The sequence below is a fragment of the Heterocephalus glaber genome, unplaced genomic scaffold (assembly GCF_053883595.1).
Source record: "Heterocephalus glaber isolate CG9 unplaced genomic scaffold, H.glaber_assembly_v1.0 deba00000281, whole genome shotgun sequence".
NCBI classification, from domain to species: domain Eukaryota; kingdom Metazoa; phylum Chordata; class Mammalia; order Rodentia; family Bathyergidae; genus Heterocephalus; species Heterocephalus glaber.
The window spans coordinates 35,463,512-35,998,270 of NW_028258139.1; the positions used below are offsets into that span (position 1 = coordinate 35,463,512).

Here is a 534,759-nt window from a genome sequence, read left to right on the forward strand (position 1 = left end):
GTCCCAGCACCCAGAAGGAAGCTCCCCCGCTGCCATCCCAAGTTCCTAGGGCAGAGAAGTTGAGCTAATCCCAGCACTCAGAAGGAAGCTCCCTCACCACCATCCCATGCTCCTAGGGCAGAGAAGGTGAGCCAGTTCCAGCACCTGACAGGAAGCTCCCCCAATGCCATCCCAAGTTCCTAGGGCAGAGAAGGTGAGCCACATGGGCACCAGAAGCACACCCCACCCCGCCCCGTGGAAATGAGAAGACATGTAAACAAGCCTCAAAAACAGACTTCTGGATCACCTACAGAAACCCCAAAGGGAAACAAGATGGAACAATCTGATACTCAACTACCTGGACTCTCTGAACTGGCAACAAAAGAGGATCTGGGAAAATTGAAATCAGAAATAATTACTCAGATAACAGCAAAGATTTTGCTCATGATGCAAGACATGATTAATAAATCTAGAGAGGACACAGATTAAAAAAATAGAGGACCTGAGGAACATGATGGAATCCCAACATAGGAAACAAATGGAATCCATAAAACAGATACAAACAGATTTCCGGGAGATTAAAAACTCCATCGAAAGTCTGCACAGCAGAATGAACCAATGTGAAGATAGAATTTCAGATATAGAAGATAAGATTGCAATTAGTGACCAGGAAAAGAAAAAGTGCTTTAAAATTGTAAAGGAACATGAGAAATCAATCCAGCAGCTGCTAGATGATGCAAAAAAGAATAACATAAGACTGATTGGAGTCAATGAAGAAACAGGAGAGAGTGCAGATGACATAAAAAATTTCTTCACAGAAATAATGGCAGAACACTTCCCAAGCAGGGAAAAAGAGCTTGACATACATATAAGTGAGGCCTATAGGACTCTAAATAGCCTTGATCAAAAAAAAAATCTACACATAGGCATATAATTGTTAAGATTCCAGAAACACAACAGAAGAACAAAGTTCTCCAAGCAGAGAAAAGAAACAAATCACATACAAAGGAAAGCCCATCAGAATCACAGCAGACTTCTCAACACAAACCATCAAGGCAAGAAGAGCTTGGAGTGACATATTCCAAGCCCTAAAAGAAAACAGCCTCCAACCCAGATTGATGTACCCTGCAAAACTATCTTTCAAAATTGATGGAGAAACAAGATACTTTCATGACAAAGAGCACCTTAGGAACTTTGTGAATACCAAACCAGCACTCCAAAGAATTTTACACAATATCCTAGGAACAGACATTGAGGATCACAACCCCAGGAAGCAAAGCAGAATGAACCCATCTGGCATGACAAGAAATTAAATGTAAAGGGGGGAGAACCCAACAAAAAGAAAAAGTCATGGCAATGACAATACGTTTCAGTTATCACCATCAATGTTTATGGTCTCAATTCACCAATCAAAAAAAATAGACTGGAAAATAAAATAAAAATAAAAATAAATAGACTGGCAGAATGGGTCAAGAAGCAAAATCCAACAATATGCTGCATACAAGAAACACACTTCATTCAAAAGGAAACTCATAGACTGAAAGTTGGTGGTAAACAATACTCCATGCGACAGGAACATGAAAAAAAGCAGGAGTAGCTTTACTCTTTGCAGATCAAGTAGATTTCAAACCAACACTGATTAAGAGACACAAAGAAGGACACTACATCCTTGTAAAGGGAAGAATCCAAGAGGAAGAAATGAAAATCATAAATATCTATGCACCAAATACTAGTGCAGCCAACTATATAAAACAAATATTAATGGACATGAAAAGTCATATATGCACTAATACAATTGTAGTGGGGGACCTCAACACCCCACTGTCACAAATAGATAGATCAACTAGACTAAAAATAAGTAATGAAATACTAGAACTCAATCAAACTCTTGAACAAATGAACTTAACAGATGTTTACAGAGTCTTCCACCCCACAAAATCAGAATACACATTCTTTTCAGCTGCACATGGGTCATTCTCCAAAATAGACCACATACTCACACATAGAACATGTTTAAGTAAGTGCAAAGGAATTGAAGTTATCCCCTGTATATTATCAGACCACAGTGCAATGAAATTGGAGATCTATAGCAAAAGAAACTCAAAAAATTTCATAAACACATGGAAATTGAACAACACACTTCTGAATAACCAATGGGTCACAGAGAAAATTAAAGAAGAAATCAGATAGTTCCTTCAATTAAATGACAATGACAATACAACATATTGGAATCTATGGGACACAATGAAAGCAGTCTTATGAGGGAAATTCATAGCAGTGAATACGCATATTAGGAAAACAGAACGAGCCCAATTAAACAACTTGATGCTGAACCTCCAGCTTCTAGAAAAAGAAGAGCAGGACAACCCCAAAGCTCATACAAGGGAGGAAATTATAAAGATCAGAGGAGAAATCAATGCAATGGAGACTAAGAGAATGATACAAAATATCAATGAAGCCAAGAGTTGGTTCTTCAAAACAATCAACAAAATTGACAAACCTTTAACCAACCTTGTCAGAAAAAGGAAAGAAAAGGCCCAAATCCATGCAATTTGGAATGAAAAGGGTGAAATTACAACAGATCCAACAGAAATCCAGAGGATCATCAATACCTACTTCCAGGACCTATACATCAATAAGATGGAAAACACAGAAGAAATGGACAGATTCCTAGATACATATGAATTACCAAAGTTGAATGAAGAAGACCTAAAAATTCTGAACAACCCAATATCAACCAATGAAATTGAAAATGTAATTAAAAACTTATCAATTAAGAAAAGCCCAGGCCCTGATGGCTTCACTGCTGAATTCTACAAGACATTTAGAGAGGAACTGCTGCCACTACTGTTTAAACTCTTCAATGAAATTGAAAGGGAAGCAATACTCCCAAATTCATTCCTGGAATCAAGCATCACCTTGATCTCCAAAACAGAGAAAGCCCAAACTGAAAAAGATAACTATAGGCTAATCTCACTAATGAACATAGATGCAAAAATCCTTAATAAGATACTGGCAAACAGAATGCAGAAGGTTATCAAGAAGATCATACACCCTGATCAAGTGGGATTCATCCCAGGGATGCAGGGATGGTTCAGTATACAAAAAACAATCAATGCAGTGCACTGTATTAATAGAGCCAAGGACAAGAACCATATGATTATCTCCATAGACACAGAAAAAGCATTTGACAAAATCCAACATGCATTTATGATAAAAACCCTACAAAAAATTGGAATAGATGGTCTCTACCTCAAACTGATAGAAGCCATCTATGAAAAACCAACAGCCAATATCATACTAAATGGTCAAAACTGAAATCCTTCACACTAAAATCAGGAACAAGACAAGGATGTCCACTATCACCACTCTTGTTCAATATAATTCTGGACACATTAGCCACGGCAATTAGACAACAGAAAGAAATAAAAGGAATAAAGATAGGTAATGAAGAAGTCAAATTGTCATTATTTGCAGATGACATGATACTCTATATAGAAGACACCAAGAACTCCACCAAAAGTCTTCTAGACTTAATAACCAAATTTAGTCAAGTAGCTGGTTACAAGGTCAACACACAAAAATCAATAGCTTTCCTCTACACCAATGACAGACACACTGAGAGAGAAATAGGGAAAATAATTCCTTTCACAGTAGCATCCAAAAAACTGAAATATCTAGGAATCATCCTAACAAAAGAAATCGAATACCTCTTCTCTGAAAACTATGGCACTCTGAAAAGAGAGATTGAAGATGGTATCAGAAAATGGACAGACATCCCCTGCTCCTGGGTAGGAAGGGTTAATATAGTGAAAATGGCCATACTTCCAAAACTGCTATATAGATTTAATGCAATTCCAATTGAGATCCCAGAAGTATACTTCATAGACCTCGAGAAAACAATACAAAAATTCATTTGGAACAAGAAGAGACCTAGAATAGCAAAACCAATTCTAGGTAACAGAGACATGGCAAAGGGTATCACAATCCCCAATGTGCAACTATACTACAATGCTACTGTGATAAAAACAGCATGGTACTGGCAAAGAAACAGACTTGAGGACCAGTGGAACAGATTAGAAGATGCAGAAACAATGCCAGACACACTCAGCCATCTCATCTTTGACAAAGGAGTCAAACACCCTCACTGGAGGAAACATAGCCTCTTTAACAAATGGTGCTGGAAAAATTGGGCTTCAACTTGTCAAAGATTAAAACTAGACCTGTATCTCTCACCATGCACTAAATTAAAATCAAAATGGATTAAAGATCTAAACATTAAAATAGAAACTCTGAACCAGTTGGAACAGAGGTTAGGTAGAACCCTTGAAGACATTGGTGTAGGAAAAGATTTTATGAACAAAACCCCAGTTGCCCATGAACTAGCACAAACAATCAACAAATGGGATCTCTTCTTATTAAAAGGCTTCTGCACAGCAAGAGAAACCACCAGCAGTGTGAAGAGACAACCCACAATGTGGGAAAAAATCTTCACCTGCTCTTCCTCAGACAAAGGTCTACTATCTCAAATCTATAAAGAACTTAAAAAGATCAGACCTCCCAAATTTAAAGACCCAATCCAAATATGATCATCTGAAATGAACAGACATTTCTCAGACAAAGAAGTAGAAATAGCAAATAAATACATGAAAAAATGTTCAACATCACTGGTCATTTGAGAGATGCAAATGAAAATAATGCTGAGATTCCACTTCACTCCAGAAAGAATGGCTGCTATCATGAAATCAACCAAAAACAAATGCTGGCAAGGCTGTGGGGAAAGAGGAACCCTGCTCCACTGCTGGTGGGAATGTAGACTGGTGCAAGTACTGTTGAAATCAGTATGGACATACCTCAAAGAACTAGGACTGGAAGTCCCATTTGACCACACTATTCCACTGCTGGGGATCTTCCCCAAAGAATTAAAAGAATCATACCACAGTGATATACGTGCGCCCATGTTCATAGCAGCACAGTTTGTAATAGCTAAAACTTGGAAACAGCCCAAATGCCCATCAACTGGAGACTGGATAAAGAAAATGTGGTGGTTTTTTTTTATAAAACGGAGTACTACTCAGCCACAAAAAATGAGAAATTAGAGACATTTATAGCTAAGTGGATGCACATTGAGGCCATACTCTTAAGTGAAATAAATAGGACACACATGTGTAAATACCAAATAGTTTCTCTGGTGTGAGAAACCGAAAGTGTAAATAAGGACTAAAATGTATAATAGGTCATGGGAAATAGGAAGAAAAGGGGCAAAGGGGAAGGAAGTGGGAGGACTAGGGGAAAGGATAGAAGGGAATAGGATTAATATGAGAAAATGGAAAAATAGAAACAAAATCTTTGTAAATAGGGTGGAATGGAGGGGTTGAAGGGAGGGCTGGGCAAGGGTGAAAAATAAGAACCAAGAGAGACTATGTAAAGGTGCAAATCTCCAATGATGAATGTCATTATATTGTATACCTAAAATGTACCAATGATTAGAATGAATAATCGATAACGTAAAGTAGGAAGAAAAGGTCCAAAAGGGTAGGGGTAGTGGGAGGGGCAGGGGAAAGGAAAGAAGGGAAAGGAAAAATGATGAGAAATGGAAAAAATGGAAATAAAGTCTTTGTAAATAGGGAAGGGTGGAGGGCATGAAGGGAAGGCTAGGAATGGGGAAAAAATAAGAACCAAGATGCATTATGTAAAGGTACAATTCCCAATGAGAAATGTAATTGTGTTGTATACCTACAATGTACCAATAAAAGAATTTAATACAAAAAAAAGTTTATGAGCCTGCTGTTGTCATATAGGTATGTTTTCAAGCTAGGAATATACTTTCTTTAATAGGTGCTATTCAAATTTTATATTTATTCCAGAGTTAGTTTCATTAATTTGTCTTCCTAGGTACTTCTTAGAAGTTGTCAAATTAATTTCAAGAAAGATTTTTGTAATCTGCTTTCTATATCCTTTTAAATTCTGTAAAATCTGTGGTAATGTCTCCTAGATCTTGATATTGTAATTTAAAAAATGTATAACTGATATTGTGCAACAGGAAGAAAAGGTCTAAAGGAGCAGGGGAAGTGGGAGGGGTAGGGAAACGGAAAAAAGGGAACAGAAAAAATATGAGAAAATGAAAAAAATGGAAATAAGGTCTTTGCAAATAGGAAAGGGTGGAGGGGGTGAAGGGGGGCAGGGGAAGGGGAAAAAAATAAGAACCGAGACACTCAAGTAATGGTACAAGATCCCAATGATGAAAGTAACTGCATTTTATACCTAAAACGTACCAATAAACTTAATGGGGAAAAAAACAAGCCTAAACAAATTTAAGATTGAAATCATTCAAAATATTTTCAATAACAACAGAATGAAGCTACAAATCAATAATTGGAAGTGGGAAAATTCCAAAAACATACAACTTAAATAACATTATCTTAAACAAATAATGGGTCATAAAAGAAATAAAAAGAGTGTATCTTAAGACAAATGAAAACACAACCAATCAAAATATAGAGAATTCAGAAAAAGCAATATAACAAGGGAAGTTACTAGCAATAAATGCTTACATTAAAAAAGAAAGATATCAAACAATCTTACTATGAAACAACTAAAAAAAGAACAAGTTAAACCCCAAATTGACAGAAGAAAGAAAATAATAAAGATTAGAGCAGAAGTAGATAAAATAAAGAATAGAAAATAATTTTAAAGATCAGTGAAACTAAGACTTGTTTTTGTAAAAAGATAATAAAATCAACAAACTACTAGCTAGACTGAGAGAAAATTTAAATAAAATGATAAATGAAAGAGAAGCCATTATAACTGAGTCCATAATAGTTAAAATTATCACAAGAACTACTGTGAACAATTATACAGGAACAAAGTGAACAGCCTAGTAGAAATTGAGAAATTCCTGGAAACATACAACCTTCCAAAAATAGATCAAAGAGAGAAACAAAGGTGGAACAAACTAATAGCAAGATTGAAGTAGTAAAAAATTAAATAAATAAACTCACAACAAAGACAAGCCCAGGAACAAATAACATTACAGATAATTCTGTCAAATATTTAAAGAACAATTAATACCAACCCTTCTAAATTTTTATTACTGCATATGTAATATACACAATAATAGGTCTCATGGGGTATGTTTCTTCTTTGATCATATCCTTTACCCTCTGACCCCTTCCTCTTCTTTGATATTCTCCCTTCTACTTTCTTTTTAATTTGTTTTTATTGCTATGTGTCTGCAGTACATAATGTTTACATTCATCTTCATGGTTAGGTACTTGTACATAATATATCTCAGTTCTTTTTATTCCTCTTCCTATAGTCTCCCTCCCTAAATTCCCTTCCAATTTGCAATGGATTCATCTCTGTTTCCTATAACATATCTTTTACTTTGTTTTTAAAATTATTTATACTTTGGGCTTCTTATATAAAAGGAGTTATGTGATATGTAATCTTCTGTGTGTCCTGTTTATTTTTACTTAACATTATGGTCTTAAGGCCAAACTGTTTTCCTACATATGACCCAAATTTATCCTTCTTTATGATAGAGTAGTACTCCATTGTGTACAAAAAGCACCTTTTCTTTATCCATTCATCTTCTGATGAATAGATAGACTGCTTCTAAGCTTTAGCTATCATGACATATGCTGCTATAAATGTGAGTATACATGTATGTTGTCTTTTTTCTAGATTCCACATAGGATGCATATATTTCTGCCTGGCTTATCTTGCTTGCTATTATGACCTCCATATCAGTTTTCTTTATGGCTAAATACTAGTCCATTGTACATATGTAACATGTTTTCTTTATCCATTCATCCATTGACAGGTACATAAGCCAATTTCATAACTTGGCTAATGTGAGTTGTGCCATGATGAACATGGGCATGAATATATCTCTATAGTATGTGGACTTTAATTCTTTCAGATGTATACTGAGAAGGTTTACAAGTGAGTCATATGGTAATTTGAGTTATTTGAGGAACCTCCACATGATTTCCATAGTGGCCACACTAATTTATATTTCCACCAACAGTGTATAAGAATCCCTTTTCTCCCTCCATTCTGTATTCTTGCCAGCATTTATTGGTGTGCATGCATCTGTGTGTGTGCCAGTGTCTGTGTGTAGTACATTGTGGTGTAGTTTACCATGTGTATATGTACTCTTGATGACAGCTATTCCAATTGGGTTGAGATGGAATATCAGTGTAGTTTTGATTTGCATTTCCTTGGTAGCTAAAATGTGGAACATTTTTTCATATAATCATTGGCCATTTCTACTTCTTCTTTTGGGAAGTGTCTGTTTAGTTCATTTGTCCAAGTATGGGCTGAGCTGCTTGACATTTTTATCCATGTTTTTTCAGTTATTTATATATTTTGGATATTAATCTTCCATTGGATGAACAGCTGCAAAACTTTCCTCCCATTCTCTAGGCTGTCTCTTCATTCTGTTTTTTTTCCTTTGCTACTCAGAAGCTTTTCAATTTGATGTATTTCCATTTGTTGTTTTCCCTATTATTTCCTAAACTATTGAAATACTTTTTAAAAAGTCATTGCCTGTGCCTACATGTGAAAGTGTTAATACAAATCCCTCTTAAATTCTTCCCCCAACTAAAAAACTTCCAAACTCATCTTTCAGGATAGCATCATACTATGTATGATACCAAAGTCACAAAAAGATTTCACAAAAAAAGAAAACTAGTCAGGCGTGGTAGGGCATGACCATAATCCCAGCACTCTGACAGGCTGAGGCAGGGAGGATCACAGTTTTAGGCTTGGCATGGCCAACTTAATGACATTGTATGACTCTGTCTCAAAATAAATTTAAAACATTAAATAAAAGGATGATGATGTAGCTCAGTGCAAATGTTCCTGGTTTAATCCCCACTACTACACAAAGAAGAGAAGGAAAGAATGAAAAGAAAGATCAATATTTATAATGAATAATGCAAAAATTCTCAATAAAATATTAGCAAAGCAAAATAGCACATGAAAAGCACTTACCCAGCCATGGAGTACATGCCTGTAATCCTAGCACTCTGGGAGGCTAAGCCAAAAGGATTGCAATTTTGAGCCCAGCCTAAGCAACTCAGTAAGACCCTGTCTCAAAATTTTGAAAAAGAATTTGTGATCCAGTCCAGTCCAGTGTATGGTCTATTTTGTAGAAAGGTCCTTGTGCGTCAGAGAAGACTTTGTACTTTGTTGTAGTGGGGTATAACACTGTACTTATCTAATTAGTCTATATGTTCAGCAGTGTAGTTCAGCTCTGATAGTTGTGCATTGATTCAGTTCAAATGATTTGATCAGTTGATCTGAACAAAAGTGGAATATTGAAGTCACCCACTATGATTGTTTCAGTGTTTAGTTGGTTTTTTGGGTCCATTAGTATTTGTTTTAGGAAGACAGATGCTCCAGTACTCAGTGCATATATATTTATAAAGGTTACCTCTTTTTGCTGGATTATTCCATTCACAAGGATGTAGTGACTTTCTTTGTCTCTTCTGATCAATTTTAGCTTGAAGTTTACCTTGTCTGAGAGTAAAATTGCTACCCCTGCTTGTTTGGGGGTTCTAATGCATGGAGTATTTCCTATTCCTTCATGTTTTGATCTACAAATATCTTTTTTTATTAGATGAACTTTTCTAAATGCAACAAACTGTTGGTATCTGCTTTTTCATCCAATTCCCCAATCTATGTCTTATAATTGCAGAGTTATTACTGTGAGGTGTTGATTGATTCTTATTGTTATCCTCTTTCTCTGTTGATGACTGTTTAGTTTTGCTTTTCTGTTTATTCACCACGATTGATGTATTCATTCCATCTGGATTTTTGGTTTTGTTTGTTTCATTGTATCTGTATAGGATGTTCTTGAGTGTTTTCTGGACTGCTGGTTTTGTATTCATAACTCTCTTGAGTTGTTCTTTGTTATGGAATGTTTTTATTTCTCCATCTATTTTTTAAAAAAAAGATTTGCCAGATTTGTTAATCTGGGTTGACAGTTGTTTGCTTTTAGGACTTAAAATACTTCACTCCAAGCTCTTTAGGTCTTTAGAGTTTATGCTGAAAAATCTGCTTAAATAAATATAAAAGAATCCAGATCACCCTAGGCTTACTATCAGACCATAGTGCAATGAGAACAGAAATAAATCACAGAATAAATCACAGAAAATTTAGAAACACCTGGAAACTCAATAACACACTCCTGAACATCCAATGGGTCACAGAAAATTCAAGGAATAAATTAAACAATTTCTGGAAGCTATGTACAACTCACCAGCTATGTACAATGCACAATACTAGTACAACACACCATAACATATGGGATATAATGGAAGCAGTCCTAAGAGGGAAGCTTATTGCAATCATTGCTCACATTAGAAAAATAGACAGAGCTCAAATAAATACACTAGTGAGGTACCTCGAGATAGCAGAAAAACAACAATAATCCAAACCCAAATCAAAATTAAGGAAAGAAATTATAAACATCAGAGCAGAAATTAATGAAATTAAAAGGAAAAAAGGAAAAAGAATCAATGAATTGAAAAGCTGATTCTTTGAAATCATAAGCAAAACAGATAAACCCTTAGCCAAACTTACCCCCAAAAAGAGAGAAAGGACTCACATCAATGCAATTAGAAATGAAAAAGTCAAAATCATCATGGATACCCTTGAAATCCAGAAGATAACTACTATAAATAACTGAATTCCAATAGAATGGAAAATCTTGAAGAAATAGACTCCTAGACCATATGAATTATCAAGACTAAACCAAGAAGACATAAAATTTTTGAACAATCCACTAACAATCAATGAAATTTAAGCACTCATTAAAAAAAAAATCTGTCAACTAAAAAAAGCCCAAGACTTGATGGATTCTGCAAAACCTTCAAGAATGTTATATTGACAATACTCCTCAAACTCTTCAATATAATTGAAAGAGAAGGAATGCTTTCAAACTCATTTCTGGAAGTCAGAATCACTCTGATCCCAAAACCAAAGACACAGCTACAAAACTAGAGTCCAATCTCAATGAACATAGGTGCAAAAATCTTCAATAAGATTTTGGCAAATAGAATATACCTCATCAAAAGGATAATACATCATGGCCAATAGGTTTCATCCCAGGGTTGAAAAGATGATTCAAGATATGCAAATCAATAAATGTAATACACCACATAAACAAAAGCAAAAACAAAAAAGCACATGATCCTTTTAGCAGATGCAAAAGAAACTTTTGACAATATCCAACACCTCTTCAAGGAAAAATCATGAAGAAAATAGAAGGAACCTTACTTGAATTTGGTAAAAGCTATTTATGACAAACCAATAGCCAACATCACATCAAATGGGCAACTGAAAGCTTTCTCTCTAAAATCACAGACAAGACAAGGATGTCCACTATCACCACTTCTGTTTAATATAGTATTTGAAATATTAGCCTGAGAAATCAGGCCAGATGAAAAAACAAAAGGGATATATATATAAGAAAGGAAGAAGTCAAATCATCATTACTTGCAGATACAAGATACTCTACATAGAAGACCCACATAATTCCACCAAAAAGCCTCTTAGAATTAATAACTAATTTTAGCAATGTAGCAGGACACAAAATTCACCCCCAAAATTAATAGTATTAATGTATAGCAATAATGAACTCACAGAGATAGAAATTAGAAAAACAATACCATTCATAGTAGTATCAAGAAAAATGAAATACCTAGGAATTAACCTAACAAAGGAAGTGAAAAACCTCTACAATAAAAACTACAGTACTATGAAAAAGGAGACTGAAGAAGACATCAGAAAATGGAAAGATGTCCCCTGTTTATGCATAGGCAAAACCAATATTCTTAAAATGGTCATATTCCTAAAATGGATATTCATATTTAACATAATACCAATCAAAATACAGCATTCTCCACAGAACCAGAAAAAATATTAAAATCCATATGAAATCAGAAAAGACTCAAAATACTAAAAGCAAGTCTGGGCAACAAGAACAAAGCTGAAGTCATCACAATACCTGACTTCAACTTATACTGCAAAGCAACAGTCATAAAAATACGGCATTGACACAAAAACAGACACGTGGAGCAATGGAACAGAATAGAGGACAGAAAAATATCCTCAGACACATTCAACTATTTGTTCTTCAACAAAAGAGCCAAAAACTTATGTTGGAGGAAAGATAGCCTATTTAACAAATTGTGCTTGGAAAACCAGCTATCTATATCCAGATTGAAGCTGGATCCACACCTCTCACCATGTACTAAATTAAAATCAAAATAGATCAAATATCTAAATAGTCAAACAGAAACAATAAGAATAAAATAGGTAAAACACTTGAAGCCATAGCTATAGGCAAGAACTTTCTGAACAGAACTCCAGTTACATAAGAAATACCAACAAGAACCAACAAATGTGATTATATCAAATTAAAAAGCTTTTGCACAGCAAACAATCAATGAAATGAAGACAGAACCTACAATATGGGTAAAATATTTTACCAGCTATTCCTCAGATAGAGGACTAACATCTAGAATCTATAAAATACTCAAAAAAATTAGACCACCTAAAATAAAAGTTCAAGTCAAAAAATAGGCAACTAAAATGAATATACTCGTCTCAGAAAAAGAAGTACAAATGGTCAATAAACATATGGAAAACAACATTATGATCTTATCTTACACCAGAAAGAATGACAACCATGAAGAAATCAAATAATAACAAATGATGGTGTGGCTGTAGTGAAAAAAGACTTCTACATTGTTAATGGGAATGTAAACTAGTGCAACAATTATGGAAATCAGTATGGAGATTTCTCAAATAACTAAAGTTAGAAATTCCATTTGACCAAGCTATTTCCCTTCTAGATATCTTCCAAAATGATCTAAAGATATCATATTACATTGATACATGCATACCAATATTTACAACAGCTCAATCCCCAGTATTCAAATTCTGTAATGAACCTATATGCCTATCAAAAGATTAATGAATAAAGAAAATGTGGTATCTATGCACAATAGAATATTACTTGACAAGAAAGAATAAATCTGAGACATTTGTAGGAAAATGAATATACCTGAAAAATATAATGATAAGTGAAATAAATAAGACACACAAGCTTAAATACCATATGATATCTCTCACTTGAGTAAGGTGACATGTAAATAGGGAATAAAATTAAGATTTAATAAAAGGAAACAGGGAGGTAACTCTTTTGAAAATTTGATGGGGCCCATGATACTGAGGGTATGGGTAAAGGGAGAGGGGAAGAAAATGATTTAAGATGTGTTTTGTACATATACCAAATATTCACAATGAATGTAAACATTGTGTCATACATATGAACTAAAAATATTAACAATAATAATGAAAATAGGGAAAGGGAATACAAAAGCATTAAGGTATGTTATATATAGGTACCTACTCCCCAAAATGAATGTAAACCTCATTCATAGTAAACAGGTGCTAATAAAATGAAATTTAAAAATAAATTTTAAATGGGCTTGGGATATATGTCAGTGCAAATGCCCTGGTATCAAGCACCACTACTAAAAAAAATCATATTGTATGACCAGGTAGGATTTATCCCTGGGATGTAAAAATAGTTCAAATTATGAGGAATCTGCTATTAAAAGAAGCAGCTTAAAATCTCAGTAATGCGTGCATTTTAAAGAGGAGTACTAATTCTGGATAGTGAGACAGTGTCAAATCTAGACTGAAGAGATGGGTTAAAGCAGCAAATCCCTCACATAACATCACCTAAAACAGTTACCACTTTGATCAACTGTAAGAAGTTCATCCAAACTGAGGAATACTGAAGCAGCAAAATGACCATTCAGTGGACAAATCCAGTAATGAAAACAACACTGAGTCTACTAACATGGGCTTTTAAAAATTTATTTCTACAAGACTGAAAGCTGTGTGAAGGCAAGTATAGAAACTATTTTACTCACTAATTTTTATTAAGCACACACTCCAATGCCTGGATGTATCAAGTACTCAATAAATGAACAAATGCTGAATGTGTTTTAGTAAATTTCATATATGCAGATTTTTGAAATTTTCAACTCCTTATCATATGGATTTATCCTTCACAATATTTTCCTGTGGTGAATTAAAATGTAAACTATTTTGAAGGATTTTTTTTATTCATTAAGTTTATTGGTACATTTTCGGTATACAATATGATCACATTCATCACTGGGAATTTCTATCTATATATGATATATCTTGGTTCTTATTTTTTCCCCATCCCCCTGCCCTCCCTTCAACCCCTCCACTCCTCCCTATTTACAAATACTTTCTGTTTTTTCTTTTTTCATATTTATTCCTTTTTCTTCTTTCTGTTCCCCTACCAGTACCCATTCCCCTTCCCTTTGGGACCATTTCTTACTATTTTACATTATCTATCATAAATTTTGATTCTTATTTGCACTTTCAGTTACTAAAACCAGAAAAATTATTCAGTATTTACACATGTGTGTCCAATTTATTGTACTTAAGAGTATGGTCTCAATGTGCAACCTTTTAGCTATAAATGTCTCTAGTTTACCATTCTTTATAGCTGCATAGTACTCCATTTTATAAAAAAGAAAAATACACATCTTCTTTATCCAGTTTCCATTTGATGGGTAATTGGGCTGTTTCCAAGTTTTAGCTATTACAAACTGTGTTGCTATAAACACGGGTGCACATATATCACTGTGGTATGAGTTTTAATTATTTGGGAAGTTACCCAGAAGGAGAATAGAGGGGTCAAATGCAGCTTCTAATCCTAGTTTATTCAGGTATCTCCATACTGATTTCCACAGTGGTTGCACCAGTCTACACTCCTACCAACAGTGGAGAAGAGTTCCTTATTCCCCCACCACCCGGCTAGCATTTGTTATTACTTGATATCTCGATAACAGTCATTCTTTCTGGAGTGAGGTGAAATTTCAGCATTGTTTTCATTTGCATCTCTCAAATGACCACTGATGTTGAACATTTTTTCATATGTTTATTACCTGTTTCTACTTCTTTACCTGAGAAATATTGGTTCATTTCAGATGCCTAATTTTGGATTGGGTCTTTAAATTTGGGGGGTCTGATTTTTTAAAGTTCTTTATATATTCTAGATAGTAGACCTTTGTCTGAGAACAGCTGGTAAAAAATTTTCCCACATTGTGGGTTATCTCTTCACTCTGTTGGTGGTTTCTCTTTCTGTGCAGAAGCTTTTTAATAAGGTGGCATCCCTATTGTTGATTCTTTGTGCTAGTTCCCATGCAAGTGATGTTTTGTTCATAAAGTCTTTTCCTATGTCAATATATTCAAGAGAAGACATTCTCTTCCAGCCGGATTAATCTTTCTGTGTTAATATTTATATTTTTAATCCATTTTGATTTTAATTTAGTGGATGGGGAGAGATATAGGTCTAGTTTTTATCTTTGGCCAGTTGAACCCCAATTTTTCCAGCACCATTTATTAAAGAGGCTATCTTTCCCCCAGCAATGTTGTTTGGCTCCTTTGTCAATGATGAGGTGGCTGAATATGTCTGGAGTTGTTTCTGCATCTTCTAATCTGTTCCACTGATCCTCTGGTCTATTTCTTTGCCAGGACCATACTGTTTTAATCATAGTATCTTTGCAGTATATTTTCAAGTTGGGGATTGTGATATCTACTGTCTTGTCTTTCTGCCTAGAATTGTTTTTGCTATTCTAGGTTTCTTCTTATTCCAAATGAATTTTTGGATTATTTTCTCAAGCTCTGTGAAGTATGCTTTTGGAATTTCAATTGGGATGGCATTAAATCTATATAGTAGTTTTGGAAGTATGCCCATTTTCAATATATTGGTTCTTCCTACCCAGGAGCAAGTGATGTCTTTCCATCTTCTGATATTCTCCTTGATATCCTTTTTCAGAGTGCTGTAGTTTTCAGAGTAGAGGTCTTTGATTTCTTTTGTTAGGTTGATTCCTAGGTATTTCAGTTTTGGGATGCTATTGCAGAAGGAATTGTTTCTGTGTTCCTCTCTCAGTGAGTCAGTTGTTCATATATAGGAAGTCTATAGATTTTTGTGTGTTGACCTTGTATCCAGCTACTCTACTGAATTTGGTTATTAAGTCTAGAAGACTTTTGGTGGAGTTCTTGGGGCCTTCAATAGAGTATCACACCATCTGCAAATTATGACAATTTAAATTCTTTCTTTCCTATATTTGTTCTTTTTATTTCTCTCTATTTAATTGCTGTGGCTAATGTTTCCAAAACTATATTGAACATGAGTTATAACAGTGGACATCGTTGTCTTGTTCTTGATTGTAGCATGAAAGATTTCAGTTTTAGGTGATTTAGTATGGTATTGGCTGTTGGTTTTTTTGGTTTTTCATAGATGGCTTTACTAAGATAAAGACCGTCTATTCCAATTTTCTGTACGATTTTTATCATGAATGGGTGTTGGATTTTGTCAAACGCTTTTTTTGCATCTATTGACAAAATCATATGGTTTTTGTCCTTGACTCTAATATAGTGTATTACATTTATTGATTTGCATATGTTGAATCATCCTTGAATCCCTGGGATGAATTTACTTGGTTGGCATGTATGATGTTCTTGATGATCTGCATTCTATTTGCCAGTGTCTTACTGAGGATTTTTGCATCGATGTTCATTAGCGAGGTGGCCTATAGTTCTCTTTTTTGGTTGGGTCTTTCTCTGCTTTGGGGATCAAAGTGATGCTTGCTTCCAGGAATGAATTTGTGAGTATTGCTTCCCTTTCAATTTCTTTGAAGAGTTTAAACAGCAGTGGCAATAGTTGTTCTCTAAATGTTTTGTAGAATTCAGCAGTGAAGCCATCAGGACCTGGGCTTTTCTGCCTTGGTGAGTTTTTCATTGTGTTTTAAATTTTGTTGATTGATATTGGGTTGTTTAGAATATTCAGGTCTTCTTCATTGAACTTTGGTAATTCATATGTATCTAGCAATCTGTCTATTTCTTCTGTGTTTTCCATCTTGTTGGCTTATAGGTTCTCAAAGTAGGTATTGATGATCCTCTGTATTTCTGCTGGGTCTGTTTTAATTTCACCCCTTTCATTCCTAATTGCATGGATTTGGGTCTTTTCTTTCCTTTTTTGATAAGGTTGGCTAAAGGTTTGTCAATTTTGTTTATTCTTTTGAAGAACCAACTCTGTGCTTCATTGATTTTTTTGTATCATTTTCTTAATCTCCATTTCATTGATTTCTGCTCTGATCTTTATAATTTTCTTCCTTGTATGAGGTTTGGGTTTGTCCTGCTCTTCTTTTTCTAGAAGCATGAGGTTCAGCATCAGGTTGTTTATTTAAACTTGCTATGTTTTCCTAATATGAGTATTCACTGCTATGAATTTCCCTCATAGGACTGGTTTCCTTGTGTCCCATAGATTCTGATATGTTGTATTGGGATTGTCATTCAATTGTAGAAACTGATTTTTTCTGTAATTTCCTGTGACCCATTGGTTGTTCAGGAGTGTATTGTTTAATTTCCATGTGTTTGTGAAATTCTTGCAGCTTCTTTTGCTATTGATCTCCAGTTTCATCACACTATGATCTGGTAATATACAGGGAATAACTTCAACTTCTTTGCACTTACTTAAACATATTCTATGATCAAGTATGTGGTCTATTTTGGAGAATAACATGTGTAGCTGAAAAAAATGTGTATTCTTATTTTTGTGGGGAGGAATGCTCTGTAAACATTTGTTAACTCCACTTTTTCAAGAGATGGGTTGCATTCTAGAATTTCATAGTTTATTTTTTCTCTAATTGATCTATTTATTTGTGGCAGTGGGGTATTGAGGTTCCACTACTATTGTATTAATGCTTATTTGATTTTTCACATCCATTCGTATTTGGTTTGTATAGTTCAGTGCACTAATATTTGGTGCATATATATTTATTATTGTCATCTCTTCCTCTTGGATTTTTCCCTTTACAAGGATGTATTGTCCTTCTTTGTCCCTCTTAATTAGAATTGGTATGAAATCCACTTGATCTGCAAAGAGGATAGCTACTCCTGCTTTTTTGGGTGACCCTCTCACAAATAGTATTGTTTTTTACCCTTTAACTTTGAGTCTATGAGTTTCTTTTTGAATTAAATGTGTATCTTGTGTGCACCATGTTGTTGGATCTTGCTTCTTGACCCATTCTGTCAGTCTGTTTCTTTTGACTGGTAAATTGAGACCACTGAAATTGATGGTTATAACTGATATGCATTGACTTATCCTTGTCATGACCTTTATCTGTTGTTGGATTCTCCCCATTTGCATTTAATTTCTTGTCTTGCCTGATGGACTCATTCTGCTGGGCTTCATAAGGTTGTAATTCTCATTGGCTTTTTCTTGCATATTGTTTAAATTTTTTGGAGTTCTGGTTTCCTATTCATGAAGTTACTTAGGTGTTCTTTCTCATGAAAGTATCTTTTTCTCCATCAATTTTGAAAGATTGTTTTGCAGGTTTGGGTTGGAGGCTGTTTTCTTTTAGGGCTTGAAATACTTTACTCCAGGCTCTTTTTTACTTGAGGGTTTATTTTGAGAAGTCTGCTGTGATTTTGATGGGCTTTCCTTTGTATATAATTTGTTTCTTTTCTCTAAGTGCTTGTAGAATTTCATTCTTCTGTTTAGTTTCTGGAATCTTGACTATTATATGCCTAGGTGTAGTTTTTATTTTTTATGATGGCTAGCTGGAGTTCAGTGTGCCTCACTTTTCTGTATGTCATATTGTTTTCCCCTGCTTGGGAAATTTTCTGCAATTACTTCTTTGAACAGTTTTTTTTAATATCATTTGCACTGTCTTCTATTTCTTGATTGATTCTGATCAGTCTTATGCTATTCTTCTTTGCATCATCTAGCAACTGGTGGATTGACTTCTCATGGTCCCTTGGTCCTTTCAAGAAATCTTTGTTTTCCTGCTCACTAATTACAATCCTGTCTTTTATGTCTGATATTCTGTCCTCATATTGCCCCATTCTGCTATGTAAGCTTTCAATGTAGTTTTTAATCTCCTGGATATCTGTTTCCATCTGTTTTATGGATTCCATTTGTTTCCTGTGTTGTGATTCCATCATGTTCCTCAGTGTCTCTACTTTTTTGTCTGTGTCTTCTGTAGATTTATTAATCATGTCTTGCACTATGGACACAATCTCTGTTGTCATCTGAGAAATTATTTCTAATTTCATTTTTTCCAGATCCTCTTTTGTTGCCAGTTCAGTGATACCAGCTGGTTGAGTTTCAGATTTTTCAATCTCATTGCCCCTTGGAGTTGTCTTTGGTCATCTGAAAGTCTGGATTTTAGTTATGTTTATGTTTCTTCTCATTTCAACCAATGTAGTCTGCTGTGCCTTTATTGAGGTGATTCTTTGCTCTCCAGTGGGCTTCAATTCTCAACATACCTCCAAGAGGCTTCTCTGATGCTCATCACTGTGCCAATTCCAATCATATCTGGGCACTCCTCTTGCTGGGGCCTGCATGCCTGCACAGCTGTTTTCCAGGTGGGTCTCTTGCTGGGGCCTCAGAATCCATGACACTCTTGTCCAGACAGGCTTCTTCCTGGGGTCTGAGCACATTTACCAATGGTATCTGAGTGCATCTCTGGCTGGGGCCTGTGTACCTGTACCACTGTTTTCCAGGTAGGTTTTTGGCTGGGGCCTTTTAGCCCAAACCACTGGAGGCTGGGCTTGGCCCTGGCTGGGGCCTACATGCCCACATCACTGTTGTCCAGTTGGGCTTCTGGCTGAGTTCTGCACTCCTGAGCCACTGGTGTCTGGGTAGGCTTCTGATTGCAGCCTGTGTGCACTTACCAATGGTATCTTGGCCTGCCTCTGTCTGGGGCCTGTACACCTGCACAGCTGTTTTCCAGGCAGGCCTATGGCTGGGACTTGCATGTCCAAGTCACTTTTTTCCATGTAGTCTTCTGGCTGGGGTCTCTAGTTTGAAGAACTTTTAACATTGCATGTAAGTATCATAACAAACTTCTACCATCTCTTAAAATAATTAGTTACTGACTATCACAATATCAGAGTTTAGAAATCAGCTCCAGTCAAACCAGAATACACATGTATTTAAGCCTTCTGGAGGAAGTTTTTGCCAGTTACTGAACACTAAATTATGACCAGATCCTAACCCTTGTCCTTGAGATTGCCTAGTCCACTGGGGAAGCACCATGGTAACTTTATAAAAATAAAGGAAGTATATGGTGCTATGAAAACACAGTGTCTGTGAAGTAATAGGACAGAGGCTTCCTGGGACAGTCACCATCCAACTGAGTCTTAAAGACAAAATAGTTTCCAGGACTATGAACATACAGTCAAACCTGTCAAAACAGAGTTCCTACAAGGAACTTCATTAGAGGAGTTTCAAATTTTACTAAAGTGAAGTAAGAAAGGGATAATAAGAGTTTCTTGTTTTCCCTAAAGATCTTACATGGCCTTGGTATATTTATGAAAACTAAATAATTAACATTTACTATTAAATAAATAAACAACAGATGTTATATTTATTTCACCAAGTTTTCCACTCAGGTTCTTTTAATGGTCTAAGGACTAACTCAGGATAGAATACTTCAGTCCTCTTTCACAAGGGCACAAATCAGGAGGACTCTGCCCCCAAAACTTAATCACCTCCCAAAGATCTCACCTCTCAAAACCACCACTTTAGAGATTAAGTTTCAGTAGCATGGATTTGGGGGCAAGAAAATTTTGAGTGACATCAGGCAATGTATGAAACAAACTACAATTTAAGATTGTTTGAAATTTTCTCACAATTGAGTTGGAATTATGTGTTTGTGGGAAGTGTTCTCCTCATTGCTTCAAATGAGGGTTACGTGTTACCAACAAGATCTATCACCATTAATGCTAATAGTCTTGATCACTTGGTTGAGATAGGCACAAACACCATACTAAATGGTCAAAAACTGAAAACTTTCACACTAAAATCAGGAACAAGACAAGTTTACCTACTATTACCACTCTGGTTCAATATAGTTCTGGAAACATAAGCCACAGCAATTAGAAAAGAGACAGAAATAAAAGGAATAAAGATAGGAAAGGAAGAAGTTAAACTGTCATTATTTGCTGACAATACGATACTTTACATAGAAGACCCAAAAAACTCTGCCAGAAGACTTCTAGACTTAATTGACAGATTCAGTAGAGTAGCTGGATAGAAGGTCAACCCTCAAAAAAAATAGCCTTCTTATGCACAAATAACAGACTCACTGAGATAGAAATTAGGGAAACAATTCCATTTACAATAGCATCCAAAAAATCTAGGAATAAATCTAACAAACGAAGCAAAAGACCTCTACAATGAAAACTACAGCACTCTGAAAAAAGAGATCAAAGAGGATACAAGAAAATGAATAGACATCCCTTGTTCCTGGATAGGAAGAACCAATGGAGTAAAAATTGCCATCATTCCAAAACTGCTATATAGATTTAATGCAATCCCAACTGAAATTCCAAAAGCATACTTCACAGAGCTTGAGAAAACAATCCAAAAATTCATTTGGAACCAGAAGAAACCTAGAATAGCAAAATCAATTTTAAGAAACAGAGACATGGCAGGGGTTATCACAATCCCCAACTTGAAATTATACCACAAAGCTATTATGATAAAAGCAGCATGGTACTGGCAAACGAATAGACCTGAGGATCAGTGGAATAGATTAGAAGATGCAGAAGCAACACCAGACATACTCAGCCACCTCATCTTTGACAAAGGAGCCAACCACCCTCATTGGAGGAAAGATAGCCTATTTAATAAATGCTGTTGGAAAAACTGGATTTCAACCTGCCAAAGATTAAAACTAGACCCATACCTATCACCATGCACTAAACTAAGATCGAAGTGGATTAAAGATCTAAATATTAAGATAGAAACACTAAGCTTGTTGGAAGATAAGTTAAGTAGAACTCTTGAAGACATTGGCATAGGAAAAGACTTTATGAACAAAACCTCACTAGCATAGGAACTAGCACAAAGAATCAACAACTGGGATCTCATCTTATTAAAAAGCTTCTGCACTGCAATGAAACCACCAACAGAGTGAAGAGACAACCTACAATGTGGGAAAAATTTTAGCAGCTGTACCTCAGACAAAGGACTACTATCTAGAATATATAAAGAACTGACAAAAAATCACACCCCCCAAATTCAAAGACCCAGTTAAAAAATGGGCATCTGAAATGAACACATTTATCAGAAAAAGAAGTAAAAGCAGCAAATAAATATATTAAAAAACGTTCAACATCACTGGTCATTTGAGAGATGCAGATGAAAACAACAGTGAGATTCCACTTCACCCCAGAAAGAATGGCTGCTATCAAGAAATCAACCACTAACAAATGCTGGCAGGGGTGTGGGGAGAAAGGACCCCTTCTTCATTGCTGGTGGGAGTGCAGGCTGGTGCAACGACTGTGGAAATCAGTATGGAGAAACATCAAAGTACTAGGACTAGAGGTCCCATTTGACCCAGCTGTTCCCCTGCTGGGTATCTTACCAAAAGAATTAAAAGAATCATACCACAGTGATATATGTGCACCCATGTTTATAGTGGTACAGTTTGTAATAGCTAAAGCTTGGAAGCAGCCCAATTGCCCATCAACTGGAAACTGGATAAAGAAGATGTGGTTTTTTTTTAATAAAATGGAGTACTATTCAGCCATAAAGAACGAGAAACTAGAGTCATTTATAGCTAAATGTATGCATATTGAGGCCATACTCTTAAGCGAAATAAAGAGGACACACATGTAAATACTGAATAGTTTCTCTAGTGTGAGAAACTGAAAGTGTAAATAAGGGTTAAAATGATTAAAATGAATAATTGATAATTTCAAATGGGAAAGAAGTTCCAAAGAGGTTGGGGTGAAGGGAGGGGAAGGGGAAAGGAAAGAAGGGGAAGGGGAAAGGAAAGAAGGGAAAGGAAAAATTATGAGAAAAGAAAAAAAATGGAAATGATGTCTATGTAAATAGGGAAGGGTGGAGGGGCTGAAGGGTGCACAGGTAATGGGGAAAAAATAAGAATCAAGATACATCATGCACAGGTACAAACACCCAATGGTAAATGTAAACATATTGTATACCTAACATGTACCAATGAAAGAACTTAATAAAAAATTAAAAATAAATAAAAAAGAATATCATCTTCCAGGCCCCCCACCTAAGCGAGCACCTCTTTTGACCGGACTCCACCTCTGAACACATGAGTCTTTTGGGAAACATTTCAGATTTAAACTATAATAACAGGCTAGATCCATAACTTCCCTCCCATGACACATATTCAGGAAATTATTCTTCCCCAGAATAACAAAGCACTTGAGGATTATGCTCCATAGAAGTTCAGGCACACCTTCTGTAAAATTGAAAACAGTAGGCACAGTAGATGATGGGGATATTCAACTAAAAATAGGAGAGGTAAACAAAGCACCGTGTGAAATAGTGAAACATTTCAGCTTTTGGTTTGCCTGTTTATCTCTGTCAATCAAACACTGTTAACCAAATTAAGTATTTCCTTGTGGAAAAATGGGTCCCATCGGGAGAAAAATCACACAGGTGATAGTTGAAATCCAAGTCTGTCCATCTTTCAATGAAGTAACAACTGAAGAACTTGAACATGTGCTAATAAATTCACAATAACTTCTTTCTACTTTTATTCTGAATGGTGCCATACATAAAGAATATGTATAATGAAGACATAGACACATGTGTGTGTATAAAAGAAGCATTCTGATAAGGACTATAAGGTATAATAGAGGTACATAGGTATAATAGATAATGTTAAATAGGAAGAAAAGGGGCAAAGGGGAAGGGGAAGTGGAAGTGGTGGGGGAAAGGAAAAAAGGGAATGGAATTAATATGAGAAATTTAAAAAATTGAAACAAAATCTTTGTAAATAGAGAGGGATGGAGGGGTTGAAGTGAGGGCAGGGGAAGGGGGAAAAAATAAAAACCAAGAGAGATTATGTAAAGGCGCAAATTTCCAATGATGAATGTTATTATATTGTATACCTAAAATGTACCAATAAAATTAAATTTATAAAATAAAAAAAATAAATATTCTGTAGCTGTCATCATGATTTAGAAATTTCTTCTACAATAGATGGAAGCCACTGATATATATTATCTTCCCTTCCTCTTAAGAATAATCAAAATCCTGCTATTTTTTAGCTTCTCTTACTACCATATATGATTTATATGTGTCACTAATATTACAAAATATTTTGCCCATTTTAAAGTTTATTAAAACATTTATACTGGATAAATTAATTGTAACTTGCTTCTTTCTTTCAGCACACCATTAAAGACATTATTGTATTAATACATGTAATTGTAGTTAATTTTCATTTTTTTATTAGTACATGTTCACAAGATATGACATTAATCATAGGGAGTTCATACATGTACATAAAACTTCTTAATTCTCTTTACATCCCCTTCATGTCCCTTCCCCCCCCATTCCCATTTACAAAAGACCAATCACCATTTCCTATTATTTATCTTTTATTTACTCTTAAATTTTTGTATGGAGTTTTCATGTAAGAGAAACCATTTGATATTTTAGTTTGTGTGTCTGATTTATTTCACTTAACATTATGGTCTCAAGGTACATCTATTTCCCTAAAAATGACCCAAATTTATTCTTCTTTATGGCAGAAGAGTGCATCATTGCGTATAAACATCACATTTTCTTAACTCATTCATCTCTTGGTGGACATATAGGCTGCTTCCAAGACTTAGATGCTATGAATTGTGCTGCTATAAACTTCGGTGTGTAGGGACAGTTAGAGGGGGAATACAGGCAGAGATGATGTAGGACATAACATGGCTTGTATATTTACCACAAGCATGTCCTGTACTGTGTACTTGAGGAAGCTAGCTCTATTGAAATTATTCCATGTATTCACTATGTGTCCCTTAACCTCCTGACCTTTCCCTCAATGCAGAAACAGAGGCTAAGGCCCTGACTGGCTTAGATTATACCGATCAGTGAAACAGTTTTTTAGAAACTAGTTTACTCCTGAGCAAATTCCAGGTCCCAGTCGAATTCAACCTGCCTTGTATAGCATCCTTTTACCTGGCAGCTATTCCCTGCATTCACGACCTTATAAATAAAACTTTTGGTTTTCATTACTTTCACTTCTGACTTCCTCATTCTTTGCCAGACCTTACTTCCCCATTCTCTGCTAGGGACCTTCGACTGTGAGCCAGTCTCTTCCCAGTTCCCCTTTCTTCACCATAGTGGAGATGAGAAATCCACAGACAACAGAGAGGGGATGGAGGGTCATTGTGTATCCCTAGCCCCTCAAAGACCACTTGCCAGATGCTGCAGGTATGCATGTGTCACTGTAATATAATGTCTTCAACTCTTTCAGGAAGATGCCTAGAAAGAGAATAGTTGAGTCTAATTAGATTTCTAGTTTTACCTTTTGAGGAAGTTTCACAGTGATTTTACTAGTTTACATTCTAACCGACAATGTAGACACATTCCTTTTTACCACAGTCTCGTCTGCAGTTGTCATTATTTGATTTCTTGATGATGGTTATTCTTACTAGACAAAGAAGGAATCTCAGTGTTATTTTAATTCACATATCTCTAATGGTCAGATATGTCGAGTAATTTTTCATGTATTTGTTGACTATTTCCACTTCTTTTTCTGTGAAGTATCTATTCATTTTAGTTGCCCATGCTTTATTGGGTTTTTTATTTGGGGGTCTGATTTTTTTTAGTTCTTTATATATTCTAAATATTAGATCACTATCCAAGGAGAGCTTTAAGGAATTTTTTTTACTCTTTAGGTTGTCTCTTCACCCTCTTGATTCCTTTCTTTGCTGTTTTGAAGTATTTTTAATTTGACATAATCCCACTTGTTGATTCTTGATGTTATTTCTTGTGTTATTGGGGTTCTGTACATAAAGTTCTTGCTTATGACGGTGTCTTGGAGAGTTTTACTTATTTTACCTTTCAGCAAATTGTTTCATTTTAATATTTAGGTCTTATTTCCATTTTAATTTCAGTTTAGTACATAGTGAGAGATATGGGCCTACCTTCAATCTTCTGCTTTTGTATAGCCAGTTTTCCAGCATCATTTGTTTTATAGGTTATCTTTCCTCCACTGTATGTTTTGGCTCCTTTGTCAAATATTAGATGGCTGAATGTCGCTGAATTTTTTTATCACTCTATCTTCTCATTGATTACCTCTGCTGCCCACACATTCAATAGAAATTTTTATCCCTTGTACTTCTTTTTGGTCACTGTTCATGGACTCTTTTTTCTTTGTTAAACTGGTCACTCATATTATGTGATTTTGTCTAGCTTAGTTAGCTTTTTATTAGTGTTTTCTGTAAGCTCACTGATAATTTTTTATTAAGTTCATTATCTGCTTAATTATATTATCTTTGAGCTTGCTGAATACCTTATTGATCTGTTTCTTTTTGGCCCCTCTTTCAAAATTCCATATAATTCAGGTGTTTGGCTTTTGATTTCCTTCCCATTAATGCCCCAAGAATCTGCTTTTGGGAAGTTGGACGTTATTGGAAGCATTTTGTTGCTGTGTTTTCTCATGATTCTATTATTGTGTGTGTGTGTGTGTGTGTGTGTGTGTGTGTGTGAGAGAGAGATTGCATGTGCTGAGGTTTGCAGTTTGATTCAAGTAGAAAGACTTTGTTGTTACCAGTCATAAGTTTGCTTTAGTGTCTGCTTTCCAGACTCCGGGTGTGTCTAACCATAGGGCTTTGCCTCTGTCCCAAGATCTGACCATGTCCATTGATTGAGGATCAGAAAAATGTAGTTTAAGTAGCCCAACATGCAGTTTTCTAACAATTAACTGCAGTATTGTTGATGACACAGAGACAAATCAGGTGTTGGCATACAGTAAAAATTATTAACAGCAATAATTATGCCACCTTGACAATAGCAACAAAACTAGCAACAGTAATTGAGTCAAAGAAAAACTAAATATTGACAAAAGAACTACTTAACAGAAAATCTGTATTTATAATATAGTCACAAAACAGATTAAATTATGTCATACAATAAACAGCTATTAAGTCCTACTATACCACCATTGATAATATAGAAAAGAATTCAACAATAGTAGCATAGAGGCACCTAAATATCTAAAGATCAATAAAACTTAATAGTAATACTAGTAAAGATGATGTAGGTGGAAAAGGGAAAAATGAAAAAAGAAAAATTTGAAAAATAAAAATTAGGAGGAGAGAAAATGAGATAAAAGATCCTAGTTAGTAAAATAAATTTAATAAAATTAGATAAAAGTAACAGAAAGGAACAGATAAGAAATAGAAGAAAACATAGAGAGCAAAATAAACAAAACAGTACAGAAAAGAAAAAACCCAAAGCCACAAAATATGAAGAGAAATAAATTTAAAAATTCCTTCGATTTTGAATGAGTGGTTTCTTTTCTGTAATATTAGAGTCCACCAGAATGGGTAAAGGGTAGTGAGTGAGTCACTATGAAGACCTGTTTTGTTTCCTCATTGATGTTTTTGTGTGTGAATATTGAGCCTGCCCCACCTTTCTTGCTGGTCATAATCATTCAATGGTAACCCATGGAATGGCTGTATTCAACTCCCAGTTTCTATATCCCTCTGTGTGCCCCAAGTCAAGGCTTTCTCCACCAAAGTTTATGTTCTGAGGGTTTGTGAGGTGATCCCTCTGCTCCAGAGGCCCCTTAGTCTATACACCTCTGAGCCAAGGCATACATCTGATCATGTTGACAGATGGATGAGATCACTAAGCTGTGTGCAGGTTGCTGGTGAGGGGGTGTCAAGCAGTCTACTGAGAATTACTGCTCTCAAACACATCCCCCATCCTTCAAAAGCCACATACCACTGGTCTGGCTTCTTAACTCAGAGGGCAGGACCCCCATGTTCTTTCCAGCCTGAGCTTACACTTCATGGGTTTCTACATCTACCATACACCCTCTCCATGAGTGACTCCTTGCCGTCTCCCATCCAGTGACAGTGTTAGAGTGACCTCAGAAGCTCTGAAGTGTATTAGTTCTGTGGTTCTGTAGTTCAGTCTTAAACAATCAACTTTTTCCCAAATGGCTCCTGATTAATCACTCTCATATATGGTAGCAATGGCAGTGGATTTCTTTCCCAACTGCCATATAGAAGAAGTCACTTCCAGAGAAAAACTCTACACTGTTTTTGCAGTTTTCAGTAGCTGTGGGCTTTTCTTGGGGTTAGCACTGCCATCCAAGTCCATTGTTTGTCCACAGACCTGTTGACCCTTTCCAGGCTTTCCTTGTGTTAGCAGGGACAGGATCCCTCCCAGAAGCTGAGGTGAGCTTTCCAGACTGCTTCATTATTTTCTCTGTGTTGTGTTGTATTTTTTCAGCTTCTCTCTAGTTTTCAAGTTTTCCTGTCACCTTCTCCTGATTCCTTGGGATCTAGGATTCTTTTTTATTCACCAAATTGTGTTCCAGGTGTCTCTATTCCCAGTTCCAGAGTGGTTGTATTTTGCTGCTGGTTTTTACTCCACGAGTTTTAATCTCTGACCTCACTTCCATTTCTGTAAACATATCCCTATCTCAATATTATTGGCTTTTATTTTTCAGTGTGTGGTTTTTATAAACAATACTGATATAAATAGTTTTGCGTATATGTCCTGATAAATATGAGCTTAAATTTTTCTTGAATATATAACTAGGAGTAGAGCTGCTCTCTGATATGTGGCAAGACTATAATTTTCAAATATCAGCAATTTATTTCAAAAACTGTCATAATTATTCCAAAATATATATAAAAATCCAAAGGACTGTAAAATTTTGAACAAAGAATAAAGTGGAAGAACTTACAATACTTGATTTTAATACTTATAGTGAAGCTACAGCCATTAATATACTGTCATATTTGTAACATAGACAAGACAAATAGTCAATGGAAGGGAATACAGAGAAATAGACCAATGCATATATTGTCAATTTATTTCCAACAAAGATATAAAGCCATTCTTTGGAGAGAAGAAAGTTTTTTTCACATAGAAAAATTAATTCTCCAGGTGCAATTAATGAACAATGAATCTTACAACATACATGTATATAACTTATCTTTAAATAGAGACTAGAACCAAATGTGAAGAAAACACATAAAGCTTCTAAAATTTTATTGACTATGTATTTGGAAAAGATATTTTTGCTGTTTTATTTTTTTAAAAATCAAATTTATTATGTATATTTAATGTATACAACATGATGTTATAGGATACACATACATAGTAAAAAGGTAACTACAATTGAGAAATTGATACATCCATCTCCCATAGTTACTCATTCTTTTTGCTATGGACACTTAAGTTGGTTCCATATCTTGGCTATTGTGAATAATGTTGCACTGAACATGAGAGTACATATATCTTTATGAGTTAGGAATTTTATTTACTTAAGTAATATTCAGAAAAGGAATCACTAGGTCATATAATAATTTCTTTAGAAACCTCCAAATTGTTTTCTATAGTGTCTATACCAATCTACATCCCTCCCCTCCAACACTGTACAGGAATTATTTTTTTTTAATTAAGTTTATTGATACATTTTAGGTATACATTATGATCACATTCATCATTGGAAACTTCTACCTTTACATGATATATCTTGGTTCTTATTTCTTCCCATTCCTCTTCCCTCCCTTCCACCCTTCTACCTCTCCCTATTTACAAAACCATCATTTCTGCTTTTTCCTTCTTTTCTCATATTTCTTCTTTCCCTTCTTTCCTTTCCCCCAGCCCCCTATTTCTACTTCCCCTTTGAACCTTTTCTTCCTATTTCACATTATCTATTATTCATTTTAATCCTCATTTACTTTCAATTTCTCACACTAGTGAAAATATTTGTCACGTGTCCTATTTAATTCAATTAAGAGTATGGCCTCAATATGCATCCATTTAGCTCTAAATGACTCTAGTTTATCATTCTTTAGGGCTAAGTAATACTCTATTTTTTAAAAAAATACATCTTCTTTATCCAGTCACCAGTTGATGAGCATTTGGGCTGTTTCCAAGATATAGCTATTACAAACTGTGCCACTGTAAACATAGGTGCACATACATCGCTGTGGTGTGATGCTTTTAATTCCTTTGGGAAGATACCCAGCAGGGGAATAGCTGAGTCAAATGGGACTTCCAATCCTAGTTTTTGAGGAATCTTCACACTAACTTCCACAGTGGTTGCACCAGTCTACACTCCTACCAACAGTGGACAAGGGTACCTTTTTCCCCACCACCTGGCCAACATTTATTACTGGTTCATTTCTTGATAGCAGCCATTCTTTCTGGAGTGAAGTGGAATCTCAGCATTGTTTTTATTTGCATCTCTCAAACGACCAGTGATGTTGAACATTTTTTCATATGTTTATTTGCTGTTTCTAGTTCTTTGCCTGAGAAATATTGGTTCATTTCAGATGCCCATTTTTTGGATCGGGTCTTTAAATTTGGGGGATCTGATTTTTTAAAGTTCTTTGTATATTCTAGATAATAGACCTTTGTTTGAGGAACAGCTGGTAAAATACTTTTCCCACATTGTGGGTTATCTCTTCACTCTGTTGGTGGTATCTCTTGATGTGCAGAAGCTTTTTAATAAGATGAGATCCCTGTTGTTGATTCTTTGTGCTAGTTCCCTTGCAAGTGAGGTCTTGTTCATAAAGTCTTCTTCTATGCCAATGTTTTCAAGAGTTCTACCTAACCTATCTTCTAGCAGGTTTAGTGTTTCTATTTTAATATTCACATCCTTGATCCTTTTCAATTTTAGTTTAGTGCATGGTGAAAGACATGGGTCTAGTTTTAATCTTTGGCAAGTTGAAACCGAGTTTTTCCAGCACCATTTATTAAAGAGGCTATCTTTCCTCCAATGAGGGTTTTTGGATTTTTGGATCCCTTGTCAAAGATGAGGTGGGTGAGTATGTCTGGAGTTGTTTCTGCATCTTCTAATCTGTTCCATTGATGCTGGGGTCTGTTTCTTTGCCAGTAGCATGCTGGGTTTTTTTTTTTTTTTTTTTATCGCAGTAGCTTTGTAGTATACTTTCAGGTTGGAGATTGTGATACCCCCTGCCTTGTCATTGTTATCTTTAATTGTTAAGTCTCTTCTGGTTTCAAAAGAATTTTTGGATTGTTTTCTCTAGTTCTGTGAAATATGCTGTTGGAAATTCCATTAGGATTACATTGAATTATCGCTCTTATGGAAATATGGCTATTTTCACTATATTGGTTCTTCCTACCCAAGAACAAGGGATGTCTTTCCATTTTCTGATATCTTCTTTGATCTCTTTTTTCAAAGTGCTGTAGTTTTCAAGGTAGAGGTCTTTTGCTTTTTTCTTTAGATTGATTCCTAGATATTTCATTTTTTGGATTCTACTGTGAAAGGAACTGTTTCTCCCATTTTTCTCCCAGTAAGTCTGTTATTTGTGTACAAGGCTATTGATTTTTGAGTGTTGATCTTGCACTGAATTTGGTTATTAAGTCTAGAAGTCTTTTGGTGGGGTTTTGGGGGTCTTCCATATAAAGCATCATGTCATCCAGAAATAATGACAGTTTAATTTCTTCATTTACTATCTTTATCCCTTTTATTTCTTTCTCTTGTCTAATTGCTGCGACAAATGTTTCCAGAATTATATTGAACAGGAGTGGTAACAGTGAACATCCTTGTCTTATTTCTGATTTTAGCATGAAAGATTTCATTTTTTGACCATTTAGTATGACGTTGGCTGTTGGTTTTTCATAGATGGCTTTTATCAGGTTGAGATAAAGACCATATATTCCAATTTTTTTGTAGGATTTTTACCATTAATGGGTGTTGCATTTTGCTAAATAATTTTTCTGTATCTATTAAGATGGTGAGGGCCAGAGATTTAGCTCAGTGGTTCTGCCACCTGACTCGCAAGTGCAAGATCCTGAGTTCAATGCCAGGTACCAAAAAAAATAAAAAATTAAGATGGTCATATGGTTTTTGTCCTTGACTCTGTTAATATAGTGCATAACATTTATTGATTTATGTATGTTGAACAATCCTTGCATCCCTAGGATGAATCCCACTTGTTCAGGGTATATGATCTTCTTGATGATCTTCTGCATTCTGTTTGCCAGTATCTTATTGAGCATTTTTGCATCTATATTCATTAGGGAGATTGAACTGAAGTTCTCTTTTTTGGTTGGGTCTTTCTCTGCTTTTGGAATCAAGGTAATGCTTGCTTCCAGGAATGAATTTGCGAGTATTGCTTCTCTTTTAATTTTGTTAAAGAGTTTTAGCATTAGTGGCATTAGCTCTTCTCTACATTTCTTGTAGAATTCAGCCATGAAGCCACCAGGATCTGGGCTTTTTTTTGTTGATAAGTTTTTAATTATGTTTTCAATTTCATTGATATTGGGTTGTTTACAATTTATGGTACTCTACATGATCAAAGAAACTTTTCTAGTAACCAACTATAGAAATGATCCCTGAAAGTATAGCCTTGGTTGTTTAGAATTTTTATATCTTCTTGGTTCAATTTTGGTAATTCATATGTATCTAGCAATCTGTCCATTTCTTCTGTGTTTTCCATCTTATTGGTGTATAGGTTTTCAAAGTAGTATTAATGATCCTCTGGATTTCTGCTGGATCTATTCTAATTTCACCTTTTTAAGTTAATTCCATGGATCTGAGCCTTTTGTTTCCTTTTTTTTTTTTTTTTTTGGATAAATTTGGCTAAGGGTTTGTTGATTTTATTTATTCTTTTAAAAAACCAACTCTTCAATTTGGTGACTTTTTTGTATTATTCTCTTAGTCTCCATTGCATTGATTTCTGCTCTAATCTTTATAATTTTCTCCCTCATATGAGCTTTGCATTTTTCTTGCTTTTCTTTTTCTGGAATCTTGTGGTTCAGAATTTACTGTTTTCCTAGCGTGGGTATTCACTGCTATGAGTTTCCCTTGTAAAACTGCTTTCACTGTGTTCCATAAATTCCAGTATATTGTATTGGCATTGACATTTAATTGTAGAAACTGTCTAACTTCTTCTTTAATTTCCTCTGTGACCCATTGGTTGTTCAGAAGGGTGTTATTTAATTTCCATGTATTTATGTAGTTCTTATGGTTTCTTTTGCTATTGATCTCCAATTTCTTTGCACTATGATCTGATTGTATAAAGGGGATAACTTCTGTTCCTTTGCATTTACTTAGGGATGTTATATGAGTTAGCATGTGGTCTATTTTGGAAAATGACCTGTGCACCACTGAGGAGAATGTGTATTCTGATTTTGTGGGGTGGAACACTCAGTAAACATCTGTTAAGTTCATTTGTTGAAGAGTTTGGTTCAGTTCTAGTATTGCATTGTTGATTTTATGTCTAGTTGATCTGTCTATCTGTGATAGTGGGCTATTGAGTTTCCCCTACTATGATTGTATGAGTGCTTATTTTATTTTTCAGGTTCATTAATATTTGTTTTATATAGTTGGATGCATTAGTATTTGGTGCATATATATTTATGATTGTCATCTCTTCTTCTTGGATTGTTCCCTTTACAAGGATGTAGTGACCTTCTTTGTCTCTCTTAATTAGTCTTGGTTTGAAATTCACTTTGTCTACAAATAGGATAGCTACCCCTGCCTTCCTTCGGGTTCCTGTTGCATGGAGTATTGTTTTCCATCCTTTGACTTTCAGTCTATGAATTTCTTTTTAAATTAAGTGTGTTTCTTTTTGGATTTTGCCTCTTGATCCATTTTGCCAGTCTATTTTTTATTGGTGAATTGAGAACATTAACATTGATGTTTATAACTGATATGTATTGATTTATCCTTGTCATGATCATTTCCTATTGTTGAATTTTTTTCTCCCTTTGCATTTAATTTCTTCCCTTGCCTGATGAATTCATTCTTCTGGGCTTCATGGAGTTGTTACCCTCATTGTCATTTCCTAGGATATTTTTTAGAATTTTTTGCAGCACTGGTTTGGTATTCATGAAGTTCCCAAATTGTTCTTTGTCATGAAAATATCTTATTTCTCCATTTATTTTGAAATATAGTTTTGCAAGATACATCAATGTGGGTTGGATGTTTCTTTCTTTTAGAGCTTGAAATCCTCCAGGGTTTGTGTTGAGAATTACTTCACTTGAGGGTTTGTGTTGAGAAATCTGCTGTGATTCTGATGGGCTTTCCTTTGTATGTGATTTGTTTCTTTTCTTTACCTGCTTTTAATATTTTGTTCTTGTTTTGGACTTCTAGAATCTTGACTGTTATATTTCCAGATGTATATTTTTTTATCACAGCTAGTTGGAATTCTATATGCCTTACTTACCTTTATGTCAAATTCTTTTTCCTTGTTTGGGAAGTTTTCTGGGATTACTTTTGTAAAAAGTTTATTCATGTCTTTTGTGCAATCTCCAACTCCTTCACTGACTCCAATCAATCTTAATTTATTCTGTTTTGTATCACCCTGTAGCTGTTGGATTGATTTCTTATGGTCCCTTGGTATTTTTAAGAAATCTTTATTTTCATGTTTGTCAACTACAATCCTGTCTTCTATATCTGAAATTTATTCCTCACATTCACTTATTCTGCTGTGGAAAGTTTCAAAGGAATTTTTAATTTCTTGGATAACTGCTTGGATGTGTTTTATGTTTTCCACCTCTTTTCTATGCTGGTTATTCATGGTTTCCATGATTTTCTTTAGCTCCTCTGTTTTTTGTCTGTGTTGCTCTGGAGTTATTAATCATGTCTTCAACAATCTCTGTGGTCATCTGAGAAATTATTTCTGATTTCATTGTTTCCAGAGCCTCTTTTATTACCTCCCTTGTTACCAGTTCAGGGAGTCCAGGTGGTTGAGTTTCATATTGTTCCATCTCATTGCCCTCTGGATTTAGCTTTGGTGATCTGGAAATCTGGGTTTGAGTCTTGTTTAGGTGTCTTCTCATTTCTAATTTTTTGTTGCTATTGCTGTTGTTGGTATTTTTCGTTTAATTCCTGGGTTGCTGCTTGTAAATTGCTTATTGCAAGTATCTTTATTGCTAGTATTTAGAACCCTTAGGGAATTGCTACTTCTTAGATTGTCCTCCAGGTTTACTTGGCCTTTGGGTTTTGAACCTGTAATGGCCTTTAGAAAAATCTCAGTCTTGGTATACCAGAAAGGATAACTGACTAGAACAATCATGTCACCTTGGCCAAAGTAATGTAGTCAACATCAACAACAGCATCAAACACAGCCTAGAAAATGACAAACTGTGACAAAAAATCTACTACCTTTGACCACATGAACTAGACTTGTTGTTATATATCAAAAGCTAGAACCAACCAGAAATATATTTGCAGTAAATAAGCCCTTCAATATATTGAATTTGCCCTCTGGAGAGATCAGATCATGAATTGTATTCTTGATTTCATTGATTTGTCACTTTTAAAAAAATTTGTTTATTTGAACCATGGTATAGTTAAGCACTAACAACAAACAGGAAAAAATTCTGTGACTTTTGAAATTAAGAGTGTAGCCATCTAGGAATGGGGTAAGAATGGGAAGTTGAGGGCAGAAGTGGGAAGTCGAGGCAGGGACCTAGGGGAAGGGCAGGGACTACAGCTTTAGGGGGAAGTTTGACAGAATAGTGAGCAGTGTGGTAGAGGAGTTGTGCATGAGGAATGAGACATCCTGTTCTGTCCCAGTAGTGCCATTAGCTTTTGTGTAGATAAGATAAACTTGCCTAATGTCACCCAGCTAGCAGATGGCACTACAGGAGCTATCTGAAACCACACTGGGGGAAAGGGGTAGGGGTGCTCCTGCACAGGTTCAAAAGGCTACCTTCTCTGAAGCTAGGGAGGGTGCTGCACCCTGGGGTCTTTGTGGCCAGGGAGGCCCAGGAAAGCATTGGGGGGTAGTGCCAGATGCAGGGGTCAGAGCTGTAGCCAGCCAGCCTGGATACTCCCCATCCAGTGCCCTGAGTCTCAGTCCTCAATTCCATGGCCTTGCTCTTCTCCTAGTCCTATGTTCCTGACCTGATGTTAAATGATATGCTTAAAAGGGTCCAGTCCTGCAGAGGTCTATGGGGGCCACAGGGCCTAGGACTTCTGACCCAGAGGAGGGTCATTAGGGCCCAGCTCTACCTGACCATGTGCCAGGAGCTTAGGATCTGAAGGAGGAAGGGGGCCTAAATTGAGCTGGAGGCAGGGTTATAGTCTTCCAGCTGACTGGGGCCTGCCCCCCAAACCTCAAGCAGCTCTTCCACCTGGCCTCTGCCCACCTAATGCTGTCCTAGTGCTGCAGCAGACCTGGCTGGCACAGCTGTAGCTTCCAGAATGCAGCCTCCTCAGACATGAGAAGAACACTCTACCTGCTTGCTGCTCAGGGGCTGGGAGGGTGCTTCAGCTCCCTGTGGGGGCCAGGCCAAGGCCACTGGCTTTGTGGAGGGAGCTGGAATGAGAGCTACCCTGGCTAGAGTCCAGGGAGCTGCTGTAAAATCCAAGGAAAGACTCAGGCTCCAAACCAGGTTCAGTTGCTTTTGTGGCCAGCAGCTCTGCTCATGACCTCAAAGTGGCCCCAAATTTCAGGCACCTGATAATCAACATCACCCATTACAGTGGGCTCTTTAGGTATTAAACCACAATGATGGGAAGAGGACTGCATAGGTGGGGCTGCATTTTCCTGTGTAAGAGGAGAGAAGACATTCATTTGGGATGGACACAGAGCTGGTCCTTAGGGAAGGGGCAAAGGGAGGAGTAGGGGACTACATAGGGCTATACTCTGCACTTGTGGGTTTTGGCTGGGCAAGAAGCAGGTGGCCTCCTCTGGAGGCTGGGCCCTACTTCTTGCTGAGCTCCTTGGCCCAGTAAGTAGCAGCCTCCACAGCACTCATGGCAGCTGCTCGCAGCCCACCCTGCTCCAGGGCATGGAGACCATAGGCAGTGGTGCGGGCCAGTGTGAGTACGTCTGTTCGCAGCTGAGCTGGGTGCTGCCCCTCCCACTGCAGCATCTTGGCTGTTCCCAGCAGGGTCTGGGCAGCAATGCGGTGGGCCAGGCTACTGGGCATGCCCATCTTGATGGCACCTTCAGCCAGGGCCTCAGAGAATGTGCACACAAAGGCCACGCCACTGTCACTCAGGGCAGTGTGGATGTCCAAGTAGGCCTCAGGCTCCTCCTCATAAGCCCACAGGCCTCCAGCAAGTTCTGCAGGAGTTTGGCCTCACTGTTCCCTGTCGGGAGCAATGCTACATAACTTTAGGGTAAAATCATTTGGTTAGCCTAGTTCTCCTGCCTACAGCCCAGATATGGAATTCTGAGACATAATTCCATTTTGGCCTCCGGTCACAACGGAGACCTCAATGATCCAGTGATGCTGTGATTCTCCAGGACAAGAAACATCCTGGGAGCTGAGAACATCCTGGGAAGAAAAAACTTCTACTCAGTTCCTCCTTGTTCTTGGATTGTTACATCTTATTTATGCAGGATGTACTGAACTCTCTGCAAGTCATTTGTTACATTTGTTTCTCCCGATGTACTGAGTATGGAATAAAAGGTGCAGTAAACTGGGGGCTTTTGTCTTTGCCGCCCAGAGCAGCACCGATCAAACCCAAAGCTCAGCTTCTTCTCAGTCTCATTTTTCTACCTTTCCTGTAATTCACCGTGTACTGCCATGGCTCACAGGAGACTAGGACTTAACTGTAGAGGTTCAAGTAATGTACCCTTTCCCTGTTCCCTATAGCTCCCAGCATGGAGGCCCCTTGCCATCACCATGGCCCCTCCCTGGACTACACAGGGCAGGTTGGGTGATACCCAGAGCACTCGTGTTTTGGGGGGCAGTAGCTCCTCTAGGGTGCTGAGAGAGACTCCAGCAGCTACAGATACCAAGATGTGTTCAGCAGTGACCATGGGGGCCACCTCCTCCAGGACAGCAGGCAGGACTTGAGGCTTGGTGGCAAAGATGACCAGCGAACACCTCTGCAGCACCTCCTGGTTGGAGTGGGTAGTCTGGCAGCCCAGAGCCCGGAAGTGGCAGAGGTTCCTGTCTGTTGGTGCACTGGCCAGCACGTGCTGAGCTTCCACTTTGCCTGCTCGGATGAGGCCCTGCGCTATGGCCTCTGCCATTCGGCCCGCACCCATGAAGCCCACGAGCCGCGGGTCAGGGCTCACAGCAACCATAGCACTAGCGGTTCGTAGGCCAGAGAAGTAGGTCCTGATTTGTCACTTTATATTCTCTGCTATCTCACTGATATTTCTTAAGATTATCTTGAACTCATATTTAAAAATTCATAAATTTCCACAAACTCTGTGGGGTTAGTCACTGGAGAATTCTTGTAATCATGTAGTGACATTGTAGTGACATTGTTACCTTGCTTCTTCATTTTTTCCCTATCTCTGCATTGATGTCTGTGCATCTTGTAGTGTAGTCACTTTTCCCAAACTTCACAGAGTGGCTTTTGTAGATGAAGACTATGCTGCAAATGATCTAAGGGTGTCAGTTAGGGAGGGTACGGTGGTTCTGGTTCTGTGTGGGCATGGTTATGATTACCATTAGCAATGATCAGAGGTGCCTCAGTAGTCTGACCTGAAGGAGTTTTCTGCAGTGATGTTGGTTGAATAGAGTATTAGGGGAAGATTTTAGGGATCTTTCTGTTCTTAAAAGTCTTAGCTGTGGGGACTTTTAAATGAACAAGAGTAGAAAAGAGTTTAATGTTTGTTCCAGTTCCAAATCATTATTTTGAGCATTAATTAAAATACATTTTATCTTAAAGACATTTAATCAGTTTAATCTTTTAATCAAAATTAAAATCAATATTTTCCTTTAAGACCTGTTATAGCATCCTTGCCTCTGTATTAAATAAACTGGCTCTTAAGTTCTTGACTGTATTTATAGAGTTTTAAAAATCTTCTCTCTTCTGCCAGGGCTAACCTATTAACTTTTTTAAAAATTATTTTTTGTTTTATTTATTTATTTTCAGTACCGGGGATCAAACTCAGGTCCTTGTGCTTGCAAGGCAGCCATGGTGCCACTGAGCTAAATCTCCAGCCCCTAACCTATTTATTCTTGATAGCTTACTTTTGTATAGTTTTCTCTCTCATTTCTTACTTCCTGTATTCTAAGAAATCCACAAATAACCAATTGTGTTGATTTTTTAATAAGCATAAGTGGATTCTGAATGAGAAGCTGAGCTCTTCACACAGACCCAAGGTGCTTAAACTGGCCTGCCCAAACATTGAGACGAATGGTTTGGTAGCTCAGGGTGTTCTGGGTTTCTCTTTCTAGTTTTCAGGTTGATCAGGAAAACCAGATAGCATAATGAAGAATTGCAGAAATGCAAAAGTATGTATTTTTTCATAATATGAAAGCTCTCAGAAAAGTCATGTTAACCCTGACAAATAAGTAAATAAATCAATACTCACATCACCTTATAGTAACTACCACAAATGACTCTGTGTAATGACTTATGTCTAAATGCCCTGCCAAAGCCTCATGTGCTCATAGGTGGAGCTTTTCAGAGGTGGCTAGATGTAGGGTGTGTGATAACTAAATGGGTTTAGCATACCTAACTCTGGATGTGGATAGTGGGAAGGCCCACCCTGGGGGTGGGTGGCACCAATCAATAGGCTTGTAGCCTGGATGGAATATAAAGGCAGAGAAGGAAGGCAGGCTGCTGCTTGATGCTTTACTGACTCCTGCCTGCCACACCATGAACTGTTTCTCCCCTGTGAGGCCCTTCTGTCATGTTGCCCTGCCTTGGAGCTGGAGTGAAACCTATACAAACTGTGAGCTGAAATAAACCTTTCCTCCTTTAACTCTGGATGTCAAGTATTTCGTCTCAGCAGTGAGATAAAGTAACTAAGACACTCTGCCAGAACTACAACCTTGCACAAAAGCTGCTGCTCCCTTATTCAAAACAATGCTTCTTGAAGAACATCTGTTCAGCAACTGCCTATTCAAATTCCAACAGGTGTTACCTTGTTATCAAATCTTGAGGGAAAGAATTATTGTTTAAAATATTGTGTGTAATTCTCCCTATTTTCACCTTTAAAAACTTCCCCTTTTCTCAACTTTGAAGGCATTCACTTTACTATGATACACATGTTCCCATTGCAATACTTTATTATCCCCAAATAAATATCATTATTCTTTGGGGGACCTCTCTCTGACCTTAGGTTGGCAATATTATACTAAATATAATTTGATCCTAATTTCTTGACTCAAGTTATTGTCATTCATGGTAATATTTGATGAGTTCTCTGTGATATGTTGAAGAATTTATCAAACTTTCCCATAGTATGATCTATTCTGAATGTGGCTTTTGCTGCTTCTTCCAGCTCAGTGATAAAATCCAAATCCATCATCACCACTACCATTGATACCCAGATACTCAGGGCTATTGCCTATATATTAAGTTTCCAGGTAAAAAGACTGTTTTAGCTAATGTTCCTGGCTTTTGTTTTTCCAATCTAACTTTTCACTACCACCAATACTTATTTCTCATCCCCTCTGTTGCTCCACTCACCACCAGTACCACTGTCTGATTACAATTTAGGAATAAGTTTCCTAGAAAATTTTAGATAACAGATGAGTCTTCTGCAAATTATTTCTGGATGGAACATCATTCTGAGATTTTGCTCATTTGAGCAATTTTTGTGTGCTTGTGCCTATTCACAATTTTATTCACTTTGAGAATTGAGTACATGCATCATCCTAGATGGAAGAAAGTGGTATTTTGTATTTCACAAATTTTACAAAAAGTATGACAATATTTCTTCTTCATAAAACTATTCCCATTATTTCTAGTTAAGTACATTTTTTCTTACTTTGAAAGCTTATATGAGATAATGTCATTAAAATTTCTTAAACAGATAATTCTTAATAATCTCTTATGTAATCTGGCCACTTCCTTCATCTTCCTGCCTGGAAAGATTAGGGTGAACTGGGCACAGGGGCACTGACTTACTCATCAGTAAATTGATCCCTGCAGCTCCCAGAGGAACAGAATAAGAAGCATTTAACAGTGAGGCAAAGAGTGGAACAGAAGCACCTGACACTCATAAATGCATAAAGTTACTTTATTTTAAGTATACATTTAATTTTGAAAAATATAAATGCTAAAATATCTCATCTTCTTCATCTCTTAATTCCATAAAAGTCACAATAGAAAGCTTCATAAAACTGTAAAATACTATGTTATAGGAATTTTAGGTTTTATGTTGGAAAAATTATTAGTAATATATTGAAATGTTTTCTGTTTTGTCATTTAGTTCCACCATGTTGATCTACTTCATTTAAAATAAAAAGATGCATCACTTCTCCAAAGTTAATAAAGACTTAAGAGAATAAAAATAAGAATATCTGAAAGTGCGTATTGATTCTGAAAAGTAATGTGTACTGTGTACGGTTATGTACCAGCCAGGAAAATGGCTAAAAGAGGCAGCTGTTCATTCTTTTCACATTGTAGGATTGGGACAAAGTTACTTCTGGCTCTAAAAGTTCACTGGGTGATTTTTTAGCCCTGAGTTGCAATATTTACCTAGGAAACAAAATTCCGAATTTTTGTGTATAACCATAGACCACAAATAAATGAGCCAAGAAATAAGATATATCCAAATCTCTGGTCACAACACAACTTGATTGATTAGCATATATTACAAGGGTTTTTTTTTTTTAAGATATCAGGCTGCAAAGATGCTCAGTGAAGTCACCATCTGAACATCCCCATGACTCTCAGACAAAGAAGTGCTGTCATCATTTGATTGTGTTCAGCCACTTGGTGCCACTGGGTGCCACTGGACTCCCAGCTTATGCTGTGAGAGCAGATGCAAGCTATCATGGAACATAAATAAGAAAATCTCAGGTTCCTGCACCAAAATCATGTCAGTGGTATGAAAAAGACTGAAGAACACTTTGTCCCATCCCTGAACAATGTCAACCTCTGTAATACAACTCAAATATTTCATTTTTGACATATAGTCAGCAGTCAATACATTTCAAGTACGTTAACACAGTTAAAAGAACTAAAAACTCGGAAGACAATCATTCTCCAATATTAAACACCAAAATTGAGCTGATAAAAGAGTCACTCTGAGTGTGTTGCTGCATGTCCATAAAATTCACAAAAATTGGATTACTGACAGCAGATAATTTTTCCCCTATTCTTGAGTGGGTGAGGACTGAGGTTTTCATTCCTGATTCTCAAGTCAGTAAGGCTCCTCTCAACCCCTCCTCAACCTCCCTGGAAAAAGAGGCAGGAACAATACTGCCCATGGGATATGGAATAATTAGGATTTCAAGTAGTTGTTACACACAGCAGAGAAAAGTGACTTTCTCAAGGAAAACAGTATCTCCCACAGATTATCTCTCAAATCCAAAAGCAGAGGAAGCAATGCTCTTTTCATAGGTAGACTCAGCCTAGTCCTTTCTTTTCTTCCACCAGTCAGTTCCTACAACCCCAAGAATCCTGGTTAACAGCTCTGAGTGCACTTAGTCTTTACCTCAGGAAACTTGAATCATATGTCTCCAAGTGCACATTAGAGTGAAAATAGAGAAGTATGTTGTAAAAAAAATTACTGTTGTATTTGTGTTCAGTTTACATAGAAACAAAACCATCCCCAAATCTGGTTAGTTCTTATCCAATCAGTAAATTTGGTTAGAACACAGGTAATCTAGTGGCTGGCTCCACATGTACCTTGGTTTTGCTTGTTAGTGTGGTAACTGCCTTTGTTCCTCTAAAGGTAATGATCTTTTAAAAAATTACTTCCTTAGTTCCACAGTGTTGAAAGGGTTTGCTGTTGCAAACATAAGGTACTATTTTATTTTTACAACACAGACACCAACCTTCATCCCAAAGTGACACAGTGTGGGTCACAGTGGGAATACATAGCTTCCAGTCTACTCAAAGGTTGAAATTATGGACTAAGTTACTTCAGCAGTTCTTTGACTAGTATGGAAAGGAATATAAATCCAAAAATACTTGATTTGTGATCAGAATAGCAAATATTATATCTAGAGCTTTTATAAAAAATATCAAAAGTTCCTTCAACTTAACAACATCTTGATTAGACTAAATTTACTATGCATGATTATTAGACATTCTGTTGATGCTTCAATCAGAAAGAGAAAGAGGTGCTTTCTCATATAGCTTTTTAAGGATAAAATATAACTAAATAATACAGAATAATCATTTTAAGAGTAGATCTGTATACAAACATGATGCCAAAATTTGGCAAGTGAGGTTTTGGCATGTGTAATTTGTTGTTTTAATTTACAATTTGAGGTCATTTATGTCTAATTTTTATAAAATTAAAAGTTTTGAGATATTACAAAAGTAATAGTTATCTTAGGATAACAAAACTTTTATAATTAATTTCAAGAGGGCAGAATTACAATTTAATTAATGTAAGAATGAGTGGAGTCAATAAGTACACCAAAATGAGTGATTCCACCTGCTTCTAATAGTCCTTCAACAACCTGTTATACTTAGACTCATCACAGTTGTGGTTATATGAATCCAAAATTGTGATTCAACATTTAAAATGTTGCTCTTAATAGACATTCAATATATTATGTAGCTCATTAAGAACATTCTATCTAAATATCATGCTCAATTTGGTTAATAAGGTCCAATTTTCAGTATGGTACTCTGAAACAGATACACATATATGAATACATACATACTTTAAAAGTTCTGATTACAAAGAATTGTGTGAAAGTATTGTTAAAGTGTATCCACTTCTACTTTTCTATCTGTATTCCCATAACACCCACTAGATGTGTAAATGTGCTGTCAATCTTCCTGTGGATTTTCTTTTGTGAGTATGAGTTACTGTAGCAGTGATGACCGCTAGCTGAGTAATAAATATTATTTACCTTCATTTGCATGGTGACACATTTATTGAACCCCTGATAAAATTTTAATGTGTGGTTTGGATTTTATGAAAACTGACACACAGGGATTAATAACTTTGCCCTTTGTTTACTGTCGCTCTTTTTATAACTTTGCACAGATGTGCACCAGCCACACACAGAGCACATACACAAACACACAGATATTTCAAAATGAAAAAATACCTAACAATACTGCATAGGACAGTAACATGGTAATACAATAAGCATCTGTGTCCAGATACTACCACTACCAGAACAGCATTTACTCCCTTATGCAAGAATTTCTCTCTTCTCCCTCAAGTTTCTTCATAAAATAGTTAAATTTCTTTTAAAGAATGGGATAAAATGGATGCTTAGACACATGGTGTTTTTAAAATCTGATTTAGCCTTCTGGTTTACCCTAGAGATTGTCTATTTGTGTGTGTGTGTGTGTGTGTGTATGTATGTAAAAATCACATTATATACAATATAATTTTTACAGAAAGCCTGGCAGCTACAAATAAGAGGTAGAACTACTCAAAACTATGTTTCCTGCTGCAGGAAAAATTCATTTTCTTTACAGTAATTAAAAAAAAGTTTAAAAAAGTGACAAAAAAATAAGTTGCAGGTTAGGCCCCATAATTTAAACAACAAAATCTAGGAAGAAAAATATTCTTCAATGTACTCAACAGATAAGTTCATTAAAGGGTTAAAAAAAGTTGCATAGGAAAAAGGGACATTCCAGCACTTGCTACAATGGCGGCAATGGTTTCTCTACAGGGAGTAAAGTACCTTTAGTTTTTCTTCTTTTGATAACACTATGATTAGGGCTCATAAGCAAGAGCAAGTTAGAATAGCAGCACTTTTTCCAGTCCTGGGCAGCTCTATAAGGGGGAGAAGGGACTCTGTCTGGGGTTAGGGTTTGTTCTACCAGACAAAAACAAGCCAGTAAGCACAGCTCCAAAACTGAAGTTTTAACTTCCTTCAGTATTTCAGTAAAAGGTTTTATAAAATCTTTAATACTTCTGATCTCTGCTTAATAAAAGGAAAGGACAAGGGCCTGTGCGCTTCTTGAGTGACAGGGAAACTGGGTTGTCAGAGGACACATCTGAAAGTGCAGAAAGTGTAAGAACAAAAGGGAGATGCTGCAGATGCTTTTTAAAGGAATAGTACACCACTGTCTTGCTATCACCTATGCGAGAGAGAAGCAGAGAGAGCTGTATTATTTAGCCAGTGACCAAAAACTGAAACAGAACAAAAATTTAAAAATAAATGGCCAGGCCAAAAAAAAAGAATGTTAACAATAAAACTGTCAATTGTAAGAAAGACAAACAGGTTATAATGTAGTTTCTGTTCCCTTGCTCTTCCAGAAATAATCATTGTCTTCAGGCTCAAGTTCTATTCTAATTTGAGGCACAACTTTTACTGGAATTCTAGGAGGACTAGAGAGAAAAAAGAAAATGAAAGGAAACAGTAAGTAAATCTGATTTTCTTTATCAAATGTTTACACATTGTACAAAATTCGAATGTACCAATATTTATTCTCTTGTAGTAGTTATTCACTCCATATCCATAAAGCCAAGATATTTTAAATGTTATAAAGGTACCGATAATAGGGTCAAGAAATTCAGGTAGATATCTCATAAGATTCCATACTAGATTCTAAAAAATAATAACAACCAAAAACCTCCCCAAAAGACAAGAGGATAATATTGTCTGAAATTAAAGGACAACAAGACACATAGTGAAAATATTCAGAGATTCCAATGTTTTGAGAATCAAGTCCCATCTGTTCCCTCCAGGGTCTTGTAAGAGGGAAGGAAATTAGAGAGTGAGACTGGCCAGAAATGCTGGTTTCCCTTAAATCATGCTGATGCAGAAGTGACCAGTGCAAGGTCCACCCTGGGCTTTAACTTAATGACTGAAAGAGGCCATCACTTCCAAAGTAAGTAGGTCTTTGAGAATGATTTTTTTATAGTGAAAGCTGGGGCAAATTTGGCCTTTGGGCAATTTATTTAAGACAAATCATAGAGAGAAACGAGAACAGACAGTCTTGCCAGAAGCCCCCCCACTGACCACATTTCTGTGGGTAAATCATCCCACAGAACAGGGCAAAGTACTGGGCTCTCCTTTACCTTGGCAAACCAAGTGACTGAAGGAAAGGAATTTTATCAGCATGATGTGTGGCGTTCAAGGAATGTTGATGATCTTTCTCCTGGAGAGAAAAAAAATATTTAAATCAAAATTAGTAAGTAAAGTATAAAATTGGAGTGGAAATGAAAATCTTCATAAAAATTGATTCATCTTTCACAACTGAAAAGAGTAAAAAAGACAAGATAGACAATTTAAATAAATACCATATCAAGCTAAGGGTCAGCAGTGGCATGCAGTCTGAACCACTTCATTTCCTGTACTTTAAGTTTCCCTGGAATGGTCCAGTACTGTCTCCAGTGAGAAGACCAAGAGGGGGCTATTTCTATAGGTGAGAGCATCTTCTCACTGTCTGATACTTGCTCTTGAATTCCCTGCCATCTTCAACATTCACAATTTTGTCTGGCTATTATTCAAGGTAAAAAAAGGATTTTTGAAGTTTTTTCACTGCAACTCTGCTTGGATCAATTTTGTTCTTTTATGGATTATAAAGATTGTCATGACATTTGAAAAGATTTCAGTCAAAATGATCATGCGTACTTTGCTTACGTAAACTTCTAATATATCAACTTTCAGTTTATAGTTTTACAGGGCTTTTGAGAGGATAAAGAAAACTGGCACATAAACTCTTACCACAAGCTTTAAATTCTGGCTGGTGAATTTAAAAAACAAACAGCCCTTACATTGTCCTTAGAAGGAACTACACCAGGTTATAAAACCAACAGAAGACACAGATGTACTACCTCACAGTCTCGTTTTGCCATTAATTTTCCAGAGATGAAGAATGAAATCAAAACATGGTTTGGGAGATTCAATTCAAAAAGAAATTTCTAACTCAATCTCACTGATGAGAGTGGGCAGAAAGCCCAGCTCAGTCACAAGTCAGATGACAAAGGTAAGGCTGCTTTAGCTCTTTAAACCCAGGATGGTGGCCAGTCCCTAAAAGCCTTCCCCAAACCCCCATCTCCAGGTATTTATGTTCCTATGTGATTCCTCCCCACATTTCATCAGTGTTAGTCTGAACAGCCAATAGATCATGGCAGAAGTATAGTCTGTCACTTCTGAGATACAACTGTAGCAGACTGCAGCTTTTAGCTTGGCTTCTGTCTCACTCGTCCCTGGCTCTGGGGACCCCAAATTCTAGGCAGCACTGCAGACAGGCCCGCAGGACAAGGAGCCAAAACTGCTGCCACAGTCTTATGAGCAGGCTTGGAACATCCAAGATGATAGCCTGATGTGCAATCTTACAAGAGATCTGAGCCCAACTCATAAAATGGACTGCTCCTAAACTTCTGATGTCAGGAACCACATGAGAAAACATATGTTTGGTATTTTAAGATGTTGTCTTTTGTGATGATTTGTGATTCAGTGATTGAAAACTAATATAGGATGTCAATAGTCATTTATTTCAAACTTTTCTTGGTAATACTAACTTCCTGTTGAAATTGAAATGACACTGTCAAACAAAAATAAAAGAATTTCAGTATCTTTCTTCCTATAACAGCTCAATATGCTTTGGAGTGCACCTGTATCTAAAAGAATACATTTTCCTCAAATGAGAATTCAAAGTGAAAGGCAGTTTGGAGGCAACTGCTACTTGCTATTGGAAAAGCTCAAGATGTCAAATAATGCTACAAATGGAGGGCCTTTTAACTCAATAATAAAAGAAAAGATGACATGACACAAACCACTATATGGCAGCGACCAGGCTATGTCCCCAGAAAGACTACTGCATTACTATAATGACTTTGAAACACCAGACGAGAAATGAAGAAATTAGGAAGAAAAAGCATATATGAGTTACATTGATAGAGCTGTGCTAACATTTTAGATTGCCAATTTAAATCGAAAGTAACTATCACTAAATTCTGAATATTGATCATTGTTTCTCTGATCACTGGGACAGCCATGATGCAATTTGTGTTTTTAGCTGATCTGGTCATTGACTGAGACCTAAGGAAGACAAACAGTAACAGACAGTGATGTAGTACTATAAGCTGTCATTCTAAATACCAGCGGGGGAGAAAGAAAGCAGTTAAAAACACGGTTACAGGTTTAGCAATTTAAAAAACCTGGTGATGACTTGGGGAAGAGAAAAGACTGCCAAACAAAAATTGTAAAGGTTATATAAGGATAAAAAGAAGTTAAGAGTAAAGTGTAGGGAATATAAAAATAAAATTTGATAAGAATGAAGTATAAATCTTCATATATGAAAAATGATAAAATAGAGGGAAAGTTAATGTAGATGATGGCTCTAAAGTATTTTCTCTACAAGTGCAAATCATATTGAGCAAGCACGCAAGAGGTTAGTTCTACTCACTGTCAGAAGGTTTGCTATCACTTAGGAAAGGTTGTTGTTCCATGATGTCCATTGGGATTTTAATACTGGGAACCTTTTCTGAATATGGGCAGTCAGACTGTGAAAAAAAGTACAAGTTTTTTTAGAATGTTTTATTTTATTATTCAGTCTTTTCTACTTCCTAGTAGTGATCAAATCTACTACATCACTATCATTCACATAGTAAGGAGAAAAGCCATAGATATAGTAGTTTCCAGTATATCGACTTTTCAACTTTTACATCTTTCTCATTCATATTTGTCCTCCTCTCTTCTGGGTTAATGGGGTTGAGACCACTGAAACTAGAGCCACACCAAATGGCTATTACTACAACTAAATTGGAAAACTTTCTACAAGTTGGATTCCCAATCAGTAAACATGGATTGTTGTACCAGTAAAGCAAATAATCTCTTTGTGGAAATAGATTAAATCTAGGAAACTTCCTAAACTGTAATATGATCCTAAAAATCTTGTTTTCTTACATTCTCTGATTCTATCTCCAAGAAAATCATGGCCCTTATTTCCTTTCAAAACAAACAGGAGAAGTTTTTAACATCCATTATCAAGGAACACCCCCAAAAAATCTCTTTCCCTTATTTTATACTCTATCAGATATAATTTTATGATTTAAAGTTCATTTCAATTTTCATTTATCAAAGATATTTGAAAACATAAACAAAATAAAAGAAAATGAAACCAAAAGGAAATGTCTGTCGATGATGGTGAGATAAACAGAGAATCATTACCAGGATCAAATGCTAAAACTCGGCAGCTCATCATGGTGCACTTAAAAGACAGGCCGCCTGACCCAAACTGTCAGATTTCCACAGAATCATCACTTTAATTCATAAAATTCATTGTATTGAACCCAAGTCTGGACTGAAAAAGAGCAATTCATCTCCTAACTGAAAATACCAAGGAGATAACCTTGAGTTGAAATTTTTCTTTCAACTTTCAAAAAAAGTAGGGATAAAAAAAGATTTTAACATAAAGCTGACTACCTATATTGAAAATTTCTTTATAATCAATCTAAAACAGACAATGAGCAATAATATTCTTTTAGAGAACTAAAATAATGCACTTTAGCCACCAGAGAAGAAGAAATTATTAAGATGCCACATGCTTTTTATGACAATGATAAGGTCAATAACTCTTATTCCAAAACAACTCCCAAAATAGTAGCACTTATAGATGGACAAGTTAGCTACCAACTCTTAATCACTGCCTCCTAGAAAGGCTCAAAACTAACTATAAGCGGCAAGTTGCATTCTTCACTACTTCTGCTCCGGAGCTGTAACCTTGATTTTCTAGTGTGGCTCCTTGTGTCTGTGGGCCCCACACCACATGACTAACAAGTGAACACTGAGAGAGTCACCCTCCAGATGTAGAGCCCTCAAATACTGGTCCAATACATGGGACTCAGTGTACAGATGTTCTCTAGATTGCCTGTTTGGCTTCATTGTCTAGGAACAAATGTCCATGTTTGTTTGTTTGGTTTTGGTAGGATGGGGTGGAGAAGAGGAAGAGGAAAGGAAACAAGTATTGCACGCCATCATCAAGAAAACTGTTGGAAATATGGAGCTGAAAATGGTAAACGTTAACAAAACAAGAGCACTGTTTAAATATGATTTGTTGGCAATCATACCTAAGAACTGTAAGACCATATTTAGGTACTTATTTGATCCAACTTTTGTCACTAAAGAGTATTAAATTTAAAACATTCCCCAGGGTTATTTTTTCTTAAAAAATATTACAGAAGATCCCATAATATTATTCCATATATTTGCAATATGTATTAAGTTTTAAATTTGATGTCCATGGACACACCGAGGTACCCATTTTGAAAATTAAAGATGAAATACTGCTTTAATCATGTTACTATTTCAAGCAAACCTTCTTTGTCTTGAATGGCCCAGAAATTAATTTCAAATTTTGCTTTCCATTCAATGTGTTAAGCACATCATTTTTCTTAATGCTACATATTAATCTCTGCTGCAGTTTAAATACATTCCCTCTTTCTTTGTCCCCATTGATACAGAAACTCTATGTACCTGCTCTTGCTGAGAATGGATGGTGAGTCATAAAAGATCCCTCAAATGCTTTTCTCCTTAGCTAAATGTGCCTCATATATTTACCTCTTTCTTACTGAATCAATTTATCTGAAACCCAAGTCTCTGTTGCCTTCCTTCACTGTACTATTTCCAAGTCCTACAGAAAGAATACAATCAGCATGATCAACTGGAAATAAGCACATAGCCTTGGATTCCAGTTTTGGCTCAGCAGCTTATGGCTATGTGCATCCAGAAAAATGACAAACGTATATCAAGGCACCACTGTGTACACTTTAAATATATAAAATTTTATTTGTCACTTAGACCTCAGTAGAGCTGGAAAAAGTTTTAAGTTTTTGAAAATTTAAATCTAAATCTATTCACTTGTAATGTGGGAAAAATAAATAAAGAGTGTTTAGGATAGATAACCAAGGATAAATTAGCTATACATGCGCAAAGTTATCAATCACAGGGCAGATGCTAAAAATTAACCATATTCCTACTTTAAAATGGGTAATAAAACACAAAAATCATTTTTCATACTACACTGTGTAAAATCTAGAATACATTTTCATATGTAAAGTATCATTCTGGTAATCCTTTCAAACTGTATGTGTGTATGTGTTTGTGTGTGCGTGTGTATGTGTGTGCATGCACTTATGTGTGTGTGCGTGTATTAAGGAAAATACATCTCAGATTTTCTCTTTGCATTGATTACAAGTCCCTACTGGAGCATCTGCATTTCTATTAATGTTCTCCTAAAGAAAAATTAAAGGGTAATAATTTCATTACCTAACTTAATCACCTGACTGCAGGAGGACCATCTGGATGATGATACTACTTAATTTGGTAAAAAGATCCCAAACTCCAATTCCCTTTACTGCTTTTTGCAGAGTTGCAGAAAGGTAAGGACAAATCACTTTACTATAAATACAGAGCTCAGTATAACATAATAGTATAATTTTTTTTATTGCTTTCTCAAACAGACCTATAGATTATGGGAGGTGAATCACTGGCATTTGTCCATGTTAGTTTCAAAATTATACAAAATAAGTTATTATCTCAAGTACCTGTTACTGATTGATAATAACAAAACAAATACATTTTCTAGCATAACTAAGCAAACTTCCTATCTATGAGGCTGAAGCTGTGCAAATGTGATAATTTTTGTTAGAAGTCACTTCTAGTATATCAATGGTTACAGAAATTACTCAGTGTAGAAAAAAAAAGAATAAAGGACAAATGGAGGAGAAATGAGTGATGGGTCACAAGACCAGACAAGTGATCTTGGAATTCAGTTCTCCATTTCTCATCAGGTTAAAAAAAAAAGTACATTTTTCACATTTGTTTCTTTAGCTTTACTTGAGAAGTCTGGAAAGTTCCTTACATCATCATTGTCGCTGTCCAAACTTCCCTTCTTCTTCTTCTTTTTCTTCTCATCCTCCTTCTTTTTCTTGTCCTTCTCTGGAATGACATCATCGAGGAAGCTGAGGTCATGTTGAGAGAAGAGGTAATCCATTCCTTTTCTGACAGCGACAAGTGCCAGGATCTAGAGGGAAGAGAGAGACCGTGCAGATGCAGTCAGAACGAGTGTGGATCTCAGCCTCTCTGCTCAGCAAAGCCCCATTTCACATAAAGCAAGAGTGAGACGAAATGGAACTCTCACTGTCTGAGTGGGCTTAAGCTAAGCTGACTATCACCATTTTCTTCATAGAGAAAGTTGTTTCATGAAAGTCTCAGTTGAAACTCACTCTGTTTCATTCTCTGAAATGTACGATCACATTCAATTAGAATTGTAATATGACAGAATTATTTTTGAAAACCACTCCTTTTCATGTTAGATTTTTAGTAAACGTGCTAAAATTTTAAAGGTAAAAAAATAGCCTGAAAATGATTTTCAATTATTCATGTTTCAAAAGTTATAAAGTTTTTGAAAATCTATGCTCCACAACATCTTCACTAAGACATCTTCAGTGAGGTAATATTTGAGAGTGCTTCTACCACTGTACTTACTGGGGTACTTCAACCACTACTATAACAAAATACTTACCATGAACCTGATACTACACTAAATTCCTAGGTGTCTCATTCATGCTTCACAAGTAACCCAAAAAGTAGATATTATTATCTCCATCTTATAGCTGAGCAAACAAAAGCTTGCAGACATTAAAAATTTTGTCAGAGGCCATGAAACCAAATAAAGGAAGAAAAGGCCCACACTGTCTGCTTCTAAAACCACTATTCCTGACTCTGTACCTTTGGTTCTATGAACTGCCCTTAAAGAGCAATCCACTTCCCTTCCTTCACTTCAAAGATACATTAAAAGTATCTCTGCTACACAGACAAATGTGTGTGCAGTAAATTACTGGAGTCCTGGCTCAGCCTCACATGAAACAATTGCCTCTGCCTCATCAAGCTCTCCAGGTATCAGCTCTTCATGTCCTGGAGAAATGTGTACTAGCTGCCCTACTAATAACACACAATCGTTTCATGACTAAATCAAAGCTTTGAGACAATTTATACAAAGGTAAAGCATTTTTAATATTGCTTAGTACAAGCAACAAGTGATTGACTGGATATATTTCAAATTTATTTTGTTTGACATTTAAATTTGAGAGAGCCCAGCACACAGGAGCTTCATTGCTCCTGGTTTTAAAAACCACAAAATTAGTAAACAGATAATACCAATAGGTCCATAGGAGTCATTCTCATGTTGTGTATTACAGTATGGTAGCACTGTTTAAGAAAAAAAGACATAAGAGAATATTAAGAAAAACAACTGACTTAATTAATATATCACAAGGGTTGCTTTTTTTTTTTTACTATTTTGTCTATATTCCTAGAAAAGGATTATAAGCAACAAATATACATAAAATAACCCTGGCTAAGAGTAGGAGGAATTTTATAAAACTTGGTGTATGGAAATTGTTTCCAGAACTGTGGGGGAAATAAAAACAGCTGAGGTGGCTTCATGACCTCAGCTTTGAAGTGCACATAGATTCATTTTCTGCACAAAATGGGAGAGTTAGGAGAAGGTATGAAATTCAATAATGGCAGAGCTCACATTTCTTCCTTCTCCTCTGATTCACAGGGGTATTAGTTCCTTTGCTTGGCTTCTCATGGTATCATGGCTAGGATGGAGAGTTCTGCCTTATCCTGGAGCTTGACATGATATAAACTACAGGAGCTCCAGTAAATGAACCCATTCCATTTCTTCTAATGCATTTGTTGAGTTCTCACAAATCTCCAATCACTTCTGTTATTTGGACCCAAATATTCTTTATGCTTCTTTAAATTGCTTCTATGGTACAGTATTTAGAAATCTGTATTCTGCACTGGCATCTTCTCTGTGTCAGGCATTGTGCTGTACACTTGTTGCTCTTGGTTGATGTGCAGAACTGTATCAACCCCTCCCTGTCCTACTGATGAGCTGACAAAGGAGGTCCAGGCACCAGCCTGAACCTGAGCTGGTATCTGCACACTGGTGAAAATGATTCTAAGGCTCATCCTAGACAGCTGTTGATATGAGAAACTTAAATTGCCACTGCTCAAATCCAAAATTGGTCATGCACACCTGTAATCCCAGCACTCTGGGAGGCTTATACAGGAGGATCAAAAAATTTTTTAAAGGACTGGAGATGAAGCTACCATGAAGGCCCTGGATTCAATCCCCACTTCCACAAACAAAGAGTTACAAAGAGCTGCTCAAAGTGATGAGGTCCAAGCTGGAAATTATTTCACACACAAAAGATTTATGTCTGCTGTGCACAATAACCACAAGCTTAAAGCATAGCCTCCTGGCTGGGTCCAGTTAGAGGAATATCTACCATGACAGGAAAGATGATTGCAGCCACTGTTGACTTAAGGATCCAAAGCAGGGCCAGACACAACACCTGCAGGAAAGTGAACAAGTGTACTCTGCGCAGGGGCACGTGGCGCAGGTAGATGAAGTCAGGCTGATGCTTCAGGGGCATCAGAAGCAGCTTCAGACGATCCATGAACTGGGAAGGGAGGAGCAAGAGTGTGTTACTTCATGAGCTGATCACAGTCATTCCCCTTGCCCAACCAACCAGTGTGATTTATATTCTGTAATTTAGGAAAGCAGTGTCCTTTGCAAAGGACAAAGACTGGGTAAGGAGCGCAGAACTTGAGTCTAGCAAGGTCAGGCCATAGTACAAGTCTTCTCATTTGTGTTATAATTTTGCAGAAATGTTTGCAGATATTTGAAATAATGTGGCCACCAAAGAATAAAGTCATCAATCAAAACATAATTTCTAGATGCTCAGCTACAGGTTTCTATTTTTAATATCTGAGTCTCAGGAGAGAGGGTTTTGTGCCTATATGAGCAATGTTATACTGAAAGAGTAATAGATCTTACTCTGCCTCAGTTGTCTTCTTTAAAAGAAGAGGAGATGATATTATACATCATATACATTTCCAGGATGTGCTAAGGACATAAAGGAAGCATTCACCATAAAATGGGAATGCACTGATATTTCCATAGATTCCACATTATTCATCTATGGTATAACTTAATTAATTTACCCAGCCATGTTTCATCATTTACTTTTCTGAGAAAAGCCACATGAACATTACAGTGAGTTTCACCACATATACAGCTTGATATTGAGTGTGAGAGCAGCCAGCACACAGTCAGGTACACACGTGTACTGAAATGACCACCGAGAATCTGTTGGCCAGATGCTGCACTTCAAAGAACAACTGCTGAGCTGACATGGTTAACAGGATGATACAGAAAAACCCAACATATTTCAGTAGAAGATGCTCTGGAAATAGTTGTTGATTGAACAATTACATTACAAGAACCCATAAACATATCTCTGTTTTCTTTCTGGAAGGAAAGGAAAAGTGTAAAAGTAAACTAGGCTCTAACAGGTCTCTGGAGAGATTTCCTATTTACAGGGTTTCGCTCCCCCTGTAGAGCAATTTTTGTCTAGTAGACCATTCTCAGTTATAAAGATTGAGTTACCATATTTCTTGCTAAATCAATCTTGCCAAAAGAGTCTAAAGAAAGAATCAAGAATAAAGTAAGGAAAGGGCGAAAGGCATTGGAGCAATAGCAATGATGAATTTAAGAAATGTGCTAGTTGCTCCTGAATTCAGCACAATTCTTTTCCTCTATGATTAGGGTGTGTTGGTTCTTCTTTCTACAGTATATGTAGACATGTACTGATTTCCAACCACTGATAAACCTCCCATATATGCAAGAATCAAAATTCTGAGCTAGACTGGACCATAAAGGGCAAATAAAAATAAGAGCTACTAATTTGGAGACCATATTGAGGTTTATATTTTTTCATTTAAAGGAATGAATATTTACAATGGGGATAAAAGAAAGATATTTTTATAAATGTATACTTCCTAAAAGTCTCATGACCACAAATAAACTCACAGTACATTAATCTAGTGTAGTCCATGAAAAGCCACTTTATATTTTGTAACAAGTATTCCAGTGGTGAAGAGCTCTACTTACTGGACCTATGCAGAGAAAAGTAAAGTAGGTTTTCCTCTTTGGGGGGTCTGGCCACTTGCCCAGCTCTATATGACTTTAAAACTAAGTTAACCTAAATTCAATAAATGAAAACAAGGACTATTTTGAAGGCATTCAAATAGATCCTTCTGATGTTCACAGTACACGAAGTCTTTTCCTATTAAAACACTACTGAGTGCTAAATGAGGTTACAGTTAACACGGTGCCAGAAAGCAACAGAAGAACTTCCAGTTTCCTGGTGCCAATTAAATTAAACCTCAACTGAAAGACAAAGTCCTCATAAAGTTTTCCCTAATTAATTTTTTCAAAGGGGGTCAGTTTTATCAAAGTTGTGAATAACTGAAGTTTCCCACAAAAGCAGTATAAAAACCACTCTGACATTAATTGTTCATTGATGTAAAATGTGATCACTAAGTTCAGCCATGAGAAATCCAGATCAAAAGAGCTGCTCTCCTATCAAGTTATAGCTAGTAGATAAATGCTATCTCAAAGAGCACACTGAAAGAGTCAAGTGTCCCTCTTGAGACCAGAAGAAAAGATGTGATGAGGAAGAGAGGGAAAAGGAAAGAGGGGAAAGGGGGGAGGGAGGGACAGAGGGAGAAGGAAAGGCAAAACTACAGTGCTCTAGCTTTCCTGCTCAACCTACTGTGAACAGCCTGTTTCAGTAATAGACACTGACGATAACGTTGGCTAATGCCAACTCACTTTGTTGATTAAATCAGAAATGAAAAGCCGGTGAAAGGTGGAGAAAGCAGAAAATAAATGTATTTTTCAAACCCAGCATTGATGAATACTACTTTTCTTCAAAGATCTATTACTAAATTATTCTTACTACTAAAAAAAGCACAACTTTCTTAGATTACTATGAAAACTTACCTGTACCCCATTAAGCGAAGCTACCCCCATGTACAGGAACACACCATATAGTACAGGCATAGGAATAAACTAGGAAGGAAAGAAATGGGTAAAGCCTTAAAATGGCAGTAATAAAAACATTAAGGGAAAGGAATTGCTTAAAAGAAACACTAAATCTGAAACTAAAAGACAGGCTTTATCAACCACATGGTACCTTTAACTATTGTGTTTTATTCATCAATTAATAAACTTCTAAACTCTGTACTAGAAATAAAGGGAAGAGAGTGAAGGGAATTTTCAATTTTCATTGGATGCTTTTTATTTTACAATGACCATACATAACCTTAGTTGTTGTTTTTAATTAATAAAAAATTTGTTTTCCTTAAAGAAAGAGACCATATAAGTCAGATGCTTGCAGGGGATGTGAGGCAGAGACAAGTTGCATCCAGCATCTTTTCAAAGCAGTCCGCTGACTTTTCCTGAATGACATCTCCTGTGTAAACATCTCTTTCAATGAAATAAACATCACATGACTGTCACCTTCCTTCTCCATACTACTAGGAGGACAAACTAATGAGAACCCTGATTGAGAGGGGCATAGAGCATCTGGAAGCAATTAATTGCACACATGAATGAATACACTGCTTCTAAAACAGAATTAATACATTTTATGCATCATTTAGCAAAAATATCTTTACATCAATATGAAGTATTTCTACAATGAGAAGTTCTAATGTGATCAGTCCATAAATTCCATGTAATCCCTAGACCTGTGAAATGTAAGCAACCCAAGCATTATTCTGATTCTGAGGAGTCTTTGGTCTGGACAAGAAAAGGTTCTCAACCAGGGATTTTGAAAAGAAATTAAAGTGATTTCAGGATTTTTCAAAAGTAAAATACTGAAACTGCAAGTCATTTAAGGCCAGACTTTCCAAATCCACACAAAGGAGGTAGCCATAACCAGAAAATATAGTATGTCACCAGAATAATTGTTTAAATAGCCTATATTAAGCAAAGCACAATTTCTACCACCCTCTTTTTGAGATTTCCAAAAGCAGTTTTGTCTGGGAGACCCTTGGGCCACTGTTAGAGAATCAGAGAATCAGAAGTGTACCAGGATTTGTCGAAATGTTATTGGCTGGCCATAGAAATAGAGTAAATATAGTTTCTTTTATAAAATATCAAATGCTTTTTCTAGAAAATGTTAACAATTTCAATGTAGCTAATTTTGACCTTGAGCTCAGGAAAGAAAAGGAAAGGATTTGGCTGTGGAGAGGAGCTAGGGACAGGCCAGCAGCAGAGCTCGGGCAGAGCCTCTGTTTCTTTAGAACATGTTTCTATTCCTTCAAATGCTTCTGTGTTCATTTAAAAAAAAAAAAAAAAAAAAAAAAAAAACACCTAGCTGAAGGACCACTTTATTGATTTAATTCATTTTTTAAGCTTTGTCCTTAGTATACGATGATTTCTTTCTTTTTCCACTTTCAATTTTGAAAGGAAGAAAACTGGAAGCAGAAAAGAGAATAGTTTATTCATAAAGAAGTTAGAATTCCTGTAGCAGTTTCTTTTAAGAGCATTTTTCAGCTTAAATAAAAGTGTCCCATAGGGTCCATCTCTGGCTTCCTCTCTTCTTCTCAAGTTTAGCTAAACTTTTTCTCTAATGTGGGCCTAAAGTTAAAGTGAAGGGAAGCTGGGCCCTGGGGCTGAGGGCCATTCTCTCTGAATTTGATTACAGATGTTACCCAGTCAAGGTCAAAATGAACCCGAAGGGATCACTAACACAGATCGACATGGGTATGAGCAGGAATATAGCTGTGAGTACGGAAATGTTTTTTTTAAAACATATTCTTTGTTGAGAAAGAAGGTTATTAAGAAGATTTTTGGTCAATTTCAATGTGATAGAAATATCTTACCAGACTTGCCATTTTCTTACAATAACATAAGATCTCAATAAGAATGTTCCAGCATGGAACGCTTGGTGAAATTTACAGAATCATTAGGTCAGAAGTTCATGAGTCATATCAAATGGTCAAATCTTAAAAATTAGTCTCTTTGGAATTATTCTTCAAAACATACATGTCTCAAATGACAGAAAAGAATATTTTTTAAAAGATGGAACCCCATCTAAAGTTATACCAGGATAACATACATAATAATAGTAGGTAAATGTTTTTACAAAGCAAGGCAGAAGAAATTAAAACATAAAATCACATAGTATTCAGGGCTATAGGCACATCAAGAATAGCCAAATGATAAAATTATGCAAAGAAAATTGTAGAAATAATCAATCATACCCAGAAAGCCAAAAAGTTAATTACAAAGTAGCAGTACATTCAATATGTACTCAAAGATAAGTGAGTGATCCTATGATCAGTGACCAGTGAGTGATCCTATGAAATCAGTATGAAATTAACACTTAACATATGTAGATCATGCCACCAGATTTTCAAATTCTAGTGAATGCACTTCTATACATCTTCACTTACATCTCCCTTTGATTTATTGATAGTGTTAGAACATTTCCAGAAGAAAAAATTTGAAAAGGATAAGTTTAATAACAAGGAGAGATTGTGCTTGTTCAACACAAAGTTCAGTACAGCAGTGAGATACCCAGCAGTGGTGACTGTGTGTGTGCGTATGTGTGTGTGTGTGTGTGTGTGTGTGTAAAACACAAAGTGAGATCCTGATTAACAGATTGGGAACAGAAGTCAGACAGGTCTAGATTCAAATTCTAGCTACCAGCTACATAACCTTTAGAAAACTTCTAACTTCTCTCCTTATTCAGCTTATCTAGAAAGTGGCTCTGATAAAAGACTATGTAGCAGGAAAACATCCAATCTAGGGCATGGCTCATAACAGACACTCACTAAATGACAGATGCGGTGTTGATGCTGTCACTGTCCTGTGGACCTTGACTGACAGTGGAGGAGCTCGAAACTGCCAGCCCCCCACTCAGACCTCAGTGCTGACAGGAGTATTGGTCAGAGTACTGCAGAAAGTTGGACTGAAAGCCCTTTTGCTTAGGCTCTATTGTATTGCCTATATTGAAATTATAACGACTGCCTTCAGAAGTACATTACTGAAACAATATCCTAATTTCCTTCAGTCTTAAAAACCTAAGCTGATAAACTGATAACTTGCAACCTCGTCTGTGAATGTTAACAAAACTCAAAATTCACTGTCTGATGAGAAGTTTGGGGAAATTCCACATTTTCCTCCATATAAAAGAGAATTAGGAACCTTTCAAAGGTGACAAACCACGAGGGTTGTGGCATTAGCTTTAGTGTTAGAGAGGCCTGAGCTCCAATCTTGGATCTACCACTTACACACTTGGTGACTTCGCAAGTTATTCATAACTTTGTTCTATCTGTAAATGCAGGTCATTATTACTGTCTGTTTTGCAGATGTTACAGGGGAAACTAAATTGTATAAGTTGGTGCTGAATCCTTAATTCAATGCCAAATTCAAAAAATGGCCACCACTATCATCATCAGAACCTTTCTCTTTGCTTCCTTGGTATGAGCAGAGCGTGACATGTTGTAGGAGCTCAATGAATATCTGCCAAGTACAAATTAAATGCTATCTTCCACACTTTAGAACACTAAACAAATGTTAAAGATAAATTTTGGCCACACCTCATGTTAAAGATAAACTAATTCAAGCAAAGGGAACAGAAGTAGCAGTAAGCTTTATTTGATCTTTGTTTCTTGAGGCTTGCCCAAAAAACAGGAAAGTAAGCTCAAGAAACAGCCTTTCATCTTTTTCCTGTTCTTTTGTCTCTCCTGACTTCCCCACACAGATAATGGTGATAATAGGCAGGGCTTCCACTGCAGAAACACCACGGAAACCATTTTTCTAGCCTGGGAATCCAGTTGTTCTTGCTTTCCAGCAGTTCTGACCTGAATCAGTGGTGAAATTCAGCACTTTGAGGCAAGTATAACTGTAGCTGGCTAGTGCCAAGGGCTACCCTTGCAAACTAAAGCTGTTACATTATATTTCTTTACATCCTTTCACATAAAAGACAGATTTCAGCACAGAGATCAAAATGGGGTCATAAACTTCATGTTCAAAGTAAACTTGCATAAGTAGGCACAGGGAACAAGTACCTATACTGCTTGATGCAGGAGAGAAAATTTCTAAGCTCATTGCAGACTATTAGACTTATAAGGGAAATAAGGAGTTGGCAGGGAAGAGAGAGCCACTTCATTTTAGAAAGGTGCACATTTCTCCCATTCCCTTCATTTGATCTGCCTTTCAAAGGCAGGCTTTTAAAACCATTCTCTGAAGTTGTCACTTGCTCCTTTAAGAAACATGTGGTCACTGGAGGAGAAAAAGGTGTCCCCTCCTTCAAAGTAATCCCCAGCAACACTTTGTGTGAATTCTGAGGTTAATTATTAAGGGTGACTTGGCCTTAGTTGCAAACTTAGGTTTTAGTTAAACTGTACCCTCAATGTCAGCTTCTTCCTGTATTGACTTTTCAAAGGAGCTAACAAGTGACTTTTCAAACTATGTCTGACAAACACACATAACTCACCAAGTTTCGTGGGACGAAGGGCATGTGATCTAAAATTGGGCAACAACTAACCCTTGTTTCCAGAGGTTAGGAATAGCCTCATGGAAGTAAGAAATTCCTTTGCTGTTTCTAAATATAGTATTCCATAATACATTTTAAGCTATATTGATAAAAACCACTCCATTTCCCATATATTGGGCAAAGCTCTGCTTAAAAAAACATTGACTGAACTACTTATTGCACTGATTTTTACAAGGACCATTTGGGTTAATCCAAAGTTGCTAGGTGGAAGTAGTCTCAGGCATGGACACTGGCAGCTGCGGGTGAGCCATGGCTTGGATACCAAAGACGTCAGAGGAGCATCAAGCTCATGTTCACTGATCCCCCCACTGTCTCCCTTCTCTGCACTCTGACCTCTTCCTGCAGATATTAACATCCTCTGCATGTGAGGGGAAAAAAGAGTCATGGCAAGAAGGTACATGGTTTTCCACGTTAACTCTTCTGCAGTCAAGCCCAGGTGTAGTGTGAGAAAACAGGAAGAGACATTGGTGAAAATGTAAGTTTCTTCGAATCTTCCTAAAAATGGCAAATATACTATATCTATTCTCTGTGTCCCTTTGAAATCATAATGATTACTCAACTGACAGTTTCTCCAGGACTGAAGCCAGTTTGCTGTAACAGACATACAAAAAAAGAGAACATTTAAATACATCTAGATTCTCTGAATTAGGATTTATACTGTATTAATAAAAATAAATCATATAAAAGGAAAAGTCAGAGTGAAGCACTGGGTAGTGAGAAGTAAATCTGGACTAATGAAAAGATTCCTTTCTGCTGATCCTTCTCTAGTGAGTGAGCACCAAGAGAGCCCATACAAGCAAGGTGGGTGTGAGCCAGAGGAGGAAAATTCATTCCTAGTAGGACCACCCACAGTACAGGGTCATAACTGTCTAAAATGACCTCTCTGGATGTCATCACATCACCTGTGAGATCACAATGCCTGTCACTGGTCAATTCCATCAGCTCATGTGCTGGCACCCACAGGGGACAGAGAGCAAATAGCACTTGACAGTGGATAAGACCTGCCACCTTCAAACCACCCCATAACTTCTGTTGCACCAGCGAAGGTGACAGTAGATTTCCTTCTGTCCCAACAAAACCAAAGTTCAGTATTCTTTTAAGGTCCTCTTGTACAGAACCAGAAACAATTTCTCCAAGGCTACTGTTCATTTTAATTCTCTCTGTGTTACCTGAGATACAAAGTCCTTTATGAATTTAATCAGAGATTAATTTAACTGGACAGTTGACACTGTAGAAACCAAGGATGAAACATGAAAAATTAAATATTTTAATTGTTTTCCAGGGATTGAGTACCTAATTAAACTGAGTCTAAATGCTCTAAGGACAAAGTTAGCCCTATAAGTTAAGGCAGCAGTAGTGAACCTATGGCATGCATGTCATTTGTTTTTCTTTTAAGACAAAAGATGTTAATGTATGAATTGCTTTTTCTAAACTAAAACCTCAGTATTCATATTTAATTGAAATATTGGCACTTTGTGGTAAATAATTGGGTTTTGGGTTGCAGTTTGGGTCCTCATCTCTAAAAGTCACTGGGTTAAGGAATTATAGTCCCAGATTCCTAAAATTCATCTGTTTGGCCACTGACATAAGATTGGCTAATATGAGAAAAATGGAGGCCTTTGGTTTTCACTATCTATAGTTGTGTATTGTTTGAATGCTTTAGAAGCATATACTACTTCACCACTTGTGTAACTGAGCACTTAAACAACTTTGAAAATTGAAAGTATTCAAAAATAAAAATTTTCAAGAAAATAATTGGAAAGATTGTTAATGGTAGCGGTATATAGGGGTATGAGTGATTTTGTGGTACAAAGCATAAGATACAAATTGTTAATAATTGTGGCATTGGTTCTATAACAAAAATCAAAAATCTTGAGTTATAAATGAAAGTCAAAAACCTTATGAGCAGGAATATATTAACCTTCTCCAGATCCATTTCTGCCCTGAAGCCTTCCTATATACTTTATATTTATCTACCTAGGCAAATATCTACCCATTAATATGTGTTGGTTCCTCACTTTCTAATCTACCAGCTAATTTTTCTTCTCCAAATGTTCATTTCTAAAGTTTTCTAATTATAAATTAGTAATTTTGTACTCATTTCCTTTTAAAGGTTATTGGTCCTTGTGATTCAATGAAAATAAGAACACAGCAAAACTAAGACTAGAAGAAAAAAATTCATCCTGAATCACTCACACTTTCTGGGAGTCTAATGGAGGAACAGAGGAGGACTGAGGTAAGAGTATATGGAGGATAATGAAAGAAAGGATGGACAGGAAGACCCGAGAGGAAAAAAGGGGGGCGGGGGATCAGTCAGCTTGAAATGTACAAAACTGCCATTCTCACAGGTCAGGAAGTTTAAATATTGGTAATTACTCTGGTTTAACCAAGTAACTGCAAAAGTAGTAAGCCAAGGAGTGATGGGCTAAAAGAGAAATCAAGAGAAGTGTTTTTCAAAGTCCTCTTGCTATCTGACCCTTGCCTCAGTGTGCTACGGAACCAATGAGGATCTTGCAAACATTTCACTCTTCACTGGGCCAAATACCTGTCAGTGTTCTGAGAAGTAAGAGGTGCCGTTTCACATATTTACCTTCAGGATGGGAGCCATAAAGACTGACAGGCCAGTCAGAATAAACACAAGGGTTCCAGTGACTCTTTGTTCCCTGAAATCAAATCAAGAGATTACCAATCCACTTCTTTTTTTTTTTTTAATCACAACATTGTTTATTATGTGAATTTTGTACAATACAAACAAAAAATACAGAAATGCAATATATGGATACAGCTAAATGCAGAATGGTGACTTTTTCTCCTCAGGAGGCCATGATGTCCATTTCTAGTAAAATCAAGAGACATAGAGTGTAAAAAGGGAGTTAAAGGAAAGTTTCCTTGTTGGTTTCTACCATATGAAAGATTCTATATTCTATTTTAGCAGGGCCAATATATGGGAAATATCTAAATTAAATGTTATTACAAAAATGAAGCAGTAATGAGATTCTGACTAAAGAGGGCACTAAATGAGAATAATATATACTTAAAGAATCCAAAACAAACAAACAAAAAAAAGGCTGTTATAAAAAAGCTCTAGGTGCACTGTAAGCATATAGGGGTTTTTTTCCATGTGTATTTTTAAACAATGGAAGTGTCAAAAAATAGGGTCAACTGTGTTAGACTAAATTACATTATTGTATAGGCTGCACTGAATGGAACCTCTGTATTATAATTATCATAGAGAAGCATAGTTTGTATATTATGGCAGTTTATCCTCAATGAAAACCTTCCAGAATCCTTTTATTTTGGAATATCCTGTAAACAAACCACCAGAACACGACTGTACAACAGTAAAATGTTCTCTTGCATTAAATTGAAGACATCTGTTTAATAATAAAAAAAGAAAAGAAAATGTAAAAAGGTACTTAGAGCTGTTATTTTCTAAGTACACAACACCTTAGATAATTCAAGGCATCATAATTCCATTAAGAACAACAAAAAAATAATTTTTGTCACGCTGTTAAATCCATCATTATGGATTTAAAAACTGGTGCAAATTGGTCAAACGGATCCAACAAACACTGATGTCCAAGCTGGCATATTGGCAACTAATACGTAACTGTCTGGTGGTCAACAGACAGTTTAAAAGATCTTCCCTTTCTTCTTGTTCTTTTCCAAGGTTCTTGAAGAGTTCTGTTGTTCTAAAATACGTTGCTGAGCTTCCCAGTTTGCTTTCTTTTCCTCAAATTGATGACATTTTTCCTCTAATTCTTTGTGCTGTTCTTCCAAATTCTTTTTCATTTGCTCATGGTGCCACTGGAGCTCAGCTTCAGAGTCCTTCAGTTTTTGAACTTTTTCTTTGACCTTCATCTCAAACACTTGCTCCATCTTCATCTCCATCTTCTTCATCTTGGCTACGTGCTCCCTTCTTTCTTCTTCCATTTGTGCCAGAGGGCTCTTAGTAAGCTGCCCTTTGTTCTTGTTGTTGTCCACTCCATTGTAAGTCACAGCTGCCAGTTTTCTGCTTCTGTAGTTCTCATAGTGAGCATTATTGGTGACATCTTTCAAGTCCTGCATGTGCGTCCTTATCAACATATTTCTTAGAATTGTAAAATCACAATGTTCACCATTTTCAACTTCAGCCACACCCCAAGGGTACTGCCTTCCTCTGACCCTTTTGCCATTAACTTCAATGATAGTGTTGCTACCCACCACAGGAAGAGGTAAGCGGTCTTTTATCTTTTTAACCAGCTTATTTTCTTCTTCATCATCTGTTTCTGGAAATTCATATATTTTAATTTTATGTTCTTAGATTTCTTTCATTAACTGTTTTTTAAACTGCTGGCATTCCTCCGGTGTGAGCATGTCAGCTTTGGCAATCAGTGGGATGATATTCACTTTCTCATGCAAATGCGTCATAAACTCAATATCCAACGGTTTAAGTCCATGTCCTGAAGGAGCAATGAAGTATAAACAACACTGCACCCGATTATCAGGCATCTGATGTCTGTTCACTCACGATTCTGCTTTTAGGTAATCCTCAAACTTACTATGAATGTAGTCAACCATAGGCTGCCAGCAATTACTATTATCCACTGCATCTCCAAATCCTGAGGTATCAACTATTGTGAGCAGCAACTGAACACCACCTTCTTTGACTAAAACTTTGGATTGTTCCACCTGTACAGTCTTTTCTATTCTATGGGAAGGACCTGGATATTGTAGAGAATACAAATCAGTGAGGAATAATGAGTTGATTAATGTTGACTTTCCCAATCCAGATTCACCTACTACCATAAGTGTGAGTTCAAACCCTCTCTTCACTGATTTTCTGTACACTTGATGTGGGAGATGGCAAATCCCACATAGCCTTCAAGGTTCTTTGGTTGAGCCATGGTGCCGCTGTGGATGCTTCTCCACTTCTTGTTTACCTAAACATGCTCTAGTCTTTTCCTCACCAAACAAAGACTATACATTGACCAAACCAAAGTTCAGCTAAAACAGTGAAGACTTTGAAATCATGCAACTAGTATCTCAAAGACATCAAATGAATTCTACATAACATAAAAATTTTCTTAAAACTATTACAATATGTGGTTCAAATTTGTAAAGAAAGAGGTGATTTTGCTAGAGCTTTTGCTCCTTTTAGAATCACGAAAGAAAAATCACTTGGTCCACCAATTAATTAGTGGCCTCCTTGAATCTCTTATTTTTTAAACTTGTCCTGTTGTATAATTACACCTTCTTTCATAGAAGACAGACATTACATTGTCCCACAATCTAATTAACAAACAGCTCAGGGAAATTTCATGAGTGCAATAAATCACACAAGTCTAATTTCCAAATCTACAACAAAAGTACTTTTTAACAAATATGATTCCCATCCAATACCCTCTTTCCCACCCCCTAAAAACTAATCACCCACTGTTGAGGCATGGGAAATGTTGGCTTTGTCACGTGACCTGGTGCTTACAGGCAGAGTGTGCTGTCAGAAGCACTTGACAGAGCGTGAAGGTCTTCTGCCACTGCCCATCACACTACTCAAATTCAACACCTGGAGGTCAAAGTTTCAAAATGCTTATGGGGACATAAAATAAACTGAAAAATAAGAATTCCTTTTCCTTCATAGAATCTTAAAACTCATAAGCAGATTCAAGAATTTTAGGATCTTTGTATATGATTGATTGAGATACAGTAAGAACTGCAGCACCAAATCACCTACACGCTGAAGAAACTGTGGTTTTGTGTTAGATAATTTAGCCCTCTGTTAATCAAAGGAAATTTATATATAATAAGCAATAAAATGAAAAAATTAATGAAAACTTTCTGATTAAAAGCGCTTTCTAGAAAAGAAAATGTAGGCATAATTATCACCAGCTCTATCTCCTCTAAATCTTCCCATTTCCTTGGGAAATACAGATGTGCACAATGTGTTCTGAAGAAACATTTTCCTTTAGTTCACCCACCTCACTCCCAGAAACTTCGGCTGCTCTCCAGGTGCAGAAGTCTCTGTCTCCATCTTCAAACTGTCGATATGTGCAATGGAGATCACAGTAGCAGCCACATACCAAGGGAGGCCCATGAAGGAGCACACCACCATGATGACGGCCACCCAGAAGAGATCCAAGTGATATCCAGCTCCTTTCTGTGGAGAGAGCTAATGTAACCTTCTGGAGAAAACACTCAGATCTGCTAGCCAGTTTTATGCCTTGATGGGATTTAAGATTACCAAAAGAAAATAACTCATTTCTTGGTAAAAGTATTAGAGGGTCCTAGGGGAAAGGAACTTCATTTTCCTCATTCTGTTCCCCCAGCAATTAAACACACAGCCACCTCTTACAGTTATAATAACACACACCTCCTCCACTATCATGGCTGTGAATAACTGTTAGATTTAAGCACTGCTTCACTTAGTATGTATTTACTGTTAATTAACTTCTCTGCATCCAATTCTGTAAGCAAAAATGTAGAGATATGTGCCTATTTTGAAAATTTATTGGACTGTTCATTGAAGTAACACAGGCAAAGTATCTTGTAGTAACAAGAATGGTGCCAGTAGTAGTTGTTACACAGCAGCAGCTCACTAAATAAAGGCAGCAGCAGCAGTACTGCAGGGTGTGATGACAAGGGTGAGGGGCGGGCACTCTACTCTGCATTCTCCACTGGGGAGCGTTTAGGATGAATGAGTACATGAAGTTGGTGCTGAGTACATACATGTAGACTAAAGATCCCCAAATAACCCTGATATGGTATGAAGACCATTCTTACCTTTCACAGACTAGGACAATAATTGCTAAAAGCCACTTACTCATAATCATTAAGGTAATTAATAGCCCCTTAGAGAGGTTGACTTCAGTCACTGTCCAACAGCCACATAACATTTACTGACCACAAGAGCAGACAATATAACACAAGGTCTAGTTCTTCTACTCACTAGATAAATATCGTTAAATGTCTCCACGGTGTTATTCTATGGCTGTATTTCTCTGCTCTGTTTGTGAAGAAGTCAAATGCTTGATTCCCCTCTGGAGCTTAAGGGAACAGAGCAGTCCACGCTCACTGCATGCAAGCACACCCTGAGGTCAGAGTGTGACCCTTCCAAGGAATGGAGAGGCCGCTCTCCACGGGAAGCTGTGATTTACACCAGGAACCCGTGTCTGTTATCATTCAGATCCTGTGACACTTTGTGAGAACACTGCTCTCCCCTTACTGAAATGCCAAGAGATTCTACCCCTGTTTGCACACCTGGGTGTAATCATTTTTCAGAGAGCACATAGCAGGTAAGGGGCACTGGACAAGGAAGAAAGGCTTGTGCTCATTTGGTCCAGGATTGGCTGAGAATAAAAATCTGCTCATGGGATAAAGAGGTTAATATACAATGTAAGAAACAAAATCAGGAAGTAAGGAATAGAGTAAGGTGGAGGAAAGGAAAGCCAATGTGGGATGATCTGAAATAAACACATTCAATAATGATTAAGGTGGTGAATATCACGCTATATCGGGGATCTCAGGCATTCATTCTTTCCACAAATATTGACTCTCAACTTAGTACCAGGCATGGTTCTAGCTGCTGGTAACATATCTGCAAATAAAAGAGACAAAAATTCCCACCCTTGTGAAATTTGTTTATAGAGGGAAATAACAATAAATCACACAAACAAGCAATCTTCTTGAATATGCAAGTATCATAAGAAGTAATAAATACTAAGAAGGGAAGACCTCAGGCTTGTACACTGAGCATAATGGGAGAGTGAAACGGAAGGGTGAGAGGACTTGCTGTGTCCTGTACTTTCTGACTGCAGTACTGGGTACAGACTGAGTAAGTAGAGGTCAGCAACGCTAGTCAGGAAGCTCCTGCCATTATCGCTGCTGCAGGTATCTGTGAGGGCCAGGGCAGCAGCTGCACAGTGGGCAGGGAGTGGTGGATTCTGGCTGCACTTCAAGTCAAGTCTGGGACCTGATTCCTCCTGCCTGTGTGCCTGTCTGATGACTGTTCTGGGGCATCAGCATACACAGCCTCAACCTCCCCTCTCCCTTCCTGAGTCTTCCACCACCAGCACCACTTTCCTCCACATGCAGTGCCTCAGATGGGGTTCACTCACTAGTGCTCAAGGGTGCCTGTCCAAGGGCCTCTCCACCTGCAGCAGTCTTCTCTTCACATTTCTCCTTGGCCCAGCCTTATCTACCCTCAAGAGCTAAGCTAGCATCGACTTCTCTGATGATTCATCTGCCCCAGCCCAGGTTAGCTGAATCAACAAGTTAGATCTCCTTTGCGTCCGCTACTTTCCACGTCATGCCTCTCTGTCACAGTCACAGCACTCTCACTGATGTCTGAATCATATGTATGTACTACACGAGCACCTGGACTGTCTTTTTATCTCTTTTATTCTGAATCCCCCTAAGTCATTAGAGTACATGCTGCACAATTGATTCTCAATAAAATTTTGTTTAAAAAAAAGAATAACAAGTACCACGTACACATGTTCCCAGAGGATGACTATAAACTCTTAACTAGCCATATAAAAATGAAGACTTTGTTAACTGGTATACAAGTGCAACACTTAAGGGAGGAGGGAGGACGACAGCTGGAAACATCACATAGCTTCAAGCCCTATTTAGGACAAAGCCTTCAAGTCCTGTTAGAGCTATCAACATAACAATGAATATGCATACTCCCATCTTGTTTCTAGAGAATGTACAATGTGCATGCTGGCCAGATCAATGGACCAAAGGAAAAGCTGTCCTAGAGAGCATCAGGCATACTACCTTGGGCCAGCTTAATCTCAAAGGACATAAATCTGAGTTAGCTAACTGAAGACAAGCACAAAGGAACCACAAATCACCAATGAGGGTGGAAAAGGATCAGATCACAGAATATGAAGGCAAATGTGCATAACCATCAGAATAAATAAAAATTCTAGGATAAAATAATTATGGACACTTGATTACTCTGTTCTCCTTCAAAAAGTATTATTTCCACTGAATCTCAGCACTCTAGGAGGCTGAGGCAGGAGGATCACAAGTTCCAGACCACAGTGGGCAACCTAGTGAGACCCTGTTTCAAAATTTAAAAAAATTTAAATGTTAAGGATATAACTCAATGTGAAGGCCCTGGGTTCAATCCTGGCACCTCCCCCCCAAAAAAGGCTTCTTTCCGTCCACCATGCTGAGACTTCTTGATGTTCTTAAAAAGAAGGGAAAAATATCATGAACTGAAGGCCTCTTCCATCTACCTTGACCTCCCTCTTCAGCTTCAACTCCCCATCTGTTATTGCAGACACACACACACACACACACACACACACACACACACACCTGCCTGGTTACCTCCTCCTCCTGGAATCACACAGTGATTTCCTTGACTTCCTCCCACCCAGCATCACTTAGCTAATTCTCACTGATGTTTTCTATCTCAGTAGAAGTTCCTGTACCTCTGGAAGCTCTCTGCACCTCCCATCCTAGGTCAACTCTTCTCAATACACCATAACTTCTCCTTCATGGCACCAGCTATATCTTCAATGTCACATTCTACATGATTATTTGAGTTTTATTTCTCTACCTCAGGTATCAGAAGCTCCATAAGAACAGAGACCATGTATGTTTTTTGTTCACCACCAAAACTCTGGCACCTGTCATAGTGCCCACCAGAGTCAACATTCTAGATAAACATCTGATGGGTCAATTTTAATTCATTCATTTAAAGGTACTCTTCTAGACCCTAGAAGTAAAATTACAGCGAACACACTTGCCCTCAAGTGCTTTCCTGTGGAGGTAGGGCCAGATCAATAGCAGGCCTTCATAATACATCAGTCGTAAAGGTCTACAGTAGCGGTGAGCTCATACCAAGGAGCACCCAGGAGGGGTACCAAACTCAGCCCCAAAAAGGTGGTATTTAAGTGAATCCTGAGTGAGCCATAATGAACTGGGAGCTGATAAGAGCAAGCAGCAGAACAGGCAAAATGGGTGGTAGACCATTCTGAGAAAATGAAAGAGTTGGTAGAGATAAGAAATTAGGCTAACAAGGTTAAGAACTTTTAAAATTCTAAAGGCTTTGGAATTTTTTAAATCATAAAAACAATGGGAATTCAGTGAAGGGTTTTTGGCAGGTAGGTGATAGGATCCGATTTCAGTTTAGAAGGACAGTTCTGTTGATTTGTAGTAGAAGTGGTCAAGTTTGAAGACAGAGGTCAGACAGGAGAATATGCCATAATCAGGCAGATGATGCAGTTTAAAGTAACAGCACAGGGGAGGAGATCTTAAGAAGACTGAGTCCAAACAGGAAAAAGCAATGACTTTATTTTGCCAAATCTCAGTGTACAGAGCTTACCACATCGTCCTGTGTCCTACACACATTAAGCTTGGTATACATATTTGTTGAGAAGAATGGTAAAAGCTGTGGTGGAGAACACTTGGTACCACAAACTACTGCTGTGAAGATTCGGAAGCCAAACACATGTTGGAGAAGCTGTTGCTGTGCTGCTCTTCAAACTGCTTTATGCCTGCTCCTTGACAGTTTAAACCCATTCTCTCCCTTCATGTTTCCCTTCCTCCTCACACTGCCCAGGCCCTCAGCCCTAGGGCTGCTCTTGCCACCAAACTCCCTGCTTTACTCTTGGCCCTGAGAACCCACTTTCCTTGAAGAGTCATCTCTCTAAAATCTAAATCATTACAAGGTACTTCCCTGCTCAAAACCCTCCAGTGGCTTCTTGTTTCCCTTAGAATAAAAACTGAATAGGGTGAAACAGTCACTGTTTTTACTGAGTTTACTCCCCATGTAAGCTGCTACAGCAGTGTTCTTCAGCCCCAGCTACCCAAAGAGGCATCTGGAATGTCTGCAGACATTTTACAGTGTTACAAAGTAGGGAGGTGCAGCCCGCATGTACTGTCCTATGATGTACAGACAGTTAAACCACCAACTAAACTTACAGTCAGGAATGCTGCAGTTGAGAAATTTTGTTCTATGTCATCTGACCCCACTAACTTTGACTTTATCTCAAATCACTAATTCCCTGTGTTCCAGTATCACTGCCTGCTATTCCTGCCTCAATACACCAAGCTCCTTTCTGCTTCAGGGCTTCTGCATTTGCTCAGATCTTTGCATGGGAAATTATTATTCATAAACATTTGTGGAACACCTATTCTGTGTTAAATAAAACAATAAGAAAGAATACCTGTGTTTCAGAGAATGCAGGTTATTAGTTGAAGTCAGAGATGACAATGAATGATTTAATGTATATGCAAAGACAAATCACATAGGAAGCCCCGATCAATTCCAGCCCCAGTGGTAGATCTATGTGGTGAATGAGGAAAATCCAGTACATTCCTTCAAGGAAGAATAATTATCATCAACATTTAACACATGTTCTGTACACAGCAAGCACTAAATAATTGTTCAAGAGGTTAAGACCTTTAAAGTCTACAAATGTCCCTGTCTTCATGAATATAAACCAAAGGATGTTCTATTTTCTGAAACAAGGTTATTTTAAGTGCAAGGGTATTGAGTGGAAACTTTATTTCCCTTTGAAACTGTATGTGTTCTGTTGATATAGAACAAAAAATAATTTGGGACTGAGTCTGTAGAAATAAAAACCTACAAAAGAAAAAGGTTAGCCTAGCAGCCTAAGGTTCACATTTGGTACAAAGATGATAACAAAAGAAGGGTCAGGAGCAGCAGAGACCCAGAAAAAGCACTCATTCTAGGAGCCCACCAGGAACCAGACAACACGCTGATTATTAGGACACTAATGGCCAAGGTAGAGTATTTGTATATGGGTATGTGTATGTGTATGTATGTGTATGTATGCATATGTGTATACGTATGCATATGTGTGTATGTCTGTGTGTATATGTGTGTATGTGTGTATATGTATAGGACATACATAGTACATGGATATATAGTGCCTTCCAGCAAGGGGCTCACGATTAGAGGAGGGGACCCAAACTTCTGCAAAAATTATAATGTGCTGTACACATTATAAACAGTTGTATACATTATAAGAGCTACCCACAGGTTTGCAGGAGTCATGAGGACAAGGACAGAGGCTGAAGTGTGGTTGTGTGTCAGAAATGAACCACCAAGACTCCCTGCAGTGATAACAGCCACACAGGGCTCTGACCACACAAGCACACACTGTGAGATCTGGGACAGGCCTGCCCATTTCTCAGTTATCACTCATCTCACACAGTGTGAGAACCATGCGGCCGAACATAATAAAATCCTATAGCTCTGCGCATTAATTGAGTCTACCATACAGGACTATGGTAGGCCACCAAGGAGCTGAAAAGAAAAATAAGCTGTGGGCCTCACCTTGGAAACATTTTGGCCCAAAAAAGGAGATAAGGTAATTACACAAAGTGAATGCTGGGTAAAATATCACAGGACCAGTGCCACGAAATAATACAAGTGTACTAAGAAAAACAAAAAACAAGAGCAATGCAAATTATGTTAGGAGCAGAGGAAGGCGACACTGAGAGGTTCTGTATTTGGAAGATCTAAAAGGATAGAGAGGATCTGATAAATAGCAATTAGTGAAGAGTGGGGAGAAGTTTCCTAGCCAGAGAACTGAGCAGAAGAAACAGGTTTCAGGAGAAACTGACAGGTCATTTGCCCAGAGAACTGACTAGTATTTGGTGAGAATCACTTTAAATTTAGGCTGAGGTCATCTCACAAGTTGCCTTAACTCACAGACTAAGGAAAACAGACATTCTTCAAGAAGTAAAAGCTTGGAAGGCCAAGGTGTAAAGGACTAGAAATGTAGGACTAACAAATATGAACGGCATTTTTAAAAAATTAATGCTTTTGGAATGAATCCAGGAAAGTTGGTTATTAATTCATGACAAAATCAATACAAAAATCCAGGCATGAAATAAAAGGATTGGTTCTTAGGTTATGACAGCAGGAATAGAAAGGAAAAGTACAGGGCCAAGTAGGGATTTGGAAGTTATGAAAAAAACCCACACATTTGAATTAAGAGTATAACCATAAAATATCAGGGAAAATTGGTTGCCGTAACTATCTAATATCTATTTCTGGATTCCCATCTTAAGTGACATTCCCTCCCACACTCGATCTGTAACACTCCTGAAATCGTCTTTGTAAGGAGTTTCTCTGCCGCCAACTCTGCTCCTGCCTCTGCACTGACTCAGGGAAGACCTTGGGGAAGTCATGACCTCGTTGCACATAGTTTGCTTCTGAGCACTCTGCGGGGATAACGCAGCACATAAGCAACCAAAACAATGGCCAAAAGAAGCCAGTGCCCTGGCATCCCTGCCTCAACACAGAGCTGTTCAGCAGAGTGGAAAGGTGGATCCCATCCCAAACAGAGCAGCCAGCCAGAGCCACAGGACACGGAGCCAAAGCAAACGCCACCAGTGACATCTGCTTCTAATGTCACAGCACTGCCACCCCGTCACTGTGGCAGGGTTCTCCTATGAACCAATTTCATAGCAGATAAGGTCGTTTACAGTTTTACAGTCTCCACTTTTCACATTCCACAGTTCTCATTTCATAACAATATGTGAACAGAACAATTTTCAGAGTGAAATCCTTTGAGTCAGGATGAAATGTCCACTGGTATCAATAGATGTGTGGCAAAGGCAATGCTTGTTCCATAACAATCACTATGCAAAAAAGGATTTCAAATAAGCAATTCCAAAAGTGATGAAAACTTCTTTTATACACTCAACTTTTACTCTCAGAGGGAAATACACCTTAGCTATCTAATGCTTTATATGAGGAATAGGGAATAAAATTTTCGACATTTGATCAATCCTAAATTTGCTAAATTCTAAGTTTAGCATTTTATCAAAAGAAAACAATGAGCAAAAGACCATAAGTGATTACCTCCAAAGATACATAACAAATCTGTCCAGCCACAGATTAAAATTAGGAATTTGTTTCCAATTTTTTTCAGAATAAAGATGTATTAGTCGATATTTCCTTTCCAAAACAAAACATTAAAAAATAGCCAACAAAACACCAAAAAACAAAATCTTTTAAAAACCAAGGCTTATATGTAATAAAGTAAGAGAAACAAATGGGGACAAAAACAATATCAAGTAGGAGGAAAATGTCCACAGGGTCATTCAACCCCAGAGCTTGAAGCATCCCTGAGAGATGGTGCCCACACTCCTGGTCTTGGGCCTGAATTAGAGAGGTCACTGAACTCTGGGAGCAGGAACCCCTGCTGGGTGATAGGAAAAGAACCAAGAAGGGAATACCATCCAGAATAAAACTAGGATATCCTCGGCCTGGCATGCCAAGTCAGTAAACCAGAAAACAATATTCTACAGAGAAAGCCAGTGAGACTCAATGCCTCCTTCAGCCTTGCCACTGAGTATAAGGACAAAAGAAAAGAAAAGAAAACCCAAGGACATTTCTAACTATAAATCTGCAAGTAGGTTTGGGGCTGGAATTCACATTACTCCTGTGGCCTGGAAAATATCAAGCCAAAAATGAAGTTTTACGTTGTTGTAGCCTTAGTCTCAGTCCCTCTCTCTCTCTCTCTCTCTCTCTCTCTCTCTCACACACACACACACACACACACACACACACACACACACACACACGCACAAGCTTCCAAATCCAATGACCATTTAAATGTAGCAGATTTTATTTTCCAACACTGACTGGAAAATACCTCCTATCTCATAGATTTTTCTCAATGGGAAATGTATTTTACTCACTCAAAAAGCAGATTCCTTTCCAGAACCTTGAATGCAGGCTGCTCCTGAGACTATTTTGGCGAACTGACTGCGGAAAGTGAAGAAGCAGAGCTGTCCCAGCCGCAGGTGTAAACACTGAACAGCCAGGCATCAACCACCGCCTACTTCTCAGGAATCAGCTACCCATGAACTGATAACCCAGTCACCATGCTGGGACAGACCCTGCAGGATGAGATGCCATATTGGGGGGGGGGCACATCCACATATCTATCACATATAGGTGTATGCGTGTATTTTACATACATAAGTATGTAGGTATAGATGTACAGAAACATGGAGGCAAAGGGAAGGCAGCAGATAACTCAAGGAATATCATGTGCTGAACATGTGAGCCATGTGGGTAAGTAAGCCACCATGGACAATCCCCAAATCCAGCTCCTACTCACTACCTGACTGCAGCTGCAAGAGAGACCTCAAGGTTAAATATCACATAGTTTTTCTTGGATGAGAAACTCTAAGTATAAATAATTTACAAAGAAATAAAAGAGATAGATGATAGGAAACAAGGAGGCAGATGATAGCAAAGATTTCTGTTATTGTGTTAAGACACGAAATTGTCAGATGACTGGTATACAGCGAAAGACTAGCAGAACAAGCAACCTCCTTGTCCCCAACAAACAACTTCCAAGGGAAACTAAAAAAATGATGAAGGGAAAAATGTATAGATTAAAAGTTCATGAAGGATTTACGACAATAATATACAATCTTTATTTGAATTTTGATTTAAACAAATAAATCATATATTATAGTTTATTATGTCACCTTAAAACTTTAGTATTAACAATATATTTGATATTATTAAGGAATTTTGTCAACTTTTTTTTTGTTAAATTTCTTTTATTGGTACATTTTAGTTATACAACACAATTACATTTCTCATTGGGAATTGTACCTTTACATAATGCATCTTGGTTCTTATCTTTTCCCCATTCCTAGCCCTCCCTTCACCCCCTCCACCCTTCCCTATTTACAAAGACTTTGTTTCCATTTTTTCCATTTCTCATCATTTTTTCTTTCCCTTCTTTCCTTTCCCCTACCCCTCACACTACCCCTACCCTTTTGGATCTTTTCTTCCTATTTTGCATTATTGATTATTCATTCTAATCATTGGTACATTTTAGGTATACAATATAATGACATTCATCATTGGAAATTTGCACCTTTACATAGTCCCTCTTGGTTCTTATTTTTCACCCTTGCCCAGCTCTCCCTTCAACCCCTCCATTCCTCCCTATTTACAAAGATTTTGTTCCTATTTTTCCATTTTCTCATATTAATCCCATTCCCTTCTATCCTTTCCGCTAGTCCTCCCACTTCCTTCCCCTTTGCCCCTTTTCTTATTTCACATTATCTATAATACATTTTAGTCCTTATTTACACTTTCAGTTTCTCACATGAGAGAAACTATTTGGTATTTAGACATGTGTGTCCTATTTATTTCACTTAAGAGTACCACCTCAATGTGCATCCACTTAGGTATAAATGTCTCTAATTTCTCATTTTTTATGGCTGAGTAGTACTCCATTTTATAAAGAAACCCCACATTTTCTTTATCCAGTCTCCAGTTGATGGGCATTTGGGCTGTTTCCAAGTTTTAGCTATCACAACTGTGCTGCTATGAACATGGGCACACATATATCACTGTGGTATGATTCTTTTAATTCTTTGAGGAAGATCCCCAGCAGGGGAATAGGGGGGTCAAATGGGACTTCCAGTCCTAGTTCTTTGAGGTATCTCCATACTGATTTCCACAGTGGCTGCACCAGTGTACACTCCCACCAGCTGTGGAGCAGGGTTCCTCTTTCCCCACAGCCCCACCAGCATTTGTTATTGGCTGATTTCACGATAGCAGCCATTCTTTCTGGAGTGAAGTGGAATCTCAGCATTGTTTTCATTTGCATCTCTCAAATGACCAGTGATGTTGAACATTTTTTCATGTATTTATTTGCTATTTCTACTTCCTTGTTTGAGAAATGTCTGTTCATTTCAGATGCCCATTTTCAGATTGGGTCTTTAAATTTGGGAGGTCTGATCTTTTTAAGTTCTTTATAGATTCGAGATAGTAGACCTTTGTCTGAGGAAGAGCAGGTGAAGATTTTTTCCCACATTGTGGGTTGTCTCTTCACACTGCTAGTGGTTTCTCTTGCTGTGCAGAAGGTTTTTAATAAGAAGAGATCCCACTTGTTGATTGTTTGTGCTAGTTCACGGGCAACTGAGGTTTTATTCATAAAATCTCTTCCTGCACTGATGTCTTCAAGAGTTCTACCTAACCTCTATTCCAATTGGTTCAGCATTCCTATTTTAATATTTAGATCTTTAATCCATTTTGATTTTAGTTTAGTGCATGGCGAGAGATATAGGTCTAGTTTTAATCTTTGGCGAGTTGAAATCCAATTTTTCCAGCACCATTTATTAAAGAGGCTATCTTTCCTCCAGTGAGGGTGTTTGGCTCCTTTATCAAAGATGAGATGGCTGAGTGTGTCTGGCATTGTTTCTGCATCTTCTAATCTGTTCCACTGGTCCTCAGGTCTGTTTCTTTGCCAGTACCATGCTGTTTTTATCACAGTAGTTTTGTAGTATAATTGCAGCTTGGGGCTTGTGATACCCTCTGCCATGTCTCTGTTACCTAGATTTGCTTTTGCTATTCTGGGTCTCTTCTTGTTCCAAATGAATTTTTGGATTGTTTTCTCAAGGTCCATGAAGTATGCTACTGAGATCTCAACTGGAATTGCAATGAATCTACATAGCAGTTTTGGAAGTTTGGCCATTTTCACTATATTGATCCTTCCTACTTCCTACCCAGGAGCAGGGGATGTCTGTCCATTTTCTGATATCATCTTCAATCTCTCTTTTCAGAGTGGTATAGTTTTCAGAGAAGAGGTCTTTGATTTCTTTCGTTAGGTTGATTCCTAGGTATTTCAGTTTTTTGGATGCTATTGTGAAAGGAATTTTTTGTCCTATTTCTCTCTCAGTGAGAGTGTCATTTGTGTAGAGGAAAGCTATTGATTTTTGTGTGTTCACCTTGTAACCAGCTACTTGACTAAATTTGGTTATTAAGTCTAGAAGACTTTTGGTGGAGTTCTTAGGGTCTTCTATATAAAGTATCATGTCATCTGCAAATAATGACAATTTGACTTCATTTCCTATCTTTGTTCCTTTTATTTCTTTCTCTTGTCTAATTGCCATGGCTAATGTTTCCAGAACTATATTGAACAAGAGTGGTGATGGTGGCCATCCTTGTCTTGTTCCTGATTTTAGTGTGAAGGATTTCAGTTTTTGACCATTTAGTATGATATTGGCTGTTGGTTTTTCATAGATGGCTTTTATCAGTTTGAGGTAGAGACCATGTATTCCAATTTTTTGTAGGGTTTTTATCATAAATGCATGTTGGATTTTGTCAAATGCTTTTTCTGCTTCTATGGAGATAATCATATGGTTTTTGTCCTTGGCGCTATTGATATAGTGTATTACATTGATTGATTTGCATATGTTGAACCATCCCTGCATCCCTGGGATAAATCCCACTTGATCAGGGTGTATGATCTTCTTGATGATCTTCTGCATTCTATTTGCCAGTATCTTCTTAAGGATTTTTGCATCTATGTTCATTAGTGAGATTGGCCTATAGTTCTCCTTTTTGGTTGGGTCTTTCTCTGCTTTGGGGATCAAGGTGATGCTTGCTTCCAGGAATGAATTTGGGAGTATTGCTTCCCTTTCAATTTCATTGAAGAGTTTAAACCATAGTGACAGCAGTTCCTCTCTAAATGTCTTATAGAATTCAGCAGTGAAGCCATCAGGGCCCGGGCTTTTCTTAGTTGATAAGTTTTTAATTACATTTTCAATTTTATTGGTTGATATTGAGTTGTTTAGAATGTCAACTTTTTTTAGACTTAGAATGGCAACATGGCTGTGTTTTTATAAAAGATTACCCTTAGAAATCCACACCCTCTATTATTTATGGATAATATAGCAAGCAGTCTAGACTTCCTCTGAAGTATTTTAGAGAGACAATGAGAAGATGGGGGTTCAGATGGCCCAGTGTTAACCATGACAAGATTGTTAATGAAGTGGGCCGATAAATGTCTGGTGTTACCTGGGTTTGTCACTTTTCAAAATAACAGAATATATTTTTAGGGATAAATAAAAATAGTTCTCAGGTTGATAAGACTTTCTTATACCTTCCCATAAATTAAACATTTACATGTTTAATAGACTTTGATAACAGGTATGGAATACTCTCTGCTTTAAAATCACACAATCAAAAAGCAAGAAGATCTGAAAAAATTACCCAAAACATATCATAGAGAACATAAAGGATGGAAATGTTATTTAAAAAAAAAAGGTTAACAGACAAGGAACATGAAATGGGAATGTAAGATAAATTTCTACTTGGAATTCCAAAAGGATATATTAGCATTTGAATGTTTCAAAGACTTACAAAATTCTATAATTGATAAGATACTAATACTCAGATTCAAAAAGCCAAAAAAATCCAATATTTGAAATCTGTGCCTACACAGATTGAAGTGAAACTCCAAAACAGACACAAAAAGATCATAAAAATACCCAGAAAAAGAGATGTATAAAAATGAGAATTATACCAATAATTCACTTTTATGGAAATCAGAAATAATGTAAAAATAGCTTTTAAGTGCTGAAAGAAAATATCTTTCAACCTGAAATTATATATCCAGAGGAAGGACCTTTCAAAATAAGGGTAAGACGCTGCACAAGTGCAAGGACCCAAGTTAGATCCCCCGTGCCAAAAAAAAAAAAAGGCTCAAAGACAAAAACACAGGCAAACAGAAATGAGTGAGTTGATTACCAAAGACCATTCATAGGAGGAACTTTTTAAATTCTGGTAAGGAAATACTGTGTATGGGAAATAGTTATTCCAAACGGGAATATTTGAAACACAAGAAAAATAACGAGCAAAGGAAATGATAAAGTGGTAGGCAATTTTTAAAATACTGACAATGTTTTTCTTGAGACACATTATCCCTAAATTGCTAATTTGTCCAGGCTAGACTCAAACTTGGGATGCTCCTTCCTCAGCTTTCCAGAGTGTTGGGATTACAAGCATGCATTATCATGTCCAATAAGATGTTTGAGCTAAGGTGAAAGTCTCTTTCTCTAACTTCCCACATTAGGTGAGATCATATATAACTTATTTTCATGATTCCACAAACTGCCTTCTTTTGAAATTCAAGTTATTCTCAAGCTGGTCCCCAGGACAGGTGTACACTTTCTTTTTAACTTCAATTCTTTCATGTCTTCCACTTCACAACATCCTGTGTCATCCTCCAACAATACAAACATTGACACGGATGAGATGTACCCTGTACTCCAGCACCCAAAGATCAGATGAAAGTCATCTTTGATGTTTTAGAAATTAGTCATATACTTTGAAACCACTTCATCACTCTCAGCTTTCTCTCCCCCCAAACTTTCAAAACCTAAACATCTCTTCTTTGAGCAAAACTTTTGATATTCTTCTTTTCCCAGTCCTATTGTGGTATTTACACCTTTCTCACCATGATCCATGGTTCCAATTGGACAGTTTACCTGAATCCTTCTCATCTCTCTTATTCCTCTACCTAATGGATTTCCATAGTCAAATCATTTTTCCCCATTTCCTGGATTTTTCCTTCTGCTAAACTTTTGCTGAACTCAGTTGTAAGTAATTTCCTCTCTTCCTTCTGGGTGACTGAGTCTAATGCATTTTCATGATTCCTTTATACAGTAGTTATAAAAAGTTAATGAGTTAATATATAATATAAACATGCCTTAACTTATAGTAGGTACCCATGCACTTACAGTTCTTATTAGTGTTATCATTCATACTTCACTTTTCCAAGTGGTATTTTTGAAATCCTTTGTGACCTAAAAAATTACTAGAGGTAGAGGAACATTTTAGGCAGCCCTCTTGAAAGACAGCCCAGACCTCTAAAGCATTTTCTTTAAACTCATAACTAATTTTTAGAAACCTAAATGTACAAAATAAAGTATTTTCACCTGCTTTGTGGACAGCACCATCCTAAGATAAATATTTGAGGACAAAAAATAGATATGCTTACCAATAGTTTATATTCATGAACTACCTGAATATGCTTTAAGAATAAATCTTCAATTTCCCAAAACACAGAAATTATAAATGTTTAAAGAGATAAAATGCTAATTACCTTGATTTGACCATTACACATTGAAAATTTCCAAACTGAACCCCATAAATATGTACAATATTTTCAGTGATGTTGGAGATTAAACCCAGAGCCTGGTGCAAGCCTAGCAAGCACTGTACCACTGAGCTATATCCCTGGCTCCTAAAACTTTTTTGAATAAAAGAAAAGAATAAACTTGAGTTGACTGAACAGAGAGTAGGTCCTTAGTATACCTTACTGAAATCTTTCATTGTCCTTGTCTTCATTAATGACAATTACCACATTAAAATCAGAAGTAGGGTGACTACAGTTAAGTACTAAATTATACTTACTCTTTGATAGTGACAGAAACATAACTTGAAGCATTTATGTAGGCGTAAATTTGTTCTCCCAAAGATATTATATTGAGGACCTGTGTCAACCCAAGGCAGTCATTAATTCTACCAAGTCCCATGGAACATTAGGTATAGTATAACTTCCAATACAATTCTCTTGGTTTTGAATCAGTGTTTTCAAGTACCAAACAATGATAACTGTTATTATAGACACTTACCTTGAGCTTATGTTCTTTTCTGTTTACAATTACAGCAGTGATTTGCTGGTCCATGAAAATAAGAATGGTGACCAACAATGCAGGAATAGCAGCAGCCAGGTACACCCACCAGGGGTTTCCTCCAAATGGGGGGACAAACCAGCCTCGATATGGACTTGTTGGCTTAAAGCAGAAAGAGAACACTTTTCAGAACAAAATCAAGTTAATATGTGTTACTTGGTGAAAAAGCAATGAAGGATACATACTTTTATTTGGGGAGAGACAACATGTTAGAAAAACAGAAACAATTATTAGCTGTAGAAAGATTCTTCACCAAGAATCTTCCCAAAGGATACAATTTTTGAGGTAATGTTTAAAGAAAATAAAGAAAAAAAAATATGGGATGCTGAGACAGCTGGGGATGCTATTTTGTATTTTTGGGATAATTTAAGGACTCAGGATAGAAGAAAGTGATTTAAATTTAAGGGGTATCTAGAAGAAAATCCCAAGTTTAGTATTCAATAAAGAGAGCAAGAAACTATAAAGCCCATGATGAATTCTGTTTCTGAATTTTAGCAATTATACTGAAGTTGTTTACGCTACTGTCAAATTATGATAGCTTCATAATATAACATATAAAGAAATATAAATATTTTTATATAACAACTAATTTAAACATCTGATCGTTTGCTTTAGGTATGAAAAATATCCAGAACTCATTAAATCCTCAGAAATAGTTCATCTTCTGGCAGTAGATCACATATACGTCTATTACAGAAAAAAACTACCTATTTCCTTATTTTAAACAATGTAGATAAAGAAATTAAAACAGAGTTCTATCTACAAATTATTTTCTCCAGATTTTCCATGGAGAAAGTCTCACTGCTTTTCTGACAGTATTTCCACTGTGTACCTCCCTTGCTCATAACTCCATTCCTGAGCCATTTCACCTTTTACCTCCTTTACTGTGTGAGGGTGCATAAGGGAACATACTTTGTTTTGTTAATTCATGCATTTCAAGCCCCTAGTATAGAATTTGGCTGAAAGTAAATATTTCATAAGTGTTGGCTTCAATGAACTAATGACTGATTGAATGAGAACTTGCTGATAAATACGTGATAGCACAATGACAAAGATATTATTTTCTGTGAGATATATATCCCTTCCCCACTGAGTAGTTATTATACTAAAGCTGCAGTGTGCTTGATATTTCTTAGCATGTGTATGATCTTGATTATGGAGAGAGTAAGAAATGTTCGAGAAAATAGATGAAAGACTTGTAATGGAAGACTGATAATTTCAAAATGAATGAAATGTAGATTTTATCCACTACACCTGGATATAAAAATAGATTCTTAAAATAATTTTTATACCTTCTTTGTAACAGTTAAATCTACACTGAATGTGAATGTATCTGACAGGGAGTTTATTTGTGTGTAAAGAACAATGGATTAAGAGTCTAGAGACTGGGGTTGGAACTTTAATCCTTGATGCCAATAGTTTGGTAATCTTGGGCATTTTACTTAATTTTTATGAATTTCAATCTCAATTTTATGAAATAAGAATGAGGTTAGTTATGTTGCATTCTTCCCAGAATAATTATGTGGATCAAGGTGATATTTAAAAACATTCAAAAGTATAAGGAATAATTTGTAATGTTGTATTATTTTAAAATAAAAATCAATATGAGCCATCCATTTGATCCTAGTCTTTGCACTTAATCTTACTAAATTAATTAGATTAAATGTATTATGAGCCTAATAAGGGAATGCTCTTGATAAAAAGAAAAATGGATAATTGTATAAAACTAACTGAGAGAGACACAATAAACTAGAACAGGAGAAAGGAAAGAAGGCCAAAAAGCTCAAGGAACAATTGAAAGATAAACATTCACTTACCTTGAACTCGCTAGGCACAATTAGTTTTGGAGTGTCCACACCTACCAGGGCATCTATTACACAAAATATGAGAATGGACAAAATAATTGCAAAATCACTGATCAGTTTTCTTGCCTGGAAAAAATGAAAAAGAAACAAGAGACCATTTATCTCCACATACATATATTTGCCTATGTTTCAATCAAGTCAAGAACCCTGTACTTGCAAACAATCTACAATAACAGTTTCATCAACAAATTGAGAAGGTCTCAAATAGATTTTTAATAAATTGCTTTAGTATTACTTTATCACCTAGCCAGATGTAACATGATTCTACAGGACAGCAGGGAGTATGTGTGCGTCATGGAGAGCAAACAGAATATACACTCAGAATGGTGTACAAGCGATGGTCCAGTGCATAGGATCAAAACCTCTGGCTCTGCTAGAGGACAGAGCTGCTTGATGAGAATCTCTATCAGGCACCTGGGAAGTGCAAGAGGAGGAATTTTCAGCTTCCCACAAGTTGAACACCCTGCAAAACCAACAGGCCAAACTGGACACCATCACTGAAGGTCCAATGGTGGAGCTTCTCACTTGGCCCTATATATTCCATGAGACAGAAATCAAGGCACATGATCCAAGTGCAAACAAATAGAAAGTACCCTCTAAATTGCATTATTGAAGGTATGATAACGCCTGCAGAGAAATCTTTTTTCATACCAACATACCAACTATATTTTGATTTGCATATTAGTTAAACAAATATGCACATTTGTTAAAACTTGTATACTTATAATGTATGTATTTCACTATGTAAATTATGCCTCCATCTAAAACACATCCCAAGTCTCTCCCCAGAATTCCAGAACTTTCAAATCCAAATAAGTGTTGCCTTTCCAACTACTTACTCTCTTTGGGAAGCTATTCATTTATTTTAGTGATGTTGTTAAGGTTCCAAATAATTTTAAAATTCCTTCTATAATTTTATTACTGAACAAAGACTGAGCAGCAAATTAACCTTCAGACATATGTCTGAAGGATCTGTGATTTCATCTTCTTTAAAATTTCTGTTTTTTCTTTTTTCAAATTTAATAATGTTCATTTAAGAATATTTAGTGAAAAATGTTGGAAAAACTACCTAGGAATAAACTTTAACATTTATAAATATATTAAACTTTTATGTATACACCTGTTCACATATAGTGTTCACATAGTGTTCCACATATGATTGTGTATCCTTTTTCTTTTTTTCTATCTCACTTGACATTTTCTATAATAATGATTATTAATGACTGTACATTGAATAGATATCCCAAAACCTATTTTTATAACACTGTACTATTTAGATTGTTTTTAATTTTTCACCATAATAAATAATTCCATAAAGAAATCTTTGCACATATCTAAGACTATTTCCTTGTAATAAATTCCCATCAGCAGAATTATTTTGTTAATGTGTATATAAAAATCTAAGGCTTTTTAGGTACATGTGCCAAATTACCTTCTAGAATGTTATATCAATTTACCAGTTTTCACTATATTCAACAACATACAATTGACTGGAGAAAAGAATATTGTTATAAATTAAACCTATACTTAAAGGAAAAGCAATTTGTCACCACTGTGGTTGTTAAAAAATGTAAAGTTGTCAAAAATCCTAAAACTAATTTCTGCAGCTTAATGAAGCAACAAAATTTCTTGCTCCATTCTGAATTCCTGTATTTAATACAGATCCTATGTAACTAGATCACCCTCTAAAGATGACATTAATACGTTTCTCAATAGTGCCTCATTAAACTTCTTAGACCAAATGTTACATGGTTAGAGAATACTAACAGAACTAATAAGGGACACAGAATGGACTCCTACAGCAGGAAATCTGTATTGTAAGAGTTCAACCAGCCAGTATAATTTTTCAAAAGCAACTGACTAGAATATATCAGCTTTCATCTTCTGATCCAATAATACTTTGATGTTCTGAAAATATTTCAGAAATCAGATCTAGAATATATGCTTTTCATTCTAATCACTGGCTTCTCTGTCTTCTTTGCTGGGTTCTTTTCAACCACTCCACAGCCTTACGGTTGGAGAACTCCAGAATTCAGCCTGCTCTCTTCTCTCCTCTATTTCACCATAAGTGAGCTCCTTTAGTCTTGTGTTTTAAACTACCTTCAACAAGCCGAAGAATAAGAATTTTATATCTCCAGGAAAGACCATTCTTCTAAATTCCGGAATCATCTATCTAACTCTCTGACACCTCTACTTGGATTTCTTATAGACATCTCAAGATTATGTCAAAAATTACGTGCTTGCTCTCCCCCAACCTCCCCTTCCTCAGCCCAGCCAACACTACCACTGATACCCTAACCCTGCTTTTTCAGTATTTTTCTCAATCTTAATTAATGGCAGCTTAATTTTCCCAATTGTTTAAGCAAAATCTAAAGCTCACTGGACTCTTCTCTTTCTCTCAGATCTTACATCTAAAAAGCTTGCAAATTATCTTGAAAATAAATCTGTTATCTCACCACTTCCCTTACTATTATTACTCCAGTTAATTTTTTATGGTTTACTGCATTAGCTTTCAATATGATTATATAGTCGACTCCCTTTTGGTACTCTGTAGGGGTAGCATCACAGTAACCCTGCTAAAATGTAGGCCTGACAAAATGGTAGGTGGAATAAAGTATCATATTCCCCTACAGATGTCCACATCTTAATTCCCATAAGCTTTGAATATATAACATTACATGGTGAGAGAATTAGGTTAAAGACAGAATTAAGCTTCCTAAACAGAAGATCTTGAGACTGGGGAGATTATTCCAAGTTGTCCAGGTGGTACCACTGTAATCACAAGGGTCCTTGTAAATGAACACCGGAGGTAAGAGGATGAGCATCAGTGATGAAGTGGGAGAAAAACTTGACTTTGTTGCTGGATTTCTAGTTGAAGGAAGAGGCCATGTACCAAGTAATGCAGGCAATCCAGACAAGCTGGACACTTCCAGATCACAGCCCTACCTCACCTTGACTTTAACCTGGTAAGACCAGTTTCAGACATCTTACTTCCATATCTCAGTTTTGATGTCCAGTCACAACCTCCCAAATCTACTTTTGTTGTTTTAAGTCATCAAGCTTGTATTAATTTGATAAAACAGTCATAAGAAACTAGTAACTAACATAAATCAATATATATGCACACATGATATGTATTGTATACATATATATCTTGGTAGAATTCCAAGGAAATAGTAATCTCGCTATGTGTGGAACTACTATAATACAGGTACACTAGTAGCTAAAAAGACAAATGCTAATATATGACAGGATTATCATTCTTAAAATTTATGGGGGGAAAACTACACTGTTAATACGGTTGCTTACTCTCATTAAAAATCACAATCAGGGTGACAGATTCTGTATAAAATACTTCTATTTCCTCTTCCTTCCCCTTAAATTGTGTAATACACTTTAGTTACAGAAGAAGTCTCTCCTGGAGAGACTATATAAGTAAGACATCCATTTCTACAACATTGGATCCAGTTTAAACATCTAGTCAAGGAAATCAATTTTTCCCAGGCTGCTTTTGTATTTGACTCTAAATCCTCCAATTAGAGAAGGCAGGTAGGGTGCTATTTCAGCAAGCTATTCAGGTTTTACTCTGAACTAAAATTAAACTTTAATTTGAAAAAGGCAAAACTGGCACAGTAGAAGATAAAGTGCCCTAAAGATGTCAAGTACTGAACAGACAACCCACTAGATGCACTCAGGTCTGTGTACAGGAGCTTTGAGTCAAGTTTTTAAGGAGATAAGAATTGCTTTCTTTGGGCCATTCTCACATTTCTAGACTCATTTGGAAGAAAAGTTTATGATTGCCTTTTATTGTTTGTTTGTCTCCCTTTCATTTCATCAAAGTAGATCTCTTTCTAAAAGATGCTTTTATGTAGCTAAATATATTAATACAGAAACCAAGGAAGAAACTCATAGTTCCTCATTCTCTCCTAGTGATTACTGATAATGATTAAAAGTAGAAGCACAAGAGTATTCATGAGAAAATTTGTTCCCACAAGGTTTAATGCCCAGTCCTATGGTCTCAGATGCCTCGCATTTAGTTTGGACAAACATCATCACTTCAATGGTCCATTCATATTAAATGCTAAGTTGCTCCAGGCTAAATTTCTACATACTAGGAAAATAAATTTTCCCAATCTAAGAGAGTACAAATTATGATTATTCAAAGATATCAAGGGCTTGGTATCCTGGTACATTTTTTACTATGTGGATATGCTACAACATATGATAATTCTGACCTCAATTTATGAGAGGCAAAGAGAAGTATGTCTCAATAGAGACTATAAAGGCCCACTTTATATCAGACTAGTTCCTAGGTCTTTAATTTTGCTTACTATTTTTTAACTAGAAACATGAAGAGAAGAAAATATTTCTGTCCTCTGAAGAACTGATTAGACAATATCTCAATTAATGCAGTAAGAAGCAGCCAGCTGAAATATTTAAATGACCAAAACAAAGAAGAAATTAAGTGAATGCGAAAGGCAATTTAAACAAACATACACTGTTCTATTATTCTTGAGTAAAAACAACCTAATAAATCATACATTTTATGAAGGATGATACCATGTTAATTATTGAGTCATAATCATAGAGACACTAACTGTGAGAAGCTACTTAATTTACAAGGGGAAAAATAAATTTGGTTGCTCTGGAGCCCCAGAGGACATTTGGTTTTCACTTTACAAGGACCACAGCTGTTCCTAAATCACAGAGGGGACAAGGCCCCTGCTGCACAGAGCTCAGTGGATGGAGCTGAGGACAACAGGGGGTACCCTCAGGCTCCCAAGAAATATTAGTCCAGGATGTCAATTCCTCTAATGATTGTGGTGCCTGGAAAATGCTAAACAAAAGTATAAAAAAGCATTTATTCTAGATGAAGAAAAAGCACACCAGACAAATATGTGACTTTTGGAAATCACAAAGAGACACAAAATGCCCTGATAATTTTGCAATTTGATCCTCTTAGTAGCCAATGCTATAAAGCCCTACAAAGAAAGAAGCATCGGGCCGGGGATTTAGCTCAGTGGTTTCGTCGCCTGCTGTGCAAGCGCAAGGACCCAAGTTCGATCCCCAGTACCAAAAAAAGAAAGAAGCGTCAACATTACTCATAACAATAGTAATAATCCTTGCCATATGCAGAATTCAATAAAAGTCAAGTCTGGTTTATATTCTAGGATTCTGAGGCCATAAGCTTCACATTAGGGAGATTTGAGAAAGAAAGTGGACCAGACTGGACAATCAATCTGGATGGGGCTACGGTGTGATAGAAGTCTACCAGAAGAGGAGCAGACCTAATGAGGGCTAGGGGCGGGGGGCGATGCTGAGGCTTTGGCAATCACTGACAGACCTTCCATCCTACCTCAAAACTGGGCAGTGGACAAGGAACATAATGTGTGTGTACCAGGAGACATAATCAAACCACACGGGAAATTCCATGTCCCAATCTGGTCATGCTCTTAAATTGAAAATGTGGTGCTCATCTAAAGAAGGGTAAGCAGAGGAGTGGGGACTTAGAAAACACACCACAAGGAGAGTTATGGTAGGCCTCCAAACACCGTAGGAAGAATCTGTCTTTTAACATGTGAAGTCTGTTCCAGGAAAGAGAAACTAACTTGTTCTGTGTAGCTCCAGAAGGTGAATGCAGACTCTGTGGACAAAGGCAGAAAAGTAAATTTGTGTTTCTGTAAGAAGGCCTGTGGGATACCAGGTTCCTGTTCTCAGAAGCATTCAAGAAGGGTGAAGATTGGGCTAGGGATTTAGCTCAGTGGTTCCGCTGCCTGCCTCACAAGTGCAAGGTCCCGAGTTTGATCCCCAGTATCAAAAAAATAAAGAAGGGTGAAGATGAGTGAGCACTTGACAGAAACTCAGAGGTGACATTAGATTAAATATTGGTCAAAGTCCTAACAATAAAATTCATTAATTAAAACCCAATTATTAAAATTCCTTGACACTGTCCTAGGCTCTTCTTAGATGTAACTAAAAAGAAAAAATCATAATAAAGAGTTTTAGTTCCTGAAAAGATGGTTCTATAATTCATATTATGATACACAAATAAAAGTTAAAAAATTATTAGCAAGTTGTTGTGTTTTATATCTAGATGTCCCTCTGGAATCTTCTATGCTCATAGATGGGGATTTGGGGAGATGAGTGGATCATGGGAGCATGATACTTAGGAGTAGATGAGTCCACTGATGAGTTTACAGCTAAATGTGATGTGGGAGGTGAAGCCTGGTGGGAAGAGGTGGTCACTGGGGCCCTGTCCTGGAAGGGTCTATCTCCCTCCTCCTCCCTTGATCTCTTTCTGCTTCCTGTCTGCCCGCCCCCATGAGCTGTTTCTCCTCTGTGATGCCCTGCTACCATGCCACTTTGCCAGTGGCTATGGACTGAAACCTCTACAAACTGTGAATCAAAAGCTTTGATCCTTTAAGTTGCATCAGGTAAAGACAGTAACTAAGGCACAAGTCATGTGTATAAATTAGATGACCTGGATTGTGATAGAAGGCCCATGGGATAAAAGGCCATTTTGTACTGGTAAGTGGGCATCAGTGCAGTTAACTTCTCTATGATAGATGAGTAAGCTGGAAATTCCCTGGACCAATAGGGTACCACAGTCGAAGTGACTTCTAAACATAGATCTCCTGCACATCAACTTTAGAAGTCTCTCAGTGTTCTGGCCAATCATTGTTTCCGATCTTATTTTCATTTGGGATCAATTCAAGTTAGCTGTGGTTTTACATCATCTATCAATAAGAACTGAAATGTCTGTAATTATGAAATGTTTTACAGACTAAATTATATTTATGATTACATATCCCATTGCTATTCTTTATGAAATAAATATGAAAATTAATTTTTTATTAAAAGCAAATTTGACTTTTTAAACAACTTCCTTGACTCAATATAAGAATTTGAAAATTTGACTCTTTTCAGTGACAGCAAAGTCATTTTTTAAATGAAGTTTCAATAGCATGATGTGGCCTGATATTTTATACCAAATGTCACCCATATTACCAAAGTAGAATGGGACATGGAACGTATGTTCATTATTTACTACTTACTTTTAATATAATATTCGTTTTAGTCTGACAACTTTACCATTTGTCAAGAAAGTTTCTGACAGAAAAATAAAACAGAAGGTGAATGTCACCTGATTCTTATAAAGGATTGTTTATAAACTAAACACATCAACTTTAATAAAATAGTACCAGGTTAAAATGTCAACCAAGAATAGAGGTTCTAAAAATATAATTAGCTAGGGAATTCTAAGTATTTTTCTGAGTTTTACATGGATTAAAAACAAAATTCATCACTTAAGTAAAATGCTCATTATATTTTCATTAAATTCCTGAAACCCTACACTTTTTCCACTTATAATCCGGTTCCTTAAAAATCACTGTCAAGGCTTCCTCCGGCTTGCTCCACCAGCTTGCGGCCAGGACAGGCTTGGGACCAAGACAGGGTGAGGAGGAACCCCTGGGCACACCCACCAGCCCCAGCTTGGCCAAGTGGGCTGGGCAGGACCCACTGGGGCCAAGCAGTTGCAGCCTGACTGGGACCTGCTTCCTCTGGCTTGCTCCACCAGCTTGCGACTAGGACAGGCTTGGACCAAGACAGGCTTGCGACCGGAACAGGCTTGGGACCAAGACAGGAGGCACAGGAGAAAATAAAAGCCATTGTCCTGAGCTGCAGAAGTGAACAACATAGAGAGGGACTCTCTCAGGCTCCATGATGAAAATAAGCCCACTGGAAAAGTGAAGAGAATCTCTGCAATAAAGGCACAGCAGACCTCCATGCTTGGTGGACAGGGAGCTTAACTTGGGACATGCAGCCAGAAATCTGCCTGAATCTCACGGGTCTGGGACTAGTTTACTGAGACTCATTGACTTATAACTGCACACTGCTCCCCATGTGGTCTATTATGACAGCAGAGATATACGCTGAAGGAGGCCCTTCATTTTTAAAGGTGATAGATTAATAACTACCACAAATTGTCATTCTCTAATGATGTATTTGATGCTATAGTGCTGCTGATTGCATCACTTGGGCTAAGATGTTGTAATTGATCTAATCAGTTGTCCATCCTGGTATAATGAAAATGAGATAGCCTCAGAGCCATTAGAGACTCAAAACTTAAAGACCAGCTATAGCTGGAAGACACCTCTGAGAAGCAACCATTCCATAAGTGTTCTAAATACATCAACAGAGATACTTAGAATAAGCAACTTCAAAATATCAACCCAGGAACTAAACCAAGGACAGTACCAAAAACAAAAATGAGAAGACATTTAAGCAAGTCACAAACTCAGACTTCCACCCTCAAAAAGCAAATTCTGGGGTAAATGAGGAGGAAAGGTCTGAAAATGGTCACCCTGAACTTATAACACAGGAAGTAACAAAACAGATGAATGAGGCTCTAGAAAAATTCAAAACAGAAATAATCTCCCAGATAACTACAGACATGGTGAGCAGAGTGAAAGACATGATTACTGGCTCCAGAACAGAAACTGATAAAAAAAATGGATGAGCTCAGAATCATGCTGGAAGCCATGAATGCCCAGCATAAGAAAGAAATGGAATCCATGAAACAGATTCAAACAGATATTCAGGATATTAAAAACTCCATCGAAAGCATGCAGAGCAGATTAAGAGAATCTGAAGATAGAATATCAGATACAGAAGACAGGATTGTGGTGAAGGACCATGAAAACAGAATCTCTTAAAAATAGTAAGGAGCCATGAGAAATCAATTCAGCAGCTGCTAGATGATGCAAAGAAGAATAACCTAAGACTGATAGGAGTCCAAGAAAAAACAGGAGAAGGAACAATTGACATAAAAATACTGTTCACAGAAGTAATAGTAGAAAGCTTCCCAGACAGAGGTAGAGAATTGGACATACAGATAAGTGAGGCATATAGAACTCCACCTAGCCACGATCAAAAAAAATCTATACCTAGACATATAATAGTCAAGATCCCAGAAACTGAACAGAAGAACAAAATCCTACAGGCAGACAGAGAAAAGAAACAAATCACCTATAAAGGAAAGCCCATCAGAATCAAGGCAGACTTCTCAACACAAATCCTCAACTCAAGAAGAGCCTGGAATCAAGTATTTCGAGCCCTAAAAGAAAATAACTTCCAAACTAGACTGTTGTATCCTGCAAAATTATCTTTCAAAATTGATGGGGAAATTAGATACTTCCATGACAAAGAACACCTGAGAAATTTCATAAAAACCAAACTAGCACTCCAAACAATTCTAAGCAATATCCTAGAAAAATGCAACCATGGTCACAACTCCATGAGGATCAACAGAGGGAAGCCACCAGGCAAGGTAAGAAACTAAAGGGAGAGGGGGAAAAAGAAATAAGAGCCAACAACAATAAAACATCATGACAAGGATGAGTCAATATCTATCAATTATAACTATCAATGTTAATGGGCTCAATTCACCAATCAAAAGAAGTAGACTGACAGAATGGATTAAAAAGGAAAATGCAACAATATGCTATATACAAGAAACACACCTAACTCAAAAAGAAATTCATAGACTGAAAGTAAAAGGATGGAAAATGGCTCTCCACATGACAGGAACCCAGAAAAAAGCAGGGGTAGCAATCTTATTTGCAGAAAAAATAGATTTCAAGCCAACACTGATTAACAGAGACCAAGATGGTCACTACATCCTTGTGAAGGGAACAATCCTAAATATATATGCACCAAATACAAATGCCCCCAACTATACAAAACAAATATTAACGGACATGAGAAACCAAATAAGCACTAATACAATTGTAGTGGGGGACCTCAATACCCCACTATAACAAATAGATAGATCATCTAGACAAAAAAATTAACAAAATTCAAGAGCTGAAACAAGCTATTGAACAAATGGACTTAATATATATTTACAGAGAGTTACACCCCACAAAATCAGAATACACATTCTTTTCAGCTGCACAAGGGTCATTCTCCAAAATAGATCACATGCTAGCTCATAATACATGCCTAAGTCAGTGTAAAAGAAGTGAAATTACCCCCTGTATATTATCAGACCATAGTGCAATAAAATTGGAGATCAATAACATGAGAAACTCCAAAACTCCAACAAATACATGGAAATTGAATAACACCCTCCTGAACAACCAATGGGTCACAGAGGAAATTAAAGAAGAAATTAGACAGTTTCTACAAGTAAATAAAAATGCGAGTACAACATACAAGAATCTATGGGACACAATGAAAGCAGTTCTAAGCAGGAAATTCAAAGCAGTGCATGCCCATATTAGGAAAACAGAGAGAATCCAGATAAATAGCCTAATGGAGAACCTTAAATGCCTAGAAAAAAAAAGAGAATAACAAACCCAAAGCTCACACAAAAGAGGAAATTATAAAGATCAGAGCAGAAATCAATGCAATGGAGACTAAGAGAATGATACAAAAAATTAATGAATCAAAGAGTTAGTTTTTTGAAAGAATAAATAAAATCGATAAACCTTTATCCAACCTTATCAAAAAAAGGGAAAGAAAGGGCTCAAATCCATGCAATTAAGAATGAAAATGGCAAAGTCACAACAGACCCAGCAGAAATCCAGAGGATCATCAATACCTACTTCAAGTACCTGTACTCTAATAAAATGGAAAACGCAGAAGAAATGGACAGATTCCTAGATATGTATGAATTGCCAAAGTTAAATGAAGAAGATATAGAAATTCTAAACACCCCAATTACAATGAGTGAAATTGAAAATGTAATAAAATATTTACCAACAAAGAAAAGCTCAGGTCTTGATGGCTTCATTGCTGAATTCTATAAGACATTTAAAGAAGAACTAATGCCATTACTCTTTAAACTCATCAAGGAAATTGAAAGGGAAGCAAGTCTTCCAAATTCATTCCTGGAAGCAAGTGTTATTTTGATTCCAAAACCAGGGAAGGACCCAACCCAAAAAGAGAACTACAGGCCAATCCCCCTAATGAACATGGATTCAAAAATCCTCAACAAGATACTGGCAAACAGAATACAGAGGGTCATCAAGAAGATCATACACCCTGACCAAGTAGGATTTACCCAAAGATGCAAGGATGGTTCAACATTCATAAATCAATAAATGTAATTCACTATATTAACAGAGTCAAGGACAAAAACCATACGATCATCTCAATAGATGCAGGAAAGGCATTTGACAAAATCCAACATCCATTCATGATAAAAACCCTACAGAAAATTGAAATAGAAGATCTTTATATCAACCTGATTAAGGCTATCTATGAAAAACTAACATCATACTAAATGGTCAAAAACTGAAAACTTTCATGCTAAAACCAGGAACAAGACAAGGATGCCCACTATCACCACTCCTGTTCAATATAGTTCTGGAAACATTAGCCACAGCAATTAGATGAGAAAAAAATAAAAGGAACAAAGATGGGAAAGGAAGAAATAAAACTGTCATTATTTCCTGACTCTATGATACTTTACATAGAAAACCCAAAAAACTCTGCCAAAAGACTTCTAGACTTAATTGCCAGATTCAGCAGAGTAGCTGAATATAAGGTCAACACTCAAAAAACAATAGCCTTCTTATACACAAATAGCAGACTCACTGAGAGAGAATTTAGGGAAACAATTCCTTTTACAAAAGCATCAAAAAAAATGAAATATCTAGGAATCAATCTAACAAAGGAAGCAGAAGACCTCTACACTGAAAACTACAGCACTCTGAAAAAGGAGATTGAGGAGCATATAGGAAAATGGAAAGGCATCCCTTGTTCCCAGGTAGGAAGAACCAACATAGTGAAAATGGCCATACTTCCAAAACTACTATATAGATTTAATGCAATGTCAATGGAAATTTCAACAATACACTGGACAGAACTAGAGAAAACAATCCAAAAATTCATTTGAAACCAGAAGAGACCTAGAATAACAAAAGCAATTCTAGGCAACAAGGACATGGTTGAGGGTATCACAATCTCCAACTTGAAACTATACTACAAAGCAACTGTGATAAAAACAGCATGATACTGGAAAAGAAACAGACCTGAGGATCAGTGGAATAGATTAGAAGATGCAGAAGCAACTCCAGACATACTCAGCCACCTCATCTTTGACAAAGGAGCCAATCACCCTCATTGGAGGAAACATAGCCTCTTTAATAAATGGTGTTGGAAAAACTGGATTTCAACCTGCCAAAGATTAAAACTAGACCCATACCTATTACCATGCACTAAACTAAGATCAAAGTGGATTAAAAATCTAAATACTAAGACTGAAACACTAAGAAGATAAGTTGCTGGAAGATAAGTTAGGTAGAACTCTTGAAGATAGATATTGCCATAGGAAAAGACTTTATGAACAAAACCTCAATAGCATGGGAACTAGCAGAAAGAATTAACAATTGGGATCTCATCTTACTAAAAAGCTTCTTCTCTGCAAGAGAAACCACCAAAAGAGCTAACAGACAACCTACAATGTGGGAAAAAAATTTTAGCAGCTGTAACTCAGACAAAGGGCTACTATCTACAATATATAAAGAACTTTAAAAAAATCAGACCCCCCAAATTCAAAGACCCAATTCAAAAATGGGCATCTGAAATGAACAGACATTTCTCAGACAAAGAAGTAAAAGCAGTAAAGAAACATATGAAAAAATGTTTAACATCACTGGTCATTCAAGAGATGAAGATGAAAACAACACTGAGATTCTACCTCACCCCAGAAAGAATGGCTGCTATCAAGAAATCAACCACTAACAAATGCTGGCAGGGGTGTGGGGAGAAAGGAACCCTTTTCCATTGTTGGTGAGAGTGCAGACTTGTACAACCACTGTGGAAATCAGTGTGGAGATACCTCAAAGAACTAGGACTAGAGGTCCCACTTGACCCAGATATTCCCCTGCTGGGTATTTTCCCAAAAGAATTAAAAGAATCATACCAAAGAGATATATGTGTACCCATGTTTATAGTAGCACAGTTTGTAATAGCTAAAGCTTGGAAACAGCCCAAGAGCCCATCAACTGGAAACTGGATAAAGAAGATGTGGTTTTTGTATAAAATGGAGTACTACTCAGCCATAAAGAAGGAGAAACTAGAGTCATTTATAGCTAAATGGATGCATATTAAGGCCATACTCTTAAGTGAAATGAATAGGACACACATGTGTAAATACCAAATAGTTTCTCTAGTGTGAGAAACTGATAGTGTAAACAAGGATTAAAAGGTTTAATAACTAATAATTGATACTTTGAAATAGGAAAATGTTCAAAGGGGTAAGGGTGGTGGGAAGAGATGGGGAAAGGAAAGAATGGAAAGGAAAAATTACGAGAAAAGATAAAAAATGGAAACAAAGTCTATGTAAATGGGAAGGGTGGATGGGGTGAAGGGCACACAGGTAATGGGGAAAAAATAAGAACTAAGATACATCATGTACAGATACAAGCACCCAATGATAAATGTAAATGTATTGTATACCTAAAATGTACCAATAAAAGAATTTAAGAAAAAAAATCACTGTCAATTTAGGCCACAAAAAGCCCCCAAAGTATGATTCCCCAAGAGACACTAAGTATGAATGGGGCAGAAGAATCAAAATGAGTCATTCTCATTTGAAGACACAAAGGTGTAATTTATTCAACATACACAGTAAGTGCCTACTATGTGCCTGGTCCCTGAATTACCTGTTTTTATGTCCTTCACCTAGTATGGCATTAAATAGACACTAGAATAACAATGGCTTTTGTTCACTGAATGAACATGCTAATTATGAGATTTAGAATAGCAGTTTTTAAAGAAAGGATATGGAAGAATATTCTGCATGCTCTAAATATAGAATAGATGTCAGAACTATTAATGTTACCTACAATTTAGTGATTTTGTTTATTTAAGTGAAAATAACAACTGAAAAGTATACCTTAAAATAATCCTATAAGTACACCAATTTGTATGAGATTTACAATTGAAATTTATTCTTGGGGTGGGGGTAGGGTAGTGAGGAATCGAGAAGTTCCTTAAGGGAGGCATTTTTGTGCATGCTTTTTAGATATATTATCCAGCCAAACCTAATGTGACCATACCAAAATACCCAGTCTGGCCTCCTCTGTAGGGTTGCACAGCTACCTGATCTCTACTGTCAGCTCCTGCCTTTATTTTGCTACCACATATGCAGTGATATCATTGCTGTTCAATGCTTGTGATTACTCATTGGCATAGGGATCTGGAAGAATATTCTGTGTGAATGCTCTGAGCCATCTGCCATAGAAGATCACAGATTATGCTGTGATGCTCCTACTGGAAGTCTGACACTAAAAGACTTTGACTAAAGGCTTGAGGTTGATGTGACAAGCCAGTCACAGCATGAGATAGCAGACTAATGCACCCCTCTAAAAGAATGGGGAACACAAAGAAGACAGTCGGGTACTGATTTCTACCCATGTTCAACTGAGTAACAGGGCTCTGTATAAGAGCCCACTATACCAGATGAATACCTGACAGGCTAGCAAAGGTGATCTGATTCATCTGCAGTAGTAATACTGATGGACTGATAGTGACTCCATGAAGACTGAAGGAGAGTGAGTCACTGACCTCCCTCCGGGCAAAGGTAACAAAGGACAGAATGAGGGAAATACAAGTATAAGTGTAAAGAAAAAGGGCCACAGCAGAATAACCAAGGGGATTGTGACACATTTAACATGAAAAATAAAATCTTGGAGTAAGACATACAGTACATATGTTCATTTGTAGGAGCAGAAACCCCTCGTATCGTGCTCTCTGACTCAAGATGATGTAGTTTACAATGAGTTTCCTTATGTTCTGGCTTCCCGATGGATTGGCCAGTGGCAGTCAGAGCACGAACAGAGTCAACTCAGAATACTGATTGCCCAACTGGACCATGTGAGATGGCCTCGTTGGCTTAATCCCTTACTCCATGGTCCATAACTTCTCAAGACAGCTCTGCCTCTCACTCTTCTTCTGGGTTCCAGCCACTACTGCCTTTCCATGTGCTTCAGACCCCAGATAAAAGAGCACCACTGTTACTAGCACTAGGGCACCATACTCTCTTCTGTGGTTTCTCTAACTTCATCTTTGTAAGGAATACCTTCATCAAATTCCTCAAATTATCATAATTTGAGTGTACCATTTGCCTCTCCCTGGGACCCGGACAATAAATATGATTTTAAGATTCTGATCTTGAATTGTAATGAGGATAGTGATATTATTAATTGAGACAAAGAATACAGGGAGATGAGTAACTTCAATTGTGAGGAGAGAGTAAACCATGCTCTGAATTTGCTGGATTAGAATTGTGATTGATCCACAGTGAGAGATTGGCAGCAGCTGTAAAAGCAGACCTGACCTAGAGACAGAGATGATCACTAATCTTTGGACATTTTTAAGACTTCTTCATTACAATAAACACTAGTGTAATATAAGGAATTTATTTCATTTCAAAGATGAATCCAGAAAACTCTCTTTAGCAATACAAAATACTAGAGCTTAAAAGGATGTTAATTATCATAAAACTGAGCATTTTATAGGCCAGGATCCATGAACTTCCCTGGTGTCACTATGGCACCTGACTTGAAAATATCCTCCTTTGCTACAACAAACAAAAGAGCATGCTAATGGCATAAAATGACAGACCAGGGCCAGGGATTTAGCTCAGTAGTTCCGGCACCTGCTGCTCAAGCACAAGGTCCTGAGTTTGATCCCTGGTATCAAAAAAAAAAAAGAAATGACAGACCAGTGGAACATAACAGAGCACAGAAATGACCTATGCATTAAAGGCTAATTGATTTTTCCAAAAAGGTGCCAAGAACACAATTGGGAAAGAAAATTCTCTTCAATAAACAGTGTTGGGAAAACTGGATATCCACATGTACAAGAATGAAATTAGACTCCCCTCTCACATCACACACAAAATCAACTCAAAATGGATTAAATACTCAAATGTAAAACCCAAAGCTATAAAACTGTTGGATGAAAATGAGAAAAGCTTCATTCATAGGTCTATGTACAAATTACTGTTATTTTCAAATAAGCAATCCTGTTAGTCAGTAATAACCAAAGGAAATGAAATCAGCATGCTGAACACTATACTACCAGTTCATTGCAGCATTATTCACAATAGTCAAGATATAAAATCAACCAATGGTCATCAGTGGACGAATGGCTATTGAAAATGTGGTACACATACACAGTAGAAAAGTATTCTGCCTTTAAAAAGAAGTGTATGTGAAAGTGTAAATAAGGATTAAAATGATTAAAATGAATAATTGATAATTTGAAATAGGAAGAAAAGGACCAAAGAGGTAGGGGAAGTGGGAGGGGAAGGGGAAAGGAAATAAGGACAAGGAAAAACAAGAAAAAAATGGAAACAAAGTCTTTGTAAATGGGGAAGGGAGGACAGGGAATGGGGAAAAAATAAAAATTAAGATACATCATGTACAGGTACAAGCACCCAATGATAAATGTAAACTAATTGTATACCTAAAATGTATCAATAAAAGAATTTAAGGAAAAAAAAAAAAAGAAGTGTATGTTATCATTTGAGACAACATGGAGGAACCTGGAACATTATACTAAGTGAAGTAAGCCAGGCATAGAAAGACCAGTACTACCTGATCTCACTTACACGTAGAACACACAAAAAAGTTGAACTCATAGAAAGAGAGATTGTGAGCAAGGGTGGCAAAATCAAGCAAAGGATGCTGGTTGAACAGCATCAAGGTTCTGTTAAGAACCAATACAGAGCATGGTAACCATATTTAATAATATGTTGCATATTTTCTTTTACTATTATTTTAAAATTATTTTTATTAGTACATGTTTGCAGTACATAATGCTTGCATTCCTTGGGTGGAGTTGGGTTCCTCATATAAGAAAAACCATGTGATATTTAAGCTTCAGTGTCTGATTCATCTCACTTAACTTCATGTTCTCTTTTGTTTTTTGGTAATGAGGCTTGAACTCAGGACCTTGTGCTTCCCAGGCAGGCACTGTGCCGCTGAGCTGTATCCTGGCCCTTCACTCAACATTATGATCTCAAGGTACATCCATTTTCCTACAAATGACTCAATTTTATCTTTATCTTATGGCAGGATAGTACTCCATTGTGTGTAAATACCACATTTTCTTTCTCCATTCATCTGTTGGTGGACACATAGACTGCTTCCAAGATTGAGCTATTATGAATTCTGCTGCTATAAACATGGATATGCATGGATCACTGTAATATGATGTCTTAAACTCTTTGGGGAAGATATCTAGAAGGGAAATAGTTGGGTCAAATGGAATTTCTTTTTTTAATTAATTTCTTAATTTTTTTAAGACTCTCCATACTGATTTCCATAGTAATTTTATTATTTTACATTCCCATCAATAATGTAGAAAGGTTCCCTCATCTCCCACAGACTCACCAGCATTTGTTATTTGATTTCTTGATCATGGACATTCTTTCTGGGGTAAGATGGAATCTCAGTATTGTTTTAATTTGCATTTCTCTAATAGCCAGTGATACTGAGCATTTCTTCAGTATTTACTGGCCATTTGTATGCCTTACATAAAGTGTCTACTCTTTTCATTTGCCCATTTTTGATTAGGTCTTTTATTGGGGGGTCTAATATTTTGATTCTTTATAATTATTAGATATTTTAAAATTTCAAAAGCGTAGATTTTTAAAATCAGTTTTATTGGTACATTTTAAGTATACAATATAATGACATTCATCATTGTAAATTTGCACCTTTACATAGTCTCTCTTGGTTCTTCTTGTTTCCCCCTTCCCTTGCCCTCCCTTGAACCCCTCCATCCCTCCCTATTTACAAAGATTTTGTTTCCATTTTTTCCTTTTCTCATATTAATTTCATTCCCTTCTTTCTTTTCCCCTACCCCTCCTATTTTCCCTTCCCTTTTGCACCTTTTCCTCCATTTCACATTATCTATTGTACCTTTTAGTCCTTATTTACACTTTCAGTTTCTCACACAAGAGAAACTATTTGGTATTTACATTTGTGTCCTACTTATTTCACTTAAGAATATCACTTCAATGTGCATCCATTTACTATAAATGTCTCTAATTTCTCATTTTTGATAGCTGAGTAGTACTCCATTTAAAAGACATACACACATTTTCTTTATCCAGTCTCCAGTTGATGGGCATTTGGGCTGTTTCTAAGTTTTAGCTATTAAAAATTGTGCTTCTATGAATATGGGTGCACATATGTGGTATGACTCTTTTAATTCTTTGGGGAAGATACTCAGCAGGGGAATAGCTGGGTCAAATGGGACTTCCAGTCCTAGTTCTTTGAGGTATCTCCATACTGATTTCCACAGTGCTTGCATCAGTCTATACTCCCACCAACAGTGGAGCAGTATTTCTCTTTCCCCACAGCCCCACCAGCATTCAAAAGTGTAGATTTTATTTGTTCTCAATGATAAGTTTGTGAATTATGGATATTAATTATCTTGACTTAATTATTCTACATTGTATACATATACCAAAACATTTAATCATATTCCATAAATATTTATAATTATTATTTGTCAATTAGAGTAGAAAGAAATTGATCTTGCTTCAGCTTGAGGTTGAAACTAGTTTACTTGACAATCACAGCTTACAAGTTCATTACACATTTTCACTTCTCCACCTGCTGTGCTTAAATAATATTACACTTTGACAGTGGTAATGATTTGTAAAATGTAAGTTAAAAATGCAACAAAACAAAGTGATGACATCCAATGAATTAATGATTTCACAGGAAAGGCCTCAGTAGAGAAGAAATTGTTTCCAAAGACCTGTTACCAGGAATCTGTTTTATACAAAACTCATCCAACACTGGGGCTGCAATTCAGTGGTAGAGTACTTGCCTAGCATTCACAAGGCTCTGAGTTCAATCCCCAGCATCATGGAAAGGGGCAAGGGTCAACTCATCCAGTTGAAGAAGTAGACTGAGTGAGCACATTTCCCACTGGGTGAACTGGGATTGCAACCTCAAATGGAACATGCACTTCATCTGCAAGTGTGTAGTAGGGAGGACTAAACTAGCACAGCATTGTGAACACACTGACCACCTGCAAAGTACTGGTTCTAAGTAAAGCCTCAACTGTATGACTGTGTGGATGTGTGTGTACACGCACTGAGGGCTAAACAATGAGTGATTGTGCTGAATTCTGCCTGTGGACCTTCAGCATGTGATGCCCTATTTTAAGTGAAACTTTTGGAGTGTGTGTGTGTGTGTGTGTGTGTGTGTGTGTGTGTGTGTGTGGAGGGTGGTAATGGGGATTGAACCCAAGATCTCTCCACTGAGCTACATTACCAGCCCTTTTTATTTGGGGGCAAAATCTCACTCAATTGCTAAATTGCCCAGGCTGAACTTGAACTCCTGACCCTCCAAGGCTTCAGCCTCCCAGAGTGCCAGGATTACAGGCATTACATTTCCTTTTGTGAAATATTTTCACCCATTGGGCCATTTAGTTCATCCAGATAGTTCATTATCATTATCAATCCTTCCTTTTATTTTCAATTTTATAAGAATCAAAGAGCCCAAAATTTCCTACATAAAGTGAGTATATTAATTTTAAGTTTCATTTCCCAGAGATTGAGAAAAAGAGTTATCAAGTGCATCTCAACTTTCCAAGCTTTTCTCCTCCACAAAACATGGAGTAGAGATTTCACAAGATGCCAAGTGTACAGAACACATCACTGATCTAAATCAAGTGTAATCAAGATTACCTAAGAAATACTGACATCCTAACCACTAAGAACTGAACTGTACAGCACAGGATTAGTTTAGTTTCATTCTCCAAGTACATAAACAAGAGGCCATTAACTAAATCATGTTCTTATTTTGTAGTCTCTCTAAGAAACAGTTTTGACTTTGAGTTACTCAAAGGCAGCGTGTCTGCACAACAGTACTGCAGCATTCATCACTATGGATGAAAAGTGTGGCTCAGGTGACAGCGATAATAGTGTGACAAGAGTGCAACTGTATTCCTACACCCATAATCCAGGTACTGAAGTGCATGGACAGCAAAGAAACAAGAAATTCCAAAATTCCTGATTAATATGAAAAGTGTTTTTGCTAATGTACTTAAGCATTTTGGATTTGAAATCCTTTCTTCACTCATGCATTTTTAGATAGAATACATCTCACTTTTTCTTTTCAGTAATGCAGAATTATGACAGGTAAAATTTATGACAGAATTATGCAAGCAAATTTCAGGAGTTTCAAAAGTTGTACTACAATTATGTTAAATATGTACCAGTGTGAACAAAGTCGGGAATGCCATTTTTAAAATGCACAGATTTATACTGGACAGATTAAGATGCCTCTTCCATTTTATAATACCATTTCACTGTTAGTACCACATAAACACAAGGAAGAGTGTTTCAAAGTCAGGTACTTACTGTGGTTGGAAAATAACGACTAGTTTTGAATTTTTTCAGAGCCATGGAGGAGGCGTAGGTGCCCAAGAAGAGGATGCAAGACATGAGCATGATATCAGGGACGAAATTGCAGTTGTTGCCCATGAGCTTCCCTCCATATTTCAAGCACTCCTTCTTTGTCAAATATGCCCAGTCAAAGGTTGCATTATAGTACTGAAGAAGAAAAAGCATTAGAGTTTTTTAGAGAACACCGATATGTCAAAAGCAGCTTTTTAATCTTGAAGAGCTCTGTAAGGATTATACCATAAGTTTCTGTAAAACAGTCTGAGGGTAACCATGAGAGGATGAAACTTGAGGAGCTGGTACTGGAATAGCAGTCATGGAGGGGGACTAGCAATTATGGAATCACCATGAGAATGATGAAGGTGTTACCTTGTTGGGGCTGCCCCCCTTCCAATCACCCATCTGTTTAACAGAAATAAACCACAAAGTTCTTTCCTGTCAACTTTCCTGAGAGTAAAGTGAGACACGTTAATATCCTGTCTCAAAATGTGAGACTCTCTGAAATGCTTTAAATGTTCAAAAAGTAATCACTTTTGTAGCACACAGCTTTTTATGCTTCTGCTTGATGGCCCTATCCAACCCTTTCACAAATATGCTATTTGTTTTCTAAGTAACTAAAGACTAGCAAGTGAAGAATTAAATTATAACAATAAGAACAGCCACAGTCTCATCAATCACCTATAAAAGTTTTTCCCTTTTCACTCCAGATGAGCATTGTGGCGTCCATTCCTAGAAGAGCTGTAATGCCCCTAAGATTGTAGGGTTGTGTAAGGAGCATCCATCCTTGTGCTACATGATCTCAAAGATCTCAGTCAGCTTCATGGTTTTCTACTATGTCAGTGCTGTACTTTTGTCTAGCAGTTCATGCTTCCTATTTTCTGTTTCTAATACACAGAGAATCTTTTTTTGCTGACATGGTGTGTGTGGCCAGTGCACCAAACCCAGGGGCTCTGAATATCAGCTGCTATCAGTAGGAGCTGTCTCCTTCTCTGAAGAATTGGCTTTAGCCACATAGGAGCTGCCTTCCCTGGAATGTTATTCCTGTAATAGCCAGTAACCAACCAACACTAACAGGAACATAAACTACCACTCCATCTTGAGGTAAGAGCACCTGGGTGGCACAGGTTATGCTCCTGAACTCCACAGGGCATCAGTCACACGCCAGCTCAGCCAGACCACATTCTCATTCAACTCTTTCCCAGTCCTAAACTGCTTTGCTCTGTTTTCAGTGAGACCATGCTCTCAAATAGTTACATGCACTTGAAATTCTTATATCAGACTCTCCTTCTAAATCAGCCAATTTACTTGAATTACAGGTTAATCAAAAGTTATGCTTCTAAGTACATGGAAGTTTTTGAAGAATGGCAGAGTTTAGGAGAAACCCAGAAACGGTATCATCAGATTTCTCACCCCTGGTCTTGGACATCCCTGAAAGATGAACATACATCCCCTGCTTGAATGTCTTCTGTGATGAGTAGTTTTCTGGTAGCTCATTTTCCTGCTTAACAAAATTTCTCCACAAGTATTTCTTATTTTCAGCCTTCTTAAATAATACACTTTTAAGTTTCTTTTGTACAGAGAGTTTTGTATACTGTGACGATCATGGCTATTTCTTGGAGAGAGATTTTCAAAATCTTACCAGTCTAAATGAATGCCAGTGTGACCGGGTAGAATGGATTGAGTGTTTCAGCTTAGAAATATTCTAAGTACCTGTAACGTCTATCCTTGGGAATAAGGCTAAGTATATCAGGCTATAACAGAATATGTATTTGAAAACACCATGAAAATAAATGTGGAAAGGTAAATTTCTCCTGTCCTTCCTTTGCAGGCAACAGTTTCACTTCATACCAACACAACATACCAACATATTTACCATGCTATGAGCTCTTTGATCTGAGTGACCTAGACATAAAAGAAGAATCTCTGGCCAGAAAGAGCTCATATTTTTATAGAGCTCAAAAGGTAAAGTGCTTCCGTAAGTCAACAAAAACTCTATCGTTCCTTGTAATATTTTTGTATATTAACTTCAACATGTAAACACTTGAGTTGTTTAAGTGCTCTTTTATCAAACTATGCTTCTTAATCATGTCTCATTTTATTTTTTAGATTTATTCCTATGGATGCTTTTAGAAGAATATATGTAAAGTTTAGAGGTCATAATAAATAACAGATTTCTATGTTTTAAAATCAGCAAAAATGTACTATAATTTTACTTCAGCACATTAACATCAGCACAATCTTTTGCAGCTACAGTGCACCAAAGAGGTAAGATGTATTGAAAAAAACCCAATAGACAGCTTTATTGATTTTCTTACAAAGATTCGGATTGAGGTGAAAACTATGCCATGGACATGAAATAAATGATAACTGTTTTCTTGCTTGTATCAATTTGAAATGCCAATATCAATATTTTGTAAGTAGTTATACTGTATTGTAGCTTCCAAACACCATCTTTCAATAAGTATAAAAACTTTGAGAAGCATGTACATATTTCAGTCTACATACAGTTTGCACTCCCATAAAATTTAAACTATAGCTAATGAACAATTTTGTTTAAATATCATTGAAGACATCTACATTAGCAGTGTTAATTCAGAGTTATTATAAGCTAGAGTCAATAAAACTTAACACCTTAAAACTCCAGGCAGGATCTATTCCATAAAGAAAGTAACCCAGAGCAAATGTTACTGAGACAGAGAAGCACCTGACTCTCCCTATCCCTGTGCTGGCTGGAGGAGGGTATGTCTGCCCAGCATAGCCCTCGGTCTTTGCACCCCAATGGGCCAGGACAGTTTGCTTCAGTGTTTGCCCCATGACCACCAGCTATCCAGTGGCATTCTCTTTGGCTGTCTAGCAGTTTCCTCCCTGGCTGCCTAGCAAACACCCATCCTCCACTCCAACCTGAGTGCGGCCAGGCAGCATGACATCCTCCTCCACTCAGTCACTTCAGAGGCTACTGTTGCATTATCTGCTGCATTTTGGAGAGGGCACCCCAGAGTGGCTAAGATCAGGAAGGGAGGACCTGGGCCTGTTATTCACATATCTGTATTCATAGAAAGCTTTCAGCCCTCACCCTCACCGAAATAGGCGTGCAGCTTCTACATAAGCAGCATTCCCAGCCACTTCTCGGGCAATCCCTCCTGTGCTGCAGCACAAGTCCTGTGAAAATCAACTCACTTTTTTGTTCTTGCAAACCTGCTTGAGTAGGGTGCACTCAAAAAGTCCTGTAAATCTATTTGGGATTTTTTAAAAATCTCAAGTAGTATAGACAGAGCAGGCATGGATAAACACTTAGCTGTTGACACTAAAAGCTCCAGAGACTAGCACCAGATGGTGACAGCTGGCAGGGCAGGGATCAGCCCCTGAGCTGCACCTTGCCGATGTCATAATTCCCATCTGAACGCAGCAAAGAACCTGAGGCTGACTGACAACACCACCACCTTTGTTCAAGCACCACTGTCTCTCTCTTCCCAGCTCAATGCAGAAGAGCCTTGACCCATCTCACTCCTACTGTCCTTTGCCTCTTAAAGAGGATTCTCAGTTCTCTATGGTTTTGACCCTTGTTTCCTATGAAAATTCTACACATAGTGCTTTAATGACTAAATCAGAACTTCAAGAACAAGAAAATGGGAGCGTAATCTCACCATCCTCTCTGCCTGATAGAATACACAGAGCACATTATCTCTTCTGCTTAAGATGCTTACAACTTTCTATGGGAATTATATTACAGCTCTTCTTAGTGTTCAGCATTATGAGTTTGAAAATTCTCAGAGATATATCTAGGGGGTCAGGACACCTGGACTCACATATTGACTTAGGAGTCATCTAAAAAGAACTGGTCCCAGAAGTGATAAGACTTAATACAGCTAAGCAGTGGTACAGATTAGATCAGAAGAGGGAGTAGTCAATTTCATCCAATAGAGAGAAAACAAAATTTAAACTAATCTCCCAAGTAGGACAGGTCCTCGTAGAACTCTTACATTCAAAAGGTAGTAAGGAGTAGAGCAGAGGACAGCAAAAGAAAGGCATAACAGAGAGAATAAAAAAGCCAAAAACTAGGAGACTAGATGTGGCAAACTGTAGATGCATATATCTTTCTGTCTTAGCAGAAAGGAAGGAAAAGAATTATAGAAACACTGTGAGCACAGGGCTTAGTGGCCTTAACCACGAAGTCCTTTGCTAATATTTATGAGTGCACTGCCTACTATGGGAAGAAGCTACATTTTCCTCCAGCTCAGTGATGGGAAACCCTGTAGAGACCCGGGGCCTTAAAGCTGGAGAAGTCGCAGTGAATGAGGTGTGGCTCCTGATGTTAGAGCCCGGCTCCACTATTGCTTTCTGAGCATGCGCTGTTAAACAAGGGCTGCTGGGCGAGGCTAGGGAGACCTGGCTCAGTGCCTACAGAGAAGGGCTCTGTGTGCCATAGGTTTGCCACCTCTGCTCTGTCTCACTTTCACGAGAATTGCCCTGCTTATACTGAGTGGATGTGCTTGAAATTCATGACGAGAATGTATCCTGATGGATTTAAGTTTTAAAATACCATAACATCCTCTCCAAATACAAAAGTTGAGAGATGTGAGACAGAATGGAAACACCATGACTGCCCACCATCCACACAGTGTGTACATGAGAATCCATTACCTAGTCTATTTTAGTTTAGTGCACATTTGAAATTTTCTGTTTTAAAAGTAGGAACACATGTATCTTCAAGGAGATTAAAGGACAGAATAATTTTTACACTTGACTTTCTCAATGGAAGAAAATAATAAAGATGCTATGCACAAAGAGATTAATGTGACATTCCATTTCCCATGAAAATGAATGCTAATTCCTAGAATCACCCTGAAGGGACATCAAATCAAAGCCCTTTTGCTTCCATTCTGACTGTCAAACAAAATTTATGTGACTGTAATAGTTCTTAGTCCTACGATTAATAGCATCTCCATGTAGACATGGTATGCTTCACTGACTAATATAATTAGCAAAAAATAAATAAGTAAAAGTTCTACATTTCTTTCCTTGAGTACCTGCTTGTAAATACATGCATAGCCCCTGTGTGTGGCCTCGATTAAAATATAATTGAGAGAAACTATAAACAAAAGTTTCCAGGTTAAATACTTGATGTACTCATTTAGGGGTTTTCCCCACAGTGAGTAAGCTAGCTTTGTGTAATCTTCAGTCCTACTTTATCATATACAATGCATTTGAGCTGCAGTTATCTGCAGTGTTGTGAAATATCAAATATAGCTGTTCTGCTTGTGATTAATATTATTTTTAAAGTTGTAGTCAGGCCTGGTAATGCATACCTAAAATACCAGCTAGGAAGGAAGCTATGGAAGGAGGATCCCAAGTTCAAAGCCAGCCTGGGCATCTTAGTAAGACCTTGTCCCAAAATAAAATGTTAAAAGAACTAGGGATGTAGCTTAGTGGTAGAGCACTTGCCTAGTATGAATGAGAGTCCAATCCCCAGGACTGAAACAAACAAAAAAAGCTGTATGACACCATCACCTCTGTCCCACAACTCAAGTGAGGTAAGTTATAAAATCATAGTTTTTAAAAATTCACCAAAAATGAGGATTTAAAAAACCTAAACAAATGAATCTCTAAAATGTTATCACCTTCACAAGAGAAGTATCCCATGGCCACATTTTCCCATAGAGCACCAGATAGAAGGTGACAGAAATAAGGAGAAATGATTCAAATTGCTAGAGAACACCCAATGACTGCGTGTAGATGGGGTGATACATTAGGAATCAAAGAAGCCCTAGAGTTTTTACTCACCCACTAAACTCTCTCCTGGTCCTTGCAAAGTACACCAGTGATACATGAAAGACTATAGGTGAACAGGAGCACTGAGGAGCCCCCTTAGATACATAGAACCTCCCATATGTGCAGAAAGGTGTTCTGAAGATAGGAGACAGAACACATAGTGCAAGAAACTGACTTCTTAGAGGACTCAGGCACCTGTGCTCTGAAGGTTGGGGACAGAGTAGCTGGGAAAGAATGGTTTCTCAAAGCTCAGCTGAGGCACAGAACCGGACACAGAGCAACCCATGGGGCTTTCTGAGATGCCAGAAATGTGCTACCGCTTGTTCAGATGGTGGCTGCATGTTAAAACCTTTCCAAAGACTACTTTAGAGATCTATATTTTTTCAAATGCCTCAGTTTAATAAAATACAAAACAAACAAAGTATCTGGTATACTAGCTGATCTTTGGAGTTGAGTGTGAAGTCTGACCTTTCTGTGAACTGGATCCTGGAAGCCAGCAGATCTTAGGTCCTCATTTGTATACAGTGTTCAACCTCTGCAGCTGCTCTCAATGTGCTTCTGGGTCCTTCTAAACTATTCTGTTTGCAGATTAAAGGGGAATGCCAAGTGAAAAATGTATAGGAAAACTGGCCAAAGTGAGAAGAATTAAAGACATAGTAGTTCCAATGGTAAATGGAAATGCTGAAAATTCTCCCTTGAATGTCCCTCTTTTACTACTCTTCCCCTCTAAAACATACCACAGAAGAAGAAAGCTTGTCTTCATGCTAATGAAGCTGAAGAACAAAGACCTTCTTCCCTCTGACAGTGTGCTCTCAGGGCATTGTGAGATGGAGGCTTGCTGGCCTGGGGGCTGCATGTCACTGTTACTGCGCTTTCTCTTATAATCTAATTATGGATGAAAAGGAAAGAGGAAATTAAGTCATGATGACTGTGTGTGCAAGGTAAGGTTCAGGGTAACAGAGTTGGCCTGGTCAAGGAAACAGCAGCCTGCAGAAGTGGTAGCTTCTTCTTCCCACTAACTTCTGAGTTGTGGAGGCAGCTTGGCCTCATGGAGAGATAATAATACCCACATAGAAGAAAGTAATGGCAGTAACTAACAGTGGCCAAGAGATGACTACATGCCAACCAAGAGCTAGTGCTGTCTATTGATTGTACCCTTATGACACCTATGAGGTAAGTACTTATCATCACCATGTTGGACAGGTCACTGAAGAGCAGCCCTATCCTCTGAGGTCATAGAGCCCTGAGGTTGAAGCCAGGACTGACTCAATGACTCACTGAATCCTAAGTCCTTCTACGTAAAGCACTATCCACTTCCACAAAGGAAATAAGGCCAATTCTAGAGTTAGGAAGCCCAAAGTTCAAATCCAAGTTTGACCATAATGGTGATATGACCTTGAGAAGTAAGCTACCTTTCCAAGCCTCTGGTTCATATATAAAATAGAGGTAACATCTACTAATCTATCAAATTACTGTGATAATTATAGAAATTAATGAAAAGATCCTGTCACCTAATAGGTGTTCAATGGTAGTTGTTATTGATGATGATGTCACATTACTTCTATCACTGGTTTCTGGATTTTTAACCTACATCATTCATGGGTACCACATGTGCACATGTATTCACCCATGTACAAAGTACACATGGAGGTACTGCTGTGAGTGAAAGAGGAGAAATGGAAATGAAAGGTAGAATAAAAGTTGTCCTTCATGACCATACTAATGTACACACACACACACACACACACACATATGCATGCACAATTTCTTTCCCTGGAGGTGTAGAACATAGCACCTTAACATTTTAATTAAAGTATGTAACAGATACACACGAGGGACCTCTTATGCTGGAATACTGAGCGGCCATAAGACTGAAAAGGCAAACATTTCAATATGAAAACACTGAAACAGATAGTGGACTAGTAATAGTACAGGTCTCAGAACCACTCAGACTTCTGTTCAAATCTTTGTTCTACAAATATATGGCTATTTGACCTAGGGCAAAAAAGATTATTTATCTTCTGAAGCTTCAGTTTCTCTTATCAATAAAATGGATCTAACTGTGTCAGGTACTTTGTGCTAATGATTACAATACATATTAGAACATGTGATAATACTATGTATAAAACATCTGGTTTCTAGTATACATGCTCTATAAATGGTAGACAAACTAGAATTACTATTGCTATGTCCTCTATGGTAGCCCTACCGGAAGTCACTGTGAAGCCTTGTAGTCCTAGAACTCTGGAAGTCTGAGGCAGGTGGATCATAAATTTGACCACATCCTGGACAACTTAGTGATTTTTTTTTCCTTAGATTCTTTTATTGGTACATTTTAGGTATACGATCCATTTACATTTATCATTGGGTGCTTGCACCTGTACATGATGTATCTTGGTTCTTATTTTTTCCCTATTTCCTGTCCTCCCTTCACCCCCTCCACTCCTCCCAATTTACAAAGACTTTGTTTCCATTTTTTCCATTTCTCATAATTTTTCCTTTCCCTTCTTTCCTTTCCCCTACCCCTCCCACTTCTCCTACCCCTTTGGACCTTTTATTCCTATTTCCCATTATCAATTATTCATTTTAATCATTATTTACACTTTCAGTTTCTCACACCAGAGAAACTATTCAGTATTTACACATGTGTGTCCTATTTATTTCACTTAAGAGTATGGCCTCAATATGCATCCATTGCACTATAAATGTCTCTAGTTTCTCATTCTTTATGGCTGAGTAGTACTCCATTTTATTAAAAAACCACATCTCCTTTATCCAGTTTCCAGGTGATGGGCACTTGGGCTATTTCCAACCTTTAGCTATTACAAACTGTGCCATTATAATCATGGATGCACATATATCACTGTGGTATGATTCTTTTAATTCTTTTGGGAAGATACCCAGCAAGGAAATATCTGGGTCAAATGGGACCTCTAGTCCTAGTTCTTTGAGGTATCTCCATACTGATTTCCACAGTCTGCACTCCCACCAACAATGGAGAAGGGTTCCTTTCTCTCCACAACCCTGCCAACATTTGTTATTGGTTAATTTCTTGATAGTAGTGATTCTTTCTGGGGTGAGGTGGAATCTCAGTGCAACTTAGTGATTTAGAGAGATCCTGACTCGAAACAAAAAATTGGGGGGGAGCATGGAATTAGATCAGTGAGAAGGCACTGGTTTGAATCTCCAATTCTGCAAAAAAATAAAAATGTCAACCTGAGCTTTCATTTGTTGCCCATGGCTCTTACTGTGATATTTTCTTATAATTAGGTATCAATTACTAGAATCTCTTCCAAGACTTGACCAAAGACACAGCTTTAAAATTCACTAATATTAAAGCTTTTCTGGATCAGTTGTAGAAAGACTTTAGTTAGGAAATGATATCTTTTTAGGAAGTAGGAGTAAATATTTTATCATTTTTTACTACAAATGAATGTATGGATCATATTAAGTTTTTAACCACAAGAATTTTAATTAAAACTCTGTGGCATCTAGAGGGAAGTATTTTACCTTATATTTTAAGCAAGTTATTTTAAGCAAGCATATTTTAAGACACTGGGCTCTCACTACATAATATCTACAGCAGGGCTCCAGTCTCCTCACATTCCAATAGCAAACTGCTGTTGGGTCCCTGCCCTCCAGTCCAAGTCCCTATACTACCCTTTCTGTTTGCCATGGTTCAGATCTCACCTATACACACCTGAGGAGAAACAGGCAGCTTTATTTGGTGAGTGGGAGTCAGAATATGAGATGCATGTGGGACAATGAAGAGAACAGGTCTTGTTCACTGATTTTGCCTAAAATCTACCCTGTCTGGTTCATAACTTAGAGAAATTCAAAAATGTTTCCTTTGGCTAGGTAAAAGCCTGAAAAATTGAATACTTTTCTATAGATGGCCTTTAAAACACATATACACACACTTTCTCTCCCTCTCTCTCTCTCTCTCTCTCTCTCTCTCACACACACACACACACACACACACAGATACACACACACATTATCAAACATTAAGAACAGAGAGGTTAAGGATTGAAGAATGGCAGGAAAATCTCTAACTGTAAGGAAAGAAGTCAAAAGAGCTGTGGAACATGGAGAAAATTGAGGGACTGGATCATACAAGAGTTTTCCAGGAAGCATACAAAGCATCCTTTTTGAAAGGGACACTGGGCTCTCACTACATAATATCTACAGCAAGGCTCCAGTCTCCCGAGAGATGGGCACTCTATCAACACAAAGTATTATGCTTTCTGTTCTTATAACCAGGAGATTGATATTTTTTGGTAAGAGTCCATATTCAGCACAGAAGGAGCACAATTAGAAGCCTGAAACAGCACTTTTCCCTTCTTCTTCAGTACAAAAGTCTCCTTCCAGTGTGTGACCTTCCATGCCAAACAGCTCACTTTGAAAGGTTAGTTCCAGTCCCCTACAGATCCTTGGTTACAAGCCATGGAAAAGGATATCATGTGATGGAGGCACAGTCCTTCTAAGTAACAAGGGAAATGTCCTGCTACAATCACCCCTAGTGAAAAGAACACAGTGCCACTGGGCTAGTCGGAAGCATTCTGACCTACGCTAGACACAGAGAGCAGACTCTGCTCTCAGTTTTCCACAGCTCTTGCGTCCAGGGTCACAATTAATGGGATCTAGTAGTTAAATTCTTATGAAGGTTTGAAAAGCATATGATACATAAATACTGGCTTCAATTTTTTCAAAAAAAGACTCCCCTCAAATGCTAACCAGAGCAAAGAAGAACATTCTTTTTTTTTCCTTCACAATCAATGATTACTAAACACATTCATGCTAGGATTTCTGAATGGTAGACAACACCACACTATGAATATTGCAAATAATATATATGATAAGCAGTAAATTCATAGGGGTTTTAAAATATTAAGTCACTTACCATGTCAGTAGAAGAAACAGTTGGAAAATCCTCTAAGGACAATGTGGTATCATTAGGTACTGAGATATTAACTGTAAGAAAAGAAAAATTTTTTATCTTAAATTTATATAGGAACAGCCTAAATGAATAATTAGCTTTTTAAAAACTAGGCATTTAAAATGCCTTTGGTAACGACACAAGGCATAATGAATTTTGATTTATAACTGTTCACTTTTCACCAAGATAAATAAAATAATCAAAGATTTAAACACATCTCCCCTCTCCTTGTTTTATGAAAATTAAAACATAATACTTTCATTACAACATTTTTATTTATCAGATAAACTCTTTTCCTCTTATGGTAAGCTTCCTTTGTTATAAAATAAGCAGTTAGAGAATATCCTTAATTTATGCCATTTGAAATAACAGCCCTCAGGTTATTTGTCTATTAAGATTACACAGCGCATGAACATTCCAATAGCAAACTGCTGTTGGGTCCCTGCCCTCCAGTCCAAGTCCCTATACTACCCTTTCTGTTTGCCATGGTTCAGATCTCACCTATACACACCAGAGGAGAAACAGGCAGCTTTATTTGGTGAGTGGCAGTCAGAATATGATATGCATGTGGGAACAATGAAAAGAATAGGTCTTGTTCACTGATTTTGCCTAAAATCTACCCTGTCTGGTTCATAACTTAGAGCAATTCAAAAATGTTTCCTTACTGTCATAAAGGAATCTAGGAAAGAAAATGAAACAAGGAAAACAAACTAAAGGAGACAAAATTTTAGCCTGAGACCTAGTTCTGTTCCATTTTCGATCCATTCTGATCTCTGGGCTTTGCTACCAGGGGTCACCTGCCTGTCTTTGTACTCTGTCGCGTGATGAATCACAGAGGAAATCAAATAAACTAAAGGATGTTTAGCCCAAACAATGAAACAAACAAGAATCCATTCCCAAAAGAAAGTTATTAATAAATTATGACTAACAAAACCTAGTCTTCTATTACTATTTTGTTCTAAGAAGCTTAAAGTGAATTTGTTTTACATTACTCTACTTATTTATTTAAACCCTGGAACATACCCTACATATATTTTATACCCATCTTATATATAGCAGGGACTCTGAAGCGAGACACGGCAGGTGACTTCCCTAGCATTACAGTCAGAAGTAAAGCTGTTTCCTTGACCATGTTCAGCATTTTGTCTCCTCCTACACAGCATTTCTAATCATCAAATCAAGGCAATCTACCTGGCCACAGTGTTTAAGGTGTAACAGGACACGCTAATGTTAGATGATGGGACTTTCGACTATGAGCTGAGATATCTGAGCCATTTGAGCTTTCAGAGACAAACAGCAAATGTGAAATCACAGTGCTGATGGTGTCTGGAAACTGTTCTTTGTGAGCTACATCCTTGAGTGCAATTTCATGAGCTTCCTGTCATAAGACATCAAAGATCCTTTTTCAAGACACTTTCTGCACTAAAACAAGGGTTTAAGAGTCAGAGGAAAGATACTCAAACTCCTACTTTGTGAAATCAATAATGGATAATAGAGACCAGCACTGCACTAAAATAGGATTTCAATATAAACTTTTATAATCACTCTCAAGATTTGGATACATACCAATTCTGCTCACTTACATTTGTTTATCTTTTCAGTTTTCCTCTAAAGCAAACTATTAAACATATTGGCTCTCAAAATCCCAGAAGACCAGCATCTAAATGACAGGAAGAAGTATATAACACTTGCCCTACACATTTTAATGAGCAGCTGTTTCAAAAGAAAGACCTCAAAAATAAATATATAATAAAGCACTTCCATAAATACATTTTGGCAGGATATTAGGATCCATAAATAAGATTAAAAGTAAATTTCTTTAGGATCACAGATGAGAAAATGATCAGTTACACCTGGGAGCTTGATCTAAAAGAACCACTGGCTACCATTAAATTCAGACACACAGTGTAAATACTTTGGCAACCAACTGCCAAATAATCCATTTATGTGAGACCTGCAATCTCCTTAGTAAGGATTCTGGAAAGGCCAAATGGAAAAGCCAAACTACACGGCACTCTGTCCTCACTATTTGTCCCACACCATAGCTTATGAGGCAAGAATATGGCTAATTTAGATGTACCCAATTGTCAATAGGACAATCTCTGTCTCATACTTAGTTGCAGGGAGTTTCCAAGTTTGATCACTTTCCATTATTTAGAATTTTACTTGTTGTCCCTCCTTTCCATGCATCAACTTGAAGCTGATCCTCTGGAACAGGGGAATGAATATTATTAGTAACAGACATTTTAAACTGCATGTGTGACTTTCCCATCGTAAACTGGTCTTTCTTTATGTTTAATGAGAGGTCTGGAGAAGATCGAGATCAAGTAAGGTTTCAGCTCGGGGAGCTATGAGCAGAAAAGTGCCATCCCCAGTGGCAGTGTTGGCAGAGCTCCTGCACAGACAGTATCAATGGTGCTGTCCAAGGCTATCTTTGTGCTGGTGAGCAGGAACCAGGAACTAGCTACAGATGGCCCCTCCGCCTAGCACCTTTGCAGGAGCTGTACCATTAGGAGGACAAGCACTCAGCTGAGGCCATGAATCAAATAGAGACAGCAACCAGTCACTGAGGGCAGTGGTGTCTGCTCCGAGGCACCGCCACTGCACAATTCAGAGAAGGGAGTATTGTGAATGGGTCTTAAATTCTGGCTCCACTGACTTCTACACAGGGCATTCTCAAACTCCCTCACCAATCAACAATCTTAAGAAGGTGGCTTCACTCCTCTCAACCACTGGTTCCTAATGTGTGAAAATGGATTTGAAACCATCCACCTCATAAGGCTGCTGAGTGGATTAAATAACACCACAAAGGCAAAGCTGTCAGCAGTGTCCAGTACCAGGTAAGAGCTAAATAAACAGTGTAGGGTTGGGGATTTAGCTCAATGGTTCCGGCGCCTGCCTCGCAAGTGCAAGGTCCTGAGTTCGAGCCCCTACCAAAAAATAAATAAATAAATAAACAAACAAACAAACAGTGTAAAAATGACTAACAGCTCTGGGACCTGGAGAAAGCAACACTCACACAGAGAAAATATCAGCTACTTCTTATGGTTTTTGTGATGATTAAATATGCCTTGTTATGTTATTAAATACATTTTATTAAGATACTCTAGTAAAATGTCTGGCATATACATGGTTCTTATTAAATACTAGACTAATCTGAATCTGTACCCTCAACATAGTTTCTTACAATTACAGTAATGTGGAAATGATTAACCTGATGTGAGCAAGAAAACCTTGAGGATTATTCTCCATAATTATGAAACTTTAATGTCTTATTCCATTCTATTTAAGCAACATCTTAAGGAAAGTGTGTTAACTAGAAAAGAGACAGAGGAAATAACTGAACATACTTCTTGCTACGTGGTCATGTCTGATTTATTTAAGGATAGGATAACTTGAGCATATTAGTATCTCTTGGTAAAGTCCAGTATTTCTGCTCTAAATTTCCAGATCAATAAAAGGAAAGAAATGGCTTTTGCAGGATGACAAAGTAAAGCAGGGAAATTCTAGGAGAAGTAATCATTGGGGAAATTACCTGCCACACTCACAGCCTCAAGTCTGAAACAAAACCAGTTTTTCTTATTTAGCAACTATTCCCACAAAAAACTTCACCTCCATACCCACCCATCACTACATTTACAATGTGTTATACACATTATTCTGGGCAAATTTCTAGATATGTGTTCCATGCGAAGTCTAAGCTAGAGAGTTTTCCAGATCTGGTGATAATCCAAATTCACTTCTCTTCCTTTTATGCTTCCCACAAGCATTACTCAGAATCAGCCAAAATATAGGTTAGGACAGTAAAAGGAAGCTAAAACAATGAATATTTCAAGTATCTATGGTTTTCTCAAAAGACCACATTACCATGGATGACAAAACATCAATTGTTCTGGGGAAGGAATTTTGCAAGTGCAAGCCTGAGAAGTGCTACACCAGAGCTTGCCCATTCTGTTCTGACCACTAGTCTATGATTTAAACCTATTCATAAAAACAGAATGGCATAGGATAAAAGCAAAATTGCATATAATATGATATAGTTGACATCTGCGGATGCCGCAGAGGGGTCCCCGGTCACAGGGAACCTGCACCATCCAGCCCACACCCCCAGCAGTGATCCATTTAGCCATGTGGGCACCTGCAGGACACCCCCCCCCACCCGCTTCTCTGGCCTCTTGGCTATATTGCCATCTGGTTCCACATGACAAAGACAAGGGACACCGGACCACCAGACCACCATACTGGGTAAGTTGGAGGGATCATAACCTCCCATTGAAACCGAGACTATCTCCAGGGGAAGGGCAACTGGAACCTGCAGAGTTGAACCCTACAGAAGGACAGGGAGCTCAACTTGGGACTTGCTGCCAGAAATCTGCCTGAATCCATGGGTCTGAGACTGGCTTGCTGAGACTCATTGATTTATATCTGCACACTGCTCCCCACGTTGTCTATAGTGACAGCAGAGACATACCCTGAAGGAGGCCCTTTGTTTTCATTTTTATTTTTTGTTATTTTCAAAATTATTATTATTGGTGCTTTTTTATTCTTCTTTTTAATTTTTTTCCTACTATTTTCAAATTCTTATTTTTCTCTTCTTTCTTTCTTTTCTCTTTCCTTTCTCTCTCTCACACTCACTCTCTTGCTGTCCCACATTGTTCTTCAGCTCCCTTTTGTTCCTCTTCTGGCCCTAATTCAGATTTCTTCTTTATTTTTCTTTTATTCTCTTTTTCCTTCTCTCCCCTGTGTCCTCTGGCCTCACTGCTAACTTTCCCCTATCCTTCTACCTATCTATTCCTCCCTCCCCAACTCCTTCTAACTCCCCATCCCAAAGGGTAAAGTTGCTATATTGAAGTTTATTCACTATAAACATATGTTGGATTGGTCCCCGATTTTGATTTAATTCACACAGTTAAAGGTGATAGATTAATAACTACCACAAATTGTCATTTTCTAAGAGGTACTTGATGCTATGGTGTTGCTGATTGTATCACCTGGGCTAAGGTGTTGTGATTGATATAATGAGTTGGTCTTCCTGGTATAATAAAAATGAGAGAGCCTCAGAGCCATTAGAGACTCAAAACCTAAAGACCAGCTATATCTGGAAGATACCTCTGAGAAGCAATCATTCCATATGGGTTCTAATTGCAAGCAACAAGGATACTCACAATAAGCAATTTCAAAGTATCAACCCAGGAATTAAACCAAGGACAATACCAAAAACAAAAATGAGAAGACATTTAAGCAAGTTACAAACTCAGACTTCCACCCCACCAAGGGTAAACCCCAGGGGAAATGAGGTGGAAAAGTCTGATAATCAACCACCTGGACACCCTGAACTGATAGCACAGGAAGTTAACAAAACAGATGAATGAGGCTGTAGAAAAATTCAAGGCAGAAATAATCTCCCAGGTATCTACAGAGATGGTGAGCAGAGTGAAAGACATGTTTAGAGGCTCAAGAACAGAAACAGATTTAAAAAAATAGATGATCTCAGAAACATGCTGGAAGCCATGAATACCCAACATAAGAAAGAAATGGAATCCATGAAACAGATTCAAACAGATATTCAGGAGATTAATATGATATAGTTTATGGAGGATAAATTCAGATTATTTCTCATTTCCTCATTTTCTTTTAATGGGCTTCTTAATTGTGAAATACATATCAACCATAATATTGAACCACAGGAGACATAATCCAACAGTTTGTTTTAATGGGTATAATGTATTGGCACATTGTATTTATTAGGGTAATGGAAAAATCATATAAAAGAAATGGTTACAAAATTCTACTGTAGTGATAACTGTTTTAGAGCATTTGGAAGTCTTGTGATAGAAACAGGAGTCGTAGACTTCCAATCACTTGGCTTGTCTTATGGTTCCACACTAGTGGAAGAAAGTCAGCTTTTGCTCAGAGAGAACAATAGTCAGTATCACTCAGTGTCTGAGAAAAAATTTCCTCCTTTGAATCACTCATCCATTATTAAGCATGTTCTCCTGGAACAGTCATCAACGAATCAATAAAATATATCTCCTCTGTTATCAGTAGTCTATCCCTTGAGGCTATCTTTCTTGGTTTTATAATTCATCACTTTTAGCAAGGCATCTTTCTCCTCTAGAGAGAAAACTAACACCTAGTCGGGAAATTTAGTTTGACCTTTTCTAAAATATTAACATGCCCTCAGAACAGTCACTATAACCTTCCCACATTAGGCAAGTGAAAAAAAGATACTGGAATAAAAATTTACTGCTAAAGTCTTGGTCAAATGAAAATTGAACATCTGTTCGCTAAAAAATAATTAACACTTTTTAAAATAACACCTTTTATGAAAAGTAACATGTCTAAATATGCATATGCATGTTTTCTACTTCACTGCAAGTACAATTCTTAAAAAGCAATGAAATAAACTCTCAGTATACTTTTGATGATAGAGGAGAAAGGAAAAAGGAAAAGGAGACATGAAAAGATGAACTGAAGGATAACTAGTATAAGATTCTACCATTTGTTTTTGAATGAATTATATAGATTCTTCTTAGAACCAAACATATTGCCTATAAGACTTTAAAAACTTTCACTACACGGCCAGGGATTTAGCTCAGTGGTTCCGCTGCCTGCCTTGCAAGAGCAAGGTCCCAAGTTTGATCGCTGGTACCAAAAAAGAAAAAAAATTTCTCTACACAACTCTATAACACTTTTATAGTCTCATGATTCACTGGAATCGTATTAAAAACTCCAACTACATGCACTGAACTCCTTAACATTTTCCTTAAATATACCTTCAAGTGTTTTACATTTGTCCACAATAGCACGCTAGTTGTTAATTATTTGGGGGGGGGGTAGGGCTGCAGCAACAGCTTTACTTAGTAACTTTTCCTAGGAAATTTCTGAAAAATTCAATGTTTGAACTCCTTCAAAGAATAGGGCTAGAAGACTAAACTGTGGCATCCTTTGTAGACAGTGAAGAATATGAAAAAGAAAAATTTTTTATTCAGCGTCTAGTAGGTACCAGGCAATTTTACATGTACTATATCGTTTACTGTTCACAGTTAACCTTTAAGAGTAGGTGCAATTATTAATACAATACATAGATTATGACACAGACATAGAGATTACATAATTAGCCAAGCTCACAGTCACACTGCTGGTTAGTGTCAGAGGCAAAATTCAAATTTAGCTTCCTTTTTCTCCAAAGCACATGTTATTGACACTTTGTCACACAGATAATTTTCTACATTAAGATAAAATGAAATATGGTGATCTGTCCTTCAGTTGGATATTGCTGTTTTCATTTTTGAACTGAATTATCTTCTTTTTCACATACTTCTGCTATATGTAACTATCAAGGCAGGGTGGGAAATATAACATCAACTGCTTCCATGCTCATTAATAGCCTTCCTATTTCTAAGAAATAGGAATTTAGTGCAAAATCATGCATTCATCCATGAAAGTCATACCTCCTGGCTCATTTTCTTTCTTAGTTCTTTAGTGAACCTAGACTATATCACTGTGTTATCCATCAATAATTTGAGGTAAAAGGAAGGAAGAAAAGGAAAATCAGGACACAGTGAGGTTTTACAGAAGTGAGACAAGATCAAGAAAGATGAAAAAAGAGGAAGAATTACCTTCACAAAGACGAAAAGAAAGTCTTAATACACTGTGGCCATGAAGGGAGTTTTCTTGGTGATTTTAGTGACCCCTCACTTCCATTTCTGTAAACTCAGAAATGTGGCTCAATTGACAGCCCCATGACTCTGTCTATGCATTTGCTAGTTTGTAGTTACATACTGTATTATCCCAGGGTTGGGAAATGAGCCATAATCCAGTTTAAATACTACTGACTTATTGATTGAGCTCTTCAACTAAGCATGCATGTTGCGACAAAAGAGCAGTCTTGTGTAGTGTTTAGAATACTCACTCAATCTGGACATGCATCTGCATTATTCTCACAACATTTTTCAGTCTGCTATCAGAAAGTATGAAATTTATGATGGATGTATGCAGCTTTCTAAAGAAATTATTAAGGTTATAGGGAAGTATTAAGGTTGTCAAAAAGTATTAAAGTTATGATAGAAACACACAAAGACTAGTCTTATGGAGTTTTATAAAGCATGAGATTGTTATGAAAATGCAAATAATGTCCATTTTCCTTTTTCCAAGCCACAGACAGGTTTCACTTCCATAGGTTTAAAAAAATCCCTCTTATTTGTATATACATCTGAACCACTGCAGAGATAAATGGTACAACCAACAGTGTAGTTTCAGAATGAGCCAAATGCCTAACAAAGTTCAGTTAGAAGGGGAAATGATAGACAGGTGTATGTGCATGATCACTCACACCAAAAGCCAAATGCTATCCCTAAATTTTAGTAAAGATTAACAACAATAATAACACAGCTAGCATTTACTCACTACATATTTTATATCTGTGCATATTTTCATATTACAGTACATCTGAAGTATTTTATCTGTCCACATCTCTTTTATTTTCATCAAAACAATTCTACAAGGCTGTACCTTTAGTAGCCCCATTTTACAGACAAGGAGAGTGAGATTAAGCTACCATTGGAACTTGCCCAATACTACAGATTTGGCATTAGTCAGCTGGGACTCAAATACAAGATTTTCTTTTCTTTTTTTTCCTGTTACATAAAAATCCAACTTTATTGAACATAGGAATAGATGGACTTTCAAATTAATTATTTTTGCTTTATGGTTATTAGACATCTGTAACTTACAGGCAAGCAAATACTTTTGTTTTCTACCTCCTAGCTGAACAAAAACACACATAATGTATTGTTTTCTTTAGACAAGACTTTCTGACCTCAAAGCCTGCTATATTGTTTTACACCAGCACCACAGGAATAGGAATTGTCAGTCCTGAGACAACTCCTTAGTGACTTAGGATTTACTTCTTACATAGCCTGTGTTTCTTACACAGGAAACACAATGAATGCATTCACTATGTATTGCAAACCTGTACTAATTAAAATAATAATAATGACAAATAAGTGGGGAGAAAGAAGAAAGGCATAAAAACGGAAAAGCTGTTATCTTAAATGCCTGTACTGCCATGCATATTTAAATTGGTTCAGCCTTCAGTGTCCCATTGCAAACAATACAAAGATCATTCCTAGAAGTGAACTTGTATGGAAAATCTTTGTTGTGTGTTTTACAAGTTGAACACACTAATGTATACCTTCCTTGGTTTCATAGTACCATCCCTGCCATAATCCAATGAAACCAGTGGATGCAGGTTTGCATTAGCCTGGGGAGGTAGGCATGCATCTCTTTTGTGTATGACAGGTGTGCTGACAAAGACCTCATCTGGCTGTATGAACACCTTATACCACAAAACAGCTGAGAGGAAATTTATACTTCTTTAGAAATTTTAGTAGAGGTCAGCTTACAGAAAAGAGAGAAACAGACACAGAGAGAGACAGAGACATAGAGAGAGACAGTCACATAGAGAGAGAGAGACAGAAAAAGAGAGATAAACAGAGACAGAGACAGAGAGACAGAGACAGAGACAGAGACAGGCAGGTAGGCAGAAAGTTCAAAACCCTCCAGTTGACATGTCTGTGAGTCTAGTGCTTTACTGTCTGGATTTCCCTATGTGTGCAGGCTGAGTGGCTACAGGAGGTTGACCCCCTTCCCTCTCAGAAGAGTTCCACACAGTCATGTTTCTCTGGGGAGCATAGTGAACTGATTCTAATAACAGTATCTGTAATACAGTGCATGCCTATTCTGTTCTGAGAACTTCTAGAATTACAAAACACAAGTATTCCAAACCAGCATACATCTTAGCGCTCCTGGGCTGTTATAGCTGCAGAACACTCATGTTCACCTGAATTGTTCAGTTTCCACTTAGGCCCTCTCAGCTTTGCTTTTAAGTATAGGTTTTATTTGATTGTATGTTGATTTTCTTTAAACAAGACAAAACTTATAGAGCAAAACAAAAGACAATAGGAAACAAGGAAACAGATCTTTTGCTGTAGGGAAGGAGACCAAAAGATGGAGGGAGGGGAGAGGGAGAGGAGGGGAAGATGAAGAAAAAAAGAATTAAAATGTTACGTATGTGGGTGTCAGTGCCTCACGATGAACGTGATCGCTAGGTACTGCAAACATTTACTGATGAAACAAAAAGAATCTGTGAGTGAGAAGCCCAAGATGCCCTGTCCTTCCATCCATGTGACTGAGCACACCTCAAGGAGTTCCTGTGCCCTTTCCCTCACCACCCTGAGGCGCATGGGTCTTCTCAGGCCTTCTCCATGGGGTGGGGGTGGGGGACAGAGCAGGATGGTTTTGCCACCAGTGAATCTGTGGGTAATCTGACACAACCCCTCACAGGCAAGAAAATTCTTCACAGCATCTTGTTTATGTTTCACAATCATAAGCTTTTTGTATCTGGTCTACAATAAAACCATGTTTGTTTAACTGTCAATATGAAAAGGTTTTCCCTCAGAATCCATAAGTCAAAGTGGATATTGCATGAATTGCTCCCAATTTATGCCTCAAGTTCACACTACCCCTAGAATACTGTGGCACTCCTGGTGCCACGAAACTGTACTTAAAAGCACTGATATCAATCTCTATAGCACTACTAACCCCAAGTTATGCAATCAGCCTAAAGTACTACAGTTGAATACACACATCTACCCCTTATTCTACAAGACCACATCTGAAGCAACTTTCATCAAAGCAAATTATTTTTCTGAAAGTCTTCTGTTATAAAATCAATGATGAATTATTATAAGAAAAAACCTTTGAAAACCAAGTTAAACACTTTTTAAAGAGATGTTTCTGATATTGATTTTGGTAAGATAGATATTAAAACATTAAAATGAATAGAATCACATTCCTCACACAGAAGTTACTTTTATGTCATTTTCTCCCTTGAAAATACACATCTCCTAGAATACAACATGCTCACCTGCTCCCGTCTTCCATCCCTCCATCCCCTCTTATTCCTTTTGTGTTTTTTTCCTTTCTTATTTATATTGTCTAGTAGAGGTAAATTATAAGGTTCTATTTTTATCTTCAGTGACTCTAATCTGAATTTCTTTTTTTATTTTATGATTCAAATTATGTAAAGTGAATTGATATATTCTTTGTTTCTTCTCTAAACTTAAAACATCCATTTTAAGCTTACTTAAAAGAAAATATTCCCATAGCAGTAAAGAAGCAGAAAATATGGAATATAAATTCAGCAAATTTAGGTTCATCTGATATTTGTACCTGTTAAAACAGTATATGTGCCTAGGATTTAGCTCAGTGGTAACACACCTGCCTCACAAGCGCAAGGTCCTGCAAGGTCCTGAGTTCAATTCCCAGTACCAAAAACTAAACAAACAACAAACACCAGTATATGTACCTAGATCTCCTCACCACAAAAAGTTGAGAATAATGCATAGACCCCTATCTTTCACCATTTACTAAACTAAAATTGAAGTGGATTAAAGATCTAAATATTAAAACAGAAACACTAAACTTGCTGGAAAATAAGTCAGGTAGAACTCTAGAAGACATTGGCATAGGAAAAACTTTATGAACAAATCCTCAGTAGCATGGAAACTAGCACAAAGAATCAACAACTGGGATCTCATCTTATTAAAAAGCTTCTGCACTGCAAGAGAAATCACCAACAGAGCTAAGAGACAACCTACAATGTGGGAAAAAAATTTTACCAGCTGTTCCTCAGACAAAGGTATAATAATTAGAATATATAAAGAACTCAAAAAAATCAGACCTCCCAAATTGAAAGACCCAATTCAAAAATGAGCATCTGAACTGAACAGAGATTTCTCAGACAAAGAAGAAAAAGAAGCAAATAAACATATGAAAAAGTGTTCAACATCACTGGTCATTTGCGAGATGCAGATGAAAACAATGCTGAGATTCCACCTCACCCCAGAAAGAATGGCTGCTATCAAGAAATCAACCAATAACAAATGATGGCGGGGTTGTGGGGAGAAAGGAACCCTTCTTCATTGTTGGTGGGAGTGTAGACTGGTGCAACCACTGTGGAAATCAATATGGAGATACCTCAAACAACTAGGATTAGAAGTCCCATTTGACCCAGCTATTCCTCCTAATTCCCAAAAGAATTAAGAGAATCATACCACAGTGATATATGCTCACCCATATAGCAGCACAGTTTGTAATAGCAAAAACTTGGAAACAGCCCAATTGCCCATCAACTGGAGACTGGAGAAAGAAGATGTGATTTTTTTTATAAAATAGAGTACTACACAGCCATAAAGAAGGAGAAACTAGAGACATTTATAGCAAAGTGATACACATTGAGGCCATACTCTTAAATGAAATAAACAGGACACACATGTGTAAATACCAAATAGTTTCTCTGGTATGAAAAACTAAAAGTGTAAATAAGGATCAAAATATATTGTTGATATTGTAAAACAAATAAATTCTTTGCAAATATAGCAGCTTAAGTTAATTTCAAAGTTTTCAGCTGGTTTTGTTCACATTCCAGAGCTCTTGATTTTATTCCTGATGGAATCAGAAGGCTTCAAATTCAGCATGATGATCTCTCTGAGGCAACAGACCCTTGCCTGAGGATAATGATTCCATGTGAGAATCTGCAGGCATGGACCCTGTACATTCCTTGAAGCACAGGGCACACGCAAGCATTGAGCAAGACATCCTCACCTGGATTGGCCGGCACACAGGCACAGGAGAAGCGGGTGTTGTAGCCCACTTTAAAGTGGGAGTTGATGGGGTAGTAATCTGCCAGCTTGATCATCTTCTTGAAAGCATCATAGATAAAGATGAAACTGATCAGAGAAGAGAAGCCCTCTTCCGTGAAGCGAGTAAAATACTGGACCAAGAAGCTGGCATCCGTGGCTACCAAAATAAGACACAGGAAGGCTGACCACAGGCCAATCCAAAGGCGAAACTCCAAGTAGTCAAAATTATGGTCCCTGGAAAGAGGAAAGAAATGCATTTAGACTCCTTTTTGGTAAAACATACAGAATATAAAACTATCAGATACCCACAGAATAATGGCTAAAAACACAAAATCTCTTTGAGCCATTAGATACAAAGCTCAATTTCATCCAGAAAGTTTTAAGTTTAAAGATTTTGTCTAGTGGCATTACTGTGCTACCTTAAAGAGATAATTTTAGAAGTCTGAGTAAAGCACATGGAAAGAAGTCATACCATGTGTATATGAGTAAGTCGTCTATTTTCTCATTCAAAAATATGGTCCCTGTATTCACAGAATTTGCAAAGTAAACAATTTGAACATACAACACTGGCACCTGGTATGTGTTTAATAAGTGTCGATTTTACTGGTTAACGAGGACATTAGCTCAATATGCTGTGTCCCCAAGTCACCGCAGTCTATTGAGAGAGACAAATTGATAAACATCATAAAATAATAAGTGACAGTGTCATGGTAAAATGAGTAATTAATTCTAGCAGGGAGGATGGATGAAGTTGATGAAAAAGCTCAGGGTGTTCAAGCATAAATAGGGACTTTCCAGACGAGGTAAAAAGGTATAGGGTATCGGACAGCAGACAACATCCATGTGAAGAGAGGGCCAGCAACAAGGCAGACAGCAACAGACATGTGGGCTGCTGTCGGGCCCAGAGAGGCCATTTGGCTGTGCCAGCCCACACACATCTCACGAGGTTGCCCAAAGACACTACACCCTTTCTCTGAAAGGAGTGTGAAGTTATCTTATGACCACTTAGTCCCAGGCAGACTTAACAGCCCACCTCCATCTACAGAGGTTATGTAGTCTCTCAATGTCTCTCCCATTTCTTACATGTGAATTAGTTCAAGACACACAACTAGGGAAAGATGGGTCAAGTGTTGACATTTTATGATTTTATACTGATTCTTTTAAAATTAAGTGGAGAGGAGCATATCACAATCTTTAAATTTATCTGGGATTAAAAAGCAGATAGTATCACTTCTTGCCCAGAAACCAAAGACTATGCATGCTTGAAGCTTTCCAGTCTGGCTTTCAAACAATGGGTTTCTTATGACTGCTAGTGATGAACTTAGCACCGTCTGAGGCCTGTCTTCACTTTCCTTCCCGCTGACCCAGTTGGTACCACAGGTACGAACTGCCTGATGACAACCTCTGACCTGACATCTATACTTGACACCTATGCTTGCCCTGATCAACTCCAGTTCTGTACTACAACCAAAACGATCTCTTTAAATGCAAATCAGATATCTCGGCTTAAAATTGCTCAATGGTTTCCCACTGCTCGTAGAATAAAACTTAAATTCCTTATCTAGTGCAGTGCCACTCAGTAGGAGGGGCTTGGGAAAGACAGGGTGGGTGCTGGGTGAATGAACACAGGCCTATGGCTTAGGACTTGCTGCTGCCATGACTCACAGGGCCCTGTGAACTATCACATGGAATGAGGGAATGGCTATGCCTGTGCTAGCTGAAAATCAGAGGAGATTAGAAGTCAAACTGTCTTAGATACTGTGATGGTTACATTTGTGTGAACTTCTCTGGACTACAGGGTGCCCAGATATTTGACCAAACATTACTCAGTGTATTTCTGTGAAGGTGTTTTTGGAGAGATTAACATGTAAATTGGTTTATTTATAGGAAGCAGATGATTCTCCATAATTCTCATCCAATCAGTTGAAAGTTAAATAGAACAAAAAGGCTGGCCTCTCCAGAGACAAAAGAGAATTCAACAGTCAACTATCTTTGAGCTTCATCAGCAACATTAGCTCTTCTGGCTCTACTGCAAACAGCCTTCAGACTCAAACAGAAACACCAGTTCTCCTGGGCTTCCAGCCTGCCAGCCTGCTTTGCAGATTTTGGACTTGCCAACCCACAAAATCACCAACCAGTTCTTTAGAATAGATGTCTTTCTGCATATGCATCTTATGGGTTCTGTTTCTCCAATGTCCAGATGAATACAGATACCAGTTTGTCAACTATACCTCATTTTATACATGAAGACACCAAAGCCAATGGAAATTAAATCATTTATCCAATGTCAATATTTTAATGGAAAAGTTGAACCAGAAACTAAAGCTCTTGATTCTTGGACTGGTCCTTTTAAAAATTACACAATAGTCTCCCCCACCACCACCATATGAGATGTATTTATCTCAGTATAGGTTAGGCATTAATGTTATTTCCCTTCTCATCTCATCAAATCACATGAATTGGAAAACACTGCCAGAGCAGATATTAACAGTAAAGAAGAATGCTATCTCCTATAGATTTCCTGAGACTTTTTGAAGATAGTTTTTCCATTTCTTTCCAGTACTGTGTGTGTGTGTCTACAATCCTAGTGCTTAATCCTATGCACATCCTCATGAAATAAGCATACTACTGGTAAAGTTTAGTTCTAGTAATAAATTATCTAGTTGAGATATTCTCTAAGAGACTTACTTCATACTTCAATGAGAATGACTCAAAATATCACTAAAACCCATGGCATTTGGTATGAAAGTGATATGCTGTGATGAGCAGAAGGAGCAATACGAGAAGAGAAACTTTTAAGCAAGTTGATGATCTGAAATGACTGTACTAAACTTACAAAACAAGGATTTACCTATATCTCTAAAAATGGTAAGATATGTTGGGGAAGATCTTGGCAAGACAAAGTAAAACAGTTTCTTTACTGAAGAAACTCTGATATACTGCAGGGTGCTGAAGCAGAAAGTGAATTATCATGAGGGAAATGTAATAGACAGCATTTCCCAGACTGATTGGGGACCCAGAAACTTTTTCCATGGAGTATCTAATGCACCTAGTAATGGATCAAACACATTTCGGGAAAGAGTGATCAACAAGATACTTGGATCTAAATAAAGATTTGTAATTGAACAAATTCATATCGTGTAAATAATGTGCTTGCCAGATATTATTTAGTGATTGATTTATTTCTGATTGCTTTATAACTGTTTCCAAATATTGTAAATTACTTGGAATGATATAATAATAAAACAAGAGCAAAAGTGAAATAGGAACTTGCTTAGTAAAGGAACTAATCTCTATCCTACAATTATTAAAGCAAACCCGGATGCAAAACATTTTCTGTAGATTAAGGCTCTGAGCACATTTTATCCAATAAATCTCGCTGAAAGGGCTTGCATGTTTGTTCCTGCTTATAGTACATGCTTGTTTAATCTTTGCACAAAGGCTTTCTTGTCTCACAAAATGTTTTCTTAAACATATAAAAACTGTTTGACTCTTTCTATAAAGTGACATGAATAAAATTCTTTCCAATATTCTCTTCAGAATTATGATGGAAGAGAGATTTGTAATAATGATCTACAGAGAACTCTCAAAATTATTTAAAAATTTGGAACTTTAAATTTTCAGAAGTCTCTTGCTGTTCTGAACCCAGTTTTCAAAGAAAGAAAAAGAAACTGATTCCAAATTCTTATTCACTCCTTTATTTTTGTGATCATTTTTCATAACACATACAGTTGAAAGGCTCTATGTGAGTCCTTAAATCCAGGAGGTACTACGTAGGTAAACAGTATTCTAAAATTAATTTCTTAAAATGTCCAATATCAGAACATGGTCATCGAACAAGAAGTGCTAGCAAGGCTTATGAAATTCTACAATCTAAGGATTGAGATCTGCTACTAAAAGTAATTCTTTCTTAGCAATATCAAGTATAATAGAAAGAGACCAGAATACCAAATTTTATTTTGAATCTGTTGTGTGTTAAAATGGCCACTTACATAACTCAACATTCCCCTTCTTGGAATGACCCATCAATTTCTAAAAGAAAACAGTGATGTTGTTATTGTCATGCTGACTAGCAGCATCTCATAACTCCTTTACAGGCCTGAGCTCTGGAACCAGAAGGCAGGAATTCCAATCCCAGCCCCACCCTCCACTGATGATGGAACACTTGGCAATTTAACTGCTTACTCAGTGCCTGCCTTTCCACCTATAAAACAAGATACAGTCCCTGCCTCACAGAACTGCTACATGAATTAATTGGGTTAGCATATGTAAAGTGCTAGGATGATGCTCGCTCAGTAAATGTCAGTTAGGGTTCAGCCGAGCCCTGAGAGCTGTGCTGAGCGAAGAGTCCTGGAACTGGTGCTGGGGACCATTGGACAGGTAAAGAAAATCTTGTCTTTTTCATTACTGAACAAGTGACTTTAAACCAGCGTCATCTCTTTAGTAGTCTACCAGTTAGGGTTATGGCAGGAAATGGCATGTTCACATGGGATTCTAAGGAAAACTCAGTGAATGGGCCATTTACAAAGGAAAGTGTGGTACTGCAGGGCCAGTAATGGCAAGAAGCCATCATTCACTCCAGATCTGAAAAAGTCCAAGGAAGTTATGGAGTCACCAGAGCCTAGAGCAGGGAGAGGGCCACCTGACAGGGGCAGAAGTCCTAGGGGATAAGCCACCACCACACTGCTGTGCGAAAGCAGAGAACAGGGAGAAAGAGGGGGACACACTAGGCCTCTTGCTCCCTTCCTGTCCTGCTGCAGCTCCCCATTGGCCAAACTCAAAGGAGCCAGAGAGCAAACGGGCTGGGGGTGGTGGTCCTCAGGGGTCAGCTCCCTGGGGCACAAAGCATATGAAAAGAGAATAATCGAAAGAGCAAGTATAAAACACAACAGATGAGCCTCAGTTGAATCAAATGTAAAATGAATCTGGACTACATAATTTTTAAGGTTCCTTTTATTTTGAAATCTTAAACATTCCAGCTTTCTGACTGATTCTTGCATCTACCTAGTTATTATTCAGTGCTTTACTTGGACTATAAATGTTTACAGTTAAACAATTCTAGTTTAGAATTAGGTATATATATATATAAAAAATATAGATATATAGATATACACACATACTTGCTGAAATTAAATAGAAGCCTCTCAAAAACTAAGACAGGTCCTGTGCTGCTCAAAATAGTGAGTGGTTGACCAGCAAAAAGGCAAAAGACAGCTCCAGAGACAGCAGTGCCCAGGAAGCTCTCCAACACGCCCTAAAAGACAGAAAATACAAGTGTTAAATGAAACACATCTTTTTTCTTCTCCTGTGCTATGTCAGCAGGAAAAGAAGCTGCATGAGTATATTACGATGAGGTCCCCAGCAAACACTTCAAGAGTGAATAGTAGGAACACTCTGCCACTTATGTCAGCTTAAAACTAGTGCTTTCTCTCCGTCCCACAGGTTGGCTATTCCTATGAATTGTAACAACTGTAACAATTGATAAGTAGAAGGCAAAAGATGGCTTTGATCTTTAGTAAAATTAACTTTGCCATAAGGAAGGATAAATTTGAATCATCTGTATGGAAATGGATGCGCCTTGAGACCATAATGTTAAGTGAAATAAATCAGACACATAAGCTTAAATATTGTATACTTTCTCTCACATCAGAAACCCAAATTATAAACAAAGAGCAAAATAAAAGATAATAGGAAGTAGGAAGACAGGCCTTTCTCAAAAAGGAAGATCAAGAGATGGGGGGAGAAAGGGATGAAAAATGGAATTGAGATGTGTTATGTACACGCACCAACTGCACACAAGGAATGTGATCATTACATAACGCAAATATGGACTAATAAAAATAAAAACTGAAAAATGAGTTGCAGGTAATATCAATAAAACCACATTATATAATCCCACCAAATGGGTGGAACTGACTTGGTACTTCAGGTACATTTTTCTCTTGTAGTCACCTTCAGTGTTTGTGTCATCCCAATTTCACACTGTACGAATGGAAACACAGAAAGGTATTTCATAATGGAAAGGGGAGGAAAGCGGAGCAAGAAAATGATTTACATTCTATCCTGCCAATTTCTGTGGTATCAATTTCAAAAAAAAAAAACTCACTACATACATGATGTTCAATGTAAACTTATACAAAAGCTTTAATTAACTGATCTCTAAAAGAAATAAATGTACAGATATGAACAGTTAAACCTTTGTGGCCACAACACCTTGGAGTTATATCTCTGGAAATTAATCTGTCATTTCCTTTTGTACAGCAAAACAAAGAAACACATGTCATGAGACATATGTAACACATGTTCCAAACTGACCTTAACCTATTATATTTTCTTTTTTGCCTTTTGCACTGGGGATTGAACCTGGGGCCCTGCTACATATTATGCAGTGCTCTAGTATGGAGCTACATCCCCACGCCCTTTATTTTTTCTTTTTTTAAATTTTTATTTTGAGGTCAAGTTTCCCTAAGTTGCTGGGGCTAGCCTTGAGCTTGAGATCTTCCTACATCAGCCTCCCCAGAAGCTGGATCAAGGGCATCCACCACCATACCAGGTTTGGCCCTAACTTTCTTAATTACATCATTCAGTACTAATGGTTTTGATGATAGCAAACTAATTTGTTTCCTATACTTTTCACTATTTCAAATATCAGCTAGAAAAGCACATGTGTATTTGGTGTATTTGCAGACTGGCCTTTTTAATTACTATATTTTCTCAAGGGAGAGTTTTTAATTGTAAAGAGATGACAGAGACCATTTATTCATACATAAACCATAGATCTGAACAGTAAAATTTGTAAGACCAAGTATTTTTCAAGTGAATGAATAAATTCTATAGATTTAAAGGGTATGGTAATATAAATATATAAATAATAAAATATAGATTAATTTACCTAGTGCAGCAAAATTATGTGATGTCTGTAATGCCATGTATATTTAAATATTATAGGAAAGTTTCCCTCATCAATTCAACAATAAAGTAGCTGTTCTTAAAAATATGGCCTACATTACATAAAACCACCTCATAGTCTACACAACCCCAGCCTACACTGGGGCAAGTAGACTTCTGGAAAATCTGAGGTCTCCTCAGTTATTGTCTGGGTTTTTAACTCCAAAAAGCAGCCTGTTGGCCTGCCAGCCTCACTGCACTGCCTCTTTCCACTGCCCCAAAAATTCTCTAGCAACTTTTCATCCACTTACCATTTTAGAGAAAATTTAATTCATAGGAAATGTTTAGGAAGAAATTGGTTTTAATGATCAACATAGGGAACTTACTAATACTAACTCCCTTCTCCGTTCAAAAGCCATGCTTGGAGGTTCTCACTGCAATGATTACTCAAAATATTTTTATACTACTTCAGAGCTACACACATTCTCCTGAGAGTGACACTGGCAGCAGCAAGTCCTATTAAGGTCAGAGTTTGGTTCAGAAAGCAGGTGATACCCCTTAGAGTAGCACTAGAAAATAATGAAGTTGGGGTGGTGATGGGGAGGCCCAAGAGCTGCCACAGGGTAAGACTGGCTTCTCAAATGGTTAGTGAGTCCACTCTGACAGTTCATGGAGATGTCCAGGCATGAAATCTGCCAGGAGGGACTGGCAAGGCCTCCACTTATGTAGATGTGAGTTTCAGAGCATGACTGAGGGGTCATCGCACTATTCAAAGCCATTCTGCCTCATTCTTTTATAGAGGAACAGAATCAGAATAGCAAGATGCATTTACCCAGAAAACACAGCAAAAGATTTCCTTGTCCCCCCAAATAGCACTTGTCTTGATTTGCTAAGTGCTTCGAAATTGAGGTTCAGGGGATCAGATGATATGAACACCCCACATGGCACAAGGACTCTGGCTCATACACCTGCCCAGTCACACCTTGTCCTTGGCGAGGGTAAAGCTGTGTCTCTGGCTCCAACTGTCTCAGTCATGCAGCTTTTTACCTCCTATGCACATACAATAGACTTTTCATACCTTTATAGTGTTTTTTTACAACATATATGAAGGATTAAGCACTTGAAAGCTCCAGGTGGCAGGAAAAGCCACACCCTAGCTTCACATGGTAGATGAAGAAAGACTGCATCATTCTTCATCAGGCTCAGAGGAATGCCTATTTTTCATCATTACTGCAAGATCGAAACATTGCTCAGATTGGACATAAGGAAGAAAGGAGGAATATGGAATTTAGGATTCTCAACTTGACATAGCTATTTACCACTGTAGGGGCAAGAACAGGATCTCCCAGCATCTTCCATGTTTCTTCTCCTTTCATCATGCTATTACCTCCCCTCCACATCCTCCGCAGGTACTCAGGAAATGCTAGGACCTGGAGAAGCCATTCTCAAGTGACATCCTAGATCCAGTTAACAAAGGCCAACAACCACTGCTGCTCATTCAGGAATAATAGCAAATAATTTTTCCAGAAAATGGCTTTGGTTCATAAAAGTCTCCTGACATTCAAAGGTAGACTATTTTTACTTCAGTACTTTGTCCTTTGGTAAGTGCTACAGATTCCATTCTGTGACTGATAATTTTGAAACAGAGACAGGTGATTTATTATACACATTGCCCTGGAAGCTTGCTCAAACTCAGAGATGCTTCCAGCATATCTGAGGAAAGAACTATTTTCACATTTTGACATGTTCTTCTTCACAATACAGAAATTTTAAAAATAATCTAACATAATGAATAACTGTAACTAGAGTTGAAAGCAAATTACAAAGTGAACTATCAGAAATCTCTTTTCTGATTTACTATATTCAGTGTTTGCTGATACATTTTTTAAAGAAAAACACTGTGTATCTGTCTTTAAGTAGGTGTGGCCGCAAGTCATGAAGACCTATCTATAGCTTACTTCTCAGAGGAATGAACTCAAACTCAACAGCAATTTCTGAGAGTGCAGATGGCTGAGCTCTGAGCTGTGGCAGATCAGGGGCCACAAAGTGCTCTGGGCCATTCTGGTTAGGCTTCATCTTATTCAAACAGATGACACCAACTGTGGATGGGCAGAAGGGGCAAACAACTGGCTGCCAGAAAACCCGAAACCTGGACTGCTCAGCCACCAAAGAGCTGGTGATCTTATAATATCTCTTTGCCTCTGTTGATTTTAGTTTCTTAATGCAAGATTAAAAAAATTGAGATGATACAGGAAAGCAATGGAGGCTCCAGTCAGACAGCCCCACACTGACATCCAGACCATATCATTTCCTCCCTCAAAGACTTTAAACTACTTCATCTCTCTATACCTGAGGTTAGGACACAAGTTAAATCAGATGATGTATGGAAGGCGCTCAGCACAGTCTCTGATGGATGAAACCTTCTGGGACAACAGTAACCACATACACAATGTACCCATTTAGATAGAAGAGGAAGAAGTAGAAGAGATGGTCTCTAAGATCTCTCCTAGGGAGCTTAGCACAAGGGGTGTGTCTTGGAGTTATAGGTATCTGAGTTAAAATTTTAGTTCCACCACTTACCTCTCCAAATCCTAATTCTCTCTTCTGTGAAATCAGTGACTAGCTCAGAAGATATTTGGACTAAATAAAATAATAACATATAAAAATCTCAGAATAAAGTGCAGTACAAAGCAGAGATACAATATAATGTTTGTTTCCTTTCCCTTGCTGCCTCCCATTCCTTCCACCCAGCCTGTTTCTATTATTTTTCTTTCCTTCAAGAGAGGAAAAAGATGGAAAGTCAAAAAGAGTGACATGAAAAGAAAAGATGACAATTAGTTCTCCAGGTGTGGGGGGGCGGGGGGGGTGCCCTTTGTGCTCAGTTGTACTTCCTAGGGCAAATTCTAAATCAAAACAAGCTGGGTTGGGGGTGGGGATCCCACTACTGCCACTGAAAGTTGCTTCTTTCATTAAAGCCAGCCCTAATAAGTAGTGTGTCTTCTTTTACAGCAGTAAAGTCAAAATCCACATCTAAAACAACTTGTGATTACTTTTCTGCTTGCGTGAGAATATGACAGTAAGCCAGAGATGGCCTCTGTCTTTCACTACAGCCAAGGAAATTAGGACAAGTCCCAAAATAGTATAATCAAAAGTAAAAGAAATTAAACCATATGAGCAAAGATTCTAAACATATAAAATCTAACCATGATTTGTAATAACATTTCATGCATTGAGCTACTACAGCCAAGACTTAAAGGAGACCATTTCCTGTCACGGCTAAGGCAAACAAACACATTTAAGAGAATAAACATTAAAAATTAGAAAAGTATGCTGTCGGGCTGGGGATTTAGCTCAGTGGTTTCGCTGCCTGCTGCACAAGTGCAAGGACCCAAGTTTGATCACCGATACCAAAAAAAAAAAAGAAGAAAAAGAAAAGTATGCTGTCAATTTCAACTTCACTGCAATTTAGTATCTTAATATAACACTAAAGAATGGTTTTTATTGTTTTATGTCCTTTTTATTAAGGACCTTAATATCTGCAGGAATAGTTGCAATCCTGTTTAGGGAGGCTGAGTGGCAATAATGTAAAAAAGTAAAGGCTAAGGAGGAAAGTGGTAGAGCTGCATAAGAAAACAAGAGATTTCCTATTTACCTGATAGTCTGCAACCCAGTAAAATTTGGAAGATAAAATATTTCATTAGCCTTAATTGATAAAGCATTCGCTAACATTACTGGTAGTTCAGGCTTAAAATATTTTTTGTTTCTAAACATAAACAAAGAAATTTTAGCTCATGTTTGTGGTGATTTATATGAACTGTGCAGTATGTGGAATAATACAATTAAATTTCTTTGGATGAGTCTTTGATTCTGAAGGTTAGCCAGGAAAAATGAGCAGCCCAATGTCACTGGAAACAGACAATTGAATCTGAAAAACCTGCATGAGTTTCAATGTCAGGTCCCCAGCATGCACTGGTCCACATGATCAAACAAAAATAGAGAAGAGATGCAAGTATCTAAATCAAATTCAGGTCTCCTGAGAATTACCTTGGAAGCGTTAAAAAAAAAATACTGATTCCTTATCTTCACCTTGAACATGAAATCAGGATCTCTGAATATAAGGCCTAGAGAAAGAGTTTCAAAGTTCTCCGGGTGATTCTCCTGTGGCCCAAATTTGAGATTCATCAATTCAAACAACCCCCCTCCTTCCAAATAGTATTCACAATCAGTTCACAGGACATTCACCCACACTGGGAAGAGATACACATCCCTCAGTTTTTATTTCACCAGAGTACTTGCAGCCCAAATAAATATCATGGATTTCTGTCTTGGGAGATCAATCACCAAGCCCTCTTGCCACCTCCTCTACCCAGTGTGCTCTGTTGTTAGAGGAAGGATCTTTGTTTATGTTACCAGCAGGAACTAAAAACAGGGGAAGATGAAAAATACATTATCTCTCTTCCTGAAGAAAAATATGAGCCCTAAACTTCACCAAAAGAGCTTTGACTTCTATCTAATAAGGATGAGAAAGACATGAGGCCTTATACTTTTTGTTTGAAGAGCTGTGAACATGAATCTGAAACACCAAATGCCAGTATAACCTTACACAAAAATCATTTCCAGATGGATAAAACATTTAAGTGAAAACATAAAAGAACTAAAATATGTGGGTAAATATTTTTCTAATCTTGAGGTAGGAAAGGCCTCTTTAAACTTATCATAAAAAAGAATAAAAAATTTCGACTACACAAAACTTTAAATCTGTACAGCAAAAGAAACCATAAAGAATGTTAAAAGTTATATAGTAGCTCTAGAAAAATATATTATATAATATTTCTAAAAAGAGAAAATATCCTTATTATACAGAGTTCTTATGAGTCAATGAGAAAAAAACTAAATGTCTCAAAAGCAAACTATATCAAGGATCCAAGTATAAGGAAGGCACTGACAGTCAACAAGAATGTGGGAAGATTATCACTCTCACTAAACAGCAAAGAAAGTTAAACTGAGTAAGAACGAGCTATTCTTTTTTAACGCACAGGAGTGACAAACGTGAAAAGGGTAAAATCTGGTTTTTGCAAAGATTATAGGGAATACTGATGTGATGAAATAGCATGTATATGACCTAATTTCTATACTGCCCTATTTCTATACTGATCTATGTACAATACATTGCAACATGAATGACAGGAGGCCACGAGAATGTTGATTATTCTGAGTGATGGGTGTAGGGCAAAATTACCTTCTATATACTTTTCTATATTGTTTCAATATTCTACAATGCATAATTATAACTTATTTTATAAAAAGAAAGCTGTTTTCAAAATAGCTAGAAGCCAAAAAAATATTCAATTTTAGCATCATTTGGGACTCAAATGCTGCCCAAATCCCTATCATTTTCTGATCACCCAAAAAAAAGGGTTGACAAAGGTCTTTCAAATAAAAAAAACAAAACAGGAAAACAAAATACAAATCATTTAACTTCAGTCAAGAAAATTTAATTCAGAACTTAGAAGGTACGTTATTTAAAGTTTCTTTCTCAAAGAAGCAACAGCCAATAAGCTCTTAATGACAACTAAGCAATGGAGAATCCTTTCTTCGTCACTAAATAGGCTTATTTTTGCTGCCCAAAATAACCAAATGTATTATTCCCAGGACTACCCCTACCTAACTTTTTCAAACTAGACTATGCTGCTAGCACAGATTAACATGTCACTTTTACAGCCATTTCAAAAAGGAAATGCATTTTGGTGCTGAAGTGGAACCCTTAGGTAAAGTGAAATTATTGCACATTCTCAATACCATAAAATAATTATCAATTTGCTTTAATTTTGCTGTTGTAAGTTGTAAAGTCTTTGTAAAGAAGTGTTTATGGTATTGAGGAATATTATATGTGCATAAGAAATGATACATTTCCAACTCAAGCAGATTGATTAAAAATTCTCAGCCCAGCAGTATGTTAAAATAAACCCTCAAATTTGGAGATGCCAGCTATAAATGTTCCTTATAATGAGACAAGTTCCCTTAAAATGTGCTCTGTTGGACTCCATAAATATCACAAAATTCACAGAATTCTAAAAATCTTACCGCATCCTTTTGCTAAAAGCTTTGTGAAAATAGGATTATATTTACTCCTGGAAAAAATTAAAATTACTTTCTCCACTCAGTCTTCACTCTACACTGTGCTTAGTCATTCACAATCAAATGTAAATTTAAATTAAAATGCTTGTCTATATTCTAAAAAGCTAAGAAGAACAGTTTTGAAATACTATGACCTGCTACAGAGTATCCAAAAGTATTTCTGACACCAGTATCAGTCCCAGAGATTCATCAATTCATAAATATGTGTTGATTTGGTTTGATTCAAGGCTCTGCTCAGATGATATTTTGAATGAAAAATCCATAACTGTAATAAATCCAGGTGGAATATATTCATATATTGACATTTAATAATTAGAAACACCTAAATGAATAGAGCAGTATACTTGCTTGGCAACCAAGAATATAAATACACTGTAATGCAATGTCATATCAGGTTATAGAGAGCTTAGTTGTAGAAGAGATATGATATTGGAATGGCGAGCTGCAAAGCTTTTCTTTCCTTGACACTACAGCAAGAAGACCAGAGCAGTGTTGGTGCTATTTGCTAAAATGGATAAGGGTGTTGCACTATTCTTGGACTTAGAAAGCATATGTGCTAGATCCCTATTGCTAAGCTCTAAGAAGAGGGAGTAGACTCAAGCTGGGGTTGTATCTTAGTTGAACAGAGACTGACTCTTGCCAAAGTGGTTCATTACTCCCACGAGCCCAAACATAACTATAATTGCTCACACTTAGCAAGACATTTGTGAATGCCCAGCCGGGAAGCCCCACAGTCCTCTCAGAGCTACCTGATGGGCAAAATAAACATGCTAAAGTGAGGGATTCATGCAGAAGTTTATGTTGGCACTATAATTTCATTATACTTAGAGCCATCAAAGCCCCAACTGTTTTATTTTGCATATAGTTTCTACATAGTTTCCAGGATCACCTGCTTCTAATGATGTGCATCTCATTGGCTATTAGCTCCGAAATAAATGCTTAAATATAAATTCCTGTCTTCAAGCAGACAAGACCTCCTGAACAGAAGCTGGCAGAAGAGTTTGCTTAGACAACAGTCATGCAGTGACTCATCTGTGTTTGCACAACATGTTTCCACCCAGCACCCATGTCTATTTGTAGCCTGACAATAAGGCCTTATGTGAACCATCTCTTAGCCATCTGCCTTTAAAAGCAAGTACACTCTTCTCAGTTGATTTGCTAGAGCTGCCTATGCTGAGCAGATAACCCACTGCCTCATTTCTGAAGGCATGTGATGTAGCTGAAGACTATTTCAAGCTTTTCCAATGCTTTTCTGCTTAGTCTTAGTCTAGTGTATAGAAAGCCAAATGAAATTGGGGGACTTCACCTCCTAAATAGACCGACTGCACCCACTGGTATGGGGGGGGGTAAAAAAATCACTTTCATCTTAAACTATAGAAACCACTACAATGGGATTCTTATCTATTTTGCTCCCCTATCTGTGTACCCTCAACACTTAAAACAATGCCTAGAATATAGAAGATGCTCCATAAATATTTGCAAAGGTACAATTAACCTCTTCCGGAGACCTTTGAAATGACCTAGGCCTCAGCATAAAATACTCTATTGTCCTGAAGCAAAGTCCTGAAGACCTCAACTACCTTGGCACAAAAAAATTTTGTACAGTAAAGTGCACAACTTTTTGATCATAAGATACTCCTGAACAAATTAAACCATGTCAGTAAAACTAGTTGTTGAATTTCTGTTCTACAAAAACGTGCTAACAATCATTCATTTTTTATCCTTCTTTTCAAGTATTTCTGCCACCCACTGTGACTGCTAGAAGAACTACATCAGAGTCAAGAAGGAGGATGTAAATAAGATAGTTCTTAATGAAAAAAAAGGCTTCTGATGTGGAAGAAAAAAAAATGTTCTTCAGTATTTTCATTCACAAACAACTTTAAAACAACATGTTCATAGTTTTAACAAAATTATCAATGGCAAAATCCATTGATAAAATAAATTATGGCTGGAAAATATTATCATAGGTTTGCATCTCTTTGAGTTGTCAACTCCCAAGAGTAATACCCAGAAAATGGTTATTTAGTTCACTACTTAATGTCCTGAGACACCAAACCATTTATGTTTCTTTGAAAATCTTCAATACCAGAAAATAGCTATTCCTACTGGCACAGCCGTTTCCAGGTCAAGCATCTCAGAGGCAACAGCCCACTGACTACATGTAACACAGCAAACTTTTTCCTAAGACTTGGTCATATGAGAATTGATTCCCATGCAGAGATGAGAGCAGATTCCAGCACTCTGCTCCCTGTCTCAGATGCTACACTCCAAAACCCATCTTAGGAGGGTGCAAGCATCACAATTCAGCTCAAAAAGGGAACAAGCTCACACACAGGAGAGTGCCATAATATCCTCACCTCTGTGAAGACATCCCTGAAAAATGTTAAAAATCATCTGCACAAGAAGTTCTCTGTACATTCTGATAGACAGAAGATAGCTTTATTCTCACCACTCTCTCAAAATCACAGATTTTTACCTTCAAACAGGTGGCTGCCTGTGTCATCTTCTGCATGCTGGCCTGGGGCACTTGCTTGTTTACTTGAACGATGTATGTTAGTGATCATTATATGGCCATCCAGATGAAGAAGACCTGCCCAACATGGGCATGGATCTGAGCTTCTGAAATGCTACTACTGACATTACAGGACAAGTCATCCATTCCTGTCTTGGGAATTAGCAGGAAGGGAGAGAGGGTGGCAGTGGTCTCTCTCTGTACTTCATCTCTGCATCCACATACTTGGTCTCTAGGACCCTCGCTGCTGGTCTCCCATGGATAACACAGATACCTGTGCTTTGGCTACCACAGTATTATTTTCAAAACATTAATTGTTGTAAATACTTAAAATTCACAAGACATCACTGAGAATTTGAATTTCCAGCCTCTCTTTGAAAATCAGAAAGTGAAGCAATATTAGGGACATTCACATGAGAACAAGCTGAGATGAATGGCAAGTGCCTCTTTCAGGAGAGTGTAAGTTCTGGAGAGTTGTTATGGTCCCCACACTGCAAGGAAACCCAGGCCAGCCATGTGGGAAGCTGTGCAGAGTCCCCAGACTCCAGGTGCCAGACTTCCCAGCCCAGGGACACACATAGAAGCCAAAAGCCACCAGGTGACAATGAGGTCTGAGGCCATTTGACTATAAAGCATATGAGGAACCAAAGAAAGAACAATTCAGCTGAGCCCATCAGCCATGGGACACATGAAAGATGATATAAAATAGTTGTCTAGAGCTCTAAGTTTGAGGACAACAGTGTATGCACCAAAGCTCATAGACAAGGCATTTTAAACTCAAACATAGTAATGGGGTAATTTCTCCTTTGTATTTGGGATAACATAAATGTATAGATAGCCCCCATCTTCTTTTTTTATTCAGAAAGAAATCTAGAACATAGATGGGGAGAAAAGAGGAATGACAGAAAAGTAATTTTTAAAATTAGTTGCATTAAAAAACTGGCTGGTAGCATTTACAAATGTCACATTGGTAAAACACTATATATAGTAAAGTGGAAGGAGACAATTTAAAAAGGGCTTAAATTGAGCTTAGTCTCTAGTGCAATATCTATTTTTTAAAGACTAATGTAGTTTTGTAAATATTGTTCTGATTGATTAGAAGAATTTAAAACATCTTTTCTTTTGCTAAAACTGCACCTATTATCCATGCAAAAGGAAGGCAAACACTACCTTCAAAGCAAACAACAAATTGTGGTTACAATTAATGGTTCAAAATTAGCCGTGTCAGAATCTTTACAGCTTAATGAGAGACAGGTGCAAGTAGAGAAGAAACAACTCACTGAATTCTATTGGGAGCAAATTTATCTATTGTTTGATGACTCTATTTGCTCATATAAAAACAAAAGAGTAAGGAAGGTAATCACATATGTATTCCCAAACAGAGTGTGATCAAGTTCCACTGAACATGCTCTATACTTTCAGGGTAGCAGAAGATCTAAACTTTGTGCACTGCACCAAAGTAAAGCAGCTGATATGCTTTTGCCCAAATAGCATTCTGGATCCTCATTTCCTTCCCTTCTTTTCCCTACTTGTGACTCAAGCCAGATTTCATCGAGCTATTTCTATAATTACTAACATGCTAGAAATACAGTGCCAAGCCAGAAGCAAAGTAAAATGCAGCATCCACCAAAAGAAAGAAAATCACACTGAGTAACTGAAAGGCCACCTGCTTCCAATGGAGCTGCAGGGCTGAGGGCGGCAATCTGGGCTGTGCTATTTGCATCCTCCCAGCAGACCCACCTGCATGTTGTCGGTGGCATCCCCGAGCAGCCCTCCAAAAGTGATGGCATTAGTCACAGTCGCCAGATAGATGAAGAGAATTGCTGAAAGAGCCTGAATATTTAAAGCATCATAAAAATCACTGGCAAAAAATGGTGCTTTCCTTTTTATGTCCTTAATTAATCCACCACAGAACCTGAACAGGGAGAAAGCAAACATATGAGCAAATTTAAAATAAATGACCACCAAATGCATCAAGAGATAATTCACCAAACCACAAATAATTTGTACTTATAATTCTTGAGACAATGACAAGATACAATTTAACCACTTAAGATGAGACAAAAAAACTGCACAGAAATAAATTTTCTTCTCTCTTTTTCAATCACCAAATAGGTGTCATATTTCCTAAAGATCATCCAGTTAGTTTTTAGATGAGAGGAAACTATGTGAATAAACCAAAATTTTTCATTACCTAATGGAAAACATCTCAATATGTGAGCAGATCATAGGAGATACTTCGTAATCCTGCCACAGTGTCCTTTCTACCCCAACCATCCATCTATCCTTCCATCCATCCTACAAATGCTCACTGAGCATTTCTGACAGACCCACACCATGGTGCTGTTATGATTCCAGTGAACATACTGCACCAAAAGCCCTGCACGTGTAGAGTTTGCTTTTGGGGGACATGGGAAAGATAACAGACAAGTTAAATAAGTAAAATGCATAGTGCCAAAATCAGGACAAAATTAAATGGGAAAGGGATATTTGGAGTTTCAGATGTGGTGACAGAGTAGGCCCCTTAGAAGGTGACTCTGGGGTAGAGATGTGCAGGAGCCCAGGGAGGCAGGCATGCAGATGTGTGATGGGAGGAGGTCAGCCAAGCCCACTGCAGGTGGGCAGGTGGGCTGGCTACTGTAGCAGCCTATGTCCCTCCAAACAAACCTTGCAGCCCAGCCTTCTCACGCATGCCAAGGCTTCTGCCCAGAATGCTCCCCTCCAGGACAAGGGCAGTCCATAGGGTCACCTTTATCTGTACTGGAGGGTGTACTCCTACTTACAGAAGTGCATCATAAGACAGTGCACCATGTTACAGTGGCACCAGCCTCACACATTTTGTTTCTAAACTTGATTTTTTATTGCATCGAGAGGTCCCATCAAGGGACAGGCTCACACCACTCCAATCTGTCTAAGTGCACTCCATGGTATGTGCACAATGACAAAATCACTTAGCAACACAATTCTCAGACTACATCCCCACCACTCAATAGTGTCATCAGGAAAGGGGGCAGGTGGAGAGAAAGTTTTGTGTTTTTCATCCTCTAAGAACAAAGGGAAGAAAACAATTTCCTCTTAATTTAGGAGAGAAATCCATGAGTCATTAAGAGAAGAAATAATTTCATCTTTTTAGACTTAATCAGCATACTAAAAAGACACACTGTTTTGATTTTTTAAAATCCCAATATGTTTTTTCCAAGAGTCTTATCTTTGGTATTTTACTTAACCCAAAGTGACATGGAGAACCTGAGAGTAGAGAATCGGGAAAGGAAAGGAGCTGCAGCCTTCCAGGATGCCCGGATTCCCACTGCAAGCGAAGGATGTTTATATACCCTTCTACTGAGAACTGCTCCCACCTTCTACTACCTGCCTCACTCTGGAGTAAACGTACAAGGCTGAGGTGGAAGCTACATGGGACAGGTTACATGTCACCAGCCAGTCCCCCTCCCTGCACACTCATTTCCACCAGTGTGACACCTCATTACCCCACCTGCTACACTGCCTGCTGCCAGCCCACAGGCACTCTATGCAGTGCCCTCCCTGCCCCATCCTGCACAGTTCTTCTGCTGCCCTGCAGCACCTTCCTCCAAGTTAGGCCTCCTCTCCCCATCCCATCTGAACTTGCAGTACCATACTCCCAGGGTGAGAGTCCCTAGTTCTGCCCTATTTTTTCTCATAAGACCATCGCTTTTGATTCACTGCTATCCCCAATGCCTATGACAAATAGGCACACTATAAATATCTGTTGCCTGAACAAATGAACAAAGCAATGAATAAAATGAGGAAGGTAAACTTAGAAAGGTGAAAGGAAATTTAAATCTAAAGAAAACCTTCTCATGAATGGCAAAAGGACCCATCAGTTACCTTCCAGTCCGCTGCAGCTCTTCACAATCCCCGTGGCCTCCTCCTCCGTGTCCACCATCATGGGGTGTGTCCCCGTTCATCTGAACATTGTCCCCACCTGAGTACATATTCTTTCTGAGCAAGACAACAGAGCCCAAGTGGAGATTAGTTTACTTGACTCATTTGCTTCCCAACTGACTCATGTGCAGGCTAATGGTAAGGCACCATGAAAACCTTCTGATGGACAGATCATTAGTTCTTCCTGCTACCCCAACAGACAATTCTGAAAGTATCACATTTGAAACCAAGACCAAGGATCAGATGAAGAGACACGTTGAATTAAGTATGTAAGAGGGAAACTCTCACCTGGGCAATAAGAGATTTCCAGAAAATGGTTTCTCCTCAACTATCTCATCCAATTTCTCAACATCTCATATCTTTACAGACTCATCTTGAATAAACTGATCTTTCCACATGTACAGGAAGCCCCCAAAACACCCTCACAAATGTCTGTCATACATGCAAATATCAGAATCTGAGTTCTCTAATTTATAATCACTGAAGAAAATCAAAACATTAAACATTTATTTTACAGTGTCAAGGAACTGTGAAACCATGACCTGTAAATGGTGCCCATGAATCAATACCTCCATGGGGACCTAAAAACATCAGGGCAGCAGCTTGACCCCACTTTCCTTCCCAGATACAAATGCAGCCCCTGGGGTACCCTAGCATCTTAAGGCACCCAGATGCCTACCACTTACCTTTTGTCAGAGGAGGGAAGACTCTTAGGCGGCTCTATCCTGATGGCTGGGTCCCATTCCCCGGGGGGAAGGACAATGACTTCATCCAGAAACTCATCAATCCCAGCAATCAGGTCATGCCTGTCTTTTGCTTTATAAGCGATGTCATGGAAAACCTATGGAGAAGTAAGGATGTGTTGAACCCACAAGGGAAGTGTCACCTTGCCTCTCACCACATCAAGCTGACAAGCACAATCCACAACACATAGACATGATTGTCATCCTGTTCTTATATTCTGTGTTGTTCAGCTTGTTTCAAAATACTTATTCATTTTTAATTTTTATTTTCTTGTGGGGCTGAAGATCAGTGCCTCATGCGTGCTAACCAAGTGTTCTACCACTGAGCTACCTACCCTCCCAACCTATTCCAGGTATTCATACAATGATCTCAAAGAATACAGGTGAGGATAAGGAAGTAGCTATTTTAAATGGGTTTTCTTCCTTATCAATACTATAAAGTAACATGCCTTTCAGTACTAATCCCTTGATACTACTCCTGACAGAGTTGCTAAGGAGTCAGATGAAAATAGTGTTGAGAAATACAATGAAGAGTCATCTCCCGACATAAAACTACTGGGGCAAACAACTGCTGATAATTCAAGAAGGAAAAGTTCAAGCTGAGTATTAAGATCAGGTTAAAATTCAGATACTTTGGTTCTCAAGCACCTAAATAATGTGAGCTACTAAAAAAAAAGGAAAGAAAGAAAAAATTGAGTTATATCAGCAACCCTCAAAGCAAAAGAATCTACTTTTGTAATGATCATTTGTCTCTCTTTACCAAGGTAAAGGCTAAACTATCCAAAGCAGCAAACTCCAAAGAAGTAATTTCCAAAAGGTACAGCATCCTTTTTGTCAACTGTTCCATTCTTCTATCCAAGCTGATGATCTGAACGTTCTTCACACATAACCCAAAGTTTTCATACTTCATAAATCAAATTATTTAGAACCAGAAGAGATGACCCTGTTCCACACCCTTACCTACTTGAAAAGATTTCTACTAAATCTCTTCTAGAAAGGTATTTTTCAAAAGCTATCAATCAAATAACAATTTAATGGTTGGTGACTGTGGGGTTGGCAGAGGGCAACAAAAGGTGCCGGCCCATCCTGTGTGGCAGACACCGACAGCCTCGACTCCATGTTCTCCTACAATCCCCACTCAGAGGCTGGGAGGCACACACTCACTTTCCCAGACAGCCCTGCAGAGAAAGACTGACAGTTCCAGCCACTTCACTGCAAGAGAGAAGAAAGGCTGTTTGGGAAAGTTTTAGAATACCTGGTTAAAAAAGAAAGAGGCACCATTCCTCACGTCACTCTACCCTTTTTTCCCCTGTTGAATAGAGATGGAATGAGTTGCTGAGGGCAGATGCTTTACAGTACTGACGGGATGAAATGCCATGCCCTTTTAAGAAGAACTTTAGCTCTCAACTGATCTCTAAGCAGTTAAGTTACATCAACCTCAGCAACTATCTACCTCCTGACTTTGTGTTACATGAGAAAACTTACATCCAAACTGTTTAAGCCACTATACACCTATAAGTTGCAACCTAAAGTGTTCCTAGTTAATGCATCTTGAGAAGAAGAATTTTAAAAAGAAAGAAACTATAAACACACAAAAAATAAATAAATGAATTCACTATGCCCAGGGCACAGTGTTCCTTCAAGGGAAAAGTAACAGCAAAACTATACTACAAAGTTCTCAAACCCAGAAGAAAGCAACCACCTGTGTTATCACCACACAAAGCCCTTACAGAGAAAAGCGCCGTTTCTCCACCTAGCATGTGGAAAACCAACAAATCAAGCAATTTTGGAAAAGCAAAACACTTTGGAAAATAGAAAGTTAGAAACACACAAAAGCAGAAATTAATGGCCCTATACTTTAACAATATTTCTCCTACCATGAGTCAAGTTCAGAGCTTTACTAAACCTAAAATGCGTATAGCAACATCCCAGCTGTTACGAGAAAAAGATCATAATTCCAAAGTACTAGAAACTGCAGTAATAGTTGCTGAAACTCTTTAGATATTAATCATACCTTCCCACAAAACAAGAAAACCATAAGAACATGTACTCTCTATGACTAAAACAATACACTATCCATGCATTTATGCATTATTATATAAAATACATAATTTCCAAAATAATATACTATATGGACATTTCAATTCTAAGAATTAATATATTAAACATTTTAAGAGATAAAGTTAAGACAATGACCTTGAACTTTTTAAAGAATATTTAACATACATCAGTTTTAAGAAGTGAAAATAGGTGGAGATCTGACCGAGGTAAGCGCACACCCATCTCCTCAGACGCGTGTTAAGTGCTGGGAACAGTCAAACTCTTCTTGAAGAATACACTTAGTTTCACCCATATTTACCTGCTGTGCCTCAGATCATCACAAACTGTATGCATGTATTAGAATATCAGACTTTAACTTGCAAATAGGTTATATTTTAAAATATTTTGTTTGGAAAAGAATTTAAAATGTTTAGAAAAAGTAAGACTGGGGATATCTCAATGGTAGAACATTTTCCCTTGTTTCAATGCTCAGTACCACAGATGAAATGGAAAAGAAAATATGTTTATGTGTTGTCTTCCAACACTGAGTTAAAATCTAATACATTACGCATTATGCATGCATTACTTTTGAAAACTCTGCTCCATGGGTTGTATCAACGTGTTTCCACTAACAACTGTACCTCGAGTCATGAAAAAGCCTGATGACTGCACCATTCTAATGAGTGAACCATGATGGTATATTTGTGGATACACTGACCCCAACCGGAAACCAGCACAGGAGGACACTGAGAGAGCCCCACCTTCCCACTCCCTACCTCATCAGACATCAAGGTAGCAATGGCTCTGCCGATCTCATGGTAGGACTTGGCTTTTCCCTTAGGACCTAAGAGAATGAACAAGAACCTAATGGAAAAGGAAAGAAGCAAAAAGCTATAACACAAATTTCATCAAGCGCAACATACACAAAAGTGAAAATTTTTATTTTAGTTCATAAAATGATTAGGTTTAGAATTCATCTTTAAACAAAGGAAATATTCTTGGTGCTCTGAAAGATACTCTTTCTCACTGTTGCAAAATACAAATCATTATTTGATTTATTTGGAGACAAAGGAAAACTCAGCATGGAAACTTGAGAAACTTCTTCATGAGTAGGGAAGGCTCACTTTACGTACTGTTTCAGTCACTCCATCTTTCTGTGTTAAATTTTTTTCTTTTTTCCACTGACTTTTGGAATCTTTGGAGCAAACCTGTTATGTACAATAACTAGCAAGACTTAGTACATTTTTGGATTTCTCTGATTATCCTGTGCCAATATGTGCAGTGAAAATTATCTTCTCCATACTTTTAAGAAATATTTCTATTCGCAAGGGAGGAGGAATCAGCAAATACCAAACTCTTCTACAAGTAAGCCATATGCTGACAGCCAAAGCAAGGAAAGAGAAATATGACAGAAATTCCCAATAAAACATCATTCACAGATGGTTAAGATTTTTTTTGTAAGTGTCCTCATTTTCCTTTCTAAACTTGTTTTCTTAATAATGCACAAAGCACTGCTCCATAGTACATAGGTCCTGAAACATGCAGTTACGAGCTGGGTCCCACTTTCATGTTGGAAGGACTCTCACTGGGCAAAGATGAGATGCAGTCCCCATTGGGGAGGAGGGAACTTGATAAGAAAATGCAGAAGAAAAACTATATAAATGGTGACCCTCGGTCACATCTTATCTGACAGAGAGATGAGGAGGACAATATAAATGATGGCGTCGTAGGCCTGCACTACTTTTTAAAGCCTGCTGAACATGTCATGTTCATCATCTTATTTCAATCTCCATACAAGCCTCTACAAAGAGGACAATTCTACTATTGCTGCTTAATGGTGAAGAAACTGAGGTTGAAGGACATAACTGATGGGCTTCATAAATGACAGGTGTAGGGGTCGGGAGAGCAGTGGTAGCACACTGCATGGCATGCTCCAGGCCCAGGGTTCACTCCCAAGCACCAAAAACAAAACCAAAAGAAGAGTAAAGGAAGAACTAAAGACAGTCAGGCTTTCTTACATCCTGTTCTTTCAACCACATAATTCTGCTTAATATCATCCGCCTGATCAATATACCAGGCCTGTGATTCAACAGAAAAAAGCAGGAACTTCCATAGGTTTTATAACACCAGGGATGGCTTAGCACTTTACTCTGCCAAATTTTATTATTACTTATTTCTATATCTTGTATTAAGTTTAAAAAGATTTACAGCTAGTATTCTATAAAATGTTACAGTCTACTTCAATATACTGTATATTGAATGTCTAATCACTTTTTTCTTATAAAATTCAAAGAAGATAGGAAAAGCAACCCAGAATTAAGAAAGTAAAAAGGCAAGCTGGGCATAGTGGCACACACCTGCAATCCCAGTACTTGAGAGGCTGAGGCAGGAGGATTGCTGAAAGTTTGAGGCCAGCCTGCACTACATAGTGAGTTCAGGGCCATCCTGCACTACAAAGGGAGCCCCTGCCTCAAACAGCAACAACAACAACAGCAACAAACAACGAAGAAAAAGAATGTAAAAAGGGGTCTGAAAGATTGAATACTCAGATTTTACTCAAGAATAAGCATCAAACCATTCATCATTTATTTGTGCAGAAACCAGTTGTGGAGTTGTGGAGTGGAATGGCATATTTGCTGTTGAGAGTCATCACAGCAAGTGAGTGAACCAGCAAAAGGGGCAGCAATGAGGGTCCATGCTACCATGCAGGAATCAGTGTCAGTCTCCAAACATGAAGGTTTAACTCATACTAGAATTGTTCTTCCTTTGACTCTGACCACTTGGTATACAGCATCATAATGTGCTACTTTATGATAGTGAAGTGGATTTTTCTAAATGGACTTATCTCTGGTTTGAGTACTCTCAAATCCATTTAAAATGTACCCACTAAAGCAAAGTATAAATCCCATTAAGAAATAAGAGTAGATTGGCTATATTTTCTGGTTCTATTTGTCTGTGTACAAATGGGACAGCTGCCAAGCAAAACAACAAGGGCACTGTTTTAGGAAAAATGTGCAAACTCAGAGCCATAAGAGAAAATATCTAACACCTGGATCCTTATGTCTAAAGATTAACTTTTCAGTAATGTGTGGTATCCAAAACTTTTCCCAAACCACTCTGTAACTCTTCCTACTTCTCGATAATACGTGATTACCATGATTCCAGCTTACAAATACATATTATGGAAAGTATCAACTGACACACACACATTAATTACCAGGGTGACTATATGGCTCAAAGTTCAAAGACTGGCTTGATAGTAAGAGAAACACTCTTAGTCACTAATGGTACTTAAACTTGGGTAGAAGGTGGGTGACTCTCCCAAGAATGATAGAGTATAAGCCCTGAGTTAAATCCTGTGAGGTGAGGGCACACATCTTCCCTACAACATGTTCCCTAAATAATAGCAAACAATGACTGGAAGCAATAGACAAATGGTGTCTATGACACATATGGAGATAAACCGAGCCTGAGAATTACTGGCTTAGTAACCTAGATATAAAGGCATGATCCTCTTCCTGGGAAATTTTTTAAAGCTATTCCTTCTTTAATGAAAAAAAATCACCAAATGCCAAATAGAAACAAAATGGTGACATAGTTAAACTTTTCATATTCCTCTAGTCAGGGCCCACTCAGTAAATCCACCCTCTTACAACAATAAACAGAAGGAATCTGATCATTCACAAGTGGTAGGAAACATCACCTAAGTCAGGAACTTCATCTGCAGGAGCACAGAGCCTAGAGATGCCTCTGATCCACAAAGCACTATGGAAATGGATGTGACCCTGGAGAAAAGTGGGCACAGAGATGCTTCTGCTGGAAACACAGTCTCTCCCTTCTCCCTCGCGGAAGCAAGAGCAGGTACAACTTGAGGATCGAAGCACAGCACAGCAAACTCAGCTTTTATCCTGTACTGAAAACTCCCTTCATAACCAAAGCTGGGTTTTGTCAATGAGCAGATGTTATTTTTAACCAGAAGCTTTTTTCTTTATTAACAAATTAGAGTAAACATCATATTTGTGTAGCTGGAAGGGCAGAGACCATGTTGACAGCTCAGAAAAAAAATTAATGTACTGAGTTCTTTTTATTCACTCGTAATGAAATAAGCCAGACTTGAAATTTTTAACAGTGCCTAGTTGTTTCAATCATCTACATGAGGCCCTTTTCTACTTTTGTGAGCTTTCTCAAATGACTAATTATGCCTGGAGAGGATGCCTGTAGCTTTCTCCTTAACAAAAAGAAGTACCAGATGATGTGCTTCTGGAACCAATGGCCCGATGCTCACATTCACAAAATAATTACAGGCAGAAGAGGCATAATATCCGAAATGGAGCCAGTCTTCCTAAGCCACTCCATCTTTTCAGAAAGGATGTGCCCCCCCTTTCCTTATACATCACAGCTATTTCTAGAATAAACTCAGCATGCACCAATCTCCCTTCTCTCAAAACAACAGTAAATCAAATAACCCATTTATTCATATTTAGCAGCTTTGGAAAATGTGGCTAAACTGCAGCTTCCACAAAGCATTCATGGGGATCACAAACAACCACAACCTACTACATTACACTTGTCTCAGAGCAGCTAGCAGTCAGACTGGTGGGCAAGACAGAACTGAACTACGGGGCCTCTATCCCACTCTTGGTAATGGTTGTTTTTAAATGGTTCTAAAAAATAAGCACAAACTATTTTTCTTAGGCAAGTAATTATTTGTAACATAATATATATTAATTACAGTATGCTAACAGGGTCAATATCTTGATATTCTGGAGTACTAAATATCCATTTGCCTTAGATATACAACCCATGACCATAAAATTATAACGTAATCTAGCATTTTTAATATTCTTCATGGGAGGGTCCTAAAACGTTTTATTCTAACCCATTCTAAGTATCTCCCTAGGCTCTTTCTAAAATTTGGCCTGAGTCAGAATTCTGCAGGTTTACTTCCAGAGCTGATAGTCAATCTTCCCTTTGCTTCTCTCTTTCAGCTATAAAGTGATAGTAGCAATATTCATCCCACAATATAGCTCATAAATATGAGTGCGAGGCAGCCTCTGTGAATGGGTATAAGACAATAGTAAACAAAGTGCCTGCCAGATACTTGAAAAGTCATAAACCCAGCCTATCAACTTCTCAAACATCGTAGGCCACAGTTTGTTTGCTTTTACATGAATGGCATGAAGGCCTACCTAGACTGACATCCGACATCTACCCATTCAGCTGGTAGCCTTACAGGTTCCAGAAAAGACTAAAAGAAATCAATCAGTAACAGTAAATGGAGAAATATGTGAAGCTACACAGGAAGGGGAGTTCTAGAGTCATGCTTCTAAACAGGAGACTGGTAGTCAAGCTGCTTATTAGGAATACTGTTGTAATAATAATAATAATGGAGTAGCTTTCCTCCATTTTTAAAAGGAAAGATGAACACAGAAGATCAGATTGTCAGGTCTCCACACAGAATAACGGAATAGCATGCACATTAAAATTCATCCTGGAAGGCAGACCCAGTCCTCTGCAATGACCAGCACATTCCTTGCAGGATTTCTTTTATTGGATCTCACAGGATGCAGCCATAGTAAATGGGCTCACATTACTCACAACAAAAACACAAATGAGACTCCTGACAATGATTACAGCCTTCACTGGTTCAGAGGACAGCAAATGGATAAAACTATTTCCTGGGAAAATGTTAACATGCAAGGATATGTTGTTCAGATTATTGCCTTGAAAATAGTTTTCTGATATTATTAAATTATACTCCCTTGAATTTCTTGGCTCCTCTTGTTAATTCAAATGATGCTGTATTCACCCCTAAATTAAGACCACCTCCAGAACAGAAGAAAAAAAGAATGAGCTGAGCAGGAACAGATGATAAGAGAGACACAAAAAATGATTATGATTTGCTACTCAATGCATGTGTACTTTTGTTAGACAAAAAGGCCTCTTAAAATAGTTTTTATTTGCAGTTTCTAAAGAAAAATGGTCACAAAAATGCAAAGGCAAGGGCAATTTGCTTTAACACTTCTTGGCATGCTTTTTTCTTTCAAGACCCAGTAAAGTTAGTCCAAAGAGACGTAAATAAAGGCACTGGGCCTCCTGCCCTGGGCCTGCCTGAGTCAGCAATTTGCCAGGTGATTGCTCAGATAGAACTGCAAGGCTCCACTGGAATGTTTTCAAGCAAAAAGCTAAATTACAGAAAACACAAATCATGATAATCCCATTAATTGAATAAGCTATGGTCATCTCCTTTCCACTGCTGTTTGTCCAAAGATTGCCCTACATGTTATTCCCATTTTAAGTGTCTAAGAAATTAAACAAGTGCTGAAAACCCACATAACGTCCAACATCCTGAGCCTAAGGGGGAAAGGTAGAGTAGAGGTCAGTACGAGAGGAAGGATGGCATTTTTCCATTCTGGGACAGTTTGGGAAGGGGGAATCCAGCCTTTCACATTCATTTAGGCCCTGTCTCAGCTTCAAGAGATGGGTAAACAGTATTCTCTCCATTTATTTCCCTCTCAGCTATCCAGAGTGCCCCTTTCCCTTTGGAGGGAAAGCCTGACACTGTCCCTAAGCCTTGGGGAATGCCCTTCATATCCCCACAGAGCATGAGTGTCATACAAGGTGCACATGGCCAACTTCATGTTTGGGTCACTCCCCAGATGGGCAAGGAAACCCCCTCTTTTTTGCATATCTCATCTCTTGCTATTCCCCCCACTCTTGATTTTTGTCCTGTCCTACACTTCACATTTCTATTTTGTGTTGAATGTGATGCTTTTTTTCATATTGAAAAGACAACATTGCCCCAAGTGCCAAAAATAAATGGGAATTAAAAAAAAAAAGTACCTGAATGATCATTAATAATGGCCTGAATTTCAAGACCAGAAGGAAATTTTCTCCTTCCTAATTTTCCTCCCACCCTGGCTCAAAACAAACCATGAGCCTCTTGTCACTGTTGGTTAATCATGTTCTGAACATCTGAGCTCCCTAAGAAGGATTCACTGACCTTCCTTTTCATAGGGGAAAACTAAAGGAAAGAGAAAGTCACCTTTCCTTGCCCTAGGACCTAAAGAAAGCACACCCACCCCCAAAGTTCTTTAATATGGTAATTTCCTAAAGTCAGCCTGAAGATACAAGTTCCTCTTTAAACTCTACCTCAGCAAAAGTTTAAGTGAAGCATTAACTTGCTTTAAACTAATTGCAGCCATAAGTCAAGCTTCCTGAATTCCAAGGAGCTAGGCTTCAAAGGAGATGAAGAGGACTTCAAGTTTCTGTGCCGCATACCGGAACACGACCGCAGCTATGGCAACAGCTTCCTTTCAACGAAAAAGGCATGTGGCAAAATACTCATAACTGTAAAGTGTGCAAGTTTAGGTGTGAAGCTTACAGATTTTTACAGATATATGTATTTATATATAAGATGTGCCTTCACTAACCTAGTACCAGTTTTTTGATAAGACACAGACCAAATGAAAGCAGCTTTCACCTCCACACAATTTTCTATGGACAGACTCACTTCAACTCTCAGATGCAGTTCCTCAATCTGTTAAATCTACAGTTTGTATGTTAAGAGATATTTATAAATATGAAATAGAATAAATCATTAGAAACTAGTACCCTCCCCCATATATTACAGCCAGACTCTGCATTATTTCCCTCAACACCCTGGATGTCCCCTCACCCTGTTGATGCCCTGGCCTTCTGGGGAGGTCATCTCCCACACACACGCTGCAGCTGTGGCCCTGGGGAGCAGCTTACCTCGTGGGCACAGGGACCTCGGTCAGGGCACCCAGCATGACAGCCTGCTGCAGCCGAACAAAGGCAATGAAAGGCATCTCCAGGAAGTCGACCTCCCCTACGAGCACATTAGAAGCTTCTGCATCACGCGGCAGCTTTTTCATGAACTTATTCTTCAACTGCATGGGAAGAGCCAAGAAAACACAATTTATTTCCAGAGAGGAGAACAAGAAGAGAAACCTCATGTATCAATCATAGAAGTCTCTTTCTAGGGGTTTTCACACAAGAGTCTTTACCTGGCCACTTTTACACCATGTTTATACATAGGATCAAAGTAACATCTAGCTGTACCTTGGATTAAATTGAGGATGTCATAATACGGTTTATATATAAAACAATGTGTAATATAATTCTGTTCACTGATTTATTCACTCACTCTGCGAAAGCTTATCGAGTGGCTACTAAGAGCCAAGCAATGACATAAGCTTAAGAGAGACAGGACAGACAGGCTAGCTACTTGGCTTGCTTCAGCCTGTGTTTCCATAGTGGGGGAATAATACATGATTTAAAGTAGTGATAGTTAACAAGCAGGGAAAACACAACAGGTCAGAGGCACCATCTGTACACATGGGAGTTGGGAGGCCTCTGTAGAAATACGTGTATTGGGTACAAGATCTGGGCAAAGAGTATTTTAGGCAGTGAACAGTAAGTGAAGAGCTTCTGGACAGGAAGGAGGTTGCACTTAGAGGAGCAGCAAGAAATCAATTGTGGTAGGAGCTGAAAGAGCAAAAGAGAGAAAACAGCCAGTAAAGCTGCATGGGTAAGAGGGAATCAGGCCACGGTGCCCTCATGGCCATTATGGACTCAAGTTTTAGGTGGGAGATGCCTAGCAAAAGCACCAGTGGAAAGGTGGAGCAGGAAGACACCCGGAGGACATTACCAGGCAAACAGTACTTACAGCCATGGGATGGAGTGACACAACCCTGAGCACAAGTTCTGAGCAAAGGGGTAAGTTCTGTGCCCTGTGCCACTCTGCCTCTTACAGGAAGAGAAGATATTAGGAGAGGACACCAGAAAGAGAGCAGCATAGAAAGAAGAGGAAAACCCGGTCCTCACAACTGTCAGGGAAAAAAAGAGCTTAAGAAGGAAAGTGTGTAAACCAAGTCCAAGGCTGCTGAAAGTTCACAGAGGATGAGAACTAGGAACAGACCGAGGACATTGGCAAGATGGCAGGGTTCAGGAACCCTGACCTGACTGGTACAGAGGACACCAGGCACAGAGTGAGCAGTGAGAAGCAGGGACATGGACAGGGAGCAGAGATCATTACTGTGAGAAGTACTGCTACCAAGAAAAGAGGAGAAATGGGAAGGGCAGTGGGTGATAGCAGGTGTTTAAAAATTGGACATTGCAACTCTTTGGTGAATAGGATAATCTGTAGAAACAGAATAATGTTCCACGAGAAATAAGGAATAATACCCAAAGCAGCTCAGCCAACCTTGAATGGCTGGGAAGAGATGATGCCCACAGCACAATGGAAGGATTAGCTACTCTACTAAGGATGGTCAGAGCCCGGGTTCAAAGGGAGATGAGAGCTGCTAATGACTCAGATGTTGTGAGTGACATACAAGTGAGCTGCTCCCGAGGAGGAGGACACACGTGGGGGAAGAGAGAAACAGGCATAAGGCAGTTTTCTCTGAGTGAAGACTACTGAACATAGCCATTTTGAGGGCTTATCCTGTAGGCATTATTCTTTTATACAACTCAAGCAAAATATTTCAGTAATCATGGAAGGATTAAGAATTTTGCAAGACCATCTAAAAATACACATTCCTGATACATACTTATAACCCAGTATAAATGTCCCACCTGTCAAGTCAAAAGTACCAGTGAGCTTAATATTTTCTGCATAGATTACTGCTAAAATGGGAAGTGGCAGGCATGACCCAATTTCCTCCATTAATAAAAAGGTTATACCAACATTCTATCTTTAGCTTCTACGGAAGAGACCCCTAGATCTCCATTACCTGTGGGAGCATTTTTGTAGGATTATTTTCTTTAGTTTGGTACTTCAGATAAGAAGAAAGCTATCCAGCAAAAAGCAAGAAAGAGAGGACTAAGAATTTAGTGGAAGCTAGCAAATAAAGAAACTAAAAAATATATACATATTCATACCCCTAAATGCTAGGATCATGACTACTTCTAAGCAATATGGAATTTTCCACAATTTTTACCATTAATCCTTTGATAAATGCTAATATTTTAAAAATTCATTTTCATTTTTCAGATATGAAAAGAACAGCTATAGGAAGGGTCTAAAATCATAAGCTGCCAAAGCTATTGTGATCGCCAGAGAAGTTACACAAAGGAATATGTAGGATATGTTTATGTGGTCCAGACACGTGTAAAATAACATTCCTCAAACTCTCTCCAAAGAGTGTGCTCCTCTACCAACACAGAACAAGAAACTGTAATAATCTGATTTTACTCTCTCTTCTGATTTCTCTTTTCCTTAGCAAACTCCTTGCTTCAGGTAGGCAGGTGATCAGACTGTAATTCTTTTATTTTATGTACTTAATTCTCATTCTCATTATCAAAAATTATCTTTTTTCCATTTCTAACTTTTCTAAACATCCTTTACAACGAAGCAGAAGATATCCTGCCATCTCCACCCACTTATTTAGGAACTTCAGAAGTGCTCAATTCTCTGTCGCACCTTAAATCTTTCCCCCAAGGTTCATGAGGTTAAAGCAGTTTACTCTGAATATGCAGAATATCCTAGTTGGTTATATACTTCCACAACATGTTTTACTTGTACATACTACACTACCTTAAGACTACTGTACCCATACTGGAAAATCAAGAGTATATTTTTAAGACCGAAGAACATAAACTAACTCCTATATCCTCTGAACAGAGGTGTAAAGGCATGTTCTTTTAGTTAGCATATTTCAAACTTTGTAGAATCTAAGTGTTCTGAGAGGAAATAATACATATTCTGAAGTAACAAGGTTCACTGCCTGGTGTGCCCTAGCACTGACTTTGGATGGATCCCTCCTATCCTATCCGCACACACTCTGTGGGTGACCTCATCAAGTCTCATGCCTTTAAACAACACCCATGGTATAGATGACTCACAAATTTCTATCTGCATCCAGGACCTCTGCCCTAATCTCCACACCTACAACATCTCCACTTGGATTTCTAATACACATTTCAAACTTCACATGTGTAAAAAGTGCCTTTCTGAGACCCTCTGATGCCTGCAGTCTTCCTCGGCTGGTGAATGACAACTATATTTTCCAGTGTTTGGGTCCAAAACCTTGCTGTGGTTGTCAACTTTTCTCTTTCTTCTGTACCTGACAGCCACTGCATCAGCAAAATCTGTTGGATCTACATTCAAAATACACCCAGAATCCAAATGTTTCTCATCACTATTATGGCCACCACCCTGGTGCATGCTATGATCTTTTTCTGTATTATACCACTGGTTTCCCACCTGGCTCTGCCTCAGTCTATTCACCAAAGCAGCCCAAGCAGGCAAATCAAGAGTCAGATCATGTTGCCCCTCTACTTGAAGCCCTCCATAGGCTTCCACTTCAGTAGTGAAGCCAGGTCTTTACCAGAACCTGAACCCCAGCACTACCCAGGTGCACCTCACTCCCTGCCTCACTGCCTGCTCTGCCCACTGGTCTTCCCTGTGGCCACCACTCCAGCTGCCCATCCTCCCTCTGTCACCCTCAGCACACTCACTCTAGTCCTTCACACCTGCATCCTCTGGGGAAAATCTGCGCAGCTGTCTCCCTCACTTCTTCCACTCTTTTATCTACATCACTTTCTCAGCTGAGGTGCTTTCCCTGGTCACCCTTGTTAAACTTTCAGCTCCATTCTCCTCACAGATACTTTTTATTCCTCCTTCGTTTATTTTTTCTCTTTTGTCTATTACCATCAAACATATCATATGTGTAACTGGTCTTTTATATTACTTGTCTCCTCACTAGAATATAAGCTTGCTGGAGTTAGGAATATCTAATTTGTTCTATCCCTACTGTCTTCAAAAGTGCCTAAAAAGAATGGTTCAATGAATTAGTTGAACGAATGAATGAATGAATGAATGGCTATTTTTCTGCTTTTCCCAGTCAACTTCCCTAACTTCCCTCTTACCATAGTCATTCTCCACATCCCACCCAGACCACAGAAGTGTATGAAAGGCATAGACAGGATCACTCTTTTAAACACCACCTCTATCAAGAGTGATTGCATAAAATGGCGGCTGCATGACCCACAGACACCCAATTCTTTTGGAAAATTTGATATTTAGGTGTGTAAAATTGAGTATTCTCCTTTGGACCTGAGGTTGTTGCCTCTATACTGAAAGGGACTGTCTCCCACTGTCTACAGTAGAAAAGAATGAGGTCAGCATCCAAAGTGAAACCAACAAAAGCAGGAGAGAAAAATGGGTGGAGAGACTGCTGAGCCCCCAACCCCAGCCCTAATAGCCTGTAGTTTCACTAAGAATTCTTATATAAACCACCAAATCCCCTTGGCAACTAACTCAGTTTGTAATGAGTTTCTGTCCACTGCAGAACACAGATACTAAAATATACTTGTCAGATAGATTTGGGAAAGAAAGCAAAATAAAATTAAATAGGTTTCGATCCTGTAGACTTTCTCAGAGCCTTTGATATGTACGCTTCTAAGCCTAGGTTGCTATATCTTCCACTTGGAGAGTAGGCACATTATGGTGTGAAATCAGATTAGAAAACGTTGCTTTGGATAGAAATTTTCTCATCTTTCATCTAATTTCTCAACTCCACTGTATTTTCTTCGAAAGGCATGGATGCCAACTATATTTGAGTTCTGGTTACAGACTATGGAGGAAAAGACACATCCTATGCTCTTAAAATTTACAGTCCATTGGAGAAGGGGCAAGTATAGAAATAGATTTAATGAAAGAAGAAACACAAATGCCATGGAAGGCACATTTTGTGACAGGAGGTCACAGAACGCAGCAATCACATCTGTGATAGGACTCGAAGGAGTCTCTCCTCTGAGTCAAATTTTTAAATCTCCCCCATAATCTTGGTTTATCAAACACTGATTCATGTATGTTACCTTTTTAAGGAACCCAATAATATCTGCTAAAGGAATGACTGGAATATGGAAACCAATTCGGACATTACATAATAAACTGTCAACAATAATAAAATACTCAGAAAAAAGTGTTAAAGATCAAAGAGAAAGGTAAAGAACAGACTCAAGAATTACAAGCAGCAATAAAAGATAATGAAAACAAGAACAGAATCTAAGACTTTCAAGTCAGATTGAAAATCACCCAATAAAATCATCTGGATTCCATTCCAAAGATAAAGTTTGACATTCCTTTCTTATATGCTTCTCAAAGGGACACCCAGGCTGGACTGTGTGCAGGTCCACCTACAAGAACACACTCAGTAAAGAAAAATCCTTTAGCCAACCTTGGCTTCAGAGAAGTGGATTTCAAGCAGCTGCCTTGTGGAGCTAGAATCACTGAAACATCCTCTGGCTAGCTTAGCAATTTTGTGGACTTATTTTTGTTATGTATTTGTTTTTGTCTTTACCAGGTTGTGATACACATTCTTTGAATCGACATGTCCACATTTAAGGTTCTTTTTATACTGTTCTCTCTTCCACAAAAAGGTTTTGCAGTAAGACTTAGAAGTATACAGCTTGCCCTCTGCCATGAATGTTTACTTTTATAATTTCTTAGCCTTCCTTACTCTCTGAATCTAGTGATCACAGTATTAACATGCCAAGAAACTAGAAATTTTGAATGGATAAAGCAGAATAAATAAAATTCTTATAAAAGAGGTAGCTTAGTTTGAATGACAATTCTATTTGATGATGAGAAAGTTATTCATACACAAGTGATATGAACATATATAAATATCTCTTTAATTTATTTATTTTAAAGTTAGCCTTCTACTCTCCATTTGGATCTCACATTCTTCCACCCTCTTCTATGAAAGCAATTTACATATTTTAATCTTTTACACACAGAATTCATCAGAGAGTGCCTGCTAATCAATCTTAACTAGCCATTACAACCACTTTATTAACAATCTGATGTCCTGGACCCCTCAGAACCATAGCATTGCCTGGTAAGCAGGTGCAAGCGATCATATGCCTCTGACACTAGGCAAGTATTTCAATTCTTTCTCCTTTATACTGCCATTTTTACCACATTAAAATAATTGCAACTATCATATTATTATTTCTAATCAAGAGCATATAGGCTTTGTCCTGTGAACCTGACTTATCAGAATATGAACCTGTTATCTATTCAGTGTACTGTGATATTTAAACATCATCTAAACTTGAGTATATTTTCTCATTTTTATAAGGCTTGCACCTACAGCTACCTCCCTTCTTTGCAGTCTCTTTTTTTCTCTATGAGAATAATCCTCTAATCTATACTTGCTCTCAATTCACCCTGCCTCCTGTCTACATGCTAATATCCACCTTTTTTTCTGGACAAAGAAGTTATTTTTGAAGTTCTTGATACTCTTTCCTCAACTTACTGATGTCCTTTCCTTTTCTCTTTTCTTCTTTTCAGCTTTCTCTTATTCTTTTGGGGACTGTCAGCTCTTCTTCTCAAACAAAATCATAGGGGTCAAAGTCATTCTAAGCTTCCTAGTTCCACACCCTTCCATTGGAGAAGATGAAGTAGGGGTGCCAGGCCTAGCAGTTTGCTCAGGAGTCTCAGTTTGCCTTATTGCCCTGAAATAATTGTTAGCTGCATCTCTTCAATCTCAAGTGTCTTGGTCTAAAAGAAAAGCTGGATAGTCCCCCTATAGGTGAATTGCACTGAGATTTTCTCCTAAGCAGAGCCTAGTATACAATGTCAGGAAAAATTACATGCTAGAGAAACTAAATTTCAGGGAACTCAAAAGTATGGAGATAGCCTAGGTCAAAGACCCTTTCAGTAGAAGATTTATGCTCCCTGAATATGCCATTCATTCATTTTCTTTATGCAAACAATAATATCAACTGTTAAGGAGGGAAAACAATGTCCTGTCACATAGTTATGTTTCTGCCTCCCCCATTTCACTTTTCCTACACTCAGCAATAATGATGAATTCATTGTTAATATACTTAATGGGACTTATCCTCTCATAGGAGGGCTGTGGTGCCTGAAAGATAAGTATTTACTTAGTTGCCTTCTCTTACAGCAAGACAGCTAAGTGGAAGAGAGACCTGACGTGTTCATCCATAGGACTGGTTCAGAGACTCAACTTGTTTTGTAGTCTCAATTATATTTCTACATCACAGTAATTGTCTCTGAGCCTATGAATCTCAGGATTTATATTCTCTATGGCTGGATGTAGGCCTGGGGCTCTATATTTGGTGAACACATAAAGACTGAAGTCCAGCTCCCGTGTGCTCAGGTCCTCATCGAGTATTGAGGAGGCCTGCCCCCAGCATAAATGTAGCCAAAAGCAAAAGATAATATTCACAGTATCATGTTATCTCTACTCTGTATATACTATATCTGAAATTCAATCAGAAATTACCAAGCATAGTAGTAGGTAGGATAAAATTACTTGAACTTAAGGAAAGAAAAAAAACAGAAATTAGAAATAATAAAGGAAAATTACACATTGAAGTTATCAGACATAGATGTTGAAATAACTTCATAAAAATTTTAAAATATTGATTATAAGATATAGAATTTCAATAGTTTACAAACAGAATAGCTCTCCTGGAGATCAAAATATGATCACTGAGTTGTTAAAGTTAATATTACTCATAATCTGAAAACATCACTTTTTTTTTAATTAAATTCTTTTATTGGTACATTGTAGGTATACAACACACTTGCATTTCTCATTGGGAATTGTACCTTTACATAATGCATCTTGGTTCTTATCTTTTCCCCATTCCTAGCCCTCCCTTCACGCCCTCCACCCTTCCCTATTTACAAAGACTTTATTTCCATTTTTTCCATTTCTCAGCATTTTTCCTTTCCCTTCTTTCCTTTCCCCTGCCCCTCCCACTGCCCCTACCCCTTTGGACCTTTTCTTCCTATTTTGCATTATCGATTATTCATTCTAATCATTGGTACATTTTAGGTATACAATATAATGACATTCATCATTGGAAATTCGCACCTTTACATAATCTCTCTTGGTTCTTATTTTTCACCCTTGCCCAGCCCTCCCTTCAACCCCTCCAGTCCTCCCTATTTACAAAGATGTTGTTCCTAGTTTTCCATTTTCTCATATTAATCCCATTCCCTTCTAGCCTTTCCCCTAGCCCTCCCACTTCCTTCCCCTTTGCCCCTTTTCTTCCTATTTCCCATTACCTATTATACATTTAGTCCTTATTTACACTTTCAGTTTCTCACACCAGAGTAACTAATTGGTATTTACACATGTGTGTCCCATTTATTTCACTTAAGAGTATCACCTCAATGTGCATCCACTTAGGTATAAATGTCTCTAATATCTCATTTTTTATGGCTTGAGTAGTACTCCATTTTATTTAAAAAAACACATTTTCTTTATCCAGTCTCCAGATGATGGGCATTTGGGCTGTTTCCAAGTTTTAGCTATTACAAACTGTGCTGCTATGAACATGGGCACACATGTATCACTGTGATGTGATATTTTTAATTCTTTGGGGAAGATCCCCAGCAGTGGAATAGCGGGGTCAAATGAGACTTCCAGTCCTAGTTCTTTGAGGTATCTCCATACTGATTTCCACAGTGCTTGCACCAGTATACACTCCACCAGCAGTGGAGCAGGGTTCCTCTTTCCCCACAGCCCCACCAGCATTTGTTATTGGTTGATTTCATGATAGCAGCCATTCTTTCTGGAGTGAAGTGGAATCTCAGCGTTGTTTTCATTTGCATCTCTCGAATGACCAGTGATGTTGAACATTTTTTCATGTATTTATTTGCTACTTCTACTTCTTTGTGTGAGAAATGTCTGTTCATTTCAGATGCCCATTTTCAGATTGGGTCTTTAAATTTGGGAGGTCTGATCTTTTTCAGTTCTTTATAGATTGGAGATAGTAGACCTTTGTCTGAGGAAGAGCAGGTGAAGATTTTTTCCCACATTGTGGGCTGTCTCTTCACACTGCTGGTGGTTTCTCTTGCTGTGCAGAAGCCTTTTAATAAGAAGAGATCCCACTTGTTGATTGTTTGTGCTAGTTCACGAGCAACTAAGGTTTTGTTCATAAAATCTTTTCCTACACTGATGTCTTCAAGGGTTCTACCTAACCTCTGTTTCAACTGGTTCAGAGTTTCTATTTTAATATTTAAATCTTTAATCCATTTTGATTTTAGTTTAGTGCATGGTGAGAGATACAGGTCTAGTTTTAATCTTTGGCAAGTTGAAGCCCAATTTTTCCAGCACCATTAAAGAGGCTATCTTTCCTCCAGTGAGGGTGTTTGGCTCCTTTGTCGAAGGTGAGATGGCTGAGTGTGTCTGGCATTGTTTCTGCATCTTCTAATCTGTTCCACTGGTCCTCAAGTCTGTTTCTTTGCCAGTACCATGCTGGTTTTTTTTATCACAGTAGCTTTGTAGTATAGTTGCAGGCTGGGGATTGTGATACCCCCTGCTATGTCTCTGTTACCTAGAATTGGTTTTGCTATTCTGGGTCTCTTCTTGTTCCAAATGAATTTTTGGATTGTTTTCTCAAGGTCTATGAAGTATGCTGCTGGGATCTCAATTAGAATTGCATTAAATCTATATAGCAGTTTTGGAAGTATGGCCATTTTCACTATATTAATCCTTCCTACCCAGGAGCAGGGGATGTCTGTCCATTTTCTGATATCATCTTCAATCTCTCTTTTTAGAGTGCCATAGTTTTCAGAGAAGAGGTCTTTGATTTCTTTCATTAGGATGATTCCTAGGTATTTCAGTTTTTTGGATGCTATTGTGAAAGGAATTATTTGCCTTATTTCTCTCTCAGTGAGTCTGTCATTTGTGTAGAGGAAAGCTACTGATTTTTGTGAAAACATCACATATTAAAACTGTGGAATACAGCTAACCATGTGCATTCAGTAAAATTTATTGTCCTAACTGCAAACATTACAAAAGGAGAAAAACTAAAGTTTAATGGTCTAAATATACACATCAAGAAGAATAAAACAGCAAATGAAACCCAAAGAAGTTAGAAGAAAGGAAATAATAAAAATGAAAGAGTAAATTAATGAAATAGAAAACAATAAACAATGGTTGTCATGTTCTATTTCACAGTCTGAGTGACAATTTTACAGTATTGTCCTGGTTTTTGTGTGCTTCTATAATAAAATGCCTGAGCCTGGGTCATTTACAAAGAACAGAAATTTAACATAGTTTTAGAATCTGGAAAGCCCAGGGTCAAAGTACTTGCATCTGGTGAGGGTTGTTCTCTGCTTCAAAGATAGCACTGTGGATGCTGCATGCTGGAGGGGTCTATAGATAGCAAAAAGGAGAAAGAGCCGCTGATCTCGTTCTAAGGGGGAGCTGTCAGAAGTCAGTTACCTCCCAAAACCACAACTCCCAACCTTGCTCCATGAGAGATTCAAACTGTACCAGATGTGTTCACAGTGCAAAGATCATGAAGTAGACTTAGGGTTTGTACATGCACACACACACACACGCACACACACTCACTTAATAAGATACAAAGAAAGACAGAGCTAGAGTTAGCTTCTAACAGGCCTGAGATGAAAAAGTTGGCCATCAAATACTGACTTCTAAAACTAATCTCAGGAAGAATTGTGAAATAGATTTGAACTATCAAGAACTTAACCTACCAAGAGCTCTGTGTATCTATTTGAAGCACGCCTGCAGAATCAAGCTGTGGGGCTCAGGGATTCGGGTTTTGGAGACATTGTCTGAGCTGGCTTCCATGGTTCCTTAAAACTGTCTCTTTCAGCCTCCCAATTACTCCAGTCTCCCTCCTATTTTGTGGCTAGGAGAGAAGAGGGATGACTCAAACTAATCAAATTCTATACTATCTCTTCCCCGGGTATTGGGACTGTAAGTCTCATTAAAAGCTATCTTCTGGCCTTTCTTTGCAGAAAAGAAGGAAGTTCCATGATCCAGGTTTGGGTTCCAGCTACAAAGCTCAGACATAGTATGAACGTGTTTTGCTTCTAGGCTTCTTAAATCTATCACAATGAGTCAGAGGGTCTGTCTCGTTCACCAGAGGTCCACTTTGGGGTTTGAAGACAAGGCTTCAGTCAGTAGCAACAGCTTCTTGGCATTGTTTCCTCATGTACCCATTACTCTGATGGCCTTCTAGAAGAGTGCTGGGCTGCAGGCAGGGTCAGGTGTTCCGGAATAGGCTGAATAAACACAATCTTCAACAAGCCCACCACTCCCTCCCTAAACCTCTCGTCTGGACTGTAAAGTACATAGTTACCCAACTAGAAAATAGCAGACAAAGGAACAGATAAAAATCACTATTCTCTTCACTTGGCAAGTGTTACCCTTTACTATAAGACCACATAAAAATTATACTAAAATTTTTATGTTAAATAGAGATATTCTTTATTCATTAAGCTTAGTGTTGGTATAAGACTTTTTTGATATGATACAGAGAACTACTAGATAGGGAAAAATTACTAAAAACATGTTTTGCTTTGTTATTATGGAACCTCTAACCCCTTAGGTTTATCTTTTAGCTGTGATTGAGAAAATGTTTTCAAATGGCTACATTTAATTACCACTGGCCCAGTATCTAAGAATCCTAAAAGAACTGTTGTACTTTTCAAGTATGATATCCCATAAAATCAAGTAATGACAACCCATAGAATCCAAAACTTTGACAATTATAATGTTACTGGTACTTAACATTAATAATGTGGTCTGAGATTTCCAAAGTGTATAAAATGCAAAAAAGTACAAAGTTATTAAACAAAACAAGGTGTCAAAAGGCTCTATGGCCATCCTTGTACTTTCTGAACACTCTTCTACTTCTGTTTTTCCATTTTTACAAAATACAACTTCAAAGTGAAAACAGTCCCCTGAGGATAAGATTTTGATTTTACAACATCTCCTTCCAAATTTAGACATCTCACCACCATTAATGCAAATGATTCTGCAAAGCAGGATGTTTACCAAAGGGTATTAAACTAAATATAATATTAATACATTTCATTAGTTCTGATTTCCTAAACAAAGTTAAATCAAGTAATGATCTAGTTTAACAGGCAACTTGTCAAAATCTCTAAGTCACATTTTGTGTCTCATGTTATTAAAACATTGCCAAATATGAATATTTACAATTTTTAAATATTCAACATGTGCTATTTTAATTGAATTCTTATAGCCAGCTTTTGAAAAAAATGTATTATTACATTTTACAGATGATGAAAACACAGATTCATAGAGTTTAAGGGTCTTTGACAAAACATACAGCTAAATGGCTAAACCAGTACTGAATCCAGACCTTTGAATGCTCTGCCCACTTCTGCCCATGTCTGGTGAAGAAGTTTTACCACCTCAAGGTTGGAAGCTCTTACCCCAAAATCTCTGAGCTTTCCATACAGTAAACTAGAATTAGCCATCCACACTGATTTAGGGTCTGTACAGGTAACCTTTAAAAATTATAATGAGCACACTTTAAAATAGTTAATAGTATTTAACAGTGTAAAATAAAATAGATCAGAGAGAGAGGAAAAGAGAATAACTAAATACAGAGAACATCGCCTGAAAAAAGATTTTAAAAAGAAAAACAAGAACCAAGGTGCTACCTGAGTTCGATGATTTTTCTAGGACTCCTCCCCTTCATGGTCTTGTCATGCACCCTGCTGTGGGTAATCACAAGTCTCCGGCTTTGTGCACCGAGGCAGGAGGCCTGAAGCACTGGTGGGCAAGTCCTTCCTGCAGCGTGCACTCTTACCTGCCCTGCCCTTTAGAGGCCTCTTATGCCCCACACTCGAGCCAGGCCTCCCGGAAAAGGCAACTTTCACCCTGGCCCCTACCCCCCCTAGCCTGACTCTGGGATAATACTTGGCACATTACTTTCAGTGTTTGTCTTGCCTGTGACTCTCACTTGACAGTGAGTATTTTAAAAAGGCTTCTAAAGTACCCTATAAAAAGAAACCACATTATTATTCAACCTTGTTTCCCTGATGCCTCATAAAGTCATAGCCTTGAAGTAAGTGTTTAGTAAACATTTGTTTAACATAGGAAATCACATGATCACATCTGTGTTGCGGCATCATTATAAATGCACAAAGACACATAAGGGCAGAGCTGGGCATGTAATTCAATGGTGGAGCACTTGCCCAGTGTGAGAGAGGTTCTGGGTTAAATTGGAGGGTGGGGGGAGTCAGAGACAGAAACAGAGAGAAACAAAGAGACAAGAGAGACTTAGAGGAGCTCAGGAAAGTACTCTATTTGGTGGTAGCAAACTGCCAGTCTCACATAATAAGAGAAAGGTCTTTACTGGTTCTGAAATATAAGTATACATTGCCACCATTCATTGATTAACAAAAGTTCCACTAAAGTGCTCAGAAGTGCTACCACTTGTTTGAGGTTTATTAGAGAGCTTTTGAAAGGGAGTCCAGCTTTCAGAGACTCACTGTACACTAAAGTCCTTCTTTGTTTGCTATTTTGAGTCTTGCATTAGTAACACCGAATTCTAAAGGGACTATTTCTGTCAAGAGGCACAAAGGCCAGGATACACAAATCAACATTTAAAAAATCAGCACCTTTTCTAGCTGAGAAAGAAATCCAGAAAGTAATTCCACTCACAATAGCTTTAAAAAATAAAATACCCAAGGATCAACCTAACCAAGGAGGTAAAAGACGTCTATGACCAAAATTTCAGACCAAGGCAAAATGAAAATGAAGACACCAGAAAGTGGAGACTTCCCATGTTCATGGCTAGGCAGAATTAATATTATAAAAATGGCCATATTATCAAAAGTGATCTACAGAGTCAATGCAATCTCCATCAAAATTCCAAAGACATTTTTCACAGAACTAGAAAAAAACAATGCTAAACTTCATGTGGAAATACAAAAGACTCAGAATACCCAATGCAATTCTAAACCAAAAGGCTGGAGTCATTATAATATCCAATTTCAAATTATTCTACAAACTACAGTATCAAAAGCAGCATGGTACTGGCACAAATAATAGAACATAGACCAACAGACTAGAATAGAGAACACAAATAAACCCATGCTATTACAGCCATCTGATTCTGTTTCAAAGGGGCCAAAACTATAGAGTGGAGAAAAGAGGGCCTCTTTGACAAATGGTCCTGGGGAAACTTATTATCTATATGTAAAAGATAGAAACTAGATCTCTATTTCTTACCCTATATAAAAATTAATCCAAATGGTTCAAAGGCATAGGAATAAGACTTAAAACTTTGAAACCGTTAGAAGAAAACATAGGGGAAACATTGGAAGCCATAAGTACAGGCAAAGACTTCCTAAATAGAACTCTACTAGCACAGAAAATAATAGCAAGAGTCAATAAATAGGACTATATCTAATTTTAAAGTTCCTGCACAGCAAAAGATACAACTAATGAGAGAAAAGACAGTCTACAGAATGAGAGAGAGACTCTGCCAGCTATTCCCCAACAGAGGGTTAATATCTAAAAGATATAAATATATAAACATATCTCAAACATACAATGAACTCACAATGTTAACACCAAAAACTCAAATAGCCAAATCAATAAGTGCCAAATGAATTAAAAACTTCTCAAAAGAAGTACAAATGGCCAATAAGTATGTGAAAAATGTTCAACATTGTTAGCTGTTAGAGAAATGCAAATTGGGCCGGGAATTTAGCTCAGTGGTTTCGTCGCCTGCTGTGCAAGCGCAAGGACCTGAGTTCGATACCCGGTACCCAAAAAAAAAAAAAAAAAAAAAGCTGATCTACAGCTGGATAGCATAGAGAAATGCAAATCAAAACAATACTGAGAATCTAGCTCACCCCAGTCAAAATGGCTATCATCAAAAATACAAAACACAATACTGACAAGGATACAGGGAAAAATGAACCCTTCCACATAGCCAATGGGAATGTAAATTTTACAGCAACTGTGAAAATCAGTATGGAAGTTCCTCAAAAAAACTAAAACTAGAGCTACCATTTGATCCAGCTGTACCACTCCCTGGGATATACCCAAAGGGATTAAAGTTAGTATGTGATAGGGATACCTGCACACCCATGTTTACTATGCACAATTCACATTAGCCAAGATGTGGAACCATCCTAGGTACCCATCAACAGATGACTGGATAAAGAAAATGTGGCATATGTACATAATGGAGCATTATGCAGCCATTAAAGGAAATTCTGTCATTTGCAGGAAAATGGCTGGAACAAGAGATCATTGTGTTAAGTGAAATAGTCGTTGCCCCTAATGTGTGGAATCTATAAAAGATGACATAAAAGTGAAAGGAGATTACTAATTTGATGAAAGGAAGGGAATAAGGAGGAGAGGGAGAGAGGTATAAAGAAGGGTAATTGAGGAATGGATATCAAAACATAGCATGTGGTGAAACCCACTTTTTTATTAGTATATATTTGTAATTCATTCAGTTTACAATCATCTTGGGGAGTGGTCACATGTGCATATTACAGCTTAGTTTTTTTAATCCTTTTCCCCTTCCCTCTCCCTTCCCCTTTCCCCCTCCTCTGCTTCCCCAATCACCTTTTTCGTACCTATTGATGCTATTTGTTTTAGCACATGCTATGGTTTATACTGTTTGCATTGACTGAGGTCCCTGTACATGGCGTATCTTTTTTCCTCTCATTTCCCCTTCCCCTTCCCTTCCCCCTTCCCCCTCTTCTTGTTCCCTTGGACCACTTCCTTATTAGATGGGATCTGTCCCTTTGTCCCCTTCTATCCATCCTTTATCATTTTCTTTGTACTTTGCCTCACTCAAATGAGGGCTACTATATGATATTCAGGCCTGCATGTCTGATTTATTTCACTCAACATTATGTTTTCCAGGTCCATCCATTTTCCTACAGATGCTTCATGTTTGTCATTCTTTATACCCAAGTAGTATTCCATCATATGTACATACATTTTGTTTATCCAATCACCTGTTGATAGGTATACAGACTGCTTCCAGGATTTAGCGATTATGAATTGTGCTGCTATAAATATTGGTATGAAAGTATTGCTGTGGTATAATGACTTCAGCTCTCTGGGGAAGATATCTAGTAGGGGGATAGCTGAGTTTAATGAAATTTAATTATTTGAGGAATCTCCATACTGATTTTCATAATGGTTGGACTAGTTTGCATATCCACTATCAATGTAGGAGAGTTCCTTTTTCATCACAGCCACACCAGCATTTGTTATTGTTGATTTCCTAATGATTGCCATTCTTTCTGGAGTAAAACGGAGTCTTAGTGTTGTTTTAGTTTGCATTTCTCTAATGGCCAGAGATGTTAAGCACTTTTTCATATATTCGTTGGCCATTTATATTTCTTCCTCTGTGAAGTGTCTGTTCATTTCTTGACTGGGTCTTTAATTTTAGGTGGCTTGATTTTTTTTTTAGTTTTTTGTATATTCTAGATATTAGTCCTCTGTCCAACGAGTACCTGCCAAAAAATTTTTCCCATGCTTGTAGGTTCTCTTTACTCTACTGATTGAATGTTTTGCTGTAATAAGCTTTTCAGTCTGATATAATCCCAATTGTTGATTCTTGCTGTTATTTCCTGTGCGATTGAAGTTCTGTTTAAAAATTTTTCCTACTCCTATGTCTTCGAGTGCTTTACCTATTTTGTCTTCCAGAAGGTTTAATGTTTTTGTTTTAATGTTTAGATCTTTGATCCATTTTGCTTTTAATTTAGTACATTGCAAGAGATCAGGGTCCAATTTTATTCTTCTACAAATGGACAACCAGCTTTCCCAACACCACTTGTTGAATAGGCTATCTTTCCTCCACATATGGTTTTGGACCCTTTGTCAAAGATCAAATAGTTGAATATATGTGGGGAGGTTTCTGTATCCTCAATTTTGTTCCATTGATTCACATTTTTGTTTTTGTTCCAATACCATGCCATTTTTACCACTATTGCATTGTAGTATAGCTAAATGTCTGGTACTGCTATTCTACCTGCTATGCTCTTATTGTCCAAAATTACTTTTCTATTCAGGTCTCTTCTGGTACCATATGAATTTTAGGATTGTTTTCTCGTCTGTGAAGTATGCTGTTGGTACTTTGATTGGTACTGCATTGACAGTTTGTGACTACATAATAGTTTTGGGAGTATGGCCATTTTGACAATATTGGTTCTGCCTATCCAGGAACAGGGGATGTCTTCACATTTTCTGATATCCTCTTCAATCTCCTTCTTTGAAGTACTGTAGTCTTCTCTGCAGAGGTCCTCCACTTCTTTGAAACCCACTATTTTGTAAAATTAATAGGCACTAACGAGAAAGAGGCATAAAGGCTTTCAATTAAACCTTTTAAATGATTAATGTTAATAATAATGATGACTAATATTTTCTAACCAATGATCTCTGGCCAGGCACTGGACCAGAAACTTTGCATGCATCATTGTATTAAATTCTTACCACATTCCTATAAGCAAGAAATCTTTTCTGGTTCCATTGACCTATGCAGGAAGTGAGATTTAGACTACATAACTTGACTAAGATTAGGAAACTAGGAAGAGAAGAACAAGGATTCAAACCAAAGACTGTCTCCATAGTCCAAGCTTCATCATTCTAAGCTTGGTACTTGTTATGGCCGTGTCTAATGTCCCCCCAAAGGCTCATGTGCTCACAGGTGAGGCTTTTTCAGAGGTGGCTGGATCTAGAGTGTGATGCTGGAATTGATTCATGGTTCAATGCTAGGCTCAAGGGCACTAGGATTAAGGGTGTGAGGCCCTAAGTAGCCTGGATAAAATATAAGGGATAGCAAGAGCTGTTGTTCATCCCTTGTTGCTTTGCTACTTTCTGCCTGCCATGAAGTATTTCTCCTCTGCAGTGCCCCTCCACCATGCCACCCTGCCTTGAAGCCAGCCAATTATGGACTGAAACCTCTACAAACTGTGAGCTAAATAAACTTTTCCTTCTTTAATTCTGAGTTTTGAGTATTTTGTCTCAGCAACAAGTAAAGTAACTAAGACAGTGACTGTTAGCCAGTTGCTTTAAATTCAAGTAGAGATAAAGAGGAGACTAGTGGAGTCAGACAGACCTGTGTACACATCTGTGTTCTTAAACTTATAAGCTGTGCGACTCTGGCCAACTAATTCATTTCTTTAAACTGAAATTGCTCCTCTGTAAAATGGGGATAATAACTGACCACTCTATCGGAGAGCTGTTAGAAGGAGTCAGAGAGGTAACATTTCAAAGTGTTTGCACACCATGCTAAGCAGATAACAGGCCCCTCAATAAATGTGTTCAACAGAGATCAACAGGCCTCAAATCAAGGGAACATCTGAGGGGACTGAGTATTGAAAACAGATCTGAGAAAAAGTAAAGGGCAGAATGTACAGGACTGAGGGTGAAGAAGTGGGCGAGTCTAGCACGATTCACAACATGGGAAGTGGAGTTCTTCCAATGCATAGTGCCCTCCAGCAGCGACCACGAGCACTGGTGACTAATAGATACATCTGTGAGCATTTATCTGGCACTAAAGATATCTATGCCCTAAAGTTTTCTTTTAGCCTATGGAGCAGTTGCTAAGAAGACCACAGAGTTTTCTTCTATATTTAGCTTCTTCCTCTGTAAAGTTGGTGATAATATGTCACATGCTATAGATAACATGTAGAAAGCTTCTACCACAGTGCCTGAAATAGCACAGTAGATATTTAATGAACTGTAATGGAAGAATTTTAATGCAGCCCTAGGGAGACAAAGGGAAAGAGGTGATCCGTAAAATAAAGTTTTTTTCTTCCAGAGGAATAAAGTAAAATGTAGATAGAGTATGACTACATTTAATCCAAATATAAAACTCTGAATTTTAGGGAGAAATCTCTTTTTTAACACAGTACAGTGCCTCCTGAGGTGAGCTTATGCTACCAAGTGTGTGCCTTGACTAGTTTGAACTTAAGATGGTTTAGAGGGACCCTCTTTAAGGTACACACTAAGGAAAGCATAGTCAGAACAGCGGTAGTCCAAGGGGAATACAATCCCTCATTATACCTGCACCATTTTTATCTGCATCCCCTCAGAATGACACATTTGTCTTGGATGGCTATGTTCTGCAGAGAAAAGAAAAAAACAAAACATGAAGTGTTACACTTCTAACTCTAGCCCTACCTGTTAATATTATAAAAGCAGTGTTATTAACAGTCTTCCCACGCAACCCGCAAAAGAAAAACCTTCAACACAGGTTTTCTTACATTGCTCTACAACTGTTGGCTATGGTGAGAAGAGAAAGGTTGCAGGGGAACAACCAAAGAAAGTCAAACAAACAAACAATTTGCCTTGTTGGGTTAGTTACGCCAAGAGAAAATCATAGTTTGTTTTCTGTGCATTTTCTTCAGCACACAACCCTGTCAGGGCAGATAGTTTAAAAAAATACATAGACTGCTTTCTGAAAAACAAAAAGTTTAAAGAATGAAAGTCAGGAAGGTAGAATCATCATATATAACACAGGATCACTAAGAAGCAAAGTTAAGGGCTGGGTAAACACTGCTACAGAACGCTTCTTTTGCAAGAACTGAGAAACACTGTCCACCACACACCTACCCTGTGCCCCACACCAGCACCAGCAGGAACCTGGCAAAACTGCCCTTGGCCCACATGAACCTTGGAGCTACTCAAGCCATGCCTTTTGTCATAGTCCTCAACATGCCTGCAGTTCCTGTCACTCAGAATGAAGACAGCAGGGCTCTGATCAAGCACAGAGCAGCATTCTTTGGGGGGTCCCTGGTGAAAATCCAGAAAGTCTGAGAGCACCTTGAAATTATATACAACTTTTTGAGTCTTTGTGTTTATTGTGCATTTTCTGGTGAAAGCATCCATAGTTTTATCAGCAGTTCAAATGGATAGAACATAAGAAGCACTGCACTGGACAGGCTCTGAACTATGAACACCCATAACAAAAGCCAGCACACAGGCTGCACAGTGAAAGATTTTTATGACTGGAGGGGCGGGAAGTTTGAGCTTTCTAAGCACTCTGAGAGAGAGGGGCAAGAGGACCACAGTGAGAAAAGAAAGACCAGCCCCTCTCCTCTGGATGTGTGTTGCTAGCAAGAGCATTTCCCAAAGCTGCTTCCGATGCACAGTCTTAGAATTGGAGAGTACCTGAAAGTGCCCAGTCCTGGCTCTCCTGAGACCCAGAGAAGCTAAATACGGGTTCAAAGTCAACTCCTAGAAGAGCAGCTGGCACACTCTGTTGAGCCCTCCTCCACTCCTATTCCCACCATGCACTGGTACAGAAAAACAATTAAAATAATCACCCACTAAAATGTTTTTAAAAGAACAAAGGGGTTAAATGTAGACATACTTTGACTCAGCATATCAACTGTGGCAACAAAACTCAGCCTACAAGGCTAACAAGTAAACATAACTCTCAGAACCTGTTTGGATGAGGACTGACGACTCCAGGTCTAATAAGAAATCATCCATATAAAGTCCATCTGCGGAGAGGACTGGCTTCCCAGTGGGCATGAGCAGTCCTCCAAGAATTCAGTCCTCTCACTGGGAAGCATGGAAACCAGGGCCTTCCAGGGCAGGAATATGCAAGGGACCATATGGCCTCAGCAGAACACTTCAAACAGGCAGCTGTAGAGCTATAATTAAATCTGTAGTAGTCATGCTATTATTTATTTAGCAGATTTTTTTTCATGTACCCTTCACTGAGGTCTCTGAGAACACATACCAAATTAGAACAATAGAGATACTGAAGAAGCAGAAAAAGGAAGTCAAGGGGATAGCAAGCTTCAAATACAAGGGCAGACAACAACTACACAGAAACTTCCCCAAGTGGTCATTCACCTGTACTTGGGGCTCCCAGAGCCACCTGTCTGTTATTACCACTTGACTGATGACAGTTGAGCCCAGGGTCCCATCACTCCTTTGTGCCAGGGTATCCATTCTGCCTCTCTTTCCCGTGTTCCCAGGTGCCACCCACTGATAGTTATCAAATCAGATAGTTTCAAAAGACTACCATGTCTATGTTTCCACTTAATGACTATAATCCTATAAGGTAGCCATTTGCTTCTTTTTAAATATTACAGTGGAAGAAAAAGCATTCAATTCAAGTATTCGTTCAAGTGTCAACTCTGCCTACCCTCACCCTGGAAAAATTCTTATTTCTTTCTCTGGGCTGGGACATTTACCATTCAGCAGCATTTACCTTGAAGACTAGAGAGAGTCCCCTGAGCAAGGACTGTGGCCTGGTCATTGTTATAATCTTGCTTCCCAATATATTGTTTAGTGTACAGGAGGCCTTAGGAAAAACTTCATAAATAAATTAATGATAAGGCACTATTTCCTCTATAATTCATCCTCATGTCTAAATAAAACTGCCCTCATGAAACATCTACCTGCCACTGTAATTTTATGCCTGGAGAGACAGACAATGAATGTATTCTCTCTCACCAGAAGGCAACTTTCCTGAGTTTTCCTTCCCTCTGTCTTCTCACCTTGAAATTTCTGAATGAGTTACTTCAATTCTTCTTCCAAATACTATTCTGTTAGTGCCTGGGCACCTCCCTACGCTAGACCTTTGCCATAACCACATCCTCTCAACTATTTTTGAATAATAAGCGCTTTTGAGAAGTCTAAATTTGATGAAAATCATGAAGTTTTTATCTAAATAAAGCAGCACTTTTCACACACTAGTAATCACTTCATATTCTGAACTTACATAGTGTACCTTTATTCTTGCTAAATTCCTGTGGTTTCAAGCCTATCAAGATCATCATTCATATTAATTCCATTATTTACAATTAAGATAGCTGACTTGGTCAGTCTTGTGTCAACTGAATATTTGTTGTTCATACCTTGGGTCCTAATCCAAATTGCTGATAAATCAGCACAGATTACAAGCTAAAAGTGTCACAAACTTAAAAACCTCTCCCACACTTACAGTGACTATTACCTAACATATGTGGAGTATAAGTGTTGATCCAGCTAAAAATTCTCAAAGGAGCCAGGCATGATGAGACATGACTGTATTCTAGCACTCTTGGAGGCTGAGATAGGAGAATCACAAGTTTCAACCCAGCCTGGGCATCTTGATGACTTATTGAGACCCTGTCTCAAAATTTAAAATAGAAATTTAAATTGTTTTTTAAAAAGGGATGGGCTTTTAAATTGTATAAATTAATTTTTTAGCTTAATTTAAGTTTTGAGCTTTCAAAGCTCAGTGCAAAGATCTTGAATTTAATCCCCAAGACCACACACAGCCCTTGTCAAAGCACTTACCCAGTGTCACTGGGATTTGATGGAGCCTCACTACAGTGTCCTGTGCAGAACAGAAAATGGGTGCATGTGTACAGACTTCTAACCAGCACTGACAGTGACAATTAGACCATAGGTGGGCCATTTGTTTTCTGTGAAGGGCTAAACAACAGATACCTTAGGCTTTTCAGACAATATACAATCTCTGTCATATATTATTTCTTTTTAAAAATCCCATCAAAACTGTAACCATTCTTAGCTTATCAGACCTATCTGGACAGATTCCTGGCAGGCCCATGAGCCACAGTATGCAGAATGTCATCTCCTCAGCTCTGAAGCAGTTTGGGCTTCATGCCCATGGGCCCATGTGGTAAAGGCTTGATCCCCACTCCACTCCCACCATGATGGGCCTCCCCACTGGTCCACAAGCCACAGGGCCAAGACTGAAACCACGAAAACCATGAGCTAAATCTTTTCTCATCAGTTCATTATCTCAGATATCCATTATGGTCATGCAAAGCTAACACAAAACAATTTAGTGAGAAATTAAAATATGGAATGACTGGATGAAAGTTTTGGCAGGTCCCCCAGGGAAGAGCATACTGTGCAGTGAGAATGCCTAATAGCAGGTGTAGCCCAGATGGAGGAATCATAGCAACCTCCCCAGAGAGGTAACATTCATGGAGAAATAGTGGCTGAATATTCACTGCCTGGACATAAGAGTATTTTCTCCATAGAGAACAAGGAGTGTAAAGGCCCGCCAGCAGGAAGGAGACTGGCATGTTAGGAAGGGGAGAGAACACTGTGTAACTGCAGTAAAGTCTGCAAGGGAGGGATACTCATATGTCCGTTCTGGGGAGAAGTCAGGGCTTCAAAGTTCATGCCAAGGAGTGGGCTTCATCCTAAAAGCAGCAGGTTGTCACCAGTGAGTGACACTTGCTGTACCCTCCTGCAGTGTAATAGCCTGTCTTACATTTTCTATAATTTGCATTCCATTCTGTCAGCTTTCTACAGGCTAATGGCCTGTTACTTTCAAGAAAGAGAACATACTACCAGTACAAAAATTTGCCCTGTATAATCCTATGGAATTATTTAATATAGAATCATTCCAGGTTGTGATCTAATCCAATAAAAATAAAAAATATATCAGTGTTCTAGTTCACTCCTTCCTCTTGAACCACTCTATGCCTCCTTTTCCTTGTGGCATTCCACTAGCTCTGTTTCCCTTGGAGGACTCTGTTTCATCATTTATCCTGTCCCTCTGGTTTCAAGGAAACAGTGGGGGGACTGGGGGAACAGAAGTAATGTTTTGTTCTGTGGTGCTGAGGCTCAAACCCAGGGCCTCATGTATGCCAGGGACACTGAACTGCCCCAGCCCCATGATGACATTTTTGAAGGGCTCACCTGCACCTGCTGTGCTTCTTGTACGTTGTCACTCACTGACTGCATAAGAATGCAAAGAAACAGGTCTCTTTACGCACTTTTTTGTAAAGCCAGAGACACATGCACTACACAAGGCCATTCAGTGAGGAGAGAAACCGGGATTCAGCCAACATCCCTAGGAGTGGAAGACTCAGGCTTCTCTACCACATCAAGCAAAACACATTTCTTATTATCCAGAAAACTAAAATGACTCTAAATTGTGCAACCTTCTATTTAATCCTTTTTTCTATTCTTTCCACATTGATGTATTATTACTGGGTTGTCTTCAGCTCAAGTGGTTAATTCCTCATGCTGGACTTCTCATCCGTCACACTGAACTATTACAAGCTGGGAGTTCTGAGCAGAAAGGCACAGGGCTCGGCTCACAAGGAAGCAGATTTTAAATCCTATACGCACAGAGGCACGGAGCCCCACTATACCTATGTAAGAGATGTGAGTCTTCTAATAAGCCTTTTATCTCATTTATTTTCATTTTCTTATTTTATAAAACCTGAACGCTACACCACTTCAACACATTGTTTAAAGATGAATTAGAGATGCAGGATTTTTGTAAGTACCAGAGGAAACCAAACTATGGACATGAGTCCAGGCCTTTCAGAAGTGCCAGCTGCTTTCCACTCCATTAATAAGACATCTTTCTGGGAGCTTCACACTCACAGGAGACAGACAACACTGCCACCTCCCTTGAAAATGCCCTCAGGACACATTTTTTACAGATGTTTTCATAATGTCCTGATGAAAAGACTACTTCCCCAATAATTCCTCTTTTTTCTTTTTTATAGTTTCATAGCTATTTTAAATAATAGTGGCAGTGGTTATTTTTCTTAAAAAGTTCTTCTTTTTGGAAAGCAGTGCCTGGGAATGGCTTCCTGGAGATCCCAAAAGCAGTAAAGTGATCTACCTGGTTCTCTTTCATACAAATCCTGCATGCAGAGCCCACTTATTGAAATTTCTGGAGTCCCCCTTGTTTATTTCTCAGCATCTCAAATAAGCTGATATCTGAAGATGTTTTATCTATATGTTTCGTTGAGAAACAATGAGCAGCATAATCAAAGACACAATGAGGAGAGAGTAGCGTATTTCTTGTCTGAGCAAAAAGTTTTTCCGAAATGAGTTGGATACATAGCTGTATTTCAATTTTACTTGTTCTTGCTTATTTTCAATAATATCCTTGGATCATTACCATAATGCTGTCCTGAAATCTGAACTGTAATAAAAATATATAAGTGATACAGGGTTATAAGGTATAGAATTAGTAAACTCAGTAATAAATCCCATCCAATGGCAATTCCTTTCTAAGTTTTTCTCCCCCCTCCCACCAGTTTCATGTCAGAAGAAATGAAAATAGCTCATATCTAAGAGCAGAATGTTGCTTTTAGGGTCCATGACTTGAAGTGTGCTATATTTAAGTAAACTTACCAATAGCATGTCATCTTTCTGTGCTGCTAGCTGGCTTATTTTAAATAAAGAAATAAAAAGGTTCAGGGCTATTTTTCAAAACTACATTAATCAGCCAATTAATTACACTCACTCAGATTTCAAAATTTGTAAGTGGATTTTAACAAACGAAAACAAGCTATATTTGAAATATTGGCATTTACATGATTGTCCTAAGTGAAAAAAATGTAAAATGTATGTGGTAGGAAAGAATGTGCATTTCAAGCGATTTGTTAACCTAATGAATCACACTGTCAATGAGCATAACAAGAAATATTAACTTATAAAGTAACCAGAATGAAAAGACAAGACAATAACAATACTCTAAGAAACTTTTGAGAAACTCTCGTGCTCATAGCCATTTTCTTAGCCTTTATAAAAAGTTTTTAAGAGCAAGGATAACTAGACAGTTATTTTATTCAACTGGCCTTCTTCATCATTACTATGAGAAGACTCCAGCCTGTCTCTCAGGAGTGAAGACATGGACATGCACATAAAAGCAGTAACCAACAAGTGACAAATAAGTATTAGGTGCTGTGGGAAATTCAAGACAAGCATCATTAGCATCAACTGGAATGTTCAAGGAAGGAAGAAGCAGCACTTGACAGGTCTTAAAGTAGAGGCAGGACATGGAAAGGTACAGCAAAGCAGACTTTAGGCTCCACTGAAATGTGCATGCACCAACACTCATAGAAGGATGATCGGACACATTTCATCACAGTGAGGTGGGACAGCAAAGTGCAAAGTAGGAGCATGAAATCTCAAAGGGCCAAATTGGTGAGGTTAATTTGAAATATAAACAATGACATCTAAAAATGAAATTGACTCGCATCCCATCCAAACTTATACAAAACAAACCACAGAAACAGTAGCTCATTTAGATAATGAAATCGGCAATGATAATGAAGATTTGGATAATACTTTAAACTGCATTAAACAATTTCCTGTTCTCACAACAGCCTGGTGGAGAAGGTAGTTGTAAGTGAAACATAGCACCTGTGTTACAAATCAGAAAACCAAAGTTCACAAGAGTTAAGGTTTGCATGTTTTACTCGATGTTCTTCCTGTGATGAGCCCAGTGAAAAAGTTCAAAAACTGTGTCTTCCATTTACCAGGGGAAAAAAGTTATAATGATATGGATCTATTGGACTTAGTGCCCTAGAGGTGACTATATTTATATTTAGGTGGAATTAACAAAGGGCCTGAAAGTCAATGAACCATGCGGCAGCTGAAGTGAAAATGAAGACTCATGAGTCGAGTGAGTTCTAACCCGAAGTTACCTGCTGTAGTTCACAGACAAGTCAACTAGCTAATCTAATCTACTTTGGCTAATTTTACTTGGGACTCTAACTACAAAAATAGAAATTCACATCAAAATGCTGTATTTCATCAGATATGAGGAGTTTAGGGACATTATTTCAAAGAATGCTAAAAGCCATAATATTTTCCATTTATTGGAAAAATCAAGTCATTCACCTGAATGGTTAAACTGCAGATAATAACATTCTGATTTATTTCTCCCACTTCTTACCTAACTATCAAAGGAAGAATGTTTCACTTGTTTTCTGTCATTTATGTTTTCTAAAGCAGAAAGATGCTTCCCAAATCCCCAGTTTCTCTTTAATTGATGGCTCTGGCCCACACTCTTTCTTTCTCTGAACCCCGGATGCAGCTGACCATGAGGCACTCCACAATTTACTAGGTCTCCCCCGGCAGACATAAACTCACAATCTGAGACCGTTTGTTAAACATTTTAAAATTATGTCAGCCTCTTCACTGACCCCTACCAATTCCATCCAAGACACAGGCATATAACATTGACTGTTTCGATCCCTGTAGAAGAGATGGAAATGTCCATCCAGTCATCATAAAATGCTTAAGAATTTTCAAAATTATGCTTCATGGTAATTCTAGTGATCAGTTTATTCAGCACAGTGTGTGCCTCAAAGGCAAACTAAAGGGCAGAAACTACCAATTGGACATATTTCACTGAGGCTTCAGGCCTAAAGGAGACCTGAATCCAAATACACAGAATTCATTATACTGAGTAAGAGCAGAAGTGTGCAGATTAGAACAGAGCTCTGACTTAGATGTCATTTACCTTTAGGAAAACTGCTTCATGCCTTCAGGCCCCAAGTTTGCCAGCATCTACAAAAAAGGTTGACAGCACCAACTCAAAGCATTAGGGTAAGTCAGGGTCAAATCCATGTTAGTCATTGCTATTTACTCTGTACACTGGAACAGACTGTCAGGCATCCTGTAATTGGACTTTTGTGGCAATACTAGCAGGGAGAGCATCTGAATGATGAATTCTGTAGCTAATTTTAAAGTTCAAAGCTGACAATGGAATGACTGAGTTACTTTCTAACCTCTTCTATGTGCATGCATAAAACACTGCTTATGCAGAAATACCTGCTCAGTATGATTCAGTACTGGCTTTCAGATTATAGGAAAAAATGCCACTGCCCTTTTAATAGTGACAGCAGAAAAGAAGCATTGTTGCTGTCATTTAAGTTCAGTTCTAGGAGTAAAACCAGATCATTGCTGGTGACACAGGGAGCTCTGCTGATGACTGACAAGGTCGTGAGATTCTGCTGGCACAACTGCATTCAAGAGCCTCTGGATCAATAGGAACAGTGACTTACAGGGCCGGGGATTTAGTTCAGTGGTGCCACCACCTGCCTCACAAGCGCAAAGTCCCAAGTTCAATCTCCGGTAAAAAAAAAAAAAAAAAAGAGTGAATTATGAACAGTGGGAACCACTTCTCTTCCTGAAGGAGGGTAAATATAGCCTCCACTCTGCAGAGGTTTGGAATTGAGTCTTCCCTGATGCCCACCATGGATGTGACAGCCCCTTGGTCCTTCTGTGAGCCCTCCTGGATGACAGCACTCCTTCAGAGCTCCTAACGGGCCATTTCTGGGTAACCAACTATGCAGTCTGGACATCAGTTCACCAAAGATTCTCTTAGGGGTAGGGGAAAGGAAGGAAAGGGAGGCAGAACCAAGCTGCAAATGCGTCCAGTGAAGCTTCAAAGATGACATCTGACCAACTCATCTCGCAATTTTTCTTATGATTACAAAAGGTGACCACCAAGAAGGGCTCTTGAAAGGATGCCATTTTTGGCTGCCAAGAAAATTCCTAGAGCCTGAAGAGTTCTCTCAGAGCTAGAACAGCTGGAACAGTAAGGAACATGCCAGGGCCAAGCCTACAACCATTGTACTGTTTACCTCTTTACCTCAAGACACCAGTGAGCTGCCAGCCCAGCATCCAGTTAGACCAGGAGAGTAAACTCATCTTTAATTATTCTATTCTAAGCTTCTCAGGAAAGCCCCAAAGCAAGCAGGAGGCAAGTGCTAGTTGCTGAGAGTCTTTTCACTTTAGCTGGGTTGCTAGGCTTTTACTGGTACAAATTATAAAGAAGAAACTCAAATCTGGCTGGTAAAGAAGTGAAGCAGCAGGGGAAAAGGCTTACTAAAATGTTTTTAAAAATTTATGACACAATTGGTCTATCTTTGGGTAAGTTAACTGGATTAGTAGTACTTGGTGATCCAGCAATTGAACTTAGGCTAGAAAATGAAGAAAATTATAGAAAGGCCATATTCCTTGTAGCATTATTTATAATCACAAAGAACTGAAAATATCTCAGTACTGATTAATAGAAGATCATTTCAATAAAATATGTTTCATGTTTCATGTTCATACTATGTTTCATGTTCATACTATACAGCCTTTAGAAACAATAAGGTAGTTTCTGGGTATTATTGGGTTAACCCTCAAAAAGTTGAACAATATGATCCTGTTTCTATTTTATATTCATAAGTATATAAGTATTTATGCATCAAAAGTATCCAGGAGACTCTATAAAACTGCTAATAATAGTTACTTTGAGGGGTTAGAATTTAAGAATTTTTACCATCCTATTTTATTCATGTTTGACTTAAATTTTATAGCAGTTTCATATACTTTTGAATTAGAAAACTAAGATTTTGAAAATATTATAAATAATAACACATTACTATAATACATAAAACAATTACACGTATATATTTACAACTATTGTATTATTTTTTAATCATACCCTTATGGTGTTCACTGTAAGGTACTGCTGTTTTCTCAATTTGTACCAACTTGCTACTTCCAAGAGGAAAAAGGGTTTGTTTGTTTTATGAGGTCCTCATCAGACTTAAGTAGCTTGTGACATGACACTATCTCTCTACCAAAGACTACCATTGGTGGTCTCCACCACTCTGCACAAGGCTTTCTAAGTGCATTCCCAACATCTGCACACAGGCAGAGCACTACCAACTGAGAAGAGAATAAACGGACATCAAATTTAGAACATGCCTGTCTATTCTTTAAGATATTAAGAACTACAATACTTTTTGCTAAATGTCAATGCAGAGACACGGTACTCGTGGGTTGGGTTCTGTCACAGCACAGGTAAGGATGTGGCACAGGACCCCAAGTTCACTCCGTGCTGCTCCTACCCAGGAAGCTCCCTATCAGCCATAAGGATGGAGGTGCTCACATTCCTCACAAGGGCTCAGGAAGGGCCACCTGTCCTGTGGCATCACTAGGGTGATAAGCCTACATCAGCCACAGGGACACCAGCCGGAGGGACATCCCTCAAAAACCCAACCTTGCTACTCTCCACACTCTATGCAACTTATAATGCTTTAAAATACTTAGACATTTAACTAATATTAATTTTAACATAATTGACAGTGTAGAGAAAATATTTTAACTAGGAAACTCTTTTTCTTCCTTACAATCCTTCATTGGCACAAAAAGACTCCCTTTTGGACAGTCCCAGGGCCTCCCTTCTGTGGCTGTCATGCTGAGAGTCAGTGCTGTGGGCCCAGTGCACTCTGGATTTATCACACTCCAGCACTCATGCACAGCTTCACACAGGGGCAAGAGCAGGTGATCCATACACTGGCAGGTCCTTGCATCCTTCCCCACAATGACCCCAGTGATCTTTGTAAAATGTCAATCTGAGGGTACAACTCTCCAGGTAAAAGCTAAAAACTGTCTCTCTGTCCCCTCGGCTGTTTTCCTGACCTCGCTGACTGAGCAGGTGAACACCTGCTACCTTTCCCTTAGCCACCCTGAGGCTTTTTGTGTTTTTCTGGATCTGAATGTACCACTCTCGTTCCAGCCTCAAGGCCTCTAGTCTTGCTCTAGGCTCAGCCTACAAAACTCTTCCTCTACGTGAAGAAGTTTTCCTGTACCTCTTCATACTACTCTGCCTTATTTTCAGTATAACATTTGTTATATGAAATCATCCTGTTTACTTGTTTTGGTTGTTAACTATCTCTTACCCAAAGCAGAACCCCAAAGGAGCCCACCACCCAGAGTACTTTCTAGCCCAGAATGGAATATCTCAGAGCACAAATGCATTACAATTACAGCAGTACATAGTATAGTTCACATGCACTGTGGCTTCACAGTTATTTAAAATCATACTTCTAAATTGTCTGAGGACTCTGCTTCCTATGAAAACGGAGGAGGCAGAGATTAGTGGATATCACACATGCATATCTGCTTCATTTTAAAGCAGGCAAAGAATTATCCCAATTTTAAAACAAACACATTCTAAAGTCAGCAATGCTTCCCCAACACCACTACCAGCCACCAGCTGTTAGAAGAGAGGGCACAGAGTGAGAACAGGGAGCTATGTTAAGACAAATTTCTAGCAGAGAGGGCAATGATGATGATAAACATCAGTTGTGTTAGTCATCTAAGCCCAAGCTAGTCTGGTTTGGGAGGGGTCTGGAGGTGGTTCTCACTTGGCCACACAAGTTCCCCCTCAAACACACAGCTGAAGGAAAGCTGTGGCCACTAAGCCCCAAGCAGCTCAGGGCCGTCACTAACCCTGTGGCAACCAAGGACATGTAAAACTGCAACTCCCACCTCTTAGCATTCTTGTTCTCAGGTTTCCATTTGGAGCTCTCCTGACACAGCAGTGTCTCACTGGTCCCTGAAAATTTGCTAAAGACAAGTATTGCATCCTCAGAAAATATGAGCATTTCTTAGCCTCTGCCCCTCCCCTGAGGATAAAGTAAGACCACACACAGTTCAGTGTGGCTGAGCCCTGGAAAGAGTGGAAGGTGAGATACTCTGGTACTTTCCTTCACTGTAAGTATAAAGTAGCTATTAGGGAGGCTGTGTGTGAGCCCTGAGATGGAAATATACCTTCAAACCATGAGCATCATCGCAGATAAATGGAGTTAACTATTCCTGTACCACAGACATGCAGGCAAAGGATTGGCTGAGTCATTCAGTCTCAGAATGGTTCCTTCTAGTTTTCATTTTATAGCAATCACTTTACAAATTAACCTTAGGCCAAATTCAGTCAGAAGACCTATGGGATAAATTCTCAGGGAAGATGGTTAAATGCCAAGTATCATGGATGTGAAAACCAGATAAGCACAAATAAGGTTACAGGAGCGAGTATGTCTCCCTGTGAATCTGCACGGTGTTTCTGATGCAATATCTACAGCATCCTCTGTAACCCACGGGCTATCCTGAAAGCGGAACATGTAATTGTGAGATGTTATTGCCTTCCCGATAAACCTGGAAAAAACCCTTCTGAAGTTATTGTAGGGCCGGGGATTTAGCTCAGTGGTTCCGCCAGCTGCCTTGCAAGCAGAAAGACCCAAGTTAGATCACCGGTACCAAAAAAAAAAAAGGAAAAAGAAAAAAAAAATAAGTGAAGTTATTGTACCACTAAGCATAGTACATCTACAAGAGTAAGAGCTACGAAGTAAAATGATGGGGAAACTCTCTTGTCTCTCAGCTAATTCAACACTCACATGAGAACTGGAACTCAAGACCTTGCATTTGATGAACATACATCTCACATGTATGTAAATTTTGAAAAGAACAGAAAATAAAGGGAGACAGAAAAGCAAATCAGTCTAATATAATCAAGATAACAGACAACATTTAAAAAACCTCCATAGCAACAAAATACAGATTATTTATGTAGCTTCACAACTAGATGAGCTCCAGATGTACTTTTTAATCTACTCTCCACAGGTATTTTTCTGCTTAATAAATATAACATCCAAGTTAGAATACTGTTGAAACATTGAATTGTCTAAATTTTGGCTATATTCTTCTGCTGCTAACTATTTTAAGCTTTTTTTCCATCGGGCAACCGCTTCTAAAATCATAAGCACAAAGGCTTGGCAGAGGCCAAAAGAAAAAATGCAGTCCACAGATTTGTTTCTTCTGTTTTCCCAAGACAGAAGCTTAGGAAAAAAATGTGCCCTCAAATTTTGTCACTATGTAGCTGTCAGAAAGAGCCATTCTGTTCCTCAACTTTAAATCCATCTTTTGTGCTACTGGGATGTTGTGTAGCTCCAGGAAGTTACCAAGCGGCATCACAAGTGCTCAGATTGTATCCAGGCAGAATAATCTGTCAATCAGGAATTTTAGTCTCAATTGGATGGCAGGTTTGGGGCCAACTTGGACAAGCATACAGGACAGGTTTCACTTTTCTGCCAAGATCACTTCCAGGACATTGGCTAATTAATTATAAAAGCTTTTTCAAAACAACTTTGAGCCTGGCAACCTTTTTTTTCTACCCAAACAGGAAAAACAGGTTAAAAAATAAAGGCCCAGGTTCACTGTGTTAAAACAGGTTTGTTTGTTTTAAAAAGGCCTGCATTTGCCATAACTTCACCTTATTTGCAAGTGTACTCTTTCCCCTTGTCCTAAAAAGAAACAGGATTTGAAATTACTGAAAGAGTAATAGAAACTGGAGATTAGCTTGAATTTTTCCTCTATCACTAGTTGTAGAAGAGGTGACAGGTCAGTTAGAAAGCTCCTCCTCCAGCCCTTGGGTAAAAGAAAAATAGAGTTTCTTCTTCCCTTTTGAAGAATTCATTGGCACAATGAGATACAATTTAGAGAAATGTTCTTACAATGGTAGAGTCATTAACCCTCGTTTGCTGGCTTTGAAAACAGAACAAAACTCTTGGATTAAATCTTCTGTCTTCCTCTCAACATGAGCCTTGATGTCCATGTGAGACTAGTAATGGGCAGTGGAGATACTGTTTTTAAGGACCCAGGCACACAAATTTAACAACAAATCATGATGTGCAAACATATTTCTTCTACTTCTAGAATCAAAATCTTATGTAATTTGCATCTTAAACCATCATACAATTTCTTCATATGCCTAGATATGAAGAAGAAACCCAAGAAGGTAAGAAATTTCAGTCAGCATTTATCAGCTGTCTGTTGGCTAATTCTGATTAGAGGAGAGGTATCCTTAATAAAAAAAGGCTTCCTCAAAAGCCCATCAGCCAGACAAATCTAACCATAATCAGTGTGTTGCTTTGCCCAACTTGAGGATCCCTGGCAAACAACATAAGCAATCACCATTGCTTGGTAAATATGGGATGGAGCCAACATGTATACAATACTTCTGAAGGAAATTCTAATGGCCCCAGTTCTCCCTCTTCTGCGACAGGTGTATACCCACCAGTGCGCCTAATATTTAAATGATCCTCTCCCTGGGAGAAGAGGAATCCATGTCAGCATTTGAAGGAGGACCAGCTCAAGGACTCAAGAATTAATCTCAAGGTAAGGATGGAGAAAAGATACTAGGTCTGATCAAAACAGAGTCCTCTTCCGGGGAACACAGATAAATCCCTGAAGAAGGAGAACAGCACATTTCAGAGGAGAAAACAGGGGCAAAGGATTAGTTCCAAAGGTTTTTACAGCAATCTAGAGCTGATGAAGGCCCTATCAGTACAGTGCTGGTTAAGAAGGAGAAGGTAAAAAGAATCCAAGGGCCATTTCACAAGAAAAAGTGTAATTTCACCTTTCCTGTACTTTTTAGAATTTACCAAAGCCTATAAACTTCTGTCATTACTACAAGTGCTTTCAGTTAAAGAGGAACACTGTCATAAATATTGCTTTTTTTAGAAAAAATAGTGAAGTGAGAAAAGAAGAATCTCAAAGCCATCTCTTAGGAAAGGGAGGGAAAGAATGAGGTCACACAAATGACACACAATTAACATGTCAAGCATGAAGCAATGAGAATCGTATTCTTCTGTTACATCACAGAAGAAAAAACTAGTTATAAGAGCAAGAATCACGTACTGGATTTTCTAAACTGAGCTGTATGTTGTTTCAATTTAACAAAAGAGAAAACTACTGTCTGACCTAGAGTTAGCCAGTTTTGAAAAAATTAACAAGACCAGACTTTTGTGCTTTCCTTTTCTTTGCTCTTTCCAACATAGAATACTTTCTACTACCCTGAGGAAAAAGGCTAAGATTGCCATTGTTTTCTAGAATCATTTTTAAAATATGCTACTTTTATTTCTTTGACACTGAGGGTTTTTTAATCAGGAAGCATCCTTTTATAATATCAACATACTACATTCTTAAAATCTGTCTCCAGATACCCACCCAACTGGGAGAAAGGCCATGTTTATGTCACATTCTTTTCAAAAGAAAGCAAACAGATTCAAAAGCTGCTTGCTCTTCATTTCAAATAGGCTACTTACTATATGTATCGATAGACAAATAGCAGAGTGAGACAACTATCACAACCCTTGCTTGATGCATCCCCCTAAATTAATTCCAGGATTTTTTAGCCCTTTATAGTTCATAAAATGTCATTTAATCCCCGCAACAAACCTAAGGAAGATATGTAAATATGTAAATAGGAATAGGTGGTTAAAACTGCCCAGGTGAATACATCTGAAAAGACTGGAGTCACGGTTCAAATTCCGTGCTGACCCCAGAACAGCTAGTGTATTGCTTCCCTCCCCTCCCAGAAAGTGCAAGCTCAGGCTCAAACACGATGATGGTCCATAGCCTTTCCTAGCACCTCCAAGAGACACATTCAGCCTTACATTGCAAAATGGTGAGGATCCTTTGCTTACCTGGTCCTTCTCTGGCTTATCAGAAATGTCATTCAGACTGGAGGAAGTCAGGTTCCTATGGGTCATGGCTGGGCTACCTGGAAAAACACAAGTGAACTCTAAGTAAGGACTTCTTTGCAGAAGACACAGTTTGATTTGCACACTTCACAGACACTACTGGATGGCAATGGGGATGATGACAATGCTTTTAACCACATCAAGATTCTCCTGTAGAGTTTTCCAGAATCCAGGTTGGAGTGCAAACATGGTTAAATGGAAGAAGGCAAAGGCCCAAATATTTTTAAGTTTTATTGCCTGATTTTGTTTGAAGACAAATTAAACTTGAAAAAAATATCTTCTAAAACAATAAGCATATAAATTTCCAATGATGAATGTCATTATATTGTATACCTAAAATGTACCAATGATTAGAATGAATAATTGATAATGCAAAATAGGAAGAAAAGGTCCAAAAGGGTAGGGGTAGTAGGAGGGACAGGGGAAAGGAAAGAAGGGAAAGGAAAAATGATGAGAAATGGAAAAAATGGAAATAAAGTCTTTGTAAATAGGGAAGGGTGAAGGGGGTGAAGGGAGGGCTAGGAATGGGGAAAAAATAAGAACCAAGATACATTATGTAAAGGTACAATTCCCAATGAGAAATGTAATTGTGTTGTATACCTACAATGTACCAATAAAAGAATTTAATAAAAAAAAAGAAAATAACTCTTGAAGTGATTGAGGATTATATCTGTTTATCATTTTAAGTTATTTATGTAAGTACAATTTATTTCATATTCTAATAATAGTCAGTTTTAAAACTCTTAAAAAATCTTTTGATATAGAGTTAATAGCTGTGTTACGTGATCTGTTAATGGGTTTGCTTATGCTACCTAATGCCAATAGTTTCATGAGATAGTAAAAGGCTTGCTTGCTTCTTTATAAAAACTAAAGTGCTATTATTTTAGTGTCTATCTAGTCTTTGTTTAAATTGAGTATTTAAAATGAGTTTTTATTTTTAAACCTCTTTGTTTCTAATAAAACTCCTTATAAGTTCAAAAGCAATGATTTTGGGTATTTCCAACCTCAAATATATTATACATGTGTGTTCTTTTTTAGATATCCAGTGGTTACGTCAACATATGAAAGTTTGAGGCACAAATATGATTGAATAACAATTTTTAAATACTGGTGATCCACTGGCATAATTTTATGATATAAAAGTTATGTTTCTGTTATAAATTGATCATATATATTAACAGTATAACCTTTGAATAAAATGTTTCTAGAGACAGTTTATTGTAAAAATACTTTTTAAAAATTGTAATACACAAAAACAATGTCAAAATCTATTTGAAAGAATAAAGCTTAAGATAGAGATCTGTTCTTAATAAAATTGAAAGCAAAACTATTTTAAAAGGCTACAGATTTGTCAAAATAATTTATTGCATTTTCTATTGCATTGTTAAAATTAAATGTTGAAATAAGTAAGTCTTTAAAAGTTAAAAAAAACTATAAGCATAAAAATAAATTTTCTTCCAGTTTGGAATCCTTTATGCTACTACCTTTTCTACCTGCTAATCTATCAAGTTTCTTTTTCTCTTTTAATGGCTTGGAGAGACCACCTCCTCTCTCATCACCAGCACAGCCAGAATCATGATATAAGCTGGGACTTGTCTCCCCAGCCTTGCCAGCCCCGGCCAGAACACTGCCCTCTCTGATCAGCCAGAAAAGCCACCTGCTTTCCTCCTGTGGTGGACACTTCGATCACCATAAGTCTTTCTTAGTGGGTATGTGACCCAGAATCCTCATTCTTTGCCTTCAAAGCTCCCTTTTCTCTCTGCATTCCCATTTGCCAGTCTAAAATAAGCATACCCATTCTTCCTCCTTAACACATGAAATGTCTCCTTCAAGTCAAAGGCCGAATTTCACCAGGAATACTACGGGAAAAACTAATTTTCCCAGCAGGATAGCAAGCCAAGGTAAAATGTATTAGAGATCTAACCTAATTACTCTTGACACTTATATACAGATAGAGAGAAGGGAAATCTAGAACAGCCACAGACCACTTTCAGGTAGGCCATGTCAAACAACAGAATACTGAACTTTCGTTCTACAGTTGGACCTGCAATTTCTAGGCTTACTAAGCAAAAAAGTAACTTTTTAAAGCCAGGGTCTTTGACCCAGCCCTGCAGGGTGCTGAGCAATGCATTCATTATTAATCCTCAGTGATCCCACTCAGGCTAGTCTTCACAGCAAGAGGACAAGGGTTGAAAAGAAGCATGGAAGTTCAAACCTACCTTCACCTGGCTTCCAAATCATTCTTTAGATTACAGACTTTAATTCTTTCAGATAGAAACTCCAACACATAATTTTATAAGATTAAAGTCTACTCCTAATAGGTTAATGTCTATGTAATAGCAGCTCTTTAAATAATATAACTACCTTTAACTACTAGATCAGAAAAATCCTTTTTCTTGAGCTAGAAAGACAGGGTATTTTCCACTCTGCTGCATGTCACTGAGTAAGCATGGCCTAGATCGCTTAAATCCTCTACCTGGTAGGGTGTTTTTTTCTAGGAAAATTTGAGCAAGAGGCATTATTAAAGGAAAGTAACATCTGAAAAAGCACTTTATAAGCAAAATTAAAAGAACCCCTTTGAAGGTCACATTTTCTGCTCTGAACCAAATACTAGATTTTCAGTGTCCATTCAATATAAAAGACATCAGAGACAAACTTGAATGCCTCTAAACAGTGCTGAGATTAAAACTACTAGAAAATGATGAATAGGTATAATTTTGCACTTCACATTAAAAAAAAACCTGTTATTTGGAGTGAATGAACATTTTGTCTGAATAAGTGAATTATGTGTTCCGAAAGCAGTGAAGCCTTAGCAATCTTGACCATATTTATAAGTTAAAATCTGCTACTGTGGATGCATAGATCAGATTGATTTCTAATTATCAAATCAATTGTATGTAAATGGCAGTATTAAAATAACTTGAAAGCAGTTTTTCATTAAATAAATTAACTGAGCCACAGCCTAACTATATTGATTTTCTTTGGAAAATCTTTATGAACACCATTAAGGTATATTTCAGCACAATCATTGTCCCAATTGCTGCAAAACCTGAATAGGTAAAAGGCAGCTGAGTATAGTTCTTATGACAATGATAAACTTGACTGCTGTGACGAGTTTGCCAAGAAGCCTCGTATATGGTCTCATTATTTCTCTCATTTCTGAAAAACAGTTATAATATAGCAATCTGTATTTATGCTATATGGGAGGGCATAGGTTGAAGGAAGATGCAGGAACCAGGTAAGAAAGAAAAGGCTGGTATTGAGAAAAAAATCAAATCTATTGTCCCTCCTAAACTGTCTCTGGCTACCATTGAAAAAGTAATTAATACTAACAGCTTCACTAACATTTTACTCTGTAAACTGTACACTGTATCAGCTTAGAAGTCAGCAGTTCCAGGAACTAAGCAAAATGATCTGCACCCTTCGAACTCTTCCCAGCTTCTTCCCTATAATGTTTCCCATACCCAGTCTCCAACACCTTGCAACAAAAACAAGAGCTCCTGAGGCTCTAAATCTCAGGTTCCCAAAGTGCAGTCCCTGGGCCAGCAGCATCTCACCCGCTTTGCATCATAGATTAGACATGCAAGTTCCTGAGGCTCACCCCAGACCAGTTCTGTAAAACTCTGGGTGTGGAGCATAGTAGCTTAGGAGCATAATAGTGGGTTTTTGCAAACCTTCCAAGTGTTTCTAAAGCATGCTAATGAGTGAAGACCACTGCTCAAAATACAACAGCCATCTTCACAGGATGTGCCTCACTCTCAACCTGAAGTCAAACGAGCACATGCAAGTTGGAATCGCTAGAGGGGAACCCTCACAGCTTGGCCCTCTCTAAGCCCCTGTTTTATTAAGCTACGCTGCCTCAAGCAAATCAGTCGGTTCACATCTTTGCCACAAAAACACATGAAAAGAATATTCAGTTTTCCCTCTGAATCTTTACCTATCCAATCATATACCTATCCAATTTGATCCACTTTGTTTTGGAAACTCACTATTTGACCAACTTTTTCCAGCAACATGTTACTCAAATCAAAGAAGAACCAGCCAGAGCCAAAAGAGATTACAAACCAGATTATATGTGGGAATCAGAAATGTGTGTATAGATTTAGGCAAACTCAAGAAGTTGTTACACAACAGGCACCTAACAACATTCTATCGTGCCCATGTTGGAATTGGCACACAATAAGACACATTGTCAGAACAAAACAGTGCTCTCTGGTTAGAGTTGTGACCTACAATGTAAATTCATTATAGTACAGTGAGTACTATAGGGGATCTGCAGAACAATGTCACTTGGGATGTTAATTCTTGAGCAGATGGTGATCAAGTCAAAGCTACCATTAGTGAGCCATGTCCATCTAAAACTCAGGGTATATAAACGTCTTATGATTGTTCTTGGCCCAAAGAAACTATTTTTTCTCGTTTGATTTTTAAAAGAAAAGAACCAATCTCAAGTGCATAGTCATAATTAATTTCCATATCACCGTTTTCTGGCCATAAGGAAAAGAAAGCTTTGGAGAATCACATTTTCAAGCAGTTTCACACAATCAAAAACAATTTCATTTTCAAAGTACCCTTGGCAGGTACATAGTGTTTCTATAAAAATTAATCACATTCTGTACTAAGTTTAAAAATTGTTTTATTCTTTAGCATACCTGTAGCAATTCATAAAGTCTTCTGCAATTGTGTCTATCACATACAATAAAAATGGGTGAAGAGAATTTACAGCATAGGAGAAAGATGATATTTAAATGTGGTCATAAGACATGTAAATGGGTATGGAATACAATGTCATAAACTTCCCCCTGCCTCGTACCTCATGATGAGGCAATAGAGAGCATGGAAGAAGCTAAAACAAAAGTCTCATGGCCTATAAAATATACTAGGTTCCCAAGAATAATTTAATATGAAATGACATTTTCAACACAAAAATAAGTAAGGTAACTTCCATAAAACAGACATGTCAATGAATCTGCCTGTTCATGTAAAAGTCCATAGGTATAAGTCTTATTTATACTGCTTGGAACAACAAAACTAATAATAAATTACTTTCAGAAACATATATGTACTAGAGTTTGGATGTAGAAATACCCACAAAGGCCCACCTGCTGAAAGCCTAGATCCCAGCCTGTGGCACTAACGAGGTGGTACTGGTGTGACGTTCAAGAGGGCAGCCTCACAAATGGAAATGAGGACCAGGTCTTTGCAGGCTGTGTACCTGGAGGGCTCTTGAGACTCCTGCCCCTTCTTACCCTTCCCAGATATGCCCCAAATTTCACCATGAGGTGCTGCGCCTTGCAGGCTCAGAGCAACAGGACTGTGCACGAGGCCCTCTGAAACCATGAGTCAGAACAAACCTTTCCTGTACCAGGTGTTTATCTCAGGTATTTTGATCCAACAACGGAAATCTGATGAACATGGCATGTTACTGTGTTCTGCACTCCCAGTAATACTCCCCCACCACCACCCTCCCATTTTATTGACAAAATGGACCTGCTAAAAGATGTCTACATCCAAGACTAATGGTCAACTGATCTCTCTGACTACCCATTACTTTAACTGACATGTTTACCTAGTCTTTATATCAACATTGTGAAGTCAGTATTATTATTACCACTTTATGGATAAACAAATGAACTGCAAGGAGGCTAAGTGGCAGTAAGAAAATATAAACAGAAAATAATACAATCATAATTGAAACTTGGATTTCTTCATACCAATTCTACCTCCTCTGTGAAGAAAACTGAGAAAATAACTCACTTGGGATGCTTACAATCAGTCTGACTTTACCAAGAGTGGCTTGGTTTTCCATGGCAACAGGTTATCAAGAGCTCTCTCCACCCAAAATCATAAAACAGGCAGGTTAAGACCCCAACACATTCTCATCCCACCCTCTAAATAAAATACAGAAATATTTAAAATGTAAGTGTTAGACTAAGGAAAGCTAAAACTAGCATCGGTCATTAGGAACGTTTGAAAGAATTTTATAATTAACAAAACCAGTGTGGGTATTTTTGCTTTTTCATTTCTATTGATTTTGGTTGAAAAATTTTTTTGTTTGCTTGTTCATGACTATCACAGTTCTACTCCAAGAGCTCAGGGCCATAGCCCTTGTTCTGTTCTGTTCACAGGTACTGGCCTCGGAGCCTGGTATGACAGGCGCTTCATAAATATCTGTGAATGAATAATTAGAGTAAAGTCATCTGACGTCCCTGGGAGTTGCTACTACAGACATGGTCATTCAAAGCTCGTTTCCTATGAAGTGGATGCTATGTGCACCTCCACGAGCCTTCAGACTTGGAAAACCTGAGCACAAATAAGAAATTTGTAGCTGGCCCAGAACTAACAGAACCAAAGGACTCTGCCAAGCTGGCCAACAGCCAATTCACCAGCAGTAGGCACAGGGGTCAGGCAAGAAGCGGGAGAAGTCTGACAAAGGAAGCCCTGAGGTGAGGACTCAGGAGAAACAAAGCAGGTGTCGGGGCAAGAAGAGTTCTGGGGCTGTGGAATGTGGGGGAGGGAAGACAGAAATAAAATGAAGCACAGGACTAACTCAAGGGGAGCAAATCTGGAGGAAAGAAGACATCAAAAGATCCAGATAACTATCAAGTATGTGAGTCAAGTTCAGCCAAAAGCTGTAGTAGTTCCTAACATACAGGCAAAGAGGAGGGAGGAGGCAGCCTTGGGCAGCTTGGGAGAGCTGTAGGCATGAGAGGGTGGAGACAGCAGCACAGCGCCAGCCGGGCCACCAGACACTGTGCGGAGGCCTTGCCAGCCATGCCCTGCAATAATCCATGTATCTCCACTTCCTTCACTCTCATTTGTTTTTTCCATTTTCTCGCTACTTTGTGAACTTTCCCCAAGATTCAGTTTAGATCCTAGACATGCAAAGTCTGTTTTTCCCACCTCCTCCTTCTCCTCCCCTTCCTCCTCTTCCTTTATGTGTGTGTGGGGGGCGAGTTAATTGGGGATTAAAACCAGGGCCTTCACACCAAACTATATCCCCAGCCCTTTCTTAGTTTTTATTTTCAGACAGGGTTTCACTAAGTCACTATTGCCTGAGCTGGGCTTGAAATTGTAACCCTCCTGCCTCAGTCTCCCACAGTATGTCTCTTATGATTCTTTTAAATTTCAACTTGCAACCACAAAACTCCAGAATTCTTTGTGATTCCCATCCTAAAAATATGGCTCTGAATATTTGTTTTATTGAGATTTAAAGATAGGAAATTCTTAAAAAGTATGTTATCCTCTCTTTCTCTTACTCCCCCCTCACACACACAAAACATCATAAAATTAACAATAAGTTGAGGGAGCACTTAGAAGCAGACATGAATAAAAATTTTACTAAACAGAAAAGTCCCTATAAAGCATCTCAAAGAATCTGTGGTCCTTATGATTACAAGTATTCATGACTCTATCATAGATCTCTTTCTGTCTTGCATGCACATCTACATGTAGGAGCACATATATACACATAGACACTCATGAACACACACAGTATAAAGATGGAAAAAATAATTATTTCATCCAACACATATAGGTGGACATATATAAAACAAATTATGACCTTATCGCACAAAAATAGAAAGACAAAAGAGAAGTTAACTGCAGCAATCCTATGCTAGCTGGTAAAAGGATAAATAGGAAAGCCTAAAAATGGTAGAATATGAGAAACATAAATAAACACCTTTCTACATTCATTCCAAATAGGCCCTGACCCAAAGTGATTTTAATTAAATGTCCCCAAGGAAGTTAAAGAAGAATTTCATTAGGTTCAGCAGCCGCATCACTCCAAGAGCGGGACATGTACTAGTGTGTGTTTGGTAAGTCTGCCTTACTCTCCTGCATCCACATATAGACACCAGATTCAAGATACCGGACAATTTCACCAATCAGATTAACGGCAGAATTCTCAGATTGGATAAAGTATCTAAATTTAAAATACTTTAAGAAAGCAACCAATTCAGACTGATAAACTTAGCATATGACATAGTAAATGAGCTTATCTTTTTAACCTTCCTAGATACTTTTAAAAAAGAATGAAGTCACATCAATGAAAGGAACTGGCAAAAGACCAGCAGAGACAAGAGACTTCAAAACCTTTGTAAAAAGAAAAGCAAATAGAGTAATAAAACCTAACACTATTTATACTATTTAGAAGTTTCAATGTTAAATAGGCAGAGAGGGGCAAAGTCAAAAAAATAGATTTTCCCTGGACAACTCTGAAGAAGCTTCAGACCAAGAGACAGCAAGTAGAGCCCAGACAGAAGTGAGATGCAGGTTGGAATGAATGAATTCACAAAGCTCTCATGCTCAGGAAATTTAACTGCAGTGGACAGAATACCTAGCAGCCACCAAGGTGTTTACACCAAAAGGTGCTACTAAAGAGGAATTCAGGAAGGGTAAAGGTAATTGTGCAGCTGTTTGTAACTCAGAGCAAATCCCTCTACACTCTGCAATTGAAAGGGCCCCTGGGGACAGCACTTCCTGCTGTGCTAAAACCAATGTTCTTTTTAATATAAATAAACAGTTGAGGAAATTCAGACATTTAAGAGAAGCCCAAGACTCATACACAGCATAAAGAAAACATGTGAAAAAAATCATATCATTTAGAAAACTTAAAAATTCTTCTTAGTCTTCAGAGATATATGATATGATGTTGAGACAAGATGTTATGAAAAACACAACAAGGAAAAGCTTTTAGAATAGACAAACAATTCCTTGAACTATATGTATACATGTATATATTATCTCAAAAATGAAATCTCCCAATAACAAGACAATCTTCCAAAAAAACTAAGGGAAGAGGGAAGAAAGCCAGAAAACCCAATGTCTGATAGTTAGGAGTTCTATTGAGCCAGAACAAAGAAAAAGGAGGAATGAACATTATGATATCACTCCAGAGATGAAGGATGTGTTTCTTCAGATTGATATGGGGGAAGAGATGTAACTCCCAAACCTGCTAGATATCGAAAACACGAGCTCGTGTTCTCTAAAATCAAAGAATGCTAGGAACAATGGAGGTTAAGAGTAGGAAAAATTTATTGGGAGAAAGAAAGCTTATGCCTAAGAGAGATGGAAGGGGGACAGGAAAGTGGGTTGCCCGCTCACCCCACTGTTCAAGGATGTTTTATACAGCAAAGCCATGTGGTGAGGCGGGTACAAAGTGGGACAAAACTATAAGACCCAATGGAAATTTACAAACTGGGCATGAGGTGGGACAAAACCATGACCAACCAGTAAGATTACAAGTACAGTCACCCAGGTAATATTGATTAAATGGGGATCAAATGGGAAGACAAGTCACATACGTGGAATTTCCCATTTAGAATATCAATCACTGCTATCTATCTCTAGGAGAAGTAGTACTTCATTTCCTTTTTATAATGCTAACCAGTGAATGTGCCTCAATTGTGCTCCATGTTAGCTCCTTGTTGTGTTGGCTCCTGGAGGGCTGGTCTTGTCTAACTGCACACAAGATATCTAATTAACTTACCTATCTGCAATAAGATCACAAGGGCCCTCAGGGAAAGGAAAACAAGCTGCTCAAAATTTAATAAGAAACCCAGTCCTATATGCAGATGAATCATTGTGAACCTTTGTAGCACCAAGAATGAAAAGAATATCCTAACCTTTTCTGTCTAGAATTAGACTAGACTAGAATTCTCTTAAGCAGCAGAAGCTAATATTTCCTAATGGAAGCTAAGGGAACCATGCTTTCAACATTCCAGAAGAAAACTATCTTCAACCACAAATTGTATACTCTCCCAAACTGTCAACTGATTATGGAAAAAGTCATGGAAATTTTTAGAAAAAAACTATTCTAAAAATGTTAATATTAATATACTTTTTCATATGAAGTTGCCTGACAATGTGATTTAGCAAATTCAGGTTATGTTCTCCCACTGAGGACAGCATCTCTGTGCTGAGGCTTCCAGTCTCTAGGGAGCAGGAGGAGGTAGAGCAGAGAAGGAAGCAACAAGGACAGGCTTACCAGAAGGCGTATCAGGTACTCTGTGGCTTACTAGTATCGGTGAAATACCAAAAGAGTGTGAGAAAATGGTAATAAGTGCTTTAAAATGCAACTTAAAGGTACAGCCAAACAAAGGTCACAAAAGACAATGTACTCATAGATCATTACATAGCTGTAAGGTGAACTATATTCATATAGTCATAATACAAATTCTATTTATGGGTTTCCAACACTAGAATCAACTGATAGGGGAAAGCACAGGATTTACTTATAAAGACAAGAAAATAAATGTAGCCAATATTGACAACAAAAACTAAAGAAGCAATGCCAGAAGTTGAAGGTCAGCAGGGAGGAGAAGTGTGAGGCAGAAAGAAAGCAAAATACTAACCTCCTCATCTCACAAGGGAAGGTGTCAAGTTCTGCTAACCCTTGCTCAAGACCACCAAAGTACCGGGTTACCATTTAGAGTTACAAATGCAATCTATAATGGAACTAAGAATAATAATGAAAGCATCTTTGAAGGAAGGAAAAGTGAACAAATGAGATAAATTTTTCTGTAAAAGATAAAATTAATAAATAATATCAAGACTGAAAAATCAGAAACAGCAAAATAAGGTTCTTTTTATATAGTGATATGAAGATAACCATGAAAACTCAGACAGAGAAAAATGAGACCATTGAAAGGGTTAAAAGTGGCTGATATAGGCCTGAAAGAGAAGATGAAGCAAAGTAGTTTGTTTATGTTAGAAATCTTCCTGTACTCTTCGAGTTCATAATATCTGTACAAAATACTTTAATAAAGATATATTACTATATCCCCTTATATTGTATTAGTATTAAATGCTCTTGTATTAGAAATACATAAGATGAAGTAGAAACATTATTGACTAGCAGCCAACCTTAAGAGATTTAATTAAGTCAAATTTTAATACAAACTTGGAAATCAAGAAATTTAAAGAGTATAACATAAACTTTAAATACTTTAACATGCTCCATGAAATACTATTTACACTAATTTTTTAAGTATGGCAAGAGAAAATTTCTCCGAGAGTGCCCTCTGAATTACCAGAGATTTTAATTTGAAGTTTTAGTTACCAAAATCCCTTATAACTGAAAAGTCTGAATATGTATAAGAAAGCAAAACGTTTAGCAAAATCCTACATCTGTAGCCAGATAAATATGCAGATGTGGATACAAATACAGGTGTATGTATAGAAATAGACCTAGACTTGGGACTTTCAAAGGTCAACAAGACAATTTCCAGACCTCTACTACACACATAGCCCTCCTCTAGAGTCAGGACTCTGGGAAGTGATTCAAATTAGTTTCACATGCAGTAACTCCTCACAGCCCTTGCAGGCTGCACAAGAGTGGATGGACGCTGAGTTCTCAGCTGCTACAGCTCCCCCACAGTTGTAGGGCAGTGTGCAAAGCTCTTCAGTGCGTTCTCGGAGGAGACTATGATCTTAGCTCATTTCAGTACCTGTTATTCTGATTGGAGGGCAATAATGCATACTTTTCTCCATTTACTACTGAAGTGGCAAATTGGTTGGATAAAAGAGCAAGTGAAAAATATATGAAGCAGAGATTTTTGAGAATGCTTCACTGGGTTTAGTTATGCAAGTTAAAAATTGCTTAAATCAGTGGACAAAGGTATGTCCTAAAACTTCATTTTCTGCTGAATTAAGATAAAGAGAAAAGCAGAGAAGGAGAAAAACACATCAAGCATAATCAAAATCAGTGTCACAACTTCAGCTTTGTAATTCCTCCAAGACAGCACTACTGGAATTTTCTCACAGCTGTACATTATCTCTGAACCAGAAATACAATACAAAGCACACAATAAGTTTAGATGTCCCACAGGGAAGATTCTGTGGAAAGTTGGGTGTGTTCAATTAGAGATGCAGCTCATATCACAGTGTCAAAGGACTCATGGAGTTCATCTAACTTTGTACCAAAGTATTTTCACCTACAACATTAGATATAGCCACTTTCCTAATAGCTACTTATATACTTTCGGTGGTAATAAACTTAGCACTTAATGGGGCAATCCATTTCACTGCTACATGTGATAAACTGCCTCAATGGCAATAGTGTTTCTGTGGATCAAAAGACAGTCTGTACATTACACTCAGTGTCAACAAAAGCACATACTAAGAAAGACCTGGCTTCCATTTAAATACACCTAACTTCCACTAGTCTTCTTAAAAATAATGTATATCTCACACGTTCCCAGGTTTAAGACTTCTCATGAATAGGGGTCCTTGTTTCATTTTTTACAATTCTCTCACATGAGACAGCAAGACCTTGAAGTCCTCATCCATCAAGAAGCTGGTATAAAGAGAGGACTATGTCTTCGTTAATGAGTATTCCCAGGCTGAACCTGGGAAAATCAAACGCTGTATAAGCAATCCTCTTGGAAAACATCAATGGTCTTTAAAACTTATATGCCATCCTGAATACTAAAACATCAGGAATCTCAAGCAAACATCTTCTTCACTGAAATGTTCATCCATAAGCTCTAGTTCTGTCCTCCAAAGCAACAAAGCAAGGTCTGCTTTTCCATATTCATTAGTATGAAACCAGCTCTCAGGAACCAACTAAGTATGCCCATGGCTCCACCTCCAGTTATCTGATCATCTCCTAGACCAACTTTAGGCTTTCGTTTTCCTTCTGCAGCTATGCACCAATTTCTACAAGCACTTCTCATCCTGCTCAAGATAAGCTTTGCTTATCATGAACATTACTCTTCCCTTAATTAAGAAAATGAAAAACACAAGTGTAACTGGTAGCCCTCTGAAGACAAGGACTATGTCTGCCTTGTTTGTGGTATATTCCCAGCATGTGGGAAAGATATTACTCAAAAAATTAAGTGAATGAATGGACAATCTAAATAAAAATAACACCCCAAAATTCTGTCACTACACCTGGAAAAAAATCAAATTATTACCAGTAAAGAGGGAAGGAATCTTCCCAGTCCAATATCATAATAACCACTCTTACTGAACACCATAGTCACAATCATCGACATTATTACAAATAATAACAACCTATATTGCCTGACCAACTAGCTAGGTATGAAATGTTCCTTTCTTACAGGTTCTAGGTAATTTCCTAAAAATTCAGGCAAAAGTTATTCAATGATATTCTTTGGAAATTGGGAAATGATTCAATCTTGACATCTATAGCAATTCTTTAAACTCAGACCCTAGCCTAAACGTGTGTTAGAAAAATCAATTTTTAAAGTAGACATTTTCTGAGGGGAAAAACTGTCTTATTATTACATTTGTCTGGTTATTCCTTTAAAAAGATGCTATTAGTCTCCTCTATATCCCCCTAACAAGGCTGTAAATACACTGCTTTGGAGCCATACTTACAACCTGCAAAATACGGTGTAGGATACAGCTCTTACTGAAGCACAAGCTGATCATAGCTCATAGCAGTTTGTTTGCTCCAACTGTTTTCTGGGGCTGATAAGAAGGAGCCTTAGAAAACAGAAATATCCCAGAAAATTATAACTTGTGATGCTGGCTTATTGCCTCTCATTGAAGCAGTTGTATGTTCTTACAATCCCAAAATGCCAAGTCACCAGTGTCCACACCTCTGTCAGCAGAATCTTGCTGCAGAGAGAGCCACTGAAGAGCACAGAGACTGGCAAGCAGAGGGAGGAGTCTAAAGGAAGTCTCTTGGGTCTGCAAACCTAAGGTCAACCCTAGCCACCCACTTCCTGGGCAGCTTCAAACACTCCCATCAAACACGCAAGATTGTAGTAAAATAACAACCTCAGACCTTCGTGGCTTCACCCAAAAGTGACTTGTTTCTCACTCATGACAATGACTGGTGTGGAGTGACTAGGGGTCTGGCTCTGCATCTCTGCCCCTGTGCCAGGACTCAGACACACGGAGCAGCTACTCTACAGCCTAGCAGGTTTGAGGGAAACAAAGCCAGTGAAGCACATACTGACTCTTGAAGCCTCTCCAGGGACTGACAGCCTTCACACTTCTGCTCACATTTCCCAGGCCAAAGCGTAGGCAAGCAAGTAAGGTCCTCATGTGTCCCCAGAAAGAGAGCCAGCTCTGCGTGAAGGGCCTTGGTGACTCCCATAAAATACATAATCTCACTAAGCCCAGTGCCCTCATCTGCACACAGGGCCAGTGATGCTCAGTGAACTCACAGGAAGGGTTTGTGGGAGCCAGCTTATGTAAATGCTAGCTGTAATAGTCACAGTTGCCCTGGTTGTGAAATCTTGGTCACAGAGAATGTTTCAGGCAGTAAGAATTGGAGCTCCTGGCTAAGGAGTCCAATTTTCAAATTCTACACTATCTGTATTTTCAGTTAAGTAGTCATTTAATCAACAAATTTATGAAGTATCTATGTCTCAGGCACTGTGTTAAGCCCTGAGTGATAAATCACTGTTTCTCCCAAAGAAGCCACAATCTATGCAAAAAAGAATCACAATTCAGGCCACATAGTCCCTAACATCACCACAACCACCAGAGACAGAGATGATGGAGATAGAGATAGAGATAGAGATGAGATAGAGATAGAGATAGATAGATGATAGATTGAGATAGACAGATGATTGACAGAGACTGAGACAGAGATTTAGACAGAGACAGATGATAGAGATGGTGATAGATAGATATAAATCGAGAGAGATGGATAGAGATAGATGACAGCTAGATAGATACAGATTGATGTAGATGATTGATAGATATTGAGATAGATACAGAGATAGAAGATAAACAGATGGAGAGAGAGATAAATGAGAGAGAGAGAGAGATGATAGATAGATATGGAGATAGATATTGAGATGGATGATAGAGATAGATAGCCAGCTACATAGATACATAGATAGATAGGTACCTAATTATAGAATCAAGGCAAATTTAAAATATTTGTCATCATTCCTTCTAAAACTTTGTTCAGAAGTCAAAACCAAACATGAAACTATTATGTAGAAGGTTTATCTCAAGGTAACAGACACTAACACATTACAGTTAAGTAAAACTGACATACTCTATTTCCTGTTTTATTTGTTTTCAGATTGACTAAACTCTTAAAGATGATCATAAAGATCTTCTTCATACCAACCTAGTGGGAATAAAAGAGATCTAGATGCAACCAATAGCAAGTAATACCATCGTGGCAAGGATCAGGTGGATGAATTGGTCCATTCCAACATTTATTGAACACCTACTAAGTGCATGACATGGCACCAGGGATAGAAAGATGAATGGTACGTGGTTCAGGTTCTTTAGGGAATTTGCCAATAAAGAAGGTGTGATGATAAATCAGTGGGGTTAGGAGGAAGATGCACTTTGGCGAGATGAGGGGAGAGGGTAAAAAAAGTTATGAAGAAATATCTGCTGGAGGAAACAAGAGGTTCGATGACAGGTTAAATTTAGTTACACTGAGTGGAGGATAGCTGGGACAGCATGATCGAGTAAGAGATAGACTGCAAAGCATGGAATGAATGCATGAACCTAAATTCCTTGAGTGTCTAGTACAAGAGCAGTTATTACACGATGATTAGGGAATTACGCAGAGACCAAGTCCAGGAGCACCTCACAAGCTAAAGTTAGGTTTGATCTTAAAATATTAACCAGATCAAGGACTGTGAGCTGGGGCCTAAAACTGACAGGGTTCTCACTAAAGGTTTTGAACAGAGGGAGTGGTGTATTCATACTTGTAACTTAGACGAGTTCTTGTGGCTGCTGCAAAGGATGGATTTTTAAAAGTGAGAATGGTGGTTGGAAAAAGAAGAGGTTCCTGAAATTGTCCACACAGAATGATAAGGACCTGAGGTAGAGAAGTTGTAGGACAGAGTCAACAGAAAGTGAAAAAGCAAAAGAGCTCAGAGGATGAAGGCACAGAGGAGTCTGAGATGACAAGGGCTACCAGCCTGGCAAGAGAACAGATGGATCTACTGAGATGGAGGTGCACTGAGAGGAACAGAGCTGAGAGCTGAGTTCCCAGGACAACTGTAAATATCATACACATTCAGCTCGCTGCAGAAAGAAAAGCCCTATTGCTGAAGATTCTTCCAGCAATTTTCATCAAAGTAAAATTCTACTATTTGTTGCCAAGAAGAAATTTCATTATTAACTCTGAAATTGATATCTGCAGCTAGAACATTGCATTTGCTTTTCGCCCTGTCTCTCTCACTTGAGTGTCCACAGACATACTAATTCACATAGATAGATCTTCACTTGTCTCCAATAATTGAATCCAGACATTGTTTGGTCTAATTAGAGTGATTATTGTATATTTGCATGAAAGATGCTCCATCAGTTTTCAATTAATCTAGTCTACCTCAGAAGTGCCCTGTAAAACTGCAGTCTCACCGGCTCGTTGGTAAACCTTGAACTGGCAAGCATAACTGGGCTCCATTATGAACAAACCCTCACCCTACCTACAAGAGTACACAGGGGAAGATTTTCTGCTCTCTGGGCTTGCATGGCTTCACAATGTTCTCAACCTTGCCACATGTTCCAAGATCAAGGATACAGTTCCTGTTGTGAGTGAGTGGTAGTCAATATTATCATACACCAAATGCTGCTGAACCTCCACCTTCTAGGCACAGGATAGCATAAATACTCTTTGAAGTTAGGTGTGGACACATGAATCCATGTGTCACTCATGTGACAGTGACATGCATCACTTCTGGGCACAAATTTAAGAGGCACCTGTGTGATACCGTAACTCTGGCTCACTGCTTCAGGGGTTGTGGAAGTACGTACTGAGACTAGATCCTGACTAAGGAGGATAAGCAGGGACCCCTCGAGAGCCACACTGGATATTTAGCAGCATGAGTAAGGAGAAAGCTTTTGTGGTATTAAGTAACTGAGATTTGGGGGGTTAGTTGTCACTGTAGCAAAACCTAGCCCATTCTGACTATTAGTCGCCATCAAAGCAGCAAAACAAAAGGAGATCAAGAGGGCATACTCTTCATCTTGGCTCTCACACATCACTCTGCTCAACAGTGTGCTCAGAAGGCCCAGGGGGATCTAAGTCTCACACATACACTAAATATCACTACTTAATGACTCATATTTAGTGCTTCAAGACTTTCAATCATTACCACTATGCTTTATCTAATGTGACATTTTTAACCATCTGGTTCTGCTGTTTGCTCGCTTAATCATTCTATACCGATTGATTTCTGCTATGAATAAAGCTTTCCAGACACAGTAGAATACCAATTATCAAAGTTCTTGGTCTCAGGACCAAAAAGAGTATTTAAACATAAAGAGTATTTATCAGGTTTTATTGGCCAGTAGTAAAATTGCATCTACTAATATTTACCATACCATAAATTAAAACCGCAATTTTAAAAAATAATTACTCATTCATTCACCTTAAAATAATAGTAAACACATTATCTGTGTCTTAGTTACTTTTCTCTTGTTGCTGAGACAAAATACCTGATACCCAAAATGAAAGCAGCAAGGGTTTATTTAGTTCACAGTTTGTAGAGGTTTCAGTCCTTAATCAGCTGACTCCAAGGCAGGGTGGCATGGCAGAGAGGTGTTGCAGAGGAGAAACAGCTCATGGCAGCAAAAGCAACAAGAGAACCTTAACAGCATCTTTCTGCCCCTTTTATTTTATCCAGACTACCAGGATTAGAGCGATGCCAAACCAATCAGTGTACTGGTTTAGTCATCACACCCCCTTAATCCCAGCATCACACACTCTAGATTCAGCCACCTCTGAAAAAGCCACCTATGACTGCATGAGGCTTTGCGGGGGAAAGCACATCTAAACCCAAACCATAACAATATGTTAGATGAGTTTTACGAAAAATAAATATTTTCCAAGATTAAAAAAAAACTTAATACATGGTCTTATGAAATACAATTAGATTCTTCTGTTTTCATATATGCTCAATCAATCTATTGAAATATATTGTTTTGGTTTAATTGAATAAAGAATTTTAAACCAGGATCTTTCACTCCCTCTGAAGAATATTGGGGATATGTAGGGCTTCTTGCTGTCTACTTTGAGAACCAGGACTACTTTTATGGGCCCTGAAACTATACAATTCTGTTGTTATAGCAAGAAAGTCACCATAAACAACACATAAAAACATTGAACATGGCTTTTTTCCTGTAAAAGTTATTTGTGAGACTAGAAAGGACTAGTCCATGGCCAATCTGCCAGTCCCTGAGACAGAAGGTACCTAAATGAGGTAGACCTGAGTCCTGCCCTTGAGAAATGCATATTGAAGAGAGGCAGTGATCTGTGTACTCCAACACTACAGTACAAAATCTAATGAGATAGATGTCACATGACAAACCTCAGAATGGTGCTTTCAGGGTTCAAGGTCAGAAAAAGACACCTTAAATTGGGAAGGCTTTACAGAGAATTATTGCCCTGCAGGTGGGCGAAGCTGTAATAGAGAGTCTGAGAGGAAGGACAGTATTCCAAATGGACAGATTGTTCAAGGGAAGGCACCATAAAAGGGAAGCACCTAGCGAATTCCAGTATTGGTAGATAGCTGCTGAAATGTCACACAGATGAAGGAAATACAGAGGTATGAAATGCTGTTTACTCAGCCTTGGGTCAGTGTGTGATGGGCCTTGAATGCCAGGCTGAGGTATTTGAGTGTGTCTGAGATGTACTGAGTGAATAGTCCTACATGAAAAAGTAACTTATCAATTGGTTGTGGTAAGATTAACTGGAAGGCAAAATGTAGGAGGTATTTGCATGCATTCATGCACTTGATTATAAACAGTGAGCCCACATAGCAGGTTATTGGATCAGATTGAGTAAGAGGAAATAAGACCTTGAACAAAAGCCCTAGGAAGAAGAGCAGAAAGAAAGCAGAGAGCAGCAAAACTACAGTGGAACATGGAACAGACTTAGCATGTCACTAAGGAGACGGGAATGCACACTCAAAGTCGACTCAAAAGTTCCCAGTTTGAAAAAAGGGGGGAAGATGATAAGGTGTAGGAAAGCCAAATAAAGTGACACCTCTGGTGAAGAAAGAAGAATGTGATTATATACACATTGTATCCCTATATTGTCAAGTACAAATTGAAATCTTCACAAATGCCAAACTCCTTTTGATGGCAAAAAAAAAAAAATCAAAAACCCTACTATACATCAGCAAACTGTCAAATTTTTTCCAAATCTTTCCTCTGAAATCTCTCCTATGTCCCCAATATTCTGAAATACAAGAGAATTTCTAAGTTTTATTCTTTCTCCATTGTTCTGTTGTCTTTCCATTTATAGCTATTTAAAATCAGCATATACTGTGTCATAGTGCACTGTCATTACAATATTAGATATCAAAGAAATAACTCACAAGACCTTTTTCAGAAACTCAGGATAAACTTTTGTAAGTGGGCAAGACTATCTGTATTTTAAGAACATTATGACTCGTTCTTGCATACCACATACTTTTTCTGAATGTCTTGTTAACTAAAAAAATCTGAAGATAGATGTCAGGATGCTGAAAGATTTTATTCCCTGCAGTCTTTTGAAAATTATAACTCTGAATGGCTGCAGTGAAGGAACTTAAGTTATACTTGGACCTGCATTGGTTTTTGAAGGCCAAAAACATATATGGAATGGCACAATAAGTGACCCAAATATTCCCATTCAATAACAAACCGACATCATGACAACATGAAGAAAGAAATAAAGGGATGGAAAGTAAAATGCTTGAAATCAAGAGAAAAATGCTTTACAATAAATTGGCTGGGCAATAAACAGCTGTGATGCAGTGGGTATTCTCTACCCCAAAGGAAGGCTTAGAAGGAGCCCTGGAAAACTAAGCTAAGAACATGATAGCATACCAGAAATATAGACAAGTCTTGGCCTATAACAAGTAATCTAGAAGTCTCCTAGTAAAACAGATCTTCACAGGAAAATAAGATGCATGGTGGGGGCAGAAATCTTAACTGGCACTTTCCACCACTATTTGCCTATCATTCACCTGGTAGAAAGCTCAGTACATGAGCTGTTCTGGATTCCTTCCTTTCTCTCACCCAACATTCAGTCAGTTGCCAAGTTCTCCCAATGCCATCCCCACAAGGTTTCTTGCATTATCCCCTCCTTTCCAAGCCTGGAAAGCCCATTCTTCTAAAGAGCACTTCAGAATGCATAATATGTACTACTATTCCACACTCTATAAACAAATGGTCTGATGTCCTACTCTCCGATGGCCTTACCATGCCTCTCTTAAATTGCTATAACCTAGGAGTTTTCTTCCGCTCTTTCCTCCCAACTGTACTATGTAACTAAAAGAGTAAGGGTTCAGAGAACAACTGTTGAATTGATCTTGTTAAGTAAACTGTCTGGATTTACCACTTTTCTAAAGAAATTCCAAATATTTTCAAGAAAATTGAAGGCAAGTGAGCTGGTGCACATGGGGAGGCTGAGCCAGAAGCTGGTAGATCACAAGTTTCAGTCCTGTCTACACAACTTAGGGAGACCTTGTCTCAGACAGAAAATTTTAAAGAGGCTAGGGATGTACCTCGGTGGTAGAATATCGCCGAGTTTGATACCACAAAAAAAATCAGAATCAGAAAAAATAATTTTTATTTAGTCAACAAATTCTCCAGAAGTTGAAAAAGGTGCAGTTGCTGGAACTGCTAAATTCCAGAAATGCTCCAGAAAGAAACTTTAAAAAATGTTAACCAAAAAAGTCCTGCTTAAAATGTAATACTTTAAATGTTAGTGTTAACTGTTTAGCCTGATTGTAGGATGAAACAACAATCTTGAGTTAAACCACGATGGTTTCAATAAAAAGAAAAAGCAATCTTACTTAATGATTATGCTTCAGGTAACATATTGAGTAAGTACCTGCCAGGCAAACACTGAGCTAGACCAGGTCTCTACCAACAGGTGTAGAAACTCACCAGACAGACACAGCACAACATGAAGATAGACACCAGGAATGTGCCATGCAGCTCAGCCTGAAAGTCTGACGCAGCTGACCCAGACCACCACTGACTGCAAAAGAACACGAGTATTTTCTAAGGGCTCAACTGATCCCAGCTGTTAGATGTCTACCTACATTCACAGATAAGCACTCAGAGTGAAGAGCCATTTGGGATCTCCCAGGATAGTGTATCTATGCTCTAATAATGAACCATTCAGGGTGGTATTAACCTGTCTTGAAAAGTGGAGGTGAAAGGTTTTTTTGTTCTCAGTGGTCCAGGCTAGATTCAGACCTGCCTGTGAGATATGTGAGAGAAAATCATTTTTGGTTTTGTTCCAGCTTCTAACTCAATACCTTGGCAGCAGCTGAAGTAGGAAAGAACTCCTAGTGCATATCTGCCTCAGGTGACAACTACAATAAGAAGTGCACAATAGGAAATGACAGAAGGTTACTTTGCACAAGCACCTTTAAAGGCAGCTTTTTAAAGGTAGTTATTCCTTCAAGTTGCAGTAGGCCTGAAAATAATCAGCTAAGAATATCGAAAGATCAACTTAATGGAATTTTGTTATAAACTTTGTTTTTTAGCTGATATTTTTGGCAGTTTTAAAAAAACTTTCATTAAGTATTAGAATTGATAATCAAATTCATCAGCTCAGGATGTACAGAAATATGAGGATCTTTTTTCAAATGAGCCATATTTACTTCTGCTTAAGGGCTTACCATGGTCCAGACAGCCACTAGTGAAAATGAAGTTGTTGGCTGCATATAATGAAATGTGGCATGTGAAGAAATGCTAACATTGTTGGTATTATACAACATCCACTGCCCTGGAGGACACAGCAAGAGACCCTGCACCTGCCCTAGTGGAGCTTTTTATGCAGCTGGACTAAAAAATACAATGAGAGACCAGACAATAGCATAAAACAATATATAGTGAATCCTCAGTCATCAGGCACCAATGTAAGAGTTATAGAACTTTTAGGCTCAAAAAGATCTTTTGTTTATAAAAACTATTTTATAAAGGAGATAAAATTTCATTTGGGCCCTACTGAATAGTTCTGGATATGTCTACTTAGAAGGACTCAAGGATGAGCAGGGACAGGGTGGATGTGTAGGATCTCGTACTTCAAAAGACAAAGGACAAACTGATTAGAGAAGGAATTCATACAGAGGAGACATGAACTTGCACATCTTTGTTATTCACCAGGTGTGTGTTTAGTTTATTGAATTGATAGCCATGGAGAAGCTGACAAGACTGTATACCAAAGATGACTGTCTAGGGAGATAATATACCACATAAATAGAAAAAAATCTTCTCGTCATTAAAATACATAGTTTCATGAAGGACTAGCTCAGGTTTTAGCCTTAGACTGATTTCCAAATAGTTGCTATTTTCCTAGATCATCAACAAACTCAACATTTTGGGCAATTTCCTTGATGTTTTATACACAAAAACACTTTCCACTCTGGACATCTGACACAAAATAAATAAAATTTAAAAAAAAAACTGTAGTAACTTTTCAAGCAATTCCTATAAGTGTTTTGCTAAAAATAGTAGTGCCCATATACTGAGTACCAAACTCTATGCTAGACAATTCACATTTTTCTGATTTAATTCTCACAACAATCCTATGTTGGTAAGATTCACCCAGTTTTATAGTTTAAAATCTAAATTTAAAAGAGAGAAGTAATTTGGCCAATCAGGAAGCCAGCAGTAATAGATCCAACATTCAAACCCAATCCTGCCTGACTCCAAGCAGCAGTATTTGAACTTCCTACATAAATTTAAATGCCCAAAAGGCATAACTAAGAAATATAAGAATTTATTAGAAGTAATGCTTGATTCTTGCAGTGAAAATCATGTGAATATTGGGACTTTACTGTATGTCAGATCCTTTGGCCATCTGCCCACGTGAATTTCCTACACTTCAACTTAAATAACACACCACCCACTGTCTTATAAATGAAACTATACTATAATGTTTGCATCTTGCCCTTGGCACTTATGAGCTCTGATTATGGAAATTTACTTAACTTCTCCAGTCCTCATTTCTTCACCTGTAAATTATGGATAATAACTACGGTCTCTTCAACTAGACTATTCAAAAAATTAAATAATATCATATTATTTAGTTCAAAATTTGCAGAAAGTAATGAACTGGTGTTTGCAACTTCAATTATTTGAGAAAAATTTTATGCAAGTTCATTAGACCTACTTTATAGAAAACAGTTAATATAATGTTAATAGTTCAATAATGTGCTGTTCTTCTGAATTTCTCCTTGTAAAATTCAAACTCTTCCTTTAAGACTTAGCCCCATAAGCACCTCCCCCAAAAGGCTTTGTATTGTCATCATCCCTGACCAGCATGCTCTGATAATTTCACAACATGTGTGAGTGTATCTACACGTATGTGTGCAGGGCTGAGGTGTGCCATGGACAGGTGTGTTATGAGTTCATCACTTGGCTTATCATCTTGCACAGCTGGTACCCACAGTTTTCTGTCTCCCTCTCTAAAGCAAAGCTGCTGAGTAGAGAGATTCAGCCTGTCCCTCTCTGAATGCCCCATGCCCACAGTGCCTGAGGTTCCAATCTGTGGGACACATATGTTCCTATCTCTATGAGGCATAGAGATAATTTGGTGTTTTGTTTTGTTTTTGACACAGGGTTTTGCTATGTGGTTCAGGTGGGCCTTGAGTTCACTATGTAGCCCAGTTTGCTCTCAAACTCACAATGATCTTCCTGCCTCAGCCTCTCGAGGGCTGGGATTAAAGGCATGTGCTACCACTCCTGGTGGCATAGAGTTTATCAGGACAATTCCTTAAAATGTCAAATTTATACCATTAAGGAGCTGGGGAAGAATGTCACTCAACAAACACTATGTTGGGAAGTACCAAAACTTTTCCCATTAAGTTAGCTGAAAAACACACTTTCCCAAGAAAAATAATAAACAATTAAAAACAAATGATGTCACCATGGGTGGGCTTCTTGACAACTAAAAGACATTTGCATTGTGTATAATGGATTTCAGGAAAGATCCACATGGTTTCCTGCTCAGGTTCTCTCCTCTTCAGTTTTATGTAAGTCTCATCTCCTTAACAAGCTCTAAATTTTGAAAAGGTAACTGGAAGTGGTGGTGCATGCCAGTGATGGTATATGTAATCTCAGCATTTGGGAGGCTGAGGCAGGAGGATCTCCATGAGCTCAAGGCCAGCTTGGGCCAGAGAGTGAATTCAAAGTCAGCCTGGACTACATAGCAAGACTTTATCTCAAAAAAAAAAACAAAACAAAACTCAAATAAATAGATAAATTGATTTTGAAAAGGTGAAGATTCTCTCCTGTGCTCTCTGCTCTAGTTCACCTTGCACAATACCTTCTGTCTTTCTGGCATGTGATGGGCATTTGAAGGGCTTTTCGATCCTGAATCTAGAAGCTCTTCCTGCTCCCTGGATGCTTTCCAAGCACCCTCAAACATGTATCCTGAGGGACCGTGCTCACAGCCTTCTGCAGGGTCCAGCAGCACCAGGAGGGAACAGAGCTTCTGAGCAGCTCCACAGGGAGCCAGGAAACAGCCCCTACCCTTGCTCTTGCACTTTCACACCACCTTCCAAGGTCCTGGGCTGGGACTCATGTCAGCAGATCAACCAGAAATCCAGCCATCATAGGTGGGAGAGGAAACAATCAGGAGGTGAACTCTTGGATCCACCCCTCACCCTCAGGCACTCTTGGTGCCTCTCTCAGTCACCATGGGCCCAGTTGTGCCCGCCCTCGCCCACGGCCACCACCTTCCCTGGCAGCACACTTACTGAGCCATCCCACGCTGGGGCTGCGCCGCACTCGGGCCTCCTCGTCCATGGTGCGGGCTGCTAGGCAGGGCATTGAGTTCTCAAGCGGGCTGCGGGCTTTTAGTGTCAGAAGCGGAAGACAGGAGGAGGAGGGCACATGAGCAGCCACAGCAAGGATGCAGGTGGAAGCATGAATTAAGAAGAAAAAATGCTGAAGCAAATCACACAAGCAGGTTAGAGGAGAACAGTGACACATAACAATGACACACACTACTTCCCATGACCCCACACCCTGGAATGGCACAAATCCCAAAACAGCAAAAAAAAAATCTAAAACAGAACAATTACATTAAATCATTATAGCTCCCTAAGTTGCAGGGGTGGTCCACCCTGTAGTTCAAACACACAAAACATGGGCTCCATCCAGAAGAAAGATTCATGTAAGGAACATTAATCTTGAGGTGTCAGATCAGACTTGACATTGCTGTACCGCATAAGCACACGAGGGAAGTCACACACAGCAGTGTAAAGCACAGGGACAGAGTGTCGGATTAGTAAGCAGCTTTCGGATAAGCAGCCCAATGGACCCTTCCAGGGATCTTGTTCAGAAGTGCAGAAAGCAATGGCTCAGATTTCCATTTCCAAAATATTTTGTTTGATGAATACAGAGCTATTATTTCTATTCTTCACCCCTCGAGCAAAATGACACTAGAATATGGAAAAATTAATGCCTTAATACAAACTCCTTTAGAAATGCATATTAATCTTCATTTTCTGGTGCCTTATAATACTTATCTGACTTTTTTACTTCTGGCAGTACCAAGAATCAAACCCAGGGCCTTTGCACTGAGCTACATCCCATATCCCTTTTTTTAAAACAAATTTTTTTAAATGTTAAGACAGAGTCTCAATAAATTTCCCAGGCTGGGGTCGAACTTGCAATCCTTTGGCCTCAGCTTCCCAGTGCTGAGCCAATCTACTATGATTTCAATATTTGGTTTACCCATGCCAAATCAAAGATGAAATAACAATAAAGGTTAGATATGTACTGTGGTTCCTCCATCAACTTCTTCTCAAGGATAGTTTCATTCGAGCTTGGGGTTTGTCTCGTTTGCTTTGCTGTCTCATCAGACATCATGCTCCAAAGGCTAGTAAGAAGTGGACAGTATAATTATGCTTTAAGGAATGATAATGACCTTGGATATACCTACCCATCAGACTATGTGCAATTTGACTTAAGAGGTGTTTTTTCCCCCTTAACACTAAAGATAGCCATTAAGTGATCACATGGTCAAAGCAATAAACAATTAAAACATATCCAAGCAAAAGTAAATATTAGATAATCTATTCACACCAGTGTGCAAAAGACAATACAGACAAATGGTCTTTTTAAAAGGCTACTGGTGACTGGGAGGTTAGGCTTTAAATTGAACTGTTTACAAATTAATGTAAGTTTATGGCCACATTATAAAATCCAGAAACATTTTTGTCAATTTATCTGTGTCTAAAAGCTGTAAATAAAGCCAGAGCTTGTGAGCAGCCATCTGCTCCAGCACCTGTCTGTAGCAAATCTGATGTCTTCTCTCTGCAATCTGAATTTTTAATTGTTTCCCATAATTGAATTTCTTTGCAAGTTTTTATTGCACTAAGAAAAATGAAAAAGGGAAATGAACCAGTTGAGAGTATTCCAAAATTGCTTTTGTCAAGAGGGAGACATTTAGAAATGTATATTATCATGCTGACCAAGTCTCACCTCCTATTTCTTTCTTGATAGCTTAGCAGCCTGCTTCAAGAGCCAATATTCCCACAAGCTTTGCTAATGAAAGGCAAGTGTAAACAACCAGCCCCCATTTGTCCAGGCCCAAACAGGGCCCTCTGAAAGGTGGGATCAGTGAGAACCAACAGAGGCTGGTGACATGAAGTAAACTCCAAGAACCTTCACATTCCTTTGGTATATCATCTTACACTATGACCCTGATTTTATCACTGATACCAAAGCTTGCTCCTGAAGTGCGTACAAGAGTTTGGCAGCTACTACCACCTCAGAAGTGATAACTAACTTTCCCAAATAGCCTCTCTCTCTTCCCCTCCCATCAACTTGTCAATGTGCTATCACCTGTGAGAGCAAAAGCCACAAACTCCTCTGAATGCTGGGCTCCCCTGACACTGAGCCTCCGCATCAAGGGGACAGAGAGACAAGGACCCCAGCTCCAAAGCCAGGCATGAAAACGGAGTCCCCACAAGCCCTGGCACCTTAGTGTCGGTGAAGCCCAGCTGGAGCCAGTTGGCTGCCTATGCTTATGAAAACTGGGAGGCTCCCAGCATCCACCACTTAAGCTGGCAAGTCCCAACCCTGTGATCTGTGGGGCCATCTAAGTTTGGTGTGGGGAGAGTCACAAACTCTGAAACCCTTTCCAGGTTGCTTTTTGCTCTTCAGAAATTTACTCCAAAGATCAAACTTTGAAAAGCTTCCCAAAAGCTAGAGCCAAACTTTGAAAATTAGACCATGGTGATGATATATATATGATGTGTGCCTTTTCCAGACAATTCTCTCAGTGCTCCTTCTATGCTTGGGGTACAGAACCACCTTGCATGCCCACTGCCTTCCAGGACCTCCAGTGAATCACCTTTGCTGGCTTCAGACACAGACCAGGTAGAAATCGCTTTATATGCTGTGACTAATGAGGAATGATAGGGCTCTGATGTCTGAGTGAAGGTCTCCTATGTCTAGATTACAGAAAAAGGTGGAGGGGCTACTGATTTCTCGTCCCCTTGGGAAGCAGCTTGTCCAAAGCATCAATCCTATATCTGTTCAAATGCATCTGTCTGTACTTGAATTATGCAAGCCAACCGAAGAAACTTCTCTATCAAAATGCTTTTTTGGTACTGTTAAAAAGGGAAATAATTTTGTTCATGTTAAAATTTTAAGTACTACTCAGCCATAAAGAATGAGAAACTAGAGACTTTTATAGCTAAATGGATGCATATTGAGGCCATACTCTTAAGTGAAATAAATAGGACACACATGTGTAAATGCCAAATAGTTTCTCTAGTGTGAGAAATTGAAAGTGTAAATAAGGATGAAAATGATTAAAATCAATAATTGATAATTTGAAATAAGAAAAGGTCCAAGGGTTTGGGGATGGTGGAAGGAAAAGGGGAAAGGGAAGAAGGGAAAGAAAAAATTATGAGAAAAAGAAGGAATCAAACTCTGTGTAAATAGGGAAGGGTGGAGGGGGTGAAGGGTGCACAGGTAATGGGAGAAAAAATAAAAACTAAGATGCATCATGTTCTGGTACAAACACCCAATGATAAATGTAAATGTTTTTTATACCTAAAATGCATCAATAAATATATATATTTAAAAAAATTTTAAGACTCTTTTGGGAGTGCACAATTATATGTTTGCATAGTTTCTGAGTGCCTACTGTGGATTCCACATTGTTGTTTAGCTAGGAAACTTCACCCAAGAGCAGAGCAGTATTGCACCTATAAAACGGGATTACATCATGCCTGGCAATCTCTTTTTGCAAAGCCCACAAAGACAGTCAGCTGTCTTCTGTGCCTGGGAGATGGAGAATGGCCCCTAGGACTTCCAATAGGACTGACAGATGTATTGGAAGTAACTCTGGATGCGGAAGCTTGAGCTCCCTGGAGCTGAGTTAGCACACTGATGTTAAGCAGGCTGGGTTCCTCCAACTGTTGTCCTTGTGAAAGTTATATTATATTTCTGAATTTCAGGTTTTTCATCTGCAAATGGAGACATTACAAACACATGAATCACCACAGGGCAATGTCTGGTATGCTAGGTGCTCAGATAATGGGAGGGATCGTCGTTGCTACTACTACTGATATCATAATAGAATGATGTTTCTCTGGCTAGTATTCTAAACAGTGTTGGAAAACACTAAAGACAGAAATCTTGGCCTAATTTAAATCCAACTTTAAGATCTGAAGCACTCTCATGGTTATTACTGCAGTATTTATAAGTTATATAATCAACATGTTCATTAACTGAAGAATAGATAAAGAAAATGTGGTATATAGGTAATGTGAAATAGGAAGAAAAGGGCAAAGGGGAAGGGGAAGTGGGAGGGGTAGGGGAAAGGAAAGAAGGGAATGGAATTAAAATGAGAAAATGAAAAGATGGAAACAAAGTCTTTGTAAATAGCGAAGAGAGGAGGGGTTGAAGGGAAGGCAGAGGAATGGGGAAAAAAATAAGAACCAAGATAGATTACATAAAGGTGCAAATTTCCAATGATGAATGCAATTATATTGTATACCTAAAGTGTACCAATAAAATTAATTTTTTTAAAAAAGAAAATGTGGTATACATATGCAATGGAATATTACTCAGCCCTAAAAAAGAGAAAAATTGTATCATTTGGAACTACATGGATGAACCTATAGGTCATTATATTAAGGGCAATAAGCTAGGCAAGAAACACAAATATCTCATGTCTCACATGTGGGTTCTAAAACAATTCAATCCACAGAAGCAGAGAGTAGAAGAGTAGTTACCAGAGGCTGAGAAGTTGGGAGAATGGGGAGATGCTGGTCAGAGTATAATGTTTCAATTAAGCAGGAGGAGTATATGATAAGTATCTGAGGGAACAGATATGTTAGCTTGATTCAATTATTTCATATTGAATACGTATATAACAGTATCACTTTGTAGCCCATAAATAAGCATAATTTGTTAATAACTCAACAAAAAATAAATTCAACTTTAAAGATAAAATGTGTGTGTGTGTTTAAGAACTAAGGTCCACAAACTGGGAAAGACCTCTTTTCTTCTTCGCATTTATACTGAAACAGGGTACGAACAGAATGAGGCTTACGCATGGTGAGAGGGTTCATCTCCCTCTTTTGAGGTAAAGACAATATATGTTCCACAATGCTGGCCTCTTCCCCACTGTCTTGCTGCCCCTCACTCCTCAGCCCTCCTCTTCTTCCTCCCTGCTCCTCACAGAGACCAGGACAGGACCCCCGCTCCACCCAACTCCTCTTCTGCCCTTCGATGAGGCTGAGGAGCACATGCTTTTGTGAGACAGTCCTACTAATTTTCGAGGCAGCCCCACAGTGTCTCACTGTGCCCAGCAATGGGTCATTCAGTGTCCCACAAATACCGAACAAGGCTTTTCTTGGAGAGGGAGAATGAGGGAGAGTAGTATCTATGGTAAAACAAAGAGATTCATTCCACTTTCTGTACCACAGACCCTGGCTGTGTGAAACAGACCAGCAACTACCTAATAAAATTCAAAATATCATTTCAAGGTAACATCCTGCTACACATATATTATTTCTTGATGGCTAATAAGCGCCATTGCTCAGAATACGAATCAATCTTTATACTCTCAATTAAATACTATGAAGTCCATGACTGAAAACTCATTATGTATTATTTGACAAATATAAAGTTGCTAATGAAGATAACACGACTTTAAAAAAAAAACTCCAAGAATGTTTTCTTATTAGAATTATGATGGGAGGGGCTGAGAAACACAGGAAATAGAACACAAAATAACAGTGGCAATTAGAAGCTCTGCCCCCAGTTTTAAATCTGAAAGTTATCAAATTTGACCCTTAAAGTATTTCTGTTCCTGATAAAATAGCTGTTTCTGATAATGGAATACTATGTAATGCTTATTAAATACTCTTCACAAACATGTCACACCCATTCCTGGTTCTGTGCATAGAATTGACATTACAATTCTTATTTTACAGATATAAAACCTAAGGCTCAGGAGATTACATAAATTTTACAAAATCATGCAGCCAGTACACGTTAGTGGGACTGGAATAAAAACTGAAAAAGAAGACATCATGTCTTCAGGAAGGAGACTTTGGAGCACACCTTTGTCAAAAGCTAAATATTCACTGTGTTCCATCTCTCAGTCCTTATTCTTCATGCCAGAAAGCCGAAGGTACTAGCAAACACTGAGAAGGAATGATTCTTGGGTGGGAAATGGGTTCTTGTTTACTTAAATATTTGAATGTTATAGATCTGGAAGATACATCATTGCCTGGGGAAAACAAAGGAAAACAAGCATCGTGCCTGTTTGGGTAAATTAGAAATATATTAGCCTCAATAGCTACTATTACTAAGGAACCACTTCCTCTGGGCATTTCGCTAGAAGCTTTCCATGGCCTGGTTCATTCATTCTAAGGTTAGAAGAGCTTGATCATTCACTGGGCCCTGGCCAGGGTATTGACCTGTGCTGTACAATGCATGGCACATTTGAGTCTGGAATGAAACTGAGGAACACGTGCTGCTGGTTTTGGAAAGGAGCTGACTGTGCATAAAGCACCTGGGAAGATGACACGCTTTTGGTGCCGTGGTCGGAGGATGCAAGAGGTCGCCTGCCTCCTCTCAGAACTACACAGGCATGTCAGCCTGCTTAGACGAATGAAGCCTGGAGGGCCTCAGGGAAAGGTCTGCCTACCCACTGACCCAGGGACCTGTCTGAACCCAAGTGTTCGAGTGGAAGTAAGGAGGTTGCAAAGCAGATCACCCCAGCCAGGGACTGAAGGGCCAGCTGCAGTACAAAGCTCAGACAAAACTGTGACCCTGTGGGGGACAGAGAGAGGTGATGCACCTGGCAGTGGTCCTACCAGATCCAACACATGCTGGGGTCCAGGTGGCTTGATCTGATACTGAAACCGAGTAACTGCTGAGTCAGAGCCAAAGCAAAAAGAGCCTGACTGATCCCACTTGCATTTCTATAAACAACAACAACAAGAACTGATTTTTCTATTGTTTGTTCTGCAATGCTAATGACTGTCTGTCTGTTACTGTAGGAAATAGCAATATTTTTAAAGTACCTCCCAGTGTTCTGCACTCCTGTCAAAGCAGCCGTGTGGGGGAAATCTAAAAGGCAGCCTCCTGCCAGTAGACAACCTTGAATGAGGACCCCAGCTTCAGAGAAAGTGGGGACAACAAGTGGATCACATAGTTCTTATTCAACGATAAAGGTGGTGAATTGAATATAACACCCAGAAGTTCAATCAGGAGCAGGCCTTGGATCCCTATAAACACAAAAGAGGCACTGACTAAGGCCTCAGGCAAAGGATAGGGAAGTAGCACAAGCCCTAGCAGCCAACTGCCCTGCTTGGAGCTGCCGCCTGCTCCAAGTCAGACAAGGTGGATGCACCAGGGAGGTCTGAGGCTCCAGAGAACCACACAGCCAAGAGTAAAACCAGTGTGGGGAGAGACTGGTGCTCAAGAGGGGTGTGAAGAGAAAGGCTCCTCCCCTCCTGCTGCTTGCGAAAGCATGTCGGTATCACCTACACTAAGGCCCAGAGCAGCTGCGAGTGGTGGTGCACACCGGTAATCCCAGCACTGTGGCGCTGAGGCAGGAAGATGCACGTTCAAGGCCAGCCTGGGCAATTTAGGGTTATCATCTCAAAAGAAGAAAGGAAAAATCGACAGGGAAAGTAGCTCAGTGCAAAGGTCTTGGGTTCAATACCCTGTACCACCAAGAAAGAAAGTGAGAAAGAGAAAGAGAGAAAAAGGAAAAGGAAAAGAAAGGCACAGGAAATCAATTGGGACTGTGTCCATGAGTTTATTCCTGATAGTAAGCTAGAAAACAATATTCTAGCAACCATTCCTGCTCACATGAGATTTACCTTCCCTAATTATTATGCTTAAATATGTATGTAATCAAATAACATTTGTTCAGTACTTACTATGTGTCAGTTACCATTCTAAATACTTTACATGTCATTACTGTTTTTCTTTTTCTTTCCTTTTTGCAGTACTTGGGGTTGAATCCAATATCTTCACACTGAGCTATATCCCTAGCCTTTCTTTCATTTTGATACTGAGACAGGGTCTTGCTAAATTGCAAAGCCACCCAATGAGGGACTTGAACTTGCAATCCTCCTGCCTCAGATTAAAATGGTTTTTACTTCTTCTTAAAAATACAAAATCATCTTAAATCCTAGACCATCTTAGAACTCTAAAAATATGGCTTTTTAGCTATCAATAAAAACAGTTGCATGCTACTAGGGGAAATATTTGAAAACCAACTATGAAAGATGTGTGTGTGTGTGTGTGTGTTGTGTGCGCACATGTGAATGTGAGTATGTATGTGTAGTAAATTTTACTTATAAAAGATATACAGCACACACTGTAGAAAATAAAATATGTAACTCTCTACTATAAATTGCACATATAGTTGGTTCTCACAGAATAATTTTGTTGATCTTTGCTAAGCCCTTGTATCAGTAGCCAATTTATGGTTTAAAGGCAAAAAACATAGTTCCAACATCCATGTTGACAGGTATCATCATGTATGTTACTGAGTAAGACAAAAGTAAAACAAGAAAGATGTATCTCAGACTTCCATCATGTTTTGTGACGTGAGTGACTCTCTAGCTAAACTGGATGATAGTGTTTGTTACCAAAAAATATTTCTTGAACTTGTGTACAATTCACATTTGAACAGCTACTGACATTACATACTGGTAAATTTGGGCTGGGGATTTAGCTCAGCAGTTTCACCACCTGCTGCACAAGTGCAAGGACCAGAGTTGGATCCCTGGTACCAAAAAAAAAAAAAAATTAGGTACATACTGGTAAATTTAATCTCCATTGTTAAATTTTTTCCATCATTTTTTAAGTCAAGTGAACATTTTCAAAATGATAAATCAAGCCATGTTTTGTAGCATTTGCTGGTCTCAGTGGTATAAATACCACCACCAGGGCTCATCTCCAGCCCGGAAGTCCCTGAATGCTGGTCCGGGAAGCAATGTCTATCCATGCACATTTTGCAGTGTTTCTACCTCACAGGCATAATGGATGGAGTGATGTCAATTACATAGATCATAGTGAAATAGGTAGGAATTGATGACTTTTGAGTATTCATTACCTTTGTTTTTGATAGTTATTTAATTATACATTTATACAATTTAATTTTTAATAGCAGCTGTGTTTAACAACCAGCTTGCAACATTCTTGACAACAATTGGCTCTTCACATAGATGGAAGCTCCAGCATACACCCAGGGAAGGGAAAATTCCCAATTCTGATGGATCTCCCAGAAATGTTGCTATTCGTCATGCTGCTGCAGTGTAACTAAAGTTGGCAATGTCACTGGGTCTATTTTCCCACCTATTATAGAAGATCAAGGTGACTTGAGTTTATCTAGGTTTTATATGAGGGTATTAGAATCTAGTTCCAACTACAAAAGACCTAAGATTCTGGTTTATTAAAATAGTAGCAAGAGTTATATAATTTTTATTTTAGAAGATTATTCTAAGAGCCCTTCATAGTTCTTACAGATACTAAGTGATTAAACCCCAAGATATAAAAAAGTCACTGTGTAAACTTTCAAGTTAAGAACAAGCACCTTAGAAAGCCAAAAATTTGCCAACCAATAATGTACCACAATGTACCTTTAAGGCACGTGAAATTCACTGCTATAGGATCTTTCAAAGCCAAATGTTGCCTGTGGTATTTTAAAAAGAGTTAAGTAACACAAAGGCTAATAATAACATGTTTAAGAAGATCTAATCACAGCCTATGCTTCAGGGCATAAGCCGATCAATTGAAGAGCTGGAAAAGAACTGCCTACCCTTCCTATTTGATTTCTGTCCAGCATATATGACATTTCACAAGTGAAAAGGTGAATGATGAAAGCAATTTCAACTTTCCTCTGAGGTACAGAGGTCAACTGATCGGAAGAAAGATTGGATGATGGTGATATCCACTCTTTAGTTTTATTCCACATCCATACACTTTCTGCAAAAGCATGAGAGACCAAGCTCAAGACTCCTGTTCCTAACTTCTACTCTGTCTGCAGTTCCATGAAAATGAATAGCACCACACTAATTTAAAGAACCTGGTGGTGTAAACTTGCAAATACAGGAACACTGGAAAACAGTGTGCTCCCTTACTCCTTTATACCACCACTACCCCGTGATTAAAAAGACTCTCCAGCTCTTGGAATTTAATTTTATAAAAGAAAGAGGATTATTACATAAGATAGAAAGAGAAACTTCAACATCAATTGCAGTGACTCCAAATACATGGGTCGCTTAAAATGAAATATTTGTAACCTCAGTTATAACAAACTGTTCATTCTATGACGTTTCCAGCCATTGAACAGCCTCTCTCTTCAAAACTCAATTTAAAAAATAATTAAGTAAAGACAAGGTACACAATGCCAAATCATCTCCTATTAGCACCATATTCCAGGTAGGGCTGCTGAACTGTAGTAGGATTAGAATCTAGGATTATAGTAGGATTAGATTCTCTCTTGTGAATGTTTTTATAAAGCATATTTCTATTCAAGTTATTTGTTCAAAACCAGTTTTCCTTTAAAATGTAACAGTAAATTTCTCATAGTAAGCTCAGAAAAACCTCATTTCTAGAAATGGAGTGGATGAGTTGGATTTCAGTTTCTACAATTCACTTAATTTACCTTTCCATAACACATACAATGTTATTCTAAAAGTGCAGCGGCGAGCAATGAACTGGGATCCTTATGGGCTCACTTCTCTTACTACAGTGGGGGTGGGGGGTGGGTTGGGGTCTTGACCCAACTCCAACTCTGCACCACACCTTCATTTCCCACACTTCTGGAAACCAGACTCTCCCTTCCCAGACTGTATCCAATCATGAAACTTATTTGAAACAAAGAGAATGACACAAAAGATACACTTTACAGGAAACATTCACAAATGTAATAAAATGCAAATAGTACATACTAGCTTCCCTATTGTTCTATAATTGGATTAATATTCAATTCTGAATGATCATTCTCCCACCTGGCCCTCATTATCAGGTATCAAAAGAGCAAACTGGGTCTGGAAGTGGTAAAAACAATCTTGAATCTTACTTTGATGTAATGATCATTCATAGGCTGAACACTACCTTAAATACCTAACATATACTTTGTGATATGAAATTTCAAGGCAATTATCTGACTATATCCCAAATCTGGCAAACCATCATTCAAAAACATATTCCCTGTGGTCCTGGATAATCCACAAATTTGCTGGTTCATCTGCAGTGTGCAGTTGTTTCATCGAAGCTTTCACCAAACTATCTTGATCAGATCAGGTGCATATGGAGCACGCATCACTCCACCACATTGGTGGCCTGCAGTAACGGTGAATCTTCCCAGTGAGACTGAACCTTCCCAGTGAGACTGAACCTGCCTGAGAGTGTCACTATGAAATGATTGCAGCATATGCAGGTGAGGGGGAAGAAATATGGAGAAGGGTAAACCAAAGATGACAACAGATGGGGTAACATTGAGACAGGTAGAGAGAGCAGCGGCCTGCTGGCCCTGTATTACCATTGTCGGGGTTGGTGAACATCCTACTGGCACTGGAGACCGTCTTCCCAATGTCAGCCAGGGACCGGAGGTTAGACTTCTTGGTCTGGTGCCGGTGCTTCCGGAGCAGAGTATAAGTCACCTTGTCCTTGAGGTCAGCTTTTAATAGGCCAGTCTCAATCTGATGGTCAACAATCATCTCTAATACCAAAGCAAAGCAAAACAAAAACAAAAATCAACCTCAGTCACAAAGCCGCAACACTAATTTCTTACTCTAGCTTTGTGGATGCCCATCATAAATGTAACATTAATATATTATTGTCCAAATCTCCAACTCCTTATATAATGTAAAGGATAAAAATACCAGGCACAGGAACACTGTTATTAATTAGTGATAAATATTCTAGTGTTAATTGTATGTTTGGAGAAACAGAATTTTCTTGTTAAATATTTTTCAATCCTAATTTTGATGGATTCACATAAATCACCTTCTTTTATGAGGTATGCCATTATTATATTTTTCAATTTTTAAAAAGATTTTAAAATCTCATGAATTCTATTATGTATTAGAAATACTAATGACAGGAAAACCCTTGAAGAGAATATGCAAAACTTAATGTAGTGACTGCACTCATTTTTTATATTTATTTTCCCAAATTCTCTGATGTAACATTTTCTTTACAATAGAACAAGGTATAGTAAAGCAATACCCTATTGCAATATCAGGTCATTTAAACACCAACTAATTCAATGAAAAATATAGCAAACCACTAAATTTTACTCATCTTTTCTAAGAAGGTAGGCTTATTCTCCTATGTAGATCCAAATAAAGCTTTGCAAAAGGCTTTCCACTGGTCACTTTAGGTATAACAAGACTAAATTTTTCTACAAAATTTTCGTATGTCAGGCTTAGCAAAAAATCATATTTCTATTAGCTCTTTTTTTAGTTTACTTTTAACTATATAAGAGATGGGTGTATTTCACTGAAATAGCTTCATGGTTCACTTTACTGAACGTTTCTAACTTAGTAGAAAGTAAGACATCCTCAGTCTTCCAGCCAGGATGTCAACAATATAGTGTAAATGCAGCCTGGTGCAGCATGGAGGGGACAGGCCAACATTTTCCTCAACCCAGAATGAGATCAAGGACAAAACAACACAGAACCTGTGCCGACCATGCCCTGGCTGTGTTCAGGTACAGCTTTTGTCCCCTGCATCAAACCAAAACAATGGATTCCATGCCTACCTTTCCTGGTACCTAGATGTGTCTAGCATACATCCCTATTTTTTCTCTTAAGCAAGCTTCTCAGAGAAAAATACAAAATTACAAAAGAGAATAAAAGCTATTCTTTTGCAAAAGTCTGACAAGAAAATTTATGGGTAGTAGTAACATTACAACAAATCTCAAGGATCACTGCTTCTTTGTAAAGAGAAGTTACAGTATTCATGGCACTTTGTTGGGCTTGACTGCACTCTCATAGTCCATCTTCACAGCAAGCATTCACAGAACTTGCCTCACAATCTACTGCTAGAAATCAGCAACTTACACTGTATACAATTAGCTATTTGGAAACCAACAGAGGCTACATCCAGGATTTACTTCATATGACTTACATGGATGCCATAAATATCACAAACCCTGGACCACTTGGTAGGGAACCTGGGCGGGACAGGAAGTTTCTCTGTGAATGCTTCAGTTTGAGAGTGGCTGTTAGCTCTCAATATTTTTAACTACACAAACTCCACTTAGTAAAACTCTCAGAACTGATCCTGTAATTACAATTAGGCCTCTGTTCCACAGTAAAATAATCAAGTACCTACAAAACACATCCCCTCATTTCACCTTTAAGTCCTATTCCATGTGGAAAGTCCATTTTACACAAGAACCACAAAAACAAACAAACAGCCCCAGCATATCTGTACCAAGTGTTATCAAACTCCTACTCTAATTCCAGGGTTGTGGATTAAAATGTTTCTTATCTCCCCTTCCTGGCAGGTCCTCCCTCTATTCTCACCCTCCCTTGAAATGGCGAACCAATCATACTCATGCATGCCCGGTCCTGTTACTAATGCCTGGAAATCACCAGTTAGAACAAGTTAGGATATCTGTGTGCTATGCTCTTCCTTAAATTTATATAAAAATGGCCCACATTATAGGGATCTCTTTAAGCATAGCTGGAAAACTTTTCAAAGGAAAGTGAAGGCAGTAACATTTTATAACTACACTGAAATTAAGCCTTCAGCTCAAAATCCCACAGATTCTACCACTTGGGAGAAAATGTGCCACCTCCAGATAATAGCAGAGCTGAAAGGAACCTCAGGGAACATCAAGTTCAATCTCCTGTAATACAGACAAGAAAGAGAGTCTAGAAAGGTGACTTGCCTACAGACACAGACCAATCAGAGGCAAAAGCCCCTAATAAAAGCATATTTTCTGACTCATACTGCAGATCTTTCCCCATTTCACAAAATATTTTTCTTTATTTTAAAAAATAAGCTCTATAGACAAAGAACTGATACATGCAGAGCTTTTGCAAATCAAGAGGAAGATGGCCACACAACAGAAAAATGGCAAAGATCATAGATAAGCATTACTAAAAGAAATACAAGTGGACAAAAAATATAGATAAATGTCCAACTTTCAGATTAACAGAGATAATTTAAACAAATTTATGCACATATAATGAATTATAAGGTAGTTTCAAATCAATCAAAGCAGTAAAAATTAAAGACAAACCAACCCTTCGTGGTGTGCATGGTATGTGCAAAAGGCAAGTCCATTGCCTGCTGTGATAGTTAAGCTGGACTGTGAACTTAATTGGCTCAAAAGCTGAAGAGGGGTATGCAAAGAGCACTTCTGGGTATGTCTGGGTGGGCCATGGAGGCCTGGCTTTGAGTACTATGTCTGGTACCTGACCCCCCTCTTCTCTGGTGCTGTTCTCCTGCTTTGCTTCCTGCTTACTATAAAGTATACAGCTTTGCTCCACCATGTCCTTCACTATGCTTCTGCCTTGGAACAACAGACCATCAACTGAATCCTTTGAAACCATGAGACAAATGAAAAATCTCCTCCTTGAGGTCATATGCATTAGGTATAGATAGTGTCTTTGCCATGAGAAAGTTGACCGATACAACTGATGATGATAGTGATATTGACTAGTACAACCACTTGTGAAGATCTTTGGCAAATACACATGAAAAGCCTTTAACAGGTTCAAACCTTTTGAATATTATGCCATTAGAAATCTATAAGGAAATAATCAATTTCCCAAAAATATATCAAAGATGTTCACTTTCTTTTCCTTGGAATAAAAGCCTGAAGTCAAATTAAATGCCCAGTAATAGACTACTGAATATTTTGCAGTCATAAAAATTATGCTTATGCTTATATTTAATAACAGAAAATAATGACATTATGTTTTTAAATTTAAGAAAAGGCAGATATGGTATGACCCCACTTTGGGAAATAAGTTATATATATGTAAACAGAGTTGCATAAAAAAAATACTGAGAGGATACTTCTGGAAGATTACTATTTTTATTTTTGAAGTTGTATTTTTCTAGATTATTTTAAAACAAACATATCTTAGTTTCATGATTAAGGAGAAAACAATAAAGAAAATGCCATTTTGAAAATATAAAAGTTGTAAAAAGCAAGACACAACAGGACTCACACATCTGTTGACATACATGCACAGCGCAGGAATGCCTCTACACATAAAAATGAGCTCCAAAAAAGCTACATTTCCAAATCCATTTCTCATCATAATAAAATACCTGAAATGGTGTATAATGTTTTAGCTGAGGATGGGAAGGAAATTCCCATGTGCTTGGCTTCATGCATGAATCATATTCTTTAAAAGTAGAACTGCAATGATGCTGCTAATAATAGACCTATTAAAATAATCCCTAAAAATGATGTTTTATCCTTTATCATACTTTAAAGATAAATTATCTTATTAGCATCCAGAAGTGGTTCTTCATGAAGAAAAGTACAGAGAGGCCCAGAGAAGAGTCGTAATTAGGCTGAATTTTTCATGTAAGAGAGTGAACCCTGTCCATGTAGTCGTGCTGCTTACATCTGTGCAGTTCTGGACCCTCCAGGTGCTGCCATCAAGTCTTCAGTGCGAGGCCTGGCCAAAACAGGCCCCAGAGAAGTGGTGGCAGGAGGACTATGCAGAAGGACGGAAACCATACTAATGTTCAATATAATCACACTTATTATTATTTCTTTTTCTTCTCATTTGTTGAAATAAAATTGAGGTGTTAGGGGAGATGCATCTTAAGGCTTAGTTGTACATAATTCCCAACTCAGAATTATCAGAATTATCAGCACGATGCAAGAAAAAGCAACTCCACATCATCCTCTGCTAGAAAAGGATTTTCTTAACAACAAATAGTTACTATCACTCTTCAAATTATAGTGCTGTCCTCTGCCATTTAAAATGAAATCAGGCCTTTTTGTTCTTCATGTTTTAGCCTCTGTAAGGTTTTTATTCTTTTAGAGGATTTGTATTTCTTGCTATCCAGTTTCAATCACACTCTTCACCCCACGCCTGTCAAACTGGCCTTTTCCCCTCCCTTATGTTTTCCTCTCAATGTGTGGTTTGCCTCTGAACTGTTTTTCTGTATTATCAACTCCAGAATGACAGCCCTGGCTCTCGGCCTGCTTGCCCCAGGGCCTGTGGAGCAACATTTTAGTGAATGATGATATCTCAAAGTGACTGAGTCTTGTCTAATTTTAAAATGTAATGACAATTTTTAAAATAAATGCATGAAGGTTAGAGAAAAAGTTCACAATTGGTGATAAAAAAGTAATGGATAATTAAAGCAAGAACATCAAATCCTTGATTGACCTTTCTTATATTTAGTAAATACCAAAACTTGTCTGTGTCCATTGGCTAAAGAGGTTCCAATTTAATGTGGGACTCTGTTTCTACTGCATGTAAAAGATAAGTTAGTTATGGAAGACCAGAAGTGCCTTAAAGTGGCTCTTTCTGGTGCTGAAGATCATAAAGACAGTTTTATAGAGAAGCTCAAGGGTTTAATTCAACTTTAACTTTCAGCACCCTTGTTGTCAACTCCAAGAATAACAAAGAACCTGTACAGCTGTTTCCAGCTCTGCCCACAACACCCTTTGGAACCTTTTCTCCTGCTCGTGAAGTCTCTGAGCATCTCTCTCCCTGACTCGATCAGGCTCCACTCAGCCCTTTAGTAGGTAACATTAGACGAGCTGGATAAGCTAATTATACTGGGATAAAATTACAACTACAACTGGTGATCTTGTTGAGTTCTCATAATGACTCTGAAAGATCTACTTTCATGCTGCTCTCACAGATGAGGAAACCAGCCTCCAAAGAGTTAAATAACTTGTTTTGCCTGTGTTCATCCATGCTATCACATGGAAACTTTGATTAAAGCCTCAAACTTTGAATCCAGCATTCTTTCTGTGACACCTCTCTATACCTCATAGAATTGAAACATGACCCCATCCAGAGTATGTATATTTGTATAGACCCACCCCCCCCAAAAAAAAACCTGTCCAAGTGAAATGAATGTCCACATGGCAGAATTTCAGGCAGAGAAATTCCACAAATGATACTTGGCACAGATGTGTCCTGGCCCAGTCACTAACCCTTCTGCTTTCCTGTCCCAACACGACCTTTGTTTACACAGAGCTGACAGACCTAACACTCACCTACAATCAGACACCACCAGGAACTAGACTACTTCCCTTCTTACAGTAGCTTTAAACTCTACAAATGATGAAATCCAAGCTCCATGCAATGCCTAGTGTGAAAGAGTGCTAGAAATCTAGTGTCCAGACTTCTAGTCCAATACAATCAGGCTGGCCAGGGGAGAGGACTTATGCAAAATATTAACCTTCTGCTAATAAGTTAAGGAAATGAATACAAATCTGTGCATATCAATATGACCTTAACTGCAATACTAAAGCTGAAAAGCATAAAACATTGGGACATAAACTGGGAAGGAGATATTCTAAAATGTTACCAATGGCTATGACCAGAGATGATCCTTTATGTTTTCTTAATATTTTTCTGAATTTTCCAAATTCTCAGCAATAAACCACACTAAGCTTCACAAACAAAAATGAAAGAATAAATGTTATAAAATATTTAAATCTGCTTATAGTAGGAGACATCTGCATTGATAGAGACTCACGGATTCATAGAGCAAAAAAGGAATAGGAATCCAAAACTGTGCACTTACCCACCAACTGTGGGAGAGAGGTGGCCTCCCGGTCGAGCATGATCGACCCCTTCTCCATACAAGTTCTGAGTTCAAATAAGCTGTGCAGGGACAGCGTGGCCACGTGGGGTTTGCTCCATCTCTCCCCACCCTGCTCCACTTTCTCTTCAAACTTGATCCACCTAGAAGATGAAAGTAGCAAATGGCAATTACAAGTGTCCTGGCCACCTCTAGAAATAGCAATGTCCATTCTTCCATCTTCACTCTTACAGAACTCCAAAATGTCTCCTTTCATAGAATCTTAATAGTTTATTGTACCAATAATTACATTATCTTCAGGAATTCACCCAAATGGAGGCACTAGGCACTCCTTCCCCAAGTCAGAGAGAGAGAGAAAGCAAACCAAAGCAGCCAAAGCATCTTTGTTTTCACATGTGCCTAGAAGTAACCATGAAATCCCTCAGAATGGTTACTGAACTGAGTTTTTAACATAAGGTGGAAATCAAATCAAATCTCCCTGGGGATAAATCCTGTGGTGTATAAAAATGGCCACCACTGTGAGGATTCTGTGAGGATCTCACACAGTGGGTTTATATAAGGTGAGATATCAGTGATGAAGTAGTATTTATTTCAAATATTTTTAAACCATGATACATGAAGTGGCAAAAATCAATGTAAAATGTCCCTTTGTTGATGTTTAAAGGAGGTATCGACCATGTTTTAATGAGTCTTTGTTTAAAATATATTCTTGTCTGACACATGTTCTCTTCTCATCAACATTCTAATAAAAACTTTATCCTTTAAGTTTGGCTCCATACGTGTTTAAAAATACCACAAGCTTGGTGAACAGATCTATTCTGATAACAATATATTTTGTATTACCCTTAGCAGTGGAACAAACTGTGCTCTTCCACAGCTTCTGCTTTCTAAGACTTCTAGACATTTTTATAATTCCCTAATATATAGAAACAAAAAAGTTTGATGAGAACAAACCCCAATTGACAGCCTTTATAGCCCACATATTATATTACAAATAGATTCCCCCACACCGTGAAGGAAAAGGGAAAGTTTCAACATTTGCTATTTATTACCACCCAAATGAAAGTGCTTCATTCTTTTCACTTTGAACCTTCTGAAAGACATTAGAAAAGATAAACAGGGGGTTAAAATTTGTTTTCTCTACATTTTCCACTCAAGGTTTAATGATTGAAAAATGTTTGCCCAGAAAAAGCTAAACACTCACCTAACCCGCCAAAGCTAAGCACAAAGGGCAGAGATCAGAGAAAGCTCTGCATAAGGAATTATTTATACAACTTTCACCCAGCCCCAAGAAAGGGGAGAAAGCACATTAAGAGAGCCAGGCATGGACACAGATCAAGAGATCGGCCACAGTGTCACAGAAAATCAGAAGCTAATCAACACTTGTGACTCAAGTATTTTGTAAATTCAAGGACACTGCCTCCAAGCTGCCCTCAGGAGGCCTCTCCCCATCAGCCAACTCCCATGTTAATGGTACATCATCTCAACCTCAATGAATTATAAGCAGTAGAAATTTTTAAATTTTTATCTCAAAAGTTAAAAAAACACTATCACCAGAGAGGTTCTAAAACTTCACAACTGAACCTAGTTTATTTCTACGATTGTGGCTGATGCACATTCCAAAAGACAAAGAAAGACCTCTAACCTGTGTGTATGCACACACAGGTGATTAAATTAGTGGGGGGGGTTTTCATTTTGCTTGGAACTAGCACCAGAGAAATAGGAGTTGGGAGAAAAATGACAACTTTGCATCATACATTCATAGAATTCTATGGATATGACCAAAATACACAAAGTAAATAAGGTGCATGGGGTTATTTTGTGAATAATCATTTTACAGAGTATATTACATTGGTTAACTTTAGGTAGATCATATTATCCTGCTTGCTCACAGAATCCCTAATCATATTTTTTGGAAATTGTTATTGAATCATATTTACATCTACTGTGTATGATGTTATAAGTTCTTCCTCAAGATCGGACTCCAGAAGCAAAGGATTCCACAGTATGTGGAACAAAGTCAGGATTACACACAATTATGTCATCTACGAAAAGTGTAGTGACTCGTTTTTTATTTCTAAGACTGTTCTTATTATATAGAATCCCCGGGGCCGGGGATTTGGCTCAGTGGTTTCGCCGCCTGCTGTGCAAGCGCAAGGACCAGAGTTCGATCCCCGGTACCAAAAAAAAAAAAAATTGGAGAATCCCCAATCATAGAATTTAACCCCAAAATCAATGACAAGGGTCAACTAGAAATTCTTTAAAGCATAATATTTTATACAGCCTTCATTTCCCTCTTATTTTCCTAAATGAGTCCCCCTTCTGTTGGCTGCCATTAATATGTTTTGCTAAGCCTTTTCCTTAGAGAACCAAGCATCATTTGTACACAATATGTGACAGTGGCTCTTTTCTGCCACTATGCTTGCTATGGTCTGAGTATTTGCATGCCCTGAAATGTATATGTTGAAATCTTAATCCCCCAAGGTGATGTTACCACAAGGAGGAATCTTTGGAAGGAGATTTGACTGTGAGGGTAGAGTCCTCATGATTGGCATTAGTGCCCTTACTGAAAAGGCCCCCCAAAAGTAGACCACTCTTTCCACCATGGAAACACACCACTAGAAGGCACCATCTCCGAGAAAGGAGACCTCAGCAGATACCAAATCTCTGTTACCTTGACCTTGGGCTTCCCACTTCCAGAACCATGAGAAGCAAATTTCTTTTCCCTGCAATAGAAAGCTATCAGCCTCTGATATTCTGATACTACAGCCCAAATAGATGCAGACAATCCAACTGTCCAAACAATGTGTCATAAATTTTCATTTAAAAAAGGAAGCAAAAATCACTTCATTCCTTTGTGGCCTATCTTTTATTTATTCTGCTCCATAGTTTACCTTGTAGGCAAACTGACTGGACTCAAAATATGAATTTGAACATGCTTTTAAAATACATTTAAAAATCATAAATCCCAGTCAGGTTCCTACAGAACACCAGCCCTTTAGGTTAAGAATGAACCATAAAGAATGGAAATGTGAAGTCTCAAAGCCACCCAGTGACTTACATTCTATCTCCTAAAGAATGAGTAGCACCTGTTAGCTCAGTTCAGTGTCTATTTCACTTTGACATCACTGAATATTGAACACTTTGATGATGTCACATTACAGCATAGCTGGCATCACGGTAAGAACTTTGGGATTATGCCTATCAAATTCCTTCATAATGTAATGCTCTAATTGTTCAAGGAGTGATTATATTTCCAGCATAAGCACTTAGACATAAAATAACAGTTCATCCATTTAAATAGGTTATTTGCCAATAGTATAATTCCAAAAACTGTACATGCAATGTCTATCCTCCTCACATATCAAGGACAAGCTTGAAAAAAAATGAAAACTACTCAATTCAAATCAAAAGCCATTAAAGAGAAGGCTAGGGCAAAGGTATCTAAGGGCCAACTAATCTGTAAAGGTGCTTTAGAACCATGTAATTATGTTTACTTTTTTTAAAAAGCAGACATCTTTACTTCAGAGTACACTAAAAGCCACTATTTACCCTTCATAATAACTATGAATAAGCATGTATTTGCAATATGTTTCTGACTTTTCCTCTTATTTTGATACTTGACATATTACAGGGAAATTAATTTCAAAAGTTGGCTTTTAAATGCTTGAAATTACAAAACTGTTGTATCCTTTGAGGAGGAGTTTATTAGTTTAAGTTTATTTATTCCAAGGTCTTAGAAGAATAATGATAAAGTGCACTGCAGTTTAACACACTGTGAGTGACTACAAACCAAGCAGCATTTCACTTGTTTGTTGAAGAAATAGAAGACCCACTGGGAATCACTGAATTTTGCAACTTTCCAATCACATTAATCATATGATGCAATTAAGAAAAGACCAAATCTGATTTAAAAGTCAGTTTTATAATGGAAAATACACACGACCTTTGCACTAGAATATAATCCAACTATGTAAAATTATTGAAATGTAACACATTTCTTGCAATAATAAGTGCGTCATCACACATAAAAAAGCAAATGTTAGTAAGTACCTGGGATGAATGATTTTTTTAAGAATTCTTAAATTTCTAGAAAACTGTGAAAGTAACTGCATGTAATTACTAGATACAACTACATATAATGACATAGATGATTAGATTCCTTGAGACTGTTCCTTACAGAAAAAAAAAAACTGTGTTCTAAAATGGAATTTCCCATCATAATCCAGTAGAGAAAAGATGGACAAGTCAGTCTGACTGGGAAGAGAATAGTGTCTTCTCAAAGTGCATAGTGTCAGTGTAAGTGCTGGTGTTTTGTCCCAGGTCCTTAAATTGGGTTCTCCAGAAGCAAGTCGGGTCATTTGTCTCAACAGCAACATAAATATTCATTTGTTTATGTTGTTTAAACTGTTCATTTGTGCTGTCCCTTTGGACATGAAACATCAATACCTTCTCCTTAGTTGGCTTGTGCTTTCTGAAACTTGTGACAACTTTCCATTTTACCCAGGTTTGGCAGCACCGTTTGAATTACACTGGGTGAGTGATCTTTAACATAAATTTAATTTAACAGCACTTTCCAAATGAAAGTTCACAGAAGAAAAACTTAGAGCTGATAATCCTATTGCAGCATTATGCCTTGCTTAAAGAAATAAAGAATGTGGGGAAGTAAAGAAAGTCCCCCTCCTCCTGACTTTGGGCCATTGCCAAAGCTGGACCACAAATGATTCTTTCACCTGTCTTCATGAACCATCAGTTGATGTTAGTTCTTAATGAGAAGCACAGGCTTCCTCAGCAGTTCCAGAGGGTTCCATTTTTATTAGCATTATCCTCACCTCTTCTAATGACTGAACATTGAGATTATTGTACCATTAAAATGAGCAACTTTCTTTACTGTTCCATTGATCAGATACATTTCTAGGCTCTGATAAGTCTACCCTGTGCAGTCTTCAGCTTGTGCTGTATTTTGGAAGAGTCATTGACAATTCAAAGTTCTAATTTATAGGAAAGAAGAGAACAGTGAAATGATATAAAAAGGAGGACGGTAAACTTAGCAAAGACTTCTCTAGTTCATAGTACTATATGACAATTGTGCTTCCCAAGACTTAAAATGGATATCCTCCTATTACTGAAAAAATTATCTTTATTATCTGAGGTACATAGCCAACCTAAATTAGTAAAGCAAGACAGAAACCAGTTTCTGCTGAAGCTCAGTATAGAATATTCTTGGTCAAAATCAAATCATTGGCTGACTGAAGAGCATAGAACCTTAAAAGGGAAACAAGGGTGTTATTGTGGTGTTAACACATACTAGAAACTATGTCAAGCTGGAGAAAGTTATATATATCTTTGGAATAAAATAATCAGCCAACTGGGAATGTACCTCCATGGTAGGATAATTGCCTAGCAGCATGAAGACCTGGGTTCAATACCTAGCACATCTCCCCCTAACAGATATTTATCAACTGGGTTTTCACATAAGGCAAGTAATTCCATAATTTATAAAGTAGCCAGAAATAGATTCATACCACATCTTCATATATAAAATGAACCCCTTCTAAGCAGTAAATATTATCAGTATGGTAGGTTTAAAGCCTTTTAATAAGTGGCAAAAAAAACCTCTCCATGTCTGGAAACTAGACTCCAAAATGGAAGTCAGAAATTACTGCACAAACATTCTGAAGCAGAGTATGTCACAAGATTGCTGAAAATATGAACATTTCTGGAAGCATAATCACCAAACTTCTCCAAATAATTTAGATAGAGCTGCAAAGTGAGAATCAAGTTTTTTCTCCTCTTCTCATTTGTTCAATTAATCCCTATTTCTCGAGCATTAACTTCATGCCAAGTAGTTCCATGCAGTAGGAACAGAGCAGTGAATAAACACAACTGGAAATTTCTGGCCTCATGGAGCTTTCCTTCTATGAAGAGGAAACAAAAACAAGATACACAATATGCAGAATGGTGCTGAGAGCTAAGGACAACAGTGACATGGACATGGGGAGGCAAGTGCACAAGAAAGGTTTCAGTCACAGGACAGTCACTGAGAAGGGAGCATTCAAATAAAGACCTGAAGGAAGTGAGGAATGAGCCACATGGCAGAGGGACACAAGCACAAAGCCTTGACAGGGTAGCATGACTGCCCAGGGAGCCCGAGACAACTGAGCAACAGGCAGTAAGGAAGGAAACAGGAGATAAGGTCAAAGACATCAGTTTATTCAGCAAGCAGACTGGTGAAGGGAGACCAAGAAATGACCTCAGATAGAGACGGTGGCAGCTGTGGCAGAACCAGGTATGAAGTATGGTGAGATATTCGGATACCTGAGCATCTGTGAGGTGAAAGAGACTGTTCCAATTGGTCAGATAACAGGTGCAGCAACAGACAGGAGTCAAGGAAGACTGAATGTTCTGGGAGACACACTAGAAGATGAGAAATGTTCATTGAGATAGGAAAATCTATAGGAACAGCAGATCTAGATATGTCAATTTTGAGACTCCTAATACTCCTCTAAATATTTAATTCCAGTTAAATAAGGAAAGAAGTTGAGGTTAGAAATATAAATGCAGGCGTCATTGACGCACTGATGAACTGGTTTGGAACTTTAAACATAGGCCCTCTCTGCATTTTATCAGTTATGTCCTAGACACCTTGGGTCTGTCATTCTGTAGCTATCCATCAGTAAGACAGACCTAATTTATAATAGAACTTCAACTTTGGCCAATTATTATTCCTAAGAAACTATTATATTCAGAAGTTATTTTTTAAGGCAATCAGTTCTCAAGAAATCACACATTCAGCAAATGCTTACTGAGAACTTATGAGCCAGGCCCTTTATGGCACTGTGGACACCACAATGAAAAGACAAGCATAGAGTCCCTGACTCTATCTGATTAGTGAAATGAAGTAAACCAGATGAGAGCAATAATATCACAAACACAGTTAATTAAACAGTAATCGCAGCAAGCCCTACACAAAACAAATTATGAAGTATAGACCATTTGTAAGCACTTTTTCTTTCCAAACAGCTCCCTCCCTCCTGGCACACAGTACCTCCCAAGCCCTCCCTTGCCAGCAGTACAGTCTTTCAGGGCTGAGTATATCACCAGAATGGCACATGTGTTTCCCCTCCCCCAAAATAGTCTTTTAAGGATAGTGAAGAATTCAAGGCCATGGTAACCTTTAAGAATCTTAAATAGAAACTTTATGCCCATCGCATTTAACACTTGGTTAGTATATAATGAACTGTAATTGTGTCACCCTTCTGGGACCAGGAGTCAAGGAAAACAAAGTAAAGTACGTATGTGACTGAAGCAGAGAGCAGGAAACCACCCCTGCATTCTACTCTGTGGTAACTACTCACAGAATTTTATATGAAAATAAGAATCAAAGCAGCTCTTAGAGTCTCAGTGATGATGCCAGTGTATACACAGGTATAAATTGTTACAGTAAGAAACTATGCATGGTGTTGGATAGAAAGCAAACCATTTTACAGAACAGGAAACTCATGCTTAAGAAGATTACATGATGTAGTCAAGTTTAAACACAAAGACAGTGAGCCACAAAACCAAGACTACATCAACATCACTCAACACGTAAATGAACATGCACAGTACAAGTCTCACCCCATATTTTCCATCAGGAAGAAGGAAAAGAATGAAGTACAGATACCAGGAGAAGATTTTGCCTTGAAAACCTTCCTCTGGATGATGCTTTATGGCCTAAAAGTGTACAGAAGTCACTTGGTACACAAATGACTGATTCTTAGGGGAATAAAAGACAATTACTGTATCATAGGCAGACATCGGAAAAGCAAATAAAGAGCTTCAAGACAGAGCATCAAAGATGGAGTAAAAATGCACTGCCAAGAGCTTTTTAAGTAAAAGATGAAAGGGTTAATTAGTTATCAAGGAGAAGAATGTGTAGGTGTCTATTAGAAAGAGAATTACCCAACAAATGGCAAATAAAATACTTTAAAATTGGGTCTCTTGTCTTAATATTACTATGAAGGCCAGGAAAAAAACATAATGCCTTTTTTTCTTTTCAGACCATGGTTAAAGTTACGAAAGATAAGAAATTCCCTGATTCTATTAAACTTTTAAAGTAGAAGTGCCTACAAGGCCAATCTAGCTAGAAATTCTTGAAGAATAAAAGCTTTTCCACTATCATCAAATGAATTAATTTACAAATTTTCTCTAGTACTAAAAATACCAAACAGCTGAAGACATTTGGTAATACTCAAAATTGTGGAAATTAGAATCCATAAATCTATAAAGCGTTATAAGTCTGAGGCCCCAACCTACAACAAATCTAATTAACTTGATGAGACTTAATTATAAATGGTATAGTACATGAAACTAAAGTTCTTCAACTCTTAAAAAAGTATTCATTTAGGGAAAAAAAGACTACTAATTGCTTCTCTAGAGTTTATCTTCTCTTATTATCACTGATAAAAATAGCAACTTCTTTCTAACTCCAATACAACCTATCTTGAGTAGAAGGGCAGATATAGATCCTGTTCCATCTGTTACCACAGGAGAAGAAATTCACTTACTGAGGAAATTCATTTATTTTTTATTTATTTATCTTAAACTCAAAGTTGGGATAATGATTGGTTCCTCAGATGGTAAGATATTATCCTGAACTCATTTGCAACTTTTCAATAAAATATAGAGCTCTGCGAATGTGCTTCTTTTGTTAAATGCCAAATTCTCAGTACCTAAAACAGTGCTTGACATATATACTATTCACTCAAAAAGCCTATTTGGAGTGAACTGACTCAAATTAAAGTATACGCTGTAAAACATATATCTGTATTTAGAAAAGTACATTGAAGTTGAGGGGCACTTGGGCTGTTTACAAGCTTTAGCTATTACAAACTGTGTTGCTATAAACATGGGTGAACATATATCACTGTGGATGATTCTTTTAATTCTTTTGGGAAGATACCCAGCAGGGAGAAGATGTGGTTTTTTTATAAAATGGAGTACTACTCAGCCATAAAGAATGAGAAACTGGAGACATTTACAGCTAAATGGATGTACATTGAGGCCATCCTCTTAAGTGAAATAAATAGGACACACGTGTAAATACCAAATAGTTTCTCTAGTGTGAGAAACTGAAACTGTAATTAAGGATCAAAACGATTAAAATGAGTAACTGATAATTTGAAATTCTAAGAAAAGGTTCAAAGGAGTCGGGGTGGCAGGAGGGGAAGGGGAGAGATCAGAGTTACAGGCTGGAATCTGGAAAGAATCCATATATAGATTGTGTTTAAAACTATAGGAAGAGATTAAATAGAGACTGGCTGGAGCTCATCAGTGGGTTGGGAAGGAAGAGTCACTGAGATCAAAGGAGAGAAGGTTATGTTTCCAGAGGAAGCACATGCAACTATGTATAGTACACAGTACTCGATAGTGTGATAAATGACTGTTACTGTTTTAGGTACTTATCATAATATGCTGTGCTTTTCACCCTTTAGAGCATAATCCTACTTATATAAAAGAGTTTACTATAAAACAGTGCGCTGCTATGTCAGTGGTAGCCTCATGTATCTCGTGTTTAACTGCGTATTTGGATAATACCAAGGGCCATCACAAATGATTGACGTATACCTTTGCAATTTGCATTTAGAAATTAGCACTCTGTGTGGTACTTTGCGATACACATGGATTAAATTGCCTAATAACATATTTCTCAGATTCTATTTCCATCATGTGTCACATGACTATATTGAAATTTCAATTTTTAAAAATTTGGCCTATGTGGAGTCTACTAATTAGAATTTTTTCTCCCGACTACTATTTGTTCAATATTAGTTTTGAAAATCTTTCTAAAACAAATCACATCTTCTGATGTCTTGTTAATGCTTGAGATTTTTTTTTTAATTATGTGGAAAAATGTTTAATTACTTTTCAGTTTTGCATTGGTTGAGTTCTATTATATTTGAATATTATTATAGTTTTTTTCCCTTGCATTGCTTTTCTTTGAATAATTTTAATTTTTGTATATGTGTGTTTAGTGAATGATAATAGTTATACATTTTAAATAATTTTTTTAAATTAAAATAATTTTAAAAAAGAAAAGTATATTGGAATCTCTATGTATTAATGACAATGAAAGACCAATAAGTGTATTATATCAGTCTTTATATTATATAATTTGTATGTGCCACAGAAGAGGATTTATTTAGTCTAAATATGTAATTGAGTATATATAAGAAAAAGCTTTGCTATCATGTAATTCGTAAAAACTTAGGCTTGTGTAGTGCTCAGTAATTTGCAAAACTTTATATACATATCTATACATGTATGGATATAAACATTCATGATACAACTATACATGTATTGTATGTGACATTTCTACATTACATATTTTAAATAGCATATATACACATGCTGAATGAGGTAGACATCAGTATTCACTCTTTATTGATAATAAAACCAAAGTTCTAAGAAAACGAATGTCGTGTAATTAAGTGAAGACATAGTATAAAAGTAAACTGAAGACTAAACTCCAAGTAGAAGGTGAACCTTCTACCTGCTTTTAGCTGGATACTTAGAAGGCAATATATTTTACTTGAAATTACACCAACTGTGTCTTATAATCAACATTGTCTTCACACCAACCCTGTATCAGAGAGTGGGTAATAACCTAGACAGGATAACTTGCCATTTGTAGATATGCGAAAATGCATTTCTTGGCCGTCATCTTTGGGTGCTTGAGTTTATCGTCTCTATAAAATATTTTATTATTAAATAGCACATAAACTGAGATTTACTTCTCGTTCTTTAAAAAATCAAACTCAGAAAGCACAGACCAATGAAGCTGTGCTCCAGGGGCAAATAAGAGACAGCCCACAGCCATGCCAATGTAGAAGGGCAAAGTAAACAGGACCACTGGCCCCTCAGCCCCGCCTCCCACCTCGGCAGCCACTTGAGGGCTGGGGCTGGAGAAAGGCAGCAAGGCATCATCCCTCCCTGCCCCGTGTCCCCAGACAGCACTGCACACCACCAGCCGTGCTCACCTTGCTGTCTCCTTCCACTCCATCTCCTGCCCATCCACAGCCAGAAGCTCATCCAGCTCAGTGAAGAGCTGAGGGGGTGCCGGGCTATCATCCTCCTCTCCCAAGATGAAGCGGATGCGCTCTGCAGCAGGCGAGACTGCAGAAGTGAAAATACTGTGGTTAAACATTGGCTGGACAACCCTGAGGAAAGTGTAGCTCCAGGTTCTTCCTCTCTCCCCAAGGTCACTGGGCTTCCCTTCCATGTTTTCAAGAGACATCTTTCTTGCTCAGCCTCTCTTATCCCAACCTAAAACCACAACGACATTGAAGCCTGTCTCTCTTCCTCTAGTCCAAACTAGAGCTCCGTTCTCCTCCACTTTCCAAAGGACTGAGCCCAGTTCTATGTGATGTGGGACCAAGAACCTTGAGCCCTCAGATGAGCCGAGGTCCCCTCATACTATTCCCCTCCCTCCGGACAAATGACCTGTCCAAAATCATGAGATAGCAATCAGCGTGGACCAATCACTTCTTCACGTACTGTGGGAGGGGCAACCGGACACCCCAATCCTGAGTTTTCCTCTGGCCCCCGCCTCCCACCCACCCTCTGTCTAGTGTTGAAGCCTATGCTCTTGCAGGTTCTCACTGCCCAGAACTTTGTGAACTGCAAAGTTGATGAAGGAATATTTAACAAGATAGGATCTCTTCTTTACATAATGGCAGTACCCAAAAACATTTGGTCACACTTCAGTGCACTTGAAAAACAAGCTCAAGTAAAATATTGTACACCTGAGGGGGGCGGGACCTTTCTAATACACTTAAGCACATAATTGAATGCCCTACTAGCTCCTTTTGACCCCATCTCCTGAAAAGTCATGTAATGAAAAATTAACTAGAATTTACTTTGGGTTTTGAATTATTTTCTCTCTTGAGAGAAGGAGAGAGACAGAGAGAGAGGGAAAACACACTTAGAAATTAAATTGATGGCCACTTTACAAAACTAAGGCCTATAAACACTTTTATAATCCTTGGGTAAAACCAAGAACAGCACAATATAGAACAAAATATGATTGAGTAGATCAAAATTTATTTACTACAAATAAATTCATGAAAAACATTTAAGCTAAGTATAATAAAGATTAATTCTTAAATATGTATACATATATATATTTATCTATTAAAATGGCAATAATGAAAGACATGTAGGGAAGGGATGGAAGAAGAAGGAAAGGGGATGAAAAAGGAATTCAGACGTGTTAGGTACATAGACCGACTCCATACAAGGAATGTACTACAAACATGTACTAATGAAAAATTTTAAATGGTAACAATGAAAAAGAGAATGAGGCAGTGGTCCGACCAGGAGGAGGGCAGTGTAGTCTTGGCCGCACTGTGGAAACCTCCACCAGGACAGTTCTCCCTCCCTGGGCCTCTCTCCTCCTGCCCTCGAGTGTCCTCGCCTCCTAGGCCTCTCGTATCCGATACCGTGGGGTGAGGTGAGAGGAGGCCCGGGGAGGGTGATCACGCCAAGGAGCCGCAGTCTCTAGCAAGATGACAGAAGTCCTGACAACAACTGACTCCCAGAAACTGCTACACCAGCTGAATACCCTGTTGGAACAGGAGCCTAGATGTCAGCCAAAGGTCTGCGGCTTGAGACTAATTGAATCTGCACATGATAATGGCCTTAGAATGACTGCAAGACTGAGGGACTTTGAAGTGAAAGATCTTCTTAGTCTAACTCAGTTCTTTGGCTTTGATACAGAGACATTTTCTCTAGCTGTGAATTTACTGGACAGATTCCTGTCTAAAATGAAGGTACAGCACAAGCACCTTGGGTGCTGGACTCAGCTACTTTTATTTGGCAGTAAAATCAATAGAAGAGGAAAGAAATGTCCCATTGGCAACTGACTTGATCCGAATAAGTCAGTATTGGTTCACAGTTTCAGATTTGATGTGAATGGAAAAGACTATTGGAGAAGGTGGGTTGGACGGTCAAAGCTACCACTGCTTTTCAACTTCTACAACTCTATTATTCTCTCATTCAGGAGAGCTTGCCCTTTGAAAGGAAAACTAGCCTAAATTTTGAAAGACTAGAAGCTCAGCTTAAGGCATGTCACTGCAGGATCCTATTTTCCAAAGCAAAACCTTCTGTGTTAGCCTTGTCTGTCATTGTATTGGAGATCCAATCACAGAAGTGTGTAGAGTTAACAGGAGTAGAATGTCTTCAGAAACATTCCAAGATAAATGGAAGAGATCTGACCTTCTGGAAAGAGCTTATATCCAAGTGTTTAACTGAATATTCAAAAAACAAGTGTTCCAAACCAAATGTTCAGAAGTTGAAATGGATTATTTCTGGGTGTACTGCATGGAAACTGAAGGATAGTTACTATAGAATAACTCACCTTCCAACAATTCCTGAAATGGTTTCTTAATTGGTAATTTTGTTTGTTATTCTCTTTATAGAGAAAATTGTATAATTTTCTCCTACAATTGAAGTATTGAAATATTATCTTCAAAATATACCAACTGGAGTTGGAATAGCAAAAGGGAAAAACTGGTATCTCCAATCTAGTCAGCTAACGTTTGAAGGCATTTGCTATATATAAGGTACAATACCCGACGGGCTGAGCATGGTGGTGCATGCCTGTAATCCTAGCACTTGGGAGGCTGAGACAGAATGATTGTGATATGCGTTTGAGGCCAGCCTGAGCTACACAGTGAGTTCAAGTTCAGCCTAAATTAGACAGCAAGACCGTGTCTCAAAAGAACTTAAAAAAAACCCTTAGGAATTTCCAATCTCTGATACATATGTTAACCATTTCATTAAATTAGCAGCTTAGAAAACAACGTCCTCTTTAATAATCTGAATTTTAAGGTAGTGCTGAAGTAATGCTTTTTTAATTGCACATTTTGCTAACTGTTGCCCTAAGCTCCAGCTCATTTAAAGTTAAAATAGGACCAAAAGTTTGATCCATATATGAACTAATTGGAGATTGTTAGCTTATAAGCAGAATCATTATGAACTTGAATGTTACACCTAAAGAAAAAGTAATATAAAGCAGATGATCGCTTTTGGGTTTCTGAAAATTGCTAGTATGTCTCAACATACTGCTATTGCAATTGGAATAATAGAAAGTAATTATATTCATAAAAAACAAATTCAGTCACTGCATATATTCTATATAATTTTGCCATCTAAATTTATTAACTTACAGTAATGAGTTATCTTTTCCTGCTCAAAACTGAATGTTAATATTTAATACAGCCACATATGATTATGAAACTTGGGCATGAAAAATTTACTTTTAACAGCTAGTAGTATTTAGGTAAACTTTTGATAAGTTGGGGGTTTTTGTTCTTTACATAAATAGTATTACTGCAGCAACAAAAAAATTTCTTTGAAGCCTTTCTCCACAACCCTGAACTATGGATTCCTTAATGTTATAATGGATTTAAATTATGAACCCTTGGGCCAGGGATTTAGCTCAGTGGTGCCACCCCGCCTGCCTCGCAAGCACAAGGGTCTGAGTTCGATCCCTGGTACAACGAAAAAAACAAAATAAATTATAACCCTCAAAACATCACAACTAGATTAGTATGATGTTCTCCATCTTTGGAAAACTGCCTAATTAATGCTGTAGTAAGATTGTTTAGATTTGAATTCATCTGTAAACCTAAAGACAAAAATGTGAAACAATACAAGCCTGAAGAGGTGAACTGTGAATCTTCATTTCTAACATTAATTTAACTTTCTATACTGTATCAATATACTATATTTATGTGATTTGGAAAATGGTAACCGACTTTATTTAAATGTTAAATTTTAAATTATGAGGTTTACATCAAAACCAACATTTCACACATGCACTTTTTAAAGGCATAATAAGGTTTTATTCTAGACAATGTAATGGTTTCTTGGCACCCATAATGCAAGTAATAGATAGTTCAGAGATGAGAATGTTATTGCTATATGAGGATTACATTTAAAATTAAAAATATTTTGCATTAAGCCAAAAATATAGACCTACTAAGTTTGGCATATTCATTGAGCTATCTATCTTTAATGTTTCTTCTAAAAAACAGGTGACATTTGTATCAGTGATAAAAATTTCTATACAAAATCTACTTCCTCAGTCTTATCTAGTTCCATTTAAAAAATATATGTTCTATTATATTACATAGTTAAGTCAAAATCAATTACCACTCTGAAAACTTGCTTTATCCTAAGTTCTGGCTAGATAAAGCATTCCAGGTTTTACTATGGACTGTTTCTATAAAACTGCCATTGCTTTCAGTTTTGTTTTGTTTTGTTTTGCTTTTTTAAGGAATAGAATATACTTTCACAAATGTCCATAATGTGTCTTAAGAAAAGTAAGGAGGCACCACCATAATTATGAGATTGCTGAGGTAGTGTTTGGAATTCTCCATATGACCCAATCAATATAAGGAAATGTACATATATTGTTAGTGTTGTAAAAAGTTAGTGCAGCCTGAAGCCTAAGTCCATCCAGAATGGATGTAACCAATTTGGACATCATGTTACAGATAACTAAGCATTGAAAAATGAACCAAAGAACCACAGCATATTCTACCTTTAACTTCTTGTAAACCATGTTTTGTGGATACCTTCAGTTTTACCATAAGGCTGATATATTTCAATATTTTGAAAACATCAGTATTAATTTTGAGTTGGCAGAGGTAAACTAACCAACTATCTTTATGTTTGGTACTGAGATATACTTTTCAATAAAATTATTGAAATGCAAAAAAAAAGAAAAAGAGAGTGATTGTGCTCAATGTTTATGAATCATGCAATGCATCATTTTGTGGGGTGCTAATGGGCCTAAATGCAAACACCCCTATAAAGGAAATAGGGAAGGATAGATATGAAAATATACCTGTAGTTCTTCCACAAAAATTCATCCATTCCAGATTCATAATTGCATGCAGATCCCAGCAAAAAGCCCACAGGGACCAGAGCAGTGTGGTTGCAGGCATGTCTTAGCTAGGGCCTCGCCCCAACCCCAGCAGCTTGGAAGCACAGGCTCAGTGAAAGGCATTCCCAGACAAGAGCTACTACAGGGGCAGGCCCCAGGCAGAGGCACACCCAGATGCCATCCCAAGTGTGCACAGGCCCCAGCTAGAAGCCCGCCCAGACAACAGGTCAGCTCAAGGACTCAGAAGTCCACCATTCTGAACCCAGGAGTTGGTTCAGGAGTGAATAGCAGAGGAAAGGCCTCTCAATGGCTTGGTGAGAATTGAAGTACACTTGGTGAGCAGAAAGTTGCCTCAACAAAGATGCAGTAGGCTGCATCTGTTGCAATGAGAAGACATGTAAACAAGTCTCAAAACCAGAATTCCACATCACCTGAGGCAACTGCAAAGGGCAACAAGATGGAACAACCTGATACTCGACAACCTGGACCCCTTGAACTGGCAAGGAAAGAAAATATGGAAAAAATGAAATCAGAAATAATTTCTCAGATAAAAACAAAGATTGTGTCCATAGTGTGAGACATGATTAATAAATATAGAGCAGACACAGATAAAAAAAAATAGAGGAGCCGAGGAACATGATGGAATCCCAACATAGGAAACAAATGGAATCCATAAAACAGATACAGACAGATATCCAGGAGATTAAGAACTCCATTGACAGTTTATGTAGCAGAACAAGCCACTGTGTGGACAGAATATCAGATATAGAAGATAGGATTGCAATTAGTGACCAGGAAAAGAAAAATTTCTTAAAAATAGTAAGGGACAATGAGTAATCAGTCCACCACCTACTAGATGATGCAAAGAAAAATAACACAAGATTCAGTCAATGAAGAAACAGGACAAAATGCAAAAGACATTAAAAAACTTTCACAGAAGTGATGGCAGAAAACTTGCCAAGCAGGGGAAAAGAACTTGACATACAAATAAGTGAAACAAATAGGACTTCAACTAGCCATGATCAAAAAAATCTACACCTAGGCATATAATAGTTAAGATTCCAGAAATCCAATAGAAGAACAAAATTCTGCAAGCAGTTAAAGAAACAAAACAAATCACATACAAAGGAAAGCCCATCAGAATCACAGAAGACTTCTCAACACAAACCATCAACGCAAGAAGAGCCTGGAGTGAAGTATTTCAAGCCCTAAAAGAAAATAACTTCCAACCCAGATTGATGTACCCTGCAAAATTATCTTTCAAAATTGATGGAGAAATGAGATACTTTCATGACAAAGAGCAACTTAGGAACTTCATGAATACCAAACCAGCACTCCAAAAAATTTTAAACAATATCCTAGGGAAACACAAACAGGATCACAAGCCCAGGAAGGCCAGCAGAATGAATCCATCAGGCACGACAAGAAATTAAATGCAAAGGGGGAGAATCCAACAAAAAGAAAAAGTCATGACAAGGATAAGTCAATACATATCAGTTATAACCATCAATGTTAATGATCTCAATTCACCAGTCAAAAGAAATAGACAACAGAATGGGTCAAGAAGCAAGATTCAACAATATGCTGCATACAAGAAATGTGCTTAATTCAAAAAGAAACTCATAGACTGAAAGTTAAAGGGTGGAAAACAATACTCCATGTGACAGGAACCCGAAAAAAAGTAAGAGTAGCTATTCTCTTGGCAGATCAAATGGATTTCAAACCAACACTGATTAAGAGAGACAAACAAGGACACTACATCCTTGTGAAGGGAAAAATCCAAGAGGAAGAGATGACAATCAGAAATACATATGCATCAAATACTAGCACACCCAACTATATAAAACAAACACTAACAGATATGAAAAATCAAATAAGCACTAATAACAATAGTAGTGGGGGACCTCAATGCTCCACTATAACAAGCAGATCGATCAACTAGACAGAAAATAAACAACAAAATACTACGACTCAATCAAACTCTTGAACAAATGAACTTAAAAGATATTTACAGAGTATTCCACCCCATGAAAGCAGAATACACATTCTTTTGAGCCGCACATGTGTTGTTCTCCAAAATAGACCATATACTCATTCACAGAGCAGGTTTAAGTAAGTGCAAAGGAACTGAAGTAATCCCCTGTATATTGTCAGACCATAGTGCAGTGAAATTGGAGATCAATAGCAAAAAAAACACAAGAATTTCACAAACACAAGGAAATTCAACAACACGTTTCTGAAAAACCAATGGGTCACAGAGGAAATTAAAGAAGAAATCAGACAGTTTCTGCAATTAAATGACAATGTCAATACAACATATCAGAATCTATGGGGCACAAGGAAAGCAATCTTTTGAGGGAAATTCATAGCAGTGAATACTCATATTAGGAAAACACAACAAGTTCAAACAAACAACCTGATGCTGAACCACAAGCTTTTAGAAAAAGAAGAGCAGGACAAGCCCAAAGCTCAGACAAGGGAGGAAATTATAAAAATCAGAGCAGAAATCAATGAAATGGAGACTAAGAGAATATTACCCAAAAAAATCAATTAAGCAAAGAGTTCAGTCATCAAAGGAATAAACAAAATTGACAAACCTTTAGCCAACTTTATCAAAAAAAGGAAACAAAAGACCTAAATCCATGCAATTAGGAATGAAAAGGGTGAAATTACAATGGACCCAGCAGAAATCCAGAGGATCATCAATACCTACTTGCAGAGCCTATATGCCAATAAGATGGAAAACACAGAAGAAATGGACAGATTCCTAGATACATATGAATTACCAAAGTTGAACAAAGAAGACCTAAAAATTCTAAGCAACTCAATATCAATCAAAGAAATTGAAAATGTAATTAAAAATGTACCAACTAAGAAAAGCCCAGGTCCTGATGTCTTCACTGCTGATTTCTACAAGACATTTAGAGAGGAACTACTGCCACTACTGTTTAAACTCTTCAATGAAATTGAAAGGGAAGCAGTACTCCCAAATTCATTCCTGGAAGCAAGCATCACCTTGATCCCCAAAGCAGAGAAAGACCCAACTGCAAAAGAGAACTATAGGCCAATCTCACTAATGAACATAGATGCAAAAATACTTAATAAGATAATGGCAAACAGAATGCAGAAGATCATCAAGAAGATCATACACCCTGATCAAGTGGGATTCATCCCAGGGATGCAGGGATGGTTCAATATATGAAAATCAATTAATGTAATACACTATATCAATAGAGCCAAGGACAAAAACCATATGATTATCTCCATAGATGCAGAAAAAGCATTTGACAAAATCCAACATACTTTTATGATAAAAACCCTGCAAAAAATTGGAATAGATGGTCTCTACCTCAAACTGATAGAAGCCATCTATGAAAAACCAACAGCCAATATCATACTAAATGGTCAACAACTGAAATCATTCACACTAAAATCAAGAACAAGACAAAGATTTCCACCATCACAGCTCCTGTTCAATATACTTTTGGAAACATTAGCCACAGCAACTAGACAAGAGAAAGAAATAAAAGGAATAAAGATAAGAAACTAAGAAATTAAATTGTCATTATTTGTAGATAACATGATACTCTATATAGAAGACCCCAAGAACTCCACCAAAAGTCTTCTAGACTTGACCAAATTCAGTAGCACAGCTGGATACAAGGTCAACACACAAAAATCAATAGCTTTCCTCTACATGAACAGCAGACTCACTGAAAGAGAAACTGGAGAAATAACTGCCTTCACAATAGCATCCAAAAAATAAATATGTAGGAATCAACCTAAGGAAAGATATCAAAAACTGTACTCTGAAAACTATAGCACTTTGAAAATAGGGATCGAAGAGGATATCAGAAGATGGAAAGACATCCCTTACTCCTGGGCAGGAAGAACCAATATAGTAAAACTGGCCACACTTCTAAAACTGCAATATAGATTCAATGCAATCCCAATTGAAATTTCAGGAGCATACTTCACAAACCTTGAGAAAACAATCCAAAAATTCATTTGGAACAAGAAGAGATCTAGAATAGCAAAGGTATGGGGTATCACAATTCCCAACTTGAAACTACAGTACAAAGCTACTGTGATAAAAAAAAAAAAAAAAAAAAAAAAAAAAAAAAAAACAGCATGGTACTGGCAAAGAAACAGACTTGAGGACCAGTGGAACATATTAGAAGATGCAGAAACAACACCAGACACAATCAGCCATCTCATCTTTGACAAAGGAACCAAACACCCTCACTGGAGGAAAGATACCCTCTTTAATAAATGGTGTTGGAAAATTAGGGTTTCAACTTGCCAAAGATTAAAACTAGACCTATATCTCTCACCATCCACTAAATTAAAATCAAAATGGATTAAAGATCTAAATATTAAAACAAAAATGCTAAACTGGCTGGAAGAGAGGTTAGGTAAAACTCTTGAAGACATTGGCGTAAGAAAACATTTCATGAACAAAACCTCAATTGCACGTGAACTAGCACAAAGATTCAACAAGTGGGATCTCTTCTTATTAATAAGCTTCTGCACAGCAAGAGAAACCACCAGCAGTGTGAAGAGACAACCCACAATGTGGGAAAAAATTTTTACCAGCTGTTCCTCAGACAAAGGTCTACTATCTAGAATATATAAAGATCCTAAAAAAATCAGACCTCCCAAATTTAAAGATCCAAGCAAAAAATTGGCATCTGAAATGAACAGACATTTCCCACACAAAGAAGTAAAAATAGCAAATGAACATATGAAAAAATGTTCAACATCACTGGTCATTCAAGAGATGCAAATGAAAACAATGCTGAGATTCCACCTCACCCCAGAAAGAATGGCTGCTACCATGAAATCAACCAATAACAAATGCTGGAGGGGCTGTGAGGAAAGAGGAACCCTGCTCCACTGTTGGTGGGAGTGTAGACTGGTGAAACCACTGTGGAAATCAGAATGAGATACCTCAAAGAACTGGGGCTGGAGGTCCCATTTGACACAGCTATTCCCCTGCTGGGTATCTTCCCCAAAAAATCATACCACAGTGATACATGTGCACCCATCTTCATAGTGGCACAATTTGTAATAGCTAAAACTTGGAAACAGCCCAAATACCCATCAACTGGAGACTGGATAAAGAAGATGTGGTTTTTTAATAAAATGGAGTACTACTCAGCCATAAAGAATGAGAAACTAGAGACATTTATAGCTAAGTGGATGCCCATTGAGGCCATGCTCATAAGTGAAATAAATAGGACACACATGTGTTAATACTGAATAGTTTCTCTGGTGTGAGAAACTGAAAGTGTAAATAAGGATCAAAATGTATAATAGATAACGTGAAATAGGAAGAAAAGGTCCAAAGAGGAAGGTGAAGTGGGAAGGACATGGGAAAGGGGAAAATGGAATTAATATGAGAAAATGAAAAAATGGAAACAAAGTCTTTGTAAATAGAGAGGTGTTGAGGGGTTTAAGGGAGGGCAGGGGAATGGGGAAAATATAAGAATCAAGATATATTATGTAAAGGTACAAATCTCCAATGATGAATGTCATCATATTTTATACCTAAAATGTACCAATAAAATTAATTTTAAAAAATTCTTCCATTCCAAATAGTTACCTCAAAAATTTTGCTATAAAATGATCATTGCAACATTGTTTGTAATTGAGATAGAAAACTCCTAAATATCCAAAAGGAGGATTAGTTAAATAAAATGTGGTACAAATATACAATAAAATATCATGGGTCAGGGGAGGATTTAGCTCAGTGGTTCTGGCACCTGCCTTATAAGCTGAAGGTCCCAAGTTCTATCCCTGGTACCAAAAAAAAAAAAAAATCATGGGTCATAAGACATGAAGTCAAGATTGCCTTTTTTAACATGTCATATAAAATTAAATGGAAAAATAAGAAAACAACACGTGTATCCATAAATGCAATGAATGAACACAGCCCTCATTTTGCTCAGTTCCAACATGCATGTACTTAATTTCAGTCACTGCAGACTAAATACCATTGATTCCTCAATCACAGCTCCACTTCAGGCTGATGTCGTATGCTAACTCGTAATTACATAAGGCGCAAGCATGGCTGCTGCTCTTCTAGCCATAGATAAGTCCGTGCCTAACAACTGAGTGTCCTGATCATGAACTGGTCAGGAGACTTCTGTCTATAAGTGACTGGCTACTGAGTGCATGTAAGTCAGTTCACACACAAACTGTAACGGCAAAGTGTATAGTGGTGTTGTCTTGTTGTCTCCCCAAGAAAAATCCACATGGCACCAACAGTAAACAAAAGAGAAAATTGGCCAACAAAGATGAAAGTATGTCAGAGAGACAAAAATCGATGGCATCAGAAGAGAAATTTGAACCAAATATGAATAGAGCTATAGATAATGTCATAGTCATTGGAATGCTGGTTATGGTGTCATCTGTCATTCAAAAGACTCTGGATTGTAGTGAAGGCAAACTTACCAACATACAGAAGGAAAGTAGTCATGACAGAAAAAAGACAATGTCTTAGAAAAAGTGAAACTGGCAAAAATAAAAAATAAAAAACCTTTATATAAAGAACTATAGGAAAACTTTCTTGACATGGAAATCACAAAGGACAAAATGCCACAAGCAGACAAAAATGTGGTAGGACAGCTTGTCCAGATACTGAAAGGAAAACATGTGCCCTTCTGTTTCCTGAGTTGTATGCTAGGAAGGTAAGGGCCACTGACACTGATAAGATTTCCCACAGCAATAAACCACTTAAATCTCAATGTTTCTAATATTCTAAATTAATTGTGTACTAAATAATTATGAGTTTTAGCTTATTTTGTGTCCCTGTACCTTTAGAGCTAACATCAAAAGAGATCCTAATGATCAAATAAAAATTTAAAGGTCATGAAACAATAGTAACTTTTCTCACAGATTATTAGGGTCATCTTGTACTGTTTTCAAAGTGCATGGTCATTTTTATGGTCTTGAACTACTGTATCTTGAACTACTGCCCACATATTTAGATATGAAGGAATACTTAACTATTTTTTACACATTAATAAAGTTCGTCTTTAGGGCTTATATTTTCTTCCATTTACTTTTGTATAAACTCAAAGTATGTACAATTTTTTCACATACTCATTCAGCAAACACTCACGGAGCATGGTCTATGTTCTCAGTAGGCTTTGCTTCAGACTCAGAAGATAAAACAAAATGATGTGACATAAAGGTCCCCATTCTCATCATTCAGGTAGAGAAAATAAACATTAACTAAGCAATTAATTAGTTAAGTGAATCAAGAAATTAGTACATAAACCAAGAAAAAAATATTTGCTAACTACAGTGGAAGTATTTGCAGAATGTGAAGGTAATTGAATACATATTCACATAAGGTTCAATGACATGTTTTATGTCTGTAATTAGAAAATGACTTAAATTTCTTAATATCTCTGGGCAAAAATTCTCAAGTTGAAGGCTTTTGTATAAAAAAATCTGCAATGCCTTTCCCATCAAGAAATTGGAAGTGTAATTATTTTAAGGAATCAGGGAGGGCATGAACATGAAGAAATGATGAGCAAAATTTCATTAACTTTTTATCAGCATTCAACATCAAAAGATAACAGTGGCTTTCATAAGGGAGAAGTCTCAGGTTAGACAATCAACTTTCTGTACATCTATAAAGTCATGATACAGGTTGATGGTCACCTGTACTGGAGAATGTTTCTCCAACTTAAAAGAATCTCATGCACTACAGTGTCGTTCCCCACTCATATCTACCCCACAAAGCCCTCTGGTATTCTCCATTTATCCAGAAAACTCCATTATTCTTTATCAGACAACACCTCAGCAGCAGTGTCTGCAAAACAGAACACTGAGAGAATGGGACACTATCTTCACCTCCAGGTCTTAACCTCCAGGTACTGTGCCTAACACTTCTCTTAGGCTACCTGATTTATTAAATACAGGCCCCTAAGCAACCCATATAGTAATCTTTTAGACAGTAAGTTCAAAACTTGCATGTCATAGACTAGCTTGCTACTCCAGCTGCTCCCCTGCCATTTCTTAGGAATCAGAAGAGGCCAGAGCAACTGTATCTATAGAAGAGGCTCCTCTGGGGCCAGAAGATTGCATTTCCAAATGCTGCCACCACACCGGGGATTTAGCTCAGTGATGCCACCACCTGCCCCCAAATGCCGACATCACTCTCAACATGAAGATATGCAGAGAGTAAGACTTCCTGTAGTGAACAATGTGAGGAATTTGTTGTTCCCCATAACCTACAATGATACAGAAAATGGACTAACTACAAAAGACACTGCATGAGGACTGGAGCCAGACTGTCTATTCCTTACTAACTGTGTGACCTAAGACACATTAATCAACATCTCTGAGTTTTAAATTCCCCACCTGCAAAATGGGATGATGATTATTACAGTAGCTACAATAAAAAAAATTTTTAATTGCTGGTGCTGTCCAGCAAAACTTGCTTAGGTTCCAAGCAAGAAAATTCTCATGGATATTATTGATTTTGAGAGCTGCTGCATGTTGAAAACTTACAGGGTAGGAAAGATAAACACGAAAAGTTGTGACTGTTTTACTTCAATTAACTAAGTAGCTTCTGTGATGGGGCCACATTCACATTCATGGACACAGACCACCGAGAACAAGGGCAAGTAGTAAAACACCTTGAGCCTTACTCTAAAATCAACATGCATCACATATGAACAGATTGTGTTTCTAAGCTATCTTCATCCTACAGAAAACCTGAAGGAAACAGAAAGTACACAGGGAAGAAGAATTAACAAATTAATCGGAATTAAATTAAACCTTGTCAGGAAACCCATAGATCAAAGTGAAGCTAATGTCTCCAACCTGCCTCCATTTCCTTTTTATTCTGTCCTCTGGTTAGAATTTGTTTTGCCTTATTAGAGTAGGGGCAGAACTTCCTGGCAGCCCCTACCTCAGTGGGGTTATCTTTGACCAGTGTCCACAAGCAGGATGACAAGGTCATCCGTCAGGTCATCAGTAGATTCAGCACTTCCAGACCCACTGTGACAAGAAGCCAGCAAATACACAGCAGGAATGTCATCTATCCCCACTCCACCCCAGCACTGCAGACTTCACTCACACCTTACCACACTCACCCCTGCCCGGCTCAGTGCTCCTCTGCAGCTCCACCCAGCTGTCAGGGGTGCAGGAGACAAGGCCAGACAACAACACAGTCCACTCTCTTCTCTCTTTCACAGCACACTCGCCCCAGTCTGTGTGTTCAACCTTATCTCTCACAGAAACCCAGAGTTATCTTGTGACCACGGGAGAGCTAACCACCCATTTTCTTATCCTTTACTCATTCTTCCTCTTTAGAATATTAGAATACTCTTTCATCTCTAAGTGATTCAATTTCCCAGTTTTGAATTCCATCTTCTCCAATATCCCATACTAACCATTCACAAAACCAGGGGACTGTTCCTTACTCAAACCATAGTAAAACCTTTTGCCTGAATGAGCTGTTTAGACACATACAAACAGGCTTCTCCCTATTGCCTAATTTTGTACAGGTAACTTCTCTCCCCAGCTAGACCACCGAACTGGAAGGCTGGCTCTGTGTTTTATGTGTCCTCCTCGAAGACGAACCCAGAACCATCCCCATAACATAGTACTTTAAATATTGATTCAATGAATTAGATAAGGATGAATAAACCTTGGAAATCTTCAAATACATAAATGCATACCATTCACAAACCAAATGTCACATTAACAACTTTGAAACAGAAAGTTTGAAAAACTATCTTTAATCTATCCTACACGTTAATATGTCTTGGCATGGCTGGGAATTTAGCTTAGTGGTTCTGCTGCCTGCCTCGCAAGTACAAGGACCTGAGTTCGATCCCCATACCAAAAAAAAAAAAAAATATATATATATATATATATATATATATATATATCTTGGCATTAGGTATGCATGAGCAAAATACAAGGGCATTCAAGGTTGATTAAGCTTCAAATAAAAGAATGAACACCTTGAGTAAGCTATTTTCCTCTGCTAGACTCAACCTCCCCACCCCAAGGGACCACGAAATGCAATCCGCTAGGACTTTTACTAGCCCTGCTTGGTGTTTTCCTTGTTGCTCTTCTTTATGTTTCACACATCTGGTTCATCCTTCAGCTAAACCCTTCCTGGTGCCCACAAAATTACACAAAAAGCAGATGAATGGCAAAGTGAGTAAGAGAATGAATGAAGGAAAGAATGAACAATATGTATTTTGCCCCAGTTCTTCTGGAAAGATATTTCTCTGCTTCTTTTCTCTTTGTAAATGTATCTTAGAAAATAATATGATAGAATAAAATAGAGTATCTTAGACCTCATAATAACACACTGCTATTTGGGAACGTGATGGTGTCACTAGGAGACAGGGTCAAACCTGTCTGGCCTACCATGGATTCCAACATCTGCAAATGATCAAGTCCCTTGTGGAAAGTGTCAGAGAATATGCATAGAACCTGTAACCACCTTCTGTATATATCAAATCATCTCTAGAGTACTTTTAATACTGAATACAACTAGAAGGTCATTATACTGCATTGGCTAGGCAACAATTACAAGGAAAAGCTCTGTACTAGTAAAAACTCAATGATTGTAGGCCTTCAAATATCTTCAATCACAGTTGGTTAAGTCCCTGGTTATAGAATTTATGCTATGAAAGACTGACTGTATTTATTAGCTTTTAGCATATGCAAATATACTACAGTATTGGTTGAAAGATTATAAAATGTTTAGATGGTGAAGTTCCTGTCCCCATGAATTTATAAATGAGATGATAACATACAATAGGGAAAATTCTATTGATAAAAATATAATATGCAGTAATTAACATTTTTGAATTGTTAAAATATAGCATGCATTATGTTAAATACTTTTCATTTATTACATCATTTACTTTATACCACCCTATATGACAGATAGGGAAACTGAGTTTTAAGAGGGTAAGAGATCCCCAAGATAACATAACAAGTAAATAAGATGACCTCATACCCAGCCTTTGTTATTTTCAAACCCATTTCTTAGCTATCATTTTTTAAATAAATTAATTAAAAGAAAAGCACAGCAACTGTACTTTAGACAAAGGACTGCTATCTAGAATATATAAAGAACTGAAAAAACTCAAATCCCCCCAAATTCAAAGACCCAATTCAAAAATGGGCATCTGTAATGAACAGACATTTCTCAGACAAAGAAGTAAAAGCATCAAAGAAATATATGAAAAAATGTTCAGTATCACTGGTTATTCTAGAAATGCAGATGAAAACAACACTGAGATTCTACCTCACCCCAGAAAGAATGGCTGCTATCAAGAAATCAACCAATAACAAATGCTGGTGGGGTGTGGGGAGAAAGGAATCCTTTTCCATTGTTGGTGGGAGTGCAGACTGGTGCGACCACTGTGGAAATCAACATGGAGATACCTCAAAGAACTAGGACTAGAGGTCCCATTCGACCCAGCTATTCCCCCTGCTGGGTATCTCCCCTAAAGTATTAAAAGAATCATATCACAGTGATATATGTGCAGCCATGTTCATAGCAGCACAGTTTGTAATAGCTAAAGCTTGGAAGCAGCCCAAGTGCCCATCATCTGGAAACTGGATAAAGAAGATGTGGTTTTTTTTAATAAAATGGAGTACTACTCAGCCATAAAGAATGAGAAACTAGAGTCATTTATAGCTAAATGGATGCATATTGAGGCCATCCTCTTAAGTGAAATAAATAGGACACACGTGTAAATACCAAATAGTTTCTCTAGTGTGAGAAACTGAAAGTGTAATTAAGGATACACATGGATGAAATGTCCTAATAACATATTTCTTAGATTGTGTTTCCATCGCGTGTCAAATGTCTGTATTGAAATTTAAATTAGGGAGAAGTTTGGCTTATGTGGAATCTGCTAGCTAACTGGAGTTTTTTTCCAGACCACTATTTGTTCAATGTTGGTTTGGGGGATCTTTCTCAAACAAATCACATCCTCTGGTGTCTTGTTGGTGCTTGAGATGCTTTTTAAAGTTATATGGAAAAATGTTTAAGTGCTTTTCAGTTTTGTTTTGGTTGATTCTATTGTATTTGAATATTATTGTAGTTTTTTCCCCTTGCATTGTTCTTCTTTGAATGGTTTTAATTTCTGTAGGTGTGTGTGTTTGTTAATAGTTATTTTTAAATAAAAATATATATATATAACATTTTTTAAAAAAAGAAAAGCACAGATTGTTAAATGACTAGTACAGAATGTAAATGCATTGGATCTCAGAAGAGGCAGAAATCATACTAGCATATAAAATAGTTCTAAAGTAAATTAATTGAATATTTGGTTCATTACCTACCAAAAGGCAATTTGTGGATGTGCCTTGTTATTTTCAGTCTGGGAAGCATCCCACTGTGGCCACCCTGCAGGCCACCAAAAAGACATTTCTAATAGAAATAATGGTGATAATGAGCAATTCATATTGAGCATGACAAGTCTACATATAAATTCCCTTCAGTAGGTTAAATGAGGACTCCTAGATTTTGCATTTTCTCATAAGCAGAGCCTAAACTCTGATAAAATCTTACTTCTCAAATCAAAGTATAAAAAGAAATACCTACTTATTTATCAATACACTATCATCAACTGGTTTACATTGTTACCTTTTTAAGTATTTGTTTCTGTTCTTCATTCTGAAATAACATTTGTAAGTACATATAATGGTTGTTAAAATTTCCACAATTCATCTAATTATCAGGCCAATGTAGTACTCCAGAAATACACTTAATTGTATATAAAAATCATCCAACTTCATTTTTATATTTTTTAAAAATTTTATTGGTACATTTTATTGGTACATTTTAGGTATACAATTCATTTACATTTATCATTGGGTGCTTGTACCTGAACATGATGTATCTTAGTTCTTATTTTTGTCCCCCATTTTTATACTTATAAGAAATGAGAACTAAATGAATAAAATTTCAGAAACCTATAAAGGTTTAAAATACAACCATCATGGTGGCATCTAAATGATGCACACTCAGTACCTGAAGTACTCTCTTTCTGATTGCATTCTTTCAGTTTCCTTTGGAGAACCATTTTTATACCTATGAGTGTGTCCACTGCGTGGACTCTCTCCCTAACCCAATGACTCAGTCTGGACTATGGGAATACAACAACTCCAGACCACAACAACTCACTTTTGCATGGGCACCTTACATCACCTACACTAGCCAGAATAAGTAAGTGTCAGACTTACTGGAACTATTAGGAGATAAATCTTTACACTGAGAGGCAAAAATGGTAATAAAGGCTATGAAGCACTGATGGCATTCATGCAACTCTAAAGAAAAAGGCTACCTAAGAATAAAGTAAACATGGAAGAACTCAGAACCAAGGCAGAGATAGATGCCTGGCGCTATCATTTAAACAGCTAGATCTAACTGTGCCTGAAGTCAGTCACTTTTCAATCATATGTGACAAGTGTCCTTTAAAGAAATCTGAGTTGAATTTTCTGTCACTTGAAAGCAAAAAGCTAGTGATATACACTTCTATAATTCCATTTGATAGGTTAGAGAAGAGCTAATTTCCATATATTACATTTCACTAAATTAGTTGCATGAACAATCTTTTTCCTATGCCTTAACCTATTGTTACCTCAACAAATCCAGAAAATTACTATCAAGTTGCATGCTAGCAGACTCTAGACAGGTAAATTAGATGGTTACTTTTTCCGTCTCAAATTAGCCAAGAAACTGAAAAAGCCAAATTATTCATTAAAATAGATAATTTTAAACACACACAGATATCTATGTATTAATATACTACCACTCAAGAAAAGATGTCAATTGTCACAATTATTTTTAATATTCCATGACTATTATTCAGCTGTAGGGAATCAACAGCACTCAGAGCCTGGATTTCAGAATACTATTAAACTATAGTACACTTAGAGCAGAGTAAGTTTAAAGAGTTTACTCTGACCTTTGTGGGGAATCATCTCTATCTTATCCTCACACCTTTAAAATATGGTCACTATACTGAAAGTAAAAGAATGAAAAGTAGTTCTTCATGCAAAAGGAACCTGGAAAAAACCAGGGGTACCTATCTTATTTGCAGACAAAGTAGATTTGAAACCAAAACTAATTAAGAGAGACAAAGAAGGCCACTATATCCTTGTAAAGGGAACAATCCAAGAGGAAGAGATGACAATAACAAATATATATGCACCAAATGCTAATGCCCCCAACTATACAAAACAAATATTAATGGACATGAAAAACAAAATAAGCACTAATACAACTGTAGTGGGGGACCTCAATACCCCACGGTCACAAATACACAGATCATCTAGACAAAAATTCAACAATGATATATTAGAACTGAATAAAGCTTTTGAACAAATGAACTTAACAGATGTCTACAGAGTGTTCCACCCCACAAAAGAGAATATACATTCTTTTTGGCTGCACATAGGTCATTCTCCAAAATAAACCACATGCTAGCTCATAGAACATGTTAAAGTAAATGCAAAGAAAGTGAAGTTGTCACCTGTATATTATCAGACCATAGTGCAATTAAACTGGAGACCAATAGCATAGGAAATCGCAAGAACTCCACAAATACATGTAAATTGAATAACACTTTCCTAAACACCAATGGGTCACAGAGGAAATTAAAGAAGAAATTACACAGTTTCTACAATTAAATGATAATGCCAATACAACATACAGGAACCTATGGGACACAGTGAAAGCAGTTCTACAGGGGAAATTCATAGCAGTGAATGCCCATACTAGGAAAACAGTGAGCTCAAACAAACAACCTAATGCTGAACCTCAACCTCCTAGAAAAAGAAGAGCAAGACAAACCTAAAGCTTGTACAAGGGATGAAATTATAAAGATCAGAGCAGAAATCAATACAATGGAGACTAAGAGAACAATACAAAAAAATCGACAAATCAAAGAACTGGTTTTTTGAAAGAATAAATAAAATCAATAAGCCCTTAGCCAACCTTATCAAAAAAAAAAAGAAAGAAAAGGCTCAAATCCATGCAATTAGGAAAGAAAAAGATGAAGTCACAATACACCCAGCAGAAATCCAGAGGGTCTTCAATACCTACTTCAAGAACCTATACTCTAATAAAATGGAAAACACAGAAAAAAATGGACAGATTCCTAGATACATATGAATTACCAAAGTTGAACGAAGAAGATATAAAAATTCTAAAAACCTCAATTACAATCAGTGAAATTGAAAATGTAATTAAAAATTCACCAACAAAGAAAAGCCCAGGTCCTGATGGCTTCACTCCTGAATTCAATAAAACACTTAGAGAAGAACTATTGCAAATACTCATTAAATTCTTCAGTGAAATTGAAAGGGAAGCAATACTCCCAAATTCATTCCTGGAAGCAAGTGTTACTCTGATTCCAAAACCAGGGAAAAACCCAAATGAAAAAGGGAACTATAGGCCAATCTCCCTAATGAACATAGATGCAAAAATCCTCAACAAGATACTGGCAAACAGAATACAGAGGGTCATCAAGAAGATCATACACCCTGACCAAGTCGGATTTATCCCAGGGATGCAAGGATGGTTCAACATATGCAAAGCAATGAGTGTAATACACTATATTAACAGAGCCAAGAACAAGAACCATGTGATCCTCTCATTAGATGCAGAAAAGCATTCAACAGAATCCAACACGCATTCATGATAAAAAAAAATAAACCCTACAGAAAGTTGGAATAGATGGTCTTTATCTCAACCTGATAAAGGCTACCTATGAAAAACCAACAGCCAACATCATACTAAATAGTCAAAAACTGAAAGCATTTACATTAAAATCAGGAACAAGACAAGGATGTCCACTATCACCACTCCTGTTCAGTATAGTTCTGGAAACATTAGCCAAAGCAATTAGAAAAGAGAAAGAAATAAAAGGAATAAAGATAGGAAAGGAAGAAGTTAAACTCATTATTTGCTGATGACATGATACTCTACATAGAAGACTCAAAAAACTCTGCCAAAAGACTTCTAGACTTAATTGGCAGATTCAATAGAGTAGCTGGATACAAGATCAACACTCAAAAATCAATGGCCTTCTTGTACACAAATAACAGACTCACTGAGAGAGAAATTAGGGAAACAATTACTTTCACAATAGCAGCCCAAAAATGAAATATCTAGGAATCAATCTAATGAAGGAAGCAAAAGACCTCTACATTAAAAACTACAGCACTCTGAAAAAAGTCATCAAAGAGGATATCAGGAAATGGAAAGACATCCCTTGCTCCTGGGTAGGAAGAACTAATATAGTGAAAATGGCCATACTTCCAAAACTACTATATAGACTTAATGCAATGTTGATTGAAATTCCAACAACATACTTCACAGAACTAGAGAAAACAATCCAAAAATTCATTTGGAACCAGAAGAGACCTAGAATAGCAAAAGCAATTCTAGGCAACAGAGACGTGGCAGAGGGTATCACAATCTCCAACTTGAAACTATACTACAAAGCTAATGTGATAAAAACAGCATGGTACTGAAAAAAGAACAGACCTGATGTTCAGTGGAATAGATTAGAAGATGCAAAAGCAACTCCAGACATACTCAGCCACCTCATCTTTGACAAAGGAGGCAACCATCCTCACTGGAGGAAAGGTAGCCTCTTTAATAAGTAGTGTTGGCAAAACTGGATTTCAGTCTGCCAAAGATTAAAACTAGACCCTATCTTTCACCATGCACTAAACTAATATCCAAGTGGATTGAAGATCTAAATAGTAAAATGGAAACACTAAACTTGCTGGAAGATAAATTAGGTAGAGCTCTTGAAGACAGTGGCATAGGAAAAGACTTTATGAACAAATCCTCAATAGCATGGGAACTAGCACAAAGAATCAACAACTGGGATCTCTTCTTATTAAAAAGCTTCTGCACAGCAAGAAAAACCAACAGAACTAAGAGACAAACTATAACGTGGGGGGAAAAACGTAGCTGCTTCTCAGACAAAGGACCTCTATCTGGAATATATAAAGAACTTTAAAAAATCAGACCCCCCAAATTCAAAGACCCAATTCAAAAATGGGCATCTGAAATGAACAGACATTTATCAGACAAGGAAGCATCGCAAATAAAATATGAAAAAATGTTCACTATCACTGGTCATTTGAGAGATGCAAATGAAAACAAGCTGAGTTTCCACCTCTCCCCAGAAAGAATGGCTGCTATCAAGAAATCAACCAATAACAAATGCTGGTGGGGATGTGGGGAGAAAAGAACCCTTCTCCATTTTTGGTGGGAGTGCAAACTGCTTCAACCACTGCAGCAATCAATAATGAAGATACCTCAAAAAACTAGGATTAGAGGTCCCATTCAACCCAGCTATTCTCCTGCTGGGTATCTTCCCAAAAGAATTAAAAGAATCACACCCATGATTCTTATATATGAGCAGACATGTTTATGGCAGCACAGTTTGTAATAGCTAAAACATGGAAACAACCCAAGTGCCCATTAACTGGAGACTGGATAAAGAAGATGCGTTTTTTTTTATAAAATGGAGTAGTACTCATCCATAAAGAATGGGAAACTAGAGACATTTATAGCTAAATGGATGCACACTGAGGCCATACTCTTAAGTGACATAAATAGGACACATATGTGTAAGTACAGAATTGTTTCTCTGATGGGAGAAACTAAAAGTGTAAATAAGAATCAAAATGTGGTGTTGGGAAGGGAAGGGGAAAGGGAAGAAGGGAAAGGAAAAATTATGAGAAAAGAAAAAAATGGAAATGAAATCTATGCAAATAGGGAAGGGTTGAGGGGGTGAAAGACACACAGGTAATGGGGTAAAAATAAGAACTAAGATACATCATGTACAGGTGCAAGCACCCAATGATAAATGTAAACATATTGTATGCCTAAAATGTACCAATAAAAGAAAAAAAAGAATCAAAATGTGTAATAGATAATGTGAAATAGGAAGAAAAGTCTAAAGGGGTATGGGACGTAGGAGGGGTAGGGGAAAGGAAAGAAGTGAAAGGAAAATAATATGAGAAAAGGAAAAAATGAAAACAAAGTCTTTGTAAAGGGGGGGGTGGAGGGGTTGAAGACAGGGCAAGGGAATGGGGAAAAAATAAGAACCAGATATATCATGTAAAAGTACAAGTTCCCAGTGATGAATGTGATTGTGTTGTATACCTAAAATGTACCAATAAACTTAATGAAAAAAAAAGTATGGTCACTATAATTTACCTCTGGTTTGCATTAGAAAGATGTTATCAGGACTCAGGTCATATCAATAAGATATACAGAATTTTTAGAACAAAAAAGTGCTCACCCTTATCTTCCCTAACTTACTGTCTTCCTCCTTCTTGAGTTCTGCCAACACAATGAGTTGAAAATATTAGGTCAGGGAACTGTGCAGTGGTGTAATATGTATGTATCCCTTTCACATGTCCCAATAATGATGGCCTAGAATCCAAATAGATTTGGCCCATGAAATTTCAGGAAACACCATATTAAATAACCGTAGGTCACAGCCTTTTTGGTCTATTGATTCTTTAATTATTCCAATCATATTAATTTTAATTAGTCTAGTACTATATTATTTCAATATTTTAAGAATTTCTATTGCAAAGAGAAGCAAAATCCAAATCAAGTCATTTAATTTTCTATAAATTCCACAGTGACCTAAACTAAGTGACAAAGCTCACTAATGATAAAACTAGGCTTCTAAAACACTTTTTTCTGGACTTCACCTTGCATAATAGCATTTTCCCTCCTTCATTTAGTCCATTTTGTAAAATATTCACCTTTAAGGGAAAAAAAATGGGTTCACAGAGCAGTAATAACCCATCTCTACAGACCCGTTTCAGCTGTGTATCATAAGACCTCATTGCCCCAGATAAGTCACACCTAAGCATCCCCTCAGATGTTTCACAAATACTCATCCTTGTCAGGCCAAAAGTGTGGCCCTGTTAAGAAATGACCTGGAGAAGGCCCTCTCTACAGACACCAACACCAGGGCCCAGCACGCACTCATCATACCCTACCAAGGATGTCAACTAACAAAGGAGGCAATGATCAGGTGCCAAAGCAAAACAACAGCAGAAAGGAAAGCCAAAGTCAAAGAAGTCTACACAGCTATGACAGATAATGGAGACTGTGTCTGCACAGAGTTAGGAGTATTGTCTGTCTCCTCTGGAGTTCGCATCACATCACTCGAGTCCTGCCACATGCCAGAGTTCCCGGAAAAGAAGTAAGCATTCAGTAAGGAAGAGGAATTCTCACAACTACCTCCATTCACCCACACTTAACTACAGGGTTTATTTGTCCTGTAAAAATTATGAAGCACTCAATGCTTTATATATCCGGATAGTCATTACTTCTGGTCATGGTTTTTAACTGTCTGTAGTATTTTGTGGTAATCAAATTACTTTCCCTAAAGACCCAGCTAAGCCCAGACCCTTTCTTTAATGAAGCAATAAAGTCTTTTTTGTTGGTTATGTGTTTATTCCAGATACAACTGGGCATCTTTCACTTACAACCAGAGACTTATTGAATTCTATAGTATGTAAAGAAAAAACACCAGTTAGATATACATAAATATTGACAAGTATTACCCCTAAATAGTAGAATTATTGATGATTTTTATTTTCTTCATTTGGTTTACATGTAAGTTCTAAATTTTCTAGAATTAACATTCACATCATTATTTATAAGAAAAAAACCCAATTAAGATTTTTTAGTTGCTAAATTGAAAACAGTCATATGGAATTACTGCCAGACACTTCCCTTAAGTATTTGAAACTATGTAATCTCCATTATTTTCTTTAACAAATGTTCAGCACAGACCAAATCCTATATAGCACTTGCCTTTATTGGGGTCTTGGGGCTGGAATAGTCTGGGAACTGGAACAGCCAATTCCAAGCCACACACCAAGACTGACCATGGTTCTGACTGCAGAACAAAAGCCAAACAGCTGTGCCATGGCTCACATGGGGGTGGGGGTTTCACACAAGTGTTCCCTGTACACAGGGCAGGAGCCCCCAGTGAGTAAATAGGAAAGGCTGTGACCTCATAGCAACCTTCTTCCAAAAGATCTGCAAGCTCCTTGTGCATGTCCTCTCTACTGTGTCCATTTCTCCTCCCCTACCTCACCTCTTTCTGCTTTGCCAGACTTGTCCATGAGAAGGTTTAGATAATGAATTTCTCTGCATAAAAGTGAACACATCGGCATTTCTTCCAGGTTCAATTCAGACCAATTATCAGCACAATTTATACCCTGAGGTTTCTAAAGTCAGACTCAATTCTCATCAACATTAGGATGTATTCAAAATTCCCAAAATAAACTCTACAGACTTGCTCAAGTGCAACTATTTTCTACACAAAGTCACTAAATTTATAGTTCTAATATTAGTGTCACCAACACTGTGCTGATGCTGCCATTACATGTCTTTCTGTATGTGCATACAAAAGAAGACCTCCTCCTTCCTACAGACTCTCTTACAAATCCCTAGAATATAAAGGCACCAAGACTTAAAGAATCAGAACTTCTGACTTCATACCCACATTGCCAAAAAAATTGATTCCTTTCATAGACAGGAATATTCAGAAATGTAATCTCTTTTAAAGGGGAATATGGGGAAAGGAAGTACCAAGGAAACATTACATGAGTGACTGTTCTTTCTTGAAAAAAAAGAAAGAAGAATGACATTCCCCCACAGACATGAGGCTCGAAAGATTTAATAGAACTTTGAATGTAATGTGGAGATGTCAACAAAATCCTACAATAAGCTCTTCTTCTCTACTACCTCAGTTAGATCTGTTCCAAGTCAAGGGTCCAAAATCAGTGTCAGTAATTCTCAACTACTGTGAAGTTTAATTATATTCTCAACAAAGAAAAAAATATGTAACAGGTCCACTGAAACCTCCTATTTGACATCTAGGGCTTCACTGCTTTGGTCTTTAGTTGTAAGTGCTTCATGTGCCTTATGCTATGAATTGAATGTTTGGTTCCTTTAAAACTCATGTTGGAATGTAACTGCACTGGGATGACATTGATATGTAGCTGTTAGGTCATAAGCGCTCTTCCCTCTAAGACAGACTAATGCTACTTCTCATTCTGTATTGATCACTTTCAACCTCCTTTGTCCTCCTGCATGTAATGCCTTCTACCATGTTGTGGTGTATCTAGAAAGCCAGCACTAGATGCTGGTACCTCAGTACTAGACTTCACAACATACAGAACCATGAGCTAATACATTTCTGTTCATCACAAATCACTTGGTCAGTGATTTTCTGCTAATGCTGCACAAAATAGACTAAGAAATTTTGTTTGACTCCCCAAGAGACTACAAAGGGATGGCAACAAGCCATTCACGTCAGCAAGACCTCCAAACCAAGCAGAACCTAGGAAACCACTTGGAAGATGCAAGTTCAGCTATTTAAGAAATGGCATATGAATTAAAAGAGTCTAATTAATTAAACAAGTAAATTTTGATACAGATTTGTTGAGGGCTTCCCCAATTATCATGAGATTTGCTAAATCCATTTTCAGTCAATAACAAAATGAGACCAGCTAAGTTCTTAGAAGCACTTTTAGGGTAGGGAAGCACAATTTCTCATAGAAATAAACTTCTTTCTAAATTATCCATATCATTGAGCCACACAAGAGATGGAAAACAGATTGGAGTAAGTAGATGAGATGGTAAGGAATTTTAATATCCTATTAAACTGTGCTGCTGCACACAATGTGTGTATTCCAGACTAGTGTCTACAAAAATAAAGAATTCACCCCTTTATCAATATATTTTCACTATAATCTTTTTATGAAACATTTCCTAATGCTATCTACTAAAAGCCTATACGTAACACTTCCAGTTGTCCAGAAATAACCTAAGTCTATCTGGAGCAAGATAAATGAGTGTCATTTCAGAGATTCACTATTCATAGCTTCCTGTCAATGAACCTGCAGAGAAAGGATTTTATCACTTCTAAAGCTATGGTAATATGTGAGGCATGGCTATTTCTTAATTAGGCACATAATTTTCAGTTAATAAATGTCAATCATTAAAATTTACAGTTCCTTTGCCTTCTCAGACAACCCTTCTCTCTAGATCCATCACATACTGTTTTAATCTAGTTCATAAATACATTCCGGTATTTATGACCCTTTTTAAGTCTCACATAAGCTTAAATTTGTCTCCAAGGATCACATTCATAAAATGCTTCAGCAACTTCATAAAGCAGAGATTTTAAGCATTCACCTGAAAGTTATTCAAATACCTCCACCACCTCCCTTTTGTGGAAGAGACAAAAGAGAGCCGCCAGCAAAGTGGGCTATCTGGAAATAGGACTGGTATTGTGGGATGGTATAAGGAATGAGTTAATGAGTTAGGGAACTCCTACTAAGGTAAAAGAAGTTGCTCTGGGCCTGATGAACAAGATAAACCAAACTCCAAAAAAGAAAGTCAAGGTATAAATTCCAGAGAAGCAAACAAAAACAGCAAATTTGAAGGGACAAGAGGGAACAATAAAGGCCAAGTCACATAGTTAAAGGTGAGAGAGAAGCTAAAGTAAACTGAGGTAATGTGGACATTCAGGTGAGATAGCAGGACCCAAACAAAGATCAAGGTAAATATAAAATTTAAATACCCAAGTAGTCTATCAATACAAAAATGAACTAAAGAAGTTTTGCTGCTTAGAGGTGGGAAGGAGACAAGAAAGAGGGGTTGTTCCAAATACATTCTAGGGAGGACTTGACACTAGAGACTCTACAAACCGCACTGATGCCTTGCAAAATACCCCAAGTAAGGTCCCAACACTCCTGGCCCAGGGGAAGGGGCTTCCAGGCTGCCATCTGTCCTGCCACTCCCAGCCCAGAGGTAGGGGCTTCTAAGCCACTGTATCACTGCTCCTGACCCAGAGGAAGGGGCTTCCGGGCAACCATCCATCCCACTGCTCCCGGCCCAGAGGAAGGGGCTTCCCAGACACCATCCATCCCGCCACTCCCAGCCCAGAGGTAGGGGCGTCTGAGCCTAGTCCCACCACTCCTGGCCCAGAGGAAAGGGCTTCCAGGCCACCATCCATCCCACTGTTCCCAGCCCAGAGGAAGGGGTTTCTGAGCCAATGTCCTACCTCTCCCAGCTCAGAGGAGGTGAGCTGCACGGGCACCAACAGCACCCACAACCCAGGGTAGAAATGAGAAGACATGTAAATAAGTCTCAAAACCAGACTTTCAGATCACCTACAGCAAACCCAAAGGGAAAAGAGATGAAACACTCTGACACTCAAACACCTGGACCTCCTGAACTGGCAACAAAAGAGGATCTGGAAAAAATGAAATCAGAAATAATTTCTAAGATAATAGCAGAGATTGTGCTCATAGTGCAAGACATGATTAATAAATCTAGAGAGGAGCTGAGGAATATGATGGAATCCCAACATAGGAAACAAATGGATCCATAAAACAGAAGAAAATAGATTTCCAAGAGAAGAAAAACTCCATTGAAAGTCTACACAGCAAAAGGAGCCAATGTGAGGACAGAATTTCAGATATAGAAGATAAGATTGCAATTAATGACCAGGAAAAGAAAAATTGCTTCAAAATTGTAAGGGAATACAAGAAATCACTCCAGCAGCTGCTAGACTATGCAAAAAAGAATAATATAAGACTGACTGGAGTCAAAGAAGAGACAGGAGAGAGTGCAGATGACACAAATAAACTCTTCACAGAAGCAGTGGCAGAAAATTTCCTGAGCAGGGGAAAAGAACTTGACATACACATGAGTGAGGTATATAGGACTCAAACTAGCCATGATCAAAAAAAAATCTACACATAGGCATATAATTGTTAAGATTCCAGAAACTCAACAGAAGAACAAAGTTCTACAAGCAGATAGAGAAAAGAAACAAATCATATACAAAGGAAAGCCCATCAGAATCACAGCAGACTTCTCAACACAAACCATCAAGGCAAGAAGAGCTTCGAGTGACACATTCCAAGCCCTAAAAGAAAACAGCCTCCAACCCAGATTGATGTACCCTGCAAAATTATCTTTCAAAATTGATGGAGAAATAAGATACTTTCATGACAAGAGCAACTTAGGAACTTCATGAATACCAAACCAGCACTCCAAAAACTTTTAGGCATTATCCTAAGAACAGACAATGAGGGTCACAGTCCCAGGAAGCAAGGCGAAATAAACCCATCTGACATGACAAGAAATTAAATGTAAAGGGGGAGAACCCAACAAAAAGAAAAAGTCATGACAATGATAAGTCAATACGTTTCAGTTATAATCATCAATGTTAATGGTCTCAATACACCAATTAAAAGAAATAGACTGGCCTAATGGGTCAAGAACCAAAATCCAACAATATGCTGCATACAAGAAACACACTTCATTCAAAAGGAAACTCATAGACTGAAAATTAAAAGGTGGAAAACAATACTCCATGTCACAGGAACCTAAAAAAAAAAAGCAGGAGTAGCTATCCACTTTGCAGATCAAGTAGATTTCAAACCAACACTGATTAAGAGAGACAAAGAAGGACACTGTATCCTTGTAAAGGGAACAATCCAACAGGAAGAGATAACAATCATAAATATCTATGCATGAAACACTAGTGTGCCCAACTGTATAAAACAAATACTAAGGGACATGAAAAGTCATATATGCACTACTACAATTAAGTGGGGGACCTCAATACCCCCCTATCACAAATAAATAGATCAACTAGGCAAAAAATCAGTAATGAAATACTAGAACTCAATCAAACTCTTGAACAAATGAACTTAACAGATGTTTACAGAGTCTTTCACCCCACAAAATCAGAATACACATTGTTCTCAGCTCCACATGGGTCATTCTCCAAAATAGACCACATACTCACACATAGAACATGTTTAAGTAAGTGCAAAATTATCCTCTGTATATTATCAGTCCATAGTGTGATGAAATTAGAGATCCATAGCAAAAGAAACATGAAAAATTTCATAAACACGTGGAAATTGAACAACACACTTCTAAATAACCAATGGGTCACAGAGGAAATTAAAGAAGAAATCAGACAGTTCCTTCAATTAAAAGACAATGGTAATACAACATATCGGAATCTATGGGACACAATGAAAGCAATATTATGAGAAAAAATTCATAGCAGTGAATACGCATATTAGGAAAACAGAATGAGCCCAATTAAACAACCTGATGCTGAACCTCAAGCTTCTAAAAAAAGAAGAACAGGACAACCCCAGAGCTCATACAAGGGAGGAAATTATAAAGATCAGAGGAGAAATCAATGCAATGAAGACTAACAGAATGATACAAAAAATCAATGAACCCAAGAGTTGGTTCTTCAAAAGAATCAACAAAATTAAAAAATCCTTAACCAACCTTGTCAGAAAAAGGAAAGAAAAGCCCCAAATCCATGCAATTAGGAATGAAAAGGGTGAAATGACAACAGACCCAACAGAAATCCAGAGGATCATCAATACCTACTTCCAGAACCTATATGCCAATAAGATGGACAACACAGAAGAAATGGACAGATTCCTAAATACATAAGAATTACCAAAGTTGAATGAAGAAGACCTAAAAATTCTGAACAACCCAATATCAACCAATGAAATTGAAAACATAATAAAAAACTTATCAACTAAGAAAAGTCTAGGCCCTGATGGCTTCACTGCTGAATTCTACAAGACATTTAGAGAGGAACTGCTGCCACTACTGTTTAAACTCTTCAATGAAATTGAAAGGGAACCAACACTCCTAAATTCATTCCTGGAATAAAGCATCACCTTGATCCCCAAAGCAGAGAAAGATTCAACAGAAAAGGAGAACTATAGGCAAACTCACTAATGAACATAGATGCAAAAATCCTTAATAAGATTCTGGCAAATAGAATGCAGAAGATCATCAAGAAGATCATACATTCTGATCAAGTGGGATTCATCCCAGGGATGCAGGGATGGTTCAACATACATAAGCCAATCAATCAATATAATACACTATATCAATAGAATCAAGGACAAAAACCATATGATTATATCCAGAGACACAGAAAAAGCATTTGACAAAATCCAACATGCACTTATGATAAAAACCCTACAAAAAATTGGAATAGATGGTCTCTACCTCAAGCTGATAAAAGCCATCTATGAAAAACCAACAGCCAATATCATACTAAATGGTCAACAACTGAAATCCTTCACATTCAAATCAGGAACAAGACAAGGATGTCCACTATCACCACTCTTGTTCAATATAGTTTTGGAAACATTAGCCACAGCAATTAGACAAGAGAAAGAAATAGAAGGAATAAAAATAGTAAATGAAAAAATCAAATTGTCATTATTTGCAGATGACATGATACTCTACATAGAAGACCCCAAGAACTCCACCAAAAGTCTTCTAGACTTAATAACGAAATTCAGTCAAGAAGCTGGATACAAAGTCAACACACAAAAATCAATAGCTTTCCTCTACACGAATAACAGACTCATTGAGAGAGAAATAGGGCAAATAATTCCTTTCACAATAGAAGCCAAAAAACTGAAATACTTAAGAGTCAACCTAACAAAAGCATTCAAAGACCTCTTTTCTGAAAACTATACCATTCTGAAAAGAGAGATTGAAAATGATATCAGAAAATGGAAAGACATCCTCTGCTCCTGGGTAGGAACCATCAATATATTGAAAATGGCCATACTTTCAAAACTGCTATATAGAGTCAATGCAATTCCAATTGAAATCCCAGCAGCATACTTCATGTACCTTGAGAAAACAATCCAAAAATTCATTTGGAACAAGAAGAGATCCAGAATAGCAAAAGCAATTCTAGGTAACAGAGACATGGCAGGGGGTATCACAATCCCCAACTTGAAACTACACTACAAAGCTACTGTGATAAAAACAGCATGGTACTGGCAAAGAAACAGACCTGAGGACCAGTGGAACAGATTAGAAGATGCAGAAACAACGCCAGACACACTCAGCCATCTCATCTTCGACAAAGGAGCCAAACACCCTCACTGGAGGAAAGATAGCCTTTTTAATAAATGGTGCTGGAAAAATTGGGTTTCAACTTGCCAAAGATTAAAACTAGACCTATATCTCTCACCATCCACTAAACTAAAATCAAAATGGATTAAAGATCTAAATATTAAAATAGAATGCTGAACCGGCTGGAACAGGGGTTAGGTAGAACTCTTGAAGACATTAGTGTAGGAATAGATTTTATGAACAAAACCTCAGTTGCCCGTGAACTAGCACAAACAATCAACAAGTGGGATCTCTTCTTATTAAAAAGCTTCTGTACAGCAAGAGAAACTACCAGCAGTGTGAAGAGACAACCCACAATGTGGGAAAAAATCTTCACCTGCTCTTCCTCAGACAAAGGTCTACTATCTCAAATCTATAAAGAACTTAAAAAGATCAGACCTCCCAAATTTAAAGACCCAATCTGAAAATGGGCATCTGAAATGAACAGACATTTCTCAGACAAAGAAGTAGAAATAGCAAATAAATACATGAAAAAATGTTCAACATCACTGGTTATTCGAGAGATGCAAATGAAAACAATGCTGAGCTTCCACCTCACCCCAGAAAGAATGGCTGCTATCATGCAATCAACCAATAATAAATGCTGGTGGGGCTGTGGGGAAAGAGGAACCCTGCTCCACTGCTGGTGGGGGCGTAGACTGGAACAACCACTGTGGAAATCAGTATGGAGATACCTCAAAGAACTAGGACTGGAAGTCTCATCTGACCCAGCTATTCCTCTGCTGGGTGTCTTCCCCAAAGAATTAAAAGAATCATACCACAGTAATATATGTGCACCCATGTTCATGGCAGCACAATTTGTAATACCTAAAACTTGGAAACAGCCCAAATGACAATCAACTGGATACTGGATAAAGAAAATGTGGTTTTTTAATAAAATGGAGTACTACTCAGCCATAAAAATGAGAAATTAGAGACATTTATAGCTAAATGGACGCACATTGAGGTGATACTCTTAAGTGAAATAAATAGGACACACGTGTAAATACTGAACAGTTTCTCTAGTGTGAGAAACTGAAAGTGTAAATAAGGTCTAAAACGCATAATAGATTACATGAAATAGGAAGAAAAGGGGCAAAAGGGAAGAGCAAGTGGGTGGGGTAGACAAAAGGAAGGAAGGGAATGGAATTAATATGAGAAAATTGAAAAATGGAAACAAAATCTTTGTAAATAGGGAGGGATGGAGGGGTTGAATGGAGGGCTGGGCAAAAGTGACAACTAAGAACCAAGAGAGACTATGTAAAGGTGCAAATTTCCAATGATGAATGTCATCATATTGTATACCTAAAATGTACCAATGATTAGAATGAATAATCTACAATGCAAAATAGGAAGAAAAGGTCCAAAGGGGTAGGGGTAGTGGGAGGGGCAGGGGAAAGGAAAGAAGGGAAAGGAAAAATGATGAGAAATGGAAAAATTGGAAACAAAGTCTTTGTAAATAGGGAAGGGTGGAGGGGGTGAAGGGAGAGCTAGTAATGGGGAAAATATAAGAACCAAGATGCATCATGTAAAGGTACAAGTTCCCAATGAGAAATGTAAATGTGTTGTATACCTAAAATGTACCAATAAAAGAATTTAAGTAATAATAAAAAAATACTGCAAGTAATCAGACATGTGTTGGGAGCAACCAGTTCTCACAGCCTCGGGGGAGTGGGCTCTTCATCACACAGGGAGCATTCATTCTGAGGGTGGGGTTTGTGCTGCTCTTCCATCCAGGTATAGCACAAGGCACTTAATTCATGAGAAAGCACAACCTCAAGTTCACAGGGACCATGGGAAGACTCTGAAAAATGAGACCTGGATCTGGTGCTCTGGCACCAACTCTGACTGAGCAAATCCCCTCTTGGTCTAACTCAGCTTCCCCATCTGTTGATAAATAACAATAGGAAGAATGAAGAAATTAATGAAGACACATTACCTGCTGATGGGACTGAATTTTGCCCTTCTGGCTTACAAAAACTCCTCAGAAAGGCAAGGCAGTGCTATTATATTGAATGAACCACCAAGTGTACCATGCAGTGTAGCTCTGTGGATCTCATCTTTTCTGTGAGAATACCAACAAGTTTTCAATGCAAAGATTAAAAAACTGAATGTGACCTTCTTGGAGGAACATAATCCTCAATCATATCCTCACCCTTTATTTACCTGGTTAGGTAAAGATATGTTGTGAGTACTAATTATCTCAAAGGATGGATGAGTTTTTTGTTGAATTTCTCATCATTTATGGTCACAGAAAAATTACTCTCTAAATGACCTAAAGAGGTAAAGGAATATAACTAACTAAGCAAACACTGAGTATTTAAGATGATTCAATACCTAAAACCAGGGCTGGGGATGTAGCTCAGTTGTAAAGCACTTGCCTACCAGGTAGGAGGCCCTCAGTTCAACCCAGTGGAGGGAAAATCCTGGGTTCTGAGATTTCTATGGGAAAATAAAGCAAGAATGGAGATTCCCAAAAACAGAAGGAAAGGTCAAATAGGCATGATGGTTCACAGATAAAAAGAACTAAGCCAGAAACAAAGAGTGACTGAAATGAATCTGGAGATTTTACGGTAAGAACAAGTTTAATTAACAAGTCCTATGACAATCATCTACTTTTTCACTCCACGCAATATCTGTTTAAAAACAAATACAGAATTATTACTTCAAGAGATAGTCAATAAATATTAAACAACACTGGCTTTCTCAAAGCCACACTCAACATCACACACACAAGATTGCTATGCTTGAAGATACACCCTCCCAGGAGAGAAGTTAGTAGCATGATTCTCTAATACAGAACAGAATTCATGTTAAAATTATACGTGTAAATCAAGTCTTAACCATGTTCCTAAGAAAGTCTTAAAATTTCAAAATGAAGCTTAAACACTTTTACAGATTCTATTGTTGGTGTGCAGAGAAATAAATTATAGTTATTAAATAAACTCTGAACTTCTGCCTTGTATATTAAAAGAAAAACCGGACAATGCCCAGATCTTACAATGTCATTGTCCTCTAATCCTACTGTAAAACACATCAAATATTCCAAAATGCAATTTAAGTCACCCATGAGCTGAGGAAGCAGCTCAGTGGTAAAGTGTTTGCCTGGCATGCACGAGGCCCTGGGTCCCCAGCACCATAAAAATGATACTTGAGATCTCAGCTAAATTAATTCTCTAAACAGAACATGTATCCAAAAAAGGGGGGGAAAGGGGATCAAGAAATGGAGGCAGAGGAGAAGTGAAGGGAAAGAGAATGAAAAAAGGAATTAAGAAGTATTAGGTATTATGCACAAGGAATGTAAATACTGTATACTACAAACACATACTAATAAAATGATCTAAAGAACAAAATTCCAATAATTTCTAATCATTTTCTAAATATTAAATTTATTATTTGAGCATTAAATTGGTTGACACTAAAGTTTCTCCAACATAGTGACTTGTCCAAGTCACATAGTTGTTCTGTCCAAGAACTTGCTTAGAAACATCAACCACAACTAAAACTGTCCTGAAAGGTCTTTATGATGCGATATACAATGCATAATGTATATATGTATGTGATATAAAATGTATAATGATTGGTTAATTTATCTATGAACTGAATAAAAAAGAGTACAGAATCCATTTCACATGCCAAATCTAGCTCTCCTTAGTAGTGAGTTTTTCTTCTACTCTAATCTATGACTATTTTAAATGATCAATGACCTTGAGGACAATAGCTTTTCCTACAATCTTATTTGTGGTCTTTCTTCTAAAATTCATGCTTCTCTTTTCCCACTGTCCTAGGTTTTAGTCTTTTGTCCATTGGCTGCTTACAGGCCTCTTCAGAAGAAAGCTACTAACATGGGCTCACTAAGGAGAACAGTTGCTTGCCTTTTGTTTTTGTTTTTGTTTGTGCCAAATAACTTTAAACTGTGATTTGTGTTTATCATAGCAGTTGGTTGGAAATATTACTTAATAGGAATATCTACTGGGAAATACCACTTATTATGAACCTGTTAACAAACTCCTTCAGAATACTCCCATAGACTACACACTATCTCTACATTCATTATGCTCAAGGAGCTTACATACATCACCCACTACACTACTAAATATCTAGTAGTCAGAAGATACAGACATGGAGTACAGTTTTGTGGATTTGTCTGATAACTGAAGTCCATACATACCCTTCTTGTTACAGAGTATTTCCGCTTTCATTTCTGTTTCTACTCTATTTGTCAACAAAGAACATCCTTCAAAAGCCCACATTCCGCATCCCAAAATCATGCCTTGCCATTAGCTTGAACTCTTTAAAAGTGAGATTGTTAAAGTGTTGATGATTAACTGTTTATTTTTCTCTTTAGAGTATCCAAGGACTATGCATTACCAGTTTCCTTCCAAGGAGTGTTAAATTTTTCATACACTAGCTTTGGGATTGAGCCATTACTCCTTTATTTTTCAACAAGCCATCCTCTTTGTTACTTTTAATTTACTTTCCTCTGGTTTTAAGTGGCTTGAGAAGCTGTCCAAATTCATTCCAGAGCTCAAATAATGGCCTATAAATGTGCCAGCTTTAACTTTAGAAGTTACAAATCTACTTAAGATTCAGAATGCACACAAACATATACAAGCAGAGTTTTCTGGAAAATGGATGTTATTACTTCAGAAAAACTCTTCAGACTTATCAATCAACTTTCAAAACACATGGAAAGACATTCATTTCAAAGAATAAACTAACTTCATAAGGTTCCATGTGCCTAGGCTGCAGTGATGGGGATACACTAGAAAAATAAGAATAAAACAAACTAACAGCATGTGTGCATGCACACACACACACACACACACACACACACACACAATCTTAGAAGCTTAAGAAAAAGTATCTCATAAAAATTAGCCAAAAAGCATTACAATTTTCAAGACTGTCAAGGGTAAATAGCTGCTTGTCATTATTTAACCCATTAGCTGCAGAAGTGTCTTTCTATTTTACAGCCCCATTTAGAGAACACATGTGACTGACCTCTGTTAGAATGGCCTGTGCACCATGGTGACCAGCTGGACACTTTGCTTTATCTCCACCATAGTGAAATATGTCTAACATGTTTAGAGGCACATCTGTCAGCAACATGTTCCATCCCTGCTGAAAACACTGCAGATCTACATTACAAATGCTTGCAGATGCAAGTTATTTGCTAAGGTCCAGGATGTTCAGAGGGAGGATTTTCTTGTGATTTCAAGTGCCACAGCTCTGTTTCAAAAGTAAGGCTGGGGGGAATAAAGTGAAGCTCACTGCACGACATTCTGTCCAAACAGTCTGCAAGCGTTTATTTTGTTGCCACAGTTCAGTTGAAACCAGTTCCTCCTGAGATACTGACACTGCTATAATGTTGATTCATGCTTTTGTGGCTTCAAAAATTAATAACCATAACTCTTGTTTTTTAAATAGTTTGGAACTTCCAGCAACATGCTACCTCCAACTGACACTAAATAAAGCAGTTCGTGACTTAACTCCTTCCCAAAGGCAGAAAGGAATCTTTCTCCCAGCATGGGGACCCAACAAGGTGAAGCTCAAGCTTGAACCACTATCCTTTGTCCACCAGAAGTGTTAAAAGAGAACCTCACAGTGTTGTTTACCAATTAAGTAAAAATCTAAAGTGTTTTGTTAACAAATCTGTACACAGAATTGAAAATGTCTATACTACAGTCATTAAATCTTCCATGTTACGAACCAATTCTTTAGTCTACTGTGCACAATCTTCCAAATATTTACCAGATCAGATAATGAAAGCAACCACCCTGCCTCAAAATATCTCTGTAAAACTCTGTGCTTTAAAGGTTATCATAGATTTCACAATTAAAATGAATGGTTCTAGGTTTATTTTACTATAAAAATGTTTTCCAAAATAAAAGGGATGCTCCAGGTAAATATATTTGCTTTATCCTACCCTCCAAACAGCTGGATCTGTGTCAGAAGGAAGTCATCACTATCCTGGTGAAGGTGGTCTAAACAGGTACCTGTACCTCAGCTTTGTGAGGCTTCACTTCAGTGCAGGTGACATGACGAATTCCCAAGCATTCCTTTCTGTCTGTGGTCACAATCAAACTATGTAAAGTCAGGCAACGATCATTCAATATCTCTTATCTTTTTTTTTGTTTTTCTAGGAAATTCAACTCAAACCAAAGTCTTTACACAGTTAAAAATACCTAATTGCTTTCTCAAGCCAGATGAGGTTTGATCTACTAGGAAAGTAACCATATGGGGATCACTTCTGCCTAAATCTATGGGATTTTCTAGAGCCTTAAGTTTGATGCAAACAGATGCAGAATGAAGGAGTAAACAAAGAATTCCCTGGGGAAGGGAGGAACCTAGAACAGTAAGCCAAATTTTCTTTCTCTCAATATTCAAAGAGTCATTGTTTGGCTTGACAATTTTTAAAATTCCAAGAAAATAAAACATATTATTATTTAATATGTTTGGCTTATCTAATCTTCCTTCAATTGCATGGATAAAAGGGTGACTGTGAATATGCCATATAATCTGTAATGCTGCCAGATTGCTGATTCATTCACAAATTCTTAATGAATATTTATCATGTGCCAGAAACAGTATACATACTATAATGTGGAATTTAGTCAGCTTATGTCCCAGAGGCAAAACCCACATGCAAACAGCTAATTACAGTAATTGTGTCTTGATGTACTCATCCATCTAATAAACATGCATTAAACACCTACAGTGTATGAGACCCTGTGAGACACTATGCTAGGGGCTATAACAGAATACTGTTGAGGGTATCTGCTCAGAGCACTTCAGATGGCTATATGTGTAGACATCAGTAGGCTGGAGCACAGAGCGTGAAATGTGGTAAGAGAAAGCAAACTATAAAAGAGATATGAAATAAATCATGACTTGCCCTATAAACTTTGATAAGGCATTTAGACTTTCTCCTATAGTACCAATAAGGAAGTACTGAGGGCTTCAAGCAGGGAGTGCCAAAATCAGGTGAGTTTCAGATAGCTATCTAAGACCATGCCATAGTGGTGGAATGAAAAGGGGAGACTACTCAGTAGTTCTCTCCACAATGAATACATCTCTAATGCTGTGATCAGTGACTCTGGACACCTAATCAAGCTGACTGTTTTTTGTATCTCAGCTGCACACACCTTGAGAATGTACCTGTTTTCTCCAATCTGTGGTCAGGCCACCTTGCTTCAAAAGCATTCTCAGCATTTTTTTTTTTTTTTTTTTTTTTTTTTTTTTTGGTACCGGGGATAGAACTTGGGACCTTGCACTTGCAAAGGAGGCAGCAGAACTACTCAGCTAAATCCCTGGCCCCTATTCTCAGCATTTTTTGTAACTCTAATCATAAGATTACCTTTTTCATTTATAGTTTTCACTTACCTAAAAAACAAAAATCTTGTAGCAAATCTAGCTATATTATTTCCTGTCATTGCCCAATAAATGATGGTGATTTTGCTGCCACTGATGGCTTACAAAAGTGAATTTGTCAGCTTTCCTGGTGCTGGGACACAATACTAAATACCCATACTTCACTTCACAGAAGAGAAGTTAAATTTGTTTCATGGTTTCAGGGCACTCAGTCCATGGTTGGCTGGCTCCAAGGAAGAAACATAGTAAAAGGGTATGGTAGAAGAAAGCTTCTTAGTTTATGGTGGCTGGGAAAAAGAACAGAGAAACAGTACCAGAAAGGAAGGAGGCCAGAGGCCATACAGAGTACCCAAGGTCAAGCCTTCCTGACCCACCTAGGCACACCCAAAAGAATATTTTACTAATCTTCTAGGTGTTTCTTAATCTAGTCAAGTTGATAAATCAGATTAATGGTCACAATCCACCCTTTGTCTGCTTTTGACACTGAAATACCTCCCCTTAAATCATAGTCTCCAAATAAACACAATAATATTGTAATAATTTTGCCTAACATGATAAAACTATCTCATGTACAACTGAAACACAATAAACCCTTTTCCAAAATCTCAACAGTCCCAGCATTGCCAAAAAGTCAAAGTCCCCCATGAGACTCAAGGCAAACTCTTAGCTATGACCTTCTGTAAAAAATTAAATCAAATTTAAATTATATAGTATCAAATTACAATGACACAGGGTAAATTTCTCATTCCAAATAGGAGGAACAGGAGACAGGAAAAAATGAGACCAGAGCAAAACTGAAACCCAGAAGGCCAAACATTAAGTCTGAGAGGCCCATGTCCAGCATCTGAGGCACACAGAGGTAAGATGTGAGTTCTAAAGGACTTGGGTGGTCCCACTCATATGGTCTTACTGGTTGCAGCCCACATGGCTTCTCTTAGGCTAACTCTATTAAGATCCTGTACCTTTCCTCATCACATGTTCCATGGTTCCAACATCTCTAACTTCCTGGGGTCTCCACTTCACCCTCAGTATCATTTCCACAGCTCCCCCCACTTCAATCTCAGGGTCTTCTTGTCTGATTTTCCTTTGAAATCTGAGTGCAAGCTTCCCTGACCACACAATCTTGTATTCTGCAAGTCAATAAGACCAGCATTACATAGGCAACACCAAGGTTTCTTGTCAATAGGAGCAATAGCCAGGCCCTTTCAACCATGGCTGCATTGGCCTCTCTAAGAATCTGGATGGCTGAGCAGAGTGAAATGAATGGTGGGGATACCAATTACCTAGGAAACCTTTGTCAAGCTAAGGTCCCAGGGATTCACTTCTTCCATGAAAAGTTTACACTTTTGGACCCTTGAGCCTAAAATGGTGGAGTCTTACTGATTTCTGAGATGTCCTTAAGGCATCTTTCTTCTTGTCCCTATACAAATTACTCATTTCCTTTTTAATGGCAATTATTCTTCCTTTGGCCCCAACTTTATATATGGTTTCTTTGAGGCCAAAAGTTCAAGTATTTCAAATTTTTCTGCTCTGCTTTTTGCCCCAAATTCTCACTATAAATCTGACTAAAAGAAGCTAACAGTACCCATTTTACAACCTGAATATAGAGCTATCTTGAAATTTCCTCTTTCAGATCAATCAGTCCTCTGCCCTGCACTTTCACAAATGGTCAAATGTAGGTAAATTTTTTGTCAGAGTGTAACACACATGGCTTCTACTCCAAATGTCAGTGAAGTCCTTCTTTCCAAATGAAACCTCTTGACCTTGGCCTTTACTGTCTGTATTCCTACCTGCAACTGGGTCTTCTGAACCTCAACCCAAATCACCCATCAGGCTCTTCTTACGGTATTCTAGGACTTCTCTATCCTGCATCTCCAAATCATTCCAAACTCTTCCCATAAACCAGTTCCAAAGGCTTCTAAACCACATGGTCAGGTGCAGTCACAGCAACAATGTCATTCCTAGTACCACTGTATTAGTCAGCTTTCCTTTTACTGGAACAAAGAACATTAACAAGTTAAAGGAAGAGGGGTTTACTTTGGTTTATCATTTCAGGGGATTGAGTCCGTGATCAGCTGACTCCAAGGCAGAAACATCATGGCAGAAGGGTGTAGTAGAGAAAAATTTCTTAGTTCATGGCAGCCAGAAAACAGGACAGGGGAAAAGTGTCAGAGAAGAAAAGGGCCAGGAACCATATATATAATTCCCAAGGTCACACTTCCATGACCCATCCAGGTATACTCATAAATGTGCTTTCCTAATGTGCCAGGCATTTCTTCATCCTAGAAAGTTGACATATCAGGATTAACAGTCACAGAAGGCAAAGCAAAAGTCATAGACTTCCATTATCTCAGCTACTCTCATTCCATACCACCAATAATAACTTGGTAACCAGTTATACTGAAGTATGTTGAGGTGCTTTTTCCCATTATTGAAGGCAAAATCTAAGGCAAGCTTATAACCAGACAACCCCTGAACAATATTCTCCCACAAGCCTAAATCATCAGATTCAAGTGAGGTAATTTTGAAAAAACACTGATGACCATGTTCCTGAATTTCATTAAGAGTCTTACGTGTGTGTATCTGTGTGTGTGTGTGTGTGTGTGTATGTGTGTAAAATCTATATTTTTACACAGATCCTTGGGTAAAGTTATGAACAAGGCCTTTTTGGTAAATTCTAGATTTAAGGTTTTCTAATAAGTTCCTTATAATTAAAACAGCATTAAGCACTTATTTTTTCTTTTAAATACTTTAATGAAACTTAGACAATCACTTAAAGTAATTACCAACCTTTTAATGTTTACCAAAACAGTTTACAACTAATTCACATGCCATTTTCTGAATGCTTCAGGCTTACTTAGCTTTCCTGGTGCCCATTAAATAGTTTGTTAACTATTAAGAAAAAGCAAAGAAAAAAAATCAGAATCTGGAAGTCATTTTAACAGTTAAAGGGGCCTCCAAGAAGCATGATTTATAATCACCAAAATATATGTGAGCTCCTCCTGGCACTAACCAGGACCTTATTGCCTATGTTAAAGCAAGAGCAGACCATGAATAAACAATATGCTAACTAAAATAAGTCAACTTCAGCTCACGCCCTACTGAGGTCCAGAGTCCCTCAGAAATGCCAAATCAGCCTGCTGAGGACAGGCAGGTCTGTGGACACCCTACTGAGGTCCTGAGTCATGCAGAACATGCAGAATCAGCCACCACCCCAGCAACAATCCACTGGACCCTCACCCCCACTCCTCTGTACAGCCACCTGGTTCCACACTACAAAGACGCAGAGGACACGGGACCACCAGACCATGGTACTGAGTCCTGCTGCTCCCAGCCCAGAGGTAGGGGTGTCTGAGCCACTGTCCCACTGCTCCTAGCCCAGAGGAAGGGGCTTCCCAGCCACCATCCCTCCCACTGCACCTAGCCCAGAGGAAAAGGCTTTTGGGCCATCTTCTATCCCACTGCTCCTGGCCCACAGGAAGGGGCTTCCAGGCCACCATCCCTCGCACCGCTCCTGGCCCAGAGGTAGGGGCTTCTGAGCCACCACCCCACAGCACCTGGACCAGAGGAAGGGGCTTCCCAGCAACCATCCCTCCCGCTGCTCCCAACCCACAAGAAAGGGCTTTTGGGCCACCATCTGTCCCGCTGCTCCTGGCTCAGAGGAAGGGGCTTCCGGGCAATCCATCCCTTCCACTGCTCCTGGCCCAGAGGTAGGGGCTTCCGAGCTGCCATCACACTGCTCCTGGACCAGAGGAAGGGGCTTCCTGGCCACCATCACTCCTGCTGCTCCCAGCCCACAGGAAGGGGCTTTGGGACCACCATCCTTACCGCTGCTCCAGGCCCCTGTCCCACCTTTCCCAGCTCAGAGGAGGTAATCCGTGCAGGCGCCAACAGCACACACCCCCCAGTTGAAATGAGAAAACATGTAAATAAGCCTCAAAACCAGACTTCCAGATCACCTACAGCAACCACAAAGGGAAATGAGATGGAACACTCTGATACTCAACCACCTGGACCCACTGAACTGGCAACAAAAGGGGATCTGGAAAAAATGAAATCAGAAATAATTTCTCAGATAACAGGAGAAATTGTGCCCCTAGTGCAAGACATGATTAATAAATCTAGAGAGGAGCTCAGGAATATGATGGAATCCCAACATACGAAACAAACAGAATCAATAAAACAGATGCAAATAGATTTCCAGGACATAAAAAACTCCACTGAAAGTCTACACAGCAGAATGAGCCAATGTGAGGACAGAATTTCAGATATAGAAGATAAGATTGCAATTAGTGACCAGGAAAAGAAAAATTGCTTCAAAATTTATAAGGGAATATGAGAAATCAATCCAGTAGCTGCTAGATGATGCAAAGAAGAATAACATAAGACTGGTTGGAGTCAATGAAGAAACAGGAGAGAGTGTGGATGACATAAAAAAATCTCTTCACAGAAATAATGGCAGAAAACTTCCCAAGCAGGGGAAAAGAGCTGGACATACAAATAAGTGAGGTATATGGTACTCCAAATAGCCTTCATCAAAAAAAATCTACACATAGGCATATAATTGTTAAGATTCTAGAAACTCAACAGAACAAATTTCTACAAGCAGATAGAGAAAAGAAACAAATCATATACAAAGAAAAGCCCATCAGAATCACAGCAGACTTCTCAACACAAACCATCAAGGCAAGAAGAGCTTGGAATGACATATTCCAAGCCCTAAAAGAAAACAGCCTCCAACCCAAATTGATGTACCCTGCAAAACTATCTTTCAAAATGGATGGGGAAATAAGATACTTTCACGACAAAGAGCACCTTAGGAACTTGATGAATACCAAACCAGCACTCCAAAGAATTTTACACAATATCCTAGGAACAGACATTGAGGATCAAAACCCCAGGAAGCAAAGCAGCATAAACCCATCTGGCATGACAAGAAATTAAATGTAAAGGGGGAGAACCCAACAAAAAGAAAAGTCATGACAATGACAAGTCAATACGTTTCAGTTATAACCATCAATATTAATGGTCTCAATTCACCAATCAAAAGAAATAGACTGGTAGAATGGGTCAAGAAGCAAAATCCAACAATATGCTGCATGCAACAAACACACTTCATTCAAAAGGAAACTCATAGGCTGAAAGTTAAAGGGTGGAAAACAATACTCCATGCAATGGGAATCTGAAAAAAAGCACAAGTAGCTATCCTCTTTGCAGATCAAGTAGATTTCAAACCAACACTGATTAAGAGAGACAAAGAAGGACACTACATCCTTGTAAAGGGAAGAATCCAAGAGGAAGAGATGACAATCATAAATATCTATGCACCAAACACTAGTGCACCCAACTATATAAAACAAATATTAATGGACAGGAAAAGTCATATATACACTAATACAATTGTAGTGGGGGACCTCAGCACCCCACTGTCACAAATAGATAGATCAACTAGACTAAAAATAAGTAATGAAATACTAGAACTCAATCGAACTCTTGAACAAATGAGCTTAACAGATGTTTACAGAGTCTTCCACCCCACGAAATCAGAATACACATTCTTCTCAGCTGCACATGGGTCATTCTCCAAAATAGACCACATACTCACACATAGAACATGTTTAAGTAAGTGCAAAGGAATTGAAGTTATCCCCTGTATATTGTCAGACCATAGTGTGATGAAATTGGAGATCCATAGCAAAAGAAACTCGAAAAATTTCATAAACACGTGGAAATTGAACAACACACTTCTAAATAACCAATGGGTCACAGAGGAAATGAAAGAAGAAATCAGACAGTTCCTTCAATTAAATGACAATGACAATACAACATATCGGAACCTATGGGACACAATGAAAGCAGTCTTACGAGGGAAATTCATAGCAGTGAATACGCATATTAGGAAAACAGAATGAGCCCATTAAACAACCTGATGCTGAACCTCAAGCTTCTAAAAAAAGAAGAACAGGACAACCCCAGAGCTCATACAAGGGAGGAAATTATAAAGATCAGAGGAGAAATCAATGCAGTGGAGACTAAGAGAATGATACAAAAAATCAATGAACCCAAGAGTTGGTTCTTCAAAAGAATCAACAAAATTAAAAAGTCCTTAACCAACCTTGTCAGAAAAAGGAAAGAAAAGCCCCAAATCCATGCAATTAGGAATGAAAAGGGTGAAAAGACAACAGACCCAGCAGAAATCCAGAGGATCATCAATACCTACTTCCAGAACCTATATGCCAATAAGATGGACAACACAGAAGAAATGGACAGATTCCTAGATACATATGAATTACCAAAATTGAATGAAGAAGACCTAAAAATTCTGAACAACCCAATATCAACCAATGAAATTGAAAATGTAACTAAAAACTTATCAACTAAGAAAAGCCTGGGCCCTGATGGCTTCACTGTTGAATTCTACAAGCCATTTAGAGAGGAACTGCTGCCACTACTGTTTAAACTCTTCAATGAAATTGAAAGGGAAGCAATACTCCCAAATTCATTCCTGGAAGCAAGCATCACCTTGATCTCCAAAGCAGAGAAAGACCCAACTGAAAAGGAGAACTATAGGCCAATCTCACTAATGAACATAGATGCAAAAATACTTAATAAGATAATGGCAAATGGAATGCAGAAGATCATCAAGAAGATCGTACACCCTGATCAAGTGGGATTCATCCCAGGAATGCAGGGATGGTTCGATATATGAAAATCAATCAATGTAATACACTGTATCAATAGAGCCAAGGACAAAAACCATATGATTATCTCCATAGAAGCAGAAAAAGCATTTGACAAAATCCAACATGCACTTATGATAAAAACCCTACAAAAATTGGAATAGATGGTCTCTACCTCAAACTGATAAAAGCCATCTATGAAAAACCAACAGACAATATCATACTAAATGGTCAACAACTGAAATCCTTCACATTCAAATCAGGAACAAGACAAGGATGTCCACTATCACCACTCTTGTTCAATATAGTTTTGGAAACATTAGCCACAGCAATTAGACAAGAGAAAGAAATAAAAGGAATAAAGATAGGAAATGAAGAAGTCAAATTGTCATTATCTGCAGATGACATGATACTCTATATAGAAGACACCAAGAACTCCACCAAAAGTCTTCTAGACTTAATAACCAAATTCACTCAAGTAGCTGGTTACAAGGTCAACACACAAAAATCAATAGCTTTCCTCTACACCAATGACAGACTCGCTGAGAGAGAAATAGGGCAAATAATTCCTTTCACAATAGCATCCAAAAAACTGAAATACCTAGGAATCAACCTAACAAAAGTAATCAAAGACCTCTTCTCTGAAAACTATGGCACTCTGAAAAGAGAGATTGAAGATGATATCAGAAAATGGACAGATATCCCCTGCTCCTGGGTAGAAAGGATTAATATAGTGAAAATGGCCATACTTCCAAAATTGCTCTATAGATTTAATGCAATTCCAATTGAGATTCCAGCAGCATACTTCATGTACCTTGAGAAAACAATCCAAAAATTCATTTGGGACAAGAAGAGACCCAGAATAGCAAAAGCACTTCTAGGAAACAGAGACATGGCAGGGGGTATTACAATCCCTAACCTGCAACTATATTGCAAACATACTGTGATAAAAGCAGCATGGTACTGGCAAAGAAACAGACCTGAGGACCAGTGGAACAGATTAGAAGATGAAGAAACAATGCCAGACACACTCAGCCATCTCATCTTCGATGAAGGAGCCAAACACCCTCACTGGAGGAAAGATAGCCTCTTTAATAAATGGTGCTGGAGAAACTGGGCTTCAACTTCCCAAAGACTAAAACTAGACCTATATCTTTCACCATGCACTAAACTAAAATCAAAATGGATTAAAGATCTAAATATTAAAATAGAAACTCTGAACCAGTTCGAACAGAGGTTAGGTAGAACCCTTGAAAACATCAATGTAGGAAAAGATTTTATGAACAAAGCCTCAGTTGCCCATGAACTAGCACAGACAATCAACAAGTGGGATCCCTTCTTATTAAAAGGCTTCTGCACAGCAAGAGAAACCACCAGCAGTGTGAAGAGACAACCCACAATGTGGGAAAAAATCTTCACCTGCTCTTCCTCAGACAAAGGTCTACTATCTCCAATCTATAAAGAACTTAAAAAGATCAGACCTCCCAAATTTAAAGACCCAATCTGAAAATGGGCATCTGAAATGAACAGACATTTCTCACACAAAGAAGTAGAAATAGCAAATAAATACATGAAAAAATGCTCAACATAACTGGTCATTCCAGAGATGCAAATGAAAACAACGCTGAGATTCCACTCCACTCCAGAAAGAATGGCTGCTATCATGAAATCAACCAATAACAAATGCTGGCGGGGCTGTGGGGAAAGAGGAACCCTGCTCCACTGCTGGTGGGAGTGTAGACTGGTACAGCCACTGTGGAAATCAGTATGGAGATACCTCAAAGAACTAGGCCTGGAAGTCCCATTTGACCCTGCTATTCCACTCAATTAAAAGAATCATACCACAGTGATATATGTGTGCCCATGTTCACAGCAGCACAATTTGTGATAGCTAAAACTTGGAAACAGCCCAAATGCCCATCAACTGGACACTGGATAAAGAAAATGTGGGGTTTTTTATAAAATGGAGTACTACTCAGCCATAAAAAATGAGACATTAGAGACATTTATAGCTAAGTGGATGCACATTGAGGCAATACTCTTAAGTGAAATAAATAGGACACACATGTGTAAATACCGAATAGTTTCTCTGGTGTGAGAAACTGAAAGTGTAAATAAGGACTAAATGTATAATAGGTAATGTGAAATAGGAAGAAAAGGGGCAAAGGGGAAGGAAGTCAGAGGGCTAGGGGAAAGGATAGAAAGGAATGGGATTAATATGAGTAAATGGAAACATAGGAACAAAATCTTTGTAAATAGGGAGGACTGGAGGGGTTGAAGGGAGGGCTGGGCAAGGGTGAAAAATAAGAACCAAGAGAGACTATGTAAAAGTGCAAATTTCCAATGATGAATGTCATTATATTGTATACCTAAAATGTACCAATGATTAGAATGAATAATTGATAATGCAAAATAAGAAGAAAATGTCCAAAGGGGTAGGTGTAGTGGGAGGGGCAGGGGAAAGGAAAGAAGGGAAAGGAAAAATGATGAGAAATGGAAAAATGGAAATAAAGTCTTTGTAAATAGGGAAGGGTGGAGGGTGTGAAGGGAGGGCTAGGAATGGGGAAAAGATAAGAACCAAGATGCATTACGTAAAGGTACAATTCCCAATGAGAAATGTAATTGTGTTGTATACCTACAATGTACCAATAAAAGAATTTAATAAAGTGCAAAAAAAAAAATAAGTCACCTTCTCTCTTGTCTATGGTAAATGAGAAAATACACAGGAAAATTCCATTTTTGCTGGTAACAGCATTTGTGAGGCAACTTTACTGATAAATTAACTCAGGATAAAGTATGTCTAAATAAAAAATACAATTGCTAGTATCTATTAAGCAATTACGATTTGAAAAATTTAGTGTCTGTTCTAAGTTCTTTGTGGTTTTATTTTTTCCCCATTTAATAATGCTAGGAACAATTATTATCCCCATTTTATAGGTAACAAGGCTGAGGTATGGGGAAGCTATGATCAAACAGCTAATAAATAGCAGAGACAGGAACTAAATGCAGGAAGTCTGTCTTTGTAGTCTGTGCTCTTAACCACCCTACTGTACTGACCCCAGGGCTTGAACTGCATTTCAAAGAGGTGGAGGAGTTGTGACAAGAAACATAGGGAGGCACAGATCTTCCAGATGAGCCAGGCTTGCAAATCAGCATCCAAGTCACTGTAGAGGGCCTACTGCATGTTAGGCACTGGACACCATGCTTTGGAAAACAGTGACACAAAACTGAGTGAGAGAGAGTCTCTTCTCATTTTCACTACTGAATCCAATGGTCAACTCTCTCATAAAGCCTCCTCAAACTCAGAACACTATTATTTCAATTTTCACACTGCATTATAATTAAGTCTACACATACCTGTCTCTCCTCCCATTGAGTTGTAAGTTCCATGCCCCATCATGGGAACAAATGCCACATCTTAGCTCTTCTCTAGCCCCTAAATTCCCAGAATAGTGTGCCTGGAAACTGCTGTCTTGCAAGAGATGTTTAATGAATGCATGAACAGATGAAAAACAGAATGGGGAACACAAAAGTAACATGAGAGTAAAGTAATGTGCTCTAAGATTCACAACGTGCTAGAGGTAAAGATGGGAAAGAGTCTGACTGCGCCATCTCTGTCACAAAGCTCTAATATACTACATGCACCACACTAGGCTTCCTATTTACTTAGACTACATGATTTAACATTTCTTCATATATTATGAAACATATAAAACTTTATTCACATTTCACCTTCATGCTCCATCTCTCATTTAACACAGTAGAACCTTGTAGACAGGGGCACTGCACACCTCTCCTGCTGTGTCAGATCATGGTAAAGGCATAGTTGAATTTAATCTTCAGAACATCCCTGTGAAGTAGATCAATCTAAAAACTGAAGGTAGGTTTGAAGAAATCAAGTTATTTGCCCTAGGTTACACAGCTAGTAAGAGACAGAATGGGACTTTAACTTCAAATCCCACACTAGTAACAACTATGCTATTTTATGCTCTCAGAGATCAAATCCAAGCTTCACTACCTATCAGTTATGTGACCTTGGGGAAATTACTTAACTCCTCTAAACCTCACTTGTATCATCTGTATGGGTAGTGATTGATAATTCATGGGAATAAGGATTAAATGAGATAATAAGAACAAGGTTTCAGTCATATGATAGGTATTTGACAAATGTGGTTAATTCATTACTCCAACTTTTCCTAGTAATTCAGTATATCTGTTAACAACTGAGTTAGATAATAAACATCTCTATTAAGTGCAATGTTGACAAGACAGCTACTTTGGGATTTATTTCTCAACTAAGCAGTTCTAAGTGTTCCACAAAATTAAAAGTACAAATGAAACTAAGACTCCACTGTGAACACAAATTAACATTTTTCTAGGACAACTTTTTACTATCTCTCTTTAACAACTAGAGACACTAAAGTACAAAGATTTAAAGAAAAATCTTGGCCAAGACAGAATGAGTACTGGAAATCTGGAACCAGAATTTAGTTTCATGTTATTGTCAAATGCTTCACACTAAGGACATTTTCTAAAAGCATCTTAGTGATGGTTACTTTCATGTGTCCACTTGAATAGCTAAGAGATGCCCAGAGAGCTGGTAAAACACTATTTCTGGGTGTATCTTCAAGAGTGTTTCTGGAAGAGATTAGTGTTTCAATCACAAACTGAGTTAAAAAAAAATCACTCAACCAATGTGAGTGGGCATCATCTGATCTACAAAATTCTCAAATTTAAGCATTATATATGTGCATGTGTAAACTGACTTATTTTGTGTTAAAGGTGGGAAATTTTGAATTGAGTATATCATCTGAAACAACTGATAACAAAACTAATAATAAATGATAATAACAAAAGCAAACAAACAAACAAACAAAAGTCTCCAACTGGACTTATTAGCAAGTAACTTAAATATAAGCAAGGAAGAAAGGGAGGAAAGCAAAAGATTGATTTTTTTTTTAATCTATCTGGGAGTTAGAACTGTAATTCTGTTAATTAAAGAGCAGTCAGACTTCAAAAGGGCATACAATCCCTCTGATTTTGATCCTGGATTACAGTGTTAAACTATGGTTTCCCATTTCACTCTTTCTGCTAATAGCAACAGAAAGGGGAGAATCAAAAAGTGAAAGGGGTTAGTCATATATAAGATACACTGCATCCACATGTACTGGAAGAACTGTTTCCCAAGAGGTCATCCACAGGATAGACCCCATAAGATAAAAAGCACTTCAAGTATGAACAGCAAAGTAATCTGCAAACAATCTAACAAAGTGACAACAATATGAGTGAAATGCTAATAGACACTTGCATTTGTGAAAATGAGTCTTACAACTGTCCAAATGCCATTTGGGCTAAACTTTACTATCAACAACTAATCTGCTTTTCTGTGCTGACAAAGAAGCATCACATGAATAATCGATCTACATCCCCACATCCCACTTTGCCACTGACATTTCCCCCAGCCTACTTCTCCTGCCAAATTCTCAGATTCACATTTCCTGGGGAGCTGTATGACTCAAGATCACTACCACATTCATGGAGAAGTTAAAGCAGAGAAAAGTGAGTCTGATGGAAATGAAGGAGAGAAAAAGATTGACAGAGCCTGATTTTTATACTTCCCTTATGGCAGATGGTTAGCTCCATTTATAATAGAATGTATTGCAAACATTGGAAAAAAACGATTACTACAGAAAGTGAAAAACTTTAAGGAAACATGGTGGAGCTTGAAAAACAATCTGTCTATGACCCATTTACTGAAATCTATGCATGGATAGAAAGCATGGTGTCCCTCCAAAAAAATACCCTACTGAGGCCTAACATGGCATCATCCTCTTTTCCCATATGATTGCAAGTCCCAACCTCAGTGTTGCCCGAGGGTCATACATTAACAAGGGGTATTGTTGCCCTTGAAAGTCACCACTGACAAGGATTTGTCCTGTGTGGAAGTAGGCCACCTACTGAGAACTACACATTCAACACACACCACCTACTTTTCAGAATCTCCGAGAACCAGGAGGTAGAGAAACAAGCAGCCAGAGACAACAGGGCAGACAGAGCGAAGCGAAGAGGGAGCCACCAGCAATCAGCTGGGTCCAGAGCTCACAGACCCACTGCCACACATTCCCTTTGCAAAACAGTTGGCTGCCATATATTTCTAAGTGCAATTTTCATTGATAAGGAATATCTGTTATCTTTATGCTCTTGAAGGAATCAATCATTGCAATCACAGAAAAATCAGTCACAGAAGTTTAGATTTGGAAGGGAATTTAGAATTTGTGTAGCAATAATCTTTTATAATAAAACAGGTTCAGAAACAGTAAGCAACTTGTCCAAGTTGGAAAATTACTAGTAAAGCCAAGATTCTCTGGCTTAATAAATTCATAAATCTGAGATCATAAATTCATTATTTTCAGATATCTCTTTCTACCATTACTACATGCTTTATCAGTTTTTTCATAATTTTTAAATATTTCTTTAGCTCAGACTGAAAAACAAACATCACTACTTCTAAAGTCCACAACACAGACTCAACTCATGTGGGTACCTGCTCTCCATTTCTTCAGCAGTCAATGTAACCTTCCCTGAAACCAAAATAAAGTAACATCATGCTAGGCAATGCCACCTTCTTCAGGAAAGCAAGAGCACCAAGCCCCAAATATGGAAAACAAAACTGGACTGTCAGACATATCATAGTAAGCACTCTTCATTTCCTCAGCACCTGTCTCCCAATGCCCTATTTCCTATGTCCTACACAACAGGGAGCCTGGTCCACAGCCAGTTGGCTAAAGTCACACATCCTTTCATTACTTTTCTGCCACACAGATGGCAAACATGAATCTCCTAACTCAGCCAATTCAACGGTTCATTCAAACCCAAGATGAAACTTTTCTTTTCAAAAGTGAATGATGAATAATGCTTGTATGATGATCAGCTGGATCCAAGAGGTGTTTTACTCCAAAAATGATGCTATAAGAATACACACAATGGTTAGACCAATAAATAAAATTTACCAAGACTTCTCTGACTTTGAATTCCTCAGAACATTTGCAGTGAAAAAGTTAGAGGTTTCTAATGAAAAAAACCAATTTGAATATGAAGTCAAAAAATGAACTGAGACTAGGTACTCACCTGTGAGACTGAATGAACAAAACCTAAGTCCTAACTGATAGCCAGAAACAGAGGCTCTCTGGGAACACAGGTTCTGCCCATACCTGAACCTGAGCTATTTCCTGTTAATATTTTCTAACCTGAAGATGGCCCCAGAGTTCGAGAGAGGACCCACATATTCCAGGATGTGAAACTCACCTCAGAAAATACTGCATCTCTTTCCTATACTATTTTCTATGTGACCAAAAGATTCTCCCTTTTATCCAAAAAAGCTACATAATTTCTCTCCAAAAACTGTGTAAGCCATAGTTGACCTTATTTGTATACTTGGTGATTCACAAAATTTTTGTCTTAATAGTTGATAAGTGCCACTCCTGATACATCAGTATAACTTCTAACACAATTGAGCTTAGGAACTGAACTCAATCCTTTGAGACTCAGCAGGATGCATAGAAACTAGGCCATCATTCATTTCTGTCTCTGCCTTCTTCCTCCATCCAACGCTGCTTGCAGGTCCTCAGTATGAAATTAGCATGCTCATGATTTTTACTATTTAGCAGTAGCCCTTAGGCCTTTTGATGACCAAAGTAGGGCTTAGTAAGTTTATATGTCTTCTATGGGGTTTAAACATCTCATGGAGCATTCATTACTAATATTTGATTATAGCAATGAAGGTACATTTAAAATAATAACAATAATTAACATTTGTGCGGAATTTATAGTTCACAAAATGCTTTTAAATACACTACCTCATTTGAGGCCTAAAAATCCCAACAAAGATGGGGCATGAAAATAGAAATAGACTCTCAGAAAGATCAGAGCACCAGTAAGTGCCAGATGGAGAACCTGAATCAAGGTCTTCTAATTCTAAACACTATGCTTTTTATACTTCAGTGAATAATTCACCACTGCATTAATTTTCTTTCCCAAACTGCTTGCACACACACACACTCATGTGTGCATACACATTTTATATTTATATACCGAACCAGAAAGGTAAGTGGGAGGGTAAGTAATTGTCTTCTGCAGAAACAAATACACATTGGGAAAACAAAGAGCGGTATTTTTAAACAATGACTCTGTGCGATGTGATGTACACCTCTTTGTGGTGCAGACACCTGATGCTACGTGGGGAGCTCCAGTGGGATAATCATGGGTCAGAAAGTGAAAGCAACTCAGAATGTAACCTGGAGAGGCAAACATATCCTACCAGGCTGCAGGCTCTGGACACAGGCTGTCGCAGTGGCCACTGGTCAGGGTACAGTTAACTTGAATTCATCAAGGACTCTGTCCCAAGGCCAAGCCTCTAGCTAAGTTCACAAGGACCTCTTTGTCTCAGGCCCCCTCCCAATACATGGGAAACCTCAATGTCTCCTAGCACTGAGTGCAACTAAGCTGGGCCACTTGGTATTACTGGCTCTCAACAGTGGCCAGCAGGCCAAGCCAAGACATATTTCCAATACCACTCAGTCCTGCAAACAATCTATAATTTGTAAGCTTGTATTTTATCTTTAATAAATGATTAGGGGATATTTTATTCTAATAACATGTAAAATCCAAATGAGAGAACTAAGTAACAGCCAGGGTGGGGTAATTTCACATTTTCAATCACGCAGTGAATAAGGAAAAGTGCTAAGTCTATAAAATACCGATCCACAAAGACAGAAAATTTTTTTAACATGACAGAGCAGATTTTCAATTATGTCTAAAAGTGAAGAATTATTTGACATTACAAACTCTAAAATATGTAAAACATAAATAAACCACTTTTTTAAAATTAAGAAAATATTAAAGAGATATTACATATAATCAACAAAAATGACCAAATTATATTTGTCTCCCTGTTTTTTGATATTTAAAACATTATGATTTAGTCTAATATGTGGAAAAATAAGTAATAGGTCCCAAATAAAAAATACATACAACTCTGAATAAAAATAAACTTGAAGTTGGGTGTGGTGGTACAGGCCTTTAATCCCAATACATTAGGAGGCTGAGGCAGGAGGATTGCAAGTTTGAAGTCCAGACTGGGTAATTCAGTGAGACCCTGTTTCAAAAAACGGGATGGGGGAATATAGCTCAGTGTGAAGCCCATGGGCTCAATCCCCAGTACTGCAAACAAAATGAAAACAAAACAAAAAATAAATTGATGAACAAGAGTTTTTCCACCTTCCCAGACATTTCTTATAACAGAAACACTAGATGCTACCAAAAGGCACAAGTTGGAGTTTTTAGATTCACAGTTCATGGGTCATTCTATATGCACTAGATCAATTTCTAATAATATCTATTGCTAAACAAAAGTTAATATATTTCTTCATGCACATTTAAGTGTGTATAAATCCACAAATCAGGACAGGATAACGAGGGTGGGCCCAAGGGCAAAAGGATGAAGACAGGCTTGGACTTTCTGCCCTGTTATTCACTCTGCATTAATTTGCTCTTCCTTCCATATTATTTGAACTACGGAAATAACAACACATTCAAATCTTATTTGTATAGGGTAGACAAAGAAAGTGGAAAAGCATATTATCTGATTCATGTCAGAAGCACTAACAACCTGAAAACAAGCACACTTTGGTTTAAAATAACACCATGAAGGCTTCCCCAAGATGGAAAAGCAGGTAAGAAAGACATGAAAATATGTTTTTTTCTCCAGTGAATTTTGAAGCTATGAAAAAGGATGATACAGTTCTATGATTGCCTTCTCTCTTAGGAAAATCAAACTGAAGCCCCTGAAAATCTCTTACATGGGTATTAATTAGAATTTGTGTATTCCAGAGCAAAAGGTAAACCACTACAAAGGTTGCTGCATTGCAGCTCCTGGGTCTAACCTGTCCCCTAAAATAACTTTCCCCCTAATTGTAGAGAACTATGGCAACAGTTCCCAGGGCCTGTGTGTTAGAGTATGATGGGAAATGACTAAGTATGGTAAATACAAGGCATGACTGAAAAATACAGTGAATTTTTAAAATTCATGACAGTGAAAAGCACATTGTGGTTAATGCCCCTCAATAAACTCCCCTGACTTGGAGCTCACTTATCCCGTCATTATTACCACTTCCTAGAGCAGTTCTATTGCACTTTTTTGGCTGCCTCAACTCAAAAGTCTCACCTTACACCATCATTTTGTCTTTAGGAATGACCCAAAAGTTGCAAGGTGCCAGATCTGCTGAATAACATAGATAAGGACATAGTGTAATGCTTTTCTTTGGAAAAGCCTGCCGTTCTGTTGGATGGCATTAGGTAGCAACATTCACCATATTTTTATCACACCCATGAAAGAGGATTCCAGAACTGTTTCATAAACTGGTAAGAACAATAGGATAAGAGTGTTGGAAGTGAGGGAAGTATTTTGAGGGGAACCAATAAGGACATATGTTTTACTGAAGTAATTTTTTAAAATTTAAACATTCACCATATTTTTCAATCACATCTAAAAACATCATTTCCCTAAACTTCAGTGTTTCATCTCTAATTGCCCACAGTTCCAAAATCACTTCCTATACTATTAGCTTTATTCACTTCTGTCATTAAATTTATTTCCTCCAAACAACTCTACTTAAAAACTTAAGGCTCAGAGGGGAGCCTCTCCCAATGCCCAGGAGGAGGCTTCTGGGCCATCATGCTATGCCCTCCTCCAGCACAGAAGAGGTGAGCCACGTGGGTGCCAGCAACACCCCCACCCATCAAAATGAGAGGCCACATAAACAAGTCTCAGAACCAGACTTCTAGATCACCTAAAGCAACCACAAAGGGAAACGAGATGGAACAATCTCATACTCAATAACCTGGACTCCCTGAATGGGCAACAAAAGAGGATCTGGAAAAAATAAAATCATAAATATTTTCTGAGATAACAGTAGAGATGGTGCCATAGTGCAAGACATATTAATAAATCTAGAGAGGACACAGATGAAAAAATAGAGGAAATGAGGAACATGATGGAATCCCAACATAGGAAACAAATGGAATCCATAAAACAGATACAAACAGATTTCCAGGACATTAAAAACTCCATTGAAAGCTTACACTGCAGAATGAGCCAATGTGAGGACAGAATTTCAAATATAGAAGATAAGATTGCAATTAGTGACAAGGAAAAGAAAAATTTCTTTAAAAAAGTAAGGGACCATGCAAAATCAATCCAGCAGCTGCTAGATGATGCAAAGAAGAATAACATAAGACTGATTGGAGTCAAAGAAGAAACAGGAGAGAGTGCAGATGACAAAAAAAACTCTTCACAGAAGTATTGGCAGAAAACTTCCCAAGCAAGGGAAAAGAACTTGACACACAGATAAGTGAGGCATGCAGGACTCCAAATAGCCTTGATCAGAAAAAAAATACACATAGGCATATGCTAGTTAAGATTCCAGAAACTCAACAGAAGAACAAAGTTCTACAAGCAGTTAGAGAAAAGAAACAAATCACATACAAAGGAAAGCCCATCAGAATCATAGCAGACTTCTCAACACAAACCATCAAGGCAAGAAGAGCTTGGAGTGACGTATTTCAAGCCCTAAAGGAAAACAGCCTCCAACCCAGATTAATATACCCTGCAAAAGTATCTTTCAAAATTGATGGAGAAATAAGACACTTTCATAACAAAGAGCACCTTAGGAACTTCATGAATACCAAACCAGCACTCCAAAAAATTTTAGACAATATCCTAGGAAAAGAAAATGAGGATCACAATCCCAGGAAGCCCAGAAAAATGAATCTGTTCATCATGACAAGAAATTAAATACAAAGGGGGAGAATCCAACAAAAAGAAAAAGTCATGACAATAATAATTCAATATGTGTCAGTTATGACCATCAATGTTAATGGTTTGAATTCACCAATCAAAAGAAGTGGACTGGCAGAATGGGTCAAGAAGCAAGATCCAACAATATGCTGCATACAAGAAACACACTTAATTCAAAAAGAAACTCATAGACTGAAAGTTAAAGGGTGGAAAACAATACTCCATGTGACAGGAAGCCAAAAAAAGGCACAAGTAGCTATCCTCTTTGCAGATCAAGTGGATTTAAAACCAAAATCTGACACTTCTGGTCCCAAGAATTTCATATAATGGATAGTCAACTTGTACATACAAATCTATTAAGAACATGTGTTTTCATTCCTCTTAAGTAAAAACTTAAGAACAGAACTGTTGGTTCTTAACAGTAGTTCAAGAAATTTCTATATTGTTTTCCAAAATGTTTTTATCATTTTACATTCACATGAGCAGTATTAGAAAGTTCTAACTGGTTCACACCTAAGCTGACATCTGTTCTTTTAAAATTTTTAACTTCATCTCCCTAATGAGTGTATAATATGATCTTATTATTGTACTGATTAGTATTTTTCTGATTCTAGTGTTGTACACCTTTCCTTGTGCTGTACTGGCTATTTATAATCTTCTTGTGTCTACTTTTTAACTGGCTTGTCTATTAATGAGCTGTAAGGGTTTTTATATATTCTGGTAATAGGTTATATATATTATAAATATGGTCTGTTTAAGCACTACTTTTCATTTTCTTAATGATGTCATTTAAAGTTCTAAATTTTGATGGAATCTCATTTATCAATTTTTTTCTTTTATTCATCAAGTGTTTTGTATCCTAGGAAATTGATGCCTACTCTAAATTCATGAACATTTTCCCTTATAAATTCTTCTTAAAGTACTATAGTTTTAGTCTTTCATAATTAAATTCATAGATCCTTTCAAGTTGTTTTTATGTATGGAAATAAAGGGTTGAGTTTAATTTTTTACATATGGATAACAGGTGTTCTAGTACCATTGGCTGAAAACACTATCTTTACCTCTGCTCTTGAGCTGAGTTTATGTTCTATAAAATGTTAATGTTAAATAATCTTTCAAAACTCAGTGGACCATATATGCATGGTTCTATTTTTAGATTCTCTGTTTTATTACAATGATCTATTTGTTTTTCCTTATGGCAACACTGACTTCAATACTGTAGCTTTAGAGGAAACCTTAAAATTAGGTAATAAATGTCTTCCAACACTTTTTTTACTTTTTTTTCTTACTTTTCTATGTCCTTTGTACTCCTACATAACATTCAAATTTCAATATCCAATTCTTCATTTATAGCAAATATACATAGACCTGAAATTTATAAATACCTTGTACTTTCTAATCCTGCTAAATTCAGATACAAGTTCTAGGGGCTCCTAGAGATTTATTAGCATTTTCTCTGTAGATGATGATTTCATCTCATATAAAGATTTTACTTCTACCTTGACAATCCCATGCTAATTGTTTCTATTTATTGCCAGACTATTTTGGTTTGGGCCTATGTTTCAAAGTTTAATGGACAGATAAAGAGTAGGCATATCTGCCCTTGTTTCACACCTTAGAGAGAAAGCATTGTATCTTTTCAACTCATATGAGGGATTTTTGCTGGAAGTATGGAGTACATGTCTTATCTGTTGAGAAGTTTCTGTTCTACTTCTAGTCTTGTGATATTACCATGAACAGCTGTAGAATTTGGTTCAATACTTTTTCTGCAACTACTGACAGGATCATATGGCTTTTTCCTTTCCTCTGTTAAAATGATGACTTATGGAGGGATGGATCTTCCAATGCTGAACCAACACTGCCATCCCTATAATAAAACCACTTTCTACATTCTGCCAGATGTGACTTCTAATAGTTTGTTTTGTTAAACAAAATTTTATTTATATTCATACTTTTTTCTTCTATTATCTTTATCTAGTTTTAGTATTAGCACAATGTTAATTTCCTAAAATGAGGGGTGAAGTGTTTGTTCTTTTATCTGCTTTAAATGTTTGATAAAATGCATCAGTTAAAATGTATATGAGCCTCATAGGATATGTCTAAGTAAATGTAAAAGAATTGAAGTTACCTCCTATATATTATCAGACCATAGTGCAATAAAATTGGAGATCAATAAAATACGAAACCGCAAAACCCCCCACAAACACATGGAAACCGAATAACACCCTCCTGAACAACCAATGGATCACAGAGGAAATTAAAGAAGAAATTTGACAGGTTCTACAAGTACATGATAATGCCAGTACAACATACAGGAATCTATGGGACACAATGAAAGCAGGTCTAGGTGGAAAATTAATAGCAGTGAATGCCCATATTAGGATAACAGAGAGAACTCAAATAACCTAAGGCAGAACCTCAAGCTCCTAGAAAAAGAAGAGTATAAGAAACCTAAAGCTCATAAAAGAGAGGAAATTACAAAGATAAGAGCAGAAATCAATGCAATGGAGACTAAGAGAAGGATACAAAACATCAGTGAATCAAAGAGTAGGTTTTTCAAAAGAATAAATAAAATCAATAAACCTTTAGCCAACCTTATTAAAAAAAGGAAAGAAAAGGCTCAAATCCATGCAAATAAGAATAAAAAAGGTGAAGTCACAACAGAACCAGCAGAAATCCAGAGGATCATCAATACCTACATTGAGAACCTGTACTCTAATAAAATGGAAAAAAAAGAAATGGATAGATTCCTAGATACATATGAAATGCCAAAGTTAAATGGAGAAGTTATAGAAATACTAAACGCCCCAATTACAATGAGTGAAATTGAAAATGTAATAAAAAAATTCACCAACAAAGAAAAGTCTAGGTACTGATGGCTTCACTGCTGAATTCTACGAGATATTTAAAGAAGAACTATCACTATTACTCTTTAAAGTCATCAAGGAAATTGAAAGGGAAGCAATGTTTCCAAATTCATTCCTGGAAGCAAGTGTTACTTTGATTCCAAAACCAGGGAAAGACCCAACAAAAAAAGAGAACTATAGGCCAATCTCCCTAACAAACATAGATGCAAAAATCCTCAACAAGATACTGGCAAACAGAATACAGAGGGTCATCGAGAAGATCACACACCCTGACCAAGTCAGATTTATCCCAGGGATGCAAGGATGGTAAAACATATGCAAAGCAATGAATGTAATACACTATATTAATAGAGTCAAGGACAAATAACACATGATCATCTTCATGGATGCAGAAAAGGTATTCGACAAAATCCAACACCCATTCATGACAAAAACCCTAGCGAAATTTGGAATAGAAGGTCTTTATCTCAACATGATTAAGGCTATCTATGAAAAAACAACAGCCAACATCATACTAAATGGTCAAAAAGTGAAAACTTCCAGGCTAAAACCAACAACAAGACAAGGATGCCCACTATCACCACCCCTGTTCAATATAGTTCTGGAAACATTAGCCACAGCAATTAGATGAGAAAAAAATAAAAGGAACAAAGATGGGAAAGGAAGAAATAAAACTGTCATTATTTCCTGACTCTATGATACTTTACATAGAAAACCCAAAAAACTCTGTCAAAAGACTTCTAGACTTAATTGCCAGATTCAGCAGAGTAGCTGAATATAAGGTCAACACTCAAAAAACAATAGCTTTCTTATACACAAATAACAGACTCACTGAGAGAGAATTTAGGGAAACAATTCCTTTTACAAAAGCATCAAAAAAAATGAAATATCTAGGAATCAATCTAACAAAGGAAGCAGAAAACCTCTACACTGAAAACTACAGCACTCTGAAAAAGGAGATTAAGGAGCATATAGGAAAATGGAAAGGCATCCCTTGTTCCCAGGTAGGAAGAACCAACGTAGTGAAAATGGCCACACTTCCAAAACTACTATATAGATTTAATGCAATGCCAATGGAAATTTCAACAATACACTGGACAGAACTAGAGAAAACAATCCAAAAATTCATTTGAAACCAGAAGAGACCTAGAATAACAAAAGCAATTCTAGGCAACAAGGACATGGTTGAGGGTATCACAGTCTCCAACTTGAAACTATACTACAAAGCAACTGTGATAAAACAGCATGATACTGGAAAAGAAACAGACCTGAGGATCAGTGGAATAGATTAGAAGATGCAGAAGTAACTCCAGACATACTCAGCCACCTCATCTTTGACAAAGGAGCCAATCACCCTCATTGGAGGAAAGATAGCCTCTTTAATAAATGGTGTTGGAAAAACTGGATTTCAACCTGCCAAAGATTAAAACTAGACCCATACCTATTACCATGCACTAAACTAAGATCAAAGTGGATTAAAAATCTAACTACTAAGACTGAAACACCAAGAAGATAAGTTTCTGGAAGATAAGTTAGGTAGAACTCTTGAAGATATTGGCATAGGAAAAGACTTTATGAATAAAACCTCAGTAGCATGGGAACAAGCACAAAGAATCAACAACTGAGATCTCATCTAATTAAAAAGCATCTGCACTGCAAGAGAAACCACCAACAGAGCTGAGAGACAACCTACAATGTGGGAAAAAATTTTAGCAGCTGTACCTTAAAAAAGGACTACTACCTAGAATATATAAAGAACTGAAAAAAATCAGACCCCTCCAAATTCAAAGACCCAATTCAAAAATTGGCATCTGAAATGAACAGACATTTCTCAGAAAAAGATGTAAAAGCAGCAAATAAATACATGAAAAAATATTCAACATCACTGGTCATTCAAGAGATGCAAATGAAAACAATGATAAGATTCCACCTCACCCCAGAAAGAATAGCTGCTATCAAGAAATCAACCAATAACAAATGCTAGTGGGGGTGTGGGGAGAAAGGAACCCTTCTTCATTGTTGGGGTGAGTGCAAACTGGTGTACACACTGTGGAAATCAGTATGGAGATACCTCAAAGAACTAGGGCTAGATTTCCCATTTGACCCAGCTCTTCCCCTGCTGTGTATCTTCAACAAAGAATTAAAAGAATCATATCACGGAGATATATATGTACCCATGTTAATGGCAGCACAGTTTGTAATAGCTAGAGCTTGGAAACAGCCCAAGTGCTCATCAACTGGAAACTGGATAAAGAAGATGTGGTTCTTTTATAAAACTGAGCACTACACAGCCATAAAGAATGAGAAACTAGAGACATTTATAGCTAAATGGATACATATCGAGGCCATGCTCTTGAGTGAAATAAATAGAACACACGTGTAAATACCGAATAGTTTCTCTAATGTGAGAAACTGAAAGTGTAAATAAGGATTAAAATGAATAAAACAAAAAATTGAAAATTTAAACTAGGAAGAAAAGATCCAAAGGGGTAAGGATGGTGGGAGGGGAAGGGAAAAGGAAAGAAGGGAAAGGAAAAATAATGATAAAAGAAAACAAAATGGAAACAAAGTCTATGTAGATAGGGAAGGGTGGCAGCCCAGAGGAAGGGGCTTCCAGGTCAATGTTCCACCACTCCCAGCCCAGAGGAAGGGGATTCTGGGCCAACATTCTACCACTCCCAGGCCAGAGGAAGGGGATTCCAGGCCACCATTCCACCATTCCAAGCCCAGAGGAAGGGGTTTCCAGGCTGCCCTTCCACCACTACCAGCCCAGAGGTAGGGGCTTCTGGGCCGCCTTTCCACCACTCCAAGCCCAGAGGAGGTGAGCTGCGTGAACACCAACAGCACACATCCCCCCACCCTCGTCAAAATGGAAAGACACAAAAACAAGTCTCAAAACCAAAATTCCAGGTCACCTGCAACAACCCCAAAGGGAAAGGAGATGGAACACGCTGATACTCAACCACCTGGACTCCCTGAACTGGCAACAAAAGAGGGTCTGGAAAAAATGAAATCAGAAATAATTTCTCAGATAACAGGAGAAATTGTGCCCCTAGTGCAAGACATGATTGATAAATCTAGAGAGGAGCTCAGGAACATGATAGAATCCCAACATAGGAAACAAACAGAATCAATAAAACAGATGCAAACAGATTTCCAGGACATTAAAAGCTCCATTGAAAATCTATGCAGCAGAATGAGCCAGTGTGAGGGGAGAATTTCAAATATAGAAGGTAAGACTGCAATTAGTGACCAGGAAAAGAAAAATTGCCTCGAAATTATAAGGGAACATGAGAAATCAACCAAGCAGCTGCTAGATGATGCAAAGAAGAATAACATAGACTGACTGGAGTCAAAGAAGAGACAGGAGAGAGTGCAGATGACATAAAAAAATCTGTACACTGCTGTAATGGCAGAAAATTTCCCAAGCACGGGAAAAGAACTTGACATACAGATAAATGAGGCATATAGGACTCCAAATATGCTTGACCAAAAAAAATCAACACACAGTCATATAATTGTTAAGATTCCAGAAACCCAACAGAAGAACAAAGTTCTACAAGCAATTAGAGAAAAGAAACAAATCACATACAAAGGAAAGCCCATCAGAATCACAGCAGACTTCTCAACACAAACCATCAAGGCAAGAAGAGCTTGGAATGACATATTCCAAGCCCTAAAAGAAAACAGCCTCCAACCCAGATTGATGTACCCTGCAAAACTATCTTTCAAAATGGATGGAGAAATAAGATACTTTCATGACAAAGAGCACCTTAGGAACTTGATGAATACCAAACCAGCACTCCAAAGAATTTTACACAATAGCCTAGGAACAGACATTGAGGATCACAACCCCAGGAAGCAAAAGCAGAATGAACCCATCTGGTATGACAAGAAATTAAATGTAAAGGGGGAGAACCCAACAAAAAGAAAAAGTCATGGCAATGACAAGTCAATACATTTCAGTTATAACCATTAATATTAATGGTCTCAATTCACAAATCAAAAGAAATAGACTGGTAGAATGGGTCAAGAAGCAAAATCCAACAATATGCTGCATACAAGAAACACACTTAATTCAAAAGGAAACTCATAGGCTGAAAGTTAAAGGATGGAAAACAATACTCCATGCAACGGGAACCCGAAAAAAAGCAGGAGTAGCTATCCTCTTTGCAGATCAAGTAGATTTCAAACCAACACTGATTAAGAGAGACAAAGAAGGACACTACATCCTTGTAAAGGGAAGAATCCAAGAGGAAGAGATGACAATCATAAATATCTATGCACCAAACACTAGTGCATCCAACTATATAAAACAAATACTAACGGACATGAAAAGTCATATAAGCACTAATACAACTGTAATGGGGGACCTCAATACCCCACTGTCACAAATTGATAGATCAACTAGACAAAAAGCAAGCAACAAAATGCTAGAACTCAATCAAACTCTTGAACAAATGAACTTAACAGATGTTTACAGAGTGTTCCATGCCACAAAATCAGAATACATATTCTTTTAAGCCACACACATGTCATTCTCCAAAATAGACCACATACTCACTCAGAGAACATGTTTAAGTAAGTGCAGAGGAACTGAAGTCATCCTCTGTATATTATCAGACCATAGTCTGATGAAATTGAAGATCAATAGCAAAAGAAACTACAAAAATTACATAAACACATGGAAATTGGACAAGACACTTCTGAATAACTAATGAGTCACAGAATAAATTAAAGAAGAAATCAGACAATTCCTTCAATTAAATGATAGTGACAATACAACATATCAGAATCTATGGGACACAATGAAAGGAGTCTTATGAAGGGAATTCATACCAGTGAATCCACATATTAGGATAACAGAGCAAGCCCAATTAAACAACCCGATGCTGAACCTCAAGCTTCTAGAAAAAGAAGAGCAGGACAAACTCAAAGCTCATACAAGGGAGGAAATTATAAAGATCAGAGCAGAAATCAATTCAATAGAAACCAAGAGAATACAAAAAATTAATGAAGTCAAGAATTGGTTCTTTGAAAGTATAAGCAAAATTGACAAACACTTAGCCAACCTTATCAGAAAAAGGAAAGAAAAGGCCCAAATCCATGCAATTAGCACTGAAAAGGGTGAATTTACAACAGACCCAGCAGAAATCCAGAGGATTATCAATACCTACTTCCAGAACCTATATGCCAATAAGATGGACAACACAGAAGAAATGGACAGATTCCTAGATATGTATGAATTACCAAAGTTGAAGAAGACCTAAAAATTCTAAAGAACCCAATATCAATCAAAGAAATTGAAAACGTAATTAAAAACTTACCAACAAAGAAAACCCCAGGTCCTGATGGTTTCATTTCTGAATTCTACAGGACATTTAGAGAGGAACTGCTGCCACTACTGTTTAAACTCTTCAGTGAAATTGAAAGGGAAGCAATACTTCCAAATTCATTACTGGAAGCAACCATCACCTTGATCCCCAAAGCAGAGAAAGACCCAACCCAAAAAGAGAAGTATAGGCCAATCTCACTAAGGAACATAGATGCAAAAATCCTTAATAAGATACTGGCAAATAGAATGCAGAAGATCATCAAGGAGATCATATACCCTGACCAAGTGGGATTCATCCCAGGGATGCAGGGATGGCTCAACATACACAAATCAATCAATGTAATACACTATATCAATAGAGCCAAGGACAAAAACCATATGATTATATCCATAGATGCAGAGAAAATATTTGACAAAATCCAACAAGCATTTATGATAAAAACGCTACAAAAAATTGGAATAGATGGTCTCTACCTCAATCTGATAAAAGCCATCTATGAAAAACCAACAGCCAATATCATACTAAATGGTCAACAACTGAAATCCTTCACACTAAAATCAGGAACAAGACAAGGATGTCCACTATCACCACTCCTGTTCAATACAGTTTTGGAAACATTAGCCATTGCAATTAGACAAGAGAAAGGAATAAAGATCGGAAATGAAGAAGTCAAATTGTCATTATTTGCAGATGACATGATACTCTATGTAGAAGACCCCAAGAACTTCACCAAAAGTCTTCTAGACTTAATAACCAAATTCAGTAGAGTAGCTAGATACAAGGCCAATACACAAAAATCAATAGCTTTCCTCTCCATGAACAACAGACTCACTGAGACAGAAATAGGGCAGACAATTCCTTTCACAATAGCATCCACAAAACTGAAATACTTAAGAGTCAACCTAACGAAAGAAATCAAAGAACTCTACTCTGAAAACTATAGAGATTTGAAAAGAGAGATTGAAGATGATATCAGAAAATGGACAGACATCCCCTGCTCCTGGGTAGGAAGGATCAATACAGTGAAAATGGCCATACTTACAAAACTTCTATATAGATTCAGTGCAATCCCAATTGAAATTCCAGCAGCATACTTCACAGACCTTGAGAAAACAATCCAAAAATTCATTTTGAACAAGAAGAGACCTAGAATAGCAAAAGCAATTCTAGGTAACAGAGACATGGCAGGGGGTATCACAATCCCCAACTTGAAACTATACTACAAAGCTACTGTGATAAAAACTGCATGGTACTGGCAAAGAAACAGACCTAAGGACCAGTGGAAGAGATTAGAAGATGCAGAGACAACTCTAGACACACTCAGTCATCTCATCTTCGATAAAGGAGCCAAACACCCTCACTGGAGGAAAGATAGCCTCTTTAATAAATGGTGCTGGAAAAATTGAGTTTCAACTTGCTAAAGATTAAAACTAGATTTATATCTCTCAACATGCACTAAACTAAAATTGAAATGTATTAAGGATATAAATATTAAAATAGAAATGTTGAACCAGTTGGAACAGAGGTTAGGTAGAACTCTTGAAGACATTGGGATAGGAAAAGACTTTATGAACAAAACCTCAGTTGCCTATGAACTAGCACAGACAATCAACAAGTGGGATCTCTTCTTATTAAAAAGCTTCTGCACAGCAAGAGAAACTACCAACACTGTGAAGAGACAACCCACAATTTGGGAAAAAATCTTCACCTGTTCTTCCTCAGACAAAGGTCTACTATCATAAATCTATAAAGAACTTTAAAAATCAGACCTCCCAAATTTAAAGACCCAATCCAAAACTGGGCATCTGAAATGAACAGACAGTTCTCAGACAATGAAGTAGGAATAGCAAATAAACACATGAAAAAATGTTCAATATCACTGGTCATTCGAGAGATGCAAATGAAAGCAATGCTGGGATTCCACCTCACTCCAGAAAGAATGGCTGCTATCATGAAATCAACCAATAACAAATGCTGGTTGGGCTGTGGGGAAAGAGGAACCCTGCTCCACTGCTGGTGGAAGTGTAGACTCGTGCAACCACTGTGGAAATCACTATGAAGAAAGGACAAAGAACTAGGACTAGAAGTCCCATCTGACCCAGCTATTCCCCTATTGGGTATCTACCCCAAGAAATAAAAGAATCATACCACAGTGATATATGTGCACCCATGTTCATAGCAGCAGTTTATAATAGCTAAAATTGGAGGCAATCCAAATGCCCATCAACTGGAGACTGGATAAAGAAAATGTGGTTTTTAATAAAATGGAGTACTACTCAGCCATAAAAAATGTGAGATTAGAGACATTTATAGCTAGATGGATGCACATTGAGGTGATACTCTTAAGTGAAATAAACAGGACACACATGTGTAAATACCAAATAATTTCTCTAGTGTGAGAAACTGAAAGTGTAAATAAGGACTAAATGTATAATAGGTAATGTGAAATAGGAAGAAAAGGGGCAAAGGGGAAGGAAGTGGGAGGGCTAGGGGAAAGGATAGAAGGGAATGGGATTAATATGAGAAAATGGAAAAATAGGAACAAAATCTTTGTAAATAGGGAGGAATGGAGGTTTTGAAGGGAGGGCTGGGCAAGGGTGAAAAATAAGAACCAAGAGAGATTATGTAAAGGTGCAAATTTCCAATGATGAATGTCCTTATATTGTATATCTAAAATGTACCAATAAAATAAATTTTTTACAGTGACATTTAAATGATTTAATACAAATACACATCTTGATAATTTCAAAATTAAGAATCATTTAACTGTAAAAAAAAAATAAGGAAGGGTGGAGGTGGTGAAAGGTGCACAGGTAATGTGGAAAAAATAAGAACCAAGATACATCATGTACAGGTACAAGCACCCAATGATAAATGTATTGTATACCTAAAATGTACCAATAAAATAATTTAAGGAAAAAAATGTTTATGAGCCTTTTGTTGTCATATAGGTAGGTTTCCAAGCTAGGAATATACTTTCTTTAATATGTGCTAGTCAAATTTTATATTTCCTCCAGAGTCGGTTTCATTAATTTGTCTTCCAAGGTAGTTCTTAGAAGTTGTCAAATTTATTTCAAAAAAGATTTTTGTAATATGCTTTCTATATCCTTTTAAATTCTGTAAAATCTGTGGTAATGTCTCTTATTTTTGATATTTTAATTAAAACAATGTGTAATTGATATTGTGTAATAGGAAGAAAAGGTCTGCAGGCATAGAGGAAGTGGGAGAGGTAGGGGAAAAGAAAGAAGGGGAAAGAAAAAATATGAGAAAAGGAAAGAAAATGGAAACAAAGTCTTTGTAAATAGGGAAGGGTGGAGGTGGTGAAGGGAGGGCGGGAGAATGGGGAAAAAAATAAGAGCCAAGATGCATCATGTAAAGGTACAAGATCTCAATGATGAATGTAACTGTATTTTATATCTAAAATGTACCAATAAACTTAAAGGAAAAAAAAACTTAAGGTTCGATTAACTATACGTTATACTTTCAACAGGTGTGAATGCTTTAAATTATAGAAGATAAATAAGTAGTCTCCAAGATGCAGTAAGTTTTAAATAATCTGTTTCATGGAACAAAACTAAATTTTTGGCAGAGAGGAAGAAACTAACCTATCTTTTTAACTGGTGGCTCGTGTTTTAAATTAAATATAACTGTACATATAATATTTATAAAAATTCTGGATACCATTTGTTCTTTACATATCCTTGGCTAAAGAAAGCCACTCTTAAAGCAGCAAGTCTGAAGAGGATATACAGTGAAATTGTCTCAACAAGGGTAATATTTGGCTTAAGTCCTTAAACTGATAGCACATGCATCCTCTATAACTAAGGGCAAACTCCCTAACAGCAGTTCCAGATCCCTTACTCAAACTAAGATAATCAGACTGTGATTCACCATGTCTCCAGGAATGCTCTCCCAGCTGGCACACTTGCAAACTCACTTCAAAAGACATATAACTACACTCCCCTGCCATTAAAAAAAAAATCAAACATGTTTTCACTCTTTCAGGGCCAGCTGTAGACATACATTCTTCCCCTAGCCAGGTCCTGACCAATTTAACAACATTCAAACATGAACTTACATCAACCCATGCATGATCTAATATGATGATCTTACCAAGGTCTTCCACCATCTAGATCACATGCCAAGCAAATACAATGGACAAGTGATTCAGTGGAGGGAAGGCAAGCTCCACAACTCTCCACCGGAATCTGCGCACACACACATACACACACACCCCTGCTCCAGTCCAGCTTACAGAAGAACCCTTTCTTCACTGGAGCACTCTGCTTCACTATTAAATTCATAGAAATCTTACTGCACATGTCACTTATTGTTCTTAATATTACACCTCATTCCAGGAAGAAGTAATACACCAGTTTTGAGGGAACCATGAAAACTATTTCTAGGAGTCTTTGTCAGATTAAATGCTCCCTTACCTCTACCAGGGAACTGAAGACACTCACTTTTGCCCTGGAATTTCTTCATTTTGTTCTCCAAAAACTGATCACGTAATGACCACTCACCCTCCACTGCCATCATGAAAATCTACTCTTCCTGTGGACACACAGGAAGAGGGCAGTTCATGCAGGGACTGTGGTCACCATGAGCACTCAGATCAAGAGGGGCAATGCTGTGCCAAAGAAGCAAGGTGTTCCTTGAAAGTTCAGAACACGTGAGGTGAAAGAGAAACCTTTACCCCAAAGATAACCACAAAAAGATTTATCTAACTGACCATGAAAACTTGCCACAGAATTGACTTCATAGAGACTCTTTTATGTGATACCACTGGACTACAGAGGTATGGCCCACTCAGCACAAGGTGGGGATTTGACACTCTCCACTCCACTCAAAAATACTGCTCAGGGTACTGTTCACTACATTACTCTATGTGCTCTCTATTTCTTTCTGGATTTTAAGTTGGCAATACCTGATCATCTCCCAAGCAAATGGCTTGTTTTTACACTGTTGTTTTGATGTTGAATAAATATCAAAAATATCTTATAAAACAAGCTTTATATGTTTCCCGGTAAGAAAAAAACAAAAATCACACACACAGACACATGCGCACACACACATGACTGTGACTACTCCATGATTGCTCTTTCTTCAAGTCTTTTTTCCTCTCCCATTTTACTACTTATAATTTATTTTTTATTCTTTTAGCTTCTGCAATAACTATATGTCACCTTTAATTTTTCTGTTAGCTAGGTAGAGCTCAAATAGGCATATTTTAAGAATGTTTCTGGACTGGACCTTTGAACACTTTTAGCTCAAATATATGTCCATATTTCTCCATCCTGATTATATACAGCAGCTTCTGAGAAAACCAAGAAAGAAACGGCCCCTGTCAGGACCATCTACTTAAGTATCAACTTGAACAACTAGAAAAACTTTAAATCCCAAGCAATTCAAGTTTAAGCACAGTCTCAAATTTACTATCTATACAGACAAGTTTATTTATCTAATGTAAATTTTATAGAGCACTGAAAAAATACATTTCATATCAAGGAACCAACACAAGAAATTCACATTTTGCTGCAGAGACATGAAAATACATGGAAACACTAACATCATATCCTCAACTATAACAAAATAGTGTTTAGCCCCTAGATGGTTCTAGGCAACTATAGTCTGACCTAAAGAATAATGAGCTAATGGCCAAAGAAAATGAAAAAGGAAAAGAGAAAATTTTAATTCTATCATTGTCTCCATTGCTTCACAACTAGTTGTGATGTGATCAAAAATCCAAAATCACATCTCTAACTCACCAGAAAACTACTACATTTTCATCCAGTTACACCTAAGTTAGAACATGTTATAGTTTCAGGTTTTATCACTGATATTACTATAATTAGCTGAATATCAGATAAATTTAAAAGTCTACTTTCTTTCTATAAATACTTCCCCTTGAGTCATGAGAAAATGACTCCTGCCATATAAAATCTGAGTTTTTCACTGCATCTAACCTATCACCTCCATTTATTCAATGAGACTACTCTTTCTTACACAATAGCTATGTTCTTTTGGCTCAATGTTAATTGTAGGTCATTAAAATTTAGAGTTTTGATTTAATCTTGACCAAAATTTCTTGGGCCTCTGCTTCCATATAAATTAATGTTAATTACTTTGGTAAACTTTAATCCAATTCTTATTATTTTCCACAACTTAACATGTGAGATAAATGCATTAAGCTCATCCCTAACACACACCAAACAACAGAACCAATGGAAAGAGTTTTACATTTTCCCAACAATTTTCCTCATGGCCACTATGATCTTGTGAATCCAAGTAAGTCCAAGAGTTCAGCTTTGAGGGTTTCTCTCCCACATAACACAACAAATCACCTGACTGGTTTGCATAATATGAGAATCTAAGGTCAATTCCTCTCTGATGTGACCTCACAGTTTCCCTTAAAAAATTGAAGACCTGGATACCCAGTCATATGTGCTAAAGCAATTACAGAGAGGACTTATTTATAAAACATTAATCCCCCTGTCATGCAGAATACATAGAAAATCCCTGATACACTTGTGCACTGAAACTACACTGGAAACAAATTTTCCTAAGTCTCCAAAGACCTTTCCCTTGACAGTTCTGACAGGCCTTTCTCCAGTCTTCAATCCCCTGACCTCTATGCTTCAGTTAGCACAGCTGAAATTCTCTCCTTACATGGCTTCTCTGAGTGTTACCTATGCTCCTCTACAGCCTCTTTGTCTCATTTGCTGACTACTCTTTTCATCTGCCTCCACCCCCTTGGCTGACAACAGCTCCTGAGGTTCAGAAATCTGCTTTCTGCATTTCTCTCTCCTTATTTACCACCTGCATTCCTGAACAATGACCTTATCCAGGCCCTTCAAACAATTATTGATTGATGTTTGGCTTCTCAGACTATGCTCCTCTTTACACTTACCAACTGGCCATCCAGGATATGATCCCTGACACCTGAGAGGTAATAGCCCAGAAACTGAGCTCATTTCCTCCCATCCCAGCAGAATTTCCCAACATCCTACACCATACCTACACTACAAAACTGCCCCCAACACCATCCTCTCTACCTCCAGCTGTACTTCTGCAGTCTACCTTCTCCTTCACTGCCACTACATACATTCAAGGACCTACAGCACTGTCATACTACTATTGCATAAAATCAATAATCAAATCCATCCCAACTTATGCATGGCCATGAAAGTTTCCCTTGTACCAAGCCAGCATGCTTGGGCAAACATCACATATGACTCACTTATTGTCATTTCCAAACACATGTGCTCACACATACCTTTCTTCCCACTTGAAATGCCATCGTCATCTATCTGCCAATTTAGGTTGCTCTTTTCCTTCACTACCCAGTTCAAAATTCACACCCATCCTCTCCAGTCCCATGCCCTCAGCATCACTCCTTTCATCATTCAGTACTTAAATATTCCATTTGCACTCTGTTTCCTCCACTTTTGATATGCTACGTTGCAAGTGCTCTCAATTTGTCAGGTGCACAAATGACTGCCTACTAGATTATAAAACTCCTTGGAAGCTGGAAATCTCTCTTATATAATAATATTCTACTTCTTATATAAGAATATTTAGAACATTTTGATACTACCTGCATGCAGCATAATACCAGCAAGTAACTACTAATTAAGAAATAAAGTAGTTAGCGTCATTGACCAAGATCATACTCATAGACCAAGTCCTATAAGAAACATGACACATTCAGTAGTCAAAGGGGACCTCATTCTCTTCCACAACAAGTTTTCAATTATTCCACTACAGACACTTTCTCTCTTTAAATTAGCTTTATTGCCTTTTTCATATTTTCCTTGTTACTTTGTCCACCTGCTGGAAAGAAAGAGAATAATTCTTACCTAACCTAGTGACTTTCTCCTGCCCGTTCCTTGAATCTTGGCTCCACAACTCACTCTGCTCTGTGCTACTCCCAGAGGCATAACAGAGCACATTCTCAAGGGAGCCCAGGCTTCAGTCTAAACCCCTAATGTCTGCCCTGGAAAGTAATTTCGCCAGCCACCTAAAAGTCAAGAAGCAGCCTGCATTTCACCAAACTATACAAAGGTTATACACAGTTTGATGCCAATGTTATGAAGGAGAAAAAAAGAGAATTAGATTTTACTTTCTCTAACTCAAAGAATAGAATGAGAAAAAAAGTACAGAATACTACATATCATTTCCACATTGGATAAATGACAGAGTGACACAAGATGCCTCAGCCAAGTATTTTGGCCTGCTGACTCCAGACATGCTCCCAAGTCCCTCAGAGACTCTGCCTCACTGCTCTGCAACACCTTATTTGGGAGCCAGATCCAAGCACTCCATCAATTCATTCTCTCAATCAAATCCTGGGCTCTAACACTTCCTGGGAATCTTCCTGAAAAAAAGCACTTAGAAAACCCAGGCTTACACTGATCTATCCCAGATATTACATTCATAGTTTTCAAGTAGGTTTCATATGGAAGATATAATCCATTCAAGGAAAAGACTGCTCCACACACTATGGGAATGCTAATCCTTCCTCACACAGCACCCAGCCCACCAGAACAAAGAGCCATTACTATGGAATTGGTGAGATCAGAGTTAGATGGATGTGGACAACAGATAGATATATTCTGGGGATAGAGAACTAAAAGATGTCAGGACAAGGCAAGAGGTTAGCTCCTAGGAATTTTCATCACCTCCATTAGTAGAACAAAGGTCAGAATACTAGCTTGATAGGGGATTTTTCAAAGGATACTGCAAGTCATTTGTTCATACTGAAACTTAATGAAACTTAGTTAATAGAAAAATATTTTATTTTGGCTCATAGTCCAGAGAGGGCTTCAGGGCAAAACACAAGAAATACCATTTTGTTATTTCTCCTATATGTAAAGTGATCATTAGGTTACACCCAAGACTACAAGAACCAAAATTTTTAATTTTGAACTTTCAGTTTTTAAAACAGCCCAGGATAAATCTACCATCAATGAGACTTTTCTATCAATGGGGGGAAAGCACTAGCAGAACATGACAAGATACATTTGATGAAAATGAACTTCTAATTTAAAACACAAAGGCCATACTGTACACCAAAGACAAAAAGACAATACTGCCAAGGGCATAAGCAGAAAAAGTCACATGCCAGTTAATATTAGTAAAAGAAATGTGATTCCATGAGTGAAAGATTGAACAACACTCCAATGTCTACAAAACACAGGACAACCTTACTACTTTTCTGAAAAGAGTGGCTAACATTATCAGACTAGGTCTGGACCAGAGCTTATTCCTCTTCTACTCTTTCTACTTTCCAATACTGACAGGTAGAAGCGTTATTTTTATTGTTTTCTAAAAATGCACAATTATAACTCCTTTCATTTTTGTTTTATACTTGGAATGTTTGCTTTCCTTCCTCTGAGAGCTTTCTTTCTATCACTTTCTCTTCTTTCTAGAGTGAACTGTGGCACAGCTTTGTAAAACACACACTGGCAACTTGCTGTAATGTGAGCTGGTGATGCACATAGAAATATCATCCTTCTTGGACAAAGACATCCAATTAGAGGGCCATAATCAATCCAGGCAATCTGCCTTCACACCACCCAGGCTCAGAGCATAAACTCTGATGTCAGACCAACCTCACTCAAATCTTGGCTCTGCCACTGACTAAAGCCATGACCTCAAGAAGATACTGTTACTCAACCCCATCAAAAGCCACCTTAAAGGAACACACCTTGGGATAATAATACAATAACAATAACATTTCTAGCACTCTTATAATGATTCAAAGGGAGACTGAATTTCAGAATGTACAGCACTGCCCCTAGCACATAATAAATCCTGCCTAACTTTGAAGTATTAATAAAATCAGTGAGGGTACCACTTCTACTTGTAACCTAAACTGTCTCATTCATAAGATGCAGATAACACTAACCACACAAAATTGTTACAAAGATGATTCAAGACATCTGAGAAAATACTGTTTGACGATACAGCTATACCCCTTGTAAGGCAATGCTGCTCTATCCAGTTGAAATTGAATGTTTTGTAAATTCCATGGTCAAATACAACACACAATGTTTGCCCTAACTTTTCACAAAGAGATAGAAACTGCTTGTGGTGATTCCAATTTGGTTGAGTGTTTCTGTATTTCGGTACAACACAGGAGGAGACATCTGCCAGGAGAAAACACAAGTCTCCAAAGCAAACAATCTTCTGACAATATAATGGAAGCATCCACCAGCCAGAAGACAGGAAAGCACTGTCTTTTACACCAATGCTTTCCAATGTTTGGTCTCTCACCATGTGCAAGAGAATACGATGAAGTGCTTTTACAGATCATCCATGGCCTTTACCCAACTTCCACCCCAGAACTCTAAAAGGAAAGCTCAACAATCCACACTTTAACAAGACCTCCAAGTGATTCAGATGCACACTGTAGACTGAGAACTGCTGTTTCAAAATTTGTTAAGGAAAGTCACGGGAAGTATAAGTATCCCTGTCACTGGAAAATTATTCACTAGAAAACAAAGAAGGAAGTAGATCCTTCCAATCAACTTTATTCTAGGTAAAAATTCTAAAATAGAGTAGGCAAAGTTCAAAGAAAGTTATTTAACTTTTCCTTTAAATGAATGATTTCCGTGCCATCTCCTAGAGTAATGTGAGAATTATTTTACAGTTCATCTTTATGGTCAGTCAGCTTCTGTAGTACTCCAAACACTGACTCCACTTCTCTCCCACACTTGCTATACCTACAAGTTAAGCAGGGATTGAAAATCACACACTTTTGAGTTCCAGTGTTTCATCAAGCCAAGCCCCAGCTTCCACTGAACCTTCCTGAAGTACTATACCCATCTTTTTGAGGCAGACATCTAATGAGAGGATTGTAACCAATACAAGAGATCTCCCAGTCCCTGGTGAGCCTGCAAGGGCCAGGGTGGGGGGCGGGGGTCTCTGCACAGAACACTGTAGATGGCACCCAGCCATGCTCACAATAAGCTCTTCCAACCTGAAGGAGCCAGGACAGATTCTCCAAGAATGAATTATGCCAAGAAAGGCTCATTTCTACTCTTGAATAAATAACTACCACATTTATGTTGGGTTCAGAAAAATATTCAACCCTAACCCCTTACTAACTTATTGCACCCTATGTTCATTACTTGATACAGTGCTTAAGGCTTTTGCTCACTATGGAGCACATGAAGAATGGCATCTGTATGTGACACTTAACTTAGTCCACTGAAGCCCTGCCCAATTATCCAAGAGCTGTGGAGAAAACCAATTGTTCATCACATCTGTAATCCACAACTGCAGGAGGAAAGCTCACTCTGAGGAATATCACTCTGTGCCTATACAGCGGCTTCATAGACTCCCTACCGAGGCACCATTTTGACAGCTGTCAGTAAGTGAAGTAGGCTGGAAGGTGTCACTCAAAATGACTACCAAAGCAGGGGATTCCAATGGATAACATTAAGCTGGAAACAGGAAACAACACCTGAAGTACAGGAATATAGACATATAAGAGAAAAGAAAGGGGCTCAAAAGCACTGGTGAACCAAGGTAGGTCCAAGACCACAACACACAGGTGGGTTCCTCCCCTGGTCAGAAAATAGACCACAGACAAGTTCACCGATAAGCCAAGACGTGCTTGAAAAAGTAGTGTGCTGTTTTTTCTGACATTTTTAGCAGTGACTTGGAGGAAGATAAATAAATATAATATAGCTTACAAAAACATCAAGTTATCCAAAGATGGGAGATGTTATAATTCTTTCTTATTTTCAAAGGCTGTTAAATGGAATAAGGATTAATTGTATTATCAAGCAAACAACCAAGACCTAAGGGTCAAAATCACAGGACACAACTTTGATTCAATGCACTGGAAGATATTTCAGCAATTAAAACCATCCACAAATGGACAGGACCACCGTGCAAAAGCAAAATGCTCTCTGCCCTTGAGAGAGTAAATTATGATCAGTTAGAAAAAACACAGCAAGGATTTCTGCTTAGATGAAAGAGAGATTAGCTGGCCCTTACACCCCTTCAGCACCCAAGTTCTACAAAAATACTTCTGATAGAAACAAAATCGTTCTCCCACTAAAGGAGGCGTAATGAACTAGCAGAGTGTGCAACAGCTAAAATGATCCCAGTCTAGATTACAAGTCGAAGCCCTTTCTTTCCATTCTGGGAAATATAACTGATAGAAGCTTATTTTTATCTCTGACATCACTCTACCACTAGCACTACTCCTATTACCCTTATCACTGAGGATCCTTTCCAACAGAAGTTTATAAACTTTAGAAGTCAGGGCAAATAAAAAGAAAACTCCTATATCCTTGAAGGCTGACTGCTGAAAAATTGAGATGATCGTTCACTCTCCTCATTTAGTGCAACAAGGAAGTAAAAGGAAGAGGGATTTAGAGTAAGGGGACTATAAAAAGCTCCGAGCACTTGGTCTGGAAGGATGACACCATGGACTGGCCAGGGATCAGCTTACACTGAGCTCTGCGGGGAAGTTCCCCAGACCTGGAATGCATGCAAAACCAGTGGAAATTTTGTAGAACGAAAGTAATCAAAGTTTCATACCCAATCTGACTTGGTCTCCCATTTCTGTATACAGCAATAAATCCTTAATGAGTACAATTTGGTGATCTCCAGCCATGAGTCTTCAGGGAAAAGTGGGGATCATATAGCAATAATGTTGACTCAAAAACCACTCCCCTAACAGGCCAGCATTTTCTTCCCTGTAAATAAGAGTAATGAGCACTTGCCTTCACGTAGGAAAGCAGAGTTCCCTTCAGCTGCAATTCTGCCAAGATTCCATTGGCTTCTCACCTGTAAAGGCCAAGACATCCACAGTAATGGAGGCTGCCCCATTCCAGCCCTGTGACTCTTAAGGAGAATAAAGAGAGGCTTTCCAGTGTCAGATTGATACAACCTCAGTTACTGCAGACACCGTGTCTCTAGGTTTCCCTTTTGGTCAAAGAAATAGCCCCATGAGAGAGCACATAAAGATGAAAATGCGGTTTCCACTCAAATGTCTGTTAAGACAGTGAAAGGGAAATGAGGATCATGGCAGGAGGGGAAAAAAGAAATGAAGATTACAGTAAGGTCCCTAAGTACAAAACAAATGGGCAGAGCTACAGTCACTACTGCTACACTGAGACAGGCAAACAGTTCTGGAACATCACAGATGATAAAGAGTGGCATACTTTCTTGGAAATGCATAACAGGACACTTGATAGCTATTGTCATAATAAAATTTTGGTCATCAAATGTATAAATTAAGTCTACTTGGCATTGTCAGACCTCAGCTTTAAATGTAAGGCTCCTTTTCTTTCTGCATATCTAAGAAATCCAGTCACAAGTCACAGGTGTCCTACTCTAATACAAATCCCCATGGTTTGGGTCCAGCTGACATTAGTTTTAGGGCTGCCCTTTTCCTAATTCAGTTCCCGTCCACTTGCCATGCACTATGCTGATGGAGCCCACTTGTAATTTTATCAAAGCAATGCTTATGCTATCCTTTCTAAGAAATCGGATCATTTTTCCATTTCTTTCAAATTCCAAACAAACTTTTTAAGATTTCTTAGCAGACTTTTAAGAAAAGATACAAGCACTCTTTTTCTGAGCAAGAACTGAGGTCATATAAATACAGAAATAAGAAATATAAGGAAGTAATAACTTGCACCATGCAGTCATCCCATTCAAAACACAAAAACCAAGAAGGTGACTCAAATATCCCTTGACTCAGTTACTGATGTTGTACATTGTTCATAACAAATCAACTGTTTGGATTTCATTGGCAATAATGACATATCACTATATTTAATATTGCATTATAATCTCTCAAATTTTTTGAAAGAGAATCCATCAAACAATGAACTCAGTATGATATTAAATAAATGTAAACACTTAATATGGAACATATTTTATATCAAAGGGGGCATTCCATAGTTATACTTAAATGCAATATTAAAAATCAACTATCGTATGAGTATCAAGGCTTTGTATTTCTAATCAGCAAGAAAAAAATGAAAATCACACCATAGTCCCTTTCATAAGAATATAAGAATAGAAAGTTTCAAGCTGGGTGTGGTGGCTCATGCCTGTAATCCCAGCCCTCGGGAGGCTGTGGCAGGAGGATCACCACAAATTCAAAGCCAGCTGAGCTACATAGTGAGTTCAAGGCCATCCTCAACTATATAGTATGGAGACTACCTGTCTCCAAAAAAAAAAAAAAACATAAAAAGCTTCAGAGATCACTTTGGGACTAAGCCCAGTGAGAAAACCAGGGCACATATTTGCTGTACAAGCTTCACTGTGTCATACAACTAACTGCTTACTGAAGGTCTGACCTTGCAGTCAGACCTCCTGACTCCTGCCCTCCTGCTCTCTTCTTATGCTTTCCTTCAAGCCAGATGTGTGTACTTTTCTTATCTTATCATCTTTCACCACTGTATCAGTAAGAAGATGAAGTCCACCTCCACTCTGCAGCCCTTACATAGAGCCCTGGACTGTGATAGGAGACCTTCAATATCAAGCACAGTTCTTGAGTCTGCTCTTGTGGTTAGCAGCCACAGCCTGATTCCAAACCAAGCACAGTGTGTTCAAATGGAAGTAAGGAAACAATATGTGAGTTGGGAGAAGTAGCCCTTTGATTCCTGCACTGCCTAAAATCTCTTAACTCTCACAAAATATCTACCTCCTTAAAATGTATCAAATTTAATTTATCCTGTTTTTATTTCCTTTCAGTGACTACTTCTTCTCTCTAGGAGACACTGTCAACTACAAAAACTGGACAACATAATAGTTTTTCTACTTGTTATATGTGCATTTTCATTTAGATAATGTCTTTTTATTTATAGTTTATATATATATATAGTAAAAATATACTAAAAAGTAAATTTTAAAATGAACCTTGACCTAAACTTGATACTTTATATGAAAATTAACTTGAAATAGATCATATATTTAAATGTACAACTAAAAACTTGTATAAGATAACAAAGAAAAAATCTTCAGGACCAAGGCTTAATGGAGAATATTTAGACCTGATCTGAAAAGTATGGTTCATAGAAGGAGAAAAACAATAAATTGAACCTCATCAAAATTTAACTTTTGGGGGGCCGGGGATTTAGCTCAGTGGTTTTGCCGCCCGCCACGCAAGCGCAAACACCCAAGTTCAATCCCCAGTACCAAAAAAAAAAATTTAACTTTTGGGGCAGGGGATTTAGCTCAGTGGTTCTGCTGCCTGCCTCTCAAGCACAAGGTCCTGAGTTTGATCCCAGTACCCGCCCCCCAAAAAATTTAACTTTTGCTCTGTGAAAAACTCTGTAAAGAGAACATAAGAATGAGCCACAGGCTGGGAAAAGAATAAAAGTGCAAAGCCATCATACACTACTCATAAGATTAACTTGAAATACATTAAAGACTTAAACATGAGACCTGAGCCATGAAGCTCCAGAAGAAAATGTAAAAAGCTCCTTTACACTGGGTTTGGCAATGAGTTTTTTGATATACACCAAAAGCTAAGCCAAAAAAAGCAAAATGAGACTATATCAAATCATAAAGCTTTCTGCACAGCAAAAAAATAATCAATGAAATGAAAAGGCAACTTAAAGAATAGGAGAAAATGTTTGCAAAGCACATATCAGATGCAGGGTAAGATACAAAATTATATGAAATATTTATACAACTCAATAGCAAGGATAAAACATGAACACAGGATCTGAACAGAAATTTCTCAAAAGAAGACATATAAACAACAAATAGGTATATGAAAGATGTCCAAACCACTAATTATCAGATAAATGCAAATTACAACCACAATGAGAACAAGCATTATGAGAAAGACAAAGGTAATAAGAATTAGTAAGGATGTGGCAGAAAGGAGTGCTTGTACCCCGCTGATGGAAATGTAAACTGGTATAGACATTATAGAAAACAGCATGAAGTGTCTTCAAAAAAATTAAATACCAAACACCATTGTACACTGAAATCTCATTTATGTATATCTGAAGGAAACAAAATCAGTATCTTGGAGGGATAGCTACATTCTCCTGTTCATTGAAGCGCTATTCACAATAGCTAAGATACAGAAACAAAATGTCCAACATAGATGATGGATAAGTTGTGATATAGATAGACATAGAAACAGAGACAGAGAGAGACAGATATAGATGAGAATCCATCAAAAGAGAAGAAAATCCTGCATTTGGAACAACATAAAAGAAGCTTGAGGGTATTATGGTAAGTGAAATAAATCACACAAAGACAAATCCCGATAATCTCATCTATGTGTAAAATCTAAAAAAGTCCCACTCAGTGGAAACAAAGAGTAGAATGGTGGTGTCTGAGGGCTGAAGAGTGAGGAAATGGAGGACTGCTGGGAAAAAGGTATAAACTCAGAGCTATAAAGTAGACTTTGGTGTTCTCACACACACATGCAAAATAGTGGTAGCAAGTGAGGTGATAAACTAACTTGGTTATGGTAATCCTTTCACAATATATACATATATATACATATAAAATAATCATGTTGTATCCCTTACACTTATACAATGTTATTTGTTAATTATACCTCAATAAAGATAAGCTGTAGACTAGAAGAAAATATTTGCAAATCACGTATCTGACAAAGAATTTGTATATGGAGATATGCTATGTATCCAAAATTAACAGTTAAAAAAAACTAGAAAATGAGCAAAAATATACAAAGAAATATGTTACCAAAGTGGATATACATATAGCAAATAGGATATAAAAAACATATTTAGCACCCTTAGCCATTACGAAAATACAAGTTAGAACTATGACATTAACCAAATGCTGGAGAGACTACAAAGAAAACTGATTCACTTATAAAAGTAAAATAATAGAACCACTTTGAAAAAAAACTTTGGCAGTTTGGTTGTTTCTTTAAAAAAAAAATTAAACATACATTTACCATATGATTCAGCAATTGTACTCCATTTATCCCAGAAAACTGAAAACTATCATTCAAAAGTCCATATACAATTGGTTGTAGCAGCTTTATTTGTTAATGGCCCAATACTTAAAACAATCAAAATGTCTCTTAATGCATAAATGATAAACTACTATACCCCCATACAATGGAATACTACTTAGCAATAAAAAATTAACTATTTAAGTTATTTGCAAAAACTTGTATGGATCTTAGGGGCATTCTGCTGAGTGAAAAGGGTGTCCTAAAAAGTTCACATGCTAAATAATTTCATTTATAAAGAATTTGTGAAATGACAAAAAATTTTAGAGACAGAAAACAGATTAATAGTTGCCAGGATTGATAGAAAGGAAGGTAACTATGAGGAAGTAGACCTTTTGAGGTGAGGAAATTACTTTGCATCTTAACTGTATGGTTACAGGAATCTATAGTTGATACAGTGACATGGAAAAATATGTACACATCACATTGTACCATTGTCAGCTTCCAGGTTTGATATTACACTTTAATTGTGAAAGGTGTAAACACTGGGAAAACAGGGAGATGGTTACATGAGACCTCTTCTTACTATCTTTTAAAACTACCTGTAAATCTATAATCTTTCAAGGTTAAAACTGAAAAGTCAACTTCATCCTGCCAGTGTACAAGCTGCAGGAGTATTCAGATCAACTGCCACACTCTCTCCACGTGGACAGGGCCCTGTCTTCACTTGGCACTTCTCTCTAGAAAGCTTCTCCTGGAAGCCAGGCCCAGCACGTACACCTTCACTTTGCTCTTCTCCAGTCCTTGGCTTCAGGAGCCTCTGGCAGCCACATCCTTGTGGACTTGGCAGAGGTGTATCCACACCCTCAGCCTCCTGAGGAAGCATGGCTTCAGAAAGAGGGGAACCCTCCTGCTGTCTCCAGTTTTGATGGCAGGAGTTGGCCACTGTGGTGGGGAACCCAAGACATTGTGGCATTATGCAAGAACTAGGAAGTCACAGCCCAATCTAGGGAGGAAACCGGTATGGTGGAGAAATCACCAACCCCAGTGCGAGAGCCCTAAGTTAACTGTCTGTGCCACCCTGGCTCAGCCACTTTTCCTCAGTCATTTCCCCTGTAGAATCAGAAGCTTAATCAGGTAATGTGCAATGCATATGTCTGCCCTAAACACTACTGCCCTCAAAGCACTCTCAAGAGAAAGAGCTGATTTTCTGATTACTACTTTGAAACCTCAAAAGCAAACACTCGTTCTTAAATGTATTCCTCACTTAACCAGTCCTCCCCATCACCATTATTTTAGGGAAAATTAGGATAGCCAGGTTGAACAAGTCCCAAATAAAAAACAAACTTTTAGAAAGTACTGTAGTAAAAAGGTGACAGATTTTACCAGCACATCTTTGGTTTAAGTGATTCTTTGCTCAAGACAAAATGGTCCTTTAAAAGAAAATCTTCCCTATTCATCTGGTTCATTCATACATTCACACTGGCGACAGCTCAGGGCAACTTGGAAAGGGCGGGTCTGGCACTGGCACAGCTGAAGCGAGACACTTCCTGTGCCACATCCTTTGGGACAGCTCCTGCTGTGGCAGTGAGAGAATTTAAAAGATTTTTCTTTTCAATCAAGGAAGGAAGTAAAAGATCCTAGGCCTGTGAATGAGGTAGGACATTTCTCCAAAGGAATCAATAAAAGACAATAAAAGGATCATTTGGGCCCAAGTGGAAAAAACAGAATCTTCAGCAACCTGCTTCACAGTTTTATTTTATTTTGCACTTATTTCCTCTGCATTATGTGTGACATTTTTTAAAAGAAAGAAAGGAGAGAAAGAAAAAAAAGAAAAGAAAAAAAGTTATTTTCTGGTAACTTTCTCTTGCTGACAAATTTATCTGGTTTCATACGACCTAAACTAATTTAAAGTAAAAGTATGAGAGCTGAAAAAACTTCTCATTCCATGGCTAGGTTAAACGGAAGTCCAAAAACATCAGAGGAAATGCCCAACATCACAGAGCTGGTAAATGGCACAGCTAACTGGAACTCTACCTCCGAGTATTTCCTCTGCTCCACCCTCATCCCTTTCAGCCAGGGCTTGATAATCATAGCCTCAAACTCCTGCAAAGATACCAGCTGCTTTTGGGAATTTAACTTCTCCCACAGAAAGCACTCAGGAATATTGTATGTGGTGATCCCCAATCCTTGTGACCAAGTAGAGCAAACTGTTTGCTTTCCTTCTCCACACTGACTCTACCTGGTAGACTCAGAGCATGGTTCACCCTACTCTTTTTCTTTTTTTTTTTTGGTACAAGGATTGAACTCAGGACCTTTAGTTTTCGAGGCAGGCAGTGGAACCACTGAGCTAAATCCCCAGCCCTACCCAACTCTTAATGGGCAATCTTATATAGCGGTAGCACATGTATTTCAAAAGTCTGTGTCAATCACTAGCTCAAGCACTTTATGTTGATTATGTCATTTAATCATCACAGCAACCCTATGAGTTAGGTGTTACTATGCTTATCTTGCGGGTGAGGAAACTGAGATTTAGAAAAGTTAGTAAACTACTTCAAGGCCATGTATCTAAGCCAGGCCTGTGCTATTCCAGCATGCAAGGGTTAACCTGCATGATTCTCAGACAATTCTTAAGAACTTAGCTATTCTTTCGAAACTTTATGCCAAGTTCTTTCTTTATAGATAAAAGTATTTCTAATCGCTTCTTGGCCTTTTGGCTAAGATCAAATGTAAAAGTATTTCTAGAATCCTAAATCCAATCATTCTGCTTAAGGAACAAGTAGACCTTAGGCAAATGTAACCCACTACCAATAATTGAACAATGTGTGTTACCTAGGGAGGAAACCTATCAAGAACAACATTCTAAGACTGAGCTTTTCTGGGCTTTTAACTGGCTTTTGATTCTGTGGAAACCATGTATGAGTCAAACTACCTGAGCTCAAAAGAGATACTCAGTACTTCGACATTTTCCCCACTGTAAGAATCAGGGTGGTCTGGAATAGTCTCCTCATGACAAAACAAGTAATTCTGAGTAATTTTTATCCAATCCTGACGCCCTATTTTTAAGTTCTACTTATAAAGGAATTTAGAGTACTTGCACATGGACTGTTGCACCAAAGAAAGAAAGAACACAAGTGTCTTTATCTGATCTGCCATATACATAGACACAGACCAGTGCAAGGGGCCCACTGCTGACCAGCTGTGTGCGAGGGCAAGCTGCTCACCACCTGCACATCATCATCTGCAGAGTTCACAGCTACACGAATGCCATAGGGCTCTCGAGGGGTTAAGTGAATCACTGCCTGTCCAGCCCTCAGAAGTGTACTCAGTGGACTCTCCCTACCATTATTGTGGACTTGGTAGAATTGATGAGGAGTATTATCAGAATTATCACAGGATAGGAGTGACATTACTTACATAACTGATCAATGTCTAAGAACTGCCAGAAAGAACAGTCCTAAAGAACTAGTCTTAACTAAAATCATTATTTTTACTGCATCCTCCAAAATTAAAAGTGTTTGTAATCATCTTCCATATTCCTATATCTGGTGGTTAATTCGCCTTGGTGATTTCCTCAGAGACCCCATAAAATGAAATCTAGTAAAACATTTTTTAAGGTTTTCCTGTTATTATGAAAACTCACCAGGGACACTCATTTGGAAGCTGTGCCTCAGTCACATTGCCGGTGTTTTGCCTGGGCCAGGGTAGGAGGACAGTGAAGGAAAGTCTCACCTCCCTGAAGATGCAGTGTGGCCTCCCCGAACTCAGCAAGACAGGCTTTCCTCCAGGCAGGAGACTACCTTCAGACCTCAGCTTTTTCGAGAGATTGAAAACTTTACTCCTTGCTCAACAAGAGGCCCACTGGTAAAATATGATGGACATGCTCATCCAAGCCAGGTGATGTGTATTTGAACCTTGCCACTGAGAATCGGTTTGGCTTTGTGAGTCCTTCAGTCACAGTGCATCTCCTTCTTGCCTCTGCAAAATAGGAAGAGTGGCCATGCCTCCCTTACTGGGAGGAGTAAGAAGATAGCATGCTTATGTTTAGTGCTCCACAACAAGAAGCACCACTGTTGCTATTCTAGGGAAAAACTCTCCACAGCAACAAGGTAAGAACTCTGCTACTACACAGCTGCTACCCAAGCATGGATAAGGCAGTGGTATTATAGAGAATCTTTTATCTAGATGCTGTAAAAACCCATTCTGGGGAAAGTAGGACCACTCAAAGATGACACACTATCAACCCTCAGGGTCTGTGAGCAATGGCTCCAGGACACCTGCCCCAAGTACATCAAAACCCTCTGATGCTCAAGTCCTTACATCAAAGTACATAGTGTTTTTAGGGAGCCTACATCCATCCTGCCCTTGCTGACCTTTAGATCATCAGATAATATTTATTACAATGTGGAGACTGTATGAGAAGTAACTATGCTGTTGTTTAGAAAACAATGACCCAAAAAAGTCTGTATATGTTCAGAACAGATGTATTTTTCCAAATATTTTTAATCTGTTGTTCACTGAATCTATGGACAAGAAACACACATAGAGTGCCAACTGTGTTGAGTTTGGTTACTTTATCTCCCTATAGCACTACAAGCGTCATGAAGGAGTGACATGAATATGGGCCCTAGAGTCAGGTAAGATTGGGCCATCAGCTGCAGAATTACTCCTCTCTAGTTATGTGACCTTGAGGAAGTAGTATAAATTCTTTGCAACTGAGTTTCCTTAAAATTAAGTGGATGAAATGATACCTTTAAAATATAGCTATAATAATTAAATGTTTATGGTGGTGAAATAAAACAAGGCATTCAGAGTCCTAGTAGAGTGCCAAACATATAATAGGTACCCAACAAACGCTAGGCCCCATGCAGTGCATTTTTATGTTATTGCATAGCTATAAAATTTTGTTGTCAGCATTGTGGTCAATTATTCTTATTGCCCCTTATCAAAAGCCTCAAATGAAACAATCCTTTTAGAATTCAATCCTCATAAAAATTTTACTTCTCCCTCGCATGTCTTTCCTCCTCTGATAAGAAATATATAACCGATTGTGTCTCTCTTTTTATCGTCACTACAAGGAAGCTCAAACATAAGTTAAATTAAACTCCAGGGGCAATATTGATCCTCGTGATTCTGCATATTGTGTGTTCTCCTTGAGTTTGATTCCTACTTTCATCCATATTTTATTATTATAGAAACTTCAAATATTTATAAAATGTGAAAAGCTATTAACTAGCCAACTATTTCAGCTCCAAGAGAAAATACCATTTAAGTATTGAAAAGAATGCCAGATTTGGGATGTTCAAGTCCTCCTTCTCAGACTTGTCCCTCTCCTTGGGCAATTCATCTCACCTTTAGATCTACATTTTCTTATGTAAAGCAGAAATAATAATCTCCAAAGACCTCTAAGAATAATTTCTGTATTCAAGTATGCTCTCTCTTGTCAAGTGCTACATGAAGGCCAGGTGTTACCAGTTGTATAAACAGAGAAGAGGAATGTTCACACATGTGAAGGTTTTCACGCACATGCACACACACACACACACACACACACACACACACGGAGACTGAAGCCAACTGATGTGTAGGATGGGGGTGGAAAGCAGCCTTCCCACCACCATAGGCTCCCTGAAAGAGAAGAGCAGGACAGAGATGAATGCAAGCTCTTCCAGGGACAAACCCTAATCAGCAAATATCTTGAACCAGTTTGTGCTTTGGCTTTTAATCTAAAATGATTTGCCAGGAAGACAGTGCACTTGAGACCATGGTTTGTTCCGCCACGAGTGGCACCCCTCACTCTCACCAGACTTATCCTAGGAACAAGTTGTGGGCAACAAGGGGCCTTACAATGGAGAAAGCCAACATCTCCCCCACTCCTACGGAGGACAGTGAGTACATATCAACAGCTACATCAAAAGCACTCACCTTATTAATTAATGTGACCCAGAAAGGGGATACTTTTAAGTTAAATTTGGGCTGGAACCAACCACCTCTTAATAATAGAGACAATAGTTGTTTCTCCAGTGTTAGAATACTTTGTCGACTTATTCCAAGAATCTCTAAGTCTTTTACTTCAAAACTCATCCTCCCACTAACACTACAGCACAGCAGCTGCCTGACTTGATGGAGACATGCAGGGAAGTGCTGTGCTAGAAGACAGTCAGGTAGGACCTAGAGGTGAAAGTCCTAGCTCTGCTCCTGTTCCTACTCAAATATGACCAGGGGCCTCAGTGATAGTAACTGATGTACACTGAGCCCTGTTCTTGCCAGTGTCCTTCGAAGGCCAAGCTCATGCAAACCTCACAGCCATGTGTTGAGGGATGCATTGTCCTCTCCTCACAGGTTAGAAGAACTGAGAGTTAGAACAGCCAAGAACAGTAAGCAAAGCACACCAGATTAGAACTCAAGCTAGGGTGGTGACAATCCTTTATTAAATCTAAAGTAGGAACAAATATTACAAGTTGCCACTCGAGTCCGTGCACATTTCCTACTACCAACTACTTGATGGGTGAGGACAAGCAATGCAATGCACCAAAAAGAAATGGCTTTTTCACAGTCTGAGCTCAGAAAAGAAAAGCAACAACAAGACTTTTGAAAGACATCTATGAAAATGAGTACTTGCTGTAATAAGAGCAGCCATGGCTATCCTGATGAGCAACAGGAAAAGCCCGTTCAGAATCTGCCCACACGCTTCAGAAAACACAGTGTCACCTGAACTGCTGGAATTTCAAACACAGTGAAGGCTATTACATGGCTATTACATGGCTCAGCTCAGCCATTTCCAAGGCAACAAGCTTTCAAGAGTCTTCTCCAGGATTCAGTTGAGTTTAGACCAATCAAGTGGAAAACAACTATTCATAGCTGTAAGTTTCTAATTTTGAATATGCCCAGATTTGGAGAAATGACTAATGGAAACCTCCAGGAATTGATTTCACCCTATCAAATGTGCCTCATTAGTATCCCAATCACTCCAGCATCTTGGCTTCACGATACAGTAGAAAGAGACCTAGGCCAGATATCCAAAGACATGTCCTAAGTCTGACTTCCCAGATGGAGGAAGCTAGAGCTCAGGCAAAGCGCTTAACCTGTGGGAACCTGGCATTGACAACTCTGAAGCAGGGATAATGCTTGCTCTAACTGAATCATGAAACAACTGGGGTACTGCATATGAAAGCCTCCATATGTCATATAGCACTACAAAAATAATGTTTTGCAACATGCAGTCAACTCAGCTTCATCAACCCTCTGAACACCCTCAGAGCTGTGGACAAAAGGGCCAGGAAGACTTTCCATCCCCTCCAAAAGAACTCTAACCGGAAAATGCAACTGGGAACAAAGAGGGAACTCACAAAGTGTGAAAACATGAAAAGTACTCTAAAAACACTTTGTCACAGTCGATGGCTCTCCTGAGCCCTTCTCTTGGTTTCTTTTTAGGGAAAACACATTTCCTGATCACAGACTACAAAAGACTGAACAAAAATACACTGGCATACTTAGTTCACAAAGGTTTCAAAATTTCTCTGGCTAAACAAAATGTCCTTTTGCATCACAAATTTCTCTTCTTAACCTGGCTATGATAAGCTAACAAACCAAAACCATAGCATAAACACCACAGTGGATGCTCTTCCATGTGCTGCTGACACATGAGAAGTCTCCTGAAAGGAAGTCATTGCTCACACAGAAGCAGGGCGGAGGCTGTGTAGCCTCTCAATCCCATCACTTGATCCACCTTCTCTTCCTTATGCCCTGTGAGTCACAGAAAAGGCCTGTCTGTGATTTAAAATCAGTGCTACTGAAACATTCGTTGAAATGGTTTGGCCCTGGCCCTACCATTCTCCTATACTTCTCAATTGTAGAATTGATGTCTTCACGGGATTTTTCTGGTTGCCAGGTGGTTATTACAAAAATCATAGAGCCACTGGAGAAGAAAAAAATGCACTTCTCATGCCAATGCCAAAAGCATTCACTGAGATCCACTAGAGGTTTAGAAACAAATATAGTGGTTGCTTGGTTCATGAACTTAATGCTTTCCACAATTCTTGGCATGGAACGAAGCCTGTGAGGCACCACTGTGCTTTATTTGACTCACTGATATTGTAGGATACTGCAGAAAAAGCAGTAATATACATAAGAAAAAGTTAAGGATAGTTCACTAAACAGCCAGCATTAAGGAAAAACATAATGACAGCAGTAAACAAAGATCCATTTAAACTTAGGTTAAAAATTACTGCTTTAGGGCCCGGGGATTTAGCTCAGTGGTTTCGCTGCCTGCGCGCAAGCGCAAGGACCCAAGTTTGATCCCTGGTACAAAAAAAAAAAATTACTGCTTTAACTTAAATGGTACACCTTAAATATACATGTGCATTTATCATGCATTGGTAATTCTATGCCTAATTATCCACCTGAAATTGATATCTTTCATTTTCTCAAATATTAGTCAAAGGCAATGGAATATTTGGTAGATCAAACTGCTCCCGGTGAGGCCTGCCTCCCCTAACATGGCAGCACAAATGGCTCATCTTGGTAAGTTTACCACATTCATCTTCCATACCTGCTCTTGGCCCACAGCTTTACTTTGTGGCTTCATTTTTTTAACCTATAATGTCTTCTACAGGGCCTTCTCCAAAATTTTTTTCCTTATCCTACAGATCTCAACTCAAGCATGACTTTCTCAAGGAAGCCTTCCTGACCTCCCTCACATCATCTAATCCCACCTATCATCAAACTTCACAGCACTATAAGCCCCACTCCAACAGAACCTACCACGGATACAACTTAACATCTTTCTGGAGGGTTGCTTGATTAGTGTCAGACTACAAGCTCAGTAAGGGTGGCAAATGTATGGTAAATTTTGCTCACTATTATAATCCCAACATCTAGCACAGTACTTGATTCACAGTCAGCTTTCAATAAATATCTTAGATACAGGGGTGGATGGGTAAAAGAGGCATCTTTTCCCTTCTGATACTGACATAATCCAGGGTTTGAGAGATTATCCTTAGACTCCTCAGTACTGGGAAACTTTTTCTGACTTCATTTGTTCAGCAGGAGCAGGTTAAAAGGCTAGGAACTTTCCTAGAGCAGAGGAAGTTGAGTGGCTGCATAAAGTCACTTGAATTCAAACTAGTTTCAAAACATGCCTCTGAGAAGCAATGAAGATAAATGATGAAATTTCAAAACTTTACAACATTAAATTATGGGTGAATGAACAAATAAATGAAAGATGGATCAATAGATAGGTTTGAACATAATATAAACAGATTTAGAGGAAAATTATCAGTCAATAGTAAAATCTAACCATGCTATCATTTAATCTAGTTTTAGCTATTTGGTTATTGCTTTTTTTTTTTTACTTTTTCCAATAATAAATGTAATTACTGGTTGGAAAATGAGAAAAAAAAAGATACACAGTATGACTTCTGATTGTAAGCTAAGATTGGTGGAATAAACATAGATTATTTCATGGGAGGAAAGAAAAGGTGTCATCACATCCTGCCTAAGTTCGCTATCACCTGATAGTGTACTATAATAAAGAATTGATACTGACAATATGGCACCTTCCAAATTCCATTCACTCTAGCACAAAGCCATCAGAAAGCCTGATCCAACCATTTTCATCATCACTGTAATCCACTGGCAAAAAACCTTTGCTTAGGGAGAACAAGGTCTGCATTCCTAAAGTGCCATCTGCGATGCCTGCCATATATTGTGGTGTCACTAACCTCTGTGAACTTCAGGGCCTTTGCATCCAAAAAGAAGGCCATTAACCTCAAGGTTTTGATGAGGAAAGTTAAGATCACATTTTTTAGATATTGGCATAGTACTTAGACACAGACTGTGTTGAATAAATACTTATTATCAGCAACATTTATTAATGAAATCAAGTCACCTTATGCACAGATTCACCCATTATTTCTCACCACTCTCCTTCATATGCAGAGAAAGAATAGGTAGATACACTGCATAAACAGACTAACCTAGAAAACATAAGCAATTACTCAAGCTTACTGACAACAACAACAAAGTTAAGATACACAAGATCTTATTTCCTGGAAGTGATAACACCTCAAAAATTTTTTACTGTTTATGAAGTAAATAATGGAACATATTTACTCAAAATCCCCCTTTAAAAATGTGTAAATGCTGCCTATCTCTTCCTATCAGGAACAAATACCAACCTTCTATGAATGACACAATACACTGTAGCTTACATCTCATTGGCCAGGATTAAGTCACATGGCCACCTCCTTAGCCACAAGGGAAGCTGGGAATCCAAGATCTGTAGATGGCACATTCCTGTCATGAATAAGCTTGGAGTTCTGAGGAATAAAGCTGAGAAGAGAAAGCCTATAGATGACTAAGCACTCTCCCAAAATGGACTTCCGTGGTCAATTTAGGTACAGACGGAAAGTAAGCTATTATTTCCTTCAAAAAGAAGAGATATTTTGGTAGAGGCACCGCCCATCTGTGACGGCCCATTCCTGGGTGAAGGAGCAATGAAAACTAACCAGTCCCTCACCCTCCAGGCCCCACCTCTGACAGATCCTGTTTCATGTTTCCCACAAGTACCCCTTCCTCTGCTTGGTTTTGCCCATATCCCCACACCAACCTAGGCACTTTCATCTATGCTCTCATAACACCACTAACAGCCATTACCATGTTCATTTATCTGATTATGTTATTTTCCCCACGAAATTCAACTTTATGGCATTTTCACCTCTCTTGCTCCAGTGCCCAGGATTATGTCTGAAAAGAAATGTTCCACAAATATTTCTTGGATTGGATCAAGTGGATTGAATCAAACTGAGCTGAACTGGCCTGTGCTGTGAGGGCTCAAGCTCTGGCTGCATCTCTTTCTCCCCTGTTTTGGTGGCTGACAGGGCACCTGCCCCAGGACATGAAGGATGGTGACAAGTCATAAGCTTTCACATACTAGATTGACTTTGTGGCCAAAAAGCAGTTACATTTGCTTACTTCCTCTCAGGGGAAACTTGGGGAAAGGAGTAAAACTTTTGTTTACCAAATAAAGGGCTGAGAAAATATTTTTCCATTTAAGAAGATGACAAATTAGTGAAAGTAACAAAAATAAATAAAACCCTACTACATATTTAAAAAGTTGTGCAATTGCCTAAAAGCAAAGCTATAATTGTAAATGTGTTGGCATTTAGTACAGAGTTCAGGATTTCAAGGAAGCAAGCATCTCTTTTATGAATACTACACAAATGTTACAAGCAGCTTTTGATTAAACTATGATTGTCACAGTCTATAGGAATAAGCTAACATATGGTGTTTTTAAAATAAAGTACTAACCACAGCCAGTGGTTTCAATTAAAGAATGGTTCATTGCTTACAAAAATTCCCTTAGACACAGCTGTCCTCCAAAAAAGTCGCAGGACCTCACTCTGAATTTCCACTGTCATCAGTCAGAGGAGGAAGGGCCGGCCTTGGATGGGGGATGGACACTCCAGGTCAGCATCTTCATGAGAAAGGGAAAACATGGGCACCTGAATCTAGCTCTGAAGTCTGGCTGAGCAAAGCTTCAGAGCAATTTTGTGGAATTGCGGAGTATAAACTGAATGGTGGGGTTAAACCAAATGACCTGCTTGAAGACTATAGCAATCTTTTTTCCAGTGCTGAGGATCAAAACCTCAGGCATGATATGCAAGCACTTTATCACTGAGCTATACAATCAGCCTAAAGACTACAGAATATTTAAAAGAAATTTAAAGCTATGTATTATATGATGTGCTGATACTTTTTTTAAAAAATCTCATACTAAGAAAAGGACCGGCAGTGCTACAGGACAAGCCTCAAGTTCCTTACAACAGGAGTGTCTTAGCGATTCTAAAACCAACACAAAGAGGTAATGTGAATGTAGGAAAGAAAGGAACCTACTTAGAAATCCCTGAAATTATCTGATACTCATAGTTAAAGTAAAAGAGAACAGAACAACAACAAAAAAGCTATCTCTACAAAACTACAGGTAAGGCCCCTTGAAACTGGCTGGAAAACATGTGGAGGTGTGGTGCTGGTAAGCTCTGGGCTCTTGTAAGGGATATTGGGCCTTGTCCCCAAGCCAGGGATTTGATTTTCCTTGTATTTGATTTCACTGCCTTCCTTGAGAGTTAGGGCCCCTTTACTTTATCTGTTCTTTTCCTGAGCTATATTCTCTCTCTCTCTCTCTCTCTCTCTCTCTCTCTCTCTCTCTCTCTCTCTCTCTCTCTCTCTCCCCCCTCCCCCAACACTTTCAGTATCATCCCTGTGCATTCTCCCTCTAGTCCCTATGACTGGCCAAAATTCAGAACTCAATGATATTTTTTAAATTCAACTGATATTTAAAAATAAATACAGACCACAGCCCCCAGCACCGAGGAGCAGAGCTGCCCCCAGCAAAGAGGAGGTGAACCTTCCGGGCTGCCGTACCACCACCTCTAGCACTGAGGAGGTAGGCCAAGTGGGCACCAGCAGTATGCATCTATCTCCCCGACACACACCCCCATTTGAAATGAGAAGACACTCAAAACCAGACTTCCAACACAACTATTCCCCTGCTGGGTATCTTCCCAAAAAAATTAAAAGAATCATACCACAGCAATATATGTGCACCCATGTTTATAGTGGCACAGTTTGTAATAGCTAAAGCTTGGAAACAGCCCAAGTACCCATCAACTGGAAACTGGATAAAGATGTGGGTTTTTTTATAAAATGGAGTACTGCTCAGCCATAAAGAATGAGAAACTAGAGACATTTATAGCTAAATGGATACATATTGAGGCCATTCTCTTAAGTGAAATAAATAGGACACACGTAAATACTGAATAGTTTCTCTGGTGTGAGAAACTGGAAGTGTAAATAAGGATCAAAATGTATAATAGATAATGTGAAATAGGAAGAAAAGTTCCAAAGGGGAAGGTGAAGGGGGAGGGGAAGGGGAAAGGAAAGAAGAGAATGGAATTAATATGAGAAAATGAAAAAATGGAAACAAAGTCTTTGTAAATAGGGGTGGAGGGGTTGAAGGGAGGGCAAGGAAATGGGGAAAATATAAGAATCAAGAGAGATATGTAAAGGTGTAAATTTCCAATGATGAATGTCATCACATTGTATACCTAAAATGTACCAATAAAATTCATTTTAAAAAAATAAATAAATACATTCTCCAGATTGACTTTTCATCATACACATTGCCCTTACTGGATTTTCTTTTCAACTACATTTGTTTGAGCTGCTTGTTAGAGTTCCAGTTCCTACTTGTTCAATAAGGCAGCAAGTTCTCCCCTCCCACCAAACAAGGAGGCCACCTCTACCACTTCTATCCATGCACAAAAATGCACAAAGAGGACACTCAAACTTACCCTATTATGTTCAATCTTTAGATGTCTTTACAAATGCCAAAAAGAATCATAAGCAGGATAAAGAATCATGCTAGGATAAAAAGAGCTTAGAGATTTCATGGATCAGAGGTCCCCAGAGGCTGGGCAGGGGAGCTGGGAGGGGCACAGAGGGAGGACAGACAACAGGTACCAAATACAGTTAGACAGGGGAAGATGTCCCAGTGTTCTACACCACAGTAGGGTGATGATAATTAATTTACCGATTATGTCAAAATAGGAGCATTTGGAATGCTCCCAACACAAAGAAATTATAAATTTTTCAGGCAGTCAAAATGCCAGTTACTCTGATAGGATCATAACACATTGTGTACGTGTCTTAAAATATAAAACTGCACCTCATAAATATGTACAACTATTATACCAATTAAAAGTAAAAATAAATTTTTTTAAAGGAGCTTAAAGAAAATGTACTATAGAAAGATTTCCAAAGTTATTTTCATGGAGAGGGCAAAAACTTACAAAGCTCCCAAGTTCATTTTGAACATCCAAACATAGCTCAAAGAAGTGTCCTGGTGCCACAGTTCATGATTTCCTCAAACTTTGTTCAGCATCAACATGGCCACTAGGATATCCGTCACTTATCATCAACCCTTCTTAACTTCCATATCTTTGCTCAAAATCTAATCCAAAAATTGGAAGAACAAGAGACAGCACTAGTTCAATCTGTGTGGACTTCAATAAATAATCCAAAATGTTTTGGGGTTGTTTTTTGAATTCATGCTGTTTGTGGTGCTCCACAGTTGCACAAGAAGTAACAAAGTACAGTTAGACAAAGAGTTGACTCAGGGTTTTATCGTTAATCATGGTTTGTGTTCTGTATACTGGGTGAATCTGCAGTGAATTTCTAGTTGTAGAAATTGCTATCCCTGTGCCTTGTTAATAGAAATAGCCCTACTTTCAAATTAAAACAACTTCAGTTTCGAAAAAAAAACAAAAAACAGTGAGCTATATGGTCCACATCTGCACACCAAAGTCACATTTTCTGTTGCATTTAAATGATTCCTTCCCAATACTCCACAAATGGTGCAGAATTCATTAAAAATAATTGCTTTCTCTTGTGGCCTTTGTGGTCAAATTTCAGTAAATGACCAAAAAAAGGTGATTTTAATACAAATTGCTAGATCCCAATACCGTAAGTGGTTTCTAATAGGTGTATCAAGTGCATCATGCTTTTTTAAACATAGAATTCTGCCTAATTGACAAATAGTGAAGAATACACAGTTCCAGAAGTGTTTTTGTTTCAGAATCATTAAGTCATAATTCTGAGAAGGATGCAGAAAGGTCATCTAAATTCATCTCTAAAAGCAACATGAATCTTAATCTGCATATCCCAAATGCACACATAGAACCAATTCTTGACACTCTCTATGTAAGAAACTCCACAAGCAGACTTGGAGAACATCCAGCAATTAGCACATCTCCTATGTAAGTATCTTCTCTCACGTTCTCTCCTCACCACTCACCATGAAATACGAACCCTAAATAAACAGTTGTCTACAGGCAGATTTATTCCAACTCAGCAAATAATCTGGTTTTTTAGAGAAACATCATCATAAATAATATTTTGCGTGGCCCATATCAGCCTGAATATTTTCACAAATTTTAATATTTTAATATTTTTCCTTCATGAAAAAATATATATAGGGTAATATTTTTATCTCTACTTTGAAAACATGGAAAATTTTTATTTTATTTATGTACAAATTAGTTATTGCAACACTGAATTGTAGAGCTATGACATAAAAAATTATTCTTCCTGGCCTTTTCATTTCACCCACATTCACTTCACCTTATTGAAGGTGATTCTTATTGGTGATTTCTATTTTAATCACATTTCAATAAGAATTTAGGTTGGAATCAGCATTTTTTCACCAAAATAGTTGTTAATATTGAATAATTGCCCAATCTTTCCTTCTCTAGGTTATATATTCTTGGATAGACTACAGTATTTTAAACTAATAAGTAATGTCTGAATATTTTATTCACACATCCATTCAAAAGGCATGCTATTGCAGAACAGGAAGTCTGAGACCCTGCCGCTGCTGGGAGAAACCCTAAAGACACGTACCTGAATGGAAGAGCCAGAGCACTACTGGAGGCTTCATGGCCTTAGGTACCAGCATGTATAACACAGGTGATATGGCAGGAGTTCAAAAAATGGGAAAGGCATTACAAATTGGTATAAAAAATTTAAAGAGGCCTTGCTTGAGACAGGGAAAACCTACCATTTTCATCATGCTACTTAAAATGTTGAAAATGGTAGAAGAAGCTCCATTATCAACAATTTACTCCTAAACACCTTGAATTCCAAGTTAGAAAACTATTTTAGGTAATTGGAAGTAATGACAAGAGTTTTTGTTTATTTATTTGTTTCTATAATTAAGGAGAAACTAGATGGAACTGCTATTTTAGATATGTGGTAACCTTGTCTGAAATTACTTTCTTCTATTTTAAGGAAGACCCTAAAGGCTAAAAAACCAAACAAAAAGACATTGTCTTGGGAATTCCAAGGAAGGTGTAGACACAAGAGGAACTGGAGAAAAAAACAGGGCTGAGTAAGTGGCTGCCTAGGGAAGAAAAAGAACAGGGAAAAGCCAATAATCATTATGATTTTAACTCTAGAGGCAATCAGGAAAATGGGGACTGTATGCTCACAATTCCTAAATAAAAGTGTGATGAGATGTCAAGTAAGACACCTGTCCATGGGAAAGTTATCAAAAGAACTAAACAGGGCCGGGGATTTAGCTCAGTGGTTCTGGCACCTGCCTTGCAAGCACAAGGTCCCAAGTTCGATCACCGGTACAAAAAAAAAAGAACCAAACATTCCCACCTCTAGACTGTGGTCGTGGAAGAAATCTGGACAATTTTTTATAGAGTATACCCATGATCCCTCACCCCAGCTACCTCTGCATAAACAAGTCATGTTCACAAAGCCCTCAATTTAAATCTGTGGTATTAAGAACTCAAGTCCTTTAAAAGATACTTCCTTCTATATGAAAAATTTCCTAAATAAAATTCTTTTCCAAGAAGATCTTTGCCGATATCTGTCATTCTTCAAGTGTATTCAAGTCATATTACCCCTCTCTCTCTCTCTCTCTCACTCTCTTTTCCTTGCTTGTAAACTTTAACCCAAACCACAAGACATGTCCCATCTTCTACCTAGGTGGTAAGCCTGTCTCAGTCATGTATACCCTGTTGATATCACTGCAGAATATTTTACATGTTAAATCCCACACACAGTTCTGGTTTTCCCCCATTTTCCATTCCAAGTCACTGTGTCTCTTTAGCCCTGTGTATCTCAGCACCTGGAGTCCACAAGAAACCTTTGAGACTTGAACTCATGAGTCACTATAAAGAGCAATGTCATCGACTCTCCCATGACACACACAAACACTTTCCATAACATCTCATGGCATGGAAAGATGGAATGACTATGGAGTAGTATAGCCAGTAGCAACAGGAAGAAAATAGTGTAAGAAGTGCCATCATTGGGCACTTCAGGGCAATTTCAAGAGAATTGTTTCATTCAGAGAAGTTAAGATTCCCTAAGATATGTTATATAATCAGCCTGCTAAGAAAGAAGCACTGTAACACAGCCTATTTATACCCATTAACATCACAGGAATAAACAATATTTTGTATACAACAAAACACAACATTGTTGCGCCAAATCGATGTCACCAAAATCACAGTGCGTCCCTTTTTTTCCTTTTCAGCACAACACTGCCTTCAAATTTCTGACTGGTTCTTAACCACATTAATTTCATTGAGAAAAACAAAGAGGCAGCCAGAAAGGCATCCTTTTGTGAAAGAGAGAAAAACCTATTTGCTGGCACACTTGGTGAGCAGAGTCACCCACCACTGACAAGATTCCACAGCAGAATGCCCATGAACCCACATTTCCATGGCCCTGGCACTCGCCAGCCGCATCCAGACTGACACTCCTTGGAAGGTTAAGAGTCTGAATTTAAGTGAATTATCTCAAAGACGCCAATGGAGCCCTAGAGCCACGCTGATGTCTAACACAAACGAACAGCTATAAGAGTTTGGGGCAGCAAAGGCTAGACAAGCTTAAGGAAGAATGATTCTTGATAGTAGGAACTGATCTCTACTAAATTGTGGCCTGAAGTTTTTGGCATAACCTGCAAGCAGTAGGTAGGAAATGATAAGGTTGAAGGAGGTACTCAGAGTAACTCAAAATAATTACTGCTAAACATTATTGCCAACCAGATGCCATGTTCATTTGATACGCAGAACACTCTGATTGAATCTGTCACAATCCCTTCTTTACAGATGAGGAAACTGACGCACAGAAAGCTAGTGTGTTTCCAAGGCTACACTGGTGGTATGAACCAGGATTTTAACTCAAGAACATGGCCTCTGGTATGTGCTCCTAATTACCCTGACAGGCCAACTTTCCCATGAAATTATACCACCAGGGCCCCTTCTGAAAAAGCAAAGTTAAGTTTTCTATGATTTTTAATATAAAAAGCTTTTGTTCTCAGACCTAAAGATAAAGTGCTTCTATAAGACAAAAAAAAAGAGAGAGGAGGATGAAAAAGATGGTCTAGTTCTCCCGTGTTTGTGTTTCTTTAAACAGGGACAGAACTACTTCATTTCATACACATTCCAAAGATTCCCTTCTCTCTTGAATGCCAGTTCATTTTTAGAACATGACAATGGCACACAGAAAAATTAAACAAATCTTATTTTATGATATAAAAATAAGAGTCTTCCCTAAAACATTGTTAAACTCAAAGGAAAAGAGAAATGTACCAAGAAGCATGAGGTCAGGCTGGGGGCGGGCACTATGTGCACTGGGAAAAGGGGAAGTCAAATGACAAAACACCAAATATTCTTGGCTCCTATGAAAAGCTACTCTGTTCATTTACCCGGAAGACCCAAACAAAAGCAGCTGCCCATTTCTCTGTTTCAGTTTCCTGAATATAACTGGATCACCAACTGGCATCCATTGTCCCAGGCTCGCAAAACAATGTCCACCAGCATAAATCCGTCAGCTCTGGTACACATCCAGAGAACTGAAAAAGAGCTCCATGAGAATAAATGGGTGTTGTATGCCCATTCCCAATGACCGATGCTGCAACAGTGAGACCTGTGTGCAGGAGGCAGCCCCACCTCCCAACATTGAGGCAGGCTCCAGCCTGTCAAGAAATGCATCCCCCGCAGACCAAAGTGGAGAAGGGCATCCTGCTTGTGGCTGTCTCCTAACAGCTCACACATCTGCAGAGTGTCTGCAGTCACCAGGTGGCCTCTGGTGCCCAAAGAAACATCCCAGGATGCTGAGTGAGAAATACAGAGATCAAACCCCCAGGGTGGGAAGCCAGGAACAGCCAGGACTATCTTCCCACCCACTTTTTGGGCAACCCTCAGAGGATGGCAGCTGCTAACTTAGGGGGAAAAAAGTGCAAGGTGGAGGAGGCAAAGGGATTATTTTTAAGAAAGAGCACAATCTAACTTTTCTCTCCACCGCCCACTCCACACCACCTCCTCATTCTCTGGTCCCTCCTCCCGCCTGCTCTTCCAGTTCACTTTGCTTCCCCAGCCTCTCTCCCCACTCACACACATTTCCTTCTCCAAGTGCCCAGCTGGGACACTGGCTCTGATTCCACACTGGGACTGCAGCTGGGCAAGGACTCAACTGCTGCTGAGCTCCGAGGGGGCATGAAGCAAGCTGGCTTCCTCCTCAGTGCTCCAAATGTGGAAGAATCCAACCACATGCACTTTGAGAAACCCTGCCTTGATACCAGTGCAATAGAGAAAATAAAAAGATCTCTGTTCTCAAGTTTAACGAATCTGTTAATTAGGCCATCTTCCTGATATGCCTAAGTAATGGAAGATATGGGGTCTATTGCAAGTCAGAAATGCCTTTTCTTACTCAATTCTTTGCCTCTGGAATGTGGCTCTGCAACAGAGTTGCTTGGGTCTGTGTAGAACTGTGAGCATTTGTAAGTGTACAAGATGAACCCATGTGCCCTGAGGATCAATTTCTTCCACTGCCTCTGGGTAACAAGTACCTTCACACACTCAAGAGTCATCTACTTAGACTAAAAGTACCACTGTGGTAATAGCTGGAATAATGAAGTAATTTCCAAAGTGGAATAATTAAAAGTTAGTCCAAGATGTTACATGGCATAGGAGGAAGGCCAAGCAGGGAAATAGAAAGCTGTATGAAAAGTTTAAGACCAAAAAATCAGCCAGGTCTTTATCTAGAATGTGGGAAATATTTAGACCAATAAAAACAATGTTTGTGATTTCCTCTTCCATATCCATTTGTCCAATTATTCTTCAGTGAACTTGCACTGGGCACAGATTATGTTCCAGGCAATGTGCAAAGAGCCAGAGATAACAATGAGCAAAACAACATGATCCTTGCTCTTGAGGAGCACACCATCCAGCATTACCTCCAGAAAAAAACTGTAGGCTCCAAAAGCTACAAGTTTCAGCTCCTGTGAGAAGTTCAAAAACAATAACATTAGGGCACTTGCACTAAAGAGAGCAGTAAAGAAAGGCCTCTCTGACAAGGTTGAATTTAAAAGCTGAAAGATAAATAAGGAGAAAAGCTAATCAGGACAAGAACAGGTAACTGTTCTAAGAAGACAGGCTCCCAAAAGTAAACACCTTGAGCTAGAAAAAGTTTGAGTATCAAGAACTAAAAGTGACTGGAAAAAAGGAAAGAATAGCAAAAGGTAGGACTGCTGAGACACCGTGGGCCACGGGGCCCAACTAAGATTGTATTCTAACAGCAATAGGCAGTTTCAGCATGGTCTACATCATCATGTTGCAACTATGCAGAGAAAAACTTCAAAAGCAAGGCCTGTTCTGTTGTGTAAGCACAAGATGAAAATTTCCTGGACCCAAATGAAGCAACAAGACTGTGCGAGGATAGACAGACTCATGGTTTAGAAGCAGGAGCAACAGAAATCACTAGAAGGATCAAAGCAAAAGCAAAAGCAAAAAAATAAAAAATAAAAAAGATGGCTTACATCAAGTTACCATCCACACAAGAGTTGCCTGAAACTTTTTTCAAAAGAAAATATAAGCACCACAGGATGTACCTGTGGCCCATGTGGAACTACTACCTACAGGACATGTTATGTCTACAGATACCAGTAACTCAAACACCCTTGGTACAAGAATAACAGGAACTATGCGTGGTGTTCATTAAAACTATAGTGGCACATTAGGCTGATACTTCTCGTGACTTCTTTTCCTCAATAGTCAGGTTGGTGCCAAAGCTATAGGAATAATTGCTTTTCTATATCTGGGTGTAACAAGTCTGACTTTTAAGTAAAGCTACACCAGATAAACCAACTACTTACTAATCTCTCTAGTCACCAAGACAAACAGCAGAGAAAATAAGCATAGCTTGCTAAAAGACCCTCATGTCAATTTGGATGCCTCATGTCAATATCTCAAAGGCATATTACAACATCGCATATGACCAGCAAGAAAAAACAACCATGAAATGCAAATTTATAAATAATATTATGATATTCAATCCTTAACAACTTTCTTTCCATAGAACTGCTGGGAAACCCAGCACACAGTATAAGTAACATCTCCCGGGAGGAGATCTCCAGAGTTTACCCTCAATGAACTGCCTTATTTTACATGCTGCACTCCAACTGGTCCCCAAATGCCAGAGAGCAGCACTTTCCATGGCTGACCCATGGCAGATTCAGTGTCTTTCTGAGCTGTTCATTCCTGATCACCTATCTACATGGGCCTGACACCACCTCCACTGCCCTTCCTGAAAAGCTGGTACATGATCAGCATATAAACCCCTTGGGCCAGCTGTCTTGGGAGTTTCTTTTTCAATACTTGTTATGGAACTGCATGGGGAGAGGTAACTTGTGAGAGAAACGGTGATGAAGCAGAAGAGCACAATCCATGTGCATGGGAAGAGTGGAAGAGGGTCTCCTTGACACTGGCTCAGGCCCTGCTGAAAACAGACAGTAAATAGAGATAACCTGCAGTAATTTATTTGGAAAGTGATGTTATCTTTCATTCCTCCAGACTATTAACTGTGGCCTTTTTTATATGCATTTCAAGGGCTTTACTCACAACAGATCCCATAATTTTGTTGACACATGAATGGTTTCTTTCAGAAAGATTTTCCCCTGACAGTCCAACAAAAAGTATGGAACTTCAGTCTTCTGCCCTCTGTTCCCTTCTAAGTCTCACATTTAGTCTAACAATTTTTTTGTTTAGTGGTCCATCTCCCAATTGTCCTCCAAATCTTCAATCTTTAATTCTGTAAGCTACCTGCTCAGTTCCAATTGAGGAACTGTAAAAGATTCCCATCACTACACTTCATGCCTGCTTTCATCTCATTCTGAAGCTCACTGTTCAGCCCCCCTGAGCCATCCCTTCAGATTTGGCCTGTCATCACCAGCAATGACAAAACTCAGCTTCATCTGCACTACGCTTAATACATCTTACTCCAGGGCCCACATTTCTGCAACTGCAGCGAAGAGATAAAGAAGGCACTAAGCTCTGCCCAATGGAGAGCTGTCGCTGTCTGGCTCCTCCTGGGGAGTCCCTCCAACCTGGCTGATAGTGAAGTGATTGTGTCAGCTTGAGTAAGGAACACCCAACTAAATTGGACTAGCAGTTCTGGGTGTGGTGAAAGGATTTACTGAAGACAGAAGCCCCAGCCCCGGTGTGTGAGTGGCACTAACCAATAGGCTGGTCGCCTGAATGGAATAACGGAAACGAAGAAGGAAGGCTCATTTCTGTTTCCTCAGAGGAGCTCCAGTCTTCACCTTCACCTTGGACTTCTCTTCTGGCTTCCAGGGCAGACCCTTCAGCCTCCTGGTTTGGACTCGCACAGGACGCTACAGTGAGCTCCAAGCCTGTGACCTTTAACTGGATCCTTCTGCACTCTTCACACCTGACTCCAAGGGCAGCCATTGTAAGCCTACCTTGTAAATCCTTACATATTTATAGTCTTACATTAAATCTGTTTCCCTAGTGAGCACTGCCTGATACACTGGCATATGTTTCTACTCCACTTATTCATTCTTACTCAGCCTCAAGGCTACCCATATAGGCAAATATTCTCCACATTAAAAAGAAACAAAAAGTAACAAGCATTTGCCTACACACAATCCACTCTATCACTTGAGTCCAGAGGTATTCTCTGACCTCTTTTTGCTGTTAATCTCATTTTTAACAATACATGACATGTGCCATGTTCAACATTTCAGAAACTGTCACCACACGTTCCTCTCTGAATTACAGGAAGCTTCTCCATTATTCCTTTTTAAATCATTGACCAAGCCCATGAGCTATTCAAATGTGACCTGTGACACTGACATGTACATACACTTTCATCTTAACCTGTTGTCTCAAGAGAACTTACTTCTAAGCTGGAGTCATCCAAAAAGCTCTGGAGAGCCTTCCAGTCACTGCTGATTTCTATAGTTCGATGCCACCGGAAACACTGTGCCCTGTTTTACTTGTCAAACTGTACACACAAAACTCTGCCTAACCTTTGTTAGATCTCTTCTGATCAACTCAGACTCTTGTAGTTGCCACCTACATCAGCCTTCTGCACATCTCCACAAACATTATCCTTTAGGGCAGACTGCCTTGGGATTGCTGTGTCTCTCCATGTTAGCCGGAGAATTCTGGAAAGGGTTGTTCCCAAGGGTGGGGAGCGAGGCAGAGAGGGCAACTGCCCGGAGTACTCACTGAGTGGTTTCAGGATGCTACTGCTGGATTCATCAGCATTTTCCACATCTGATTTGTCAGAGTAGTTCTCAGAGATCCGCTCCTTTTCCTTCTTTTCCTTGTGCCCTGTCTTTCTCTTGTGACGTCTCCTTCTGCGGTAGCTCTTGGGCACATGGACTCCAATGTAGATGGTGTGGTGGCCTAAGGAAGATATATACAAATCACCTGTCATTTCAGATCTCATTCTCTGCTGCACACAACTCGCACAAGATCCACAGGTCAGAGGAAAAGTCTATGAACTCAACATTACCATTCTATATTTGAAAAACTCACACTGCAAAAATTGAATTTCTTCTTAATTTTTTGTTAGCTACAGTGTAATTCAACATGTTACTGGATACTAGGATTTTGTCAGGGTACACAGTGGTTCTGTCAGGTTAACTAATTTTGTTGAGGATAACCAAAGGATACAGAACTAGAAATCAGGAATCCTTGATAACCTCTACCATCAATTACCCCTACAACCTTCAGCTTGTTTCTTATCCACTCTGGGCCTCAACCTCATCATTATCCAATGAGAGCTTTAAAATGGTGGAGCCCGGAGGCCTTTCCCATTCTAACCTTCCACAAGTCTGTCACTATGTTGATGAGGGGGCTAGAAAAGGTGCTGTTGAGGCTGGAAAAATAAAGCCATCCCTCAAAGTTCAAAGAGTCATTTTGCTGAGGATAAGGTTTAACGGTATAACTTTTTTTACCCAATCAGCAGAACAGAGACTTAGAACTGGAACAACTGAGAAAAATAAGACATACTTGGAGAGATTTTAGAAATACTCAAATGATCACACTAGGAAAAAGTTAAAATGAATGTCAGCTACAGTGCCATTCTCGTTTTCCTTTTTTCGTTTCTAAAAGTTTCTAAAAACTGGTTGTTGCAATGATAAAAATAAACTCAGCCCGGCAAAAATTGCCTTGAAGAGAAGGGCATGAAGAAAAAAAGATTGTGAAATACTTTCAGTTCTCTAGATGGAAGGAGCTGCAAAATTGACAAGTGGCATTATTTTTACAAAATCTGGTAAGACCCTAAAAACAGGAATACGAAGTTCCATATATTTTTTTAAAAACCTGGAATACGTTCACTTTCATTTTCCATACAGTGTAACTTCTGAATGGGGGCTCATCATTTCAGAAGTAATATGAACCCTCCTTTGATCTGCAAATTAGATTAGATGCTCTTGTGTACAGGCTTCATTTCTCATTTCTAGATGTGCCCCTTGATGACACTATACAGACCTGCCGGTAACACCACATGCCTCAACGTAATGCATGTGCAACACTACTCCACTATCAATCTCTGTGGACTATTTCACAGTCACTTCTCAGGCCGCTTAGAAAGCACTGCCCTTCAAAGGGATGTTCCCTTAAATTGGCAGGGATAAAAAGAATTATAAGCAGCTTCAAGCAAGAAATTCCAACAAAGGGTGAACCCTAAGTGAATGAGACAGTGTTCAAAAGGCAGCACAGATACTTGGAATACAGTTGGAGGTAACTTTACATGAAGCAGAGCTCCCCACCCCCAACACACACACACACGCACGCACGCACACACATACACACACACATGCACCACAATTTGCCACTACAAAGCATGGTAGTATTCTCTCCACAGAACATGTGCCAATGAGAAATTTATCATGTCGAACCATTTGTAAACAAACTGTTCTCATGGGAAATCTATATTATGCTAGGAAGTAGGAAATGTTTCAGAAACAATGTGAATTAAGAAACAGTGTCAATTGTTTCCTGCACTCTTGTTACTGAGGGAGCCTGCAGCTTTATCTCAAGTCTCAACAACATGAGTGTCCAGAACCCACCAGTGCCTTCAGTAAACCAAACCCTGAAAGGTTCATCGCCTTCCTTCAGGAATTACAAGAACACCTCTCTCTCTCTCCCTCTCTCTCTCTCTCCCTCTCCCTCTCTCTCTCTCTCTCTCTCTCTCTCTCTCTCTCTCTCTCTCTCTCTCTCTCTCTCTCTCCCTCCCTCTGTCTCACACACACAAATTAAGTGGTAGGAAAAATTATTTAAAACTTGTCACATTAAATATTTTCTATACCATATAAAATAATGGGAATTATGGGGGAAAGGTAATTAGTCATGTGGGTATTACATACAAAGATTTCATATATTTACCCAAATCTGCACAGTACAGTTAATGAAGTCATTTGAAAAACAGATATGGGCTGACAGGGTTTTAAAGTAAGATTTCTGATAATGAAAAACTTCAACCTAATGAGATATGTTGATTCCTGGAGTGAACCTTCCAATGCCTTAGCTCTTGGTACCTGGTGTGACCTGTTACCATCACAATCAGGGCCATTTGATTCATTCTGTGAGCACAGGCACCTGCCCAGAGGCAGAACAGCCCTCCCCACCCATGCCCTCCACCTCCCTGCCACCTCCCAGGCAGGGAAGCTGCAGACAGGGCACTGCTCTCCAGAGTACCATGCTACCCAGGAACAAGTGCAAATGGGATTCCCCTTTCCGGCACCTTTATCACCTTTACTGAGTTATAATTTACAAATCAGAAAATCCACTCATTTTAAGAGTATAATTCAATGAAGAGTTGTACCACTATTACCATAAATCCAACTTCAGAACCTTTCTACCAATCCAAAAAGATCCCTCACACTCACCTGCACCCATTCTGTTCCCACCCCTGTGATGACCTGGGGAGGGAGCATGGTTCTCCACTTCTCACACAGCATGGTCAAACAGAATATCCTGAGGAAGACCCTGCCTTCCAGGAACTGCCAGGGAAAATGACGGCACTACACTGAGCAATTCCAAACCAGAGTGTCTTTGTTCTCCTCCCACACTTTAATGGGAACTAAGTTTTGCTCTTCAGTCTTGTGTTCAGCTAGAGAAGGAAATGATCTGGGGTGCCGAAGACTGTTGGAGATCAGAACAGTGCTGACTGGTTTATCAGTTACTTAAGTGCTCTTCTCTTCAGCTCTTTTATGTACAGCAGGAGACCAAGGTGGCCTTGTTTGGGTGGGTGACAATGAGGCAGGCACACTTTCCCAAAGCGATGACCAAATATTTAAAAAAGCCAACCATATATGCCAATAATAGAAATACGAAAAGTAGGAGGAGCTGAGATGGAAGCATCCTCACTGCCCCCACAGAATGCCCATCTTTGTGAGCAACAGGATCAGCGTTACTGCTGAAAAGGTTACTGCGGATGAGAATATCATAGGTGGTTCTCAGAATTTATTTTTATTAAAATATCTTTCCCTGTCTCAGAGATATGTCATAAAGACTGATGGCTACATGTAAATTATAACGTAGAAAATGAGGGCAAACTCTTAGAGGAGCCACAAATGTTGAGGGCATGGTATTGTTTTACATATAAAAAGAAAAAGAGAAATTTGGCAGCCAAACTTTCCAACCCCATGAGTCTTTAAAACAGTAAGATGCTCAAAGACTCAGGGATAGTTATCTGCTTCTTACAAGGGAATTTTTTTAGACTCAAAAAAAAAAAAATCTCTGCTAGAAGTTCCAGGAAAAACTGCTTCCAGAGATAATGAAAAAAGAAACAACAAAACTTTCTTAAACAGCTATAATAAATAAGGAGCAGGTAATTGTTTTAAATGCTATTAAAATAAAGGCCACATTCTTGCTACTATGAACTATAAAGTAAAATTACTGGAATCTACACATTTAGGTGTGCAGGCAAAGGGCATTCCTCGATTCGGCATTTTTGGGGGGGGGGGGGGTTCCAGGGATCAAACTCGGGACCTTGCACTTGCTAGGCAGGTGGCAGAACCACTGAGCTAAATCCCAGGCCCTTGATTTGGCAATTTGCCATGTTATGTGTTCAGATAAATATCCTACCATACTCTCTGTCAGATGCTGTGGGTCCCAACATACTGTAAATGTTTGGGAGTACCTTTCCGTTCATACTACACACTGTACACTGTACTTCCCAGGACAGGGAAGAAAATATGGCTTTCCTGGTTATCTCTGAATTCAAAAATAATCACTTCTTGGTTCTTATTTCTTCCTACTTTCACCTGTCCCATCTTCATTACAAGCAGGAAGAACTGTGAGGCTATCATATGCAATTCTCCCAATTCCAGAGGGTGCCTAACCTAAGCGCATACTTCTGATTGTTGCCAAACTGCATTTTCCAGTAAATAGAACTCTTAAAATGTAATAACTTGGTGGCCATTCAAGTCAGGATGGCTTACATAGACACCAGCTTTGCTGTCAATGATGATTTAGAAGAATTAAACCACCATGCCAGAAAAGATGACTTCTTCAATTCTTTCTTTTTCCATCCTCTTTCCAAAAAATAATAATAATAATAATTGAAGAAAAAAATGGAAATAGAGCTTCTTTAAATAGGAAGGACACCAAGAGTTTGAAGGAGCCAGGAGGGTTGCAAGAGGTAGGGGATGAAAAAGAGAATGAAGATGTGTTATGTACATGCACCAACTCTCCACAATAAATGTAATCAAAGTGTACTGCAAACATGGACTAATAAAGTTTTTAAATTTTATAGGTGACTTGATGGCTAATACCCTATGTCTGTTTACGCAGGGTGGCTATATTAGCTCCTTCCTGGTAAACATGTTGCTGCATTTACTATACATATAGATGACAGCACCCATTTAAGGTTTGGGGAAGTCCAAGATGTTGCCACTGGTTAACCCATTGTCCTCTTCATAAAATCCACAGGAGAAATATCTCTCGGATGACACTGGCAAGAAGAGCTATGTTTCATTACCACCCTGACAGTCTTTTGTAATACAGTCTATATTTATACTAAACATCTTGTGGTTAGTTATGTTTCCTTCCTCATGTTGACTATTAAGCAGAACAGAAACAAATACTGGCCAATTCATAGTGGGTATATGATCTCATGAAATGCATTGTATACACTCACCTCACTCTTCCAATTTTCCAACTTGTCATTTTCACTTGAAACTAGGCATTTTTGGAAGGAGGGGGCATATAAATATTTTAATTTAAGATTTCAAATTTATGTGCTATCCAAAAGATCACTAAAGGATAAGTAAAATCTTTTCCCAGATATCAACCTTCCCACCTGCAGCCACCCCACCCTCCTCCATGTACATCACTAGTTAAACACTATGTGATGGTCCAAATTTGGCTTTGATCTACACTGTTATTCTTTCTGTAACCCACTAAATTTCTGTTCTCTCCAGCTCAAAGCAAAGATTCCACAACCCGTGGCACTTTATATCATTCTTTCTGAACTGATTGACAATAGTCCCAAAATATAAGTTAAATACTGCCTTTCCTGGCTTATCTAGAGTAACCTGGTTCTGTGCCAAGATGCTTAGAACATGTTGTTGCTGTTGCCAAGGGAGATGTGGGGAAAGCAAAATTAGGAGATATTTACTAAACTTTTTAATTATGAAAAGTGTAGGAGAGGAGGCAGACATCCTGGATGAGTGATGGATTATAAAAAGGTGCTGCACAGGCTCTACTTCTTAGACAAAAAAACCTAATTTAGAACTCTATGCATAAGAAAACACAGACAAAGTCACAGCACGTCCACATACCATGCACGCTGTACTTTTGGCACTTTCTATAATAAGAAATAGGCCAGTATATATAATCCTAAATATTTAATGAAAAACAAATAATTATTTTATTACTTACAAACCCACAAATGTCCATGGGCAGCTATAACGAGATATAGTCAAAATAACACTGCTAATTTACAGAGGCATAAATACCAGCTTATGAAAAGAAAACCCCCTTCAAAAGGCATGGTATAATTTTGCAGTTAACAGGGGGTAAGCCAGCTCTTTATGAAATGATTGTCTGAGGGTCCAGACTTTAATTACCACTCAGCACAAGAAATGATTTCTATTTTTATATCTTAGATAGTGGCAAGTTTTTACATAGAAAAATATAATAAAAATGTTAAGAGAAAATTATATATTATGTATAATTTATTTATAGATAATTTTGAATACTTTCAGTAACTTCTTTTAATATTAGTACTACCAATTACACTTAGAATCAAGGCAGGCAAACAAATCAATAGTACAAGTGTTTTGTTTTGTTTTGTTTTTTGTTTTACTAAAAGGCAATACTTTCCTTCCCACTGAGCTGCTGGGATTTGGCATACTGGAAGCCTCCCAGAAATCCTCAGGGCTACCTGAGGTCCCCCAGCAAGACTGATAAGAAGTCTCAACTTGTTGCCTGTTGTTTACTGAGCATGGCACTTTAGTACTTAATACCTAATGATGACAATGATAGCAGCAATCTCTAGGCAGAACCAACAGCCCCAGAGAAAAGATCTCAGAGGGTAGGAATCTAAACTTCTGTCCTTTTGCTCAGAAAACTCATGTCATGTGTGCCTTCCAAGTGCTCACTTTCGCAAAAGAGGTGTAACCAGTCTTCAGATAAAGCTGAAACCCCTAAACCTATACAGTAAAATTGCTTCTATCGCAGTTTCCTCTATTAACAGTTGATAAGAGAAGTAAAAACTGGTGGACACTATATGAAATCTGAATTACTGAATATTTTTAAAGAAATACGTTATTATGTACAGTAGTCATAAATTATTTGAAAATATGTAAGGTAGAAAAACAAGAGTTTCACCCTGAAAATGTGTAGGAACCTACGTTAACAAATAAACAGAGCTGAAAATCAGCCTTCCCTGTAATGACTATAGTTCCTGAAATGCTTCACAATCTAGACAGTTGATGCTCCCAAGTAATTTTAACTTTACCAAAACTTTTGTATATCTATCTATAAATTTAAAAATATACCTATATCTATATATTTACATCTACATAGGGAACGAGATACAGCTTTTAAAAACATGAAAGAAAGTTTCCTGCTGTGTCTGGTACACAAAGGTGTTCCATAAATGTTGGTCCTGTTCCTCCCCTTCTGTCCCAAAGGGGGAAAAATGAGCACTAGTTTCCTCATTCACACTCACCTGGAGCCCCATAACAACTCAGGAACCCCCTGCTCCCAGCATGTTCACCCGAGCAGGGAAGGGGAGCCCACTCCAGACCACCCACCCCAGCCCGGCCCCTGTGCACTGCTCCAGCAGTGGCACAGAGCTGAACAATCCACACACCTTTCCTGACCTCAGGCCTCCTCACCCCACCCTGACACAAATGCTGATGGCCCCAGCACCATCTGGGCAGAGTTTCTCCCAAGTCTTCACACCAGGAGAGCCAACCCCACAGACCAGGTCCAGCACACTCACTGGACTGAAGGGCAGAGTGGTACCCACAGATGGAGGAGCCTCATTAGGGAGGACAGTGTGAAGAGGGAGAGGAGCCACCCACGAGAAGAAGCCACCCCACATCCTGACACTTTAGAACCTCATAAGAACTGCTGAATTTAAATGTGCAGCACATATGCAGTCAGACAAAATCCACCTGAGAGCCAAAACCAGAGAACTGGCAGCTTCCGTTTATTTCCCTGGTGGTCACCATTGGCACAAATGAATAGGACACAGAATTGGAAGACACAAAATAATGGCTAATCCAAGTCATCGATAACTGGATTTGCAACTGCAGCCAGAGAGGCAGCCTAGAGAGACACACAATGCATACATTCATGCACTAATTCCAAACTTGCTGTGCATCTCTCAGGGAAACAGGAAGAAGAGTCTCTGGTTGCTATAGACAGATAATCCACAATGTAGCTATCTGTTCACAGGTAATTACATATAAAATGTCTGACACTAATCCACATGATTCCCTGCCCTCAAACTCCCTGTACAGTGTATAAGATGCACACAGGGCCACAGGGCAATCACAATCACCAATAACCAGAGGAAATGCTTCAAGATACAGTTAGCCTAGTTAATCCCAATTCCAGAAGCCTTGCCTCATGACTGCAGTTTTCTGCATGTACCCAGAAAAGCAGACCATATGCCTGACACACCTGCACAGAATCATACTTTTAGAGTTAAAATGACCATAAACATGATCTGGCTCACCCTCTTCATTTTCCAGGGAGCTGGCAAAGCCAAACATCCAGTTAATGATGGACTCAGGCAAGGACTCCTCTCAGTACTCCTGGAAACATAAGCCTTCCTTTCCCACTTTGCCACCCCTCCTGTCCACCAGAGAAATAACAGCAACAACGATTAGTCCTTTCAAGGTACTGATTACCTGGAAGGAAGAAAAGGCTCCATGATTCTCTGAAAGTTTTTGTCTGATAATCACAGAATGACAAGTTTAAATTCACAACCCTTAGTTCCATGAGCTGCCTCAGAGTAGGACGATGTTCTGACTGCAATATCTGCCCTCCCATTCATCACCTGGGGTCACTCAGAGGGTGAGGGCCATCAGGCTGCTGCAGTCTCACCTTCCTGAAAGACCTCTCAACACCTTTCATTCCTCTCCTTTCTGTTCTTTCCACTTTCTATTCTCCCAAGTGCTTCCTGTATTATACATTCATCTCCCTATCTAAATCTCTTCCCTTTCCATAAGGGACAAACCTCCAGATGGGCACACTTGGGAGTAAGCACAATCCTGGTGAATACCAGGCCCTAGTTATTCCAACTACCATGGTGCTAACTGAGCCAAATCTCTTTAACTTCTGCCCAGCTCTTCTATCTACCTCTGAGGCCAGAAGTCTGAACTAGATTTTTCCAAGACCCTTTCTAGTTCTAAAATTCCTATAATAATTCCAAATATTTGAACTGGTCAAGTGTAGCAGAGCACATAGAAGGAAAGGCTAAAAGCTTACACCATCATCTCAAAGTTTCTTCCCAACTTCTTGATATGATAATTTTCTCTTGGGCATTCTTCAGCTGGCCCCTATTTAATTCCGACCTAACCAGGCCCCTACATGGCTGAGAGGCCCCCAGTCATACCATCTTTCTGCGAAAGTCATGGCACTGTTCCCTCACATCTTACCTGCCTTCCTGGCAACTGCAGCACTGTTGACCCCTGGCTCCTGCTGAAAGCTCTCTTTCTTTACCTCATAGGTTTTATCTTTCCCTGGTGTTCTACCTATTGCTGTGTCTGCTTCTTGCTCTCTAAATGTTGGCAGTAATTGGTCAGTCCTGTCCTCTTCCCACTCTACTCTCCTATGCTAGGAATGGTGCCCATTCCTGTGGCTCAGATGCCAGTTCTGTGTCCAGGTTCTATCTCCACTCCTATCCTAGCCTCTTATCTCCAGCTTACATAGCCAATTACCTAGCACATAGTTTGATTTAGATCTCACACAAATGCCTCAAACTGAACATATTTAAAAAGCTGGACTGCCATCACCCCCACCACTCCTTCTATAGTGTTCCTCCTCTAACAATGTGGTATGTGATACTCCAAACTTCTCCTAGTCGAAATCCAGAACAGCCTCATCCACCTCTCCATTCACTCATCCTTCTACCAGTCCACCTGGAAATGCTGGGAAATTAACCTTCCTGTCTCCACCTACTTCTATTCTTCTCCAACCTAAACTCATCTCTCCGCTGAAGTCCAGCAGCACTCTCCCCACTGTTCATTACTGTCTGCTGGGATGCACACTCTCTCTAGCCAGATAATGTTTATTAAAATGCAAACTTGGTGTTGTCACTTCCCTCCTTAAAACTCTTGAAATGGTGGATTTCAATTATACTAAAAAAAAAAAAACCTAAATCTCTAGCACAGCATGAAAGGCAACAAACTAGCTGGGTTCCACCCATGGCAGGCCAGGCTGTCCCTGATGGCATGATCCAGCCACAGTACTCTCCTGTTTCTCAAGTAGGCCACCTCTCCCTCCTCTCCTCATCCTGCTTAGGAGGCTTCCCTCATTCTTCATCTACACTGATTCCCATTCACCCTTCAGATCCGGACTTAATGTCCAAGCTATTATATCAGCCAACTTGGGGGAGGCTTGTCTTGCTTTTGTGATACTGGGGATTGGACCCAAAGGCTCCATACTGTGCCATATCCCCAGACCTTTTGATTTTTTCTTTTGAAACAGAGTCTTACTAAGCCACTGAATTCCCTGGAGTGAGCTCAAAATTGTGATCCTCCTACCTCAGCTTCCCAGACTGCTAGGCTTACAGGCCTGCACCACCAGCCTGGCTCAATTTTAATAATCACTAGTTTGTTTGGCTGAACACTAACTGTAGCCCTAACTGGAATATGTTCAATGATACATGCAAGCCTGGAAACATAACATATTAGCTCTTCACCTGCAAATATTCTAGTCACTTTGATAAGCTCAAAGGGGAGAAAAAGTACTATTCCTCAGTTATATTAGGGTTAATTTAAAAGTTAGTATGGTATTAATCAACCAATGTGTTGATGATCAGATATCAGTATTTACACTTTAATCTGAAAGTATTTTGCAATTCCAGTCACCACTGGGCGATAAAGAAAAGTTACATGCAAGGGTTATATTCTAGGGAAATAATATCTAAAATTTACAGGATTCATCCTAGGAATTCCAACTGTCTCTATTCAATTCATATTCGTACCAAAACTAGATGAAGAGGATGCAAATGTTATTTCTTCATACAAAAAAAAATACTGAAATTCAGAAGTTACAGTAATTCATCAACAGCTTACTGCAAATATACAAGTATTTTTCAGGAATCATCCAAGAACCTAAGGCGCATCTCTAGTAGCTGCCTGAGTAGACAGGCAAAACACAACCCGAGGAGTATGATTCATCCATGTCACCCAGAAGGACAGTGGCAGTGCCAAGAACTGGTCCTGAGTCCCTGGTGCCATCCTGTTCTCTAAGCCACAGCCCAGCCTGAAAAAAGCAAGGGAAAATCTGAACAATCAGATACTGATCTAATTTGCCAAACACATGCATCCACTGGATTCAGTTACAATCTTTCATTCTACATCAAAGACATCTTCTTTATTTTGCAGCACAGTTCGAATTTCTTGTTGAAAATTTAATAATCAACTGAGGGCTCGGGTGATGACTTAACCAATCTATAAATATATAATTCTTGCCCTCTGTAACTGATTTATTGGACAACATCACTAAAATCCAAAACCTATTTTTATTTTCAGAAGTTTTAGCCTGGTAACAGTTACTAAGCATTCTACCGAGAAAATATTCCAAAAAACACTATTTCAATAGAACGTAAGTAGAGTCTATTCTCCTTTCAAAATTAGCAGAGTATAAAAGTGAGCACACTGGATATTGCACTTAGGAAAGTTGCCTTCTGACTCTAACTCCACAGAAAACTAAAAACAACCAGATTTGAAGGCTTTGCAGCTCTCCAGAGAAAGGAATCACTGCAGCCACCTATGCTGCTGACTCAGTGGGTGTCCCTCCACCATCCTCACCCACTGCCTTCGCCTTTCATCCCACCTGACAATCAGCACTCCGGAATACAGTGTTCAGAACTGGCCACGAACCCCTGTTCTGGCAGCTCTCACCTCAGCTCCCTCAGCACTATCTACCAGGAAAGCAAATAAAACAAAAGCCAAACAGAATCTCACGAGCAAGCTCTCCAGCAACAAGAAAACCTCAACTTATCTTTCTTTATTCAATTCTTAAGCTACTCACTCTTATCAGACCCATTTTCAATTCCCCCAATGATTCTGAATCTTGTGATGACAAAAATGGAGAAATATTTAGCTCAGGCTAGATTACATAGTATTATTTCTATACTGTTGCATAATCCCCTCTAATTGGCACTTATATTACATAATAGCCAGGGAGCAGGATTATTTTCGTCTATGCCTCAGGAGGAATGTGTATGTCTAGATATACATAGATTTGTACATCCTCCTTATTTGTGGAACAGTAATTCACATTTGAACCTGTTTTCCAGAAGGAACAATGTTGCAACCTTTATTAGACAATGGGCCAGAGTTTGTATTTCAATTACAGTATACAATTACAGTTTAATATGCCTCTTTTTGGAAAAAGAAACAATTTAACAAATTACAGGCAATGTATGTCTGAAAAATCTAAATGTGAAAATTAGATCTTCTACCCAGAGCTTATAAGGGGATTAGAATGAGTCCAACGGACAAGACAACAATCCTGGAGAGCTGTCACTGACCATTCAGGGTCTGGCATTTCCAATACAGGAAGTAGGAGATGAGCGAGCACACAAAGGAGGGCAGAGGGTGCACACTGGGAGAAATCAGTTATGCAGTAAAAATACCATTTAGGCCAATTAAAATGTTTAGAATAATAATAATTATTGAAAATTATTGGGGAGGCTCTCTGGATCAGATATAAAAAGTACAGAGAGTGATATGATATAAAGCACTCCTGTTCTTAATGCCAGGTATAGCTCCAGCATTGCTTTTCATAGTTATGAGTGGTGTGGTGTATGTCATGTTCCCAAAAGCCAAGCTATAAATTGCTCCCTTCACTTTTGCAAAGAGTGAGCCACTGAGTAAGTTCTGAACCTTTACTTTCAAACAGATGCTTAGCTACTCTGCTTTTGTAACATCTACACAAATGGTAGATATCCCCAAAAGTAAATACGAAACAACGTATCTCACTAATTTGACCAGATAAGAAGCTTCTTAAAAGGTACTCAACAGAAAAAGTAACTGCAAGTATATTATTTCAGAATTTCTGGATCCTTAAAAAACACAATCCAACTACCAAGTTCAATTTGTTATGGTTTATTGCCACAAAAGAATGCTGTTACTTAAGACAAGAAGTGGCTTCATGGATGAAGGTGTTCACCCATGGAGTATTACCAGGGAGTTCTCCACAACTAGAAAACTCTGGAAAGGGGTGGTGTCTAATTCATTTCAAAAACCCAGTGGAACCATCATCAGATTTCCTTAAAGGGCTATAAACCTATATGCAAATGTTTAGTATCACTGACGCAGCAGGAGATGTTAGGCAGCTTCAGGGCACAGTGCTTAGACCTTAGGGCTTCTGGCAAGAATGCAGAGGCTGCAGGAGAAAGAACCCTGGCACTGGAAAAGGTCCGTGAGGGCTCCACCTGCTCTGAGAAAAACAAGCTGTTTCTCCAGGGTCAACACCTTTAAACGCTGCACTGTGTTTCTTTAAAGGTTTCCAAAGTGTGTGCATTGTTTCTGTGAAGAAGGCTTTTCCTTCAGCAGGAGTTGCCCGAGTGTTTCCTCTGTACACGGTGCTTCTGGGCAACTAGAGTGAGCAGCGGAGGAGAGGTCAGCAAAACGCAACCGGACACCCATGTCCCGCGCTTAGAATAGCCCAGCCAGGACCGGCCACCCATCCCATCTGATAGGTTTTCATTCGCACCTTCTGGACAATTCTTTTCTGGACCATTGTGATAACTAGTGAATGTCTGCCAAGCCCTGCTTTCTTTTTAGAATAATACCCACCTCCAACAACATGCCCCCTTAGTCCACATGAGGCGGTCAGAGGAAAACAGACTCAGTCATTATGATCTCACGGCAGTAAAACATTGAGGCCCTGTCTCACCTTCAGAAAGACAAAGGCTACCATTTCACCATCTTACTCTGACCAAAAGACAGAAAACAACAAAAGAATATAAGGCAGAAGTGTTTTAGAGGTTTCTTTTTATAATCAACACAAATATGTAAACAATACAAAAATGATAATGATCTCTATAAAACCAAACAGAAGTACATCAAGGATAAGACAAAGACTAAATTATCTCATTTGACAATGGATCCTAAAAAAAGTCTAAAAAATTTTAAACAAAAATGTAAGAAAGTATATAAAGTAAATCTATATTCACATTATTTCATTTATACTACATATTCATTCAGTCCACAATATGTTCATTTATTGTTTTGTCTAACATTTAGTATCTGCTCTGTCCTAAATCCTGTCCCACTTTTTTACTTGTCTACTTTTTCAGTCATCTAAAAGCCCTCCTGAAAATTTCATGCATTTGCAACATGTCTCTCCCTCTTAATTGCCATCCATAGGCATGGACATCTGTAGAACTGTGCTCCCTCTTGGAAAGGCAAGAGCATACTTCCTGTTGGGACTCAGTCCCAAAGGGAAGTGGAAAACTACCACAATGCATCACAATTGCTTTAAGGAGCCCCAGGCAAGCCTCACAAATGGAGACATGTTTCAGCATTGCCTCACTATACTTCGTGTTTCTTCACTCTGGTGGGGCTAGATGTTAAGAGGTGCCTCCTCATAAAGTCAGAGCTGCCAAGGCCACTGAGGAGTTACCTGCCCTTGCAGAGCCAAGGCCTTATCTCAAAGGATAAGGTGGGGTTTGCTCTTTTCCCCTATTGCAAAATATGAGACTATTAAGTAATCTGTTTATATCACACAGATCTGAATTCCAAGCCAACTTTTTATAGCATAAAATATCCATAAGATTTCCTCCTGTTTAGAAAAATCTACCTGAGACTCTTGCTTCCTACCTCAATCTTAGCTCACCTAAAGAAACCTGGCCACATCACCACCTATGAAACTCATATGATTGGTTCTCACAGTCAACATTTCTGGGTCATTCTACAGGCCAATTTGTCCCCTAAAGGTCAATTCTGTGAAAGTGCTTGGGCAGAAACTGCAGCCATTCAGTACAGAAACAAATAGTGATATCTGAAATTTTTAAATTACTTGATACATAGCAACTATTCCCTGCCCAAAATGTTAATTTTATAGTCATACCTAAGGAAACAAATGAAGAACAGACATAAAAGCTTCAATTTATTTTAAAGATTAAAATTGGCACTTGGTTCCCTTTTTAGAGAGTGATCTCTAAGCCATTAACACATATGTCATATGTGAAATTACATGGGGAAATTATATGAAATTATATAAAATTATATGAAAACAGGTTCAGGTCTTTAAATATATACCACATAGATAAATTCATTATTTAAACAAAAGATGACTCCTCTTCTGACTCATTCTATTCTTAATGAGTTCTCCAACTGATGGTTTTCGCTCGAGTTTTTAGAATGTAGATTAAGTGTCATGCCACCCACTGTGAACAGGGTAAACTGAGGGTTGAACAGGGTAAACTGAGGGCATGGTATGAAGTCCCGGTCTCTCTCCTGGTCCCAGCACTACAGTTAGAAGGAACTAGGAGAGAACAGCTGGCTCTTTTGGCCTTCAAGCTGAGCTGAACTACTCAAAGGGAATTAGGGGACCTAAGATACATTGCTAAAGCATGAGCATTTCGGAGTAACTGGAGCTCCTGGACTGTAGTCACCTTCAAAATCATTTACCAGGAATACTCTTATCTGTGCAAATTACTATTAAAAAAACCCAAAGTTTTATTCTAAATTTACTTTTTCTAAGATGCTACAATGTATTTTAATCATGTTTATTCTAGAAGCAAGAGAAATAACTGCTTAGACAAAAGGAAATATGACTAATAGCATACATGTAAGGTGATCCAGTTCCTTATTCTTTGACTTTCTGAGCCTTAAACTGGAACATTCACTTCTGCCATACAAGAAACTCAGTTCCTCAGAATAGTGAGCACATTTTGTTGCCTTCAAAGACTCCCTTTTCCATGCAATTAAAAATTATGAGATGGGCTCATATCCTTGAGAAAAGCATTCCCACTTAGAGCATGACTCTTCATCAGAAGTCTTGACAACCAAGTCATTCTCAACTGCAGGAGCACTGGCTGTGCCGTAAACCTAGGTCCATTTCAACTTCACACTAACTCTGGAGCCATCTAAGATGGAAGTCCTACATCGCCACTAGGTGAAGCTGGGGCGGAGAGAGGGCTGATAGGAAGGCACTGAATTAGAAACAGAGTTCCCAACTGTTGGCTCCAAATCTTCTCCTGTAGGAGTGCCTCCAAGACTAGAAGTTCTGCACTGCATGGTGACACCACAAGCAACCGTCACTGGCTACAGTCTCATGATTCAGTAACAGGCAACTAAGTATGCCTTGATAGAAATGTAACCAGCTCAGGCACTGATCAACATGAAAGACAGTAAGTTTAAAGGGTCTCATAAGAATGGAAAAGTGTACAAAATCCACATGTGAATTTTATAAGCATTTCTACTATCTTTAGTTGTCTTTTGATTTCTCTCCAAAGAAACCTGGTTATAGATTTGTATGCTATTCATTTATATTGAATTTATAATTCTGTGCTTGAAAATCAAGGGAAGTAACTGAGTAAATACACTTCTGAGGCAAAGCTTTAAAGAAACTGTAAGAGTGCTGTCCCTCTTACATACCTTACAAACTCAAGGTGTTCCTCTTCTGTGAGCTCCACTAGGACCTCATTCTCAAAGGAAAACACTCACAGGACATCTCCCTCCAAGTTTTTCCACTTTAATTGTCCTAAAACTATAGGATAATTACTGACATGTATATTATTTTTTACCCTTCAGTGCTACAATGTTAATGATTTTGCCTCTTGTTTGTCAGGGGGACAGTGAGACAGTCACTGCAGTGGGGGATTCAGCATCAGGGACTACGAGACTCTTAAGACAAAATTTTAGTTCTTTGACTTTGCCAACTTAATACTTTCCCATAGTCATGTCATACAAATGCAAGGAACCCATAAAACAATATGAAAGAAAATACTGTAGTTTCCTTTTTTCTAAGAAACTTGGGCATCAAATATGTAATAGTCTCAAGAGCATAAATGTGGGAAGTAGGGTAGGGCACCAATCCTCCACACTACACAGGCAGAAGAAACTCACTGGAGAAACAAACCCCAGCACTACCACACCACTCAGGCTGCTCAAGGTGGTGCAGAAGGGTCACTCCAGAACACACAATGCCCGGCCTCTTTCCTCAACTCCTCCACCCCCTGTTCCAAGATTCTGCAACAGTCAGACTATGACACAAACACATGTGAATTGTCCCATGGGTGACTTTCAAGCTGAAAACTGATCCTATGGTTCAACTGCAAGTTCCAGTTCATTTTGAGTACTGCCTATATACACCCCTGGTTGTTTTATAAAAATCTCATAAATATCAAAAATAACTTGTATACCTGTGATGCACTCACATAATTACTTCCATAAATACTAATGAAACCCCGCCTTCTCCCTATCACACAGGTAGCACTGCTCCCACATTACTGCTAAGTCAAAAGGCACAGGAGGAGGATGCACACTGAAAGCATCACCACACCAGCTAACACCAAACTCTGCCTTGGTTTCTGACAGGCACTGAGGAGCATTAGTGAAAGAAGTCCTGAGGGCTTTCTTTAAGTCAAAAATACTTGTCCATCTTTTCTTAACTGAGACTCACCCATAATTCCCACTCTTAACATCCTCAGCTTAACCCATTTTCCCATAACAGTGGCGTTGGCCCCTTCTGCAACATCTGTTTCTCTCCCTGCAAGCTACAAAAAGAATATTAGGAGGTGCTGCCAAGCACATTCATATAAATCTAGCAGCTTCCTGGAATTAGTCATTGGAAAGTGGTTAATAGTATCTTGTAAAATATTTATTTCTGTTGCAGAGGCAGACCTACAACAGGCATTAGTTTTAAAATAAGACTTTAAAAAAAACAGTTAAAACGACACTGACTTAGATTCTGAGGGTGCAGTGTAGTTCCTAAAATACTTTCTATATGGAAGCAAAATGTAGAGATGAAATAAACTCCACAGACAAGCTTTGGTTTGCAACTTTAACAAATGCTGTTATCTCAGAGACATGGGTATATAAATAATCACTTTCCCACACCCAAGAGGCTCACCTTCTACTTCTTCTTCATCACACACATGCTTAAGGAAGGAAGCCCCTCTGTCCAGGACAGCTTCATCCTCCATCCTATAGTAATAAAAAAGAAAAAAAGAATGCTCAGACTTCTCCTGGAGGGAGCCACCTGGTGCCGCCCAGCTCCTGGGCAGGTTAACCTGCAGGCTGCTGTTCATGTTGCCAGGGCACAGTCACTCTTCCTTGGGTGGCTGCAATTCCTCACACAGCTCTCTCCTGGTGCTTCAGAATACGCCAGTCCCACATAGCTTCCCTGGAGCGGGCACCCCCACAGACAGGTAAGAGAAAACAATCCTGATCCTGTAGTCTGGATATTGGGGCGGCGGGGGGGGGGGGGGAGTTCGTTCTCCCGCTTGGAGTTTGCAGAAAAAAGGATGAAACCAAAAAGAAAAAATACCAAGAAAGGAAGTTTGTGTGTCTGGAGTGCTCGTGACGATCGTTTGTGGAAATCCAGTTTTCAGGGCTTAGCTCTTTAAACACCCACTGCACAAAATGTATACACACACACAGACACACACACACACACCACCCACAGGAACAGAGCGACAGGGAGCGAGGCTCACACACACTGGGAGCCCAGCTTCCAGCCAGCCTCTTAATACTCACACAGCCCAGTATTCTCTGTTGAGTGGCAAGCTTGGAGTCACATGCTGGCCTTACAGAAAGCTGACATCTGAGGATTACCCAGCGTCCAGCTTCAGCAACAGGCACATGTATATGCCACCCATTCATTCATCTTCGTGTTCTTCTCACATGTCTCTCTCTAGGTATACCTGCCCTGTTAACTCTTCCCTGAAAGTTCTGCATTTTGTAATCATACTATGCTGTCCTCCGGTCTCCTTACATAATAGGATCTACCCTGCAATTTCATGTGCTAAATAAGACCTCGGAATCCATCCAAGGAATGACAGTGTTTTTATAGCCTCCTGATGACCAACATGTTTCTAGTTTATAGACTGAGTTAAGGTCTCAGTGGCTCCTTCCCATTGCATTAACTTTCATATACAGAATTCCATGAATTCTATTTATAGTGAAAGCACAGAGAAATCTTGAATTGCTCTAATGCTGCTTGTGTAGTACCGGTCTAAAAACAAAGAACTTTTTCTGGGGACAGCTGCTCTATGTCAGTGTACACAAGCCCTGCCAGAGAACCAAATGTTCACTCTGTAATCTATTCATCCCATTATATGCTCAGGCATTAAACACTGTAAGTCTGTTTTCCATATTGTCTATATAATTTCATGTGCTTCAAATATCTGTTATAATCTATGTGAATGTGCACTAAATTCATAGTTTCCTTCTTACTATTTTAGGAACATATCCATCTCACAAAGCAAAGCAACTAGCTGAGCATAAAAAGCCAAAAATTTGGTGTCAGGTAGCACCATGTTTAAAAAAATCTAGTTCTATCACTTAGTGGCTCTGCCACTGGGAGCAAAGTGCTTAACTTTTTGAACCTCTGTTTTTTCATATATAAAACGGGGTTAATAATATTAACCTTGCACATAATACTGTAATATCAAACTTTCACTGGTTGTAATTTAATTTGTTACACATCTAAAAGCACGCAGCACAGGACTCAGAAGATGCTGTATTGTTTAAGAAATATGTCTGCTTCCTGCTTTCTTTTTCACCTTGACCAACCATGGGTGCACAAGGCCATGAAGTAGCTTATACCTCTAGACATGTTCAAGGTCTCTTCTTCAGGACACGGGCCTTATACATAACGATTCATCCTGATATGGATCAGGATTGTTTCTCCTCCTCACTCAAACTAAATACATGCAACAGGATATGAAGTCGGCCATCAGGAGTACAGTGGAAAATAAAGTGCCTTAAAAAGCTATTTCCCAATCTTCCTGAGCCTTGAGTTCCCATGAAGCTTAAATGATAGAGCAAATATGTATTTACTGCCTGTTGTGGTCCCAGAGCATTTCAGAGGGAGGGAAATACATCTGTGAACGTAACAGAAAAATTCCCTAAAAACTGCTAACAAATAGATGAACAAGGTAATTTCATATAGTGCTAAAGAAAGTAAAATTAGGCAGGGGGCTACTTGGCACAGAGTGGTTATACTGAAGCTTCTGAGAACATTTGAGCAGATATTTTTTTTAAATAACAGGAAGGAACCAGCCATGAAAGAATCTGGAAAAAAAATCCATTCCAAGCCAAGAGAACAGCAAGTGCAAAAGGCCTGTGGTGGGAACAAGGTTAGCATCTGCCAAGAATGAGACAAGACAAGAAGGGCAACAGCTGGAGATGGTACTGGAGGGAACTGGGGCCAGGCCCACCATGGTAAGGGTCAGGATTTTAGGTGTCAGGGAGCCACTGGAGAGCTTTAAGATGGAGAATGATTTGAGCTATTTTACCTTTTTAAAGGATCACCCTGGCTGCTTTGTGAAAAATGAATGATTAGGAGTCAAAAGAAACTAGGAAACTTTGTGGAAACTTCAGGAAAGCTAGGAGATGGAGGTTGCTGGGAAGGAATCTGCTTATTTGGGCACTTTAGGTTAAGATGCCCATTTCAGGTGAACACAGAGCTCTTGGTGCACAACCAGCTGCCTGTGTCTGGGGCTCAAGAGCTCAGGGCTGGAAAGCAAGCTTAAGAAACCAATGAAAAAAGCTGGCACTGAAGTTTCTACTTTTTGTAATCATCCAGGAAAGAAATGTAGGCATGGAGAAGTAGACATAAGATCAACTGCTAAAGCACAACAATATTTACAAGTAGAACAATTAAAAGTTAACACAGGGCTAAGGGATATAGCTCAGTGCTGGGTTCAATCTCAGTACCAAAAAACAATAATTTGAGAGGGAACTCAAGCAAGAGTGATGTGAAGGAAGTCATGAAAAGAGGACAGTGTATTGCTCCTGAGAAGTTAAGAAAGATGAACACAGAAGTAAAACTTGGACTCGACGATATGGAGGACCCTGGTGATCAAGACCAAAGCATTTGACACACACAATGTACCGTGCTAGCAGGGGACACCATTAAGGATTGAGCAGTGTCTTCCTCTCCTTCCCACCTCCTGAGCCTCCTCCTGGGCTGTGAAACCACCTGGCCCCCCAACACGCCATCACTTTGCGTCCTCTAGCTAGACAGTACCAGTGTCAGTGGTATGTCACATCAACACCCTACATCACCTCCTTCCAACAGCACTCACAGCAGTCCTCAGAAACGGCTTCTTTGGATGGGCCATGCAAAGTGCCTGAAAGCTGCTTCTCCTCCCTAGGGAGTGAGAAGAGGTGATGAAGCAGACTAAAATAGGACGTCTGCTCATCCACAGCTGCCCCCACTCCTGGAGAGCAAAGGACACCCTGGGGTACCTGGGCTGCTACACAGATTGCAGAAATTCTCCATCTTTACATCACAGATATCATTTGGGTTTTGGGTCCCTTCACCCCAAACCCCCCCAGCAAAAGTTGTCTATTATTAGCAAGACAGGTATATCTTTCAGACAGGTCCATTTAAACCAACCTGCTTTCTCCTCTAGCAGTCAGCAGGAAGAAATGAACTCATCTAGTCTCAACCCAAGCCCCCAAATTCATTCTAAAAATGGCCCTTTCACACACCCTACATTTGCTGAAAACAAAAATGGAAGAAGCATGCTTCTAAACAGTTCCCAGGGTTGTTCACAACTCCAGCATGAGGCAAAGTTCAGAATAGATTTGGAAGCTTCTCACCAACATCACGGGGATAAGGGTCACACCAGTCAGTGCAAAATCCACTCGGGGCCAATCCTGCCTTCCTTCACCAGGGCCTTGGGGGTAGGAGTTACACTCCTTCTACAGCCGTCCCACCACAGCAGGGTTTTTCTTAGTCTCCCTTATCCTGGGACACCAAAGTGATTTGATTGTAACACATGTCAAATCCGCTGCCAAACAGACAGGCTTACACCGGCCGGTCCTAATCACTGAGCAGGTTTGTAAGGGTGACTTAAGCCCGGCATGAGAAACATTTGTGCAAAACTGTCAGCCACTGGGATTTGAGCACCCATGGACATTCCAGACCTCTGAGTCCCCACCCCTGAGCCGGCACCAACTGCTAATGTGCTCCTCAGCTAGTCTGCGCCATGCAAGCAGCTGCCACTCAGCCAGTGGCTGGCCGCCAGCAAATGAACTTCAAGAACGCAAGGCTGCTCGTCACAGCACTCTAAAGGTTGAAGGTCTCTGAGTGTGCTAGCCTTTAGAGTCGCCTCACTTGCCCTCCAACCTCCCTCCACCATCCCTCCCCTGTTCTGCCTCCTCCAGTAGTATTTCACTTGTCTCTATGGTAACAGCATCTGGTTTCAGGGCTAGAACTTTATACAGCTCACTTCTCTCCTAGTCTGTGGCTTTTGCCAAAGGATGCAGTGGCAAAATAGCTGCTGCCTAAGGTAGAGTCACCTGTCTCCTTGTCACTCCAGGACTGCAGCTGTGTTGTAAGCTCCAGAGCCATAGTGACTGCAGCAGTGAGTTTCCAGAAGTGGAACACCCTCAGCACACTGCTCATTACACAAAGGCCTCTGCTGGATCTTATAATCCCAGTCCAGAGCTAACCTACTGTCCTGAACAAGAGTGTGGGTCAGATTAATAGAGGGCTTTATGCCTGCCTTCAAAAAGGGACCCAGGATGGCATCCTCATGAGCAACATCACTCCAATGTTTAACATGTCTGCACCAGAGCCTAGCACCACTGGTTCTTTATGTGCATACAGCCTGAAGTTTAGTACTCAGCCCTGTGTTTAAGCTCATCCCACTCCATCCACACTTACTTGCCTGTTTATGACATCCAGTGAATGCCATAATCTCATCTTTTACAACAGTTTTCCTGTGTACAATAAGGAAACCTGTTCAAAAAGTTCTTTACACACACACACACACACACACACACACACACCACCACCAACACATGCAGAGTGTGGGCAAATATCGAGAAGTTAAGAGCTTCATAATATCAGCCATTGCTGCTGTGAAAGCTATATTTACAGAATGTGTAGTGGCCTTCACTAGAGGACTGAGGTGTTAATCGCAAGTCTCAGGACTAAAAATCAAGCTGTTCCTGCAATTAGACTGACCTCAGTTCAGAAAAAGAAAAACAAAATCAGCATCTCACAGGCACTTTTCAGGAGTCTCACAGAATGCATCAGCACTGATGTCTAAAACTGTAGCCTCATACACACATTTGGGGTTCTGGTCCCTATTCAAATCACTTCTAAGGGGTGGGGAACTATTGTCATTATAAACTCCTCAAAAACATAGTCTTTTCTTTTCAACTTTTAACCCCATATCATTTTATTGGGGTTTTTGTTGCTTTGTAAAATCTGCTGTCCATGTTTCCAACATGCATGTAAAGAGCAAGATATAACTGTCCAAGTTACAGGCAACAGGGGAGCACCGCTTCAGAGGCTGCAAAGCACACCGCCACCTTCTGGCAACATGTGTTCACTACAGGGAAAGTTGTGAGTTCCCACCAGGCCCCACAGAGGCCTTCCATCCCCACAGGAAGTGAGGGAGTAAACTGTGCAGATAGCCAGTGCTCTGGACATACAGGTTAGGAAAGAGGTATTAGGGCAGCAAAACTGACAAGCGTGACTAATAGCAGAGGCAACTCCCAGAGATCAGCCAGCAACAAAGCAAAGCAAATCCCCATCCCAGAGTAAAGGAGCTCCCGAATGAGCCTGGCAATTTACACAGGACCAGGGCCAAGGGGAAATGGCCCCACATGAAACCAGACCATGGACCGGATAAAAGGTGAAAATGCAACCCAGAATAGGACCATATCAAATACAATTCTGGATTTATGAACTGTATCAAAAGTTCATTTATACTCTTGGCTATTTATCCTAGAGAAATGAAAATGTACTGTATTAGTCAGTCTTCCTGTTGCCAGGACATAATACCCAACACCCACAACTTAAAGGGAGAAAGGTTTAATTAAGCTCACAGATTCAGGGGATACCATACACGGACAGCTGGCTCCAAGGCAGAGTCATCATGGTGGAAAGGTGTGGAGGGTCAGATCTGCTTACTTCATGTGGCCAGGAAGCAGAGCATAGGAACAGCACCAGAGAAGAAAGGGCAAGAAACCATATATAGTACTCAAAGTCCCCTCCACACCCTCCCAGATACACCCAGAAGGCTGCTTCACCAATCCCTGGGGCAGAGCCCAAGCCAATCAAGTTGGCACAACCAAGCTTAACCATCACATCCCATGCCTTGTCAACCTGACATCCAAACACATCTTCTTAAACCATATTTAATCCTCAAATAAACACAAGGTCATAATTCCACCTAACAGAACACAACCATCTTGCATACAACTGAAGACACAATAATTGCTACCCCAAAGTCTTAATAGTTGCAACATTTTTCAAAATTCCAAGTCAAAGTCTCTTCTAAGACTCAAAGTAAACTCTTAGCTGTGAAACTCTGTAAAAAATTAAAAGCAAGTTACAAAATCCCAAGGTACAATGGCACAGAGTAAATATTCCCATTCCAAAAAGGAAGGATTGGGAATAGAAAAGAATTGGACCAAAGGAAAGGCAAAACCCAGCAGGGAAAACATTAAGTCCTGTAGCTCTGTCTGGCATCTGGGCACATGGTGGTAAATATGAGTTCCAAAGGGCTTGAACAGCCCTGTCCCTGTGGCTTTGCTGGCCGTAGCCCATACTGCCTCTCTCAGGTTGGCTGCATTCATAGGCTTCACTTTTCCTTGGCACATGTTCCACATTCCTGACATCTCCGATTTCCTGGGGTCTCCACTGCACCTCTGATTTCATGACCACAACTTTATGCTTTACTTTCTCAGGAGCTCCTTCTCTGATCTCCCAGGTCTTCCTTTGAAATCTGGGTGGAAGCCTCTCTGATCCCAAAACTCTTACATTCTATACGCTGGTAAAACCAGCATCATACAGACAATGTCAGGGATTCCTATCAACAGAGGCAGTAGTCAGGTACCCTTGGACCATGGCTGCAGTGGCCTCTGAGTGCCTGGATGGTTGAGCATAGTAAAATCAATCCTAGGAAACCAATTCCCTAGGAGGTTCTTGAGTAGGAGGCCTAGGGACTCTTCTCAAATCAAAAGTTGACACTTTGTGCCCTTGAGCCTGGGATGGATAGGAGTCTTGCTGGTTTCTGAGATGCCCTCAAGGCATTTTCCTTCTTTGTACAAAGTACTTGGCTTCTTTTTAATGGTACTAATTTCTTCGCCAGCCACACCTACTTTGACCCTAACTTTACACATGCTTCCTTCTAGGCCAAAATTTAAGTTCTCAAATTTTTCTACTCTGCTTTTTGCCCCCAATTTTCACTGTAAGTCTGACTAAAAGAAGCTATTAGTACCTATACCACAGCCTGAATGTTTGGTTGCCTTTGAATTTCCTCCAACAGATCGATTAGACTATCACTCTTAATTTTAGTTCCCTGTAAAGTCTCAGGACAGGGGTAAAAAGTAGGTAAATTTTTTGCCAGTGTGTAACACACTTCTGCTACTCTGTTGCCAATGAAGTCTTCTTTCCAGACTGAAACCTCCTGAGCCACATCTTCATTGTCTGTATTGTTATCAGCATTTGGGTCTTCTGAGTTCCCACCAGACTCACCCATCAAGCTCTTCTTATAGCATTCTAGGAAGTGTTCTAGGAATTCTCTAGCCTATATCTTCAAACTCTTTCCACAAACCAGTTTCAATTCTAAACCATATGGTCAGGTACAGTCATAGCAATAATCCCACTTCTTTGGTACCAATTTTCTATATTAGTCAGATGTCCTGCTGCTGGGACACAATACCTGATGTCCACAACTTAAAAGAGGAGATTTTTAACTCATCTCATGGTTTCAGTTGATTCAGTACATGCTCATGTAGCTCCAAGGCAGGAACATCATGGCAAAAAGGCATTGTGGAACAAAGCTACTTAGTTCATGACAGCCAGGAAGCAGAGCAAGATAGCAGCACCAGACAGGAAGCAGAAAGGGACCAGATACAGTCCAAAGATCACACCTCCATGACCAACCTAGACACTCCTAGAAGCATGCTCCACCAATCCCTTGGGTGGTTCCAACTGAATCAAATTAACAAAAGCAAGTTTAACCGTCATACTTATGCTCACACAATAACCTTTACGTGAGTGTTCACAGAAACTTTACTTATAAGAGCCAAAATCTAGAATTAGTCCAGCTGCCTTTTCAACAAGGAAATGGTGAAACCAACTATGGTACAACCATATCATGAAATAGTGTTTAGCATTAAAATGGAATGAAGTATTGATATACACAGATGAATGATTATGCTAAGGAAAAATGCCAATCCAAAAGGTTGCCTATCATATAATTCCACTTACATAACACTTATAATTGACATTTCTAAAAACAAAGGACAGTTTGCTGGTTGGTTATAAAATGACAACACAAAGGACCGTTGCAGTGTTGGTTTAAGTATGCATTTGAATCTGCAGTTATCTTAAAACATTTCAAATTTTAAAAGCTCATTTATAAATTTACATTTTAATTTCCCCCTAGGAACAGTATTTTACATAGTGGTCAGCTTCAGAAGCTGGTATATCAACATACACACAGCATCAGATAAAACTGTGTGCAAATCCCAGATATACCCTTTAGTAACTTCGTAACCCTGGGAATGTTAATTAACCTCTCACTTTAGTGTCTTAAATGGGCCTGAAACACTTCAGAAGTTGGTTTAAATCCAATTAATTTTTGTTAAATCTACATCTAAAGTTTACAAGATCTGGAGAGCATGACAGGGCATGAATTCTGCCCCATGAGAAAATGCATGGGAGTACACTGCCCCCTCACTGCAGTATCCAAGTCCTCCCCTGCACCTTGACCAACTGCAGCAAGGTTTGCCACACCTGTGCTCAGGCCGCTGTCTGAACTGTGAAGGCTGGGGCAGTCTGAGCAGTAAAGGACAGGAAAAGAATGGGCAGGAGGGTGAAGACAGGTACTACAGTGAGGAGTCACTAGGCCGCAGAGAGGGGACAGGGAACTGGAGAGCTTGTCTAGCAGGCACTGCTGGTATGACCCTTCAGGATATCCACACAACCTGTTCCTGGAGCTGCACATCACCTAAGTTTTTAATGGGCTTCCTGTGTGCTCACACACCACCACATGGGCGTCTGACCAGAATCCCACTGCAGAAGAGGGCAGTCTCATCCCTATGTTAAAAATCAAGCACCATGCCCTGTGAAAGTTTTCTTAAGAACAGTAAAAAGAGGCTCCTTTCTAGACTCTCCTAATTTTCAATTATCCCTCTTTGAGTACTTCGGTGTGCAAATTAGAAGAGAAAGGTCAGATGGGCTGAAGCGGCTGAGGCTGCTCCATGAAAAGCCAAGGCCAGAGCAGCAGTGGGCACTTCCTACGATGCTCCCCTCCCCACCACTGCCAGCTCCCCAGCCAACTACAACCCATCCAGCAGCAGAGTAAAAGAGCAAAGCAAAGGGAGGAGGGGACCATACCCCACAGGGAATGATGGGGTGGAGGAGACCCTTGGCGACTACCTACCCTGAACAGTTGCTGTCGGCCAAGAGGATTCCAACCTGTGCAGCCTGGAAGGGAAGGCAGGTGCTATACTTCTCCAACTGGTCTCCCTGGCTCTGAAGTCACCCCCTCTAATACTCCCATTCAGAAAACACAGCTTGGTAGCAGTTTCCTTTAAAAGATCATTCGGAGATTCTCCTTTATATGGAAGATGAAGTCCAAACTGCTCAACATGGAAATGAAAGCTGGTTGGGAGTTTTGCATGCTTATCCAGGCCACCTCACTCCTTGAGGGTCCCCCAGGTCTGTGTGTGCCTATTGTTTCCTTCAATTTGCTTATAGGTCACCTGAGCTGACCATTCCTCAAGGCCACTCAGAGTCTCCAGAAGTCTCTCTGCATCTCAACCATGCCCTGCCCCAAGCAGAGCTATGCTTTTCAACAGCACACAACAAACTTCAAGAGAGAACGACCTGCCAGCAAACCCAAAGGGAAGAAGACTCTCAACACAGGACACAGCCCATCCCAAGCTTGTTTTGTAGATACCTGAGTTCATAGATATACTGTAGCCTGTAATTTTAGACAAACAGTGTTATGCACAACTTCACAAGTTTCTAAATTCTCAAGGCAGACAGAAGGAGCTTCAGTGTAGGGCATGAGCCTCACCAGCTCAGTCTGTGCACCATCAACACAAGGGTCCCCCACACGGGTCTCTGCAAAAGCAAGCTGCTAGTAGTGTGGCCCTGCATGGCTGCCTGCCAGCAGCAAAGAGAACAGTGGCTGGGCCCATGAGGGCCTTCTGGATCTAAAGCCAGTGGAATCATCACTCACCATTGGGCTGCGCTGCTCAAGCAAAAAAAACAACTTTGACCTCACGAAGTCCACAAGCACAGCTCACTGTTCCATGAGCACTGAAAACACTTCTCTACCTCTGTTCCCTTACTACAAGGTCCCTTCCTCACTGCTGTTCAAAGTTTATCCTTCATTTCCCCAAGAAATCTGTGTACATTTTGATCAGACCCTCTAGCATCTGACTCATCCTTTCATTCCTGCAATTTGTTGAGTGTCTCCTATGACTAGGCATTATTCTAGGCACTACAGATAAACTCAGAGTAGGAAATAAACAATACCCAAAATGTAAAAGTCAACATATAACATATTAATAGACCCTGGAATTACAGAGAAAGCAAGGAAAAGAGTTAAGGAATAGCACTGGCTGCAGAATGGCAGTGTTTCACATAGGTAGTTTGGGAAGTGGGAGGGCTAGTCCAAGGGTATATGAGGGAACAGCAAGTGCAAAAGCAGATTTTTCAAATATGGGGGAGGCTAGAACTGGAGCAGAGTAAGCAAGGAGAGAAGAAGGTAAGGGCAGGGAGATAAAGGTGCACCCAGGTATGGAGGCTTTGGCGGGTACTCTGAAAGGTGAGAAGGCCAGGGGATGGTTCTGAGTGGCAGAATAATGTTCCCTTAAGCTTACAATCTTCTGTTATTCTGTAAACATTTCCATTACAGTGCTTCTTGGACTTACTCAGAAGGCCCTCCAGGGGCCCAGTTAGTGCACACAGAGGTTGCAGGCAGGGTGTGCTGCATTTGCCTGGTTGAGCGCTATGCCAGAACCTGAGCCACTCTTGCATCTGTGACCCAAGAGCAGGCTAACACAGCTGGAGACCCTTCACGCCATCATTCAGCACTTCACCTTGACCCAGAATAGTGAAGGTGCTGAACTATGTTCCGTGCTATGACAAAGGCACTGCACACACTCACCAACAGAATTGTTACGAACTTCTGCCCACCCAGCCTGAAACTCATGGCTCGAGAAGTTGACCCCTGCCTCCTCACCTGTCTAAACTCATCCTAGCCATGGCAACATTTAATGTTTGAAGACACCAACGCTAATAGTTAAAATATAGATAAACTGCATGGAATTGACACACTGAATTTTTGCCACCTATGATTCAAATCATGCTTTAAATAACAAAGGAAAACATTTAAAGTTGTTTTTAATTATTGAGTTTTCTGGACTAATTTTAAGAGAGCAGAAAGACATAGGAAGACTGCAAATTCCAAGTTACAGCTATTACATTTTGGGGGAAAGTGCCCTCAGCATGCTATCTCTTGCATAAGAATGGAATCTATGTTTATCTGGCTCTGGGGTTTTGCCTGAACATAAGGAGTAAGCTACACTACAGAATTGTCTTCCCCCACCCTAAAACACTCGAACTCTGGTAGCTAGATACCTATGAGACTCAATCACCAAATGCAGTGTATAGGTTGAGATCCTGATTTGAACAAATCAGCCATTTTTTAAAAATTGCAGTAGGGACAACCACAGAAGCTTGAATGCAAATTGGGTATTAGATGGTAGTAAGAAACAATTATTAAGTTTATTATGTACTATAATGGCATTAGAGTTTTTTAATGCCTTTCTTAGAAATATACACTAAAGTATTAATTGGTAAAATGTTATGATCTAAGATTTGCTTTAAAATATTCCAGCAACAACAACCAAAAAACCAAAATTGTGGGAGAAGAGGAGGAGAAAGCAAAGTTGGCAACATGTTGCAGCTAGGCAATGAATTGTTGAAGCCAGGTAGGAGACATGGGGGCTCAAAGTCATATTATCTCTCTTGCTCAGGTTTGAAATAAATTTTTTTTAATTTAAAACTATCCTTGTATAAGCCTCACTCTTTTTTTATACCCAATCTATCCCAGAAAACATGTATGAATACAACTCATAACAAATGTACTTAAAGTTATAAAGATGATTTGTTCCCAAAGAATTAAAAACTGAAAAACTCATGCTCATATTTCTCATTTTAGACATACCAAATAAAAATGTACATTAAGCATTTCAGCATCTTTACTTTTTTCCTTTTCCTTCATACCTTTAATACTCAGGATTCTATCCAATGAATGTGTGGTTGGTTTTGACATGCCTAATTCTTTCCATCTTAGTCAAAATAAAATGAAGTTTGGGAGACTTAAGTTTCTTAGCATGAATATCAGCAATTTTATTTTTCTCCCCATTTGTATAAAATTACATGGTCAAATGCCACCAAGAATTCACAGTATGCCCAGCAACACACATTGAGGAACAACTAGGGCTCGTCAGGCCACCAGATGGAAGGCAAGACAGTGTGCAGCGCCACCCTGAATTCACCGCAAATGTCTTCCACTCCCCTGCTGACAGACAGAGCACTGTGTGAAAGGGCCCTGGCAGGCAGCAGCATGGCCTGTATGGAAGCAAAACCTACGCACAAATCCATGATGTCTCCAGAAAAGAGGGTGAGGCATGTTGTTGGCAACTCTGTATTCTCTTCTTACCAAACGCAGGATTTCTATTTTTCCCAAGAACTACAATTACATTTGTTGGTTAGACTCCAAGGTCAACTCACAAAATTCTGTTTACTGCAAATACAACCAAATTGTAGTAATAATAAAAGCTAGTATCATTGCATTATACAATTTAAAGCTCACTACCAGTCCACGAAGCAAGAGCTATTTTTATCTCCATTTTACAAACAGTTGGACTAAGGCTTAAGGATATAAGAAGGTTGTCCAGGTCACACAGCTAAGTGATGAGCCCACAAAGATTCCTACCTAATGGTTTTTCCTACCCATTACAGTGCAAGTAGTGCTTTTTTGGGTGCACCTGCGGGTGAAATAGACTTGTGTGGGCTTAAATGGAACCCTAAGCACCATTCTAATATTACTTCCCATAGGGAAATACATTTTGCATCTCAAACAGCTAATTAATAATTAGCCATCCCAAAAGTAAATTGGAAGTAGCACACATTTGGTTAGAAAGTTACTAAATAACTGAAATTAAGGATACACACTAGTACTATCTCTAATAGAGAATCATAAATAATATTCACCATAATCGGTTGAGGCAAACCTACTCTAAAAAGCAGTTATATACACATATTGTCCCAGGCAACTTTTTGCACTTGCTTTTCTCTTTATCTCAAAAAGCAATTATCCAGATAAACACAGACAGATAACGACTGAAGTAAAACATCCCTCAGTTCTTGATCTGCTCGGTGTCACGAAGTTTTCTTCTGGGGCTCTGAGACTTGCCTGTGAACTATTACCCAGTTAAATCCATCTCTCACAAGCCACTAAATAGTGACAAAGGAAAAATTGTTTCTTCATTTAAATATCATAAGAAAAGGCCCTTTGCCAAGGACAGTCTTCAGAGCAGTTAAGATTTCTTTCCCTTCCATCTCCATTTGTTTTAATGTTCACACCCTCAGCTTGCTCACCTCAACCAAGCTGAAAAGGAAGAAAGCCAAAACTGGTGCCAGTCTGACAGTCACATTGCAGCCTCCTGCCCATGCTTACAGTTCAGTAACCCAGACGGTCACCAGGAAGGGCGACCTAGGCACACCTAAAGCGATTAGCCCGGATGTGTTACAGTCACAGAATCAAGTTTGTTTATGATTATCTTTGAAAAACAAGCATATAATAAGCACCTAAGATACAATCTACTCATTAAACTCTACTAGCCAAATCACTGTTACTAGCCAAATCATTTATTCTTCCAGCATACTACTGATCTGCACTGCTTTGCCATTAGGGCTGATATCTCATGCCTTAGTAGGAACATCTTCTTACTTAAGGATTATTTTAAAAAACATAAGAAATTCTGATATTGGAACAAATCTAAAGTGGTAGTATTTCTTGTCCAATTCTGAGTCTTCCAACTTTGTCCTACAAAACAATTTTTGACAAAATTAGTAAAGAATATTTATACAATGAATGTAATTCAAGTTACTGAGTCCCTATATCTCTGTTTTCTATCTCAAAAATGAACTTAGTAATACCTATATCATTCAATTGTGGGGCAACTATGAGATAATATACAAAAAGCACCCTGAAATGGTAGGTGCTGGGCAAAGAACTGGCAGACAGCACCTGTGGCTACCATTACTGGGAAGAAGAGTCCTTACTTTGTCTCAGACAGGAACAAGTTCCTGAAGGTCACATTGCTAATGCCCGGCTCTAACTCCAGCACTCCTCTGCCACCCTGCCTCCTCTGCAGGGGACAGAAGAATAACTAGACCATAGTTAATGCTAAGCTATTGTCCACAGTTCTTGCTAAGCTTTTTAGTGCCAAGGTGGGAGCCAGGAATAAGGAGCAAGAGAAGCTTCCCTCCTGTAAACATTGCACAGTCATCAAGCATGTAGCTCTTGCCATACCAGAGGTCAAACTCCTCAACTTGATAATTCTCAAAGGGCTCACTGGGAATGTGGCTGGGGACTGGAAGCAAGCCAGTAGGGTATTTTGGGGTTTTTTGGGGATTTTTTTTTTTTTGTTACTGGGGATTGAACTCGGGTCCTTGTGCTTGCACAGCAGGCAGCCAAACCACTGAGCTAAATCCCCAGCCCCTACTAGGGTATTTTTGAATGGTGGTCACCCTGGGAAATACAGACTGCTTGTGTAATCCTTATGGCTGGAAAAATAAAAACCCTTGAAAATGACCCACATGCCAATTTTAAAAATCAGAACAAAAGAAAAATTAAAAAGAATGACAGAGGGATGGATGCAAGAAAAGAAGAAAACACTTTTCCCACAGTCTTTACTGATATATCTTTGGTAATAATTTATTTTCTGGAATTAATGATTTCCTAAAATATAAATGAAAAACTACGAAAATAATTTCTCTTGTGTAGTAAAACAACTGACTGCACAATGCCAAATGACAATCACACACACACTTCACTGTGCACTTGCTGAGCTGGTCCTTAGATGCCTCACTGTGACCCTCACAAGGAGCCTCAAGCCCTGTAGTTATTACTAGCTGTACCCCACACAGGAAGAAACCCAGTCCAGGGCATAGGTGAATGACCAGAGAGGAAAGATGGAGACTCACACTTGCATCTGTCTGACTATGCCCAGGTGCTCCCGGACTGGATGTGAAGGGCCCTGCCCAGGCTCATGTGATGTTGCTGTTCTCCTCAGGGACCCAGGATGAGTTCAGGTGATAGAGCCTCCCAAGTACCAATGGATGAGCGTCACCAGCTCCTCGGACACCAAGTCCACACTGCTAAAATTGGTGAGTTGATTAGTTTAAGTGGGTGCCGTTATGACAATAAGGTATTTTGAAAGCATAACCATCTGTACCTTGGACAGGACCAGAATACAAAGTTCTTCATAATCCAAAAAGGCAGCCAAAGGCAAATTAATGAATTCAGAAAAAACAAGCCCATCTGTGATGCTTTAGTCTACCCTGTGCCATCAACAAGACTCAGTAGAGGATGAAAAGACACACTGACTTCCAAAGTCCACACTGGTACCAGGTGACGGTACAAGTCGTTACTTTCAAGATACTCAGATTTCCATACCACCTATTTATTTTCACAATTTGCCTAACTGCTAAGAGGAAGATAGGCATTACTTCAGTCTATGTTAGCGATCAGACGACCCAGGCAAAAGAATCTAAGCACATGAGGAAGGCCAGCAGAAGCAAACTTTCACTAGGTAAGGCTGCTCCCGGATCAACTGTGGCCCTAACAGCTCCCAGCTAGGGTGAAGAGAAGCTTCCGGGGGGCTGAGAGCCCCACCCTCTCACTCCTGAGAGCCACCAGGCCACCCCCAGAGCCCCAGATAGTCCCCTCCATGACAGTATGGATCAACTGTGTACCCAGTATGCCACACAAGCGTTACTTACTAAGCATTCTGTGACATGAAAAAGATTCAGAAACATTAGCAAATTAATCTATTATTTCACCAACTTTCTTGGTTAGGAAATTCTAACAGCCCAGAAAATCCACAAGGTACCAGAAGTTCCCTTAATAAACATTCCCCCTCAGTCCCTTCCTCTGGTGAGACCATCACTTCCTAACAGCTGTTAGCCAGCATCATCCCAGTCCAGGGACAACACACTTGCAGAAGCACAATGTACAGTGCTGTGTGAACCAAGTAAAGAGGCCACAGCTGGGCGCACTTCTGTACCCCCGAGGATGGGATCAGCTGAAGCCAAAGAAAAAGCACTCACTCAGTTCAGTCAAGAACCCCAATACATACAGGTGCCTGCAGGCCACATCAAAGAAAAGATGATTGAGGTAAAAGTACCAAAGGAACAATCACAAACATACTATAAGTGAGCGCCTAAGGAAGCAGCAGACAAGACAGTGTTAGTAGCTCAAGCTGCTGTAACAAAATGCTGTACTCTGGGCATTTCTGAACCACAGATATTTATTTCTCACAGTTCTGGAGGGAAGTCCAAGATCAGGTGCTAGTGGGATTAAGGTACTGCTGAGGGCCCACTTTCCCCTCTCACAGAACTCTCCAGGACCCTCACAGAACCAAGAGGAAGATCATCTCTCTCTTGTCTCTTCTTCTAAAGGCACTGATCTAATGCATTAGGGCTCCACCCTCATAGCCTAATTACCTCCCAGAGGACCCACTACAAATATCCTCATGTTGGGAATTCAACACACTGAAAGGGGAATGGAGGCACAGACATTGAGTCCATTAGGGAGAGTTCCTTCTCACTGCTGCATTTTTCACTGTTTACCACTGCACAGGAAGGTGTGCAAGCATTTTGAATGACTGTTGGTGTGCACAGAAAACTCCTATTTACAAAGGCACACATATGGCAAGTCCACATCCAGACAGGCAGTGCCATTGCCATCTTGGAATGGACCCACCATCTCACTCATCTAGACCTCTGCCTCACACTTGTACCTCCAATAGTTCTCCAAACCAAAACATCTCTGCCCTGTGGTCACAACTCCAGTACTAGCAACCTCCTGGATTTTCTCGCTCCTTTGTGGTGAGCTTCAGTAGTGGCAGGTCAATACTGGTATTTACCCTCTCCTCCAAGCACGATCACCCACACCACTACCAGCCCCAGAAGACTGGACCTCTTCCTCGCTGCTCTCACAGATACACACCTCTGCCTAGATCTATTCCTGTTCCTGAGAATTCAACAAGGATGGTGACTACATTAAAACTGACCCTATATGTAATCAAGTGAGAAACTTAAACTAAGCACATAGGCTACTAGGGGAAAAGCCAGAGATTTCCAAACCAAAAAAAACTAGTAATAGAGATATGGACCACAAAATTTCAAGGAGAAGTTAGATAGATCTGAAACTAAACCTCACTTTATTACTGCAGATGGAACACAGAAAGTTGGACTGACTCTTTGAGGGCAGATGCACTTGCACACACAAGGGTTGAGAGGCTAGATTTTCTCAGTCAGCTTTTAAGCTGTCTCCACAAAAGACCACTGAGATATCCCGACAGTTAGCTGACTTCCTTCCTGGTGTGGCAATGCGATCATCAAATACACAAATTTGATTATAACTCTACAACCTCTGACGTAGGCAACCCCAAACAAGTTCCTTCTTTCTGTGTGTTTCCTCAGCTGCAAGAGACAAAGGTACTTTTGCACAATATCAGGCCTGAGAATGCTATATGAGTCTGATAAGGTCCGTGAAGTATTTACAAGCTCTTCACTTACCAAAAATAATCATCAGAGAAATTCAAGTGAAATTATTACTACTGTGTTTATTCTTAACTTAAGAAGAACCTGACTTTAAATTACCAAACACTCCACCGTTTTAGCAACAGAGGTTTGTGAGAATCTGTCTGCCCAGTGCCGCAGGGCTACAGCTCTTAGGGTTCGTGTTCACATGCATCAGGACACGGTGTATAATGTATGGACATGTTTTTAAGACTTGAGAATGCAGCAAAATTGAGCACTTGTGTATTCTAAACATAGACGGCAATTTATTAGTAGTATTTTGTATTATAGACTCAAAATATATTTCTATCTTCCTGGCGAAAGAACCTCAGGAATGGTCTAAGCTATCATCTACCATTATGATATCTCAATTCTGCATACTGTTTGGAGATTCAAGGTAATATATATAAAAACTTCTGTCTTTTAAGTAAAGCATAATGACAGATCTAAATTTACCAGTGAATAAAATCATATGAGAATCACTACATCTTTACATTGTTAAAAGCAAATAAGTAATAAATCTCTTTAAAAATCACCAGCCAAAGCCCAAAATCTGTAGGAGTAAGCAAAGGAAAAGAAAGTAATTATAAAAAGACTGACTGTTTTATGAAGGTGTTTTGTGGTAAAATTATATGATGTAGCCACCCTGGCATAAGATATTTTTATTTGAAAGCAATCTAAAAAGCACACGGATATGCAAATGAATACATGTTTCCAAAAGAAATTATTTTTTAATACATTCTGAATGTAAGTTTTGTCATATTTTAGTTTGAAATCTGTTCAGACTTTTGAGACAATCCTTTGCCACTCTGGGTTTCAAACACTAGCTCCTTTCGTCATTGTAACTGCAGCTGTCTAGCTCCCATTCTACCCCCTTGGGCAATTTCAGTCCAGGCTAGTAAATAATCAAGTAAGGTACAGCCACTTTTGTTGAGTAGATTATAGACATCTGAGAAAGAAACACCCATAAACAGATAATTTTGTATAACATCAAACTATAAGGAAAGAAATATACATTTTCAAGGTTTAACAGGAATATTTCTTCCAACATTTCTGTCTACAAACATATTTCCAGTGGCAAGAAGAAAATCTTCTACTTAGTTGGACTAATTTTCCTAGGTTTTTCATTGGATAAGGTTTGTGAGTAGACAGAGGGACAGAGAAAGTGAGATCATAAATAACGAGTTCTTTTGTGAGAAACAACCCACAAGAAATGTTTCCCAAAACATTATCAACAGTTACTTTTTTTAACACAACACATTCATTGACTACAAACTAAACTTGATCAAAGAGGACACAACTTCCTTTATATTTCTGGCAACTGTCACTCTGACCCTAGCAATTTATTGACAGTGATTGTATAAATACTTCTTCCTCTTTTCACAGTGACTATATAAATACCATGGTTTCTCCGTAAATCAGAAGACTATTCGACAGTCAAAAAGAAAGATAATGCTAACCATAAACTTACTTATTATCTAGAAAAGTACAAGTTCCAGACCTGCAGCATCTGCTTGCCCAAAGGAAGCAATCGAAGACCTTCTCTAGAATACTAGACATGCTCAGGCCAGCAGCCAGGTGTGCTTGGGGTGGTAGCTAGATGGGCTCAGGTGCTCAGATAGGCACCCAAGTGGGCACCAAATTGGTAGTGACAAGAGCACCAGAAACATGTGCAATCATTCCTGGCTATGCAGGCTTCAAAAGACAGGTGGCTAAGGTGAGAAGTAAATGGAAATCAGGAAAGAAACATGATCATGGGGTTTCTAGGAAGCAGGAAATGTACAAACAGCCAATGCTTGAAGAGTTTCATAGCCAAACACCTTAAGAAACTGAACATATATCACAGAAAGCCCTGGAAGAGCCCTTCCAAAAAAACAAACAAGTAACAAAACAAATAATAAAATAAAACACTGGAATCTCTTGAAAGCTATAAATAATAGTTGATCCAAGAACAAATCATAATTTATTTTTCCCATTTCCAGGCATCCATAATTTTTGTCATTAGTAAAGACATTTTTGTTGGGCATAAGTAACCACAATAGAAAAGTCAGCTATCTTCAAAATCTAAATCTACTGTGGCTTCCCACAACACTTGGGGAGTGAGGGGGTTACTGAGAATCAGAGTTGGGCAAAGAGGCCCTGTACAGTATGTAACTGCACCAAATGTCCTGATGAAAGTCACAAGAATGGAAGGAAAATACCCTAGATGTATCACATAGAGCTCACTGGTAATCACAGTCTGTGACCCTGTACATCCTTATGGCTTAAAACCATGTGATCTCAGGATTGTATTCAAAAAGGAAAAAGGCTTAACCTGCCCCAGCCCCTGAGCCTCCCTGACCCTTCACACTCCAGAGCCCGTGCTCACATCTGCTCCTCAGCCTGTGAAGTGCACCGCAGTCATCTCTTCTGGCAGCTGTGATGCAATAGGGGAGGTATGAGCTGGGAACAGTCCTCCCCAATGTGCAAACAGTGCTCCAGACAATAAATGATTATTCAATTTCAATGTCACTGCTAATTCCAAAAGTTAAAAACATAACATAGTGTTTAATAATACAAATTATGTGAGGGTTTTTTGATTTGTGTGTCATACTGAATATTGAAAATAGATGCCCATGTCATGTAGAGTAACTTACACCATATTTATTCTGAGAGTACAGAATAAACACCAAAGAAAGCTTGACATAGACTTTCTGAAGTTTTAGCATTGCATATTCTGAAAAGCAAAAGGTTTCTGGTATAACTAAATTTGAACCAAGTATTCCAAGTAATTAGTAGCCAATTTCAAGTCTGGAAACAAGTCAATCAAACCTTTGGTCATGGCTCATGGACTATCTTAGATTCAGTTGATCACTCTCTGAATACCAACTACAGGGTCTCAAGACTAGTACAGATGACCTGGAAAATGATGCAGGCATCTCAATTCAATTAACTTGCTTTCTACACAATTGTAAAAAGGAAGATGATTTAGAATAGAAGAGTCCAAGTGATAATAATAACAGAGCACAATAAGAAAAAACATAATGGTTAATTTATTAAATGAAATTGAGATTTTAGAACATACAAAGAACAAAGTTTGTTTCCACACACCATAACACATCACTTTTAATCCAAATGATAAACTGAATAATATCACATTTTATTTCTAATAAGTTTTCTAATTCTGGAGATATAATTAGACAATAATACATATGGATAGCCATAATAATAACCTTTATATCAAATTATTTTAATTTCTCAAAGGAACAAAACTTTCTTAGGGTCAAATGCAAACTAAAAGGAAAAATATGACTTAAACGCTAGTCTTTTTCTACATAAAGATGCTAAGTTTTCAGGCAGTTCTTAGAAACATGAAGTTGCTTAGAAGAACATGAAGCAGTCACTCTGAATCTTTCCATTCCCCAGCCTTCCCTTAGGGCTACAGAAAGAGGAGCCACTCAGCTTACTGACTAAATGACCTGATATTAAGATTTTTAAATGCATTTCACAGTGAATGAATCATGTTTATTTAGTGAGGTTTTTTGTGTGTGAAGAAAAGACAAAAGGATAAATACCACCAATTATGGGAAAGGATATTTAGTTTTTAAATCAACAAGGATTTGTACCTGTAGACACATTTTCCTTTATGGATATGAAAGCACATCTGGTAAGTTTATCCTCACACATGGTTACAGGTTTCTTTTAATTTTTATAATTCTGAATAGAGTAGAAATACTCTATGCAGGCAGTCCATGTGTCTAGACAAACCTAATCAAATGAAATATCTCCATGAGACTTCAGACTAGTCTCAATAATATAAACCATCATTTCCACCTATTCAAGGGACCACAGTGTTGTTAAAATCACAGCCAACACTTCATTTTTCTCACAGTCCTTTTAGCCTCCAGTATCTCATATTGTTGGCAGGCATCACTCCAGAAACAATGATACATACAAAACTAGCAAGTTTTTACCACAAGACAGGTGCAATTCTTAACACACATCATTTGATTTCCTGCCAGTGCCCTATAAAATCAGTATTCTTGCTGTGCTTGTTTTATAGATGAGGGGTGCAGGGATGGCAAGTGAGTCACCCAACACCACAGTCATAGTGGCAAAGTAATTATAACCGTCCAGCCTGAGTCTGAATACTTCACCACTGTATGCTTTACCTCCACAAGATAACTAAGAAATGAGAAATGAAACCCAAGCCAATCATAGGATGGTAAATCTATCCTATTTCTTAATAATCAAAATGAATAAGAGTTTCATTGTTAAAATGGTCCAAAGCTCTGATTTTAATGATACTCAAAGATTATCTACAGATTTAAAGCTATATACTCAATCCCAGGCCTTTAATCAATTGAGTTACTAGTTTAATCTGTTAATCATCTTATACGTTTGTCAAGTCTAATATATTTTTATCAAGCACTGTATTCAACTCTAAACACCACCCTGAATTCACTGCAAGTGTGCTCTGCCCCTCAGCTGACAGACAGAAGCAGAGCACTGAAGGGGTTCTTCTAGAGAGTAGCATACTTATATGGAAGCAGAACCTGAGCAAGTTCAGGCTTGTTGTACAAATCCATGATGTCCTTAGCAGTAACCTGTCTTCAGATTTCTAAAGTTGGGCAAAGCGCTCAAAAGTGTATAAATTTTATTTTTACATAAAGATCTATAAGATTCTAGCTCAGTGGTAGAACACTTGCCTAGTATGTAGAAGGCCCTGAGTTCAATTCCCAGCACCTCAAAAAAAAAAAATTCTGGTATATAATGATCCTTATGTCTGCTGAAACCTGTAGATTCTAGCCTCAGAACAAAGTGGACATTTGTTATTGGTTGATTTCTTGATAGCAGCCATTCCTTCTGGAGTGAGGTGGAATCTCAGCATTGTTTTCATTTTCTTGCATCTCTCCAATGGCCAGTGATGTTGAACATTTTTTCATATGTTTATTTCTTTTTCTACTTCATTGTCTGAGAAATGTCTGTTCATTTCAGATGCCCATTTTTGGATTGGGGGGGTCTGATTTTTTAAAGTTCTTTATATATTCTAGTAATAGACCTTTGTCTGAGGAACAGCTGTTAAAAATTTTAAGGAACACTTCTCCACTGTTGGTGGGAGTGTAGAGTGGTGTAACTACCATGGAAATCAGTGAGGAGACTCCTCAAAAAACTAAGATTAGAGGTCCCATGTGACCCAGCTATTCCCCTGCTGGGTATCTTCCCAAAAGAATTAAAAAGCATCATACCACAGAAATATATGCACACCCATGTTTATAGTGGCACAGTTTGTAATAGCTAAATCTTGGAAACAACCCAAATGCCTATGAACTGGTGATTGGATAAAGAAGATGTGGGTTTTTTATAAAATGGAGTGTTACTCAGCCATAAAGAACGATAAACTAGAGAAATTATAGCTAAATGGATGCATATTGAGGCCATACTCTTAAGTGAAATAAATAGGACACACATGTGTAAATACCAAATTGTTTCTCTAGTGTGAGAAAATGAAAGAGTAAATGAAGACCAAAATGTATAATAGATACTGTGAAATAGGAAGAAAAGTTTCAAAGGGAAAGGGGAAGGAGGGGGGAGAAGGGGAAGAAAAAATGGTAACAAAGCTTTTGTAAATAGGGAGGGGTGGAGGGGTGCAAGGAAGGGAAGGGAAATGGGAAAAAACAAGAACTAAGATATGTCATGTACACGTACAAATTCCCAATGATGAATGTGACCATAATGTACACCTAAAAGGTACCAATAAACTTAACTTTTTAAAAATGGATATATATAATTTAAATGTTGCTATAATTTCACAGGGTTATTGAACTCTCACACCCTAAAACCAACTATGAACTAACTTCAAATAAAGAAGCCTAATTTTTTGGTCTTGTTTTGCATATTTACTGATTCTCTTATACTGCAATATTCCTTTAAATATCAACCTTCCCAAGGCCTAATGAGTTATAATCATTATCTTATTTGCAAGATTTCACAAAAAAACTGATCTTATTTGCAAAGATTAAATTAATATACAAATTTTCAGGAAAACAGCTACATTGCTTATAGAAAGAACTACACAGAGACAAAGAATTCTCCTCCCCCGAAGCGATACCCACCCTTGTGTGTGTTAGGGGCCTCCCAGCACGCAGAGTCTTAAGGTAGCTCAGTCGCAGATGCACAGCAGAAGTAGCCTTACCCTCTAGGCACACCTGTTTCAGACTGGCTAGGAAGAAGCTCTCAGGACTGGTTGTAAATGAGACAGACTTGATCACTCCTTTTCTAACTTTAATGTACCAGGATTAAACAGCCCTGTTTTCTGGTTTTGATTGCGTCGCTGCACTTTCTAGTAACATAAAAACATTCATGTTTTAGATATCTTGGAGCTTATAGGCCCTCATTTATTTTCCATTCAGGTTTTGGAGGAGTGGACAACTGGGGCTAACATTTTGTTTTGTTATTTGGAAAAGATCACATAAACATTCTTAAGGGACACTAGTCCTTATTGAATATTAAGTGTTTTGTACATGTCAAAGCTTTAGCAACATCATGAATACTTTGAGTGAATTCCTCTAAATAAATATATTTTTACATAATATATACATATATATTATATATATAAAATACAAATTCTGTATACAATGTCTGGTTTCCCTGAAGCCAAGCTGTGGGCCCAAGACTGCCGTATTAATAACCCATACCTGTGTTCAGTAAACAAGTATGAGCCAGCACTTCTACGATTTCTAGGACTTCACTTCCTTGAATGGACAAAGAATCTAATTTTGCTCTGCCTTTAAAGTGTTAATCACACTCAAGGAAACTCAGCATTCATCAAAAATAATTACCAGAGCTTTTTTTTTTTTTTGTACCGAGGATCGAACTCAGGACCTTGCGCTTGCACGGCGGGCACAGCAACCACTGAGCTAAATCCCCAGCCCTACCACAGTGCTCTCTTTGTTATCTAGTGAGCTGCTCAAAGGATGAAGGAACTAACTGCTCTCAGAGTAGGGGCCTAGTTCTTTTCCATTTCAATTCTTGGGAAGCTGAGGCATGGATGCCTTCCATATCTGACACAGTGACTTTATCCTATTTCTCTCCAGAGAGCTCATCAGTAGACATCCCCGACGCTGGCTACGGAAACAAGTCAGGAACCAGTCTGGGTAAGGAAGGCATTGTTTGGCCACACCTCACATAAATTCCAAATCCCTTTCGGATGTTTTAACTTCAAGCTTACATCTGGCACTTTGTTCTGTACTCACTTTGTCTAAATTAGCCTCTTGTCTGTGAAGAGGGAAGAGGAGGGACAGAGGAAGATGGCGAACAGGTTTGGGATGCAGGGGATTAGGGAAATAACTGCTCACATGGACAGCACAGCAGGACTGCCATGGTTGACAAACTGAGTCTTTCAAGATATCTCACAAAGAAGAGTTTGAATGTTCTCAACACAAACAAACAATAAACGTTTGAGATGATGGAAATGGCAATTACTCTGATCTGATCATTTTACATTACATACACATATTGAAATGTTGCACTATACCCTCTAAATATGTATAATTATGTATCAATTTAAATTTTTTAAAACAAAAGTAAATTAACCTGTCATGGCCTTTTTTGTTCTCTAATTAATCTAAGCTCATCATCTATGTACATCATATAGCTCAGCTGTCTATTGTACACTGCTCAACATGCACACAGCCTACATTCATTATTCCTCCAATACCATTATTAACTTACAGCTAGAAAAACTACTGTTTGAAAGATTCATTCCTTTAATTTATTAAAGTTATTTTTGAAATGTGATTTTTTTTAGAGGCCACTTAAAAGTCATTCCTCCTGGTTCTAATAAGGTTCTCAAATTTTGGATTTAACAGGTAAGATGAAACTATTCTAAATACTAGACTTACTAATATTTAATATTTCATCTTTTAAAAAAATACAGTATTAAAAAATGATGAGCAGATAGGTAAAGGGAGATGAAAGTGAAGTCTATATGGAAACAATAGGAAGAAAAAGTTTTCAAGTTTCAACATCCTTGGTCACTTTTCCCATGACCCTGTGACTGGAAACCAGGATGGTACTGAAAACACTGGTCACCTTGGAAAGGAAAGACACCTCTAAAAATAAAAATCAGCAGATCCAGGCTCTGCCATAATGGCTTCCTGGTACACAGAAAGACATGCCTGCTATTCTGTCCTCACATGAGGGTTGCAGAAATTAATTATTCAACATTTGGAAAGTGCTTTGAAGATGCTAAGTGCTAAAAACCACTATCAATTTTCAGCAAACCACATTTAAAATGAACTCACCAGGTTTGTTGGAAACTGAACCATTAGTGTAAGTCCACACTTTCTTTTTCCACTTCATTTAGACCATTAGACCAACTAGCCAACACCCATGTGGGATTTCCTTTCCCTTTGGTCAACCTTTGAGTACCTTGTGCGTGAAAAATTAGACAGTTCTTGATTTTTGGAGAAAATGTAAATTCTAATAGTGTGATGTTGCAGAAATTTGCAGTATTTTGTTTATTAGGTATCCTTCCTCTTGTGTCTCTTATTTAAGTTATGTAATAGAATGACTTAACTAAACATTTCATTTGTGAAATTTTGAGTAGCTTTAAATCTAGTTTAGTATACTATGCTAGTTTTCATTTAACCATGTATTTATGTGTCCATGACTGCTTTACATGTACAAATTTAAATGAATGATGTAAGAATTTATTAACCTTTATACCCTACAGAAACTGCTAATCCACTCTATTAAAATATAAAAGTGTTTTGGATAGACAATTTTCTTATGTATAATATATTCTGTTTTGTATTTATTTATTTAAAAACTTACAACTATGGCCTAAGATTGAGAAATTTTTTCTCAGCAAAAGATAACTAAAACTCACTTGGAAATCCACTGGCAAGCATGCTTTTAAAAATAAAAGAAAGAAAGCAAAAATAACAAAAAATTAAATTTAAAAATAAAGAGAGCATCAAGTAGTTTTTAAATAGCTCTTTCTCAGCTTTGACCATTTTGGAGATAATAATTTTGCCAAAATACTATTTTTTACTTCACATCTCTGACAGTAAAATATCAACACTTCAAATGTCAAGTTTTCATGATTGTAAGAATTAAAAAGTATATACCATAATCTTCTTGGATATAGACTTGTTTCCCATTAGACAAGCTCAATGCTTTTCTAAAATGAGGGTTTATGTATTTTACCAATTCTTTTTTTTTTTTTTTTTTGGTACTGGGGATTGAACTTGGGTCCTTGTGCTTGTGAGGCAGGCGGTGGAACCACTGAGCTAAATCCCTGGCAAGGGTTTATGTATTTTAATCTCCAAAATGCACACTTTTACATTGTCTCTCCTTTTAGAAGGGGCTTGCTATGTGAAAAGTTTTTACTACTCATCATATTTAAACATTAATACATTTTTAAATATATATCAGCTAATCTTTAATCTTTTACCCATATTTTCTTCCCAAGCACCCCCTTCCTCATCAGACATAGAAGTGAAATCATAAACGTGTTAGACATTGCTTGTCTCGGCAGGAAAGCAACTGCTAGTTTCGGAAGTGAGATCTACACAAGGGACTTGCTCACATAACAGTCACTCCAGAATTCTGCATGGATCCAACAAAGAACTGCTCAACTTGGAAACACAGTTAATGTCAAAGAAGGTAAAGCCGACACAAAATTTATACTGGCTCAGCTTGATCCTTAGCAGGTGTTCATATAATTCTTATCTTCCAAATATTATTGTGTAATAAATATTTAGATAAATTTTTTTTACAGTTAACTCCTAATATTCACATTTCTTTAGAAGAAACTGAGAATAAGTATGAGCAACTTAAATTAAGGAGGAGAATAACGTATTAAAGACATTTTTGCTAGTTTGATATCCTTTTTATTAGTGCATATCGTCTATACAGGGTACTGAGCTTCACTCTGGCAGCTCATATTTGCACATAACATGCATGATCATTTCCACCCCCATCACCCCATTCCACCCTCCCCTTTCACGCAAGGGATGTAATGCACACACTGGATTTCGATCATGTCCATCTTCCACCACCTGCCTTCACAATCCCACCACCCCCTCTTATTTCCTCTCTCTGTTCAAATAATAAATAGCCTCCCTTCTACTTTCATGTTGTCTTTTTTGGATTCCACATATTAGAAGAACAAGCAATATATGTCTTTCTGAATCTGGCCTATTTTGTTCAAAATGATGATCTCCAGATCCATCCATTTTCCTGAAAATGACAAAATTTCATTTTTCTTTATGGCTGAATAATACTCCCTTGTGTATATATGCCACATTTTCTTTATCCACTCATCTGTTGATGGGCACCTATATTGATTCTATATGTTGACTATTGTGAATTGTACCACAATAAACATGGGTATGCAGGTAGTACCCCTATGGTATGCTGACTTTAATTCAAGAAAGGTCTTTTATTCAAAAATCTTCCTAAGAAGTTATCATATTTCCTCCTCCTCCACTCTGCTAGCTTCATTAGGGCGTGCCAATAATGGGTTACTGGTTCAAAGAAATATGCATACCCTATGTTTTAAAGAAGTGCCTTATGATGTGTTTTTAACTATCTCAAGTTAACTGAACAGATAGTCTTTAAAAAGAAACAGTATGACATAGTTACCACATTGGAAGGGAGGGGGTAACTCATTTCAAATAATGTGTTTTGCATCCCTATAAATATGAAGGGAATAAAACTTGTCCAAAAGAGTTAGCCATATCCTCAAATGAATGAGAAATGAATTGGCAGAGGCTAAATCTCCAGGAGAACATTACTTTGAATCAAAACCAAATTTCTAAAATACTCCAGGTGATCTGCTATATAATTATGGAATTTAAATACTAAAACATTGAAAAGAATGATTCTTGAATACTTAATAAATGAAGCAATTTAATTACGTGTTAATGTTTGCTTACTTGTTGGCTGTATATGGTGCTGTCTGAATCTACAACCAGAGTGGTCTGTAGGTGAAGGCCAAGACTAGGAGAATCCTGCCAGTCAACAACCCCCATGGACTCTTCATTCACCGCCCCACAAAGAGCAGTGAAGGGCTGACTCCATGTCAACTTGGAACTTCCTATCTCTATTTCTTTGAGGGAGGCTAACAACACACACACACACACACATTCCTAAACATTTTACTCATCATAGGTCCAAATTCTTCAACTTTCATTATCAGTAACTATTCCTTTTGCATCTTTCCAGTAAAAACTTAAAATGTAAATAGTAGTAAAACACATAATTGAATTATTTCTTACTAATATATTGTCAAATATTTCCCTCTTGCAAAGAGAATTAGAATATATTAATAATGAGGGCACTAGTTTTCAAACTCTTACTAACCAGGGAGCATTATTTATAAGGAAAACGTAGGGCTGACAAGTCAGACAGGATCATAAAACTTAAATCTAAATCACACTTGCTACACACTGTGCACTTTCCTAAACATTTTACATGCATTACCTTATGTAAGCCCTAGGAATTAAATGAAGTAGATCCAGATCAAGACCTGGAAACACAGAGGACCCTGTCAAGAGGCACTGAGTGTGTAGAAGTTGTACTCCACCACCAAGCCCTCCATCTCAGAACCCAGGTGCTACCCTGACGGGAGCTCGGTCTGGCTCTGGAAACCACCTTCTCCCAAAAGAGCCATCTGGCCCAAGGTTAGAGCCCTGTGCAGGGCTGCTCGAATCTCAGTACCAGGTGATAGAGTTTTCTTCCCCTTACTGTGAGGTGGGACACCTCAAGGGTCTCCTGGCTCTAGAGGTCTTGGTGCGAGCCACTGAGACCTTTGCTGCTCTTTCCTCATACTCTGACTTCTCCTCCCCAATCCAGCTTCCCTCATCTTGCAGTTACTCTACCTGCACAGAGCCTGGTAACCTTCCTGCACAATCTCAGAGACTGCTTCACAGCAAACCCAGCTCAGATAGTGAGGGAGCCAGGATAGGAGACCAGGCCTCTGGCTCTGGAGTCCCTGCTGTTGGCCAGGGAAAAGTTGACAGGAATTCCCCAGAGGCTGCAGGTACAGAGGGGCCTCGGTAATAGCAACTGGAATTTGCTGCACAATTTCTGGAGCTTTGTGAGGTCTCCTAACTGTTACAGGGTCTGTCAGCTGCCCTCCACACCCATCCTTCCTGTCTTCTACCTACTCAAGCCTCCTCATGAACAGGCAGTTGTCACTAGACAGTGCTGCTCTCCCACCTGGATACATCCATCCACTCTTGCTCATCTTTAAGATTCTACAAGAGATTCCCTGGAGTCAACACAGGGATGGAGGCCTAACCACATGGACCACTTTGGACCTGAGAGCCCCTCTAAATTATATGATAAAGACCAAGAGAGCCAAGCAGAAGGGAAAATCATACTCAATATCTTGTTCAGACAGGAAATACATGTGTGAAATTCATTTTGCAATGATGTACATGAAAACATGTCTTAGAGACAGGCATGAGGGAACACATCTGTAATCCCAGAACTCTGGGAGGCTCAGGTAGGGGGACTGCAAGTTCCAACCCAGCCTAGGCGAGAGAGAGAGAGAGAGAGAGAGAGAGAGAGAGAGAGAGAGATCAATACAAAATCCCTGTGTTCAATCTCCTGTACAAAAAAAAAGTTTGAGCTGGAATAATTAGGTAGATGTATGTCAGTAATAGAAAATATTACTCAAATGAGTACTTCGTATTCTGATGATGGTAAACAGATCTGCCTGCACTAAAGCAGACAGGTTCACAATTTCCTGGAATCAGACTCCCCAAAATACAGTTTCCCCTTCCTTAGTTCCACAGCCTCTGCCTAGCACCTCCAGCCCTCACTGCTCCCCATCAGCTCCCCTCTACTTCCCAAGTCACTACAATCACGTGATCTGAGCAAAGGTCTATGAAAACTGAACCAGGTGGATTCCTAAGCAACCAAAAGATTAGATCTATTTATCAAACGTGTCCACCTTTTCTTTTAAATTGTATGAATATGTAATAAGCCTTTTTCTGTTGAAAAGCCAGTTTCTCTTCTTGGGGTAAAATGCTGCTCACATAAGTATCTACTACATAAACTTTTCTATTTGTACTTCTCCTGATTCTCTCAGTTATACATGGTGCCCTGGTTTTGATCATCTTGGACCTGGGAAATGTCCGTGACATTGCAGGCATTGGTGAAGTCTCCTTCCAGGCATCAGATGTGACTCAAGACTGAACATCTATGTGACCTGTCTGTTCTGCCTCTCTGCATACTGTGTGCAGCATTCTGCTCTAAGTCTTTCCAGTTATCCTCTTTTGAGGTCCAGACAAAACCCTCAGGAGAGCATCTTTGTAGGACTGCATGAAGGTCAGACATACATACAACACATAACAACATCTGAAGACCTCTATAAAGAAACCAAACTCAAAGTGGTACTCAATGTGATAGCAATGTGCTAAAGAAGAGTGGAACGTTTAGATTTTACTGGAAATAAAATTATGTATTATATAACAGACGTCCCAAAACATCTTCATAGATTGTGCATTCACATTATTGTAAGGCAAATTAATATACATTTAACACAAAAGAATAGACAGTACAGTGATACTGTCTTGCCAGTTCACAAAATGCAGTGTCATCGTGGTCCCTAACACATGTCCCACAAAGGATTCCTACACCCACACAATTATGTATCTTCCAAGATTTTACGGGAGTAACATCTGTATTGAAAACCCATAATTCAATACGATCATTGTGAAAAATGATTGAGTGCAGCAAACACCAAATTCACAGAGATGGAACTGAGTAGCTTCCTCCTTGCCTGTCACATGGACACCTTTGCCAGCTGAAAACTACAAACAGTATGTCGGCCTAGTTCTGTATCTTCATGTATTGACTGATTAATAAGTACTGATATATAGTCAGCAACTAATAAAGACATATAAGTATTTCTTCAGCCCAAACATAAAATTATAACTCCTTATAAATCTTTTTTGGTAAATGCCTTTTAGGAATCTGAAAAGCAATGCTTAGTGAAGGAAGAAGGGTAAATGGTACAAGAAAAAAAAAACTCTCTGTATTAATTTTTTGTAACTTGTGAGCCTACAGTTATTTTAAAAATAAAAGAAGCTTTTTTAAAGATAACTGCTTCCAACTCACTTTTAGTCTCCAATAAATAGTATGTAAAATTATGTGCAATGCAGAGCAGAAAAAATACAGTCATATCAAGATAGATTAATTCTTCCAAGGAACTATGACATATTCCAAAACCTAATAACAAAGTTCCAACCCAAAAGTTACTGGATTCCAAACTGCATTACAACAACTTTCGCAGGAAATATCTGAGGCCTGACAGCAATGAAGAAAAGTTCACAGAAAGTTGAATAAGGCACCTGGGCATCTCTGATTGGCCTGTTCAGATTTTTGAAGTGACTAAGTATCATTCCATTAAATAAATAGATACAGAATGTGATGGTCATTGTGAAGATAACAAAAGATATGCTCACAGAAAGTGAAGAAGCATACAGGCTAGGAGGACAACATGAACATGTAGAAAGAATTAAAGGCCAGGCCAAAGCAGTAAGGAACAAAATGATCAATTAAAAAAGTATAGAACTCAATTTTTTTTAAATAAAAGAAGACAGTTTATTTGGAAAAGAGCAGAAAAAGAGAAGACAGACAGCTACTCTGGAAGAGTAGGGGGCATCAGAAAAGGAAATATCAGGAAGGGATTATCTCAGAATTCAACCTTTTCCCAGTAAAAACATTTCAGAGCTTGAACTATATTTTCTTTTGGTGTTTTTGTTTCATTTCTTAATGGATTTTTCAAGGGAAATTATTGATCTCATTTACCTAAATTTTTTTTTTGGTACAGGGATTTATCTAAATCTTTTGAGACATTTTTTGTCCTCCTTCTTTCTTTTCCTTGGCAAAGAACCTCAACTTGTAAAAGTGAAAACATGCGAGATAGGTCTCTGCTTAATTTGTTAATGCTCAGCAATTTTCTGAGGGCGGTTGTGATCAGTACTGTAGTGGACTTCCTACTTGAGGCTCCACTCCCTGCTAATGTCAAGGGTGCTCATCTCACATTCCTAAAGAAGGTCTCCAGAGGTCCAAGGATGGAAAGAACTGTGCCATACACAGTGGCGGGCTCAGGTCCCTTCCCAGTGGCAGCCTCTGAGCTCCTCCCAACCAGCCTGTCTCATGGAGTAATGCTTCAGACTTTCACTTGTGACCCTCCTAGGGTGAAAGATGTACAACCTGGCTTGTATTAAAGCCATTAAGACCATTCCAATCCAGCCACATAGTCCACAGCTTCCCGGCTAAGGAGCAGAAGGAAAGGAAGGGCCTAGTTTGCTCCCTCTAGATATCAGTTTAGCTGCTACAGTTGTCAGGATCCTATTCTAATTTTGTAGGGATGATTCTTTTTTAATGGTACATGTTTGTACTATATAAAATTTATATTTGTTCTGAGGAATTGGTACATACATGGTATAATCCAAAAATACAGTGAATGTTTAAAACTTTTTTAAATTTATTATGGTAAAAGACACCTTGTCATAATCCCCTCAGAATCCTCCTGCTGCTTCAAACACACTTATTCCATCATTCTTGGCACTTTCTGAAGCAGTTCCTAAGTCCTCTTTCATGAACGTCTTCAGTTGCACTGTTGTGGCTGCCTCCATATCCAGAACAGATTCAAAACATTTACTTTTCGTAGTCATTTTGTCTTGGAGAAAAAGCCAGAAGTTGCATGGTGCCAGATCAGGTGAGCAGATGGATGAAGACGTGCTGTAATGTTTTCACAAGAGGTTTTTGTTAGATGGCACTTAGCAATACATTCACTGTATTTTTATCACACCTCATAAAAACACTCAGGAAAGAAGACTTCCAGAACTGCTTCAGAAAGTGCCAAGAGTAATGGAATAAGTGTGTTCAGTGTGAGGGGCATAATGGCAGTGTGCTTTTTACTGTAATAAAAATAATGTTCATTTGTTTTTTGGAGAGAAAGTTTCACTATGTGGCTCAGACTCACCTTGAACTCACTATGGAGCCCAGGCTGGCCTCAAACTCGCAGTGATCCTCCTGCCTCAGCTTCCCAAGTGCTGGGGTGACAGGCGTGTGCCACCATGCCTAGCTTCTGTAATAAATTTTTAAATTTTAACATTCACCATACAGTTTGATCACACCTCATATGTATCATATCTTGATCGGATTTGGTCCCCTTCCTGCACTACCACCCTCCTTCTCCTCCCTTTTCCTGATCCCTTCCCCATCTCTAAAAAGTCTGTCTCCTTGTATATGACCATCTCTCCTTTATTTTGCTCTGCATTTATATTTTGGGTTTCTCATAAAAGAGAAACCATGCAAATTTAACTTTCTGTGCCTGGTTTATTTTACTTACTATCATGATCTCAAGATCAGTTATCCTTCCCTAAATCCATAGTATCAAGCTTTGATATCAAAAGGAGGGTGCTTGTTTCCAGCCTTTAATAGAGCAATATCCAGACATGCCTGCATGCATTTGTTTCGAACAACTCCATTTAACTTTTCAAAGAAATGAAATCACCCAGAACAAAAGATGAGGTTTTCTGAAACTCACTGTTTTTCAAACAGTAGTTTAGTGAGACTCATCATAATTGCTTTTTGCATTTATTTCAATTTTCCACAGCATTATGTATATAACAGCAAAACAAAAGCTGTCTATCATGCTAAATGATTCTATTTTCCACTAAATCAGCACATTTGGATCAAGCCCACAGGAAGTACACTATCTAAAATGTAAATGTCCTTTAAAAATGTAGACTGATGTGCTATCCTGAAGTAACATGTTACATGCTCAGTACTCTCAATACCATAAGACAGTTACACTTAAATGATGAGAATAAACGAACCAAGACCACCACCAACTCTTAGATAAATAATTCAAATATAAGAAAAAAAAGGAAAGATAGCAGCCTTTGGGTAAGAAAATCTATATTTCTACATAAAATTTCAAGTTCATTTTGATGTAAGTCTGACTTTATGACAGGATACCTACTATTGTTTAAATGAGCACCATGTAATTCTCCACCAACAGGAAAAAAACAAACATTTTAATTCTATTTAATTTTAAAATAATATGCCACTAAATCACTTTTCAGATAAAGAGAGAGAAGTCACATAGTCAAGCCAATAGCTGAGAATCAGACTTTTCAAAGGGTCAAGAATTATTGCTTTACACAAAGGTTTGCAAAGGTGGACATTTACTGCACACTTACTTTGATGTGACAATCAACATATCTGAGAAATGCTTATCCACACTAAACTGAAAAGGCTCTGCGCAAGCTCCAAGCTATTATTCAGCCTCAAAAGTTCAATTCTGCATGAAGAATGGTTTCCAAGGTATCAGCACTGGCAAAACCACTAGAATATTTTAAATCTGGGAATCTGTTGCCCAGCATACTAATTACAAAAACTAAAAATACTCAGTGTGTAGGCTTCGTGGGATCGCCCATGGGGCAGGTAGCAGGATAATCATTTCAAGGGCTCTCTACGTCCAGCATGTGGTACTTGGGGGCGCAGGGTTAATATGAACTATATAGCAAAAGGGATGATCTCAAACTGCTAGCTATTAGACTCAAGTTTTCAATCTCAGCTTTGATAAAACCTTTTTCCAACTCAGGATTAGCAATAAAAAGGTAAAAGTCCTAGATAAAAAAAAAATACAAAATGCAGTTTGAGCCACTCAGAGTAAGAGCTTGAGAAGGATCCTTAAATGTGTGATTCATTCACCCCACAAAAATTTATTAATATGCTAGGAACTGTTCTCTGTGATGACAGAATTCAACTCAAGAATAAGGAACATTGTAGCCGAGCAATAATAATAATAAATTACATATGTATGGACATTCCCAGCTCTGAGCAACACTTTAACAGTCTCTCATAACTCCTCTGTGAACTGGGCTTTACAATCATTTTAGTAATAAAAATAATAGAAACACAGAGGTTTTTTAAATTTCCCAAATTGAACAACTAGTAAAGAGAGCTGAGGCTTTAAGTCAGGTTCCAGTCTTCTGAATGCAAATCTCCCTGGGTCTCTGAGCAAAAAGTGTGAGATGCTGTTTTGGCGTTAACAATAAGGACGAGTTCTGTATGATTTTGAATATAATGTTAAAGTTGTTTTTTGGGTTTTCCATTTCTTATGGACAACACTTTATAGAGTCAGACTATGATATTTATTAATTCAAATGTTTCTAATCTCTTTATCCACTTATTTTATTAGATAAAAACACTGGTGAATGAGTGGCTGTTTAGTTCAGTTTTTAAACAAAGACATGAACTCCCCAGGTATTAAAATCTTCCTTTCATGAGATAACATACTGGAAAAAAATTTCATGAGCAAAACACCTGAGCAATATATAGAATACATATATTCTATATTCACACAGAATATAACCAATATAAATAGGAAAAGGTACCCTGGAAAGTGCAAATCAAAACCACAATGAGATATAACTATGCATCAACAGAGTGACTAAAATTTATAAAAGACAGTACCAGCTCTATGTAACAATGTGGAGTAGAGGACAGTCTCGTACATAAAGTCTCACACATATATGTGGATGAATTCATACCCACTTTAAAGGAAGACACCATCTGCTAACACTGACATAGAAATTCCACTCACAACACATACAACAGAAATTCCCACATGTACTAAAACATACACAAGAATATTCATAGCAAATCAAACTTCAAGGCCGGGTATTTAGCTCAGTGGTTTTGCCGCCTGCTCTGCAAGCAAAAAAAACTTCAGAAGGAGGGAGGAGAGAAAGAAGAAAAGGAATAAAAGAAAAGGAGGCATAGTGAAATGACTAAACCTAAATAGTCCTCAACCATCGTGCTTTAGTTCTTACTTTTGCTGACAGCACTTTTTTTATTTGTATTAGTCCATGTTCGCAGCACATGATTATATCCATGGTGGGGAACTGCACATCTCAATTCTTTTTTCCCCTTTCCCTCCACTCCGTTTTTGCCACCATCAGATTCATTTATCTATAAGTCCTTGTAAAGTTAATTGTCATATATACAGATTAATAACCAGACTAAAAGGCAAAAATCATATAAATTATTTAAGATAATTACATTAAATCAAGGCACATTCTTACATTGTCCATGCTAGATTACAGTAACTTTCTTTTCTATCTTTTTTTTATTATCTGTCTTTTATACATTGAGTACCTCATAGAAGAGAAACCATGCAACATTTAAGCTTGTGCTCTTTATTTCACTTAACATTATGATCTCAAGACGTTTCATTTTCCTACAAATGACACAAATTTATTCTTCTTTATAACACAGTATAACTGCATTGTGTATAAATACTACAATTTTTTATTCATTAATTTTATTGGAACATTTTAGGTGTACAGTATGCTGACATTCATTATTGGCAATTTGTACCTTTACATACTATATCTTGATTCTTATTTTTTCCCATTCTCTGCCCTCCCTTCAACCCCTCTATCCCTCCCTATTTACAAGATTTTGTTTCCATTTTTTCTTTTTCTCATATTTATTCCTTTCCCTTCTTTCCTTTCCCCTACCCCTCAGACAATCCTTTCCCCTTTGGACCTTTTCTTCCTATTTCACATTATCTATTATGCATTTTGATCCTCATTTACACTTTCAGTTTCTCACACCAGAGAAACTATTCAGCATTTACATGAGTGTCCTCTTTATTTCACTTAAGGGTATGGCCTCAATGAGCATCCATTTAGCTATAAATATCTCTAGTGTCTCGTTCTTTATGATTGAGTAGTACTCCATTTTATTAAAAAACACATTTTCTTTATCCAGTCTCCAGTTGATGGTCAATTGGGCTGTTTCCAAGTTTTAGCTATTACAAACTGTGCCACTATGAACATGGGTGCACACATATCGCTGTGGTATGGTTCTTTTAATTCTTTTGGGAAGATACATAGCAGGGGAATAGCTGGGTCAAATGGGACCTCTAATCTTAGTTTTTTTCAGTTTTCTTTTTTTGGTACCAGGGATCAAACTCAGGACCTTGCACCTGCAAGGCAGGCGATGGAACCACTGAGCTAAATCCCCGGCCCTCTAATCCTAGTTTTTTGAGGTATCTCCATTCTGATTTCCACAGTGGTTGCACCAGTCTGCACTCCCACCAGCAGTGGAGCAGGGTTACTCTTTCCCCACAGCCCCGCCAGCATTTGTTATTGGTTTATTTCTTGATAGAACCCATTCTTTCTAGGGTGAGGTGGAATCTCAGCATTGTTTTCATTTGCATCTCTCCAATGACCAGTGATGTTGAACATTTTTTCATATGTTTATTTACTATTTCTACATCTTTGTCTGAGAAATGTCTGTTCATTTCAGATGCCCATTTTTGGTTTGGGTCTTTAAATTTAGGAGGTCTGATATTTTAAAGTTCTTCATATATTCTAGATAGTAGACCTTTGTCTGAGGAACAGCTGATAAAAAAATTTTTCCCACATTGTGGGTTGACTCTTCGCACTGTTAGTGGTTTCTCTTTCTGTGCAGAAGCTTTTTAATAAGATGAGATCCCACTTCTTGATTCTTTGTGCTAGTTCACATGCAACTGAGGTTTTGTTCATGAAATCTTTTCCTATGTCAATGTCTTCAAGAGTTCTACCTAACCTCTCTTCCAGCCAGTTTACTGTTTCTGTTTTAATATTTAGAGCTTTAATCCATTTTGATTTTAGTTTAGTGCATGGTGAGAGATACAGGTCTAGTTTTCACCTAAAAATTCTAAACAACCCAATATCAAACAATGAAATTGAAAACATAATTAAAAACTTACTGATTAAGAAAAGCACAGGTCCTTACAGATTCATTGCTGAATTCTACAAGATATTTAAAGAAGAACTATTGCCACTACTGTTTAAACTCCTCAATGAAGTTGAAAGGGAAGCAATACTCTCAAATTCATTCCTGGAAGCAGGCATCACTTTGATCCCAAAAGCAGAGAAAGACCCAACCGAAAAAGAGAACTATAGGCCAAACTGACTAATGAACATAGATGAAAAAATCCTCAATAAGATACTGGCAAACAGAATGCAGAAGCTTATCAAGAAGATCATATACCCTGACCAAATGGGATTCATCCCAGGGATGCAGGGCTGGTTCAACATACACAAATCAATCAATGTAACACACTACTTCAATAGAGCCAAGGACAAAAACAATATGATTATCTCAATAGATGCAGAAAAAGCATTGGACAAAATCCAACATACAAGGTTTCATGATAAAAACCCTACAGAAAATTGGAATAGATGGTCTCTATCTCAACCTGATAAAAGGCATCTATGAAAAACCAACAGCCAATATCATACTAAATGGTCAAAAACTGAAATCCTTCATGCTAATATCAGGAACATGACAAGGATGTCCACTATCACCACTACTGTTCAATATAGTTTTGGAAACATTAGCCACAGCAATTAGATAAGAGAAAAAAATAAAAGGAATAAAGATAAGAAACAAAGAAGTTAAACTGTCATTATTTGCAGATAAGATACTCTATATAGAAGACCCCAAGAACTCCACCAAAAGTCTTCTAGACTTCATAACCAAATTCAGTAGAGTAGCTGGATACAAGGTCAACACATAAAAATCAATAGCCTTCCTATACACAAACAACAGACTCACTGAGAGAGAAACTGGAAAAATAACTCCTTTCACAATAGCATTCAAAAAAAGAAATACCTGGAAATCAACCTAACAAAAGAAATCAAAGACCTCTACTCTAAAAACTATAGCACTATGAAAAAGGAGATCAAAGAGGATATCAGAAAATGGAAAGACATCCCTTGCTCCTGGGTAGGAAGAACTAATATAATGAAAATGGCCATACTTCCAAAAGTGCTATATAAATTCAATGCAATCCCAATTGAAATTCCAATAGCATACTTCACAGACCTTGAGAAAACAATCCAAAAATTCACTTGGAACAAGAAGAAACCTAGAATAGCAAAAGTAATTCTAGGCAACAAATACAAGGTAGGGGGTATCACAATCCCCAACTTGAAACTATAGTACAAAGCTACTGTGATAAAAACAGCATGGTACTGGCAAAGAAACAAACCAAAGGACCAGTGGAACAAATTAGAAGATGCTGAAACAATTCTAGACACACTCAGCTACCTAATCTTTGACAATGGAGCCAACCACCCTCACTGGAGGAAAGATAGCCTCTTTAATAAATGGTATTGGAAAAATTGGGTACCACAATTTCTTTATCCATCTATCTGTTGATGGACATATAGGCTACTTCCAAGATTTAGACATTATGAATTGTAAATTGTGCTGCAATAAACAAGAGTGTGCATACATCACTGTGGTATGATGTCTTTTTAGAAGGTGGCTAGAGGGGAAATAGCTGGATCAAATGGAATTTCTATTTTTAGTTTTTTGAGGAATCTCCATACTAATTTCCATGAAGAAGGGTTCCTTTTTCCCCCACAGCCCCATCAGCATTTGTTATTATTTGTTTCTAGATGATAGCTATTCTTTCTAGAGTAAGATGGAATCTCAGTTTGTTTTAATTTGCTTTTCTCTAATAGCCAGCAATATTGAACATTTTCTCATGTATCTATTGGCCATTTGTAATTCTTCATCTAAGAAGTATCTATTCATTTCACATGCCCATTTTTTATTGAGTTTGTTAATTTGGGGGCCTTAATTTTTTTTGAGTTCTTTAAATATTCTACATATCAATCCTTTGTCTGAGGAATAGCTGGGAAAAATTTTTTCCCACACTGTGGGTTGTCTGTTCATTCTGTTGGTGGTTTCCTCCACTGTGCAGAAGCTTTTTAATTTGATGTGATCTCAGTAGTTGATTCTTGGTGTTATTTCTTGTGCAACCAGGGTTCTATTCAGAAAGTCTTTGCCTACACCTATGTCTTCAAGAGTTTTACCTATTTTGAAAGAAGAATTGAGATGTGTTATATAGAGGTACAAATTCCCTATGATGAATGTGATCAATATTTATAACAATACTTACTAATAAAAAGAATAAAGTTAAGAAAAAATAAAAATAATTTCAAGAAGAGTTTTACCTATTTTGACTTCCAGCAGATTAGGTGTTTCTGTTCTAATGTTTAGATCTTTAATCCATATTGACTTTAATTTGGTGCATGGTAAAAGACATGAATCTAGGTTCAATTTTTGGCATGTAGATAGCCAGTTTTCCCAGCACCATTTGTTAAAGAGACTATCTTTCCTCCAGCAAAAGGATTTGCCCCTTTTGTTAAAGATAAGGTAGCTGAGTGTGCTTGCAGTTGTTTATGCATCTTCTGTTCCGTTTCACTGATCCACAAGTCTGGTTTTGTTTTGGTTTTTGTTTTGTGCCAATACTGTGCTGTTTCCGTCACTGTAGCTTTGAAGTATAATTTGAAGTCCAGGATCATAATGCCCTCTGCCTTGCCCTTGTTGTCTAGAATTGCTTTTGCTATTCTAGGTCTCTTATCATTCTATAGGAATTTTAAGATTGTTTCCTCTAGTTCTATAAGGAACACTACTGGTGTTCTAAATGGAATAGTGTGAAATCTGTATAACAGTTTTGGAAATATGGTCATTTTGACTATACTGGTTCTGCCTACCCAGGAACAAAGGATATCTTTGATCTTCTGATATCCTCTTTGATCTTCATTTTTCAGAGTATTACAGTATATATAGTTTTCATTGCAAATATCTTTCATGTCCTAGATTAGGTTAATTTCTAAGTACAGTACAGTGGTACCTTGGTTCACGAACACTTTTGTTTGCAAACAATTTGGTTCATAAACAGAAGCATTTGGCAAAATTTTGGTTTTGTTGGCAAACTCGGTTGGGTCCATTTCTGGTTTTGGAGACAGGGTAATGCATACTTCCAAGAATGACTTTGGGAGTACTACTTCCCTTTTGGTTTCATTAAAGAGTTTGAGGAGTATTTGCATTAGATCTTCTCTCAAGTTCTTGTAGAATTTGGCAATGAATCTATCAGGACCTGGGCTTTTCTTAGTAGTGTTTTGTTTTGTTTTGGGTTTGGGTTTTGTTTTGTTTTTTTACTTCTTCAATTTCACTGAGAGACATTGAGTTATTATTGGATTTTTATATCTTCTTGGTTCAGCTTTGGTAGTTCATACATATCTAAGAATTTATCCATATCTCCTGAATTTTCCATTTTATTGGAGTACAGGTTCTCAAAGTAGACACTGATCATCTTCTGGATTTTGCAGAATCCATTGTGATTTCACCTTTTTTATTTCTAATTGCATGGATTTGGGTCTTTTCTTTCCTTGTTGTGATAAGGTTGGCTAAGGGTTTGTGTATTTTGTTCAACCTTTCAAAGAACAAACTCTTTGCTTCATTGATTCATTGTAGATTTTTAGTTTCAAGTTCATTAATTTCGGCTATAGACTTATAATTTCCTTCCTCATACTTTGAGCTTGGATTATTCTTACTTTTCTAGGACCGTGAAGTACCTCGTTAGGTATTTATTTCAGCTCACTCTGTTTATCTGATGTGGCAATTCACTTCTATAAACTTCCCTCTTAGTACTGTTTTCATAGTGTCCCATGGGTTCCAGTATGTCATAGTGGCTTTACTATTTGATTGTAGAAACTGCCTAATTTCTTGCTTAATTTCATTCATGACCCATTGATTATTCAAGATGGTATTAATTTGCTTGTGTTGGCATTGTTTCTGTGATGTCTTTTGCCATTGATTTCTAATTTCAATGCATTATGGCCTGATAATATGCATGGGATCATTTTGATTCTTTTGCATTTACTTAAGCCTGCTGTATGGACTAGCATATAGTCTATTTTGGGGAAAGTCACGTGTGCTGCTGAGAAGAATATGTATTCTGTTGTTGGATAATACACTCTGTAGAGATCTATTAAGTCCATTTGTTTGAACGTTTGGTTCAATTATACTTCTTTGTTGATTTTCTGTCTAGTTGATCTGTCCATTTGTGACAATGGAGGTACTGTCCCCCATGACAATGTACTGATGTTTATCTGATTTTTCATGTCCATTACTGTTTGTTTTATGAAGTTAAGTGTGCCAATATTCATTGTGTATATGCTTATAATTATTAATTCTTCCAGTTGAATTGTTCCTTTAATATGTAGTGGCCTTCTTTGTCTCTTCTGATCAGGCTTGGCTTGAAATCCACTTTGTCTAAAATTAGGGTAGGAACTCCTGCTTTTTTCCAGGTTCCCATTGCATGGAATACTGTTTTCCATTCTTTCATTTTTAATCTTTGAGGGTTTTTTTTAATTAAATGTGTTTCCTGTATGATGCATATTGTTGTGTTTTCTTTCTTGATCTATTCTGCCAATCTGCATCTTTTGATTGGGGAATTAAGACCATTCACATAAAGACTTATACTTGAGAGATACTAACTCACTCCTATCATTTCATTACTTTCCTTTTGTTGATTTCCCCATTTTTCCCCTTTTTGCTTAGCTGCTCATCCCCCCAGGTGTATTCATTCTTTTTGACCTGCTGACATTTTTGGCTTCATTGTCTCTTTCTAGATAGCTTTGAGAATTTTTTGTAATGCTCATTTGGTTGTTGTGAATTTCTTGAGGTGCTCCTTGTCTTGGAAATACTTTATTTCTCCATCAATTTTAAAGGAAAATTTTGCAAGATACATAAGTTAGGGTTGGAAGCTGTTATCTTTTAGAACTTGGAACACTTCACTCCAAGGCCTCCTGGCCATTATGGTTTGTGTAGAGAGGTCTAGACAGTACTTTTCCTACCTCTTTCTTTTCTACCCAAAAAGTCCTCTGGAACTTTTCAGTATTTTCCATGTACATAGCAATGTCAGCCCACTTCCATCTTCTACTTTACAGTCTACTGCTTGCCATGGGACAGAAACCTTACAGTCAATCTCATTAGAGCTTGGTGTATTAAGAGCAGGCAGACTCTGAGGGATCTCCAGGGTGACATGCATCCTCCATGACATACATCCTTTTCTCCCTGTTTGCGGCCTGCCCAGCAGCTTTGTTGCCAGAAAATACACCAAATAGATGAATGAATTTCTAGACTCTACAAGATCTTCAGGCCAATGCTAGAATTAGTTAATATAAAAGCCCATCTCCCTCAAGTTTACTTATTTGCAAACAGTATAAAGGAGAATATTAATCAGTAGATATATTTACAAAAAATAAAAGAAACTGCCAAATTCTTATTGAAGACATAATGAGCACCTTTTCTAGTCATGTCATTCATAAAACATATCTGTTTTAAACTAAATATATTCCTTTTTGTATTCCTATTTGTTTTTATTTTAAAACCTCCTAAAAAGTATATTAGAAGTTTTATCTAAAGTTTTTAAAGGTTTCTAATAAAAAAAAATTCAAACTGAACTGAGTAGATCCTTTTGCCAAACAATTACCTACAAGGTACTGTATAAAAAGAAATTCAAAATATCAGTTACCTTTTTAAAAATGTTCTCTAACATCTTAATTTCACATCACTTCTATCTGTGTACATTCTACATAAAAAATAGAATTAGCTCTCAAGACTAGAGCTAAAAACTGACTGCACTTAAACTGAAAACTTTACTGTGAAAACCCTCTCGCATTATGGATCCAAAGTGAGGCAAGTGGGTGTTGTGCTGAGCTGAGCGACCCACAGAGAAGGAGACCACCTCTTTAAAGCAGATAAATTTTTTTGGACAGTTTTCTTCCTTCATATATTTTTAAATTGTTTTCTAGTACCTGTTTGCAGTATGTAATGTTCACATTCCTTGTGAGGAGTTGGTACATGTACATTACACACCTTAATTTCTTTTTTCATACACTTTCTCTCTCTTCCCTCTCCCCCTCCCTCTGTTGATCCCCTTCCCACTTGAGAAAGATCTATCCTCCCTACATCTATTTTATTTTGCTTTTTATTTATAATTTGGGCTTCCCATATAACAAATATTTGGTTTTGTGTCTGATTGATTTCACTTAACATTATGGTCCCAAGGTGCATTCAGTTTCTTACAGATGACTCAAATTTAACCTTCTTAGTGGCAGAGTAGTACTCCATTGTATGTAAATGCCACATTTTCATTACCCATTCATCTATTGACAGACATATAGGCAGCTTCCAAGATTTAACCATTGTGAGCTGATAAATTTTAATAAATTTTTATCTGCTTTAGTATTTTCTTCTGAGGCTAAAACATTTATCCACTTTATGACAGCTATTCAGTAATCATGTATCACTAGCCAAAAGATAAATCACTCCTTCATACCCCCACGAACAATTTTCTGTTTAAGTTTAAAAAGTCAAAGTTCACTGTGTCCTAGTTTCCTCATCTTCTCAGTGAATGTAGTAATCCCTTCCATCTACTCAGTTTTTAGGAAAGAACATGATAATGTTTTTGCTCATGCAAACAATGCAGAGGACTGTGGTTTTACCATCACTATTTCTATCACCACCTTTTTCGATACATAACTAAATTCAAACGTCAGATATCATTTAAAAAGTTATGAATACAAAGAAGACTGGATGAAAACTCCTCTCCTCGTGGTCTTGCAGGTGAATGGGGCCGTTGCCATTCCAGGCCTTGTGGGAAACACCACCCTTGAGCACAGAAACGCAGAAGTCACTGCTGCAGTCACTATGACAACGGTAAGTATGCCTGAGAAAAATCAAGCCAGCCACCTCTACAGTGCGGTGTGCTTGTGCACAAATGCAGATGCAAAAGAGCTAAAGGCCTGCGCTTCAGAAGATGCAAATGCCTTGGTGTGAGGACCACACAGCTTATGTGACACAGGCTTATCAAGAGTTTAAGTATCGGAGATAAGCAAAATGCACTTGTAATGCAACTTGTCCCTGACTGGGTATGGTCCCTAAAATTCCTGCTTGAAAAAGTAGTTAAAATCTAGATTTGTAAGTCTTACTAACTTCCTGGATCTTCCTAAACTACCCATTTTACTAAACAACTCCCTAAAAACACAGATTTCATAAATCACAAGTTAACCTGGAAAGCAACATCCGCTGAGACGTGCGCTCTGATCTCCTCCATCCTAGCGTGGCCCAGGTCCTTTCACTCAGCAATGAGAGATACACTGCTTACACACTGCAGTCGTGACCACTGTCTCCTGTCTCCATGTATCCACTCCGATCCCACCTTACTCTTCAAGGGCTCTAGCTGGGATTTCATTCCCAGGGTGGCCCGGGCCCTGAGCGCCCAGGCCTCCCGCCTATCTGTCCATCCCGCGGGCTGCAGCGCCCCCGGCGGCTCTGTACGGAAGCTCCAGCCTTTGCCGCCTCTCCTCCAGTGCTGTTCTCCTTTAAAGTGCAAACTGTGGCCAGACTATCTCGCTAGTTATCAGAACAAGGATCGGAACCTCAAAACTGCAAGATTACCGCCGGGGCATGCTGGAAGCCATCCCAGAGGCTGCCGGCTTTCTAGCATAGTATTCCTCCAAATACGTCTACCTTATTCTGCCACATAACATTTGTGTAAGTCCAAAATGCCTTATCATTTATAAGAATGAAATAATGACATTAGCATTCAAACATTTAAAATTACTTCATGTTGTAAAGAATGAACTAAAAGAAATACATCACTATAAAGTGAGAGTACATTCTGGTGATCTGATTGGCTGAGAAAACTTGTATACGTTTGTAAGTCTCCAGAAATAACCCCAAAACAGCAAATGAGTCCTAAAAAGCCGTTTTTAAAGCACTCAGATACAAAAGGTTAAGTCTTCTAAGAAGTTTTTCATTTTTTAGAAGTGTCTGGAACTATCAAAATACCCATCTTATCCTTCCTGCCCCTACTCCTATAAATGGATATGCCCCAACAGTTCATAGTAATACAGTTTTCCTATTTCTGTCTATATACGGGGTTGTGTCCTCTTATCTAGACACTCTGGGATAAAGTTAAAACGTTCAATTTCAAGATTGAACATAGAGACCAGAATCCTATCAACTTTTAACTTTAAAATGAAAGTAAAAGTTCTTTCTCAGTTATGAAAGCTACAACAGAAACAGGCACTCTTCCTTTGAGTTAAGTTATACTAATAACCTTGATCTAAGTACAATAATGACCATAAAAATTATTTAAGTGCGTGTGTGATAGGCACAGGAAGAGAGTTCTTAGAAACGTTTTCAGAAGATACTGCACTGGCTGTGGGAAGCTTCTCAATACTGTTCCGACTGCACAGAAGCCTCGATTCAGAGCAGAATAAAAGAAAATAAACCCTAATGAGCAATTCACACTTTAATCTAATTCAGGTGCTGTTCCAACTCCTGGCACAGAGCACGCGTGCTGGGACAGAGCCCCGCAGCACCGCCCTGCCTGGGGCCAGGGGAGAGAAGGGTCCCAGCTGCAGGTCAGGGCCTGACCCGGGCACTGCGGAGAAGGCAGGGGCGTAGGAGGAGGCAGGGAAGGCACAACTTCTACGGAGCTGGGACTACCGCGCCAGACGCGCGGTGGGACCGCTTCCTTTCCCACCGCTCCCAGCCGGGGGGGGGGGGGGGGGGGGGTGGGTTAAGAACTTTCTCCCCTACTGTACTTGCTGCCTTTTGCTGTTGCGGGCTCACTCCCGCGTCCTTGGTGCTGTCAGGAACCTGGAGGTAACGCGCTCCCGTCAGCCCTCCGCGCCCCTCTCCAGGGCACGCGAGTTCGTGTGCGTCTGGAGCTCTGCCCAACTCAGCCTCGGCGAGCCGGGAGCAGTGCCGGGCCGATGCGCTGGCTACGATGCATCGGGGAGATCCCTCGGCAGGTGCCCGGACCCCTGCCCACCCGCCCGCCGCCCGGCACCAGCCCGCCGCTCACCTCCGTGGCTCTGGCTTCCGTCGCTCCTCCAGCGTGGCAGTTTAGGCGGCCCCGCGGCCGCGTCCCCCAGTCTCCGAGCGCCCAGGTCGGGGTCCTGCTACGCGCGCGCGGGCGGCCCGAGGCGCGCGGTCTGCACAGCCCTCGTCTCCGCGCCCCGCCTCCCGTGCCCCGACCTCCAAAGGCGCTGCCCGCAGAGAGCCCGGCGACAGCGTCCAGTGCGGGCCGGGGCTGGGCAAGACGAGAGCCGCGCGCAGGCGGAGCCGCAGCGCCCGCCCCGGTCCATATTTAAAGCCGCCGGGCTCAGCCGTCCCCGCCCGGCCCGCGTCAGCTGCCCAGGCACCGCGGGGAGGGGCCTCACCGGGCCGCCCGGCCCTGCTGCACACTGCGCTCAGGAACACAGGTGCGAGGGGAGAGGCTGCAGCCCCCGGCGGGCTGCTGTCCTCGTCCTCGCCTCAGGCTGTGGAGAGGGCGCCAGCCTCTGCCTGGGTCTGTGCACCAAGCCTGCCGCCTTCCCCTGGGGTTAGGCAGGGCTCCCAGCCCTTCAGGGGTCTTCGCAAAGGGACTTCGCATTTACTGTTCCTGAGTCTAATGAATGAGACCTAGCCAAGCAAATAATAAAAATGTAGCAGTGACCTAGCACACTAGAATCAGTTAAGTAAACCATTAAGATACGAACAGACAACACAGACACAATGTAACGTTCTAAGAAACCGCTACAGAATAGCCATCAATGGAGCTACACAGTACATGATGCAAGTGTGTAAGCATTTTCTGTTAATGCGTCGTGTGTGTGCGAGCAAGAGTGTGTGTCACTGATCACACAGCATCCAACACACATATAAAGTTCAAAAAATACTCTCACATACTGACTCACTGTTTAAGACTCTAAACTTTCTTCAATTCAAACCTATAGCCATAGTAACAAGATTGGAGCAAGGAGGTTTCAGGAAGAAGGGAAAGAAATTTGAGGATTTGATTTTTCGTTCTCAATATTTAAAACTGGAAGAGCTCTATAGTGCCTTACTGGGTTGGAGGCAGACATAGAGCTTGTATTTTTCAAAACGCTTGTCTATCTAAAATCCTTAGTCAATGCTCAGAAGGCACAAGGAACCAGCCCAAGCTGCCCTGAAGTCTGATATTAAAATATGCTAACATCATATAAGGCTGTTGTCACATCTGACTCACTTTCCACATTACCCACCACAGAGGGCTAAGACAAAAATTGGGCTTCAAGCTTTCCCCTAAGTAATTATGTTTTGTTTCTAGACTAATGTTAAAGTTAACTGTTACTCCCTGACGCACAGCAAGAACCAGCAACCCCAAAGTACGCTCATAGGCCCCAAAGAAAGAAAAAAAGCCACTTTGTATTAAGAACTTGCTACTGCTATTCAGCAATTTTCCAACTGTGGATTATGTATTTCAACATAACTGGTAATTTCTCATTATAATCATGAACCAACCAGGAATAGTCAGCTTTGCTGAACATTTGAGAAAGGAAAACTACAAGAAACACATTTTCCATGTATTCTTCTGTAAAAATACCAAAATGTCCTTCACAAAAATTAGATGTGACCCCTGAAGGCATTTCACTACCACACCTGTCAAGATTTTACCCTGAAAGAGTATCCAGTTGGTGAATGCAGTGGGTGGCGGGAGAGAATTAGGGTACTGTGAGGTGAGATTAGTGTGTGTCTGAAACTAATTGTCTTTGGAAAAGAGCCCACAACCCCTTATCATTCTCTCCACTTAATGTTTGCTGTGCCACAATTAAAAGAGCAGGCTCCATTCCCTTCCCTATTGATTATTGTCCAGTAATTGAGATACATGTGTTTTCCCTTTGAAAGGTCATTGATTAACTTTTCTTCCCAACTCTGCATGTGGGCACCTTTGCTGTTGCTTTTCCGGGTATGAACAATGAATAATGAGTTTTTTAACTTATCCTAACACTTACATCATGTTCTTTGATTCTCGTAAGCCCAAAAAGATTTATTTGTTCTTTTTGTCTTGGGATTCACAAGGCTTGGTGACAAAAAGAATGTACGAAAAATTGATGAAATTTTTTTTAAAAGTATAAGTAATCTTTTTCTAATAATGATTTACTCTTCAATCAATAACTCAGTGTTTAATTACCTTCTGGGTACCCACCCAGTAGTTAGCTTATTAAGCATGTTTCTTTCTTTCCGTCCAAGGTCCTGTTAGATACTCAAAGAAAGCAGAAAGATGGGCAGAACCTTTGTTTCAATGGCAAGCTCCATCTAGTGGTAGCAGGTGGTGAAGCCTGTTGACATTAATGTCTCCAACAGCAAGGAAGATGAAAGTTTTTAACAGGTAGTCCAGGTGTTCCTGGTCTCATATATGCAGAGCAGATCTAGAGAGAGAGTATAATAGCACAACTAATATTGGTTACTGAGTCTAAGTAGATCTGACTTGCAGATAAGTTTATTACCAAACCATGTTTTTAGTCTTCATGTGATTTTGAATAGTCCTAAGTACATTAAGTACTTCTGTATAATATTATATATTAAATGCTTCTGTATTTAATTCCTCATTATATAAAATAACAAAGTGATCACTAGTAATTATATATAAACCACTTTGTTCAACATATAGCAGAACCCATACATGTAACTATCACATTTGGGGTTTTTTTTTTCATTATTCAATTTTACTAGGAAAAAGGTAAAAATATCATTGGATGTTTATCTCAGAGTTATAAAAATTATATTATATATCTAATACTGGGTCCTAAATAGAAACATAGTAGTATATATACTATATTTTTGTTACTACATACTTCAAAGAATGCTCTGAAATGTTTCAGAAAGATAGTATCAAGTCCTTTTTAAGTATAACTTGCCAATGGAACTTTGACAAATATTTTGCTACACAGAGTAGAGATTTTCTTTGTGCTGATATTTGTTTTGATTTATAGTTGCTTTGTTATTAAACAATATTGCAACAGAATGATCATTAGTGTTGCTGCTCTGTATCAATTTAATCAGCCACTTCACTATATAAAAATAAGGAAAAGAAAATCACTTTCTCTTCAGGAACAAGTCAGAAATGAAACTGAAGATACACTGATAGATAGACAGAGAGACAGACAGACTAAAGGTCTCAATTCTGCTTCACTTACAGTCCCAAGAGCTCGTATTTCAGTCTGATAAATTCCTGAATAATTTCCACTTACATTCCCTTCTATAAACCCAAGGTTTAAAAATAGCTGAAACCCCTTTTTTGAGGTGAAAAGGGAGATGAACACAGTTTTTGCAAGCTGTCAGCATGGCATGAGCTGAAGAAATAATTTTATTTGGTTAAACATGTGTCATAAGTTGCTTCACAGTTTTAATAGCTCAACTCTCAACCATATCCAACTGTCATTTTAAAAACACATGCCTAAAGTCAAATCTTCTAAAAAGAGGAACTATCTTTGTTAATGTCAAGGAAGGCAAATAGTCAACCTCTCCAGGCCTCAGTTCTTCTAGCAGTAAAATCAAGAGCTTTAAATTACCCTTAAAATTCAATAACTGCCATAGAGAGCTGAATTTTTTTTCTCTACTACCATTTTAAAAATATAGAGAAAAATGTAAATCCTTCGGAAATGTGATTGAGGCATTTGTCATTGACCTAAGTAACTTTAGTAACCTAAGGTCAGTGTTTCAGCCTTTTCCACCTACAGGGTTCTCCCATGGGTCAGAAAACAGACCTCTCTGTGTGGAAGGGGAAGGAAAAATGCAGACCAAGCTACTGAGCTACTAATCCTAAAACTGATGCCTGGATTAAAAGATGGTCTCCAGGTAAGACGGTGGAGGATGCATCTGACTTCTCCATCAGGATGGACTGTGACCATCTTTGCGGCCCAGGCTCGGCACCAGCCACTTCCCAGACACAAGTGTTTGTTCCTTTGTATCCAGCTGCCCCACCTCCCTGGAGATGAACAAGCCTCAACCACAAGCCTCTCCAAAGATTTCCTCTCCATCTTTGACCTGAGTCGTGTGCTATAGCTGGTCCAGTGCTGGTAGACAAGTGTCCCTGCGGGGTGACCCTTTACTGGATCAAACAGGACTGAAACCATTCACTGCCTGTGGTTTGCTCCCCACACCAGGCCCATCCCAGAGATGACAGTGCCTGGGTCCCCCCTTGCAAGCAGTAAAATAGTTAATGCTCCCATCATATTTGCAAGACTGGTCCACACAGGAAATGCTGCAAGATGGAAATCTGAATATTACAAATTGCTCCCCATGAGAGAAAGAATGGGCTGAGCATGTGGAAATGTGTCCTTATGGCTTTTCATTTTCCTATTGCTGACCAAACACTGCTCAGGTCCACACAGAATACTGACCATGACTGAGTCAACCACAGTCAACAAGTATTTGTTAAGAACTTACTTTGTGTCAAGAACTCTTCTAGGTGATGAGTTCCTCCAACAAGCAAAATTCCTGCTTTGCAGAGCCAGCAAGTAAACAAATAAATGGAGGTGATTTCCATTTTCTCAGAATGCTAAATGCTAGGAAGTGGTAAATGTTAACAAATTGGGTGACAAATACAGCACGGAGAAATGACAGAGTGAGCAGGGTGAGGAGAGCCGCTCCCCAGGGAATGGCAGCGATGCCTGTTCTGAAGTGAGGGTGTGCACAGGCCTCAGATGACAACACACCTGAGTGTGAACATGTTTAAAGCCACAGGACAAACAGCAGCTGGCAGTGCCTTAACTACTAGGAACTTACTACTTAATTACTTATAAAATGACTCATCACATTCACTCTTTTGAGGAATATTAAAAATAGGCTGACCTAATCAGAATATATTTTATTAAGATACCTTTCAGGCACCTCAAATTCTTTGAGACATCATTCATCTTATGTGATAACTTTTAGACGACATTTATTTATTTTCATACGCATAAAATATCTCAGAAGGATACATAAGCAAATAAAAGCCCTATTTGTCCCCTGGGAAGGGACCTAGATGATTGTGGAGTAAGTATGAAGAGGAAGACTCCACTGAACTGTTTGTGATTTTTAAAAACTTTAACCGCATGGATAGACTGCTTGTTTAACTTAAAATATTTACATAAAATCATTTACATACCAACAACTTTTTTTCCATATGAATGTATAAAGAGAGCCCCATATGGCAGACAGCGAAGCTAATATCCTTACAAGGGTACACAGTTGCTCCTGAGACAGCAGCGGCGGAAGTGGCAGGTCCCACACCCTTCACAGTTCTTGGATGCAGTTCTGTGCTGACAATGTCCATTACCACCCACCTAGGCTCCATTCAAAGCACAGTCCTGGGGACAAAAAGATCTTCAAAAGGAGGTCATCATTTTCTTGCACAAATAAAAGAGTACAAAATATTAAAATAACATTTGTAGCCGAATATGGTAGCACATGCCTGTAACCCCAGCACCCAGGAGGCTGAGGCAGAAGGAGTGCCACGAGTTTAAGGCCAGTCTGGGCTACATAGCAAGACCCTGTCTCAAAATATAAAATAAAATAGAATAAAACAACATTTGTGGCTAGCATCTTGTTGTACCTCTGATGAGAGCAGTTTAGCTTTCAAATATTAAATTACATTGCTTTTTTACATTGTCTTTATTGCTAAAGTAATGTGGTTTCATTATTATTAAAAAATTTCAAGATAGAAATAGAAAGGTAGTGAAAAATGTATCTTTGAAAGAAGACTGATAATATTTTGACATATTTTCTTTGTATAATTTCCAGGGGGATGGGTTTTGGTATGGTTTACATAGAAAAAAATCGTGTGGTCTTTGAGACTAATTTTGAGTAAAGACAATCTCTCTTGGCATAAAAAGTAAGTTTTAAGAAATGTAGCTAGGACAAAAGGAGTTAATCGGAATCTAGTTCCATCCTTTTAGACCCAGTCAGAGGCTGCCATGCCTTATCTCGACACAGTACCAAACTTGCCCTGTGGTTATGACAGTTCAGGTGGACCTGGCTGTCTCCTGATAGTTATCGGGCAGTAGAAATATCAGCAGCACCACCAACAGGATAAGTAAGAATAACAGCCAGCACCCCTGCATCTGCTGCCATGCTCCCAGGACCATTGATGCTAGCGTACTGGACTCCTCAGAATCTGTCCTGGTTGCGCTGTCACTGCTGTCTTCTGAGACAGGAAGCCGCGAGAGTTCCGGAGCTTCTGCACTCTCGTACACAAGAAACTCCAGGTTAGATTTCCTAGGAGTTGGAGAAAGTTCGGAGTTGGAGTTGGTCTTTCTCTGGGAACTTAAACATCTGATCCAGAAGAGTTAACTAATTGTGGGGGGAAACACCCAACGTGACACCTAGATTACATCTGTTTCTTCAATTTTAACTGAACTTAACAGAGCACATATACACCAGCATCACATTTGTGTAAATTTCTGAGGCCTCAGCTATCCAGGAACAGAATTTTGGAATTTGGAGACATTATACTTTGGCTTTAGTGTCTTTTTTTTAACATGACATTTTATTGTGCTTATTTAAAATGAGATTTTCAGTCACGTTTTCTTCCAACTTCAATTCCATGTATGCGCTTTCTCGCCACGATTCTTCCTGTACAGCCCATGGTTGTTATATACAATATATAGATTTTAAGGCCATTGGTAATGTCCCGTGAACCAGGAACACCACAGTGCTTGCGTATACTCTTATTTTTTTACTTTCCATTTTAAAAGAAGTAGGGAAAGCAAATATTCTTGGCATCTAGATGCTGGGCCTGGTACTAGAGATCTTTATCCCTAAAATTAAATTTTGAAGCTTTGATCTGTTTACCAAAAAAACTAAACTTTCACCCAGAATCACACAGAAATTGGTTACAAATGCCAACATATCTCCTTTCATTCAGCAATTCTTATTTCAACCTAAAGAAGGCTAGTAGCTAATAAAACTGTGTCAGAACCTACCCATGCTAGCATATATAATGGTAAGTCAGAAACTGGAAGGAGATTATTCTTGAATTAATAGGCCAATTCCTTTCTTTCCAAGTTTCCAACTGAGTTTAAGCAACTTTGATCACCAAAATTCAGGAAAGCAGCCCCAAATCATATTCATACTCCCATTTCTTCAGAGATTTAGTGATATCTTGGAACCAAGAGCTGAGGTAGTGGGAATCACAAGTTCAAGCTCAGCCTGGACAACTTAATGACTTAGCAAGACCCTATCTCAAAATAAAAAGTAATAAGAGGACTGGAGGTGTAGTTCAGTGAAAAGGCCCTGGGTTCAATCCCCAGTTCTGTCAAAAAGAAAGAAAAAACTCAAAAGAGGAAAAAAGTGTAAGAGCCAACTGGAACAAAGTAGAAAAGTGCTGGACAGCTCTCTCTGCCCCAGTCAGTGGCCCTCAAACTCTATTCCTGCTTATTTGATTAAATTAAAATACAGAAAGTATTGACTGTTTATTTAACACTTTATCCTGGCAAGAGTAAAAGATACTCCATTTAGAGAAACAACTATTCCAAAGCTTCTGCTGACACTGAGAATAAAGAGCAGAGTAATCAAGTAGATGGAGGTGATTTTTCAAAAGACACCCAAGAAATTATTACACACTAGGTGAAGTGGTGCTGTCCTGCAGGCTGCCTTCATACTCTTCCTCAGCTCAGGCCACCAGTCAAGGCAAATGGAAATACTCGGTGTAGCTCTAAAACAGCCAATCCAATAAACTGCATATTGCATTTGATAATTAATAACAGCGACCTTTGTTGAGTACTTCTTAATTCTCAAAGAAACCTTGGATGATAAGATTAACTATTTTCTGTCTTCTACATTGGAGAAAACAGGCTAGAAATATCAAGGGACTAAGCTCAGGTCAGACAGGAGCCTGAAGGTGTGGAGCCGGAGGTCTGACACCAGGCCTCAGCCATGCTCTCTCTATGACACGTGTCCTTCTCCCAGAACAGAGTGAGATTGCGTGATCCTCGGCCTCTGGCAGATAAAACCTGGGCTCCTCACCTCCACCTTCCTGCCCATACTGCACCCTGAGACCCCATTTTCAACTGGCCCGAACATAAAGCCAGCCTAATCTTCCTAAAGCACTGTTTTCACTGACTTTCTGCCCTCCCTTAAACAGAAAAACAAAACAAATGACAAACTTTCAATTGTTCCCCAGTTATTGAAAAAAGCCCAAGTTATTTGGATTGGATGAGTAACCTTTCAGGGCCTGGATTCATCTGTGCCACTGACCTCACATGCAGCCTGATGCTCCACTCAGTCCAGACTTCTCACCATCCCCAATCACTTATTTCACATTCTTGGCCCAGACCCTTGCTCATGCTGCCTGTTTTACCAGGAACGCCTTGGCTTCCTCCACCTCCACCTCTGCTGTTTAACATCTCCTTTTAAAGCTTCCAGTTCAAATGCTACCTGACCCACATTGCCTTCTCTGATTAGTTCAGCTCTGCAGGACTCCTCCACCACACCGAAGCAGCGATACAGTGGGGGATTGGCACAGACACAGGTCACATCTTGATCACTCTTACCCCTCTACCCCCTTCCCTTCTCTCTTTCCCAACTCCACAGAAGCTGTCTCCCTCTTTCCTACCCTCTCTCTCTTATTTTGCTCTTTAAATTATTTATATTTTGGGTCTCTCATATTAGAGAAGCCCTGCAATGGCAGACAGCATTTCGACTATGCCATGTACGCCATCAGCATGCAGCTTCCAAACATTTGTCCCCAAGTAAACCGCATGCTCTATAAGAGAGGAGATGCAGCAGACATTCTAACCCTGTGTACCTCCTTCAGTACAGACCCAGCACACAGCCCGTGCTAAAAGCCGAATGAACAAATGTGCAGTTAAGAACCATTACCAGCTCACTTACAGTGAGAACCCCCTACAGAGGGCAGATGGAGCCCAAGAAGCACCTGGAAGTTCTTATTTTTCTGTGGCTATGAATGTAAAATTCATTTGTATGTCCAGTCACAGGCTAAAGTAAAATACAGAGACGTTTTCATAACAATTAGATTTAAACATACAATTTTATCCTTGCTTTAAACTCTTTTTCACTTATTCCTTGCAAAATATTTATGAAACACTTTCATGCACAAGATTCAAAAAAATATTGAAGAAACAGACAGGGCCCCCGAGCACAGGGAGCTAGTTGGAAAGAGAGGCAATAAGCAAATAAACAAACATAAAATAGTAAGTTCTACTGTAGAAATTAGGAGGTTGATAAAGGAGAGAGTGGTGAGACTGAACACTTTAGATCTACTGACTAGGAGAGGCCTAGGTTTGGGTGTTTATTCTCTTCACAACTCATATTGAAATTTAACCGATACTGTAACGGTTGTAAGAAGTGTGACATTTAAGGGGTGATTAGGCTATGAGTGCTCTGCCCACAGAGGTGGAGTATGGAGGAAATGCAGCCCCCCTCTCTCCTCTGCCCTCTCTCTACCATGCCCTGGTGCAGCAGGAAGGCCTCAGAGTCTGGCAACTTGATCTAGGCCTCCCCAGCTCTGTGGCTGTAAGCCTATGGATATCTTTTTTTTCTTTCTTTCTTTTTTTTTTTTTTTTGGTACTGGGGATTGAACTCGGGTCCTTGCACTTGCGAGGCAGGCAGTGGAACCACTGAGCTAAATCCCCAGCCCTAGCCTGTGGATATCTTAAAGGATGTGTCCTAAATTTCAGCCAGGAACTGGCGCCATTTTCTAAGATGGAGACATCTGATGAAGACCAACTTTGAGAAAGTCAAAAATCTCTGCTTTGATTTGGGGAAAGACAAAGAACACTTTTTTGAGCATAGTGTGGAATGTTTTAGATATTCCATTTTAATGAATAGCCAACATCACAGGAGTGTCAGTGCCTCGCTGCTGGTATAGCACAATGTCCTCCCAGTGGTGCACTCACTTCCCTGGGGCAGGTTGTCTCCCAGCACTGACCTGCTGCTCTACTCTCAAGACACAGAGTCTAGTTCTCGTCTTTGAACCTGAGTGAGCTTGAGACCACTCTGACTGACAGAGTACAGTGATGGGAAGGCTGAGGCAGGGATGGCTCCGCTGGGGTGGTCATGGCTGGTGCCTGCACTGCCAGGTAAGAAGTCCTGTTGGCCTAAGGCTGACATGCTTGGTGATGACCCATGTGGAGGGTTCCCTTGCAGAAGCCACTCTCACACACAGGACTGGCTGGCAGCTCTGATCATCAGCTCTTTCCAACATAGACATGCATGTGAAGGGACTGGCAGATGATTCTGAGCCCCAACCATCAAGTCACCCCAGCTCTGAAAACCTCCTGGCTGGAACTGGGAACACTGTGAACAGATACAATCCATCTTGCTGTGTCCTACCTAACCCATGGAGTCTGTGAGCATAGCATCATTGTTGTTGTGAGCCCTACATTTTCACTAAGCAGCAGCAGTCTCCAGATCAGCCAGTTAATCAAATATAGAAATAACACATTCATTCGAACTACAATCTAACCACTACACTGCCTCTACAGTTTAGTATTGTGTTCTAGAGGATCACAACATCTCCAACAAGATGCCTAAACTAAATGTCATTTCACCTGATCAAAGGAAGTACGAGTAACTGTATTAGTAGTAACTCTGAGACAAGCAATCTGAAATTCAGACCTAAGTTTGGCACTTAATTCTTCTCAATAAAATTAAGTTTGCTAATAAAGTGTAGTCAGCCAGGCATGGTGGCACACGCCTATAATTCCAGCACTCATTAGACTGAGGGAGGAAGGAGGATCGCTTGTTGAGTTCCAGGCCACCCTGGGCTACATAGTGAATTCAAGGCAAGCCTGGACTATATAGCAAGACTCTGTAAAAGAAAAAAGATAAGAAAAGAAAAAGAGTAAAATGTATTCAAGTTTGATAAAGGTAGAGTCACATTTTAAAGCCCTGCTGCATATTTCAAATCTTATGATTTCCCTTACATTCCAAAAGCAGTTTTCCTACAGGTGCGGCATCTCTCAGTTCACACAAGTGGAGCTACAAATAGACTGCTGATAGATAAGATTCCTATGCATGACAGATGGTTAGGGAATTGGAACACACAGTTGTCTTGTTTTCAGAAACAATCTCTACATTTTTTCTTTTTAGCAATATTTCCTCCTCACTTTTCCTACAAGAAATGTAAAATAGAGAATTTGCCCTTGGTTGCTAGAATATTTTTTCAAAAATGGTACTTTGATTTGAAAACTGTTTCAACACATTGTGTTAAATTTTGAAAGTAAATTAATTTCCTAAGACTTGGGACCTGTTCTAAGGAAACAGTGGGAAGTAGTGAGCAAGTGTAGAGAGCTTTGACAATAGACAGCATCCCCTGAGGAGCAGTCCCTTTAGCTACTGGCTCCTGGCTCTGACAATGCTGCAACTTAATCATACTTTATCCACAATAAGCCAGCAAGATTCTCTTGCACCTGTAGATCCATAGTTGATATGAAACGTTTTTCCTTTTTGAACAAAGTAAACCAAACCCCAAGCTCTGGGCTCTGCTCTGTCCTCAGCATTGTGCTCCATGGATAGCAGCTGTATAGATGTGCTCTGTTAAGTGTTAAGACAGATGTTCCAGAATAGCAACTACATGTGCTTATACGTTTTTTTACTTCTTTCCAAAGAAATAAACTCACACTTAATATTTGAAGCCTTATACTATTCCAGCTGCCATAGGGAAATTTTTATGTTGGGTCTCACTGGGGCCACTTTCATTTTTTCTGGTAGTTCTGGGGATTGGACCCAGGGCTTCACACTGATTACATCCCCAAGATGAATTCTAACAAGAGTGACAAGACAAGTGGGTTTTGTGTTTTCTGAAGAACTTGGTCAGGATCTTGTTTTTCAGGAACACATACCTAATAAGAAATGGGTAAGAAATTAGTTCAAACCAACAGTTATAAAACCTTTTCTGCAGAGTCACACAGTACATGTTTATGGCCTTGCCGATTGTATATTCTGTCTCTGAAGCTCACTCTATGCAGCTGTGGGAAAGCAGCTGCAAATGACAGGTACAGCCAGACTCAGCCAAGGATCACACTCTGCCAACCCCTGGTTGAAAGTGAGGCAGACTGCATTATCAAAACATATTGGGACATAATCATGTTTATTTATGAAGCCATTTACCTCCCAGGTGTTCGTAGCATGCCTTTATACCCAATGTTTTGCTTTATTTCAAGCTGCCCCATGTCTCTCCACTCAACCCACCTCCTGTGCGGCTGCGGACAGAGATAAATCGATGCTCCTATTGTTGCATCAGTTCCTGGAATGCTACAAAACTACTCTGGGACAGAACTGCAGAAACAGAGCGAGAGGCTACACTGTGACTCCAGAGGGAAGGGAATTGTGAAACACTAGTACACAACGTTTAGCAAAGCAGTCTGTTACCTTGTACAGGGTCTCCGCACCTTCCTCATCTCTGGGACACAGTGTCTGACACCCGCAGCTTACAGGAAAAAAGGTTTGTTTTAGTTCACGGTTTATAGAAGTTTCAATCCACAGCCAGCTGGCTCCAGGCAGAGGGGCACAGAGGAGGAGCAGCTGCTCACCCCGTGGTGCACAGGAAGCAGGCAAGTAGAGCAGCCAGGCAGGGACACAGGTCCTGCCCCAGGGCCACCTCTTCTTGGGCACCACCTCCTAACAGAAAGTCAGCTCCGAGCCTGCACAATCCAATCACTTTCCAGAAGCCATCTGCACCCAGGAGTCTCTGGGGAACATCAGATACAAACCTTAACATAAAGAGGCATCTAAATTAAAGCTCAGTATGAGGGGTCCTCCCACAGGCACTCATGTCACACGATGAAGTGGATGCTCTAGCTCACTTAGGGAGCCTACCAAAACCAGAGTGACAACAGAAAAGCCCACACCCTAGTCGTCAACATTATGAAGTAAAAGTGAAGGAAAACATAGATTAAAAGATTAACTTTGTGAATTATTCAATGTCCTCCCCCTTTAACACTCACAGGAGTATGCAGTGTATTTTAGGCCCATATAATGCATCTATGATCAACCTGGTAGGAAATTTTTATTTTCTTCCCAGCTTGTGTCCCCAGCCATTTTCTAAAAAAGCCATATACCGTCTATCTACATGATTCTGATTTGTAGGTATCTGATCACCTAGACCTTATTTTACCAAAAGCTTAATTATTCCTGATAAAAAACCATAGTACAATTTTAGCAACATTGTTTTAGTGAAAAAGAATGATCAAAAGTGATATATACAAAAATCAAAAGCCATAAAGTAGGTGAAAAATAAATGGAATTGAAATCTCAAAAATAAGTTGTTTGATGAGTCCTTGAGTGTCTTATCTTCCTAACCTTATATAATAAAATTTTGACCACATATGGTGGCCATAAATAATCATTTCTCTTTTTCATGATCACTCTAAGTTTGAACACACCTAGGTCCAAAATCAAACATAAAGATAAAGAGTTTTTTCAAAATAATCTTTAGTTCTTTCCTGAGCTAATCCACTGAATCCATTTTCCAAACTGTATGCAACATTCATTAGTGATTCACACCCTGCTTTCTTGAACTATGACTCCACTTAAAAGATAAGAACAAAGAACATTAGGGATCAAGGCAAGAGCAGCAGAGATTGAAGTCAAGTGTTTGGCAAGTTAGCCTTGAACCAAGACCATTGAAACGTGGGAACTGTCTGACAACTCTGCACACACCTGACAGTAGAGGTATAAATTGGCATATTTCTTAGAAGAGAACCTGCCTATGGAGTGTATGCTTTGTAGCAAAAATATAACAAAAAGATCATGAGCTTTGGAGTCAGACCATGCTGGATTCAAAGTTTGATTCTCCTACTCATTCTCTGGGCAACTTCTATTATTATGGCAGTGGTAGCAATTTTGGTGCTGATTGTAGAGGTGGGGGCATCACCAGCAGTTCAGGACCGACACAAAGACATGATTAAAACAGTACCAAAATAAGGTTAAACAACCCTCTCTGTGCACCAGTTACACTGCATGTCTCTATCTATACTCTACCATCAGCTGGGTGAGCAAAGATATTCTCTCCTTGGTGGCACTGATTGAATGAAGGCCACAGCTCAGCATGAAAACAAGCATTGCACTAGTTTTCATTGTTAAATTTGTCTCATTTCCTGTGGAATTGAGATCATCACTGTAAACCTAAACCCAGTTAGTAACTTGGGTAGGAGAACGATCTGAATTACAGAGAAGAGGAACAGGTCCATTTCTTTTCATTCATCTTTTTATTTCATCTCAAACTCTGAGAATAGAAGTAATAACTCCTGTGGGTATAGGTTATATTCTCGTTATATCACTTTTTCATCCAAAAGATCTAACAACTCTAGCACACAACATTAGACCGGAGGCGGGAGTTGTCTTTGTCACCAGCCATGCTCCTACACTGGGCAGCATTCACTCATCCAACAGGTGTGGACTTTTCAAATATCAAAGACTGAGCTCTGTGGTGGGGATAAAGAGCACTGAAGAAGACATCAGGTCACTCATCCTTAGGAAGCTTACTGAAGAGCTCCTATGGGAGGCCAGTATGAAGTAAGTACACAAATGGGTAATTCCTTAATTACAAATAAGGTTGACAACAGCCACTGAAAGAGAGCAGCTGAAGACCTGTCCTGGAGAAGCCCGGTGAGCTGTCCCCCTCCGCAGCTCACGGGACTGCAATCTCTGCATTCCCCACCTCTGACTCATCCCTCAGTTGGACACAGCGATGGAGGTGGGTGATGGTCCTTGTGTGGGGCAACGGGTGTCCTTGTCAAGCGAGTTGATGAACTATGACAGCCGTTCTTACTCTCGGCACTGTACTGCTCTCAGCAGAGCTACACACATTGTTTATTTAATGCACACTGAGAGGCCTGCTTTCTGAAGAAGAGCTGAGGTTGGCTCACTCATTCTTCATTTTCTTAAAGCAAAGACAGTCAAGTTGGAAACACTGAGTTTCTCCTTCCTCAGCCCTCCATACACATCCCTCTCAAGCACGAAACCCTGGTCAGTGCTGTAGAGATTTGAGGGGCTGCCATTTTATGCATCCTTAAGAGTTTCATGTTGATTAGGAGGGTTCATATTTATTATTGAAGGTACCCTGCTTCTTCAAAATACAGAAACTTCTTCAAAGCTCATCAAAGCCTCATTTCTCCCATCAACCTCATGTGTGAAGGGAGAGAAATTAGTGCAACACGTTTGTGTTAATTATTAGAATTTGAGTTTTTAACCCTTCAAGTGTGCCAAACATATATGTTCCTAACCACCAACATTGAGCAGCTGCTCCACGTGCAGATTTTCAGTCAAATCCTACTGATTTATGTACTTTCCTCAGACCAGGGGTTTGGTTGATTTTTTTATAGCTCTCTCATTTTGTCTAAGCTACTCCCTATGTCCCCATCCTTATTCTATCCTATTGTACATCTCATGATACACCCCTCAACCCTATCATATCTCTTTCTTTTCCCCTCTGTCCACATTCCTCCGTATTTCTGGATTCCTTTTCTCATTATTATTTAAGCTGGCATCTGAATTTCTTAGGTGAATGTTCCTTTGCTCTTCGTTGAATTGCTACAAAAATAAAATGGCATTGTATCTCAGCCTTTTGAGTAAGAGCAAGTATAGAAATAAAATTCAATCCCAAATGAGAACAGCTTAATGTACAAGGTGTGGTAGGAGAATTACAATTTTATTACTTAAAAAATGACATTAAAAATCAGCACTTATGACTGTTCCTGTGTTCTTAGGGGGGGAAAGGCACAGAATTGACACTTACCTGGACACATGTATAAGGGAAAACAAAAGTGACTGCCTTTAACAGATATCAACAACAAAGTAGAGGGAATATTCAGTCATGATTAAGACTGTCAGCTCTACGCTTGAACTGCATTGGTTTAAATTAGGGCACATTTGTTGACTTTGGTCAGTGGGAACAAACTTCTCTAAGGCTCAGTTTCTATTTTAGTAAAAAGTACCCACTTTATAAGTTTGTTGTGAAAAGTACTGAATATGAATTAAACAGATATAAAGTGAGGGCTGGGGATTTAGTTCAGTGGCACTTCACCTTCCTCACAAGGGCAAGATTGTGAGTTCAATCCCTGGCACCAAAAAAAAAAAAAAAATAGACATAGAGTGCTTAGAAAGCCTGATACATGCTAAACATTCAATACATCTTAGCCATTATGATAATGGATTCCAAATTGCAGAAATTCTCATCTTTCTCTTTTGAATCCTAACACTGTAGAGAAAGCAAATAAACACATTGCAAAATAGTATCCACAATATCCTACCCGTATGTGGATATCTTTAGCAATACCAGACTCTGCAGAAAATATGTCTTCATAGTTAATGACAAGAATAATGTAATAATGGTAACACTTTTGATGCAGAAATCCCTCTTCCAGGAATTTTTCCAAGAAAATATTTACCCAAGTCAACTGAAGAGAGAAAGAGCATCCCATAAACACGCACTTGGCATCACTGCTTGGACCTGTAGCTAGAAAGGCTGCAGACACCTGAGAGTTGGTGAGGCACTCATGTGCTCTCCGCTGGCCACAGCCAAGGGCACAGAAAGCCCTGTTAGAGGACATGCCACACGCAGTTCCCTCCGTTACACAGATAAAGACACGCGCACACGTGGACACACATGGATCTTTTTCTGTCTTTTATTCTTTTTTAAAAATCCCATTTTGTTATTGTCTCTTTAATAAACCACATATGAAGCACCCCCAGGTGTTTCAGGGATAAATGGAGGCCCTTCCGGGCCCAGGGGAGAAAATGACACCTGCTGCTGCAGCAGTCGCTTCCCTAATTCTTTCAGACTCCCCTCAGGCCTTGGGTCTCACACGCTGAAAAGCACACAAGAACACATTCAGCCTGCGGGCCCACCCAGGAGGCATGCACACTCTCCTTCTGCCTAACCCGAACATCAACATTACAGGTAGCAGAGGGAGACGGCGATCCCATAGAATGTCCAGAAATTTGGCTGGTGAGTCAAAATCTGTTTTGAGGTGGGCCAGGCATGGTGGCACATGTTGTGATCCCAGCACTCAGGAGGCTGAGGCAGGAGGATCACCATAAGTTCGAGACCAGCCTGGACTATATAACAAGCCCAAGGCCAACCTGCACTACATAGTGAGACTCTGTCTCAAAAAAAGTCTGCTACCCCCTTTCCAGCATATTGCTACAGGCTAAAGGGACTTGGGGACTTGGGGTTCAAAGGGAAAGTAGTTTGCCATTCTGAGGAACTGGCTGAGGGAAGGTCACCTTGGAAAATATCACTTGAATTTGAGGGCACTAAAAACTTCAATTCATCATTTGAAATCTGTAGCTTGCCTTTGAGAAACATCCCAGCTTTTCAAAAATCTTTGGGTAAGTGGGGGTAGGGAATCAGCAGTGTTGATTAGTCTTTATTTAGCTAATAAAACTAAAATGTTTTTTTAGGCACAGTAATTTGTTTCCTCGCCGGTGCAAGCAGAAAATTGGATTCATTGTGTTTGGACATGCCCTCTCATTCAGGTCAGTTGTACATTCATCAATCTTGTTATCATATTTAATATCTATGCAGATGCCATGTGGCTACATGTTTATATTATTTGTTCCTTTAAAAAAAAAAAAGAAAAGGAAAAGACCCAAGGAGGCAGGGATATGTCTGCCTGATACTCTGTTTTTTAATTGGAACTTTTTAAATAGTTTCTTTCTTTCATAAACACCTTAGTAACCAGGGAAAGGAACTTCTCATGAAATTCATTTTTCATCATCTGATGGCCTCAAGTTTGCACTTAATTCTGAAAATGCAGCTTTCAATCAGGTGGGTGGCGGTTTCCCTAGAATATAGGGGGTTTTAGTTGGTTTTATTTCCCTCCTTCCACCCTTGCCTTCCTTATCAGACACAACAGGAAGATGGCAGCTAGCTGGTTCTTTGCCACTTCCCCTCCTAAAGTATCCCTTGAAAAGATTCTTAGTGGGTAGCGAAATATCTGAAAGACAGGACAAAGGGCAAAATGAGGTACATGGGACCTGGATTAGAGTGTCTTTCAATAATCAAAAATCACTTGAAAAATACCAATATAATATAGTCAGAACATTACATTTCATTTCAAATTTCCTAATTTCAGAACTTTAAATTTTTACCTTACATTCTGTAATGTATGCAAAAGAAAAAAAGCAAAGTCAATAAAATATTACTTATGCTAAATTTTTGCTCTTTTGGTACACAAAAATATCCAGATATCCAAAATTCAATTTGAAAATGAACATTCTAATGACAATTTTGATTTGTATCTTGTGAAAAGGTATTTTCCAGTTTACCATTTTGGTCTTGTCACAAACACATTAAGATATATAGTACTTTCATATTTTTATTAGTGTCTAACAATTTACATCATCACTCCAGCTTCTTTTAGCAGTGTCTTAACCATAGACATGGCCACATCATTGCTTCAAGAACTCTTGCAGAGAGCAGTTGAACTTTACAATTCAGGGCTGCAGACCTTTCGTAATCTCAGGCAGGAGTGGTGTATTTACATATACAGATTAAGGAATAAATAATTAAACAATCTACGTAATGTAGCCATAATTATGTTATTCAGACAAATGCTGGGTAGCAAGAGTCTCCTTTTTTAAACGTGAAGCACTTTCTTTATGACATGCCATTCTAAATCTTGATTTAGAATAACTAATAAAATGATTATAAATCACTTTATAAAAATAAAACTGCTAAGCATGATCTGAATAAGTACTATTAATTAAAGCTCTTAGGCATTCGAAGCAGAAAGGAAGTGTTGCCTCAGCATTGCTAAAACGAGGCCAAAAACTACTGCTAATGAAATGCAAATAATACACAAGATAATATTAGTAGTGGTGAAGAGGGCTGTACTAGAAGACTCAATTGCTTCAAAGACTGTTATGTCCCTTTTGATACGGTATTTTTGTATCAGCAGCCTAGAACACACAGTATGTCTATTTGGACATAAGCCAACTTCTCTCAAATTATAAATTTATTGTCTTTATCCCAAGAGATTTGTGTGATCCTACCAGAGTCAGTTGTGATTAAAGTACTGTGATTTTTAACTTGAAAAATTTGTGAGCATAGAATGGCCAAAGACTATAAGAAGGACATAACATATCATGTGTATAAAAGGTCCACACCCAAAGTGAAAAAATACCAATAAAATTTTGTTAGGGGTACAGATCAACAAAACCCTTGTTTATCTCATCAGACTACAGTCAGCTGTCAAGAGCCCCTCATGAGGCTCAACAGAATCTCCTCGTGCCTGAGGAGGATGGCTCTGAGGGACTCCAGCTCACTTCCCACCACAACAGTTTTCTGGCAGCAGTCTGTGGGGTTGCACACCATGGAGCAGCCTGCTGAGACAGTGCTGCATCATCCACAAGCCCTACACTGGGCTTTTATGGATAATAGCAAAGGAACATAATAAGGGAAGGCAGACTTGAGCCTGCTTATGAAATTAGTGTGTGAAAAGCCAGTGAAGATCATGTGTATTCTTGCAAATTCTGTACTCATTGCACTATAAAGAGTCATGACATGCAAAGTCTGTGTATAAGGTTTTTTTTTGGGGGGGGGGTTGTTTGTTTTTCTGGTACTGGGAACAGAACTCAGGATCTTGCACTTGCCAGGCAGGCATACCGCCCACTGAAGCTACATCCCCAGCCCTTGTGCATAAGTTTAATACTAAGAAATGCAAAGAAATGTGTCCAGTCCCTCTAAGTGGATTCATGAACTTAGAGTGCCCCTAATTAATCAGATATTTTTGATAGATTCATGCAGTAAATATAGAAAAAATATTTTCATATCATGGAGGGTCCTCTTAGCTGTGGCTACCAGCTCCACACCTTTGGAACACCTTAAATATTAGACCAATGGTGTCTCTTCTTTATTGATTTCTAATAATTAAGCATCCTTTTCAGCAGTCCAAACTAGAAACACTTTCATTCATATCCACTCAACAGAAAGTAATACCATTCCCAGATGGAAAAACTACCTGAAATCCAGCAAAATTATCTCTTTGTACAGAATTCAAACTAACGTAAGGATAATTGTAAGGGTCTTGAGAAGTCATCTGTGTTGGCAGCTTTCAAACTTTTCCACCACACACTCACTGTAGACACACACACAAATAACAATAACAATAACAATAATAATAAAAACATATGTCTCAAATCAGTATTCCCCTTACTTTATGAAAGACACTCTGGTAGTTTCTGATTATGTTTTTCAAGTGCCCATTATGACCCACTAAACGGATTTTGTGACCCACTAGGTGCGTTACAATCCACAGTTTGAAAATTTAAATGATACTGCAGTCATTAGCAACTTATAAGAATAGATGATTTATAGATAAAATTCATACTTTAAAAACTTATACACAAAATGATTTCATATTGTCAATCTTTTCTATAAATGGATCATCAAATTTTCCTTCACAAATAGGGAAAATAATAAATGACCGATTATTTACATTTCTTTAATTAGCATAGATTTTTTTCAACTATCTTTATTTTGTGTATCAATATGACCTTTACCCTCCTGATTGCATCACTAATATATTTTAGGGTTTCTAATTTTTCTTAGAGTATTAATACATTATTTGTTATTCTCTTTCTGTTTTTCTTTTAACCAAGTCAACTACACATTTTTAATGGTTTCTCTATTCTATCAGTCTCAATCACTGGCTAACTTACCCAGAATCCTTGGTTGGTTGATAGTGCACTGGCAGACCAGGTGCTTCTGGGATAATCCCTTGCTGAACCCTCCCTTGCACAGACATCTTCTCTCCTCCCACTTCTAAAATTCATCATGAATTTGGCCAGTAGAGTCTTACACTGTGTATGTGGCACAGCTCATTTTGTTTGCCCAGCACTCATATTCCTTGGAGTGGGAGACCCTGCACTATTCCTGGGACTACCTATCCTGCTCACAACACGCCTCTGAGCCATGCTTCTCACCGTGGAACTGTGTCTCCATCCACGCACGCTCTCAGGCCTTCATGGTGCCAAGCCTTTGAGGAACTACAGGCCTAAGGTCATCCCAGACATAGAAAGTTGGTACTGAGTCCACAGGGTCAAAGGTCCTTGAACAAAGGCAAACCTTTATAAATGTCCCTCCACGTGGCTGTCACCAGACCCTGGTTTGAGACTAACATGAACTTGTTAGAGTTCTTCGCTCTTCAAAGGAAGATCCCAGGCAAACCCTACCCCAAGTCCACACCTATGTTGGATTGTGGTAGGTGTGACCAACATCTAAGATCAGATGATGCTGTTTCACTTGCCTGGCTGCTACATCACCCTAGACCAATGTCTGCTGATGTCCACATCATACACCACTACCCTGGTTATGTGCCTCCAGCATCCTGGTGGCAGCAACAGGGGTGTGAATTAAGAGGGTCAGGGAGAGGCCTTGGGTGAATGAGCAGAAGAGCCACCCAATATCTCTGTCTCTTTACTGGCAACTTATCAATAAAGGGGTATTGGTACTGGATTTCCCCTTAAATGTATGGTGGAGACAATGTAATATCTTATGTCTAAACAATAGGGGAAAGGCCAAGACATATCAGCTATCTACTACCTGCCAGGCTTTGCTGGTGTCGCCTCTTTTAATCCTCATACCATTCTCTGAAAAGAGTCTTATCCTTCATCTTATATGGATGAAACTCAATGGTGAGAGTGACCAGTCCATGGTCACATATTTTATAGATGGAAAAACTGTGTTTAAATCCAGATCTTTTTTTTTTCCACTCCCTAGCACTTCAAGAAAGCTTATCCTTTTCCCCAAAAATGACACTGTCATGGAGATAAAATAATTATCCTGCTTATTTGATTAATGAGTTAATGGGGAGTAATTTGCAGGCTAGGCATGAGGTGATGAGAAAAGGGAAAGTGAAGGTTAAATAGCATAGAGAGACACCCAAAGAGAATGTGGAACACACAGGAGTGAGTACCCGAGAGGTCTTGCACAAATGCATTGAGAAGCACAGGAGTAGCCATAGCATCTCAGGCATAAAAGTGAGCAAAACAATGGACAGAGCCCAATGGCCCCCAAAGGGAGCAGAATGAGTAAGTAAACCATGGCATAGTCACATCACAGATTCACGTTAGCTAGTGTGAATGAGTCTCAGAAACGTAATTTTGAATGAAAGAATCAAGTCTCATAGAATAACACAGCCTCCCTGAAGAATTCCCCAAATGTAATGTTGAGCTAAAAAAGCCAATACAGTGGTACCTCAGTTCACAATTGCTTTTGTTTGAGGACAATTTGGTTCACAAACAGAAGAATTTGGCAAAATTTTGTTTTTGTTTGTGAGCTCTGCATCAGGTGATGAACACAACCTTGGCCATCCTTCCTGCACAAACACAAACATGGTCATCTTTTCAGAATTGTGGTACAAATTAAGTTACAAACCGAGGTACCACTGCAATTAAAAATATAAATCATGATTCCATGTGTGTGTGTGTGTATGTGTGTAGTAAAGGTATTTAAAAATCAAAACAAATATTAACACAAAATCTAGAATAACAGCCATCCCTGGTGAAAGGGTAATGCAATAGAAAAGATGGATATTTCAGTATTCTAGGAATTTATCTAGTTGAGAGGAAGGTAAATGTATGCTATATTATTTTCTTAAACCATATATATACATAGTACATCTATCCTTTTATTCAGAATTTTAGAGTTTTTAAGCTTTTATAAAAAATATTTTTAAGCATAAAAACATACATATACACAGAAGCGAGAATAGAAAAAGCTAAATGGTGGGGAAAGTAAACAGAGGAAGAAGTAGACAGCATGGAGAGTGAGTAAGCAAGTCATAAATGCATGAAGGACAAGGGCTATGTCACAGGGAGAAAATGAAGAGTCCATCAGAGGTCACCGTGGACCATCAGAAGATGTGGGCAGGTCAGCAGAATGATGGAAATGCCCCAGACCAGCAGGACTCGAGAATGGCTTAGCAAGGCATACAACATGTGCCTCAGTGTAATTCATTTGCTGCTAGACTAGAGTTAGAATAAGATGTTTGTCATTAAGAATGCATGTGTTAAGTTAAACACCCAAAAAATGTTAGTCATGCCATGTAAGACTGAGCATATTTCTATTTGAATCCTTTATATATGTTCAAACAATTCTTAATTTTTTATAGATTCAACTTAAAATGTGTTTGTGTATCTGTCTGTCTGTCTGTCTGAGGGAAGAAAAGGAAGGAATTATACAGGTAATATTTAAATACAAAAATGCCAGTAGCCAGGACTGACCAACAGTTAAGCAGCCAGAATTGCCCACTGGCTATAGAGTGGGTACCAGGGAATGAAAGAGGTGAGCCACAAGTCTGGTGCTAGAATAGACCCAGTGCTGTCCAGTAGAACATCCTGTGATGTTAGAAACGCTGTATATACTCACCATCTGTGTGGTTATTTCAACATTTGAAATGTGGCTGGTATGACTAAAGAACTGAAAGACTAAAGAACTGAAATTTTAATTTAATTTTAATTACCTTAGATTTAAATATAAATACCCACATGTGGCCAGTAGCTACTGTTTTGGACAGTGCATGATCTCTTCCTGTCCTCACTGTCACAAATGGAATAAAATCATCTGAGAACAATTCGTGCAGTGGACTGTCAAACAGCAAAATATTCCCCCAGACACTCCTGATCATACCATAACTTTCCATGCTCATCCCTAGATTCCTTCAGACTTATGAAAAGATAGAGGAAACTGTGTGAAACTGATGGAAGGGAATGGGAGGCAGAGCCAGGGTGGTCCAGGCCCTCAACAAGGAGGACAGGGGAGCTGCCAGAGAGTCAGTTCACATGCCCAGAGCATGCACCCAGCACTTCTCCCACCCTGACCTTGTGCAGTTATCTGAAGAGTTTGCTATTTGGTTGCCACTGATAGGATAAGACAAAGGATTTCATTTTTTAAATCATCTTTTCTGCTTGTCGTGCTGAAAGGTAAAACCTTCATAGCATTTTATAAATTGAATTTACCTATCCATTTAGGTAACACAGTTAACTGAGCTTTCATTTCCCTTCTGCTGACTGAAAAGGCTCTCTGTATTTGCTGGCTTGGGTCTCTGCCTGTGCATGAGGGAATCCGGGTGTTTACATACCACTGTTCTGGCTTCAGTTCCCAGAGGACAGGGACTGCTCACCACCCCCATGCATGAGAAGGGCGCATGTTTCCCCAGCCACAGCTTAGCGTATGGGTCTTGTCTCTCTCATAGCCTGGCTATTACCTCTCTCCTCCCCAGTTTCCAGATATTGTGCTTCCCTGAGTAACATTACTAAATACAGAAAACTCTGCTTTTATAGGCCAAGGATTCTCATGGACGGACATTTATTTTCATAACAATACCCAACACTAATAACATATTCTAAGTCCAGCCACAGAATTCAAGGGGTACTGAATCATTAAACAGATTTATGAACATATACTATCATCATAGATATGTATTTATAAGTATACATATTAATATATAATAACAATTCACATTTAATCAATGAAAAATTAAGTTAATCCAGATGGCTGATTGGATATAGGGTTCCATTTGATGAATCAAAAAATAATGCCATCATTGAAAGCAGGCCAGGAAACCTCTGGCCCCACCTGCGTTTTCATAGTTCTAGGTTGAAAAAAGCCATTAGTGATCAGGGAATCTGATCCAAACCCATCAGCAGAATTGACAAAACTAGTTCCAAGCCAAGCCTTACAAGGGAAAATGAAAACATCGCCCCTCCCACCCCATCCAACATGTGATTGGTGCTGAACATTTGTTGGACAAATAAGTATGGAGAAACAGTAGAAAGTTCCTCCATATGTAAGGTTGGCTATAGAATTTCAGGTTCACACTCATAAAATTTACAGAAATAAAAAAATATTTACAGAAATTCTCTCTCGTTTGATCCAATAGCAGAAGTATTTTAATGCTCTCACACCTAATGTTTTCACAAACACCCTGTATAACCTCTGCTCACTGCTAAAGAAGAGCTGTTGTATTTCTGTGACCTTTCTGAACTAATGCTTAAAAATCAAATCAGAAAGAAGCTCAGAAAAGACCTATATCATTTGAAGGTTTTCCCATTTATTATAATTTTCTAGTGTTGAATAATATTTTTATTCCTTTGGTTTTAAACAAATAATAATAAAAATTGCCACCATGCCATCTTCTTAAGAATTAATAGTGAGAATACCTGAAAGACAGAGTCATGCGTTCTGGTCAAGCCCACTGCTTCTATTGCTTCCTTTCATGTTGGCTTCCATGGTCTGAGGCTCTTTCTACTGAGGACTTGGGGACTTCATTCCTTGAGGTCTGCAGATCTAGCTGTCTCTCTGACCCTAGACTTGCTTCATGGGGTCCTAGAAGAACCCGAGAGAGGCAAGAGAGAGAACCTGAGAGTGAACTGTAAGCCCAAGAGAGATATTGATGCAATAGGAAGGGAAATTTTCCAAGCATCAGAGTTACTCCTGGGGGGAATGGAAGAAAGAACTGATTCTTTTTTATGAAAAAAACCCCAAAATTTCATAACTAAATAATAAGAGAATAACAGTAGTTCATATACTGCATACCATTATCTTCAAAGCAGTTACTCACAGTATAAGACATAGATCAAAAATATTCTTACAAAGAAGAAACTAAACTGATGGGCACAGAGCTCGTGGAGAACAGCCATGTCCCTGTAGAGTCACTGCTTTGAAAAGTATTGTTGCCTCCCTAAGCACAGTCAGGTCATATCAGCCTCTTTCCAGGCGCATGCAGTTCAGCCGGAACAAATCCAGTCTGAGAAACTTGGAAAACTGCTACTTTCTGGCTATAAAGCAGAGGGTCCCAACCCCCTGAATTCCATTCTCAGAAAAATTCTACCTGAAGACCCATATATCTGACTTGATCTAACTCTACATCCTGAAATAAAATGTTACATGTCATAATACTGTCAAGTAATTTGGTTCTTTGGCGACTGAACTCCTGGTGTGATTAAGTCAGCCCCATTTTGGATTTTGTTTTGTTTTGTTTTGTTTTTCCTATTGTCCCTTTCTTCGATTCTACTCCATCACAGTACAGGGATAGAAGACTCCAGGCCCCTGTCCACACAGGGAGAGACACGGGGAGAAGGGAAGGAGCAACATCACTAGGGCGTGTGACTGGGTCCACTAGAGCTGACCTGCCCACTGCTCTCTCTGGCTGCCTTTACTGACACCACCACCTGGGGGGTCAAGGGACAGGCAGACTGAGAGAGAGGAATGAAAAGGGAATGGGAAAGTCAGAGGGAGGAGACAAATCAAAGAGAAAGAAGGAAAAAGAAAATAAAATTTTGAAAGGAGAATAAGAGAAAGGCTTCCTCTTGGAAACAAAATCCACACAATTCCCAATTCTCCATGTAATTCTCTCTCACACAAAAAAAAAGTTTCCTGCTTTGGAATGATTGGAGAGGGTTGAGCTCACCCTAACTTTCTGCAACCAATTGGTGTCTTCTCAAGGAGAACAATGGGACATGGAGCGGTGCCACCAAGTGCCCCACAGAGGCTGAGACCCAGCTGGGACTCCCCATCATGGATGCGGCCTCCACTATCCCAGAGGTGGATGACCGAGGTGGACAGTATCACTGAGGCTTGGTTCTCTCCCAACACAGAGGCAGCAGAGCCTCCTGCTTGGAGTTGAACACTGCAGGCATCTTGAAATAAGCCCCAAGGGTCCCAAGAAGGCTGCCCCAACAGACTCCCAGACATCTTTCTCTCGGGAAAGTGCTTCCCACTGTTGACACACAATGTTTAGATTCAGTTCTAATGCTGTGTTTTTAGTAAAAGGAGGAGGGCTAACCCTGAGCACACTGGAAACAGGCAAATACATGGAAAAGTTCTATCCTAGAGCTCATTCTGCAATGCACAGGGTCTCACAGAGCCTTGGGCATCGGGTATGGGTGTGAACAATGAGTGCCCATAGTTGATGGAAGTTCCCTTGCTCCTTCATAGCAAAGACCTGTCCTCACTACAGGGTCACATGCACATACACACAGGTACATAGGATCATGCATTATGTCATTTTTATTCACCACTCCCATGCTGTGTACAAATGCTTTTTTATTCTAGTTTGAGCTTTTTGATTAAAGGATAGGAAGGGTAAGAAAGTAACCACCTAGCAACCAATATCATCCTTATTCACCCTCCTATTATTCCCTAAACACTGTACCCCAGGTTGAGGCTTTGCTGAGATCCCATCCATCTGGTACATATATGCAAATTCTATCAGTGAGCTATATCCATATGTGCTGTATGGATGGGTGTACACAGATGTGTGGGACATACATGAACTCATTCAGTGTCTAGCAAAGGTAACAATATGTCCTAGACACTGTTCCACATGCTGGGAATGTGAGAGAGCAAGGCAGACAGGTTCCTGAATTCTTGGAATTTATTCCCAGTGGAGAATGCAAAACATTTTTTAGAAGTTTTAAAACTCATACCTGCATGGCAAGCACAAGGTCCTGAGTTCAATTCCTGGTACTGGAAAAAAAATAAAATAAAACGTATGTATTTGTGGATAGGAAGAGATTTCTGAAGGGTGAAGACAATGACCCAAGTGAAGTGTGAGAGATCAAGGCGGGCAAAGGTAGGAGGGAAGAGGAAGAGCAGAGTAAATCACAGGCTCTGAGACAGGAAAACACTGGAAGTTCTGAGGCAGAGTAGCTGATTAACATGAATGAAGCACGGAATAGAAGAGAGCGAGCCATGGCAGACCTCAAGGCCTGCAGACAAGGCTCCAAAGCCACAGGGAGTCTTTCAAGGGCTTCGAACAAGCAAGTGGCTGGATTGCAGCAGTATAGGATTTTTCTCAAGGTGGCAGAGTGGATGCCTAGGAGTCAGCAGTGGTGTCCTGAACTGTAGGGATACCAGCTGAGGTGGCAGAAACTGGTGATACTGGACACATAATTTGCTGTGAGCAAGGCGGAGGAATCAACTACAAGTCCTGTGTTTGAGGTCCACACAACTTACTGAGATACAAATTCAATGAGATGGTACAGGCTAGGGCAATGGTGAAGGCCAGCTCTGGAGGGGAAAATGTCAGCACAGTGTGTGATGCCTGTAACCAATCTAACTGGTAATCCAAAGCACATAAACACCAGAGTCTCGAAATCACAGAGAAGTAAAAGTTGAAGGTATAAGTCACAAAGTCAATAGCAATTTTATTTCTTCCTATTAGATGCTATGATGTGCTCAAACAATCCATTGTAAAATAGTCTCACTAGAAAATCCAAAGAAAAGGGAGATGTTAGGAACAGAAAATCAGAACTTTGACTACACCAAAAAGAAGCAGTTTCATATATGCCTGGCCAGAGTGTCCTATGTGGCTCTGGTAAAAAAAAAAAAAAAAAAAAAACCCTTAGGGACAGAGATAGAGATGTGGCTGGAGCACCCCAAAAGGTTGGCCTAGGTCACCCACATCTGCTGGAGGCCACAGCTGGAATCTCTCTAACCTGGGCCATTGCTTTCTGGGCTCCTCGAAGGTAAAAGTTGGCCTAATAGGGCCTCACCAGGGTTGCATATAGGTGAAAATGAGTGGGCCCAATCTCAGTCTTCAGGCATGCGGCAAGGCAGGTGTTATTAATGGCCAGGTGTGAGTAATAACAAGTGAAAATGCTTTTTTAATAAACGAAACACACTCATATACAGCAATTTGGCTGATGACCTAGATTCAGCACTACTGCCCTCCCAAGTGGATGAACACTTGTAGTCAAATAAAGATAGATCAATCATTGACTCATTGATTCTTTACCTGTACCCCAACAAATCCATCAGTTTCTTTCTCTTCTGCAAAATAGAAAATCCAGTTTTACTGGCAGGGACAAGTGAATCACTGTGACAAAGGTGGAAGGGTAGAATCGGCCCAGAAAAGAAATGGTGTTTGGATAATCTGTGAACCCTGAGATTAGCTTGTAAGAGAACTTTGCTCAGTGACTGTACAGATCCTTGGAGATAATATCAATTGAGTGAGATTTAACAATGCAGTGATTTCTCAAGCTGGAGAGATGAAAGGGCTTGGTGTGCTTTGGGTTGCAACCTTCTTTTCCTCCTAAGGACAGTTGTTTCCATAGACCCCACTTAGTGTGTTGCAAGAGAGTGAACACTAAGCATGACCACCATCTGATGTGACTGTCATCTGGGAAAGAACTCAGCCCAGCATGAAAACTAAGTTAATATGAAAAAAAAAAGATTGATTAATGAGGCAGCCACAAAACGCAGTGTTAATATTTTAATAGAGGTGATAACGGGCCTCCATAGAGTTCATTTATTGACCCTTCTGCCTTCATTTTATTCAAAGTGGAGAATAAACATTCTCTCCATTAATCAATTTAACTACCTATTTTGTCATTCCAAGGGCACAGGAACAAAATGGGTGAAGTCTATCCTTTGGAGCCCTGCTGTGGCACTGTTATATAAAAATGAATGTGGCAAACATGTCCATGGAGCATTCTTGCTTTTTACTAGTATCTTTTTATCAAGACCTACTATCAAAAAAAAACAAACCCTCGGGGTATTTTCTCCATGTATCAGGAGCCACCTTCACAACACAACATAGGGACCTCTTTCATGAGATTCCTTGACAAATGGAACTTCATCACAGCAGTCCTTGGACTGTGAGTTGAACAAGGAAAGGGGAGTCTTCCCCGCATTTACCCCAACCTGAACTGCAACTCCTGATTCATCTCAATGCTTTCTTCTGAATAATTAGCCCTGCGTTAACCTATTACAGGTGGCAAGGAGACTTCTGTCTCTCTCAAGAGAATTCTAAACATACATTCCCATGGGAAAACAGTGAGGAAAGCATTAGGGTTCTTCTTTTGGCACAATGAGCTTGCACAGTTCGGTGGGTCACCAAGCACATGCTCAAGATAGAGCTCCCCAGCTGCACAGCTCCCACCCAGCTCAAGAACCTGAGGTGAGACAAGTGCTGGATGCAGAAGCATTAAGACTGGGTTTTCAATATGCACCCAATCTGTATTCAGAAACCAGCTGAGCCAGACTCAAAGGCTACCCTGTCAAAGGGACAAGACTATAGGTGAGAAAAGAAGATTCAAAATATCATGGCCTCTCTAATTCTGTCTGCAGCACTGGGAGAGAAGTACTGGGGATAGGGGTGGGAAATTGAACCATAACAACACGGAAAGTGCTGAACACTTCCACTGAGCCCCAAACAGGACTTTCCTTCAGGACACAAGCTGGTCTGGGCCTCAAGAACGCAAGGACAACAAGTGCAGTGTCCACGTTTGGGATACCCCAAGGAACGTAGACAGCAAAGTATGTGCCTGAGCTCACTTAAATGTAGACACTTCTTGTAGAAGCAGAGATTGAATGGTAGTTACCAGGGGCAGGGGCTAGGGTGTGTGGGTGGACAGGAAAATGCTGGCCAAAGGACGGGACTGTCAGGTAGCAAGGAGGAACACGTTCAGGGAATCCACTGGACAATAGGAGTATAGTTAATAATAATGCACGTATTCTTGGAAAGTGCTAAGAGAATAGATTTTAAGTGTTCCCACTTCAAAAAATGATAAGTATATGTGTAAGGTAATGCATATGTTAATTAACTTGATTTAGTCATTCCATAATTTATACATATTTCAAAACATCGTACTGTACACAAGTATATATAGTTTTGTCATTACAGAAATAAATAAATTAGAGAATAAATAAGGACCATGGGACTTAGGCTAAGATCTGAGACACAGTATAGAACAACCCTATTACTCTGTAATGCCTACAGATTCATCAGACTCAGCAATGGCCTCACAGCAGCTGTGGTCCCCAGCAGGCTCTGGCTGTGGTGCCTGGATTTCTTTGCTGTCAGCAAGAGGCATTGGAAGCCTGGTCCACAGAGAGAGAAGGCCCCATCTCCTCAGCACACAGAGGAGATACGGCTCACTGGCCTACAATTCACCACTGAGCTCTTACATTCACTTTTATGTATGTAAATGCTTTTATATAAAAATAGTGCTTCCAATGAGAGTTTTTTCTCACCTATATTTTTCACGCAAAACCAACTTTCAGGGAAGATGATTCATGTGTCTGTCTTATGAGTCCCCACACTCCTCGCACATGTCCATGTATGCAGGAAGCAAGCCTCTGTTTGAGAGTCAGGACGTGGTGAGGGCCAGGCCCACTGGTAGGCAGCCTCCAGAACACATCACCAAGGGAATCAATCCATGGTAATCCCAGGAAAGCAGAGCAAGGTGTTTTGTGGCTGCCACAAGGACAGAATTTAGAAAGAAGAAATTCAGTCCTTGGAAGTTTCAGCCAGAGGAAGGACGGTTCCCTTCAAGTAATGGGAATGCTGAGTGAGATGTCTGGGCAGGGACAGCTACAAGAGCCCCACTACACCACACAGCTCTCTCCTGACTCACAGCAACCCCTGGCGCTGTGCTCAGTTTAAGAGGAAGCCAGAGGTCTGGTCTTCTGCTTTTGCTCCCTGGCAGGTGTGGCTATAATGTAAGAAATCTGACTTCTCTGACCTGCCTTGCTCTGAGGAGATCCAAAGCCACCACACAGAGCAGTCACATGGACAAGAACCTGGGACTCTGCCTGCCAGCCAAGTGTCTAGGCCAGGCTGTATGTGAGCCACCTTAGAAGTTAGCACAACAGGGGACAGAGTCTCACTGTTCTTGCTGAGTCATGGCCAAACGAAAGAATCATAAGCAAATATGTGATTACTGTTTGAACCACTGAGTTTCAAGAATAGATAACAACCATATGGTAAAGCCTTAGCTTTACAGAGCCATTTAAGAAACAGGATCCAAGCCAGACCTGGGGAAGATGCCTCAATGCTTTCTATGCCCCTGACCTAAGGTGCCTAAAATCCTCCCTGAGGGGCTCAGGGGAAGGAAGTAAAAAGGTCTTAGTGCTATCACCCAATTCTAAATTATAACAAAAATGCCTCCAAATTGCCATAAATCTCACCCTAGTAAAAATGGAAGTTCACCAAATGCATGTACAGAAACCATCTATTTCTTTGGTGTGCAGAGCTCCCATGCCCCCGCCCCCAAGGTCCCCACAGCAGGGATAGTCTTGAGCTGTCTCTGTCTTGCAGATGTGGTGGCCTGTGCCAGGGACACTCATACAGGTCCTCATTCCACAGTGGATAACAAGGGCAGAGACCATGACTTGCCGATTACTTGGGGTCACTCAGAATTCACTGTTGGAAAAGGAAGTGCTATTCAAAGACTTCATTTAGGAACAGAGCTGGTAATGCCACAAGGACAAGACCTGCTGGCTTTCTCCTCTTGCTATCAATCTCATTATGCAGCTGGCAAGAGATCTGCTACCAAGGTCCTACTATGGAAGGCAAGGCTTTGGAGGAAATCCAAGAGACCTCTCTAGCCATCATCTGCATCCACTCCCCACCCTTACTGCCAAAACACTTAGGAAAAGCATTCAGTAAGGCCTGGAAGGTAGTGCCCATCCAAATGAAGCTGCTAGAACTACTAAAACCAACAGAAGCTTCGGCTGGACACAGGATGCCACTTCTAATTCCATGGAAACAGACAGGTTTTGAGCAAATTTAGAAATAATTTTGCTGCTTCCTTTGAGCCTAGACTGACCGTCAGCTGGTACACATTTTAGAGCCCTCAGCGGCAAGTGTCTGGAGAGGGGTGGATTAATAATAGCTTGCATTTCTATAGTGCTTTTCATCCCAAAGGGTCCCAAACAAGGAAAACAAGCTGAATCTTTTCTCGTTGTTTAAAGGATGAGCCCTAGTGAGTTTCAAAGCAATCCTTAACACTAGAACTAATTACAAAGAAATTCACTTTTTTAAAGTGTCAGGACATAATTATTATTTTTTGAAAACTTAAATAGTATTTGCATCACTCCTGAGAGCTCACAAAGAAATGCCACCCTCACCGCTTCAGAAGGCTATCATCTCTTTTCAACAAAGACAACAGTCGCAGTGCCAGAAGACTTAGAGACATCGTGGGTGACGAGATAAAAATAATAATAATAATTAACAAGTGCACAGGAAGCTCCATCTGGAGTGCCTGATAACACAGTGGGAGATGGATACAGATGGGGAAAGGTGGGTGGTGCAGGGTAGAGCTCGTCCCGATCCACACTCGGATTAGTATGGGCTTTGGCTCCTTCCACTCCCTGCTGTCCAAGTGGAACAAACCAGGCCCCAGCCCGCATGTCATGCCGTGTCCCAGAGATCTTCACGACATTGATCACAGTAGTACTCTGTCTGGCTTTGTGACAACGTCAGTAATGCATTTAACAGTGTTTAATAAACCTAGATTAATAGAGCTTCTCATTCTCTAAAGTACATATTCTTTCTTATATTTCACCTAAATAATTTATATATACTTCCCAACGGAAATTAGAGGCACAATGCTGCTTATTCTGAGCTTTTCTCCCTGATTGGCAGCTACTTAGGATGCTGAGATGTAGGCAGGTGGTGAAATGAAATGACATCACAAACCTAGCTTCTGCACACACAGTGGCTCAGCGATCATCAAGTTAAATAAGTCACATGGGTGCCTACTGTCTCACACTTTCAGGATGGGTAGTTTCTTGGTCCTGGAGCTCTGCTGCACAAGGAGGACCTCTGCTGTTAGAAAAGAACCAACGTCTTCTGAGGGACAGGGGAAGTATACTTCAGAGGCAAGTGGGAAAAGAGCACACAAGTTTACTTAAAAATGAAGCAAAATTTCTTTTTTATCAATTTGTTTCTTTCTACAGAGATTCCAAATTAACGTGAAATGGATAGACACACCCCCATCTGCCCACGTGTCATTTCTAGCAAACATGACCCTATGGTACATAAGGCAGAAAGGAAGTTGTGTCTAAGATGGAATTATCTAATTTGGAAAGAGACTATGTTAATTGTGATGTGACTCTAACTAATGTCGTCTTTCTCCTTGAGCCATGCTTTGAGATGCTTGCATACGCCACCCACTTGACCTTCACCACAGGGACTGCATTCTCGGCACAGGAGAGAGGTGTGAAGGGAAGAATTTTCTCCCACTGAGTCCCTGGGAAGAAAAGACCATCTCTACCACTTCCTTCACACACCCTCCTGCCACAGAGGAGGAGCCTCTGAGCTCCACACATAGCTCCCCTCACCTTCATCTGTCCAAAAAAGGCATAGATTCCCAAGTAGTCACAGAGGATCTTTTGCATAGACTTACTTTAGGCTCAGTGGAGGATATGAGAGTTTAAGAGAAGGATTTGCCTTTGAGAAGCTGCAAAAAGATCTCTATGTATTAAAACAAATTAATTACACAATAAAAGAGAGGCCTTAAGTGTATTAGACCTAAGAACACACGGAAATAGTAACTGCTATTTGTTCAACACAATGAGAGATCCATTAAGACTGAAGAGGTCAGAGAGTCTGAAGAAGAAACCTTTGGAGAGAGAGAAGTGAGCAAACCAGAAGGGACATTCCAAGAGGAGCAGAAATTACTTGGATAGAGTTGCTACTATAGGAACACAGATTCCTGTTTTAGGGATGAGGTCCGTTAGGGACTGACTCATCTGTGATGGTGACACAAATAGGTCATCTCACATATAAATTTTTCATCTGGTGTGTAGGACCCAAAGTATGTGGAAGTGGAAAGAGAAACAAAGTTTGAAATTATGGAATTGGAAGCTGGCATGTAGGATATTCTTCTAGCTGTCACAAAGGGAAAATGATAAGCATAGGAAAAAATTCTCTCCTATCAACATGCTCAATTTTAAATAAATCATACATTTTTCATTTTATTTTTATTATAATCATATTAAACAATTTAACATAAACCCTGTGTTTGTAAGGAACAGGCCTCTATCAATAGCATAGCCAATGAATGTAGACTCATGTATTCCACCTTTTCAGAGCACTTCCTACTGTCTCTTGCTATCATCTCCTAATGAAATGTAGCAGTTCAGACAAGATGTCTTATGAAATTGCCACCAACATAGCAAAATAAAGAACCAATATTCCTGGGCCAGGGATTTAGCTCGGTGGCAGCGTGCCTTCCTCAAAAGCACAAGGTCCTGAGTTCATATCACAGAATTCCTACACATACTTATCAGTAAGCCAAAATATATATTAATTTAATTATACAAAGATGTAGCTCACTACAGCCTCATAGCAATTTTAAACACACTTGAATTTCCTCAGATTAACTAGCACCAGTAGTTCAAAGGGCACATAAAATCAGCTTCGCATGAAAAAGTAGAAACATCACAAAAATCTTACAGCTCATATATAAAGAAACACAACAGAAGTTTTCACAAATTTGACAACAATCTTAATCTGTATAACATTAGTAGTGGCAAATTATTTTCAATAATAAAAAACAAATTTTGACCACTCATGCCAAAGGAAGTACAAATGATCTATCTTTGGAAAATATTGCAAAGCAACTTATCATATGAAGATGCAGCTAAAAGTATTGAAGGTATTGAAGAGGCTGGTCACCAGTGACTTATACAAAATACTATCTCAGCTTTTGAGTCTCACATTGTTTATGATATTTCCTGCCTTTTAGGATGAGTAATCTGTCATGATTTCTTTTCCCATTCTAAATAAATATCTGATTTTGAATTCACAATTTTGTAATATTTTCCCTCTTCCAGAAGCCCACAAAGCAGATCAGGTTCAAGTTCCACAAAACTCTGAACTTGTTTTTTTCGGATGATTAGTGTATAAATATCTTGATAATGTAATGCCTTTAATACTATTTCTAACTAAAGTTTCAAACATAACATAAACCTAACATGAAATTTATTATTAAATAGGCTATTAATCTATATTTCAAATAATTGTCATTTAAATAATTTTGAATCATTTTGGCCAAATTATTGTCTGAATTATTAAATGAATTTTTTTACTGAGACATGGTCTCACTATGTAGTTGAGGCTGGCCTTGAATTCACTATGTAACCCAGGCTGGCCTCAAACTCATGGTAATCCTCCTGCCTTAGCCTCCCAAATTCTGGGATTACAGACATGTGCCACAACACGCAGTTTAACTGCATTATTTGTACTACATAATGTGACTTAAAAAGTGCTTGCACTAAGAATAAAAAGAATAATTTGGCCTTCTTGTTATTGTTCTCTTATATATTCAATTATTCTTTGTCATCTAACTTCTTTCCTCAAATATTTTAAGCCACTTGCCCATATTAGAAACCACATAATCAGTCTATTACCAGATGAATATGAGTAGAGAACATCACAATATGCTGGAAGTTAACCAAAGACCAATGTGGTCCTGCTGCTAAGCGCCCAATACTCTGGAGGACCAGCGCTATTACTGCAGATCGTTCATGGACCACAAAGTGGTCGGCTTAGCCCTCCTGAGAGAAAGGTCCCGGGCCGCCAGGACCCCCGCTCCATCCAAACCGAGCCTCGCACACCGGCAGGGACCAGCCAGAAGGTGAAGATCCCTCGCCACTGGCCACGCCCACGGCGGCAATCCACTTAGCCACACGGCCTCCCACAGGACACACACACACACACACACACACACACACACACACACACCCTTCCACCCCCACCCCCACCTCTGACCTCCTGGCTGTACTGCTACCTGGTTGCACACTACAAAGACACAGGGGACATCAGACCACAGTATTTCGTAAGTTGGAGCGATCATCACCTCCCATAGGAACCCGACTATATTCAGGGGAAGGAGGACTGGAACCTGCAGTACAACCTTGCAGAGTTCAACTTTGCAGAGTTCAACCTTTCAGGAGGACAAGGAGCTCAACTTGGGACTTGCGGCCAGAAATCTGCCTGAATCCCACAGGTCTGCGACTGCCTTGCTGAGACTCACTGACGTATATCTGCACACTGCTGCCCACATTGTCTATTGTGACAGCAGAGACATACCCTGAAGGAGGCCCTTCATTTTCATTTTTATTTTTTACTTAGTATTTTCAAAATTATTATTATTGGTGTGTTTTTTCTTTTTAATTTTTTCCTATTTTCAAATTTTTATTTTTCTCTTCTTTCTTTTCTTTCCTTTCTCTCTCTCTCTCTCTCTCTCTCTCTCTCTCTCTCTCTCTCTCTCCCTCCCTCCCTCTTTCTCTCTCTTTCTCTCACTAGCTCTCTTCCTGTCCCACATTGTTCTTCAGCTCCCTTTTGTTCCTCTTCTCACCCTAATTCAGATTTCTTCTTTATTTTTCTTTTATTCTCTTTTTCCTTCTCTCCCCTGTGTCCTCTGGCCTCACTGCTAATCTTTCCCTATCCTTCTACCTATCTGTCCCTCCCTCCCTAACTCCTTCTAACTCCCCATCCTGAAGGATAAAGTTGCTATATTGAAGAGTTTATTCACTATAAACATATATTGGGTTGGTCCTCGATTTTTATTTAATTCACACAGTTAAAGGTGATAGATTAATAACTTTCACAAATTGTCATTTTCTAAGATGAACTTGACGCTATGGTGTTGCTGATTCACATAAGCTAAGGTGTTGTGATTGATCTAATCAGTTGTCCTTCCTGGTACAATGAAAATGAGACAGCCTCAGAGTCATTAGAGACTCAAAACCTAAAGACAAGCTATATCTGGAAGACACCTCTGAGAAGCAATCATTCCATAAGGGTTCTAATTACAAGCAACAAAGATATTTACAATAAGCAAATTCAAAATATCAACCCAGGAATTAAACCAAGGACAGTACCAACAACAAATGTAAGACATCAGCTGGTCCCAGCACCTGGAAGGAAGCTCTCCACCTCCATCTCAGGCTCCTAGGGCAGAGAAGCTCAGCTGGTCCCAGCATCAGGAAGGAAGCTCCCCATCTCCATCCCAGGCTCCTAGGGCAGAGAAGCTCAGCCGGTCCCAGCACCTAGAAGGAAGCTCCCCCGCTCCCTTATAATTTCTTCTTAAAGTTTTACACTTTTAGGCTTTCATATTTAGGTTCATAGATCCCTTCAAGTTATTTTCATGTATGGAAATAAAGGGTTGAGGTTAATTTTTTATATACGGATACCAGGTGTTCTAGTGCCATTTGCTGAAAACACTATCTCTTCCTTGGCTCTTGAATTGAGTTTATATTCTATAAAATGCTAATGTTAAATAATCTTTCAAAACTCAGTGGGCCATATATGTGTGGTTCTATTTCTAGATTCTCTGTTTTATTCAAATGATCTACATGTCTTTCCTTACACCAACACTGCCTTGATTACTGTAGCTTTAGAAGAAGTCTTAAAATTGGGTGCTAAATGTCTTCCAACACTGTTTTTGTTTTTGTTTTTGGCTTTTCTGGGTCCTTTGTACTCCTACATAACTTTTAAATTTCAATATCCAGTTCTTCATTTATAGCAAGTATACACAGACCTGAATTTTTATATATACCTTATGTTTTCTAATCCTGCTAAATTCAAGTACAAGTTCTAAGGGCTCCTAGAGATTTCTTAGTATTTTCTCTGTAGATGATCATTTCATCTACATATAAAGATTTTGCTTCTGCCGTGCCAATCCTATCCTAGTTGTGTCATTTTATTGCCAGACTATTTTGGAGGGGACTAGGTTTCAAAGTTTAATGGACAGATAAAGAGTAAGCATATCTGCCCTTCTTTCCCACCTTAAGGAGAAAGTATTGCATCTTCTCCATTCATATATGGCATTCTCACTGGAAGTATGGAGTACATGTCTTTAATCTGTTGAGAAGTTTCTGTTCTACTTCTAGACTCCTGATAGCTTTTACCATGAACAGCTATAGCATTTAGTCCAATGCTTTTTCTCCAACTAGTGACAGGATCATATGGCTTTTTCCTTTCCTCTGTTAAAAGGATGACTTTTGGGGGTGGATCTTCCAATGCTGAACCAACACTGCCATCCCTATAACAAAACCACTTTCTACATCCTGCCAGATCTGACTTCCAATAGTTTGTTTTGTTAAACAAATTTCTATCTATGTTCATACTTTTTTCTTCTATTATCTTTATCCAGTTTTAGGATTAGCACAATGTTGAGTTCCTAAAATGAGGGGAGAAGTGTTCCTTCTTTATTTTGCTTTAATTGTTTGATATAATTTATCAGTTAAAATGTTTATGAGCCTGCTGTTGTCATATAGGTAGGTTTTCAAGCTAGGAATATACTTTCTTTAATAGCTGCTATTCAAATTTTATATTTCCTCCAGAATTAGTTTCATTAATTTGTCTTCCAAGGTACTTCTTAGAAGTTGTCAAATTTATTTCAAAAATAATTTTTGTAACATGCTTTCTATATCCTTTTAAATTCTGTAAAATCTGTGGTAATGTCTCCTAGATCTTAATATTGTAATTTAAAAAATGTATAACTGATATTGTGTAACAGGAAGAAAAGGTCTAAAAGAGCAGGGGAATTGGGAGGGGTAGGGGAAGGGAAAAAAGGGAAAGGAAAAAATATGAGAAGAGGCAAAAATGGAAACAAGGTCTTTGCAAATAGGGAAGGGTGGAGGGGGTGAAGGGAGGGCAAGGAAAGGGGAAAAAAATAAGAACCAAGATACTCATGTAAAGGTACAAGATCCCAATGATGAATGTAACTGTATTTTATACCAAAAATGTACCAATAAACAATGTGAAAAAAAATAAGGAGACATTTAAGCAAGGCACAAACTCAGACTTCCACCCCACCAAGGGTAAATTCTGGGGGAAACAAGGTGGAAAAGTCTAATAATCAACCACCTGGACACCCTGAACTGATAGCACAGAAAGGAACAACACAGATGAATGAGGCTCTAGAAAAATTCAAAACAGAAATAACTTCCCAGATAACTACAGAGATGGTGAGCAGAATGAAAGACATGATTAGAGGCTCTAGAACAGCAACAGATAAAAAATAGATGAGCTCAGAAACATGCTGGAAGCCATGAATCCACAGCATAAGAAAGAAATGGAAACCATGATCACCCAACATAAGAAAGAAATGGAATCCATGAAACAGATTCAAACAGATATTCAGGAGTTTTAAAACTGCATTAAAAGTATTCACAGCAGATTAAGGGAATGTAAAGATAGAATATCATGTAGAGAAGACAGGATTGCAGTTAATGACTATGAAAACAGAGATTTCTTAAAAATAGAAAGGGACCACAAGAAATCAATCCAGCAGCTACTACATGATGCAAAGAAGAATAGCATAAGACTCACAGGAGTCCACATACAAACAGGAGAAAGTACAATTCACATTAAAAAAAATGTTCACAGAAGTAATGGTCGAAAAGTTCTCAGACAGAGGTAGAGAATTGGACATACAGATAAGTGATGCATATAGAACTCCAACTAGCCATGATCAAAAAATTTCTACACCTAGACATATAATAGTCAAGATCCCAGAAACCCAACAGAACAAAATCCTACAAGCAGTTAGAGAAAAGAAACAAATCACCTGCAAAGGAAAGCCGATCAGAATCACAGCAGAATTCTCAATAAAAACTCTCAAGTCAAGAAGAGCTTGGAGTGAAGTATTTCAAGCCCTAAAACAAAAATAACTCCCAACCTAGACTGTTGTATTCTGCAAAATTGTCTTTCAAAAACAATGGGGAAATTAGATACTTTCACAACAAAGAACACCTGAGAAATTTCATGAACACCAAAACAGCTCTCCAAGCAATTCTAAACAATATCCTAGAAAAAAATAATGAAGGTTACAACTCCAGGAGGCCCAACAGAGGGAAGCCACCAGGCAAAGTAAGAAACTAAAGGGAAAGGGGGAAAAATTGGAACTAAAAGAGCCAATAAAAGTAAAACATCATGAGAAGGATGAGTCAATATCTATCGATTATAACCATCAATATTAATGGTCTCAATTCACCTATCAAAAGAAATAGACTGGCAGAATGGATTAAGAAGCAAAATCCAACAATATGCTGTATACAAGAAACACACCTAACTCGAAAAGAAATTCATAGATTGAAAGTAAAAGGATAGAAAAACAGTTCTCCATGCCACAGGAACCCAGAAAAAAACAGAGGGAGTGATCTTATTTGCAGACAAAGTAGATTTCAAACCAAAACTAATTAAGAGAGACAAAGATGGTCACTACATACTTGTGAAGGGGACAATCCAAGAGGAAGAGATGACAATCCTAAATATATATGCACCAAATACGAATGCCCCCAATTATACAAAACAAATATTAATGGACATGAAAAATCAACTAAGCACTAAAACAATTATAGTGGGGACCTCAATACCCCACTATCACAAATAGACAGATCATCTAGACAAAAAGTTAACAAGGAAATTCTAGAACTAAACCAAGCTATTGAACAAATGGACTTAATAGATGTTTACAGTGTTCCACCCCACAAAATCAGAATACACATTCTTTTCGTCTACACATGAGTCTTCTCAAAAATAAAACACATGCAGAAATAGCTATTCTCAAAAATAGCTCATAGAACATGTCTAAGTAAATGTAAAAGAATTGACATTACCCCCTGTATATTATCAGACCATAGTGCAATAAAATTGGAGATCAATAACATAAGAAACCACAAAATACCAACAAACACATAGAAACTGAATAACACTTTCCTGAACAACCAATGGGTCACAGAGGAAATTAAAGAAGAAATTAGACTGCTTCTATAAGTAAATGATAAAATCAGTACAACATAGAGGAATCTATGGGACACAATGAAAGCAATTCTAGGTGGGAAATTCATAGCAGTGAATTCCCATATTAGGAAAATAGAGGGAACTCAAATAAATACCCTAATTCAGAATGTCCAGCACCTAGAAAAAGAAGAGCATAACAAACCCAAAGCTCGTACAAGGGAGGAAATTATAAAGATGAGAGCAGAAATTGATGCAATGGAGACTAAGAGAATGATACAAAAAATTAATGAATCAAAGAGTTGGTTTTTCACAAGAATAGATAAAATCAATAAACCTTTAGCCAACCTTATCAAAAAAGAAAAGAAAAGGCTCAAATCCATGTAATTAAGAAAGAAAAAGGTGAAGTCACAACAGACCCAGCAGAAATCCAAAGCATCATCAATACCTACTTTGAGAAACAGTACTCTAATAAAATGGAAAACACAGAAGAAATGGAGAGATTCCTAGATGCAAACAAATAGCCAAAGTTAAATGAAGAAGATATAGAAATTCTAAAATCCCCAATTACAATGAGTGAAATTGAAAATGTAATGCAAAATTGACAAACAAACAAAATCCCAGGTCCTGATGGCTTCACTGCTAAATTTTACAAGACATTTAAAGAAGAACTATTGCCATTACTCTTTAAAATCAAGAAAATTGAAGGGGAAACAATGCTTCCAAATTCATTCCTAGAAGCAAGTGTTACTTTGATTCCAAAACCAGGGAAAGAACAAACCCAAAAAGAGAACTACAGGCCAATTTCTCTAATGAACATAGATGCAAAAATCCTCAACAAGACACTGGCAAACAGAATACAGAGGGTCCCTGGCCCAGAGTAAGGGGCTTCTGAGCCACTGTCCCACCTCTCCCAACTCCGAGGAGGTGAGCCGCAAGGGTGCGAGCAGCACTGCTGCACCCCCACCTCGGGTAGAAATGAGCAGACATGTAAATAAGTCTCAAAACCATACTTCGAGATCACTTACAGCAACCCCAAAGGGAAATGAGATGGAACACTCTGATACTCAACCACATGGACCCACTGAACTGGCAACAAAAGAGGATCTGGAAAAAATGAAATAAGAAATAATTTCTCAGATAACAGAAGAGATTGTACTCATACTGCAAGACATGATTAATAAATCTAGAGAGAAGCTGAGGAACATGATGGAATCCGAACATAGGAAACAAATGGAATCCATAAAACAGATGCAAATAGATTTCCAGGACATGAAAAACTCCATTGAAAGTCTACACAGCAGAATGAGCCAACATGAGGACAGAATTTCAGATATAGAACATAAGATTGCAATTAGTGACCAGGAAAAGAAAAATTCCTTGAAAATTGTAAGGGAACATGAGAAATCAATCCAGCAGCTACTAGACGATGCAAAGAAGAATAACATAAGACTGATTGGAGTCAAAGAAGAAACAGGAGAGAGTGCAGATGACATAAAAAAAACTCTTCACAGAAGTATTGGCAGAAAACTTCCCAAGCAAGGGAAAAGAACTTGACACACAGATAAGTGAGGCATACAGGACTCGAAATAGCCTTGATCAGAAAAAAAATACACATAGGCATATGCTAGTTAAGATTCCAGAAACTCAACAAAAGAACAAAGTTCTACAAGCAGTGAGAGAAAAGAAACAAATCACATACAAAGGAAAGCCCATCAGAATCACAGCAGACTTCTCAACACAAACCATCAAGGCAAGAAGAGCTTAGAGTGACACATTCCAAGCCCTAATAGCAAACAGCCTCCAACCCAGATTGATGTACCCTGAAAATCTATCTTTAAAAATTTATTGAGAAATAAGATAATTTCATGACAAAGAGCACCTTGGGAACTTCATGAATACCAAACCAGCACTCCAAAATTTTTAGTCAATATCCTAGGAACAGACAATGAGGATCACAACCCCAGGAAGCAAAACAGAATGAACCCATCTGCCGCGACAAGAAATTAAATGTAAATGGGGAGAACCCAACAAATAGAAAAAGTCATGACAATGATAAGTCAATATGTTTCAGTTATAACCATCAATGTTAATGGTCTCAATTCACCAATCAAAAGAAATAGACTGGCAGAATGAGTCAAGAAGTAAAACCCCACAATACGCTGCCTACAAAAAACACAATTAATACAAACTGAAACTCATAGTCGGAAAGTTAAAAGATGGAAAACAATACTCCATTCAACGGGAACCCGAAAAAAAGCAGGAGTAGCTATCCTCTTTGCAGATCAAGTGGATTTCAAACCAACACTGATGAAGAGAGACAAAGAAGGACACTACATCCTTGTAAAGGGAACAACCCAACAGGAAGAGATGACAATCATAAATATCTATGCACCAAACACTAGTGCACCCAATTATATAAAACAAATACTAACAGACATGAAAAGTCATATATCCACCAATACAGTTATAGTGGGGGAACTCAATACCCCACTGTCACAAATAGATAGATCAACTAGACAAAAAGTAAGCAACAAAATACTAGAATTCAATCAAACTCTTGAACAAATGAACTTAACAGATGTTTACAGAGTCTTCCACCCCACAAAATCAGAATACACATTCTTCTCAGCTGCACATGGGTCATTTTCCAAAATAGACCACATACTCACTCATAGAACGTGTTTAAGAAAGTGCAGAGGAATTGAAGTTAACCCCTGTATATTATCAGACTATAGTGCAATGAAATTGGAGATCCATAGCAAAAGAAACTCGAAAAATTTTATAAACACATGGAAATTGAACAACACACTTCTGAATAACCAATGGGTCACAGAGGAAATTAAAGAAGAACTCAGACATTCCTTCAATTAAATGACTATGACAACACAACATATTGGAATCTATGGGACACAATAAAAGCAGTCTTACAAGGGAAATTCTTGACAGCAAATATGCATATTAGGAAAACAGAATGAGCCCAATTAAACAACCTGATGCTGAAACTAAAGCTTCTAGAAAAAGAAGAGCAGGACAAATCCAAAGTTCATACAAGGAAGGAAATTATAAAGATCAGAGGAGAAATCAATGCAATGGAGACTAAGAGAATGATACAAAAAATCAATGAAGTCAAGAGTTGGTTCTTTGAAAGAATCAACAAAATTGACAAACCCTTAGCCAACCTTATCAGAAAAAGGAAAGAAAAGGCCAGAATCCATGCAATTAGAAAGAAAAAGGGTGAAATTGCAATAAACCCAGCAGAAATCCAGAGGATCATCAATACCTACTGCCAGAACCTATATGCCAATAAGATGAAATGGAAGAAATGGACAGATTCTTAGATACATATGAATTGCTAAAGTTGAGTGAAGAAGACCTAAAAATTCTAAAGAACCCAATATCAACCAATGAAATTGAAAATGTAATTAAAAACTTATCAACTAAGAAAAGCCCAGGTCCTGATGGCTTCACTGCTGAATTCTACAAGACATTTAGAGAGGAACTACTGCCACTACTGTTTAAACTCTTCAGTGAAATTGAAAGGGAAGCAATACTCCCTTTTTGAAATGAAGCAATTCATTTCTGGAAGCAAGCATCACTTGATCCCCAAAGCAGAGAAAGACCCAACTGAAAAGGAGAACTATAGGCCAATCTCACTAATGAACATGGATGCAAAAATCCTTAATAAGATACCGGCAAACAGAATACAGAAGGTCATCAAGCAGATCATACACCCTGATCAAGTGGGATTCATCTCATGGATGCAGGGATGGTTCAACATATGCAAATCAATCAGTGTAATACACTATATCAATAGAGCCAAGGACAAAAACCACATGATTATCTCCATAGATGCAGAAAAAGCATTTGACAAAATCCAACATGCATTCATGATAAAAACCCTACAAAAATTAGAATAGAGACCTCTACCTCAAACTGATAAAAGCCATCCATGAAAAACAAATAGCCAGTATCATACTAAATGGCCAAAAACTTAAATCCTTCACACTAAAATCAGGAACAAGACAAGAATGTCCACAATCACCACTCTTGTTCAATATAATTTTAGAAACATAACCATGGCAATTAGACAAGCGAGAGAAATAAAAGGAATAAAGATAGAAAATGAAGAAGTCAAATTGTCATTATTTGCAGATGACATGATATTCTACATAGAAGACCTCAAGAACTTCACCAAAAGTCTTCTAGACTTAATAACCAAATTCAGTCAAGTAGCTGAATACAAGGTCAACACACAAAAATCAATAGTTTTCCTCTACACGAATAACAGACTCACTGAGAGAGAAATAGGGCAGACAATTCCTTTCACAATAGTACCCAAAAAACAAACATACCTAGGAATCGACCTAACAAAAGAAATCAAAGACCTCTTCTCTGAAAACTTATAGCACTTTGAAAAAAAATATTGAAGGGGATATCAGAAAATAGAAAGACAGACCTTGCTCCTGCGTAGGAAGAACCGATATAGTGAAAATGTCCATACTTCCAAAATTGCTATATAGATTCAATGCAATTCCAATTGAAATCCAAGCAGCATATTTCATGGACCTTGAGAAAACAATCCAAAAATTCATTTTGAACAAGAAGAGACCTAGAATAGCAAAAGCAATTCTAGGTAACAGAAACATGGCAAGGGGTATCACAATCCCTAACCTGCAACTATACTACAAAGCTACTGTGATAAAAACAGCATGGTACTGGCAAAGAAACAGACCTGAGGATCAGTGGAATAGATTAGAAGATGCAAAAACAACTGCAGACATACTCAGCCACCTCATCTTTAACAAAGGAGCCAACCACCCTCATTGGAGGAAAAATATCCTATTTAATAAATGGTGTTGGAAAAACTGGATTTCAACCTGTCAGAGATTAAAACTAGACCCAAACCTATCACCATGCACTAAACTGAGATCTAAGTAGATTAAAGATCTAAATATTAAGTCAGAAACACTAAACTTGCTGGAAGATAAGTTAGGTAGAACTCTTGAAGATATTGGCATAGGAAAAGACTTTATGAACAAAAACTCATTAGCATAGGAACTAGCACAAAAAATCAACAAATGGGATCTCATCTTATTAAAAACCTTCTGCACTGCAAGAGAAACCAACAACAGAGCTAAGAGACAACCTATAATATGGGGGAAAACTTTTAACAGCTATACCTCAGACAAAGTACTACTGTCCAGAATATATAAAAAATTGAAAAAATTCAGACCCACCCCCAAATTCAAAGACCCAATTCAAAAATGGGAATCTGAAATGAACAGACATTTCTCAGACAAAGAAGAAAAAGCAGCAAAGAAACATATGAAAAAATGTTCAACATCACTGTTCATTTGAGAGATGCAGATGAAAACAACGCTGAGATTCCACCTCACCCCACAAAGAATGGCTGCTATCAAGAAATCAACCAATAACAAATGCTGGTGGGGGTGTGGAGAGAAAGGAACCCTTCTTCATTTTTGGTGGGAGTGCAGAGTGATGCAACCACTATGGAAATCAGTGTGGAGATATCTCAAAGAACTAGGGCTGGAGGTCCCATTTGACCCAGCTATTCCCCTACTGGATATTTTCCCAAAAGAATTAAAAGCATCATACCACAGAGATATGTGTGTATCCCTGTTTATTGTTTATTGAGGCACAGTTTGTAATAGTTAAAGCTTGGAAACAGTCCAAGTGCCCATCAACTGGAAACTAGATAAACAAGATGTGGTTTTTGTATAAAATGCAGTACTACTCAGCCATAAAGAAGGAGAAACTAGAGTCATTTATAGCTAAATGTATGCATATTGAGGCCATAATCTTAAGTGAAATAAATAAGACACACATGTGTAAATACCAAATAGTTTCTCTAGCATGAGAAACTGAGAGTGTAAATAAGGACTAAAAGGATTAATAGCTAATAATTGATACTTTGAAATAGGAAAAGGTCCAAAGGGGTAGGGGTGGTGGGAGGAGATGGGGAAAGGAAAGAATGGAAAGGCAAAATTATGAGAAAAGAAAAAAAATGGAAACGAAGTCTATGTAAATAGGGAAGGGTGAAGGGGTGAAGGGCGCACAGGTAATGGGGAAAAAATGAGAACCAAGATGCATCATGTACAGGTACAAGCACCCAAAGATAAATGTAAATGTATTGTATACCTAAAATGTACCAATAAAAGAATTTAATAAAAATAAATAAATAAGATCAACACTCAAAAACAATAGTTTTTTATACACAAATAACAGACTCACTGAGAGAGAAATTAGAAAACAATTCCTTCTATAATAGCATCCCAAAAAATGAAAGATCTAGGAAACAATATTACAAAGGATGCAAAAGACCTGTACACTGAAAACTACAGCACTCTGAAAAAGGAGATTGAAGAGAATATAGGAAAATAGAAAGACATCCCTTGTTCCTGGGTAGGAAGAACCGATATAGTGAAAATGGCCATACTTCCAAAACTACTATGTATATTTAATGCAATGCCAATTGAAATTCCAGCAATGTACTGCATAGAACTAGAGAAAAGAATCCAAAAATTCATTTGGAACAAGAAGAGACCTAGAATAGCGAAAGAATTCTAGGCAACAGAGACATGGCTGGGGGTATCACAATCCCCAACTTGAAATTATACTACAAAGCAACTGTGATAAAAACAGCACGGTACTGGCAAAGAAACAGACCTGAGGATCAGTAGAATAGATTAGAAGATGCTGAAACAACTACAGATATACTCAGCCACCACATCTTTGACAAAGGAGCCAAACACCCTCATTGGAGGAAAGATAGCCTATTTAATAAATGGTGTTCGAAAAGCTAGATTTCAACCTGTGAAAGATTAAAACTAGACCCATACCTATCACCATGCACTAAACTAAGATCAAAGTGGATTAAAGATCTAAATATTAAGACAGAAACACTAAACTTGCTGGAAGATAAGTTAGGTAGAACTCTTGAAGACTTTGGCATAGGAAAAGACTTTATGAACAAAAACTCATTAGCATAGGAACTAGCACAAAAAATCAACAAATGGGATCTCATCTTATTAAAAACCTTCTGCACTGCAAGAGAAACCAACAACAGAGCTAAGAGACAACCTATAATATGGGGGAAAACTTTTAACAGCTATACCTCAGACAAAGTACTACTGTCCAGAATATATAAAAAATTGAAAAAATTCAGACCCACCCCCAAATTCAAAGACCCAATTCAAAAATGGGAATCTGAAATGAACAGACATTTCTCAGACAAAGAAGAAAAAGCAGCAAAGAAACATATGAAAAAATGTTCAACATCACTGTTCATTTGAGAGATGCAGATGAAAACAACACTGAGAATCCACCTCACCCTACAAAGAATGGCTGCTATCAAGAAATCAACCAAGGCATGCCCTACCAAGGTCCTGAGTCGCACAGAAGATGCCGAATCACCCCGCTGCAGACATGCAGGTCTGTGCACGCCCTACCGAGGTCCTGAGACCCGCAGAAGACACTGAATCACTGAGCTGCAGACAGGCAGCCACCAGATTCCACACTACAAAGAAGCAGAGGACACCAGACCACCAGACCAAGGTACTGAGTCCCACTGCTCCCGGCCCAGAGGTAGGGGCTTCTGAGCCGTCATCCCACTGCTCCTGGTAGAGAGGAAGGGGATTCCCAGTCACCATCCCTCCCACTGCCCCCAGCCCAGAGGAAAGGGGTTTTGGGCCACCTCCTGTCCCGCTGCTCCTGGCCCAGAGGAAGGGGCTTCTGGGCCACCATCCCTCCCACCACTCCCAGCCCAGAGGGAGGGGCTTCTGAGCTACCATCCCACTGCTCCTGGTCCATGGGAAGGGGTTTCCCAGCCACCATCCCTCTAGCTGCTCCCAGCCAACAGGAAAGGGCTTTTGGGTCACCATCCCTACTGCTGCTCCTGGGCCCTGTCCCACCTCACCCACCTCAGAGGAGGTAATCCATGCAGGCACTAACAGCCCCCTGCCCCAGTCGAAATGAGAAAACACATAAATAAGTCTCAAAACTAGACTTCCAGATCACCTACAGCAACCCCAAAGGGAAATGAGATGGAACACTCTGATATTAAACCACCTGGACCCACTGAACTGGCAACAAAAGGGGATCTGGAAAAAATGAAATCAGAAATAATTTCTCAGATAACAGGAGAAATTGTGCCCCTAGTGCAAGACATGATTAATAAATCTAGAGAGGAGCTCAGGAACATGATGGAATCCAAACATAAGAAACAAATGGAATCCATAAAACAGATGCAAATAGATTTCCAGGACAGGAAAAACTCCATTGAAAGTCTACACAGCAGAATGAGCCAGTGTGAGGACAGAATTTCAGATATAGAAGATAAGATTGCAATTAGTGACCAGGAAAAGAAAAATTGCTTCAAAATTATAAGGGAACATTAGAAATCAATCCAGCAGCTGCTAGATGATGCAAAAAAGAATAACATAAGACTGATTGGTCTCAATGAAGAAACAGGAGAGAGTGCAGATGACATAAAAAATCTCTTCACAGAAATAATGGCAGAAAACTTCCCAAGCAGGGAAAAAGAGCTTGACATACAGATAAGTGAGGCATATAGGACTCCGAATAGCCTTGATGAAAAATATCTACACATAGGCATATAATTGTCAAGATTCCAGAAACACAACAGAAGAGCAAAGTTCTCCAAGCAGTCAGAGAAAAGAAACAAATCACATACAAAGGAAAGCCCATCAGAATCACAGCAGACTTCTCAACACAAACCATCAAGGCAAGAAGAGCTTGGAGTGACATATTCCAAGCCCTAAAAGAAAACAGCCTCCAACCCAGATTGATGTACCCTGCAAAACTATCTTTCAAAATGGATGGAGAAATAAGATGCTTTCATGACAAAGAGCACCTTAGGAACTTCGTGAATACCAAACCAGCACTCCAAAGAATTTTACACAATAGCCTAAGAACAGACATTGAGGATCACGACCCCGGGAAGCAAAGCAGAATGAACCCATCGGGCATGACAAGAAATTAAATGTAAAGGGAGAGAACCCAACAAAAAGAAAAAGTCATGGCAATGACAAGTCAATACGTTTCAGTTATAACCATCAATGTTTATGGTTTCAATTCACCAATCAAAAGAAATAGACTGGAAAAAAAAATAAAAGAAAAGAAAAAGAAAAAGAAATAGACTGGCAGAATGGGTCAAGAAGAAAAATCCAACAATATGCTGCATACAAGAAACACACTTCATTCAAAAGGAAACTCATAGACTGAAAGTTAAAGGGTGGAAAACAATACTCCATGTGATAGGAACCCGAAAAAAAGCAGGAGTAGCTATCCTCTTGGCAGATCAAGTAGATTTCAAGCCAACACTGATTAAGAGAGATGAAGAAGGACACTACATCCTTGTAAAGGGAAGAATCCAAGAGGAAGAGATGACAATCATAAATATCTATGCACCAAACACTAGTGCTCCCAACTATATAAAACAAATACTAACAGACATGAAAAGTCATATATGCACTAGTACAATTGTAGTGGGGGACCTCAACACCCCACTGTTACAAAGAGATAGATCAACTAGACTAAAAATGAGTAATGAAGTACTAGAACTCAATAGAACTCTTGAACAAATGAACGGAACAGATGTTTACAGAGTCTTCCACCCCAAAAATTCAGAATACACATTCTTCTCAGCTGCACATGGGTCATTCTCAAAAATAGACCACATACTCACACATAGAACATGTTTAAGTAAGTGCAAAGGAATTGAAGTTATCCCCTGTATATTATCAGATCATAGTGGTATGAAATTGGAGATTCATAGCAAAAGAAACTTGAAAAATTTCATAAACACGTGGAAATTGAACAACACACTTCTGAATAACCAATGGGTCACAGAGGAAATTAAAGAAGAAATCAGACAGTTCCTTCACTTAAATGACAATGACAATACAACATATCGGAATCTATGGGACACAATGAAAGCAGTCTTATGAGGGAAATTCATAGCAGTGAATACTCATATTTGGAAAACAGAACAAGCCCAATTAAACAACCTGATGCTGAACCTCAAGCTTCTAGAAAAAGAAGAGCAGGACAACCCCAAAGCTCATACAAGGGAGAAAATTATAAAGATCAGAGGAGAAATCAATGCAATGGAGACTAAGAGAACGATACAAAAAATCAATGAAGCCAAGAGTTGGTTCTTCAAAAGAATCAACAAAATTGACACACTTTTAGCCAACCTTGTCAGAAAAAGGAAAGAAAAGGCCCAAATCCATGAAATTAGGAATGAAAAGGGTGAAATTACAACAGACCCAACAGAAATCCAGAGGATCATCAATACCTACTTCCAGAACCTATACACCAATAAGATGGACAACACAGAAGAAATGGACAGATTCCTAGATACATATGAATTACCAAAGTTGAACGAAGAAGACCTAAAAATTCTGAACAACCCAATATCAACCAATGAAATTGAAAATGTAATTAAAAACTTATCAACTAAGAAAATCTCAGGCCTTGATGGCTTCACTGCTGAATTCTACAAGACATTTAGAGAGGAACTGCTGCCACTACTATTTAAACTTTTCAAAGAAATTGAAAGGGAAGCAATACTCCCAAATTCATTCCTGGAAGCAAGCATCACCTTGATCCCAAAAGCAGAGAAAGACCCAACTGAAAAAGAGAACTATAGGCCAATCTCACTAATGAACATAGATGCAAAAATCCTTAATAAGATACTGGCAAACAGAATGCAGAAGATCATCGAGAAGATCATACACCCTGATCAAGTGGGATTCATCTCATGGATGCAGGGATGGTTCAATATATGAAAATCAATCAATATAATACACTATATCAATAGAGCCAAGGACAAAAACCATATGATTATCTCCATAGATGCAGAAAAAGCATTTGACAAAATCCAACATGCATTTATGATAAAAACCCTACAAAAAATTGGAATGGATGGTTTCTACCTCAAACTGATAGAAGCCATCTATGAAAAACCAACAGCCAATATCATACTAAATGGTCAAAAACTGAAATCCTTCACACTAAAATCAGGAACAAGACAAGGATGTCCACTATCACCACTCTTGTTCAATATAGTTCTGGAAACATTAGCCATGGCAATTAGACAAGAGAAAGAAATAAAAGGAATAAAGATAGGTAATGAAGAAGTCAAATTGTCATTATTGGCAGATGACATGATACTCTATATAGAAGACCCCAAGAACTCCACCAAAAGTCTTCTAGACTTAATAACCAAATTCAGTCAAGTAGCTGGTTACAAGGTCAACACACAAAAATCAATAGCTTTCCTCTACACCAATGACAGACTCCCTGAGAGAGAAATAGGGCAAATAATTCCTTTCACAATAGCATCCACAAAACTGAAATACCTAGGAATCATCCTAACAAAAGAAATCAAAGACCTTTTCTCTGAAAACTATGGCACTCTGAAAAGAGAGATTGAAGATGATATCAGAGGAAAGACATCCCCTGCTCCTGGGTAGGAAGGATTAATATAGTGAAAATGGCCATACTTCCAAAACTGCTGTATAGATTTAATGCAATTCCAATTGAGATCCCACCAGCATACTTCATAGACCTTGAGAAAAAAATTCAAAAATTCATTTGGAGCAAGAAGAGACCCAGAATAGCAAAAGCAATTCTAGGTAACAGAGACATGGCAGGGGGTATCACAATCCACAACCTGCAACTATACTACAACGCTACTGTGATAAAAACAGCATGTTACTGGCAAAGAAACAGGCTTGAGGACCAGTGGAACAGATTAGAAGATGCAGAAACATCACCAGACACACTCAGCCATCTCATCTTCGACAAAGGAGTCAAACACCCTCACTGGAGGAAAGATAGCCTCTTTAATAAATGGTGCTGGGAAAACTGGGCTTCAACTTGCCAAAGATTAAAACTAGACCTGTATCTCTCACCATGCACTAAACTAAAATCAAAATGGATTAAAGATCTAAATATTAAAATAGAAACTCTGAACCAGTTGGAACAGAGGTTAGGTAGAACCCTTGAAGACATCAGTGTAGGAAAAGATTTTATGAACAAAACCTCAGTTGCCTGTGAACTAGCACAAACAATCAACAAATGGGCTCTGTTCTTAGCAAAAAGCTTCTGCACAGCAAGAGAAACCACCAGCAGTGTGAAGAGACAACCCACAATGTGGGAAAAAATCTTCCCCTGCTTTTCCTCAGACAAAGGTCTACTATCTCAAATCTGTAAAGAACTTAAAAAGATCAGACCTCCCAAATTTAAAGACCCAATCCAAAAATGGGCATCTGAAATGAACAGACATTTCTCACACAAAGAAGTAGAAATAGCAAATAAATACATGAAAAAATGTTCAATATCACTGGTCATTCAAAAGATGCAAATGAAAACAACGCTGAGATTCTACTTCACTCCAGAAAGAATGGCTGCTATCATGAAATCAACCAATAACAAATGCTGGTGGGGCTGTGGGGAAAGAGGAACCCTGCTCCACTGCTGGTGGGAGTGTAGACTGGTGCAACCACTGTGGAAATCAGTATGGAGATACCTCAAAGAACTAGGACTGGAAGTCCCATTTGAACCCTTTATTCCCCTGCCGGGGATCTTCCCCAAAGAATTAAAAGAATCATACCACAGTGATATATGTGCGCCCATGTTCATAGCAGCACAGTTTGTAATAGCTAAAACTTGGAAACAGCCCAAATGCCCATCAACTGGAGACTGGATAAAAAAAATGTGTTTTTTTTATAAAATGGAGTACTACTCAGCCATAAAAAAAATGAGAAATTAGAGACATTTATAGCTAAGTGGATGCACATTGAGGCAATACTCTGAAGTGAAATAAATAGGACATACATGTGTAAATACCAAATAGTTTCTCTGGTGTGAGAAACTGAAAGTGTAAATAAGGACTAAATGTATAATAGGTAATGTGAAATAGGAAGAAAAGGGGCAAAGGGGAAGGAAATGGGAGGGCTAGGGGAAAGGATAAAAGGGAATGGGATTAATATGCGAAAATGGAAAAATAGGAACAAAATCTTTGTAAATAGAGAGGACTGGAGGGGTTGAAGGGAGGGCTGGGCAAGGGTGAAAGATAAGAACCAAGAGAGACTATGTAAAGGTGCAAATTTCCAATGATGAATGTCATTATATTGTATACCTAAAATGTACCAATGATTAGAATGTATAATCGATAATGTAAAATAGGAAGAAAAGGTCCAAAGGGGTAGGGGTAGTGGGAGGCACAGGGGAAAGGAAAGAAGGGAAAGGAAAAAATGATGAGAAATGGAAATAAAGTCTTTGTAAATAGGGATGGGTGGAGGGTGTGAAGGGAGGGCTAGGAATGGGGAAAAAATAAGAACCAAGATGCATTATATAAAGGTACAATTCCCAATGAGAAATGTAATTGTGTTGTATACGTACAATGTACCAATAAAAGAATTTAATACAAAAAAAAAGAAATCAACCAATAACAAATGTTGGCGGGGGTGTTGGGAGAAAAGAACCCTCTTCATTGTTAGTGGGAGTGCAGACTGGTGCAACCACTGTGGAAATCAGTATGGAGATACCTCAAAGAACTAGAACTAGAGGTCCCGTTTGACCCAGCTATTTCCCTGCTGGGTATCTTCCCAAAAGAATTAAAAGAATCATACCACAATGATATATGTGCACCCATGTTTATAGTGGCACAGTTTGTAATAGCTAAAGCTGGGAAACAGCCCAAGTCCCCATCAACTGGAAATTGGATAAAGAAGATGTGGTTCTTTTATAAAATGGAGTACTACTCAGCCATAAAGAACAAGAAACTAGAGACATTTATAGCTAAATGGATGCACATTGAGGCCATATTCTTAAGTGAAATGAATAGGACACATGTATAAATGCCAAATAGTTTCTCTAGTGTTAGAAAATGGAAGTGTAAATAAGAATGATAATGATTAAAATGAATAATTGATAATTTGAAATAAGAAGAAAAGATCCAAAGCGGTAGGGGTGGTAGGAGGGGAAGGGGAAAGGAAAGGTGGGAAATGAAAAATTATGAGCAAAGAAAAAAATGGAAATGAAGTCTATGTGAATAGGGAAAGGTGTAGGAGTGAAGGCGCACAGGTAATGGGGAAAAAATGAGAAACAAGATACATCATGTGTAGATACCAGCACCCAATGATAAATGTAAATGTATTGTACACCTAAAATGTACCAATAAAAGAATTTAAGAAACAAAAAGTGACTTGGTCATCTGACAGCTTGTCCTGTATCAATATGCAGATGAGACAGTGGTGAAGTTTAATTTTCTTTCCTTTTTAGTTGAATACACACACACATGAACACGCACACACACATACACACACACACACACTGCTGTATAGTGTAGAAAGGTAAATACAAAGTTCTGCTACATTCTTCATATTCCAGAGGCTTATATTTCACATTCCCTAGGTCTTTCTACCTAATTTTGGACATTACATGCCTAGGAAACTTAATTTAGGGAAAGAGGGAAGGAGAGGGAGGGAGGAAAGAAGAGAGGAGTAAGAGGAGGAGAGGGAGGGGAGGGAAAGGGAAGGAAGAAAGAAAAGAGACCATTATGCACTGCAAACAGGTATTAATAAAAAATAAAACTGAAAAAAAGATAAAGAAATTCAACCTCCTATAAAACAGATTTTTGAGCAGAAGAGCAACATTAAGGCTGTATGTTTTGGAAAATGAGTTTGGTGATGATATTTAAGATGGATTCATGCTAGAGTTGGGAGGTAGAAAAATGATTGAGAGGCTAGACAATAACGCAAAACAGAAGGACATGAATGAAAATTAGTATGGAAATGAGAATGGAAAAGAAGGAACAAGACCACCTGATTCATAAACAAGAATGCACAGAATATGCAAGTCATTCAGTCAGCATTTAGGTTTTGAAAGTGAGGGCAAGGACATGTGATATGGCATGTGTACTGCAGCTATGTCACAAACACATCACCAGTCTATTCATGTAGCCCTGGGAAGACAGGATGTGAAAGGGCCACAACTATCCACATAAATACACTAGGAGATTAGAGCAAGACACAGTGACATACACGAGTCAGTGCCTGATTAGAATCCCTGTGCACCAATAATGGCCTGAGCTGTAGGAGCCCAGAGTCTGCCAAAAGGAAGCAGCAACTTAGACACCCAGAGTGGGAAAATCTCAAATGCATCCAATTGATGCTCTCAATCAAAAATTAGCAAATCCCTTAATAACCAAAAGTTATAACAAACTTTGATGCATAAAATGATGTGATGCAAAAAAATCTTTAGTGAATTTGATTATTCCTTTTGTTGATAAAACAGAACAGTGAATAGAAAAGGAGAAAGTGAGGAAGAAATACATCCCATACTATTTAAAATGCATAAATTATTAAACTACTGTTTAACATTTGCCTATTTTACTTGTGTTACTTTTTTAAATTAGTACATATTCAAGGTTGAATATGAAATAAAGCTCTGTTCTGTCCTACACCTACCCAGCCTCATATTTTTCTCCCTATACTTAAATAATTTAGTGACTATATAAAAATCATTAGAACAATGTTAAATTTTTTAATTGAATCACTATTTTTTGCTTTATGCTATGAGAAATGAAGATTTATCTATTTCATATCACTTTCAACCAAGTTTGCCACAGGCTATGGGTTAGAACGATGCCCAGTGCTAGGCTGGAGCCTGCTCATACCACTGTGCAAGAGCTAACTGCTTCAGGAACTTTGCATACCAGTTGTTAAGCACAGCCATTATTAAAAATTATACAAATGTACAATGAAATAAAGTATATTAAAAATACAACCAGTAAATACTCAAAACTTACACTTCCTAATTATGATACTAAATTTTACTATTTTCTATGCTCCTGAGGTTACCTACATTGGTTGTGCCTATACACAGAAACAATTTACATCATGGTTTGTTACTATGTGCACCTTCCCAACTCCATATTCTGGCCTGTTTCACTGGTGCTTGCCTATGCTCCTGGGTATTCTGCCTGGTTTTATTGATAGTTTGATTGTGTGTAGAATTCTAGGTCTGAATTAATTTTCTGTCAAGTTTTGGGATTATTTCTCTATTTCCTCCTAACAATTAGTGTTTCTTTGAGAAATCTAATGAAATTCTGGCTGTTTCCATTTTGAAAGCTAAGCATTCTCTTTGGAAACATATTCTTTTTTCCCTAGGAAATTGCAATATAATAATTATGTGCCTCGATAGGATCCTTTTTCACATATTTTATAAAGTGTTCAGAGTGTCCTTTTGGTCTTGAAACATGCTCTATTTTACCCCATATTGCATATTTGATAAATTTTTCCTCTCCATTCCCCCTGTATATAATCTTCTAGAAAACCTAATAGTTGACTACTCCTTTAGTTTATGTATCCACTAGAGTTCACTAGAGGAATAAATTTAATATAAAATATATATAAGATATATAAAGCATTTACAAAGTAGACTTACAATGGCCACCTACAATAAAGGAAATGTGGGCTGGGGATTTAGCTCGGTGGCGCCATGCCTGCCTTGGAAGCCCAGGCCATGAGTTTGATCCCCAGTACCAGAAAAAAAAAATTTTAAATAAATAAATAAAGGAAATGTGGTATTTATACACAATAAAGTACTACTTTGCCATAAAAAATGATGAACTTGAGTCATTTGTAGAAAAATAGATGCATCTTGAGACCATAATATTAAGTGAAATAAATCAGACACACCAAGTTTTAATATCACTTGGTTTCTCTTACATGAAAAATTAAATTATAAATAAAGAGCAAAAGAAAAGATAAATAATAGGAAACAGAAGGATAGATCTTTCTCAAATTGGAAGAGGACAAAGTGATGGAGGGAGGTGGTGGGAGGAGAGGAGAAGGAGGTGAAAAAAGAATCAAGATGTGTTATGTACATGTAACAATCCCCATGAGGAATGGAATCATTATATACTACAAACAAGAACTAATCAAAAAATAAAAATTGAAAAGAAAAACACTAAAAAACAATTCACCCCTGTGGAGTCAGGGGTGGAAGAAAGCAAAAGGTCTGTCTGTGTAATGTAGAGCCAGAAAATCCAGTCAAAAGTCAAAGGCCTGGAGCTCACTGCAGAGTCTGCTGCAAGTCCTTGTTGGAAAGTCAAAGTATCTGCATTGGAAGGCTAAAGGAACTGGAGACAAACATCCAAAGACAGTAGTGAAGACCATAGCTCTGAAGAAGCAAAAAAAGGGGAAGACTTCCTTCTTCTTTTCCTTTTATTCCATCCACTCTTCTACTGGTTGGTGCTGTCCACATCCAGGGTGGGTTTCCCTTCTCAGTTTGCAGTTTACAAGTCAGTCACCCAAACACTACCAGAACTGTGTTCTTCTAATCCCCTAGGCTTTTATTAATCCATTCAAGCTGACCCCAAAATTACCTATCACAGTTTACTACTTTCCTTTCTCCTCATTTCCACATTTTTTGTTTCTTATTATACCATATGAGAGAGCTTTTTTGTTGTTGATTTTTTTAGGTATTATATTTTGGCTTTGCAAGAGATCTTTCTTGTTATTATCATTTAATTTATCCTGCTCCTGTTTTATGGAAGTATCTTTTTTACTTAAACCCATTAGTTTTCTTTTTATAAATTGAGGTTCTCTGTACTACCTTATTTCCTTGGACTTGTATTATTTGTTTCCACCTTTTGCTTGGCAAAGCAAACTTTCTATAATCCTCTACCATGTCTTAGTCACTAGTTTCAATTGGCATGAGGTACATATATGTTTAAAGAAAAGACTGAAAGCCTAAGCTCAGTAACAGTGCTTTAATCAATGCATTTCTGTCTGTGGTAAGTAGGCAAGAAGACAGCCAGAGAAGTCATTGGAGGTCTTGAACAATTTGATTTCTTCAGAAATAAAATTTTTTATCTCTACATGGGAGGTAGGCACTGGCTAAAAGTGTCACAGTCTTTCTTATCTCCACAGTCTCATGATCTCTTTTCTTTTCTTTTTCTTTCTTTCCTTCTTTCTTCCTGTATCTCTGAACCTGAATCTTTTATGAAGTTCTGTAGGGGTAGGTAAAATTTCTGTAATTCTATATTCTTCTGAAAACACTGAATAGTAGAATCCATACAGTTATCTCTATGGTATCTACTTCCTGATTCCAGAATTTTGTTGTAATCTTTTTAGGTCATGGCAACAGCACAAAAGGTTTTCCAGACGACCCTTTCCCTGCAAATGACCAAAACTCCTGGATCAATTTTTTCAGTCTTCTTTAAAACATCAAAAAGATCATAAGATATTAAGCAATTACCATGCCAAAATAAAAAATAGCCAAGAAGCAGTCTTGTTCTGATAGCATTTGACAGCCCAAAGAAATTAAGCCAATGCAACACACTGGAGAGTCCAACAGAAAAGGCTCTGGTCAGTCGCCTGAGGTGCTAAGGGACTAAAACCTCAGGCAGCAGTGAAGCATTATCACCTGGGGGGAGGAGGGACCTTGGGCCATAACACAGTTAAGGTAAGCCCAGGTTGGAACTTGTGCTGCCTGGCAGAAGCAATACAAAACTTCTCTGGGGTGGCACTCTAGTCTTATAGCTCAATTTATATTCCTATAAATAAACTTTTAATACACTAGCAGCCTATAATAAAAGGAAATAAGAAAAAGAACTCCATGAGAGGAAAATAGGAAAAACAATAAGCATAAAAAAGCAGTCAACAAGTTTCAATGTTATCAAACACAAATATGAAAAATTGGTTTACTATGTTTAAAGACAAAAAAGCTTGCAAATTTCAGCAGAAAGAAGGAAAACATTTTAAAAGGCATAAACTTTTAAAAAAATAAGCAGAACTCCTTTAAAATGTTTTGAAAACTCAGTGGCCTAGATAATTGCAGATTATCCCAGCTGAGGAGACAAGAAATTACTGAAAATGCAAAATATATGGACAAAATGATCAAATCTGCTATAGAATTTGAGAAATGAAGAATAATATGAAATTATCTTAAAAGATTAAAGAAGTAATTGTTCTCAGAACTGATGAAAGATATCAACCTACAGATTCAAGACAAATAAATCCCAGATAACTAAAAAGATACAAACAGATACACATCATGACAATACTCAGAACCTGCAGCTGCAGCAACTGTATTGGAAAGCATTTGGTGAGAAAAGGAACCTGAAAAGGTTAGTTAGATGATGGGCAACTTTCACAACAGAAATGCTGAAAGCCAGAAGATATACTATTTTCCAGCATAGACTATTTTTAGAGCAGCTTTATTTGCACAACAGAATTGAGCAGAAAGTATAAAAGGATCCCATTTATCTTCTGGCACTATATATAAATGGCCTCTCTCACTAGCAACATCCCACATGAGTGTGATACCTTTGTCACACTAGAAGAATGTATATTGATACATCATTACACACTTAGTGGATTTGGCAAATGTATAATTACAGGTATTCATGATTATTGTGTCATACAGAATAGTTTCACTGCCAGAAAAATTCTCTGCTCCCCATCATTTCTGACACACCATTTCACTTCCCTGAAATTGACTCTTTGTCTGCTCTTCCAAACCTTATCTATCCTTCCATAACAAATCAAATCCAAATCAGATTGTAAAGCAAGTGTGTCCAATCCATGTTTCACAAGCCACATTTGGCCCTGGACAGCTATTAATGTGGCCCCATGTGATCATAGACTTATAATATTATTGTGATTGTTAGCAATGTTTTCATGACTTGATTGTGCAGTATTAAAGTATAGACTGAGTAGGTGACAATGGAACACTGTGCAGAAGAGGACATAGTGCAAGGCTAAGCACACCTTCTACACCCACCACACACAGTCAAGTCAAAACCTGTATCAGACATTATGTGTACTTGTGCAACTTGGCAAGTAAAATGCAGTGATTACAACCATAGTGTTTCAAACTAGCCACCTGTGTATGTACCTGGGAAGATAGTTGTTTATTGTTATTAAGCACACACGTAAGTTTTATTATTTATTAAATGAACTTTTTGTTTTTTGCTATTCTGCAAAATGGTTTAATAAGTTAAAATAATAAAAAATAAAGGAAGTTTTGTTGCTTATACACATTAAATATATTATATATTTTATATGTGGTACAAGACAGTTTCTCTTCCTGTGAAGTGGTCCAGTGATAAGTGATATGTGAAGTGATAAGTGATAAGTGATATGTGAAGTGATAAGTGATAAGTGATATGTGAAGTGATAAGCCAAAGGGTTGGACACTTCTGGTGTCAGGCTGTCCCATAACAACCTCGTCTGAAGCCCTATGCAGTGGCAGGGTATTCATATTAAGTGAGCAGCACTCTTTTACATGAAAAAAATTTTAATACCCTAAAAGAAAATATTTGATAACTAGACTTCTGTATCCAATAATGTTTTAAGAATAACAGCAAAAGAAATGTATTTTACAGGCACGCCATGGCTCCCAGCCCAGAGGAGACTTCCAGATCAGTGTGCCATGGCTCCCTGGCAGGAAGAGGCTTCTGGGTAGGCACGTCACAACTCCCAGCAGAGGAGGTGAGCCACGTGGGTGCCAGGAACACACACACACACACACACACACACACACACACACACCCTCCCCACCATGTCAAAATGAGAAGACAGGTAAACAGGTAAACAAGCCACAGAACCAGACTTCCACATTACCTACAGCAACCCCAAAGTGAAACGAGATGGAACACTCTGATACTCAACCACCTGGACTCCCTGAACTAGCAATGAAAGAGGATCTAGAAAAAATGAAATAAAAAATAATTTCTCTCATAACAGTAAAGATTGTGCCTATAGTGCAAGACATGGTTAATAAACCTAAAGAGGATACAGATTTAAAAAAAATAGAGGAGCTGAGGAATCTGATGGAATCCCAACATAGGAAACAAATGGAATTCATAAAACAGATGCAAACAGATTTCCAGGAGATTAAAAACTCCATTGAAAGTCTATGCAACAGAATGAGCCAATGTGAAGACAGAATTTCAGATATAGAAGAAAAGATTGCAATTAGTGAACAGGAAAAGAAAAAATTCTTTAAAATTTTAAGGGACCACAAGAAATCAATCCAGCAGTTTTTAGATGAAGCAAAGAAAAATAACATAAGAATGATTGGAGTCGATGAAGAAACAGGAGAGAGTACAGATGACATAAGAAAGCTGTTTACAGAAGTAATGGCAGAAAACTTCCCAAGCAGGGGAAAAGAATTTGACATGCAGATAAGTGAGGCATATAGGACCCCAACTATCCTTGATCAAAAAAAAATCTACACACAGGCATATAATTGTTAAGATTCCAGAAACCCAACAGAAGAACAGAATTGTATAAGTAGTTAGAGAAAAGAAACAAATCACAAACAAAGCAAAACCCATCAGAATCACAGCATACTTCTCAGTGCAAATCCTCAAGGCAAGAAGAGCTTTGAGTGATGTGTTTCAAGCCCTAAAGGAAAACAGCCTCCAAACCAGAGTGATGAACCCTGCAAAACTATCTTTCAAAATTGATGGAGGAATAAGATACTTTCATGACAAAGAGCACCTTAGGAACTTCATGAATACCAAACCAGCACTCCAAAAAATTTTAGACAATATCCTAGGAAAACACAATGAGGATCACAATGCCAGGAAGCAAAGCAGAATGAATCCACTGTGCATGACAAGAAATTAAAAGCAAAGAGGAAGGATCAAACAAAAAGAAAAAGCAATGACAATGATAACTCAATACATTAACAGTTATAACCATCAATGTTAATGGTCGCAACTCACCAATCAAAAGGAATAGACTGGCAGAATGGATCAAGAAGCAAGAACCAACAATATGCTGCATACAAGAAACACATTTAATTCAAAAAGAAACTCATAGACTGAAAGTTAAAGGGTGGAAAACAATACTCCATGAGATGGCAACCTGAAGAAAAACAGGAGTAGCTATCCTGTTTGCACACCAAGTGCAATTCAAACCCACACTGATTAAGAGAGACCAAGAAGGACACTATATCCTTGTAAAGTGAACAATCCAAGAGGAAGAGATGATAATCATAAATATCTATGCATCAAACACTAGTGCACCCAACTATATAAAACAAAACCACACAAGCACTAGTGCAATAGCAGTGGGGGATCTCAATACCCCATTGTCACAAATGGATAGATCAACTAGACAACAAACAAGCAAGAAAATGCTAGAACTCAATCAAACTCTTGAACATATGAACTTAACAGATATTTACAGAGTGTTCCACCCCACAAAATCAGAATACACATTCTTCTCAGCCGCACACAGGTCATTCTCTAAAATAGACCACACACTCACTCATAGAACATATTTAGGTAAGTCCAAAGGAATTGAAGTTATCCCTTGTATATTATCAGATCCTAGTGCGATGAAATTGGAGATCAACAGCAAAAGAAATTGCAAAAGCTTCATAAACACATGGAAATTGAACAACACACTTCTGAATAACCAATGGGTCACAGAGGAAATTAAAGAAGAAACCAGACAGATCCTTCAAATAAATGACGATGACAATACAACATATTGGAATCTATGGGACACAATGAAAGCAGTCTTATGAGGGAAATTCAGAGCAGTGAATATGCATATTAGGAAAACAGAACAAGCCCAATTAAACAAACTGATGCTGAAACTAAAGCTTCTAGAATGAGAAAAGCAGGACAAACCCAAAGCTCATTAAAGAGAGGAAATTATAAAGATCAGAGCACAAATCCATGCAATGGAGACTAAGTGAATGATACAAAAAATCAATGAAGCCAAGAGTTGGTTCTTCGAAAGAATCAACAAAATTGACAAACCCTTAGCCAACCTTATCAGAAAAAGGAAAGAAAAGGCCCAAATCTATGCAATTAGGAATGAAAAGGGTAAAATTACAACAGACCCAGCAGAAATCCAGCGGATCATCAATACCTACTTCTATACACCAATAAGATAGAAAACACAGAAGAAATGGACAGATTCCTAGACACGTATGAATTACCTAAGTTGAATGAAGAAGACCTAAAGATTCTAAGCAACCCAATATCAATCAATGAAATTGAAAATGTAATTAAAAACTCATGAACCAAGAAAAGCCCGGGTCCTGATGGCTTCACCGCTGAATTCTACAAGACATTTAGAGAGGAACTACTGCCACTACTGTGTAAACTCTTCAATGAAATTGAAAGGGAAGCAATACTCCCAAATTCATTAATGGAAGCAAGCATCACCTTCATCCCCAAAGCAGAGAAAGACCCAACCAAAACGGAGAACTATAGGTCAATCTCACTAATGAACATAGATGCAAAAATCCTTAATAAGATACTGGCAAACAGAATGCAGAAGATCATCAAGAAGATCATACACCCTGACCAAGTGGGATTCATCACAGGGATGCAGGGATGATTCAACATATGCAAATCAATCAATGTAATACACAACTTTAATAGAGCCAAGGACAAAAACCATATGATTATCTCCATAGATGCAGAGAAAACATTTGACAAAATCCAACACACATTTATGATAAAAACCCTACAAAAAATTGGAATAGACGGTCTCTACCTCAATCTGATATAAAAAACCAACAGCCAATATCATACTAAATGGTCAAAAACTGAAATCCTTCACACTAAAATCAGGAACAAGACAAGGATGTCTACTATCACCACTCCTGTTCAATATAGTTTTGGAAACATTAGCCATGGCAATTAGACAAGAGAAAGAAATAAAAGGAATAAAGATAGAAAATGAAGAAGTCAAATTGTCATTATTTGCAGATGACATGATACTCTACATAGAAGACCTCAAGAACTCCACCAAATGTCTTGCAGCCTTAATAACTAAATTCAGTAGAGTAGCTGGATACAAAGTCAACACACAAAAATCAATAGCTTTCCTCTACGTGAATAACAGACTCACTGAGAGAGAAATAGGGCAAACAATTCCTTTCACAACAACATCCAAAAAACTGAAGTTCCTAGGAATCAACCTAACAAAAGAAATCAAAGACCTCTTCTCTGAAAACTATAGCCCTCTGAAAGGAGAGATTGAAGATGATATCAGAAAATCGAAAGACATTTCCTACTCCTGGGTAGGAAGGATCAACATAGTGAAAATGGCTATACTTCCAAAATTGCTATATAGATTCAATGCAATGCCAGTTGAAATCCCAAAGGTATACTTCATAGACCTTGAGAAAATCATCCAAAAATTCATTTGGAACAAGAAGAGACCTAGAATAGCAAAAGCAATTCTAGGCAACAGAGACATGGCAGAGGGTATCACAAACCCCAACTTGAAACTATACTACAAAGCTACTGTGATAAAAACAGCATGGTAATGGCAAAGAAACAGACCTGAAGACCAGTGGAACGGATTAGAAGATGCTGCAACAACTCCAGACACTGAGCCACCTCATCTTTGACAAAGGAGCCAAACACCCTCGCTGGAGGAAAGATAGTCTCTTTAATAAATGGTGCTAGAAAAATTGGGTTTCAACTTGCCAAAGACTAAAATTAGACCTATATCTCTCACCATGCACTAAACTAAAATCGAAATGGATTAAAGATCTAAATATAAAATCAGAAATGCTGAACCAGCTGGAACAGAGGTTAGGTAGAACTCTTGAAGACATTGGGGTAGGAAAAACACTTTATGAACAAAACCTCAGTTGCCCGTGAACTAGCACAATCAACAAGTGGGATCTCTTTTTACTAAAAAGCTTCTGCACAGCAAGAGAAACTACCAGCAGTGTGAAGAGACAAGCCACAATGTGGGAAAAAATTTTCACCAGCGGTACCTCAGACAAAGGTCTACTATCTTGAATCTATAAAGAACTTAAACAATTCAGACCTCCTAAATTTAAAGACTCAACCTAAAAATGGGCATCTGAAATGAACAGACATTTCTCAGACAAAGAAGTAGAAATGGCAAATAAACATATGAAAAAATGTTCAACATTACTGGTCATTCCTGACATGCAAATGAAAACAATGCTGAGACTCCACCTCACTCCAGAAAGAATGGCTGCTATCATGAAATCAACTAACAACAATTGCTGTCGGGGCTGTGGGGAAAGAGGAACCCTGCTCCACTGCTGGTGGGAGTGTAGACTGGTGCAACCACTGTGGAAATCAGTATGGAGATACCTCAAAGAACTAGGACTGGAAGTTCCATTTGACCCCGCTATTCCCCTGCTGGGTATCTTCCCCAAAGAATTAAAAGCATCATACCACAGTGATATATGTGCACTCATGTTCATAGCAGCACGGTTTGTAATAGCTAAAACTTGGAAACAGCCCAAATGCCCATCAAGTGAGACTGGATAAAGAAAATGTGGTTTTTAATAAAATGGAGTACTACTCAGCCATAAAAATGAGAAATTAGAGACATTTATAGCTAAATGGATGCACATTGCAGTGCTACTCTTAAGTGCAATAAACAGAATACACATGTGTAAATACCAAATAGTTTCTCTGGTGTGAGAAACTGAAAGTGTAAATAAGGACTAAAAGGTATAATAGATAAGTGAAATAGGAAGAAAAGGGGCAAAGGGGAAGGGGAAGTGGGAGGTGTAGGGAAAGGAAAGAAGGGAATGGAATTAATATGAGAAAATGAAAAAATGGACACAAAGTCTTTGTAAATAAGGAGGGATGGAGGGGTTGAAGGGAGGGCAGGGGAAGGAGAAAAAATAAGAATCAAGAGAGATTATGTAAAGGTGCAAATTTCCAATGATGAATGTCATCATATTGTATACGTAAATTGTACCAATAAAATAAAATTAAACAAGAAAAGAAATATCAGCTGGCAAGCCAAGTAACAGGTGTGACTGGTAAGTGAACCCATGTTTACTGCTGAGAGAGATCAATTGTTGTTTTATTTGTAGGTCTTTATTATATGTTTGGGAGACTCTAGATTATTTTTAAAATACTTTTCTTAATAGGCTTTTCAGTTTGAAGTACTATATATAATTCAGTTTTATGCACAATAAAATCCCCAGGTTCCTGTTTAATAAAGATAATTTATCTGTCTTCCTTCTCATGTGCTCTGTTGCACTTTAATCAGCTCAGACCTCACCTGAAAAGATTCCGTCTCACTCTGAGATGCCAGTTTATGTTCTAATCACAGTTAAAATACTACAGAAATTTGAAAATAACTTGTCTTCTAGCCACCTGTCCTAATTTGGGGATTCCAGCCTGTCCTAATTTGGGAATTCCAGCCTTACCTCTCAATGTGTCAAAAGATTAATTATATTTACAAGGTAAAAAAAAAAACCTTTTCATTTATATCTCATGAAGTTACCCTCTGGCTTTACGATGACCAGTCATCCTGGTTTGCTTCAGACTGACCAGATTTTAGCACTGAAAATCCTATATGTTGAAAAACCTCTCAGTACTGAGAAAACCTAGACAATTGGTCACCCCATTGGCCTAGAAATATTTCCTACTCTCCTTTATTAAAGCCACCTTGTTCTTCTAGGTATAAGAGTAACAGGTGAGTTTTCTAATTTTGCATGCTCAGTATTGCTAAATTTCTTAACTTTCATAGATTACTGGCAGTTTTAAACAAGAAAGGAGTTAAGAGATCTTGCAACACAACCTTCTCATTTCACAGATGAGTAAGATCTCAATTGCGTTGGCAAGATTAAACAGTCTTTGCTTCACTCTGGCTGCTGCTGTGAACCAGATTTCTTCAAATATCTCCTTTCCCTTTAGTTACAAACAAACCATTATGTTGAAACATCAGCTACAGTAATAGGAAAAAGTAGCAGTTAGTTAGTTTTAAATTGTCCAATAATCTTTTTCTAATGCCCCTATTTGCGTCATAGGCATTTTAACTTCCATAGTGTCTAAAGTTCAATGTTTTTCATGGATTATCTGAGTGTGAAAATAAATACAGTGAGGTTAATTAGCAGCAGTTTTAATAAGATCCCAAAGTAATTTTCCACAGTGCTTGCTGGGAAAAAAGAAATTAAACTTGATAACTGAAATGATGATATCTAAAATAGAAGCTATACATGAGAAAAAGAAAAGACACAGTAAAGGTAGCAGGATATTGTATTTTATATGATGCATAGATAAGGTTTCCTTTTCAAAATCACTCAATGGGGCTTTGTTATTTTGCCTCCAAAGGAAGTTAGAGCCTTAGTTCTCAAAAACAGACTGACCTTGCTAGCTTTGACTATCTGGCTCCCTTACTTGGTTATTCTGATTCAATAGATCTGGACTGGAACCCAGGAATCTCTGTTTTTAATAAACTTCAAAGGTGATTCAGATGCATTTGTTCAATGGAACAATGTCTAGGAACCACTGAGCTAGGTTATTGGAAAAGCCTTTCCTATTTTTCACTTATGGAGAAACATATGTATAGTGGTCATTCCTCAGACCTTTTGAGATGGCAGATAGCATTGATGCCTCCTTCAAAGAGGAGAAAATTGAAGAAAGCAGAGCCATATTTTCATGTAAAAATATGTGAAGAGAGTATCTTTGCCTTAATTTCACCTTGAAGAATACCTTCAGGTCCTGAAACTGCTATAAAGTGCAAGTTTCAATTCTTTAGAAGACATATGGGACTGTGCAGAGAAACATATACTTTTCACATCTGACCGTAATGGAGAGGCAGAACAGGGAAGGCTCCTACATACTTCCCAGAACACAATATTTTCCAGCTCTAGCCTGACTTGTGCTGTAGAGAAGGAGCCAAAATCTTTCCTTCATTATCTGTGATGGAAGTACTTCTTAATATGTGTACATTTATGTGGCCACATACACATGCTCTGAAAAATCCTCTGGGAAAAGAACACCAGGCCTCAAAATCTTAATTACCAGAGTAGATTCCCCAGCCCTGTCCCCTAATTGTATAGCAGAAGATGTGCTTGATAATTAACTTGATGAGCTGTAAAACAGGAATCCTGACCACTTGTGGTCATTAGAGATCCCAGAGTACTCTGCTTGTGGCAGTTGGAGTTCTGGATGAATCCAGCTCTGATGATTAAATTACAGCCTCTTTGTACACTTTCAATTGGACGGTGTTCCTTTTATATCCTTAAATGCAGTGGACTTCGGACTATGTTAATAGAGAATGCCCAGATACCTGCAGTGTAGGAACAATAGTCCCAAACTCAGGAGTAAGATTCACAAGATCCCCGATTGAGAGGCACCTTTTGTTTGTTTGTTTCTTTTTTTTTTTTTTGTACCGGGGATCGAACTCAGGTCCTTGTACTGCCAGGCAGGCAGCAGAACCACTGAGCTAAATCCCCGGCCAAGAGGCACCTTTGTACCAAGGGGCAATTACTGTATTGGGTTTGCATCTAAGGAGTCATGGGCTCCTGGAAAATTAATCCTAGTAAACATTTTAGGGTATAATTAAAAATGCATGTCCTATTAGCTTTTAGAAGTCATGTTCCTTTTATGGAAAACATCTTTTTGTAAGCAAAGTAATTAACAGACTATTTTATTAATAGACCAAGACTATATATTTAATTTAAAAATCACCAAAAGATCGCTGATACTAGTCATTGGAATAGAAGTCAAGGTAAGAACAGAAAGACATACAGGGAATCAAGTAGTTACCCAGAAATTGGTTGCTGCAGAATTTTCCTCATGTATATCATTCCACATGTATGTCATTAAAAACAATTTTCTTCATATATATCATTATAAATAATTATTAATATTCTATTTTTCCAAAGTAAGGAAGTTGGAAGGCATTGTGGTTTCTCTGAAGTTTCATTTTTATCACAAGTTATTTTACAGATATGCATGCTTTTTCTTTTTTAAAAATGAATTTTATTGTATATATTTAAGGCATATAATGTTATAAGATACACATATAGTAAAATTGTTACTGTAGTGGAATTAACATATCTTTCATCTCACATAGTTTCCATTTTCTTCCCATGACAAGAGCAGCTATAATCTATTTATTTCATAAAGATCCTGAACACAATACACTATCATTAACTATAATCTTTTTTTTCCATTAACTATAATCTTACATTTTACTTTCCATCTATGATTTGTTCACCTGCATATTTGGCACTTTGTATACTTTGACCTAAATCCCTCTTTTTCCACCCCTCATGGCTGATTGTGGTAACCACTATTTTATTCTCTCTATATTTGACCTTTTAAAAATTGATTCCACATATAAGAGTGATTTTGCAATATTACTGTGTCTGGATTTTTTCATTTAGTATAATATCCTCCAGGCCTAGCCATGTTGTGGCAAATGGCAGAAGCTTCTTCTCTTTTAAAGACTGAATAACACATGCACACACACACACACACACACACACACACACACACACACACACACTCGTTTCTTTACCCTTTTTCAAGGGTACCTAGGTTTGGTGGATGGATACCTAGGTGGTTTTCATGTCTTGGATATTGGGCAGGGTTGCAGCGCATATGAGAGTGCAGAGGTTTCCACAAGGTGGTGATTTCATTTCAGCTGGATGTGTACCCAAGAGGGTTTCCTGGGTCATGTGGTAGCTGTATTTTTTTTCTTTTTGGCACTGGAAATTGAATTGAAAGCCTTCACACTGAGCTACATCCCTGGCCCTTTTAAAATGTTTTCACGTCATTTTTGGAGAAATGTCTGCTTAGTTCTTTTGCCCATTTTTAAGTTTATGTTTTCTTGTGGTTGAGCTGTATGTGTTCTTAATAAATCTTAGATATTAACGTCTACCTGATGATATATGGCTTGTAAACATTTTTTTCCCAATGTGTGGGTTGCCCTTTGACTTTGTTGACAATTTCCTTTGGTGTTCAGAAGCTTTTTAGTTTGATGAAGTCCCATTCATTTATTCTGTCCTTTTGCAGCTTGAGCTGTTGATGTGATATTAAAGAAATCATTACCAAAGTCACAGGAAAAGGAATAAGTTTGACCACAGAGGTGAAAAGTCTGTGCACTGAAAACTATAAACATTAACGAAGGAAATGAATACATAAGACATAAATGAATGGAAAGATATTCCATGCTCATGGATCATAAGTTTTGAGACAGGGTCTCACTATGCAGTTCAGGCTCACCTTGAACTCACAGTGTAGCCCAGATCAGCCCCAAACTCATAGCAATCCTCCTGCCCCAGGCTCCTGGTACAGTCATTCACCACCACACCAGGCTGGAGATTGTTTTTTGTTCACTTTTGTTATTGTTGTTAAACTAATTTTCAGTTTCAATACACCTAATTCAAAATTTCCTACATCGAACACAAAATGAGTCAGTGCACCAGCCATAGCACATGCACAAAGCTTAAATCTGAGAATTTTGTGAACACTTTCTTTGCTTCTCTTTTCTAAGCCTTGATGGCTTTATATCAATTGGATTTAATGGTAGGGTGGGAGATCAGAGTGCAGAGGACAGCTGGTTTTCATTGTAAGCAAGCAGGTTTTATTACCTGGGTTAATGTGAGGAAATTTCTTGAAATTGCATTTTATTAAAATGTTATAAGTATAAATATATTCCCTTTATGAGGAGATGGAATTTTATCATTAGAAGATATTTAAAATAGGGAAAATTCTCAGAAATATAGATAGCTTGTAACTGATTCTTGAAACACATACATGTACCTAGGTATTATCTGTATGTTTTAACGGTAAATTAAGATGTCTAAAGAACAGAAGTAGTGCTTCAGATTGTGCTGTATTTTGTAAAGTTCAGAATGACTCAGTGGAATTGTGGCTAGGTGTGGCTAATTAAAATGTGTTCGTCTCCTTTTTCTTTAAAGGATTCTCTTAAAATGAAAGTAAAGAATGTGGCTCTTTGTAGGCACAACATCAAAAAAAATGACAGAGAGACCATTATCTGCTGGGAGAATTTCTACATTATTAGTGCTGCATAGAGGTCTACTCTTCTAAGGGTGAACTACTGGTCCTTCCAAGATAGACACATGTATGCATACATGATTAAACATATATATGTATAATATATAAAATATATCATAGTTCAAAATATTTTCTAATTTTTATTAGTATTTCTTCACTCGTGAAATTCAGAAGTTTATTTCTTAATTCTTAAACATAGTTTCTCATTATCTTTTTATTATTAATTCCTGCCTTTATTATGCTTTGATATCATGTACCCTATCTATCTCCTTGGTAGCTTCCAAGAAATTGCCACATGGATATTTAATTCATCAAAGTCTAAAGTAAATTAGTACACTTACCTTTATTTTCTCTGGGACAATGTAAGTCTTTAGGAGACTTCTCTGATATGCCTCTCTCCTGACATACATGGTGCTGCTTCATGAACTGAGTAATCACAGGATATCACACAGGACATTTATTCCCATCTAGCTGCATACTTACTACTTATTTTACTCTTTATTTCTTTCGTCATTTTTAGCATTCTGTCAGGGATTACTTTCTTTCTGACCAAAGTATGCCCTTTAGAATTTTTTTACTGAAGATCTATTTGTGGTGAAGTATTGTTAAGTTTGCTTGACTAAAATACATTTCTTTTTTTTTTTTTGGTATATCCTTTTATTGGTACATTTCAGGTGTACAATATAATGACATTCATCATTGGAGATATGCACCTTTACATACTCTCTTGGTTCTTATTTTTCCCCCTTCCCCTGCCCTCTCCCCAATCCCTCCATCCCTCCCTATTTACGAAGACTTTGTTTCCATTTTTTCATTTTCTCATATCAATTCCATTCCCTTCTTTCCTTCCCCTACCCCTCTCACTTCCCCCTCCCCTTTGCCCTTTTCTTCCTATTTCACATTATCTATTATACCTTTTAGTCCTTATTTACACTTTCAGTTTCTTACACTAGAGAAACTATTTGGTATTTACACATGTGTGTCCAATTTATTTCACAAAAGAGTATCACCTCAATGTGCATCCATTTAGCAATAAATGTCTCTAATTTCTCATTTTTTATGGCTGAGTACTACTCTATTTTATAAAAGAACCACATTTTCTTCATCCAGTCTCCAGTTGACGGGCATTTGGGCTTTTTTTTCCCATTAAGTTTATTGGTACATTTTGGGTATAAAATACAGTTACGTTCATCATTGAGATCTTGTACCATTACATGAGTATCTTGGTTGTTATTTTTTTTCCCCTTCCCTTGCCCTCCCTTCACCCCCTCCACCCTTCCCTATTTGCAAAGACTTGTTTCCATTTTTTCCTTTTCTCATATTTTTCTTTTCCCTTCTTTCCTTTCCTCGACTCATCACACTTCCCCTGCTCCTTTAGACCTTTACTTGCTATTACACAATATCAATTATACATTTTTTAAATTACAATATTAAGATCTAGGAGACATTACCACAGATTTTACAGAATTTAAAAGGATATAGAAAGCATATTTCAAAAATCTGTTTGGAAATAAATTTGACAACTTCTAAGAAGTACTTTGGAAGACAAATTAACCAAACTAACTCTGGAGGAAATATAAAATTTGAATAGCACCTATTAAAGAAAGTATATGCCTAGCTTGAAAACCTACCTATATAACAGCAGGCTCATATACATTTTAACTGATAAATTATATCAAACAATTAAAGCAGAAAAAAGAATGAACACTTCTCCTCTCATTTTAAGAACTCAACATTGTGCTAATCCTAAAACTGGATAAAGATAATGGAAGAAAAACGTATGAGACAAGGAAGACGCCGAATCACCCCGCTGCAGACAGGCAGGTCTGTGCATGCCCTACCGAGGTCCTGAGTGATGCAAAAGACACTGAATCACCCCACTGCAGACAGGCAGCCACCTGATTCCACATTACAAAGGCGCAGAGGACACCAGACCACCAGACCAAGGTACTGAGTCCCACTGTTCCTGGCCCAGAGGTAGGGGCTTCTGAGCTGTCGTCCCACTGCTCCTGGTCCAGAGGAAGGGGCTTCCCAGTCACCATCCCTCCCACTGCTCCCAGCCCAGAGGAAAGGGGTTTTGGGCCACCTTCTGTCCCGCTGCTCCTGGCCCAGAGGAAGGGGTTTCTGGGCCACCATCCCTCTGGCTGCTCCAAGCCAACAGGAAAGGGCTTTTGGGTCACCATCCCTACTGCTGCTCCCGGCTGCTGTCCCAGCTCACCCACCTCAGAGGAGGTAATCCATGCAGGCACTAACAGCCCCCTGCCCCAGTCGAAATGAGAAAACACGTAAATAAGTCTCAAAACCAGACTTCCAGATCACCTACAGCAACCCCCAAAGGGAAATGAGATGGAACACTCTGATACTCAACCACCTGGACCCACTGAACTGGCAACAAAAGGGGATCTGGAAAAAATGAAATCAGAAATAATTTCTCAGATAACAGGAGAAATTGTGCCCCTAGTGCAAGACATGATTAATAAATCTAGAGAGGAGCTCAGGAACATGATGGAATCCAAACATAAGAAACAAATGGAATCCATAAAACAGATGCAAATAGATTTCCAGGACAGGAAAAACTCCATTGAATGTCTACACAGCAGAATGAGCCAATGTGAGGACACAACTTCACATATAGAAGATAAGATTGCAATTAGTGACCAGGAAAAGAAAAATTACTTCAAAATTATAAGGGAACATGAGAAATCAATCCAGCAACTGCTAGATGATGCAAAAAAGAGTAACATAAGACTGATTGGTCTCAATGAAGAAACAGGAGAGAGTGCAGATGACATAAAAAATCTCTTCACAGAAATAATTGCAGAAAACTTCCCAAGCAGGGGAAAAGAGCTTGACATACAGATAAGTGAGGCATATAGGACTCCGAATAGCCTTGATGAAAAATATCTACACATAGGCATATAATTGTTAAGATTCCAGAAACACAACAGAAGAACAAAGTTCTCCAAGCAGTCAGAGAAAAGAAACAAATCACATACAAAGGAAAGCCCATCAGAATCACAGCAGACTTCTCAACACAAACCATCAAGGCAAGAAGAGCTTGGAGTGACATATTCCAAGCCCTAAAAGAAAACAGCCTCCAACCCAGATTGATGTACCCTGCAAAACTATCTTTCAAAATGGATGGAGAAATAAGATACTTTCATGACAAACAGCACCTTAGGAACTTCGTGAATACCAAACCAGCACTCCAAAGAATTTTACACAATAGCCTAAGAACAGACATTGAGGATCACAACCCCAGGAAGCAAAGCAGAATGAACCCATCGGGCATGACAAGAAATTAAATGTAAAGGGGGAGAACCCAACAAAAAGAAAAAGTCATGGCAATGACAAGTCAATACGTTTCAGTGATAACCATCAATGTTAAAGGTCTCAATTCACCAATCAAAAGAAATAGACTGACAGAATGGGTCAAGAAGAAAAATCCAACAATATGCTCCATACAAGAAACATACTTAATTCAAAAGGAAACTCATAGACTGAAAGTTAAAGGGTGGAAAACAATACTGCATGCGACAGGAGCCCGAAAAAAAGTAGGAGTAGCTATCCTCTTGGCAGATCAAGTAGATTTCAAACCAACACTGATTAAGAGAGACGAAGAAGGACACTACATCCTTGTAAAGGGAAGAATCCAAGAGGAAGAGATGACAATCATAAATATCTATGCACCAAACACTAGTGCTCCCAACTATATAAAACAAATACTCACAGACATGAAAAGTCATATATGCACTAATACAATTGTAGTGGGGAACCTCGACACCCCACTGTCACAAATAGATAAATCAACTAGACTAAAAATAAGTAATGAAATACTAGAACTCAATAGAACTCTTGAACAAATGAACGGAACAGATGTTTACAGAGTCTTCCACCCCACAAAATCAGAATACACATTCTTCTCAGCTGCACATGGGTCATTCTCAAAAATAGACCACATACTCACACATAGAACATGTTTAAGTAAGTGCAAAGGAATTGAAGTTATCCCCTGTATATTATCAGATCATAGTGGTATGAAATTGGAGATTCATAGCAAAAGAAACTTGAAAAATTTCATAAACACGTGGAAAATGAACAACACACTTCTGAATAACCAATGGGTCACAGAGGAAATTAAAGAAGAAATCAGACAGTTCCTTCACTTAAATGACAATGACAATACAACATATCGGAATCTATGGGACACAATGAAAGCAGTCTTATGAGGGAAATTCATAGCAGTGAATACTCATATTTGGAAAACAGAACGAGCCCAATTAAACAACCTGATGCTGAACCTCAAGCTTCTAGAAAAAGAAGAGCAGGACAACCCCAAAGCTCATACAAGGGAGGAAATTATAAAGATCAGAGGAGAAATCAATGCAATGGAGACTAAGAGAACGATACAAAAAATCAATGAAGCCAAGAGTTGGTTCTTCAAAAGAATCAACAAAATTGACACACCTTTAGTCAACCTTATCAGAAAAAGGAAAGAAAAGGCCCAAAGCCATGCAATTAGGAATGAAAAGGGTGAAATTACAACAGACCCAGCAGAAATCCAGAGGATCAGCAATACCTACTTCCAGAACCTATATGCCAATAAGATGGACAACACAGAAGAAATGGACAGATTCCTAGATACATATGAATTAGCAAAGTTGAACGAAGAAGACCTAAAAATTCTGAACAACCCAATATCAACCAATGAAATTGAAAATGTAATTAAGAACTTATCAACTAAGAAAAGCCCAGGCCCTGATGGCTTCACTATTGAATTCTACAAGACATTTAGAGAGGAACTACAGCCACTACTGTGTAAACTCTTCAATGAAATTGAAAGGGAAGCAATACTCCAAAATTCGTTCCTGGAAGCAAGCATCACCTTGATCCCAAAAGCAGAGAAAGACCCAACCAAAAAGGAGAACTATAGGCCAATCTCACTAATGAACATAGATGCAAAAATCCTTAATAAGATACTGACAAACAGAATGCAGAAGATCATCAAGAAGATCATACACCTTGAGCAAGTGGGATTCATCCCAGGGATGCAGGAAAATCAATTAAGGTAATACATGATATCAATAGAGCCAAGGACAAAAACCATATGATTATCTCCATAGATGCAGAAAAAGCATTTGACAAAATCCAACATGCATTTATGATAAAAACCCTACAAAAAATTGGAATAGATGGTCTCTACCTCAAACTGATAGAAGCCATCTATGAAAAACCAACAGCCAATATCATACTAAATGGTCAAAAACTGAAATCCTTCACACTAAAATCAAGAACAAGACAAGGATGTCCACTATCACCACTCTTGTTCAATATAGTTCTGGAAACATTAGCCACAGCAAGTAGACAAGAGAAAGAAATAAAAGGAATAAAGATAGGTAATGAAGAAGTCAAATTGTCATTATTTGCAGATGACATGATACTCTATATAGAAAACCCCAAGAACTCCACCAAAAGTCTTCTAGACTTAATAACCAAATTCAGTCAAGTAGCTGGTTACAAGGTCAACAAACAAAAATCAATAGCTTTCCTCTACACCAATGACAGACTCCCTGAGAGAGAAATAGGGCAAATAATTCCTTTCACAATAGCATCCACAAAACTGAAATACCTAGGAATCATCCTAACAAAAGAAATCAAAGACCTCTTCTCTGAAAACTATGGCACTCTGAAAAGAGAGATTGAAGATGATATCAGAAAATGGAAAGACATCCCCTGCTCCTGAGTAGGAAGGATTAATATAGTGAAAATGACCATACTATCAAAACTGCTATATAGAGTTAATGCAATTCCAATTGAGATCCCACCAGCATACTTCATAGACCTTGAGAAAAAAAATTCAAAAATTCATTTGGAGCAAGAAGATACCCAGAAGAGCAAAAGCAATTCTAGGTAACAGAGACATGGCAGGGGGTATCACAATCCACAACCTGCAACTCTACTACAAAGCTACTGTGATAAAAACAGCATGGTACTGGCAATGAAACAGACCTGAGGACCAGTGGAACAGATTAGAAGATGCAGAAACATCACCAGACACACTCAGCCATCTCATCTTTGACAAAGGAGCCAAACACCCTCACTGGAGGGAAGATAGCCTCTTTAATTAATGGTGCTGGAAAAATTGGGCTTCAACTTGCCAAAGATTAAAACTAGACCTGTATCTCTCACCATGCACTAAACTAAAATCAAAATGGATTAAAGATCTAAATATTAAAATAGAAACTCTGAACCAGTTGGAACAGAGGTTAGGTAGAACCCTTGAAGACATCATGTAGGAAAAGATTTTATGAACAAAACCTCAGTTGCCTGTGAACTAGCACAAACAATCAACAAATGGGATCTCTTCTTATTAAAAAGCTTCTGCACAGCAAGAGAAACCACTAGCAGTGTGAAGAGACAACCCACAATGTGGGAAAAAATCTTCACCTGCTCTTCCTCAGACAAAGGTCTACTATCTCGAATCTATAAAGAACTTAAAAAGATCAGACCTCCCAAATTTAAAGACCCAATCCAAAAATGGGCACCTGAAATGAACAGACATTTCTCAGACAAAGAAATAGAAATAACAAATAAACATTTGAAAAAATGTTCAACATCACTGGTCATTCGAGAGATGCAAATGAAAATAACGCTGAGATTCCACTTCACTCCAGAAAGAATGGCTGCTATCCTGAAATCAACCAATAACAAATGCTGGTGGGGCTGTGGGGAAAGAGGAACCCTGCTCCACTGCTGGTGGGAGTGTAGACTGGTGCAACCACTGTGGAAATCAGTATGGAGATACCTCAAAGAACTAGGACTGGAAGTCCCATTTGACCCAACTATTCCCCTGCTGGGGACCTTCCCCAAAGAATTAAAAGAATCATCCCACAGTGATATATGTGCACCCATGTTCATAGCAACACAGTTTGTAATAGCTAAAACTAGGAAACAGCCCAAATGCCCATCAACTGGAGACTGGATAAAGAAAATGTGGGTTTTTTATAAAATGGAGTACTACTCAGCCATAAGAAATGAGAAATTAGAGACATTTATAGCTAAGTGGATGCACATTGAAACAATACTCTTAAGTGAAATAAATAGGGCACACATGTGTAAATACTGAATAGTTTCTCTGGTGTGAGACACTGAAAGTATAAATAACGACTAAATGTATAATAGGTAATGTGAAATAGGAAGCAAAGAGGCAAAGGGGAAGGAAGTGGGAGGGCTAGGGGAAAGGATAGAAGGGAATGGGATTAATATGCAAAAATGGAAAAATAGGAACAAAATCTTTGTAAATAGAGAGGACTGGAGGGGTTGAAGGGAGGGCTGGGCAAGGGTGAAAAATAAGAACTAAGAGAGACTATGTAAAGGTGTAAATTTCCAATGATGAATGTCATTATATTATATACCTAAAATGTACCAATGATTAGACTGAATAATCGATAATGTAAAATAGGAAGAAAAGGTCCAAAGGGGTAGGGGTAGTGGGAGGCACAGGGGAAAGGAAAGAAGGGAAAGGAAAAAATGATGAGAAATGGAAAAAAATGGAACTAAAGTCTTTGTAAATAGGGAAGGGTGGAGGGCGTGAAGGGGGGGCTAGGAATGGGGAAAAAATAAGAACCAAGATGCATTACATAAAGGCACAATTCCCAATGAGAAATGTAATTATGTTGTATACCTACAATGTACCAATAAAAGAATTTAATACAAAAAAAAAAAGAAAAAAGTATGAACATAGAAATTTTATTAACAAAACAAACTAATAGAAGTCAGATCTGGCAGTATGTAGAAAGTGGTTTTGTTATAGGGATGGCAGTGTTGCTTCAGCATTGGAAGATCCACCCCCAAAAGTCATCATTTTAACAGAGGAAAGGAAAAAGTCATATGATCCTGTCACTAGTTGGAGAAAAAGTATTGGACTAAATGCTATAGCTGTTCATGGTAAAAGCTATCAGGAGCCTAGAAGTAGAACAGAACCTTCTCAACAGATTAAAGGCATGTACTCCATACTTCCAACAAAAACTCCTTCTATGAATGGAGAAGATACAATGCTTTCTCCTTAAGGTGGGGAACAAGGGCAGATATGCTTACTCTTTATCTGTCCATTAAACTTTGAAACCTAGGCCCCACCAAAATAGTCTGGCAATAAAATGACACAACTAGGATAGGATTGGCATGGCAGAAGCAAAATCTTTATATGTAGATGAAATGATCATCTACAGAGAAAATACTAAGAAATCTCTAGGAGCCCCTAGAACTTGCACTTGAATTTAGCAGGATTAGAAAACACAAAGTATATATAAAAATTCAGGTCTGTGTATACTTGGTACAAATGAAGAATTGGATATTGAAATTTAAAAGTTATGTAGGAGTACAAAGGACCTAGAAAAGTTAAAAAAAAAAACAAACAGTGTTGGAAGATGTTTAGTACCTAATTTTAAGACTTCCTCTAAAGCTACAGTAACCAAGGCAGTGTTGGTGTAAGGAAAGACATATAGATCATTGGAATAAAACAGAGAATCTAGAAATAGAACCACACATATATGGCCCACTGAGTTTTGAAAGATTATTTAACATTAGCATTTTATAGAATATAAACTCAATTCAAGAGCCAAGGAAGAGATAGTGTTTTCAGCAAATGGCACTAGAACACCTGGTATCTGTATATAAAAAATTAACCTCAACCCTTTATTTCCATACATGAAAATAACTTGAAGGGATCTATGAACCTAAATAAGAAAGCCTAAAAGTATAAAACTTTAAGAAGAAATTATAAGGGAAAATCTTTATGAATTCAGGGTAAGCAAGGACTAACTAGTATACAAAAGACATGATGTATAAAAGAAAAAAATGATAAATGCAATTCCATCAAAATTTAGAGCTTTAAATGACATCATTAAAATGAAAAGTAGTCCTTAAACAGACCATATTCACAATGCATATAACCTATGACCAGAATATATAAAGAATTCTTAGAGCTCATTAAGAGACAACCCAATTAAAAAGTAGACATAAGATGATAAATAGTACAGCACAAAGAAAGGTGTGCAACTCTAGAATCAGAAAAATACTAGTCAGTACAATAACAAGATTGAATTATATACTCATTAGGGAGATGAAGTTAAAAGTTTTAAAAGCCTTGTCATGAATTTTTCATTTTGTTGTATTCTTCCCCTTTGCATTTAATTTGTCACGCCCAATGGATTCATTCTGCTGGGTTTCCTGGGGTTGTGATCCTCATTGTCTCTTCCTAGGGTATTGTCTAAAATTTTTTGGAGTGCCGGTTTGATATTCATGAAGTTCCTGAGGTGCTCTTTATCATGAAAGTATCTCATTTCTCCATCCATTTTGAAAGATAGTTTTGCAGGGTACATCAATCTGGGTTGGAGGCTGTTTTCCTTTAGGGCTTGGAATACATCACTCCAAGCTCTTCTTGCCTTGAGGGTTTGCATTGAGAAGTCTGCTGTGATTCTGATGGGCTTTCCTTTGTATGTGATTTGTTTCTTTTCTCTCATTGCTTGTAGAATTTTGTTCCTCTGTTGAGTTTCTGGAATCATAACTATTATATGCCTATGTGTAGATTTATTTTGATCAAGGCTATTTGGAGTCCTATATGCCTCAGTCATCTATATGTCAAGTTCTTTTCCTCTCCTTGGGAAGTTTTCTGCCATCACTTCTGTGAACAGTTTTTTTATGTCATCTGCACTCTCTCCTCTTTCTTCATTGACTCCAGTCAGTCTTATGTTATCCTTCTTCACATCGTCTAGTAGCTGCTGGATTGATTTCTTGCATTCCTTTACAATTTTAAAGCAATTTTTCTTTTCCTGTACACTAATTGCAATCTTTTCTTCTATATCTGAAATTCTGCCCTCACATTGGTTCATTCTGCTCCACAGACTTTCGATGGAGTTTTTAATCTCTTGGAAATCTGTTTGCATCTGTTTTATGGATTCCATTTGTTTCCTATGTTGGAATTCCATCATGTTCCTCAGATCCTCTATGTTTTTATCTGTGTCCTCTCTAGATTTATTAATCATGTCTTGCACCATGAGCAAAATCTTTGCTGTTATCTGAGTAATTATTTCTGATTTCATTTTTCCCAGATCCTCTTTTGTTGCCAGTTCAGAGAGTTCAGGTGTTTGAGTATCAGATTGTTCCTTCTCGTTTCCCTTTGTGGCTGCTGTAAGTGACCCAGAAGTCTGTTTTTGAAGTTTGTTTACGTGTCTTCTCATTTCCACGGTTGGGGGGGTTGCTTCTGGCGCCCACGCAGCTCACCTTCTCTGCCCTAGGAGCTTGGGATGGGGGCGGGGGAGCTTCCTTCCTGCATTTGGGCTTTTTCCAAGTTTTAGCTATCACAAACCATGCTGCTATGAACATGGGTGCACATATATCACTATGGTATGATGCTTTTAATTCTTTGGGGAAGATACCCAGCAGGGGAATAGCAGGGTCAAATGGAACTTCCAGTCCTAGTTCTTTGAGGTATCTCCATACTGACTTCCACAGTGGTTGCACCAGTCTACACTCCCACCAGCAGTGGAGCAGGGTTCCTCTTTCCCCACAGCCCTGACAGAAATTGTTGTTAGTTGATTTCATGATAGCAGCCATTCTTTCTGGAGTGAGGTGGAGTCTCAGTGTTGTTTTCATTTGCATGTCAGGAATGAGCAGTGATGTTGAACATTTTTTCATATGTTTATTTGCCATTTCTACTTCTTTGTCTGAGAAATGTCTGTTCATTTCAGATGCCCATTTTTAGGTTGGGTCTTTAAATTTAGGAGGTCTGAATTGTTTAAGTTCTTTATAGATTCAAGATAGTAGACCTTTGTCTGAGGTACCGCTGGTGAAAATTTTTTCCCACATTGTGGCTTGTCTCTTCACACTGCTGGTAGTTTCTCTTGCTGTGCAGAAGCTTTTTAGTAAAAAGAGATCCCACTTGTTGATTGTGCTAGTTCATGGGCAACTGAGGTTTTGTTCATAAAGTGTTTTTCCTACCCCAATGTCTTCAAGAGTTCTACCTAACCTCTGTTCCAGCTGGTTCAGCATTTCTGATTTTATATTTAGATCTTTAATCCATTTCGATTTTAGTTTAGTGCATGGTGAGAGATATAGGTCTAATTTTAGTCTTTGGCAAGTTGAAACCCAATTTTTCTAGCACCATTTATTAAAGAGACTATCTTCCCTCCAGTGAGGGTGTTTGGCTCCTTTGTCAAAGATGAGGTGGCTCAGTGTCTGGAGTTGTTGCAGCATCTTCTAATCCGTTCCACTGGTCTTCAGGTCTGTTTCTTTGCCATTACCATGCTGTTTTTATCACAGTAGCTTTGTAGTATAGTTTCAAGTTGGGGTTTGTGATACCCTCTGCCATGTCTCTGTTGCCTAGAATTGCTTTTGCTATTCTAGGTCTCTTCTTGTTCCAAATGAATTTTTGGATGATTTTCTCAAGGTCTATGAAGTATACCTTTGGGATTTCAACTGGCATTGCATTGAATCTATATAGCAATTTTGGAAGTATAGCCATTTTCACTATGTTGATCCTTCCTACCCAGGAGCAGGAAATGTCTTTCGATTTTCTGATATCATCTTCAATCTCTCCTTTCAGAGGGCTATAGTTTTCAGAGAAGAGGTCTTTGATTTCTTTTGTTAGGTTGATTCCTAGGAACTTCAGTTTTTTGGATGTTGTTGTGAAAGGAATTGTTTGCCCTATTTCTCTTTCAGTGAGTCTGTTATTTGCATAGAGGAAAGCTATTGATTTTTGTGTGTTGACTTTGTATCCAGCTACTCTACTGAATTTAGTTATTAAGGCTAGAAGACATTTGGTGGAGTTCTTGAGGTCTTCTATGTAGAGTATCATGTCATCTGCAAATAATGACAATTTGACTTCTTCATTTTCTATCTTTATTCCTTTTATTTCTTTCTCTTGTCTAATTGCCATGGCTAATGTTTCCAAAACTATATTGAACAGCTTGTTCCTGATTTTAGTGTGAAGGATTTCAGGGGTTTTTGTTTTTTGGGGGTTTTTTTTTGGTACCGGGGATCGAACTTGGGTCCTTGTGCTTGTGTAGCAGGTGGCAAAACCACTGAGCTAAATCCCTGACCCAGGATTTCAGTTTTTGACCATTTAGTATGATACTGACTGTTGGTTTTTCATAGATGGCTTTTATCAGATTGAGGTAGAGACTGCCTATTCCAATTTTTTGTAGAGTTTTTGTCGTAAATGTGTGTTGGATTTTGTCAAATGTTTTCTGTGCATCTATGGAGATAATCATATGGTTTTTGTCCTTGGCTCTATTAAAATAGTGTATTACATTGCATATGTAGTGTATTAATTTGCATATGTTGAACCATTCTTGCATCCGTGGGATGAATCCCACTTGGTCAGGGTGTATGATCTTCTAGATGATCTTCTGCATTCTGTTTGCCAGTATCTTAGTAGGACTTTTGCATCTATGTTCATTAGTGAGATTGGCCTATAGTTCTACTTTTTGGTTGGGTCTTTTCTCTGCTTTGGGGATCAAGGTGATGGTTGCTTCCAGGAATGAATTTGGAAGTATTGCTTCCCTTCCAATTTCATTGAAGAGTTAAACAGTAGTAGCAGTAGTTCCTCTCTAAATGTCTTGTAGAATTCAATAGTGAAGCCATCAGGACCTGGGCTTTTCTTAGTTGCTAAGTTTTTAATTACATTTCCAATTTCATTGATTGATATTGGGTTGTTTATAATTTTTAGGTCTTCAGTCAACTTTGGTAATTCATATGTATCTAGGGATCTGTCCGTTTCTTCTGTGTTTTCCATCTTATTGGTGTATAGGTTCTGGAAGTAAGTATTGATGATCCTCTGGAATTCTGCTGGGTCCATTGTAATTTTACCCTTTTGATTGCTAATTGCATAGGTTTGGGCCTTTTCTTTCCTTTTTCTGATAAGGTTGGCTAAGGGTTTATCAATTTTGTTAATTCTTTCAAAGAAATAACTCTTGGCTTCATTGATTTTTTATATCGTTCTCTTAGTTTCCATTGAATTGATTTCTGCTCTTATCTTTATAATATCCTCCCTTGTATGAGCTTTGGGTTCGTTCTGCTTTTCTTTTTCTAGAAGCTTGAGGTTCAGCATTGGGTTGTTTAATTGGGCTCGCTCTGTTTTCCAAATATGAGTATTCACCGCTATGAATTTACCACGTAATACTGCTTTCATTGTGTCCCATAGATTCCAATATGTTGTATTGTCATTGTCATTTAATTGAAAGAAACCTCTGATTTCTTCTTTAATTTCCTCTGTGACCTGTTGGTTATTCAGAAGTTTGCTGTTAAATTTCCATGTATTTATGAAATTTTTTGCAGTTTCTTTTGCTATTGATCTCCAATTTCATCTCACTATGGTCTGATAATATACAGGGGATAACTTCAACTCCTTTGCACTTACTTAAACATGTTCTGTGAGTGAGTATGTGATCTATTTTGGAGAACGACCCATGTGCAGCTGAAAAGTATGTGTATTCTGGTTTTGTGGGGTAGAACACTCTGTAAACATCTGTTAAGTTCATTTGTTCAAGAGTTCGATTGAGTTCTAGGATTTCATTACTTATTTTTTGTCTAGCTGATCTATCTATTTGTGACAGCGGGGTATTGAGGTCCCCCACTACTGTTGTGCTAGTGCATATATGACTTTTCACGTCCATTCATATTTGTTTTCTATAGTTGGGCACACTAGTGTTTGGTGCATAGATATTTATGATTGTCATCTCTTCCTGTTGGATTGTTCCCTTTACAAGGATGTAGTGTCCTTCTTTGTCTCTCTTCATCTGTGTTGGTTTGAAATCCACTTGATCTATAAAGAGGATAGCTACTCCTGCTTTTTCTCAGGTTCCCGTCACATGGAGTATTGTTTTCCACCCTTTAACTTTCAATCTATGAGCTTCTTTTTGAATTGTGTTCCTTGTATGCAGCATATTGTTGTGTCTCGCTTCTTGACCCATTCTGCCAGTTCTGTCCCAAATAGTAGAGGCCAGGCTCAGGAGCTTTTAGGTGGAAAAGACTTCACTGGCAACTGGACTAGCAGATGTGTGTTAAACTTTGCAAAGAAATTGTCTTTACCATGTCCTGAGATGTTGCAGGACACTGAGGTTAAGGGTGATAGATTACGTGACCTGGTGGAAGAAATTGAAAGTCAGCCCAACATTCAGTCTGTGGCATAGGTACTGCTGGCTTCCTTTAGCCAGATTTATAATGAGAATTGGAGGCAAAAGGCAGGGCTTAAAAATATGAAAGACTTGGGTCGGGGATTTAGCTCAGTGGTTTGGCCACCTGCCTTGCAAGTGCAAGGACCTGATTTCAATCCTCCCTCGGTACCAAAAAAAAAAAAAAAAATGAAAGACTTAAATTTAGGCCCAGAAGGAACCATGTGCAAATTTGGGGCTGCTAAAGAGATTAGCACCATTAAAAAAGAAGCCACTTACTTTGTATAGGCACAGGAAGAAAGATGCCTTGAGGGTATCTCAGAAACAAGCAACCTTCACCTATCACAGGCTCAAGTTGCAAAACTGTAAACATTTCATTTAAGAACAGAGTCCCTGGGACCCCTGCTCAAGAAAGGCCTTATAGAATATTGGTTCCCCAGGATTCAGCCATCCAGGCACCAGAGGCTTTTGCAGCCAGGGTCCAAAAGAGCCTAGCTACTACTCCTGTTGACAGTGGACATTGATATCACCCCTGCAACTGATTTGTCAGTCATGTAAAAAGCAAAAGTTGTGGGGTCAAGGAGGCTTCCACGTAGGCTTCAAAGGAAGACCTAGGAGGCAAGAGAGAGAGCCCCTGAGTGAGCAGTGAGTAAAGCTGGGAGGGAATAAAGCCAAAGTATAGTAAAGACCCCAGGAAGTCAGAGATGCCAGGAATATGGAAAGTTGCCAAGGAAAACTGCAGGCTATAAATGGAGCCAACCCAAGAGAGAAGCCTTGTGGGCTGCAACCAGCAAGGCTGTAGAGGTAGGGCTACCTAAGCCCTTTGGAAGTCATATTTTACCACTGTGTGGCCAGATGCCAAATACAGGGCTACAGGACTTACTTAATATTTGCCCTGCTAGGTTTCTGTCTTTCTTTGGTCCAGTTCTTTTCTGTCCTCTTATTGCTCCCTTTTGGAATGGGAATGTTTACCCTGTGCCAGTGTACCTCAGGATTATGTAACTTGTGTTTTTTTAACAGGTGTTCACAACCAAGCATTTGCCTAGAGTCTCCAAGGAGACTTTATCTTAAACTATTTAGCAGTGCTAGAACTGTTCAGTCTTTAGGGAAGGGATTGTTGTGTTTCAGTTGTACTCAAGATAGTTGATTCATGTTAGACAGTATTATTAACTTATTATTGTGTTTGGGGGATTAAATATGGTTGTGAATTTGACAAGGGGTAGGATGTGGCACTTAGGGTAGAGTGTTAACTTGATTGGTTTTGGGATCTACCCAGGGATTGGCATAGCTCACTTTTGGGTGTGTCTGGGTAAGTCTTGGCAGCGTAACCCTGGATACTATATATGATCCCTGGCCTCCTTCCTCTCTGGCACTGTTCCCCTGGTCTGCTTCTCCATCACCATGAATTGAATAGCTTTGCTCTGCCATGCCCTTCCACCGTGATGTTTCTTCCATGGAGCCAGCTGACCATGGACTGAATCTTCCTAATACATGAGTAAAAATAAGCCTCCCCTCTTTTAAGATGTGGGCAATGGCTACTGTGTCAAGCAATGGAAAAGCTGACAAGTACAATATGAAAGATACCCTGAGTTTAAAATGTGTACTTGGTAAGAGAAGATTCTAGGTAGATAGAAAATAGGAAATGCCCCAATCTTTCTCCCCACCAAGGCAACAATTACACTAGAATGATATATCTGATGTAATGGTTTTGGAATTCTATTCTATTGAAAGTTTTTAACTTCTAGGAAAAGGCTTGAATGATGAATCACAATTAGTTGCAGGCAATTTCAGCTCTACCTCTCCTCCTCTCACCCCTATCTCAAGTAGGCATGTGCTCCTGGAGCTCTCACATACGTCTGTGGTTACTAGGGTGAGTGGAAAGGACCCGTCCTCCCAATATCAGGAATGTGTGCTCAGCGCTGACTTCTGCTTCTGATCACAGGTGCAGCAGAGGTGTGGCCACTGCTGCTGCACCTTCTTCCCCTGTTGTAAGCTTCCCTGGCCATGGGGAGACTCCTAAGTATTTAAAGGTTAAGGTTAGGGTTAGGGTTAGGGTTAGGGTTAGTATGTTCCCCCAGTCATTGTTCTTTTCTTCCTCTGTTAATAGCCAGTCATTAAAGACTAGAACACTAAAAAGAAACATTGTATATGGAGGAAATTATAATTTCACCATGCATGCTTGGGAGGTCTAGATTTAGAAAAGCCTAAAGGACCCTACATTTATACCACAAGCTGGTTCTCAGGACAGAGAAATCCTAAAACAATCCAAAACCAAAATCAAACACACACAAAAAACAGACAACAGGACTCCAGCAACCAGCCAGCTGAAGGTGAGGACCTCAGCCATGTGGAGTGGGGCTCTATCCCACCCATGCTCCGCTTCTGGTGTCCTGGCTGCATCTGTACCTAGTTCCATATTGCAGAGGCACAAGGGGTCATAAAGGCCATTGTTCTGAGCTCCAGAAGATAGAGCAGAAGTGAACAACAGAAACAGAGCCTCTTTCAGGCTCCTTGATGAAAATTAAAGCCCATTGGAAAAGTGAAGAGAATATCTACAATAAAGGCACACCAGACCACTGTACTTGGTAAGTTGGAGGGATCATCACCTCCCATTGGAACATGACTATCTTCAGGGGAAGGGCAGCTGGAACCTGCAGTAGAACCTTTCAGAGTTCACCCCAGAAGGAGGACAGGGAGATCAACTTGGGACTTAAAGGCAGAAATCTGCCTGAATCTCACAGGTCTTCTATTGTCTTGCTGAGACTCATTGATTTATATCTGCACACTGCTGTCCATGTTGTCTATTATGACAGCAGAGACATACCCTAAAGGAGGTGCTTCCTTTTTATTTTTTATTTGTTATTTGCAAAATTTTTTTCTCTTATTTTTAATTTTTATTAATTTTTTACTCTTCAAAATTTTTCTTCTCTTTTTTCTTTTTCTCTTTTCTTTCTCTCTCTCACTCTCATTCTCTCACTGTCTCACATTGTTCTTCATCTCCCTTTTTGTTCCTGTTCTGGCTCTAATTCAGATTTCTTCTTTCTTTTTTTTTCCTTCTCTCAATTGTCATTAGTTTTAAAGGAAAGTAAAAACTTTCTAGCCTCCCTATTGCTGTTAGGTTGTTCTGTTCTCATATTTGTTCTTTAATTCTGTCTTTTCCTCTTATATTCAACAGTTTCTTAGCGTATGCGTGATCTTTCTGTGTCCTCTGGCCTCACTGCTAATCTTTCCCTATCCTTCTCCCTATCTATCCCTCCTTCCCCAACTCCTTCTAATTCCCCATCCCAAAGGGTAAAGTTATTAAAGAGTTTACTATAAGAGTTTAACTATATTGAAGAGTTTATTCACTATAAACATATGTTGGGCTGGTCATCAATTTTTATTTAATTCACACAGTTAAAGGTGATACATTAATAACTTTCACAAATCGTCATTTTCTAAACTGTGCTTGATGCTATGGTGTTGCTGATTATATCATTAGGGCTAAGGTGATGTGATTGATCTAACCAGTTGTTCTTCCTGATATAGTAAAAATGAAATAGCCTCAGAGTCATTAGAGACTCAAAACCTAAAAACCAGCTATATCTGGAAGACACCTCTGAGAAGCAATCATTCCATAAGGGTTCTAAATACAAGCAACAAAGATACTTACAATAAGCAATATTGAAGTATCAACCCAGGAATTAAGCCAAGGACAGCACAAAAAACAAAAATAAGAAGACATTTAAGCAAAGCACAAACCCAGACTTCCACCCCACCAAAGGCAAATTCTGGGGGAAAGAAGGTGGAAAAGTCTGATAATCAACCACCTGGACACCCTGAACTGATAGCACAGGAAGTAACAAAACAGATGAACAAGGCTCTAGAAAAACTCAAATCAGAAATAATTTCCCAGATAACTATACAGAGGGTGAGCAGAATGAAAGACATAATTAGAAACAGATAAAAAAAAAATAGATGAGCTCAGGACCATGATGGAAACCATGAATACCCAACATAGAAAAGAAATGGAGCCAGGGATTTAGCTCAGTGGTTCTGCTGTGTGCCTTGCAAGCAAAAGGACCTGAGTTTGATCCCCGGTTCCAAAAAAAAAAAAAAAAAAAAAAAAAAAAAAGAAAGAAAAAGAAAAGAAATGGAAACTATAAATGCCCAACATAGGAAAGAAATGGAATCCATGAAACAGATTTGAACAGATATTCAGGAGATTAAAAACTCTATTGAAAGCATACACAGCAGACTGAGCCAATCTGAAAAAAGAATATCAGACATAGAAGACAAGATGGTGGTCAGTGACCAAGAAAAGAGAGATCTCTTAAAAATAGTAAGGAACCATGAGGAATCAATCCAAAAGCTCCTAGTTGAAACAAAGAAGGATAATATAAGACTGATAGGAGTCCATGAAAAAGCAGGAGAAAATACAAATGACATAAAAAAAACTTTTCACACAATTAATGACAGAAAACTTCCCAGAGAAAAAGAATTTGACATACACATAAGTGAGGCATATAGAACTCCAACTAGCCATGATCAAAAAAAATCTCTACCTAGACAAATAATAATCAAGATCCCAGAAACTCAACAGAAGACCAAAATACTACAAGCAGTTAGAGAAAAGAAACAAATCACATGCAGAGGAAAGCCCATCAGAATCACAGCAGACTTTTCAACCCAAATCCTTAAGTCAAGGAGAGCCTAGAGTAAGGTATTTCAAGCCCTAAAAGAAAACAAGCTCCAACCTAGACTGATGTATCCTGCAAAACTTGTGCTCGCTTCGGCAGCACATATACTAAAATTGTATCCTGCAAAACTATCTTTCAAAATTGATGAATAAGATACTTCCATAACAAAGAACACCTGAGAAGTTTCATGAATACCAAACCAGCACTCCAAACAATTCTAAACAATACCCTAGAAAAAGATCACAACTCCATGAGGCCCAACAGAGCAAATTCATCAGGCAAGGCAAGACATTAACAGGGGAGGGAAAAAAACAAAAAGAACCAACAACAGGAAAATAACATGACAATGATAAGCCAATACATATCAGTTATAACCATCAATATTAATGGTCTCAGTTCACCAATCAAAAGAAATAGACTGGCAGAATAGATTAAGAAGCAAAGCCCAACATTATGCAGTAAACAAGAAATGCACCTAGATCAGAAAGAAACTCATAGACTGAAAGTAAAAGAATGGAAAACAGTTCTCCATGTGACAGGAACCCAGAAAAAAGCAGGGGTAGCTATCTTATTTGAAGACAAAGTAAATTTCAAACCAAAACTAATTAAGAGAGACAAAGAAGAACACTCTATACTTGTAAAGAGAACAATCCAAGAGGAAGAGATGACAATCATAAATATATATACACCAAATACTAATGACCCCAACTATACAAAACAAATATTAGGGAACATGGAAAACCAAATAAGCACCAATACAATTGTACTGGGGGACCTCAATACCCCACTGTCACAAATACACAGATCATCTAGACAAAAAATCAACAACAAAATACTAGAACTGAACCAAGCTTTTGAACAAATGGACTTAATAGATGTTTACAGTGTGTTCAACCCCACAAATCAGAATATACATTCTTTTCAGCTGCACATGAGTCATTCTCCAAAATAGACCACATACTAGCTCATAGAACATGTTTAGGTAAATGCAAAGGAATTGAAGTTATCCCATGTATATTATCAGACTATAGTGCAATTAAACTGCAGATCAACAGCATAAGAAACAGCAAGAACTTCACAAACACATGGAAATTGAATCACTCTCCTGAACAACCAATGGGTCACAGAGGAAATTGAAGAAGAAATTAGACAGTTTCTACAAATAAATGATAATGCCAATAGAACATACAGGAATTTGTGGGACACAATGAAAGCAGGTCTACGAGGGAAATTCATAGCAGTGAATGCCCACACTTGGAAAACAGAATGAGCTCAGATAAACAACCTAATGCTGAATCTTAAGCTCCTAGTAAAAGAAGAGCAAGACAAACCCAAAGCTTGTACAGGGGAGGAAATTATAAAGATCAGAGCAGAAATTAATGCAATGGAGACTAAGATAATGATACAAAAAAACCAATGAATTGAAGAGTGGGTTTTTTGAAAGAATAAATAAAATTGATAAACCCTTAGCCAACCTTATCAAAAAAAGGAAAGAAAAGGCTCAAATCCATGCAATTAGGAAAGAAAAAGGTGAAGTCACAACACATCCAGCAAAAATCCAGAGGATCATCAATACCTACTTCAAGAACCTGTACTCTTATAAAATGGAAAACACAGGAAAAAATGGACAGATTCCTAGATATATATGAATTACAAAAGTTGAACAAAGAAGATATAAAAATTCTAAACACCATAATTACAATCAGGGAAATTGAAAGTGTAATTAAAAATTCACCAACAAAGAAAAGCCCAGGTCCTGGTCTTCACTGCTGAATTCTACAACACATTTAGAGAAGAACTATTACCACTACTCTTTAAACTTTTCAATGAAATTGAAAGAGAAGCAATACTCCCAAATTCATTCCTGGAAGCAAGTGTTACTTTGATTCCAAAACCAGGGAAAGACCCAACCCAAAAAGAATATTACAGGCCAATTTCCCTAATGAACATAGATGCAAAAATCCTCAATAAGATACTGGCAAACAGAATACAGAGGGTCATCAAGAAGATCATACACCCTGACCAAGTTGGATTTATCCCAAGGATGCAAGGATGGTTCAATATACATAAATCAATAAATGTAATATACTATATTAACAGAGTCAAGGACAAATACCATTTGATCTTCTCAAGAGATGCAGAAAAAGCATTCAACAAAATTCAACCATTCATGATAAAAACCCTGCAGAAAATTGAAATAGATGGTCTTTATCTCAATTTGATAAAGGCTATGAAAAAACCAACAGCCAACATCATACTAAATGGTCAAAAACTGAAAACTTTCATGCTAAAATCAGGAACAAGACAAGGATGTCCACTATCACCATTCCTGTTCAATATCATTTTGGAAACATTAGCCACAGCAATTAGACAAGAGAAAGAAATAAAAGGAATAAAGATAGGAAAGGAAGAAGTTAAACTCTCATTATTTGCTGATGATATGATACTGTATGTAGAAGACCCTAAAAACTTGGCCAAAAGACTTCTACACTTTTTTTTTTTTGGTACCAGAGATCGAACTCAGGTCTCTGGGCTTGCACAGCAGACAGTGAAACCACTGAGCTAAATCCCCAGCCCAAAACTTGTAGACTTAATAGACAGATTCAGTAGAGTAGCTGGATACAAGGTCAACACTCAAAAATCAATAGCCTTCTCATACACAAATAACAGACTCACTGAAAGAGAAATTAGGGAAACAATCCCTTTCACAATAGCACCCCAAAAACTGAAATATCTAGTAATCAATCTAATGAAGGAAGCAAAAGACCTCTACATTGAGCACTACAGTACTCTGAAAAAAGAGATCCAAGAGGACTTAAGAAAATGGAGAGACATCCCCTATTCCTGAGTAGAAAGAACTAATAGAGTGAAAATGGCCGTACTTCCAAAACTGCTATACAGATTCAATGCAATCCCCATTGAAATTCCAACAGCGTATTTCACAGAACTAGGGAAATAATCCAAAAGTTCATCTGGAACCTGAAGAGACCTAGAACAGTAAAAGCAATTCTAGGCAACAGGTCATGGCAGGGGGTATCACACTTCCCAACTTGAAACTGTACTACAAAGCTACTGTGATTTAAAAAAAAAAAAAAAAAAAAAAAAAAAAAAAAAAAAAAACAGCATGGTACTGGCAAAGAAACAGACCCGAGGATCAGTGGAATAGATTAGAAGATGCAGAAACAGCCCAGACATACTCAGCTACCTCATGTTTGACAAAAGAACCAAACACCCTCACTGGAGGAAAGATAGCCTCTTTAATAAATGGTGTTGGAAAAACTGGATTTCAACTTGCCAAAGATTAAAACTAGACCCCTATCTTTCACCATGCACTCAACTAAAATTGAAGTAGATTAAAGATCTAAATATTAATACAGATACAATAAACTTGATGGAAGCTAGGTAGAACTCTCAAAGACATTGGCATAGGAAAAGACTTTATGAACAAATCCTCAATAGCACGGGAACTAGCACAAAGAATCAACAACTGGGATCCCATCTTATTAAAAAGCTTCTGCACTGCAAGAGAAACCACCAACAGAGCCAAGGAACAACCTACAATGTGGGAAAACATTTTTACCAGCTATTGCTCAGACAAAAGTCTACTATCTAGAATATATAAAGAATTTAAGGGCTGGGGATTTAGCTTAGTGGCACTGCACCTGCCTTGCAAGTGCAAGGCGCTGAGTTCGATCCACAGTACGAAAAAAAAAAAAAGAATTTTAAAAAATCAGACACCCCAAATATAAAGACCCAGTTCAAAAATGGGCATCTGAAATGAAAAGACATTTCTCAGGCCAAGAATTAAAAGCAGAAAATAAACATATGAAAAAATGTTCAACATCACTGGTCATTTGAGAGATGCAGATGAGAAGAACACGGAGATTTTACCTCACTGCGGAAAGAATGACTGCTATCGTGAAATCAACCAATAACAAATGCTGGTGGAGGTGTGGAGAGAAAGGAACCCTTCTCCACTGCTGGTGGGAGTGTAGACTGGTGCAACCACTGTGGAAATCAGTATGGAGATACCTCAAAGAACTAGGACTACAGGTCCCATTTGACCCAGCTATTCCCCTACTGGGAATCTTCCCCAAAGAATTAAAAGAATCATACCACAGCGATATACGTGCACCTATGTTTATAGCGGCACAATTGGAAATAGCTAAAGCTTGGAAACAGCCCAAGTACCCATCAACTGGAAACTGGATAAAGAAGATGTGGTTTTTTTATAAAATGGAGTACTACTCAGACATAAAGAATGAGAAACTAGAGACTTTTATAGCTAAATGGATGCATATTGAGGCCATACTGTTAAGTGAAATAAATAGGACACACATGTGTAAATACCAAACAGTTTCTCTAGTGTGAGAAATTGAAAGTGTAAAGAAGGATGGAAATGATTAAAATGAATAATTGATAATTTGAAATAAGAAAAGGTCCAAGGGTTTGGGGATGGTGGAAGGGGAAGGGGAAAGGGAAAAAGGGAAAGAAAAAATTATGAGGAAAAAAAAAATGGAATCAAACTCTGTGTAAATAGGGAAGGGTGGAGGGGGTGAAGGGTGCACAGGTAATGGGAGAAAAAATAAGAACTAAGACACATCATGTTCTGGTACAAACACCCAATAATAAATGTAAATGTATTTTATACCTAAAATGTACCAATAAATATATATATAAATAAATTTTTAAAAAAGATAAATCAAGTGCTTTTCTAATCCACACTTCTTAGGGTCTTTCTCTCTAACATCAATCTGTGAACCATAGGTGCTTAGATTGAGGCAGGATGTGACATCTTGACAGCACAAGACTTGACATTTCCATGCCTCCTGAAGTGCAGAGAAAGAGCCTCTCTCTCCTACCAACCCCTGCCTCTCTGCACAGGGCCACATCCTCATCTTTGTCTTCCACTGTGAAATTTCTAAGGGAACTGAGGGATGCATTTAGAGTTTCCCACTGAGGACAAAGTCACCAGACCCTGAGAATTTTCTGCCAGTCTGGCTGACAATTCCGTGCCAACACTAACTGCTGGTTAAATTGGCTGATCAGCTAGGAGGAGGCTTTTTGTTCTGTTGCTTTTGTGATTTCATTTTTAAACAATTAAATTTGCCAATAATCCCAAATGGTGTCTCTTATTTCTCTCCAGTTTGCTTCTATCTGAAGATAGAAACTATTGTATTTGGACCAAATCACAGTAAGATGCAAAAACAACACAAGACCAGCAAATAGGTGTCTTCCTACAGTGACCAGAAAACGAAGTCACAAAGGGGAAAATGAGTCCCCTCTATTGCCTGTATTCCTCACCAGTAACAATGACAATGATTTATTGAGTACCTAGCAGCATCACATGAGGAACTCTGAAAATTTAAATTAGTAAAACTAAACTTATGTAGTTTATCAATTCAGAACAAGGTCAGAATATTTGCTCACAAAAACAAAAAGCCGAGCTGGGGACTTAGCTCAGTAGTGCCACACCTGCCTTGCATATGCAATGTCCCAAGTTCAATCCCCAGTACAGAAATAAATACATAAATAAATAAATAAATAAATGTCTTTTCAGTTCCTAAGTATTTAAAATTTAAATCTTTTTTAAGTCAACACAGAAAAGAGGTTAAAATGCAAGACTGTTTTTTCTCCAAAATGTCTTTGACTTACAATAGGTCAAGCATGGGTGCTCAGGTTTACATCCAGCAGGGATTTCAAGATGGGTGTAGGTATCTGCAGAAAGAAAAATAGCAATTACTCAGTGAATCTTAAACAAAATAAAAATTGTACAGTGATCATATGACGCTAATGACATTTGAGCCTGTGTAATCTCTTCTTTTTCCAGGCCCCTCTTTCAGGTTCCATTCTCAGCATTCTATTTTTAGGTCTTGTACTTTATTGCTGATGTAGAATAATGTGCAAATTCCCATTAACTCACAAAATACTTAAAATCAAAAATTTCTTTTCAGAAAATGTATACAAAATTTATCTCATAAAACTTCCCTTTTAAAAAGTCTACAAATTTATCTACTAATCTTTTATTGAGGTTTGAAATGTGTAAGTACAAGTAACTATTTTTGCATATTTTCCAAAGTGAAAATTTCCCTATAAGAAAAGGTAGAAAAACAGAATCTTATTGAAATGTAGAAAATAATTGAAATCCATCAGCCATGAGGATTGTAATTCTCTAAGAAAAACTTCATACTTAAAATGAATCTTTGAGCTGGGCATGGTGGCACTTACCTGTAATCCCAGCTCTCTGGGAGGCTGAGACAGGAGGATCACAAGCTCCAGCCCAACCTAGGCAACTTAGTGACTTAAAGAGACCCTTTCTCAAAATTTTAAAAAACAATTTTTTAGAAAGGATTGAGGATGTAGCTCAATGCGAAGGTCCTAGGTTGAATCCCCAGTAGTACAGAGAGAGAGCGTGTCCAGATTACCTCACTTAACAAACTTCCTGTTCCTGATGCATTACCTTAGAGTCCTTAGTGAGGCCCACTTTAGCCTTACTGAACAGCTCTGCACACAGCACCTTAGCAGTCCTCAGAGAATTGATTGTTATTACAGAAATGCACATTCTCTTAGTTTTTCTTGCAGAGGTAGTATATTTGGACCAAGAAAGACTTTGCACAATGCTCACAGTTTTTGAAAATCATACAAAACTAATATTAGGCAACAGGTCCTAAAAAGTGCCTATAGTATTTTCCAAAGCCCATATATTTTTATTTTCTGAAAAGAAATGAAAATTTGGAGCACGCGTAAAAGAAAGAGAATAGTATCTCTGTGAGTGGGCTGTGACCCATGAGGTCTGAGGACTTCAGGGACATGGGACAAGCACATCCCTACTGTGACACACACCTCAGGTGAAGAGCCTCCTTCTTGGCTTCCCTGGGCTCAGACTCCCACTCAGCACTGTACTCTCTGTGTCTCTGGCTGCGATCCTCACAGCAACTACTGTGTCTCAGCAGAGCTATGGGAAATTGCCATCTCTCACCAGCACTTACTACTCACTTCAGACTTGGAAAGGAAAAGCCCCCGAAGAGATCCTGCCTTTAGCCCTGGCATTTTTCCTGGCTAAAACCAAAGCTTACCTCTGGGTAGTGTTGTAGTCAGGGTCTGCAAGGGAATAGATGAAATATAGGATACACAGGTGCTGGTATCTGTGAGCTTGGCTGCAGTGCACAGAAAACAGAAGCCTTGAGGATGTTTGAAAAAAATATGTTACCTGAACTTGCTGTTTCTTGATATAAATTGGAAAGCTAGGAAAAATGAATTTTCCTTTTCCTAGTTTAGAGTGCCTGGTGATATCCTGAGAGAAGATGGGAAAGGGATGCAAGGTTATGGTTTGTGGATTGTTATCTGTGGGGAAAACTGCAATTCTGGAGCAGCTCCTTTATGGAAATCATATGATTGGAGGCCAATGGATCTGAGATGAAAGGCTGAAGAGTCTACTCCAGAAGGCTGAAGGTCTGTGCTGGAAGCCAGGAGATGATGTCCAAGGTGATGGTGAAAATTGGAGCGCCTCTGAAGAAACAGAAGCAGATCTGTCCTTCTTCATTTCCCCTTTATACCATCCAGTTGACAAGCCAGCCTAGGGTGGGCTTTCCACCCTGGGGTGTGAAATTGCTGAGCCAATTTAGTTGAGCTTCTCTTACTCAAGTTGACACAATCAGTCAACCATCACAGTAGGCTGTGTCTTTTAAGTTACTGTATTAAATATTAAAATGGAAATAATTTTAAACTAAAAAACTCCTGACAGTTTTATGAAAATTGTATTTTCACAATAAAAATTAGTAAGAAAAAAAAAAGAAATATAGGATACATAATTTATAGGATTATTTTACAATATTCACTTGAAAAGTCTAATGCAGAGGAGTACAAGAGATATATCCACACAAGAGACCTGAATAATCCAGCCGTGGGCCTGGATCCCACAGCAATGCCCTGCACAAGTCCGGCCCTGCACCTGGAGCCCACAGCAATGTCTCATGCAAGTCTGTATCGAGGATCTACACCAGGAAGGTACAAAGACCAGTGGTTGAAGCTAGAAGGACTACACCAGTGGGGTGAAGAATCTGTGCCACCAGGCTGAAGGATCTACACTGGAGCCAGGAAGTAATGCTCACAGTAAAGATCATGAATATCTGAGCTCCCCTGAGAACAGCAGCCTTCCCAGCAACAGTGAGGACCTGAGCTCTGATGACGACAGGAACAGGTGAATTCACATCAGGAAAACCAGCCTTGGCAAGCTTCTCCAGGAAAATCAACAGCAGATGATCCTGCCCTCCTGGTCTCTTTTTATGCCATTGACAAGAATCCTCAGGTGGGTCTTCCATGCCCAGAACCACGCTGACTCAGTTAAACTGGGCATTCCAAGTTGACCATTAGTTAATCCACCACTTATAGCATCTGTGTGTGCCTGGCTGAGCACTACTTACAAACTGCAGAATACAAAGTAATTTTTATGAGAATTGAAGATGAAGTCACCAAAATTCCTCAGGCCACAAAGCTCCCCATCCTACCCGATGACCTCTCAGTAACTTTATCTGTATATTTACATTTATATTTCCTAAAAGAAACTTTCATTTGGGGGTAGGTCAAATAGAGGGTTGAATGGGCTTCAGATCAGTTAAAATATACATATGAGAAGGCCATTTTAAACTGTATTTAATGTAGTGGAATTGTTCGAGTTGTTTTTATAGACGGTATATCTAAGCAAACCTTATATCTCACTAATGCTCTTAGATGTTGGTTAATTCTATATTAATTGAATTAATATAAATTCTCAATATATCCAAAAGTCCATCTTGCCTTTGAAGCAGACACATGGGAGTTTCCGTTAGTTCAAAGTTAGAGGAGTTTTCTGAGAGCTCCATCTCTACCTCTTCTTGGTCCACAAGCACAGACACACATGGCAGAAGCCAGGAGGTGGAAGTGGATCCCACTGTGAAGAGAGAGGTGGCCGGGGCTGATCACAGCTCCTAACAGATGAACAGCCCGCTGACTATGCCAGGAGCTGCACTATAGGCTTCACGTGACATATTTCACACAGCAAGTAAAGAAACTCTACAAGCTGGCCATACCAATTTGAGGATTAGATAGGTTTTTAGCAGTTTACAGAGAAATTCATACACCAAGAAAGTAGTGGAACTGAAATTGAAGTTCACTTTGTCTTACCCCTGAGCCCAATGTGGCTGCAGTCCTAGTCATAGCATTTTTACCAATCTCATAAAAAAATTTAGAAAATTCTCAGTCATTTCAGAGTTCATAACTTTGACTTTTCACTACTCTGACTTTTAGTTTGAGTATTTATTTACTCCCTTCCACATCAGAGCCAAATAAGGTAAGAATTCTAACACTGAGCTAATAATCAGAGTCAGGAAGTAAAAATGAAAATTTTTTAAATGAAGGAACTTAAAGTGGCTATTTGGTCTATCAGTAGAGAAATGTATATATTTCTTGTGGTATGGTCTCAAATGTAGTCTTTATTATACTTACAAAAATTGAATGATTATGTCTAATATATCAACATGGAAAATTCTGAAAAACTGAAGTTTGGAGGAATCAAGTTGAAATATGTTATGCACCAAATGATATCATTCATTTAATTTTTAAATCCATAAAATAATTTTTATAGCACTGTGAATATATACACACATACTCAAAATACATTAAAATGCTGATGGGAAGGGATGAAGAGCTACCTCAGGAATGAAGAGCTATTTCTGGGGGCCTTCAGGAATTATAGGCTAGGGAAAAGTAAACAGAGGACTTTTGCAATATAAAAAATATTGTATTAATTTAAAAATCTGAAGCAAAGATAGCAAAATGTTGACCTTTGTTCAATACAGGTGTTGGCTATATAATATTTGTTTCATCAGCCTTCATACTTTCCTGAGTGTTTGAAATGGTTCAACATACTTTTCTGAGTTTTGTCAATGAGAGGCAGGGGACTGCTTCTGAGGAAAAAGAGAGAAGACCACAGGAAGGAGATGACAGAAGGGTCCCCTTGCTGGCTGCCAACCACCAGAGTGACCACTGCCACTAAGTGTCGTGGATGCCAGGCTGTTCATGGCTGTTCTCAGCAGGCAGGTTACAGAGGAAGAAGATGTCCAGCCTTTGTCTGGACAGAGTGTGGGAGAGAGAGAGAGATGATGAGAGGATGCAGTATCTGAGGCAAGGTGTAGAGGCCTATTTTTAACTTGAACTATAACTGCCTACAAATGCAGAGTGGCTCTGCAAGGTTAGAGCTGAGACTCAGGTATTACCAAGTCAGGGAGAATGGGAGGACCCATAACCCTTCATTCTGGTCATAGCCATGGAATCTATTGGAATGAACTGGAATTCCTTGAGATTACAGATCCTCCTGGGAAGATGGGTCATTCCTGACCTCAGCTGGGTTTCACACATACACTGTCATATCTGATTAACTGGAGAAATCCAAAATAAGTAAGCTATAAGAAGACACAACAGAAAGCATACCCAGTGGAGAGCAAGATATCTGGTGTGGTGAATTCAGTAGTACCCAAGGGCTGGAGGCACAAAGTAACCACTGACAGCAGAGTCTTGGGCCCAGGCATCCAGCTGTGTGGGTGTCAGTCAACAGCTGTCCTATGACTAGAAAATCTGGGGCACAGGCTCTCCCACCACGCCCAAGACCTAAGAGAGAAACCTCCTACTTTTATTCTCAGAAACAAAACTGGCCAGGTTGTTAGCAGGGATGCCAGATGAGAGGCCACAGGCAAAAAAGCCTTAGTCTCCTGGCTCCAAAGCAGCTGCATAGTTTAGCCCCAAGAGCAGTGAGGGTCAGCTCAGAAAGAAGCCTCTCTGACCAAGCTCACTGTTCTTTAGGCTCACCGACCCTGCTTCAGAACCTTTGGTCAGAACCCAGTGTTCCACTGGGACACAGCCCAGGGAAGCATCCTGCTGCTCACTTTGCTGAGTGGCGGTAAAAGTGCCCAGGGTGCAAGCACCACCCCAAGGCTCTGGGGTTGTGTCATGGTGGCAACAGCAGTGCAGCCATGTAGCTGCAGGGGGGATCAGCTCTGCAAGCACCAAGCCCTTCTCCAGCACCTGCAGCAAACTGCAGAGCTCTAGCTTTGGCAGCTGTGGCAACTGCTCAGTTTAGGAAGCCCCAGTGGTAAACCTGAACCTGGGCTCAGCACAGATAAATGCAAAGCAACTTGTGGGGGGAATCTCCACAAACAGGAAAAGAACTATGCTGGGCAGATGGCATGTAGAGCAATCGGGACCAGATCCTCTCGTGCTCCAGGCAGGGAAGCCAAGAGGACTAGGTCACAGTTACTTGCTGTGTGCAAGTCTTTGTTCTTCAGAGGGAAAAAAACCAACAACACAGAATAAAATACAAGCTTGAATTCTATCACTCAAAGACAATCAAGAGGATTTTCAGTTAAGGATGACATGGAGGTGGAAAAAACTGTAGATGATCAAATATATCCACTAATGAAGATGTTGTGCTGACACCTGCATTTACAGGCAAGGACAAACATGTCACTCCTGAGCAGGTTCTAAGAGGAGCTCTGTAGGAGCCAACACTGCAGTCTGCAGATTGGAAGTGTAAGAGGTCAGGTAGAGCCCCAAAACAGGTAGGGCTGAGGGTATAGATCCAGGTGAAATGAGGAGCTAAGCAAAAGCTGTTGACTGTAGAGCTGGACTTCAATCTCAAAGTGTCCCCAACTAACTGAACGTCTATTAGCCCATGAGCACAAGCAGCCCCCAGCTAACAATGTGTTTGAATGTATGAAGAGAGACAAAGTAATCAAAATGAGAAAGGCAAGGGTGCGGGGCACACCTGAGATGACTCTGATGTTGTGATGAGAATCGTCCAGCAGCATCATGGCCACTAGGAGAAAGACCCAGCTCACACACACCCTGCACCCAGAAGCATCACAGCAACTGGAGGAGGCATGGTCACCTACTTACCAAGCCCTGGGCCATAGCAGGGAGCATCCTATCTCCCCTCAGCAACAGCTTCTGGCTTATGCGGTCCCATCAGTCATCAACTCAGAGAGCAGCATGGAGCAGCACACACTGATCCCCTGGGCCCAGCCTGACCTCCTGAGGAGGACATGGGGGACACAGGAAGCAGCTCTGTCTTCCAGTGTCATGCTCAGGTGTAAACACAGTGTCACAGTGAAAGATCACATGGGGACTGGGATAGACGCACACCTGCTGTCAAGGAAACAACTGTCTTCAATTCCTGGCAACGAGATCCTTCCGGGGCTGCCCTCAAAGAAACTAAGGGATTAACCAGGCTGCTCCCACTGGGAGTGAGTGTGTGTGTGTGTGTGTGCCCTCTAGAGGGCTGATCAGTACATTAAAGCCCTCCAGAGACTTGCCCACAGCACACAGGCAGAGCCCCTCATCAGCACCTCTCTGCTGTAGGGGACACAGTCCCACAAGCCGTGTACTTCACCTCTTCTTGCTGCCTCGTAAGCACTCAGCACTCACAAAGGAGTCTGTCGCCAGACACCCTCACACTGTAACTTGCTGGCAGCCTGGACTTGGTGAATTGTGACCTATAAGCAAATGGTAACACTTCCCTTTGGTGATCTAAATCCTGTTATCATAGGATTGAGGCTTGTATACTTCCAGATCATTCTGAGGACAAATTCAGAATGCTGCAGCACACCTGGAGTTCAGAGTTCTGAAAGGCACATCCCTTGCACAGCCTTAGGTGTCCTCGCACTGTTTCGTGGACCCCAGCCCCTGTCCCAGACAGAAAACAAACTTGCAGTAGGAAGGTCTGGGAACTGTAGACCTCGAATGCCCTACCCCTTCCCTAGGAGGTGTCTCACAGAGAGTAATGATCACACGGCTGCCACAGAGCAAACACTAGCTCCCAGCCTTCCTGGCTTCCTGAAAAAACAGTGGAGGCCATGGAGACATTCCACAGAATGTCCTGCCACAGAAGCAACCATGGTTGTGAAAGAACAAAATCATATCACATGTAGCTCTTCATAACTTTACAGTTAAACTGGTACATGAGTCCCAGAGCTGCAAGCCTATTGTCTTACTATGCAAGAGCTTCATGAAAAGATTTCCTGAGATCTTAATCCCTGGCACAGCCCAGCACTCAGACACACATCCGAGAGAGCTATGACAAGAAGGGGCTCAATGAAGAGTGCCTCTGTGCTTCCCCAAAGCAAAAAAGGTATGAATTTGATGGTTTGTAAAGTATCTACTTTTTCTTGTGTTACATTAATCAATGTTTAAAAGATCATTCCAGTTCTTACTTGAGCTATGCAAGATATCTTACTTACCTAAGCCTCTCCAAGACCCCATGCCCCTGAGACAAACCCTGCCCACTTTAATAATGATGCCTTTCATGGGGACAACTCTACCACTTCCTCCTACACCTTGTGTAGACTTCTAGCGATTCATCATATTTTCTGATTGATGTATTTCTCTCCTTAAAAGGCTGCAAGCAGCTTAAGGGTAGGGTCCAGTTATTAAGTTTTGCATTCTTAAGAGAAAAGGTAAAATTCTGGCACACAGTAGGCATTTAGCTAACGCCTGGTAAATAAATGAACAATACTTACATATATGAGTTAGAGGGGCACTTGGAGATGGGAAGAGACAGGAGGATAGGGAGAGGAAGGGGAAGTAAAAATGATTGACTAGTGATATTTATATGTACCAATTCCCCAAGATGAAAGTAATTATTATGTATCACAAACATACATCAATAAAAAAGAAAAAAATGAGTTAGAATATGTGGTCTTTGTCTTTCAGTATCTGGTTTATTTCACTTAACATAATGTTGCATACACGTTGTCACAAATGAAAGAATTTCATTATTTTTTTTTTGCCTGAATGTTCCATTGTACAGATATATTACATTTTTTTAGCCATTCAATTGTCAATGGACACCTGAATGGATTCCATAGCTTAACTACTATGAATAATGTTACAATAATCACAAGAGTGTAGGTGCTATGGCTTATGTTTAGACGTCTACCCAAGGCCTCATGCAGTCATAGTTGGGGATTTTTCAGAGGTGGCTGTATCTAGAGTGTGTGATGCTGGAATTGACTCATTGTGCAATGCTAGGCTCAAGGGCACTAGGTTTAAGAATGTGAGTGCTACTGTTGTGCCCAGATCGCAAAGTCCCCAAAGACCACCAAGGAGCCGTTTCCGATGTAAACACACGAGGGTCGTTTATTCAAGCTCGAGCAGAGGCACTCAACCGTCACGGACGACGCAACGGATCAGGATTGAGAGCCACGAATTCCAAATCAGCAGGGTTTTTATTGTGGCTACCGCAAGGTTTGGGGATGTTCCATTTAGCAGTTACATGATTGGTTGATATTTAGCAAGCATAGGGGGTTGAGGGGTGGCTACATGTAGAATTTAGGGGAAAAAGGAACAATCAGCACATTGACAGAGTGTTCTATAGATAATGGGCCCGGGAGCATCTGTTTTCTGGGCAGACAGAGGATTGAGTTAGGAGCTGTGTCTCTTTTTTTATCTGTTGTCCCACAGCAAGGACATTTTATCATTAGTTTATGGGCACAAAGGAGACTAGGGGAATAACTGACTTCAGTGAAGTGGAATTTATGTCAAGGCCACTTTACTGTCTTATATTTAAGATGGAGTCAAACTTTAAAATGGAGTTAGTTAGGTCTCACACTACCTGTCCTAAGTAGCTGGGATAAGATATAAGGAATAGAAAGAGCTGTGGGCATCCTTTGTTGGTTCACTACCTTCTGCCTGCCATGAACTGTTTCTCCTCTTTGATGCCACCCTGCCTTGGAGCCAGCTGATTATGGACTGAAACCTCTACCAACTGAGCTAAATAAACCCTTCCTCCTTTAACTTTGGTTGTCAGGTATTTTGTCTCAGCAACAAGAAAAGTAACTAAGACAGAAGGTATCTTGTTAGTATATTGATTTCATTTCCTTTAGATATATATCAAGCAGTAGAATAGCTAGATCATGTGGTATTTCTAGATTTCTGATGCACTTTCTTTCTTTTTTTTGTGCCGAGGATGAAACTCAGGACCTTGCACTTGCGAGGCAGGCACCAGAACCACTGAGCTAAATCCCTGGCCCTCTGAGGCACTTTCATACTGTTTTCTATAATGACCATACTAATTTACATTCCTAACAGTAGTGTCTGATGGTTTCCCCTTTTTATCAGCCTTTCTTTGTTTGAGTCTTGTGCAGGGGTAGGGGAAAAGTACTGGGGATTGAACTCAGGGCTTTCATGCTGAGCAACATCCCACCTCTTTTTAATTTTTTATTTCTAAGAGAGAAACTCTCAGCCTGGGTCTGAATTTGAGATTCTCCTGGCTCAGCCTCCCAGAGTATTGGAATTACAGGTATGTGCCACCATGCCTGGTTTATTTTTAGTTTTTTTAGTTGTAGCTATTCTAATTCAGGTGAGATGACATCTCATTGTGGTTTTGATTTGCATTTCCCTGATGATTAGTAATGTTCAGCATTTTTCATAAGGGTAGGAGGGAAGAGATGATAGAGGGAGGTTAAATAACATGTACCTAAATATAGTTAGGAGGAGCTCTGGTGTATCGCACAATAGGGTAACTAGTTTATAACAATTTACAATATATTTTTTAAAGAACTAGAAGAGAGAAATTGGAAGATTACCAATACAAATAATTGATAAATGTTTAAGAAAATGGAAATGATAATTACCCTGATTTGATCATTATACATTGTAAACATGTGCTGAATTACCAAACTATACCCCATAGATATATAATTAAAAATTAAAAATAGGAGGATCTGAGAGGATGGCTCAGGGGTAAAACACACACTTAGCATGTCTAATGTCCTCAGTTCAATCTCCAAAACCAAAAAAATTAAAATAAAATAAAAAGGAAAAGGAAAAGTAAATGGATGATAAATGAATTCTAATAGCACATTCATAGATTGTGTGGTTCATGTCACATGCCCACAACATGTTGGTTAAACTCTAGAAACCTGTGCACAAGACCATAGAACTCATGTCCAACTCTTTCCTGTGCTATCTTTTTTAAACAGAATGTATTTTTTTCTTATGATTTCTAGAAACCCAACTTTTCTTATCAAGACTTTTCTAAGTAAAGGGATGAAAAGAAAACCTGCCCTATCTGAACATACATTTTCCTGAGACTCACACTTGATTAACAAATATATTTGCACTGACTTTCTAAATTATATGTATATATATTTGTTGGATAGAAATTCTTTTGCCTGTTAATATACAGAAATTTCTCCTCTCAGCAGTTCTTCTAGCCAAAAGAAGCCAGGCACACTGAAAGAGGAGAATGATACATAGCAAATCTTGCTTTCCAACTCTTAAGCATCACTAAGCAGAATAGATAACAAGACCATCTTCCACTACAAGGCTCATGATTTCTTGTTTTCTTTTTTCCCCTATAGAGCCTGTAGCTGAATCTTCTCACTAGGGAAAGCATAAAAGCAAACAAGCAAACTAGCTCCAGCAAGTAGCTAGTCCGTGGTTAACACAGACAATGATGAGTTGAGTACATCTCTCATTTTGGTCTTTATCTTTGCCTAACTAACATAGAGTGTGATAAGTAGAAACACATAAAACCTGCTGAGTGTGGTGGAGCACACCTGCAATTCCAGCACTCTGGGGGGATAAGGAAGGAGGACTGAAAGTTTAAGCCCAGCCTGGGCAGCTTAGCAATGTTACTTAGTGTGAAGGCCCTGTGTTCAATTCCCAGTAACTGTAAATATAAACAACTAACTAAATATCAAAATTAAAAGTATATACTCTGAGAAGTCAAGAACCATTTTTATTAACCAACTCTGTACAAAACCATATATATTCTATCATATTTTTAAGTTTATATTTATAAAATATATTGCAAAAATAAATGATTCTTGCCAGGCACAGTGGTGCACCCAGCACTTGGAAAGCTGAGACGGGAGGATCATTATAAGTTTGAGCCAACCTGGGCTACATAGTGAGTTCAAGGCCAGCCTGAACTACATATCCAGACTTTGTCTCAAAAAAATCAACCAATAAAATGATTTAATGCTAAATGACAAAACATTCCCATGTGCTGTGGATTAACTAAGTATAGAAAATAAAACAAACTTGTGGATTAAAGTGCCAAGGATTAAAGTATATTATTTTATTTACTCTGTCAATGTTTATCAAACATCTGCTTCATTTTCCAGCTACCATTCTAGGCACTGAGAACTCAGAAGCAAGCAAAACAATCCTGCCCTTGTGGAGTTTACATTCTATAAAGTTAAACTGTGAGCAAATAATAGAAATTTGTGAGGTGACAATACAGAACATTCCGAACATCAAGATAGATAGGGAACAAACAAAGTAGGCCAAAGGAGTTGAGGAGCCAGAGGCAGGCACAGTTGTTGTGTGCTGGATAGGCCATGTGATCAGGCCTCTTTAATGACCTGACATTTGAGCAGAGCGAGCCAGGAAGGCCCAAGGGGAAACATCCCTGGAGAACAGGCCTGAAGCCAAGGCCCTGGGCCAAGAGTGGGCATGGAGTGAGGAACAGCAGAGGCCAGCCTGTGCCCTGAGGGAGGAGGAAAGAGAGGACGGAGACCAAGCAGAGTCCTTCAGAGCAGGATAGGTAAATCTTGTCTCTTTTCCAACGGATAAGAAAGAGAGGGTGGAGCTGCCCAGGAAGAGCAGGCTTGCTCCCATCTGGACTGAAGGAAAGGGAGGGAAAGGAATACTTAACAGGAGTCCCTGCCCTGGGAGAAGAGGGGTCGGGAAAGACTGAACTCTGCTTCATTGCGGCTCTGGGCGCTTCTATCCAGAAAACCATCAGCAGAGGCTGATGTGCAGATTTCTTGCAGTGTGAATGCAGCAGCCTCTTGTTTTCTCATCAGGTGCAGTAGGGACGATAGTATAAATTCAGCTTGATCGCAGTGCTAATAATAGCACCAATGTGAAGAGTGTCCGCTAGGGTTATATTAAATCCCTGCCTGTGGTGAGCAGACTTGAAAGGAGAGGCTCAGACACCTAACCAGAACCAGAACCAACAACGACCCAGTTCAGCCAGATAAGCGCACCAGCAGGAAGCAGCTGTTATTTTCGGCAGGTCCCACTGAGAGCATCATTCTCCACATCCAGGTACTGGGATGGTTTTCCAGCAGAATTTGCACACAGTTCCATGAAGTACTTTGTTTAAATCTTCTACAACTTCAATCTCTCCCTCCCTCCCTCCCTCCCTCCCTCTCTCTCTCTCTCTCTGTCTCACTCTCCACCGGCTTCCCTCCCTCCCTACACATCTTTCCCCCATCATTCATTGCTTCCCCTTCTCCTTTTCTTTTTCTTTTTCTTTTTTTTGTTTTTTCCCATTAACTTTATTGGTACATTTTGGGTATAAAATACAGTTACATTCATCATTGGGATCTTGTACCATTACATGAGCATCTTGGTTCTTATTTTTTCCCCCTTCCCTTGCCCTCCCTTCACCCCCTCCACCCTTCCCTATTTGCAAAGGCCTTCTTTCCATTTTTTTCCTCTTCTCATACCTTTTCCTTTCTCTTTTTTCCCTCCCCCTACCCCTCCCAATTCCCCTGCTCTTTTAGACCTTTTCTTCCTGTTACACAATATCAGTTATACATTTTAAAAATTACAATATCAAGATCTAGGAGACATTATCACAGATTTTACAGAATTTAAAAGGATATAGAAAGCATATTACAAAAATCTTTTTTGAAATAAATTTGACAACTTCTAAGAAGTAACTTAGAAGACAAATTAATGAAACTAACACTGGAGAAAATATAAAATTTGAATAGCAGCTATTAAAGAAAGTATATTCCTAGCTTGAAAACCTACCTATATGACAACAGCAGGCTCATATACATTTTAACTGATACATTATATCAAACAATTAAAGCCGAAAAAAGAAGGAACACTTCTCCCCTCATTTTAGGAACTCAACATTGTGCTAATCCTAAAACTGGATAAAGATAATAGAAGAAAAAAATACGAACATAGATAGAAATTTGTTTAACAAAACAAACTCTTACAAGTCAGATCTGAGAGTATGTAGAAAGTGGTTTTATTATAGGGATGACAGTGTTGGTTCAGCATTGGAAGATCCACCCCCAAAAGTCATCATTTTAATAGAGGAAAGGAGAAAGCCATATGATCCTGTCACTAGTTGGAGAAAGAGTATTGGACTAAATTCTATAGCTGTTCATGGTAAAAGCTATCAGGAGACTAGAGGTAGAACAGAACCTTCTCAACAGATCAAAGGCATGTACTCCGTACTTCCAACAAAAACTCCTTCTATGAATGGAGATGATACAATGCTTTCTCCCTAAAGTGGGGAACAAGGGCATATATGCCTACTCTTCATCTGTCCATTAGACTTTGAAACATAGGTCTAAACCAAAATAGTCTGGCAATAAAATGACACAACTAGGATAGGATTGGCACGGCAGAAGCAAAATCTTTATATGTAGATGAAATGATCATCTACAGAGAAAATACTAAGAAATCTCTAGGAGCCCTTAGAACTTGTACTTGAATTTAGCAGGATTAGAAAACACAAGGTATATATAAAAATTCAGGTCTGTGTATACTTGCTATAAATGAAGAACTGGATATTGAAATTTAAAAGTTATGTAGGAGTACAAAGGACCCAGAAAAGCCAAAAACAAAAACAAAAACAGTGTTGGAAGACATTTAGCACCCAATTTTAAGACTTCTTCTAAAGCTACAGTAATCAAGGCAGTGTTGGTGTAAGGAAAGACATATAGATCATTGGAATAAAACAGAGAATCTAGAAATAGAACCATACATATATGGCCCACTGAGTTTTGAAAGATTATTTAACATTAGCATTTTATAGAATATAAACTCGATTCAAGAGCCGAGGAAGAGATAGTTGTCTTCAGCAAACGGCACTAGAACACCCAGTATCCGTATATAAAAAATTAACCTCAACCCTTATTTTCCATACATAAAAATAACTTGAAGGGATCTATGAACCTAAATAAGAAAGTCTAAAAGTATAAAACTTTAAGAAGAAATTATAAGGGAAAATATTTATGAATTCAGGGTAGGCAAGAACTACCTAGGATACAAAAAACATGATGTATAAAAAAAATTGATAAATGAGATTCCATCAAAATTTAGAACTTTAAATGACATCATTAAAATGAAAAGTAGTCCTTAAACAGACCATATTTACAATGCATATAACGTATGACCAGAATATATAAAGAATTCTTAGAGCTCATTAATAGACAACCCAATTAAAATGTAGACATAAGAAGATGATAAATAGCCAGTATAGCACAAGGAATGGTGTGCAATTCTAGAATCAGAAAAATACTAATCAGTACAATAATAAGTTTGAATTGTACACTCATTAGGGAGATGAAGTCAAAAGTTCTAAAAGCCTTGTCATGAATTTTTCTTTTTGTTTTATTCTCCCCCTTTGCATTTAATTTGTCATGCCCAATGGATTCATTCTGCTGGGTTTCCTGGGGTTGTGATCCTCATTGCCTTTTCCTAGGGTATTGTCTAAAATTTTTTGGAGTGCCAGTTTGGTATTCATGAAGTTCCTGAGGTGCTCTTTTTCATGAAAGTGTCTTATTTCTCCATCCATTTTGAAAGATAGTTTTGCAGGATACATCAATCTGGGTTGGAGGCTGTTTTCCTTTAGGGCTTGAAATACATCACTCCAAGCTCTTCTTGCCTTGAGGGTTTGCACTGAGAAGTCTGCTGTGATTCTGATGGGCTTTCCTTTGTATGTGATTTGTTTCTTTTCTCTCACTGCTTGTAGAATTTTATTCTTCTGTTGGATTTCTGGAATCCTAACTATTATATGCCTATGTGTAGATTTTTTTTTTTATTAAGGCTAGCTGGAGTCCTATATGCCTCACTTATCTGTATGTCAAGTTCTTTTCTCCTCCTTGGGAAGTTTTCTGCCATCACTTCTATGAAGAGTTTTTTTTATGTCATCTGCACTCTCTCCTGTTTCTTCATTGACTCCAATCAGTCTTACGTTATTCTTCTTTGCATCGTCTAGCAGCTGCTGGATTGATTTCTCATGTTCCCTTACAATTTTAAAGCAATTTTTCTTTTCCTCCTCACTAACTGCAATCTTATCTTCTATTAGTGAAATTCTATCCTCACATTGGTTCATTCTGCTGCACAGACTTTCGATGGAGTTTTTAATCTCCTGGAAATCTGTTTGCATCTCTTTTATGGATTCCATTTGTTTCCTATGTTGGGATTCCATCATGTTCCTCAGATCCTCTATTTTTTTTATCTGTGTCCTCTCTAGATTTATTAATCATATCTTGCACCATGAGCAAAATCTTTGCTGTTATCTGAGTAATTATTTCTGATTTCATTTTTCCCAGATCCTCTTTTGTTGCCAGTTCAGAGAGTCCAGGTGGTTGAGTATCAGAGTGTTCCATCTCGTTTCCCTTTGGGGTTGCTGTAGGTGATCTAGAAGTCTGTTTTTGAGGCTTGTTTATGTGTCTTCTCATTTCCAGGGTGGGGGGTGCTTCTGGTGCCCACGTGGCTCACTGTCTCTGCCCTAGGAGCTTGGGATGGCAGCAGGGGAGCTTCCTTCTGGGTGCTGGGACTGGCTGAGCTTCTCTGCCCTAGGAGCCTGGGATGGAGGTGGGGAGCTTCCTTCTGGGTTCCTTTTCTTGTTCTTAATCATAATCGCTACATCATAGGCCTAAATGCTTCAGAGATGAAAATTCTCACTGCTTTCGTGAAGGACTTTGAAGTGTTTAATTTTAATGGTGAATTAAGATTCAAAGGACATCTGTTTTGAGCAATATGAAGGTTGTTCTACAGAGCTCAAATTTTCCTGCTGAATTCTCTTTTCTAGTGAAATGCTTTTGTGACCATTTCTGCAAAACAGATGAAAACTATGTTGTTCTTTGTAACATGCCAGTGATGAGCTGTGGGGAGCTCCAGCTGGTGAAGCCCAGAGTCTCAGCTTATTCTCCTCCTGATAGTTACCACAGCCTGGACCCCTATCTTCCCTGACCCACTGAGGTCTACAGAGTCTTGTACAAGTTTCATCACCATGGAAAAGTGATAAATAATAAATTTTTAAATGTGATATTGTCACAGCTTTTAAAAAATTCCACCAAGTTCTTAAGTAATTAAGTCCTGTTCTATACTGACATCTAACTGGAAGCAAACAAATCTCTCTTAGCACCTTTCCTGGATGATTTCAAGAAATCCTATCCATCAAGTATTTACTGAGCAGGTTTTATGGGCCATGTAATTCTCTGGGTCCTAGAAGGACAACTGGACCTCAGAGCGGGTAACACTCCCTGCTGTAATGGCACTTACATTCCAGTGGAGGGAGGCAGGCACTAGAGAAATTATAAGTGAAATATACAATTTGCAAAATGGTGATCAATTCTATGGAGGAAAAAACGAAGCTAGGAAGAGAAGAGAAGAAGGAGGAGTTGTAATTTCACATAGCTATCATGGAAGGTTTCACTAAAAAGGTCCACTGGGCACACACCTGAAGACACAATCACATAGCGCATTCTTTCAGGGAACATTCTGACTCTATTTCCTTTCTAAAAGCATATTCTCTGTGTAAGTTTTAAGGAAGCAAATGTTATGGCCTTTGTAACCACATTTTGTAATCTAAATGTGTTCCCTCAAAGACAGCCATACTCATCTTGCCATCTAACCAGTTCTAAGGAGGCAGCACCAAGGACAATCATCAACAGATGAGGCCACATCTCAAAACAGAGGGGAGGTAAGCTTTGTTATGTGCGTATGATCTATCAACTGCTTCAACTTAAAGAGGAAAAATCACAACTGAAAGAATTCGGCAATGTTACAAAATTAACATACAAACATTAATTATCTGTATTAACACAGACAACAGCCAGTTAGAAATACAAAAGAAGAAAAAGGGAGGCTGGGGAGGTGCACATTTTGTTTATGAACATACCTGCTCAGGGAGGAAAAATGGCTCCTTTTAGTTAGGAAAAAAGAGAGTATTGGTCTTATATGGGGTCAGCCAAAGGCATAAGGACATAATAACTGTAATTAAAATCACAGAAATGGAGCTGACAGCTTGGTTGAGCGGGGCCAAGCGGGGCCGAGTGGGGCTGAGCAGTTGCAGCCTGACTGGGACCTGATTCCTCCGGCTTGCTCCACCAGCTTGCAACCAAGACAAGGTGAGAAGGACCCCCCCCCCCCCGGCATGCTCAACTGCCGCCAGCTTGCCCAAACTGGTGCCTCCAACAACGTCCCCCCCCCCCCCGCCAGCCTCTGGCCTTCTGGCTGTGCAACTACTTGGTTCCACACTGCAGAGGCACAAGGGGACATAAAAGTCATTGTCCTGAGCTGCAGAAGTGAACAACCAAGAGAGAGCCTCTCTCAGGCTCCCTGATGAAAACAAGCTCACTGGAAAAAGTGAAGAGAATCTCTGCAATAAAGGCACACCAGACCACTGTGATTGTTAAGTTGGAGGGATCAGCAGCTCCCATCAGAACCTGGAATTTCTTCAGGGGAAAGACAGCTGAAACCTGCAATAGAACCTTGCAGAGTGCAACCCTGCAGGAGGACAGGGAGCTCAACTGGGGACTTGCAGCCAGAAATCTGCCTGAATCTCACAGGTCTGAGACTAGCTTACTGAGACTCACTGACTTATAACTGCACACTGCTGCCCACATTGTCTATTGTGACAGCAGAGACATACCCTGAAGGAGACCCTTCATTTTTAAAGGTGATAGATAAATAACTACCACAAATTGTCATTCTCTAAGATGTATTTGATGCTATGATGTTGCTGATTGTATCACTTGGGCTAAGGTGTTGTGATTGATCTAATCAGTTGTCCTTCCTGGTATAATGAAAATGAGATAGCCTCAGAGCCATTAGAGACTCGAAATCTAAAGACCAGCTATATCTGGAAGACACCTCTGAGAAGCAATCATTCCATAAGGGTTCTAAATACATCAACAGAGATACTTACAATAAGCAAGCAATCATTCCATAAGGGTCCTAAATACATCAACAAAAATACTTACAATAAGCAACTTTAAAACATCAACCCAGGAACTAAACCAAGGACAGTACCAAAAACAAAAATGAGAAGACATATAAGCAAGTCACAAACTCAGACTTCCACGCCACAAAAGGCAAATTCTGAGGGAAAGGGGGTGGAAAAGTCTCATAATCAATCACCTGGACACCCTGAACTGATAGCACAGGAAGTAACAAACAGATGAATGAGGCTCTAGAAAAATTCAAAGCAGAAATAATTTCCCAGGTAACTACAGAGATGGTGAGCAGAGTGAAGGACATGATTACAGGCTCTCGAATAGAAACTGATAAAAAAAATAGATGAGCTCAGAAACATGCTGGAAGTCAAGAACGCCCAGCATAAGAAAGAAATGGAAACCACGATCACCCAACATAAGAAAGAAATGGAATCCATGAAACAGATTCAAACAGATATTCAGGAGATTAAAAACTCCACTGAAAGCACGCAGAGCAGATTAAGAGAATCTGAAGATAGAATATCAGATATAGAAGACAGGATTGTGGTGAAGGACCATGAAAACAGAATCTCTTAAAAATAGTAAGGGACCATGAGAAATCAATCCAACAGCTGCTAGATGATGCAAAGAAGAATAGCATAAGACTGGTAGGAGTCCAAGAAAAAACAGGAGAAAGTACAATTGACATAAAAAAACTGTTCACAGAAGTAATAGTAGAAAACTTCCCAGATAGAGGAGGAGAATTGGACATACAGATAAGTGAGGCATATAGGACTCCACCTAGCCATGATCAAAAAAAATCTACACCTAGACATATAATAGTCAAGATCCCAGAAACCCAACAGAAGAACAATATCCTACAGGCAGATAGAGAAAAGAAACAAATCACCCATAAAGGAAAGCCCATCAGAATCATGGCAGTCTTCTCAACACAAACCCTCAACTCAAGGAAAGCCAGGAGTCAAGTATTTCAAGCCCTAAAAGAAAATAACTTCCAACCTAGACTGTTGTATCCTGCAAAATTATCTTTCAAAATTGATGGGGAAATTAGATACTTCCATGACAAAGAACACCTGAGAAATTTTAGGAACACCAAACCAGCACTCCAAACAATTCTAAGCAATATCCTACAAAAAGGCAGCAAAGGTCACAACTCCATGAGGCTCAACAGAGGGAAGCTATCAGGCAAGGTAAGAAACTAAAGGGAAAGGGAGGAAAAGAAATAAGAGCCAACAACAGTAAAACATCATGACAAGGATGAGTCAATATCTCTCATTTATAACTATCAATGTTAATGGCCTCAATTCACGAATCAAAAGAAGTAGACTGACAGAATAGATTAAGAAACAAAATCCAGCAATATGCTGTATACAAGAAACACACCTAACTCAAAAGGAAATCCATAGACTGAAAGT

General features: G+C 38.5%; 1 protein-coding gene, 2 long non-coding RNA genes and 4 pseudogenes across 12 annotated transcripts; 3 read left to right on the top strand and 4 right to left on the bottom strand.

The window, feature by feature from the left end:
- Positions 1-25,311: 25,311 nt before the first annotated feature.
- Positions 25,312-418,512, bottom strand: Slc4a4 (solute carrier family 4 member 4). Of its 9 annotated transcripts, none has more exons than XM_087184451.1 (26): positions 370,499-370,572; positions 352,937-353,116; positions 246,841-246,976; positions 235,802-235,962; positions 229,593-229,772; positions 193,586-193,662; positions 158,500-158,657; positions 151,521-151,608; positions 148,648-148,802; positions 147,905-148,018; positions 145,781-145,955; positions 133,623-133,756; positions 128,465-128,736; positions 115,760-115,830; positions 105,046-105,237; positions 84,594-84,707; positions 82,717-82,878; positions 67,245-67,423; positions 63,878-63,950; positions 56,718-56,786; positions 54,157-54,330; positions 53,015-53,065; positions 51,717-51,878; positions 48,261-48,357; positions 45,925-46,004; positions 25,348-25,366 (listed from the first exon to the last, which is right to left on the bottom strand). In XM_087184451.1, the coding sequence occupies exons 1-25, from the start codon at positions 370,569-370,571 to the stop codon at positions 45,961-45,963; spliced, it is 3,291 nt and encodes a 1,096-aa protein (XP_087040577.1). In that variant the 5' UTR covers position 370,572; the 3' UTR covers positions 25,348-25,366; positions 45,925-45,960. The 9 variants fall into 9 exon arrangements, with proteins under 9 accessions (XP_087040587.1, XP_087040577.1, XP_087040590.1 ...); XM_087184464.1 differs by lacking the exons at positions 25,348-25,366; positions 53,015-53,065 and adding exons at positions 40,980-45,231; positions 418,221-418,512; XM_087184443.1 differs by lacking the exons at positions 25,348-25,366; positions 48,261-48,357 and adding exons at positions 40,980-45,231; positions 418,221-418,512.
- LOC101723719 (pyrroline-5-carboxylate reductase 3-like) lies at positions 29,139-40,825 on the bottom strand (annotated as a pseudogene). The gene is made up of 2 exons (XR_015440253.1): positions 37,662-40,825; positions 29,139-37,151 (listed from the first exon to the last, which is right to left on the bottom strand). The product of XR_015440253.1 is annotated as a pyrroline-5-carboxylate reductase 3-like (transcript).
- Positions 32,363-32,453, bottom strand: LOC147830277 (small nucleolar RNA U3; annotated as a pseudogene).
- LOC106008423 (uncharacterized) lies at positions 45,157-70,262 on the top strand. Its single transcript, XR_001182776.3, has 5 exons — positions 45,157-45,262; positions 46,716-46,835; positions 49,783-62,333; positions 63,401-63,523; positions 69,969-70,262. It is a non-coding gene; the product is annotated as an uncharacterized LOC106008423 (long non-coding RNA).
- Positions 63,974-67,229, bottom strand: LOC101722794 (septin-7 pseudogene; annotated as a pseudogene).
- Positions 105,232-107,633, top strand: LOC147830278 (uncharacterized). Its single transcript, XR_015440255.1, has 3 exons — positions 105,232-106,188; positions 106,404-107,049; positions 107,194-107,633. It is a non-coding gene; the product is annotated as an uncharacterized LOC147830278 (long non-coding RNA).
- On the top strand, positions 247,781-249,248 carry LOC106008421 (cyclin-G1 pseudogene; annotated as a pseudogene).
- Positions 418,513-534,759: the final 116,247 nt, after the last annotated feature.

What these genes read in the sequence shown, in the direction of transcription:
- Slc4a4 (XM_087184443.1), bottom strand. Translation starts at nt 370,571, where the DNA reads ATGGAGGATGAAGCTGTCCTGGACAGAGGGGCTTCCTTCCTTAAGCAT. An exon ending in ATAAGCCAGAGAAGGACCAG is followed by an intron (nt 158,658 to 193,585) that starts GTAAGCAAAGGA and finishes CTTCCCATGCAG; the next exon opens with TTGAAGAATAAGTTCATGAA. An exon ending in CTTCTATTTAATTTCAGCAA is followed by an intron (nt 128,737 to 133,622) that starts GTATGTGTGTAT and finishes TCCTCTTTCCAG; the next exon opens with GGACCATAATTTTGACTACT.